Source organism: Sander lucioperca, chromosome 3 (genome assembly GCF_008315115.2).
Source record: "Sander lucioperca isolate FBNREF2018 chromosome 3, SLUC_FBN_1.2, whole genome shotgun sequence".
NCBI lineage: Eukaryota > Metazoa > Chordata > Actinopteri > Perciformes > Percidae > Sander > Sander lucioperca.
In genome coordinates this window covers 23,179,180-23,635,490 of record NC_050175.1, presented here as the reverse complement: position 1 = coordinate 23,635,490, position 456,311 = coordinate 23,179,180, and the positions used below count along the sequence as shown (strand labels likewise).

General features: G+C 39.9%; 10 protein-coding genes and 5 long non-coding RNA genes across 39 annotated transcripts; 10 read left to right on the top strand and 5 right to left on the bottom strand.

Annotated features, from left to right (window-relative positions):
- Window positions 1-2,997: 2,997 nt before the first annotated feature.
- On the top strand, window positions 2,998-121,730 carry tjp1a (tight junction protein 1a). 20 transcript variants are annotated; one of them, XM_035999524.1, is made up of 34 exons: window positions 2,998-3,555; window positions 20,122-20,335; window positions 47,950-48,099; window positions 89,803-89,859; window positions 90,849-90,973; window positions 92,123-92,225; window positions 92,480-92,819; window positions 93,016-93,119; window positions 93,906-94,074; window positions 94,280-94,415; window positions 94,863-94,874; window positions 96,298-96,336; window positions 98,816-98,952; window positions 99,538-99,643; window positions 99,872-100,022; window positions 101,936-102,044; window positions 103,246-103,465; window positions 104,718-104,902; window positions 105,221-105,316; window positions 106,450-106,476; window positions 108,526-108,608; window positions 109,032-109,242; window positions 109,996-110,096; window positions 110,225-110,575; window positions 111,468-111,716; window positions 112,900-113,712; window positions 113,880-113,962; window positions 114,185-114,367; window positions 114,906-115,012; window positions 115,250-115,494; window positions 116,293-116,447; window positions 116,532-116,752; window positions 116,967-117,110; window positions 119,909-121,730. In XM_035999524.1, the coding sequence occupies exons 1-34, from the start codon at window positions 3,464-3,466 to the stop codon at window positions 120,001-120,003; spliced, it is 5,613 nt and encodes a 1,870-aa protein (XP_035855417.1). In that variant the 5' UTR covers window positions 2,998-3,463; the 3' UTR covers window positions 120,004-121,730. The 20 variants fall into 20 exon arrangements, with proteins under 20 accessions (XP_035855417.1, XP_035855424.1, XP_035855419.1 ...); XM_035999531.1 differs by having other exon boundaries at window positions 93,013-93,119; window positions 116,967-117,050; XM_035999526.1 differs by having other exon boundaries at window positions 93,013-93,119; window positions 116,967-117,071.
- Window positions 97,592-120,975, bottom strand: LOC118494716. Its single transcript, XR_004896877.1, has 2 exons — window positions 120,854-120,975; window positions 97,592-97,624 (listed from the first exon to the last, which is right to left on the bottom strand). It is a non-coding gene; the product is annotated as an uncharacterized LOC118494716 (long non-coding RNA).
- Window positions 117,121-119,850, top strand: LOC118494717. The gene is made up of 2 exons (XR_004896878.1): window positions 117,121-117,717; window positions 117,756-119,850. It is a non-coding gene; the product is annotated as an uncharacterized LOC118494717 (long non-coding RNA).
- A 2,952-nt stretch (window positions 121,731-124,682) lies between the features above and the next one.
- fam189a1 (family with sequence similarity 189 member A1) lies at window positions 124,683-214,809 on the top strand. 2 transcript variants are annotated; one of them, XM_031276575.2, is made up of 12 exons: window positions 124,683-125,591; window positions 163,361-163,417; window positions 196,183-196,293; window positions 198,006-198,137; window positions 204,342-204,449; window positions 206,861-207,021; window positions 209,127-209,262; window positions 211,432-211,510; window positions 211,610-212,371; window positions 212,846-212,917; window positions 213,391-213,713; window positions 213,974-214,809. In XM_031276575.2, the coding sequence occupies exons 1-12, from the start codon at window positions 125,343-125,345 to the stop codon at window positions 214,169-214,171; spliced, it is 2,388 nt and encodes a 795-aa protein (XP_031132435.1). In that variant the 5' UTR covers window positions 124,683-125,342; the 3' UTR covers window positions 214,172-214,809. The 2 variants fall into 2 exon arrangements, with proteins under 2 accessions (XP_031132435.1, XP_031132433.1); XM_031276573.2 differs by having other exon boundaries at window positions 197,973-198,137.
- A 3,379-nt stretch (window positions 214,810-218,188) lies between these two features.
- Window positions 218,189-231,007, top strand: golm2 (golgi membrane protein 2). 2 transcript variants are annotated; one of them, XM_031324298.2, is made up of 10 exons: window positions 218,189-219,329; window positions 223,979-224,033; window positions 224,625-224,727; window positions 225,073-225,163; window positions 225,432-225,555; window positions 225,805-225,888; window positions 226,331-226,609; window positions 227,020-227,157; window positions 228,531-228,698; window positions 229,936-231,007. In XM_031324298.2, the coding sequence occupies exons 1-10, from the start codon at window positions 219,003-219,005 to the stop codon at window positions 230,007-230,009; spliced, it is 1,443 nt and encodes a 480-aa protein (XP_031180158.1). In that variant the 5' UTR covers window positions 218,189-219,002; the 3' UTR covers window positions 230,010-231,007. The 2 variants fall into 2 exon arrangements, with proteins under 2 accessions (XP_031180158.1, XP_031180160.1); XM_031324300.2 differs by lacking the exon at window positions 228,531-228,698 and having other exon boundaries at window positions 218,191-219,329.
- LOC116067744 lies at window positions 229,230-229,475 on the bottom strand. Its single transcript, XR_004109307.1, has 2 exons — window positions 229,297-229,475; window positions 229,230-229,264 (listed from the first exon to the last, which is right to left on the bottom strand). It is a non-coding gene; the product is annotated as an uncharacterized LOC116067744 (long non-coding RNA).
- Window positions 231,008-231,555: 548 nt separating the features above from the next.
- On the top strand, window positions 231,556-246,068 carry ctdspl2b (CTD (carboxy-terminal domain, RNA polymerase II, polypeptide A) small phosphatase like 2b). Its single transcript, XM_031324337.2, has 13 exons — window positions 231,556-231,809; window positions 235,498-235,688; window positions 238,527-238,665; window positions 238,758-238,907; window positions 239,068-239,316; window positions 239,444-239,540; window positions 240,739-240,850; window positions 240,980-241,066; window positions 241,327-241,389; window positions 241,503-241,582; window positions 241,828-241,954; window positions 242,654-242,749; window positions 242,879-246,068. The coding sequence occupies exons 2-13, from the start codon at window positions 235,521-235,523 to the stop codon at window positions 242,942-242,944; spliced, it is 1,434 nt and encodes a 477-aa protein (XP_031180197.1). The 5' UTR covers window positions 231,556-231,809; window positions 235,498-235,520; the 3' UTR covers window positions 242,945-246,068.
- A 1,715-nt stretch (window positions 246,069-247,783) lies between these two features.
- Window positions 247,784-268,050, top strand: strc1 (stereocilin 1). Of its 2 annotated transcripts, none has more exons than XM_031276615.2 (28): window positions 247,784-248,460; window positions 248,547-248,571; window positions 249,192-250,584; window positions 250,856-251,686; window positions 252,364-252,429; window positions 253,101-253,211; window positions 253,400-253,554; window positions 255,546-255,732; window positions 256,610-256,725; window positions 258,049-258,178; window positions 258,308-258,490; window positions 259,129-259,167; window positions 259,266-259,436; window positions 260,316-260,456; window positions 261,243-261,304; window positions 261,397-261,532; window positions 261,656-261,744; window positions 262,089-262,224; window positions 262,400-262,596; window positions 263,202-263,292; window positions 263,597-263,768; window positions 264,320-264,495; window positions 264,637-264,792; window positions 265,389-265,531; window positions 265,677-265,825; window positions 266,230-266,327; window positions 266,457-266,607; window positions 267,724-268,050. In XM_031276615.2, exons 1-28 carry the CDS (start codon window positions 248,004-248,006, stop codon window positions 267,828-267,830), a joined length of 5,868 nt encoding a protein of 1,955 aa, XP_031132475.1. In that variant the 5' UTR covers window positions 247,784-248,003; the 3' UTR covers window positions 267,831-268,050. The 2 variants fall into 2 exon arrangements, with proteins under 2 accessions (XP_031132475.1, XP_031132474.1); XM_031276614.2 differs by having other exon boundaries at window positions 267,721-268,050.
- LOC116034030 lies at window positions 259,555-267,232 on the bottom strand. The gene is made up of 3 exons (XR_004100956.2): window positions 267,223-267,232; window positions 265,229-265,234; window positions 259,555-259,677 (listed from the first exon to the last, which is right to left on the bottom strand). It is a non-coding gene; the product is annotated as an uncharacterized LOC116034030 (long non-coding RNA).
- An 842-nt stretch (window positions 268,051-268,892) lies between the features above and the next one.
- Window positions 268,893-274,434, top strand: eif3jb (eukaryotic translation initiation factor 3, subunit Jb). The gene is made up of 8 exons (XM_035999521.1): window positions 268,893-269,114; window positions 269,265-269,353; window positions 270,741-270,798; window positions 270,926-271,029; window positions 271,141-271,237; window positions 272,492-272,662; window positions 272,797-272,870; window positions 273,241-274,434. The coding sequence occupies exons 1-8, from the start codon at window positions 269,102-269,104 to the stop codon at window positions 273,367-273,369; spliced, it is 735 nt and encodes a 244-aa protein (XP_035855414.1). The 5' UTR covers window positions 268,893-269,101; the 3' UTR covers window positions 273,370-274,434.
- On the bottom strand, window positions 274,115-280,846 carry LOC116067757 (cartilage intermediate layer protein, nucleotide pyrophosphohydrolase). The gene is made up of 9 exons (XM_031324324.2): window positions 280,718-280,846; window positions 279,792-279,962; window positions 278,979-279,032; window positions 278,614-278,883; window positions 278,250-278,429; window positions 277,826-278,131; window positions 277,575-277,683; window positions 277,303-277,451; window positions 274,115-277,135 (listed from the first exon to the last, which is right to left on the bottom strand). Exons 2-9 carry the CDS (start codon window positions 279,856-279,858, stop codon window positions 274,779-274,781), a joined length of 3,492 nt encoding a protein of 1,163 aa, XP_031180184.1. The 5' UTR covers window positions 279,859-279,962; window positions 280,718-280,846; the 3' UTR covers window positions 274,115-274,778.
- A 23,625-nt stretch (window positions 280,847-304,471) lies between these two features.
- LOC118494792 lies at window positions 304,472-314,433 on the top strand. The gene is made up of 5 exons (XR_004896982.1): window positions 304,472-304,601; window positions 305,266-305,334; window positions 307,634-307,753; window positions 311,371-311,372; window positions 314,118-314,433. It is a non-coding gene; the product is annotated as an uncharacterized LOC118494792 (long non-coding RNA).
- Window positions 314,434-332,161: 17,728 nt separating this feature from the next.
- igdcc3 (immunoglobulin superfamily, DCC subclass, member 3) lies at window positions 332,162-396,500 on the bottom strand. Of its 2 annotated transcripts, none has more exons than XM_031276594.2 (14): window positions 396,467-396,500; window positions 386,405-386,710; window positions 356,551-356,695; window positions 356,298-356,428; window positions 355,951-356,088; window positions 353,689-353,847; window positions 349,251-349,416; window positions 337,972-338,219; window positions 336,919-337,083; window positions 336,482-336,670; window positions 335,485-335,589; window positions 335,153-335,288; window positions 334,816-335,026; window positions 332,162-333,828 (listed from the first exon to the last, which is right to left on the bottom strand). In XM_031276594.2, the coding sequence occupies exons 2-14, from the start codon at window positions 386,703-386,705 to the stop codon at window positions 333,703-333,705; spliced, it is 2,220 nt and encodes a 739-aa protein (XP_031132454.1). In that variant the 5' UTR covers window positions 386,706-386,710; window positions 396,467-396,500; the 3' UTR covers window positions 332,162-333,702. The 2 variants fall into 2 exon arrangements, with proteins under 2 accessions (XP_031132454.1, XP_031132453.1); XM_031276593.2 differs by lacking the exon at window positions 396,467-396,500 and adding an exon at window positions 392,755-393,036.
- Window positions 396,501-398,329: 1,829 nt separating this feature from the next.
- On the top strand, window positions 398,330-426,747 carry ano5b (anoctamin 5b). Of its 2 annotated transcripts, XM_031324136.2 has the most exons (21): window positions 398,330-398,663; window positions 406,104-406,148; window positions 410,282-410,346; window positions 412,785-412,892; window positions 414,654-414,722; window positions 414,906-415,190; window positions 415,576-415,695; window positions 417,519-417,634; window positions 417,780-417,914; window positions 419,257-419,362; window positions 419,562-419,622; window positions 420,746-420,897; window positions 421,007-421,081; window positions 421,263-421,488; window positions 421,676-421,854; window positions 422,077-422,174; window positions 422,688-422,818; window positions 422,971-423,176; window positions 423,395-423,582; window positions 424,418-424,523; window positions 424,622-426,747. In XM_031324136.2, exons 1-21 carry the CDS (start codon window positions 398,588-398,590, stop codon window positions 424,844-424,846), a joined length of 2,772 nt encoding a protein of 923 aa, XP_031179996.1. In that variant the 5' UTR covers window positions 398,330-398,587; the 3' UTR covers window positions 424,847-426,747. The 2 variants fall into 2 exon arrangements, with proteins under 2 accessions (XP_031179996.1, XP_031179997.1); XM_031324137.2 differs by lacking the exon at window positions 406,104-406,148 and having other exon boundaries at window positions 424,622-424,878.
- Window positions 426,748-428,322: 1,575 nt separating this feature from the next.
- Window positions 428,323-442,764, top strand: slc17a6b (solute carrier family 17 member 6b). Its single transcript, XM_031324139.2, has 12 exons — window positions 428,323-429,206; window positions 430,640-430,895; window positions 431,797-431,915; window positions 433,835-433,949; window positions 435,681-435,768; window positions 435,888-435,974; window positions 436,493-436,635; window positions 436,841-436,990; window positions 438,469-438,601; window positions 438,955-439,065; window positions 440,354-440,481; window positions 441,813-442,764. Exons 1-12 carry the CDS (start codon window positions 429,133-429,135, stop codon window positions 442,152-442,154), a joined length of 1,746 nt encoding a protein of 581 aa, XP_031179999.1. The 5' UTR covers window positions 428,323-429,132; the 3' UTR covers window positions 442,155-442,764.
- Window positions 442,765-456,311: the final 13,547 nt, after the last annotated feature.

Sequence of the window (456,311 nt, the reverse complement as noted above, 5' to 3'; positions counted from 1 at the left end):
GGGCCAGGGGATAGTGTAATTTATGGTGAGGGGGGGATCAACACATTTTGATGGTTGCTGCTCCTGAGGGAAATCTCACTCTTAAACCAATACAGTATTCTTCTCCATCTCCCCCTAATATCACAACTGTGACAGGTGGGTTTTGGGCATGTTAGCCATTTATGTCTGATGATGAAATAGACTCCTGGTGTAGTCTTATTAAGCAGATGTTTGAAGTTTAAAGATACATTCTGAAAAGATTTTGCTTGTGGCCATCAAGGCGAAGGTCTGAATGACAAATAACTAAACCATTCAGCAAATTCTTGTGTTTGAGGGCAGCAACATTAGCACAGAAGAAGTGGGTACGTGCTACATGCTGAGCACTTTAACAGTAATAGTCATTTTTAAACATAGAGAATATGTGTTGAGTATTTGGGCTGATATGCAAGTCACTATCACCAAGGAGCAGTACATTTAATTTATTACCAAAGAATATTGATAGACTGCTGAGAACTGTGCGTAATTCACAATCTCACTGTCCTTCTGGCTTAAGACCATATCGCTGCTTTCGTGACCTCACTATCCTCAGTCTCCTTCAGGCCACTGGTGTGCCTCTGTGTGTGTGTGTTTACTTAATCCTCTTTCCAACTCCAAGAACTGTAAATAAACATCCGAGGAGTTGGAGGAAATGCGAGGTAAGCTGTGTTGACATTTTATTTTGGTAGATTTTCTGTTGTTTTCATAGCTGCCAATATCAAGCAGTGTTGACAACAGCAGTTTCATACTGACCTTGCCCACCAGCTGCTCAGCTGCTTGCCCCATCCAACAGGAGTTACCTGCCTTTGCACTGGCTGTCTTTCTCCTTGGCAATTTTATTGTGGTGTTATTCATTCCTGAAAGAGTTTACATCTAGATTTACTTTTTCCAGTGCATGGGCCGTCTCAAGAGGACCATGGTTTATACAGTGCAGTTCTCCCTTCCTTCATTCTGTTTATTAGTCTGAACAAATATGTAAATACAGTGACAGTGATGTGCTGTCTCACCTCATGGTGCAGTTTCATTGTCAAAATGTGGGATACTCTTCAGCTTCACTGCCAACTTGTTTAAAGGTTAATGGTCCAGCCCAAGGGGTTATACAGAAGGAGTCTGTGAACAGTCTTTACGGTTACATCATCTCCTAATCGCCCATAGCGAATAGTCCTAAAGAAAACACTATTTTGTGTCTTTGACAGAGGCCAAACATACCAGCACGCTTTAACTTAGATCTTGTGCACATGGACTCCTATGATGCCCCCCTTGTCCTTAAGGACTCACAGAAGACTAATGTTTACTGGGCATTCAAATTTGACACTGAATCAATCATTGATTAGCATCTTCAGAGACTCTGTAAACTATCAGCCCCCAAACAGTGAATAAAGTAACCTGAACCTCGCATTACTCTGGGGGTTGGCAGTAAGAGATAGCATACATGAAAAAGAGTAAAACACACTATTATAGAGACCAGAAAACAATAGAATAACAACAAAGATGTGCAGCAAGTTTATATATCTTTCAATGGACTCAGAAATCCATAAGGATACATAATATTGTTCAATCTAATTATTGAAAGCTAGCAGCAATTTTATGTAGGCCTATGTGTATTGTGCATAATTGTTAAGCATAATTAAATTAAATAAACATAATAAATAATTTGGAGTGTTTTTTTCACAGTTACTTTTGTCTTTCAGAGCAGTTTCTTAATGAGCTTTGCATGGCTCAGTTTCACTGAGCCGTCAATGAGATCATGTTGACTCGCCTCCTCGTTTAGTCAAACCTGCAGAGGACTGTGTGGCTACTTAAGAAGATTGAGATTCAAGCAACAAGGTCAGTGGTTATAAGAGATGAAAACAACCCTGTTGTTCATACATAAGAGAACATAACTCTTTATTTAGATAGATTTAGATATAGAAACAGTAGAAACAAGATGCTTGACACACAGTGAAATAAATATTACTACAGCCCGACCAATATTAGAACTTTAAGGCTAATACCGACAGATATTTGAGAGGTTAAAAAAAATAGTAATTTTTTTATTAAACATGTAACATAAACAAACATTTGTTAGGGTCTATTACATTTTATTTTTAAATTATCGATCCAACAAACGTGCTGAGTGGGGCGTTTTACAGTTGAAAGATAAACCTGTCGATGCTCTCTGGTGGACAAACTATGTAACGGCTAATTTATCGATCTAGCTCTAATACATCATACAAATATAGCTAGTATACAGTAGCCTATATAAATAAGAGAAATCATAAAATCAAGTGAAATAATAGTAAGATGAAAAAAGAACATATGGTGCAACACATTAATGAAAGTATGATGTCCTAGTTTCAATGTAATCTCTGTTAATATCTTACCATAATTTAAAAAACAGAAAGGTGCTTCTGTGTTATGTTACACATTTTCCAAATTACAAACAGAAATATACATACAATATAAATAATAAAAAAAGAAAACTAGGATAAATGAATACCTAATCTGTGTAATAAGTTGTTTTGTTCTTCAGACTTCAGCGTCCAGTTTTCTATTCATGTCTAGTCTAATCTTTAAGTTTGTAGCCTTAGAATTGGTATTGAATTGTTGATGTTTTCCTTCATCCTAGGCTGTTAAAGCTGTGGTTTCACTACTGCTTTGCTCCTTTCCATCCTCTCTTTATCACATAAGTGTTTTCTAAGAACCCAAACATTGATGTTTTAATTGTGCCTTATGGACCAATCCTGAGAAAAATAACAACCAAAACATCAAAAATTATGCATTTGCCTTCAATTTTACAATACTGAGATTACTCATCAGTAGGTTCCCCCCTCTTAATCCATTACATCGCTGCCTCTCTCTTCTTCCTCCTCGTCTCCTCTTCCTCCTCATCCTCTGGCACCCTCCTGATCTATCTCTCTCTCTCTCTCTCTCTCTCTCTCTCTCTCTCTCTCTCTCTCTCTCTCTCTCTTTCTCTCTCTTTCTCGTTGAACACAGGCGCTCTCTCCTTCCTACCTCGCAGACGTTTGGGTGCCACCGCCGCTGCATCCTATCTCTGAGACTGTTTGTCTCTTTTTTTGACCCTTCTACTCCACAGAGACAAACGGGGTAAAAAGAGGAAAGAAGTGGCCGCTACGGGGCGAACCACAACAATGACCCGGTCCTGACTAAAATTGAATGGATTAGCCAATCTATTCTGAGCGCTAATGAGATTAGAGACATGGGTCGCGGCGGCGTGGTACCTTTCGTTGAGCTCCTCGGGGAACATTTCCCCTGTCAACAGTCCTCCAGACGTGGAAATGCTGTTTTTGATATTGAAGATGCCGCGGGTGCCAGGGGACAATAACAGACCTTTGAATGCACACTCACCTGTGCCGCTTTTGTGGCGCGTGGATTCCTAGAAGTAGAAGTAGAAGTAGTAGTAGCAGCAGCAGCAGTAGTAGTAGTAGTATTAGTAAAGGAGGACAAAATGAAGTACCAGAAATATATCACGGTGATGCAGATGGCCATGGGAGTGACAGCCTCCAACAAAGACTGCCTCCCCACTAAGAGACAGCTGTGGTGAGTAGAGATGAGGAGGAGGCGCGCGTGTGAATGGGAGCGTGCGTGAAAAGAGTGGCAAAGGTAGTGGTGTCTTTTCATGTGAAGAAAATAGCTTTAAAATTAGCCTATTAGCTTGGTTGTCATGAGAAACTCCCCCCTTCCCCGGTGTCTCGTGTGAAGTTGAAGCTGAGCATCTGTTGGCGGAAGTCGGCTACTTCCATGTTTCATTTCATATTCATTCACACAGAGCAGGTATTTAGCCAGGGACGAGAGGTTTGTACACTAGCTTGCTGTGCAGCCGTACACGGTGCTACGTTCGTGCGTATGCGTGCGTGTTGTCCCTGTGTGTTTAGCCTATCTGTGTTTCGCTTGGTGGACTCCTGTTTGTTATGATCCGCTGGTGAGTTTTGCATGCAGCGGTCGGAGAAGCGGACAATACAGAGCAGGTGTATTTACAACAACAGAATAGAACAATGGTGAGCGCCGTCCGATCCAGTCCACTTTGAAATTATTTCAGTTGTTGCACTTGCTCGCACTCCGGTTTTTTCTTCCCCCTTCTCCTTCATTTAGCGATCGTTCATTTGAAGCTTCTGAGTGTACTTTTGTGATGTGTTATCCCAGTACGTCTCTGTTCTCAGATATATTTCTGTGAGCTGATGTAGATTTAAAAAAAAAATGTCGGCGGCTGGTTTCTCCACTCTCATAACTTATTCAGCTGCTTCATGCCGCCTGCATTTAGATCACAGTAATGATGCTAAGTGGTCTACCACTGTTGACTTCTTATGTGTCAGTGTTAATGTATGATTTTTTCCACCTAGTTTAATTCGTATCAAAGTCTGTTATTATTAACCCATCTATTTTTCACCCAGCTGCATCCACCAAACGCACCTGCCCTCTGCTTTTGTAAACCATCAGTTTCTCTTTTCTTATTTTTGCCTTTTTTATTGATTGTACTGCATTGTAAGGATTGTTTTCATTATCAATTAAACTATTGGTTATTTTTAAGATAATCAATAAATCATTTGGTGTATGAAATGGTATAAAATAGCTTTAATAAATAGCCATCACCGGGCTGGTGGGGTTTAAAGTGCCTACCATATGCCAATGTCTACAGTTCGGCTTCGACCAGGGACCTTTGTTGCATGTCATTCCTCATTTCTCTCTCTCCTTATTTCTTATCATCTAATAAAGCATAAAACTCCCCCAAATACTTTAAAATAGCCATCACAAGTTCCCAGAATCCAAGGTGACATCTTCAAAATGTTTGATTTGTCCAACCAACAGACTAAAATCCAAAAGATTTTCCCTTTACAACGATATAGGCTAGGGGCTGAAATCACAAGTTATCACAATACAATATTATATTGATTCTTTGGACAAGGATACAATATGTGTTGATATCACAAAGTCTGCCACAATATGATTGCAATTTGATTTGGTTCAGGGGCATGAGATCGATATATCGATATCAACTCAAAGCAACTAAAATATTATTTAACAATTTTATTACTGAGCTCTTTCCAGACAAAAAAAACAAACTCTTTTTTTTTTTCAATAAAAAGAATAAATATAAAGTGGGAATTTTAAAATATAAGGTGCATCTTAAAGATGATATGTATCGATAGTTTAAATTTGCATCGATGATATTGGATCGTTGATCATTGATCAATCTAGATCGATGTATCGTTACACCCCTGATATAGACCTGATTAATCGATTTGTAGACAGAAAATTAATCGGCAACTGCTTTGATAGACGATTTTTAAAGGTACATTGTGTAGGAATTTCTCCCATCTAGCGGTGAAATTGTATTTTGCATTCAAACGAATAGTGCTCTCTAGCGCCTCGCTTTTTCAAATGCGTGTTGCAACTACGGTAGCCGTTATGTACCAAGAAGGTATGACAACATGTCTTCCAATAGCGCTTCATCAAGTTTTCTTTCGGGTGATGAGGTTCGTTATTACAAACAAACTGCAAACTGCATTGAATCATTAGTGTGAGCATGTGTAAGTAATTTCCCTTGTAATTTAGACTGTAACATTGACTTACCTGTCGAGAAGAAAGCCGGCAACTTCAGCGTCCCTTTGAAAGTCTTTCTCCTTCATTAGCTCTTTCCACCTGGGATGATGTTTACCCTCGTGTTTTGAATTCGCCGGTCATGTTGCCTTTTTAATTCTGGTTCTAGCTTTTCCAATGTGAGGATTTGCTGCTTTTATTTGACTTACGTGATGGATAAAGACAAAACACAGCGTTTGATAGACATTTTTCACCATTTTCTGACATTGTATAAACCAAACAACTAGTTGATTCATTGAGAAATAACTGCCAGATTCTTAAATAATGAAAATAATTGTTAATTGTTGTTAAAATCCTTACATTTGAGAAGCCAGAAGCAGAAAATGACTGTGTATTATTGTCTTGTAAATCTCTTAAAAGATTAGCTGTATCTCAAAATGTCATTATTCTAATTAATGAAATTGATGTCAGTCAACTAACTGATTAATTGACCAATCGTTTTGTACATTTAGTAAATCAGTTGGTTGATATTAGGAAACAAGAGGTTGATATTAATGTCTGTAACCTTATTTGGCTTTTGACAACATGACAGACTGTTATACCAGATGTCCTGTGTTATGATTACACTATAGGTCATATTATGGTTAGTCTGACTCGCCGGATGTTGACTCTGGGTATAAGTAGGGTTGGGTACCTTTCATATCTGAACCAATAGTCCCGATACCGGTACCTGAAATTTGGTTTCCGGTACCCAACGGTACTTTTTTGGTACATTCCCTCTGTAATTACAAAAAAATTATTTCAGTTGTAAAAATAATTCCAAACCTATTTACTTTATTTTAAATAACATTATGTTATTTATTTAGAATATTTTACACTGACAGAAATTAAATAAAAATAAAAATAAAACCCCTCCCTCTCTCCTCCCAAACCCATCCCAACAGCCTATGAAAATTGAATAATTATTAATTTCTTACTCAATGTAACTTTTATTCTTGTATTTGTATATTATTATATTTTAGTATTATTTTCATCATGACTGTTTTTAATTGCTCTTTAATTTTTCATGTAAAGCACTTTGAATTGCCTTGTTGCTGAAAGGTGCTGTAGAAATAAAGTTGCCTTGCCTTACAACCTCAGCCTGACAGTCAGTCCCCAGGGCATAGAAACCACCGTTGTGCCTGCTCGTCTCAGAGGAAGTGTAATGTCAACAGCACCGCAAGTGCTTTCGGCTCGCTATTAATATCATATCACAGTGAAAGGTGTCTGCGTGAAGTTTTGGAAAAACTGTAACCACAATTGAAACCGCTTTATCGGCATTGCCGTGACTCACTGTGACTTCAACAAAATTGCAGAGCCGACGTAGTTTGCTCCGTCCGAACCTCTGCGCGTGTGTGTGTGTCGGACCTCTGATCTCTGTCAATATGCAGAGAGGACAGATAAGCTTGCGCTTACTCTCAGGTACCGAAATTTGGCACTGTTTGATTTTACGTGAACCAATACTCGGTAGTACCAACGTGATTCGGTCCGTACCGGTAAAAGTACAGGGTTCGGTACCCAACCCTAGGTATAAGCCTGCCATTGGCTGGCTATTTCAGTCAGCAATCTCCTCCCATTCCGCTATCTCCGCTAACTATTTTGCAAGGGCACCTTCACTGCATCCAGGGCTTAGCGCCGCCCAAGACAATTGTGATTGTTTTAAGCCAGCGCATTTTTCCCCTATAGTAGAATGATAATGGGTGCTTCCAGACCTTTCTCAAGCGCTGTGTGGTCCGGCTACACGATACTACATTGTGGTAAACTCTGTAAGTCTCTTCCTTTTCCTCACTGATGTTAAGAGCCTCATTAATTAAAAAAAAGGAAAATCCAAAAACATTACACAGCAGAGTAGTGTTCAGTCTAATTATAGGCCCTCAATATTCATACAATGGGCACATTCAGTTCTTCTCCTTCTGTAATCCACATAGATAACATTAAGCACAAGGTATAATCCTTCCAGATTGGCATTACTTCACAGTGAGAAGACAAACACTGGTTTATTGTAATGAATGTCCAAGCTGGTTCCTGTTGAGTTCATCCTATATATAGAAACAAGCCTTAGCAACACATCTGACTGAATCACAAGTCATCACACAGGGGAAAAGGATTGGGTTTCTCCTCTTAGCTCATGACTGCTGTCAAATGTGTTGCAAAGGACACAGTGGTGACTTGGTTTTGACACTTCTCCCTTAAGAGAGGCGCGGCGGTTTGTCTGAGGCCATCACATAATGGTGGGGGAAGGGGCACAGCCATTAAAACAGGATTACTGTATCGCCTCCGACAGCCACTTTAACGAAGGGAAGCTGAACCAACGCGTGCCTGCAGTATAGGTTTCATGGAGTCACCCCATGCATTCACTTGCATGCCATGTCTGTCTTTATTCAGGGTGAAGTCAGAGCCTAGAATCAGTAGGCTTGCATGCACGCAAGTAACTCACTTACTTTGAATACACAGATTGAAGTAATACACAACAATGTAACAAGATTTAAAATTGAAAGATGTTACTAAAAAACCCAAGTTTTATTATCAATTGTTTGATAGTCAAGTTTATATCCAGATGCATGCTAACCTTTGAGCTAATGGGAGTAGCAATATAGTAGATGCATGCTGGAGGGACTTTGTTGGTTTTAGCTCTATCCATTCATCCACCTCTATCCCTCCATTTGTTATAACCGCCTATGCCCAGGAAAACATATTTAGTCCGCCATTGTTAAACATAAACATGCTATTTCTATTCCGTGCACCACTTTGCATCAGGTTCCCTCTTTGACCTTTGTGGCATAAGTACAGAATCCCAACATCAAAAGAAACCAGACTGAGCAGTTTATACCTTAATATATGATAAGATAAGATAAAGTATAATTTACTTTTTACCTCGGGCTGAGCGATACGGAGAAAATCAAATATCACGATATTTTTGACCAAATACCTCGATATCGATACCACAACGATATTGTAGTGTTGACTATTGGTGCTTTCACAAAATATTTACACAATGATTACTGATGATACATAATCATCAGTAATGTGGATATATAATGACTAAGTGAGTAAAGGTAAATAATAGAACAGTTACAACAGTCTGGTAAGTTCAATAAATGACATCACTTTACTGTAATGCAGCCTTTAAAACCAGGAAAAGACAACACTTATGCCATATTACGATATCCAAAATCTAAGACGATATCTAGTCTCATATCACAATATCGATATAATATCGATATATTGCCCAGCTCTACTTTTACTTTACTTTACAACTGGTGGTCCATTGAGTTGAGAGTTGCGATGAAGACATGCTGCAGGAACAAATGTTAATGGTGAAATCTAAGACATAGCACAAGTTTTGACTCCTATAAGTCACAGCAAAGAATACAGAAGCAAGATGATTTATAACTCACTTAGGCACGCTCAGGTAATGTTTTTATAGCAACGTAAAACACAAAGGGAGGCAACATAGTTCTTCCTTAAACCAAAACAAGGAGACACATGAAGACATCACTTATTATAGATGAGGAGGAGGTTGTGCGCCAGATGGTTTTATGATCTTCCAAAAAAACACTTGACCCCCTTGATTAAAAAAATGCTTACTTTGTAGCATTTACACCATACTGCATTCGCCATTTGAATTGGTATAATGTTCCTGAGGCAATACGAGTTACAAATATATTATAAAAAAAACAATAACAATAACCTTGGTAGATTCTTGTGTATTAAGAGAGCCCATTCAAAAAGTGGCTTTCTTACTAAGTCATCTGGAATTCATTCATCAGCATTGTTAATTGAGTTATGCTTGATCCAATTACAAACTCAATGTTAGATTACAAGGTTAAGGTTTTTAGCTGTAATAATATGAGTATTGTTTTATTCTGATTATAGTCAAATAAATAGAGTTTATATGAAGGCACTGAATAACAACAAACAGAAGGCTCTACAGTATATGACTCCATTACTCTGCACAAAAAAATGTTATTAAACGAACCACAGTGGTCTGTAATAACGACAGCCCTGTAATTAGTTTGAGATGATCCATAAATAATAATTAGCCTGATGACGTGTGTTTAAACTGGTCACAGCTCTTCCTAACATGTGGGTGTATTGTCTTGTATTGTGTGCCAGATGTCTACTCTGCTCCCAATGACAGCTACGCCTGGTGTTCTCAGTCCACCTGCTTAATGATGCATAAAGTCAGCATCCCTTCTTCCCCCCAACACACACACACGCATGCAGCAGCCCTTCTGGCCTCTGATTTGCCTGTTCACACGTCCTCCCTCCCAGCTCTTCAGAGGAACATGCACGTTAAACAACTCCTGTCCTACCCCCTTCCACTCTTCCAGTTCCATTCATGGAGGCCATGATGCGTAATCTCACACAAACTGACAGTGCCGCGCATTAGTTACCTCAGCAGGAGCCCAAGTCTAGGGTGGGCCTGTCATGATAATCAGTACTTTTCTGAAAAACACGCTGAAATACTTTTTTCAGTCTTTTTTCTCTCTGTCTCGCTCTCCCTGAAGTCAAAAAGGCTTTTCTTTAATTAAAGTCATGAAATATGATCTTAAACACACAAGTCCTGACTTCATGCCAGTCTTTGAACACACTACTGTTACTCTCCATAGTTCTTTATAGGGTATATGCAAAGGTGCACACAACACGTGTTTGTGTGTTTTTGAATTCACTGTTTCTGTCCATTAGGAACTCGCATGTTCTTATTTTGGCAGAACGCTTGTAATCTCCTCTCAGATGGTTTATGCCACTAAAGGGAACAGATTACACAGGGTTTATTGACTCGTGTTTCACCCCCACCCACTCTCCGAGCTTCCTGTGGGTGTGTGTTTACGTGTTTGTTGGTGTGGGTGTGTGTGAGTGTAGATGGGTTAGGGCCTTTAGTGATAACTTTTCAGGCCCAATATGAATGCTGATAAACGTGAAATTTTACTTTTTGTGCTTCTGCTTTGTTGAATGGCTACTGTTTAATGCAAACAATTATCAGATTACTCAGGTTAATGTATTTGTTACTTTATTTGTACCCGTAGGTACCAGACTAAGTACATACTGAAATAATACAGCATTTCACTCCAGTTTATAATTTTTCCCTTTTATGCCTTCCGCCCCTGAAGACAACATACTTTTTAGATTTGTGCTGTATACAGCTTTATACAATCTGCCTTGCACTGTGTCTGGATTTTTTTTTATAACTGGGCATTCTAAATCTAAAAGGTGAGTCTAATCTGCCAATGTTTATATGACATGCTCATATTCATGTAGCTGTCCAAAGTAATATCAAGCTCCACATAGGGCTACTCATCGAAAAAAGATAGAAAGGATTTTCTTTTTCAAATAAATGTGGCAGAATGGTCAGAGCGGCGGGTATTTTTATGAGTACCTTTGCCATGGCAACGGACTTACTTCCATATAAACATCCTAACTGGCTAACTAGCCAGCTGTCCGCTTATTTGCTGGCTGGCTTGCTGGTTCCACTGTGCTTTCTTGCAACATTGGTTACAGAAAATGAGCCGTACAACGGGCTGGGTCTTAGGGTTAGCTGATCCCCATCGGCTCTCCGGAGAATGTCTCCCGAGCTGCATCAGCCCACTCTGAGAAAAAGAACAACCAAAACAGCTGCTGCAATGCACTTTACATGTACTGATTGAAAATAAAGTCAGGCTAGCATGGTTAGGTTGACAGAAAACAACAACAACAGAAAGGTTGCCAAACACACCGCCGAAGCTTTTGGGGCGCAAATTGCACTTTTCAATGTATGTTCTGCATGTGCCGAGACATAAAGTGTACTTTATCAGACTTGTAACTTCTGTAGAGCGGGGTATTGAACCTTAATACTTGTTGATTACTGACCGAAATGTGACATAAAATCAAGTATTACAACCTGAAAATATGTTTGCTTCTTTGAGCAAATATTTAATGAGTTTAAAGTTTAAATTGTATTTTATTCAGGCATTTTATACTCCTCAAAATATGGTATAAAATGTACATATAAATATTTAGCATTGTTACCAAAACTCAAGTATTGCATTGGAACCGGTATTGAAATATTTGAAATGATATTGACCCATATTCGGTTGATAAGGTGCGTACCAATCTGAACTATCTGTACTTTCCTGTTACTGCTCAGTGCAAATGTGACTGCCCTGCAGCTGTGTCCTCCTTAAGTCTGACTGCAGCTCTTACACACATGTATGTCTGGATTCATGTAATGGTGAGCCTAACTAAGGGTCTGCTGGTAATGGCTGCTTACAGAGCCTTTTGGTGATGGTAACAAAGGCCTATCAGAGAGTCATCGTCTCCAGTCAGAGCCAGACGGCGAGCAGCAATGACTTTTAGAATCTGTGAGTCACACGTTCTCGGCCTCTGGTGACTCCCGACTGTCACGATGGCTCACAGGGGACTGACAAGATGGAATCCATCACTGCTGTCCCACAAATAGAGAAGGACACAGCAGAGGGGATCCACTTTGGTCTGACAGAGAACTCAATCTATTCTCTTTCTTCTTTCCCTCTGCTTGGCAGATTAATATCCGTCAGTCAGTTTTAATATTTTCTAATGTTACTTAATTGAGGCATTTAATCTTTCTTAATATGATGTAATAACATTATACTGCAGTGTAGTAGAGACTGTCTGGAACGCAAAAAGTGGCTGAAATAAGTCTTTGCCCAGTGAAGCACCCTTAGCGATTATCATTTTTTATTTAGTATGTCCTCTATTCCAGTAAGATTTCATATCAACTAACCAATCAAATAATGTATGACTACACAGTGTTGCAAACCATACTACCCATTACATATTACATATTACACCTACATATTACCTACTTAAATTAAGATACAGTACCTAAAAATTTAAGCCCATTAACTGCAAATCACATATTATTGCTGACCATTACTTAAAGGTAGGGTTGGTTATGTTGAAAAGCTAGCAAGATTTGAAAGTAACATCTCCTCGCTCCTTTTTCAGAGCCCATAAGTTATTTATTGCTGTCAGGTTATATAAAACAATAACAAAATGTATACTGGAAATAGTTACCAACCCTGCCTTTAATATTCCAAATTACTTAAGTTTTCCATCTTCCATGTAAGATTAGAGCGATAGCAAAACCATTGCAATGTAGTTTGAAAATAAAACCCCAAATACCATAATAAGCAAACATGGATGTTTTTACATGATAAGATGTACCAGCAAGATGACCATTTTCAAGAAATAGATGGAGCCACACTAACCGCTAATTAAGCTTATTACTACTGTCACCTCTTCCTGTGTTTGTTGATATATCATTTAAGACTTGCTGATCTCCCTGTAAAGGACAGTTATCTGTAAAAATCAAAACATGCTTATGGTTGGTTGGTGGGATGGTGTATGTGGTATACAGTAGGTATGGCAGCATCTCAGGCTACTTTTATCACAACTTGTCTTCACTGCAGACATCTGCTCATACATTGAGATTTAATGTGCCCTGAAGTTGAATTTGTGTTTGTATTGATGTGTGTTATGCACACATGACCTGCCTGTTACCCTCCTCTCCACAGGGGTCAGACAGCACTCGGACATGAGCGTTGTCCTGCCTTGTTTGATACATGTCTATATGCCTAATCTGGTCTGCCCATCTGTCAGGCCTGTCTGGCCATATCAGAGTCTTGATCTTGCCACAGATTTTCAGTCGCATCCTTGTCTGCCCAGGTGACTTTCAAAGAGCTTACAGGCTCCAACTAGTACATAAAAAGCTTTGATATGTTTCCTTGTATTCTTTTCTTTCTCCTTTTGCATATGTTTTCAAGGATGTCATTAGCCAGCCAACGTATGAGTCATTTGTTTCATTCTTCTGTTAGGGAGGGTTTGTGAGGTTATCTTAATAAAGTAGGATGTGTCATGCACCTCTTTTCACCACTTGTCCCCTGATGTAGAAGGGGGCCCGTGAGCAGAATGATGCATGTTCATCGGCTGCCATCACTTCCAGCTGAACAGTCAGGCATTACGAAGCAGTGAGAATGACCTCAGCCATACGCTGACAGTGTCCCTCTGTCTTTTGTCCCTTTGCATTATGGTCTTTCTCCTTTTGCCTTTCGGGCCCCTTTTCTTTCACCTCTGCCTCTTAGCCCCATGCTCCTTCATGCTTATTTCACCTGTCTATTTTAGTTTCTGCTTCTCTGTCTTTTTGCTCCTATTTTTCCCACCTGTGCAATAGTGGCACTTTAGTTAGTGAGTGTTTTTACATGGAATGTAAACCAAATGACTAGCATACTGGTAGGGAAAGCTTGTTTGAAAAGGTCTGAGAATATAAATGGAAGAGGAAAAGTCAGTGGAGCTATTTTGGATGCACCACTGTCTATCGATAAACTGGAAGATATGAACAAAGGCAAATCCCAGGATCAAAAGCCATCCCGTCAGAGCTCTGTTTAACATTTTGGTCAGACCACAGTCCATTGTTATTAGATGTGATGTAAAAGCAGTTGAAGAGAAAAACATTGTAAGGCACTCTTCTCTATTTAGAGCCACCTGGGCAGAGGAGGACAGGAAATCTGTGATGGCATCATGTCTCTGGTATGTATTTGGGTGACTGGGAGCATTGCTGCTTAGGTAGAAGTGTCAGGATGAGGATGAGACACACCTGCTTTTTTCCCTGTAGCCCTCACTGAGCGGAACCAATTGTTCAGCAAAGTGCTCTCCATCTAAAAATCTGTCATAACATAATACCTCTGTGGTAACAGGAGGATGTACTACCCTGGTAACCCCCCAACCCCTTTAACACCCATGGAGCAGGCTAGTTAAACTGGTGTTTACAAGCTTATAAAAAATATGTCACTGGTTTACATTAAAATATATTCTCAAATGTTAAATATAACCGACCATTCTGTAGATGACTGATGACGTGTAAATCTGTTTGGGCACAATTTTATATACACTATAGAGTATAGAACAGGAAATAGCAACACGAAGGTAAATAAGTGACCTGGAACATTGTATTTTGACAAAATAATCCTATCTCAAGGTCCTTCTATATGAAAAACACCTTAATATGAGGCTTTACAGTAATGTTAATCTGAAGTATATGCTGTAAGGGATTGATTTACAGTGACAGCTCAGTATTATGTTCTTTGTTCTTTGTTTTTAATATGTGTTGGTAATATAATATACTATACATTTTTTATATATATAGTATTTTCAAAATCTCTTATCACAACACTATGTCACATTATTGTTGTGTTGTGGCAGATTATGCAATGAACCGTAACCACTTCATATACACTATATATATTCTTTTGCCTTATATGACAACTGGGCAAACTCCAACTGCTGATGAAGTTCATGTGATATGACTGAAACCTCCAGAACAGCTATTAAATGGATGCAGTGTTGAGATTCTTTGGTCAACTGCTGTTTCAAAATCCCAAAATGAACTTTGATAATCTTTTGATGATGATCTTATAGTGTGATGTTAGGCTGTATTGCTGCAACAAAAGCCTTTTTTGTATTCATTAATATTTTTTGATAAATGTAGTCATTTGTAATTATGCTTTAACAATATTATAACTGAAGAACACACTTTTTTCTGCTGATTCCTTAATCTATGAATTAACTAATAATTATTCTATAATTAGTCTCTAACATTTACACATTGCTGGGATGAGGTAATCTAAAGCTTTGCTAATGACCTCTTAAATTCAGGGCTGGAGGGAGATTCTCTATTTTGGGCTGAAGTCTCATGTAATATTCATAAACTTCACCTCTCACTGCAGTCAGTGCCTAATGGTTCTTGTTATTTCTTTATTTTTGTGCTGTAAGATGCCGGCATTGCCTGTTGTTTGCACTGAAGGGGTCCCTTTGTGTACGCATTGTGAGTGCACTCCAGCCTGTTTGTGAGTTTCTCCATATTTCTCCAGAGGCAGTGAAAAGTGAAACTAACTTCTGTCTGCACAGACAGAACGACTGTGACTAATCCACTGGCTTGCATGGCTCAATATATCTTCCTAAAATCTTGCAGCATCACTGATGAAAAATCATTCATAGGCTAGCAGCAAATGAGCAGTCATGCTTCTGCTCCTTCTTGTGTCCTGTATAGTTTTAATATTTGTACCCTGATGTTCATACTGCTCAACAAATGAACAAAATGCAGTGTTTCTGTCTTAACAAGTCAAAAATAGCACTATGGACATCTGCTAAAAGTAAATACACTTGTTTACAGTGCAGCTTTGCTTTTTTCAAAGTCATTCAGAATCACATGATTCTGGAAAATGTTTATTGCATTCAAATTACAAAGTGCACTTCAAATTATATTACATTTTTACTCGTCGTCAGAAACTTTCATAGCAAAATATACAGTGTAAAGGAAGCACTGTATCCAATCCTTGAGCCCAATCGTCCATGTTTCATTGTCTCTCTTTCCTCCTGTTTCTCTTAAGTGATGTTATCTATTAGTGGAGGATTAGTGAGTAAGCTACAGGTTGTAAAGTGCCCTCCTTGAGTCACACGGATACAATCCATGTCAGCTCTCCTCATTCTTAGAAACAGTGTTAAAACCCACATAGCTTCATAAGCTGTTGCTGGATGTGTGAATGGAATCCCCTTGTAAAAGCAACACTGGGATTACAGTGACAGAAATTCAGTGTTTGTGTGGAGTTAGTAAATACACACGTGCGTGGACATTGTGCACATAACACAGTAGTGGACAGGGATTGAATGGCACTAATTACATATTAGGAACTATTAAGTACTCTTGGACTGTAACTGAGAGTAGTCAGCATTATTGGAACCATATGTAACTATAAGCATTAAGGGCCTTGAACATACAGCACGTTGGGAATAAACGGCAAGAAAATGACCAAATGATTCATATGTTTTGGAAAAGCCCTGCATTTGAGAGGAGCCAATCTGATGTCAGTCATGCCTATTATAGCAAGTAGATGTGTCAGTGGACGGTGGACAGATTAGCCCAGAACCAGTGCCAGCACCTCGCACCTTTGTGGACTTCTAAGCATCTATTTAGAAGAACATGTGTTATCCTTTTACTGCTAACTTGGTCTGAAGTGCCAATATCCGAGTTTGACTTAACCAAAGAGCACCGGCTGCTGCCAGACGTAAACAGTAAGGTGATCTGCCTTCATTGTTACGTTGCCATGTTGGCTGTTGCGATTGGATGAATCTGTTTTTATCATGGGCTTTTATCCAGTCTTCTCCTTACCCAGAGAGACTGACAAGCTGTCAGTCAGTAGGTTTATCTTGACAAAAAATAGTCCATCCTCTCTTTCAGCAGCTTGCTATGTGAGTGCACTGCTGGTCTGGCTATAGGGCTGCAACTAATGATTATTTGTATTAATCTTTAGATTATTTTCACATTTGACTGATTAATCATTTACTCTATAAAATGTCAGTAAATTGTGAAACATGCTCGTTGCCATTTCCCAGCAATGACACTCAAACAATTAAAGATGTTTGATTTAAAATAATGTAAAAGAGAGAAAAGCATAAAATAAAAGAAGTTGACACAGGTCTGGAAATGTTTGGATTTTTTGCTTGAAAAGTAATCTCAAAAATGATTTGATTATTAAAATAGTTTATGCTTAATTTTCTGTGAATTGACTAATGTATTTATCGGCTGATCGTTTTAACTCCAGTTGGCTACATTGACTTTGTTGTAGATTGCAGAAGCTAATTATGCACAATACACTCAACATACAGTATATAACAGTTTTTGTCTGCTAGCCCTAGTAGTCGTTAATCCACATGTATGTAGGGTTATAAACTTCCATCTCAAAACATTCCCCTTTTTAAATAACTTTGGTCCACTCCATTCTTTGCATTTTATTTAGGGCTGTCAATCGATTAAAACAATTAATCTAATTAATTACATACTCTGTGATTAATTAATCGAAATTAATTGCATACATAATTTTTGGCCGGTGCCTTAACCGATACTTTTTAAGAAAGTAAAAGAAAAAGAAAAAGAAGGGTACTAAACAACAGTCGGCAACATTAAAGAACGGCTTGTTTATTGCTAAGGCCATAAGGTCAAAATTAAATGATTTAATAATATAGTAATAACTATAACAATAACTTATTTTACTAGTAAATTGCTGTTGAATGAGAAAAACAACCACCAGATGGGAAAAGGGCCTTTAACAACAACTTTGAATGCACCACAAGGCTGTAGGTTACCAGTTTCATTGAACGCACCGTCTGTGTTTTTCAGACAATGGCAGCTGCACCTTGTTACATCCCGGTGTTGAATCCTCTACAGTAAAATACAGTCATACTTTACACCGTTTAGTGTTAGCTGTCAGCATTTTAACCATGGTTAATCCAGCTACTAGCTAGCGGTAGGCTAACGTTAGCTGCTGCACGTGCAGCGATGTTTCTGTTGCCTGTAACGTCCGTTTCAGAGCATCCGAGAGAAGCGCAGACATATCAGTGGCACCGAAATGAGGCGCCGAAATCCGCGTTGCTATTCGATCTGGTAGATACAGGTATTGAAGGCACCTGTGCCGTATTAGCACCGGATTTCGGTACCCAACCCTATTCAGGAAGAAGATTTTTATAAGTAAATGTTCCAATTAATGATCCAGGCAGCACATTCTCGTCTCCCGCCTTCATTTTACAGTCGAATGGTGGCTAGAACGGCTCTGGGTCAAAGTTCAATATCGAATGGATTAATCTGCGTTATTTTTATTCTATTATTTTGACAGCCCTAATTTTATTTTATTTTATTTTATTTTTTATTTTAGGCATGAGGTTGAAAATTGTCAGAATTACAGTGAGTGGTTTTTCCTTAGCAGTTCACCTTAAGTTAACTTGGAAATTCCCTTCCTTTGCAGCCATGCATGTAAGAAGCAAAGCAGCTTTGTTGTGGCTTAATAATAGAAGACAAGTGGATGCTCCATACCTATTCTCCATCTGCAAGCTTCCCGCTGACATTCAGCCCAATTATTCACACATGCTGGAATGCAAGTACAGCCAACAGGAAAGGATGTCCTTTAAAATGTAAAGACAGCAAGATGAAAGTTATGTCACTTAAATCCTCCAGGCATCTTTATGTTTTCCCTCAGATATGCAGCAGTGCCTGCTAGCAGTGTGGACTGTTCTTCGGAGAAAATGTGGTCATTGTGAATCATGTGTTATTTAATGGTTGTGGTTACATCAAGTTGTTGAGCCCACAGCTATACAACATAAGAAACATTGAAGAGTTTAAGCCATGCACAGATGTCTCAGATGTGTTTGTACTATCAATTAAACTTCGATTAAAATGTAACAGGTGCATGCAGGTGACACACAGTACATTTAAATGCACTTACATCTTCATTAACTGATTCTTTGGGCACAAAAAAGCTGTAAAGACTACCCAGACATAATATCACCTTATGACAAACGTGTTCGCAACCAGTTACCTATTAAAACGTCCAGCAGATTCAGAGCAACATTAGCATTCATTTGAAGTCAGACCACATGGCCTATTAACTATTAAGGCAAATATCTGGCTCTTAAGCATTTACTTACAATGTTCAGCAGCTAAGAACAGCTTCCTGCTGCTGCTGCTGGAAACAACACTGATGCAGCTTTAAATATCCTGATTATTGTCAACTTTCTGCAGTAACCTGAGTTCAGTAAGGGATTGGGTAAAGGATTAATATTGCCCATATTATGAAAAAATCACTTTTTCTGGGATTTGGGGTGTTAGTTTGTGTCTCTGGTGCTTCCACACGCATACAAACCTGGAAAAAAAAACATCCATGCTGTTTTGAGTGAGATACGGGTTTCTGAATGTGTCCTGCCTTCAGTCTCCGGGTGAGCTGTTCAAAATCGGCACGGCTTTTTACGTCACTAGCTGAAACGAGGTGGCTAACCATAGCATGCTAGCTCGTTCTGAATGGCAAAACACTGCTACAACACACACTAGTTCACCATAATCTGCAAAAGAACTACTTACATGTCCCTGTTCTGCAGGTATTCCACGTAAAGTTGGAAGTGTGCCCTCCTTTAAAAGAAGTCTCCCGGCTAATCCTGTCTTGTACTACTGATGTTGTAGAAACAAACAGCTAGCTAGATGATGTGATCTTACCTAGCTACTGCGCATGTGCGACTGCCAACAAAGATGTTACAGCAGTGAGAGGTCTCACTCTGTAGCTAAAACAGAGACTGGACACAGGGTGAAAAGAGGAGCTGCAGCAATGTGCAGTACAACAAAAATATGGTGTTTTTTGAAAATGAAACCATCTAAACCTATTCTGGTACAATCTCAAAATACAATTATGAACCTGAAAATGAGCATAATGTGGCCACTTTAAGAGAAACCTAGTAAACACATCTATATTTCTGCAAAGAAACTTGGTTTCTTGAATCTTGACCATGGAAATTAGTTTTTTTTCAAGAGAAGATGTGTGCGACTTCAGACAGGCAATGTATAGCTGTGGCAGTAAATGAAAGATATTATGATCATCAATGTTGCCATCACTAAAAATTATGTATTATCCTGCTTTGCCGACCAAAAGTTTTATGGCCTGCATCATTTCTGATATCATCTTTGTTTCTCAGGGTGACCCCGCAAGATGGAGAAACATCCCCCTCAGGTGCTCCCGGGTGTTCGGATGAGCCTACAGGTGCTACCGGTGGCGCTGGTGCTATGGCAATTACTGCCACCTCCACCCTCTCGTTGCCCATGAGCCAAGGTAAACCTTCCCTGCGCCGCATCAAAGGCCGCATTCACCGCAGCAAGAGCCTGGACAGCATGGATCTGCTCGACTCCAATGTAAGGCTCACTCATGACTGGATCACATCAACTTAACATGTACACACATAGGAGGAGTGCAGGATACTAAGGTTGCGACTAATAATTATCGATTAATCTGCTGATTATTTTCTCTCATTTCAAAAGCTGTAACCAGCAAATATTTCACATTTTGGCTTAAAAAATGACGAAAAAATGATTTGATTATCAAAAACTGTAATTTATCTTTCTAGTTTGTGTTGCGGCCCCTAATGGAAACAGAGAGATGTTGAAGGAACACAATTTTTGATTTAAAAGACCCACTCATCTAAAATAATAACATATACTACCTCAGAGGGGGGTGCTGGGAAAATCCTTATCTGAAAACATTGTTGTTGTTTTGCTTTTTTGTATTTCTGTAGCAATATTATTTTATAGGCCTGCATTAAATATAAGCTGTGATTACATTTACTAAATTACAGTTACTGTGATTTCAAGGGAGAATAAATGTCAGAGAATTCCAAACACATTTTTTTCTCCTAATGGTTTAATTCGGATTAAATATTTGCAGAAGCTACAGCACAAATACACACCTCACACGCACACACACACACACACACACACACACACACACACACATACACTCAAAACCACACACACACACACACACACACACACACACACAGCATGACCTTTGGTTATACAATATTTCTTTGATTTTCAGATGAGCACAGTTTAACACATTCCATATGTCTCTCTCTATGACTGGTTTATTCTCATGAAAAGTATTAATCTGATAAATGATTGGGTAAGCTGCTTGGACCTAAAAACCTTTAATAACTCTGGGATTGTCCATTGAGCTGAGAACTGCCTTTGGCCCACTCTCAACTCATGCATACTTGTGCATGTGTGCAAGCCTTGTGTGCGTACCTCTGTGCGTGTGTGTGTGTGTGTGTGTGTGTGTGTGTGTGTGTGTGTGTGTGTGTTTATGAGTGATGTGGCTTTTGGGAAAGCAACCAACGGTTTATGATGTAAAAGCATGCCAACCTGCTACTAATGCATGCTTGGTAAGGCTGTTTTTTGGTGGCATGGGACCACAGTGGACACACAGATACAGATAAATCTCTCTCCTGCACAGCACTACTCAGTGTGTGTGTGTGTGTGTGTGTGCGTGCGTGCGTGCGTGCGTGCGTGCGTGCGTGCGTGTGTGTGTGTCTCCCCCCCCACACTACTTCCTTTATGTCTTGAACCTCTGTAGATGTCTCCTGTAATAAATGTTCACAGTGTGATGTTTCCTCATCTGCCCCCATCCTTCCTCTCTATGTTGGCAGTCTGCAGTGTGTGTGTGTGTGTGTGTGTGTGTGTGTGTGTGTGTGTGTGTGTGTGTGTGTGTGTGTGTGTGTGATTTTAGTGTGTGTGCTCATTGGGTGTTCAGTATGTTAGCTTGCCTTAATTGAGAGCAGCCTGGTGTAAGGAGTCATTATTCTTCCCCTCTTCGTCAGGGCAGGAGTGGGACTCGTTATGATTACAGTTCACACAAGTTAACCCATTATTGATGTGAAGGAGGGTTGAAGTTGGAAAGAAGAAGTCGCAGGGTAGGGTTGACAGTCAAGGATGAAACTGCACAGCATTGCATACCTGAATGATGCAACACACACATACACACACATACACATTAATTTGACTGACTGCTGGCATAAAGTTTCCTGTCAGTTTCTACTTTTGAGGCAGAGGCGAAAATATCTCAACAACCTTAAGTGCTCTGCTCCATAATCCTTGGCAGTGAGCCGTCTGGCCTAAATCAGTTTTATTTTCTTACCTTTGCAGACATGATTGAAGTAAGAGCAGAGGTGGATTGTAGTACTAGAGCTGTAGAGGCAGATGGTGAATGAAAGTTAGATGAAACTTTGCTGTTACAGTATACGATCCAGAGAAAACATAAACTTGTAGCAGCCATGGTGCACTTTGGGTTGAGTGGTAGATGGATTGTCCAACTACAGAATAGCAACCCTGTCACTGGGGTAAAAATATGGCTGCTGAATTAGTTGAGGAAAATATCTACTCCAATATTGTGATTTCAGTTGTGATTATTTTCTATAAATTAAATTTCAAGCCTGTATTTGTGGTCTACATACTGAAATATCAGTCAGCTTTTCTCTATAAGTGATGTGGTCTTACATGAACACTCGGTTAGAACAGTTTTGGATGTTTCAAAACATAATGACAGTGGTGGGGTTGTTTGCCTATGTTACCAACACCGTCAGTCCAATCTGAATCTGATCAAACGCCACCCACACACTCCTGATGAAGCAGATTCTCTGAGTTTTTAAGTGTTTAAAGTCCTACTGAGATGACATTTAGTCATCCCTTTTTGTAGTCAAAAATATTATTTTGATTTATGTAATGTATTGTTAATAGTTTTTTTTAATTATGAAAAGGAAGACATATTAGAAATTTTCCTTTTCATCTCAACCGACTGGAAGGGCGTGTTGGTGTCTGTTTTTAATTGACAGCAACTGCCAGAGTGACAGTAAACAAACTTGTGCTGTAGCTTTTTTAGCTTTTTAGCTTTTAGCTTTATGCTCCTTGTTGCTGCAAGACATGCATGTAGGCCTGTTTTTTTATGAGAAGCAGGTGTGTAAATAATAACATTAAAAATGGCTGAATTCCTAGCTAAGTTTCCATCCACTTGTCAATCGAATTATCTAAAGTTCGGTAAAAAAACTCATGCGAATAAAGCTGGTGAAAGTGTGTTTCCATCCAACAGCTTTAAAGCGAATAAAAACCTGTGCGTAATGACGTCACATGCTGTTTTGCGATCAAATTGGTATATCGAATTGATTTTAGACATCTTAAGGTGTTTCCATTCATTTTCGCACTGAATCGCACAACGTTCAAGCAAACATTTGCAAACAAAGTTTTCCTAGACAAAATGATGATGATGATGCAGATGCAGATGCACGTAAATGCCCGACGACAGCGGAGGCGGACTGTGGTGTGGGAACGACAGCACTCCAAACAGTTCTGGGAGATCGTGGTTCAGAGACACTTCACGGGAACCCTTTGGTTGAAGCATTTTCGGATGGCCAAGACAACATTTGACCTGTTGTGTAATTTTTTTGGCCCGTCCCTTTCCCCTAGGGGTGTAACGGTACGCAAAAATCATGGTTCGGTACGTACCTCGGTTTTAAAGTCACGGTTCGGTTCATTTTCGGTACAGTAAGGGAAAGAAATGCAAACATTAAACAGCAGGTTGTTCATTACTATAAACTTTTTTTTTTAACAATTTGTTTACACTTTTTTAAACACTTTTTAATAAAATATAATAAATAAATTATATATAAAATAAAAAAAGAATAAGAAATAAAATACTGCTGCAAAGTTCTTCTATTTATATAAATAAATAACTATGGATTACAGTGCAGCATTACCAATCCCAGCTTGTAGGCCTGCTCATATTAAAAAAATATATATAACTTTTCCAAAGTGTAAAGTGTTCTCAACAACCGAGTATGGTCGTAGATCAGCTGATATAAAAACACCAATTGCTTTCGTTATTGCGTTGGCCCGATCGGAATTACCAGCAAAGGTCTGTTTAAAGGCCAACTGGAGCTGCGTTTGAATTACGGTCGTTTTTTTCCTTGTAGTAGTGATGTTCACACTCACGTGATGCCTTTTCAAGTGCGTTAACAAGTTTGAAGTGTTGCCAGAAACATACCTGATCATTCCTGAGCAATGTTGGCACACTGCTTTCGTCTTATCGACTAGTCTTTGTCCGTTGACGTATTTCACTGGGAAACCGAAGCGTTCCCAAACAGGAGACCTTAATGATATGGGTGGCTCTTCAAGCTCTGGCTTGTCCATACTGTCTATGGGCTTGTCTGCATTGGCCATGACGCTAGCTAACAAGAGGCTGGGCTAAAGCGTGCCGTGTATGTTGTTGTACAGCGCGCGGTGTGTGATTATTATTTTTTTCCCCAAACCACTTCAGCGGAAATCCCGCCCTGCAGTCGATTTCATTGGTTTAGGTTACAGTGACGGCGGGTAGGTTTAGAGATCAGTGTTTGGTGTAGGCAATCTGTACAGTGATTGACATGACCAATGAAAACTTTAGAATCAGCTGCAGGGCGGGATTTGTGCTGAACGCGGAGACTTCCACCACTTAATATGTTCGTGTGGAAACACGAAAATTGACCTATGTTCCGCACACAAAAGATTGCATTCAGTGCACACGTGCACCGTACCAAAAGTCCTGTACCGAAACGGTCCGGTACGAATACACGTACCGTTACACTCCTACTTTCCCCAGATGTCGCAAGCTATCGCCCTCTGGTTCCAACCGAGAAGCGTATCGCCATTGTGCTCTACAAACTGGCTACATGCGCAGAGTACAGAGTGGTAGGCAAAACGTTTGGAGTCAGCAAAACCACCGTGCACCGGTGTGTTTACGCCGTGTGCAATGCCATACGAACGAGGATGATGCGAAGGTATATATACACCTACCTGGAGTGGATGAGGCGCATGATATCTCGCTGCGTAACTCCAGAGCGCACCTTGTGCCATAGGTGAATGGCGCAATAGACGGGACTCACGTCCCGATTAGACCCCCTGCTGAAGGCTACAGGGATTTTGTCAATAGAAAGGGCTGGCCATCAATCGTACTACAGGCTGTGGTAGACGATCGTTGCATCATAAGGGACATTTGTGTCGGCACTCCCAGCAGTGCGTCTCCTTGTTCGTCCACTTCCATCTGTCTTTGTTGACACCCGCCATGTGTCCAAACAGAGCGGAAATACTGGGCGGAAATTAACTAAAACTTATTCTTCTTCGTTTTGTGGCGGGTTGCAACCATAAAATGACCTAAAACTTAATCGCAATTCATTATTTATTCGGCAAATAACGTTTCCATCAGCGTTTATCGCATAAGCCGTATATCGATCAAGAGAAAATCCGATGAGACCGAACGCATTTCCTTTGAGTCGATATTCATGAAATTCAATCGAATTTTACTGTTTCCATAAGGCATTTTTCATTCGATATCACTTAATTCGGATAAAAACGTGTGGATGGAAACATAGCTACTGTCACAGCTTACTGGAAACTTGAACAGAGCCATCGTTAAAGTTATTAGTAACACCTGTGCTTTTCCTGCTAATTACAACTCAAAATGCCTGCAGTGAAAAATGCTCATTAACCACATAACAGCCAAGACAACAACAGTTGTCATTATGGCCCATGAATCAATAGTCACCAACTAACACTTTCATCTCCTATAACTTGTTAAGAACCTGTTGATTATCTAAGTTATGAATAAAATCACAGCTGTTGTGATTTTTAAAATTGCACTCCTACATTAACCTGACGCCTCAGATGGTTTGTTAACACAGAACCATCTGAGAAGCCGTCATTGGAAACTGTTAAATAATCCCTGGCAAGTGATTGAATGAACCATCTGTCTATCACCTCTGCCATTGTTGTTTTGAACAAACAGTTGTGGTCGTCACACATGCGTTATTATGGAACCCACGCAACTTCTAGGAAAGGCCCACCCTTCAATAGCATTCATACACTACTATTGGCCAGGCGTCCATGCTTACACAAAGTAACGTAACCCTATTTGTTCAGGTCCTATCCCCTGACCAATCGGCTATCCTAACCTTAACCACTCAAGGTCAATGCCTAACCCCAACCAATCGAGCTGCTTCGTAGAGCGGGCCTTTCCTAGAAGTTACGTGGGTTCCATAATAACGTGTCAAGCACCCCTAAACCATGCCTCTGGTTGCAGTAGCTTCTCACCGGACGCTGATTGGTTCGGTCCGCTGCTGTTCGGACACATTACTTGAAGCCTGACAAGATGGATTTTCGTGTGATATGTGATCCTGTGATTTACGTGATCTTGTGATATCGCAATAATCCAGCTTCCGTGCAAGGTAACTATTACATAGCAATTTCAATATAGTCAAGTCAAGTCAATTTATTTATAGAGCACATTTAAAACCAACCTAGGCTGAATAAAGTGCTGTAAAAAGTTATATTATGTTATAAAAACAAAGGAAGACAATAAAAATATAGATACAATGAATATCATACAAACAACACACTTCTATACAAATGTCCCTAAACTAAATCATATGCCAAAGAATAAAAATGTGTTTTAAGATGAGACTTAAAGAGGACCTAATATGAATGGGAAGTTTGTTCCAGAGTCTCGGGGCCACAACGGAGAAGGCACGACCACCCTTTGTTTTCATCCGAGACTGTGGAATAGCTAAAAGGAACTGATTAGACGATCTTAGGTTCCTGGAGGAGTGATGTAGGGTAAGGAGATCAGCAATATATAAAGGGGCCAATCCATGTAATGCCTTAAAAACAAGTAACATTACCTTAAAATCTATCATAGCAAAATAACCAGTGAAGAGAAGCCAATATCGGGGAGATATGATCCCTCCTTCTGGTACCAGTCAACAATCTAGCAGCCGCATTCTGGACAAGCTGCAGGCGTGATAAAGATGATTGGCAAATCCCAGAATACAAGGAATTGCAGTAGTCAATACGAGACGAAATAAGAGCATGAATAACAGTCTCCAAGTCCTTACGACAGAGGAAGGATTTTAGTTTATCAATAGTCCTGAGATGAAAAAAGCTACTTTTGACAACAGAACTAATTTGTTTGTCAAATTGTAATGCTGGGTCAAAGATGAAACCTAGATTTCTGGCAAAAAGGCGCACACTTGAGGCTAGTTTAGAAGTCCCCAATTTTTTCGAAAGTTCGTCAACTGAATTTGGGGGGCTAAACAACATGACTTCCGTATTACTCTCATTAAAGGGGTGGTTCAGAATTTTGGACATAGGACCTCATTCCCAAGTTAGCCAGTGTGTTATTTATCAGTGGAGACAGTTTTCAACACTTTTCATCCAGTCCTTCCAGTTGCAGAGTTCGCTGATGCTAGGCTAGCTCAACAGTATCTGCTAGCCTGTCATTAAAAGCAGTCTTACACACTCCACAGTACACCCGAGGTAAATAAAGTATAACGCCAGACTACCGATGTAAATGTCTGTTGATAGAATAATGTTAGAAATAAAACTACCCTTGCATCGCATTGCAATAGTTATACTTTGTTCCCTGTAGTTTTTAGCAAGTTAGGGCTAGCAATTTGCATGTAAACTGTCCGAGCTTACATGATGTTTCTGTCAGCAATTACCTAAAGTTAGCGGTTAGCCCAGCCAGATATCTACCAACAGCGTAGCTATACCGTTAGCTAACGTTGTCACTCTCCACAATGCATTGAACAGTAACGTTCCACTAACGTTGTCAGTCTCAATCTATCAGTAGCAGCTAGGCTAATGTTATGAAATGGACTAGCTTTATTCGCTAGAGTAGCCTACCACAAGTTATTACCTGCTCATCAGTAGCTGTTGGTGCATCTAGAAAGACGGATGTAACCGCATTCGTTGTCAGTGACTTGTGGTCCTTTTGATTGCGGGGTTTTTCAAAGTCGTCTGGTCTAAAATGATCACTACACATTTGCCACTTGAGTAGGGTCTCCGCCGGTGTCTTGATGTCCAAGCCAGCAGCTACTAGGTTTCCCGACTTGAGTGTGCTTCTCTGTTTACTTTTTGGCGCAGTACTACTAACCGGAGCTACATAAAATTCCACCGCTGCTGAGAAACTAGTCCCTCGCTAATGTAATGCGATCATTGAGATGCAAGGGTAGTTTTATTTCTAACATTATTTTATCAACAGACATTTATATCGATAGTCTGGCGTTAAAATGTATTTGCTTCGGGTGTACTGTGGAGTGTGTAAGACTGCTTTTAATGGCAGGCTAGCAGATACTGTTGACTTGAGCTAGCCTAGCACCAGCAAACTCTGCAACTGGAAGGACTGGATGAAAAGTGTTGAAAACTGTCTCCACTGATAAATAACACACTGGTTAACTTGGAAATGAGGTCCTATGTCCAAAATTCTGAACCACCCCTTTAAGTTGGAGAAAGTTGTTAGCCATCCAGCACTTAATGTCTTTCAGGCAGTGAAAAGCGGACTTTAAAGAGTTGGTATCACCTGTTTTTAGAGGCAGGTACAGCTGTGTGTTACCAGCATAACAGTGATAATATATGTTATGTTTGTGAAGAATGGAGCCCAATGGGAGCATGTACAAAGAGAATAAAATATAGGTACACATCTCACAGCGTCTTTAGCTGTTATTTTCTTGGGTACAAGCCTTACGTTTCCTAATCTGTGAATACATAACAGACACTGAAATGAATACAGCAGAAAGTATTTCAGGCATCACTGTAGACAAGCCAGAGTTGGGTAAAGAGTCATAGTGATGCTTCAAGAGAACCTGTTAATTCCTTCAGAAGTAAAACTCCCTTCTTACAGTCTCTTCAACCTTTCTCTCTCCCAACTAAAACATTATATACCAACTATAAATCTTAGTGCATATACAACATGTTATATGTTATACATCATTCAGTTAAGGTCAAAGTTTGCATGTGACTCTCAAGCACGCCTCCTACACCTCTCCTTTTCCATCAAGAATATCAAAGATGCAGACTAAAAAAAGGCCTCAGGATCTATTTCATCTCACTGAGCTCTCGTTCTATGCAACAGTATTGGATGCTCGGAGCATGTTACACAAATGTTTTAGCTTCCCTTCCCTTAAACTGCTGTGGACCATCACAACATGTGCATAAGTATAAGTCTGAAGTATGAATAATAGATGGAAGAAATGAGATACTTCACAATGCAGTGTTTTCTTTCTTTCACTTGAAGCTATTTTTGTGTGATATACAAAAACAACACCGTGAAGGCTTTGGAGAAGAGTATCTGAAATCTGTGGTTAAACTGGGTGAACTCACCGGGGATTTTAGCTATTATTTATTCAATACAGACCGATGGCTTCTCTATTTGTCTTCTAATGCAAAGTAGTTGCCAATGTGTACTTCACCTTGGAGGATTGATTCCTCACATCAATGGCATTGGGTAGATGTATGTGTGTGTGTGTGTGTGTGTGTGTGTGTGTGTGTGTGTGTGTGTGTGTGTGTGTGTGTGTGTGTGTGTCTGCATGTGTGTTGCTGTAAAGTGTGACCTGATATTCTGAGTCCTTGAGCTAAAAGTACTCACTGTTTTGGTGAGATCCATGAGGCAAAGCTTTGGCTTGATTCCCAATAGATCCTGCTGCACTGTGGTTTTAATTTTCCACTTTTCCACATTTTCCATTTTCCACGGTTTCAAATGAGGGTTAGGATTAGTTGATGACAGTGTTTCAGAAAAAATTGCCTTATTTTCAGTTTAATCACCATGTATTTTGGCAGCTTTGAAAGGGTGTCATAGACCTGGTCACATAGAATTTCTGAACTTATGGAACTGTGGACCATTAAAGGTGAATACTGCTCAACCACCCTCTGCGGCTCAATATCGCTCTGCACCTCTGTATTGCTCTGTATTGACTAAGCTACGCCCACTTTTGAGCTATCCAATACAATGGTATCACAATGTTGCGCTGCTTCATTGTGGTTGTAACGTCTTATGCTTATGTTGTTAATAAAGTTCTAAAAAAAGAATCTATCAAGCGTAGTGGCAAGCAGTCAGCACTAAAAGGACCTTGGGCATTTTGGAGCAAATTAATGGGGCTAAACTGCAGCTATTTTATCAGAATGACATGAATAAACGTAACGTGGATAAAACTGTAATGGATGAACCCATCCGTGAACAGTTATATTTTAATCGACGATTGTGTTAACAATGAAAACTACAACTCCCAACTAATGCCACTTCACAATGTCATCAAAAGTCTGTGTTTACATCCATTGTTTTGATTGAGAGACCCCTAGCGGCAGAAAATTACATATTGTACGTTTAATGTCAAGTCTTGTAACATACCAAAGGTGGAAAATCGGTTTCAGAAAAACAGCAGCTAATGTAATTTTTAAATTGAGTAGCATTTGCTGCACGCAGTTTCTGTTCATTGTGTTGAGGCAGACCTCTCAGGTCTCTGCTGGGCTGATGGGTGCAAGCAAACACTCAAACACTGACTGACAGAGAGAGTAAAAAAAAAGGATTACGAAACGAAGTGATGAATGTGAGGGAGGAGTGGAGGTTATGACATGGATGGCCGTATGAGAGATGAGAGAACGGTTTGACAGCAGGGTGCAGGATGTTCCGATTAGATGAATATATTTTCCCTGGATAGACAGGAGGCTCCACAGGCACTTTATAACTCATTCTCTTCACCCCTTGTTCTCAAAGCACAACAGGGCAAAATTGCATTCCACATACAAGTCGTTTATCTACCTAAGTTAAAACAGGCCACTGAAAATTGTCTGTGGTTACGTATGTGTGCTTGTTCTGTGCCTGTACCTTTGTGTGTGTGCGTGTGTGTGTGTGTGTATGTGTGTGTAAAAATATTATTTGTAATTAATAATTATTGTCTTAAAATTAGCTTTGATTAAAATATCTTAGTATTTCTTCTACCACTATGTCTACTATAGAGAGGCGAAGTCCCTTTCCTTTTCCGGTGTCCGTGAAAAGCTAAAAAATTGTTCGTAGGAGTACATACCGGTACTAAACACAGACATCATAACGTCAGGGAGAGAGAAATTATGACATCACTTACGCAGGTTTTGGGTGTGTAGTCTTTCTAATTTACGACAAACTGTTACTTTCTTGACTAGTGAAATTATCTTATGAACTGACAGACAACATATGTGTAATTCTTGGCACAATTCAAAATGGATCAAAACATTTTTTGTCTCTTGCCGTTGACTACCGTACATAGAAGGGGAGGGACTTTGACTCTCTATGATAACAATGATCATAATAGTAAAAGTAACTAGAAAATGTTGCAAGAAATTCTGACAGTGTGCCGACTACTTGGTGCACAACCAAATGCTAATATTGCCAGTACTAAGTAAGCTGTATCATTGAGGTTCACTGAAAATTGTCTGTGGTTACGTATGTGTGCCTGTTCTGTGCCTGTACCTTTGTGTGTGTGTGTGTGTGTGTGTGTGTGTGTGTGTGTGTGTGTGTGTGTGTGTGTATGTGTGTGTGTGTGTGTGTGTGTGTGTGTGTGTGTGTGTGTGTGTATTTCTGGGACCGGATGTGGTGTTACAGCAGCAACAGTGGTTATTTCTGAATTAATTATTAAATCCACAGTAGACTTAAGCTTCTAGCATCATCATACTTATCATCCGTGTGTGGCAGACCTTGTTGCTATAGTGATGTGGGCACAGTGAGTAGAGGTACTGTCTATCCCTCCCTCCTCTACTCACTGTGAGAGTAGAGGAGGGAGGGATAGACAGTATCTTAAACAGGTCAAACATGTTCATTTACTGATTATTATACCTCTCAAGTTCCTTCTTTAATTCAAAAACCATAAGTGGAGTTTGACATTTGAGCCAGGGGGGGCAAAAAAAAAAAAAAAACTCATTGTAGAAGCTGAGACCTGGCCTACCACTTGGGGAACACAGCACGAGCACATATGGATAAAACAAACATGCTAAATAAACATATATGTTTATTTTTAAAGAATATTTTAAATTACATTCTAACAATTTAACAACTCGCCCTTATGAAATCCAATCGCGGCACGGCTGTCTTGGAACGCAATAGACAGATGTGGCGGAATGCCCCGACACTTAAATTCAACTAAAATGTAACAGTGAACAATCAGTGTTGGACCTACAGTCTGTTGAGATGCCTCTCCAAACGCAGAAACCAAAGCGCAGTCACACCATAAACCGTTAAGACACGTTAAGAAATAAGATCCGTATTTTGCCATAATCCAATGACACGGAAAAAAGTAATCCACAGCAATCAGTAGATCCACCTCGCCGTTTAAACAATGTGGAATAAAACGTATAAAAGTCCAAATCTACACAAAACGCGCAATCAATTAGTAAGCTGACAGCAAATTTATATAGGCTACATGGCATTTAGGCAACCTTTATTGCAACGTTGGCACAGTAAGATGTCCAGACTAGTGCAACATTCATTTTCATTTTTTGCGTCCTGCATATGCGTCAACAATAGTCTCAGGTGAGAGCCAGAGCCCCATTTTTTTTCACTAAAGCAGTAGGCCTAGGCTATATGAAATCAGATGTATTACCTACCACAATTCAGTTGTTTTGTGTTATTTAAAATATTTATAAAATATCTGGTCATGCCATGAAACAATGCAATTACCCGCTTCAGCCGCCAGGGGGGGCAGTGCTCCCCCTGCCCCCCCTCAAACTCCGCGTATGTCAAAAACGTCCAAGTTTGCCAAACGCATTGTTTTTTTATGTTTGTGGTGTCAAATATATGCGACACAGAGCAGGTTAACCTTTGTAATATGTAAGAAAGCTGCAGCTAAGAAAGCTACATTTTTTGTGTTAGTGGGTCAAATTTGACCTGTGATTTATAGCCCAAAATACTCATAAAACTTGTATATAATAATATTGTATTGTATTGTAATAAATCCAATATTGTTTTTCCCCTCATAGCTAACTTATTATGTATTCATTTGCATGTAAACACTGTTTTAAATGTTGTTTTTTTGGCCCCTAGACCTTTAATCTTAAAGCTATGCGTAGTTTATGTCGTCCCCCATGAGGAATTCTAAGTAATGACAACAAAACTGTCGGCGTGTCCACACGATACTAGCCTCCCGTGATCGCGCAGCACCCCCACCCCTCCCCCACGCAGTTGCTAGTAGCCAAGGAGGACACGGAGGATAAAAAAAAATGATGGACTCTTCAGAAGAGGTCAACATCTTCACTCGAGTTTCTGCCTGCGAAAGTCGCCGGATGACACAATCTTCTGGACACAGCCATACTGAGAAACACAGAGAGAGTTGTATGGAGCTGATAGTCTTAATTATCTTTGTATCAACTCATTTGGCAGTGGCTTGAATGTAACGGACGTTTATTAATATAAAAAAGTTACGCATTACGTGTAATGTTCCATCTGATGATCATAAATGACCTGTAACAGCATACGAGACTAACAGTGAAACGCTATTTTTATGTAGTTTTTATTAATGCCTATGCCCGGGTCCAATTTTTCCCGCAAAGACACAAAACGATTTACGGCAGATAGACGATGCTAACCACACATTCTGACGGGTCACAGATTTTGGTGGATCACCGGAAAAACCTGTGTTAGTGTATCCAGCCAGGTAAAAGGTAGCAGGAGATTTCTTTATGTAGGCCTAATTGTATTTTTATTTTATTTTAGAAGTTATCTGCTGTAGTTATGGCTGATACTGGGGCAGGGCCATCACAGATAAGAAGGATATTAAACAAAGAACAACTAAAAGCTAAAAGGGAAAGCGAAAGACGACATGCGAAACCCGGGTTACACTCAGTCAGGCTTTCAACAGATGGAGACAATTACGGGATTGTAAATGATTCAAAAACGTCCCCGAATTGGCCCTCAGGTATGTAATGTGTCTATTTCATTCATAACATAACTTTAGATTGCGCGATATGGTTGTACGTCAGTAGCCGACATTAAATTACGTCCCCATTCCATTTAGCATGGACGTTTTATTCATTTTAGTCCGTGTTTGTGTTGGCCTACTATTTTCTTTTCACTTGTCCCCCTGTACTTGTGTAAAGCGTCCTTGCGCTTCATGAAATGCGCTATATGAAAGTTAATACTACATTGGTTGTTACAACAATCTCTTATTGCTTTGGCTCATGACACAGTGACAGTGATACCCGGTTTAGCTCACGATACATCCAAAGTAGGCTAAGTTACCGTATGCAACATTTGAAATGCAACGATGCATCTGTAACGTATTCTCTTATTGTAAATGAATGATTTTCTGTCAGAGCAAAATATTCATTGTGACTATATGACCTCCCGGTAACGTTAACTCAATAATCTACAGTGAGTAATACAGTACTGTAAAGAAAAGACCTTTTCGACAGCAAGTGTGGTAAACACACTACCACTTTTGTCCAAAGCGGCCGCTAAAATCAACACAAACTAAAAGTTACATATAGCCACCAACTATAACCATCAAAATTGACCCGTATAGATTTAGCTTAGGAAAAAGATAAGTCTTTGAACAAGAATGCACATCTAATGAAGAGGAGGGTCCAAATGACACAGATGCTCAAAAAGAGGTCTTCAAATAAAAAATGTAATGTAATGGTCGTCAATCCCTTAACACATCACCAAGGCAGAGCACCAAACTGAGGACATCCACCCAACATGGAAGGGTGTTTGCTGGATGGAGATGGACAACACACACTTGGATGCGTACATGGGGCTGTTGCTTCTTGCTGGGGTGTACAGATCCTGTAATGAGGCTTCAGCGTATGGGATGCTGAGTCAGGCCAGTGTATATTTCATGCTACCATGTCACTTCGGACCTTTATGTGTTATCCTCTGTTTCAAGAGTTATCTGCTTTCCCAAACGGGAGACAAGAGCTGCTGGCCGTGTGAATGACAGCTTGCTCCTATTAGGGATGTTTGGGACAAATGGGTGGAATACTTGCCATACATGTAGCCTCATTCCAGGATATGTACACCCCAGCAAGATGCAACAGCCCCATGTAAACATCCAGGTATGTTTTGTCGATCTCCATCTAGCAAACACCTTCTCCCTTCCATGTTTGTTGTCTCAAGCAGGAGCTTCTCAACAGATGGCAGTATGAACAGCTCAAATGCTGTCTTGATGACTTATTTTTTCGTACAAACCGCTAGTCGAATCTCTGAGAAAAGTCATAGCACACCATTCCTGATCATTCTGCACATTTTGATGTATTTGTTTTCGCATGTGTTGGTAATGCTTGTGCTGATGCACGCTGCTGTAGCAGCACATCGGCACACTGAATGAATACAAAAAGCCAAATTTACAGAGTTGTATAAAAGTATAGGAATAGCAATGTAAACTAAAGGCCATGGTTTACATTCCTGTTTACACTCTGTGTACTTTTAACTTGTCGGTTACTTTTAAAGCTTATAGTGATTGATCACTTGTACAGGTTCATGCCTGACATTGGCAACAGCTGATGAAGCCACTCATTAATTGCATTCGCCATTAATCAGCAGCAAATATATAAGCTGTAGCTTTCAGGTTCCCTATGGCTTTGGTTTTGATCGCAGTGATTTATTAGCTAAAGATATGCAGCTCTCTGCATAATGACATGCTCCCTGCCCCTCATGTTAGCTCATCCCCCGGCACTATGCATCTGTAATGTCAGGCAGCAAGGGCAGGCAGGATCAATGTTAGTTCTATAGATAAATGAATCAATGATCTATGACATCCACAGCAGCAGCCTGTAAGTGAGAAAGCCTTTTTTTACACAGGGTCATATGGAACAGTTCACATAGATTAAATTAAATTAATCAATCACTTTTGGTTTGTAGCGTGTGTATGTGCATGCTGTGTGTGTGTGTGTGTGTGTATGAGTAAGAGATATTGGCTGAAGGGATGCCTGGCTGCATACATTTCAGGAAGTGTGTCTTCATATTGGTATGTCCAGCGGTCGGCTGTCCTCTGTGTGATATTGATTGGTCACATTAAGGAGTTTGCAGGTCAGCATTTCTCAAACAGGGACATAAGAAGAGCAGGATGGAAGAGGGCAGAGAGGAGGCATGGAGGAATTACTAGAAGAAAAGAAACAAGAAGGGGAGATGGATGAACGTAAAAAATTAAAAGAGTGCAGAATGATTGGAAGATTGATTCAAGGAAAAGAGCAGTATTGGTGTTGTTGTGCTTACATGATAACAAACTCAGCCCCACCCTGTCCCTGCTCTATAGTATTGAATTGACATGCTATAGCTGGTTAAAGATGACCTATTGTTCTTGCCTTCATGCTCTTTGTTTACGTTTTTGTTTACAGTATATTAATACTCATTTTTGCTCACCAACACGTAGGTAGCTGTCAATATTGAATATATAACATTAAGCAGCACTGTACTTGCCCTGCGATGTTTACTTAACGAAGTGGTGGAATTAATTTTATTGATCAAATCAGACCAGCTGACCCGACAGTGGCATATACTGTAGCCCTGTGTTGCTTTCCTGTGACATACAGTATTCTTCTGATCAGCTCACTATTCAAGGCGTGTGTGCCAGACAAGCTTTAGTTCAGTCATAGCAGCATGTAATTCTCTTATTAGACATATAGTAGACATTTTTAGCCTCAGTTGACTGACAGTGTTTCCTCAGTGCTCAGTGACTTTTGATGTAATTTTAGCTTTGCTTTCACATCCATTCCTATTTTGGTCCCAGCTCAATTTCTAGAACAGGTCTCAGTGGTGAAATGTTTTGCTCTGAATAATTTATCACACTTAAAAGCAATTACACCACCTTGTAGTGTGGAGTGTTTTTTTTTTGTGTGGTTTGTGCACTGTGACGGCAACCCTGTTGTGTCAGTTGTGAACATTACAGTCGTTGGCTCATGCTTAAGATGTGTCAGATTTATGAAAGAGAAGATTGAGCTAATTTATGACTTCAGCTTTTATCTTGTACCACGTGGCGGCAGCAGCAGCCTTGTCTAACAAGATGGGATGGATTCTCAGCAGCTCAGAATTTAGGCCCTCTCTGTTTCCATGGCAACACAGTTCCTTTACCCTGGGTGTGGGAGGTTAGGGTGACAATACACATAGGTTACAGTGATGTAAATGGGCAATTTTATGTTAAAGGGTGAACAGAGAAAAAGCAGGTTGTAGTGTGTGGTATTGTTAAGTTTTTATTTTAGGTCTAGAAGAGAGCTTATTTTCTGCTCTGCCGTTGACACTTATATTCAAAGCTTAGGAGCTTGGGACCGGGAGGTCACCGGTTCAATCCCCAGACCGACAGGAAAAAAAAAATCTGGGTGGGGAAAGTGAAAGAGCAGCGCTTGTCCCTCCCTCATTACCACCACTGCGGTGCCCTTGAGCAAGGCCCTTAACCCCAACTGCTCCAGTGGAGCTGCTCAGTGGCCAGTAGATCTGACTGTGGTTGTACTGGGCAGCTTCCAGGTAAGAATGTGTAACTGTGTGAATGTGACAGGTCGTCGTTGCAAATGAGAAGTTGTTCTCAATCGATTTACCTGGATAAATAAAGGTTAAAAAAAGGGGCTGTATTAAAAGTACTTGATTGCCTCCACACGGCTTTCGCAGACCGTTTCCCAAGACTTCAAATAGGCTAACTTCGTTTTTTCACAGCCACATGATCTAACATGCACACGCGGCCGGACTGGCTTTTAAAACAAAGAACAGAGAAGCTCTGATTACAACACACACAAAGGGAGTATGACTTCATTCTCTGCTCAGGACACCATTACTCTACTATACACAAGTTTTGGAGCCGTTTCCGCTCTACATCCTAAACTCCTCCCGTCGATGCAATCCACTTCCGTTCTGGCGGGCTGGGTTTGTTTTGCTAGCTAGCTCCGTTGTGCCGACAAAGCACTGATTATCACAGTGACAAAGAGGATATAACAATTAATTAACTCTTCCTGCTAAATGGCCGCTGTGTGTGAGTGATAGCGCGGTCAGTGAGCTTGTTACGCCCGCAATCTCTTACTGCAGTTTCCAGTTAATCTTATAATGGATATGTGTGTTGAGTTATTTAAACAAATGATCGGGGAAATAAACGCCTCTTGTCCGCAAGTCTCATTGATAGAGCCTGCGGCTGGATGGAGCTCTATCAATGAGAGCTTGCTAGCCTCCTCTTAGACCTCTGAAACGAAACCCCTAATGTTCACAAAAATGCATTAAATTGAAATCGGACACCATGGTTAGCTTTATAAGACATTGGGGTAGATGTTCTATACGTGGCATGACGAAATTCAAACTGTAAATATATACGAAAGTTATGCCGGCAGCTGGCAGCCAGCCAGCTCCGGAGCTCCACGGCATCTCGGTCGTCCAATAACCGAGAAACGGTGACTTTCACTGGGTATGGAGTTTGCCTCTTTCTCGTCAGACTGTGTTAATTCGGGTGGGGGAGAGTAACGCCATCTCCAGTCAAAGTAGTAGAACCGTGTTCCCAAGCTAGCATCGAAATCGCTGTATTTACACCGGCAGACGCTGCACAAACCACTTCCAGCGGAAATTAAGTACATTTGTGTAGTGTCATGGCGCCACCTGGGATTTGGCGCGTGAACTTGTGTATATCTTTACAGCAAATATTTTTTTGCTGCTATATTAATGTTCTGAAAGCACAGCCCCTTTAATATTTACCATCTGTTTTTAGCTACTATATTATGGTAATATGTTACCAAGGGGGTAAGCGTCTGTCAACAACCCGAACCTCCTATGGCGCCATTTTGATGCTAACAAGCACTCACCCGCTGTTAGCATTCCAGTGACTGCCATTCATTTTGACGTCACTTTGACAGCGAATAACTTTACATCTGAATCATTTAAAGACTTTATTTGTCCATTGTTTATTTCCAAAGAAACACGATAATGTATAAAAGCTTCCATTACCTTGTACCTCACGTTATTGCTCCGTGCAGGTGTTTTTGTAAAAATAGGCTAACGATTGCGTCATAACCAAGCGACTTACTGTCGAATTACCGTATAGTACAGGAGAAGCTCGCAGGCAGTTTCGACTTACATTAGCTGTATAAGTTTAATTACTAATGTTAACTAGCATTTTAGTTAGCAATAATTAGCCTGTGCCTATGTTATCTCCTTACATATACCTACGCTCTCCGTCTCTGAAAGATTGGGAATGATTGAGATTTCTCTTGGCACAGCTACCAGAAGACTTAAACTTTCAGACAGGTTGCTCACGTCACATTTACGTCGTCTCTCTCAGTTGGAGGCTGCGCAGTAACGCTTGGCCATCACCAGAAAAGTGCTTCTAATATCCTTCACTGGTCTCCGTCCAGAGCAACGGGATCTGTTGGTCCAGTTTATATACTGTCTATGTATGTTACTATTAAGCTATATTTTGTTGTTTTAATTCAACACACTCGAGACATTTAGGAAGAAAAAAAGTCTGGAGTGCTCAGAAGTTCAAAACAAATGATGGCGCTCTTTGGAAAGGGAAAAAAAACTTCAAAGAGAAAAAAAGGTCCAAGGCACTCTTCTTGTAAAAAATTTAAAAAGTCTTTATTTAGATGGCTATTTCATATAGAAATCTTACATTAAAAATAGAACTGTGCAGCAACCCATGCGTATCAGCACAAAGCAGCCTTCTTCAGAGTGTAGCCCTCAAAACACAGTCTCCCCTTTTAGTAGACATCATGACACTCAAGACATTATTGTTGAATGTGAAAGATAACGCGGTATGTCTCACTGTTAAAGGTCAGTCACTTACTGTATATACACCATTATATACCGAATGTATATCAGCAGAGAGAAGGGGGTGTAAAACAAAGCAGTTTACACACTGTAAGCATTAAGTTCATTTAAAAAGCAACGTTTCAGCCATTAAATTCACAATATGAAAAAAGGCATTTTTGTACTTAAGCCACAGGCTGCAATTGACAATCAATGAAGGAGTCGAACCACAAACACTCGAGACAATGATACCTTCAGTAATTCATACATATATATACATACAAATGATAAAAGTAATGCATCTCAAGGTTCACAGAATACAAGTTGGACAAGTTTTTTCAGATCTTTCTATCCTTAAGTCCTAAAGTCTCTTGTTGATAAATGTGACTTTATTTCTATTGACCATTAGTCAAATTAGTCAGTTAAAATGCATTTGTCAAGTGTTTTTAGTATATCCAATATTAGATTATTATCTTATTATAGAATCTCATCACTCCTCACCATCTAATGAAGCATTATAGTGACAATATCTCCATGAAAAGTTATTGTCTTCAGCAGCTCATGATCCCAGATTCCACTTAGTGTTTGATATAAGGTATAAGAGAATTAAGATAGCACAAATTGTTTGTAATGATGAATGAAGCTGCTGTTTGGTATGGCCATATGTTTCTTGTTGGAAAGAGGATATGAATGAAATCTCTTCTGACACTGATAGCTTTGACTGATTTTTACACTCTCACACATAAACTGGCTACATGTCCCATACCTCCCAACAGAGATTCACAAAACTGAGTGAAAGTCTGAATACACAAACAAACTATATAGATTAATACAAAAAAAAAAGTTTGTATGGAAAGAGGGAATAACAAAAAAAGTAATATAAACAAAAAATAATGTAAAAAAAACGGCATTTACAGAAAAACAACATATTTGCACATATTTAAAATACCTATAAATGACATAGATGAGTTATTTTTATTTGTTGTAGTACTTTACTACTGAGCTGAAAGTATGTTGAGAGAATCTTTATTTCTGTCTATGGCAGATTACATCTTGAAATATGACCAATTTTAAATGTAATATATGCTCCTACTTATCTGGTGTCTTTGTCATTTCACTGGTAGTTCAGACTAGTCACCTCTGTCCCTGTATATTTTATTGCCTGTATAGACCTCAACAGTCCCGCCCACAGCCGACTCAGGAAGTAAAAATCCCATTGATTTTCTCCATAAGGATTTAGAATATCAGTCATATTGTCTAAACCATACGAGGTAGACTGACCCCGAGCTACGTGGTTGTGAAACGAAGGTTTCTGATCCTGTAGAAGCTAGAAGTCCGTATGAAATCAACCTAGTTTTAAGAAAAACATGTTTTATCTGTGATTTAATGGAGAAAAACTACACTACCCACAATCCTAAGCGTAACAGCAACGTCTCTGATTGGTCCAACTTGCTGTTACCATAGAAACCGTTTACCGTACCGCGAAACCGCGAACGGCTAGAGTGAGCTTCTACCATTGAAGTCTATGATAGTTTCTGTACACGGTCTTGTACCTTTGCACCTTTGCCTTTTTTGCCGTTTTCAAAATGTTTTTTTGCGCTGAATCAAATGTGTTATGCTCACTATTCATCTCGTAGCTGGTTGGCTTGGTTCCAGACTTAAAACTCTATATATAAGCAATTTTCGAAACATCAATGAAACAATTGAATGGAGAAAAACACTTCCGGAGACCGAAAAAAAGTGGGCGGTCACTAGAGGTGTGAATCTTCAATGATCTCCCGATTCGATTCGATTACAATTATCATGCCTTTGATTCGATTTGATATCTCGATGCATCGTGACGCATCGTGACGCATCACGATGCGTCACGATGCGTCAAATACATTTTTCTGTTAAAGCCATATAGGATATTTAATTCATAGCTTTTCGAGCTTCAAAACAAAAAATTCTGCAGTGCTCTAATACTAAATAAATTGGATACATAAAACTACAGCACTGAGCACATGGCACTTCCTGAATGTGCAAAAGATAACAGAATATGTAAACAGAAAGGTTGTTAGGCATACATTAAATTGTAAACAGAAATAATCGATTATGGCTCGGCCGATTATCGATGCAGCATCGTCCATGTCCACGATTCGATGCATCGATTATTTGATTAATTTCAACACCTCTAGCGGTCACTGTTGAGCTCTATGTTGCCCTCTTTGAACAATCTCAGTCTCCTCAGTGCAGTAGGTGTACAGAAAGATCTTTCTCTCTCTCTAACCTTTCACTCCTTGCAGGCACCTCCAAGGGCTTTCATTTCAGGTTTGACTTTTATTTTCCCTCTCAACTAAATTGACCAACAGAAATGTGAAACTTTGAAAAGTGAGACGCCCCCGGGGAAGTCATGATGCCAACCTGCAGCTTGGCTTTGTGGCGTCTGTCTGCAGAGAGGAGTAAAGCAAATGATGAAAGAAAAGGGGGAAAAAAAGAGGAAATGGGTTAATCAGAGCCGACGGGTGCATTGAGATATGTGTGTGTATCTTTCTGTCTGTCACAGCATGTGTGTGTCTGTGTCTGTCTTTGTGTGTGCGTGCAATGGATTTGTCAGAAGCCAGGGGCAGTGCTGTGCACCATTAGGATCCAGGTTGCTATTTCAGGATGCTACCTGCTGAGGGATGTACTCTGCTCACAGTTTTGATGGCCCCTCCACCCAAGTCCATTAAGGAAGGCAGGGATAGCCTGTGCTGCTGCTGAGTAACTAGGATGGGACCTAGTTTCAAGAAACTGGTGTTCAGATATTAATACGTTTATGACATCAATAGCTGTATATTTTTATTCATAGGAACAGTTCTTAATTCATATCTAAACTTTATCAGTGATCTCCAACAGCTCTGATTACAACACTGACATGCATTTGCAGTTTTGTCCCAAATACCTCAACTGAGATGTCTGTATTGTAGTAGGGGCAATAAAAAGAGTACAGAGAGTGAAGCTGCATCCTCTTGTGCTAATTCTTATAGTGAGATTACAGAAAATGAACAACCCATCATTTTGTTTCCTATATCCTGGTCAAAGACTCTTTAAGGTTCCTACACTTTAATTCAGCAACTGTTGCCTCACACAGTATGTAAATGAGTATCTGTATGCAGGGGCGTCAGACTGGGGGGGGAAGGGGACAGAGTATACAGGGCAGGTCATGTGAGAAGGGGGCCCACAAAGATACTAGAATGAATAGCAAAGAGTGCCCATAGAGGATGCCTGGGTCCAGAATTTTGCTACGCCCCTGTCTCTCTGTGTGTGTGTGTGTGTGTGTGTGTGTGTGTGTGTGTGTGTGTGTGTGTGTGTGTGTGTGTGTGTGTGTGTGTGTGTGTGGATAATGAGTCAGCATTCTTTGCGGATTGACTTTCACAGCATAGAGACACAAAGTGACCTCTGGGACCTTGGGGTGAAAGGTCTCTTTTTTTTCTTTTTCTTTGTTACATTTACTTAAGTATTATGATCCCCCTATTTAGCATTTGTAAGCAGCATATAAACATTTAATCAATGCTTTAAAACAGAGATCTTAAACAGGGGGTCCGTGACCTCTAGTTGTTACTACAGGGGGGCTGCAAAATTATTGTTAATTTTTTGAAAGTTTTCAAAAAAAAAGAAAATGTCTTAACAATCCAACATATTATTAGCAAATATAAATCAGCTTATTTGTGGGGGAAAAAAACATTATTGATACTGGCCCATATGTCACTAAGGTAGCCATTCACAGATACAGGTAATAATGATTCACTGTGCCACATGTATATTTAACATTAAAACATGATTTATAAAATCATGCCAACAATTATTATTTTAATAGCTTATGCACTAAAAGGTATGTAAAAAGGCGATAGGCCGCCCTACACATTATTGTGGGCCTAGTTTAATACGCAAGATCCCTGCTTTAAAACATTTAATGTTGTTATGGGGCACATATAAGGGATATGTTTGAGTGTTATGTTAAAGCTATAGTGCATAGTTTCTGTCCACCCATGAGGAATTCAAGTAATGACAACAACACTGTTGAGGCGTCCACATGATACAAGCCTTACGTGATCACACATCGCCCCCACCCCTCCTCCACACAGTTGCTAGTAGCCAAGGAGGACAGGAGGATTAAAAAAAGCTGATGGACTCTTCAGAAGAGGTAATTATGTTCACTCGAGCTTCTGAGCGGGAAAGTCACTGAACGACACAATCTTGTAACATAGCCATACAGAGAACTACAGAGAGAGTTGTGTGGAGATGATAGTCTTAATTAGCTTTGTAGCAACTCATTTGGCAATGGCTTGAATGTAACGGACGTTCATTAATATCAAAAAGTTATGCACTAAAGCTTTAATGTACAATATTTGTCAACATTAAATCTTCTCATATGAAGACATAATTTTTATCATTACAACTGTGTTTTACTATATTGTCATATAACTAGGAACACGGCACACCTGTGCCGTGTTCCTAGTTACAAACCACTGTAAAGCTCTGTCTTTGGAAAGATGTAGCATGAAGGTTCATTTTATGCTTTCTATCATCTTTGCATTAGTACTGTAATCACATTCACTTTATGAATCAAAAAAAAAGGAACTCTAGGCCTTGGAAATAGAATGCAACACAAGAACTACAGTATTTACTTTCTCCAACACTTGCAGTACACCTGTGTGGCCACTAATAGTGCTTTTGCTACACTGAAAAGATTAAAAGAGCACTGAAGCTCTTCTCCAGTCAACCTGTCTGAAAAACAGTTCAATGAGAGCTTTTTTCCTGCAGAGGGCAGAGTTTCACCACTAACCATCTTAACACCAGACCACTGACCTCCTCAGCTCTGGTCTCCATTTTAACTGTCTGAATGAGACAGGATGCTTTTACTCGTCAGCATAAATGGATATATTTCATATGTTACACATCTGTCTTTACACTCTTACACACTTTTCATATCTCTAACATATGTTTGAAATGATTTCCAAGCAGTCTGTGTACCGATGCTCAGATGTGGATAGAGACAAAGAGAGTAGTTGGGAAAGAAGAGTCAGAGAGATAAATGCAGACTTTTGTCGACTGAGCTTCCATAAATTAAGAGTCAAAAGCAGGTGGATCTCTTCCTTTTGATGGACATATGAGTAGCCCATTTGGTGAATTTCTGTAGTCTGTGAATAAGAATAATGAACTACAATAATTTCATATGTAGGCGTAATATGAATATTTCACTTACAGTAAAACATGTGACAGATCTTCTGCAGATGCCTGTACTGTGGCTGCCTCTGTGACTTCATGGGCAAAGCAGATGCCAGAAAATGTAATTAACTGAAATCGACATTCCAGAAAGGCCCACTGGGGATCTCACTGCTAAGCAGAGTGGCAGATCTGTGTAGCATCAGAGAGTGCAAAACAGAGATGGGCACAGATTCATCTGCACTTTAGTGTTATTGTTAAATATTTGCCAATATAACAATTTTAACATCATATCTTATCTACTGGCTGATGTGAATGAGTTAGAAAGTCAGTTTTAGCATTAAAACAAACAGCTGTGGTTAGTTTAATTCGGAATGTTGCTGTCGGAGCCAAACATCAACATGACCCCTGAAAATGAAAGTGTTAAGAGATGTTTGCCGAGGGAGCAGCCGAAGAAGACTGCATGGACAACGAGTACAAAATGTTCTGATGTTTTGTTCTTGTTGATGAAACATACAGAGGGAGATATGAACTCCCCAGCACGTCCACTCATATTTATGAGGTGGTGTCAAGTCTTAGCTGGAGATATTTCATTAAGAATAAGAGAGGGGGCAGAGAGGAGAGCAGTGGGGGATGACTGATCAGTCAGGTGATAGGGATTTTGTCTTCCATGGGTCAGCGCTTTTTCTTGGAGCCTGCCAGAAAGCTCAAAGACTCAGACAAAAACAATGCTCTATTCCTTTCAATTCTGTTTTATTCTATTCTATTCTATTATATAGCAGCCTTTCTGTTTCCTCTTTTAAACAAAATGAAAGTAGTCTGTATGGTGCCATCCATTTAATAATTATTAATTATTATCAAGCTGGCACTTCAGTGGGGCTGCAAAGAATAAAGGTGGTGTTTTATGTATTTTTTCTAGCTTTCACCAATGACCATTATAAATTAGAAGAGCAATGTTCAGTGAGGCAGCTTCAGACTATATATATATATGTATATGGCTTGTTTTCAGTGGAAGCTCCCTCAGAGCCTCTGTGACGATGCCAGCAGATTAACTGTCCTCATATCCCTGCATCCCTGGTTATTTCTCCTGCTTGTTTTCTTTTAATAAAGCTGGCTGGCCTCCTTAGTCCTGAAGCAGGCTGGCAGACAGACAAGGAGCCAAGCAGGTGGGCAGCAATAACAGGTAGAGATGGTGTGGTGGAGACAAACCGGGCAGAGAGAGAGAGAGAGAGAGAGACGTGTCGAGTGGGTGCTGGAAAAGGTCGAAGGAGAGGTTGAAACACTAACAGTCAGTTGGTGCAGTCACAGCGAACGTGACAGCTCTGTGACATTGTCGCTTTTGATCGTCTCTTCTCTGTGTGAGGAGCTGCATTCTTGTCAGTGAGACTGGCAGCCAGACACCCAATCATGCAAGTGGGCACACACACGCACACACACACACACACACACACACACACACACACACACACACACACACACACACACACACACACACACACACACACACAAACAAACACAAACACACACGGAAACATCACCTGATTTTGACTTCCTCATTTCTAAATCCCAACACTTTTAGACCATGAAGAAATATTGATCTCATAATTGTTATGGGCTGAACAATGATGATGAACATGATTAATAACCCGCCTGGGTGCAGCCGTTTAAATTCAAGTGTGCACCCTTAAATGTCATTGGTCTTGTGATTCTCAAGGGAGGCAGCTGGATGGATTGGTGACACCCCTCCTGCCCCACCAAGCTTCCCCTCTCTGTGACAGCAACTCAGTCATCATAGTTGCTGATAGTTTATCCCTAATGGTGACCCATAAATAAAGCAGCAACCAATAGAGAGAATTGATTTCCAGAAGCACGGAGGAGTGGTGGAGATTAATGCTCCGAGTCAGACCCCGCTGCAGTGCTGTATATCACTCTTTCTGAAATGTTTTGCCCTTCATCTTTTTTTTCAGCCCATCACTCTGCCTCTGACTGTAACATCCAGAACAGAGTGTTCCCTCTTTTCTTTTTTTGAGCTTACAACATTTGCCAAATCTCTTTCTTTTTCCATTTGATCTTCTCTTGGTTTATCTTCTCGTTGTATTTGCCCATGTCCTTTGCTCACCTGGCCTGTAGTAGCTTTATTTTTCTCTCTCTTTCTGTCTCTCTTTTTCATACACAGCTTTTAGTTGTCCGAGGGAAATTGACCAGACTCTAACAGACGAGCCTCAACTTGGTCATTTTGCTGATTTTCTGTTTGAGCGGGTTAGGCTACAGTTCAGAGTAGAGCTTCCATATTCAGGTTATGCATCTAGAATTGTAGTAACAGTACAGTACTGTAACCACAATTGGAAAAATCATATATCACCAAAAAAAGACACTATTTGGAAGTAAAACATTCTCATAAGAGACAATCTTTTTTCTCTGTCTTGCTGGTTCTTCGACATTTCATTGCTGAGATCCTAAGCAGTACTGTACATTCATCTGATCATGTATGATATGCATGTTTAAAAGATCCCATCATATCCTGTAATCCAGCCCTCTGATTCACTTACATAGTTAATCCAACTACAAAGCTACATATGGATAGGCTTGCTCCAGATTTGCATATTGTATGGCAGATGTTCTCCCTGCTTGTGTGAGTGTGTGTGTGTGTGTGTGTGTGTGTGTGTGTGTGTGTGTGTGTGTGTGTGTGTGTGTGTGTGCGTGCGTGTGTGCGCGCCTGTGTGCATGCATATGTGTTGGTCAACTCTGCAGTGGGCATCCAGGTGCTTTAAGCACCAGGAGCCATAACAGACCTGGGTTTATTAATGTTGTTCATTTCCTCTCGTCTGTTCGCCTCTGGCTGCCTGGCTGCTCGGCTCTCCAGTCCAACATTCCACACACTCCACTGGAATTAAGGGAGAGGCCTGCGGCAAGGCAGGGAAGGAGCTCAGGAATGTCTCTATTATCACAGGGAGAGAAGATGGAGGGAGGAATGGGACGGGAGGTCAGGCCAGAGGACCTCTGCAATGTTAGGTTGACTTTAATCAAGACTGCTGGAGTTTCCATCAAAGCTTTGATCAGCACTCACAGCTCTGTCCATAGGCTCATATTAACACAGAGGTGCATGCTTCTGGCCCAATCAGAACACATAGGAATCTAATTTTAGAGCCGCCGCTTTTTAAATCAATATCTCCACTCCGATCAGTGGCAGTGTCATGTAGATTATCTCACGGCCTTTACAGATGTCACACCAGGTTGGCTCTGCTCTCAGTCCACAGTGGGAGCTGCTGAGGATCACCCCACATTCACTCACTTGCATACTGCTCGTGCATGCGGAGGGACACAAACACGGGCAAAAGAATCCCTCTGGGTCAACCGTAGCTGGAATCAGACCGTGGGCAGGCATATGCACGCATGTGTGGTGAGTGAACAAGAGCGACGGTTTGATAATGTATGACGTGCACAGAGCTAATCAAAAGCATTTTTTGGAAGGTTATCATTAAGCAGAGTGGTTTTAAGTTGCCAGCTTGATTTATTACAGTATTTGATGTTAATATGTTTATTTCATGCTGGTCATGTCTACATGTTTGGTCTTCTGGAGAAAGATGAAAGGAGATGTTCTTTGAAGGGAGATGTTCATTGCAACACTGAAGGATATTTCTTTCTTGTTGATCCTTCTCTGAACAAATGTTACAAAAGGGCAACTGTCAGTGTTCTGCATCTCTATAGTTTGAATTTAAATTACTTCAGAGTGTTGAGCTTAAGGTAGTATTTTGTGTGCTGACTGATTTGCATCATTTTACAGTAATCGTATCTGTGTTTTGGGATTTAATGAGGGCAGTAAATTAGATATGGAGAAAGTGTAGAGCTTATTAACACGAATGAATCCAATGAAGACACATTTCTCTACGGGAATCGAAAAGTATAAAAACTAAAATTGAATTGACAATAATTCAAATAAAATAAATGAACCTAATGGTTTCATGTTGTACTTTTGTCACTGGAATATTAACAGTTTGTTTGTCACTTAGCATACTATAATGCATAATGTCCAGTTTTCTCACAGGTAATCCAGTCCTATAAAGCTTATATATATATATATATATATATATATATATATATATATATATATATATATATATATATATATATATAAAATGCCTACAATTCAGTGATTCAGTGTGAACCACCAATGAAGAAATCCATTTATTCTTGCCCATGCAGAATGTTGTGTCGCCTATATAAATACAAAGGGGATTATTTTCATCCGTTTACTATTCCTGTTGTAGATTTGAGACAAGGCTTTCCGAGTAACAAGTGTTTTTAAGACACCTGAATATAATCATTTTCCTCAAAGTGGATTACCATACATTGTGCTAAATGTGGCTGAATTTATGACAAAATAATAAAATGTAGGTTTAGATTAATGATTGAACTTATATAAAAGTATTACAATAGCTAGGTTAGGCTTCCATATCGGAGTCCAGGGTTAACTGCTGCGATTCAGATACATTCTGGTATGAAATGCTGTCATCCTGCAGAGTCCTAGTGTGTCATACAGTCTGACCTTCCTGCGGGACTGCTGCTCTTGCACATTACACACTGACTAACAGCATGACAACAGAACTAATCACAGCCTTATAGCTGTGGTCTGCATAAAGTTCTCTTTGATACCCTCTGTAATCAAATGCATGTTCCATTAGTTGCATACAGAGAATGGACACCAACAAGTCCATATATTTATTTAGGTAATATTTGTTTTTGTCTTAGAAAAAACAAAGAGCATAGCAGTCTTAAAATCACTATCAATGTGTATGTTCATATTGCTTACATAAACAGTATTGTTTACATCAATACTCTGTTAAAATATGAATATTTAACAAATTAATTAAATGTTATTTTCATCTGACAACATTTTGCATACATTTATTTTATACATTCATAGCAGCTACTTGCTAGCTACTGTGTTTACTAAGCTGCTGTAAAACAGCTTCTCTCTATGGCTTTTAACATTGCCATGATACCTGTAATCATATCTGAATAAGCCAAGCTTTGTCAGCTTTGTCCTGTGTGGTTGACTTTGGCTCGGCTTAGCAGTGTATAAAACCTGTAATATACATGACAGCAGGACCTTACTTCACTGACTGCTTGGTACACACATTAGTAGAACAGTGTGTATTACTGTGTGTTCCCTGGTGCTGTATCCCAGCAGTGTTGCTTCCATATGCTGTTAGCTGTACATGTCACATGGTAAGGCCAGTGGCACTAGTTCAACTGAGGGGGCCCCAGGTGATACAAGAGCTGTAGGCAAACAGAGGCAGATAACATCTCTACACAAAGCCGTCCCAGTCAGTGGTGCAGCAAAGGCAAATACAACATACCCATACTGCATTTACATTTTTTCTCTGTGATGTTGATTATTTCGGCAGTAAAATGTAGTTAACTATAGATAAAAGGACAAGAGAGAGGCAGATGATATATAACTAACATTACAGCTGGATCTTAACCCAGAATGTCCAAGTTGCATAGTTTGTGCCTCAGTGTACTGAGGACATCCTGTTGGAATTAATTTGTGATGCCACCATTATATGGTCATTCCAAAAGTAAAACAAGGAGTCGTTTAACAAAAGGAGCTACTTCACTTAATCTATTTTTGCTTTTGTCCTCTTTGTGGATAGATTAATGTTATACAACCTTCTAATTCAATCGTTTTTCTGCTATTGAGTGGATTGAGTTCAATACATAGTACCGTTATTCCATCACATCTCTCCATAGGCACAGATTAAATTCAAAACCCATCTTTCAAAGAAAATAATCTAAAAATAATGGGTTGAAATTAAGTAATTTAGAAATGGTTATTAGAGCTACAGTAAAACCAATGAATCTGCTGGGCAGATATATTGTTCGATATGAGCTTATTGCTGGTATATTGGTATCAGTATATACTGTACATATCGAGACATAAGAAGAAATTGCAGCACGGAAATGCCAAATATATTTGAGGTAGGTTAGAAACTGTCACCTTTACATAGTTTTTCCACAGAGAGCACTGACAAGTTTATTTTTCAACTATTAAATGTTCTGCTCAGTACACATACCATGGTTACAACTATTCAAAAAACAAATTCAAGGTATCCCTATCCTAAAATTGTTTGCTTATGTTATCACAACACAAAAACAAACAAAAAAAGAATATCACAATATTGTGATTCGATAGTCAGTATTGCCCTAAAAAAATCTAGATTTGGTCTGGCTATGATAGTTATAATCTTAAAGTATTTGTAAGTATAGGGTCCTATTTATTTGCATCGTCTTTATAACAAACTTCTCCGTGCTGTCACCGAGTAATTGTATCGTCCAAGTGTGGATCACGGGAGAGGGTAACTCATTATAACTCATATATTTGCACTTTGATATAGTGCTCTGTATTTCTTTATATTGAAGTTTGAAAGATAAACAATTTGTTTGTATAATAATTTAGGGCTAAAATGATGAATCAATCGAAAGAGAATGCGTATGCAACTATTGTAATTATCAATTAATTGTTTTATTCAAGTTTCAAGCCAAAATGCCAAACAATCTCTGGTTCCAGCTTCTCAGTTGTATGGATATGCTGCTTTTTTTTGTCTGTGTGACAGTAAACTAAATTTCTTTGGGTCTTATACTGTTGATCACAACACAACATTTAAAATTTTATAAACAAAATGATTAATCGAGAAAATGATCGTCATATTAATCAAAAATAATCTTAAATTGCAGCCCTAATATTTTTGTACACATATTTCTCAGTATACCCTTCCTTTTAAACACCCTTGACCATAACCATTATATCCTTGGATTTTACTACCTCCTTGACATTTCCTCATTCACCCTTGTGTCTCTACCAACTTTAAAATCAAACATACACCATTGCATCTCTCTGCCCGGCATGCAGGAAAGGTCTGGATGTGCACATTCAGTGTCTCCTCACGTATGAGCTCACAGGAACTATCTATATGCTGTAGAATAGGGCACTGTAAATCCCTGGCCACTGCCCAGCTCAGTCCTGACCCAGCTCAGGCCCCACAGTGCCCACACTGATAGAGGTGGCTTAGACTGGCTTTTAGGTCCGCTCTCTTTCTGCTGAGTTCATCAGGCTGGTCCTTTGAGCAGGGAGCCAGCCCACTGCCTTGTGGCCCTTTCTTTCTTTTCAGGCGACATATGTGCTAAAACAGCACTCCATAATCACTTGGCATTAGGGGCCGTTGTGTTGGGCATTAGTGGTTAGAATTGACCAGTGGGATGTTATAAAAATGAGTCTGACAAGAGAACACCAAAGCTGATGAGTCTGGATCCTGGCACTGGACGGCTAGAGGATTAGTCAGCTAACACACTGGCTGGGGCTTCTGCAGGGTCGGGTCCCATCGCATCTCATCACCACCAGGCTTGAAGCGGCCCCTGTGGCTGCCGTGTCTCCATCCACCTCTCTGAGTGGCTGGCTGGCTCTGGTTCCCATCCACCACCGCTTCTCCTTCCTCCGTTCTACCAAAAAAACACAACATTACCTCCTCTTGTAGGGTCGAGGCTTCATGGGAGGAGCATATGATGTCATACTGTACACTCAGTCAGGACAGGGTGGGTTATGGTGCAGTGGAAGGGCCTGACTTAGTTCAGAGAGGTGTTCACGCACTAAAGCTAGTCTTTCAGGTTAGATTCAATACAAATTCTTTAAAGGGTATTTAGTAATTACAGGTCAGAGCGCTTATCAAACACATGCATATAGATCTACATATTTTCAATACAAATTCAGCTGCATACCCTACTGTACAGTGTCTATCTACTGAAACTCACACTGACACAAGGTTTGATAAGGTTACTGAATACACAGTAAGCTGTTAAATTCAGTTCTGAGTTCCTCAATCTACTGCATCATATTCATCATTACAAAAACTCTATTGAATGTAGAGAGAGCACAAAGAGTGTTTTCACTGACTGACCCTTCACTGATTTAATCTCTGATATTATCTGCCAATAAAAAGAGTTGACAGATCAATTTACCTCTTTATTGCTGAACCATTAAAGCACATTTACTGCAAAGCAACTAACCACTGCTTTTGCTTTTGGAGTTAATGTAATGGATTTTGACAGAATTACAGCTGCTTTTGTCTGAGAGCACTTCTCAGCCTGAACTGCTCAACCTGCCTGTGCCTGTTTCCCTGGAACCTGTTGCTATTTCCACTCCTTTTCCCAGTAAGAGCAGCTTCATACTGTACTGTTGGAATTTAGCGGTAACAGGCAGTACCATGGGAAGAGTCAGTTCCCTCTTTGCAGACCTCTCTCATCTTCTTTTCCTTTCATATTCACCTTTCCTTTCCTTTTCATTCCCCACATTCTCTCTGCTCTCCTTTTTTGATTTCTTATCAACTCCTACATTTTAAATTACTCCATTCTCTCTCTCTTTCTCTCCTCCTTCTCCTCTTTTCCTTTCTTACTCCTGTAATTCCTTTTACCCCTCTCTTCACGTTGCCTCTGCTTTTCTTTTCCCCTTTCTGTTTTTTTTTTTTTTTTTTTACATCCACTCTAATCCTCTGTTCTTTTCTTTCTTTTATCGTCTTTTTGCTCTCTTCATCACATCCCCTCATCATTTTCACATCACTGATGAGAATGTAGGCTGTTGATTTGTGGACTGTTATTTTGTTCAGATTTTTACATCTACACCTTTGTTTTTTTTTAGACATTCCCCTAAACACATCAGTCTGCAAAACAGTGAAATCTGTTTAATAATTTACAAAATTGTATCTGTTTTATTGAGGTTATGTTCAAAGTCCTCCAGTTGAACATGGGATCTGTAAGAAGTCAACTAGGCTGTTTTCAGTTATCTCAACCAGAATTCCACAATGTACTACAAAAAAAGACATCACTTTATGTGAAATGATTGAGTCTGCTATTTCTCCTACATTGTATTCTCTGTATCTTCTCTTGTGATTCCAAGTGACAATATCAGAACAAAATGCATGCAAACCTGTTTGTTCCTTTTTGGATATACTGTAGCTTTGATTTGTAATGGGGGACAGTTTGAAATACTGTTTGTTTTTATTATCAAGAGAGAAGATGGATGTGTGTGTGAGGTAACATTAATCTAAGGTATCATCTTAAATCATATATAATAGTTTTGTTTATCAAAATCAACCCACTCTCACAATGTAGATTCTTACTATTTAAAGAGCTTGTTTTTGCTGACCTCCAGTGGTTGTTTTAACTTGTAGATGTTTACTATAGGGTGTGTCAGCACCCCGTGGAATCACTGTTGGGTGTGGTTACAGTTGCAAAAAAAACACACTTGACCACACCAATAAGTGATACTGGTTGTGGTCAGAGGTAAAACTGACTTGAAACTTTTACAGTCATCAAAGAGGGCAGTGAATCAATGGTTTTCAGAATTGTGAGCCAATCCGAAAAGGTCAGTTAATCTGAAACCTGCTTGAAACTGAAGTGCGTTTTGAGTTTTAGGTTGAGATATGTTGCCGTGCTGCTGGACATCTGCAAAATAAATCTTCACTATGACAGAAGTTAATTGTGTTCCCAGAGCATGGCAGCCTGAAATCTGCAGTTGCTGCCTGTATCGGACTTGTAAATCTTTGCATGCCACTTACAGTATGTGTCAAATGGCCTTTTAGTGCCTGCTGCTTGCTGTCGACACTAACTTAAGCTGCAGCTGTTGGATATACCGAGGCATAATTCAGTCTCTCAATTTAAGTGGGGCAGATTTGGAGACTTGTGTCTATTGACTATTTATTAAGCTGTAGATTCACACCATGCTTAGACATTCACACATGTTGGCCCAGACACTTGCACAAAATTGATGCTCTTTAGAGAAGAAGTGTGTCTATAATCCCTTCCCTGGTTTAATCTGACCTCTTTAGCGTACATTAAAAAGTATTAGTACAGTGATATGTTTTCATTGTTTTGGCTATACTCAGCATTGGATTTGAAATCAACCAATAATCATAAAGTTAAAGAGGGGAGTTTCAGCTTTCAGAGTGTTCACATTCACATTGGCTGAACAGTGTAGGACTCGTAGCATCTACGACATCCACTACATGCTAGTAGTATCAATTAGGAAATACAGCATGACAGTTATCCCTTATTAACACAGTAGAAGTAAAGATGGCTTTAGTAGAGGCCTGGAAGAGAGTCACCAGAGAAGTTGCCAAGTGTCTGTTGGTGCTTATTGGATGCACACTCCACACAATCATTGACCACAAAGGATTTCCAACTAACTGTTAAACATGACAGCTTTATTTAAGTTTATTTGTTGCATTCATTTTAATTCCTTTCCTAAAATTGATGGACCTGGACCATGTATAAAATGGACTGAAATTCTTCCTTTTCGTCTGAAGTTAATGTAAACACCCTCAAAGCTGAGAATCAGGACTTTAACCCCAATTGTCATTGTTTCATTTCTAATACTATGTGCTGGAGTTGAGCTGAAACAATGAAAAGCTTACCGTCCCTTTTTTCTGACTGCATTTTATTTCTATTTATGTCCACAACTATGGATTACAGAGCGTGGTTGTGATTGATGGTGTTTTAGAAGATAAGTTTAAGGTTTCATCAGCGAACGTGTATAGATTGTGTTTCTGCACTGTTATTATAGCCTAAGGTGGACATTTACTGTAAGTGCTGCCAGACAGTTTAACTGCTGCTTTTATTACACCCTCTCTTACTCCGTCTGAGGTGCCACATAAACCTGTGAGAAGTAACAGTGCCGTATAATTGCTGTATATTCCTATGTGGCTGGCTAATATGTGACTGATAATGGGTCTCTGCCACCGGTGTCAGTGTTTTGTTGTTTTAGTTTTTCTGAGTTGTACCAGGTGAGGCCTTAAGGCAGAATGTTCTGCGTGAGGTGCAGAGTCTCCTAAGCCACATACTTACACAACAGCTAAATAATGTTTTCATTTGTTGAAAACTTGAGCTCACTATTAAAAAAAATAGGAAACCGTTTTTAATAAAAAACACTACAGCAGGATTGTTTATGCTCAGTGCTATTACTGAAACGACAGCGATAGAAACTTATTTGAGACTCATTGATATTTCCCTATAAATTAATGTCTACTGTACTTATACTCACTCTTTCCCAGAATTTTTGAAGTGCTTACATGTGCAGTACGGGAATTCAGCAGGTGGAAAATTCCCTGGGCATATTTGCAAAATATTTCCAAGCATCCACCTTGGTGTAATTATATGATAAAAAGCACACATAAGTGCAGCCTGGGTGCAAGTTATTTAACACATCCCATCAACAACAACACATTTATTTCCCCGTCTTTTCCTTATAACTGAAAATCCCTTATTTCTTAATTTCATGGCACTTTGCTGAGGTATTTTCTTTTGCACTGATACTTAATCTTAGAATGTGGACCATTATCATAGGAAAAATGTTTGGAGAACAGTCTGTACTGGCACAGCACAGACACACTGTAATATATTTGTCTTACAAATAAGACAAAATAAGAAACAAAATGCTGCTTGAAGTTACATTTGCATTGTGTGTTTTGCTATCACAACAATGAAGGGAAAAGGTTGAATTGTATTTACTGGCAAAACACACACACACACACACACACACACACACACACACACACACTAGATTGAGCTAAGTTCCTTGTGGATTGTACCTTGGGATTTGCGACATTTTTAATTTACAGTCCCATTCTGCAGCAAACAATGGGATTGTCACGTGGATGGGAAGCATGACGTAATGGCTAATTTTTCCCTCACAAGATTTACACAGTATATTGACTGTTGAAGGGTGTGGGCCTCACAACTACACACAAAATAGAGATTCAGCATTCATTATTCAGGTTTGTTCAATAGAGGAATAATGACAAATAATTACAGACGTTGGAAAATGATGGAATTTCAAGTAGACCTGGTATGGTGCTCTGCAACTTGGGCCATTTCTTGTTAGGCTACTTGAGATACTGCTGAGAAGCAGAGTGGAGTCAACCAGGTTCATTCTCTGGCTAAAAAAGGTTCAGCAATCCTTGTGTGTTAAGAAGAGAAGGCGCTAGAGAGAGGCAGAGAAAGAGGAAAATGAGAGATTTGTTTGGTTGGTTGATCACAGGCTGCCTCTTGGAGTAAATGCCTTCAGAAGATTAAAAGTAGCATGTTTCACTATCAGTGACTGAAGACCCTCCATGGTAAATTTAGTACTCCAAAAGCTTTTTTCTTCATCATAAGAATTAAGTGGAACTAAGTGACTCTCGAAATAACAGCACTTCAGACTATTCTTACATAAGCCATTTTTCTTCTGTGGTTGTGACAGAATTAGGGAAGAACAAAACTGACAATATCAGGATTATCAACTCCAATAATGAGAAACTGCATTTACCTGTGTGAGATACTTTATATTTGCATGCAACTTTTAGCAAAGTGCCATTCTTTGAGTGCTCCTGAGAAGTATATATTCTGCCATTTCTCTTTTTAGGTCATGCAAGCATGCCAGAGAGTGTGTGTAGATTCTGTGAAACATGATGAAAGAAAAAAAGAATAAAACGAGACAATACACTCACAATGGTCAATTTGGTAATAGCTAGACTGGAATACCTCAACAACTGTTAAATGGGTTGCCATGAAATTTTGAAATTTGTTTGACATTCGTGGTTCCCAAAAGATCAATCCCACTGATTTTGGTAATACCTGACTTTACCTCTTGCGCCACCATGAAGTTCACAGTTGTGTTTGAAATGTCTCAACAACTATTTGATAAACAGGATGAATTGTGAGGACTTTGATGATCTCCTGACCTTTCTATTAGCGCCATCATCAAGTCAAAATACTTTACTAGTTTGTGTGAAACTCTAATTGGCAAACATTAGCATGCTAACATGCTAAACTAAAATGGTGAACATGGTAAACATCATACATGCTTAATCGTGAGCATATTAGCATGCTGACGTTAGCATTTAGCTCAAAGCACTGCAGCCTGAGTACAGCCCTACTGTGCCGCTAGCATGGCTGCAGACTATCACTCTTGTTTTTCTAAACCTCTGTTTTTAATCCATCAATACAGTATGTTGACCATGCTGCAGTTCTTGGTTCAGGAAGAGACTGCTCAACAGCTTACCTGCACAGTGCTGCTGAAAAGTACAATGTAAACGGTTGTGATTGATGAATCACCTGTGCTGTGTTTATGTGTTAAATATTGAAGAGATGGACTGCATAATTAGAAACAGTCGACAGGTTTAGTGGAAGATCAGGTTTAGAGGCTGTCTCTGATAGAATGGAGACCTAAGTTATTATTATAAGGATATACAGTATGTGTGTACACTGTGTGCGTCTTGTGGAAACCCTTTCTGCAGCGGTCAGGGAGAGTGTTTGTACAGTTGATATTTAAGCTCATATGGTGAAGGTAAGATGTAGGTTAACAGGTTAGGGCAGTTTTATGGTATTGTTGGAATGTTTTTTTTTAGTCTCTCTATTTAACGTTTATTGTGGAATATAGTTTCATGTTTTTAATCTACAGTTGTATTTTATAGGTATTTATTTCCCTGATTTTATGGCTGAATAAATTGAACCTTGAACCTAGAGCCATGTAGCGTTAGCAGTCAAACGCGTGGAGCCAATGCACATCAAGCCCATCAAGCCCATCCTCGGTAACGTTAGTGCACTAAGCTGAGCGGCGGCGGGCATATAACCAATGTAACACAAACACACTACTAACCACTGAGGTAGAATTTGAAATAACCCTAAACTGATGAAGTGGAGGCCGAGGAAGAGCGGCCAGCACGCACCGCCTTCCCCTTATTCGCCTCACCCGGGGAGGAAAGGGCTAAATGTCCCCTCCAACTTGAGTGCGACGCCTCACATTGCTAACATTATTAGCTGACACAACATGGCTAACAGTGCTAACATCTGAACCAACCTGAGCTGTAGAATGTATAGGGAAGTAAAACTCTTGAGGCCATACAAAATGTACACCCTTTATTGATAAAATATGGGGGTTGTTGGTGGTGCTGCCTTCTCTGTAGCGGCACAAGCTGGCTTGAAGCCCGAGGTGGGAGTGTGTGAGCAGGACCGGGATTGCAAATGACAGTGCCGGTCCTATCCCCAAAGCTCTCCATGGGCTAATGGCGTTGCCGACCCCGCTGACGGCGCCCTGACTGCTGCTGCGGGCAGAGATGAGAGCCCAGCTGCTCTGAGGCTTCACGGGTGGCCTCCAGTCTGGCTATCATTTCCTGAATGTTCATCCCGAAAAGCGACTCCATGGAGAGTGGGTGGTTCATTACAGGGAGGACAGACCGAGCCAGAGGTGTCTGTGTCCCACCTGAGCTGCACAGACCGGCCGCAGTCGAGGGCAAGGGTTGAAATCTGTTCTCAGCCAGCATCAGCTCGGTCCTCCTGTGGGTGTGGGAGTTTAGTTTTTTGTTTATTTATTTTTTGGACTCGAAGTTGAACGACCTTCTTTCTCTGTCAGTTGGTCTGCCATTGTGAGTCAGCGGTAATGAAATGTAAGCACCTGATTAACATACCGTTTCTTTGCATCTTTCCTTATCGGATGTTCCCAATTTCCGAGTACATTGGAACACAGCATAATTGGCAGTGACAAGCTCTACCTGGGAAGACGGGGAGACCAACCCGTGCTGACTGATGTACGATGCATTTGAATTTAGGGCAGGAAAGTCGCCCCAGACACTCAGATTGTATAACTTGGCAAAGCAGCAAATGCAAGCACTTTCATCATTGGGTCATATGCTCAATCACCATTGTTTTAACTCACTCTTTGATAGATAGGAACTTAACAGACAATTAACTAGATGAAAATCTTACAGACTACAACTTTCAATATATATATATATATATATATATATATATATATATATATATATATATATATATATATATATATAAAATACCTGGGTACCAGATGAACGGCTTCTTAGTGTTAGTCATAGTTTGTTAGTATGTGACAAGGATTGATTAAGAACTTTATGTCTCCAGAAGGTTTCTATTAGTATGTAAAAACAAAGAGGCTTTGCTGGACCTGCAGGGCAGCCCTGAGTCAACAGGGCACAGGAAGGATCACACAGCCTCTCACAGACACCTAACTCAGGACAGATGAAAATAGGGAAACAACATCTGCTTAAGAACTTTCACCAATGCAAAACGAATGGTTATCATCAAACCTCTCAAATTTGTCTTTATTCATCATCATGTAATTGTGTGTTTGCTTACGTAATGCATCTATGCGCATCAACAGCTTTACATTTTTCAGGTATGCACATTATGCTGTTTCACTCTACATTAGCCTTTTCGCTGCAGGAGAAGCTGGGTTGAGTGAACATTGTGATGCTCTCCAACCAAATGTAGGCCTGCATGTTCGCTTTTGTTGTTTTTCATGTGTCTGCTCTTCCATGAGCGCACCTGAGCTTTGAAGCTGCCCTAAAGAGCTGTGTCTCTGTGCTGTTTGTGTGTGTGTGTGTGTGTGTGTGTGTGTGTGTGTGTGTGTGTGTGTTTGTGTGTGTGTGTGTGTGTGTGTGTGAGAGAGAGAGAGAGAGAGAGAGAGAGAGCAGGGATGGAAGCATAAAGGACAAAGATAGCTTTGATCACTTTGGAGTGTTACCAATGGCTTGCTCCTCTCTGTCAGAACATCTGAGGTACCATCACAAGTGTGGATGTGAGCGAGAGGCAAGCAGCAGAGGAAAAGCTACTGTTTATTGTCCTTTTTGAGCGTGATTAGCTGAAGTTTGGTTATTTTTTATTGTTAGTTGACACCCGAGTGATCATGTTAAACATCCTGCTGTCCGCACTGATCGATCCTGACAGGCATTTGAGGAGCTTCAGAAGAAGCGAGCGACTTGCATCAATACTAGTATGTATCATCCTTGTCTGTTTTTTATATGCATGTTTTTTGAAGATTTTGGTGAACCCTTGTGTTAAACTGTGGAGTGACACTGCGATCGAATAATGGCTGTGTCTGTGACTGTGGTACAGCGGCATAAACCAATCCCCTGGCGGCACAGGCCACTTACTACTGCGGCATGTGCCAGTCAAAGTGGTGTGACACTTGGAAGTAGTAGGCAACTGTCAGTGACAAACAGTTAAGTAATTTCATATATCCTTGCTGATGTACCCAAAGTTAATATTAGAGCTAGCCTGAGCTAACATGGCTATTGCTCACCTCGACATCATAGACTGTATATAATAATTATATATATATTTTACTTTTTTATGTCTATGCCCGCCACCTTAGCCAGTCTGACTAATTAAAAACAGAAATATAGAACGTTAACCAAATTAAAGGAAAATAAATGTAACAAATATACATTTCTCTTGTCCGTTCTGTTGCTGGGATATGAGTGAAATGACAGTAACGTTGAAGTACATCATTACCAATGTAATGATATACTTTAACGTGTACGTACGTATTAATTTACGATGTAAATTAATATTAGAGCTGCCTTAGCTAACAGTCTGACTAATCCATAACAGAGATTTAAAGGTAACAACTTTAGAGCAAACTAAAACTATACTTTACACTATAATAAAACATATTACCTTTGGCATGTTTAATAATAGTCTATAGCAACAATGTTTAATTTCCGGGATTGTTCAGGTGCCATCGGAAATTACGCCGGATGTCCCTCATTTCGGCCGAATGTCTGTCACCTTCCGCTTTCTTTGTGTTGGCATTCTAAACTCCGGTTAATTTATGAGGACTATGGATAACTACTCCTCAGATCTCTGCAGGGTCAATCCAGTCAGCTAGCTAGACTATCTGTCCAATCTGAGTTTTCTGTTGCACAACTAAAACAACCTTTGAACATACATACGTTCCACCAAAACAAATTCCTTCCCGAGGCTATTTTGCAGCGCCACCGGAGCTCTGTTCGGTGCTTAGCGCCGCCCAAGATGATTGTGATTGGTTTAAAGAAATGCCAATAAACCAGAGCACGTTTTTTTCCCTATCCCAGTCTGTGGGCATAAGCCACCACGGTAGCGAGGCTAACAAAAACTGTTAGCTCAGGTTAGCTCTAATATTAACTTTGAGTACATCGGCAAGGATATATGAAATTAGTTTGTCACTGACAGTTGCCTTAACTTGCGTACCACTTCCACCTGCTGTTGAACGGTGTGGTGGTGGAACACCCAGCGTCATGCCACTCCGACGACCGTGGATCGGCTTATGCCGCTGTTCCACAGTGGCATGCCATCAGCCACTTTTCGATCTCAGCACTACTGAAACTGAATGTCCAAGTCGATGTCTTCTTCAAACATACTTTAGAAATAAGTATGTCTTTCCCTGTCTTAAGTATAGATGCAGGTTTTAAAATTGTTAATCTGTCTTGATCTGGAGGTCATCCTCTGCTTGCAAACCTCAAGACATGTCTGCTACTTCTGACTGGCAGTATTTAACCTTGTAGGATTGTCTGGTGAGAATGAACCCTTAGACCACCTACACTGCCGCAAAGCCCTCCTCCACAGTTGAGCAAGAAAGACACAGAGGAAGTAATCATTAGAGGAGCTAGATTGAGGGAATGTGATAGCTCAGTTTGTTTGGAAAAGATAGGGTGTGTCTCTGTGTTTGTGTGCTCACAATCACATGTACTGTAACTGTGGACACTGACAAACTTTCATAATGTCATGCTGCTTCATCATTTTGTGTTTCTCCTGTGGCCCACTTTTAATATAACATATATTGTTTTCTTGAAACAGAAGTAAACTGTGAAACAATACAAACCGAGATTGTTGCATCCTGTTTGTGGGGTCTGATTTAGGAAGTCATAGGAACCTATCTGACTTTTGTGGTTTCTTGTGAGGTGACTTTATTTTTTTTCTGAGGTGACATATCAGCCACAAACACTGCCAATGTCTGTGTTGATAAATGTTTTCAAATAAGGACTGACTAAGATTTACTTTATTGACTCCTTTTGGGATCTACAAAACGACCCACACAAACACAGAGAAGGGAAATAGTTTAGGTCATTTCTTTCTAAATATTCCGCTCACACTCTGCTGTTTTGTTCTGAGGGCAGGCTTTGTGCAGTAGCCTGTTTTCCTGTTTTACACTGATTTGCGTTGAACAGCATCTTTTTAAAGAATACAGGCTGTAGTTTTCCCCACAAACTTGAGATTTAAAGGCTACTGTTTTCCTTATGTAACATACCAACACAACATACACCATCATCACACAGCGAAAGTGAGCATTCAGCATCAGCAGGGACAGCGGCGTCTCTTCTCCTTATTGTATCCCGAACTGTTTATTCCATGGGATAGCAGGGGTGGCCACTTTTTTTTAGCTGTGATACAAATAGACACAGGATACACATGAAGTAAACAAACAATAAAGTAATCATATTTAATCACATGTTGCATAACAAAAAAACGTTATTATGGGAGATTGTTCGGGGTAAATGGGCAATGCCCCCGTTTTTCCAGAATATTGCACCCCTTTGTGCATGCAATGGTCCGCTCCGGCCAGACACGACACGGCCGTTGCTCACAGAGCCGAGAGCAGGGAGAGGTTTACTCAGCCTGCCATTGCTACACACCATCTGAGTGATGCCTACTCTTCCCAACTTTTCATCCAGAGGTTAGCGACGAAACGTCAAAGCAAGGTGGTCTTATTTCTTTATTTTTTGAACCCCAGTTTCTTCCATGACTCGATACCTAACTGGACTAACGTTAGCGTTCAGGCACCGAAGATAAGATAATGAACTTTGGACTTTCCACACGGCTTTTCGTGACATGTTTCCCGTCGTCCTGGATAAAATAACAACGTAGCCCGGCGTGGCGGCAGCTGGGCGAAAATACAACTGGAAGGGAAATACCAACTGATTATCAAACAAAGGCACCAACACGTTTTTATCTTGCCACTTTTGAAGCGGAATAGGAGTGTACAATGTCCTCCAAAGCTTTAAATAAGGTGGGTAACCTGGCTGGATAATTGTTTTGTTCCAACATGAACGTTATGCTGTGTAGCTAATGTCTTTGATAAACTGAAAAGCTAACACTGGCTAAAATATGAACAGTGGTCAGTTGTGCTGTTGTTGGGTTATATAACTTTGTAGACTGTTGTTAGTAGTAATATAGTATGCCTAATGGTGGTGGTGTTTGTGTGTGTGTGTATGTGTGAGCGAGTGTGAGAGAGCGTTTGAGTGTGTTTAGCTAGCTTAGGAGTTATTATAATATCTACAAATACTATTAACATAACTTACCGGTAACGTTAGCCTACAACCAGCCATGTTGTTTCTAATGTAACGTTACTAGGTTTAAAATATTCGGAATTAAACTGACTGTTCCTGTTGATAAGCCGTCCCATATAAGTCACCCAGATGTGTTCATAGTAGGTCTCAGCTCAGCTACCTGTTGATATCTAGAGTCTCAATCTTAATTGTTTTATATTAAAAATAGTAAGGAAATCTCCGTGGATTTAAAAACTAACTGAGCCTCTGAAGCATAACTTTTGCCAAGGGATCCCCTTTTTACATGTCAGAGATCCCAGAAGATAGTGGACCAAAAACTACATTTGTTCAAGTTTGCCATATGAAAGCCCATTTTGATAATGGTGATAATGATGTTTTTTGTAGGTTGTGTTTTATGAAAGAATTATTTAGTAATATGATGGTAACAGTCAGAGAGAAAGAGACCCAAAGTGTGATTTTAGCCTAATGATTTTAAGTAGGCTACATTAATTTACACTAACGTTTTTGTTATTTATAAAGTATAAACCATAAATAATTTGTGGGCGCAGCAATTCACTCATTTATCAAGTCCCAGTGTAAGGTCCCTGAAGCCAATTTTGGAGAACCTCTAGCTTACTATATGTTGTTTTCACCTGCACCACTGTATCAGCTATGTGTAATTGCTGTCCATCATTCAAAAACAGCTGGATGACCTGTCAAGTCTTGCATATTTTCTAGATTTATATACTAGGCTAATATATAGATTATAAATTGTCAATGAAGTAAGTATTCCTGCAGAATTAGTTGAAAACGGTCAGGTTTTATAGGAGATATATGGACCTCTACATACCTAATATATTTCCACACATGTACCATGATTCCAATATCTTTTAAAAACAAAAGATGAATTTAGTAATAAAAAAAGATGTGGTAAATATAGTTTAAGTGGGTCAATCCTCACATAAGACCTAAATATGTTCACACAGTGTATTCAATAATCATTTTTTATTAAAGGAATTCTTTTTCTCTGTTTGACAAGTGAGGAATGTGCTGTGTTTGTCTAACATGGTGGTGATAGTCAGGTTTGGTCGGTTGTTCCAGTCAGACGAAACCAGCTCTGTCATGTCAGCTGGTGATATAATGCTGTAGCTGACCTTGGTCACACCTTTTGACATTAAACGTACTACTGTACTATGCTTTTAGTTGGTAATGAGGCAACAGGGTTTTCTTTGCTCATTAGTAATTTCATTGTTCCCGTCTCAGTTTTGTATTAGTCTCTTTTTTCTTTGAAATCGGTGTTAAGTTGTTTTATTACAACAGGTAGGACGAGGTGTAAACGTTATACTATGCTATAACTGATAAGAGCCTGGACAGAAAGACCTACAAAAAAAGTGCAAAAAATGATCTTAATGAAGACCACCCTTTGAGTTAGCATGGTCACTATCCTTAGGCTACATTTCCTGTTGCTCCTTCAGAATAAGAGCTTTCCTTCACTGTATTAGTGAAGAATTTTGAATAAGCAGCAAGAAGCGGCTCCAATAACACTAAAACGCATCGCATGCAACACATCAGGCTGCTATTAGTTGGATGAAAGTCAAAACAGCAATGTATGAGTGGAAGACGTCACTGTGCCTGGAAGTCAGGGTTTTTTTTCTATCCCAGAACTATGTGTGGTGTAGCCAGACCTTACTCCACAGCGCTGTGGAGATGGGTCTGGCAATGCGAGATTTATGTTCAGGTGATGAATTGATGTCACTTTCAAATAGCTCAGCGTTTTCTAATGATAGGAAAGCTATTTGTCAGTTATAGCCAACTTTGCAGACACATACAGGCCATGTTTTTAAAAGTCCTGTCTTTTCCAAGCTAAGCTCTGTTCCACTTGCCTGTATATTTTCATAAAGGGTTTCTTTCATCAATTTTTCCGAAAAGCACAAGCTTGAAATGAGGATTTGTGTTAATAATATAAGCTAACCTGTTATTGTTAGAGCTGGGCAATATTGTCTGCCAGTGGAATCAAAACTTAATAATACAATTTTATTGTGTTATTGTTTTACAAAGTGTTGTTGCCAAAATGAATGATCCAGGAAAACTGTTGTTTAAAAAAAAAAAAAAAAAAATATATATATATATATATATATATATATATATATATATATATATATATATATATATATATATATATATATATATATATATATATATATATAAATAACAAAATACGAAATTACAAATAAAGTATTTTAACAAGATATATCCGTGAGTATTTTGTTAGCATTCAATAACTACAGCACCAATGAGGTTCTCATGGGGATTTTCTTACAAAATAAACAAATAACCTGAAATATCTCAATATCGGAAAAGGGTCCTCTAGGTTTATTTTCTTTTCTTTCCATCTTGACCAACCCTTAAAAGCCTCGTAGAGCTGTGTCTCCTTCAACACACAAGACCTAGACCCTGACTTGTATTTAGTGCTCGCTGCACTGATTAGCTTACAGTGCAAAGACAGTAGTCACATTAGGCATCTAAAGCTGCTCCTAGTGAGACAGACTTACCCAAACTGAATTTTGTGGAAACAGATTTATCATGCATTGTCAGAAATAATCTGTGAGGCGAGTATGACTTGCCTTCCACTGTGTATCACGGTTCATCACTCCTTAACCAAAAATGAACTCCCACCTGATGATTTGTGGTAAACTGCCATAACATCAGTATTAGTCACATAACACGTAATGTTACAGTTAATGATTAATAGTAATACAACGTTGCAGTGCTGTTTTTCAGGAAGAGAGTAACATGTAGGTGTGTAGTCTTTATGTCTCAGAGGTCAATAATGCTATTATTGCACAGTAGTGTGTCAATAGGTTAGTATTATGTGTCAGTAAATATTTAACATTCACTCAATTGTGACAACTTTGGCAAAAGACAATTAAGGTGAACAGAAAGAGAGGGTTCCTACGTATCCTGGAAAACAGTTGACCAATTTCCCAGTTTTGGAAAACACATGGAAAATGAGAGAAAAAGTAAAATGTCCTGAAAACTCTTGTGTTGTCCTGGAAAATGATTTCAACATTCTATTTTTCTTTAGATGAGAAGGAACTAATAGGCTATCTAGCAGAGATCCCTAAAAAGAACAACATTGACATCTGAAAGGGCTAAGTTATGTTCAGGGCGGTAGTTTATAGACGAGAGTATTTTGCAAAAGGCTGCTATGTTGTGGAAACCCTGTGAACACACCCCCAAGTCACATCACATGCAGAACATGCAGGATGAAATTACAATTTAAATATCTGAAACTCAGAAAAATGTAAGTTACAGTGTCCTTCAAATATAAATGTTAGTCACTGCTGGCTGGCAACTGTAGTAGTTTTTATTGTTATACTCTTTGACCAATTTCTCACAATGTCTAAGCACGTGTGAGATGATTTCATAGATAAGTTATAGCCATAGACTGCACATCTTTTAAATCACACTTCCGCAGAGAGGAACATATTAGTGTATGGCATTATCCCTGATCACTGGAAAAGTCCTGGAAAATGATCACTAGAAAAGAGTGGGAACCCTGAAGAAAGCACTTTGTCTAACCTAATCTGAGTTAAATTGAAGCTGCCTTTCAGTTTCGTGTCGTGACAGACCTACACCACAAAATAACTGTTTATGTTAATTGATGTTTCTGTAAAAGATGGAAAAGGATTAGATTTTTCGGCTGTTTGGTGCTAAATGTCCTGCTCTGGCACCAAGGAGAGAGGAAAGGAAAGTGTTTTCAAAGCTAGGAGAAAAAGACACCGAGAAGACAATCTGGCTGTGCCGGTCAGATGACAGGATGACACATGAGCAGTGGAATAACAATAAGTTAAATCTGATTACAATTGTATTTGATCCTCATTTAAAGACAGAATAATACAATAATGGCATCTTTACCATTCATATTTTTAATTGTGTCATTTAAGTCTTTTTATAAATTGTTTTTTGAAATGAGTCATTTAACTGATATACTATAGTTGAAAACCACATTAATCCACTGTAGAGTTGACATTAAATCTTCTTCACTACAGTAAATGCTGGCCTAATTCTGCTTTGTGTTTGGCCTTCAACCATTCCTTTTAACTTTTGTGAATGCAGCACAACAAAAGAAACATAATGTAGAGCCTCAGCAGTCCCTCTAGCCTTTAGACTTGTATTTTGAGAAGACAGACTGAAATAAGTGGGAAATGCATTTGGATGAAGGAGGTTGTATTAATTAGAGTTGCACAGCGGGCCAAGAACGACCTCTATTTTGCTTTGATGATTACACATCCCCATTTACATCGATGAAGGAGGGAAATGTAATTAGAGGACCAAGTGCTAGGGAGAGGAAAAGAGTCTTGGTGGTGTTTTTGTTCTGTGTCCTAGGCTCGCCGTCCTTTATGGAGAATCAGGGCTGATGTGGCAGTCATTAACAGGATGGAACAGCTAATGTCTGGCATCTGTGACAAGGACTTCCACCATCAGATTATAAAGCATTTATCCAATCTTCTGTTGATACACTCCACAAAGGGCTTCACATGCCTACATTTTACCACATTAAATTCAAAATCTTATAAATTCCTCTTACAAAATGTTCATGCGTGCAATGGGCGGTATAAGTAGGGTTATTGATATTAAATGTCACAGGGAAGCTGGGTTGAAAATGTCACAGGGACACTTTTGGTCACAATCAAGAACAGCACATGGCAATAGCGATCAGTGCAGTCTGGTCACTCCACAGCAGCTACTGTCCAACGGTAAAGTCGAAAACAATAATGTTGTGTTCACACCCAGGCGAAACCAATATTCGCATAGCGTTGAGGCCTTTTTATAGCTGTGCGTCGAATTGACGGCGTACCCCGGCAGACCCCTCTGCATCTACGGCGTTGCCTGACATGCACCTCTGGAAAGATTTAACTACACGTCGCAGCGACGCACATCACTAGGCCGTGGCTGGGTAGCGTTGCGTTTCCCCCGACTCATTTCCTGGTTCTCCTTCTCCATAAACAACGTGAGATCAAGGAGAGGGTTAACGTTTCCTGCTAAAGATTTCCCACCGTGGTCAGAAAGCACAGGGGAGACACTTTGTTTTATCTCACTATGACTCTAGAGTCGGTATTCGCTCCAAAGCTAAACGCCGTCACTCTCTCACTTATCCCTCGCTCTACAACCCACTCCACACACACACACACACACATACATGCCGGCTCGACGCACACACCAGCGCACAAGTATAAACATCAGGCCACTTACATAGGCTACGGCGAAAGCTCTGCGTGGAGCCTGCGCAGGACTATAAAACGGCCTTTACTCGCATCAATTTGATCGTGGGATAATTTGTGTTCTCTCACGTTACTAGCGTTACTTGCGCCTGTATAGAGCTGTAGGCACCAAGGTAGTAGTTGCGTCTGGATGACTGCCGCTTCCAGAGCTATTTAAAGTACAGATTTTGCTGTGATATAATTGCAAGGTACGGATAAAAAGTATGCCAAAATAACATCATGATGCCGATTTGATTTTAAAGTCCTCCCAGCCTTTAAGGGGTGCAGGTATAGGTCGTCTCTGTGTATAAGATGAGAGGACTTCCAGTTGGTCATGTTGAAGACAGCATTCGATGGTCTGTTGCTTCAGCTGGGCTTCAGTTTCTGGCCTATCTGGATCTTAACACAACTATGTCATTTATTAAGTCAAAAACACAAATGTTAAGGCATAGGTCCATGGACCATGAGAGTTAAACACACACACACACACACACACACACACACACACACACACACACACACACACACACAACTAGTTTTGAAAAAGGCAGTGGACTGTGATAATCAAAGTGAGGTCCTGAAGTATCACCGTCTGTTGGAGTCTAGATAAAAACATTGAGAGAAAGCAGCTGTTTGTGTTGTTTCAATGCCAGGAGACTCTGGAGTGCGGCAGTTATCAAGGACATCTGACCTGCTTATCCTTTCATCCCTGGGGGGAAATCCAGGGCAGATACACACAGCAGGAGGCAGGTGGATGACAAAGAGAGAAAAAGAAGGAAAGCAGAAAATGCCTTCTGAGGGAGGAGTTGATGTGAGGAGGGGTTATTGGAGGGATGAAATGGAGAAAGGAAGCAGCGGGAGGGAGAGATACACCGGCTATAATCTGAATCACATGGCAGATCTTAAAAAAACAGCCTCTCTCCTATAATCACAGCATTCTAGCTCTTGGGTTTTTTCATGCTGCACATTAATATCTATTTCTTTTGAATTCAAATGCAACAGCCAAATAGGGTGGAGTACATTTCCTTGACCTGTGTGGGTCACGGACTTTTGTGGAAAAGACTAGCAGTAGCCTTGCAAAACAATCCACAAATATGATTTTGCTCATTGTGGTTTGGCAATGCCATGCATAGCATATCTTAAGGGGGACGTTATTCAAAGCAGGCTAGGCAAGAGATGATTGACCGTTATCTGCTTCACTAAGACATCAACATAAACCCTTCGACCCTACGATTTATTGGATGTGTGCACCCCTTGCTTGGCTGTCATTGGTCTCTGGCTGTAATTTTTTGGAGTAACATGGTTGTGGTTCTGAATTGTTGAAAGCAAGTCGCCTTGGCCATCTAACCGATCTACGAGAGAAAAATGGAGAGAGGTCTTCAGGTATTTGGTTCAATTGAGCAAGTTTTAATTATTCCTTCATGTATGTGAGTATTGGCCATGTTTCATGCTGTCCAGAGACAAAGACACGTCAGTTACGGGATATTCGAGAAGACAGCGACAGCGGGAACAGCTGATCAGTCCTGTGAGTTAAATGTTCACTACGTCAGAACTTATTCGACAAATGCATTTCCATATCCCATTTAGCACATCAACTCTTTTTCGACAAAAGTAAAAACCACCTCAATTGAGTGTAACTTTTTTTTGTGCGATTGAGGAAGTTTTCCCAAATTTTGCGTTTCCATTCAGCTTTTCTAATGCGATATTTCAAAATGTGCATAAAATAGGTGAATGGAAAACCGACTAGTTAAAAGCTAAGCTTTCCAGATATAATGTGGCTGCAACATGGCATCATGACTTTGCGTAAACATACACGCCACTTTCCTGAAGCCAAATGGCGTGTTATCTGTACGCATTTTGAGCTATCCGCGTGTATGTCTACGCTGTGTACAGCGGATGTAAACATACACGCCATGTTTGGCGTCACCACGCGGCGTGGTATCGCGAGAACATGCCGTGCTATCGTGAGAAAAACGCCACGTGTAAAAAAATAAATAAATAAGGTTGGGTTTAGGAAAAGAACATTGGGGAAGGCTTTATTAAAAAAAAAAAAAAAACGTGGGACGTGATCCCGGCTCTCCTGGATGAAAGTCCTGTGTTTTACCCATCTTACCCATCCGCCACCCAAACCAACCTCCCTCCTTTCATACTACTCGCTACAGCGATAATTCACACGTAATGTAGGTCAATGGAGGCCAAACGGCGTTGATAAACACGCAAAAAAGCGTGTTTTTGGCATGCGAAATGGCATGCGAATTGGCGTGTCATACATACGCCACTTAATGAGATCAGTCTGGTTGCTGAGTGAGGCTAGACCAGTAGGGTGTTGCAGGCAGAACCAAACCCACCTGAGAAGGGACTGAGCACTGGTCTGCCTGGGAACACCTTTTTTGTTGTTATGTGAATGGCTTAATTCTGATATTGACCTTGCAAAGTCTAAATATTATCTCACGGATCTTCCTTTAGGAAGAGCAGCCTGGCATTAGCCCTTCATTATAAGTTTGACCCACACTTTGGGCTGCTGAAATAAAATGGTCCACCACCTCTCACTCACCTGCTGATGTGGTTGATAGATGGATGGTAATGTCATATAACCCTGAGTGTTGATTAGTCCCTTGTTCTTTATCAAACACTCTATCAAAGCTAGGACACTCAGAGCCAGCCCTGCATCCTTTCTGGCAGGGCAGGTCTCTGTAAGGATTTATCATTCCCAGTGCAGGCATAGTGGACTTGACACAGGGTGTTTTGTGTGCGTGAGACAGACAGAGCAAGAGAGAGAGAGAGAGAGAGAGAGAGAGGAGAAGCGAGGATGGACAAGAGAGCACGTGGCAGCCGTGGCTCAGCTGGTTAGGGAAGAGAAAAAGAGGCTGGAACAGATTCATCCCAAGGCTTGTTGCCCTACATGCCTTTACACACATACACACACTGCTATGTGTTCATTTGCTTATCTTTCGCAGTGTTAGGAGTACAGCACAGTCTTTTCTGTCTGGGAAACGGAGTCATCAGTCTGTGGGAGACTTTTTCGCAGCTTTAGATAAGGCATACTCATCACTAGCAGTATCAGTGTGTATATTTCCCAGATCTCAGACTTCTGTCAAGGGAATTTGCTCTTTTTTACAATGCATACACTATCATCTTGTCTTAATAATAGAATTTTTTTTCTGCTATAATATAATATAAATCTTGTCCATATGCACATATTGAAATCTGTCTCTGATGTGACGCTGTACAGGGCTCAAAGAAATGCTGAAACATCTGAGCCCCTAACACAGTCTGAGCCAACCAACCAAATTAAAATCAGACTGAACTTGGCTAATGACTTAACGAGACAGGTTTTGGCTGTCTAAGGAAGACGGATATCCATTACTGTGTGATAGCACATTTGCTGTTGTATTGCCCGCTGTTCACTCACTTACTGTATGTACTGAATAACAACATGATAAGGCTTCATGACAGATTTGTTCTTTGCACATTGTAATTAGTTCATTAGGTGCATTGGAGTGTGTAAGCTTCCTGTCTGTTAGGTTTTTTGTTTTAGATGTCATTAGAAGTAATTTATGTATTATCTCTGTGCATCTTGTTAAAGTATGCATGGACCCCCTCCCTATCTCTCATCTCTTGGGGTAATGGTAATTATGCTGCCAGTTAAGTGCTGGGAAAATGGCCGCTCCAACAGTAACTCATTAATTCACTATAGATTCTGCCCCACAACATGCCTATTGTAGCAAAGTCCTCAGAAGGCTTGGGAATGCCATTGAGTGGGCTTGGCCCCTTGTTTTATGGCGCCATGTGATTGTGCCGACTATGAGTTGTGGTTCAGATTTGCGTAGTTTCAGATGTTGAAATTTGAAAGTCATGATGTTTTTCTGTGTCAGATAATCCAACTGCCTGCTCCAAGTTCATGTTTAAACATTCAAATGCTGCTCTTATCACCATAATCATGAGTAGTCTTTGCCTTTACATTGACGAGACTCTCTACTATTTGTACTTGCTGTTAATAGCTAATTTTGGTCATCATCTGTGTGTGTGTGTGTGTGTGTGTGTGTGTGTGTGTGGGCTGTACCCGGATTTTGCTGTTCAATATGAATATTGGACTACTTTTTTTATTGTCTTTGATTGTTAAATGTAACTGTGACTATGTTGGGATAATATGACCTAAATATGATTAATGTGTTTTGATTAGAGTTCATATAGGTCAGTAAGGGATTCATTGTGTTGATAATTTGATATATTTAGTTTGATGTCCAGCTAGGGTTGAGTACCGTTTGGATTTTTACGATTCCGGTGCCGAACCGGTACTTTTAAAACGATTCCGATTCCTAAACCGATTCATGAAAAACTGAAAAATGACATAAAAGAAAGGCTTTTTTTTTTTATGGAGTTTTTTTTTAAATTGAAAATTATTTAAATTGAACAATATATTAACGTTTTAAAGTACTTAAATATATAATAAGTAAACCTAAGTCACCTAACACATAACTACAATAATTTAACAAATAACAGTTACACTATTAACAAGTAGCAACAAAATAAATGTTGAGTTGCTATGCCAACCAACTTCAAACTTTAGCAGTTATTTTGCAGAAAAATGACCATATTTGCCTTCTCTGGCAAGATACTACACCTCTCCTGACTTATGGCATGTCCTGCACAGGAGAAGACTCTCTCAGATGGTGTCCAAGAGGCCTGTACACACAGGAAGGAGTTTGAAAGGGCAGACAATTTGGGGAGGTTGTCCCGCCTCCCCCACCACCAGGCTACAGGGTCGGCAGAGCAAGTGTAATATGTTTACTAGCGATCACGTGCAGTCAGTGAATGGTTAATATGCCTTTACGTCCGTTTTGGTGAGCTCAGAGGGAAAATATGCCATTTTAAAAGTAGCCTACATTTACGGTAGACTACAGAGAAAGTGTGATATTTTTATGTCCGTTTCGGAGCGTGTACAAAAAGTCGTCTATCAGCAGTGATTGTAGAGTGCATGTCCGAGAATAGCGCGGACACGCGCTTCACACCGCGAGCGGGCACGTGCGCCACTCAGTAGAAAAGAGAGAAAGAAAAAAGAGTTTGCCGCTGTCCGGAGTGACAGAGGGAAAATATATCAGTCGGAACCGAAATGAGGAACCGAAATTTGCGTTCTAATCCGGTCCGAATACTACCGTTTCCGTAGGAACCGGTTCCATAGTGGAACCAGGTTTCGGTACCCAACCCTATGTCCAGCCCTGACTGCAACCTCTGAGGTACTTAAGACAACTAATGTCTTGTGACAAAATGTATCTCAACACATGGCACGCAACTATGGCTTCCGTTAATCGACATGGCAGTAATTTCTCTGAAACTTTATCAGCCACATGACAGTAATCACTGTAAATATCATTGCCAGACCATGAATATTTTTACCTCCCCTTCACAGTCACCGATTATTATATTTTTTTTTATTATGGTTCTCTGATTTAAAATTAACAGTCACATTATATTAGGCTGTCACATATAATTCAGTTGTTGTGTTGTTCTCTGGCCTTGCTTTCATAGTCAGTGAGATAGAAGTAGGAAAAAGGAGTCAAAATAAAACCGAGAGGGGGATTGTGGCAGAGAGATCCAGAGTGTGAGGTGAGGAAAAGGTAAGGGAAATCTTTTGGAATGAGAAACAGGCAGAGTGAGAGAGTTGGGCCTTGTCTCCTTATCTGAACATTCCTGTAGAGTGTATGTGTGGGAGGGGTTGGGTGGGAATACTGATAGTTGTATGTGTGGTGATTGGCTGAATCCAAAGGTTCCAGTGCTGGATCTGGTTATCTTTCTCAATGCCTTGGCTTACAGTTTGTTTCCACAGACACAAAAACAAAGTTTAGTGTGTAGTGTGCATTCCACTGACTCCCATTCATTTTGGCTTCACTTTTACAGCGAATAACTTTACATCTGAAGCGTTTAAAGACTCTATTTATCCATTGTTTATTTCTAAAGAAACACGACATGTATCTCACGTTATGGCCAGTAGCAGCCATTTTTGTAAAAAAATAGGCTAATGATTGTGTCATAACCACGCGACTTTCTGTCGCACAGTAGAGAAATTACCGTATAACCAGGAGAAGCTCGCAGGCAATTGGGGGGACGTGGAGGCATACAGTCAAAGGAGAAGCCCATAGAGATCCATGATGAATGATTGAGATTTCTCTTGGCACAGCTACCAGAAGACTTACAACTTTTAGACAGGTTGCTCACGTCACATCTACATAGTCAAGCTCAGTTTGAGGCTGCGCAGTACGCTCAGCCATCACCGGAAAAGTGCTTCTAATTGACTTCACTGGTCTCCATCGAAGTCTATGGCGTCGCTGTGTCCATTTATTTTACTGTCTATGTTTAGAACCGAGACGCTCCAACTTGAACTAGTTTCCTATATCTGTGTCACGTGGCCTCCACCACTGCCACGCCTCTTTAGGAGACTAGCGGCAGGTCCGAGTGTATTGATTCCAATGGGAGAAGTGAACGTGAACACAGATTATAAGCGATCCTTTCACCCCATAGTCACCAAAGTAGAAATTGGACCCATTTCTCACAAGCCAAATATCTCCAGAACATTCTGACACTAAAATGGCATTTTTTTCAGACGGACACATCAGGAGAAAATTAACTTTGATTGAGACCTGTTTCTGTCTCAGGACCAATTTCTCGTGAGATCTGGCAACACAGAGACGCTAACGTTCATGAACGCCCTAACAAAACTAATCTCTGTGATGCTAAATATGTATTTTAGTTGTGTAACTATCTAACGTTAGCAAAAGAACATATTAATAAATTATTCAAATATAACTTTCATTCATCCACATGGCGTTCACTGCACGTTCAAACGAGGCCACGCCTTTTTAGGAGACAGGAAGTGTGTACAGTTTCATACCATTGGCGATGCTTGAAATGCGCTATCTTTAGTATAAAGGATCTTTGGTGTATATACAGGCACTTTAAAAGTGTATCACCCATGTGTCCTTTTAGCATTCAATACTTCCTCATTTTGACTCCTTCATATCAACCCACATATGTACTGAAACCAGTGTGAATAAGTCTGAGAGAAGTGTGATAAGCCAATAAATGCTGATAACAGTGGCCATTGGATGTATCGCTCAGGCTCAAGACTTGAAGCAGTTTCCTTTCACAGCTTTCTAATTGACCAAAACATCAACCACATTTATTTTTAGGTTATGGTGTTTTCTATAAACAACTCTGTGGTCATCCTTAACGACTTCCTCTCTATGTATATGCTTTTCTCCACATTTTTGTCTCTGTTTCTCTCTTTTAGTGTAAAGTAAAACGGTGTATAAAAAAAGACAATAAGTAATTAATTACATCAGCCTGTGTAGCAAGAACAGTCATCTTATCTTATCACATCTTAAACCTGCTGTTTTCTGCCTTGCTGTTAGAGTCGAAACGTGCAGTCTAAATAAGTTCAAGAACTATATGTGTTTTATTTAGTTCTTATTTTAAGGAGGAAAATAACAGACATATTCATGAATTAGATTTATGTTATTGGGTGTCCGTTCCAGCGTTGGACCTTTGCCACTGCTCTTAAATACACTCATCACTCTGGTGAGGGTGAGTCCTCAAATCCCAAGAGTATGAAGTGCTGCCCGAGAGGCTATGTGAAACGTTTGTGAAAAACCCACAGCTTGAGCTAAACCAACAGGAAGGATTGTTGAAAAGTCAGAATACCACCACAAGTTACCACTCTGTGACATCCTCACTGCCTGTCTCTCTAGGCAGAGAACAATTAGTGTGGTTGAGCTCAGATGACTTTGCTGCTTGGTAAGCTGCACATGAGATGCTAGCCTAGCTATGTGTCTGGGTCAGTGGATAGCAGAGAACAGTCCGCTGCACATCAGCTCTGTGGAGCTCCTCTGTGGTCAGTGTAAATAATCAGAGCCTGAACCTGACCCAGAGGCTCCAATGAAGCTCAAACTTTATTCAAGTGGAAAATACATTACCTTTAGGTTTTACTTATGATTTTTGATCAAGCATATACGTTGCAAATTGACATAATACAATTAACAGTATAGTCATGTAAAATGTCGTGCGTGCACCCTAATAGGCAGTTGTCATATATTAATTTAGTAGGCTCCTGAGTCAACCCCATTCAAAACTCAACAGAGCAGAGCTTTTACTTTCATCATTTTTTCATTGAGTTTTATGAACATTGAAAATAACACAAAGTACTTTTAGCTAATTAATCTGCTTGTAAACAACTACAGTGAACCAGGGATGCACCTTTTCTTCCCCAATTTTGATTCTCATTGCTAAATTTAGTGTGCTGAGCGAGCAAGCGTCAAACCAATACAATGCTCTTCTTTCTTTTTCAAAATCTGTATATCCCACTGTGTGGAACTGATTTGGATTAGTAATTCCTCAAAGTTTGGATTAATTGATTGATGGACACGGACGCCGATATGGATCTTTGATTATATAAATCAGTGTTTCTCACAAGTTGAGAAATTACTTGTGGTGGTGGGCGGTGCAGGATGTGACAGTGCGGCGCGTGATGGCCGGGTTCAGTAATAAACTAGTCAAACTATTTTTTGAAAACAATGACGGCAAAAACATCTTTCCGATCGACAAATGCCTTGATCGCGGTTCTCTGTTCCTCTTTTAAAATGAATGCGCTGTCGATATCTTCTATAACAGACGCGATGGCGGAATCTACACATCTCAATTCTCCAGCGGCAGCCACCTATGTTGTAAACAAATTCAACCCAAGCGCTCTTTGGTGACGTGGTTGATTACGTTACTGTTGATCATCTGTCCATCATCGTATAAAGCCCGCCCTGACAATTTGATTGGTCCAAACAGCTCTGGTTCGATCATAGTTGCTCCACAACAGATCAAGTCCAGACCGAGCTTCCCGACCTCAAATGTTGTGGGCGGAGCTAAGTTCGGCTGGCATCCAGGCTAGTTTTATTCAGGCTCGAGTCCATAAATACGGTTAATGGATGCAGGCACGGAGAACTGAAGGCTCGTTTAGCAACGATTAGCTCCGTTAACGGTTAACTCTGGTCAGCTCCGGTTAGCTCCGTTATAAGATACACTTGCAGAGGAGACTGCAGTGGAGAGGGGTAACAACCAGACTCTGATAAATGACGTTCGGGGAGCTTTCACAGCGGTGTGGCCGTGTTATTTCTACGGTTTTATTAGTACAATAAATCCCACCGCAAGACTACCAGCTGCATGCTACTACTAACGATAGCCTCTGCCTGAAGTGCAGCGTTGACGCTGTAATGCACGTGGCGTGCAACTTCACGAAGGGGGGGGGCTGGAGGCTGCTGGTCTGTGTCCGCTGTAAAACCTGGGCAGGTCTCAATCTACCTGGGCGTGGCACCCAAGTAGTACCTATGTATGGGAAACACTGTAAATTGCACATGAGAAATTAACTTTTTAGTACTAGATTAATAAAATCAATTGTTTTTCAGTCCACTAGATGGTGCAGTTGAGTTTTATTTCCTGATAAGTTCCGCAGGTGTGACTGTCAGTGTGCAAGAGGTAGTTGGTAAAATATAGATTCATAATTTGAAGTTGGGAAAAAACATAATAATCAATGCAATATATCGCAGAATATCGCAATATGTTTAAAATCGCAATAATATCGTATCTAGGGCTGAAATGATTCCTCGAGTAACTCGAATAATTTGATTACTAAAAATCATCGATGCAAAATGATTTGCCTCGAAGCTTCATTTAATCAACGTTACCAACGTTGTATCGCTCACAGTGTTTCCGCACGGATGATTATTACTGTCACACACAGGGTTGACGCTGCTAGCGACATGTCATGAAGACTGATGCCGCAGATTACAAAATGAAGAAAGAGAGCGTAAATAGTGAGGGGCTAAGAGAAGCGGCAGGCTGGAGAAAACGACAAAAAGTGTCCAAAGTTTGGAATCAGTTCAAACGTAATTAAAAAGAAAACTCAGTGTGTACAGTGTGTCTACTTCAAAATGGAACTAGCTTACCACAATAATAGCACAACGTCAATGCTTCAGCATCTCAAAAGAAAACATTGAGTCTAACTTAATCATCCATTCCATGAAGCGGACCCGACAAAAGTAAATCACAGAGTCGTATGGACGATGAAACTACACCAAACACAACAACTATCAAAAACAAAGACAAGAAAATACGTAGTGGTGACCACAATTTGATCTAAAGAGCTGACTTGTTGACTATCCCTTCGGAAAAACAGCTGATTGTTGCGCACCATTTTCTCTCACTCTCTCTTTACAGAGAAACAGCTGATCAACGATCTACTAGCATAAGTGTAACAGAGTTGTGTGACATTGTAATCAAATATATAAATGAAAATAGGTTGAGTATAACTAATATTTACATATAGGCCTATTTACAGATCAGTCTCAGGTTGAAACTTGTAGTTCTGTAAGTTAAGTTAACAACTTATGGTAATGTTTATGTATGTTTAATGTATGCCTTAGTTTGAGGTTGTAATTACATTTCAGAAAATGTTTTCTTTAAAAACAATGTAATATGGCACTTAAATGCACTTAATATGTTTAGTTTTTTTGAGAGATGATATTGTAAGCAATGTAGGCAATAAAAATGTAGCTTTTCCGAAAATTAAACCAAACTATTGTTTATTATTGCTCTTCAATAAAACAAAAGTATTTCTTATTCGATTACTCGATTAATTGATGGAATAATTGGTAGAATACTCGATTACTAAAATAATCGATAGCTGCAGCCCTAATCGTATCGTGACATAAGTATGATGGTAATATTGTATTGGGGGGGCCCCTATTTTCTATATTCCATCCCCAGGACAGCGGGACACCCTTAAATTAGAGGCCTGCAAATAGGACAACGTATTTGCACTATGTGGACTAGTCTCGATGTGTCTTGCAGACTTGTATGCCTCAGAGATCATCGCTTCGGTTACACAGAGCAGTTGGCGAATTGTGGCGTTAGCTTCACACGCTGACAGCGGAGCTAGCAGCAAACAGCGGAGCTAACAGCTAACGGCGGAGCTAACAGCTAATACCGGAGCAAACAGCGAAGCAAACGGGCCTGGAGGCCATTTGTGGTCGAGGCGAGAAGGGATACAGCTACGTCAGTGTTTGGTTGTATATGGAAGGGACTAGTTTGCTTCATGTGGACTCACTGGACTGACTGACTCCATGGATGTATTACTGACTCAACATGTAGGCGGAGCTCGGGAGCTTCCGAGCTAAGGGCAGGGCTACAGATTAGGTGTCCCTAAGAAACACGTGTCTAACAGTAGTTCCGCATTACATTAATTAATTTGCACGCAAGTTTTATTTATTTTTATACTGTGTATTCTGCGTGTAAATTCATGGACCGAAACGAGACGCCCGTACCGTTTCGGTTCAATACGAATACATGTACCGTTCCACCCCTAGTGGGCGATGAACGGCAAACTGGGTTTGGAATTTTTGCACTAGTTTGACATCGCACAAAGGTGATTAGTGTTGTTTTTAGCAAGAAATACCTGGAGTCGTCAATGGCAGATTTGATCACAATCACGTTATTAAAGATTTGTTAAAACATAGACATACTTATCAGCTAAATTGGCAGACAGCTACAACAGTTAAGTATGAGGCATGTGTAAGACCGATGCTGTAAGGAACCTGCTTGCTAACATTACACTGTTCTCAGTTCCACATTCTGCCATTTGTCCACCCATCCATCCGTCGTCCTATCCATTTCACTCTGTTTGCTTTCATGAGACAGCAACAGTAGACTTCAGAGGGAAGCATGGCTCAGATTAACGTTTTAATCCAAAAGCATGGATTATAGGTTTTGTATTTTATTCCTACCCTCACTATCTAGCAGTGACTCTGTGTCAGATAGTTTTCATCAGAGGTGTGTGTGTGTGTGTGTGTGTGTGTATGTGTAATATGTTGAGGAGAGTCCTGATGGAGGGGTTTTCAGGGAGCTGCCTGGCAGAGTAGAGCTGCTGTTTGAGACTAATTAACCCAGGCATACTTAAGCATGTCAGCACAACAGTACATCATTGCTGATGGAGGCTCTACATCATCATCGTCATTGTCATTTGCCTATTGGCTACTTGCCCTCATCTGCACACCCATGATATGTTTGCACACACTTGCAGCCCTCTCTCCTCCCTTCACAGTCACAACCTGCCCTAAAAATGGCTGCTGCTAAATTCATCTGTTTAATGATGGCAGAAATTTTGTTTGGTTTGTTATTTTATGTGTGCTCCACAGGACAGCACAGTACACACTAATCTGAAAGACAGAATGTAAAAGCTTACATTAGAGGCTTTAATACATTTGCATGTGTTTGCTGTTGAGTGCTTGCCCTCCAGAAAGAGCTTATCTGTGTCTCTTATAATGTGTTGCTTGAGTGTACTGCTGCCCCACTCTTTCCTTTGGGTCCTGTAAGAAGGAAGATACAGCTACCGTGGATACAATTGGCCCAGTGACGGGGAGAGCTGCTGCCACAGGGTGGTGGTTCCATAAGTTGCCAGTCTAACTCCTAATTTCCACTGGTTGTGGAACGGCTGCGGAACGGCTCCGTGCTCCGCCGTTCTTCAATACCCACCAGGTCCGGATTTGTTACGGAATGTCCGCGGCCATGACTGACAGCTGAAGTCACAAGGACCCACGAGATCTCGCAAATTCACGTAGAATAGAACCACAAAACCAACAACAGTTTGTTTCCATCCAGAAGAGTAGAGGGGAAACGACTCTGCTGTGTTTTCAAGGTGTAGTGCGGGAAATATGATCCACCGTGAGCACAGTGTATTTTATTTTGAAAATTAACTGGATGTTTTATTTTGTTTCTGTGCTCGACTTCCTGTCCCACACAATCTGAATTGTGCTCAATTGCTGCGGAGCTCTCCAGCATCCGGCAAAAATAGAAGCTCTGTGTATCTGCTCCGGAGGGCTGCGGACCGCCGGAGCTGGGACACAGTCGGAACGCAGCCGTTCTGCAGTCAGTGGAAATACACACTTTGACTTTAATGGAAACCTATTGACTCCGCCGCCATTCCGGAGCCGTTCCGTAGCCGGTGGAAATTAGGAGTAAGAGTTGATCCCTAAATGTTGTTCTGAACTTTTCTCTTTTCCTCTCCTCTAATACATGCATCTACCCAGGTTTTGTTGCAGGGTTTTGACCTCTCTGCAGTACACCATGATGACATTTTAACTTTTTTAATTGTACGATAAAGGGCTTATATTTGAGTATTCCCGGTTGAAGTTGTGCATGTGTGTGTGTTTACAGTAGTGCCTGATAGTGCGACCTTGGTGTATTGAATAAAAACACGGTGAGAGGAATCCACCACTTGCTCTCTAAATCTGGAGTGAGACTCTTTAGGTTGCAAGCCGTAAGATGAGGTGAGTATACTAGAAGGAATTTTCAATAGTGTGAACAGGGATTTCTCTGGAAGCTGAAGCTATTTCCTGCAAACAGGAAGTGAGTGTTTTCCTGTGGGTGATGTGGCTGCTCTTGCTTACATCCTGCCTCAGGCTATCAGAAAAGAGCAGACACACTGACCTAAAGCTTTGTCAGGACTTCACCTCACATTTGTTGTCATCTAGACACTTGCTGCTGCTAGCCCCATTGCTCAGTATCTTTACCTCAGAATAATCTGACGTTTGTAATGAATTTTTCTCTCTAAATAGCAGAAATATATATTTTTTTCACTTCTCCCACATTTTCATCCTGTGTATTTTTGTCAAATACTGCATCTTAGACTTTGTATTTGATACGCCCACTGTGTGAAACATTCCTGTGGTTCAGATGAAGGGAAGTTAGAAGAAGGGAGGTGGTGAGTAATGGCCTGCTGGACAACAGTTTCATTGGTAAAGCACTGAAGAGCTTGTATTGCACTTCATCCAAACCTCCTCTTAGCCCATGACATTACTCTTAAGATGATCTCATTGTCACCTACTGCTTTGTTAATTTTCCTTTTTAAGTTGATAAAGTTAATTCTCTTGGATGAGAAAAAACTAGAGGTATTTAGGGATGTGTTTGACAACACTTTTGTGTAGTCAGTGCTGCCAACTGGGTATATGGGAACCAGGTCCACATGTTTGTGTCTGTTTTTGGCTGAATGCTTCTATTTCCCAAAAGTTCATTAATACTCATCAGCTGACTTTTCATTTGGTTGCAGAATGGATGGTCTTATAGTGCACTGATTCTTAAGATGTTGGCAGGTGTGTACTCAGTTTGTGCAGTTTCTATGTAAATGTGAACATGTTTAATGACTACAGAGACTGACAGGCATGTGTGAAGACTTGCATGCTTGACCTGACCCTATTTATCATAGCTTTCTGCAGCAGGTTATTATTGTCCATTTCATCACACATTTTTCCAGTCCGTTCATCAGTATGCCCCAAAGAACTGGATTAGTCTCTGCCTTTGAAGAGCCTTAGTGAGCTGTTATCTTCTGTACTGGACTGTGTTATGGTGGGCCAGGCAGGGCCAAGCTTGGCTGGCTGTAACTTGAACAATGAGGGCCTGTAGTGTTAGTGTTAGTGTGTGTGTGTGTGTGTGTGTGTGTGTGTGTGTGTGTGTGTGTGGACAAGTACACATGTGTGTTTGGTGGCTGCTCTTTGTTTCCCAGCCCTGGGCCTTGCTGGCCAGAGCTCAAGTCTGACTAATATGGATGTATAAATACACTAGGCTGCCGTCAGTTTGTGCAACATCAAGCACACCATTGTTTCACACAACTCTGTGACTTCAGAGATAAACCGCATCCTTTGTTACCATCAGTATTTTTTATTATTTCTTTACTCCAGAAAAAAATGTGTTCATGTTTGTTTTGGCCCAACATGTTCTATGGTCTTTGCTTTTGCATGATCTAAAATGTTCCCGCAACAAAGTACATGAGATCACCAAATTACCATTTGACACTGAGCTACCTTTCCACACAGAACATTCCTCTTTGTGGGTTTTTGTTTAATAAAAGATAAGCCACATCCCATTTGAATTTGCTGTTGAAATTCACTCGGTTAAAGTGAATTGTTTGTTTTCTTCTCACGTCTCAGTAAAACTAAGACAACACATAACTTGTGCTCTGTTACTGTCTGCTTTCTACCCTGCTTCAGTGTTTCCCATAACTACCTAGACACATTTTTACACTTCTTATAATATGTTAATTTAAAAAATATCAATCATTCATTATTCTTAAAATAATTATATATAATAATAAATGAATTTAGTGTTTTTTGAAATGTAACATTTAAGTGTTTTTCAGTTACAATATTAGTGCTCAGACACTGATGGCGCAGCTCTGTATTGTGCCTCTTTTATATAGCTGGGCTTTTTTTCCGACCAAAAATGTTTTGTGCTGGTAAGGGGGTACTTAGATGAAACATGATTGAAAAAGGTTTGCGAACCACTGCTCTGGTCAATTTGTTTTGACCATTTGTGAACTGCGTTAAACTTTGTCTCATTTACCATGCTTTGTGGGTGTGACTTTTTCTCGTGTCATCATCACCATTCATATCTACACAACCAATCTGTTTATAATTAAATTGTTTACAAGAACACAAACTTGTTAACAAGAGCACAACGTTCTTTATTTTGCTCTAAAAGTGCACCAGATTGATGCATTTACTTCTGGGGGAACGTTGCCCCCAGACCCCCCTAGAGAGTCCGAGGTTTACCCATCACAGTCTCACATGGTCCTGTGGGAAACACTGCTGCTTTTACCTCACACTCAGTCAGCCGTCCTATTAATCATCAATTTACATTGCAGTGATTAATTACTACTAATACTAATAATAATTTAATCTGAGACTAAGCCGTAGTCCCAGCGGAGTGATATTCTAAGCAGCCTAAGAGATGGACTCTCTTGGCTGTCACCAGTTTACATTTTTTTCAAGATTATTTTTTGGGCATTTTAGGCTTTTATTTGACAGGACAGCTGAATACATGAAAGGGGAGAGAGAGGGGGAATGACATGCAGCAAAGGGCATTGGAGTCGGGTTGGAGTCGAACCCGGGCCCGCTGCGTCAAGGAGTAAACCTCTATATATGGGCGCCCGCTCTACCAACTGAGCTATCTGGGCGCCCCCAGTTTACATTTTATCTGTCATAAACACTGTAGCCTTTATTATTCTTTTGATAGCATCAGAGTCTCCGCAGATGTCATCATCAATAGAGAATCTGTTTTTTTAAGATAAAAACATCTTACCTATGTAAGATACCTGATGATACCTACCTATCATACCTCAGTCCTAACTCACAAACCATCTTGGTTGTTCTGTAAATCTGTCAAGTGCAAGGCTCTTTCCACTCACAAGCTGAACATACTCCTTTGCAACATTGAAATTACTAATATGTGTGATATTGTTATAATCCATTTAATGTATTAAAACCAAACTAAGCAGTATAACAGTGTGAGCAAATAATAGATTATTTTCAGCCCTTTTTCATGTGATGGGACGTGCGACTGCAATGCTGCAATATGCAAGATACTTAACAGAAAATCTCTCTTTCTCTAATACAGCACCCACTCAAATGTTACATAGAAATGTAATTAAAACCATGCTATTAATCTCCTGTCTCTTTTATGACTCATACACCTGATCTATGACCTCTTACTGGTACAAGCATGTATATGCTTTTATACATACACTCTTACATACTGCCCTCCCTTGCAAGGCTTACAATTAGTGTTTAGGAGTGTGGGTGTGTAGGACAGTTTTCAGAGGGTTTTAGATTTGTTTGAGCAAAATATGTTTTACACAAAGATTTAAAAGTCTTTTTGTTGTCTTGGCTTGCTTTTGAATAGGGATTTGGTGTAATGGTTAGCATTAATTTGTGCGTGTGTGAGAGATGGCAGGAGAGAAAAGAGCAGGGAATAAAAAGGAACATGTCATTCAACATGTCATCCTCTACAGTTTTATATTCCCTGTCCGTTGGTACTGTATATGTATGTTGTATAAGCAGCCCACAGCCTTGCTATCTTCCTCATTCTCCTCCCTCTCCCTGCCAATCGGTGCACCCCACAGTTCAAGGACGAGGCCACCTGACCGCCTGACCGCCTGGTCACATGAGCCCAACACGCTGTTGTTTCTCATAGTGTAGCCCCGCCTGTCTGCCTGGACTGTTGGATGAATGAATGGATGAACGGATGGATGAATATATCACAAAACACTTTAGAGGAATGGATGTGTTTGGGAATGTCGGGGGGGAGCCGTGGTTAAATGGGTCAGGTCCCTTCACACAAAAGTGTCATTACTGTGGGAGTCGCAGGGGCAGACAAGGGAGGGGGAGGAGGGGAAGCAGAAAGAGAGGGGGAACACCCAAGCCCTTTGCGCCAATTATGGACATAAATAACATCCACACAGAGCTGGCATGGAAATTAGGGTGAAAGGGTTAACTGTGTATTCTAGAGGTTCAGGCCAACTGAAAAGATTGAAGCACAAACACAGAATAGGAGACCTACAGTATGCATAGGTTACTGTCACAGGCCTTTACTTTGGTGTGGAATTCAGACTGAAAACAGACCTGTGTTAAAACAGTGCAGGGGGCTGCGCTGGTGGTTGTATGTTGTTTAGGTACCAGTGAACAATCAAATATGATCCAGGATGTCCAGTTAAGTTACAGATTGATGCGTTTAAAGGCTTATCAGATGCCCAAACACTGCAGTTTGTAATACACACTGCCATGATTTTACAACTCTGAAAAGTTATTACAATTTTATCTTTTGTAAAGAATTAAACAAGTATTAAATAGGAGAAATACAGCATTGTTATTATAAAGTAATCCATCAGGATTGTGCTCTTGCATACATGTGATTGGGCAATGCAGCGCCTTGCCGAATGATGTTGTGTGTCAGCTAAATTTGAGCCTAGTGACTCTTTTAGGCTAGATGACCCTGCATTGTTTACCTGTAGGTCACCACACCTTATTCTGGACATTACTCTGACATTTAAAAGCTGTGACTTGTGTAAACAAAGGTTATTGGGGAACAAATTACTCTTAACGTAAATGTGAATATTCACAGTAATGAAGTTTAGGGCTGCAGCTAAGGATTGTTTTCATTGTCAATTAATCTGTCTATTATTTGTTTGATGAATCAGTGAATTGTTTTTTTCAAAAGTGATATGAAAATAGTGGGAAAAAAATACCCACTACAAGTTCCCAGAGACCGGGATGACATTGCTTGTTGTGTTCTATTGGTAGCCCCAAACCCCAAAATATTAAATTTATTGTCTTTTAAGATAAAGAAATGCAGCTCACATTTGAGAAGCCCGAACCAGCAAGTGTTTGTCATTTTTGCTTGGAAAAGGACTTTTAATTATTTGTATTACTATTTAATTAATCGATTATTCATAATAGACAATTGATTTACGTTTGATCGAATACTTGACTAATAGTTTTATCTTTGTCATTTAAAAAGTGACTTATTATTTGAAACTCAAATGACAGTTTCTTTTTTTATCCTTTTTAGACAAATCTAAGTATCTAGGAAACCTTTTCTTATTTGTATTCAGTTTAGTCTTTTTCCCAACAAACCTACAGTATTATGTGTCTGGCCATGTCTAAAAAGTAAAATGTCAGACACTCTCATCAGCTAGCTCTTGCTCTGTGTCCTCATCACATGCCATTGGCAGCGTTGCAGTGTGAACCTGGTGTGAACTGTGTAGTTAGGTTAAGGAAAGGTGATGACAGTAATGATGTTGAAGATGATGAGTGAGATGGTTTGGGGATTAGATGATGATTAAGGGGTGAAGGAGTGAAATTATCACAATGGTAGGGTGGACAGATGACAAGGGGTGTTATTTAAAAAAAGCTGATAATAGAAGTTGTAGTAAATGAGCACCCTGCCACGTGTGGTGGTGTTTATGTCTTTTCCTAATCCTTCCCCTGCCACATTGGACTGTGCTCAGCACTATGCCACAGACAGCAGTACCATCACTCCCTGCAGGCAGACAGAGAGAGAGACAGACAGACAGACAGGACAGCAGTGTTGCTTCATCAGCTGGAGGGAAGCAGAGTAAAGCTGTAATTTAAAGCTGGGGACATAGCACTCTGGGAGTTAAAAAAACAGTGCTTTGAGACACACATTTAGGAGTGTCTGTTTTTCCTGAATAGAGAAAGTTTTGGCGACCCCCAAAGAGGTTTATAGCTCAGTGCTCTGGGGGCAAGCCGCTGCTGATGGCCGTCTGATGGCATCAGTATTAAATTTAGACAGTTTCATGACCGTTTAAAAAATGTCTCGTAGTCACATTAAATAGTAGTCCAATTTGGTGTTTTGGTACAGTTGGTTTTAACACCTAATGCGAAGTGTAGGCCTACAGGAGTACACATGAAAACCCTGAACAAGCGGCGTCGTTCCACGCCGTCTTTCTGCTGTGCCCCATTCATGTAGTGTCACTTTTTTCACTATGAAGGTTAAACTCTGCAATTTATCCGCGGTTCACATGTATGCATGAACTATGGTGGTCCGTTACACTGTAGGCTCAACATTACTGATCATTTTTTGATCAATATAATGTAGAAAACATTGCACTTCATAACGTTTTGTATCCATAACATGATTGTATTATTGTACAAATTAGCAGTAAAAGCAGTAGCAATAAGTAGCATGTAAGTCAATCCTACATTTTTCAACTTAAAAAAAGTGACGATAAGCCCTGTTCCTAGGCCTGCTGATTAAACAACTGGACTTTGGGGTCAAGTGTAGTCTATCTGGACCCATGTCCCGGATGTGGAAGCCCCCTTACTGGAATACTGAATATAATGATATTCCATTATATTTTGAATTTTGTATTGTTACCTGCCACCAGAATTTTGAGATTTCCTTGCCATAAATATAGGTTTTTTTACACCCCCCCCCCCCAAAAAACAAAACAAAAACAAAAACAAAAAAAAGGCCCATTCTGAGCCAGGAAAAAACCCTGACATTCTTATAGTTTCAAATTGTGACTTTTCTAGCATTTTTCGTGCTTCATGTGGAGTAATATAAAATAAAAAGCCTATGATAAAAGATCATGCAAAAAGAGAAACCTGTGTGATTTAACTGATTTGGAGAATGACTGAAAGCAAAAGATGCCTGCCGAGCATCAGTTTAATCCAGTGTGGCAGGTCAGAGGAGCAGCTAAATACCTTCTTTGCTTCAGCTCTCTCAGATGACCCAGCCAGGAATAATATATGAATGTTTACTCAGTGTTGTGAACCTCAGTCAGTCTCTGCCGGCAGTTTACTCATGCTGCTGTCATTCATAATCTTTTCACATGTAGACTTTTAGGACTCCCGGACTTAGTCGGGCAAATAGTCTACCTTGCTGGTAGCCGAACAACAACTCTGTCTACTGAAGCTGCACAGGATATGGAAAAACTAAGTGTGCATGTAGTTTTTAGACTGTCACGCTTATCTAAAGCTACATATAAACAATGTTTTGTTTGCAGATTTTTAGGACTTAATGGCATATTGGGTGTAGGTATGTCTTGCACGCTGGTTAAATGTGCCTGCATTAAGTTAGTACTCCTTCACACACAAAAGAACACAACACGGGTAAATACATACATAATAAAAAGTCAAATTGGACTGCAATATATGGACAGGTATTTTTAATTCTTTGTCTACAAGTCTACAAAGACAGTATTTGTTGCAAAATGATTGTAATATTTGAATATGTACAATACATACATACACAATTGGCCTCAGGATATTGATCATTTCCCTCTTGTTTCTTGCATTGCAGAGTGCAGCGATGGAGGAAACTGTCATATGGGAACAGCACACAGTGACCCTTCACAGAGTAAGTGTTTACAACCACTATTTACATCACCATCTACTTTACATCCACTCTACCCTTTCTTCTTTTTTGTCTTTTTCCCTCTGCCTTTGGGCATCCTAATACTGAAATATGTCTTGTGTGTTCTTCACTTTTTCATCCCTGTCTCTCTCTGCCCATCCATCTCGCTTCTCTCTCTGTACTGAGAGGGCCAGCTGTAGCAGCAGGATGTGTGGTAGTGAAACAATAGTCAAGGAACCCAGATGGCAGGAAACAAGGCTAAGGAAGACTGAAATCAGCATTCACATCCTTACTACTTCATTTCACTTCCTTCCTGTTGGCAACATACTTTTCTCCTTAACCCAACTCCAGGGAATGAGGGGGATGATGGCTTTAGTCCATGTGCTTTTTGTCCTGTGTAAAGTCACATATAATTATGATAGATTGTACCGGTGCACATAACTGATTACCCCCCTCTGGCACAATCAACATTATAAGGTTAACTATCAAACTATTCAAAGCCGTATTCCCCCAGAGATGGCTGATAAATATACAGTATATACTCATTGTCTTGTATGCTGAATTTCTGAATTAACTTTGAGACAGTAAACTGCAGTTAGTTAATGCTGTTGTGCATTGGGATTGTATAGAGCACCTGTCTAGACTGGCCAGCTTGCTGTAATCTAATTAGTAGCGGCTTTATTGAGGCTGAATGAGCAGCCCGATGTGGCCTGCGGTTCTCCTGTGTTGTTGTGGTTGTAAGATTAGCCATTTACATCACATGGTTTGCTCCCTTGGTGCTGCCTTTTGCGTAGGAAAAAAACAGCAGTCCTCAAACCTCTTTGAAAATTAGCAAAATAACTTGCAAATGCATATGTTTGTTCTTGTCTACAGTAAATGCCCCAGTCTTTTAAAGCCCATGACTTTATTTGACTTAAACAGCAGTGTCACTTATAATTTATCTGTCAGTTATGCCATATTAGTCAGTGTTGTGTACATTTCTGTGTGTGTAGGCCCCAGGGTTTGGGTTTGGTATTGCCATCTCAGGTGGACGAGACAACCCTCATTTCCAGAGTGGGGAGACGTCCATTGTGATATCTGATGTGCTGAAAGGAGGTCCTGCAGAGGGATTGCTACAGTAAGTCTTTGACTATTATCATTCATATTTTGTGGGTTGTAGGAACACTGTTAGTTTGACCTCAGAATTAGATAAACTAAGCTCCTATTAAATATCTCTCTCGTTCCATTTTATTATGCCTCTGCACTGGCGACAGTGGGTTGTCCATCTGTTAGTCCGTCCCATTCTTGTTATATCACAGGATTGTTTGCATTTCTTTAAAACAATCACAATCGTCTTGGGTGGCGCTATGTTCCGATGCAGCGACGGTAGCTCTGCAAAATAGTCTCTGGAAGGAAGTTGTTTTTGTGGAACATTTGCACCCCACAAAAGAAAACGCCACATAAAATATTAAATTATATTAATTGTTAACCCAATACAGTAATGTGAGCTATTTAAATTAGCTAGATACATAGTTAAACGTAATTTGCTCTTACCAGCCTTGCCTTATGTACTTCGTCCATAGCAATCCTGCTCATCAGTCCCAAAACGTCCCAGTCAGAGAGTAAATGGCATAAACATATTATTTGTAAATCTTTACAGTCATTTCCTGGAAAAACCATGCAGGCCTGCCTTGTTGCACAATTCAAATTTTTGTCAAAACTTCCACTTGGACCCAAGGATGAACTGATTAGATTTTTGGAGGTCAAAGGTCGAGGTCACTGTGACCTCACAAAATGTGTTTTTGGCCATAACTCAAGAATTTTTTACACAAATGTCTAATAGGATAAAATGATGAAGTGATGATATTTTATATCCCAAAAATCAACTTGAGTGTGGCATTGTAATGTTATATATATATAATAAGGCTTTTCTGAGCATTATTCAACACCATACCTCAGGAACTGAAGGGGAGACATTTGGTCGAAAACTGAATTGGTGACATTAATATTGAAACTGTGGTGATTGTATAGATCTTCTGTGCTGCCGGGGTTGAAGATGCGTGTGAAGCATCCATGTGTCGCCAAAAATACACCTAATACCTTTTATTAAATTGTGTCAAAGTCTTGACTATATGTATTATGTAAGTCTGGACAGACATTGATGTAAACTGCAACTTGACTGGTTGGCAGAGGCATACAACCACCCTGGTATGATTTATATAGATGAGCATAGATCTCTACAACTGTTGAGACATTGTTAATTGATTTTTTTTTTTTATTGTTTCAGAGAAAATGATCGAGTGGTGATGGTCAATGCAGTTTCTATGGACAACGTAGAGCATGCCTACGCAGTGCAGCAGCTCCGAAAGAGTGGCAAAAATGCAAAGATAGTAAGTTTGATTTTGAAGATATCTACCAAACCTGAATTTGTGTAACATTGTGTGATTCCCAGTGACCCCTGATGTTACAAAGGCTTGATTTCAGGGGTCCAATCACTTCTTATTGCTGTTTGACAGAATGTTTTGGAAACTGTAATTTTTTGTTGTTGTTTTTAATTACTTTGTGTATTTTATCCCAGTTAAACAGGAACTTGGATTTTGTTTGTTTTTTTCTTTAACACTCAAAACTTTCTGTCTATTCCAAGACTATTCGTCGGAAAAGGAAAGTGCAGATTCCCGTTTCTCGGCCAGGGGACAGGGAGACGATGTCAGAGCACGAGGAAGAAGACAGTGATGAGGATGATGGCCATGACCACCACAGTGGGCATGGTAGCCAAAGTACCTATGGAGGAGCAAGTGGAGGCACTGGCACTGGCACTGGCACTGGCAGGCGTCGTGATCGTGAGCGTAGCAACAGTGGCAGGCGGGACCACAGTGCCTCGCGGGAGAGGAGCATCTCACCACGCTCTGATCGCCGATCACAAACCTCCTCTGCTCCACCCAGGCCTGCCAAGGTCACTCTTGTCAAGTCCCGCAAAAATGAAGGTGAGCAACACAATGTCCAAGCACCTAAAGAGTTGACTATGCATGTTGACTCAGCTTTACTGGTACTCACAGTAAAGGTCAGTCAGACTTTAATGTTGACTAGTCTGTTAATTATATTTGTAGAGAACCAAGTGATAAGTTAATTTGATGTGCCCTGTTAATTTTACTTTGTTATGCTTATTAACTCTGAAAGTAGAATATGGACTGCGGTTGGCCAGCCACATCTTTGTGAAGGACATCTCTCCTGAGAGCCTTGCTGCCAGAGATGGAAACATCCAGGAGGGAGATGTTGTACTTAAGGTGAGTGAAAAGAGAGCAGTGTTTGCATGAATGAGCCTATGGGTAAGACAGAGGTTTTAATAGTGGATAAAACACAGTAATGTGGAAATGAACTGAACATTTTTTAAATTATTTTCATTAGAATGATTATTGAATGTAAAAGATAGCATTAAATAATGTCACTAATAAAAGGAGTGAGATGGGGTGAAAGAGAAGGGCGTATCAAGTTTCACTGAAAACGTTCAATAGTCTGCTGTGGTAATCTGTGAGCGGCTGAACGTGACTCACAGTGAAGTCACAGTTCATTAGTATGCAGGCTCACTAACAGGAATACCGCACATTCCATTATTCCTTTGTATTTTTAACCACTCAATCTATTCTCTGAGGAGAGAAAAAAAAAATCCTTCACGTTACAAAGATGCATTCAAAATCCAATTTACTGTATCAATTGTTATGAAGAGAGACAGAGACATTTTCTAGTCGAAATGTGATTGCTGGACAAGAGAAATAAATGCTTGAATAAAGATAATAAAGTTTTGTTTTATTTAATATATTGTGTAAATTGCAATACAATTTTTTGTGGACTCATCTCTGACAGCACTAAAAGAATTGCAATCCTAAATCCTTATTTATAGCCTCCTAGACATCATTATTGCTAATGTCAGGGAGAACAACTCACAATTCCTTTTTGCCTTGTCATGATCCCATATTTTTTAAAAGCACATCGTGAGGTCTACAGAAAGATGTGCAGTGAAGATGACTTGTCTTTTCATTTCTCATGCTGACCCTCTCCTCTTCCTCTGGCAGATCAATGGCACCGTTACAGAGAACCTATCACTAATAGATGCCAAGAAGCTGATTGAGAGGTCAAAGGGCAAGTTGAAAATGGTGGTGCAGAGAGATGATCGAGCCACGCTGCTCAACATTCCCGACCTTGATGACAGCATCCCATCAGCCAATAACTCCGATAGAGATGGTGAGACAACAGACGTGTAGCAGTGCCTTGTTGGATGCAGCTAGCACTTGATTGCATACGCCATGACAATGTTTTTACACTTACATCTGTATTTTTTTTTAAGCACTGAGAAAGAAGTGCTTAATAAGATGTGTCTTGTTATTCTAAATGTATCTTGATTCATGTCATTGATTAAAGGCTTATACATATTTAATTTCAAATTCAGACATTTCAGAAATACACTCACTGACATCAGACCATTCCAATCGATCCCACGGACGAGGTAGTCGATCACGTTCGCCTGACAGGTCCGAACCATCGGACCTTCTCCGTCACTCACCGCGGCAGATCAGCAATGGCAGGTAAGCAAAGTACACATGCACACATCTGACTGCAAATGTGCTGATGGGACACAGCTTTCACACATGCCACAGTCATACATCCCTACTCCCACCACTCCAACCTCATACATAATATTCACACCCACGGGTTGTTGGGTGCTGAGTAAGTAGCTTGCACCACTAATGCATAAATCAATAGATAAAGACATTGCATGCTTAAACCATCACACTCCCTCTGGAGCCATGACTGAGTTCCAATAAAGCCTTGCTCTGGGAGAGTACTGGGATACATGTGTTGCCATTACTCGTGCAAATAGAATAAACATTAGTGATTGAAATACAATCTATATTTTATAATGCAAATTGAATTAATGCAATGCCATTTCATAGTTTTTACATGCATATACTCCTGTCCTTTCAATTTTTTGTAATGCCTGTAATGTCTCTTTGTCCTTTTTTTACTGCAAGTTGGAGCTTTCAGTAAGTTATCTTTCTCGTAGTTTAGAGGTTGCATAGCTTCTTGTAGCTGACAAACATAGATGGCAAAGGAGAGCTAGAGGAAGACATGTAAGTGACTATAGTTTATCTGTCTGTGTGGAGCTTGGGCATTTTATGCTTACCTGGCAAGAATAAGATAGCTTGGTTGAATCGGACAAGATGACAAGCTCTTGCAGATTTTCCAATTGATCCAATTAATAAAACAGTGCTGGGGAATGGGGATCGAAAACAGAGACTATGTTGCTGGTTTCTGATCAAAGTAAATGTCTGTGTTTAATGCTGTGAAGTAGGAGTGGGTATTGAATCAGGGGCCGAAATCCATGCAGCCTTTAAGCACTTGTTCTGGGTCGAACTGTCAGAGTCTTGTATAACCAGACCTCTATTTCATCATATTTATATGGGCCTTGAGTCGCAGACACAGAAGGCTGGCATACTCCACATCATAAAAACTATGCTACAGAGAACATGTTTGTAACCAGGTAGAAAACTAACCAGACGTGCTATTTCAGGAGGCAGGTCTTTTCAAACTCATTGCTAATCAAATAGTGGCATCACTTCTGTGCTGTTGGTGAGATGAAGGTCTGACTATGTGAGATATGGCTGCCAAACCTGCTGTTTATAACAAACTGTCTTCCTGAAGGGCCAAATGCCTTACTGGAACAGGTATACGAAACCCAAATTTAGCAGAAAAAAACAGAAGCCTTGTTGAGATATTTACTGAATTAATTGTTTTGCAAAGACCCATACATACAGCTGTTGTAGCTGCAGAATATTAGTTTAGTATGCTGCTAGTAGTTTAGCTTTTCTGGCTTAAGTGTGATTTATGGTTCTGCGGAGGCTCCACGCAGAGCTTTCCGCGTAGCCTACATAAGTGACCTGAAGTTTATACTTATGCGTTGGTGTGTGCATCGATCTCTTTAAAAGAATAGCAGTGCTGGCATGTGTGTGTGCGTGGGGAGTGTGTGGTAGAGCGAGTGAGAGAGTACCGACTCTAGAGGCATAGTGGGAGAAACAAAGTGTCTTCCCCTGTGCTTTCTGACCACGGTGGGAAATCTGTAGCAGGAAAAGTTAACCCTCTTTTTGATGTCATGTTGTTTATGGAGAAGGAGAATCAGGATATGAGTAGGGGGAAATGCGACGCTACCAAGCCACAACCGAGTGACGTGCGTCACCACGACGTGTAGTTAAATTTTTTGAGAGGTGCACGTCAAGCTACGGCGTAGGGTTGGTATCTCCACGTACCTACGTATGTAGCCATGGCGTCGATTTAACACAGAACCATAAATCACGCTTTACTAGTTGCTTATCAGTCATATCATATGACTAGATTAACCTCCAGTGCTGCCATTTCATTAGATGGTACATTGTGTTAGACTGTGGAGTAACCTAACTTGTTTCAATGCAGGATGAGGGCTGGTTCACTGTTGCACAGATTACTTTCAATGTAAGTGAATGCATCCCTCTGATAACAGGCCAGTGTGTGTTTTGTTTTGAGCAGTTATCAGTGTAATATGTCTGTTGCTCTTTCCCTGATCCCTTTTTTATCTTTGTGTACCACATTTATGTCTGTCCAGGAATAAGAAAAAAATTGTTAAGTCATTTTATTTGTGTGTACCATTGCACATTTTATATGAATGGTTAATCTGGTAAGCACATGAATTGTCATAAGAGGAGTTACACTGGCTTCTCATGTGTTTGTGGTTGAAGAAGTTACTGAGGAAGTAACAGACTGACTGCCACGAGCCTGTGATGTAAGTGAATGTTTTTACTATCTCCCAGTTTAGGAGGGGGAAAAGGAATTTGACATACTTCCCACAGTGCTTTGCCCCAAGCCAGATGGTTCGCTTAACCTGATTGGCTGTAGGGCTTAGAGGCATTCTTCTCCCTAAGGCACAGCGCTGTTGCATTTTTTTTAAATACAACATATCATCAAAAACGCCCTTCATCTAAAGTGTCTCTTAGTGAGCATTAATCGACTTTGCACATAGGATCTCTGTGTTGTCATTCAAGGAATTAAACTCAAACTCCTCTTAATAAGCATCATGGTACAACTTACAGATACATTTGTGTGAGTATTTTTTTTTAAAATTAATTATATGCTTAATTGTTAGTTTACAAGAGTGGAATTTTTGTTATTGCACAGTTTGGTTTTTTTGCAAAATGATGTCAGTACATGTAGTCAGTTGTGTTGAGTCCGTTTTGTACTAATATTTTATAATATTATAATATTTGTAATATTTTGTAACTTGTGGATGGATATGAAATTAGAGATACCGGTTATTTAGTGTTATTCAGTGTAGAGAGATTCTGGTGTTGCAGTACCATATTTTGCATTGTTTGATGAGAGTCTGTGCAGCCGCATCTTTCCTGCTTCTTCACTTTTTCTGTCTCTCGCTTCCCTTGCCCGCTCTTGCCTGTACCCATACTGTAACAATGAGTAAGCGAGGGGATTGAACAAAGGCTTCTGTCAAATGGTGTTTGTCAGTGTGAGGCCTTTTTTAGCACCACTCTGCAGCAAGGAACAACAGATTTAGGCCACAACACCCGCTCTCACTCCTCTCTCTCTTTCTTTCTCTCTTGCTCTCTCTGTTTGTCTCTCTCTCTTCCCCCTCTCTTCCACTCTCTTTCTCATTCATCCATTAGACACACGGACACAAACATTCTCTCTCTCTCTCTCTCTCTCTCTCTCTCTCTCTCTCTCTCTCTCTCTCTCTCTCTCTCTCTCTCTCTCTCTCCCATTACAATTCTGTTATTTATCCTCGGGTTGCAGCTCTCATTTGCCATCCTCCTTCCACAACAAACTCCCACATAGCCAGGACTCTCTGATGGTGAGTCTGCTGACGTATAAAATTGCACAGATCAGATTCATGTGTAAAACTGAATTGTAGTAAGAGAAGTCATGGACGTAGAAAATGCCTTGCTGCGGTGGGAAAACACTGTAAATAAGTTCAGCAGCTGCACAGCTAAAAGGTTCAACTCTCAAAGGTCTGTCATTACATGCAAATGTATGTAAATTTACAGTTTTTACATTTGGGTTTTACACTGTATAATTTATGGGTGACTACACTGTACACTGTATATGTTTGTACTGCATGAGCAAAAATGAGAGAATGGGAGAAGTTGCCTAGCCTGAGCTGGTGACACAGCCTGCACCTTCACATTCTTCTACAAATGCTTCTGAATGCAGCTCAAGTACTGCGCCAGCAGGCAGTCATGTGACCAGATTGGAATTCAACCATTGTTTTAAGCAGCAGAGCCCTTTCCCCACACACACACACACACACACACACACACACACACACACACACACACACATACACATACACATACACATACACTCACACTCACACTCACAGTTTCCCCTTGTTTATTTTATCCAGGTTAAACAGGAACTTTGACTGAAAAGTATCCTATCTCAAGAGTTTATATTGGGAGATTTGGTTTGATTTTGTCTTTCTTTGCCTGTGTGCTTTTATTGGAGTGGTTAATAAAATGGGAGTTTACATCAATCTTCCAAAAAAATGCCATTTGGAAATTAAAACATTTATAAACCCTATTTGCTCCAGTTGAAATTAATATCCGTTTCCCACACTTATTCCAATTTGCAGGGTCTTTTTGTAAGAGCTGCACATCCTTATTTTAATAGCTTATTGTATATCTGTCCACGTACCCTTATCACGTCACCCATGGTCCATGCTATTTCCTTTTGGGTTCATTTTAGTGTCTGTATCCTTCTGGTGATGTCAGCACAGGACAAAACTAGATACACACTTACAGAACACACAAGGTCATTCTTACACTCACTGAAAACAGCAAAGATGTTGCAGTCATTTAAGGAGTACTTTATTGGAAACTGTCATTGTTTACAGTATTGACAGTCCACTCATACTGAATTTGCCATGTGTTATTTTTTTCTATTTCAGCCATCGAAGTCGAGATGAGGATCGCATATCTAAACCAGGGGCCATGCCTATAGTCAGAAGCTCTGATGATGGTGTCTTGTCACAGGCTAGCGACCAGGCCAGCTCCAGAGATGACAAACTGTTACCTCCGCTGCCGGGTACAGAAACCTCTGCACATCAACTCCTCAGCTCTAGGAATTAGTGCAGTTTCTCATTTCTCAGCTTTTACCACCTTTTCTAGTTCTACATGTTATTGTCAAAAGTACAGTAAGGTTTCAGTTAGGTCTTATAGCAAATACTTAGTCTGCATACTGCTGTAGTTTAATCAACTCTACGAGTATTTATTTTTCCTGTAGAGCTGTGCCTGAAGACAAATTATTAAAAAGACAAACCGTGTGTCAAGGGCCAGAGACACCTGTAAACTGAACTCCACTGTTATGGTTTAAAGCACCTTATTGTTAATTACATTTTCACACACCGGTCTTCACATAGAAATATTAACTATACATGTCACAATCTAAAACAAAATTAGGTATAATATTACTAAACAAATATTCATCACCATATCTGACATGGATTAAGGTTGATGCTTTCACTTTCCAATTGGTTTCACTATTACCCAGCAGTTGGCTAGCTATCTTTACTTAGAAAATGAGGAAACTAATTCTGTTCTGCATAGTGTGTGTACAAGCCTCATTAGGAGTTAGGTGTTATTCTACTTACTATGTTTGTATTTGTGGCAGAACCAAAGCCAGTTTATGCACAGCCTGGTCAGCCTGACGTGGACCTGCCTGTCAGCCCCTCTGATGCCCCTGTACCCAGCCCCGCTCATGATGAGAGCATCCTCAGGTAAATGTCCAACATCCTCTCGTCCAAAGCACATTACAGTATCAAGTGCAGATCTGCATTGTGGCATGTATATCGACTGCATATATTATTCACTTAAAATTAGCCTACCTGCCATATACTTGAAATGTATCTGGCTGTGTTTTGTCTCTCATAGAACCATTGTTTTTAAATCCATGATTTGCTGACATTTTTGCTTAATTCTATCTCTCTACCTGCATTCTGCTGCAGGCCGAGTATGAAGCTGGTCAAGTTCAAGAAGGGAGAGAGCGTTGGTCTGCGGTTAGCAGGAGGGAACGACGTGGGGATTTTTGTGGCAGGTGTTTTGGAGGACAGTCCTGCAGCCAATGAGGGGCTTGAGGAGGGAGACCAGATTCTCAGGGTACGCTACACTCTATCACTTAACAACACAACCGTTTGCTTCATTGGTTGCTTGAGAATCCCACTTTACACAGCCAGGAGAAAACTGGAGAAACCTGATTTGTTGGTCATGTACTGTATATGCTTTACCAGTTTTTGTGTACATGTACTTGACAAATATTTCGGAGAGTATCACAACGGCAGCAGTCCAGTGGGTTGAAAGGGAGGATCATCAGTCATTGCTATGTGTTTCAAAATAATTAAACCCAAATCCGGCTAAAAACCGAAGCTGAAAAAAGTAGATCTAAGTTTTCACAGCTGAAATAGACTATTTATAAAAATTCTGTAAAAGCTGCTGTTTAATTGCACCGTATGTCAAAGCACTCTAAGAACAAAAATTCCCCAGGCTGAGGCTTCACTGTCATTTATTAAATATGCCATCCTTGGATGAAAAAAATGGACAGTGTAAGGGAAGAAATGTGCTGCATGTTAACACAGGTGTAAATGTGTTCTCTGATTTCCTCCTTTAACCAGATTTCTCCCAATAACTTGTGATCTTGGGCATATGTAAACATAGTGTATGTTTTACTTTTCAGTCACAAGTCACATGCAGATATATAGATTGACTGTGGCCAAAGTCGATCTTTTCAGTGTGTTGTCCTAGTATTATGCAGCTTGTAAGATGATTCTAAGGTATTGTTTTCTGTCAGAGTTCGGTCAGGCTTTTGTATTTAGAAAGTATGCACTGTTAACATCTTTTTCCATGTCACATGTATGAAAGTGGGAATAACATCTGGTGTTATTGTCAAAATAGATGAGCAGTAGCTGCCCACACTAACTTAGATAATCAGTGGTGAAACTATGTGATCCCATGGCCACAATAGTTTTATTTCTGTGTGAAGAGATCTTGGGAATACAGTACAATGTGTCAGTCTATGAGTCATTCTGGGCACTGCCTTGTGTCAGAACTCCCCTTGTTTCCAATGTGAAGACACAAAAGAGGTCGTTCTTGCACTCTGACCTCGGAACAGTTGTCTTTCTGTTTTACTGAACACTAGAGTAACATTGTTGATGGGATGATGGAAACCGTCTTGATGTCAGTGTTGGATCCATTCTCACATGTTTATGTAACAGGCAAGCATTACACCGGCTATGTTTAATGCTATATCTGTGAAGTGATGTAGTAGTGCCCTGTGCAGAAGAGGCTGAATACTTAGCCACACCGTTTTTTTTATCCCATGACATGAACATTTATTGACTGCATTTATCTTAGAGCTTAAAGCTGTCCATTACTGCATTGCCTTCTCTTAATGAATGTACTATGTCTTGTGTTCCTCCCCCTCCACAGCATAGATCTCTTTTTGTGTGTGTTCTTTCCACTGTACAAACACATCCCTGAGACTTCCAGGACATTGTTTTCCATCTTTAGGTCGTTTCCCTTTGGTCATGGTGTGCTAGTGGAGATAAAGACGTCAAGCCCTTCTGTTTCTGGGAAGGATAAAGGTGTCTTTCTGAGGTTCAGTGATTCCGTCCATGTGTTTCTCGTTCCCCTGCTGCCCCTCAAGCAGCCCACAAGCAGAGTCAATAAACAGCAGTTATTGTGTTTGGTACAGCAGCAGGAGACAAGAAGGAGGCTGCTCGGTTGTAGGGGGAATACATCGCCCTGCTTCGGTTGAGGAACAAGTTTTTCTTTTCCTGTTCTTATTATTCTGTTAAAAAATCAATTGAGTGATAATTGCTCGAGTTTTTTGTTTTTTTGTCAAAGAAAGTTGTAAGTTGAAAAGCACTCTTTAATCCAGTAGCTTTCAACATTGTTTTAAGCATTTAACTGATTATTTAAACATGAGATTAAAAGTTTATAATTTGCTGTTTTGTGTCCATTCGTCCTTCAATTGTTAGTTGATTTCCTCTACGTCTTCTGTTCTGCATCCGCAGGTGAACAATGTGGACTTTGCCAACATCATAAGGGAGGAGGCTGTGCTGTTTCTGCTGGATCTCCCAAAAGGAGAAGAAGTTACTATTTTGGCTCAGAAAAAGAAGGATGGTGAGTGATGACAGTATGAAGTACTGTGTTAGTAGTCTAAATGCATCAGGCATCAAAACCAGCACATTTGGGTTTTATCGGTGTTTTAAGCCCCCAACGTCTCTTTCCAGGCAGCACTGCCTGGAAGGCAATAGGATTAGGCAATGGTTATGGTTAGGGTTAGGTGCCTTGAAGTCAACGGTCGCAGCGCTGCCTTGAAGTCGATTAGGCAATGGTTAGGGTTAAGGTTAGGGCAGAGCCGGTCTACGGAGAGCCATTTCACTCCCTATTTAGCCCCATTGTACCGAATTTGGTTGCAGTTCCACCAGAGTTCCACTGGGGGTGATCGCAGGCGAGTGCAAAATGAATGGGAATCTACGGAGCTAGACGGCTAAATTTGTCTCTGTCGCCTGATTGTCGGTGAGGAATCTCAGATTTGATTGTAGTTTTTGCAAGTTCAACATGGATTATAGGTCAAAAGTTGAATGAACGAGTACTTATGTCCTTTTTGATTTCTTACAGGTTGAGTCGTTGTTGCCCATAACACGCTAGCATTCTGCTAATGAATGCTGATTGGTCAGTGAAGGACTGATTACGACCAGAGATCCCACTTGATGGCATCCGAAGCAGAACCAGAATGTCAGAGTGAATATTTCAGCATGGTCTTTAAACATTAGCAAACTTCTTTCTAGCACGTGTATTGACAGGGAGAGTCTTACCTGTCAGCTGTGTTGTCGATGCCTCGAGAGAAAAAAGGAAATGACTCAGAGCTTGCCGTAAAGCAGAATCTCTGGCCGTATGATGTCATTGACATTTGAAAAGGCTTTTTAGAACAAAAATGCCACTTTAAAAAAATATAACACCCAGCAGTGTGTATTTTCTTAGCCTCCCCTTTCAAATGCAACATTCAAATTACTTGACAAAAAATGATATCCTGAGAAAAGTGGATTTTGAGGGGTATAACTCCATAGACCACCATTCATTCTGCACTCGCCTGTGAGCGCCCCCTATATTGGAACCAGAGTGGAACTGCAACCAGTTCAGAAGCCGGAAGTATCGAGAGAGTGGAACTTCTTCCCTTATTAGAAATTCTTTGGTTAGGTGCCTTGAAGTCAACGGTCGCAGCGCTGCCTGGAAGGAGACGTTGGGGGCTTAAAACACCATCAAGCACATTTGGGAGGCTGCTGTAATTTATCTCTGTCATTTTCTGCTTTTTCTTCAGTGTATCGTAGGATAGTGGAATCGGACGTGGGTGACTCCTTCTACATTCGGACACATTTTGAATATGAAAAAGAGTCACCGTATGGACTGAGCTTTAACAAGGGCGAGGTGTTCCGTGTAGTGGACACGCTCTACAACGGCAAATTAGGATCCTGGCTTGCTATCCGTATTGGCAAGAACCATCAGGAAGTGGAAAGAGGCATCATCCCCAACAAGAACAGGTAAAAGAAGTTTGAGGTCACACCTTTAGTATGTGTACAGCTTGTACTGGCACTTTTATGAATGGGCAAGGGTGGAGGCAAAGGAATAAAAGCATTGTGGTTGATCTGAGAGTAGCAAGGAAGGATTTGAGAGCAGAACTTTTTAGTTACTTATTTATTTAATTTACTATATTTTAAACATTGCAGATTTTTTTACTGCTTATTGTTAGTGCTTCTGTAATTCTGTGTAAGGCTTTACTTCTGTGTTATAGTCCATTATAAAGTAGAATTGTTTTAATAGTAGGGCAAATTTAACACATTCTGTGTGTCAGGGAAATGGTTTTATTTATTTTAAGGATTACTGTGGACTTTGTGAAGCCTGTGTGTCTGAGGATATGTAGTATAGATCATGATCCAGCCAACAGCATTGTTTTATCTAGGCCTGTCTCCACAGCCTTCGACAGCCTCTGGCTGTGTTTACACAGAGAGTCCTCGCTGTCCGGCTGACAGAAAAGACAGCTTTCCACATGCTGCATGCATTTATATCACTTACATTAAGCATTGTGATGAAATATATCTTAGCTTCTCAGCCAAGCTAAACCTGCCTCCCTGGATTTTCCTTGAAAACATAAAACCCTAAAATCACACTCTGAATTCAAAAATATTATTTTAAAAACATACATCCAAGTAAGACCATTATTATTCAAAGCTAATAGGAATGAGTTCTTTCCCCCGTTGGCTCAATGCCTCAATCACCTAACTGCTTACCACTGTTTGTGTTGTTTTCCTTTTCTATGTTAAGAAAATGTATTGACCTATTTGCAGTGATCTAAGGGATAATGTAGAGCGAAGCGGTCATTATTGCAAATTAGAACCCTGTTGAATCAGCCTTATTTATACAGAAAAACCAGACTGTAGAATGCTGTGATTGACCAACCACAATCAAGTATTCTGATATTCTGTATCCTTGATGGCCTTTATCATAAATTCATGGTTTGCAAATTTGTAATGGTGGAAATTGTGTCAGTGTTTTAAAAATAAGACTTGGTTTTTTGTCGGTGAATAATGGCAAGTACTCCATAATCAGATGACAACCATTTACAACTCAGTACTGTACAATGGTGTTACAGTACCAGTATATAACTAAGGCTTTTCTCGTCAAACAGTCGTAAGCTGAATGCTTAATACCTGAACTGTCTAAAAGAGGCCTTGATCGTAGTTTTGGCTGAAATCCTAAAAGCTGACCTTACTCCTCCTCTTCTTCTCTGTCCAGAGCTGAGCAGCTATCCAGTGTGCAGTACACCCTCCCCAAAACACCAGGGGGCGACAGAGCAGACTTCTGGAGATTCCGAGGATTGCGAAGCTCGAAGAGGAATTTGCGGAAGAGCAGGGAAGACCTGTCAGCCCAGCCAGTTCAGACCAAGTTCCCTGCCTATGAGAGGGTGGTGCTGAGGGAAGGTAAGAGTGCATCGCCAAAGGCAGTATCCGCAATCAACTGCCACATATCTTTATACTTTATTGTAGGAAGAATTTACAAAGTAGTGGACTGATTTCATCCTTGTAGCTAAAAGAAACACAAGGCCCTCCACGCCACTTATGAGTTCTAGCTAACTGATGTCTGTAGTCATACCATTCTATGCTTGCAAAGTTAATAATTTGTACATTGTGGTATTATAATGTAGTAAAATGTATGATCTTAGTTTTAGTATTGTGTTGTAAGTGTTACATGATGCTTACCTTTGGTACTCTCCATGACATGGTATTGTTGTTGTACAGCTGGGTTCCTGAGGCCTGTGGTTCTCTTTGGGCCGATAGCAGATGTGGCCAGAGAGAAACTGGCCAGGGAGGAGCCAGACGTTTTTGAACTAGCAAGTAAGTGATAAATACCCATCTCCCTCTTTTCTAATGTTCAAGTTTTGTGTAGTGGCCTACTGCATGTCTTGCATTGATAGGAGACCACACTCTCTACCTCTACTACATACCCTACACTTTTCAAATCCAAATATAGCTCTGCATGTCTGTGAAACACCTTATTGAGTCTGGGAATTTGTAAAGATATTTTCAGCTTGTCTACATTTAACTTGGTTTTAAGATTGGTTTAACAGAGAAAGATAGCGACATTTGTAGTTTATCATCTCTGAACAAATTATGGGAATTCTTTTGTCAGTGATTTGTAACAGTACAATGCAGTGCCAAACAAGCAGCTTGTTGAAGCTGCATCTGATTAAACATTTAACTTGATTTAGTATTTCATATCCACTTGTTAAATGATTGTTATTATGTTAAATTGTTATGGTCACAGATTAGAAGGAGAGGATGACAAAATAATTATAAACTGAAAGATTGCAGGTGAATACATGTAGTTTTAATCTGCAGAAGGTTAGAAGCAATATATTTTGGTAGTTTTTTCTTTTAGTCTTCAGTATTTTTCTGTAGGAATAGACCACTGCTGTTAGCTGGTCAAATTCATTGACAAAATTCATATTCACTGGATGTTAAGCAAATCTCTTCAAAACATTATTATATTTTATTATTAATTATAGCATGGCATTCTGCTTAACTCCAGAATACTACTACTACTGCTAGATATTCTCAATGTATTTTAGTATATGTTAGTCTACTCCTTCAGGTTAGTCAAGTTGTGTCTGATATTTCCCTTTGTTTATTTAAAGCTCTCTCTTCCTTTTATCTGTTTATCTTTCACTCTCCTACACTCCAAGAAGAGCTGCACACCCTAATTAATTTCAGTCCTTATCCTATGCCTCTTACTTCATGAAACTGCAACCTTCTTTAATTTGTGGTTTTTACTCAGCACTGAATTTCAATTACTTTAAGTGCTCAACCACACATGCCAGTGCAACCACACACACACACACACACACACACACACACACACACACACACACACACATACTCAGTATACACCCACATAAAAAGTCATTCCATTCCTTCATGTTGATTTGCGTAACTCCAGTGATGTTTGTGTAACTGTATTTTCTTTTCAGAAACACAGCAACAACACGGAGGGGAAAGTATGTCACTTAGTGCATCAACTTTTATTTGTTTTATTTGATTCAGTGAATGGCAGATACTCTGTACACTGGTGTTTGGTGGCTAGCTGGCCTATAGATGTTTAAACAACATGGGGGGAATAGCACTTGATTTAGAAATTCACATTTGTCATTACAATTGGCAATTGTTTTAGTATATATTAGCATAATCACAAAACAATTCACAGAAGACCTGACACTGAAAAGAAAAGCAATATCATACTTACACACAGCTTTTTTAATTTTTGTGTAATTTTCTTGGTGGAAAGAAAATCTACCCTTGGTATTGTACTTGACTTGAAATTGCACTTGACTCTGGAAAACAAAATAACATTTATCAATGAAAATGTATCTATTTAAGATTTAAAAAACGCTCTTTAGCATAGCATCTCAACACGCTTAGGAAGATGTCTACATTAAATATAATGAATTTGTTTTTTCATTCTACATTTTTTTGTCCAAACCTAAGTCTCTAAGAGCCTGTTTGTCATTGTGATATTGCATGTTCATGGAAGAGATTAAATGCTGATATATGTACAGTATCCTTGAATAGGTACAGTTGTAATTTTATAGTTAAATTCAGTGGTATTCCCCTCTTAATGGCCTCATGTAGAAAGACAACAACAAGGCAGCATGTGTAGCTGTGCAGTTACAGTAATATGCCATTAAAACTGACACATGAAGTTTCTTTTCAACAAAATTATAAGCAGATAGACTGGGAATGTTGAGTTTATTTGGGATTGACACCCATTTCTATGCCTTTTGTACTAATTCTTAATGCTAAAAAAACAGCAAATCAACATGGCATTAACTTTGCCCATGAAAATTAAATGGATCGTTCTTAGTGTATGTTCTTGCCAAATGTCCACAATACCATAACAATACACAGCACGTAGTATTTATGAAATGAGATGAAATAGTAGCAGTCAGCTGAAAAATTAACCATCTATTTATGCGTTAATTTCCTAAAATTACTCTCACTACACCGTCTGCATTCAGATACATTATCCATACAGGAATACGGAAAACTGTCACCACATATTTGGATATCAGGTTTATGTACACGCTGGACCAAAAATGTATCATGAAATTTGATCAAAAGGGGTCATTATGGCTTACAATTCAGACTACAATTAAACCTCCACCTGTGATGCTACTCTACAAAAGCATTGTGTATTATACAAAGCTGACAGTGGTGTGTGTGCCTGTGTTTCCGTCTAACTTTTCATAAAGCAGCGATGGTGTAAAGCCCCTAAGTGTCAATGGATAGACTTCCTTATACCAAAATTGGTCTTTCAAATTTTGTATCGATACAGACATTAGTGAATCCCAACATTCAATTTTTAACATTGCTGCATATGCTTAAATCTTGACTTTGCATGGCTATATTTATCTGCTCTACCTAAAATGTTTTTGGGTTAAGAGCAGTGTTTTCAGATCATAGATCCTATTAGAAATTAGAAATGTTAGAAATGAAACCTCGTCCTATGATGTGTTTGAGTCATTGCTATGCTACATCCTGGGCAGATGACTGCCCTGATTTGAACCTTGTGTGTCTAGGCAGGAAATCATTGCTTATCTTTATGTAAATCATAAACCCCTCTACACATCCTTGCTTAAATCCCTGAAGCTTACAATGACACTGTATTCTCATTAATCCCAAAATGACCCTCATGCTCTGGTGTGTGCATATTTCATGTCAGTGTATCTCGCATAACGCATTTCCTGCACCATAATTTATACTGTTACATGCAGTTTCACTCACACATTCATTAAACACTGAATTTAATTTCCCTAAACCTACCCAAAATACCTAATGACTATTGCATGAATTGGCTGCTGTCCTCATTTACTATCTAGCTGTTTTCATAAGCGTACACTTGTCCTCTCCTGTACGGAGATACAGCTCTATTTATTGGAGTCGACAACTGCACGCTACAAGGATGTCTAATTGGGGCACATACTGGTTTTATTGTTGCTTGTCTCTTGTGTTGATGTGATGCAGTAACTCTGTCCATTTGTCTTCCATAGAGAGTGAACCCAGGGATGCAGGAACCGACCAGAAAAGCACCGGCATCATTCGCCTTCACACCATCAAACAGATCATTGACCGGGTGAGAAACTAGAGATGTACACACACATTTAGATATACAGACAAAAGGTAGAAATATAAACATGTTTTGACTGATTTGTAATGGTAATGAAATGATGGTTGCGAGCTATGATGATATGCACAGCTCACTGCTGCCCTCTGGTGTACTTCATTCTTCAATTTTATTAGTTGCCTGAAACTCAACAAGGTGGTGAATTATACTGTGGCAGGTTCACTTGAGAAACTAATCCAGACTGATAATCTGATTTTATAAAATAGTTCAAGATCTGCTGCACACAATATGTGAAAAAAAAATCATTATAGTGTTGGCCATACAATGCTCTTTCTTTAATATTCCTTAGCTTGAATTTCAAAAGTGGAAATATTATGGAAAGAAATACATTTCCAACACATTTATGTTTTTATTTGTTTCCTGTGTATGAAGGACAAGCATGCAGTGCTGGACATCACCCCTAATGCAGTGGACCGTCTGAACTACGCTCAGTGGTATCCAATTGTGGTGTTTCTCAACCCAGACACAAAGCAGGGCGTCAAGACCATGAGGACCCGCCTTTGCCCTGAGTCTAGAAAGAGCGCCAGGAAGCTTTTTGAACGAGCCCTCAAATTACGGAAGAACAACCACCACCTCTTTACCAGTGAGTCCAATGGGAAAGAGGGATAGGTAGATGGGGGCTCCAAATGAAGGGAGGAGAATGGTAGAGATTTTAAAGGCAGCACAGACGCATATTCAAAGGCAGTTGACAATTGAGTGCCGCAGTGTTGGAGGCTGTGGCTACACTGCACTTGTTGTGCCTGGCTGTGTTCTGTCAGACTCCTTCACAAACGCTTGTTCAGCACTGGCCGTCACACCAGAGCACCCACCGGGCCCTTTCTCAGCATGCACTCTTTCTGTCAAGGGGTGTGGTGGGACCATGCTTGAGGACCATCTGTCCTAGAGAGTGTTCTTCTCGGCTCATATTCAGTCTTTGCATCAAACACATAAGTTCTTCACATTATCTTCTTTCCAAACAGCTATTACACAGCAAGCTGCATCTGTACCTCTACGCCTTTTTCCACCGGATTTCATTTATAAGTTATTCTCAGAATCGAGCCTCATAATCATGTTCTACTATAATTACTGTAAATAAAACTGGGAAACAGATATCGCTGTAATATTTTTGATATTTAGAATCTGGCTCATGGGACTAGACTGGAGTCCTTACAGACATGATACCAATCATGTAGAAGCGGCAAGGCATTTATGGATTCAAGTGCATGTCTAAAAGGAACTTGGTATTATGATGCTATGGTTTTTCATTCAATTGTTAATTGAAAAAAATGTTGGTACTCATTTGATTAGAGAGATTTGTTTTTTCTTCTCTTCTGCCCTTTCCTCTCTGTGTATTCAGCGACTATTAACTTAAACAACATGAATGATGGTTGGTTTGGAGCACTAAAAGAGACAATCCAGCAGCAGCAGAACCAGCTGGTGTGGGTTTCAGAGGGCAAGGTAAGACACACACACACACACACACACACACACACACACACACACACACACACACACACACACACACACAACCATGTAGACCGGAAATTATCTTTTCTCACTCTCTCTCTTTACCTTTTGTTTCCCAGGCTGACGGGGCAGCTGAGGATGACCTGGACATCCACGACGACCGCCTGTCCTACCTGTCGGCGCCAGGCAGTGAGTATTCTATGTACAGCACTGACAGCCGCCACACCTCCGACTACGAGGACACGGACACGGAGGGTGGAGCCTATACCGACCAGGAGCTGGATGAAACGCTGAATGATGACGTGGGTCCACCCACGGAGCCTGCCATCACCCGCTCGTCTGAGCCTGTCCGTGAGGACCCGCCTGTCATCCAGGAGCCCCCTGGCTACGCTAGCTTCCAGCACACAGTGCAGCCGGACCCCCTGAACCGCATTGACCCGGCTGGATTCAAGGCACCAGTGCCGCAGCAGGTAGCGTTTCTGAGAGGTGCACGTCTTCCCTGTTGTCTGGAGGACGTGGTTTGCGTTAGAAGGGTTTTCTGGAGGCGCTATTGAGGGCGCTTTGTTATTTTTGCAGTTATTCTGTCTGTCTACTGTTACTAAACAATATCAGTGGGAAAGTGAAAACTTCTGTGGTCAGGTATTTATCGCAATATATAAATATTATATATAATATATATATTTATCTATATTTATGGTATTATTTATTTTATCTATTTGCCTATATATGATTGTTGGTTGATGTTTGTGAGCGTGTGTTTTTTATTTTTGAAAAGGACAAAAAGTTGATCAGTTTTACTGTTACTCTTGTACTCTGTAATACCACAAGCTGTCTTATTGGTGTGACTGTTGCTGATGTCACTGGGATAAGAAACTTATGTTTGTCTAAGTGTCTGTACCAGTACTCACCTATGTGCACTTCCTACCTTTGTTTTACCTGTGATCAGGACTGTGACGATACGACACAAGAAAGTATTATGTGCATGTTGGAAATGCCAGTGTTAATCCAGTATACCTGTGAAATGTATTTATCAACACGCGATTGGCCATTGTAACACCCAAATCTAAACGTTTGTCGTCTCATGATGTGTTAAGGAACATTAAAAGAGGGAAAAAGAAACTGTATTGTAAGTAACCGTAGAATTAAACTCATATTAGTATACTCTAACAATGACAACTTGTCCTGCTGCTAATTCCTAACTCTCACATGACATTGGTTGATCCACAGCTACTGTTAAATGTGGAGGCGGGTGATTGGCTGTTTGAATCCATGTAAGCTGTAGGCAAGTGAGGAGCAGACCGTTGTTAGTACTGCACCGTAGTGTCAGCGCGTGTTATTAAACATTTCTGAACCACTTCACAGAAAGCAGAGGCCGCTGCCGTCCCTAGCATCCCCCAGCAGCCTGAGCCCCTGGCTGAGACAGTGCCCCCAGCTGTCGACGTTACTGTAAAAACTGTAGGGGGTCTGAGCCCTGACGAGGCTCCTGCAGCTCACAGCCAGCCAAGCCCCAACCCAGAGGCTGGCTCACTTAGGAGGCCCACCCCTGAGCTAGCACCTCAGAGCGTCACACCAGAACCTCTACCGTCTGGACTGGCCAGTTCAGAACCAAAGGTATACATCTGACTGTCACTGGACGCTCCGTGATCCGGCTCAGTTCAGCTCGGTCTGACCCGGCTGGCCTCCTGTATTGCTGCTGCTGCCTGTCTACCTACCTACCTACCTTCTGCTGCCACGCTTCTTTCTCTCTCCTTCCGCCCTGCATGTCTGCTGACCACAGTGCTGCCCAGAAGAGACAGAGATGTGTGTGTGTGGGCGTTATTGTGGGTGTGAACGTGTGTATGTGCGTGTGTGCACGTGCGAGCAAGTGCTGGTAAACAACAGTGGGCTTGGAGGTGATATAGAGGCGCAATGGAAATCCTGCAGCTCTCACTGTTGCTTATCCTCTTTGCATGGCTGCAACATGTTTGCCTCATTATCTGGTAACCACTAGAAGCAGATATCTTATTGCTGTATTTATCAGTGCAAATTGAATGGATCATTTTTTTTGTAAAAGTAGCCATTCATTTTCCACCCATTTTAATTTTTATCCTGCGTTTGACATGTAGCCATGGTCAAGTAACAAAGACCACCAAAACAAAAAATTCTGCAGATTTGGATGGATAATTAATGGTTACTTCTCAATTATCAGGATTTTAAATATTTTTTGTACAATGGGTATGTGCTTTTAATGTTAAATATTATTGTGGATGTCTAAGTTGCCTTTATAATTGTAAAAAAGACAGTGGGTGACATTTTTCCTTGTGAATGCGGCAGTGCACATATTATGTGTGATTACTATTAGTCAAATTATCAATAGGCCTTCAGTAAGTAGTTTACATTAGTTTTCTACATACAATTTCCACATTCTGTCAGTATAGACAAGAAAAATGCATCCCGTTGTTGTTTTTTTTTTTTTTTTTTTAACAACTTTGTTAGTCATTGTTAATTTTGGAGCTGCAGTGGTACATTGTGATGTTTTTAAGCTGCAATGAGTGTTTGGCTGTGCTGCGATTTCTATTTAATCGAGTATGTAATCTGACCAGTAACCCCTCCCTCTCAGTTTCTCTATTTCAGGTCTTTCCCTTCTTCTTTCTTCTTCTGCAATTAATTTCACGGACTTGTTTTAATATTCTCCTTTTGTCATCCTTTAACTGACTTTTGTATGTTACATATTACACATTTAATGTCTGTACAGTATGTTAGTGGATCCTGTGAAGTTGTAAACCTTATTCTTTGTTATGTATTTCTTTGGTAGATGTTTCAGAAGGATCCATACAGCACAGACAACACTGGGAGAGTCGGTCACAGCATGAAGCCTGTGACTTACAACCCTCAACAGGGATATCACCCAGACCAGCAGCCATACAGAGATTACGACCACCCACCTAGTCGGTATGATGTCAGCAGCGGAGGTGGTTACCCAGAACCAAAGTACCGAAACTATGACTCTAACCCGCCCTACGAGAACAGTGTGCCTCAGTACGACCAGCAACAGTGGAACCCTTACAGCCAACCGCTGTCTACTGCCAACTCCCAGGGCTACGATCCCCGTTTGCCATACGGCGACGGCCCTGACTCCCACTACACCCCTCCTCTCCGCTATGACGAGCCCCCACCTCATCAGGGATTCAACGGACGGCCTCGCTACGGTAAACCGACAGGGCCTGTCCGTCATGATGATCCTCCTCCTCTTGCTCCAGGGCCTGACCTGCACTACGACCAAGATTCTCACCTGAGCATGTACCCCTCAGCTGCCCACTCCCCAGACCCTGCTGCTCAGCGGGCTGCCTACAACCAGGGACCAACACCGCAACAAAAGAGCTACAAACCTCAGCAGCATGATCCTGTTCCTGTGAACTCTGAAACTAGCCCCACACCACCTCTCAAAGCAGAGGCACCCTCACCTTCCCCTGCAGATGCTTCAAAGCCTTTCCCTACCAGAGATGAGCAACCGGATGACCCTGCCATGCGGCCACAGTCAGTCCTGACAAGGGTCAAGATGTTTGAGAACAAACGCTCTGTGTCCGTGGATAGAGCCAGAGATACAGCGGATTCTTCTGGAAACAAGGTAAACTGTTTGGCTTTGCAGGTATAATACATAATGGAGTTACAGTAGTTACTGGTGTATTACATGTATACATTTGCTTTTCAACTTATGGAGAAACATACACTTTGGAAGTGAACATTCATAATTTGTTTTGCTACTGATAAGATTCATTGCTTTTGCTATTACAGGCAGCCGATATACCTTTGAAAGCAGGTGGAGTAATCCCTAAAGCAAATTCTCTGAGCAACCTGGATCAAGAGAAGACCTTTAGGTGAGCCTCTGCTTATTCTGCTGTTTCTGACTTCACACTCTTTTCAGAGTAATATTGGACTTAAATTGTGTAATTAGTCACTTTATTATCACATCATTGACCAATTTGCCCAAGCACCTTTATTTTGGCCATTTGTCATCGTAAACGCTTCTTCTCCCGCTCTGCTCTCACCTTCTCTGCCTTATATTTGACCTGTTTGACTGTTTTATCACACCCACCCAGAGCCCCAGGACCTCAGCAGCCTCAGCCTCAGTCCAAGGTAGCTGATGACATTGTGCGCTCCAACCATTACGACCCTGATGAGGACGAGGACTACTACAGGAAACAGCTGTCTTACTTTGATAGGCTCCAGACCGGTCCCAACAAACCCCAGCCACAAGCACAAACAAATAACAACTACCCAAGGTGATGCTCATCATCCACACTCCTAAACATATAATGTCCTTATGAAACATCTTTGGCTTTTTTGAGGGGCAGTGGTGGCCTAAAGGTTAAAAAAGCTTGTGACCGGGAGGTCGCTGGTTCAATCCCCAGACCGACAGGGATAAAATCTGGGTGGGGAAAGTGAAACAGCAGCGCTTGTCCCTCCCTCATTACCACCACTGAGGTGCCCTTGAGCAAGGCCCTTAACCCCAACTGCTCCAGTGGAGCTGCTCAGTGGCCAGCAGATCTGACTGTGGTTGTACTGGGCAGCTTCCAGGTAAGAATGTGTAACTGTGTGAACATCGTCGTTGCAAATGAGAAGTTGTTCTCAATCGACTTACCTGGATAAATAAAGGTTAAATGAAAATGTTTTTAAAACATGTCCTCTTAGATTAGATTAATGCATCTTTTTCCAACTTTCCTTTCATCTATCTTTAACATCCATTATGGTTTTTATGATTAATGTCTTGGTCATTTCTACTGTGAATCTTCAATTGATGATTTTGGTCTTGTGATATAGGACGGAGTCGGTGGAGAAACCAAGTCCAGTGGAGAAAAAATATGAACCAGTTCCCCAGGTGACGCCTTCTCTGCCACCAGCCACACTGCCCAAACCTGCACCTGAAGGTAAAAATTGACTGTCTTCTATCAAAGGAAAACCAAATTGTAGTCAGGATTTTATCTTATACAAGATTGTAATCACGTGAAGATTCATATATGTACTGTATCACCCTGTACTTTGTCTACTGAGAGACGTGGCCTGTTGTGTATGCCAAAATGTACATAATTTCATACAAATAAAAACATGCACACAGTGACACATACTGTAGAGCTCTTTGGCTGACCCTCATGGCTCTTCCACAGCCAAAGCTCCGGGCCGAGACGACACTGTTCAGACCAACTTCCTGCCTCACAAGAGCTTCCCTGAGAAGTCTCCGGTTAATGGCACTAGTGTACATCCTCCAAAAGCAGCTCCACCAGCAACCAGCTACAACCGCTACACGCCCAAGCCCTACACCATGTCTGCCAAGCCGTTTGCGCGCATGTTCGACAGTCCTAAATTCAACCACAACCTTCTGCCCAATGACAAGCCTGAGACTGCTTCAAAGGTAAGCAGATTTTTGGCTAATGGTTGTTTTAGTGTAGCACTATTAACAATACGATACGATACATCTTTATTGTCCGTTCACACCGCAATTCATTTTGCTTTCCCGAGCAGCTTCGCTCAAAAGAAGAAATAAAAAGAAAAATACAGACAGAGCTAGACAGCAATTACACATATAGTACAAAGATGATATCAACATATCAACAGCCATGGCAAAGAAATGTTTAATGATATCCTCGGATCCAGATCTTAAATGGCAGCAAACAGATTTTGGTTAGAAGGTAAAAGTTGGTATTCATAATTTAAAACGTGCATGGAGTCAGAAGAGATGCTGTTAGCAAGTCTGAGCATGCTCTTCTTGTGGATTGTTTGAAAGGAGTGTGCAACAGGTTGAACAATGATCTTAGCGCAAACTTTGAGTTGATTGTATAATTTAGTTTTAAGTTTAGCAGATGCTGTGCTGCTGTACAACATGGCACACTGAATCACTGAGTTATAAAACAGAGAGGGTAAAATAAGTAATGATGCAAGGGGGGCTCTACTGTTGAATTCCATGTGGACTTATTATGAATCAAAATCATATAAATGACATAATAAATGATTCCATGAATGTAAGGGTAGCCCTTCAATTTGGTACCAAATCAATAACCTGTTATTGTGAAAACAAAGAGAACGTTTCTCAGTAATAGGTTCTGGTTCAATGATTTTATTTGGGGGGGTTGTTGTTGGTGGCTACATAAATTGCTTAAGCTAAGCCTCACTGCTACGGTCTACCTACTTTACCTTCTCTTGTTTGGAACAGGGCCAGACCCCCAGCCCAGTGAAGCCTCAGATTCCCCCGCAGCCCATGAACACAGACCATGACAGTGGTCTGGATACTTTCACACGCACTATGGACCACCGCTCCAAACACCAGCACAACAACATCAACGCTGTTCCCAAGGCCATCCCTGTGAGGTAACAAACAGTCTGACTAGAGATTCAATTTAAAGTATTCTGTTGAATATGAGAGTGTGAAAGTAAAGGTGTCTGTCCCTTCAGCCCCAGCGCCCTGGATGATGATGAGGATGAGGATGAGGGCCACACGGTGGTTGCAACCGCTCGAGGTATATTCAACTCCAACGGTGGCGTCCTGAGCTCCATCGAGACAGGTGTCAGCATAATTATCCCACAGGGTGCCATCCCTGAAAGTGTGGAGCAGGAGATCTACTTTAAAGTCTGCAGAGACAACAGCATCCTGCCACCACTCGACAAGGAGAAAGGTAACCTATCAAAGATGGAGGGATGAAGCAGCCAGGGGGTTTTCTACATTCACATCTAAATTATTGGGATGCTTTATGAAGCCAGTATTTTAAAGTGTAATTGTGCATGTTGTCCGTTGGGGAGATACGATGGATCTAAAGTAGAATTGTGACGACTAACAGCTAGCAGAGCGTTTACTTTTAATCGTCCTGAAATCTGTGTTTGTGTTTACAGGAGAGACTCTGCTCAGCCCTCTGGTGATGTGTGGACCTCATGGCCTCAAGTTTTTGAAGCCTGTGGAGCTGCGCTTACCTCACTGTGCGTCTATGACCCCTGATGGTTGGTCTTTTGCTCTAAAATCCTCCGACTCCTCGTCGGGTATGCTGTGCTCTCAATGTTCTTCCGGGGTCATTTGGGCTGGCTGTGTGACAATTTAAGGGCTGTGGGTCACTGTTTTTACCCCTAGTTTTGGTTCTCTTTATTGGAAATCAGTTGAGAAAATCTTTTAAAGATATTTTGGTCGATCTCACCATGTCTGAGAATAAATCTAGGGGTAAAATCTGTTTTTCTTCTCTCATAATTTATTGCTTTGGTTGATTCATTTTCATCATTTATCCTAGTTAACTCACCCTCTCAATCTCTTATTCACTGTATCACTGTTTTTCTTTATGTGGTGTTCAGATCAGAGTCTCTCCTGATTATTTTTACATGCTGAAATTGCAGTATTTCCCTCTTGGTTTTTACCTCTGAGTCATTTTAACAAGTTTCTCTTTTTTCATTTAACATTCATGCACCAGATGCTTGGCTGTATAATAATTTAATTTGATCAGGTAGAAGTATAGTGCATGCTGCTCTGCTCTGAGTGTTTTTTCTCACATAGCCACCCAAATCCTGACCTGAAGAACAGCTTTTATAGATCTCTGGAAATTGGGACACTGTCATAACCAATGAATCCTGTCTTTATCCCGCAAAAAAAGAAAAAAAAGTTACACAAAGACATCTTCTTACCATGCCGATTTATAGCTCTCTAAATTTATCTCCCTGCTTGCTAAGTGTTCTTCTTATTTAAGGTATCTTTCAGTTGGCAAGAAAATGAATTTCTGTCTTTCAGATTGGCTTCAGTTTGTTTACTAAAAGGAGTCTGGATGTGAAATTGGATCTGGGAACAACAGGGAATTGGAAGTAATCAAATAGATAAACTATTCACAGCTTTCAGGGGCTGCAGGAGATGATTCAGGCTAATCCCCTCAGATAATCCTAACTCCTCCATCAGTAAATGGTTATTTTGCTGATGGCAATTGATCATTTACTCTACCACCTAATAAAGAAGTTCCTGTAAAAAGTCCCAAGTAAAACTACAAAACAGAATACTGTTTGTGAAGTCCATATTTATATTTAGCATTGAAATTGATCAGCAATGTATTTACATGTAAAACAGACATGATTTGTAAAACAATCTCTCTTTATCTCATGTTTTTGGAAATCAAAACCAAGACAATCTACTTTAAGTAGGTCATAATTTAATCAGTCGTGTGATTGAGCAAACAAACATTTGAGAAATAACCAAGGCTCATAGAGACGTTGAGTTGCTAAGAGAGTAAAAAAAAGAAAGGAACTAATTCCTCTTTTTCTTAACACTGTCCCTCTCACATCTTCAAAAGCAGTAGTCATTTTGGCAGTGGTCAGGATTAGCTGTTAATTAGCCTCATTTTAAGGATGAGACTTAGAAGGCTGAATGAGATGTGAGCTCACTCCGTTGTCCTGCTGAATGGTGGGAGGATTATTCGAGCTGTGTCGTAATCCTGTTATTGTAAAGCAAGGCCACTCTCTGGACTCCTCCTGTCCCTTCTCTGGTTTTCTTCTCACTTTGCTTCCTTGCTTCTCCTTTTTCCTCCTACATAACTGTCTGCATCTTACTGCCACTCTTCTATGTATGCTGTGTTATTCTCAGGGCCACACAGAATCATATTTTTTTTAATTTTTTTTAATTAAACTCCGAATGTTAACACATCTCCAGCACAAGCAGAAAAACAGTCTATTCCTGATCACCCTGACAACTGTAAAATAATCCGCAAATCCCATTCTGTAGATTATTGATGATGTTACCTTACAGGCTGAAAGCAGAACCACTGCGATACAGTTAAGCTCTGTAAAAGAACTGACTTCTGTTGTTTTGATAAGTGGGCAAGTGGCACACTGCCTCCTTTAGGATAAAAAAATAACTGGCTCTAGTGTCTAGGCTACGTTCACTGTCTAGCAGAGGAGAATGTGAAGGCAGGCTTGCAGTGGGTTGTTTTATGCTCACCTTGAGCCACCGTCCAAAATAGCTCAAGCAAAGGCCCCACCAGCAGCCAGCCCAAATGATGTTCCTCCAAGAGGTTCTCTGAGTTGGAATGCTTTATATAGCGCTTTTATTTCGCTGGGGATCAAATCGCCAACCCTGTATTCAAAATGCCGAAAAGGAAATCAATTATGAGAACCCACTAATTCAAGCCTACTGTTCAACCCAACACACTGCTAAGGAGGCAGAGTGACAAAACATTGATCCTTAGAACTTGAAATAATGTATCTTGAGTAGTGTGTATAGATTTCATGTTAGATACCTGAACAGAAGATGGTCCCCTAGTCACATCTATCTCCTCCATATCACCCAGATTTTAGCACAAGATTGACAGTTTAAAGATTGACAGTGGATGTCACTGAGGAGGCTGTATTTATATTGTCACTGGTACAGTTAGTGTATACTGTATCGATGGGCCTCTGCCAAGCTGGCTCTGCTTACTCTGATTACTGGAACTTTCCTCTTGGCACAGACCCATATGTTTATAATTGCAATTACACTCAGACCTCAGAGTGACTGAGGTTTTATTTGCAGCCAGCAAGAGGCTGAGGACATTCAATAAAAAATATGAAATAGATTTTACTTGCTTTTATAGGCCACAAACCCACGTGCTATTACTTAACATGACTGGCAGACTATAGATCCAGTCAAGCTCTGCAGTTGGTGCTGTTTATAATGTTAGAAATTAATTTGTTGTAGATTCTGTGGTGTGAAGAGGACTTTGCAAGAGAAGAGTGCTCATGAAATGCATTGCAGCTTGAATTTTACATAAAAAAATCACTCATTCACTACTACCCCCCCTCCCCCCCACCCTCCCCCATCTGTCTGACTGCAGGTGACCCAAAAAGCTGGCAGAACAAGTCTCTTCCCGGAGACCCCAACTACCTGGTGGGAGCCAACTGCGTTTCTGTGCTCATTGACCACTTTTAAGGACGACCAGCAAGTGTGATGTTACTGAATGTGGAACCATAGGGGGTAAAATGAAGAGGATGGACACATAAACACTTACATATATACACACACACACACACATATACATACACACACACACACACACACACACTGACAGATGCACTCCACACACACTACATAATGGAGTATGAAGAAGATCCAGTCAGTGCTGTTTACTGCACCCATAGATGAAGGCGAGACACTGATGATCGTTACAAGCTGTTCTTTAAACTTTTTCCCCAATTTGAAGTTTTGATGTGAAATGAAACTATGGATGCATGCCCCATGCCATGAGGATTGACACTATATACAAGGTGATGTTAAATGTAATTTTTACATGAATATACAGTAAATGGATGGATGGCTTTTGAGGCAGCCACATGCTTCAAAAATCTGTGTTGGTATATTTATGCTATATATGCATACAGTATATATAGTAGTATAGAGAAGATTTACTAAAAGTTTTACTCGTGAATTCAATTACAAGTCAACATCTTGTTATTTTTTCAGTTCAGGTGACTGAATACAAACATGTATCTTCACATTTGTTTCCACATTGAGGGAATTTTAATGAAGGTTTGAGACAGACGTGAGCTAAGATTAAACCAGGGATGGTGACAAGTTGAAGGAGTTGGCAAAATATGAGGTGGATATGAACCCAAGCAGCACACTTTTTAGAGATGTTCTTCCTTCCTTTATTCTTCCTTTTCCTACAGTGATATCTTGTAGCTTAATTTCTTACAGAGTACCACATCTCTCCTTCCAGCCTGAGGGAGATCTATGCATGTTCTTTACTCAGGTCCAATAGCCTTCTCAGTTCCTTTCTCACATCTCTCTCTCTCTCTCTCTCTCTCTCTCTCTCTCTCTCTCTCTCTCTCTTTTCTTTTCTCACTGTGCACTCTTGCGCTCACACACAAATAAGCAGTGATGCCTTATCTGCAGATTATTCACTTTTCATTAAGAAAAACAAAATAAGTTATGATAAATTATGGTATAATGTCATTTGTTTTGCCATCTTCTGTGAACCCACTGTATAAATGAACTTGGGTTTAGCACACAATAACAGTTTAAAAAGGATAACAAAGATATGCTCTTCTTTTATCTGCTATGCATTACTTAAAAAAGAAAAAAAAAACAGAAAAGAAGTGGCTGTAAATAAAGCTATCATATTGCCTTGTTTCTTTTGTTTGTAAATGAACTTTTTGTATGTCTTTCTTTTTTGTATAAAACTTAGAGAAAACACGTTTTAAAAAGTGGAAGAAAGTGAGTGTGGTTATCTTTGTATTCTGGATATACCCTCGAGCCTTGGAACTTGTAACCTAACAATAATACATCACATCTTTTCTACCAATATATTCACACTATGTTATGGTCACAAAAAAAACGTCTTTTAATGGCTCTTTAAGGATCAGGAAAGTGCTTGGGCTAAAATATATTTAAAACATGTTCTTTTAAAAAGGGTGTGCTCTTAAAGTGTCCCCCTCACTGATTTGTGATACTGGATGCTGTATTGTGTGCCCTTAAATGTATTTTTGTACTAATAGACAATATATGATGTATGGCACACCAGTACCATTTTATTTTTAGATATAACACAGCTTTAATTGGATATTAGCTCTTCACGTGTGGCTGACTTTTTTTTCTCCTCTGCAACACAATTTTAAGTATACCACTGTATTAATAAATAAAATCATTTTTAAAGTAAAGGTTTTTTTATGATTGTGATTGCCATTTTCTTTCATTTTCATCTCTGCTGATCACAACCTTTTTTTGGCTTTCTGTTATTATATACATAATTTCTGTCATGACTGAAATTTCAAATGTTATGTTCTTAAACTCATTTGATCGATCGTCTCATCAAATAGTGAAAAATGCAGAATAATTTTCCAGAGCTACCTTCAAATTGATTTTTGGTTGCAAATTGGTCAATTTTGGGGCATTTTTGTTTAAAAAATGGCTCAGTTATTAAAATTATTGCAGATTAATTTTGCCATTTATCTAATCAATTAATTTGCTGCCTATTGTAGCTCAGGTGTCACAGCTAGATGGTGCAGTTGAGCTCAGAATTAGTGCTGCACAAGGTCAAAAATACAAAAGTCCTTCAGCTGTGATTTTAATGTATTTCATAAGTTTTTGTTAGATTAGAAAGAAAGAAAGGTAACTCTTTTCTCTTACTCTTTATTCCCTACTGGATACTTTCATCTCTTCAAGCCTCTAAATATCCTTTAAATGAAATCTGAGAAAGAAAAATTCCTCCTCGGATACTCATGTCCACAAGTGGACTTTGATTCCTTTTATTAGGTCACAACAAGAAGAATAAGAACTTTGATCTTTTACTTAAGTACAAGTAGTGATAGTAGTAGTAGTATAAACCCTGCATTCCAAATGTTAATTTAAGTGAAAGTACATGTACTAGCATCAACTTAAAGTAGGCCTATCAAAACTTAAATTACTCAGAATGGCCCAGAATAATATTAAATTACTGGATTATAATATTAATGTGTGAGCATAATGTTGCAACTGGTAGAGACGGAGCTAATCTGCTGGGTAGCTTAGTCTATAATAACATACTTTATTGGTTGATTTATATTTTGTATTAATAAAAAGTACAATATATTGGCCTTCAAATGTAATGGGGGAAGAAGCATGAAGTAGCATAACATGGAAATACTTGAGCAAAGTACTAGCCTACCTCAAAATTGTACAGTACTTGAGTAAATGTATAGCCTACTTAGTTACATTCCAGAAGCCAGAAATGTTGGGAACCACTGGGTTAGACAAACCTGAATCAGGGCATGTTCTAAAGATCACTAATTATTTAATAATGTGCAGCTTAGACTAAGGGGTACATACTCTGGGTGATCTTTATAAAGCTGGTGCCTTTAAGTCATTTGACAATCTGGTTGAACAATTCAAGCTAGCCAACAATCAATTCTGGAGATATCTTCAGCTGAGACACCTCCTTATTACTACTCTTGGCTCTATACACACACCACCTCTGAGCATGGACCTCATTAAAGAGATTTTGCGGATCGCAGAGATTGGTCATGGGGCTTCCCATTATTACTCTATGCTTATGAACCATACTGGTTACCCGTCCAACACAGCTCTGAAAACCTTATGGGAGAGGGACCTGAACATAACAATTGAAGAAAACGATTGGGATACAATTATTGGAGTCACTAAACAAGTTTCCGGCGATATCAAAATAAGATTGATTCAATTCAAAATCCTCCATCGTTTCTATTGGAACCCAAGTAGGCTATTCATGCTAGGTATAAAGGAAACACCAGACTGTTGGAGGTGTGAAGGGGAGCTGGGTACCCTAACACATGCCCTATGGTCATGTCCAAAGATTCAGACATTTTGGAAAAGGGTTCATGAGAATATTACAGAAGTCATAAGAGTGGATTTTGAGTTTTGCCCCAGTCTTTACATATTAGGCAACCCTAAGCCCATGGCCCATATTGTAAAACCCCTAGCCAATTGGATTCAGACAAGTATAATGATTGGCAAACAGATGATAATGAGAAAGTGGAAAGATGCAGAAGGCCCGCAGTTTCAAGACTGGCTTACAGAGCTAGGCAAAGTAGCAGCTTTTGAAAGAATATCCTCTAGTATAATAAACGACACTGATAAATATAATGAGAAATGGGGAATGTTCTTAAGATTGTATTCATTACATGGTAGCTGGAAGGTATGTGTATATACTCTGATCATTGTGGCCTGTTCCTGAGGAGCTATCACGGAACTGAGGGTGGAAGTGGTCTGGGTGCAATACTATGGAAAGCCAACGAGGTCTGTTTATTGGACTACCTCAACCTCACATTGGACAATGAATGGACACGCAGCAGTGTTTTGGTAGTTTCCTGGAAAGACTGCTTAACATGTCATGCATGGTCTAATCTTTCTTGTCATAGATTGTCTATTCTATTGCATTTATTTATTCTTTTTTTTATATTCTTTTTTTTATTTTATTTTATTTATTTTTTTAAGTATAATTCTATCCTTATTATCTTATTTTAGTGCCCTCACTCTGATATTTCATTATCAACACAATACAGTTGTGTATTTTAATTTTGCCTCTGTTTGTTTGCTGTAAAAATTAAAACTCAATAAAGTTTGAGTCTGAATAATGTGCAGCTTAGTCTAAGGAGCTCTTTGGGCTAAATTCTTAGCAGGTGTGTCGCATACTAGGCTACCTGCCAGCCCGTTACAGCCAGCATGATGATACAGAGCCTGTGTCCAATGCCAGTGCAGTCGACGATGTCCTGATGCTGCGCCTGGAGCTGAGGTTAATAGTCACTTTGTTTTATAAAAAGGTAAACCCACCTGAATTTAAAACAGATTTTTTTTCTGAATCCTGATCAATGACTGTATAAATGGATCTTTTTTTTAATACAGTCTATGATCTTGATCTCATGAGGAAACTGTAAGAAGACTCAAAGAGCGTTTTCTCGCAACACAAAATAAAACGTGAACTAAAAAATGAACCTCGTTTCTTGGTAGGCTAATATGCTCATGGTAATCCACGTTTCATTCACCACTACATCACCAGCAGCGAGTAACAAATCACGCGCAGGTTTTTTGATGTTGCCTGATAGTAAAGAGCCCACCTCCCCTCCTCCACTCTCGTAGTAAAACAGACTGTGCAGTTCGCCGCCATGAAGACGCGCAGAGTGGCACATCTCCAATAAACAGTGTGCATCTGAAACGCTGCTTGCTCACAACTGCGGATATTCAGACATTAAACCCCCGACAAATTGTGCGTGATTTCAACATTTTTCTCTGTTTAATCTTCAAGGACTGCACCTTTTCTTTTCTTTTTTTTCTTTTTTTTTTACACACGTCTTAACCAGGCTTCATCTCTCGCTTTTGAGTAGTTGGAGAGCCTGCAGAGGAGAGCATGACAGCACGACAATGGTGCAAAGGCTGGTTAACAGCAGGATGATGCGTTTTTTTGTTTTTGCCTTTTTGCGTTTTGACTTTTAAAGGAATGGGTTCGTTGCCGGAACAGTCGCCGAGAACGCCAGTGGTTTGTTTTGTGTATTTAAATATACTTTCAGTGTGTGTTATGGTAAACATCTGGTGCCTTGTCCAGTCCGCTCTTTCCTCACCTTCCTCCTGTCATCCGCCGCAGCGCATCTCTAATTGGAGCGACTCCAAGCATCTTAATTGATGGAGATCATCCACACCGGACACTGACCTCGAGTTACACCGTTTATCAGCGCAGTGTAGGCGCAAACACAACGACTCTGCTGTTTGTGGATCTTATTATCCTTTATCTACTGCTGTGTTTGTCGTACCCTTCAGTGACAATGCCGGTGAACGCGCTGCACCGCGGCGGCAGCAGTGGCATCGGAGGCCCGGGGTCCCTGAGCCCCGCGTCGCTGTCCCGCAGCCTGTCCCGGCTAAGGGAGTACCGGACCCGGACGAGGATCATGCTGGCTCTGGGAGTCTCTCAGATGGTCCTGGGGAGTCTCATCCTGGCCGTCAGCTTCGCGGCTCTGGCTCTAACCACATCACCCAGAGTCCGGCACTCGTGTCCCTTCTGGGCAGGTTTCTCTGTGAGTACAACAATTACACAATGCTGGTTGTTTTTGGTTGCATGAATCAAACATGATGGAAGTTTTCATCTCCTGAAGAAGAACATGGTGTAGTAGGCTAGCCTATTCCTAAAAGCATGATAGGGTACTATTGAGTCACTAACAGCATGGCAATAGGATGGAAATATTATTTACGTTTGTTTTCATTAGCATATATAAAATAGGCTACTGCAGGAATATTTGTCACCTGTCTCTACATTGGTCTGAAGTTCTATAGAACATAGGAGACCAAAACTGTCATAACATGCTGATATGGTCACTGGTAGGCTATTTAAGTAATATATAACTTGATTTAGTGTTTTTTTTCCCCAGTTCAGTCCAGTTCTTTAGTCTCAGGTAGGGAGCTGAAGTCATCCATGTGTCATTGCCATGAAAAAGAAGAAAATAGGTTTTTGAATGAATTTTGGAGCCAATCTTAGGCAATTAGTTGTGAGGATTCAGAGCCCTCTGTTGTAATGTAATCACACACACACACGCACGCACACACACACACACACACACACACACACACACACACACACACACACACGAACAAACACTACTGCTCCTTCCTTTGTGTACAGTGGGATATGTTCTGGTTGAGATGTTGTGTTTTTCTTTTACATGTGAAATTTTCATGGTGGTCTCTGTAAATATTTATGAATGCACACATCCCTGATTTCCTGCCAGAGACCCGAGGCAGGGCTGCCCCATTAATTATAGAGGCAGTGGGGCAGAGTGCAGGGGTGAGGGGAGGTCTGTGGCACAAGGTGTGTGTGTGTGTGTGTGTGTGTGTGTGTGTGTGTGTGTGTGTGTGTGTGTCCAGCTTTTCAAAATGCAGTGATGGAAATATGAAGTGTCAATGGATAGACATTCTTGTATGAAAGAGAGAAATAAGACAGAGGGGGAGAGAGAGGACATGTGTTTGTGCCTGGATGTGTGGGAGTGCATAGTTACAGGGCAATGGTAAGTAACCACAGGGGTCAGAGAGCAAAGGTCAGTGCACATTCTTCATCAGTGCCTCAGGCTGATTTGAGGTCTGTCAGTCTGTTGTGCTGCATCTTACCTTCTGTTATCTTTGTGCACCAAAACCTAATGCATTGTTGTGTCCTGATGTGCATATTTTATTATTTATGTTGTGGACATACAAGTTCCTAGCACACATGGGCAAACACCAAATGTACAGCTGCAGAGGTAAAACATCTGTCAGAGAAGATCATTACTACTTACGCATCTCCATCCACATTAATACGTCTAACAACGCAAATCGCATGACCATTTGCATAAATTGAGCATGCGCGTGCTGGCGGAAACGGGTAGCAGATTGTCCGACGTTACTCTGTGGTTGAAAATCGCGGCTGATAAGTTGAAACTACAGAAAATACTTTCGAGAAAGAACAATGGCGAAAAGTAAGACCAGGGATTTATTTGCTTGGACCGACAATGAGGTGAAACCTTTATGTTGAGCTACCTGCCGTATTGGTGAACTGAGCTAATAAGAAAGGTGACAAGAAATCCTCAACCTATCTGCACTCGTGTGTCTAGTACTATTTGAGTGTGTTTATGTACTGTGTAGGTGTTTGTGTGTGTAGTCACTATGGTACGTCATTAAGGATCTCTGTATGACTGGCATTGTGGTATTTCATCACAGTCCCAGCAAGAGAAGGCGTAATCTTTACTTCCTACACAGAGCAATCAATGTAGAGCCCCCACAACGCACATGTGCACGCACACACGCACGCATGCACGCACGCACTCACATACACACAAATATACTGTATATCCCACTTCAGTGTTGTGCATATCAATGGATCTGTCTCGCTCATCTGGATTTTCCACACTCTGCACAAAAACATGTTTTACAGCTTTGATGTTAAGAATTATGTGTTTGACAGCCACACACACACACACACACACACACTTGCCTGGCCAACAGAGACTAATCCCACAAATATCTTACTTGTTCTCGCACCCAACCCTGGGCTTGCAATCATCCCACACCCCTGTTGTAACTCTTTAGTTTGGCACACAAGCAGCTAGGCCAGTCACTATCTCTAGATGTCATTATTAGTGACACAGAGTTCGAACAACGAGTAGTGCAGATTCTGAGGCTGCATCGCTCGGCCCGTCATACACCATACAGTTGCCTCCCCTCTGCTTCGTTCGGCAACATTACCAGCAGGTTTACCTGTTGGCGGTGAGTCATGCCACCCTGCCGGGTTTGTCCAATGAATGAAGCAAAGTGGCCAAGTGAGCCAAAGGGCCTCTCCAGCTGTCAGCAGCTGACATGCAGAACGAATTACCGCTTACCTCACATTTCCATGTATTCAGGCTCGGAACTGATCCAAGTATCCAAACACATACACAAATACACAAACTGCCTCTCCTGTCCCTTCTCATTTCCTGTCAGGGAGAAACTAAGACACAAACTAAATATGTGAATATGTATATCCATCAGGAGTTATTGCAGGCATCATTTACAAATTCACATTAGATTTTGATGCTCTCTGTCTCTTTCTTTCTGCACCACTAAGACATGTCCTCTCCTCTCCAGAGAAGGATTTACTTATCTTCTTTTCATTTGCCTGGCCTCCTGGTCGTGTGGAAGACGATGAATGTTGATTTTGTGTACAGCCGGCTTAAGACAGTATTCTTGGTGTTTGTAATAAGGCAGCAAATTCTGCACTCAGACAGGCAGTGGGGCAAAGTGCAGGGGTGAGGGGAGGTCTGTGGCACAAGGTGTGTGTGTGTGTGTGTGTGTGTGTGGGGTGCAAATGTGGAGGAAAGTTGCCAACATCTTGCTTTTTAACTGAACTCGAGGGATGGCAATGCTAATCTGTCGGGTTGGTCGGGTCTCTACTTTCTTTTAGACAAAAATAATCAACAAATATTGGTGTGATTAGCATGAAATGTGCAAAAATGAATGGTCCAGAGAGGATAAATCCTACTAACTTTGATGAGCCCCTAATTTTTCATTTAGCGCCACCTGTAGGTCAAAGTTTTCCCTTATCCTGTGAAATATCGCAACATCGGTTGGGAAAACTAATGGCATTCCCATCAACTGTACTTTGTGTTTAGTGTTAATTAGCAAATATTAGCATGCTAACACACTAAACTAAGATGGTGAACATAACGTTACAGTAAACCTACTAAACATTGTCATTGTGAGCATGTTAGCATGCTAACATTAGCATTTAGCTCAAAGCACTCCTGTGCCTGAGTACATATCGGCTCCTGTTTTTTTGGGCATTTCTTGAAGTTTGACTATATAAACAGAATGAGATTTTCTAATTGAGCCGTGTGTTTTGTGCTGTCTTGAGATTAGAAAGCCAGGAAGTAACATTTCGTGCTAGGAATCTCAGATAAAGACGTTGGTTTTGGCATATCTTATCTGATTGTTGCAGGGAAATCATGTTTGTCATATTGCAACTTGCACCTTTTTGTCTTGAGTGGTCAGGTTTTAACAGGTTTTAAGACACAAACAGACACACACAGACGCACACATGTACTCTTATGTATATACTCGTACTTCAAAGTGTAGTCTGCAGTGTTGGTTGAAAATTGTCATCATTTTGATGAACAGACTTTGCATCTGTTGAATATGAATGAAGTAAATACAATTGTGGTTGTTGTCAGGAATACTGAGACACTATGAATTTATTTTAGCTTTCGGTGCCGGATCATAACATCAATGTGACTAGAGAGAAGTGTTACGTTACATTCAATCAGATGGCCAACAAATGTTCATTGAGTGTTTGGTCTTTGGGATTTTGTGAATCGGCGTTTTATTGATCTTAGATACATATAGATTTCTATTTTGATAAAGTAATTTGTGTCCCTTTGGTGTCACTCGTGGAGCTTTGCTTTCCTTTGCATTTCTTTAGCGAATATTTTCTGCTCAGTAATATTTTATTGTGTTCTTGTAAAACTTCAGTGGGTTTTGATGCAGAGAGCTGGGTAAAGAAAAAAAATGAAATGTGAATGAATAAATAGAAGCTGCACTTGTTTTAGCACATGGTGATTAAAACAGAAGCTGCCATAATCAAAACAAATATATGATTTATTTTGTGCAGCATGTGTGTGTGTAAAAAGCTTGCCCAGGTTTTGAGTCACTGAGATTTTGTTTGTGTTACTCACATCATTGAAATGTGACATAAAAAAATCCTTTCCAGTTACAATGCCCTGGTTACTAAGAACAATAAAAGTATATTAGAAAACCTGAGCAAATAAATCCAAAAAACTGCCTGCATAATGTCTAGATACCAGCAGAAAATATTTGTTCTTATTTAGGTAAATTGTCTTTACGCATCACAGGTTGCAAAAGAAGCTCAGAGGAAATCCCCCTCTTACAGTACGTGACACTCAGTGAAGAATTAAGCTGGTTTTTGTGAGGTGATATTTAAGTCATTTTGTAATGGCATCACGAGTTTCACAGTATCTTGTGATTTGATGACTGTCCAGTTGCAAAAGTGTGATTAAAGCATTATTTTATTATTCTGGGACTCAATGCAACGCTCCACTGGGCTGTTTGTTGATGCAGCCTTTTACTCCCAGCTGTCAATAGAGGCCGTGGCTCCTCAGCTGCTTCACTCATCTTGTCAGTTTAGATTAAATGGAGAGTGCGGTCAGCACACATGCTCTCAGACCAGACCACTCATGGCCGGACTGGCCTGTCCTAAATCTTATATTGATCAACTAATTAGATGGATTCCATCAATCATCATACTGCTGTTTACTTTCATTTTTACTTGGTGGTTTTTCAAACATCTCTGCAATGACTTCACACGTGGTGTGATGATGTAATGCAGTTTTAGTCCATACCGAGGTGTCACCGAACAGTTGTAATTCACTTTCCTGCTGCACCTTTTCTATAATAAGTAAGTATGCACTCAGCCTGCTGCTACTCATTACTCTGAGGACCCTCCAGTGCATCCTGCCCCCCACTCCAGTGCTAACAGTAAGGACCATAATGGTGGAAAGAACAGTTTGTGCTTGCTCCCACTTCAACACACACACACACACACACACACACACACACACACACACACACAGTTATCGAGAGAGGCTCTAATATTTCAATGTGTCAGCTTCACTTTAATTCCCTGTCTCAGTGTGTTTTGCTGGAGACGCATCCAGACTTTCTGCATATTCTCGTTCCTCCTCTTGTACTCAGATATTTTTGGGTTGTTTCATGATTTGTGTTCAAAACCAGGAATAGGATGATCTTCTTGAGCTTCTTCTGTGTGTGCCGTGTTAAAGTCCCTCTGTTATATGCCATCCCCTCTTCTTTTTTGCTACATTTTACCTAATTAAGCAACCTAGCTGAAAACCTGGCATTGCACGATGCCTGGTTGGCAAAGCAGTCATCGGAGAAATGCAAAGAAAAAAGATGAATGTTGTGGTTGTATTTCTTTGGAAGATCTGCAGTGACACAGTGGGGGTCCTGACGCAGAGGGCTCTGGGGAAAAAATATGCAGGGTCATAAAAAAAACTGGAACCTGGCTTAACTTTTGCAACATTGCCATGTTGCTAAGGTTTGTGCTGGCCAGTCAAATTGGTGCACATTCCTCTTAGATTACTTTGTAATGTGAACAATGTTCTCGGACAAAATTAGAATTGCAACTCAATTAATTTCTTTATCGATTGTTTTCTTCCTTATAAGTTCTCCTCAGTGTGCTAGAGCACAAGGTGACATTGTCAAATACCTTGTTGTGTCTAAGCAGTCCATAACCCCAACATATTCATTTACTATATTGTTAAGGAGAAAAGTGGGGAATTCTCACATTTCAAACACCAATTAACTCAACAATTGTTGCCATTATAACTTTCAGAGTTGTAAAATCCGGTGTCATAGCTGGATATAGCCTGGATCTATCGTCACTCATCCATCCATCAGATTGTTTTTGTCTTATTGAATGTATGGTATGAACTGCAAGATGTTCATTATGTTCTCACAACTATTGCAGTCTGAACATGATATTATCATCATCAACATCATAAACTTTGGAAAATGAACAATTTGCACCTTCATAGGTTCTGGATTTTTTTTCAATGAGGGAGAAGAATTAGATTGGTTAAAAGAACTTTTTTTGTGAAAAAAACATATCAGACACATTATTTTACAAGCAGTATTTTTATGTTTTTAAAATGTCTGGAGTGGATCTTTGAAATGCCCCCAAATGATCAAACACATATGTGTGCACACACACACCCACATAAAACACAAGCAGCCTCCATTATGCATCATTTTGATCTTTGAAGAGAGAAGCCGGTTGATGTGATGAAAGCTGTACAATTTCTGTTTTTCTGGACATTTTCAGACCTGAACTGACCCTGCAAATACACGTGGGAGGACAGAGAAAGAGAGCGAGACACGGGGTCATGTATTTGGGGAAATTGTTTTATGTGTTGAATGCATGATATATTTATATGTGCATTCTTAACAGATCTCTCTCATAAATCCTCCTTTTCTCTCCTCTGCCTGCTCTGGTTTGTAGTGTGTCGGTGTGTTGGTCTGGCCCAGGACGTGTCTGTCTAACAGAATGGCTTGATGCTGCACTTCTTTACAAACAGCCTCAACCCGGCTGCCAGCAGGTCTGCCTGCAGACTGTTGAATAGAAAAAGCCAACAGGGTTGAACTGAGCTCACAGGGAGGGAGGAAAACCAGAACAGAGACAACAGCGAGAGCAGCGAGGGAAACAGAAGAATGTCTGTCATGAGGCTTAGTTATTCTGAAGATGAGGGTTAGGAAAACTCTCACAGGTGCTGCATCTGTACAACACCTGTGTTTACATTTATTCTGACATTGTGTTCATGTCAAATGCGACAGGAAAGAGAAGCTTTATGAAGCAGACTCATCTTTGATTTGGTCTGGATGGAGCATTTTAGTTTCCAGTGAAGTAACAGACATCCACTTCCTCCTCCAGGCTTTGACCTGATGTTTACAGAGGTTTATTTTTTATTAAATAAGAGCTTTTCAGTGACGTGCCGCAACAGGCCATCATCAGTGTGAAGGTCTGATGTCAGCGCTCACAGACAGACAGCTTTGTTGATGTGTTTGACTTCTATCCTCTACCTGCCGTAACATCCTCCTGGTGTAACAAAGCTGACTGTCGTCCCTGCCTGCTGCTTTCTATAGCCAATCAATGGGAAAGCCTGCTGACTGGAGCCTCCCTTTGTTCTATGATTAGCAACTGTGTTGTGTTGGATGGTGCTTTTATGTGTGTGTACACATGTGGGAGGGCAGGTCAGGGGGATGTCAGTGTGTGCTTGTGTGTATTTGTATGTACCTTCGACAGCTGAGCAACAAGGTGGTTATACTGTATGTGTTTATTCGAGACAAACTTAGGCTACAGGCTGAACACCTCTAACAGAAAGCAGGGGAAGAAGGGAGAACACGTACTGTAACAACATTTTGTCTCCCTCTAACTCAGAAAGTAGCTGACCACTGTCCTGAAAGCTGTTTTAAGAGGTTCAATCAGGCAGTGAGAAAGATACATGAAGAGCCTGAAGACAAATCTGAGAGGCATTTAAGCTCTTACATAAACACTGTATACAAGAAGTTTTGGACTGAGCTTTTTGGACTGAGTTTTTTGTAAAACTGGAACTTGCAGCACAGCCTTGCTCAACAGTATGTGGCTGTCTAGACTGGGATGGTGAATGTTTTCAAAAAGGATGAAATCATACAGTATGTTTAATATTTCTGTGTTTAAGGCCTTTAACAAAGATGCATTCCATCAAACTCAAAACCTATTTTGAATGGCTGCCACTGTGAGAATGGTTCATCAATGTGTTCATCTTCCGACATAATTGTAACAATAGCAGGACAGAGGGAGACAAAAAGAGTATTAGACAGCAGAGATTATAGTTGGAATCCTCCTCTGCTCCTCTCTCGTGTGGGGTTCCACAGGGCTCAGTTCTTGGCCCTCTCCTTTTCTCTCTCTATTTGCTCCCACTTGGTTCCATACTTAGGAAGCACGGCATTTCATTCCACTGTTATGCAGATGACAGTCAGATTTATGTGCCTCTTAAAAAGAAAGATGCATACTCTGTCAGATTGCTACTTAAGTGTCTCGACGACATAAAGGCCTGGATGGCTCTGAACTTTTTAAATTTCAATGATGAAAAGACGGAAGTGATGGTTTTTGGTGGCACCACTGGGACCCCCCCTGTGGATGTGGGTTCCTTGGCCCAGTATATTAAACCTAGCATCAAAAACCTAGGGGTTAAAGTGGACCCGGAGCTTAAGTTTAGCAGTCAGATCAAGGCTGTTGTCAAATCAAGCTTTTTCCACTTGAGGCAGTTGGCAAAAATAAAGCCAATACTGTCAAGACAGCACTTTGAGACGGTAATCCACGCCTTTGTTACCACTCGGCTGGATTACTGTAATGCACTTTATGTGGGGGTAAGTGGGTCCTCCATCGCCCGTCTCCAGATGGTACAGAATGCTACTGCACATCTTTTAACTGGCACACATTTCCCCCATTTTAGCCTCACTCCACTGGCTGCCTATTCAATTTAGGATCCATTTTAAAGTTCTTTTATTTGCTTTTAAAGCCCTGAATGGCCTTGCCCCGCCCTACCTCTCTGAGCTTCTACGCCCTTATATACCCACTCGCTCTCTCAGGTCAGAGGATCAGCTGCTCCTGAGTGTGCCTAAAACAGGGGTGGCGAACCTGTGGCTCTTGAGCTGTATGCGGCTCTTTGCCTGCTCCTGTGAGGCTCTTACTGTGTGGCTGGGGGCTGTGTCATTGGTTGATTGTTGTTTTTAACTTTTCTGAAACATACAGTATTTCAGATAAGTAAAAAAAAAACCACATTTGAATGCATCTGCCAATACTGCCAATACATTTGCCAATTATTTTAAAATGGAAAATAATGCAGCAGAGTTTTGAGGACAGATTCTGCAACCTGAGGAAAAACAGCGGCCACAGATCACCTTCCTCGTTAACCCTTTTACTGCTGAATCCGACTGTTTGAAAGCCCCTTTAGTGACAAATGAGTGAGAGAGTTGCTTCGAGTGGCCACAACCGAGTTCAAGCAAGACCTGAAAAGGATTGTGGATAACAAAGACTGTCAGGTTTCAGAGTCAATCTAAGTGAGAAAAAAAAACTATGAAAACTGCTATGTATTATGACATTAGATCTGGAAGACACTGTTGCTGTTGTAGTGTGGACGTGCATGTGTTGTGTGGCTTTTTGCTATGGTGCGGTTTTTTTTGTGGCTCTTTATACCTAACTGGTTGGCCACCCCTGGCCTAAAACTAAGTGGAAGCTCAGAGGGGACCGTGCCTTTGCTGTGTCGGCTCCTAAATTATGGAATGATCTGCCTCTGCAAGTTAAACAGGCCTCTTCTCTGTCTGCTTTTAAATCCTGTCTTAAAACCCATCTCTTCTCTTTGGCCTTTGACACCTAGTAAGATGTCAACTTTATTTACTTCATTTAATTATTTATTTTGATTGCTTTTTATTGCGCGGCTATTATTTTTACTCATGTTTTATGTTTTTTTAATTTTATTGTTGTATATGTAATTTTGCACCTCATGTGAGCTGTTATGTCTTTTATTTATGATGTCTTATTTATTCTTCTGTACAGCACTTTGGTCAACTTTGGTTGTTTTAAAGCGCTTAACAAATAAAGTTGGATTGGATTGGAATCAAATAGTTGAACAGAGAGCATTGGTGGATTATATGGATGATATTTCCTGAATGCTAACAAATTAAATCGTTTAACTTTGTCAAAATCATGTAAAGTGTTAAAACTAAAAGCAATAGTAGATAGTACTCATTTAACTAAGAATATGGAGTGTTTTTATAACTAAGTGCTTGTCAGATTTGTAAGATTCATTGGATCTCTCCCCTTTAGAGGAGCGGAAGCTTTATTGGACGTTTAAGTCACATGCTTCATGTAGGTCATGATTTATTCTTTAAATCTGTTGCACTTTGTTGTATTTTGCTCAATCGATAAACCAAGTTTTCCACTTAGGGCAAGCCTAAAAACGTATTTTACAATATTTAGACTTTTTTCAAATTTCTGGGGTTACCACTTTTGGATGCGTAAATTGAAAATGCACAGAAAAACAGGTGCACTGTGTGAGAGCAGACTTCCCCCCCTTACTGTACCTTCTATTGTGGCCAATTGGTATACAACAACAGGTAACAGGTATAAACACTTGCCTGTGTACATCAGATACCCTGTCATGCAACCTAGATATATAAACCACTGGGGCCTCAAACACCAGGAACAGGAAGGTTGATGAAAAAATCCCTTACTGAGACATTTCATTAAATTAGAGAAGCTGGTGGAACAGCTAGCTTCAAGACTTCAGCTCTCTATATCATCTGAAATACAGTGAGTGACCACATTATAGGGAAATACACCAATGTCCTGGTGGAAATGGGTAACAAGGATGAAATCTGTCTTGTTTGGATAAATGAGCCGTGAGGATAAATTCTCCAGGTCGGAGGTCAAACCTTTAACAGCAGTTAATGGTGTACAACAGGTCACCAGATCAGTAGAACACACACACACACACACACACACACACACACACACACACACACACACACACACACACACACACACACACACACACACATTCATCGTCTAGCAGAGATCAGATTTGTCACCTGTAATGTGGTCGCCGTTGTCTCCTGGTGGAGTGCAGCAGCATAATCTTAAACTAATTTTTCATTTTCATTGAATAACCTGAATGATGCATTTCCTTGTGGTTTCCTGCTCTTCATGTTGTTTCATCAATACAGATGGCACTGGCAACAGGGAGACATCTCTGGACCTTTTCCAAGGATTTTGTGTGTCATGCATGTCCCTCTGTGTGTGTGTGTGTGAGAGACATAAAAAAGAGGACGGAGAAGTACAGTAGAGAACAGAACTGATTGATCTGGCAGTCGAACACATCTGCCTTTGAGAGGAGCCTCAGTGGGAGTTTAATAAGTGCAAAAGCCTCCAGAAAAGACATTTTCTCTCCACAGTTGAGGCTCTTCTGCTCTCTTTCTGTGCACACCTCGGTTGTAGTTTTTCTTTATAATCATTACATAATCAACAGCGAGTGCATTACTGTCCTTTCAGATTAAATTTTTTTTTTTCTTTTCCCATATTTGGTGCTGTCCTAGCCACATGTTGCACCTTTTTGCAGATGTTGTATTTGTTGTGGTGCATTGGAATGAAATGCAGATTTGTGGGAGAGAAAAATCTGTTTTCGCTCACTTTTTCTTGCTGAAGGGAACAGTACTAAACGCTCATTTATTTTCAAACTGGCCTGGGGCTGGAGTGGATTGTGGGAGTTGCTGTTTTTTTCTCTCTTAATTCACAAGTTGATTTTTTTTCTTTTTTTTTTTTTTTTTTTTTTTTTTTTTAGAAATATGCTTTTATAAAAAAAAAGAAGAGGATTCATGCAAAAAAGAGAGGAGTAGAAAGTAAGGGACATTGCTGCTGATTTCGATCCCGTGCTGCAGGGGATGATGGGGAATCTGTAGGTGTTTGCTCAGCATGAAGGAGGCCAGCCCCACCCCCCCCCTCCCCCGGGCCATCAGCTCCTCCCTCAGGTTGAGATTTTAGCTCCCTCTTCCTCCTCTCCAGCTCAGTGTTTCTTTTGGCATCGCTTCAGCTTGGTTAGCATGCCTCATCCCCCCCCCCTCCCCCCCCAGGTGTCATGGAAACATCTGATAATAAAATTGCCTTTTCAGCAAAGAGGTTGAAACGTTTCCAATCACTGAAGGTAGCAATCGCATAACAGAGCATTTGTAGTGCAGCAGAAAAAAAAAATCAACGACAATCCACATCAAAATAAAGACAGACAAGAGGCCTAACACCTAGAAAATCTCATAAATAAAAATAAAGCTTTTGATACAGGATGGAAATGGAGGCATCTTTATACGATGACAAGCGATCTATAACTGTGAAAATAGAAGCAGTATTCTTATTCAATATTGACTTTGATTAGGACCTCGTCAAGGTTGGTTACTATGGCAGCCAGACAGTTACTATGGCAGAGTCACAGTCAGCATCCATTGAGGCAGGTGAGGGAATCGGGGGGGGGGGGGCTGTGTCTCTCTTTCTCTCTGTTGCCTGCTTAAACGAGAGAAGAAGCAAGTGTAAGAAGCTTGTAGCACATGAGGATCAGAGCGTCGAGAGGCTCATCATGGATGCGATGACAAACAGGCTGTGAGAGAGAGAACAAGAAATATAAAAGCAAAGGAACAACAAAAGCTTTAGAAGAGTGACTTCTATTAGTTGAACGAGGAGGGAGAGTGAAATGTTTTGGTTGAAGTCAATTACAGCTGAGGTTCTGTGGAGTAATGAGTCTGGCCGTGTCTCATGCCTCTGTATTCCTCTCATTAGCTGGCACTGGAGGACAAAAACTGTTTTGACAACTCTAGTTTTAAACATGTTTGTGTGCAACAGCTCACAGGCTTCTCCTGTACTTTCTTCTGCAGAACCTGGAGACAGCTGTTAGACCAGGCAGGATAATAAGTGTAAGGTCATGACTGTATTCTACACCATCATCAGTTTTATGACTCACTCTGTTTCTCCCAGTTCCCAGTCTTGTATCTGTTTCTTGCTGTTCCTGTTCCTCCTATACAGCGTATTCACCATCGTCGTTAGGGAGGTACTTGTTGGTTACCCTCAGCAACATGATGAGCAACATGACAGATATTTTGTTAGAAGTGAGATATGGCCTTCTAAGAATTACATTGACATTGGATGATTCTGCGGCTTTGGTGCCTGAGACTGAGATTTGCATCCAGTCTCAACAACTGATGTTTTTTTTCTATGTATATTCAACCAGGACAACATTTCTTTAACTTACGGTGGCTCTGAGAGCTCAACACACTGCAACTTAAGAAAACACAAAACACAAGCAAATGAAGAAAACATCTTCGCCAATTTAGCAACCAAAGTGAGAAAACAACCAAATACAGAAACCCTGCAAGTCGCACAAAATACAAGAGTGAACATGCAATTTAAGTGCACTATAAAAAGAATTTTAGTGTCTTTGGCGATTAGACCCCATTGTGTCATGGTATATTTAGGGGGGGTACTGATGCCGTGATTAGTTCAGGATATTTCCCCCTGGAGTCTAGACACTGGTGGTGAAGAGAGTTGCTGAAGACCTGGATGATGGAATGTGGAGCAGAACTGTGCGCTGATATGATGAAGACAGGAGGTGAAGGGGTGGTGGAGGGTTGCTGAGGTGGTGAGGGTCCTGATTGAACTTTTGCTAAGCCTCATTACATTCCCCTGTTCCCTGGAAAGTTCTGTTGTAATTAATTTCTGTTGCGTTCTGTACGATTTGCAGCATTTCTGTATTTTGTTGTGTTTTCTGTTGTCAAATTGGTGAAGATGTTTTCTTTATTTGCTTGTGTTTTGTCCATTTGCATGTGTTTTCTAAGTTCCTGTGCGTTGAGCTTTCAGCGCCACCGTACTAAAGAAAAGTGTAGTCCATTTAAAGTTGACTGGATCTTATTCATGTATAAAAACATATTCAAACAAGATTACTCTGATGCTGGAAAGGCTATTAGTATTCAGGTCAGCAAGATGAAGAGATGACATTTTGACAGGCAAGACAAGAAAAGCAAGTGATGCTCATTGAACAAACATGTCAGTCAAATCTAAAATATGTTAAAAGCCTGAAACTCGGGCTGTAAGGGCAAAGTTTAACTTGCATTTTTCATTCGCACTACAGATACCGATGAGTAACATACATGATACAAAAGGCCATGTTTTGGATGTTATTTGAATAAAATAAAAAATGTGTGTCCTATATTTTCAATGGTTAAGAAAGAATTAAATTGTTTACGTGGGGGCCATAAATTGTGTTCACCTTCCAAATGCATGACAAAACATGTTTGAGGACTATACTAAAGTTTTCATTACAGATAATACAGTAATAATTAAATTAAAACATCCTGTTGTTGTGCAGAATTGTCTTACATCAGCTTTGTGCTGGGTGAGTGGGTAGATCCGAACACATGAAAGGAGACCTCAGAGCGGGTAAGATGAGTGTGTATATGCGGGGATGATGCAGCCTGCATCTTTGAACAGCTGGGGACAACCTGTGGGCATCAAACATGGAAGGGCAGCAATCCTTTGAAACATGACAAGTGAGGATCTGATCAAAATGTCACACTGAAAATGGCAGAGCAGAGTTGAACCTTTGAGTATAAAAGCATGCTGCTGCTGCTGCAGAAACCTGTACAGGAGCATTACAGTACTCTTTCTGCAAAATGCACCTATAAACACACACATATATATATATATATATATATATATATATATATATATATATATATATATATATATATATATATATATATATAATAGGGCTGTCAAAATAACGCCTTAATTTCGATTAATTAATCTGAGAAAAAACAATGCGTTAAAAAAAATAACGCAGATTAATCCATTCCATATAGACGTTTGACCCGGAGCCGTTCTAGCCACCATTGGACTGTAAAATGAAGGAGGGAGACGAGAATGTGCTGCCTGGATCATTAACTGGAACATTTACTTGTAAAAATCTTCTTCCTGCCAACCCTGGCTACTGAAATCTGGTGCCACTAATATGTCTGCTCTTCTCTCTGATGCTCTGAAGACGATACAGGCAACACAAACACCGCTGCACGTGACGCTAGTTAACACTATACTCAACAGCAGCTAACGTTAGCCTACCGCTAGCTAGTAGCTGGATTAAAAACGGTTAAAATGCTGACAGCTAACGCTAAACGGTGTAAAGTTTGGCTGTATTTTACTGTAGAGGATTCAACACCGGTATGTAACAATCTGCAGCTGCCGTCGGAAAAACAACACAGACGGTGCGTTCAATGAAACTGGTAAACTACAGCCTCGTGGTGCATTTGAAGTTATTGTAAATGTCCTTTTCCCATCTGGTGGTTGTTTTTGTCGTTCAACAGCAATTTACTAGTGAAATAAGTTATTGTTATACATTATTATTAAATCATTTAATTTTGACCATATGGCCTTAGCAATAAACAAGCTGTTCTTTAATGTCACCAACTGTTGTTTAGTACCATTTTTTTTCTTTTCTTTTTTTACTTTCTTAAAAAGTATCGGTTCAGGCACCGTTAATTATGAATGCGATTAATTTCGATTAATTAATCACAGAGTATGTAATTAATTAGATTACATTTTTTAATCGATTGACAGCCCTAATATATAATAATTAGGCATCAATGAGAAAATTAGCAAGTTGCCTTTTTTTTTTTTTTTTTTCCTTGTCGTCTGTGTTCCCTAGTTTGGAGTGATCACTTCTGTCTGCACTGCAGTCCTTGTTGCTGCACGCTCTCGCCACTCTTGTCTTGGGGAGGGTGTAGACAGAAGCAGAGAGTGTAGACAGACCAACCGGAACAGGTCGCTAGTGCTGCAACACAAGCTTCACTAGCGAACAAGAGAAATTGTGTTTGTGGCTGGAAGCACCACTACTGGGGATTGAACCCTGGTCTCTGCAGTGTTGCACCACACAGGCCCTTCAATCAACGAGCTACCTTACACTTTAGAATCTGTGCCCTCCTTCATTCATGCTGAATTGGTTCAAATGTTGTACCTTTTTAAGGTGGATAAAAAGATACACACTGTATGAGTGGGCCCATTGTAAATCTGCTATGTTACATCTGTGCAAAATTTACTTTTCAGTAAAACATTATAGATATACTATTAGATTTCATCCAAATATCCAGCATTTAGAACGCAATATGACAATGCTGTATTTACGCAGTATGCGAACATCAGGAAAATCTCCCATTATTTCAACTTGGAAGTGTTCATGCATTATTTCAAGATGGTTACCTGCACTGCCATCCTTGTAGTGACACCCTTTAGAAGTAGCCTTACTTTTATGTATGTGTAGCAGTTTGTTAACAAGAGAAATCAGATACAAAATGCACAAGTCCTTTTGAATTGGATACATTTATTTAAATTGTGTTAACATTAGATTTTATTTAGATGTAACTGCCAGTGACGGTAACACTTTTTTCCATGGTTGCTCATAATTACGGTCTGAACAATATGACACCAATGTGGCATTAGAGCTTCGAGTTTACATATCTCACCTTCCCCAACTTCTGTTGCTGAACACAGAGGGGACAAGTTAAAGCATGTTTAATTGGGGCTCTGTCTGCGTAGCCCTGCAGTGTTCCTGTTTCCTCCAACAGGACAAATTACTCAACAAAACTTGTAGTAGGAGCAATTGTGCGTCTCTGCTCTGGAGCAACACCCAGAGCTTTGCTCAGTCCCAGAAGATAAATACCAGGGATCTTAGCTTATGGTCACTGCATTGTGTGCTTATACATGTTCAATGTGTCTCACAGGTTTTTGTATTGGCAGTCATGGTACTAATGTTTGTGCCAGTCATATCAATTCCTCCTTTTTCCTCTTACCATCTTTCTAGCAATATAAAAGTCACACAGCGTGTTTTAGCAATAGAAGGAAGAAGAGAAGCCAATTGACACTGATGGACAGGCTGGACTGACCAAGGAGACATGACGGGCTTTCTTCAGCGTTCACCCAAATCCTTTATATCACTTATATACATTTTTCCCCTCAAGGAAGCAAAACTGAAACAGTGTTTCACTTCTGGCAACATCCTGTTGATGCTCTCCTCCTTTTTAATAGTGGAGAGGAGCAAATGGATGTTAATGTGTGAGATGAATAACAGGAGAGTGTAAGACGCGTTGACAGGACTCCCATTATTGTCGCAGTGTGTCCGACTCTCACATTCCCTGCTGTCACTTAGCTGATGTTCGCAACCACACACAAACACCACACCAGCATTTCTTTTTAAATTCCCAGTTTGTTCTAAGCAACAACATTTTGAAATTTGCTCTCCAGTGAGCAACAAAGCTACTCTTTCTACGAGTATAAATGTGGAGTGACGGCTACACTGACATCAGACAAGGTCACACCCACTGCTGTGGTGGAGGTGTTCACCATTTGGATTACAGGGATAATCCCTTTATTATTTGACAATATGTTACCTGTGTCTGGTCTGACCTCTACAGTTGTGTGTGTGTGTGTGTGTGTGTGTGTGTGTGTGTGTGTGAGTGTGAGAGAGATGATGTTTTGCCTTTTCACTGTATTTGAGTTATTGCCTAAGCCAAGACACGGTTATATGATCTTTGCCTGTGATTTGATCAATAGACAAAATTACCGCGGCCTCCCAAAAGGCCAATATTGTTGGGTGGTAATGGAAATGCACAGCCACATGAGCAATGCTTTCTCCCAAAGTAATCCACATTGATTTGTGGGGCTACTTTGATAAATTGAGGGGGTTTTAGGTTTCGGGTTGGTCCATTGCACAGTGCTCGGTTCCCTCTGTGTTGTGTGAGCGGGTGTTTGAATTGATGCCAATAGATCAGTCTACAATGAAAAAACAACCTTTAAAGCCTAAATCATAAATACATTGTTTTTGAACCTTTTTTTAGTTTATGTGTTCTAAAACTTTTGGCCACCTGGAAAAGAGAGGACACCCTCATGTAGAAGATACATCACTGTTAATCAATTATTTTTATATTCTAATGATTAGTGTGTGGGTAAAAAGTCCTATTAATATTTATGAAAGTGTGGGGGCTCATTTGTGCATTAATTTTAAGTTTACATGTCGTTCATAATTCAAAGCAGCAGGAGTACAAAAAAAATGTCTTCTTTGTTTGCTCAGTGATTCAGTCGGAGCTCCTATAGGTGGGATATATTTTATCATCAGTGTAGTTGCAGCCAACTGCGTTTGCTCTCCATTAGCAGGGAGGTGTTGAAGAGATTCAAATACTCTTGAATCCAGAGTATGTGTGCAAGTCAGCTGACATTTACCTTGTGCATTCAGTAATGCTGTATTCAGGTGTTTTGCAGACAGCATTGTGGTGGGACAGAAATTAATTGGGGCAGAAATGCCCTTGAAAGTTAATCACACAGCCGTGAAATTAAAAACGAGGGGGCAAACAAAGCACAACTGCTCAAAGCCAGCAGTAGAATACAATGCTGACTCCACACAAAGCACGGCACTGCATCAACAACAAACAAGACAACTAATCTACTGAATCTAACTAAAACCTTCAGAGGTGGAAGGTGGGCTGGTCCGGGACAGAGAGAGGGGGAAACTGAATCATCCTTTTACATCACATACGTACCTCGTGCAAATGAAATACCCACTGGGTATTTACCAGTAGCTACAAGGGAATGAGTACAATGAACAAGATCATTATTTTAAGTTGTGTGTGTGAGGGTAGGTTTTCAACTACAGCTTGAGAGGTACACCTTTCTTCCCAGGCTGGGCCTGATGGTTTGCTCACCAGCAACAACAATACACTATATTAATATAACAATTAGTCCGTATTTCTTGTAAATATGTCCACATTTTGAAATAAACGATACCCTAGCTCATTTTATTGCAAAATCAACCCCTTTTTGTCCTTCCTTGTTATCCAGAAATATTTAAATGTATTTTTACTGTTACCCCCTTACTCCGTAGTACTTTGGTGACACCCTGTATAGCCTATACCGAATAATTACACTTCAATTTCAGGGCTGTAACTTTAAGTTTTACCAGGAAAACAAATGTCAGCGGTACAAATGGAGAGTTTGCTGAAATGCTTTTTTATTCCCTACATCTCTATAAAAACTGGCCCTGCAAAGAAACCATAAATCACATTGATTGGCAAAGGATTTTTGCCCAGTTCACTAAAGCAATATGATGTAGCAGATATTTTAAGGGATATATTTCTTTGTAAAACTGAGACCTTTACCAGGAGGGTAAAATAGAAATTATTGCAGTTATTCTCAGAGGACATTTGAAACATGCATTCAAACACAAATGCACACCATTACATCCCAGTGGATTAAATATAGAAACAAAGAGGCAGTGATCTCACACGAAGTCACAGAAAGCAGTAAAGTAAAACTGATCTCAAACTCATCTGGTTTCAACTGTTTTAGAGGTTGTGTGTGTGTGTGTGTGTGTGTGTGTGTGTGTGTGTGTGTGTGTGTGTGTGTGTGTGTGTGTGTGTGTGTGTGTGTGTGTTTTCTTGTTTAGCTATATTCGTGGGGTCTAAAAACCGGGAATACAGTATACTTGTGGGGTCTGGACAGCTTTGTGGGGCCAAAATGCTGGACCCCACAACTTTAAAGGTCTGTTTGAGGGTTAAGACTTGGTTTTTCAGGATTAGGGTTAGAATTAGGTTATGGTTAGGGTGAGGGTAAGGGTTAAGGTTAGGCATTTAGTTGTGATGGTTAAGGTTAGGGTAAGGGGCTAGGGAATGCATTATGTCAATGACGGGTCCCCACAAAGGGGTGTGTGTGTGTGTGTGTGTGTGTGTGTGTGTGTGTGTAACCCTGCACAAACACATCTAACATGTACTTAGTCTTCCTGTGTGATAATTGTACTTGGCCACACTGGTGATCTTCAGCGAGTTGAGAGTCAGCATTGCTCATTTGTCTATGCTTTCCTTGATCAAATGATGAATGTGCTGTGTGGACAACTGCGGTCACATGAAGCAGAGTGTGTTCATTAGCATGATGCATGCTTTTCTTGTGCGTTGTCGTACAATTATTCTGGTAGTTAGCGGGGGGGAAATATCTCACAACCCCCTCAGTCAGAGTTGGCTGTTTGAACTCTGGCATCATTTAGATTAGATTCTATTTAGTGTCTGTGTTGATTGTTGTTGGATTCTTCCTGGTAAGTGTGCAGGGTTAGTTCAGACTTAGTGCGTCACTCTGTACAGTGCATGTTTTTTGAATCTTTTAAAATGAGCAAACTAAATTGGGTTCAATTAGATGACAGTAATTTCACATTAAACATCTGGAGCCTAAAGATCATCACATTTTATGGTTTGGCATTTGAGTGCAAAACCAGAAACTAAACCCAACATCCTCCATAACCTATAACTTAAAAAACAGAGTCAAATCATGTTGAGAGTTCAGGGTTGTTTTCTCTCCGTCTCTCCTCACTGACGGACAAATATGCTCCATGATGGTAGTTCAGATGTCGACTATAAGTGAAAATTAACGTGAATGATGTTGCTGTAGGACTACCTTCTCAAACGTGCTGTTTTAGAGAATTGTTCTCACAGATATGGTGGACATGGCTTTATTCCTTTGAATATAATCTGTTTTTCAGAACATTTGAAGTCATAGAAACTGCAACAAATTAGTTGCATGAGCTATCTCACCATTTCAGGATGTGTCTTTTATGTGCATAAACAATGAGGCTGCTCCTTTACTTGCCATCAAAGTCAAGTCATTACTTTCAAGTAAAGTGTTACCAATGTAGGTTACTTTCATCAATTCATTTGTTTTTTCTTGGTCGATTTCTACTGTGATTATACCATTTTTATTGTTTTGGGGGCTTTGTGGTGAAGTGCAGCAATGCAACATGACTGATGAATATTAGGCAAGAAAGAAAGACAAAAGCCAAGCCCATGTAAAGTTATCATGTATTTGTGTGCAGAGATCCTCCTCCTTGCTATGCACCAACCAGGCATTAAATCATTTTGACAATTTACCTGCCATTGGTTTCCATTCAGGTTTTGTTAAATATGCAACAATGTTACTACCTACATCCATTGCATATATGGCAACAGTGCATGAGTGAGACATTGAGACTAGATTATAGAAGTTTCTATGGATGTTTTCATGCTGTAACTAATATAAATTTAAGCTGACCACAGCTGGGATGTCGTTCATAAAGGAGGAAACTATACAGTTTTTACATCCACCTTTCATACCTAGAGGGACAAGTGTTTAATACTCAAAATATAGTTGAACTTTAAATCACTCGCTTTATTCCTGGAGAAGATAGGAGGTTGTACAGTGAAGTCCTTATGGGTGCTCCCGCCTGTCTCTTCCGCTCTCTTCAAACCCTGTGTAAGGTTGTATCGTATGAACAGCTCTCACCCCAGGCCACAGCGCCCAGCTGATATGTAAGTGAGAACATTACCCAGAGGCTGGCTTGCATGGGGAAAAAAAAAAACACTTTAGGGGAAATTTTTGAACAAACATTAAATTGCTGTTTTATGGAAGAGAAAAATAAAGATCAGCTCAGATATAGCATAATAATACGTTAAAGCCAGATTGTGTTCTTACTTTGCTCAGAGTTTCTAGTTTGATTTTCCTATAATGTAGTGTAACCAACACGCCACACATGTGCTCAGAAAGGTCTGATTAACTGATTACAGTGGCAGTAAAGCATGTATCTTTAAGCATGGCTATACAAACCAATGGATGCCAGCTGCCTCACTTCAGTACAGTCATCGCTATTTAGATGTGTTTAGTCTGTAGTGGGAATATTATGGCCGGAAATAAAAGCTGAAACCCACCAGTCATCCTTTTAGCGTCACCCAAATTAATTTCTTGTTGAAATTATGGCTGCTGACACTCAAGACAGTCAACCTGATTCAATGAGCTTGAGGCAAGTCATGGAGAACTCCTCTCTGTGTTTCTATATCGTCATTAGACACTAAATAAAGCGCGTGGCCATAATCGTTCACAGAGGCCTTTTTCAACGTTAATTGCTTCTTGACTTAAAAGTGAATCTCAGCTGCCTCCCTGTGAATGACAGTTTGGTGTTTGTCTTAGTTTGTTCTAATGACTTGCAGAGTTCGGTGCCTGCAGGGACATCAAGCTTTCCCACCAGCACTAATAAAAGTGTCTGATGAGTAGGTCTCATTAAATTAATCGTGCGTCCTGCAGAAGAAACACATGTTGTGGGCGAGATAAAATTGAAGTGAAAATCAGTTTCCAATCGATCCTTTCCTTTAAAAAAAAATGCAGATTGTTTGGGTGAAATTCGTTAACACCCTTGAACTCCCTGCTTGAGTCATGATCCTCTTTTAAATCCCCCAGACACAGTAAAATAAAAAGTGTATTTTCCAAGTTCTAATCTTGTCTCCCTGTGTTGATTGTGCAGTGATCTCTTGTTATATTTTATTATATTTTCTATTAGCACATGGGTCACAGTGGCTAGCAGAGCAATATTATAGGAGGAGTGTGTTTGGATATTAGTGAGCAAAAACTTTGTTTACATTTCCAAAGAATATGGCTGAGGTCTAATTTACATATTTCTCCCCACTCTTTCTCCTGATCTAACAAAATGGGAGATGGGACATCCTGCATGAGTAAAGGTTTTTGTTTTCATTATTATTAAAAACTAACTAGAAGTTCAGCTTTGATTAGATTTGCCCATAGATTTCCAATAACTGCAGTTGCCACACTGGGACATAACTTCTCAATATACGGCAACAATTGTTTTAAATATTTAGAAAAAAATCCAGGCTGATGTAGAACCACAACTCAACACTCTCTTTATCTAACCGCCACTCTCTCCTTTTAAATCTGGTCGGCTGCAGGGTGAGATTATCCTGTCAGCACAGGACTGAAAGCCTGATTCAGCTTTTGGTGTCACAGCATGCTGTATCCAGGCTGGCTTACTGCTGCACACTGCCGAGAGTCGCATCCATTCACTCCTGAATTATGACCGCTGAGGCCCAAAAAGTGCCCATCCAGAACATTGAGCAAAAGTTTGAGGATGAAGTTTGGTTAGTGTCACATCCAGGTGAATCTGAATCACTACCTTCTTTGTTCTGTTTTTCTGTCACCCATGCGCTCACACATACACATGCTACAGTGGGTGAATGGTGACTGTGACCACAGTGTGTTGGGTCATTTCCAACAGCTACTGTCACAACACCTTGACTTGAATCATCAATCAAAGCAGGTTTCTGCATAATATAGCTGAGCAGCACATCATACCATCAGGAGGGAAATTAGAGATATTGTCACCTGTCAATCATTCTTAGGCATTTTGTAGTCCACCCTCTCTGTGGAAATGTATTTTGTCTTCCAGTTGATTTTCTCTGCCGTGAGGATTAAGCAACTGAACGTAACAGAGATTCTGTCATGTGTTGATTTTCATTCCAGTGATGCAGCCAGTAGAGTCCCACAGTCCAAACATATCTGGATAATTGAAAGGAAGACATCAATGTATTTCTCTTTTTTTCAATACTCCATATTCATTTGTTGCTCATGCATGTGTGACGGGCCTGTGTGCAAGATACAGAGAGTCTGATGGTGATCTAAATCAGGAAGAGAAGGCAAAGACTCACACAGCAGCCTCTCCTCTCTCTTTTGTCGCTCTTTCTTTCTCTCAGCTCGCTCACAACCAATCAGATCTGCTGTGTGCTCACAATGCAGGAAACAGGTCAAGGGTTTTTCATCCTCACACACTTCATTCTCGCTTCAGTCACTTTGTCTGAAGTGAAGGTTTTGTGGGACAGCACTGACACTGACCAAACAGGGAAACACAAAGAATCTCACCTCAGAAAGCAAGGCATCATGATCATCTTAGGCTCATGGTATACTTTCTTTTAATAGTGCATATGCATAAACAAACAGCTGCAACACAAGTGGTGGTGTTCACATTCACTGCTGTGTACTTGTGTGTGTACCTGGAATATGAAAAGGTGTATACATTTAGGGCAGATCATGGCATACTCGTCCTCGGTCGACACTTGAAGCATAAACATGAGAGGGTCACTGTATTGTAAGTCTATCTCCATGACGTTCCACTTCCGGGATTGCTCCGTTGCCGCTGGAAATTGAGCCAGATTTTACTCTTTTCAGCTGGATGTCTGTTACCTTCCTCTTTCTTTGTGTTGGAATTTTAAACTCTGGTCGATTTGTGAGGACTATGGTTAACTGCTCCTCAGATCTCTGCAGGGTAAATCCAGACAGCTAGCTAGCTGTCTGATGCACAACTAAAATAACTTTTGAACAAATGTTCCACCAAAACAAGTTCCTTCCCGAGGCTATTTTGCAGCGGCATCGTGTCTCTGCCCTGTACTTAGCGCCGCCGATGACAATTCTGATTGGTTTATAGAAATGCCAATAAACCACAGCCTGTTTTTCTCGCGCTGTGGATGAAGGTCTAGCAAAGCAAGACTACTGTATTGTTAATGCAACATACATTCGTTTCATTAATTTCATTCTTCTAGTTTCAATCACAAATGTCCTCTCTCTCTCTCTCTCTCTCTCTCTCTCTCTCTCTCTCTCTCTCTCCCCCCATATTTCCTCTTAGCTCCCTATGTTTATCTATAGGATGCAAAAAAAGACACGCAAGACACGTGGGGAAGCATATCAGAGTTATATAACGATAGGGCTGTTTAACTCCACCTTGAGTTTGCTGACCAAACAAACACGCTTAATTTACATTCAATGTGCATATCTTTATTTAAAGGAACCTTGTAAATGTTGTATAGGAGCATTATCATACTCCAGTTCATGTCATCTTGATCCACTGTCTCAGCACACACCACTGCTGGTAAATATTGTAACTATTTTGTTATTGTTAAGTTGTGATTCACATTCAGACACACGCTTCTGAGTTGATTCATGGATTCAGCAGAGATACTACAGACCTCCATGAGTGAGAGGAGAGAAACAAAGGGGGGCTGAGATGCCACGCCCCCAGGCAGCAGCAGCAGCAGCAGTAGCAGTCAACCTGCTGTTGTTCCACTGTTTCCAGGGCAACGGCGGCGAGGTGCTGCTGAGCTCCAAAGCAAAGCGATGATATACAATATGGGGGGAGGGGGTTAAGAAGAAGGAGCAGGTGGGTGGGTGGAGAGAAAAGGGAAAGCTTTGTCAGCATGAGATTCTGTACAGCAACATCTCATGACCCCTACAGTATGGTTCATGTGCTCTCTGACACTTACACTTAAAGTACTGGGTGACACGGGTCGTTTATATGTTTGTATGTGAAAAACCAGTGTAGTATACATACACACTCACAGATACATGTTGTGCCGCTCATTCATGGCCAGGAAAGGTTTCTTGAAGGTTGCTTGAAGCCGAAATTGTCACACAAGCATTAAGAGTTAAGCTCCCCTGATGCTACAGCTCACCTTCATTTGTCTTTCATTTGGTCACACACACACACACACACACACACACACACACACACACACACACACACACACACACACACACACACACACAGAAAAAAATCTTCAAGGTAAAGTGAAGGTGATTTTTTTCATATCCAATCTCATCCACATTTAGTGCTTCATTCTTTTTACTCCTGTGAACTTGTCCTGTCAGAATATTTGAGTTTAAATTTGTGAACTTTTGCTCAAAAGCAAAACTTAGACCTCTTGATTGACATTCTTAATCAATACCATTCAAAAAAATACAAATTGCTGCTAGGTGTGTTATAGGTGCTCATCTAAATGAATCTAAGCAGCAGTGCAGGATTTAGCAGGGAGAGCAATAACATAGAGAGCAGAACCTAACGGACACACATCAGAGACATATTTTATGGATATTTCACATTATATTCAATGCATGCACAACAACAGTACAGAACAACTGATAAACTGTATAATTAACCTAAATAGTGAACACAATAATTACAGGAAGTTTGTGTAAACCGAGCGATTTGGATGCATTTTGAGCAGATCTTTTCTTTTGAATACTGCTTCAAAGATGAGTTTTTCTTTTTCCTTATTTTAAGGATCTTTTAATACAGTTCTCTGTATCATGTATACTATCTTTTTTTTTTTTTTTTTTTTTTTTTAACAATCAAGCATACTAAATAGGCTACTCTTTATTGACAATTTTTGTGTTTTCTTCTTCCTGACTCTTGGTCATTGTTCTATTAGCTTTTTGGGGGCGAGGCTGTTTAGCAGAGAGGGAAGGCTCTGTTATTATAGCTTGTCTTTAGGTCTTCACCGTGCCCTTATCCTGTTTATATCCTGAATAATACTCCACACTTACAATTTATATAGATAACAACTTAATGTAGTTTTCTTTACAGAAATGAATAAAATGCTAGGAAATAGGCTAACTGTATTTTTTTTTAAAACTTTTTTTTTTTACACCCCTTAAAATAAAGAAGGCCTTGCAACCCCCTGTGAAGCTTTGACGACCCCTGGTGGGGGTTGGGACCCCCAGTTTGGGAACCAGTGAACAAAATATTTGGACAAAGTGAAATTTTGACCTGATGATGGTGCTAAATGAAAAACCCAGTGATCACCAGTCTTCAGGATTCATCCTCTAGGGGGACATACATGTGTGTACAAAATTTCATGGACATCCATCTTTTTTTTTTTTTTTAATTATTTTTATATTTTTGAAAATATAGAACAGACAAACACAATTGAACAAGATCAAAAACCCTCTACCACCCCCCACCCTCTGCGGTCTCAAGGAAAACAAAAACAAACAAATAAGCAAAAACAGAAATCACATCTTGGCTAGTCACTCTCCTCTAATTCTTGTGATTCTGAGGTCATTAGGACTGATACTTGTGCTGCTGCGTTCTTCCATAGGTCTATAGTCAATGATTTGGCTTTGTTAATCCTTGCTGTAGAGAGCTCAAGCATAAGTATGTCTAGAAAATACTCCAACCACAGTTTTATACAAAGCGAGTGTGGGGGGGGGGGGGGGCAAGCACTGAACTATCATTTACTTGGTTGCAGTTTCGCCGGCTAAACATTCTTCTGTCTCCCAAGCAGGTGTAATTTAGAGTTGTCATTATGTAACAAGACAATCGGGTCAGTAGGAATTCAACATCCTATCACATCAGATATTATTGATGTTGTTTTATTCCAGAACTCATGCACCTGTTCACACTCCCAGATCATATGCAGGAAAGTTCCAGTTTGTTCAGGTTGACAGAACATGCAATAGGGAGTGGGAATGACTTTAGAGACGTATCTCTTCTGAGGAGTCCAGTATGTCCTATGACATATGTTGAAGTGAATCTGCTGGTGATTTGGATTCTTGGGAGCAATGGAAAATCTTGTCCCAAACTGTCTCCCAATTAATTGCATTCCCCTCAGTGCTCAGCTCTCGCTCCCATTTCCTTGCTATTGGGAGTTCTCCTATGGATACTTGCATCAGTTTAGCATAGATCTTGGACGCTAATCCTCTCATAGGAAAATCAACAAACCATTTAATAACTGGGTGAGGCTCAAGACTGTTTCCCCATGGCACTCCATAACATTTTAGGGCTGCTCTTAAGCGCAGATACAAGAAGAAGGATGTCCTGGGGACCTCAAAACTAGCTCTTAGGTCTTCAAAACTCAACATACCTTTCTCATTGAATAGCTGGTTTATAGTATAAATGCCTCTGTCACTCCACTGCTTACAAGCAAAGGGTTTGTTACCAGACATTAAGTGTGTATTGTGCCAAATTGGGGTGTCCAGATGCCACTTGTTGGTGTAGCGCAGTTGCTCCTCCACCTGTTTAAAGTTAGTCAATGTGTTGGTGATAATAGGGCCATAGGCTAGCATACACTTTTTTGGACACACACCTGCAAAGGCCAAGTCTTGCAGTCTTAGACTTCCAGTGAGGTTTTGCTCTATTTCTCTCCATGGGACTGTAGATGAGGGGTCTATCCACACTCTGAGGGCCCGTAGCTGAAAGGGTCTGTAGTACACTTTAAGGTTGGGGAGGGCCTAGCCTCCTGTGTTTGAGGTATGTTGCAGGGTAGAGTATTTTAGCCTAGGTTGTTTATTATTCTAAATATATTGCCGAATTAAGGTATCAAGTTTCTTCCAGAAATTTATCGGTGGGGGTAAGGGGATCATTGTACTTAAGAAATTCACACGAGGAACTATGTTCATTTTAACAACAGCAATCCTGGAGCGTAGTGATGCTGGCAGCGCAGACCAATTGGCTAGATCCCTTTGAACACTTCTTAATATAGTTTCATAGTTGTCCTGGACAACTCGCTGTAGGGATGCGTATATGGTGATGCCCAAATATGTAATTTTGCTTTGGGTTGGTATTGTAACACTGATGGTTGATGCCACATGCCTGTTGTTCAATAAAAGAAGGTTAGATTTATTAGCCTTAGATAGCCTGAGATTGAGCCAAATTCGTTGAAAATCTTTTTGGGATAGAGTCCTCAAGATCAGCAATGTACAATAACATATCGTCTGCAAATAATGATATTGAGCTGCTACTGGATTTAATCTGGATATTACAGATTTTATTCTGCCTAATGGCTTGGGCTAACAGTTGAAGAGAGATTGCAAATAGCGTAGACCGCCTAGTTCCACTCTAGGCGGTCGAAAGCCTTTTCCGCGTCCACTGATAAAACTGCTGCCGTTGTTGGAAGGTTTTTGGCTTCTTCTATTACATGAAGTAGTCTGCGTATATTGTCTGCAGCATGATGCTTGGGTATAAAACCTGATTGGTCGGGGTGGACTAGCTTTTCGATAAAGCGCTCTAAGCGGAGAGCCAGGACTTTGGAATAAAGCTTAATATCAGTCCCGATGAGGCTGATGGGCCTGTAATTTGAGCAATCCATAGGATCTTTAACCTTCTTTGGCAAAACCGAAATCAGCGCGGTGTTGGTTTGTTGGTGGAAAGTGCCCTTCTCTATGGCTGAAGTTAAAGTTTGTAAAATAGTAGGTCCTAATATGTCAAAATACTGTAGAAGAAGTTCTGATGGAATTCCATCCAACCCTGGTGTTTTCCCTTTTTTAACTGTTTTTAATGCTGATTTAAGTTCCTCTAAGGTTATCGGTTGACCCAGTTCTTCTGCCTCTTCTGAGGCAGGTTCATACATTCAGCTCTGTTCGACTTGTGACTAGAAGAGTTTGTGTAGATTTAGAAAAACAAGTCTTAAGAGATTGCTCTAACGATTTACAGCATTCTTCCACGGACATCCATCTTGAAATATTCCAGTCTGGATCAAAGTGATGGGCCGGCAGACCAACTGACAGACCTACTCAAAAATGTCCTTCATGAACCTGATTGAAGTTTGAAGCTGATTATCAAACGCATCTTATTGTGATGAATCATTGTTGGAAAGAAATGTGATAACAAAAACTAAGCTGTCTGAGCAGGAAGTATAAATTACAAGAGCCAAATTGTACACTCATGTAGCAAACTCTTGAAAGACAGCTCCTTTATAGAAGTTAATTTAATCAGCAGCTCTTCCAGGATGGTGAATTTCCCCGGACATATTCTGCTCAGCCTTATTCTGCAGATTTAACTCATGCCTGCACTTGTAGGCAGAAACACACACACACACACACACACACACACACACACACACACACACACACACACACACACACACACACACACACACACACACACACACAGTACTCAACACAGTACAAAAAAGATGAGCTCAAAGAGAAACGGTTGACTGTGTAGAAAGGACTTTCTTCTCTTTACATCAAGCAAAAATGTACGGAAATAAAAGGGGCTGTTTCACTTGAAAAAGAACAGCAGGAGAGAAGCTGGCTGATGGGCAGTTTCTGCAGCATGAGTATGAATCAGTCTGTGTCGGAAAAGTTTGCTTATTTTAGCTACTGTTTTAAGTTTTACCATGTATGATAAGGTTTCTACAGTGTGTGTGTGTGTGTGTGTGTGTGTGTGTGTGTGTGTGTGTGTTTGAGATGTGGGGGGATGTGCAGTGTGTCCATGAAGCCTGTCTGAACCAGCAAGGGGTCTGCCCCTCTCAGTGCAGCAGCTGATGGGAAATCATTATGTATCCTGGCAAATGGCCAGTTCATGGTTACCAGGGCAACCACACTGGCTCCAGCCATCTTGGCAATGATGATGTTTGAGAAACAGCCTGCTTTCTAAACCCTCACTCTCAGTAATGGCTTCTTTGATTGGCACCATGCATAAATGAATAAGAATGGGTCAAGACTGTGATTTAGGAAGAATCTATAGCAGCTTCAGCAATCGCATATCTTTCTCTCTAATCAGTAGTATGGAGTCACAAACACCACCCTTGTCTGGTTATTATGGAAGTCTTCACTTTGGATATTAGGAAGAAGAGGTTGTTTATTCACTCATCTGCTAATTGAATTTTTTTAGAAGAAACAACACTTAATGAGACATGAAAATTATGTAAACAAAGTGATAGCATAGAAACAATAATATACAGTAATAGAAATGTATTGTCAACAGAGGTTTCCATTTTGTAATTTTGCTATTTTGTTCTATTCTGTACACACAACATTGTATGTCTCTATGGGAAAGGGGATTCCTTCTCTTTTGCTCATACTGAGGTTTCTTCCATTTCTTTCACTGTTTTTTGGAGGGAGTTTTTCCTTATTGAAGAACAGAGTGTGAGAAAAACTTGTGATTTGTGAGGCTTTATGAATAAAATGTATTTGACACAGCGGTTAGGTTTCAGAATCAGAAGTAATTTCTCTAATAAAACAATATTTATGATGTAAATCAATGCAATACAGCAGCTCTGCAAAAACTGTTTTTTTCCCTACGACTACTTGTTCGTGTGTTGTTTTGAGGCTGCACTTTTGTTGTATGTGATTCCATCATCTCAAAAGTTGTTTCTAATATTTTGTCCACACAATTTACATACAGTTTATGTAGAGGTGAAAATATTAGAACCACTTTATAATAAAATATGGAATAAACACAAACTGTGATCTCAGAGCTGAAATAATGCCTCTTTGACATCCTTTAAATAACAATTTAAGTTCTAATTTGATTTGACTGTTGACTGTCTGATTGCATTAAAATATACAGGTTGTTTCTATTCCCTGTGTAAATTTGACATTTGTTTCTGATATCATCGAATATTTTAGCTAGATGTGTTTACAATTCTAGCCGGTTTGGTTTTATTGTTGGCTCTCATGTATCCTCTGACAAATTGAGAGTAAAAGAAACACTCAACCAAACTGAACAACCATCTCTAAAATATGCTGTCTGACATCATAAGAGCTCAATTTATACCAGAGATACAGTTGGCCATTACATTCTTTTAACAATCAAAAATGGTTCCTGAGCCCATAAAATCATCTACTTCCTGTCTTTTAACCAAACAGGGACTACAGGAATTAAATAATATTCACTTCTGTTAGTCATTAAGTCTGTCCTTACAGCAGGTGGTGAGCTATGAGATGTAAATCACTGTTTTCATCTCTTTCTGGCAGTAAACCAATGAACAATGGTATCTCATGAACAATTCATACATACAGCTACGAAAAGTAATGCACTTTAATTTGTATGTCCTTCCCATTTATTGCTGTATGCACCACATTGACTGCTGCCGTATAAGACCATCCTGGTCCGCGTAGATGGGTCATAAAACACAAGCCTTGTCAAGCAGTGCCTAAACTTAGCTGTTGTCGCTTCATGTCAGCCACTTTTTGTCGGCCACTTTTCGACTGCTAAACTTAACTGTAACAGCCTCTGAAACACCCCACACCTCACGGTGCTCTGTACCCAGCTCACAATAACCTTTTGTCCGTTAAAATTAACTGTCATGTGACCGGTCATCACGTGACTTCTATCTTTGCAGGATATCATACAAATTGTTGTGCATAACTTTTCGTATGATGTCATACAAACCCGTTCAGGAGGAATGCGTTGCCAATGAATGCTGTATCGTCGGCATAATGTAGCTGGTGGGTTGAATTAAGTATCTGAATGTTTTTCTATAGAAAAACAGTGTAAGGAATAATAAATAAACCGCGAGAAGCTCTTTATTGTAAGATCTGCAAGTACTTTATTACACAAGAAAAAAGTAAAGGGGAACAACGAAAGACAAAATGATCAGTTTTAGTCAAATAAGTCTACAGTGATGATTGACTCTACTGCTGATTAGTGAACTGTATAATTGCCTAAATGTACAGAGACAATATATGTTTGAAAAAGATAATATAATTACTACAAACAAAATGGTGCTCCCTATTTATCATGAAGAAACTAATCCCTTGTTTCCATGGTCTATGACATACATTTTCACCAAATGTAATTGAAAATATTTAAAGAATAGAAAAACAGACCTGAACTTCTGTCATCTTTTCTCTAATCAGTATCAAGGTTAAAAACAAGGCAGAGCCGAGAAGCCCACACATCTTTTTCCCAGAAGCTCCTCCTGTGTCTCAACCACCTTAATTGACTCCTCTCAAAGTTAAGAAGGATTGCCTCAAAATCAAGGTCCTTCCAAATCACTGAGCTCCTTACTCTAAGCTAAGACCATAAACGCAGCTCATTCTCTCAGTCAGTACTCCAAATCTCTGGGTTAGTACACAGATAGAAAAGAGACAGTTAGTTTGTTTTACAGCTGCAATATCTCCTCACCACCACTTCCTAAAGGGTGATCAATCTCATAATCTTTTATCAGACAATCCTTAATAATACCCCAAGATACCTTAACCTCTTCTTAAGAGAGAACTTGGAGGTGCTTATCTTCATCCTCATGACACATTTGACTATTAAAGGTGCAGTAGGTAAGACTTACTGTATAAAACTACTTTCTGTCATATTTGCTAAAACTGACCCTATGTTCGAGCAGAACTACATGAAGCAGGTAATTTAAAAAAAAAAAATCTGGCTCCTCTGGCACCACCTACAGCCTGTAGTGCGATTTACAAAAATCCACCGCTCCCTGTTGAGATGCACCAATCAGGGCCATGGGGGGTGTCTAACTGCGTGTCAATCACTGCTCATGCACACGCATTCATTCTCCCTTGTGGAGGGAGGGGCTTAGGAGACCATTTTGGGCTTTAGCAGAAAGGGGGGAGGGACTGAGAAGTTGTCAATGTTCAATTTTTTTGGCTAAGTCCTGGATCTTCACAATCCTACCTACAGCACCTTTAACCACATAAACCATACTGCACATCAGAGGTAGGTAACAATCAGAGGGACATCGTTTGCAAATATTTAAATATCTGTAATGTTACCAAAGTCTCTGGACGCACAAAATAACTTTGATTTAAACAGAAATTTAATAATCCTGAGTCATGTTTTCACATTTTACACATATCCCAAATGAAACTCTGTTGCTCCAAACTTCCTGTAATGTCTAGGACAGAAATAACTTGCTGTAATGAGAGAAGGAAAACATCTCTCATTCACACAAACATTTTATTTGATTACATGATGAAAAATGTCCATTTGTTTTTTTCTTCTTCCATAGTAAAATGCAGGTTTTGTTGTACTAAAGCTGGGTACTGGGTTGTGAATGTGTGTTCTGTGTTGTGAGTTGTGTGTGTGTGGATTTTTCTGTGGCAGCTACACACCCTCATCACTTGATGGGTTTCACTCAGGCAGGGATCCAGCAGTGTTCATGTGGCCTTTTTTCTGTCATAAATGAGTTTGAGCTCAAACCTTTTCACACTGTGCAAAAAGGCACTGATCTGTAAAAAGGAAGTTTTAAGTTGTTGGATTTTAAATGTTGTCTTTGTGGTGGGCCTCAAATGACGTGTCACCTCTGTGTGTGTGTGTGTGTGTGTGTGTGTGTGTGTGTGTGTGTGTGCGCGCGTGTCTGTGTCTGTGTGTGTGTGTGCTTGTCTCTGTCAGAGTATCAGAGTAATGCATTCTTTTATGGCTCCGCTGATCCAGTCCTGTGAAAAGCGAAAGCCTTGCTTTTATCTCTCTGTTCCATTTACACTTATCAGTAAAGTGTCTCCTTGTGCATCTGCATTTGAGTGTGTATGTGTGTGTGTCTGTGTGTCTGTGTATTGTGTGTGTGTGTGTGTGTGTGTGTGTGTGTGTGTGTGTGTGTGTGTAGTGTCATATTAGCCCGGAGTTGCAGTTTTAAATAAAATAATTCCGTTTTTTATGTTCACTTTATCAAATAATCTGTCATTTTGAGGTTGTTACCCACCATCTACATGTCACTTAAACTGATATGCCTAATAATCTGAACATTCTGTACTGTTGACGAACTGCCATCAAATATTAGATGTCTTTAAATGTTATCCAACTCTGAAATTACTTTTGCTAGCTGTTATTTACAAAGTTAGTTGAAGGTTTCCTAAGTGAGAGTTTAAATATTACCTTCAGTAACAAAAGAGTAACACAAGCTGTCTCCTACTTGCTCCTGCCGTTTATACCTGTACTTAAGCAGCCACACTTCTAGATTGTGACTGTGCTTTAATTGTCAACTGTGTAGATAGTCTCGCATTGCCAGAGCTTTCTCCACAGCGCTGTGGAGTAAGGTCTGGCTACTGTAACGCCACAAATACATTCTGGGATAGGAGACAAAAACGCTCTGGGTTGTTTGCATTTCTTGCCGGTGGCTCTGCGAAATAGTCTCGGGAAGGACTTGTTTTGGTTTTTTAAATCTTTTTTTATATATATATATATCTTTTTCTTTTCTTCCTACGTAGCGTATGTTAGCAAAAGGAAAACTGTAACGCCTCTCCTCCTGCTGACTTTGGAGTAGAAGTGACAAAACAAGAAGAACAAAGAGAAAGTACTTCTTTGGCAAAAATAGACCCAGCTTGTAAAGATAGTGAAACAATGCTAACACACACAGCACACCGGCTGCAGATTGTCTCTGGCAGTTGCAACAGAGCTGGACAGCAACATAATTGCACCCAGTGGCACTTCATCATCATAGGCTTTATTCTGGTGCTATCTAAGCATGACTGTGGATTTGACGGCAACTGCAAACATATAAAAATCCTCCATCCATCCATCCATCCATTCATCCATCCATCCGCAGCTCCAGCAGGGGACCTCAAACTTCACTTACCCGAGCCACATTAACCAGCTCTGATTGGGGGATCCCGAGGCGTTCCCAGGCCAGGATAGAGATATAATCTCTCCACCTAGTCCTGGGTCTTCCCCGAAGCCTCCTCCCAGCTGGACGTGCCTAGAACACCTCCCTAGGGAGGCGACCAGGGGGCATCCTTACCAGATGCCCAAACCACCTCAGCTGGCTCCTTTCGACGCAAAGCGGTGCGGTAAAGTGAATGCAATACCACCTCCGCTGTGCCGATTCTCCGGCCAATCTCCCGCTCCAGTGTCTTCTCAATTGTGACCCCAATGTACTTGAACTCCTTCACCTTGGGGTATATGAAAATCAAAGAGTTCACAATAACAAATCGAGTGGAAAATAATTTGAATAAAACAAATCAGGAACACAGAAACTTATATTATGCACTTATCCACCAAATGTGTAATTTAATGGATTTTCCGCTATTTTATCTTTTTTAATATCCTTAAATCTCAGTAAAAAGTCCAAAACACAGCATGTGTATGGCTTTAATGTGTTTTAAAGTGCTCATATTATGCTTTTTGGCTTTTCCCCTTTCCTTTATCGTGTTACATATCTTTTTGTGCACGTTATAGGTTTACAAAGTGAAAAAGCCCAAAGTCCACCCCAAAGGAACTTACCATCTTCCAGAGAAAACACTGTTCACAAACTGCTCCAAACAGCTCTATTGTAGTCCAGCCTTTACTTCTGTGACGAATGTGCGTCACTTTGTAACACATGTTATAATGCTCGCCTAGATGCTAGCATGGCACTCCCTCAGACTAGCTAGCAGTACTTACTGTGCATGTGCGACTCCCAACAAAGATGGAACAGAAGTGAGATGCCTCACTCTGTAGCTAAAACAGAGAGCTCAACACACAGGGTGAAAAGAGGAGCTGCAGCAATGTACAGTACAACAAAAATATGGTGTTTTCTGAAAATGAAACCACATAAACCTATTCTGGTACAACCTCTAAATACAATTATGAACCTGAAAATGAGCATAATATGAGCACTTTAATAGTTTTTGGATGATGATGGAGTTGTATGGCACTGAGGCATAATCACAGTATTTGTTAGTTGGATACATTTATTTTGGGGTTGGATTTTTTTGTAGAATTTGTTGATAATTAAAAAGGTTAAAAAAAACACTAGCCTTATCCTTTAATCCAGGTTTCTAATTATATGTATCTGTGTGTGTGTGTGTGTGTGTGTGTGTGTGTGTGTGTGTGTGTGTGTGCGTGTGTGCGTGTGTGTGCGTGTGTGAGAAAAGTGAAAGATTGACTAGAGAGTGCAACAAGATGGAGAGGGAAACAGAAATAAGAAGCCTGGATAGAGAGCAGTTAGAGTGAGAGTGTAAGTGCAGAAATACACTGGGATTGTGTGGGCGCAGAGCAGGAGCAAGAAATACAGAGATGGAGTGTGATACAGGGAGAAATTGGAAAAGGGAAAGATTACAAAACTGAGAGAGAGAGAGAGAGAGAGAGAGAGAGAGAGAGAGAGAGAGAGAGAGAGAGGGGATATCAAAAAAAGTGAAAGTAAGGAGGAGAGCAAGATGGGGGATATTGGGAGCACGTTGGTGTTTAATGAAGGGTGAAGAAAGGTGAAAGGCACAGAGAGAGACCATGGAGGAATAGAGCACTGGAGGCTATGAGTACCCTTTGTTCATACACGTTTCGATGATGCGTAAATTCACATCTACAGTAACAACGCCGAAGTGAAATGTTCTGAGAAAATCAATAGGTTTTCTTTTTCATTTAAATTGAATTTAATCAAAATGTCTTTTTTTTAAAAACACCTGCTGTTGAGTGTCGTTACAGAAGTCAAACAGACCGTTTAAATCAAGCAGACCGCTCAATAACAGGATCGGAGTAATAAGTATTAGAGGAATCACAGACATCACAACAAGGTGGGTCCAGATAGCTTGAATCGTTTCATTTCAGCCAACGCATCGAGCTGCAGGGTAACTGGTTCCAGGTAGATGGAGCACAAAATCTAAAAGCAAATCAGTGCTAATGGAAACACCTGGAGCACCAAAACGTCCTGAGAGACAGTCTGATGAAGTCACCATGGTAGTAACACAAGAAGGCCTCTGAATTAAACCACAAAATACATGTTGTTGTTTGTTTATGCCATCTTTAGATCGACACATATATCTGATCTGACGCCCCCTATCAGCAGGACAGCATCATTTGTCTGTGCCTCCCAAAACTGTTACAAATTACTATTTAAAACTAAATCAGTTTTATTATGTGATAATGCTCTGGTTACGGTTTGGTTAGGTTAAGGCACAATTATTAGTGTATGTGTATGTGAGATGATTGTGACTACATTGTCTTGTTGTGATGTATTTTGTGTGTGTGTGTATGTATATATATATATATATATATATGAAATGAGAAATACATGCAGAGTTTCCTGTGTGGTGGATCAGGTTGTGTGATTAGTAAATCACACTTTTAAGAAGCAGGGAACACATTAGAATAGCTTTTAAAAGCCCAACCAACTGTGAAAAGATGTGGCATTGCACTTACGCACATTACAGTCTGAAAAAAGCTCACTGCGTTCCCTTTTCTATAACCAACTCAAACTACAGGATTGTGTTGTTCATTTGTTCCCAGCTAAAGGGAAAAGAAACGGTGAAAGAGTGAGCCTGTGAATACATGATGAGCAGTTGACAAATCTGACGGCAGATGGGCACAGAATTGCCAAACGAGCGACAGCTCCCACCTGATCTGTGTATTACTCATCCCATCATGTAGAAGATGATCTTTCCAATCAGTGTATTTGCCAGAGAAACCACAGAAGAAGTAAATCCCATATTGACAGTCTGTTTTTGTGTATCAGAGGACAAGCGACTGAAGGACTTTAAATAGATGCAGAGTTAATTACTGTGTGTTGTTTGTGCCTGTGAACAGTATAGGACTATTTGGGTTCATTACAACTTTAGTCTGATTTTCATTTTTATCTAAATTCTATGCATCCAAGGTGGGAGTTGCCAGTATCCATATCCAAGTGCCAAGTACCACACTGTAACAAAATCATTCATCATTATTACAAAAGATTTAAAACCTGTAAGATCATCTGACTGCTCATTTTTCTTGCATCATCATACTCATTTCCCAGATCTTAGCAATTATCTTGGTGATTAAAATGTTATCATTATACAGGTATGTCATATTGTTTCCACATAGCTGTCAGTATCAATCACCTCTTACAGCATCTGTTTTCTGGTCCTCTCTGTCAGGTGCTGCTCTCTGGACTGATCGGAGTGGTGTCATGGAAGAGGCCGCTCTCTCTTGTGGTGAGTGTCCTCTGATCGCCCACACTCAGCTGCTAATCATACAACTCTAAACAAAGAAATAATACCCAAGAGAGGGAGATGTGCCCTTGTACGAGACACCTACATACTGAAACAGATGCTGTGTTTCTTTCCTATTAGGATCACCAAATGTAGATTAGTACAGACATTAGAATACAAATCATGACAAAGCATAAGACATCATTAACTGCTGACCTGAGATAAATGTAGCTATATAAAACAACAGAAAAGCTGTGAAAATTGATTTTTATTATGTGCAGTATCTCTACACCTATATATAGACCTCAGCCTCATCTCATCTCAGTTTATTGACACAATGTGACAGGGTGCTGAAAAGTATAAACCTTGCTGCTGGTCACACTTGTGGTTTAGCAGCCCTATAAACTGTGACTCTCCGTGAACACAGTTTCCACTTTGGGGCATGTTCAGGTTGTGTTAAAATCCCTAGATCACAGCTCCATTGTATGTTTTCACAGCCGCTGGACTGGAAACTACAGGAATAACTTAGAAGTCTCAACAGTTTTCACTTTTCTTGTCTCTGCCTGCCCATAATCATTGAACTGTGTTCCTAATTTAGAAGAGGATAACTTACCAGGATAGCTCACTATTTGCATTTGACTGTAGTGTAAGAGCAACCTTTTAAGAGCATCTGTCCAGTGATCACATAATTAATCACATGCATGCTCTTGGCAAGAATAACCAATGTGAGACAAGGATTTACCCTACTGCCATATAAAGTTCATGTTATTGTTTATTATTAATTGTGTAAAATCCTTAAAGTATCCAGTGGCAAATAACATGGAATTGACCAAAATCTATTAAACCAATTGTAAATTAATTATAATAATAATATTTGAATATGTGCATTATGAATTTGTTTCCTGCTCCAGTTTTGAGAACTGTTGCTGCTGCTGCTGTGATTTAGATAATGATGCTGCATGGGAAGTGACTGCTCTTGTTGTTTTAACCCCTGCTAAAAATAAGAAACCAGGGGGAAAAAAGCTGTGTAACATCCTATCAAATGTTCATATCAAATGCAAATAATAGGCTATTCTGTATGAAGGTAAATATGGTGCAAAAAGGGAGAGCTTGTAGAATACAATGTGAGAACTTGCAGAACAAAAAATCTGAACTTGTATGTTAAAATTTGCACTTGTAAAAATAAAATTTGCACTTGTAAAAAATATTCACACACATGTGATCTGAATTTGAAGTCATACAAAGAAAAAAAACATGAGAGCTTGTAAAAAAAATCTGAACTTGTAAGTTGAAATTTGCACTTGTAGAAAATGTTCACACACCTGTATTCTGAATGTGAAGTTACAGAAAAAAATATTCACAAATGTGTAGATTGATATTTACATGAACACAATGACAGCTGCAAACTTATAATGCAACATTTACTCGTATACTTTTTTTTTTACTCTGGTTCATTTTCCATCACAACCACAACTCAGTGATTACAACCTCTCGAATCTGTCACTGCAACTTCACATATGTGCTCTCTCGCATCACAAAGTGGCCAATCTGCGCACCTCGACTTTCACAACACTCTTGACGATACATTTGGTGCAAAACTAATTTGTACCTGTGGACTTAGGCTGTGGAGCTCTGAGCTAACAGAACGGGAAAAGCAGGGTTTCTATCGCCAGATGAGGGACAACTCTGTCCCGCTTATTTATGTAGCATGGAAACTTGGTGGAATAGCATGCTAGCGTTAGCTAACTAGCAGCCAGCCCGCTTCTAAATAAATACCTTTTAATTGTCTAAACATTTTTAACAGTCAAACTAAAACACTGGCGGTGAGCTCCACGGCCTGCAGCCGCAGACGGACCGTCATCAGTGGGTAACAGGTGCCAAGTTTCGCATCCCTGCCGAGAATTACATCCACTAGGGAAAATAATTATTTTATAAGGCAAAGTACTGTTTAAAAACTAGGCAATAGTAAATCTCTTTGTCATGTTCATCAATAATGATTAGGATTTTAGAAGGTTTAGAGACATCAATGTTTTATCAGACTCTGTAGTAGCATTTCCTTGCTACCTAGATGCAATTTTCGGCAGCAATGAATTCTGCAGAAATTATTGTTTCTGCCCAAGCGGGTGCAATTCTTAGCAGGGATGCACAACATCAGCAAAGCAAGCTCTGGTCATGGCCGGGGGATGGGCTGCTGCTACCGGATGTGGGGCTCTCCGTGTCCCGCTGGAGCTCCGACTGCAGGTCGAGGTCGGCAGCGAAGCTTTCTGGCAAAAGCAGTGTTACTACGCTGGTCGATCCCCACTAATGACGGTCCGTCTGCGGCTGCAGGCCGTGGAGCTCACCGCCAGTGTTTTAGTTTGACTGTTAAAAAGTGTTTAGATAATTAAAAGGTATTTATTTAGAAGCGGGCTGGCTGCTAGTTAGCTAATGCTAGCATGCTATTCCACCAAGTTTCCATGCTACATAAATAAGCGGGACAGAGTTGTCCCTCATCTGGCGATAGAAACCCTGCTTTTCCCGTTCTGTTAGCTCAGAGCTCCACAGCCTAAGTCCACAGGTACAAATTAGTTTTGCACCAAATGTATCGTCAAGAGTGTTGTGAAAGTCGAGGTGCGCAGATTGGCCACTTTGTGATGCGAGAGAGCACATATGTGAAGTTGCAGTGACAGATTCGAGAGGTTGTAATCACTGAGTTGTGGTTGTGATGGAAAATGAACCAGAGTAAAAAAAAAGTATACGAGTAAATGTTGCATTATAAGTTTGCAGCTGTCATTGTGTTCATGTAAATATCAATCTACACATTTGTGAATATTTTTTTCTGTAACTTCACTTTCAGAATACAGGTGTGTGAACATTTTCTACAAGTGCAAATTTCAACTTACAAGTTCAGATTTTTTTTACAAGCTCTCATGTTTTTTTTCTTTGTATGACTTCAAATTCAGATCACATGTGTGTGAATATTTTTTACAAGTGCAAATTAAATTTTTACAAGTGCAAATTTTAACATACAAGTTCAGATTTTTTGTTCTGCAAGTTCTCACATTGTATTCTACAAGCTCTCCCTTTTTGCACCATATTTACCTTCATAATTCTGAATCATATTGCTTCGGCTAATGTATTATTCATCCGACATGTCTCAGAAGCTCGGAAATTGTGTTAGTAGTAGGAGTAAAAGTGAAGGATTTTTACTTTTTAAAAATAAGGACCTTGATCCTGCACTGTTGCTTTAATTTAAAATTTTAGTTAATTCATTTAATTTTATACTTTTTATTGATCTCCATTGGGGAAATTAGAATTGAGTGGTGAAATGTTTCTCTTCTTCCCAACACTTCCAGGGAGTCACTTCTCTTCCATAATAGAGCCATAAAACCTTCAATTGACTGTCATGTAGGGCATGTTGTAGCCCACACTCCCCTTACCTGCATGTGTGATGCATAACATAAGTCATTCTTTTTTTCAATCCTTTAAACTACAAAAAGACATACATGTGCATTATAGTTTACTTGTGACCGAAGATTTTCTCTATCATACATATCTTTCAGTCTTACTGTTCTTAATGATCAGGACTGGAGTGCAGCACAAACAAGCCCGATTCTATTTCATGCTCTCTTAATGCCGTAAATAATCTCATCTCATTTCTGCTGCTTCACCACATCATGGTTGTACCCGTCCCTGCATATCACTTGGCTTGTTGCTCCCTTAGTTTTATCACCTTGCATCCCTGCTACATATATCTGCACTGTCTCCTTTCACATTTCTATTCCCCTATCCCCTTCCTGTCTTTGTCTTTGTGTAATGTCACACCAGAGAAAGTGATTGAATTGAATCATGTCTGCTCTTGTGGATCAAAAGAAATATACCATCATTGGAGGTGTGATTTGGTCACATGTTGTGCACCGTAAAAGAGTTAAATCCTCTTACCTCTCTTTTTTTTAGTCTGTGCCTGCTAGAACACAGAGATGTCAGTCTGAGGCCACTTCTTTCTGTCTGTAGAGGGGTCTAAAAGACAATATCTGGTGTGGTTTCTGTGACTGTTGCATGTGATTTTCAGTCCTGACAGTCAAGCTTGTCAATTTCTGGCCGCGACCCAGCACTGACTGGCAGGTGACTAATACACCGGCAGAACGCTTTCAGGCCTGGCAACGCTACACCATCCCATCTGCCAACTGTGGGTGGCTACGCTCTGCATCGTGAGTCGTAATAACTGGAGTTTCTCCAAACCGTTTAAGTATGTGTGTAAAAGACTTTTTCTTTGCTGACTTATTCGAGATCGGTCTATTAAATGTTAGAACAAGGTCCAGGGGATAATCGTTAGATCCGGGCAGTTTACTTACTTGCTAATAAATTTAGGGCTGAAAGGATTAGTTAATTACTTAAGTAATCAGTTTTTAGAGAATTAATCTGCAACTGTTTTGATAATCTTATTGTATAAGTACTTTATCAAGCAAAAAAGGCAAATATTTGATTATGTTCATTTGCTTCCTGGCACAGAGTTAAATGAAAATTTTGATACCACTCATATATCTGCAGCCAGTTAGCCTAGCTTAGCACAAATACTGGAATCAGAGGGAAACAGCTAGCCTGGCTCTGTCCAAAGGCAACAAAACACGATTGTTAGTGTAAGTGGAAAAGGGTTGCCACTGTCCCTTAAAATACGGAATCGTCCCGTTTTTCAAAATAAAATAGTGCGTCCCGTTCCTGTAGAAGCCACGAGTCCGTATGAAATCAACATTGTTTTAAGAAAAATATCTTTGACGTCCTTTATTTTTCTGCATGAAAGGTGGTAACCCTATGCCGGAGTATTTCTTGGCCCGGTTTAGTGACTTCCTGGAGTCACCACTTGTTGCCCGGCAACCTTGTAGTGACGACAAGCTAACCTGCTGCTGGCTGTATCTATTTAAAAGACGGGAAAAGTGGGATTTCTATTCTATATTTTTTCTATTCCTTTATGGTTTTGTTATGGGCATGTTTTATCATAGACTGTAAATATTAAGTCTATGTTTGAGATATGTTTTCTCTCGTTTGGTGGGTGTGTCTCTAGTTTATTGGCTCAGGTCACAGGTGATACTCAATCAGCAGAGACGTGTCTGTAAACTCGTGGTAATAAATAGTTTAGAGTTTTGTGTGCTTTTCTTTTTAAATCGTTTCTGTATTTGCAGCGCGTTTGTGTATTTGGTTGTGTTGTGTGTATTTGCAGCATTTTTGCTAAATGCTGCGCATGTGTTGTCAAATTTATGAAGATGTTTTCTTAATTTGCTTGTGTTTTGTCTATTTGCGTGTGTGTTTCATTAAGTTGCAGTGCGTTTGCCCCTGTCGGCCACCGTAATTTTGAGATGTACAAAATGTTTGCATTTATGCAGAAGTATTAATAGAAGTAAAAGTAGAAAAGGCGAGACAGGCTTTGGTTCTGACACATTGCAGTCAAGTGCAATGTTTGGATGGTTGGAGACTGGATGTTTTTATGACAGAGTGGAAAAACAAGGGCACTATTTTGGGGAGAAAAGTGTTGAATTTGAAATTCTGTCTACCCCCAAACTTTTCTTTTACTACTCCACATCAAGATATATTGATATACTGTATTGTGCTTAGTGGAATGAAAAAACACACTGTGTCCATTTTTGAAGAAAATCCTCCTCTTCCACCTTATCTGAAACAACTTATAAACATTGTAGTTGTCTATCCAGTCAAGTCTTGCATTACTGCATTAATGCTGTGGCAGATTTACTCCGTATCACTTGAGGCAGGAGAAAGACAAGACTACCTGCAGTCTTCTGCTGTTTGTGACTGTGATGGATTATGTGTTTAAAGAGAGACAGAAAGACAGAGAGAGTTAGAGGGCATTAAATCCTTGTTTGCCCTGTTGGGAAACAAGACAGAGATAGTCTGCCGTGTGGAGTATTTGTCTCAGCAAGCCTCAACTGTTCCTTTTTGCTGTTGTTAGTTTAAAGTGTAAGTATGTACAGTGCACACACAGGTATTTACATACTTCTATACTGTATATATTTAAATGTACAGTTCTATTTTAAAGGTAACCTATTATGCTATTTAATATTTAAAAAACTAACACTTTTTCTCATACTGCCCATGGCTGCTGCACCTGTATTCACCATCTTTCTGAGACACTCTGCTGGAGCGCCTGTCTCTTTAAGCCCCCGCCCCCGAAAAAAATGTCCAGTCTGCTTTGATTGGTCAGCATTTCTGGATCCCATCATCTGTGCTTTGCTCCCTCTGTCTTCCTACCATTGAGTATAGCAGCACTTTCTACCGTGAAAAATCAGAAATTAGCAACATCTGCAACCAAGCCTACAGGTTCCCCTGACTTTAGCATGTAGCTATGCATAGCAGTGTATGTAATGTAAACACTGCAGTAACATACCTGGAGCAGATGACCATATAAATAAATCTGGCCCGGTATGACATCAGTTCCAGCAAAAAAAACTGTTGGAAACGTAGTGTTCAGAACGATCTGAAATCTGAGGTTTTTGCTCACAAGGATTTTTGTTTTTACACGTTTACCTTATTATTTGAAGCTTTGGCCATGTTTAATATGAACATCCAACATTGTAACATTATATTCTGACAGTATATACTGATATATGACAGTACATAAGTAAAAGCATAATAGGTTTCCTTTAATCTATACAATTCCAATGCAGCACTTTGTCATACCAGAACATCATCTTATTGACTTGCTGTACAATGTGTTCTCTCTCATGCCAAGGGTTACATGTGAAGATCAATACCCCTCTCTGTGTTAAAGCTTTAGTGCGTAGCTTTTTGATGTTAATGAGCGTCCGTTACATTCAAGCCATTGCCAAATGAGTTGATGCAAAGCTAATTAAGACCCAGCTCCACAAAACTCTCTCTGCATTTCTCAGTATGGCTATGTTCAGAAACTGCATCTATAAAATGCGACCATTATGAAGTACATTTTACAATCAAATGAAATGGCAGAGGGTAAATGCAGTGTACTATACAGTAAATACTGATTTCGAGCACAACCTATTGTTGCTCTAGTTCTAGTAATGCACAGACATAAGGCTGTTAACGATATTCCTTCACCTTGTTTTAGTTTATGTATATATCCGTGTATCTGTTTCATTCATAAAAAGATAGCAATGTTTACTATGAACTAACCTCTTATCTCTCAGGACTGAAGTGTAGCGTGGAGAGATTTAAATAATGGAGAGGCGTAGCAGTCTCGAGGTGAAACGGTCACTGCACTTGTGATGTGTCAGGCAGTGAGAGAGACTAACATGAGCAGCTACTTCACATTCATGTTTCCGCAGAGATGTGAGTACAAGTTATCCTGTAGAGTTGGCACAGGGCTGTGTAACTGCACCATGGGCTGAATGTCACTGTGCTTCTCTGTACTACTGACTGTTTGCATGGGTTACTGAGCTTATTCGATACAGTACAGTGTTTTTGATCAAGCTATTTGAGTAACCAGAATAACAACTGGTATATATTCCTGAAAGAATGTTCAAAGATGTTGTTGCTTCTGTTTTCTGTTACATTGCTAATGTGGTTTACTCATCATTTTGAAAAAACATGTTTAGTCAGACTAGCACACAGGCTGTGAGACAGTCTGTTGGCCGATCCACCACTTTGTTCCAGACTGAAATACCTCTGTAGCTATTGAATGGTTTGCCATGACATTTGGTACAGACCTTCATTGTGCCTAAAGGATGAATCCTACTGGTTTTTCCTCCAGTGTCTTGTCATTGTGAGCATGTTAGCAATTACAATTACTTTGACAGCCTTGACAAGCAAACAGATTTCATATAGATGTTATTCAAAACTTCTGTAAAAAATCTAATACTCTTTGAATTTAATAAGGTCTCACTTTCATTATACTTAGACTGACTTTGGCTTTGTTTGGCATAATCAGAGCACAATCTTTGCTAACATTTCTTATTCACAGTATCGTCCTAATCACGTTACTGTAATTTTGTTATATTACGGACTATCAGTCCATGAAGGCCACCAGCTGGTGAGAGCTTGTCGAACAAGCAGAGGAAATAATGTTTTTAGTATGCTCTCTATAACCCTCTAAACATGTTTCATTTTGCTTTGCATTACTATCAGAAAATTAATTCAAGTTCATGGCTGCTTTTGCCTTCTACTATAATGCATTAATCAACTGAGCTACAAAGGTTTATCTTGATGCCAGCGAGTGCTCGACCTATACCATACGCCTCAAGAATATTAAAGCTGCATCTCTGCTGGGGAAATCTTTTCTCAGTGCTGGCCTCTTTTGCTCATTGTTTTTTCTCTTGCTCATTTGTTTTGGAAATGAGACAATGTTGTACGTTCACAAGAGTCTGTAAAGCTAAGCATTTTTCAGAAGCCATAACACTGTGGACTCCATGAGAACACTTTTAGGACTGAGTGCTGCTGGCGAAAACAAGTCCAGTAGTCAGGGAGGGCCAATGTTTCACCTCGGTGTGGTGTGACGGTTTGGACCCTGACCATGTTTCTGGCCTGATCCGAGGGATATGCTCATCTCTTTGCTTTCTGCTCATACAGTTACAAACAGTATAAGCTGTTTTAAGTATATCTTATACTCTCTTTATGTAAGTTCAACTACTTTTAGGCAAATCAATCAAACAGTGTTGCAATGGTGTTTAAACCATTATGTATATAAGCACAATTATACACATTTAATCACTAAAAAGACAAATGAACGTGGCCTGCCAGTCTAATAACAATCCAATATTTTATAAGTGCTTGTTAAAATACAGGATTTTTAAGAATATATTTCCTCTAAGCATAAGGGAATTCTGTAGCTTGGAAATGTGTTGCCACCCTAACACTGCTGCAGCGTTTGTCAGGCAGCAGCTCGTACAGTCACCAAGGCAACCCTGAGGCAAGGAGTTATGCACACTGGCAAACAGTTTTACTTCAAGTGTGAGGCATCCCAAAATAGTGCCTGGATCTTACAGTGGAACTCACAGCTTGAGAAAGAAATGTGGGGAGATATATGATGGAGTGATCAGACCTTTAATGACAAAAAAGATTATAACTGGTTTCTTTAGCAAACACAAATGGTGGAATATAACTATAAGTACATTTACTCAAGTACTGTACTTAAATACAAAGTTGTGCTACATTATGTGTATATTAATTTCCTGTCTTCCAGGCACCCATTTGTATCAAGTCACTTTAGTAAACACCTTTACTGCATGTTGTGTCCGTCTTCCCATGTTTCCTGTCATTTGTCCAATAAAGGCAAAAATACAGAAAACAAATCTGTAAAGCAATATAAATTTTTATTTTGTATTATTTGTTTGTTCATTGCTTGTCTTTTTGGTTTGATTTCCTGTAATACCAAATAAATGCAATATACCTTCAGGTTCAGCTTTGTTGAATACATACAGGGTATGCACAATTTAGTTGATGGGCTAAAACACATGCACAACCAACTGCATGGTGCTTTATACTGTGCCTAAATTTATATATATATATATATATATATATATATATATATATATATATATATATATATATATATATATATATGATAGGGAGGTTCTAATTGGTTTGGGTGTTTCTTTGAAAAATGACATAAAAATACAAATAGCTTGCATGAAATATTTACACACACACAAAGACGCACACACACACATGCTCCCCACATCCCCAGATATCTGGCTAATGATGCACAGAAATCACTGACAGCACATACACATGAAAACCGTTGAATTTCCATTACGATCATATAACTACAGTAGGGCCGACAGGACATTGGTGAAAGGGTTTATGAGGTGCTCTCTGTGACAGCCTGTGACCCTGACAGGCCATAAATATTACTGCAGCTGATGAAAGAGGGAGGAGGAGCGCTCGCTGACTGATTAGGATGAGGAAACTAGCAAAGAATATTCCCCAAAATTATGCATATGCCTATTTTTAAAAAGTAAGTGCTGTAGTACAACCAGCAGGGGGCCTTCTATGTGCTGAGAAGTGTTGGAGACATGACTCTCTGTAATTATGACATATATTCATTTTTTTTTGGCAAAACATATTTACCAAAATTATGAATATGCTTAATTTTAAGTAAGTGCTGTAGTACAACTGGCACGAGACAAGTTATAATTGAGGTAAGTTTGGAGACACTACTTTATTTAATCATTTAATTAATAAATATTTTTGTTGTATCTCTTTTCGGTGTTGTAGCCTAGTTTGTAGACGGTCCCTAAGCACTCGTCTTACTGCCGTCTCACCGCCGGCTGCTCGTAGAGACCAATGTTATTTCTCCAGGTTAGAGGACGGCTCGTTTTGATGAAAATTAGTTTGTAGCTCGTTGTTTACCTTACGTTAGGAAAGATGCGTCGTTGGTGATTTAATAACATTTCGCTATAGAGTAATTGATTCCGTAAGTTGGAATCTGTAAATATCTTTCTAACTTTGCTCACGTTTATAAAACCGAGAGCACGGATTATGAATCCGTGAGAATAGTCTATGAAACCGAGGGAACGGATTTTTATTCTGTGCGCACGGTTTAGTTTTTTTTTTTCTCAGCTGACCCCAGGGGGGCTCCGTAGGAAACATATCTCTACATTGGAAGAATAAAGATTTATGGTCAGATACCACAACAACAAAAAAATCAAAACAACAGTTTGTGAGTGCCATACCATATTTTATCATTCAATTAATTAAATGATTGAAAGGCTGTACAAGACCAGTGAAGGCAGAGACAGTGGGTCTGTCCAACCCAGTTTTGCCCTCCAATAGTTGAGCATTTTTCATATAGATCTAAATGGACAAATTAATCCCGTAATTAGGAGTGAAAGTAGCCCATTAGCAGCCTCTGTTCCTGGCTGCGTGGCCAGTGTGTGTGTGTGTGTGTGTGTGTGTGTGTGTGTGTGTGTGTGTGTGTGTGTGTGTGTGTGTGTGTGTGTGTGTGTGTGTGTGTGTGTGTGTGTTTTCTGAGCTATAAGTGGTATAACATATTGCTTTGGGCACCTGGACTTTGGCCCCAGACAGACAATGTTGGACTCCTCCTTAATCCTAAATTATTTGAATGCCCTTCTCCCTTACCGTTAGCTATATTCATGAAAGCACACAGTCAATTTAATCTTTATGACTTGAAGAAATCTCATTTAAACGAAATTAAAACTTGTGGATGTGGTGCTTGGTGTAAACCAATATGAATTAGAAGCAAGGTACATGACGTCAGGGAGTATTTTAAAACTCTCTCTCGCTTGGATGTTTGTGAACATAAACAAGGGATGTTCTGTGGTATACACCCACCACTATCATGCACTGTGAGGCTTATACATCTTTAATTCATGAATAGCATATAAGAAACAGAAGCACAATGATGAGAAACTGCAGCTGTTAGTCTTCAGCCGTTTGGTTGTCTTTGATCATAATGATCCCATAGCAGTTTATTTATAGTGGTGATGTTATAGTATACTGTAAATACAAATGCAATGGTGGGTGGTGGTATGAATGCATGGCTGTGCACATGTGTGACAATTAGTTTGCAGCAGTAATTCTATTTTCTGCACATGTAGAAGTGTGAATATCATAATATATTGTAGCTTTGTATTTTTTTTATAAATACAAAAAGCACAACTACTCGTGGAGACATTTTCCATCCTAAAACATTAGCTAATTTGCTCAAAGACAATGCTAATGCAGGCTAGAAATGAGAGGCTGCTTTTGTCTGCATCTGTCTGAATCCACCGTTTCAAAAATAACTACAAATGTGGAGTGGTACATCTGCCACTGTCTAAACTGCATGTATTTTTTTGAGATACTTAACTCTAAAGCACAAACATTCATGACCTGGCCAGTACCTGCAGCACTGCATAAGGTGTGTGAGGATACCCATTAAACTGAGTGAAATAATAATGTGTCCTAAAATCATTACTGTAGGTAACGCCAAACAGCCACATGGTAAATTAATACACATAATATGTCACTTACCTGCAAAAACATCTCATGCGTAAAACTTCCAGTTTGTTACACACACACACACACACACACACACACACACACACACACACACACACACACACACACACACACACAAACAAAGGAATTCATTATTTGAATAAAATTTAAGAAGAAAAGGATGAAAAGACATTTCGTTCTGCACATTTTTAAACTCAGTATAGAATATAACTCCCTCAATTTTTTTTAAATGCCACGAGCACACATACAAAGTGATGCCTGTGCTCTTCTGTCAGCTATTGTTAAGCAGCACAAATAGGCTCCACACTCCTCCCCCTCCTGTCACATTGGTGCCAATCTCCTTCTATAGCAAACGGTTAGAACTGAGTGTGACATTGCAGTGATTGTGTTTCTGGGAAATATAGGCATCAGAGGCAGGGTCCACCAGTTCATTTTCCACAGTTGACTGAACAACTAGTGCTCTGTGGTCACTTGCCAGAGACTGGAGATGTAATTGTGGTTTGCACACAATCATGTCAGCTATATTTCACAGCTGAGTGAGTTGATACTGCGGCATGACTACAGCCACTACTTTACAGCCCTGGCAGGCCTGGCTTATAGCTGCTGAAGACTCACCCAGGACTTAACGGCTGGGTACGGGAAACCACTTCCCACATTGTGTCCTTTAATGTCAGAAGAAAGCATGTGAATTAAGTGAGGGCTGGGACAGTATATTACACAGCTATGTATCTCTGGAAAAACATTAATGCTATATTACCAGTGGTGTGCAAGTCACAATAAACATCTTAATTGCAATAACACTGGAATTACGTGAGCTTCTTCTTTGCTAGGAGTACTAACATCAGCTGGCAAAAAAACAAAAACAAACTATTCATCAGTTGATAGTAAAATCCAATCATATTCACACACCTGCACAGCGAAGTCATTATAACGTGACACTTCTCACTATTACACTGCTGATACATTTATGCCAATGCTCCAACACCCCAACCTCCTACTTGTGTGTACTTTTTTGTTATTTATAACTACGATTTAATGTTTTATGTAGGCCTATGTGTAAAGAGGGAAGTAGAAATACCCTTTGCTGCTCAAATTCTTTGAGAGCTCCCTCAAAGAGCAAACTATTTTCTGCCAAATAAGTTCCTCCTAGTTTGGATAAAAACATTTTGTAAATTTTGGCAATTTTAGCAAAACTGAACTAACATTTTTATGCTGGCACATTCCTATAAAACACAGTTGCAAGACTGTTTCTCTTTTAGGTTGAGAAGGTTAGATATGGAGGGGAAGACTATAGTAGCCATGTGTTGATTGAAGTGTGTGCTCATGTCTGTGCTCATAAATGTGTGCATGCATAGTTAATGCCTGCATGTCTACACAACTTATTGTCAATGTATGAATGGCTGAGACAGTGTTTGAGAGCACCAGGCTACATTATGCTGCAGTTACAGCAGAACAGACTCAGAGGAACATTTAGTTTCAGAGTGTTGGATATCTCTCAAGGTAGAGACAGAAATAAAGTGTGAAAATACGCTAACTACTACTCCGGGAGAGCAGCTATGATTAGCAACATCGATTTACACTGCCTCTTTATCATTGACAGGAGAAAATGAAAGCTGAAAGTGCGAATAAATACTAAAGCTTATGTTTGTTTATATCTTCTATTAATTGATTGTTCATGATGAATAAAGACAAGCTCCCGTGAGACGGGTAAGAGTAGTCCAGCAAAGCTACAAACAATCCTGAAGAGCCATTGATCCCTTTGACAAGTTAAGGTGTACAGAGATATCAGAGCAACTCATAACCATCTCTGAAACAGGAGATGCAATGTATATCAATATACTGTATAACTTAAGAGATATACTCACTTAGTCTTAAAACATCCTCGAATATGGTTTTGCTTCTTGTAAATAGAGTTCTTCATGTATGTGAAAAGCCTGTGCATGTGTGTGATGGAAATCCAGGTAAAACATTTCATATGTGGTTGTCAGGAAGAATGCATTAGAACAATGGACTTTTGGCTATTAATTTCCTTATTGCTACATACTTTTGTTGTAACCACTTTTCTTATTCTAGCATGACAATGTAATGCAGACTACACAAAATCATTGCAGCATCCATTTCTGGTGTCTAGACAGTATCTTTCCAGCTTAAACCACCTAAACTACTGCATATTATGTACCCAACTTGGAAAAAAATGTAAAAGATTTTGCTTTTTAATTTTGATTTAATTAAACCAAAATTAAAAAACACTCAGAAGGGAGGAACAGGCTCTACTCATTTACTTTCTCCTGAAATATATGAGGGCGCTAACAGCAAGAGCAAAAGTCCATAGAATTCACGTATTAGGCAAGCGCACATTTTTTTTAATTAAATGATAATGATTTATTAAATGATTGGCAACAGTCCAGCAACAGTTCTTTTCTGATACTGTTCACCAGTTTGTACTGTGGAGAATCAGTACAGCTCTATTGATTCAAGCCACTGCCATCCTGTTTTATTAGGGAGCTGTGAAGAAACTCTGTTGTGGCTCCGGGCTCTAGGTTTTTATTACAAACTGTAAGTGCACATGTAGACCCACAAATGCACAATACATGCAGACATACAGTACAGCCAAAGACATAAAACCAGCACTCAAAGACACACGCCATGATGCAGAAATGACTGGCACACACAATTTCAAATCAGCCTCTGTGTTTGCATTTTGTGTGTGTGTGTGTGTGTGTGTGTGTGTGTGTGTGTGTGTGCATGTTTGCATCGTCTGTCTCGCTCTTCCTTCGAGGCCTGTTGTTCTCTGACTTGACCCAGATGGAGAGGCTTTTGTGGGAGATATCCTACTGCCAACTGAGATGGGCCCCGCAGGACCACCTGTCAGGATCTGCTAAAGGAAAACTGAGAGACAGGAAGTGTGTGTGTGTGTGTGTGTGTGTGTGTGTGTGTGTGTGTGTGTGTGTGTGTGTGTGTGTGTCAGACAGACGGACGGACAGAGATAAAAGTGCATAGGTGTGCGAATGTGTGAGCTGAGGAAGACTGAGTGGAAGGTGGTGTTTTGGGGTGGAGAGGGAGTGTACAAAGAACAAATCTGCAGGAAACGTTACACTACGTCAAACAGACGGAAATTACTCAAAAATAGCTTTGGGAGGGGATTACTCCCATTCACATCTTCTCTGTATGATTTTATGGTTACATTTTCTGTTCTTTTGAGGTATTTCACAGAGTTGGCAGGGGACCAGGAGGAGGAGAAGCCCTGAAATGAGAGCTACCCTGAGGTGGTATCTTATGGATTTGTTTTTTCTTTGTACTTAGGGATGGACACACAAATATGGGAAGCTCAAAGCACACCTGTAGATAGAAGCTGGCTTCTTTCATTTGAGGTGCACAGTTCTACTGAATTGATATGGAAACATAAAAGTGAGAAAGGAGCTATCCCTATCTAGATTCCTATCAAAATGTAGTGCAAATTGAGATGATGTAATTGAAAAAGCACCTGTCAAACTTCAAATGGTGGGAAAAAATGTAGAATGATGGAAATATTGCATTTATGTTAGTTCTTGTATTCATTTGAGGAAGGTTACAGTCTCCTGATCGCTCACACAGTGGGTTTGACGCTTATGGCGTTTTTCCATTACATGGTACCTGCTCGACTTGCCTTCGACTCTACTCGCCTCGACTCGATTCGGCACACTGTGCGTCCGTTTTCCATTGCATATTTTAGTACGGCCTCAGCGTGGCTGGTCGTCTTGCCGGCTCTACGCACACACCAGCGCACAAGTATAACATCAGGCCACTTGAGCTTGTTTTACAGTTCTGTGGAGGCTCCACGCAGAGCTTTCACCGTAGCCTATGTAATATGTGGCCTAATGTATACATTTGTCAGCTGGTGTGTGCGTCGAGCCAGCATGTGTGTGTACGTAGGATACGGTGAAAGCTCTGCCTGGAGCCTCCGCAGAACTGTAAACAAGCGGCGCCGCAGTAAACTGCCGTGACCTAACGCGACACACATAGAACGTTGAAGGTGTGTGTTGTTGCCAGAAGACACATTTAGTTTCTAAAGAAGCTGGAGGCAGCAAAAAAACAAAAAAACAGCTGGCTAAACTGTTTAAAAATAGCGGGTTTGTTCAGGACACCCCCATCTGTCGCTTTCACGTCACATTTTCGGCTCGCCTCGGCTCGCTTGGAACCTCGACTGAGGAGGTACTAAAAAAAGTACCTGTTAGCAGGTAGGCTACCAGGTACTTTTTTTCCTAATGGAAAACCAAAAAAGGGTCGCGGGGGTAGCAGCTCCAGCAGGGGACCCCAAACTTCCCTTTCCCGAGCCACATTAACCAGCTCCGACTGGGGGATCCCGAGGCGTTCCCAGGCCAGGTTGGAGATAAAATCCCTCCACCTAGTCCTGGGTCTTCCCCGAGGCCTCCTCCCAGCTGGACATGCCTGGAACACCTCCCTAGGGAGGCGCCCAGGGGGCATCCTTACCAGATGCCCGAACCACCTCAACTGGCTCCTTTCGACACGAAGGAGCAGCGGCTCTACTCCGAGCTCCTCACGGATGACTGAGCTTCTCACCCTATCTCTAAGGGAGACGCCAGCCACCCTCCTGAGGAAACCCATTTCGGCCGCTTGTACCCTGGATCTCGTTCTTTCGGTCATGACCCAACCTTCATGACCATAGGTGAGGGTAGGAACGAAAACTGACCGGTAGATTGAGAGCTTTGCCTTCTGGCTCAGCTCTCTTTTCATCACAACGGTGCGATAGATTGAGTGTAATACCGCACCCGCTGCGCCGATTCTCCGACCAATCTCCCGCTCCATTGTCCCCTCACTCGCGAACAATACCCCAAGGTACTTGAACTCCTTCACTTGGGGTAAAGACTCATTCCCTACCTGGAGAAGGCACTCCATCGGTTTCCTGCTGAGAACCATGGCCTCAGATTTAGAGGTGCTGATCCTCATCCCAGCCGCTTCACACTCGGCTGCGAACCGATCCAGTGAGTGCTGAAGGTCACAGGCCGACGATGCCATCAGGACCACATCATCCGCAAAAAGCAGCGATGAGATCCCCAGCTCACCAAACTGCAACCCCTCTCCACCCCGACTACGCCTCGATATCCTGTCCATAAATACTACAAACAGGATTGGTGACAAAGCGCAGCCCTGGCGGAGGCCAACTCTCACCTGAAACGAGTCCGACTTACTGCCGAGAACCCGGACACAGCTCTCGCTTTTGGTCGTACAAAACGTGGTCGAGATTGGATGGCCCTGAGAAGGGACCCCCTCACCCCATACTCCCGCAGCACCTCCCACAGTATCTCCCGGGGGACCCGGTCATACGCCTTCTCCAGATCCACAAAGCACATGTAGACCGGTTGGGCATACTCCCAGGCTCCCTCCAGGATCCTTGCGAGAGTAAAGATCTGGTCCGTTGTTCCACGACCAGGACGGAATCCGCATTGTTCCTCTTCAACCTGAGGTTCGACTATCGACCGAACCCTCCTTTCCAGCACCTTGGAGTAGACTTTACCGGGGAGGCTGAGAAGTGTGATACCCCTGTAATTGGCACACACCCTCTGGTCCCCCTTTTTGAAAAGGGGAACCACCACCCCGGTCTGCCACTCCTTAGGCACCGTCCCCGACTTCCACGCAATGTTGAAGAGGCGTGTCAACCAAGACAACCCCTCCACACCCAGCGCTTTAAGCATTTCTGGACGGATCTCATCAATCCCTGGGGCTTTGCCACTGTGGAGTTGTTTAACTACCTCAGCAACTTCCACCAGGGAAATTGACGACAATCCCCCATCATCCTCCAGCTCTGCCTCTACCATACAGGGCGTATTAGTCGGATTTAGGAGTTCCTCAAAGTGCTCCTTCCACCGCCCTATTACCTCCTCAGTTGAGGTCAACAGCGTCCCATCCTTACTGTACACAGCTTGGATGGTTCCCCGCTTCCCCCTCCTGAGGTGGCGAACGGTTTTCCAGAAGCACCTTGGTGCCGACCGAAAGTCCTTCTCCATGTCTTCTCCGAACTTCTCCCACACCCGCTGCTTTGCCTCTTTCACGGCAGAAGCTGCAGCCCTTCGGGCCCTTCGGTACCTTGCAACTGCCTCCGGAGTCCTCTGGGATAACATATCCCGGAAAGACTCCTTCTTCAGTCGGAAGGCTTCCCTGACCACCGGTGTCCACCACGGTGTTCGTGGGTTACCGCCCCTTGAGGCACCTAAGACCACAGCTCCCCGCCGCAGCTTCAGCAATGGAAACTTTGAACATTGTCCACTCAGGTTCAATGCCCCCAGCCTCCACAGGGATGCACGAAAAGCTCCGCCGGAGGTGTGAGTTGAAAGTCTGTCGGACAGGGGCCTCCTCCAGACGTTCCCAATTTACCCGCACTACCCGTTTGGGCTTACCAGGTCTGTCCAGAGTCTTCCCACACCCTCTGACCCAACTCACCACCAGATGGTGATCAGTTGACAGTTCTGCCCCTCTCTTCACCCGAGTGTCCAAAACATACGGCCTCAGATCAGATGAAACGATTATAAAATCGATCATTGACCTTTGGCCTAGGGTGCTCTGGTACCAAGTACACTTATGAGCATCCCTATGTTCGAACATGGTGTTCGTTATAGACAATCCATGACTAGCACAGAAGTCCAACAACAAACAACCACTCTGGTTTAGATCAGGGAGGCCGTTCCTCCCAATCACGCCTCTCCATGTGTCTCCATCATTTCCCACGTGCGCGTTCCCCCAGCAGAACTATGGAGTCCCCCACTGGAGCCCCATACAGGACTCCATTCAAGGTCTCCAAGAAAGCCGAATACTCCGAGCTCTTGTTTGGTGCATACGCACAAACAACAGTCAAAGTTTTCCCCCCCACAGCGACCCTCTCGTCCACCGGGGTAAACTCCAACGTAGCGGCGCTCAGCCGGGGGCTTGTGAGTATCCCCACACCCGCCCGGCGCCTCACACCCTGGGCAATTCCAGAGAAGAAAAGAGTCCAACCCCTATCCAGGAGTATGGTTCCAGAACCGAGACTGTGCGTAGAGGTAAACCCCACCAGATCCAACTGGTAGCGCTCCACCTCCCGCATAAGTTCCGGCTCCTTCCCCCACAGAGAGGTGACGTTCCACGTCCCCAGAGCCAGCGTCTGCTGCCCGGGTCTGGTCCGTCGAGGCCCCTGACCTTCACTGCCACCCATGTGGCAGCGCACCCGACCCCAGCGGTTCCTCCCACAGGTGGTGGGCCCATGGGTTGGAGAGAGAGGTGCCACGTAGCTTTTTCGGGCTGTGCCCGGCCGGGCTCCGTGGCAAACCTGGCCACCAGGCGCTCGCTGACGGGCCCTCCATCTGGGCCTGGCTCCAGACGGGGGCCCCGGGCTTCCTCCAGGGAGGGTCACTCCATCTCTACCTCGTTTTTTCATAGGGTTTTTGAACCATTCTTTGTCTGGCCCCTCCCCTGAGACCACTTTGCCTTGGGAGACCCTACCAGGAGCACAAAGCTCCAGACAACACAGCCCTCAGGTTCATAGGGACACACAAACCTCTCCACCACGATAAGGTGATGGTACCAGGAGAGGTTACCGGATAAGCGGAAGAAGATGGAAAACCAAAAAAGGCGAGTAGAGTCGAGGCGAGTCGAGCAGGTACCATGTAATGGAAAAGCGCCATTACTAGATGATTTTATAACTTAGATATTTTAAATATAACCAAATAGAAAATTGAAAAACAGCATATTTCAATATATACCCAACATCACTGTGGAATGAGTTACTGTAGTAAAGACACCTCCCTCCATATAAAGCTGATATTTCACTCAAGTTTCACCAGCAAGAACTGCGTAATTGATGTTGCGGGCATTTCCATGTATCCCTAGTCCTGTCACATTTGAAATAGTTTAGGATGAATAAAGATTAAACACATAAGAAGAAGATGTATGCCAAGAGTGGCACCACTGTGAGGTGGCCAGAGGCACGGGGACAAAGGCAGAGACAGAAGCTTTGGGTTTCTTTTGATAAATTTCGTTGGTCCTCTGCCATGAAAAAAATATTTTCCTGTTGCTAAGCAACAACCTTTTGCATCTTTATAGCATCCTTTTTTTAAATCTTAAAGTTCATTTTGGCTCAGTTCCGAACAGGCACATTTTGAACATGCACTGCATTATTTTCTATGAATTTGGTTAAGTGTAGAAAAAAGCAAAGAGACCTTGCTTAAGTAGTCAGGTGCAAGTACTATTCTTTATCATTAGCTTTTACAGAGTGTTTCCTAACCAATCACAATGCGGGATCACAGTTAATGTTGTGTAATTAACCATTAACCTAGTGCACAGAAGCTAAAGAGTCTTGCTCAGGGACAAATAAGCAGGGTGGATGTCTGCCAAGATGGAGACTTCACCCTGAGTCCTCCTGTTGAAGAGTGGCCTCTCTAAAGCCACCTTGCTGCCAGCCTGAATAAAGAGTGTGTGTTATTTCTTTATACACCAGGCAAGCTGAAGGGAGTGTTTCCTCTCCAGTCTGGTCACAGTTTGCCTTTCACCTCTGGTCAGTTTGCATTAGCACTGCCACTCTGTGTCTCCCACTGCTCCTCAGATCACCTCCTCTCCTCTCACACTGTGTATCTGCCAGGAAGGCATTCACATGAGAGTCAGAGTCAGAGCATCTTTGCTGTACCAACCAACTTCGCTCTTAACAGCTGAAAGAAGGAAGAAGCGGGTGATTAAAGAAGTTTCTTTGTGATACCCACCCAGGGGAGTTTGCTCACATCACCCCCCAGTAGCTTAACGGTAGTGTGTGAACTGTGTCAGCTAAGTGGCTCAGCCTCAAGTGATGTGGTGCTACTTGGCTGCATCGTTACAATACCTTTGAATATCATGTTTTGATCGTTGCCTCTGTACTCTGAGCATGGCAGAAGGTGCTGGATTGCTGCAGGAATTTCTAACTTGTTTTTATCATTTTTCATTGTTCCTTTCTTTTTGTGTCTAAATATACAGTATAGTTGCTGCAGTTGCAACTTTGATATGGGACGCCGCTGTTCGTTTCCAGTTTCCAATTGACCTTGACCAATTTTATTGTAAAACCAAACCTTAACCATAGAGTTCTCGCATTTTAAACATATTTTTGCAACATTCATTTGTAACTGTTTTGGAAGGCACTGACAAATGATGTCGTCCTGACGATAGGGGTCAGGATCAGAAAACACATTCTATGTGTCATTCTAGAGGGCAATTACAAACAACATATTTAGGCATTTAATTTGGCGGATGTGTTGGTTATGGCAGATGCATGATTTTTTTCAAGTGTTATAGGGCCACAGATGTACAGCATATACATTTGTTAAACAGCTCATGTCATAGCTCAAATTTTCCATCGCAGTTTTCTGTTGTCTACATAATGATTTATCAAAGGAGAATTAAAGCATTACTGTGTTTCTTCCTAAATTTGCATTTCTTATTTTGCTGTTTTATTCATGTTGTCTTAAATTACTGAGGACATACAATCTGTATACATATCTTGAGCATTTGTGCAAATATCTTCTTTCACATCGCTGTTTATATTTACACCCGGTCTTTGCTGAGACGTATAAATTACATTTCCACTTCAATTTGCATATTTTGTATTGTTAGACCACTTCTTAGAACCTATATGGTTTAGCATCACATGCCCCAGTAATAAGACTATTTCAATAGTGTGTGTAGGTTTCACTGCAGGGAGCTCTGCATGGTGCAACTTCAAACCAATCCCCAAACCTGCCTAACTTCCCTGTGAATTAGAGGCACAAGAGGAAGAATACTGTCTTTTCTTTCCTAAAAAGCTAGAGTATATTGAGATGTGTAAATGATCATTCCAAATGGCAAAAGAAAACTTTTGCTTAATTTAACTAATTTAACTACAGATACAGAAGGTTATTTACAATTTCCAATGATTGTAACTCATTTACAAATCCAATTACCGATATGATATAAGCATGAACACGGCCCCTTAACTCAAAATCTGTGGCACTTTCACGGAATCGCAAAAAATTCCGTGATGGGCCCACGGAATATTTCCGTGAAATGAACACGGCCCCTTAAGTTAAGGAAAACGTCGTGGGTGGGCTTATGTTTCCATGACACGCGGGACAACAACGGGACGGTTGGGTTTAGGAAAACAATAACGGGACGCGGGACAACTACGGGACGGTTGAGTTTAGGAAAAGAATAACAGGACGGTTGAGTTTAGTAAATGTGACACGTGGAAATGTCACACGCGGGACACAAACCCCGGTCGCCTGGGTGAAAGTCCTGTGTTTGACCCACCACCCCAACCAACTTCCCTACGCGGGTTTTCGGGCTTTCATACTACTTTCTACCGTAGTCGCTCCTAATGCTACGTCATCTTCTCATTGACTTTACATTGGCATTCTTTTCCGTGGTGGCCACACGGAATTTTCACACATTCCGTGCCACCACCACGTAATTCGGTGTTAACAGTTTGTTATCATTTCACGGAATTCTATGAGATCAGGTTGACTAATGTGATTACATTTGTTTTAAACCTTTTTCAATAAGAAAGCTTTTTGGGGGGTAATATTTAAGTGCATCTCATCACTGTGCTTTAACTTTGTTTTGTGTTTATTTCTATCTATTTTGCATCAGACACATTCAAATTTATGTCATTCTACTCATGCAAGGACATTACAGGAACTGAATTGAATGTGAATAAGAGGAAACAATATGAGATGTGGTTTGCTCCACGCTGTGAAAAGAAATGATGATGTCTATGTGGGAAACTCTGCTTTTTCCCACATAGACTAAAAGATGTCTCCCTTGAGGCAATGTGGGAAGCTTTTTGAATCCTGCTGTCTCCTTTTTTCTCTTTAATTCTTCTCCTTTGCATATATATCACATTGCTTCTTGCAGCATATAAAAGCACACACACATTGTCACCTTTGATTCTTTATTTTTATATTCCACATGCTCTTATTGTGTGTAAAATGACAGGATGTGACAGGTAAGGGATCGGACAAAGGCTTGAGTGTGAGAAAAAGTCGGGGAGAGTGTGAAAGAGAACCGTTGGCTTGGTAAACAGGAACCTTTCGACTCGAGATAATGCCAGATGAATGATGCCCTCCCCTAAGGCCCTGAGAAGCAGGAAGTGTGGCTCCATATTAATTAGAATATGAATTAGATAGACCCCCTTATCTGATGGCTCATGGGAGCGAGAGCGGCATTATCCAGGCAGCAGCCGCATTAGAGGTGTTTGAGCAAATAGTCACAGCTCAGGTCACGTTGCACTCCTGTAGTCATTATGACCATTTTCAGCCTAAAATAAAAGGCAAAAGAGCTGTTTAATAGCTCTGTTTATTGGTTCATTATACTTTTTAAAATATACAAGTATTGATTCATCATAGGTGAAAAACATAATAGAAAAACATTACCTAAGACTATAAGTACCTGTATCTCGGTGTGATACTGTTCACCCACAAAAGACTAAATTTAATATTTCAATTTCATTGGAAAACGTTCAAAACTGTGTGCAAAATACAGGGGTCTCTTGCCCTTTAATTAATATTTAGTGATACTGGAAAGCTTATTTGCATGTTTAAATGTTGAAAGATGAGCAGCACAAGAAATGCCACTGACAGAGAGGAGACGGCTATCTTACTGGTGCCGCAGCTGCTGGCTCCGATGATTATTACAGTAATACATTTAACCATCTTTCTTTATTAGTCTATCACTAAACACAACCACAGTGAGACTGATGGCTCTGTGAAGGTGTGCTTTGGCACAGAGGTGCTTTACACCTAATGCTAATGTAAGCATGCTAACATGCTAACGTGCTAACAAAGATAGTGCTGGCATCCTGACGTCAAGCAGGTTCATCATGTTCACTACACCATCTTAGTTTAGCTAAGTGTGTTAGAATGTTAACATTTGCTTATTATAGCACTAAACGTTGGTGGGAATTTCATTAGTTTTGCAGGTATTTAGTTATAAACAAAAGTATGGGACAAATTGAAATTTTGATCTGATGATGGAGCTGGAGGAAAAGTTTACCGGGATATTACAATTCTTCCTGAGGGGGACATTAATGTCTGTACCACATGTGATGGCAGTCCGTTTCCTCCTCCTTCTCTCCTCCTCCTCCTCCTCCTACCAGAAATGTTAACTTGCTGGCAGCGCTAGGAAAAAAGTCAGGGGATCACCAAAGTTAGTTGACTTCATCATCTGGGGACCATGGATGTCTGTACAAAATGCCATGGCAATCCATTCAGTAGTTGTCGAGATATTTCAGTCTGGGCGAAAGTGGTGGACCAACCAACAGTGCCATGCTGCTATATAGCTAAAAAACAAAACGTGTGTGTGTGTGTGTGTGTGTGTGCGCGTGCGTGCGTGCGTGTGTATGTCTCTGCGTCTCGGCGTCTGTCTTTGAAATATCTCATGAACCGTTCATCCAATCTACTTCACACATGGTTTCCTGGGTACCCAATGGACTTGGGGTTTGGATTTTGGAGCAATTTGGACAGAATTAGATAATGGAAATTAAAAATAAACGGCAGAACAATAAACTGCTGGTGCAGCATGCAACAGACGTTCTCTGTCAAGTAAATATAGTAGTACAATGTCTTCCTCTGATGTAGAAGTACACTGTAAGTCAGTAGTAGGCTTTACAGTGGAGTTGCATATTAAGTGGTTCGAGGTACTTCTGTAAGTCATTTTGGGATACAATTTGGTTTTGGAGAATTCTACAACCAGCAATATCCCAGGCCAAGCAATCAAAATATTTTTTAACCAAGATCTGACTGTTTGTTTCCAATCACATATCACAGCCTTGTGTGTAATGTAACATATTTCACAGTGTTTTACATCCTGTTACTCACTTATAGAGACATTATCCTGGATTTTCAATGAACCGCCTCAAGCAGGCAGCATCTTTTACAAAGTTCCTGATGTACTTCTGTGTGGTGTGAGGGTCTGCTGGGACCAGGTTCATTATAGGCCTGTCTCATTACAGCAGCCCCCCCCACCAAGAGCCTGGAGGGGAGCAGAGAAGGCAGAGCCTTCTTGTTTTAGCTCTTTAGAGGTCAGTGGTTGATTAAAATGTTGAGAAGTGGAGGTTAATCAGCTACTGACCCGCGGGGTGATGCTGTCTTTCATGGTCTGTTTTAATCAATAAGTGTGAGCACTGGCACAGATGAACTCCCTATACAGAGCACCCCTAAACACCCAAGTGCCTGCCTGTTGGATTACCTATTATCTATCCTCTCCTCATGTGGATGTTTGGAGGTAGAGGGCTATGGGTGAATAGTATTGTGGGTGAATTCACATTATTAAACAGGCAAAAGGTTAAATTTAAAAGTACTCTGACATGTAAGATGTAGTTCAGCACGCTTGATGCAGGTTTCACTGCTCATCTGCCAATAAAAGGTGTTGGACTGAAACTTCCACATGATGTCTGTAACCACAGGAACTAATCCATCACATCCTGTGGAGATGCAGTATGACATGCTGTCAACATGACTGCACATCAAAGCCTACAGTCAAGAGACAAGGTGTTTTTTTGTTTTTTTTTAACTCTTACAGTCAACAGCTATTGAAATAGAAAAAAAAACATCTGGTGTTCTTTCCTGACCACCTAGAACAATTAGATATAGCCAGCAGGAAAAACTAGTTTTAATGCTGTAAACATCTTATGGCGTTGTTTGTCTGATAAGGGTCTATGTCGAAACATCACTTGTTATTGTTGGTGTGCAGGAGTCCACTATCTTATTTTCATTATCTTACTATGGTGTAACTTCATCATGCCCTCTATAAACAAATGTATACACTGTGTTAAACTGTGTTTATATTTTGGGTAAAACTGTTTTTCTGCTCACTGTACTTGCTGGTAAAACTTTAGAATCCCATCAGTGTTTTTGGTGGATTAGAGTTTCTGCAAATGTATACTTACACAAATGGGGGTTTAAAGCTATTTGTCCTCCTGTGATGAAACTATTCCCTGGCAGGATTAGGGGTCTGTGGAAGTCGTTACGTGTGGTTTAGTGCGACGTCCCGTGGGTTCTGCTGCTGAAAGTTAGTATCAACACCTCCACTGTTTATTTGGAACGGGACTGAACTCGGGGTCACTCAACTGCTATCACAACTAATCCTGGTGATGTGGTCTAAACGCACACATACGCACACATGCATATAAACCACGGCCCTCGGTGGAGATAAAAAGTTACCTCAGTTAGCATTGGTAACTAATGAGAACCAGCTGTTGCAGCCCTGGATTTGCTTTCTCTTGTGTGTTTGTAAAGTCGGAGGGGGCGACACACACATTGTTTTCTTTACTGATTGTGGCTTAACCCCCAGATTGTGTGTATTTTAACATATATATATATATATATGTGTATATATATATGTGTATATATGTGTATATATATATATGTATATATATATGTGTATATATATGTATATATATATATATATGTGTATATATGTATATATATATATATATATATATATATATATATATATATATATATATATATGTGTGTATATATATATATATATATATATATATATATATATATATTTATTTATTTTTTATTTATTTTTTTTACATTACTTTGAGATCCGGAAGTTGTAAAGAACGATATATGAATGACACTGTTTCCTCTTAATCAATATTCAGTAATGTAATCTCTTATTGTCCTTAAAGGGTCTTTTGTTCACAGATGTTTCTGAGCTCTGCAGGGCCTGTGGATTGATATACAGTGTCAAAGGGAAACTGAATCAGAGGATTTGTGACATGCTGAGCAGGAGCAAAAACAAAACAGCATTGCCTCCAGCTCTCCTGGCTCAGGGATAATATAAAATAAATGGTGTTGTGTCGCAGTGCTGCTGCAGACTAAATACTAATTTGTGCTGCAGTCACAGGATGCTTACAGTGTTTCAAACTCCTTTTATACAATTCCCATCTGATCAAAGCTGCCCATTCTCTAATCACTTTCACAGGGTTAAACCCTTGCTGTACATCATTATGCTCGTTAAAGAGGCTGATTTGAATGTTGTCATACCCCATAGTACGGTCACTGTTTACTACTTGGGAACTCTACAGTATGAGCTTATATATCATACCACATTAGCATTATCTACTGCTGTGGCTGCAGATGGCCAGTTGAGCAGGTATTGTTTTTCCATGGCTGTTATTCAGCCACACCGGTCTGCATCTGTTTGACACCAGGTTTGGCAGAGAAGAAACAAAAAAGCTGCTGGACCCAGATCTCAGAGGATCGCAGTTGAATAGGTCTTCATCTACCAATGATTTCATTATTAATTAATCTACAGATTATTTGCAGTCCATCTATTCATTGGTGAGTATGATGAGCATGTTTCATATATAGGAAACAATCTGAGAAAACCAGTTGAAAGTGCTGATGTGGGGCTTTCACAAGGTATCATATTCATGTCACAATTCTTTAAATAGAAAATGTTAAGACTTTGAATTATTCATATTTTTAATGATTTACAGGCATACAGTAGACTTTCAATAACAAAGGCACAAAAGCGAGTTGGTATAAAACCACTTGACATGTAAATAGACCGTATTATAGTTTTATTTCTTATATTTTTCTGCTGTATTTGTTTGCATAAATATAATATTTGCAACCTTGCACAGTACTATAGTAATATTTCTTTTAAAGTGTGTACACTTTTATAAGCACCTGGGATAAAATGTCAGGAAATATGCCTTGTTTTTTCAGACCAACAGTCCAAAACCCAAATGTGCTTGACAATGATAAAATTATCTGTTCCAGCTTCTCAATAATTTTTTGCATCAAAAATGACTTGAAAATTGAATTGATTATTAAAATAGCTGCCAATTATTTTTCTATGGATAGACTAATCAATTAATAATTTTTGCTCTAGAGTTGAACACCTTTCTTTTAAGTTAATTAAGTAGTTTATTGTCCACATGATGAAAAATTGCCTTTGGCTTCACAACTCTGGATTAAAAACAATAAGTGAGCCAAAATGTTGAAGACAACCTTAGTGAGGACAAACAGCAGCATCAACAAACAATGTGGCCAAAGTTTCTCCTAAGAGCCTTTTGATCTGTACTGTATACAACTCCTTCTACCTTTAGATTCTCAGTTCAGGTAAGAATACACTATTTTGGTCCTGATATTCAATAGATATTATGACACTAACATTACGTTAACAAATAGATTTCCATGCATTTGTCACTTGAAACGCGTGGAGGTTATTGCAGGTTATGCACAAGGTTAATTTGTTGCCTCGTATTTTACTGAATGTTTCAGCCATGATAGTACTATCAGACAAAATTGCACGTTCACCTTGCACCACGTGTTAAATAACTAACTAGTAATGCACATGGCCTAATCTGCACATTCTGCACCTGTATGTACTGTAGATATACATCAATGTATATGAGGTCTTGTTATAACCTGTTATACATCCACATGGCAGTTTTGTGCGTAAGTATGTGCAAGCTTCAGGGCATATAGTCCTAATAAAATATGCATATATTGCTGCTTAAAATACTGCTGAAATTGTCAGTTAATGATATATGAGCCCACACTTTCACGTGTTCTTATTTCTATTACATATCTTTGTTTTTTCTTATTAGTTGGCTCATAATGAATCAATAAAATCCTATTATTGTTTGCTGCTGCATCAGTCCATTTTCTGCACTAAGATGCTTATCATATCTCTGATTCATGCTTCTACAAATAAACAGGTGATGAATGAGCTTGGGTTTTTTGTTGGTGGTGGCAGCGCAGACAGATGAGAAAAGAAAGACATGATGTGTTTGAACTACAGCTATGCAAACATCTATTTTGCCTGAGAGTTGTTATTTAGACAAATGTATTGAAGGTGAACTATTAATGCTGATTTTTAGAGTTTGTGTTAATTGTTAAATTGACATTGTTTTACGGAGATTTCACAAGTCAACTGAAACTCCACACTCCTTAAAGGACACCATTTTGGACATTTCTGGCAGGCAGTTAGATGAGAAGATTGATAACACTCTTGTGTCTTTCCATTACATAAATATAAGGCTACAGCCAGCAGGCAGTTAGCTTAGCTTAACACAAAGACAGGAAATGGGGAAACAGCTATACTGGCTCTGGCCAAAGAATACAAAATCCACCTCTAAAGCTCACTAGCCAGAGAGTGAATACGCATATTTTCCAAAATGACAAACCTTTGCCCTGTGGGGTTTTCTTGTAACTAAACAAAGTTTCTTTTTAAATTCAGTGTTAACTCGGATAGGAAGAGGCAAAGCTAAAGCCAAATGATTTTCACCTCAGTGACAGTTATGGAGAATTACAGTGAAAGACCTGAACCTTGGGTGTTATATCGTAATCTGTGAGTGTGTGTCATGGAGATGAATGGTGATTATATTGTGGTGTATTGTCCTTCGCAGTGAGCACTAAACGATGAGATGATGACACGCAGCATAAATCTGCCTCGGCTGTTAGAGCGACTGAGTGGCGCGTGCGTATCTTTTCCTGTGCGTATGTGTGTGTTTACCTCTGTGACATGCAGAGGGCAGCGCAGCAATAGTTAATGACTAGTTGCTAAATGGTGCTATGTGATCCTACATGGTAATGAGAAGGCATTGGTGTGAGGCTAGGGGTGACAATCAGCTCAGCAGAGAGAAACCATGGGGGATGCACAGCTGATACCTGGGTCACACAAGCCTGGAGCGGACTATTTGGCTATTAAGGATGTCTTGTAGGACTTTATCACCATTGTTCCATATAAACACACAATTCAGCCAGTGTGTGTCTGAATCAGCAGGGTAGTGGTGGCATCATCTTTGTTGTTTCATGGTTGCACACTTTTTATTGTAGCTGCAGACTACAATAATGAGTAATTGGAAGATCTGACACAGATTTCGTTGACAGTTATGCAAATGCATGCAACCAACAACTAAATATCCCTTTAAAGCAGCGTGATATCATGGCAGCGCACTTCAGCAGTCACTGGAGCTTTGAGTTGGAATTGCAGCTGGTTATTGTTTGAGGCTCAGCATTGTATCCAACTGGCTCAGCTGGCAACAATGCAAACCTGGAGAGCTTTTATTGAAATATAACTTATGTCCTGTGTCAGAGAGAGAGAGAGAGAGAGAGAGAGAGAGAGAGAGAGAGAGAGAGCTTTGACTGTCACTGGTTTGTGCATTGCAAGATCCTAGTTGTGATAGTTATTGTCATGATACCATACGCGTTAAACACTCCTGCACTCCCATGTGATATATAAATATTGTGAGGGTAACACTTAACAATAACCATCACTAATAAATTGTAAATTGATAGTTAATTCAACTTTAGTTAAGTTATTTTACTGTTAACAAACAATGAAATTATTATTTATAATTATTAGTTATGCTATAATTTGTTATTTTGTTAACTGATTATTATAATACCTTGTAAATTGTTAATAAATACATTATTTAGATAGCTATTATCAGTGCACAAATAATCAAATAATCATCTCTTTTATAGATCACCAAAAAGATTTATTAGGGCCAAATGTATGTTACTTGATGCTTTATAAATCACTTATTATATCATCTGATTATTATAAGCATCAGTTGCAACTTTATAATAACCATCCAAATAATGTTTATAGATGATTTACAAAACAATTTTAACCATTGACAAAATATGAAATATCTATCTATATTTATAAACTAATTATTTTATATTACACTAAACTAATGATAAAGTAACTTAAACTATAACATTACTAATAAGTAAGCATACGAAAATTCATTGTTTAACAGTAAAGTAATACTAAAGTTTAATTACCTTTAATTAAATTAATCAAACTGTGTTTAGGTTTTGCTTATTCGTTTGGTAAAGTTTGATTTAGGTGAAACAACCTTGTATCAATCTCTGTTGTAATCCCATTTTGTGATTCAGTTGAAGAAAACGGGGGACTTTTATGTAAAATCTTGCCAGATAACTCTATTTCTGAATAATTTGTTTCAATGTGTCACCCATCCTTTTTCACGGAAGACATTTTGACCTTACACAGTAGGAAAAGCACCATGTGTAAATAATCAAATTAATGATAGCTGAGTTCCATTTAGCTGCTTGGATTTTAGGGTCCTGGTATTGTGCACGTTGGCTCACTGCCCCTCTCACTGGGACACTTAAATAGAATGGAGCTGTCGTTAATGCTATTAGTAACACCTGTTCTTAATGTCTGCTGTGAGAAAGGTCTACTGATCACTGGGTGCATGCACCAAAAAACATTCTTCAGGCTTTTGCATTTAGGCTCAAAGATACAGAAACATTGTTGGCACAAAATTAATATGTTTTCTGCCACAGTGAAAAGCACTTAAATGTATCGCTCCATCTGTTTATTACATGCCACCTCCAGTTCCTTCCCTTCTCCGCCCCTGGTGCCTCTCTCCTCCTCTCCATCTGTGTGTGTGTTCTCAAGAACCTTTATAGCAGTCAAACTCCTCCTGCTAGTGCCCTTTCTGTCTTCCACCAACACTGTTCCAGGGTTTTTTCTTTGTAAAAAGCAAAATAGGCTATTATTGTGATTTGTAAATAAATTCATCACATATGAGCTTGTGAAACTCAGTCATCATGTTTCCACAAAACCAGGGGTTATAGAGTCAGTCAAAATGCTGGTGCCTGGTTTCCAATTTCCTGAACAGAGAGCTTGTCTATTGTCAGCTTTAAAACTCTCTCTGTTACGCTTGACCCGTAACTTGAAGTGCCAGAAATGGTAGCCATAATTCTGCTAACGGGCTTGACATCCACGGGGCTGTCAGCTAGGAAATAAAAAGAAGCCTTTACCTCGAGGAAAAGGGACCAAGTAGGCCTTTGGTGTGAAAGTACATTAGACCTAAACTGCCAGCTCTATCAGCTTTGAGCATAGAGAAATATTAGCTCTGTTGAGACTGGTGTTAGTGTATGTGTGTCTGTGTCTAGTACTGACTGAAAGACATTACCTACAACACCTTTCAGATGTCGAGAAAGCTTGCTGTGAGTCGAGAATTTCCATCTGACAACAAGCCTGTTTACTATGTTTCACATTTCCATAATTACCCAACCAGACGGGCTAAGAATCTTCATCTTACTTTGTATAAAACATTCCGTAGTCAGTTTTTTTAGAGTTATCTGGTTCATTCCACCAGAGTTATCTGGTGGAATGAAAATGTAAATTTAATGGATTCCTCTGTGTCATTATCTATGTACAAAAGTAGACTTAGAAATGCCCTGCTGTCAAAAACATTTGATTTGGAGAAAAAAAATGATCACTCTTAGAAACAGTTGTTTATACTGAAAGTACGGCAATTACTTCTGTTTCTCTGCAATTTTGTCTTCTTTTTTACTTCTTCAATATAATTCTAAACTTATTTAACATGAAACTATATAACACTGGTACTTAAAATGTACTGGTGATTTTATATGTCTACATTTTACCTTTGCTATGTCCTTTGGGTGTGGTTTTTTATATAAGCCATTACAAGTTTCTACCACACCCTCACATGTTGTTATGTATTTATTTATTTCTTCAATGTGATTTGCATTTATGTGTGTGAAACAAATAAATGATGTCAATGGGTGAATAGCTTCTCTGTGATTATGTTTTTTCTCACTGTCAGACTCTGGAGGTCTGAGGAGAAACAGGTTATTGATTTCTCCTGACATTAGTGCTGATTTCCTCTTTGGTGCTCTGTTGAAATCACCTCAAGTGACGAGTGATTGGCAAAGTACACCGCGCCCTTTTGAATTACAGTTGCTTTCAAACACAATATCAGAAAGTTGTTAGTGTCGAATCAATGTTAGTAAGCAGTATGATTTTTGACGTTATGTTATCCTTTTTCTCCATTTCTTTCTCTGTCACAGATCACATTCTTCATGCTGCTGTCAGCTGTGTGTGTAATGCTCAACCTGGCAGGCTCCATCCTCTCCTGCCAGAACGCTCAGCTGGTCAACTCTTTGGAGGACTGTCAGCTGGTGAGACCAACTGGACCTTAACCCACTCACTCTCCAGTCATTTAATCTGCCTTTCAATTTTTTAGGCTTGAAAACATGTCCTATATCTCTCTGACTTGGCATATATATATATATATATATATATATATATATACATACATTTACATTTACATTTACATACAGTAATAACACACACAGACATTATACAATAATAGTTGGAATCAGGTCAACTTACACTTTCCAGTGCTACCAGTATCTCAGACTTGACTTTAGGTGGTGCAGATTTGCACAGAAGATTTTTTGAATATTTGTGCCTTTATTAAGGCTCAGAGTGCCCCATCAACATAATTCTTATATCCCTGGAACACTGGTACTCTCCTATATATCCATTCATATATAAATAGTTGCTGTATGTTGAAAACCATCCACAACAACAAAACACTTTCAAATTATGTATATGTATGTAATTATTTTTTATTAAAAGCGTTCTAAAATAAGTATGGTACCACTGACATGACACTTGATGGTGTTTCTGAGTAGCCTAACATACTCTAAAAATAATAATACATGGCATTCATCATATCACTAACATCATCCATCAAGACGGTCTTTTTCCTTGTAAATAGTCCTGTATTGCAAACTCCATAACCCCATTTTGAAATACAGGCTTTCTGTTAAAGATTCATAGTCACCGAGCCAAAGTCCACATCATTTAGGTTGTTTTCTCATATGATAGAGCTCCTCCACAGCCACAAAAGTATAAAATACAACTGTTTTCACAAGCTGAGTAGAACTCACCTGTGTGAGATTCCCCTTTAAATGGTGCTTAATATTTAAAAAAAAAAAAAAAAAAAATCAGAAGAGGTACCCAGCAGCTCTCTACACCCTGGCGTTTCCAATGGTAGTGTTACTACATGGAAAACAGGAGAGCACACTTCAAAATAAGTGTATTAAGCTTTTCCTCCTTGCAGCTGGAGATCAGAAGCAGTTGGACACAGAACACTCAGTCTTCACATTTTCATAATGAGATGCTAAGCAGATTTTTTAGCGGAACTTATAGCGCCAGGGTCTCTTCTTTTTTCGTGACTGAAGAAGCCCTTTGTGATTCATCCAGCACCCACCCACTAACCCTACCACTTCCACATTAGAAACAGCTTTTCTCTTTACAAAAGTGGGACCAGTCGAGTAGACCAACTTTACTTTATGTAGCTCCCGAGAGACCCTTCCCCAGTCGTGACTGAAATGCGACGTTCCTCATCTCCTCTCCCCAATGTAATTAACCCATACTTGTTGGGTTCACGTCCTGCTTTCTCTCAATCTGGGACACATAGCAGAGGTATGCTCTACCTCCATCCCTCCCTGGGTACATGTCTCACAGACTCTCTTCTTTTGTTGTACACTTTAGCCATGTGAAGCTGCTTTTTCTCTATCACAATATTGTATTATATTATTTTTTACTGTTTTCACTTGCCTCTTAACAATTAGTTCATGTCAGGAGTAATCCTGAACATTTAAGAACAATACGTCAGAACACCAAGCTCAGGTCTGATCTGTGCGTGTGTTTTTGCATGTGCTTTTGTGTGTGTGTGTGTGTGTGTGTGTGTGTGTGTGTGTGTGTGTGTGTGTGTGTGTGTGTGTGTGTGTGTGTGTGTGTGTGTGTGTGTGTGTATGTGTATGTGTATGTGGCGGGCATGCATGAGTGTGGATGTGTTTTCTTCCCTCCTCCCCCCCAGCTAAAGTTTGATAGCGATGGAGTGTGTGTATGCTGCGAGCTGCAGCATCAGAGTTCGAGCTGCAACAACCTGGGAGAGACGCTGAAGCTGAATCCACTGAGGGACTGCAACACCATACGCCTACGTCTCAAGGTCGGTCGAAGCCAGCATGTGTTTGTATTGTGCTGATGGTGAGAGCTGATGATTTTTTATGAGTTTTCATATGTAACAAATATTCTATATAAGTTAGACTGTGTTCAGACTGCAGGTAAATTAAATTTCATCTATTTATTTATTTACTTATTTGTTTTTTGCAATCCAGAGATGAAAGTCTAGATGTGGGAAACAAATTCAATTTTGCCCAACTTCAAGCCACTTGATTTTTATCTGCAGACGTTTCTCTGTTTTTAGCCAAGCAGCACGGCTCTAGGGATGGCAATGTCAGTCAGTCAGTCAGTCAACCACTTTGGTTCGGACTGAAATATCTCAACTTCTGTTGGATAGACTGCCATGAAATATTGTACAGACATTCATGGTCCCCAGATGATAAAGTCTACTGTTTTTAGTGATCCCCTGCCTTTTCCGCTAGCACCACCATGAGGCTAACTTGTGTTTTTTATTGAAATATCTATATGGTTCAGACATTCATGTTCCCCTAAGGATAAATTGCATCTAATCATATGATTTTTTTTTTTTTTAAATACCTGCAAAACATGACATCCCCTTTAGCCTCAGCTTTACTTTGTGTTTAATTACAAGTTATATATTGTCATATACACAACAATTACAGAGAAGCAGTCATTGGCAATGAAAATCTTATATCTCAGTCTCAGCCTCCCTTTCAACAATGCTCATTATTTTGCATAAAATCATGCAAGTAAAAAAGCAGAGAATCTAAGAATTAAAATATTGGGGTAAAGTATAACATATAAAATAAAATAATATATATTTATGGTAGACAGGTGTACAGTAATTGCAAAATGAATAAACTGAATGTAAACAGGAATGTAGTAAATGTATTTGTAATGAGTCATAAATATAGTCTAAATATACAGAGATGTCAACAGGTTGTAATACAGTAAGTAAAAGTTCAGTGTCAATAAGCAAATGTTAGCATGCTAACACACTAAATGAGGATGATTAACTAGGTAAACATTATACCTGCTAAACATTAGAATAGTCATTGTGAGAATATTAGCATGCTGACTTTAGCATCTAGCTCAAAGCACTGATATATGCACAGCCTCACAGAGCCGCTAACATGGCTATAGACTCTACCACTCTAGTCTTGTTACGTCTCTAATCAAAATGATACCGTTAACTTGAGTAACAGTCAGTAGTCATTTGAAAATAATTGCCTTTAAATTGTTAAAATCATCATGTCTAAACTGATTTCTCCAATTTTCCTTTCTCACTGGGTAACATATCCCATGTGAGAACAGCCAAATGACGTAAAATACAAAACACCAAGAGCGTTCAGTCTCAGATTAATTGGGAAAGAAGTGGAGAATGGCAACAGCATTTGTCTTTCCCCAAGAGGCAGACCTCTTAGTATGCAGTGTGTATCCAGCCTGGGCTGGCTGTAGTTTGCGAGTGCATGATCTCGGTAGATTATCTTGACACAGAGTGTCTGCAGCAATGATGTACAGTATGTGCTACTGTGCCTTTATTGGAGAACGAAAATCAAATCCATGCTTTTTATGACCCTGATTGATTATAAAACATTGATAACCAAATAAAAGACTTCGTAGGATGAAGCATGCTTATGAAAAGAGGAAGGATCAAGCACATTTGTCATTTTTATCATAGCTCATTAAAAGAGATATGGGAACTGGTGCCGTAAACCTTTATTCAGTGCCAAAGAAGTCAGATGTGTTGAGTTATGTCTAAGAGGGCGCTGTCAGTTATCACAGCAGACAGACTGAGTTTTAAACCACCTTAAACCTTAATTTCTCAGGACTAGTTTTTCTCTGTTTAAAAGTTTTGCTTTTTCTTCTCTGCTGCTAATATGTGCCATTCACTCTTTGCACACACATTTCATTTCCATCCAGTTTTTATTTTCCTTATACTGCCTGGGGCCATAAATCATCAGTGGGAAGGAGTATTAAGATAATTTGTGATTTCCTGTAAGGGGCGGATGTGTAACATTGCTGTGTAACTCACTCACCTGTTTGGCTTGAGGCAAAGTATCTTCTAGAGGTTAAATATTATCGTGATCAGGCGTGTTAAACACTTTTCTAGAGGTGTTACATTTCTTTGCCTGGCAGGTTTTATTATGTCATTATGTGCATTGTGATCACAGGGGAAATCACCGTAATGCACCGGCTCACATCTGTATGGCAGATGCATTACCATATCAAAAATTAGCTCAGATAAAGCTGTCATAAATATTTCTTGTCTTAGCCTACTACATGCTCGCAGTTCAACTTGGGAAAACTACATATATACTGTAATAACAACACGGTCTCACAGCAGTTCGTGAAATGGTCACGTTATTTTTAATCTATTGATTCGTGTACACAAACACTATTATCTTGTTTATTTCGTGGTGGTCAGCACGTAATGGGAAGCATCTATACGGAGGTTGGGTTTAGGAAAAGAACAACGGGGAAAGGACACGTCACACGCCAGGACACAATCCGCAGTCTCTGGGGGACGCGCGACAACAACGGGACGGTTGTGTTTAGGAAAAGAAGAACGGGGAAAGGAAACGCCACACGCAGACAACGATCCGCGGCCTCTGTGCGACGCGCGACAACAACAGGGGACGCACGGCAACAAAGGGACGGTTGGGTTTAGGAAAACAACAACGGGGAAACGAAACGCCACACGCGGGCCACGAACCCCAGTCTCTGGGGTGAAAGTCCTGTGTTGTTTGACCTATCCACCACCCCAACAAACCTCCTTACGCGGATTTTCGGCTTTTCATACTACTCGCTACCGTAGTCGTGCTGTGATCACGAAAGATGCTTCCCATTGAAATACATTAGTTTAAAAAATGTGCTCACCACCACGAAATAAACGAGATAAACGTGTCCGCGTACACGAATCAATAGATTAAATAACGTGACCATTTCACGAACTGCCGTGCGACAGAGATACAGACTAGACACACTAGTTTTTGTCAAATGTTTGGCACAGATTACTCTACTTGTCCCAAATCAGCTATTGATTTAGTTGAATCTGTGAGAGAAAACTATCTTACTGGTCATTCAACCTCAAGAATCATTGATTTCCCCCATTCATTGCATTTTCTGCTATTTTTTCTCCTCTGCCTCGTCATCTTCCAAGTAAAGTAAGACCACAGACTGACGATATCCTTCCACGGGAAACGATGGCCATATTCTCAGACATATTCTCAATTTGTATTCTGAGCAAATGTCGAGACGTTAGTCAGAGTCACAGTGAAAGACGTGAGAATGTCTTGCTGGTATCTTTTGTTGGTCTGTCAGCAAGGTTGGATGGTCTGCCAGGGCCCTGTAAGACTGATTAAGCTGTGTACCTGAGTCAAAAGGGATGGGTCTCACTCTCAACTCTTTAGCCTTCAATAACGAAACACTAGTTTTCTTTTGATTACAAAGTCACCGGGTGACCTGTTCATCTAGGAGGACAGTCCACCTGGACCACAGGGCAGAATCTCTTATGTTCTATAATTGTTGTGATGTTCTCTGAAGCTCTATTCAGTTCTATTTGTAGGTCTGACATGAACTTGTGTGAAGGGTCAAGACTCTAGGTATGAGAAAAGCTTTTCCTTTACCACGTGCATTAAGTGGCATTACAGAGCTACAACATCTGCTGCTTCCTGTCATTGGAGATTAGAAAATCTCTGAAGGGCTTGGCTAACAGTCTGGACTGGCCTCCCTGAAACTGCTGCAGGGCTTTCTGAGGGAAGTGCTGCGTTTTCTGCCAGATGCTGTAAAGAGCTGCTTGGACGTCAGCTGAGACTATCAACAGAAATTCCATGTTGGCTGGAGAAAAGCAGGGGGCTGCCCTTTGCTACCGAGAGCCTGTCATACGTTAGAGGGAGCAGCTAGTGGAGGCATGTGTGTAGCTGGTGTCAGCTTGGTCAAGATGTTCACGGTTCAGGAGACAACAGTTGAGTATCAGTGATGTGAAAACCCAATTAAGCCCCCTGTAAGGCTCAGACTGCTATACAATCTGCCACTGTAATGTTGTAATTGTAAAACAACATTTAATATGTAAAATTGTTGAATCTTCACTTCACTCATGTCAGTCTTCACACCTCATGTCAATCTGAGACACAAAATCAGCCATGACACCATGACACACTTTGGAAAAAGGTTAGCTGTAATGTAAAGTGAACGTAATTTGGCATAAATGGGGTAAAAACAGTGATATTAACCTTTAACGCTGCACCACATGGACGTTTTAGCTTTGTTAGTTCTTTACTCCCTTTTAACTATGTAAACTACTGTAATTATTCCTAAGCTAAAAGCAGTTAAAATCTCTAATGACTGGTTGTGATGTCTCATGTTTCAAATGTCAGACAGACTTCTGCTCAGTTCTTCAACACAAAACATGCTCCAAAACGGTTAGCTTCCAAGGAACTGTATTAGTTGTATGTTATTGTTGGTACTGCACAACTTGAACTTCTCTGGTTCCAACTGGCATCAGCTCTGCTTTAACTTCCATCTTACACAGACTCGATCTTTGGCAACTAGTTCCTGGATATCAAACATGTTTGAATAAGTTGCAGGGCTGCCAGCTGATTAATTTTATATCACAAACTTCAAACGATATGAAAGTGAATAATGTGACGTGGTTGGCAAAAAATTGCTGCCTGCTCCTCCTTTAAAAAGTGAAGGTACCTGAGTGGGGGAGACGGCTGTCCTCTCTGCAGATTATCAACAGCCTAATACAAGTGGAGTTTTGTAATAATCTGAGTGACAGGCTGGAAAACACTGTGTGGTAACTGTGGAGCTTCATTTATGACCTTGTGTCCGTAACAAATAGAAAAGGTGTTGTGAGGTTTTCATCCCAGTGCTAAAAGTCTCTCCTGTCCTTGTCTTTAAGGAATTAAATTGTCATATTCATATACATTTTGGGGCAGCTATGTTCAATATTTGCCATGTTGAATGTACTTGTGAATGCTGATATCATTGTGTTTTTGTTCTCCTGTGTGGATGTACAGTATAGGTTGGGGTTGTAGATGTGTGAGCTGGATAATTTGTTTTACTTCCCCTTGTTTTGAGATATTTGAATTAAAGCATCCATAGTCAAAATCTCTGCCATATATTCACACCTTTTCTGCCTTCTCTCCTCCTCCCTCTCATCTGTTCACAGTCTTACACTGTTTAATAATAATAATCCTGATAGAAGTGTTATAGTGATTGTGTACGTGAGTTTATTGTGACAGATGAACCATGAAAACCTTATATAGAAGCATATAGTTTGTAATTGAATCAAACATGCAGCTCACCTAGACCTACACATATATAAATGACATATACTTTTTCTCATTTTGAAGCAGCAATATACTGTAAGCTGCTATCATCCTCTCTCCTCTCAACATGCTCTATGCTAGACAGTTGCTATTCTCAGAGCCAATTACCATGCAGGTGCTATTACTGTTCCTGTTCTCTTCTTCAGTAAATTAATTTATACAGTGCAGTTATTATATATCATTATAGGTTCATTTGTTAGGATGTACAGAACTCATTATGGTTTTAAAAACGGAGCCACTTTAGAATGATTATTTTCTACATTTTAGAAAAATAGCACAAACGGCAGCCTAATGGGACTGCAGCCAGAAGTCTTTTCTCTGATTCAGGGTGCTGGGCTAGTATTTCACCAGCATGCACATTTATTTCTGCTGACAGATTCAATACTTGTGTCCCCTTGCTTTTCACTGCATTGGCATTGAGTGTAAATGTGTTTATGTATATGCTCGTGCTTAACCTCGGGTGTGTATGAGGTTGTTTTTCCTGTTATTGAATTTGTTTGCTAGGCCTCCATGTACGCAGACATTCTAATTCTTTTTATCAGTCTTTAACCTTTTACATTTTATTTATTTAAAACTGGATGTTTGTAGCAGTGTTCTCCCACTGCAGTGCTACCCTGCTGTGCTTTTCTAAACTTGGTTACTTTACTGGTGACGTCAACGCTGTTTGTGTCACCTTCTGTCCTATCTGTGTCTTCTCATTTTTTTTCCACATTCGCCTCTTTTTGTTCTCATATTACACATCTTTAATGTTAATGTAAGTGCTGTTTCTATAATGTTAACTGTCTTCTCTTCCTCCCCTTCTTTCCTACACCCTTGTCATTTCTCTTATTTTTCGTCCTCCTCTCCTTTTGTTCCTCTAACAGTCTCCTCCTCTCCCTCCCCCTCTCCTTTAGGAGTTGCTGTTCAGCGTATGTGCCCTTAACGTCATCTCCACCATTGTGTGTGCTCTAGCAACTGCCATGTGCTGTATGCAGATGGTCTCGACTGATGTGCTTCAGATGGTGAGTGTGATGGAAGCACAGACAACAATGGCTGACTTCATTTTCTTTTCAGTGACCCCCCTGCCAAAATCCAAATATTTTTTTAGTCTGAAGATCAATATCATCAGGTTAGATAATCACACACAGCTCAGGAATGATGTGCCAACCTTTTCCTCCCTTTAAGATAGTGGAGAGTAATGTTTGAGTTTTTGAATCATGTTGAATCATCCTGCTGTTTGGTAAACTAAATTCTAAAGTGAATGTAAAAACACAAAGTGAAGGTCAATTGTCACAGGACCTCTCTCAGTGTCCTCCTGCATCGCAAAAAAAACATGTTGGATTTGAAGATAACTGTTTAACATCTCACTGGATTCTTTTCCTCAAAGGTACACCGTCCTCACTGTGACCCTCTTTTGTCATTTTATGTGGAACAATGAAAATATCACCAACAGCCAAATGCTTTCAGTCACGAGGGAAATTAGCATGGCCAAGCTCCCTTTGTTTTTTCACAACAACAAAAGTTATTTCATGGCTCTAAACACATCAGCAACTGGAAATGTAGAGCAACACTTCCAACTGGATACCACAAATAGCTTCGCAATAATATTTGATTCAAGAACCTTTTACACATTTACACATTATTATACATGCAAACAATGTTGTTTACTTAGCTAGTAAAATAAATTAAGTATAACTCAGAGTACAGCAAACAGACGTTACATTAGTTTCATCTCCATGTGAGTCACTAGACCATAAAAACCCATATTCAAATCAGACCTGCTCATGGTGATGAAGTTGTAGAGAATTATCCACAGAATCTGCAGTTCCTCTCAGCTCTATGGTGCTTTTTTAAATCTTAAATCTAGCCTCAGACGGTAGCTGTTGACATAAAGAAATATCTGACAAACCTATTGTTATATGAGTACCTGCCCAGCACAAAACAGCAGACAGACAAAGTTAGTGACCAGCTGGTGAATATAGTGGAGCATTTAGCTGTTAAAGAGCCAGATATTTCCCTCAGGAGTTGGTGGAGACCAAAACAGAGCTAAAAGGAGAATTAATATTGACTTACCTTCACCTGGTGTTTAGAAACAGGACTCTGTGAATGATAATGTTACTCCATGTCTGCTGGATATGTACATATTAACTTTACAATGTGATTATAATATGTCTGTGTTGTGTTTATATCTTGTTTCTGCCCACAGTTGGCAAGAAATAGCAGTTTTAAACAGTTATAACTACATAGATGAATACTTTTTAGATCCGTGGGACAGGACCATAGATATAATGCTGTTACTCTTTTATATCTGTGACTATTTAAGAAGAGACAGACAGATGATAAAAATAAATACATCCAAAGTTTTTTAAATTATACAGCAATTAAAAATGGTACTGAAACATCATTCTCACGATGACATAAAGACTTAATTCCCTGTCGTTCCTGCTTCATTGGCCCAATTTCAGATGATCAAAGCTGTAGACACATTGTTCTCAAAGCATCTTACTGTCTAGACCTGTGGAGATCTGTTAATTAATGATATTGATCAATGATTTAGGCACAGTTATTGTTCATGTTTGTTTTATTTTATGTATGTACACTACATGAATGTATGAAAGTAAAAAATGACAGTACACCAAAGCAGACATGCACACCAGCAGAACAACTTCTATAAATTGAAGTGGCTGAATGTGGTGGCATCTGACTATTGATTCACAGAGAGAAAAGGCAAGGCAAGTTTTTTTTGTATAGCACCTATCAACATCAAGGCAATTCAAAATGCTTTACACAAGACAGAGAGACATTAAGAAAAAATATAAAAGAAACATGAGGCAATATATAAAAATAAACGAGTAAAACAAAATAGAATAGAAGGTGAAAAGAAGCTAAAATAGAATAGAAGGTGAAAACAAGCTAAAATAGAATACGACAAATCAAACAGCAGAATAAGTCAAAGATAAAGAACAACCGCATTGTGTCTTATCTCCAACAGTCTCGCAGAGTTTCCAAGAGTGGCTTTGTTTTCCAATTTACACAAGAGGTGTTAACCTTTTATTTAGCTCAGTAAATGTAGCCAAGTCAATAGCAACAGTGGCAGCCTGGAGATTAGAAAACCAGGCTGGCTGTGACTGGAAAGTTGTACCACTTAGAAACCTTTGAATGAGGAAAATAAATGAGCAGCGCTATCAGAGCTGCTGTTGAGGTGCCCCTGAGCAAGGCACTTGACTCAAGCTGTAGTGAAACTTGTTCAGTGACCAACAACCAGAGATGGGAATAACTGCTTGAAGTAACAGCAGAGAGCAGACAGGTGTTGTGAAAATTTGTTCAGCCATGCATGGATACATTATGGTCTAAAATAATGAATAAACAACTAATAACTCGGCACCATATGTAAGAAAAGCCTGATAATGGTTGTTGTTATTTTGTGTTTCAGTTCATGCCTCACAGGGCGCGAGCTCTAAATGCTGACTGTATGACCCCCCATGGAACCATCCTCCATCAAACACTGGATTTTGATGAGTTTATTCCTCCCATTCCACCACCACCATACTACCCCCCGGAGTACACCTGCACCCCCTCAATGGATGGACAGAGGTGAGAGGCAGAATACTACTCATCAGCATCACATCTTCTCTTCTCTAACACAAAGTGCTCAGTGCTCCCCAAACTCTGGTACCGATGTATCTTGTGGGATATGTGGATACTTTAAGGGAATACACAATACAAATTTTAATTTGCTAACAAAATTTACAAGACACTGTAATTATACACAATATTCTACTTGTAATAAATGCCTTGTAGCCCAAATACTTTGGCCAATTCCGTATTTTTTTGTTAAATTTTCAATGACAATTGACACTGTATCATTTAATTTAGTCTACTTAGTGGAAAACTCTGGTTGTTGCTGTTTATTACAATACAAAACAATACAATGCAGCTGTTTTGTCCAACAAGGTGGAAATTGACACATTAATGACATCCTATAAAACATTTGTGACATCAGATTCAAACAACTATCAATGATATGCAAAGTGCAGGGCAATCCAGAAAATCCTAATATTTGTTATATCAAGTGAAACCCTAACTACAGGTTGTTTGCAGTGAGTATAAGTTACTGATTGCAGTAGAAATCAATGTTTAAATAAAATAAAAAAAATAAAAAATATATATATATATATATATATATATATATATATATATATATATATATATATATATATATATATATAGATTTTTTTTTTTTTTTTTTTCCTTTTGCCTATAAGGCACCATAAAGCTCCCAGATGAAAGCAATTGAAATTTGGTATCAAGGCGCTGCATGTTCTCCAAAATACATTGGGCATTCTTTCTGGGATTTTGTTTTTATTAAATTGATTTTAAGAATTTATTGAAAAATCCGATGTTGCATTGCAGAGACCCATCTCAAAAGGTTCTGCAATATTTATTGAAACTAGAATTCTGCTGGTTACTGCAAGTGATCAGTAGTTCAGGTTACTGTACCTGACTCAGTGCCCCCTCCCTCCCCACATACTAGCACACATACTGTATATTTAAGATTCTCCAGGATTCATTTTTTTGTAGCCTATAGCTGTACATTCCTACCTGCTCCTCCACAGACACCTGATATAAATCAGATATTTGAGATCCATACGTGATGTAAAAGTGGTCATAATTGGAAAAAGGAGCAGCAATGAGTGCAACGTTAATCAAAAAATGTATTCTAGATCTGATAGGTCAGGTACTGAAGGGAAAGTTTTGGGGGGCTCAAAGTCCCCTAGGACACACAACAAAAAAAGGATAGAAGACATTTACTTTGGGAGGAGCTCAGAGAATGAAGTCTATTATATATTTTTGTTGGTTTGGTACAGTAACTGTCAGTTAAGCAGTTTTGTCAAATAAAAACTGCTTTTTATTTCATGTAGACCACGCCAGAATCTTTTATGAGATGCCAAAGACAAATCCAAATCCATCATATTAAGCAGCTGTGGCATGTGTCTGACTGTGACCAGCACATGTGGTATTATCATCCATGGTCAGCTCAGAGCATTCCCTCCATTAAGCAGTGGTGACATATGTTATGCTAAGCTGTTGTAAAAGATCGGTGGACCTCTCCCTCATCATTCTCTCCATTTTCTCAGTCTTGCCAGAGAGAGTGCTGCTTCTGTAGCCATTTGGCAGGAAGCCACATCTGTTTGTCAATTATGCCATAAATATAAACAAGGCAGAGGAAGCATTTATGGTGTCCCTGCCCAGGGCCAGGGATGTGTCATGACATCATCATGCCTCGGATGATTAGTGGAAACTCTCAGGTTGTATTTCATGCTCCGCCACTTTAGAGGAGAACGGGGTTGTAATTAAAAGATATGACTGCACGCATGGCTGCTTATTCTTAATTGGCACCACATGAAACAGTGGTGGTGCACATAGAATAATACTATACCCATATGTATAGTTTGGATTGGAGTGTTGGGGACGAGGATATTTTTCATCCTTTCTTTCTTAATGTTTTTATTAGACAATATTACAATAATATATTTTGATAGGATGGATTCAGACTTGCTGTGTCAGTTTCTTAAACATTTTTCACTGTGTGACTGGCTCAGAGAACTCGCCAATCTTTGTATTCCAGTTATTCGAGATAGGAATTTGATTTTTTTGTTTACTGTTTGATTGAAACTCTGATGTCATGCCCCCGACAGAGGCCTGCACCTGGATTTTCCCCATTCTCCCTTCAGTGCCATCTATGGTGTGCCCATCAACAGCCCAGGGACACTGTACCCAACTGACCTGCCACCTCCATATGAGTCTGTTGTGGGCCAGACCCCTGCCAGCCAGGTGAGAACAATTGGCCCTTAAACAACACTGTCTCCATGTCGTCTTGGACTTAACTGTACATTAATTTCTTTGTTTCAAAGGGACCAGGCCAAGGTCAATTACCTTCTTTAATCTAAAACATTAATACATTTTACATATATGCAGTAGGAGTAACAATACTAAGAGTCTACAGACATTCTAGCAGCTCTGTGAGACTGTACTGTTTGGCACATCAATGTTTTGAGCTAAATGCTAACATCAGCATGATATAACATGCTCACAATGACAATGCTAACATGCTGATGTTTAGCAGATATGTTTACCATGTTCACCATCTTAGTTAATTGTGTTAGCATGCTAAGATTAGCTAATTAGCAGTAAACACAAAGTACAGCTGAGGCTTCTGGGGATGTCATTAGTTTTGCAGGTGTTTGGCCATAAACCAAAGCAGGGAAATTGTTAGTTGCAGTTGCTCACAGTCAAGGTAAAAAAAAAAGAGTAAGAAAAAAAGATAGTCGATAAGTGTATAAAGTAACATAGCTACATTGCAAGAAATAAAAAGTTAAGCAGAAGTAAAGTGAGATTATGTTAAAAAGTAAGAAAACAGGACTGTATCCAGGATTTTAGCATTATAGAGGTCCACATTTAGTTATTATTCCCCTGACCTAAATTTGCACATTCTAAGACATTTGGAGAGCAACTATTGTATAACAGTAGCTTCAAAATCCTGGGGAAATTTGACCTGATGATGGCACTAGATGAAAAGTCAGAGGATCACCAAAGTGATTACAAATCATCCCCTAGGGTAACATACCATATTTCATGATAATAACAATAGTTTTTGAGACACTTCACTCAAAACCTTAATGTCAACTTTATAGTGGTGCTAGAGGAAAAGTCAGGTGATATATGTCATTAGGATTTATCCTCTGGGGACCATGATTGTCTGCACAAAATGTCATGGCAATCTATCCAGTAGTGGTTGAGATATTTCCATCTGGACCAAAGGTGATGGACCAACTGATGGACCAACATTATCATCCCCTAAAACCATTATTTTAAATGTAACTTTTGGCATTTGGCCATTATTTGATAGTAAAGAGGGTGACAGAGAGAGAGAGAGAGAGAGAGAGAGAGAGAGAGAGAGAGAGAGAGAGAGAGAGGGTCTTAATATAAAAGGTAATTAACCAACTCGACCAACTTGTCAGATGTTTTTCTTGAAATGGCTTTTTTCTTTACTGTATCAAAATGTTATTGCTACTGTGCAGGCCCACCTAGGTCAAAGGGTACAGAGATGGCCCTGGCCCAAGGCCCAAGGCCCAGGATCGGGCAATGCAAAGGTCTATGGTGCTGGAGTGGGAATGGATGAGGGGCCCAACTTGGAGAGAAAAAATGTCCAAAATTCCTAATGGCTGGCCTGCTACTGTGTTAATCTTGTGTCTGCATTTTAAAATGTTGTCTGTCAGTTTCATCCGAGTATTTATCTGCTGTTTCAGATTTACTGAGGCGGTCTCCCTTGTTGAACTGATCACAGCTTTTTTCAGGCTGAGGCTTCACTGCTTCTTATTGTTCACAGCTAAAAATAACGGTCTAATGTCAGCAAATCCTTTTATCTTCCATTATATTAGCAACATACTTTTACAGCTGAGGCTTTCAATTTTCTATTTCCATTATACATGTTTAATCCATGCTTATCTTCACAGTGTCCTTCAAGTAGGAATCAGCAAAGGGTTTCCTCACCTGCAATAGATTAGCAGGGGTTGCTGTGAATAACTAATGGAAGCGGGCAGTGATCAATTGATTGTATGCGAGAACAGTCATTGGGCAGAAGAAACTCAGCTGATGATTTTAGGCTAAAGACCCTGCATGTTGTAATGTTATATAAACGTATATGTATTATATACTGTACCTTTAAAAGCACATGAGTACATCTTATTGAAGCTTCTTATTCAACTCTAAATTATACAGTAGTTTCCTCTAGAGTGAGAATTTTTTTTCTGTTAGTGTTGTGGTCTCATAGAGCCCTCTACAGACCAACTGTGGTGTTGACGGTTAGGTGATACACAGCTGCTTTTATGCAATACATACAGTACATACAAAATATCCAGCATTTTCTTTATCCACTCAATTCATTTTATGCAAAGAGTGCTGGTATGTTGTCCATCTCCACTAATAATTTCCTCTTCACAGGTCACCACCAGCATAGAGCAGCAGGCCACTGAATCCAGTCTGTGTGAAAGAAACACGACTGCAAGACTCAGCACTCAGGGTAAAGACAGCTAAGACTGCAGTGAACATTGCAGAGGATTGTCAATTGTCTTTATCTATTAGTAGTCATGGTGATGATACTTTTTCCCCATGTTCTCAGCCTCAGTGGACAGTGCGTCACTGATGGTGTCGGAGGTGGCTGATCCGGACCAGACTTGTTCCTCAGAGGACTTGTGCTCCCTGGAGGTCCAGGGCTCTGACTCCTCTCCCTATGGCATGCCCCACACTGCCCCCATCGATGGAAGCTGCCCCAGCCTGGAACTTTGTACACGTGGCCATCGTGGCCTGCCTAACACTGATGCCCGCCCCAGTGATACAGGTTACAGTGAGTCGTCACACACCCAGGAGTCTCTGGAGCGCTCTCCAGACTGGTCCTCAGAAAACTTTAGCAATCTGGAGGATTCCACGGACAACACACATCCATGTGAGGAACTCAGAGCTGCAAATCACATATATGACGAGCTTGCATCAGCCAAACATTTACCAGAGGAGCCTAAAGCATCAACACACTCCCTCATTAAGGCACGAATGATGAGCCGGAAGCTCACACTGCCTGTCACTCTCCCCCCGCCACCTCAGCCCTGCTCCCCCACCTCTGTGGCCTCCTCTGGTGGAACTTCAGGCATCAGCCCTATGGCTCCTTCTCCTTCCCCTTCTCCTCCTAGCAGGCCACGCGGCCCCAGGCTGTGTTTCAGTGTTTGGTCACCCTCCTCCACATCGCAACCGCCCTCTACCTCAGCCCAAAGCGGTAACTCGCCCTCAGAGAGGCCCCGGGTGCTCCGAGCAGCCAGGAGGTACCGAAAACTGGCACGCATAGTCCGTTCCACCAGTGACCCCATCTCCTGCTCCTCTACAACAGGAAGTGAGTGCAGCAAGAATGTCACACATAACTTATACTACAGCTTAAATACTCCATCTAAATATGACAAGAGTAATCAGCCTTTTAGAGCTTAAATGATTAGCCAACTAATCCATCATTCTTGAGTCATATTTTGTGCAAAAATATCCAAACATTCTTTGGTTCCAGATCCTCTAATGTGAGCAGTGTGTGTGTGTGTGTTTTATATCATTGTAAACTGAATATCACTGGGTTTTTGACTGTTGAGTGGACAAAACAAGACATTTGAAGACATCACCTTGGACTCTGAGAACTTGACAGTTTATGGACTAAACAATGAATTTATAGGAAAAAAATAATCAGCAGATTCATTGATAATGAAACTAATCATTAGTGGCAGCCCTAAAGCCTTTCATTGTCTGTAAGCAATGGTGTATCACTAAACAGCTTGTGCCTGCTTTGTTGAATCCACACTAAGGTTCTTGTCTCCCTCTACAGGAGAAAATTGTGGCTGCTCCTCTGCAAATAACCCTGCTGCTGAAGATTCAACTCACACTTCACCAGAGCAAGGTACCATCATAAAAACTGTAAATTCAAGTAATGTCTGCTACTTAAAGCATTCACATCCTATTTCGTAAAACAATTAGACCTGAAGAAAATACTGGCAGCGTTGAGAGCTAATTTAACAAACTTTATTAAAACAAATGTTAGTTATCGTCACTGTCCTGTGAAACATTAAGTATCTCCAAATTGGGTGATGTTTAGTTTTTTGATAAATTGAAGGACTAAACATTCCTTAAATACATAATTTAAACCCCCACTGGGCCAATTAGATTATCTAAAAAAATGCATTATTAAAAAACTGGAAACAAATGAAATCCTAAACCAATTATAAATGAGCTGATAATGAAAATGTGTTACGTCAGTGACACAGAAAACTGTGATTTCACTTTAGCCAGAGCACTAAATCCACAGGTATTAGCCTTGATTTTAAGAATTATATGGGACTTAATGTGTTTTTCTTCTCTGTTTTTCATCTTCAGAGCCAGCAGACGTTACATCAGGCGTAGTTGGAGCTAAACCCAGTCACACAAGTGTCAGGAAGCAGCAAAAGGAGGGCAGGAAAGTTGACATCCACCTTAAACCCCATGCCCTGCACACACACTCCTCCCACGAACGCCCACACTCCCTGGCTGACTTTAAGATGTACAAAGACACCAAAGTACTGGTGGCCAAGTTCCTGGAGCATTCGAGCTGCAGTCTACCTCCTGAAGTCCAGCAAGTTGTCAACAACATCAAGTGTGTCATCAAGTCGGATGAGAAACACATGGAGGAGGCCATTTTTAGTGCCAATGTCATAGATCAGGTAACTGAATTAGACAGTGTATAATGTTCAGTGATAGTTTAAGGCAAGTTTCTGGTTTTATTGGTGAGCATCAACGTACAAGACTATAAGTAGACATCAGGCTAAGAGCCCTGCGAGGCAGTAATTACACACCAGAAAACAATCATGATGGATGAAAATGGATGGTTCAATCACATCATTGTTATGTTAAAACAAACAAAATAGACAACTAGCAACGTGGGTCTCTCTTTCATTCTCGGCTAATATGTTTTGTTGCACAGGTGATGACCCAGCGCATCATTGGCAGTCCTAGGAAGCGTGGCCACGAGGATCTTCACCTTCAGAGCTGCGGTGCTTTGAGTTCGTCCCCTTCCATGCGCCGTCCAAAACACCTCCCACAAACAACGAGCGGCTCCACCAACCCACTGGACTCCCCCTCCTCTGAACAAATCCTTGAGTGCAAAGAAACTATTCTTTGACCACTCTCGCAACAAGGACTTGGGTCAAAACTCTGAGGGCATTTCAGGGTGCTGGTGTTGCAGCCACACTGTGCTGTGCACAGATGTAGATGTCTGTAGAGTAATGGATGACTCTTCCAGAATTGGAAGATCATTTATTTTCACAGTGTGACTGCAGCACAGGAAAACTGAAATGGTTGCATACTGTATCCCTAGTGCCCTTTGAGACCGTGCCAAGTCATCAGCAGAAATGGTAGCAAACTCAAACTGAGCCTGCCAGTGTCTGTAGTGGCTTCTTTCTCATCAGAAAAACAAAAGAATGTTTCTCCCTCAGGGGATCTGATCTTTTCTACTGAGTTTCATCTCCTAAAAAAAGAAAGTAAGTTTGGATCTGTGACTCAAAGAAAAAGGATATTGTGTTATCAGTATTCTTCTTGTCCTCATAAGAAACAGAAAGAAATATGTTTGTATTAAACTGTGAACTGAACGGACTGGTCATTACTAGCCATTGTTTGCAGACTTTGTGGAACTGTTACTGATAGGGTGGTGGTGAATATTTTGTGGTGCCGCTGGTTCAAGAACATCACAGATGTGGATTGTTTAACTTACCTCATTGTGTTATAATTCTTATCAGTGTTACAATAAAATATGAGTTTGTATCTTGTGGTTTGTGTTCTTATTTCAGTGAATGTTTCTGGATCATGTATGTCGGTCTGTGTGCGTTAGCATTTTAAAAATTTGGTCACCTCAAACACGACTGGCCAAAATAATAGAAACATTGGACAAATGCCTTTCCATAAATATCAATTTGGTGAAGATAATGTGTTTGTTTCTGTTAATTCAAGTTTGTGATGTTGTAGTTGGTAGTGTTGTTTAATTAACAGGGCTTAATGCTAACTTTTTAAAGTAGTTGCCGGCTTGGCAACCAGGCAGTTTGTGTCTTTTAGTTCATAGCTTTAGCAGCAGACGGTTTGCAGTGGTGGAGGAAGTACTGAATCTCAGTACTTAAGTATAAGTACAAATAACCAGAGACATATTTACTTTAGTAAAAGTAGAAGTACCACAATGACAACCCTACTTAAGTAAAAAGTACCTGATTTTAAATGTACCTTAAGTATAAAAAGTAAAAGTACTTGCAACAGATTTATTCTCTTAATCCTCTGCATATTACCATTTTAAATGGTACCATTTGAAATGGTAATATGCAAATAGAAAAAAAAGTCGGTTAGTTCGTTAGTTTGCACCTTGGTCAGTGAGGGCACTGTGTCTAGCGACCCGTGATTTACAAAGGGTGCTGAGCTTCGACAGTATCCATACTGTCCACTACCACAAACAAGGCTTGGCTTTAAAAAAAAAGTTCCTATCCTAACCAGCATAAAACGGAAATATGTTGTTAGAATAGGAATGCGGTTGGTTTTATTCATGGATGTATTTTAAGACGGTTTTATTTCCTTTAAAGCGTAACTCTCGCAAAAATGCAACCTAGGGTCTTTTTGTGAATGTGCCCGAGTCAAACTTTCGTTTAAAAGCATATTTAGGACGGAAGCGCCACTTTTAAGATTTACCGTATTGTCGTTTTTCGGCCTTTTGAATGGGAGTGTTAGGGGCACTTTTATGCTAGCCTCAAAATAGCTATTTTTAAAACACTAAGAAGGCTCGACACAACATGAAACTTTGCTCGAAGTATCATCAGGGGCTCTACACCTTAACGAAAGTGTTGAGAACATTGTTTGTATACCCAGAGTTTAGTAAAAAAAGAAAGGTTTTGAACAACTCACCGTAGCGCTTGTTGTTTCCGGCCGCTACCACTTTATCAGTCAAAACGAGTCAATATCAAAACAAGTAGCCACAGATTTAGTATATCCCTTGTGCACCGGTGTAGTTAAGGTGAAGAGCCCCTGGTGATACTTCGAGCAAAGTTTCATGTTGTGTCGAGCCTTCTTAGTGTTTAAAAAATAGTGATTTTGAGGCTAGCATAAAAGTGCCCCTAGCACTCCCATTCAAAAGGCCATCTGACCGAAAAACGAGAATACGGTCAATCTTAAAAGTGGCGCTTCCGTCCTAAATATGCGAGAGTTACGCTTTAACCATGGGAGCGTAAGCAAATAAAGTGTGTGAAGCAGCGGAAATGGGGAGGTGGATGTGAAGAGGTCCAGCCAAATAAATAACATATGAACGCGTCTTACGCAGCCTAGCGGAGAAGTAAACAATGCTGTGGAGAGAAATAGATGGCAAGTATGATTTAAAAAAAGGAATAATAAAAAACAAACATTTTCATTTTCACTTTTACCGGAGGCTGTACCGAGGGTCAGTGGCGCTGTGCCCGGGCTCTGGAGCACCAGAGCCGGCTTGGAAGCCGATGAAGGATCGGCGGTGCCCCATATATATCTATGGCAACCAAACTTCACTGGTGAGACAAACGTGTGACGGTCAGGAAGACGTTTTGGCAGGGGGGAAAAACTGATCAGAAAATGTAACGAAAATGTAACAGAAAAGAAAGAAAGAAAAATGATTTTGTAGTATTTGTACTTCGTTACATTCCACCACTGGATGGTTGTACGTCCCGGTGTTGGAATACTCTACAGTGAAATACAGTCACTTTTACACCGTTTAGCTGTCAGCATTTTAACCGTGTTTAATCCAGTTACTACTGTAGCTAACAGTAGGATAATGTTACCTGCTGCCAAGGGTATGGAAAGCCAAACAGTTCAAATACACATGATTTGTTTACGTGTTGTTTACGTGTGAAAAATCACGTGTATTTTACTGTTTGGCTTTCCATATATTCCTGTCAGCTATCAGCTCGTGCTTCAGGAACGTGATGAAAAGTTTGTTTGGTATATTCAGCAATCATGTTACGTTAGAAGCAGCAAAAAGTGAACCGCAGCCCAAGCTGGTAAACCTCCCCCACCCCTGCTGCTGTCCATAGCGTGTCAACAGTCTGCTGCGTGCTGCACCAGCAGTTTATTGTTCGTCCGCTTAGTTTTATTTTTAATATTTACAGAGGTGGAAAGAATCCAGATAGGCCTTAATTAATTCGTGTGTGTAGGCTACCTAGCATTGGTATACAGCACCAGTTAGTCAATGCACATTGCTGACAGCAATTTGAGGAGAGGTGTTAATATGATATATATATATATATATATATATATATATATATATATATAATATTATATTATATAATATAATAATATATAATAATAATAATAATAATAATAATAATAATAATAATAATAATATATATTATAAAATATTAATAAAATCAGGCAGCAAATCTTTAAGTAAATTACATAAGATTGTATGAAGACAGGTTATGGGTTAGATTTAAAATGTAATTTCCCCTTGGGGGATTAATAAAGTATATGTCTACAGGACAAAAAATTGCTTCCTCGTGGTGCTTTTCCTTTTAATATTACATATTTTCTTTTTCGCTACACAAAGAGAAAACACATTTTATCCGCTGCCGCTGATATTAACCATAGACTGTTATACCCATATAATAATAATAATAATAATAATTATTATTATTATTATAATAATAACAATAATAATAATAATAATAATAATAATAATAATAATAATAATAATAATAACCTGTTATTGAGAAGAAAAGCATGCGCACCAGGCCTGAATTGACTAAATATATTTATTTGATATATAGGCTTTTTTAAGACACATGCAACACTTTATATCAAAAACCCTTATGTCATAATAACTGTAAGTGTTCTTCCAGTCACCATGGATGTATTAAGAAAATCAGTCACCCATGTGCATCCGGTCTTTGGGCACAACTCGCGATATCTAAATTTTTATATATTATATTTTATATATATTTTATATTATAATTATCGCTTTAACCCATACATCCATGCTTTCACCGTGTGACCGATGACTTCCTCTATCTTTAAGCCAGTTTAATATACGTCAAGCATCACATATAAAGGCAATGCAACCAAGAGATGAATAACACGCTTTCTTTGTACTGCTGCTCGATTCGGACCTTTGTTTTGAAATGTCTTTGCGCTTTGATAGCAGAGAGCGGAAGCTGCGCAGACGGATTGCAGCTACCTTCACACAACGCATAAATCATGTTTGGTAGGCAGCGAGAGGTGGAGAGTACAAAGCCTGTGTCCTTAGTTTGTTAGGATTTGGTTAGTTATATTACAATGATTACATCCATTCTCCGCAAGAGGAGACAATACCTTTCTGTCTGACAGTCGCTAATTGTGTTCTCGCATCTACCGTTCTTGCTAGCTAGTGTGAAGTGGTTAGCTGGACAGCGTTTTAACATCAATAGGAGCTAACGTTAACGTCAGGTCGGAATCGAAAATCATCAGTGGTCTTGTTTGACGGCGATTATATGATCAAAATAGCTCCAAACGTCAGTATATGCAGCCCTACGGCGGCTTACCAGAGGACCATGACAAATTACTAGCCGAAGGCCAACGTTAGGCTATATAACGTTAGCTACTAGCTGTATGGTTTGTATTTGCACTCCTCACTGCCACGGTGCCGTGTAGCTGTCCACGTCGAGTGTAGCTAGTCCGCTGTGTTTAACGTTGCCAGCTGAGCTAGGCCACGTCCCTGCGGGCGTATTTCATCTAACCAACTGACATTGGACGAATTGCAGAGAAGATGTCTAGTGTGCGGAAGGAATGTAAAGATCAATAGAAATGTGAAAAGTCTTTAACATTCACGACTGACTGTCTGTGTAGTGTTTGCTTTTTCGACTGGTTGCCGCATATACACGGCATGTCACGTAGACGGATGTGTTTTACAGCGGGAGACTACTCTCATTGAGCTCTGTAGGTTGCGGTAACAACCTGAAGGAACGTTGCACTTTGTTTTTGAAATGGTTGGGTTTGGTGCAAACCGACGGGGAGGCCGCCTCCCGTCCTTCATCCTCATCTTCTTGATGTTGATCATCGCCATACTGTCTTTCAACTACTGGACGGTGTCCAACAAGCACAGCCACTTGCTGGATGAGCTGGCGGAGGTACAGACGCAGGTGAAGCGCACGGACGCGGCGCGGAACCGCCTGGAGAAGCGGAACTCAGAGCTGATGATGCAGGTGGACACGAACAGGAAGCAGATCGACCAAAAGGATGGAGACTACAGCGTCCTGGAGGGCAAGCTGCAGGCCCGGGAGGCGTTCATCAAAAAGTGCACTGATGAAAAGGTAGAGTAGCAGCTGATCCCAACCCCGGTTGTATTTCACTGATACTGTATTAACTGAAATCTAGTAGTAGGAGAATGATCAGAGGATACACGTTATGCTACACGTAGAAACGGTTTCACAGACTGGGATAAGACCTCTGACTAAACCATTCTCAGGTAAAGCTAGGTGACAATAACACAGTAGCAAAGTCAAGCATCATAGTGGGTTTTTAGACTCTAGCTCTGTATCAATCGTGTGTCTATATTTCGGTTATGACTGTAAAGGGTTAATGCTCTCAAACAATATTTAATCTAGGGGTGGGTGGTGGGGTGCACAAATAGTAATGGATATGTGGAGACAAAGCAGGTTCATTGCTCATTTCAGTTAAGTTAATAAAGGTATCACATAACTGATCACATATTACAATAACCTAAATCATCACACCACATTTAGTATTGTCACAATATCTACATTACGTTGCTGTGATCTCCCCACTCTATATCAGATGGAGCATGTACATGGAAACCTGGATAACTCATGATGGAGGGAAATCATTGTATCTACTCTAAAGAGGCATGGTGATGGAGTCAGTATAAAGAGGGCAATGGTTGGTCTCCAGTAGTACATGGTACCAAGGCAGATACATCAACTCGTTCTTGGCTGAGAGTCATTCATTCGTCTCAGAACCTGAGTTCTGCTCCACCAACTTTTTTTCTTTAGTACCTCATATCTCTCCCAAGTGTTTTTAATATATATCCCTTTAGTTGTTTTGAAGAAAAACATGTTAAGTGTTATTTCACTGTGCCTATGCCTCTAAGCCACTTAATGTATTTAAGTGTGGCATGTCTGTATGCTCTACAAGGCTATTCCCACCTCCTGCTCTGTGCAGTAGACCAACCAGCAATTCACTATGTTTTGTGTCCCAGCACCCTCTGAACTGTGTGTCCAGCTGCCCTGGGAGACAATCAGACAACAGATGGAGGGGGAGGTTTTCCTGTTATTTGTATTCAGTCTGACATGCTTATTTCTCTTGGACAGGCTTACATTTGTTTAACTTATGGTTATCCTATGTGTGGTGTGGCGTAGCAGTCAAACCACTGCTGCTCTTCAATGTCCATCCAGTAGAACTAAACTAGGACACATAAGACATCATTTTGAATAAAAACAGAAGATGACTTTATGACTTTCTGCAAGATTACTGGCTAATTGTGAGAAAAGGTTAGATCCTGAATAGACAAACGTATCACTACCCATTGATAATTAATGAGTTGTACACTTAATAAACACTTTGTTTTGCTCAACATCAGCTGACAAGCTGTCCTTGACTACGACACATCAAGCTTCCTCCCATCTTTTTGAGTGGAGGTAGTTACTTTGTGACCAGGGAGATAATGCTGCTTATAATGAACCACACACATACATAATGGTTATACGTGCTCAGCAAACAAGTTCTGAAATTAAAACCAGCCAGTGAACACCAAAGAACATCCATTAGTACAAAATAATTTTGGATGGCTAAATCAACAAGTGTCATCAGCCTACCTAATAAGGAAAACTTTCATACCGAATCGTTTCTTCTGCTCACCATCACACACTGTGTTTGTGAGCCACAGACCATTTCACGTTTGTATTCCAAAAATGTGTTCATCATTCGTGACACTAAAATCCATTTTGGCATCTAAATAGTTAAACACTGTTACGCTGTTTGTGTAAGAGATGCAACAATTTTTTTCTTGTTGTTGAGACGAGTATAGATGGTCATATGTGGAATAAAGAAGCTTTGTGGTTTCTTGGTGGTAACTTCAGTATCCGGCTCCCTGTTTCCGTAATCAAGATAAGGGTAGGTGTTGAATAGCAGTTGCACCACTCCTTTCTTTTGTCAACAGCCCAACCCTGTTTCAACAGAGATACATGCTATACAGTGAGAGGCCTGCAATGCAGACAAAATAGGGACAGTTGAGTCTTTAATGGCTTCGATACAGTAGGCTATATACAGCCTTGTATCTATTAGGTGCAAGAATGCATCATGTCAGCTTATAGTTCTTCATACAGTCTGTAAACAGTCTGGTCGTGTTGTCGTCTATACAGCCAATGTCAGCAGGCTGCAGGGTGAAGCTGTTAACCACATTTCCTGTACGCTCTTTGCCCTCTGCCTCCTGTCTCAGTCAATTAGAACTCTTTCAAGAACTCCAGACAATCCCAATGGACTCCAAAAGTGACAGGTTTTTGGGAAAAGGAAAAAAAAATCATCATCATCATTGGATTCATAGAAATCTCTTAAACCCCTCCTGTGACACAGCTTACTTCACCACTGTCATTGATATGTTCAGTATGTTATAGTCATTGTTTTACCAAAATATGGCTAAATGCACTTTATTTTCTGTGATACTCTCCCCCCCCCAGGGGTTTCTATTTTCCTGGTCTCTCATACCCTATTTCCACCTGGTATTAAAATCAGATTTGAGTGATCGGATCATAAGTAGACAGCTCTAAGTACAGGTGACAGGACACATTGAGAACGCATTGAGATCCAATCTCATAAACCACATTTGGAGGTGGTCTGAGCTGCATGTGTTCACATTCTTATAGCAGTGAGAATGGGAATGTGTCCTGGGCCACTTTAAAGACCACCTACAGAAACCACTGAGTGAATCATGTGTTTTGGATGTTTTTGGTTCTGTGCTGCCTGCTCTTGGCTGTCAGAGCTCTCTGCAGCACTGTTGCCTTAAAAAGAAAGAATGTTATTTATTTATGTAGGATATTACTACAAAACTTCCCTGCTCTTGTGTCATCTCCTTCTGTAATTTATTAGTCTTGCATTACGAGAGCTACACAGCGCTGTCTGGAGTACGCTGCAAACTGAGGGGTCAAAGCAGCAGCTGAACGGCCAACGGTTTCATTTCCTATAAGTTCTTCACAATAAAAGTCCCCCATTATTTTATTTAAATGCTTTTATTGTGAACCAGCTAAATCAGGAAATGTTAGGTCTTCATCAGCAGTAACGTAACAAGACTCCTATAAGTAAACGTGAAATGTAAAATAAAGCAGTTATAATATAGTAGTCTCGCTTTGCCCTCCTCCAAAGCGCGCTGAAGGAGGGTCTGGCTACTCCACATAGCATTCGGGGATGGGAGGAAAACGTGCTCTGGTTTAATGGTATTTCTTTAAACCAATCAGAATCGTCATGGGCGGCGCTAAGCTCCGCAAAGAGCCGCTGCAAAATTGTAGTGCGAGAGAAAACTCAGATTGAACAGATAGTCTAGCTAGCTGTCTCAATTTACCATGCAGAGATCTGAGGAGCAGTCAACAATGGTCCTCATAAATCCACCGAATTTAAAATTCCAACACAAAGAAAGCGGAAGGAAACAGAAAATGCATGCATCCGGCGGAATTTCCTGCGGCACCGGAGCAATCCCGGAAGTGGAACGTCAAGGATATAGACTATAATATAGAAACTAAACTTCATATGGATAAACAGTGACGGGACTTTAATGTTGCGTTTGGGTCCGACTCCGTAACCGTTGAGCCATGTAGTGTTTTTTCTTTTTGTTGTTTAACAGTAAACGACTTGCAATAAAAAAAGATGTTAGAAGTTATTGTTACATTTTTAAATAAATCATTTACATTTAACCATATAGCCATAGCAATAAACAAGCCTATCTCTAATCTTTATTTTTAAATTTTTTATTTAAGATAAAATACTATTTAAGTTACACTTTTGATAAGAGGACACATCTGCTGTTTTGCACAGTTTATATAAATAAAGGAATATTTTTCAGTTACTTCCTTCTGTTAAAAAAAAAAAGCTATTATTGTATCATTACATTCCTACTCGTTACACAGAAAAACAAGACAAACCTGTGCCCCCTTGTTTTCATTGTACTGTCAACTAATTACTAGTGCTGTCAGTTAAGCGCGTTAACGTTAATGCAAACCCATTTTAACGGCGTCAATTTTTTTATCGCGAGATTAACGTTCTTTTTGGCCTAGCAAACTTTGTAGTTTTTTTCACATGTTGTTGCAACTACTAGTAAGTAGAAAAACAACGCCACACCGGATCTAGCTAGAGCGGAAACAAAATCACAGGCGCGCCGCACACACTTGTTTGGGCTTGCGAGCCGGCCAAAGAGTAGTAGGCTAACGTTACGTTTTGAGTGGATGGCGAGCGCAAGACGCCAAAATGGATGCCAATAAGATTCTGAATGTAAAGTTTACTTTTAAAAAGTTGCCAAATGGTTCCATTAACAAGACCAAAGTGATCTGTGTGTTTTGTCGTTGTGAACTGAGCTATCATCGCAGCACGTCCAGTCTGAAATACCACTTGATGGCCAAGCACACAGCTAGATGCAAATTTTCCAAAAGCACAAAGCAAGCCGATCCACTTTTCCATGTTGAGAAGAGAATTAAAATGAGAAAAAATAATTGGACAAAAAGAAATCTAGGGACATTTAGAATAGATAAAAATGTGCGATTAATTGGGAGTTAACTATGACATTAATGCGATTAATCGCGATTAAATATTTTAATCGTTTGACAGCACTACTAATTACATAACCTGGGAAGGGAAACTCTTAGTAGGCTTTTGTTGTTTAAGGTGTAAAAGAGTTCAAATGTATGTAGCTCTTCTTCAGATAATAAAACTCTTAACTTTTTCTTTCTCTTCTGTACAGATGAAGGTGCAGGGTGATGTCACAGCCCAAATGACAGAAATCCAGCGCCTGAAAGGTACGAGCCTGTCTGGCCAGCAGAGGGCACTCTCCAACACAAAATCCCTCCATAGAGGATTTGTAATCATAGAAAGTGTCTTCTGGAAACATTTCATTTAACACAGGGATCTTCAACAGGGGGTCCAGGACCCCTAGGGGGCCTTCAAATTATTGTTAATTTTTGAAAGTTTTTTCAAAAATGTAAAAAGTCTTAATATGAATCCAACATATTATTAGCAAATACAAATCCCCACTGCTTACTGGCCTATAGTCAAGGTAGTTACTAAGGCCATCCACAGATGTTTGCCACATGTATGTTTAACATTAAACCATGATTTAAAAAAATCAAGCCAACAATTATTAGGCTATTGGAATAGCTTAGTGTTCTATGCAAGAAATGCATGTATAGAGGCTGTAGGCCGCCCTACAAGTTATTGTAGGCCCAGTTTAATATGCAACTTCTATACAATATATTTAGTAGGGGGTCCCTGATCCATCTCTCTTTCAGATAAGGGGTCCTTGGCTAAAAAATGTTGAAGACCCCTGATTTAACAGACAAGAACTGAGTCTCTAAAATATTGTGTATACGTGTTTGTGTTGCTGCAAACAGAGCAGCTTAAGGAGCTGAAGCAGGAGTTCATGAAACAGGAAGAGCAGCTAAGAGAAGTGAAGAAAAATAGCACTACCTTGGAAAGAAAACTGGAGTATGAGAGGTATGTTAAATCTTTACAACTTCTTGTCAGCCTTAGTGATTGCCCTTGGGGTTTTCCCTTCTTCAAGGATCTGTGACATGATGTCTGAAACACTTCTCAAAATATGAACTTGTGCTTCTAATTATCCATTATTATGACAGTTGGTTTTTGAATGGAATAATGGAATATTCACTAATATTTGGTGATATTTATACATAGGTCATTGGTTCTATTCTTAATTTCCTGTTTACTTGCCTTGTTATAAGGCTGATCTGATCCCAGTGATGTTTCACTTATATTGGGTGTCATAAGGTTTTTAGATACTTGGCTCAGTTTTGAAACTAACAAGGAATATGTGTTAACTAGTTTACAGTGTGGACGTCAAATTGCACAACTGAAAGACGAGTATGAAGAAACAAAAAAGACGCTGGAGGAAGAAGCATCAAAGCTAAGACAGGTCAGTATTGATAAAATCTCAACAAACAAGATCATTGTTGTGACTCTTTAGTAAATGGTGAAAGGTTGTGGCCCCTGCCCTCCGGTACGCATTGCATTTATTCAGCACTGAAGCATTTATTCAGTACTCCCAGATTTGTTAACACAGATGTACTGACAGTAGCAGCCAAACTCATTTAATTGCCCTCTGTGTGTCTTTTCCTGTTAAAGCTCTTCTTCTCTCCATTTCCCATATGCTCCTTTTTCTAATTCACCTTTTAATTCTTCAGAGTGTAATGGACGGCCAAAAAGGTGCAGTGGCAGGTAGACATGCAGAGGGAGCACCTGGGGTGGAGATGGTTGGAGAGCGCCATACAGTGGCCACTCACCGGCATGACAGTACAGATTTAAAAGGTACAGTGGACGTGACCGTGTCAACCAAAGGTTTATACTGTCTTAGCTACGCTAAATGTAGTATTTGATTGCTAGCAGAAAATGCACCAGTTGCTCATATAAATCTTTCAAGAATTTAATTGATATCATAATTCAATCTGTCAGTTTCCTGTGTATGTTATTCATGTTATTGTGTAAAAGGGAACCTGTCAAAACAATTGTAACCCATCAACCCACTGCTCAAATCATTTTCCCTTTGCTCTGTTACAGAAGAGATGGGTAAGCCCGGCAGTGATGCTGGCATGCCTGGTATTGAAGACAGTGAGGTGGGAAAAATCGACGATGTGCAATTTGGTAAGCAGTAGCCCTTATAAGTAAGTAATTGTTCGGTTGGCAAACCCAGTGATGTAATGAGTGGCGAAAACTATGTAGAAGGAATATACATTTACTGTGGCATTTTTTAAGGCAGTATTGACAGAATAAGGTAAAGTAAAACAGTAATAAAGATGTTCCCAATGGCAGTGTAGATTGATTTGGTTTTAAATATGGACTTCATTGGCTGCCTTATGATTTTGAATCTGCGACTTGTTGAGAGGACTACAAACCGCTAAGAGTGAGAGAATTAAAGTCAGCCTGTTCAAACACATGAGTTTACCGTTTAAAAACTGGGTCCACTCGCTTGTATGTCACTGAATGTGATGTCTGAAAAACAGCTTTTCTGTCCTTGTGGCAAGTTAAACACCCAAAAATTCTTACTTTCCAAGCTTTCTCACTTTGCCACTCCATTTATCTACAGCCTTGAAGAAACCAGCCATCACTCAGAAGCACGATGAGGCCCCCGACATGGTTGTGGGAGCTGGTGCAGGACCTGGAGTCGGGGCAGCGGATGGCCCCGGGGGCCACGGCCTGTCGCTGGACCAACCCAGGCTCCAGCAGGACCGAGTGGAGGGCCAAGCAGCAGTGGTTGCACCTCCAGCTGTCATCAAACAGGCAGACAAACCCATAGTGTTTGAAGAAGACAACAAGGCGGCTATCAAGGCAGACGAACTGGGAGAACAGCAAAGACAACTTCAAGGTACAGAATGCACCACATCTATTTAATTGGTATTATTTATAATAGTCTGTCTTTTGAGCCTTTAGGCATGCGATAATTCATTATCAGGATTCATTAAAACTTAATTCTTTCAAGTATGTTTATTATTGTCTAGTATATATGTATAGTCAAGTGAAGGCAAGAACAGAGCACTGTTATCTTGGTACACTTTTTAGCAGTTGTTGGAGTCTTGTGTAACATCTTTCAAAACTTCAGGTGTTAAAGAACACAAATGTATTAGGTTTAACACACGTGCTTTATAAATAATAGCGATTATAAAAAGGCATTAATTTGCCTTTGTTTGTGAAGTAGTCATGTTGTAGCTCAGGAGATTTAGTCATAGCAGGTGAGGAGGTGGTTTACAACAGAACCTAACCCTCTCTTATTGTCAGCTCCTGATAATGTCAAGGGTGAGAGCGAACACTTGAAGGGGATTCCTCTTCCCCCCAACCCTGCCCAGGTGCCCAACCCCATCCAGCCTCACCACGCCAAAGACCAAATTCCAGCAGAGCCAGTACACCACCGCCAAAGTGAGTTCCTCCTCAACACTTTGAAAAATATAATACTGTAATTTGCAAGAGAGGTTCTGGTAGGAGGTGTTTTTTTTTTATTATTATTATTATTATTATTATTAACCTGTTGATTTGTGAAGGAGCTGGGGAAAATAACATTACACATGAAAAAGTACAATCACAGCTATTCTTGTTAGCTCTGCCTTTGTGCTTAGCTGCTGCCTGCCAGCTCTCTGTGATGTGTGTCAACACAGAGTAAAATACAATTTGGAGTCATGCCATCTTGTGTGAATTTTGCCCATTACTAACTTGTTACACCCACACTTCTACCTAACACATTTTCATGGAAGTTAGTTGAATGTAAGTCATGTTTGAATATGGCTAGGAGCACTATAAGGGAGGAGAGAGAGGGCTCAGTTGCAGAGGAGAGGAGACACATGACACACACCTGGCTCCCAGATGATCCTATTCCTGCTGCCTGGCTCCTGCTCTGCTGCCTTTTCTCCCTCCCCCTCCTGTTTTCATATGTTCTATTCTTTCATCTCCCTTACATACATCCACCTCCCCTCCTGCAGCTCTGCTGCTTAAAACACTGAATGCATTCCGTTCACGTCTTCGTTCCGTTGTTCTTTTAATTTTCTGCTTTTTGATTTCATTATACTTGCATCCTTTTATGGCAAATTAACACCCAACACCCACCAGATGTCTCGTTTTTGGCAGTGCCTGGTGCTCACTAGACACTTACAGCTCGAAGACACTGCCTGACTCAGAATCTCGTGTCCCACCCAGTGCCAGTGCCAAAAACACATTTGAGTTAAGTTTATTTATGCATTGTGCATATTTTATCAGTATCATATTATCAGTTTTTTTTTATGATTGGCAATTTTAGAAACCTCCAATCAAACAAGTAATTAAAAAAAAAACCATCATATTTAACAAGGTTAAACTGGCCATACAAAACAGGCCTCTGTATCTGAAGCTACATGTTAGAAACACTTAAATGGAGTTAAAAAAAAAACACCACACTGCATCTTTGGCCTTAAGTGGCTTAAAAATGACCCTTGAGTTGAATCACTTGATCAATTGATTGGATTATAAAGATGATTTAAAGCGGTAACTCAATGAGAACTCGGTGCTCTCCAGACTTTAAACAGTCCCTTATTACAAAGGGAACTACATTTGTTTCCACTTGGCTCTCTGCTTTCAAGTCCATGATTGACTTTCATTTACTCTTCAGTAACATGTATGTATCCATTCACCTCATCCTCTTCATGCAATCACTTATTCCTTCATGCATTCATTATGCAGTATTTCACCCATTCCTCCCTGTCTTCCTACAACTGCCTCCGCTTCCCTCCCTTCCTGATGAGGCCCTTTTCTGCCTCCTGCAGGCCGGTTCTTTGATGAGAACGAGTCCCCAGTAGATCCGCAACACGGCTCTAAGCTAGCGGACTACAATGGGGATGATGGTAACGTGGGTGAGTATGAGGCCGACAAGCAGGCCGAGCTGGCCTACAATGAGGAAGAGGATGGTGATGGTGGGGAGGAAGACGTTCAAGGTGAGCCAGGCCGGGGGACTGGACTGCCTGTCCAGATGTGTATCCACCATTCCTCCCTTGCTCCCTCCCTCCACCCCTGTCCTGCTGCCGCCCCCCTGCATTTGTCCCGACAGTTTAGAGTAGCTCACAGTACCCTGAGTTTGGTCCTTGAATCCATAATAAACTACAGATAATTAAGAATCATGACCAAAACACCTTCTGGGTCAAAGCAGGACTGCTATGTATGCAGCTCAGGATGAGTAACTGAATTGTGTCAGGCATTGTTTACTGTGTAGGCACAGTAAACAACCTTTGCACCTTATTCTCCTATGTATGGGGAAAACTTGACCCAGGAACTTACGGTTCTGTGAGAGTAATTGAGTTGCCATCTAGTATTTTCTCTCCTGCCTGTTTCTTTTTAGCTATACCACCTGTCTGTGCTCACCACACATCTGACCCACATCTAGACCAGTAGATAAATATAGCTCACTGTGTTTGTTCATGTGTCTGTGTTCTCCTTGAAATATTGAAATGCATGTACATGTTTTTTTCTTTGTTTTTGTTTCCTGCCATTAATTCCTGATTGCCTATTGGATTTGGAAGAGTGTAACAATACTACATTTGTAGAATGCTATTTTGTTTTTTTGGCTGTGATTTGTAATGTTTATCTGTGTTAAACGGTTTAGTTTATGAACAGTCTGATTTCAATAAAAATCTTGGATGTCCTTGTTTATTATAATGACCAACAAGGAAGCTAATAATATGCTGGATGTAGGAAGCATTCCTACCAAAATTAGATGTATCCTCTCAATACATTTCTTCTACATTGATGCAAAATCAGGCCAATTTTGTACAAAAAGGGCTGCGAGTCCTACACTGTTCACGCAAAATGGACGTGAACATCCTCAAACACCGTTAAAGCTGAAAGTCAGCACTTTAACCTGGAGTCATTGTTTAATTTCATATCCAGTGTGCTGACGTAAATCCAAAATAATGAACAACTAATACTTCCTGACTGCACTGTATGTGAACATTTCTTTTATGGATGTACACTGTAACAGTTTGGAATCAAGCTATTGGTGTGATTGGACTGATAAGGATGACATAGTTAAGATAATTCATATAACTTAATGTAAAAATATAAGTTTTCTTATCTGACAATAGAGTATTGTTACAGCACTTTATTAAGTGTATTGTCTATTATGTAATCTCTAATGTTTGTGTTGCTGTCTTTTTTTTTTCTTCTTTTTTTCCCCAGATGATGATCGAGAAATGCAGGCAGACCGGGCTGTAGATTATGGGAAAAGACATCAAGCCATTGACATTCTTTGAATGGAAACTCTCACAATCATAACTCATCAAAAATATTCAGACCTTACTCTACAGCCAAGGTCTTTTCTTGAGAAAATAGTTTGAACATCAGTATGTTTAAGAATTTATAGAGTGCATCCTCAATGTCATGGACTATTTTGAAAAACAGACATTGCAACTAATGAATTCATTCTGAATAACGTACAATATCACAAAGAAGAAAATAATCATGGCATTGTCCAGAGCTGCTGTTGATTTGCTAATGATTCTAAGTTATGGCAGTAGAGATGATATACTGTACACTGACTGTCGGGTTTTGTTATTTGATACTTGCCTCAGTTCGTAATGGAGTGATCTGAACGAGCCCTGTTGACTCACAGCTGAACTACAAGGTCAAACTATGTTTTTTTTTTTTTTCTACTTTTCTTTTCAGGTTGCTGTTGCTTGATTTAAACAAACTCTTCATCTGAGATGTTTATCAAGACTTATTCAGCATTCTTCTTTCTAACATAATTTTGGGACTTTTACATGGAAGACCATTTTTTCATTTACAGGAGTTGGAATAGATTGCAAATGCCAAGGACTTTGCTTATGGCCTATTAAATCATTTTCTTTCTTTGTGACAGACACTCGAAAGTGCTCCTCGTTCTGTTTTTTGTTTTTTTAAATAATGCCATTGCATGCATTTGAAACTTTTTATTAATCAAACAGCAAAATACTGATGCTTAAGCAATACTTAGAGCGACGTAGGTATCCTCCACAGTGTGCAAAGAATAACCAAGCATATATAGAACTGACATACTGTACACATGCTTCCATTAATGAGGTCTCTTGTACATAAAGTAGTTGAACTGTTACCATTTGTACTGAGGAAACCTAATGCCTCATCTTTTAGGAAAATCCGTGAAAATGAAATCCGTTCTGTTTGTGCAGCCAGGAAAATTTCTCATGGGATGGCACATTGAATGTAATTTAATTTTATTAAAGGTGATGCTTCGTCATTTGTCAGTTGTTATGTGCTTGAGAGTCAATGCAGATGTTTGTCATCAGTAGTGAGTGGATAACTCAAGTTTTTAATGTTGGTTGGCTGTTTTCTAATCGCAAAGGTGATTGGATGGTTAGCACCTGTATGTCTTTAGTTTATAATTGTAATATCTTGTGCTTTTCTTTTCAGTTGTGATAAACATGTTGAGTATATTCAGCAAGAAATGCATAAATGACCTTTTCAATATTTAGTTATTTACTACCACAAAAACATGTATGGAAGCCCATTTCTGCCATTTTGTTGGAAAAAAGATGCAGTCATCATGAGAAACTTTATCAAAAGAATGAGTTAGTATCTCAAAATAACCTAGTTTCTCTCAAAATATTCTAAGTAATTATTTTTGAGATACTAAGATTTGAGAAAGTTTATCATTATTTTGAGATACTAAGTCATTGTTTTTCGAGAGATTCTCATAATGAATTAAATTATCTTTTTTTTTAGTCACATTAGCGGACATTGGCTTCCAGCCCTCTACCTTAATGAAACCTGTATAAAAGAAAAGGAAAAAAAGGCAAGTGGTAGTGTTCGCTGTAGACTGGCTGGTGTTTTTCAGAGGTAAGGGGGTGTGTCTGTGTCCCATACGGGTATCTGCCTCGGAGAGACTGAGCAGAGGCGGGAAATGGCGTCTGGTAACACAACGATGTGTCGTTTCGAAGACGGCCCTTGAGTAGATCTACAGAAAAAGTCGGCTCAGATCACGAAAACAACCACTGCCTCTGTTGTGATGGTCAATCGGTCTTGAGTCGTTATCGCCAGACACTGCGGATCACTGTAAAGTAAGTCGGTAACGTTAACCAACATTGTTCGTTCATCTGTCTTCTTTGGCTTGCGGTTAATGTAACGTTGGCTAACCAGGATAAATGTTTTCCTTCCCTGCCTGTACACATCTGTTAGCCCGAAGCAGTTTTTCAAGAATGCTAGGTAGGGTTAACGCTAAGCTAGCGGTGCTAAGCTAAATTAACGTTACAGAGCTAAGGGCAGCTAAAACACGGCCTACCAAGGACCTGGCTAACCCCTGGTCGACTCGACATTTTAGATTATTTAGGCTCAAGCTAACGCCATTCACTAAATACTCGCTAGCATATTAAACGTTAATCATATTAGGTATAACGTTAACTGTTTTAATCTCTAAAACCATGAATGTTAAGTAGCATTCCGCAACTGAACTGTGTTAACGCTAGGTTTACATAGCTAGCTAGCTAACTAACAGTCTTTTCTATTTTTAATATCCTTCTAGTGAATGTTGAGCTAGAAGTGCTCGTGTAACGTCCCCGCAATTGATGACTGAAATCTCATCAACTGCATTGTTAGTTAAGGATAACGTCGACGGGATCGACAGATGATTTAGCTAGATAACGTTACTGTGTTAGCTAGCTAACTACTGTTACCTGTTTTGATTAACGATGTCTGACGAATTTCACTCCCATGAAACGCAAAGGATAACCTTGAGTCAATCCGCTCAGCACACTTAACGCCAGTGACCTAAGTTGATGTTCCTTACTTTAGTTAATCATTTTAACGTTTTTTTGGTTCAATTTAAGGTACCGCACTGGCTTACTTACGCCAAGTTAGCCTATTGGGTCTCGCCTTGGTGAAATGCATCACTCTGGTGAAATGCTAACATTACCGAGTTGTATTAACAGTGTAGCGTTACCTATAGGCGCCACTTGTTCAATCTGACTGTTAAAAGAAAAACTACATGTAACGTTATACACAGCTATGTTGCACACCTTCATAATCCTGACTCGTAACACACGACCTCTTGTAACGTAAGTTAGTTTAGGTAAGTTAAGCGCAGCAGTGCAAAAGCATGATAGTCGTGATTTCGGACAACTTTTACAAACGTTGATTTGGGCATCTGGACTAAATGTGTCATCTGCCTAAATATTTTGTTTACAGTTAGGTAGTATATATGATTTAGCCACTTCTTGAGCCAGTTAGCCAACATTAGCGTCTGAGTAATTTTTGCAGAGGGAACGGGTTGTCGAACAAGCGAGGCCCTGCTTGTTTCTCCGTTTGCTAGCTCGCTCATGCAGTCTCAGTGGCATGCATGTTCTTATTTCCCGCTCACTTGCTCTTACCTAGTTATGTGCATGATCCTTGTTTAGTGGGTGACTTCCTAGAGAGGTGGTTGTCTAGCAGCCATGGTGTTGTTGCCATGCATGGAGAGATTAAAGCACATAGTAAATATCAGGCACTTTATTTTTTTATTTAGCAGAAACAGAAAAAAACGTGTGTTGTATATACTAATGTATGCAATGTACAAAAGCAGCACAGGAAAGCCAGAACATACAAAGAGTAGCATTAACTACAAATAATAGGCATACTGTAGTAGTATTTCTGTGAACATCTGTAAAAATGTTTATAATAGACTCAAGTTAATCACATTCACAGTTAGAATGCCTGAGAATCTGTCAGTTTTGACCCATGAGCTTTCAGAGAAATGCAAAGGAGTTCAAATAATTACAGTTTGAATTGTTGAGGCATCAGTTACAAAAAAATGTATGTGATGAGGGAGGGAAGTTTTTAAAAAATGATGAGGATATTCACCAATCATATACAAACATCGCATCTGCAAAAACAAGCAGTGGTCACACAGACCATCAGCAGTACTGATTTAAGACAACCTGTGGGATGTTTTTGCGCAACATAACTTAATACGGAGCCTAAAATATCCAATTAGTTCAGTAATACCTCTGTCCGTTTCACAGAAACAAACACGAGGTTCATCGACGTATTTACTTTTTTTTTTTTTTACTAGGCATTCGCTCATAATATAATAGGAGCAGGAAGAGATTTAGTAGTCGTTTTTAAAGTTGGTTTTGAACCAATTGCTGATTTGACAAGGAACTGTTGTCTGGTCTGTAAAATAGTACTGTGAGTAATACAGCACTGAACTGCAGAAGTATTATGATCTTGCTAGTTACTTTTTACAGATATAATTTTATAGAAAATATATGAAGGACCGTGTCAGTACTGTGATGTCTTTATCCAAATTGTAAATGGTTTTGCTTAAGGGTTAAATCATTTCCAAAATCACAAAGGCATCAAGAGAGGTCCTCTACCACAGTGGCTTAAGAATAGAAGCCCTAAAGACATTGTGTAAAACATATAGTTTTAAACAATGTTATAACTTATAGTCAGCCGATCCAAAATAACAGGTTGATGAATGATTTAATAAGATGTTAAATCAACTGGCAATATTTTGTATAGCTTTCTGTCAAGTCAGAATACTGTGACCGGGAAGAGGGAACTCATTTCTACCCTCTTCTATTATAGTATAACAGTTTTATTGCATGGCAAAATAAATACAATAAAAGCCCAAAGTTGTACTCGCTGTTTACTTATGCTACATTGGGGAGGGGGAGGGGGGTGGGGTAAATACTACAACAGGACATCACACAAATGAGCCATTAAAGTGACACTCACACTGCCGCACAACCCTGCCCCGTTCGCTTTTGTTGGTCTGAACGTGCCCTGAGTACCGATCAGCCAGACATTTTTAAGCCCAAAAAAAATGTATTTGGGACAGCCCTCAATCTCCTAGATAGATGTTTTGGTGTAGCTGACGTTTTTCAATAGCACCCCTCCAATCAAAAACTTTTTATTTGAGGACAATGTTGGGTGCTATATATGTTTTCGTCTCAAACTAGTACATTGACATTCATGTAAATTCACTTTCACGCTTGCCCCACTTTTCCTGCCTGCCTGTTACTTTAATGTTACCATGTACTCTGGAGCTGTTGAATCGCCCGTTTTCGTGCGTGCACCTCTGGTGTGTTCATGGATACACCCCTGTGTAAATGCAAAGCAGATGTAGTGAAGGACGTTTACAGTATGTACGATTTACAATGTGTATTGAGGGTGCTATTGTGTGTTTAGGGTCCCTGACAAGTTGTGGATATGTCCAGACACATTTTCAGCCAGCTGCTGTTACATAAGCACAAGATGCTGGCATGCTTGACTGACAGACAATTCATGTTAACTGTGAATAGTTTTTAAGTTTTCCTCATGCATTGTGGAGGACAATACTGACAATTAAATCCCTCAGTTTAAGAGAATAAGGAGTCTGTTTTCTTCAAATAGGTTTCAGCTCAGATTAGGTACATTTTAAAATTTTAATGTTTACAGTTTTTCAGTTACTGTATTTTGGTGTGTGTGTGTGTTTTTTTTTACTGTACGAATGGAAGGCAAGCTAGCTGGGGCTGCCGTGATCCACTGTGATGTAAGTGAAATGGGATCTTGAATGCATCCAGATGTTAGCAGAAAATGCACCACCACTACAGATAGATACACCCCACAGACTTAGACATTTTAAAATGGAAAACCGTTTAGAGTGTTGGAACAACCTGTTTGTCCACCTTAACACTTGAGTATTTGCTTAAATGAGTTTCCTTGACTGTACTGTTGTACTGATTTCCTCCCTCTGCCATCTTTTCCTGTGTCTGATGTTCTGAAAAACAGCCTTACATGTGACTGCTAAAACAATGAGGCTGAGAATGCGTAAGGCGTCTCAGCAGCCGAACCCCAGTCTGGCAAGCCGCCCATCCCGTACCAAGCGGAGGCATTCAGAAGTAGAAGAGGACACTCCTACTAGTGGAGGGAGGGGCATATTCTCCACCATCAAGAAGTTCATCAGAGGAAATGCTGTTAAGGTAACTACCTCATTGATCACATCAAATGACTCTGCTTTGTAGTTGACTTCAATGCAAATATGAGTGTGGTGCCCCTTCTGCAAGCATTGAAAAATGGTCCTCCTCTCCGTGTGTTTGGTTTTTACAGTGCTACCTAAGGCACTTCTGTTTAAAAAAAAAAAAAACTGTATGTAGCAATGTGCTCTCTAGGTCGCAGAGTTAAATACAGTGTTTCTTAATGCAGAGTGTCATGTTTCCCAGGAAATGTCTGGAGGAATGCAGCAGCTTGTCTGAGAACTTGGACTTGGTTCTAATTTTAGCTTCTGGCTCGCAGAGTTGGTGTGCAGGAACAGGAGGCTGTAACAAGTGGAAAATTCAACCTGGGTAAAAGAGGCTTTTCCTCTGGAAAGAGACGGGCTTTGAGATGTTTTCATGGTCCTCCCTGCATTTCCTCATAATTCCTAAATTAAGACTTGTAGCATATTACTAATCTACTAAAATTTAGAGATGCACCGATTACAATTTTCTAGGCTGATTCCGATTTTTCATTGAGTTTGACCAGCCGATAATGATTTTAGCCGATTCCGATTTCATTTTTTCTAACCACTTTACAACACACACAAATATTTTTCTATCCTTTCTTTAATAGAAAATGTTCCATTTTGCATAGAACAGAACATTTTTTGAATAGATAATCAATCGCTATAAAATATGAGAGAGAGAGAGAGAGAGAGAGAGAGAGAGAGAGAGAGAGAGAGAGAGAGAGAGAGAGAGAGAGAGAGAGAGAGAGAGAGAGAGAGAGAGAGAGAGAGAGAGAGAGAGAGAGAGAGAGAGAGAGAGAGAGAGAGAGAGAGAGAGAGAGAGAGAGAGAGAGAGAGAGAGAGAGAGAGAGAGAGAGAGAGAGAGAGAGAGAGAGAGAGAGAGAGAGAGAGAGAGAGAGAGAGAGAGAGAGAGAGAGAGAAAAAAAAAGAAAAATGTGTAGTTAACGTCGATTTGTTTAAATGAAAATCGATTTTTCTCCTTAATGTCCGCCGACTATTCTCGGATAACTGAACCACCAGCTACCGCTGACCTGAAGGAGCACCATGCAGGGCACCAGAGGCGGTGTTGAGGAACTCTTTTGCGGCTCAACACATCTACTAAATGCCGCTGTACGAGCTGTGACAGAGGTCTGTAGCGGCTTAAACAACTAGCAATCGCCGCTCTGTAGCACGGAGCTCCTCTTCGACGTTTGTTTTTACCGCTAGTTAGCTACTACGAAGGAGCTTGCTACAGGTATGCTACATTCAAGAGACCATGGGATGTTAATGTACGTTACTCAGCAACAGGTGAAAACAGGGACAAGGTTGCGCATTAATGCGCAATAACGTTAAAATGATTTGAACTTTTAGCGAGGAACGAGAAGTGAATTACCTGTATGTGTGAAAACAGCTTTATCTCACGCATCCGTTTTGTTGTTGAATATATAGCCCCCCCCCCCCCTCCAAAAAACAAAAACAATGGTAGGGAAAACACTCAAACCAATTTATTTTTATTTATATTATTTGTCATCTGCAGATTGATTTTAAGTAGGGGGAGAAAAAATTGATTTAAATCGGATTTTTTTTTTTTTTATCTGGGATTTTATTTTTAGGCCATATCGCCCAGCCCTACTGTTCACCTGAGATCAGTAGAGCAGACGGCTCTGCAGAGCCGTGTATAACTACGACTTTATGACATTTCATAAACGGCTGATTAAGCGGCAGTGTGCCGCTGCTACATGCATATAGCGGAAACCCTGCATGTGCACGTTTGGCGCTGATGTTGCGTGATGTAAATCATGCGGCACCTGAGTGAATATGACCGGCATAAAAGCGGCATATGTCAGACTAGCAGGTCGCCGGTCGTGGTGGATGACGTGAAAATCGTCCAATTCCGGTCACCAGCCGGTCAATCATTGCATCTCTACTAAAATGATTAATCGCCCACAGATCGTTATCGGCCGATATTCAGTAAAAAATATGCGATCGGGAGATCGACAATAATTCTTTCTAGTCGCCGATTTAGCATTTTTTATTTTGTACGTAGATTGGTGCAGGTAATGTGGAACCAAAGTTAACAAGCGTGAGTTCTGCCCCAACAACAACAACACAGCAACATGAACAGAGGAAAAGAGGTTATATAATAAGAGGCGACACTTCAATACAACATCTGCAGGCAGTCGCCGCGCTGCCGCCATTTTGGACTGAACTCAAGTGTTGAGATGCGTAAAATATGCCATTCCTACTCAAGAAAGGGATTAATTTGTTTAAAATTGCTAGTAAATAACAACCATGGCAGTCATTTAATCTAAACACCTTCCCCCTTTTTTACCTGTTTGTAGTCATAATAGTGACAGGTAGGCTTAACAAAAGGCTGAAATTGAAGCTAGGCTGAACTTGTCAAACTGGATGGTGATGCTAATGGTCATTATAATGCTCCCGCAGTGCTTTAGAATGTTTAACATCTAGCAGCTGTGAGGGGTCTCCAGCAGACGACAGCCCTGATTGCAGCACAGCCTCCATGCTGCCTGGGCCAGACCCACACAGCTGCTCCACAACTCCGTAAGCGCCGTCTGTATCGCTTTTGGATCAGAGCCAACACTAAGAGCTGGGTCCTCCACACGGTGACTAGACACCAGTCCTATAATGCGAATGAGGAAATCGGGGAATTGTATCAGAAGATTTTTCCGCACTCTGACATCTCATGTTTTTTTTGTTTGGTTTTTTTTTGATGTTGTGATATAGGTCTTACATTTCGTTCATAATGGTCTTAAAAAGTCTTCGATTTGACTTGGTGAAACCTGCAAAAACCCTGTACATGATGTCCTGTCTCCTTAAGGTGCAGCAGGAGAGCCCAGCCAAGAAGACACGCATCCACTGTGATGTGGACAACAACCTGATCACCTCTACAACCCCGAACACCAACACCCCCAGCCGGCCTATCAGCAGGGTTGGCAGGAGAGGCTCCCTTAATGGACGTGAGTGGCTCTCAAAGAACAACACCAATCACAGTCTTTATTTTCCACTTTTCTCCGTTAACTCTCCTAAACCTGTCACTTCTCCTCTGCAGAAGCAACCAATCACGACAGGAGTAAGGAGAAGCCCAATGGCAGTCTGGAGGAGACGACGGCCGTTGAGCTACCCACCAGCCCTCCCAGAACCACCCTTCTTGGGACCATCTTCTCCCCTGTTTTCAACTTCTTCTCACCAGCCAAAAATGGTAAGCAGATCCTGAGGCGGCCTGTTTGATTCATGGCTAGCATCATGCTCAAACCTATAGCATATCTGTACTCAAAAAAAAATGTTTTCATCATACTGGTGATGTATGTCTTTTGTGTCAGGTTAGTACACAGCTCAAACTCTTTGTATGTGTTTTTCAGCCTCCTCTGGCTCAGACTCCCCAGACCAGGCATTAGAGGCCGAGGAGATAGTCAAGCAGCTGGACATAGAGCAAGCTGTGGAGACGCCCACCAGCACAGCCACTTCTACACAGGAACTGTGTACCACCACTAACTTCTACTCTAGTGTATCTCAGCTGCCACCTATGCGACCTCCACACATCCCCGAGGTATCTCCCACAGCAAGGGATGGAGAGCTCTGTGCTGATGCTGACCTTCCACCCCTCACAGGTAGATACTGCAGCTAGGAACACGTGGTCCTGAAACATGTTTTAATTCATGTTGAGGTAATAATATCTTGCTATTTTGTGTTTCTGTTTCTAATCTTGTTCACATTTTGTTCCTGTTGTGGTCCAAGCTCCAGGCTCCAGTCCAGATATGGCATATGTGGACGCTCCTCCCACCGCAGTACCACCAGAGGCAACCTATGAGGAAGACTGGGAAGTCTTTGATCCGTAAGTAAAACACTGCACTCATAAAATGCGTAGTCCAATAGCCAGAGCCCATTGAACAGCATTTACAACAAAACCAGAATGCCGCTATTTGGAAAGCAAGGGGTAGTGGGATAGTTTAAACAAGCATGAGGGGTAAGCAAAGGTATGGGACAAACATTACTCTCTGCAAATGGGAGCATTGTTTGTAGCATGGGGAGACATTTGATTTGTCTAAGTCACAATTAAAGTTAAAGGTGAACTATTATGCTTTTCTGTATTTTCTGTCCTATCAATAATGTTATGTCAGATTTTCATGTTAAACGTGGCCAGAGCTTCAAATAATGAGGTAAACGTATTTCAGAGAAATCCCCATGAGCTAAAATGATTTCCCACTATTCAGACCGCAACAGCTGTGATTGGTCCGCTTGGCCGTGGCTTGGTAGCGTCGCATTTCCCCCTACTCATTTCCTGGTTCTCCTTCTCCGTAAACAACGTGAAATCAAGGAGCGGGTTAACTTTTCCTGCTACAGCTTTCCGACTGTGGTCAGAAAGCACAGGGGAGACACTTTATTTCTCCCACTATATTCTATTGCTGTGCACTGCCAGCTATAGTAGCTGCGTGCTAACGCCAGGGAAACCTGTAATCTTGGCTGCCAATGTTGTTAATTTCTCCTCAATTTTGGGTCGCACAGCTGCTGAAACGTGTCCGGTTGTGTCATATTTGGTTTCTAAGCCTTTTTTATTGGTGTTTTTACGGTACAAAGTCCTGCTGTATACTTGTTGAAGCCGGACACCGACTGTACGGCGACAACAACAGGAACGAGATGCTGACTGCTGACCAATCAGAGTAGACTGGGCTTTTTCGAGAGGTGGCTTAAAGAGACAGGCGCTCCAACAGAGCGTCTCAGATAGAGGGTAAATACAGGTGCAGCAGCCATGGGCAGTATGGTAAAAATAGTGTTTTGTTTTTTGTTTTTTTTGAAAATTAAAGCATGTACTAGTACAAACACAAAATACAAGTATAAACCTCAAAATGCTATATAATAGATCACCTGTAAGGCAAATGATATCCACACCACCAACCTGATCCCCTAACCTACAACAAAGTAATAAAGCCAGCAGCAGAACTGACAAAGTTTGAGCCAACAAAGTATTCCACTTTTGTTAGAATATTGTGGTTTTAATGATCTAAAAGTATGTGTGATGTTTTGATTTGTAGGTATTTCTTCATCAAGCACGTCCCTCCTCTGACAGAAGAGCAGCTCACTCGTAAGCCAGCCTTGCCACTGAAGACACGCAGCACGCCTGAATTCTCTCTGGTCCTCGACCTGGTCAGTTATAGTTGCAACAACAAATAATTTATTTTTTTGATTTTTATTTTTTAAAGCTCTATAGACATTTTGAAATGTATCATAAGATTGAGAAGAGTTTCCTACTATTTTCTCTGTTGTGTTCATTAGGATGAAACGTTAGTTCACTGCAGTTTAAATGAGCTGGAGGACGCAGCACTTACCTTCCCTGTCCTCTTTCAAGATGTCATTTACCAGGTGAGTGCTGTCTTACAGGATTGTTTCTCTAGGTTTATTTCATCATGCCACTAGAGGGGGATGAAGTGGCATTTGTAAAAAGCCTTACTTTGAGGATGGTATACTTGCAAAAATAGACAAACTTGTCATACAGTTGGAGAACTATCCAATTCAATAGACAAGCCTAAATAAATACTATTTTGATAAAACGTATGTTGACCTGCAGTTAACATTGTCTGTGTTGATCTTAAATGTTTGCTTACGTCTGTTGTCATATGCAGGTGTATGTGCGCCTGAGGCCGTTCTTCAGAGAGTTTCTGGAACGCATGTCTCAAATCTATGAGGTAAATGTAACCTCTCGACTCCTGTTAATTTATCCAATTAATGCATCAGAAAAAAATGTGTCTGTATATATTTATTTATTTGTTTACCTTTTTAAAATTTCTCCCTTTCCCAGATCATCCTTTTTACAGCCTCTAAAAAGGTATATGCAGACAAACTGCTCAACATTTTGGATCCTAAAAAGCAGCTTGTGAGGTACGGTATGTTTTGTATTAGTCTGTTATAATTGCACGATAAACTCAAAAGCTGATAAGCCTGCATGAAAAGAGGCGGCGCTCCAAAAGCTGTGTGCAGCACCGGTGTTGACATGTGCTTTCGTTGCGGTGTCAGTGTTGTGGTTTTTCTGAATAATTGATTGCTCTGACCTTGTCATTGATTGCTTTTTTTTTTTTTTTTTTCCTCTTCTCCCTCTTTCCTTTCATTCCCTACTGTAACTGTAGACACAGGTTGTTTCGTGAGCATTGTGTCTGTGTCCAGGGAAACTACATCAAGGACCTCAACATCTTGGGCAGAGATCTGTCAAAGACCATCATTATCGACAATTCACCGCAAGCCTTTGCATATCAGGTGTGAACACCTAAACAAAATAGACCACTGCGGGTTTTGTGTCATCTGGTTATCGACAGGCATCAGTAATTGTCACCAAAGTCAACCAGCTCTTTTTTTAAATAACTCTTAAGTCGTTGATGCAAGCAACATGGAGCTTCTAAACAAATACAGCTGGCTACAACAAACTTAAAACTCAATATGGGTTTGACTGGGTAAAATGCGTGCCCCACATGTGTACTATGTGTGGTAGTGATTATTAAACTGACTTAAGTCTGGTATCTGCATGGAAAACGTGTTTTTTCTCAAACACCCCCAACCTGCGGGGACTGACTTTTTCCTCATTGGAAATCCCCGACATTTCCATGTGCTGCTTTGATTAATTACCAGGAAGCAAAAGTAGGACGTGGTTGATTAATCATTGTAACCTGCTGAGCTGAAAAGGACAGATTCTGACACATCTAGTGATCAATTTAATTACCAGATTACTGTCTAACCAATGGCCTCACTCATTAGACATGTGGCAGCTCCTTGGCTTGTTTTCCCTGAAGCTTAATACTATAGTTCATTAAAGTGTAAAATGTCTTGTGACATTAGTGTGGGAAACCCACAGGGGCTTTGATGTCAGGTCTCGTTACATTTGAGAGACACGTGAGGTCAGTTAAAAATACAAAGACGTTACTGATTTGATTGCAATTGACTTATTTTTTGTCCCTACAGTTGTCCAATGGTATTCCCATAGAAAGCTGGTTCATGGACAAGAATGACAATGAGCTGCTGAAGCTGGTGCCCTTCCTGGAGAAGTTGGTTGAGATGGTAAGATGTCCTACTGTTCTATAGCTATTGTGGGAACAGCTACATCGAAGTAATATTTTTGTAAATGTAATTTTAATTTGATCTTTAATCTCTTCCTTTCATGGTTCACTTGCCTGCTGAACTCGTTAGAATGAGGATGTGCGGCCGCACGTTCGGGAGAGGTTCCGGCTTCACGACTTGTTGCCCCCTGATTGAACTTGACCACAGACTCTCAGAACGGGACAACATGAAATGACTGAAAAGAACACGCGTGTAAAAAGCCCCTCTTTGGATTACAAACTACAACATTGCCATTACTGTTAAAATTTTAGCCTTTTTTTTTCTAATTTGTTTTTGTTTTTAAATCCACCGTTGCTTTTAAAAAAAAAAAAAAAAAAAAAAAAAAAAAAAAAAATTTTAAAGATCTGGGTGAAATTTTCTAAATGTATAGATAAAATTACACACGCTATGAACAAGCCCAGGTGAACTCCTCTTTTTGACTGACTCTCAAGCTGTGGAACCGGATATATCTCCTCCACCATAAATTCTAACGTCTTGGTGCTGGTTTAGTGGCTATAGAAAAGCCGCCTGGTAAAGAGGAACTCCAGCCCGGCCGAGTCCCTGAGCCCAAACCAACCCCTGGTGCTCACGCTGTTGGCGCTGACAAATAACTATGCTCTGTGGCTACAGACCATTTTCAGCGGGAATGACTGGCCTGTAAATCAATCTGTGCATGTGTGTATGTTTACTCCTAGCCACACACACACACACACACACACACGCACACGCACACACACACACACGCACACTGATTTGGTGTTTGGCAAACCTACAATCTGTAGCCTTTAAAATCATATGCATTCCTCCGTAGCTGATTCAAGTTTCTATTGTTGGTTGCAGTTTTTTTTTTTCTGGTAAAACTGGTGTTTCATTGTTTAAAAAAAAGGAAAAAAAAAGATAGCGTTTCAAAATGTTTTACTTCTGTTTGTAAGATATAATGTTTTAAAAGGGGTTGTGTAAGATTTTATTGTAATCTTTTTTTTTTTCTATTAGGAGAACATGGGTGCATATTAATGACAGTCCACTGCATAGTCAAACGAAATGGAATTACTCCAGGACTTTAAGTATAGTTTGTTCTTGTTCTAACAAATAGAGGTTTAAATCGATGTGTTGGCTTCACTGTAGACACATGGCTCCTTATTTAAATGTTAGGATCAAAAATCTCCTTACCTGTAAATCTGACATATTGTAAAGGTTTGAGGGTTATTCATTTTCAAAGTGATATGTGTCAATGTTAACCTTTCTTTAATAATAGTATTTGATTTGTCTATAATCAGTATTGTCTTTTACTCCTAATCAAGTATTCTGGCTAAAATCAGAGCTCTTTCTTTTAGTTGTAATGTGATGGCAGTAGCATTATGACTAATGTAGCACATCTCTGCCAGTGTGTCATAAAGTCTACCCATGGTAGAAACCTGACCCTGTATCAGCCATATCTGGCACCAGCAACATACTGTTTTAACAGTCAGCTTCACTGACTGCTACTCTACCCGTTTCATATTTTTTTACTTACATACTTTCTTTTTTATGTTTAGTGCAGTTTAAAATGTGTTTAAGAATGGTAACTCTATGAATGTGTTTCTGCCTGACATCAGCCTGGACACTCAAGCCAAACTGACATTTTACTCCTCTGTTGTTTCAACTTAATTTATTTAATGGAGACAAACAGTAGGCAGAAATGTAGATGTTTTTGTTCGCATCCTTACAAGCCTAAACTTGGGTGATAAAGACCGAAAGCTCAAATGCCTGACTGTCTTCTGTCATTGCCCAAACCCTCACGAGTTGACTTGAATCTCTGCCTGAATTTGGCATGCACTGTTGAACCTTTTTCAGTTCTTGTTCAGTTTAAATCAAAGTGCATTTTATGTTAAAGCAAATATGAGTGTTTGGATTTGTCTGGGTTGCCTGTACAGTGCCATACGATTCCCCTCCTTAGAAATCACCCGCTCCTTCCCATAGCATTTCCTACACTCTCACCCCTAAAATGCTTAGATGGAAAGAGACAATCAGACCTCAAAGCTTTGCAGATACCTTGAGACGCCCAGACTTTCCCTAATTCATTTTTTTTTTTTTTTTTTTTTTTTTTTTTTCCTCGGTGTGCTGTATGTATTGCGTACTGTGATTCCATTGAGTTGTACCTCGGTCCCCCCCATGAGTTAAGTTGCCAGGTGAATCCTGCTGTGCCCTGCCCAAACAATCCCTGCTGCTCACTTAATGCAGGTTGTGCATCAGAGATGGTTTCCATCTTTTCAGCGCCTGCCTGTCTTTGCGTCTTTTTTTTTTTTTTCCACCCAAAGTTAGTAGCTCTCCAGAAATTAGGATTAGTTTGTATTCAAGTTTGTTACAGGGCACAATGGTGTTTGCTCAGACATAATGTTATGGGTACACATGTCCAGACTATGAATGTAAATTGTACATGGGGGTGAAGTCTTAAGTGTCTTTCCCAATTCCTTGTTTTGTTCTTTCCTCATGAACTAAAGAAAACTGATGAGGAAGGGATGGTAGGTCGTGTCTACCATTCACATGTTAGAGAGGAGGCAAGAACAATGTGCATGGAAGAGGAAACATGTCTTGAGGTCCCACCATGGTAGCCCCCTCCCTACCCCTATGAGCTCTCACCACCCTGACTACCATCTCCAAGCCTAATCTTGAGTGTGCGATGTAGCCCAGGTGGGCTCATCCCCTCAGTGTGATTATAGTTATCAGTCATTGCTTGTGTCTGAAGGGTCGGTGGGAGGCATTTGATACTTTTCATCTAGCTCCTTTTTGTGTGCATTACCAGTTTATTGTACACTTGAGTGTTGTACAATACATGCAGCTTCATGTTTAAAAAAAAATCCTTAAAGTAAGGAAAATCTTTTGTATTTTTGATTTCAAAAGGCATGTCGTATCTACTTTTTAAATGTATTAATGAAGATTTAACTTTACATCAGATGGAGTGTTTTTTTCTTACAAATATCTGTATGTTTAGTTTAGCGCAATGTCACTGAACTGTTAAATTTAGCATGTAGAGAATACCGCTTGCTTTGTGGGAAAGTCCTGAATTAAATTTTAATCATGGCACTTTTTCTGCAGAAAAGAGCAATCGTGTTAATGATTTTTTTTTTCCTCCAATATCCATCAAGCCATTTTACTTGCAAGAATTGCTATTTGTGCTTTAGATGTATTAAAACATGTTTTAAGACATCTTTGTTAGCCATCAGGCTATATGCTATTGTAAAGTGTACATACAGTTACATTGAATTTCTGAAACAAAGTTTTTAAAGTTAAAAACCTCTTGCATGCCCTTTGTTTTTATTTCTCTTGTCTGAGATGATGCTGATGATGTGGGACAATTCATGCGATAAAAGAGGAATGTTATAGTTTAATGGTACACTTTATGCTTATGAGTAAAGAGATTTATAGAATCTATATCCCCATCTTTGCCTAAAATAATAGGGACAGGCTCACTTTATCAATTGTAGCATTAAAAGGCCCTTAACTGATAAGTATTCATTTCACCAGGGTTCATACTGTGTAATTTTAATTAATAGTATTTTATAATTTTGACTCCTAGCATCAACTTCTTCCAATGATAATGGCTGTATTAATTGATTGTATTTTAATGGGGTTCTCTGTGGTTTAGAGGGGTTTACGGAAGAAAAACACTTAGCCCTGAATTTGTAACTTTTTTTTAAAGGGATTAGAATTAGATATTTTCATTTAAGCTGTAAATGTTATTTGTTTAAAAACTTAAATATCTTAATATGTAGGAACGGTAACCATTAAAAGAAATGACTAAATGAATAATTTAATTATTCATTTAATTTCAACTGATTATGCTATTTAAAGGAGTTATCGTTGGGGGGGTTTCGTTTGCTATGACCTTCGTCTTGAGTAAATAAACGCTCTTTGACAATCTGAGCCACCTCACAGCACCACCAGGCTCTATATGTGGGAGTTGTAAGTAGTCCACAATAGTATTTGCAGCAGATGTCTTGTAAGTCCTCCAGCAGTTAGTTTGGTGTCTTCTGGCTACTCCGACAGGACTCAGCTTTCATTCGCAGGAGTTGATCAACACACTCCATTAATAATTCAGCACCGATGGCCGGGCTTGTTGCCGAAATCCCTTCTGCGTTTCACAGCCCTCATTTCGCACCTACTTTTCCCCCTTTACCGGTGTCCGTAATGACGCTGCTCTCAGAGCAGGTGTAGAGTTGCAGGCAGACACGGAGCTCCACAGCCTCTGAGAGCAGAGTGGCATCACCTCAGCCTGCCGAGCAACCATGAAGTTAGAAGGATGAGCGACAGCTTGTTGAATCCTGACTCTGTACAGTTCACCAATATGAAGCCTGTCCTCAACCCAGTTCTTCTGCCTCAGCTGAACATCACTACTATAGCCACAGGATAAAACAACGTGGATTATTTTATTGTATTTTATTACTACTATTATTATCTGGAGTGGTTGCCTGCTTCCATTTGATTGAGGGCACTTAAAATGTGGTCGACACCAGCTACATGCATGTGCATCCTGTTTGGTAAGTAGGCTAATAATTCTAAAAATAATATTTCAGAAAGCTCTCAGGCTGTATTGTCTAAATAAGAAATGTAGTAATACAGAACCTTCCACTGAGATGGCAAATTAGCGTATATGTGATCAATTTCTTGATAAGCAAAGCTAAATTATCAGTAGGCCTATTAACTGTTAATAAAGCTTTGCATGAGAAAGAAGTGCTTGTTGTAAGACTTATAAATGCTTACACATAACAGCCATAGATTATAAATAGGCTACAGCTAACGTAATATTTGTCTGTTAGATTTTTTTTTTTTTTTTGTCATATCTGCAAATGACGTTTCCAACCTGGTTAAATAAAGTTAAAAACAAAATAGCCTAAATGTCAGAACTCTATGTTTTGACTTTTCAATTTTAGCAAAGATTAGATAAACGTTATCACAGAAATTAATATTTCCTTTATATTATTTTTTCTTCTTAATATCTACAGGGATCATATGCGATGTCAGGCAAGTGAATTCACAACCCACATTAATACAAAGAAAGTCTGACCATTCTCCTGACGATGCCACCAAATTAGAGGGAGAGATCAAGGAAGTTATTAATCAAATCCACTCTTTGTCCGGTGAAAATGCAAACACGCGCAGCTCCGGCGTCTCTTCGTTTGCTGAGTTGAGTGCATATTATGATATTCTGAGTAATTTATTTGCTGTCTTTCAACCAATGGTGAGAGAACGATACCTAGATGACTTTCCCAAAATGTTAGTTTGTATTCTGTCTGGGAGACAGGACTGTGGACTGGAGGCAGAACTGACAAAGACCGTGTCCCTGGAGTTAGGAAAGCCACTGCTGATATTGGTGTCGTCTCTGAGATCCCAGACATGTACTCCACCGAGCAGCGACGGAGAGTCCAACAGCTTCCTGAGGGCCTACATCAGCATGGGGGAATCAGCCTCTGCAGCGTTAAACGGTTTTCAGCAAACATTTACAAATATACTGTCAAGTGTCCCTCTTTCTGGAAAGTTGATAAGTGCTGTGAGTGGCCTTGTGGATGCAGCTGCGACGTATGTCTCAAATGTCATGGCAACTGTACTCCAAATACCAATGGACTATATTCAAATAGCTTTACAGTTTGGAATCAGAATACCATCTTTAGACGGACAAGAGACCTGTGAGCAAGGTAAAATTCCCATTAATATAAACATTTTAGCAGTGCCGTCATTTCGTTATGCTAATCAGGCTACATTTTCCCCACTTGTTCTGCAGGAGATCTCAAGCAGCTCATTATGTGGTAAGTCATATTAGTGAAATTCACGTAAACCCTTTTTCCATATTAAAGCTAAACAAAAAATAAATATATAAATAAAGAAATAAAAGACAAAGGTAGGCTACAACAAGCATGTGTAGACTACATTAAAAAAAAAAAACTTCAGAGGGAAATTTAACTACGATTCCCACAGTGCATTTCGGTAAGAAACATCAAGCACTGAGCCTAAAATTCTGATGTAGCCTACGCTGCTAACGGTGAGCTAAATATCACACTGTTGAGAAAACGGAGTTTACAGACTGCAGTTTACATAAATTCACCAACAGATTCTGTCTTCATTTGGAATGAATTCAGCAGTGTTTTGTTCACACCTGAAATGCTGAAGTGTTTCAAATTCACCATAGCACCCTAGTTTAGCAATCAACCAACAAAAGCACTGAAAAAGGAAAATTACTAGCTAGCAAACAATAATATAAGCAACAAAGGATATTATTATTATTACTATTTAACATCTCCCTCCATGTGTCATATAAGTAATACATATCAGCCAGAGTAGCTCTCACTACATCTGTATGCATTTTAGTAAATATTATCGTGTTAATTAAATAATCTGTAACAATGAATTCAATTCCTGTTTTCTTTAGGGGAATAAACAACAATGTGAGCTGGTCCTTCAGTAACTCCATCATTGACATCCTCCTGGATATCTTCCTGGGTCCTGGGCAGTCTATGTGCACATATCCAGGGCCAGAGTGCCAGAATCCTCCCAGTGTCCCCTTCCAGCGCAGCGTCCCAGAGGCAAAAGACGACATTGATATCAACCCTGACATCCTTCTGAAGTGTGATCGCCACATTCTGGTCGGGCTCAATGACACGCTGTGTGCTGACATCATCACGGGGTCAAGAGTGGGGTCCTCTACATCTGTGCACACCTTTTGCCAGGCGCTCAGCTCCCTCAGCCCTAACCAGATAGAGCAGGTGTGGAGCAACATGTGTTATGTTATTCAAACACTGGTGTCCCCGCTCCTCAGCAGGTCATCTGACTGCAGCGTTGGGGACACACAGCCTTCCCCTGCTGTCACCCCTTCCTTTGAAACGCTTCCCATCCCTGGGTCTGCACCTCAACGAGTAGTCAGAGAAGCCTCCAACCTCAAACAGCTCGCCTGTAACTACAGCAGCTGGCTGGAAAACAAGGCGGTGGATGCTGTCCTTGTGTCACTGTGCAGCGATAACGAATATAGGGAGTTTGTGAAGCAGGTTTGTAACAATGCTACGTTGATGAGGAAACTGCTCTCAAATCAGATGAACAGCTGGCTGTATGGATACTGTGCCAACTCCTCTGCAGACCCTGGGTACATGGTGAGTCAGTTCTGCTTCTATGAGCAGTGGATCAACCAGCCCTCAGTCCTGGTGGATCCCTCCTTACTGGAGTTCTGCATGACCCTGGACAGTTCCAGACTGACCCAACTAATCTGTGACAACACCGGATTCTTCTTGCTTTTATTCTCCAACCCTGAAAACGGGCGGTTCATGCCAAACTGCACAAGCCTGCCCCCTCCACCACCATTCCCCAACATGAATTTATTAATATTAGATTCTTGTCGTTACTCGGAGTGGCACGATGTGATGCAAATTACCATCGACATTTTGTCACAGTGCATTCTCTTCGATCAGAGTGGTTTTACTAAAGAGGTTTGCTCGAACAAAACTTTTCTCAACAGTCTGCTGCGTAATAAAGCAAATGCCTGGCTGGAGAGTCACTGCAACTCCTCTCTCACCTTTCTACCCCCTGAACCAACTCAGACCCAGGCCTTGCCTAGCATCACAAGCTGGTGCGACTACTACACGTGGGGAGATCGGCAGGTGGACAATTCAGTGGTCGCCCTCTGTTGGGAGTACGATCAGCTTGCTTTTCAGAAGAATGTCTGCTGCAAAGCGTCTGTGTTTGAAAAGCTGTTACAAGACCCTCTGAACAAATGGCTGACATCAGTCTGCACAGACATAAAGGAAATAGAGGAAATAGCTGTGTTATCACAGGTGGGTATTTAACCTGGATGACATGGATTTGTGTATCCAAAGTCTATCAACTTGCATGTACTAAAAGATTGACAAGTCCCATATACAAGTCTTGAACTCTATATGCGCTCATGTATACTGTATATCCACAATATATAAAAAACTAGTATTAGCAGTATCAATCACTAGATGGACAGTAAACCATTACAAAAATCAAGGTAAAATATTCTTTTAAAACTCAGTAGTATAGAATTTCTTTCTAAAGTTGTATTCACAATCATCTGTGCTTTAGGTGTGCAGGTACTCTGACTGGACCCGTCCCATCATCGTTGACATGACTGATCTAGCTCTCTGCACTGAGATCGACCCACTTAACTTCACCTCCAAAGTCTGCGCCAATGCCACAATCCTCCAGAACCTGTTGGCCAATCAGGACAACACCTGGTTAATACAGTTCTGTGCCAACCATTCAAACCCAGTGGTATCTCTTGGTGGAAATAGGGGACAAGTAGGCCTGACTGGATTCAACCCGGCAGAGCAGTGCCAGTACTCCAGCTGGAGCATTTCTCTTCCAGATGCAGCACTCCTGACTCTCTGCTGGCAGCACGACCAGACAAGTTTTGTCTCCTCCATCTGCCCTAACGCTGGTCTTCTCTTTCTGCTGTCCCGGGAGCCTTCTAGCTTGTGGGTGGGCAGCATGTGTACCACCTACTCCAACTACATCACTAGCACCACCACCAACAGCAGCACCACCACCACCACAGACCCTAATTTTTGCCTGGCCAGAAGCCTGGTGAAACAGTTCAACTGGACCTGCTCAGCTGACTTCACATCAGCCTGCCAGCCCGGGGCCAGTCAGAATATGGCCCTGCAGATGGTGGTGCGCTGCTGGGTGGAGAATCGGAGGACCAGGGTGAATGATGTGCTGAGTCCACCTGTGGCCACTGTGTTGGAGCAGGCAGTTAGCATTACTGTGGTGATCCTGTTAGCCCTGGAGGAGGTCCAGAACACCTCGCTGCATGTCACTGAGAACATAAGACTGAGTGTGTTAGGGTCTGTCGTTCGCTATCTCGAAAGGGAAAACAACTTTGACAAAAAAAGGGTGTTGCTGCAGTGCTTTGGGGTAAGTACTAGGTATTCTGATAATTTAATCTAACAATTAAATGTCCTATGTTGAAAATGCCACTTAAGTAAAAGTATTATTAGCAAAATGTGCTTAAACTAACAACAGTAAAAGTACTTATAATTAAAAAAAATCCCCTAAAATGGAAATATTCAAGTACCTCAACTTCTGCTTGAGTACAGCAGTTCAGTAAATGTACCTTGATACATTCCAATCCTGCTTGCTATATTATTTGTTACTACTTATACAGTATGAATGACTAATGAAGTATATTTTAGCAATGTATTCTGTAGGTTAATCAGAGCATAGTGTGAATAGAGATTCTCCCTCATGTTTTATTCATATAGGCTCAATCAGTTTATGTGTAGAACAGTTCATTGACTTTATAGTTTATCCAATCATTAATCCAAATCAGTTACCATTAGCGTCATTGTATAGCAGCTGACCTCCTGTGTACAGACAGCCTACAGCTGGTGTACGGTTACACTCCTGTCATCGATATGGACATACTGATTCTCTTCCTCTGGGTGTAATCTCTACTGGCTCACACTTGATTTGACAATTACAGTAATGTGTTTAACAGCAGACTCCCAGATTATGTAGTGACATGAATCCCCATGTTAATTTTGTGTGTGTGTGCGTGTGCGTGTGCGTGTGTGTGTGTGTCCCTTCTGTAGAGAGTCTTAACCAGCTTGATGCTGACAGCAAGAGACGTGACCAGTAATGAATTCTCCGTCATTAAGGTGATTTATACCACACCTTAAATGTTATTGTAAGTTAAAGTCTGTTGGTCCAACACTTTTGGTCCAGACTTAAATATCTCAACAGTTATTGGATGGATTTCCATGAAATTTTGTACAGACGTTCATGGTCCACAGAGGATGAATCCTAATGACTTTGCTGATTCTCTGACTTTTCCTCTAGTGCCACCAGTATACATTTCTTGCAGACATTCATGGTCTCAAGACAATGTGTTATACTAACTTTTCCTTTAGCTCAATCATGACTTTGACATTTGTGGTTTTGAGTGACATTTCTCAACATGAAGTTAGTACACACATTCATGTCCCCCTCAGGATGAATTGTAATAACTTTGGTGACACCCTAACTTTCCCTATGGCACCATCATAAGGTCAAAATTTAAATGTGCCCAATACTTTTGTTTTTAACCAAATCCTTGCAAATCTAATTACATTCCCATCAGCCTCAGATGTACTTTGAGTTTAGTGCTAATTTGAAAACAAGCATTGTCATTGTGAGAATGTTAGCATCCTGACATTACCTTTTAGCTCAAAGCACAGCTGAGCCTAGGTACAGCCTCACAGAGATGCTAGCATGGCTGTAGATTTTTAGGCTTGTATTATACAAGCTTGTACACTTGTTTATTTGGACTAATTTCCTCGTGTGTGTCCAGGAGTACTTCAGTATACCGCTGAGCAGCCTGAGCTCAGTGCTCAGTTCAGCTCACATCACCACCGTCAGACTGATTCTTCAGTACTACAGCAGAAACAAGGATACGCTACAGGTGAATAAGCACACGCAACCACGTGAAATCTACACCGACCACAGCTGTCTTTTCCTGTTTCTTCCTGGAATTTGTAGTTCTCTGTTTCACTGCTGTATCGTCTGTTTTATTCTAAGTTGAACACAGTACAGTACACAATTTTGCATTGTTGCTGACACAGAACTGGTATTTGTTTCTGTTGTTTTCAGTTGCCAGTTATGTACCTGTCCACCATGGTGTCAGTGTTGTTCCAGGCCCACCTGGTAAAAGATGATAGTCTTTTCCCTGAGCTGGCTCCCCTGCTAGCTGCAGCCAGCCCAGCTGACATCGAAGCTTTGCCCTCACTGCAGAACAACAGCAATGTGTAAGTGATGGTGTCACCTAATAATTTCTAATAGGGCTGCACAATATATTGTTTCTTTTATCGTCATCGCGATATCAACTGGCGCAATAAACACATCGCGAAAGGCTGCGACATATCGCGAAAGACACTGATTTTTTTGTGTTAGTTGAAAGAAAATATCAGTAGAAAACTGCACTTTAAAATGTAACCTTTTTTTGTGGTGCCTAACATTCAATTTAATGTTCAATAAAAGAATGTTGGAAATGATTTCCCTTCATTTGTTTCAAACTCAACAAGCTATTTGTTGTATTTTAGCAGAATACTGAAAGCAGCTGAAAGGGAGAACTGAGTACACTTTAATATCTATATATATATATATATATATATATATAAATCTATATAAATATATTTTTTATTTATTGCAAGTAATATAGTTATCACGATATTCAACAGCATTTTCACATATCACATATTTTCCTCATATCGTGCAGCCATAATTTCCAATGACCAGATACTCATAAGTAATGAGCCCAATACTCATTAAAACAAGGTGCCTTTATTAATGACTATTATGTCACTTATTCTAACAGCAGTATTATTTATCTGGTGCATTGGTGTGTGAATGATGATGATTGTTTCCTTGTTTTCTTAAAGAGTAATTTGTGATGCTGTTTAAGTTTGTATGCAAGACGTTATTTTTAAAGGAACATGTGTTTCCTGGAACAATTTAAATTAGTTTAAAGTAGCTGTTTTTCGTGGCCAGGTTGGCTCAGTGGGTAGAGCAGGCACACGTGTGCTTGGAGGTTTGTGCCTCGGCGCAGAGGTCCAGGGTTCGAGTCTGACCTGTGGTGATTTCCTGCATGTCTTCCCCCCCTTTCTCACCTAGCTGTCCTATCGAATAGAGGCGGAAAAGCCAAAAAATAATGAATTTCTAAGATACCATTCTCCATGCACCTTGTCAGTAGTTTTTCTTTGTGTTACATCTGCCAAGAATATGTAGTGAAAACCATGATTTAAATGGTGCAAAATCACGCAATGTCACTTTGCTACATACATTATGCTCACAGCACTGGTTTCTGGCTTTTGCAAGAAGTGATGTGTCATTGTGCCCCGAGGTGCCAGCAACATGCATTATACATAGAAAGTAAAGGAAACTAGTTCACTGATAAGATTTCAATCTAGAAAGGACTCATGTGTGTGGAGGTATTTGCTGTTGAATCAACAAGAATGAGCTATTAAATATAGAAGCGCAAGGAAGTCTTAGTTATGCTTTGGTCTTTATTATCTGTAAATCTAACTGTAAATTCAAGCCAAACTAAATATTCTCTGAAGGGACGGTTTGTCTGCAGACAGTGCACACATAGAACAAACACAAGTACAAAACACATACTTTATCACAGTCAAACTTTTTGTTTCTTTTCTTTACAGTAAAGTCTATAGTTACATGATACCAATATGACATCTGTACCAGCCAGAAGGCAATTAGCTTAGCTTAACATAAAGACTGGAAACATGGGGAAACAGCTGGCCTGGCTCTGTCCAGTGTAGTCTGTGTAGGTAATACAGATCACAGTAGAAAGTCCAGCACATCACCCCTTTACAACGACAAATTGTAACCCTCACACTTAAGATTTTGTACGGATGAAACAAAAGAAATATAAAGTGTTTAACTAGTGAACTTTAGATGTGCTAATAAGCTGATTTTTTTCAACCTTTAGACAGAGTCAGGCTAGCTATTTCCAGTCTTTATGCTAAGATACGTTTATTGCCTCCTGACTGTTGATTTGTACTTAACATATAGAGCAGATGCCAAATCTTTCCTTTATTATTTGTATCTGGCTTAGGGTAATAAATGGTACGTTTTCCCTTCCCCCAACCTCCCACTATGTTTGAATTTCTTAAATGCAATCTTTCAAGGCACTTGAAATTATTCAATAAAACTGTTACAAAGCAACAGTTCCAGTACATCACACAAAACTTTATTCTTTTTTTATTTAATTTTTTTTTTCTAGGAGGGAGACCATTAACAGATACTTGGGGGATATGACTCTGGACCAGCGACGGGCATTTGGCTTGTGGTACAGTAGAGGTATACCCCCCTCCAACATCATCAGAGCTCAACAGTCATTCATCAGGGACACTGGAAACCTGATCGCCTACCTGCCCTTCTACAACTTCCAACACCTCTCATCTGCTCAGGTAACAGCCCTCTGAGCTCTGACACCTGGCTGGGAAACGTGAGAAGCCAGGACTCAGTCAGTTCGATTAGCCTCCGGGCACAGCAGAGCTATCTGTCACATACTGGTCAAAGGAAAGCACAGACAGACTCTTCTTTCTCTGTGATCACCAATGTGTGTCATATGCTTGTAGCTAATGTTCAATAAGTAAAGATAGGAACACATGAATTAAGAATGACCTGAAGATAAAGAGGTTACTTACCTCTTTATCAGTGCTAAACCATGAATTCAAAAGGCTTTAAAGGAATAGTTTGACATTTAATACACTTACTCGCTTTCTTAAATATGAAGCTACAGCCAGTTAGTAAAACTAACTAACTAAGCCAGCTTAGTTTAGCGCAAGCCCACAGTACAACCACAAAAAGCCTAGTTCTTTTGAAATGCTTTTGTACGGATTTGATAAATAAGATATAACATTGTATTTTTTTTTGCTTTAGAGGTGCTTTAGACAGATTTTGTTACCTTTGGACAGAGCCAGGCTAGCTGCTTCCCCCTGTTTCAAGTCTTTATGCTGAGCTAAGCTAACATAAGGACATGAGAGTGGTATCAATCTATTCATCTGTGCCTGGCATATATTAGTGAATGTAAAGTATTTCCCCAACCTCTCATCTGTGCCTGGCATTAGTGAATGTAAAATATTTCCCCAATCTCGCAAATAAGCATATTTCTGGAAAATGTCAAACTGTTGCTTTGAATGAGTTCATGATTCTGTAGGATATGAAGACAGCTGAATTATTTCTTCTCTAATATTTATTTCTCACATTTTCCAAAACTAATTAATGTAACATAACATATTCAGACAGAGAAGTTACCCATATATTTCTTTAATGTTTCCACAGCTGTTGGATGGGCTGGATGTGTTGCTGAGAAACAGCCTCACTTCTCTAAAGCAGGAGTTCATAGCTTACAGCATCATCAGCACCTACAGAAACCTGACAGCTCAGGATTTTACCAGGTTGGGAATGACTGTCCATGTACACTGTTTATTAGACATGAGCTCAGTAGGTGTAACCGTAGATATCATAGAACTTGGCAACCAAACATTGATATTTAGTTTGATTAATTTAAAATTATTTTTAGGTACATTTTGACCCCTGTTTTTATACTAATTGGCCTAAGTGTAAAGCATGTTAACAGTCGTGTAACTTGTCATGTTAACAGACTATTTGTATGTTGCTTCCATTATTGGATAATTTTACATGAATATGAACAGTTAATATACACTATATGTATTGATGAATTAGACTCAACAACAACTGAATACAACTGACACCCTAAAAATACGGCGGATCAGCGAAGGGCATTTGCGTCACTGGCAGCACCAGATTTAGTTTAAAGGGGAACTATGCAGTTTTTTTAGCTTAATTTACTTTAACTGAACAGCTTCGGAGTCATTGGAGTTATATGACTTTTTTCGAGTTGAATGGTGGTCGTCTCGCTTCCCCTAGCACCTGTGAGCGGAAAAACCACCCTTGCAACTTTCGGCCGGCAAGCCGCCGGCCTCAGCGTCAGGAAGTATCGCGTGATATCAGGTCTCGCAATGTAGGGAATTGCTTCATGGCACTGCACACATACGGCCATTCAGGAACCGGCTAACAAGGTAGCGATGGAGTTTTTCACACTATCATCATGGCTGAGCCGGCTAAAAAGAAGCAGAAAGCTAGGAAAGCATTGTCAGAGGAACAGAGAAAGAGGAAACGGCAGACTGACCGAGCGAGGAGTCAGACACAAGTAAAGATAGGAGCTGCCAAATATCTATTCCGAAGCTGTAGGGGGAGCTCTATAGAGAAACCTGCGAGCAAAAAGTGAGAAAACAGAGAAGAAATGGCCAAAACTGCATAGCGCCTCTTTAAAGGGTAAATGACCTAAAAGAAAATAATTAGTCAATGATTTTGATTCAGCAACCAAATAACTGCAAAAAAGAAAACAAAGATGGCTATTTTGCACAACTTACAGTGGCCTAGTGGAGATCTAGGAGAGTGGAGAACAGGCTGAAACGAAGTGTCTTTTTTATTTTTATTTAAATACTAAAAAAATAGATATTTAATCTAGAGACCCAGCAGAAACATCGACTGCAAAGGTAACATATTACTATGTAAACTATTAACTTCATCACTTCTTTTGCTTTTGTGGACTTATATGTCTTACAAATGTATTATGGTCATATGGGCTATGGGCGACGATGAATGATGTATAAAATGTGTATCTACATTTTTTTGAAGGAAACCTTTCATCTGCTCCCAGATGTTTGTTGTTAAAACAGTGTTTATAATTTTAGGCTGGGTAATCTCTCATGCCTGGCAGACCCAGAGGACCTCCTTGTGTACAAAGGCACTGTGGTCTTCAGTATCATCCGGGACATCGTTATGAACTGCTCACGAGAGGGACTCAGTCTGCCCAGCCGTCTAGTAGGAACAAAGAAATGACTGTCTGGTTTCTTTATTGTTTTTAATGTGTGCTTTCATTTAACAATTGCATTTAAGGAGTATTTATAAAATATATGCTGTATCTGTTCTTGTTCTGAAACTCATATCCAGATTTCTAGTTTGTTACTGAACAGCACAGAATTAAAGGTCCCCTCTTCGCTCAGTCCTGATCGACTGGCAGAGCTCGGCCACCTCCTGCCCTTGCTGGGTGTGACTTTCCTGCAGGGTCTCACCCCGTCGCAGCTGCTTGCTGCCCTCCCTGCCCTCAACTCTGTGTCATTCAGCCCTGCACAGGTAGAGGAGTGTATTCAATCTGTAATGTACAGTGGAAGATGTACTGTAGGAATTATCATCTACAGTATAACTGGATTTATATTACCATTTAACATTTAGTGTTTAAATAAATGTCTGGGGTTTAGTCTGTCCTTTTCCTAGCATAAGCCCCTATTTGTTATACATGGTTGGGTTTCCTGACAGCTGGTGGGGCTTGTAGACTTGAGGAACAGCTGACAGGCAGTCGTTCTTCAGCACACTGACCCCTGAGGTGAGGCAAAGACCTGAGCTTTACTTCACCCTCAGCTATCATCTGAACTAGACTTTTACTTTTACCTGCGCCTCACAGCTGTTGTCTTGCTGTTATATGTCATAAGAGGATTAACCTCTTCAAACCTACAGATAGTTTGTCGGGTCCATCATAACAATAATGTTGTGTGGGCAAATGTTCAAGCCCCACAGAACCCACTTAGTTTTATATTCTAGGAAATAGTGAAATAATGGTGAAGACAGCATCTTGGATTTGAATATTTCACCCATTATAAACCAGTGATACAGAGCTGGAGCAAGTACATGCGGAATACCAGTCAATTACTAATTAAAATGACCACTTTAAACGTAATTCCTTTTTATTAATGTGCTGTCTTTCTGTTTTTCAGGCTTCCATAATTGTAGACAAGATGTCTTCAATTAGCACTGTGAGTAATTTGTAAACACATCACATTGTGAATTAAATACAGAGATGCCATCTGCATTTTTGTGCCCTGAGCCTCACACCTTCCTCCCCTCTGCCCAGCTGACTGCTCCAGTCCAGCTGCAGCAGCTCGGCTCCCTCATTGTGGGAATAAAGACGGAGACCTTGTTGACCCTCACCTCTGACAGGCTGCTGTCATCCCTGCCCGCCATGGCCCAACACACACCAGGCCTAAGCCCGCCACAAGCCAATGCTATCTCCACCAAACTATGGGTACAACACAGGCACGCTTGGAGTGGGGAGACACATTCATATTGATTTGAAGATGTTTATGGAAAAATCCCAATTTTCAAGTTTTATCAATGTAAGGCAGGGGTTTCAAACTCAATTTCACTAAGGGCCACGCTAGAAAATGAGAATCACATTAAGGGCCAGACATGTATAGTTTATTGACATGCTTTTATTTAATCGAAAGTCAGAAAATGTTGACTGTATTGTTGCATGTCTCATACAGCTTTAGTAAATCGAGCTAAAAATAATGATTGCATATTTTACAACAACCTGTTTCACAGGCACTGAATTTCTGAATGTCAAAGTCAGCAAATCTGCCAAATTCTGTTTTGAGTGTCGCGTAATTACAGTTTGAAAACAGTTTCCAAAATTTGTTGGGAACCTAAATTGATATGTGGGACGGATCAAAACCTGCAAGGGGCCTGATTTGGCCCGCGGGCCTTGAGTTTGACACGTGATATAAGGTGTTAGTTTAGCTTTGTTAGCGTCAATGAAAAAATTTAAAGAAAATTGGAATAATAAAACTAAAATAAAATGTAGAATAAACAAGCCGTAGACCTAGTTGCTATTGCACACACACTTCAATAAAGGAATGATGGACTTTTGGCACTTTTATAGCTCATTGCAATTTTATTATGATGACATCTATATTATATGTATTTATGTCTTATGTTTATCTATTGTATGATGTGTTTGGCTGTGTTGACTACTGTTTGCAAACCAAATTGCCACTTGAGGACATTAAATTAAATTTGATTCCAATCCAGAATTGAACTGGTTAGCATATAAGAAAGGATGTAGGATCTGTAGAGGACGGCTGCAACACTTCTCCTTGTGTTATCTCACCTCTTTCCTGACCAGGGCTTTCCAGAAGTAATCGGTTGGCTGGATGATGTGGAGCCTTTGCTCTATTGCACTCCCCTGCTCAGCATCCTGGCCAGGACTCGTATGCTAGTGAACAACATCACCACTGCATCCAAAAAACCCTGGAACACACAGCAGGTATCACACAGCCCATTTTGCATCGACACACAGCATGAAAGCCATGGTATTCAAACGTTTTGCATACCATGGCTAATAAATGTGTTGCCTGCAGCTCATGAGACATCATCACAGGGTGCCTATGCAGAGAGGTAAACAGTTCAGCCAAAAAATGTTATTTGACAAGTTGTTTTGTTTTAGTCAAGTATCAGAGAAGCAAAAAAATATTCAGTAGTTAACGACGAAAATGGAATAGTTGAAGAAAATGAACTAACAATTAATCAATTAACTAACAAACAAATAATGGCTTACTGCAAATCAGATCAGTTATGTAACATTAACTTTACATTTTGAAATTTGCAAGAAAAGAAAACTAGTAACAAACTAAAATCTTCCACCCCATGGTATATGGCATATTGAGTCAGTTCATAAACACCTGCTTGAAAGCATCTAACCCTGAGCCTGTGACTTTTACTTTGTGTTATGATCTCTTCATGCTTCCTCTGATTAAGAGTGCTTCCTCTATTTGTCATGAGAAGGCGTGTATGACAGTATCTTGATTAACCACTAAATTATTAAGTGGAGAAGCAAAAGCAAAGGCGACATTGTCACTAACTAACTAAGATTTTGAATGGACCTGCCTGTGAATACAAACAACACAGAGAAACTATCATACACTATTCATATCACATTGCCCTTGTCTCTGATCATGAAAACTGGTTAAAAAAGCAGCCCAGAACCTGCATAAACCAGCATGTTACAGCATAACACTTAACGCAACATTTTGTTTTCCGTTTTCTTCCATAGGCTGAAGCAATTTTCAAAGAGGTGCTTGAAACTAAACCAAACCTAATTAAACTAGATTTTCCGTAAGTACAATTTTTTAGGTTGGTTCTTTGCAGCTTTACAGATGATATAACAGTTATGTGCATCTATTGACCTCACCTCTTTATGTAATCAGGAGTCTGGGAACAGTGGGTCAGGGTGTAAGCTGCAAGGTCTTACAGGAACGTGTCCGTGCTGATTCATCGCCTACTTCAGTGAGAAGAATCCTGGCCTTCCTCAGGCAGCAGCCTGGTCCTCTTCACACCTCACTGGTAAACTTAACCTGTTTAATTGTTGCCATTCTATTGTGTATTAGATTTCTGACTTCACTAAAAAAATTGTCTTTAATAGACATGTGATATATGTCCTTAGTCATGCGTGTTTGTTCTTTACAGAAAACGTGTGTGATTGAGGAGCTGTACCAGTTTGAGTTCTTCTCTGAGCTGCTCAAAGATCTTGGAGCTGAGATTGCCCTGTCCATGCCGTAAGTCAGAAACTGACATTAATCACTCCATTATTAATGTGTTAACACCATTTTCAGATATTTCTAAATTATTGCAGGACAATGGCCATCTCATTATGAGTAGATAAGAATAGAACATGGTGGCAGGAAATATATGGGAAACCCTTGTGTACTTGTCATGTTTGATCTACAAAAAGAAATAAGTCTAGTATATAAAGGATAGTATACTATAGTAATATTGAAGGTAAAAAGGCCACTCCCTCCATTTGGAAATAAAATATGTATTAGATGTACCATTTATTGACTATATAATGATAAATATTCTTTGTCATTTTGTGTCTGTGTGTTTGTGTGGTTGCTTGCAGGGTGAGCACCATTAAGAAGTTTCCCACAGACATGATGGACGCTCTAAGGAAGATGATCGTTCAGGACCCTCATCACTTTCTCTTGCTGTCTAGAACAAAACAGGAGCTGCTGGTGGACAAAATGGTGCAGAGAATGGTCAGTAGAGCCACACTGTGTTGCTGTACTGATCCCTTTCCTCTTTTAAAAAGGAAGAAGATGATGGAAAGCCAAGATTTTCAGTTTGAAAACAGAAAGATTTTTAGGAGTTCAGTAGTGCAGAGATTGTCATATTTGTTGTGTGATCAGTGTTTTGTGGACTCTTTCTCTGCAGAGCATGTACACTGGGGTGTTCACTGAGCAGGAGTTTCGTTCACTGGGCATTATGGCAACGTTTGTGGTGGATGAGGTTTTCATTCAGTTGGACCGCAGCTTCTTCATCAACAATCTGGTTTTCCTACGGGGGCTCTGCTACAGCAGCAGCAAGATGGACATTGTGGCTCGTATTCTGCAGGAACCTGCCGCCTTCGGGTAACGTTATCACCTCAAACTGAAACTGAATTTTTAACTGATGGAATTAGATTCAATGATTTATTCAACAATGAATTTTTGAACAATGAGGCAGTGTAACCATGCCGTTACATATCCTTTTTTTTTATTGGAGATCCGTTGTATAAGCCTGTGGCTTCTTGACCTCTCATGACACATTTCTTTTTTCTTTCTTTTTTTCATTATCTGGATTTTATGCACGCTCTAATCAATGTGCAAAAAAAACAACTACAGTTCTTTTGCAGCTTTTGAATTTTCAGTTAAGCCAGAATTGTTGTAAAACACATTACAAGTGTGTGAATTTGGCTTTGTGTTTATTATATTTGGCCATTATGAGACCTGAGTTAATCAGCAAATTTGTCAGTGTGTCTGATTAAGCAAACTTATGAAATCAGCCTTGTAGTAATGTACATTTAGAGTTCATCCAGTAGGGTTTTAAAAGTGTGTGTGGGATTCCTAAACCTATACAGATATAAGATATGCAAGTTTACAGTTAGGGGGGGGAAACATGGAATTATGTATAGGAGATTTCATATGACAAAAGCTCTACCAGGTAGGTGATGATGTGTTCTTCTGTTTCTTCACAGCCCAGTTAACAACTGGAACCAGACAACACTCAGTCAGGTGGACCGGTTTCTCTTCTTCCTGCCTGACGACAGACTGCAGGAGATTCCCCTGGTGAGTTTACTGCTGTATTTTTATTTGTTTGGTATAACATCTTCATTGCTCCTTAGATTGAGGAACATTTATAACTCATTCCTGTAACGGATTCATTCGATTTACAGAAATCCATAATGAGGCGTAGAGATTGTTACTTGATCCCATGGCAGGTGATGCCAACAAAGGCCGTAAATAAATCACTCAGGTGTCACATCTCCAAATAGGTGTCAGGATAAGGTGGTGAAGTTCCTGTTTTCCCGTAAACCATCTGTGTAAGTCTCTACTCTCTACATGTCCATATGTGTTGTTTGTGTTTCCACAGGCGTTGATGACTGTGGGCCGTATAGAGAAGCTGTTCATGAGCCAGCGTCGGTGGGCACGTGGGGATGTGGGGATCTTCTGTTCAGACGAGAATGAGAGGAAGAGACTTTTTGAAAAGCAGCAGTTTGTTCTACAGTTTTTCCTGGGCTTCCTCAAAATGAATGCTGGATCACGTGAGCACCACTTTGGTTCCTAAAGTCTCTGAAATAACCCTAATGGTACACTCTTAATGAATAGTTGGACATTTGAGAAAATACGCCATATGTCTATAAGACGGATATCACCCTCTTAGTTGTCCGTTCAATGTAAGTCTACAGCTAGCCGTCGGTTAGCTTAGCTTAGCACAAAGACTGGAAAAGGGGAAACAGCTAGCCTGGCTCTGTCTAAAACGTAACAAAATCCACCTACTGCACCTTTTTAAAGCTCATTAATTTACATGTTTTAATTTGTTTAATACGTACAGAAACCAAGGTGTGCAAACAACACATGGTGGTTTTACAGGGGATTATGTGGGGAACTATTTCTTGGTCAGGCGCAGTAACTTCCTGGAGTCTTGTCATCATTGTGAGGAAGCTCTATGTCCAATGTCCCACTATTCCTTTAATGTACGACAATTGTGTCAAAATTATTGTACGATTTTTTTTATGAAGTATATGAAATTAGTCATATGCTGTATGTCAACAGCATCTCCTGATCAGATATTTGTGTCTGTGTCCTCTACCAGCGACTCCTATGGTTCCTACTTGTGAGATTCTGTATACAACAGTTCCCTCTGCCTGGCCCTCCAACAGCCTGACCAGCATGTCTTCATCGGCATTCTCCAACTGTCTGGAGCTGATGGGACGTGACCCGTTCCTTGCATCCTACCAGCGCATCCAGGTGCTCAACAAAGTCAAACAGGTGAGCTCCTTCTGTCGTCCACCTCAGACCATTTAACAACCTCTCAGATGTGTTTTATTCAAGGCTGTACAGGGTAGCTTCCCCTCTTCAGTCCAGACGTTAACACTGTGTGTCTGCTCTGTCTTCACTGGGTATGTGAAGATATACGGCCCCGCCTCGTCCTTCTCCCAGTCTGTGATTTCTCAGCTGGGTGGAATAGCGGTAGAGCTGTCACTAGGGGAGCTGAGCAGCCTCCAACTGACTGAGCGAAGTAGCATCGCTGCTCTGGGTGCTGTCAGTGCCTGGAACAACAGACAGGTAGCTGCTTTGGCCGCAGAAATTAACATATCCCATAGATTTACCAGACTGCCTGCATTAACTCAATGTTGACCAAATATGCACTGTAGTCAAGACCAGAATATGACATTTTTTGATTTACCATTATTAAAAAAAAAGAAGTAAAATTCTAAAATGTGCCTTATTTCATGACAACTGAGAATTCTTGATTCTGATTTATAAGCAGAGGTCAATTCATTTCTAGATGGCTCAGTTCTAGTCTTAATGAGCTATTCCAGTAGGCCAGCATGGACAACAGCAGGACCTTCCCTAAGTGGAATGCAGCCATTGTTAATGTTATTAAATACACCTGTGCTTTTCCTACTGTGACATGTCAAAATGTCTGCTGTGAAAAGGTCTATTGCAATGGATGACAAGGAGACAAAGGATTACATAAAATGACCAGAAAGCTGTTAACTCTTCTCTAAAAAAACAAACAAAACAATATAACTGTCATCAAAGTAGAACTTTTTACAGGGCTGTGTATAAGACTGTATTAGTTTTAGCAAGGTGTACCTAATACACTGAGTGTATGTTTAAAGAGCATATCTGGATCATAATTCTTGTTGTCATCCTAGCTTTCTGCACTGTTTACCACCGTGTTAAACTCCACCAAGCAGAGTCCGAGCCAGCTTGACTCTAGCGTACTGGTGGCGATGGGATACATTGTGTGTGGCGCTAAAACAACAGAGATGAATTCCTTCAATGCTATAGAGTTCAGGTGAGCAGATTAAAAAAACACACTATTACAGGCAATTATTAATGCCTTCTTTTTGAGAATGACTCTGCTGCTGACAATATTCAGTCATAATAATTTCCCTTCCCTCCCCCACTCTCTGTGCTGTGTCTCCACCTGGTGACTGCAGTAAGGCGGTGCTCTGGCTGGGGCAGCTGAAGCTGTCCTGCTCAGAGGAGCAGCTGCTGGCTCTTGTTGGGCTGCTGGCCCACAGTCTTGCGTTTGGACCCATAAGTTCATGGGGAACCGATGTCTTCATTGAGATCGGAGTTCTTGCAGGTATTATGCATTCACAGTCTTCGCCATATGGCTTTTTACCAATTTCCAATATTTTCACACCTGCATTCACGAATATTGTGAATTTATGTTCATTCTGTAGCTAATTGCACTGTAGACAGCTGTACTAAATCACATTGTGCAAGGAAAAAAGTGTCAGTTCTACATAGCGTTAATTGGACATCTGATGTAATATCTGTCTGGCACAAGTATCTTATTTGTGTTCCCCAGTCAAATGCTATGTGTTCACAACCTTAACTTAAAGCCATCTTGTTTTTATTATTTATTTTCTTGGCACCCTCTAAATGTATACTGTGTCACTCTCTTATTGCTGGATCCCAGTGTTTTTGTCTCAGGTGACCTTTGCACTTCTTCACTCTATTTGAAACGTTTTGCACTTTTTACAGCTGGTCTTCCAGACATGGCGATGTCAGCTTTAGTGAAAGAGCAAATAGAAGGAATCACATCTGCAGCTATCTCAATGATACCACCTAATAAGTTTGCTGTAAGTCGACATTTAACAAAAAGCATTTCATCTATGTTCATGTTGGTGAATTTATTCTAACAAATCCTTATGTTTTCTTGTCTTGTCTCTGCCGTCTGCTCCTCTGTCTGTTTTGTCATTTCCTCAAAGGTGGTGTTTAACCAGAGACAGATCAGCATGTTCTCCTATGAGCAGGCTACTGCAGTAACTAAGGAGCAGCTGTCTGCTCTGTCAGATGTTCAGAGGACAGCTCTGGCTCTGGTGTTAACACCGTGGGAAGACAGGCCTGTGAATTTCAGAGGTAAACCACTGAAATCTTTGAAACTCTTGTTGTCCACAGATGATTGTAAAGTATGGCAGTTTTCCAGAAGCTTAATAATTTTTTGCTCTAATCGAAGTTGTCCCAATTCCATACAAATACTATACATGGCAGTATGTTATATATTAATATTTATAATATAGTGTCTTTGAAGTGAATATACAAGAAATGCAGTGTTTGCACTAAATGGAAATCATATAAGATGTGCACTGACAGTATTAACAAAATAAAATTAGACTATTACTATTATTCCAACTACAAATAAAAAGCATTTGTTTTCCAAATATGTAATCCTTTACTTTTCTTGTTTTCTTGTTTGAGATCATCCATCTCACCATCCTCTGCAATTTTTTTTAATTTTTTCCTAGATGTAAGTAGCTCCTCTATGTCCTCTGTGCATCTGCAGATATATCATACTCAAAAATCAAGCACATTTAAAATGTATATAGACATATTTGAGTGAACTTAAATCCCCTATGTGTGAAATGTTTTCAAATTGGTGGAAGATGATGGCGAAAGATTTCTCTCTTAGAAAAGTGAGACAATCCTGGTGAAATTTGTCTTTTTGTAAATTTCCACAATTTATTCTAAGTATACCACTTAGAGTCACCATATTATCATTATCATTATTAATTTTAAATGTTTTAATTGTGAATGCATTTTATGCACAAAACCTCAGTTAGAGTAGTATGTAGTGTGGAATTGGGACGCGTTATGGGACACAATTGGGGCTTTGAAATGTGCTTCAATTATCTCACAATTGCATATATCTGTTGTATAGACTAAATGATACAATTGAATACATTGAGTGTGATTGTGAGCGTATATGTATGATGATGTGCTTTACTGGGATTCAAAATCCTACATCATATAAAAAGAAACAGAAACTTTAGATGCATATTTTTCTATTTGTTGTTATTCCCATAGTCAGTCACAACAGCTCTGAAAGAGAAATGTACAACTAATACTGGAATGTCAAAACCGAACAATGTTTTACAGTGTTTTTTGTTATGATTATGACATACAAAGGCTGAAAACACACAGGGATCATATATTGCATGGCTCTATATTCATATTGGTTTCACTGTGTTCAAGTAGGGAAGTCACTGGGGCTGGCACTGAGCCACAGTCCTCTGTGTCTCATACTGGGACTGCTGATGCTGCTGGTCCTGTCCTGCCCTGACCTGATCTGCCCTGGCTCATGACCCCACTCACCCCTGCTGGATCGGGAAACACCTCCTCACCCTCTTTAAAATAAGCAGCACTTCAGGACTTCTATATAGTGTATTCAATGATGAGATTGTAATTTATTTTGTGCAACTATAATTTATATATACATATCAACATTCAGCACTAAAGGAACCAAATGCATAGTTTAATTTAAAAAAGCAATACATTTTCACAGTATAAACATAAACAAGTCTAACCAACTTTTTTTTTTTTTTGATAAACCTGTATGAACCCCTACTGTTCTGATGTATCCTTCTCAGGGATGTGATGCCTTGAAAAAAAAACCCAAACACTTAAAAGAGTTAAATATAGTTATTATATAGTTATTATGAGCAAATCAAAGTTGTGTTGCAAACCTACAAAGTTATATATTTTTGTGAAATTATATAATATTTTTGTCACAAGAGCTCTAATGTTTGCTACATTTATATATTTGTGAGTTATCTTGATTATATAACAGGTACATAATGCTCAATGATACCTGGTTGTATTAGTTTTGCTCAACTTCAGTCTATTTTTGCTGTGAGTTTTGTATTGTTGTGCACACTTTCTGGTGTGATAAATATAGTCCTAAATTAATAAACTGAACCAATCTGCCTCTGATTGACTGTTTTAATATGAATATTAATACCTCACATCTGCAGTAATAAATTGGGTAATAATGTTTATATATAAATGGATGTTTATGTATGATAATCCATGTGGACATACAGCTTTCAACAAGAAAAGAAAAAACAGTGGACTCATTAAGTTATTAACAAACTATGTATATTAATTTATACTTATATTTCTTTTGACTTTTTAAGTCAACATTATGCTAGTTAAATATTACAACTGTGGACATGAATCAACATTATGAGTCAATATTATGAGATAGTAAGCCAATGTTCTGATTTTTTAAGTTACTAGCTCATCATTTAGATTTACCATCTAAAAGCGACTTAAATCTGAAAATGTTGATGAAATTTTGACTAGAAAAAAAATACCATTGTGTGGACAATCTGTTAAAATAATGTATGCACATTACCCAATAACCCACACCATATCACCCTCCTATGTTTACTATTAAATTAAATAAAAAATACCATTTCAGTGTAATGTTGCCATAGTAGTAGCTCAGGGAAGTCAGGTCATAAGATAATAAGCGTGACGACGTCCAGAAGGTGGGAGCTGTTGCCGAACGTGGCCAACGGGTTGCAGCACTGGCTTCACTGTGAGCCCGTCAAACACAACCAACACAGCCAACATGGCGGACTGGGGTGAGAAACTAAGTTGGGAAGGATAGCTATCTGTAGCTACATCATCCGCTTGTCACAGTCTTTGTTTTGCAAGCAAAACACTCCGTTATTGTCAAACTCACTCGTTAGATGTGGATTGGTCTAACGAATTTGATGTTGTCGTTTTTACAGACGCTGAAACCTTCGATCTGGAGGAGCCGATTAAAAAGGCGGCAGCGATGGACAAATGGGAAGGGGAAGACGAAGAAGAAGAGGTTAAGGTAAAGTAAACCATATGAGCTGGGATCAAAGTTAGCCACCGTGTGTCGGGGTAAATGTTTAGTGAGCTGTTACCTGGACCGGTTGTTGTCAAGCTAATGCAGAGTTGAAGTATCGTCCCCGCTGTGGTGCCATGCTTCAGGCTGCCTGTCAACCCTCCGAGTCCGGATTAGCTTTTTGCTAGCTGACAGCTAACTCATGTGGCTCCACCAGGCAGTAACGTTAGCTAGCAATTTCGATTTAGCTGTCTTAACAGTTGTGGATTAAACTTGATTTATGGATACTAATGTTTGTTTTTATTTGGAATCTGACAATTACCGTTAGTAAAACAATTATTGGATTGCCGTGGGCAACGTAAGTTAGCTTGAAGGTAACCGGGCCACTAAGCTAACGTTAGCTCCCATATCAGCTTGCGTCTGAAAATGAGCCGGAGTGTTGGGTAACCTCGACGATAGCGTCTTTAATTTAAGTGGTTTGGAGTATTTGTGTGGTTAATGTACACGGTTATCTCACCACTGCCCAAAGTCTGTTGCATTAAACGATTATAGGTGATTAGCATTTGTGTCCTGTCCTGGATTCCCTTAGCTTGAGTTAACGTTAATGTTCAACATGAGGCGGAGTTAGCTTGCCAACCAACTTTAGCCACAATCAGATGAAACCATCTGGGTTGATGACTCAACTCAAGCCAAGGAGGAGGTCTAGAACGTTCCGGCTTCACAACAGGCGTATAGTAAGAAACTGGGGCACCGTTTATACTGCAATACAGGTGGTTATTAGCTGAATGTTGACATGGTTGATGTCCAGAAACCTCGGATAATTGACCCAGCGAAAGTGCTGGTAGAGGCCTCTTCAATTGTCCAGTTTTCTGTCACATATGGTGCAAACTAAAGAAACTGATGATTTCATGTCCTCCATAGTACAAACTCTGGGCTTATTCAGCAAGCAGGGTAAAATGTTTGTGTCCACCCAGGGACCAACATGATTAATTACTGTCCAAAATGCATATATTTGTAATCCAAAATCGACTGTATTGTTTTATTTACAAAATGCCCAAATACAACAGCTAGCGTGTCAAAGCTCTTTGAGTAATGTGTGTGTATATCTGTGCAAAGTTGTTAGTTATTCCATTTACGGTTTTGAGGTATTGTATTTCTCAGATAAGAGAACTGTGTGAGAAAGACCTTTTAGTTATTGAATAAAGCTAAAAGATAGGACATTGTAGGAGTGCAGTACAAACGTTTATTTCCTCATTCAGATATATAATAAACTTTCCCACTGTTCCAATTTTTGTAATATTAATTGACATTTGTCTCAATTAGTGTTTTTAAACGGTTTGCCTGTGTAACCTGCATAATAAAATAGCAACTATCCCACCTTTTTTATTCACAGGACAACTGGGATGATGAGGATGAAGACGGCGAGAAAAAGGCAGAGATGAAAAAAACGGGTACTGGAATGTATTTCATTTCCGCCTGTTTCACAAGAACATAATGCATTGTTTGGTATGTTAGTGGCAAAATTGCCTGCTTTTACTGCAAATTCACGTTTTATTATTCCATTACGTACATTTTTAGAGACAAAGGTTTCTGAGAAAAAAAAGTTGAGTGAGAAGATCAAAGAGAAAGAAAACCGGTTAAAGAAAAAACAACAGGAGCTGAAAAATGAGTTGGAGAAGGAGGTGAGTTTTTGTTTTGTTTTTATACCCAATATGACTTTAACAGTTCTATATATTTCTTAAACTGTCATTTTTAATGTTTTAATTTTGACTTTGTGACCTCTGTTATTACAGAAAGAAGAGCTCAGTCCTGAAGAACAACTTGCAGAGAAGATGAGAGTGAAGAAATTACAAGAAGACGCAGACTTGGAGCTAGCAAAAGATGCGTTTGGTAAGACATAACACTCCAGATAAAAAGAAAAAAATTCAAATGTGAAAACTCCTTGATCCTGTTTTTATAGCAGAAACCTAGTAGTCTTCCATAATACACACTACATCCCTTTTTGTATAAACAAAACTACTGCATACCCTTTAAGAGAGTATGTAGTTTATATTCATATTCAATGTTTGATTTGGGCTTTAATTCCATCTTTGCTTGATTGCTTCCTCGGTTGCTTTTTACTTTTCACATTAGAATCTGCTCATATGCTCCTGTTTACCTGTCATGTATGTAGGTTGCGTGTTCAGGACCTCCAAAAAATAACAGACATACTCGATTTTTGAAATTGATATTTGGGAGTTTTAAAAAATCTGATCATTATATATCAGCTGATTTAGTAATTTTTTTTAAACATAACATAAACCTTTTTTTTTTTTTTTTTTAAAGAATTGTGGCCAAGATGCATTTTACAATTGAAAAATCAACTTGCCAGTGCTCTCTGGTGGACAGCTATATAACAGGCCTTCTTCACAGAAGACATTTTGCTTGTCACATTAGGAAAAGCACAAGTGTAAATAATCAAATTAATGATGGCTGAATTCCATTTAGCTGCTTTGATTTTTAGGGTACTGATATTGTGCATGCTGTTCACCTTCATACTCACTGGAGCACTTGATTCCTGGTGTGACAAGTTAAAGTGACTGCTGGGAAACAGGTGTATGTGTCTGTGACACTGTTTCTAAATGACCACAAACATAGTTTGGCATTTCTGTACTGCAGTTTGTTGTTGCTGCTATCATCTCAGCACCCTCACAATTCAGCCCAGCTTACAGCCTTGAGCCTTGGTATAAACCAGATGTCCAGTTACTTTTTACAGATACAGTTAATTAGTCCTAGCACAATGAACTTAAGGCCCACGTTTTTAAGTTAAAGAAAACGAGACATATTCTCACGAATCTTTTGTAAACAATCGATTTGACTGGCTAAATTGAGAGAAGCTATTGCCGTATTAACTGTATTAGCCGCGGTCACTGGAAAAAAAACAACACTAAAATTATTTATCCCCATTAATTTATCAGAATTGGTCACAGGTCCGGATAGAACCGCCACTCTGTCCCGTCCGCCATTTGGTGATGCTCAGTATAAACTATTAACACTGGAGGTCCAATATAAGTCCATCTATAAATATGGCTTTGTATCTGTGACTCTGTATGCCCTTTTCAAAGAGACCTCATACTGTCAGTTGTTTCTTTTTTTTTCTTTCAGGTGTCAGCAGCACTTCAAACATTGTCACTGGGATTGACGCCATGAATCCATCTTCTAAAGAAGATTTCACAGAGTTTGAAAAATTGCTGAAAGAAAAGATATCCCACTTTGAAAAATCTGTGCATTATTCAAGTTTCTTGGATTCATTGTTTCGGGAACTCTGTATTTCATGTAAGCCCAGCATATTTTACAGTTATTTTTTTACTGAACAATCTTGGTTACTATGCTTATTCCCTGTATTAATACCTTACATTTCAATCAAAGCAGGCCTAACCAATTACTATTTTTCTTTCTGCCTCTTACAGTGGAAGTAGAGGACCTGAAGAAAGTCAGTAATTCCCTGACAGTCCTACTTAGTGAAAAACAGAAACAAGAAAAAGTGAGTGACTGCATGCTTGTATTTACTCATAGATAAATTCTAATTTGTAGTTTATATTCAGAAGGGGGTGCTGTTCACCTAGCACAGTCATCGGATGTGTGCTCATAGTAGAAATCAAGTGTGCTTTGCCCAGTCTGGTAGTTTGTTTTTAAACATTCATGTGGTTTCTACATTGAATTTAACATTCATATATTTGGTAATACGAGGACAGTATGTAACACGCCAATTTACCGGCTGAATAAATCAAGAATTTCTTTAGTTTGTAGCACAGTTGAACCAAAGAATTCTCTGATCAAATTAAGAAAGCGTTTTTGCTGTAAATGTGTATATAAAGTACATTTTTTTTAAAGTGACTTATTTACCTGTACAGCAAAACAAAGGGAAGAAGAAGAAGAAAGGGGTCGTACCTGGAGGTGGATTCAAAGCACAGCTGAGAGATGACCTTGACTATGCAGAGTTTGATGGTGGCTATGCCCAAGACTATGAGGATTTCATGTGACACTGGCTCCATCACCACTGCCCTTTTCCTCTCCAAACCCTCAGAAATGCAGCTGTACCTTCTCATGCTGTCCAGTGCCATCCTGGAAAATCAGAACTATGTGTTGCCCCCTTCATTTTGCTTCAATGACCAGAAGGACTTTACCAGGGAGCATCCAGTCTCACCAACTCTTTATGTTCATACATATGGAATTGCCTTTTCTCTGTATCATTCAGCCTCGACTCACACACATTATCTGTTGGGTGACCCAGCTTCAAAGAAGAATACATTCTAACTGCTGTTGTCTGAGTTTTGCAGGGCTTATTTTTTTAAGTGTTGCTCCTGTCAAAATGGCAGACACAGTATTGCAGTTATAAGTAAAGTGACATAGAAACACAAGGTTCTATGCAAATTCTTTAACCAGATTGTCATGTATATTATAGTTCTTGCTTACCTGTCGATAGTTATCTTACAGGAAAGTATATAGTATCTATAACTTTGGTTGCCAAATTCAGAACAATTCTTTAAATTATTCATCTTTATCTCTGGAAAAGTTGCATTCTTGGTGATTTTGAGACTAACGCAACCTGTAAGAAGTAGTTGTATTTTTACAGAGAGCACATGACATTCACTGTAAGATATAAGGGATAGTCAAGAATAATACATGTACAACCTCACAGCCATTCTCTTGAGACATCTCTGGAATATCCTTGAAAATATGGAGCAAAGAGTACTTATGGGTATTATAGGTATTTTTTGTGCATGACAAAAGAAATTTACTAATTTGATTTCTACTAATGCAGAAAATGTATGGATCAGACAGGTGGGTTAACTTGCTATAACTGGTCTCCTAATCATTGCTTCTGCAGGCTTGTATCAAGTGTGATGAGGAGCGGGGGCTTATGGGCCTTACCCCACCATGTCTTCATATGGGCTACAGTTAGTTGAAAGGGGCTTATTTCTCCTTTTCTTTTCGAGCAATTGACCAGTTTCAATGTTACATGGACAGTTGGATACACAAAATGTGGAAGATACGGCATCTGCAGTGTTTTATAAGCATCTAATTTAATAAATCACTGGTCAAAATGATACGTTGTGTTTCTGTTCTTGTTTACAACATCAATAAAAGAAACTTAAATGCAATAACACCCTGATTACAAATGTAAGGCATGTGTAATAAATACTCTATTTACAGTTTCAAGTAAATATTTACCACAGTACAGTTAAACATTTAAGGTAAAACAGAACAATGCAAATATTTATCCTATTAGAAATAAGCCTAGCTTTATTTAGTTACATATTCATTTAATTTGAAAGAAACAACATTCACTTAATTTGGAAGAAAATGTTTATCAAAACAAGGTTAACCCTATCCACTCCAATCTCCATTGCAGGTGTTGATTTTTGTATCCACGTACTGCCTTCACTGTTTAGATTGTGGCTTTTGCGCGTATTCCTGAAGGATTTCTGGTGCTACGTCTCTGGCTGCTGCGGGGCGCATTGGCCCTCTGCCGGCGTCGGTTCTGCTTTCCTTCTCTCACCACGCTCGTTACGGTCTGACCTTGAGAACTCTGCAGGGCCTGGAAGGCACTCTGGCGTGTCACCTCACGATCTCCACAGGTGAATGTCAGCGCAACGCCCTCGTTGCTTTTCATGACACGAGATGTACCATCAGAAGTGCCATCAAAGCAACGTCCAAGTGCAATCTCTTTGGCTGCGCGGGGATCCTGGTCCGTCACCGTATAAATTCCGTAGTTGTGGCCCAGGGGGTCAAGAGGTGCTAGCATGGTGAACTCATTGGTGTCATTGTTTACAGCTAGGGGCAGATGGTTGACCAGATACTCCTGAAGCATTGTATTGACCTGATCTCTCTTACAGCTTCCTTGTGGAATCACCTTCAACAAGGTCCGATCTACACGTTCCTGATCATACAACATCCCACTGCACTTAAACTCCAGGCACACAGCTGAAATTGTTGCCTGGTCCATGTCACGGATGCTGCGAGTATCCCGGAGGCCATACAGCTGTCCTACTGTCTTTGGGTGGGTGCCACCCATGTTGCGGGAGCGCACATTGATCTCATGTGGGCTGTTGATTTTGACTTTGATGTAGCAGGCCCGGTATTCCATGGGCTTGGGCCACCAGCTCAGGTAGTCCTCTGTCCAGCTCATTGGGTCATCTTCATTAAAAGACACTGTGTTGTAATCGTAGCGGTCTCCTTCTACTCTTGAGAAGCGAAAGTGTGCCGCACTGAACGGGGCCTCCTCACATTCTTTCAACTTCTCAAATGCATACACTGGTCCGTTGCTTTCCTCAGCTGTGTTGGGACTTGGTTTTGCCACATTGATGCTGAATGCAGTCTTCTTCACTCTTGGGTCCTCATGGTCAGTCCGCCTGTAGTTAAGCTTTCCCAAGTATGGCTGGGGCACTCCAATGAGACTGGGATTGAGTTTGGGAGCAGAAGAGACAGCCTCCAGCTCCTCTCCTCCAAGGTTAGCCATGACATAGGCAGAGTAAGCATCAGCTTTTTGTTCATCGCAGAAGGCAGGAAGACAGGCACCATTGGGGCCAGTGATGACACTATCGAACCGACCCCAGGCACGTGGGTTACTGGAGTAGCCAGCTGTGGGCTCCATGTTTATAAGACTCACCACAACTCCCTCCACCTGCTCACTGGGCATGAAGCGTTCACTGCGAAAGGCCCTCACTTTCACATAACACCTGCGGTTCTCTGGGACGTCCAGGTTAAAAAGACGTCTCTCTCTGATCTCCATGTTACCAATCAGAAAGGTTCTCTCCTCCCTTTTACCTCTTCTTTTCTTCTCCACCTGTAGACTTCCTTCCTCCTCCCACAGGCCAGTATCAGGGTTCAGTGACCACAGCTTCATGGTGTTGAGGTGCTCAGACATCTTCACCTGGGCAGAATCCAGGAACACCTTCACTTCACCGGCGTTTAGGGGCTCATTGTTTTCCTCACCCCTAAAGTCAACTGAGAACATCCCGTAGGTTCTCAGTGGCAAGGTATCCCCTTCATCTCCTACAAAGTTGAGATCACTTTGAGCTGCAGCAGCTGTTGATATGTCTCTGGGGTCAAGGAACGTTACGCTAGCATTTACGTTACCAGTGAAGACTTCTCCTTTTTCTGTATAAAAGGCATAGGGAGGAATCTGGATTTGAACCATTGCCTCCTGACCCTCTACTTCCCCAAGCTCCAGAGTGTTGATTTCTGTAGAGCTGATGGTCACAGGGGCTTTCTTTCTTAGAAGTTTGATCTCATGGTAAACAGCCCCTCCTTTGGTATTAAATGGAAGTACCTTTGTGGTGTTGACAAATTTCTGCAAGTTGTCCACAAAAGTCAGGACTAGTCTCTCTGTATCTGGAGGAACCTGGATGGAGAATGTACCTTTGTAGCCTGTGCGGCTGATTCGGACTCCGTTCATGAAGACATGGCCAAATCTCATTGGCTCACCATTGTCTGCAGCAATGGCTCTACCGTGCACAATGGCCTTGGTGTCCACACATTTCTGGCAGCCACACTCAGTCACCACCATGGTGGGCAGTTGGTAGCTCTGGCATGTAAGCCGCCTCTCCTCCATCTTTTTGACACCACAGCAGTAAGCCATTTTGTCTTTGCACCTGATGCCATTGTCCAGCTGTCCAGCACATGACCTTGAGGGGCACTTGCCCACATCGTAGTAGAAGGAGTCTGTGCTGTTTTGGTAGCAGTCATGTGGAAGACGGATGAGATGGGATTCAGGCTTGGGATTACACGAATGTTCATCTCTACCTGTGTAAGAGATGTTGACATCAAAATGTTGATTTAGTTTGATCATACTGCCAACTTTCTGAAGGTACATACAGTATGAACTTTATTGATATTACTCTACTCAATGCTCACAAAGTCCGTTTTATTTATATTCCTGTATATTTAATATCAATTTATTGAGAACATACCTAAGACTTTCAGTGTAGCTGGTTTGGTCTTAATAGCCCCAGAGGGACCAGTTGCTTTGCAGTAGTACTCCCCAGTCTGCTCAGTACGCAGATTTTTTAGGACCAAGATGCTCTCAGACTGCTTTTCCAGGAGACTGTTGTTATGAAACCTTTTGGTTCACACAGAAGGGAAAAGGAGCAAAGTAATTTAATATACCTTATTATTCAGACATTAAATGCATCCATGTGACTCAATAACATTTGTGCACTAATTTCACTATTACAAATCCCACCATTGGTACTTGTCTGGTTGTGGTGTTCCTGCCACTTTGCAGCAGAAAGCAGCAGTTTGTCCTTCCCTCCTGGCCTTGCTCTCTGGGTTGCTCAACACATAAAGCTTCTCTGACAAATCACAATTGGGGATAAAATAACCATTAGCTTCCTTACATACTTATCAAACTTGTCAGTAACATGCAGCTCAAAATGAACTTTTGGTGAACTGCAATCAAATATTTTGGTGTAAATCCACAGGCATCCACCGTACCTGTTCTTTTCAGCTGGACACTGAGGACAGAGGTACGTTCAGCACTGTGGGGCACAACAACACTATGGGTGGCGTGACCCTGCAGGCTGACTGTCAGGGTGGTGTTGCCATCAGGGCAGATACCAGGGATGCGGAAATGGCCGTTGTGGTCGGTAAGGGTGAGGAGTTTGCCAGAGCGAAGAATGATAGCCCCTTCAGCAGTGAGACCCCCAGCACCACGAACAGAACCCAGCAGGATGTGTTCTTCACACATGCATATGTCACACTCAGCATTCACCTTCCCCATTACACAATGCAGGGAGCAGTCTAAAGAGTAGAATAATACAAAGATAGCCATTTTGTGAAAACTGGGTCTCCCACATCTGACGAGTAAAAAGAGAATTGCAGGAGAAGGGTATGTCTGACTAAACCAGGGCTAGCTCACCTGTTTTCGGGCACTCCGGTCCATTGCATGCTTTCCCGTCCACTTGAGGCCCACTGCAAGGCATAGAGCGAGATTGGCAGTGTCTAGAGCGCAGTTGGGCCCCCACCTGACCACAGAGTGCAGGGCATGGGCTCCAGTCTGACCATGGACCCCAGTTACCCTGAATGTTTACACTGTTATCTGTTGAAAAAGAGAGCGCAAAGGACAGTCAAAAAAACACCTGAAATTTATCAGCAAAGAGGTCCTCTTTTTTGCAAGTATATCACCAGAAAAGTTATAAGTCAGGCCTATGAGCTACAAGACTCGTAAATGATCTTGATTTTATTAAGACTGAATGAATGTTAAAGGTGTTACTAGATTGAACCTTTGGGACAGAGGAAACGGACTGCGTAGTTGGAGCAGTTGCGTTCAGGACCCTGCTCCTCATTGAGGCACCAGAAGCCCACAGTGGGGTCTGCATGGACCGTTTCCCCAGTTTCACGAGCTGGGACCCATTCAGTGGTTCTGGCTTCGATTGCCCGGGGATTCTCACACACTCGAGCACGGTAGTAGAAGCGAATGGCCTCCAGCTGCTCATAGTCTCCACGACCTCCGGGGTGATCAACATTGAACCATGTGGTCCACTCATGGTTGTCTGGACAGAGTATAGAAACCTGTTAGGAATATGACTCAAACCACCAAAAACAAGGCCTTATTATAGTTATGACTACATATTTGGTTAAAAGTCACCATCAGAGTGGTACACAGCAGGGGATGACTCTTTGTTGTCTCTTCTCCATGATCCTGCAAAAGACAAAGCCAAACTTGGGACACATTTCTTTGCACCTTGCTCTACATTAATATCTGACAGTGCACTTTGGCTCTCAATGCTCTAAAGTAAGTAAGTTATATTTAACTCAAACATAAAATCAAACCATTAAATATCTAAAATTGTGTTCATCTTGAGTATAATATTTCTGTACCTGAAAGTTCTGATTGCGAAAACTGGTTCTGGTTAAGTAATGAAATATTTATTTATTTATTTTATTTACTTTTCAGAGAGACGTTTTAGGAGGAACATATTATTCATTGCAGTTGACTGCAGTTGTGTGTATCTGTAACATCAGCACACTGTACTTCAGCTGTCTTAACACAGACAGTTTTGAACATAACTGCCAGTCTTGATACTGATTGAGAAAACTTGGTCAGGATGACGGAAAAATTCAGTGGGGGGCAACACTGATTCAGAAAACATGACTGCCCACAAACAGTTTGAATATACAAATAGGAACATATGTTTAGTGGCAAACCAGTGTTTTTAGGAAAAACTAAATCTTACATTAACATTTAATTTTCCTTTGATTGTAGTGTTTTATCAGCCTGCCTCTCTTATTAGTTTCCAACATTGTATTGTAATGCACAACTGTGTCCGTGCTTTGATGTGTATACATTTGCAAATGTGCCCATCTGTTATTTAAAATGTGTGTACCTTTGTAGGAAGGGTGTTGTGATTTTCAATACCTATGTGCCAATAACAAGACTGGATATTGGTGATTGACCCACCTTGAGCAGAAACAACAGAGGCTGTGGTGATTCCCAGGATGAGAAAAAGAAGACGCCTCACCAACATTCTCACACGCTGCCGCTATGTCTGACCCTTGAACTTTCACCTCTCCTAATGTGAGTTTCACACCAGGAACTCCAAAGAAGGTCGAGTCTAGCAGCACAACCTCACTGGTGGGAAAATGAAGATACAAAACGGACTGCCATTCTAGTTCTTTAAGTAACACAACACATACCTGTAGATATGAGTCAATTAAACAGTTATGTAAAAAACTATGTACGTAAATTGAGTTTAGGGAGTGAATAAAACAATAGTTCACATCTGGAACAACATTTTTTCTTTATGGATAGATTCCACCATCTTTGTCTATTTGGGTAAAAAACATGGCTGGACAGAAACCCCCCCACTCAGATTACACATCTGTGTTAGCCATAACTATTTCTGCATCCACTGACGAAACACTGGCTACAAAATCCAAACACCCCACGCACAAGGTTTGGAGTTGACAAAGATTTTCTTTTTAAAATCACTGGTGAAATTGTACTTGACAGACTAATTTGTCCCCTTTGTATTTAAATTGAAAGAACAGGAAGGATATTGAATAAATAAGTATGTTGTGGGTTACATGCAATAGATGTGAGTGCAGTTATTACAATTACAAAGCTTTTACAAGCTTTTAGCAGATATAGTTACCAACACTAATCTGAAGTAAAGACTGATGTATTGAACATGATTCAAATTACAGGCTCTGAAATAGAAATGTACTTTTCAGTTGTTGTAAATTATTTCCAATGTAAAACACTAAATCAGAAGACTTTTTTCTGATTACATTTTTAATCATATACATAATAAGTTGCATTTAGGTTGTGCACATGGTTAGCAGATTGATATGGACAACTTGTTTAATAATCTGTTTCCGTCTTACCTTGTTGTTGAGTGCACTGAGCTCCTGGCTTCAGGTTCAGATTTTTGTATAGGAATGTTCTTTACTCTTTCCCTCTTTCTTTATATTTCTCTCATACATCTCTCTCCTTCTCCTCTGTTGTTCACTCTGGTTCAACTCACTTCTTCACTGTCTCTTTATACCTCTCTAGCACCCCTCCCTCCTCTCTCAGCAGTGCGCCACAGTGTCTTTTGATTACACCATTATCCGTATAATTTATCACCTTCATTGTACAACCATGACACCCAATGGTTATTAGATAGTGCTTTGTATGAAAGAAGGACAGTCAGGGGGTCTGAGTAACAAATGCTGGTGTTAATAAGTTGAACCCCCCATGTCCAAGATCAATGGTGATTGGGACAAACTGAGCATTTGTCCTCTCCTCTGCTCTCAGTCTGTTACCATGCACGGCAGCTGGATTCTCACATTTCTGTGTAACTGTTCAGTGTAACAAACCATCTGGTGCATCAGGTTACTCAGTCTGTACTTTGCATGCAGAATGTACAGACTGATAAAAAAGGTGATCCAGTATGCGATACTAATTGTATAATGGCTTAGTGAAGGTAATTATTTTAAATAAAACTCTATCAGAGTTGAAAAACAATCACGTGTACATTTGATTCTTGATTAAACTGTCATGCTGTAATGTCACACGTTTTGGAAATATTAGGTATGTTGACATTTGTGGCATCACGTCTTCTAGTTTAGACCATCTGTAATAGCAAGAGGACTGGTTTTGTAATTTATTAAAATGTAATTTATTGCACCTTTTCCAATAATAGTTAGTATATCATCATTTATTAGTGGATTTATATTCTGTATTAATTATCGGAATCTGTAAAGTCACTGAAGCTATCAAATAAATGTAGTGGAGTAAAAAGTACTAATATTTGCCTCTGAACTGTAATGGAGTAGAAGTATAAAGTAGCGTGAAATGGAAATATTTGGGTAAAGTACTTCAAAAGTGTACCACCGAAAGAGACAGAAAGAAACTGAACGAGGATGTGGAGCAGCAGATTCTAAAAATACACTTGTGTTGGTCATGTCTGTTAGAGATCCTGTAAAGTCGTCAGTATCTGTTGTTTTTCCACACAGCACTTATTAGCTGACCTCACCCTGTCAATTACAAGGCAAAGAAGACCTAACAGAGGAAGAACATAACCTGGTCCTGCACCTCAGTCTTTCCGGTCTTCGTTCAGTTCCTAGGACAGTTGAGGGAACAAATGACTGGTGTCTATGGCAAAGGTTACATAAAGTACTGTGCTTGTAGTGCATGGATACTACTTTACATGAAGACAGAGTTCTCCTCAGAGGAAAAACATTTCTGTTCAACCAGCACAACCCTCTGTTTCCTCAGCTGAGGTGGTTTGCTTTGGTGTGGTAAAATCAGGAGGCAGTTAACGGAGGACCAAAGCTCCTAAATTCAGTCACTTTTTTTCTGGACAGGAGAAGAAGGACTGATGGAAAAACACCTTAACACTTACATAGCTGTTTTCATATTGCATGCTTGTCTTGGGAGACTGAAGTTGCACAAAAGTGTGTTGTCCACAGTAAAACAGGTGTATATTCTACATTTATTCTTACTAAGTGAATTGTTTGTAAAACTCATCAATATTGCCAATATTAATATAGATCAGATTCAGGTTCAGGTTACACATAACATGCAACACACAAAACATTAAAACATATAAAACAGACAGTATAACATGGATAAAAAACCACATTGACTTGTGCAGTTATGTGCAGAATTTCTACAGTTACTACATGACCAAAGTGGTTGTGCGTTGTGTGCAGTAATTCTACAGTTTGTTTAACAGAGTGATTGCTGCTGGCACAAAATGGTTTTTAAATCTTGTAGTTCTACAACCAGGGACTCTTAGCCTCCGTCCAGAGGGGAGATACTGGAATTCCCTATTCAAAGGGTGTAGGCTATCTTTTAAGATGGCTATAGCTATCCGCTGTAGTTGTTTAGCATACAGGGATGTGGGGTGCAGCTGGGACTCACCAGTCAGCTTACTTGACCATCTTACAATTTGATTTAAGCGATTCTTGTGCTTAACTGAGACACACCCAAACCATTACACACTAAGGAGAAAGATACGATGGATTCAATAAAGGCATGATAAAATGGTAAAATTTTCTCAAGCAGTATAGACACTGTTGTCCTTTTTTACAGACAGCTTCACAATTCTCCTGAAAATTTAATTTAGAGTCAATAATTGTCCCTAGATATCTATAAGATTCTACTTGATCCACTAGTTGACCATTTATAGTTATGGCCTCATATCCTGGAGTTTTACCAAAATCAATGTACATATCCTTTGTTTTGGATATGTTCAATTGAAGGTGTGACTCCTCACACCACTGGACAAAGTCTTCAGATCATATATTTATCCACTAGCCTACGTTGCATAAACTCCAGATGCAACAGCAGCATATCTTTCTAACAGTTAGTGAGGACAACTTAACGGCACTTTTTAGCTCCTCAAAGGAGTTTATATCTTAATATTTACCAGAGGTGCTGGGTGATGATGTGAGGATAGGAAACTGTGAGAGAAAAAAGTGAGAGATTGGACACACAAACACACAAAGTTTGGTCGCCAGGCAACAGGAAAAGACACGGCCTGCTTTCTAACAAACTGGATGCAAGACAGGTAAATCACGTTGGGCAAAGTCTGTGTAATAAGACCGGCGATTTTTAATTAACTTCCTTTTTTTGGTATGCTTTAAACAAGCTGCACTATGTCCTGCAGACAGTGTAGGTTTGCCTGACATCAGGCTGGTATTCACTCAACCTCTGGCAACATCTGTCATCAACAGTAAATACTTACTTTGCAGTAAACACTTTATATGACAAACGAAAGATGTTTCATTGGTTTGTTTAGTTTCACCATTTGTTTCATTGTAGTCCTTCATACGACACTCATTTACAGCAGTGTTATGATGTGATGGGAAGTAATTTCATAGATTTATGTACTTAAGTACATTGTTTAGGTACTTGTACTTTCTGCTTCTTTTACTTACACTCCACTACAAATATTGTACTTTTCACATCTGCTACATTTATCTGACAGTTATAGTTACTGGTTATTTTTCAGATTAAGATTTTACATATAAATCATGACCATCATGTAAAATGTGATGCATTGTCATAGATTACACTACCCAAAATATATAAAGTAGTTGAAAAATAAACAATCTGACCATCTCCAACATTTAAATGTTGCTACATGTTAAAAAAGAGATCTGTAATAATCCAGAGCCATAAAATATATGATAATGTAACACTGACGAGGGACATTCTGCTGCATCTACTTTATGATACTTTAAATAGACTACATTTTGTTGACAAAACTGTGCTCTTACTTACTGTAAGTTTTACAATGTAGTACTTTTACTTGTAATGCAATATTTTATATGCTATGACTACTTTTACTTAAGTAAGGGATGTTAATACTTCTTTCACCACTGGCATTTATGTCTTCCTCAATTAGGCACTAATTTACAATATATAGGTGCTTAAATGAGTTGCCATTCAGGTATGAATACTGGCATGTTAAAATATATATAACATAGTACTGTCATAAGAATAATCCCTTCAACAGAGTAAAAATTCCTGTAATGTTTGTGGTTGACACAGCACAGTGTTTTATCACCAGTGGAGGATACCTGCCAATCACATTTAAGGGGGAGGCGGCTGCGTTCTTTCATGATAATAAATATGTAGTTTCTTATTGGCAGCTCTATGCCATTGTTATGTGAGCTTAGAACAAAAACAAAAATAAAAGCAACATCCTGACCTGACACGCCATCAATTACTGAACTGGAGTCAATCCCAGGAGAGAGGTGGTAAAGCCAGAAACAGAGTTTAGACGACAACAAACAATGCTGAACTACAACCACCATGAGATACCATCACACCAGCTCATGTCTGCTGGAGCCAGAAGGCAGAATAGGTCACACCAGCACAGTTTAACAACTGCAAGAGTTTCAGGGTTTTTGTTAAATTAAATTAACTTGCCATTATTCAAATGATGCAAGCAACATTACCTTTAAACTTATATCAGATACAGCCTTTGGTCATTAAATCAGTTATGGACAGTAACTAAGTACATTTACTTAAGTGCTGTATTTAAGTACACTTTTGAAGTACTTGTACTTTATTTGAGTATTTCAATTTCAGGCTACTTTATAACTCTACTCCACTACAGTTCAGAGGCAATTTTTCTTTTTTTTTAATCCACTACATTTGTTTGATCATTTTACTTTGCAGATTCAGATTAATAGTACACAATATATTCAACAAATACATTATTATGTATAATTTTAGGTTAAGACAAGATTGAATTTACATGCTACCCAGCAGTATACAACATAAGTAAAATGGTCAGCTGCAACATTAAAGTAATGCACACATTTATGCATCAATAATTATAATCCTACATTATTCTGAAATGGGCCATTCTGCATAATAGTATACTTTTAGTATATTTTGATTTAGATGATAATACTTCTCTCTTCACACTCTGTATTATACATATTTCAATTTGCTGATGAATGATGCTATCTTGGCTATCTCAGTTTAAGTTTAATAACAATCTGCTAGTGTTGGGATGCAGCTCAAGATTTTTCTTACGGGGCTTTCTGTGATCCAAACCAATTTCATCCTTAACAAGAGAACCTCCTGGTAATGGAGGTGGTCTGTTTTCATCAGAGATGTAATTCTTGTACACTGAAAAATGAAGTTCTCCCCCTGTTGAACCTACCTAAAGGAAGTAGAGGGGGCTCTCTCTCTCCCTCTGTGTGAGGCCGGGCCCCTAATGACAGTAGCAGAAGTTGCTCTGCATACTTTCACTGGTAGAGTCATTAAAGTGACCAACACCAACCCCCCAGTGCTCTCTGCCTAACCTCTAGATGTCTCCTCTCTGTCCTGAACACATTTCATGAAGCTCATTCTCTGTTTCAGCTACAGGAGTCTTCTCTGTTTAACCAGAGTAGTCACCATTACTCTGGATACTGTATGCCCTTTGTATTTCAGCTCCATAGCTCTACAGATTAAAGGATAGGTTCACATTTTTCAAGTCTGTTTTAAGAAAATGTTATTAGTCGCACAGCTAATATGAGACTTCAGTTTGAGTTTGACAAATTGAGTGATCGTCTTACAAAGTCTTGTATGAAATTTCCCCTTTTGTGTTATTCTTTTTATTCTCTAAAGACTCAAAGGATTTGGTGAACTCAGCCTCATATTACTTTCAACTAAACTTAATAATATACTTTTTGCAAAGAATGACGACTGTGGATTTAGTCTCCCATCTCTTTCTAGGAAGGGATCACTTAAGGGCTAGAAAGGAGGAACCATTGTGGTAACCAAAAACTCTTTTAATGTATTTGTGTGTATTATAATGATAGGATTGAAAAAATATAAAAATGCAACTAATGATTATTTTCATTATCAGTTAATCTGGAAATTAGTTTCTGTAATAATCAATCACTAAGTCTATAAAATGTCAAAGAAAAGTAATAAATGTCCAGTATAGATTCCTAGAGCCCAAAGCCATCCACATTTGTTTTGTTTTCTCCGACCAACTGTCAAAAACCAACAAGTCCTCCAAACCATATGATATAGGTGCTGCTGGAATGTTTCATAAATGAGCACCCTTAAGGCCGTTTTATGGTTGTGCGTAAACTCCACGCCGTAGCTACGCTGTTGCTCCTACGGCGTCGTGACCCTTTTGGAGTTCTGCGTCAGGGTTGAACGTGTTTCTTTGCATTGTGGTGCATTTCACCGCCAGAACACTAGGGGGGGGGGTGTGGTTTCCAGAGGGTCAGTCGCAAAACTCTTTGTTTACTTGTTTGTTGGTGTGTGCTTCGAGCCAGCGCATGTGTGTGTGTGTGTGTGTGTGTGTGGGGAGTGGGTGATAGAGTGAGGGAGAAAGTGAGAGAGTGACGGCAATTACTTTCGGAGCAAGTTGTGACTCTATAGTCATAGTGAGAGAAACAAAGTGTCTCCCCTGTGCTTTCTGTCTAGGGTGGGAAATCTGAAATGAGTCGGGGGAAATGCAGCGCTACCCAGCCACGGCGTGTAGTTACATTTTTGGAGAGGTGCATGTCAGGCTACGGCGTGGGGTCCGGCGTAGACGCAGAGGGGTCTGTGGGGGTACGCCGTCGATTCTACGCAGAACCATAAAACGGCCTTTAGCGGGACATACGACCCGCAGGAGTGTTTTCTGTCCTCACATCTAAACCAGAGAACGTTGTGGAACAGTCACAGCTTGGTTATGTTTAGACTCCAAAACTACTTAGTGAAGTTTATAAAAAGATTGTGGTTAGGGTTAAACTTTGTTCATCTCTTTCTTTACTTCACTTCCGGTTATACACATGACGCAGAGCATGACCTAGAGAAAAACAGCCAATCCTCACATTGGAGAAGCTGGAATAAGTGAAAGTTTGGTGTTTTGCTTGCTGAATAGCTTAAAAGATTACTCCATTGCCAAAATAGAAAATTGGCAATTAATTTTCTGTCGAATGATTGATTGATTAATCAAATAATCATTTCAGATCTAAAATGTGTTAACTTATCCTTTAACTTGACAACAGCAAATTTTCTTATTTGTGTTTTAAACATAATGCCAAACTTATATCATCTACTGATAGAGTGTGCTTTGGATCAAAGTAACACTTACGTTTTAGAACATAGCCAACCAAATAACTTTTGATTTAAACAACTTAATATTAGACTGGGCCGCATTACTCACAGTCAAAGCCAGTAAAATATAATTGGTTGTGTCTGCATCTCAAATGTTATTGGAGATTAAAGATGGGGCACTTTATGTCTGGGAGAGAGGTGCTTATTTAAAGTATTAGTATATAAACCACAGAGGAAGTCTGCAACACAAAAACATAATGATTAAAATGTTTCCGGTTCCACAACTTTTGTACCTTAACACGTCCGCCTGAAGGCTGAAGGGATTTGAATTTATCACCAAAGATGCCTGTGCAAGCCTTGTACAAAAAACATCAAACATATTTATATTTGCTTGGTACTAGTAAACTTTAGCTAGGAAGTGCATTACAAATTTTAGGTCATTAGGTGAATTAAAAGCACAGCCAGCTTCTTCGGGGCAAGTTGGTCCACAAAAGTTGGACAAAGAGAGGTAATACATCACTTTTCTCACTTTGGGTACTCTGTCAGGCTAAGCAACTACCAACAGCTAAGGGAAAGTGTTATGTAGTTCCAATTTAAACACAAGAATAAGGACAATATAAATTATTACTAGCACACTTGCCATCCCCTCAGTACTGTCAAGCGTCCTGATGAACTTCAGTAAAGGAAGTTAAGGGAGAATTCCAGTCGATTTCAACATGTAGCTCTGTTGTTTGTAAATTTGGAGTGCTGTCAGTAAAAACAAAAACAATCGGTGTTGCTTAGGGACCGTTTGGTATTTATGGAATGGACCACCGGAGGAAAATAGGGGAGGGTCATGTCTTTTTATTCTTTGTTGAGGGGAGGGTCACCCAATATGTTTTAGTCTAGGAAGGGGGGGGTCACCCAACTTTTGTATTCATGAAAAAAGCAACATTTCAAAGTGGCTTGTTTGGTGCATATTTTTTCATGTAGCTCTTAGTCTCGGCCCTCCTTCGCTACCAGATGGGTCTGACCCATGAGTTTGCTGGGGGGCAGGGGGAGCACTGCTCCCCTGGTGGCTGAAACAGGTAATTGCATTGTTTAAAAAATGAGTGGAATAATTAATTATATCTGGCATGACCAGATATTTTATAAATATCTTAAATAACACAAAACAACTAAATGGTGGTAGGTAATACATCAGATTTCATATACTGCTTTAGTAAAAAAATATTACCTGGCTGACGATGGGAGCAGCAGGACGCAAAAAACGAAAATTACTGTTGCACTAGTCTGGACATCTTGCCGTGCCAACGTTGCAATAAAGGTTTCCTAAATACCATGTATATACATGTAATGTCAGCTTACTAATTTATTGTGGGTTTTGTGTAGATTTGGACTTTTATACGTTATTCCACTTTGTTTAAACGGCGAAGTGGAGAGGCCTTGTTCACCTGTTTGGAGCTCGCTGGTGAATGTAATGCCTTGCTGGATACACCGTGACTCTGTTTGTGGATCTACTAATCACTGTGGATTACTTTTTTTTGTGCCAGTGGATTACGGCAAAATACGGATCTTTTTTCTCAATGTGTCTTAACGTTTTATGGTGAGTTTGGAGGGGCATCTCAACAGACTGTAGGTCCAACACTGATTGTTCACTGTTACATTTTAGTTGAATTTAAGTGTCGGGTCATTCAGCCACCGTCTGTCTATTGTGTTCCAAGACAGCCGTGCCGCGATTGGATTTCATAAGGGCGAATTGTTAAATTGTTGCAATGTAATTTAAAATCTGCTTTAAAAATAAACATATATGTTTTGGAATATAATGTTGCTAAATATACGACTGAGAAGCCTAGTGACGAGTCCATAGCTACTAGTGTTGAATTTGTTATTTCCCAGTGTCCTTTGCTGAATGGTCTCAATGTTTTATTGTTTTATTTCATGTGAATACTAGTTTACTAGAGGAGTAACTTAGTATTTGAAGTAATGCAGTAATGCAGGAAGTGTGCATTTAGTATCTATGCTTAACTATGTTAGTGAGTAAATCTACTGAAATGCCCACCACACCATAACAGAGGAGTTTGATGTGTAAGATGAGAATGCAGAGGTTAACTCATGTATGTCATGACTGTAAAGAATCAAATGGCATCTGTATATCTCTTTGCTAAGCACAAGCTAGCACATAAGGGGAGGGTCATGCTTCTTTTTCAAATCATTTTGGAGGGTCATAGAAAAACAGTCTCTTATGCCGTGTTATCCTCCTGCTAGCGTTAACACCCAGGAGGCTGAAACAGGGCAAGTTTTAAACGTGCTTTTAGCCTCTTAACGTGTACGAAATGTCATTACAAGTGCCTACCCATGTGAAGATTCCTTCCGAGTGAACACAGTGAATCTGACTGTAAAAATATTTTCAAAAATAGGCATATGCTTATTTTTGTGTTGTAGTACAACTAGCAGGAGAAATTATAATTGAGGTAAGTTTGGAGACACTACCTTATTTAATCATTAAATTAATAAATATTTTTGTATCTCTTTTCGGTGTTGTACTTTGTAGACGCTCCCGAAGCACTCGTCTTGCCGTCTCAACACCGGAACTAAACAGAGCTGAATTAGCCCAACTTTTATGCATTTCTTTCACATCTATTGCAGTCAGATTCACTGTGTTCACTCGGAAGGAATCACTTCACACTTCTTCACTTGTAATGACATTTCGAACATGTTAAGAGGCTAAAAGCACGTTTAAAACTTGCCCTGTTTCAGCCTCCTGGGTGCAAACTGTAGCAGGAGGATAACACGGTGTAGGCAACAATGATTGTTTTCGTTTTTCTCGCTACTGACAGCACTCCAAATTTACAAACAACAGAGCTACGTGTTGAAATCGACCGGAGTACTACTTTAAGCTACAAAATAAATCAACAAAAATACATTTCATCTTAAACCTGCAATGTTATTAATAGAACATTGACATGTTTTTACCTTGTAAATTGATTTAGCAAACAGTTGCTTATTTACATCCAGCAGTTACAGAGCAACATTATCATTAATTTACAGTTGTGTTTTTGATAACTTGATGAAAGTAAGTCCAATGTTCACTCTCTTTTAGCTTTAGTTTTTGGACTAGATAAACTAGAGAAATATCTGGCTCTTTAGCTGCTAAATGCTCCATTATGTTCACCAGCTAGACGCTAACTGTAGGAAGTTATTTGTGCAGGAGATGATAAAGATGATAAAACACAATTAGATGATCATGAAATGTCCTCTAGTGACACACTTGTGGTAGTGTTTGGGGATGGAAAAAGCAGGTTTATCTCACACATAACTGATTTGGCATTCGTGCAAAAACTAAACAACACTGTTTATCTAACAAATCCCTGATGATCCATAAAAACAGGAGAGAGTGAACACCTGCAGGATGTAAGACCAGACCCATTATCACCACCTAACATGACCAAAGTCCAAACCTATTTCCACTTACACAACTGCAAAGATACTGCATGTTAACCTGGCTACAAGCAGAGAGGGAGAGGACATGCATTTTTCTGCTGACACATTATAGAGAGCACATGTAAAGGTTAAAGCACTTCCTTCTTGTTTTCTGGCCTGCTCCAGCTCAGTAAAGCATGAAGACATGCAGAATTAAGGGCTAGATTAGAAACATGTGGGGCTGACCTGGAAGATGGATGATATGTGCTCAACGAGGTCGTCCATTTTCCTCCTGGATCGAGGTTTAGAGACCTCTGGAGACCCTAGTACTAAGGAGAAGGATATTTGACTTAGGGGAGGAAAAACGGAAAATTCTCTGTCAAAAATCCTTCGTCCTCATATTACTTTAACCCTAAATTTATTCAAGTGCACTCTTTATAAAAAGAAAATACCTTAAATACATCTCAGTTTCATCTCTGCAAAACAAATCCAGCATTTACACAGCAACATTATCATTAATTTACAGTTGTGTTTTTGATAACCTGATGAATGTAAGTCCATTTATTTATTTTCTTTACAGGGGATAAAATTCAAGTGGAATAACAATAGGAATAATTACAAACTTTGATCCAGATCATGAAGGAGAATATTTATGTGAAGATAATCAGTTATTCATGCTTTCGGTCCCACGATAAAAGACAGGAAATTCAACAGCTGGAAGAAACGCATAAGATCATGAGTTTTCATGAGTCGTTTAAAACCTGGCTTGATTCAGCTGTAACTGAACAGAAGAAGAGAGGAAGATTGCACAAGGAACTTTTTCCCCAATCAGATGACTCACTCACATGCAGAAAGTTCTTCCAGGCAAGAAAGGCAGGAAAATGATCCGTATGAAAGCTTTGAGAAAATATTAAAAACCTGACTCATGCACTGTATGATCAGTGCAGCTTTATGTCTCTCTGTCTGGCTTACGTCCTGTCTTAATTTACATCTCTTATTTTACATATACAAGTATATACCGATTTATTGACCTTTCCTGCTTTCTGTGCTGCTTGCTCTTTGGCTGCATTCTATCTGGCAAAAAACCTTGTTGGCTCTGACTTGGATATGCTCTACAGGATGAGAAACAGGAAAACAATAATGGGAAAAACCAAATCTGTTCCATGCTGGATCATATTTGATCTTTGTGTTGTTTGTAGTAAAGTAATAATCTTCCCTGAAGCACCACCATCATGTCACATTTCTCAATTAGTCCAATATTTTGTTGTAAATCAAAGCATGCTAACACACTAAAGACAGTAAACACTACACCTGTTTCATATCACCATGTTAACATTGCCAGTTCAAGCATGTTAGCGTGCTGATGCTAGCATTGTATGTTAGCAAGTACAGCCCACAGCTGGCACGGCTGTAGACTCTTATAGCCTACAGTACAGGATTTCAGCTTTGCATAATGAGGAAAACTGTTGCAGGTTGTAAAACAGAGAAACAACAGTTCTAGCCAAGAACAACAGAGGACTAAGCCTCTGAGCCAGAGCTCTGTGAGTAGAGAGTTAGCCAATTATACTGACAGTAAATGTTGCTTCTTCAGTGGACTTTGGGCATTTATGCTAATCAACCTTACAATACCCATCAACGCCATGTCAGAATGTTATTGAAAGTGTAAACAGCAACGGCAAAGGGCAAGTGTGGAGTTGGGTGGAAGCAGTGGCGGTTCTAGACCATTTCAAATGGAGAAGCCAGGCTGGGGCCACATGTGATTTTATGGGCACCAAATATAACCTACCTACCCTATATAGGTTTGGTTCTACAAAAGACAAACAATAGACATATAACAATAAACACAAGAATACTCATTCAGTGTTAACCTACATTTTATCTATCACTGCACATGGATTATATCCCCTTTTTGGGTATAAAGTATAAAGTATAAAGTATAAAGGGGGGGGGGGGGGGGGTTTCGAGGCCACTGGGTGGAAGGTTTCAGAAACAACACATTACAGCACATTACAAGTAGAACCATGTTTGGAATGTTAATCAACAAACAAACAATGTCATAAAATTCATGTTCATGCCACAAATTATATTGAGATACAAATCTTATTTTTTTGGCGAGAGTCAAAGAAGCACGATCAGCATCCCATATCTGACCAAACTCACACAAAAGTCAATATCTGCTAAACTGAAATGTTAAATAGCTGCAGTTCAATACTGTCTAACCTCAGTTTCTATAAATGTTGCAGTTATAACAAAAAATTGTTATAACAAAGCCGATCTGCTCGGCAGTGACATAGTTTTATCATTTATGTACATCATGTCAGTGATTTTATGAAGGCAATATGTGAAAAAAACGTTCTTCATGCAGACAAAAACTTTAAACTCAAGTATATCTTCACTGTCATCTGCATGTGTTTGTCAAACATGTAATACTAGTTGTAGTACTGTAGTTTGGCATGTAGGAGGAGGTTATAAAACTCTGACATGAGAGGAAGTGGCCTCATTCCTGTCTCCTTTTTCCCAACTCTTTCAGATAATCTATCCTCCAACTGTAAGTCACTGAGCCAAACCAACAACCCAGTACCTAAAACATCCAGTCATCCTTTAGTCATTGTGCACTTTCAGTTGTTAATTCATTTAGCCATTACTTACCTTCTAAATAACAATTCATAGCAGTTTATTTAATCAGTCTGTGATATTGTTTATTCCAAATTTAAATACTTTGATTTTGTAATTTTTTTTAAAGATCATTAAAACAGAGTCACTAATGTTTGGTTAATTGTCAGTGATGAGGATTGATCTGGTCCGATATGCAGTTATAGTAGAAATGAATTCATCCATGTCTTTTTGCTTATAATTTGAACAGTCCATCATTTATTTAAAAGTTCAAGACCTTTCTGTGTAGAGCCAAACTCTAAAAGCTTTCCTTTGCAGCCATTTATACTCTGCAAGCAGGAAACCCTGAGGCTGGGAAAGCCATCAGGCCAAAATGTTTCAACACACACACGTACACATCCTAGTCTATCCACATCAGCAACTTCAGATAGCATGCACAAACAACCAGTACTTTAGATATTTATTAACAAAGGGGAATAGGTTATAATCCCATTTCAAATCACTTTGTGTACCTGTGTTCAGGCAGCTTCTTTGCCTCAGTAAGCCAAAAATAATTTAGCTATTGTTGCTGTATTCTTCCCTTTTTCTCTCTTTATGCAGGTAATCTACAACACAACTTCTGTAAGTGAATTTACAGGTTGTTCATATGAAAAAAAGTTTCCATCGAGGTCACAAATGGTACTGCTGCTCTCTAGTGGTGGCCTGGGTTTGATCTCCACAACAAAAAGATATGAAAAATGTCTTAGTCAAACATGTAATTAATATTATTGTAATTATTTGCTTACAGTATCAATGGCTTGTTTTCCATGCTTGTGAACGGACAGAGAAACAATTCTGGTGTTGACCTCTTTTAAAGGTCACAGAGAAGTCAACAATATGGTAATCGTGATTTATTGCTTTAGTGAAGAGAAACATTTTGGATTTATAAATTAGACTCATAAACAGCATGTGAAGAGAAAAATCACAGGTTTTTTTTTATTTGATGTTTATACATTTCATTTTGGTGTAACACCCGTGAATTTGATTGATTTTGATTTAGTATGAAATGCACCAAAGGAGGTCATCATAAGTAGAAAGTGAGTCACAAGATGTTGCTGATATCGTACAGAGTGAAAACAAGATACATTTAATTTTCTCTGTTATTCTGATCACTGCATGATTTAATTATCCAATAGGATGTATGGTGCTCGTCTTTAGCAATATTTTAAAAGGTTTCTTCTTCTCCTTCTGTGAAACGGTTTCTAGTGGCTCTCGATTGTTTCTTTGGCCTTTAACCGAGCATCATACTTTTGATTAGAAAAGATTATCTAGAAAGAAGGAAGTCAGTTGTCCTCCTTTTTTTTTGTTTCAGGGCCACCAACACCCAGTCTTCTTCATGTGTGACCTCAACATTTTGCGCAGTAAAAAAAGTGTCATTGTCTTCATGAGATACTATTAAACCTACCTAGCCTGACAAGCCAGACCCACATCAAGCAAATTACATTTGCTGCCACTAGGGTGCGTCTAGATTTCTAGGCTAAAACCTACCATGATTTAAAATGAATTTGGCCAGCAGGTGTCACTGTTCAGCAGTAGATTTCCACCAACACCACTCACACCATCACACCAACACCTACTAAAGGACAAATGAGAGTTCATATAAGATCCATCAGTCAAGCAAAAAAATCTCTCCCAACAAAGCTCCAACATGGAGCTGTGGTGAAAACAAAAGGTTGCACTGAGTGAATCCACCCAGCAAGCCAACTGTTTAATGCGAATCTGTTAAACCAGATTCACATTAAAACGTGATGGGTTTTAAAGGTTAGCATGCACGATTTTAAAGGTCAAAACTGGCATAACGTATGAGTGGTTAATGTTTTCAGAGGAAGAAATGTCTTTGTTTCTTTAAACATTCAGCAAAACGTTTTTTCTCTCTCAGCTTATGGAATTAAATCTTTCTTTTTTTTTTTAAATGGCTGCAATAATCAGTCTGTGCAGCATGTCAAATAAGAAACGACTAGAAACAGCCACTATCTGGTGTACACACATATAGACTGTTAGTGTGTTGTCTGTATGTGTCCGTTCACGTGGGAGAAAATGGGATCATATGTTCTCCTGTGTGTGTTTCTCCAGGTGTAAACTCGCCACCCATTCCAGGGTAATGGATGTAATTAACTGGTCACTGTAGCATAAAGTCTTTACATGCTATTAGTAATAGTCATGTTTGAGAAAATCACCAGGTAATGGGCAATTCTCCTCCCAGCAGGGACACTTAATGTCTTATCTCGCTTTTCCTAATTACCCAATTAAAGCTTATGTGGCCGATTTGTTTTTCTTTATTGTCTTCTGCTTTAGCTTGACGGTATGAGGTCCTTTCAGCAGTCATATCCTGTAATGATTACAGCACAGAAACAAGAGCGGAGAGAAGAAGCAGCACGATGTGCAAACCACACACCAATAAATAAAGCTTTTTCTACATCGGTGTTGACAAGAATTCAAGTAGCTATACATAAGTGTCTTCACACCTAATTCCTGGGCCTAAGAAGTGAGAATTTATGTCAGATGAAATAATTGTGAATAAATATTTTGACAATATTGATAGGACAATTTAATTTAATTTTTACAGGGACAAAATATGGACAAATGCCATTCTGCAGCATTTATAGCCTAAGCTAGTTTGCAATGCTCGTCCCTAGATGGGCCTTTTAAATACTGAAATAAAACTAAATGAAAAACTAAACATCCGTGCTAAGCTGAGCAGTATGGAGCTTTTTCATTGAAAAGAGCCGCCTGCTGTGGCCAAAAACGACCCTAAGAGAGTGATGACAGTCAACCAAAACAGTAAAGTTGTGGGCCCATGCAGCTAAACAATACGCTGAAACTCACTTGTAAAGCCAAGTGGAGCTGCAGATTCAGGTGATAATTCTCTGAGTGACCCATTTTACATTGTTTTTACATCGTCATGGATACATTATTATTATAAAGTAGAAAATGCATTTCCTGCAGAAAATGCTTGTCAATATTGAACAGCTAAACTGCTAAAGCTAAACTGGATTGCTGGCATAATTGCGTAAGAAGAAGGTGAAGTACTGAGAACAGTTGGAAAAGTGTTAATGGTTTAAATTTGTACGGATTTCACTGAAATGTTGACTAATAACAATAATGTATTAAACAAAAGTTTAGTAAGTACTTTGTTTTTAAAAGAAAAGTCATAGTATGTCAAAAAAGTAATAAAAAGTCATAGTATAGTTTATCAAAAAAAGTAATTAAAAAAATCAAAGTATAGTATGTCAAAAAAGTCATAGTATAATATGTTGAAAAAAATGATAAAAAAGTCATAGTACTATGTCGAAAAAAGTAATGGAAAGGTCAGAAAAAAAAAAAAATCATAGTATAGTATGTTGAAAAAAAATCATTTTATAGTATGTAGAAAAAAGTGTTCATAGTACAGCATGTTGAAAAAATGGTTAATAAAATAGAATAGCATTTTGAAAAAAGCCATTAAAAAGTATTAGTATGGTACATCCAAAGAAGTGATAAAAAAGTCATAGTCTAGAATGTTAAGAAAAATCATTATATATATATACTATACATCAGTATAGTATATCCAAAAAAAAGTCATGATATATATATATATATATATATATATATATATATATATATATATATATATATATATATATGTCGAAAAAAGTATAGTATATAGTATAGTATGCCGAAAAAAGAGAAAACAAAGTCCTGGTATAGTATGTCGAAAAAAGTCATAAAAAGTCATAGTATAGTACGTCAAGAAAAGTGATAAAAAAGTCATGGAATAGTATGTCAGCAAAAGTCATAAAATAGTTGTAATACAGTATATCGGGAGGAAAAAATAGTATAGAAAGTCTTAGTATATGTCGAAAAAAATCATGTAAAGGGCCAACTCAGACTGGGAATCCTCAGTCAAAGTCTGAAGTGACTACTTGCTGGTTGTATGTTGGAACAGTGCAAACCACTCAGCCACTGTGCCACCAAAGAATATATGTTGAATCATTATTAGGATAATATGTTCAAAAAGGCTATCAAAAACTCATAGTATGTAAAAAAAAAGTGATAAAAAAAGTCATGGTATAGTATGTCCAAAAAAGTCATAATATAGTATATATCGAGGGGGAAAATAGTGTAGAATGTTTGTCTCTTTCACATAGTATTATTGGACCTCAAAACTTACTGAAACATTGTGATAAAAAAGTCATACAAAAAGTCATACTATAGTATGTCATAAAAAAGTCATAGTATAGCATGTTAAAAAAGTCATAGTATAGTATGTCGAAAAAAGTCATAGTATAGTATATCGAAAAAAAAGTGATAAAAAAGTCATAGTATAGTATGTCAAAACAAGTCATAGTATAGTATGTCGAAAAAAAAGTGATAAAAAAGTCATAGTATAGTATGTCAAAACAAGTCATAGTATATTATGTCACATAAAAGTGCTAAAAAAGTATTAGTATAGTACGTCGAAAAAGTGATCAAAAGACATAGTATGGTATGTCAAAAAAAGTCATAGTATAGTATGTTGAAAAAAGTGATAAAAAGTCATAGTATACTATGTTGAAAAAGTGATAAAAAGTCACAGTAAAGTATGTCGAAGAAATTGATGATAAAGTCATAGTAAAGTATGTTGAAAAAAGTTATAGTATAGTATTTCAAAAAAAGTGATAAAAAAGTCATATATTGCATATCGAAAAAAGTGATAAAAAGTCATAGTATAGTATGTCGAAAAAGTGATATAAAAGTCATCGTATAGTATGTTGAAAAATGTATAAAAAAATAATTGTATAGCATGTCATGTCATAGTTAAGTATGTCGAAAAAAAGTGATAAAAAAGTCATATATAGCATATCAAAAAAAGTGATTAAAAAGTCATAGTTTAGTATGTTGAATAAAGTAATGAAAAAGTCATAATAAAGTATGTATATCGAAAAAAAAGTTATAGTATAGTATTTCAAAAAAAGTGATTAAAAAAATCATATATTGCATATCGAAAAAAGTGATACAGAGTCAAAAAAAAAGTGATAAAATGAAATAGTATGGCATGTCGAAAAAAGCCATATAAAAGTCATAGTATAGAATGTCAAAAAAAGTCATAGTATAGTATGATGAAAAAAGTGATAAAAAAGTCATAGTATAGTATTTCAAAAAAAGTGATAAAAACATCATATATAGCATATCAAAAAAAAATTATAAAAAGTCATAGTATGTCGAATAAAGTGATGAAAAAAGTCATAATAAAGTATTTCGAAACAAGTCATAGTATAGCATCTCAAAAAAAGTGATAAAAAGTCAGTGTAGAATGTTGAAAAAAAAGTCATAGTATAGTATGTCGGAAAAAGTCATAGCATAGTGCGTTGAATCAAGTGATAAAAAAAGTAATAGTATAGTATGTAGAAAAAAGTCATAGCATAGTAAATCGATAATTGTGAAAAAAGTAATTGTATAGTATGTCGAAAAAAGTCAGAAAAAGTCATAATATAATATGTTGAAAAAATGAAAAACTCATAGTATACAATGTCAGAAAAAGGCATAAAAAATCATAGTATAGTATGTCGATAAAAGTGATAAAAAGTCATAGTATAGCATGTTGAAAAGTGCATTTATCTCTCCAGAACAACCGGTTGGGAAATAAACTGGTTAGCACTGTCCTCTTCATTTATTTGAATTTGTCTTTCCTGTAAGATAGTCAGGAAACTAATTATACCCTGTGAGATTTGCACCCACAACCTTGTGTCTCCTAACCATTCTTTTATCACACTAAGCTATCTGACCTGGTACAAAAGTGAGTTTTTTTGGCACATTAGTCCATTTCACTTAGTATGTTGGAGCTCAAACCTTACTGAAACATATAGGATTTGAAGACTCAACCTGCTGTCTTCCACTCATTCTTTTATCACGCTACTATCTAAGCTATCTAATCTGAATCAAAGTTATGTTTTTGGTGTATTTGTCTCTTTCATTTAGTATTATTGGACCTCAAAACTTTCTGAAACATTATGATAAAAAAGTCATAGTATAGCATGTTAAAAAAAAAGTCATAGTATAGTATGTCGGAAAAAAGTGATTAAAAAGTCATAGTATAGTACTTCCAAAAAAGTGATAAAAAAGTCATAGTATAGTATGTCAAAACAAGTCATAGTATATTATGTCAAATAAAAGTGATAAAAAAGTATTAGTATAGTATGTCGAAAAAGTGATCAAAAGACATAGTATGGTGTCGAAAAAGGTCATAGTATATTATGTTGAAAAAGTGATAAAAAGTCATAGTAAAGTATGTCGAAGAAAGTGATGAAAAAGTCATAGTATAGTATGTCGAAAAAAGCGATATAAAAGTCATAGTATAGTATGTCGGAAAAAGTCATAGTATAGTAAATTGATAATTGTGAAAAAAGTCATAGTATACAATGTCAAAAAAAGGCATAAAAAGTCATAGTATAGCATTTAAAAAAAAGTGATGAAAAAGTGATAGTATAGTATGTCGATAAAAGGATAAAAAGTCATAGTATAGCATGTCGAAAAGCTATCTGACCTGACACAAAAGGGATGTATTTTGGCATATTAGTTAATTTCACTAGTATATCGCAGCTCAAAACTTACCAAAACATATCGGATTTGAAGACTTAACCTTCTGTCTTCCAATAATTCTCTTATCACTCTAAGCTATCTGATCTGAACCAAAGTTATGTTTTTGGCATGTTTGTCTCTTTCACTTAGTATAATGGAACTCAAAGTTTACTGAAACATATGAGATTTGAACACTCAACCTTCTGTCTTCCAATCATACTATTATCAGCCTGAGCTAAATGACCGGTCAAAAAGTTTATATTTTTGGCACATTTGTCTCTTTCACGTAGTATATTGGACCTCAAAACATATGAGCTTTGAACACCCAACCTTCTGTCTACCAATCATACTATTATCAGCCTGAGCTAACTGACCTGTATGAAAAGCTATATTTCTACTACTATACTATAGTATGTCGAAAAAAAAGTCATAGAATAGCATGTTAAAAAAAGTCAAAGTATAGTATATCGAAAAAATGTGATAAAAAAGTCACAGTATAGTATGTCAAAACAAGTCATAGTATATTATGTCAAATAAAAGTGATAAAAAGTTATAGTATAGTACGTCGAAAAAGTGATAAAAAGACATAGTATGGTTTGTTGAAAAAGGTCATAGTATATTATGTCAAAAAAGTGATAAAAAAAGTGATAAAAAGTCATAGTATACTATGTTGAAAAAGTGATAAAAAGTCATAGTATAGAATGTCTAAAAAAGTCATAGTATAGTATGTCGAAGAAAGTGATGAAAAGGTCATAATATAGAATGTCGTGAAAAGTCATAGTATAGTATGTCGAAAAATTGATAAAATCACTGTATAGCATGTTAAGTCATAGTTAAGTATGTCAAAAAAAGTCATAATATAGTATTTAAAAAAAGTGATAAAAAAGTAATATATAGCATATTAAAAAAAGTGATGTGATGTCGAATAAAGTGATGAAAAAGTCATAATAAAGTATGTCAAAACAAGTCATAGTATAGTATATCGACAAAAGTCATACAATGGAATGTCGAAAAAAGTGATAAAAAAGTCACAGTATAGTATGTTAAAAAAAGTCATAGCATAGTATGTTGCAAAAAGTGGTAAAAAAGTCATAGTATAGTATGTCAAAAAAAGTCATAGTATAATAAATTGATAAATGTGAAAAAAGTCATTGTAGAGCATGTCGAAAAAAGTCAGAAAAAGTCATAATATAGTATGTCAAAAAAGTGATCAAAAAGTCATGGTATAGTGTGTCGAAAAAAAGGGATACAAAAAGTATAGTAATTCAAAAAAAGTCATAGTATAGTATGTCGAAAAAAGTAATAAGAAGTCATAGTGTAGAATGTCAAAAAAGTCATAGTATGTCGAAAAAAGTAATATTATAGCATGTTGAAAAAAGTGAAAAAATTCATAGTATAGTATATCGATAAAAGTGATAAAAAGTCATAGTATAGCATGTCAAAAAGTGCATTTACCTCTCCAAAACAACTGGTTGGGAAATAGACTGACTGGAACACAATCTTCATTTCCACCGAAAAAAGTGATTAAAAAGTCATAGTATAGTATGTAAAAAAAAAGTGGTAAAAAGTTATAGTCAATCAGCATTCACACAATAAAGCCGGAATAAATCACACCCAAGACTTCAAATGCTATTTAGTGGGGTCTTTATTTCCAGTTTTATGCTTTAGGCGTATTATCGTTGGAATAAAAGTCAATTCAAGTTTGGTTTCCACCTCAGGAAATGGTTTTCAATTTACAAAAGAAACACGCCCCTTATAGAAAGAAGAAAACAGAACCATCGTAGAGTAGACCTACTTGTGCTAACCTATCAAACTTAGAAGCTACTTCTCTTTACAAAGGAAACAAAATATGTCCATACTGCTAAATACATTAGACAAATAAAAATGGAAATCACAAATCATCATAGTTTCCAATCTAACTCATGGTTAAAGAGCTACTGTTTTCGTCCGGGCAATCCTAAACTCAACAGTCATCATCAGACACCACAGAACCAACATAATGCTGTATTGTCCTAACTAATTCTTAAAAAACACAAAGTTATTCATACATTTTCTCACCGCTGACTACAACAGCCATTCCCAGCAAAACAGCGCATTATGTTGTACTTGCTGTATTTTCCTGGCACCCTCTCTGAACAAGCACACTGCTCTGTTCAACTGTGAAACTAAACCCATTGCTTTCCAAAGTCAACATCTACTGCAGCGGACAATCTTATTTCCTGTTGCTTTAATTATGAGTGTTAGACTAATACATCCATGGTGTTGGACAGGAGGTTTACAAACCAACTTAAAGTAAAGCATAAAAGTTGCATAAAGTAAATGGTGAAAAAAAAAACTATCTGTTTGAAGCATGGCTTATTAAGGTGACAACAAACCACAGACATGTCTGAGGTGCTGAGGAGATCCCACATGTTGTTGGGAGCTTGTTATCAGCTGTGAAGTGAAGTGTGGTGGCTGTGGTGGCTGTCTGTCAGTGATAATAGATGAGCTGGGACTTGCAGGGCAGGGGCTGGTCTGCAGGAGGGCCGAGGTGTTCAGGGGTTCGATAGACTGGACGGATACATCGGTGTAGCTGAGAGCAGTGTGAGGAGAGGAGCAGCTGGCAGACAAGTCAGATGGTCAGAGGCTGTAATGATGAAGCTCCATGATCATTTCAGACTTGACAAGATGTGGGTGGCATTCTTTCAATCTACAGTGAGGACAGATGTACAGCAGTTGATAGAGATGTGGCTGCATAAGTGTTGCAGTAAGCCACAGCGTTTAACAAGTGTTTTTAACTCTGCTGAAGGGATTAACACCATTTTCTGATTCATCAAACTATTCATTTATCAAACCATTGTTGTCTGTGTGGAAGAATATGTACTCTACTCAGTTATTTAGGGTTTGTCTTCAATGTGTCACCTACAGTATCTGTGTGTTTTAAAGATGATTCTTTTGGGCTGCTTGATTTTGTAATTTATAACAATAATTTATATTTATAAGTTTGTATTAAAAAAAATGTCTTCCTTCAGAAATGCATCCAGTAACGGTTCACTTATGATTGGTCCCTCACTTTTGTGACATTGATGTCACATTTCAAACGTTTGAAGTACTGTTTGGCCACTATTTGCAATGTTGCAAAGAAAGTGTTTAAACACTTTGATGCAAGACAAGGACTGATGCAGTTAGTAGTTGATGCAATCTTATCTTTTTTTCTTTTTTTTGTTTTGTTTTGGATCTTCCACAGCAGTAATACAACCGCCATATCTTTTTTTGTTGTTGTTGCATTTCACTGACCGTTACTTTGTCCTTCATTAGATTAGTAGCAAATAAAGATAGAGGGAAAGATGGGAAAGAAGTGGTAAACATGGATTAGGAACACTCAAAAAATATGAGACTATATTGCTTCAACCAAGCAGTCCGGTTCAGTCAGTTTGTTACACATTTATTTAGTTAATAAAAGGTTGATTTTGTGTTTCCATTGTCAAAAGTTGTGGATTGTACCAATAGAACTGTTCTATTCTGTCCTGTTTTTTTTTGTTACCCCTCTGTTGAGGTACTTAGCACACTGATCCAATACTAAAAAGTCGAGCTAGAAACACGTTCCTCTGCATCGTCAGGGAAGAGGAAATACAGCAATGAGGAATGAAAAGATTTTTCAGCGTGTTTCTCAGCACATGGTTGTCCACGGCTTCCATTGCATGTCCAAGCAATAAATTCAGGAGGGAATGTAAAAACTAAAAACAACATCCTGCATCCATGCATGGTTGATGCAACCATCCAGTAACAACCCCGCCAACATTTAAGAGTACTGTCTGTGGTGGAAACGCAAAACAGATCTAGTGTTTAGGTACATGTCGGTTCTAAAGGTATCATACCAAAACTGTGTGGTGGAAACGTCGCTAATGAGGTGAGATGTACAAGTACAAGTCTTTAACTCCAAATCTTCATCTTGACTGACTATACTGAATCAGTATTTTGTCTCAAATCAGACAGTTTTAACTGTATAGCTCACCTTGCTGGTGACAGATAGCATCGTTGTCAATGTCAGCACAGTCGTAACATTGGCACAGTCATAACATTGGCTTAAAGCTTATTGAAAAACCACAAAAGCCAAAGAAAGTGTCATGAAGTGATAAATCTGTTGAAAATAGTCAGCTGCTGAGCTATTAACCTTATAAACAGTGCAATCTACTGTACCTACTGAACTGAAGTCAGAATCAGCACCAAACATTGTGGTAGTTTGAGCAATGATGTACAAACTGAAGTGCATTTGAATGGTGATGACTATGAAGGCCACAGCATATGACTCTCATCATTTTCATACTCGTGCCCAACATGAAAACATCCATGTTCTTTGTCCTCTCATTTCTTCTGGTTTTTCCTCTAATTTGTCACTCTGTCACTCTGTCTGTCTGTCTGTCTGTCTGTCTGTCTGTCTGTCTGTCTGTCTGTCTTTCTATCCTCCCTGTGGGCCGTTAGCTATGCTGTGCGTCTGTCACAGTCCCAGCAGTGTGTTGCAGACACAGAGGAGAAAGAGAAGAGGCCATCTGGACTGGGTCACACTGTAGCAGCGACCACACGGGAAGCAGCCAGAACTCCTCTTCAAACCATAATAACCGTCAGAGTGGGAAGAAATAACGACGGCGGGTATGGGAACGTTTCCCCTCTCTACTTATAGTGCCGCTCTTTCTTTCCATACACCCCGACCCTCCCACCTCTCTCTGGATCTCCCTCTTTCTTCACACCTCTTGAGATGCTATGCTTACATGAGTTGATAAATCCTTTTTTGTGTCCCCCCGTTTATTCACGCTTTGTCTTTGCACTACTGGCTTTGCTTCATTCAAGAGGAAAGCAGTGTATCTGCAGAGAGCGAACATTTGGGAAAGAGCCTTTTGTTGCTGATTTGAAAGAGCCAGCTTCCAGTCTGACAATTGGCAGCATACCGATAGGGGACAAACAGCGGTCTGTGCACATTCACCAACACACAATTTCCTGGCAGATACCCATGCTGTAACACTCATCACACTCACACACACATACAGGGAGATCAACTTTGCTCCTGCTTAGTTAAAGTATGTGTGTCAGGGAGGACAACAAAGCTCCACCACTGGCGACACAAAACCTACAATTCACCCTTTAAAATGTGCATTTCCATAAGAGTGGAACAGTTGCTGGTACAATAAAGTACACTTCTCTTTCCTCTCTGGCATTGTGGTGGTGTCTGTCCGTCATGAATGCTGTGTTGTGTTTTGTGTCTGACACTCTTGACCTGTATTTTTTTGGCCCAGCATCCCTCCTCCCCCTCTTTCAGAGCTCGGAGAATTCCCCACCATGGACGGGATCCCCCAGTGAACACCTCTCTGTGTCCCTTCCTTCCTCAGTGAGTAAGATAATGAACTCTCATAAGGGAGTGGGTGACCCTCTTTTGTACACTTTCCATCTATCTTTGCTGTGCAACAGAGAGACACAGCGTGCGCTAGAGAGAAAGGATGAAGTACAGACTTGCAGTAATATCATGGAGACTGAGATTGAAGCCTTTGGACTGCGCTGCCCTGTGTTCAGCTCACTAATGGACGAGGTTAAGACGCAAGTGGCCCCATTTCTAGCAGATGAAGAAGGAAAATGGTCTCTTCTGGCCTGCCCGGTCCAGACCAGCATTGATCCACCTCTGGATAGAGCAGGAGTCTATTATCTTGGAGATTACCTTTAAAGCTTTTCATTTTGTCCTTCTGCCTGTGGATCGACCACGTGCTTCAAGGACTGATTGAGTGCCCTGCAGCCACAGGTCTGACCTGAATGCAGGGTAGACATCGGCCACAACTATCCACATCCTCCAATTCTAACTCACTCTGATCTCTCTGACCTCCATTCTCTCCTTTTTTGATCTCCTTCAAAGAAGCTCCTTCTTCTACATGTTCACCTCCTCACACTGCAACTGCCCTTTAACCTCTCGTTTTTTCCTGCTCAACTCTCTTTTCATTGAAGCAGATCCCAACGTCATGAGATAAGTTTGTCTTTATGATCAAATGGCTTTTTAGTAGGGGCCAAAGGTTCTCAAATCACTGCCTGACAAGGCCAAGACAGTTTGTATAAAGAAAAACAAAATTGAAGGCTGCATTGTTTACAGTAAATAGGCCAATTCATTATGCATTGCTTAGAGGTATATTAAGACTCTTTAATGGTAGACACTGAACTTGTACTGTGCTCATATTTTGTCATCACAGTTGAACGCAGTTATTTTCTTTTTTTCATATTTGTACATGTCACTGTATGGATTTTAATGTAAAGCACATTAAAGGTGGAGTCTGTAATTTTCGAGTTCGACCGTTCTCTAGGATTTGTTTTCATGCTAATCGAATGTGACCAGTTTTATCGTGAACGACGAACGTGCATATATTTCAATAAACAGATATAATTCATGCATTTCCATGTAATTACATTTCACAAACGTAATTCCTATCGACTCATTGGGAAACCACGGACCATGGGAGATTTCAAGTGACAGTTCAGCTCACGTTGCATGGCGTTCGTCGTTCGACTGGTCGTGACTGTTTTCCCAAGATGGCGCCCGCCTGTATACGTGAACGGTACTGTCTTTATAATCTATCTTTTTAATGAACTGTCTGTACACTTACAAAGTTCTCAGTGCTTCGGTTTACATGTAGGGACCCTCATTATGATACTGTGGAAGTGTGGTGCTATTTTGAGCATTGTTAGTGTTTTTGTTTTGTTTATTGTTAGTGGTATAGAAATAGTGATTTCTTTTTACTTTACCCTCTGCCCCGACGACTAGCGGTATAAGGTAATTAGCGGTTTGCGATAAATCTGGTCACATGCGATTAGCATGAAAACAAATCCCAGAGAACGGGCGAACTCGGACACGTGTTATTAACCCCTAGGTTCATTTTGCCCCGGATTTATCCTTTAATCCAGTTGTCAAATTCAGCAATTTTTTGTTCATACACACCCCTGGCTCTGTAAAGGGGAACCATACAAAATGGCTTGAACCGAGACACAGCACTATTTTGTTGGTGTGGACAGGGAAAAGGCAGTGGAAGCGACAGGGACCTTAACTCTGGCACATGCTAACATTCTGAAGGAGCACTGATGGGAGAGATGTATTTGTTTGGGTGTTGAGTTTTAATATCAACAATCTTTTTCCAAAATCGCAGACTCCACCTTTGAGTTCCCTATAATGAAATATGTCTCTCCTTGCATAACTGTTGTTGTTTCCCACCTCAACCTCACCCTGATCCGAGGAAGGTCTTTTGACTGTCAACCATCAGTGTCAACAGACACAATTTTTCTTCATTAAACTGGCGTCAACTGTATGCAGAGTATCTTTTGACTTTGTGTGTTTGCTGTAATATCCTTTACAGATTTTTTTTCCTCTGACCCAACTAAAATGATTTGATATTTCTTTCCCTTTCTTGTTTCTCATTTCATTTCATTTCCTTTTCCTTGTCCTTGTCTTTACTTTATTTTTTCCTTTCCTTTTAGGTCATTCATTTCCTTTTCTTTCTACTTTCTTACTTGCTTTTCTTTATCCTTGTCTTTTCTATCTGTTGCTTTCACTTTGCCTTTTCTTCCCTTTTCCCCCTTTCCTTGTCTTTCTTTTTCTTTTGTTTCCTGTCTTTACCACATTTTCTCTCCTCCAATCTGTTTGCCCCAGTTTTTAGGCCATCTGTCCATCCATCAGCAGGGCACCTCAGATGGATCCTCCTCCCAGGAAGAACATTAGAAGACTATTCCTCCCGGCTATTTAGATAAATCGGTCCATCATCAGGAGCATGTGTCAGGTAATCAAGTAGCATGATTACTTAACGAGGATCCTGCTTTACCTGCCATTGCAGACAGTTATGGAAACTGAGAATATAATTAATCTGTATGGCTTTTTTACATTTGTTTTGTTGGCTTTTAATTTTTCTAATTGATTTTCAGTCAATTTTGTAACTCAGCAGTCGAAGTGGCCAAAAATAATTTGGCCAATGCCTGTCCGTTTCTGGTCTGGGCCAATTGATTCTACGACAAGGTTATATTCCCTGGACCGTATTGATCAACTAATCATGATGGATTTCCAATTGTCAGAGGCCACAGTTTGTAAGATCCTCCTTTATTACCTTAGAGACTGATGACCTTTGCTGGCCTTGAAGATACCATCAGGAATAAAGATTTTTTTACTCTATACACACACAGCAAGGACTGTTTAATATGGGTGAATAAATGTTTCATCAGTTTTATTGCTCAGAAAATCTTGTTTTAAAAAGAATGAGCTTGTAAATGGACACTGAAAGCCGACACTGATAGCCATTTTTATCAAGATCCTCTGAGAATAAGAGGGAATTTGATGTGACTGAAAAATGATGAGTGAATAATGGGCTGTGACAGTGACAGTGTAATTGGACCCAGGCGCACCATTAAAACAGCATACATTGACGAATATCCCTGACACCTCATTAAAAGAGACTGCAATATTTGTGCTTCATATTCCAAGAAGTCAAATTACATTCTCCAATGTTTTTATTTGATAAATGGCACTTGGGGGTCTGAACACCTCGTAAAATATACCAGATTATGTACACTGCTTGATGACAAGGCTCCTCCTCTTCATTGGTTAGCGCCTGAGTTGTTCAGATGAAGGGTAGAAGGTGAATTGATCCAAGCGGTGTCCTGTTCATCGGCAGCAGCTCAGCCATTTGACAGAAGTCAGGAGGGGACAGCCAGTCTGTCGGCAGAGACGCATGAGACTGAATGACTTTTCTCTGATGTGGGGGAGGGGAGAGAAAGAGGTAGAGAAAGAGGGAGAACAGATCTGTTGCTCAGCCATGCTTTGACCTTCAGCGGACCTTCCACAGACAATAATAACCTGACTGCCACGCCTCCCTCTGCTTCTCCAACGTCGTACGCTCTCCTCACATCTCCCTCCTAGAAATTACATTTATACATTTCTAAACTGCAACATACTAATGTATTTATCTTGTGCGCACAAGATAAAAAAACAACACTTTTCAGGAATTTAGAGGCTCTGTAGCAACAGCATTTTTTTATCAACATTAATAAGGATTTTTTTTGTTTGCAGAGCGTTAGATGAGAAGATGCCTCTATCATGTCTGTGTGGTAAATGAAGCTAATTTAGCTACCAGTTAGCTTACCTTAGCATAACTACTACTCTATAAAGGAATAGCTCGACATTTGGGAAAATACGCCATATGTCTACTTCTCCAACCAAGGCAGTTATAGGAGAGCTATTAACCAAAATGTTATATCTCGTTTGTTTAAAGGTCCAATGTGTAGGAATTTCTCTCAACTCTCTCGCACCACGCAGTTCAAAGTACATATTACAGCTACGGTAGCCTTCACGCTTCCTTCTTCAAACTTGCCGGGGCCGGGAAGCTACGATACCCATTAGCAGCATTAGCAGCACTTATGAGTCTATCATGTGACAGCGAAAACGCGAAAGGCGGAGCAGTATGTCCTGTATGTCCCTTACCGGCTAATGTATTTCAAGATGGTGCATGAATATGGAGCGTCTACCCCAGTTCATATGAATGCAAATGTAAAATTTCAAGCCAAAAGGAAGTTTGTGAATGGGCAACACAGATTTTGATAATGAACAACTAAACACATTACACACTGGACCTTTAAAACAACACCTTACGGTCAGTGTTGGGGAGTAACTAGTTACATGTAATGGCGTTACGTAATTTAATTACAAAATAAAGGTAACTGTAATCCATTACAGTTACTGGGAAAACATGTATAATTAAATTACAGTTACCTATGAAAATGTTCATAATTACATTGGGGGTTACATCTGAATATTTTCTGTAGAAAGTAAGGCTATATGTTGAATAATATTAATTCTGTGCTTTACATGTTTTTCATGTGCACAATGTCATCTTTTACCATTTCCAGCCACAGCTGTTTAGTAAAGTTTTATGCTATTCTGATGCTTTCGATTGGTTCTCCTGTTTGAATTTGCAGCACCACCCGTCTGACAGTTCAATTACCTCTTAAGAGATGCTACTATGGCATTAAATGGAAAAACATTTCATACAAAAATCTGAGAAGGGTTCGAGCATAACCGTGCAATGCAAAGAATACCAGCGGTCAAAATGCTATTGACGTCGAAAATGTTGATGTCCAACCTCAGGAAACATCTGCAGGTAGGTCTATGTAAGTTAAGTTAGCTTACAGTAACTGTAAGCAGTCATATTAAATAAAGTAGGGAAGACATGCCTACCTTGACACACCAGGCTTCTAATGTGTATTGAAGACATACTGTATTTTAGCACTATTTTTAGCTTGGTGCATTAAAAAGAGGTGATGAAGTTTGACTTTGTGTTGGCTGTTTTTCAAAATTAAATTATTATAATCTTGATTCGTGTGATGAATGTTTTTAAAAGGAGTTTGACAGTAGTCAGTGTTGAGTACTGCTGTAAGGTTAACACTGCCAGGTTTAAACATTTGAAAATGGTTAACAGTTGAAAACATTCAAAGTAATCAAAAAGTAATTTATTGTATTAAAGTTACATTACTTTGATAAAGTAATTGAAATAGTTACATTACTATTACAATTTAAATAGGGTAACTTGTAATTGGTAACCTATTACATTTCCAAAGTAACCTTCCTAACACTGGTAAATGAAGTCACCGCTGGTTTACCAGGCTACCTTAGGGTGGTGACAAGCCTCCAGGAAGTGACTGGGTCCAAGAAATAGTCCGGCACATAACCCCCATGGAGCCAGCTTTTTTCTCCTGTTTCCAATTGTTATGCTAAGCTAAATTAAGGGACCGTTCGGTATTTATGGAATGGACCACCAGAGGAAAATAGGGGAGGGTCATGTCTTTATTCTTTGTTGATGGGAGGGTCATCCAATTTTTTTTAGTCTAGGGGGGAGGGTCACCCAACTTTTGTATTCATGAAAACAGCAAAATTTCAAAGTGGCTTGTTTGGTGCATATTTATCCATGTAGCTCCATGTAGCTCTCTCAGTCTCGGCCCCTATCGCTAGTAGATGGGTCCCTCCCTGTTTAGTCAGCCAGACCTGTAGCTTAGAGACCGTGGGATTTCCCAAACTGAATAAATCCCGCTTGCACATATAAACACAAAACTGCTTTGCTTGCTCCATCGTGTTGTAACTAAGACATCTGCTGAAAAAAATATTTTATTCATTAGCATGATTGCCGTACTGTTTAGTTCAAAAACATCCAAAACACCGTACGAAAACATAGCGGACCAGACGCAAGCTTTTATTTTGAAAAGTCAAAGCTCCCGGACAGCACCAAGCTGGGAGGGCATGAGACGGGGGTCTCCAGGCTGCAGCCATACCCGACTCAAATATCCTTTCAGTCCCGGTGATTATTTGTGAAATTGTGCAAACGACAGCCTTTTCAAGGCATTTGAGAAGAAGGAGTGGTAGCATGCAAGCTCCCAAATTGGGAAATGGAGTTTTGGATAATGTTCAGCTTCGGCAGCTTTCCCTATACTAAAATATACAATGACTGAGGAAGCCTAGTGACGAGTCCATAGCAACCAGTGTTGAATTTCTTATTACCCAGTGTGCTTTGCTGAATGGTCTCAATGTTTTATTGTTTTATTTCATGTGAATACTAGTTTACTAGAGGAGTAACTTAGTATTTGAAGTAATGCAGTAATGCAGGAAGTGTGCATTTAGTTTCCATGCTAGTGAGTAAATCTACTGAAATGGCCACCACACCATAACAGAGGAGTGTGATGCGTCAGATCAGAATGCAGAGGTTTAGTAAAATATGTCATGGCTGTAAAAAAAACAATGGGTATTTGTACATGTATTGCCAAGTACAAACCAGTACAGAAGGCATCAGTAAATTGTTGTCGAGGGTCATCACGTTTTTCCATATTGTTCTGGAGGGTCATCCAAAATGTATTTTTGGAGAAGAGAGGGTCAGGTGTATTTTGACTAAAAATCCCTAAACTCCTCTGGTGGTCCCTGAAATAAATAATAAACAGTCCCTAACCAGCTGTTACAGCTTTATACATGAGAGTGATTTTCTCATACAAGTCTTAGAATAGGTGTTATATGTGGTGTGGTTGTGGCGCAGTGGATGTGACACATGCCTATGGTGTGTGTTGATCTGGGATCAATTCCCACTGCAATACATCAGCCAATGTGTCCCTGAGCAAGACACTTAACCCGTTGTTGCTCCAGAGGCATACGACCTCTGACATATATATAGCAATTGTATGTTGCTTTGGATAAAGGCGTCAGCTAAATGACATATAAAAGTGTATTTCCCAAAATGTTAAACAATGTCTTTAATGAAGGAATCTGCCAATTCACAAAAAGTCAATACTGAAGCTATTTGTAAAATTTCCACTAACAACATATTTAATTTGTTTTCCCTATGATATCCACTCATAACAACTAAAGATTTAAAAATTCAACAGTGACTTGAAGCAAGAGACATGACATTTTTACTTTCTCAACATTCAACCCAAACCCCCATCTTTAACTCACCTTGACCAAAGTATTTTTGTTGCCCACACACAGGACTCAGGCAAAAATTCTTTAAACCGTCTTTTCTACAAGCAAGCAAAAAGGTACAAAGAGGTAGCGCTTCCTGTACATGAAAAAACTTTGTCACAGAACATCAACCTGGCAGCATTTACGTTTCCCAAATGCAAATTAAAGTGGTGGTGTATAAACGTAATTTCTAGTCAGTAATGGAGGTGCTGAGGACGGAGGGATGGAATAATATTCTCTGAGATCACAGCACCTGAAAGAAGACAATGGAGCTCTCTTAAAAAAAAAAAGCAAGAACACATAGACACACATTTCCTTCCTCAGGCATGTTTGAATCAATGCTCAGCCCGACCGTGAAGCATTAGTGACTAATTGAAGACTTGGCAATTATGAATGCTCATACATACTGAGCAGCAGCAGACAATCCCTGGATGGATGTCAAGCCATGGAATCGACTCTGGCAGTTAAGTGTCTCTATTCGGAACCTGAGCGCAAAACCAGAAGAGGAAAGATGCCCTCATTCAGCGTTATTGCCATGTGCTTGACAGGCATTACCTTTCCCGAAACTACATGTGGCACCTTCAGCTATTGAAATGCTAATTTGAATAACAGTACATGGGTGGCAAACATCAGCATATTTCTCATATTAAAGCCAGGAGGCTGGAGGACTGTGGGATATCGTAGGTATCCAACTGTGCTCAGCACTACATTACTCAGTACTACATTAGTACATTCAATTTAATTTCACCAAAACTGTCCACATATTTCCATAATTGCATTTGATGACAAGGAGAGACAGGAACAGAGAAACAAGAAGCAGCAGAACATGAAGGGAAGGAGAGGGAGGGAGAGCAAACATTGAGATGATGAGGTCAAAGGAAGTGTGATATTTAAGGAACACAGAGTCCTCTAGAGATTAATTAATCTTTTCAAAAATATGTGATGACAAACACATTTCACCATAGTGCTAAATGAGAACACAATATCTGTACCAAACCTGTACCGTTTGCTGTCACGTTATTTGTACTCATATTACTTTAATTATTCAAATGTTATGCTTCGGGCATTTGAATGTGGATGCAGGACCTGCTGCTTTTTGTTCTGCACTGTAGAGGCATATATAATTATGTGTGCTGAGAATTAGCAAGAGTCGAGTGAGGAAGCTTTGAATTTTTCATCTCCATATAACCAGTGTTATGCATAATGAATTATTCAAGGTGTGTGTGTATGTAAATTACAGGAGATAGTTATGATTTGATTTGAATAAAGGTGGAGGACCTTCAGAGTGATTGTAACTGTGAGGAGAGGAACAACTGCTCTTTGTAGCACAGCTCAACATATTCATAATGCTATTGAAATTCCCTTCACTTTTTTTTGAATGCACATATGACCCCTTACCCCCCCCCCACCCCCCCCGCCACACACACACACACACACACACACACACTGTATTAATTACATTTGCGCCATGTTTGTAAATGCCATTTTTCATTGCAATAAAGGAACTGAGAGTGTATCTTGTGTGATTGAGCTGCCAAACAGATGTGTGTGACAGAGAGAGAGAGAGAGAGGGAGAGCAGGTGAATATGTGCATGTGGAAAAAGGTTTCTTGTTAAACTGTGACACTCATATTGACCTTAACTTCCCCCAACAGGTAGAGAGATGCAGGGGGTGCTGGAGGGAATCGTCAGACAGTAGATAAAAGGCAGCAGATCATCCAGAGTGGACAGACTGGAGATGATGAACAACTGTAGAGATCATGTTTATATCATGCTTCTAAGGGAGATGACAGGTACTCTGTCTCACATATTGCTAAATACAAACAAAAATACAAGATTCTTCCTGATTCCTACCCAAGACAATGATTTTGGCTTTTTGGCTATATATGAGTCCCAGCCACGTAAAACACTATAAAAGTATGAATGTGATTGGTGTGCAGTGCATAATGATTCACATTAAATAAATGTCCCCTTGTTTTTTGGTTTCTACAATAGAGTTGCAAAGTAGAAGTTGTTTTAGGCACCTATGATTTAGAGGTCAGTTAAATGTGCCACAAAACGAACGACTGCTCTGATTCCTCAGACGTCCTTCTTCTCTATGGTAATGGTGGCAGACGCTGGGTATTTTAGTATTTAGACGTGTCCAGCTGCCAAAATGAGTGTAAAATGAATATTCTCAACATCATAAAGCTTCAATAACGTGCGGGAACAAGCTGGTGCAGAATCTAAACAGTATGATACTGTCAGACAGTAGAATAACGTGATTTAACCAACTTAAAGCTACTTAAGGGGAGGCAAAAGCATACAACTAATTTTCCCTGAGCCTCAGAAAAAAAAAATATCCACTGTTAGAAGTAAACAACAAAAAACACAGACTAAGGCTAAATACTTATTTTTCCCTCCATTTTTTTTATTGGTGCAGTATTACAAAACAAAAATCATGAGACAGACTTAGACAATGGTGTCAGAACTTGTCAGAATGTACAGAAAGAAACAACAGTTTATGACATTAAACAATATAGTTCCAGTGAAGATTTGGGAGCCTACATGTTTAGCTCATCAAGTGCAAAATAAATGGTGTTGGTATATGTGACAGTTTGTTTTGGGGGGGTAAGAATGTAGGCTAATGCATATGTGAAAAAGTTACAGCAAAGAAAAAAGAAAAAAAAAGACATGGAGCAAGAGAGCAAGAAAACCAATGCTTTGGCTGACCAAACCAATGTTACAGTATTGCTCTGAATTAGCACCAAATCGATAACAACACAGGGTCGGTTTATATGTTGTAGCTGTGAAGAGGCGTCTACAGGTTACAGGTATAAGGGGTTAAGCCAGCAGATGCAGAATGGGGGCAGGGGTACGCTGAGCAGTTTCTCCAGGGAGTATTAACAAATCCCCAGATATTGATTGGATGCAGGAGCTTCTGGACGTCTGAAATGATCCCCTTTACTACTCGAGTGAGACCGGGTCAGACGCTGTAAACTGCAGAAGAAGCTGAATAAGAAGCTGGAGAAGTATTAACTGTTGTGACAAAGACATACGTATGTACTGCAAAGAGAATGTGTGTGTCTCTCTGGCAGCCTTATTGCTACTTGGTTTACTGTACACAGCAATATTTAGCACTGGATGACTGATTGTCCTGCGAGGGTTTGTGGTTGTTGCAATTGGACACTGTATATGTGTGTGTGTGTGTGTGTGTGTGTGTGTGTGTGTGTGTGTGTGCAGTGTTCATCTAGTCAGTGAGATACAGGTCTCTTTATATTGACATGGTAAAACAACTGCATCCTCGTCAGCAATACTCAGCAAGACAGTCAATCACCACCCTGATGACCTGCAAGCTCCCTTCCTCTGGGGTTCAACACACGCATGCAAGCACGCACGCACGCACGCACGCACGCACGCACGCACGCCTTTATATGTTATGTTGAGAATGGCATTACTATGCTTTAGGTGTACACATTTTTTATAATTATTACAAAATTAACAATTTTTCCCCTTAAAGCGGGTATAATCTACATTTTTATAATACAATCGATCAAATTTCAGCTCATTGTTTAGCTCGCCGGCCAACAACTTACCGTCAACGGACTTACCGTGAAATCCACTTCGTGATATGTCAATGTTGTGTTCACAACTTGTTTGCTGCCCCCAAGTGGCCACAAAATCAGTTACTGCAGGTTTAACAACGTTTTTGCTTTTCTTCTGACCTCATTACCGTAAAACTTTGTAAAAATCAATATTAAAATGTTAACATGCTACTGGCTAAATAGATGAATGAAGATAAAGCATTGTTATTGCACCAATGAGGAAATATTTAATGATTATACATGATATGGGCTGTGCATGACCAAATATTAATTTATTTATCATATTTTGTTTAGCACTAATTCACAGACAAAGAAATGCATAATATGTTCTCCTACATAATGATGTTACTTCTGTTTGGGACCAATTAGACCCCAGAGAGGTCTGACTCCAATAACAGAAATCTACATCTGGAATCTGGGAAGGGTGCTGCATTAAAAGTGCTGTCAACACCAACTATAGAAAAGGAGATCCACGGTCTTTAACCATGTTTGACAGCTGGGGTCTCTCTGATAACACAAACAGAAATACATTATGTAGCTTCTGAAACATGTCACCAGTTCACAATCACAAGTTTATCAGTAAATCTCTTAAACTTAAACTTGACACCAGAGTAAGAGCATTATTTCATTGTTTCTATATTCGTCTTCTAAAAATGTAAAATAAAATAAACAAGTACATCATGTGGAAGATACGGGTGAACTCTTCCTGCAGTGACTACATCTGACCATCAGGTGGCAATGCTTTTCTTTTCCTGTGCACAGATAATTTTTGTGTTTCCACATTGTGTGTGTGTGTGTGTGTGTGTGTGTGTGTGTGTGTGTGTGTCTGTTTCGTCATCCATACATTACCAAGCAGACCAATGCAAGGCTGAGACAACAAAGGAAAGGCCATTGTAAAGAGGCTCTGTAATGACTGCAAAGATGGGACAAAGGCCAGTCAGGTGCAATTATTTATAACAAGATGGAGCAAGAAAAAAGATTTTTAGACAATAATGCAATTTTTAATGTGTTCAGTTTTGTATAAAACATTTACAGTATATAAGCCAATTATATTGTTTGTTATTCTTGTACTCTCTGCCCTCTTAATATCATTATGGGCTGTGATTCGGTTAGTGTTACACTCTTTATACTTATAGATCCCTCTGTTGAGCTCACTGGTATTTTACGGTCACCTATTGATCTTGTGATTAGCGGTGCAGCAGGGTCCACCCACTTCATGTCCAGTTGAGAGAAATGGTTATTGAGTGAGCTGTCAATGGTTAAGAAGGACCAGAAGAACATGGTGGTGATGTTAGTGGATGGGGGTAGGGGTATCAGCAGTGACCACCCTGACCTTCACCACGCCTCCACACCAGCCCGCTGAAATAAGACAAACCAGCCATGGTGACCACCACCTGTGACCCCACCATCCACCCATCTCTCCACCCTCTCGACTCTTTATCACTGGAAGCTTGGAAATTGGTCCTGTGTTTCAGCACAGAAGTAGGTCCATCCATTAGGCCGACTATCCTTCATCCTGCGGGTGATGATGCAATTTGAGAGCAATGCAATCATTCCACATGATCCAATCTTGGAGTACAACGATGAGATTAAAGTGGACCCTCAGGGCCTGTCCTCATTTTTATATGTTACTGCTGTCAATAAAACAAGCTCAGCAACTTCATATTTGTATCTTTATGGTCCTAAAGCTTTAATCAAAGACCTTGTATACATGAAAAAATCCTGCCTTTTCTTTCTTTCAGGGCTAAGCCTTGACCCGAGATGATTAAATAAAGCAAGTTCTGATAATGGACCATGCTTCAATAGTAGACAATGGTAGATCTACTACATACATATAGATATTCGCTAAGTTATTAATGGAGTCAACAGTTGCCTTTCATTTACGGACCATAATCAGTTCAAACTATTACATACAGGTAAAAAGATCTAAACCTAACAAATGTAATGAATGTGGCCGTGTTTGATATAGGATTAAGTATCTGTATGTTGCATGATTGTTTCACAGGATTTGGTAAAGCAGATGAAGCAGTGGAAATATATTCTCCAGGGACTCCTGAGAGGGCAGGAAACTAAGGGAGGGTAACTTTGACAGGATTATAGTGACCACAGAGGTTTGGAGGAAGAATATCAGAGCAGTGAACAATAAGTGACCACATATTGAGTCAAGAAAGAAGCAACTGCTGGCTCCTTCAGATTGTATTACCACAAGCTGAAACGTCCATAAATTGTTGATACACATCCAGACAATTAATCATACTACAGTGCATGAACTGCAGCTTCAAAGTGAACCAGAGGGTTTAATGAGACACATTGCAGACAACAGAAAATGTTGATAAATCTAGTCTAACTTAAACCTGCGTTAATGTATTTTTAGTCTACTTGGGGGCAGCACAACAAGCTGTTAACACATCACTGACATTATCAACCATGCAGCATTTTAATATTGTTGGTCTTGTCTTGCTGGTCGAGTTGGGGCTAACTTTAACTATAAAAAATAACCTCAAAGGTCAACTTATTAGCGTTCAGAGCTTTCAAACACATCTTACGATCTTCTTTTAAAGATTTCAACTGCAGCCGAAAGCTAGAAGGTGGACTTTTGACCTAGGTTACACATAGATGGAATATTACATCTTCTCCAAATGAGTGATAATGTTGTTGGTATCCGTTGATATGTAAATAGGCTAACAAGTTCACCAGTGAGATCAACCTATAAGGTGATGATACGTCAGTGTTGTGTTCACAGCTTGCTTCTGCTGCCCCCAAGTGGCCAAACAATCATTTGTTGCAGCTTTAATGACAGGAGGAAACAGCTATAACACAAAGGAACCATCTCCGGTAACTTCCTTTTCCTTTTCAACTGCCCAGGGGACAGCTGGGCAAACACTGACCCGTATCTGCCCCTTTTTCCATGACCCCTTAAGCTGACTTCACCCACACCAGCTCCCCGTTTAGGTCCCTCTGCTCCCTGTGTTGGCCCCTTCATTTAAGTGGCCCACTTCACCAGCCATGCAACTGGGCCTGTTGCCCACCCAGGTCCATGGTCCCTCAGTGGGAGTGACATGGAAATTTAAGGAATTCACTGTTTGGGCAAATACAGAAGGTCACTCCACACAAGGAGCAGGGTCAGCTTCTTAGACTGGACCAGCTAACCAGACAATGAATAAACTGAACTATCCTAACGAATTAAAACAAATCTCTACACTTCAGGAGCTGTTTATTATTTCAGCATAATGGTCAAGTAATTGATGTGCGTGCATTAAGTACCGTAATAAAGGCAGATCAGGTAAACATGGCTGAAAATACCTGTCAGCTCAGTGTGTTAGTGCAACCTAATGGACGAAATGTGCTTGGTGTCAGCTTCGCTAAATGTGGATGTTAATGATAAAACAATCCCAATGTTAAATTTTAACAACTCTCCACTGTTAACCAAATACTTTGAGGCTGAGTAGCCAGCCACAACCAGCAGCTGATCTGAGGCCAGATCTGTTGCTCTTTAAAATCACAGGTCTCCATCGTAGCAGCGCTACTAGAAAAGTATTTTGCTGTCTGATCTTCATCTTCAGCTGGGGTAGATGCTCCCAGCATAGCAACTGCTAGAGTCACTCCAGTCCCTGATGTGTGGCCACACCCTGGGGTCTAATTAATACAACACACTGTGCATCCATATGGCTCTGTGTGATTAAACATAGAGAGGGGAGATAAAGGGAGGGAAAGACAGAATAGGATGGGGTAAGGGTGCAGGCGGGGTCCACTTTTCCATGTTCCCTTCAATGATGGATCAGAATATATTGCTGCATTAGCTGTTTCCCTCTGCCAGCAACAACTGTACTCTGTTCTGGCAATGAAAAAGGAAGCCATCCTTGGCACAAAGCAACGTGATTAGACCTGACAAATTCAATACGTAAAATGTTTGAGTCAATCAAAGGACAATGAATACCATCTTTTTTTCCACGTCATTCACTATGAAACAATGCTTCCTCAAGGCGAGATACAAGTGTTGGAACAATGCCCTGTTCGCAGACCACAATCCCCCAGTGGGTTTCTTCCTGAGTATGGATTAGAGGTAAGGACTGGGGGTAATGGAGAGGGACAGACCTGGGGCAACAAGCAGCAAGATAAAGTGTAGACAGAGGAAGAAAAAGCAGACAATAAGAGAGGATGAGTGAGAGAATGTGTTCAGTGGTGATCAGAAATCTAAACTGTTGGAGTGAGTGTGAAGCTCTGCCTCACCTTCCACCATCCTTTCCTTTCTCACTGAAGTCAGTTTATCTAAATGACAAAAAAAAACATATTTTCTCACTCACATCTAGTGGTATCTAACCATACATTGTGCTTTCATTTGACAGGTTTTAAGATTTCTGCCTCCAGTCCAGTACGATGGAGGTACATTTTGTTTGTGGTGCTCAAAGCATTGAAAAATAACAAGACTTTCTTTATCAAAAGTGTTGACAGTGTGTTCATAGTTGTCCCACTGTGAAATCAGCAAGTGCTTAAAGGGCTCGCTCATGGCCTTTTTGAGCCATTTCTGCACACTTTCCTTGACACTGCAATTCTTCAGACTTTCTTGAGAGAATATCTCACAATTCATGGTGTTCTAATGTATAAACGGTGGCAGCTCGTTCAATCCTGCGAGCACCACACAGCATTCCATTCAAATTAGCTAAATCTCACACTCATTTGCATGACTAGATACCTCCACAAAAGGGGAGAAAATGTGTTTTTTTGTAACTTCATAGCAGCACACACCATATTTTACTTAGTTTTTGGTTTTGCATCCTCACACCTACTGCAATTTGTTGCTACCTCCAGCATCCTTCAATCCTCTCTTGCCTCAAAGCCACTCCACATCTCCATCCCTTGCTCCTTTTGTCCCACCCTCCATCCTTTCTTTGTCCTGCTTCACACATCACTGCCGTTGCGCGCACAGGGGATGCGATATCTCTGCCGCTCCCCCTCCCCCATACTCTACCCTCCTCTCCCCTTTTCTTTCTTGAGGGCGCGTGGGTGCGTTGTACATGTTAACCGGTGAGTAGTCGCGAGTGAGTGCATGCATGTGTGTTTGAGTGATAAATGAAGAGAAACAGGAGGGGTCGAGGGGGCTGTGTCATAGATGATGACTGCATATATCTGCATGTGAGCCCTACACTCCCTGCCATTGAAAATGCCACCCAATTGATCTCTCAAATACATATAAATGTGTTATAAGAGCAGCAATATAGCCTGCATGGTCGGTTTCTGCAGAACGATTCCCCCGGCACCCATTGCAATCACATCAGCCCTCCTTTTCTCAGAAACAGTCACTCCATTAATGCTTTCAGTGCCACGTCTCCTGTGGCCTCAGCATGTTAATGCCCACATTCTCCATCAGTCACCCTCCACCACATGACACTCCATCTCAAACTGGAGCCACAGGCAACAGCACAGAGAAGTGGCAGAAATGATATTGTGTTTTTCAGCTACCCAGCCCTTCATAAAAATGCAAGCAATAACACAGTCACAGTATTAGCATACAGTAAACAACAGGCAAGAGTTCAACTAAGTTACTAACTAAGCTATTTGTAGATACATACAGAAATATGGACAGCATCATTATAACGCTTTTCATCCCAAAACCATATAAAAAATATATAACATGAGACCAAAGAATGGATAAAAGAGAGTGAGTATTGGACTTACGTTTGCCAGGTGGATAGAAACATGACTCCAATGAATGATAATGTTGCTCCGTAACTGCTAGGGGTGTAAATAAGCAACTGTCTGCTAAAAAGATCATCCAATCAACTTAAAAAAAGTGATGAAAGGCTAATGTTGTGTCTACAACTAGTATCTAAAAAATCTGTTAATTTTTGTTTGTCAGTTGTTTAATGTCAGTGTAATTGCTTGATTGGCAACACCTGTGGTGGTAAAGACTAGTGCATTTTAATATTACAGATCCCAAAGTGTTTAAAATGACACCTGTATCGACCACTGGGGGCAGCAAACACATACTGAGTGGGTACTCTGTAAGGAAACAGAAGAAAGTCATCTTGTGTACCCGTTTACAGTGCAGCCAAATAAACTGTGGGCTGAAAAGAATCATTGTGTCATGTTAGAGAGGCTGTCAACGATGAAGTCCGACCAGTAATAGTGTGTGTGGTTACGCAATTGAATCCTGTGTGGGAAGGGCAGACTCCGCCAGTGACAATTAAAAAAAACCCAATATAGATAGGCAATTATAGAATGTAAATACATGAACAGCAATTGCTAAAAGAAATTCAGACCATAAACCATATTTAAAATAAGTTTGATACAATGAAAAGGATTATAATTTAATTAGATTCATTTTGTGTACAATCTACTTTACTTGAATTTCACTGTGAAACTTTTATTTATAAGTGAGTAATTTTACATTGTGGTATTACTTAGTGAAGGCTGCACACACATACACATATACAGTATAATAGTCCATTGAAACCACTGACACACACACACACACACACACACACACACACACACACACACACACATGCACGCACCAGGGTTCTTGCACCATTTTTGAAGTCATATTTAATGCTTTTTAAGACCTTTTTAAGGCCACCACAAATATAGTTTAAGACCTAAAAATGTCCTTGTGCAGCCTCAAAAACAAAAATGATACAAGTAGATTCGAAAAGGCAATCTGATTGGTTAACTAGACATGTAGAACGTGCTCAAATCAGCATGACAGCCAATACATGCGTGATGACAGCACACCCAGAGTCATTTGAGCAATCCAGGCTCATCACTTAAAATATTACTCTGCCATTTCCATGTCAACATCACAGAATTTAATCAAAAACTATTTTTGAAACATTTGTATTCATGAAAATAAATCAGGAACTACAGTGGAACACATAAACTCTCCAACATATTTATATAAAGTAATGTTTTAAATGACTCTGCAAGCTCTGAAGTTAACTGTTACTGCAAATGTTTGGATCACATCAGCTGTGCCGCTGACAGGGCGCAATGTTAAAAATAGCTATACATGTGAATTTCGTGGAAGTACAGGAGCTAAATTCGTCATTGAAAAAAAAAGTTTTGTGTAAATATGTGTGCTTTTTATTCAGTTTGGGAAATTCCACGATCTCTACAAAGCTTACTTTTATTTTGTTGGTAACGTTAAACGTATAATCATGTCGGCTTAAGAAGGTGATGTAACCAAATACACAATAGGTGATTTATGGTAGACCATCTGCGACAAATTACCCCATCATATTAAAAACACGGTCAGCAAATTTAATGTAAATTTAAGACATTTTATGACCTTAATTTCACGAAATTTAATTTAGACCTTTTTAAGACTTTTTAAGGACCCACGGGAACCCTGCGCGCGCACGCACACACACACACACACACACACACACACACACACACACACACACACACACACACACACACACACACACACACACACATGCACGGAGGATAGCACTTAAAAAAGAAACAGGAGCTGACAAGAAGGTTTTGATTATTTGCGATGTAAAAGGAGGGATGTCACCTGGGAAGTGTGTTACGGCTGGGAAATCTGGAAACAGTAAAAAAAGAAGAGGGGAAAAAAACAGGGAACATCAGAGGTAGGTGGGTATGAAAGTTGGCTGGTGTGACCTCTGGCCTCCCTCCCTCTTGACTGCTCCCTTTGAGCCGCTAAAAGGCGTGCGGTGTGAGAAGCCAAAGACAGCTGCACCCCCCCTTCTTCTCCTCTGGGCTCTCTCTGGGAAACTGAGGTCCCCTTTCTCTACTCGCTTTAAATGCTGTGGGGTCAGGAGGAGCCGGGGCCCAGTTGAGGTGGTCCAGGCGGGGATAGAGTTTCACAGCTTTACAAGACCAGTCTGGACTGTTTTTTTTGTGTGTGTGTGTGAGTCCGTGACAGGGAAAGAAAGTGGAGCTTTTGTTGTCTCTCTGTTAAAACCACAAATAAAAAAGAAACTTGCTGTAATGATCAAAAAACAACTTCCCACTGCCACTGCAATCTTCCACACACCTCTCATCCCATGCAAATACACATCACAGTATGTGCATATAGGCACATGGTCTGTGCTGTAGTTGCTGTAAGGAAAGGAGAGAACCATTAACATGCAGCACTGAAGTCTGTCATGAATAAGCCCAATAACATACAATACAAATCTTTTTATCTGATGTTCAAATAAGTAGATGCTTAGAATGACAATAGAACTTCGAAAAAAGCTTTCATCATTTACACCTTCACAGAAACACAGTGCTGAACACATACTGAGAGACAAAGATTAACTTTGAAAACGTGGGTGTCTTGAGAAATGCAGAAATGCTCGTAGCTTCGGCCATTGTTTCTATTGACAACAGAGCACTCTGCAAGTTAATTGCTGAGACCTATGATCCGTGAATGCCGCCACATCTGCAAAGACCCAGAAAACAAACAGTCAGACAGGTTGTATTCAGGCTAATAGTTAAGACAGCTTGTGTAAACCGCTTAATTACATTTTAAGTACAATAGGTCAAAGAACTAGGAAAATGAAAAATCAGTGAGTAAACTTAATTTGGGCAATAATTAGCCAAGATCAAGAACAATCTTTCAATCTCAACTTTGAGGCCAAAATGCATGAGAAGTCCTTCAAATGCTTAGACAAATGGAAATTTCCACATCTGTGGAACATCTGAGGAATGCTGTGATCCAAAGCAGCAGAACAGCTACTAAATGGACCATGTCGTCAGATTTGTTTGTCAAATAATTTCACCATTAACAACCATTTCCTCTTCCTAATAAGTTTGGCTAACCTGGAGGTTTGTTTAAAACCAGTAAGATCATCTGACTGCTGATTTTGTGCTCCATTGGACTACTTTATAGGGATGTTGCTGCATTCGCAGATTTTACGAGATAATTACCAATAGGAACTATGGCCAAAACTACACTGAAATCACCCTTGGATGCCTCTCGTAACAGAGAGAAAACCAAAAAGAGGAGTTTGATCTATAATGGACTCCCACTTTGTCTTGCAGTTCAATCATGCATTGGGATTCACAGTGATTAGAAGTCCGGCACCAACCTTTATCGACCGCGAGCTCTGGGCCTTGTGCTTAGTAATCATTGTCTGTCCAGTAAGCCATGAGTTAATGTGCTGAACAGTAGAACAGCACGGTAAAGTGGGAATGGAGAGGAGAAGCCTGCATCAGATTGATCTGCTGTATCTCAGCGGACCGCAGGAAGCAAGCTAACACATCTGTGCTGTAAATTCTGCTTCTTTATCCACCAAGCATAAGTCTCAGGTACACACAATACCCCACACACACACACACACACACACACACACACACACACACACACACACCCAATAAAGACCGGATTCTCTGGATTTATTATTTCTAGAGCTAGTTTATTATCACTGTTATTGTTTTTTTTCTTCAGTTTTGCACAATGAATCCTAAAACAATACAAACCACTCTATTTTGTCTTTTTACACACATACATACACACATATATACAGTACACCCTGTATATGTGGATATGTATACAGATTTATAACTTTAACACCTTGGTCTAGAGAGCGTAGAAACATAACTTTGTGGAAACACACAATACTGATCCCTGACAATGCTCTGGGAGAACGCTTATTTTATCAGCTCATTTTGACCTGAATTAAACTGTGGGAGAAACAGAGGCAGTGACCTCAGCAGACAGACAAACAGAAAGACAGACAGACGTGTGATTATGGGCTGGCTGTACAGGTTTGTGCTCCCTTTGTTCCAACTGGTCAATCGGTTAATGGAACTCATGGTAACCCTACAAATGAGGCTTGTTTAGTGACATTAAACAAGTAGTTTACACAGCTGGCAATGCATATGGTTTTTGGTTTTAGGTTGGCACCACATTTGAACCCTGTATGATTTAAAATAATAAAAATAAAACTGCATAGATAAAATAGAAGTTATACACGTTTTTAATCAACTGTAGTGCCAGTAAAATAAACTCTACTGAAGTGAGAATAAAATGGCAGACAGCCTTTCCCTTCTCTTGCCCATGGTGCGGTCACATAATCTACTGGAAAAGAAGACTGTAATTTTTCAGTATAAAAGCAAGTAAATGTTTCTCTGGAGAAGAAAATATTAAGTGAATAAAATCCATTTATGAAAAAGTGTATATACAGTATATGGTGGTGATTTTTAAATGTTTTACAAACACATCAGGACCCAACTGTTGTGCTTGAGATCAAATGGTGTAAATGTTTCTTATTTAGTCATAAATATCGAATTTTATAGTGAAATACTTAGGCTATATAAACCCAGTGATGGAGATTAAACTTCACTCTTGGCAAAGTTTTACAGCTGTAGACGTTGACACAACCTTGTACAACATTTCTAAGCACCTCTTCTGACTGAAGATGGCGACAAGTTGTGGAAAGTTTCAATCCTTAGCTTGGCCAATAAAACAAAGTTCAGCTTTAACGATTAAATGTAATCTCTCATCAGTTCTTCTATTTTATGCATACAAGTAAAATTCTTAATGCAAACCAGCAACACTGGGCAAGAGCAGGTCAAATATTCTTATGCCTACTGGGTTTACTATGGCATCAATATATTGGCATAATTTCCCCTTTAAGACTAAAGACTCCTTTGCATGCAGTGCTGCAGGATTGAAGATTAGACTGTGAATCACAAACATAAATGTGATGCTCTATACAGTAAGATTTTATAATGTATGTCTCTGTAAGCTTAAACAATGATGTTTTTACTGACAAGCTGTTACTGACTTTCATGTTTAACGCTAACCTCACAGGACAAGTGTGGAGGGTCGATCACCTGCGGGGTATGTTCTACTCAGGAGCTCTTTCCTATTTCAGTTGCCAAATTACAGATGACTGAACGGCTTTAGAGCGCATTGACAACATCAATACAGAAGAGACATTCTCCTCAAGCAGGGATGGTTTGTGAAGGGAAATGAAAACAACTTGTCACTTTAGAAGATAACAGGACTGACAGGACCTCACCCGAGTCACTCATGTGAGGATGACTGGTGGGAACAGGATGATGAGGTGATCATCAGGCATCAGCGAGGGCAAGACAGATTTGTCAATGGAAAAAGGTCACTCAACCTATTTTCATCAATACACACCATCAAAACAGATTGACCGACAATGTGAGATGGGCACCATCAATAGCACCATATCGAGATCACAACATTATTTTGCCATTATTCGGCTAAATATCACAGTGCTACCATCACAAGTCCAATAATGATTAACTAACACTTTTCATTTCAGCTAAAATAACACGTTAGCTTTTTCGTTTCTCATGCAGATCTACTGTAGGTTTTCTCCCTGCCTACTACCTTTAAACACATTGGATTCAATCTGCTTTCTTGACAGAGGTACAGCATATAAAATATAATACTGATATCACACAAAGTACATTTACATGAAATCACCATTTGATAACAGTATAGATCAATTGGAAATTCTTCAAACTCTTCACACCATAGAGATAAATGCATCGGAAATGTAATCAATACACAATCATATCGAATGATCATTTCGTGCCACAACGATCAATACCACATTATGTAAAGGGTATTTTAATCTTGTCCTTCAGACTTGATGTGGTTACCTGTGTTCAGTTAATGCATAAGACAGAAAACTGCACAGGCACATGTATAGTCTTATACTGGCAATTTTAAACTTATCCTGCACATGCTCAGTCCAGGATGCCTTCTTTGTGAGAACCTGAGAAGAAGTATGAATGAATTACAACTGCAATTTAATGATTACCTTAATTTTTTTATACCAATAATGAATTATTATTTTAGTCTATAAAATGTCAGAATACAATTGAAAAATCACAATTTCCTAAAGCTCAATATAACTTCTTTAAAACATTTGGTTTGTCTAAATCCCCTCACAAGTTTTAAGTTGACCATCACATATGATAAAGAGTAACAGCTAATTCTCACAATTTAGAAACTCAAACTAGTTCATGTTTGGCATTTGTGCTTAAAAAATGACTTTTGATTTTTCTTCCAATTGGTTGAACCGATAGTTCATTGACTAATTGCTTTAGCTATAGAAGGTTTTTAGTTATCAGATTTCCATAGCATGAAGCATTACCATAGAAGTCAATCACTTCTAAGGTAATCCAGGCAGATTTGTAAAGGATTTACAGGCTTTAACAGTAATCGTTCAACTCTCTTTGTGAATGTAAATTTCCCTGAAGTTACAGATTATTTTTCCACTGAAGTTCTAACCTCATGTTAATGTGTAATCCCTACATCCTTGTTTTCATCACCCACTGGGACACTAATGAGGCAGTTTTCTGAGAAATTGTCCCTTTATGTTTCTAGCACAGCGGCCAAACAGAGGACACATGTTAAATACTCATCATCCTGCCAACACTCTCTCTTATTTACGTAAATGACCAACAAAGAAGGCATCCCTAACAGCAAATCTGTCTGAAATGGGCACAAAGCAGAATTTAAAGAGGAAAATCATGTAAAGTCCAGAAGGCCAAGTGTGACGTGCTGATGCACATATAACAAGAGGATCAGAGAGTCCCTGAGCACACACTCTCCCTGTCCAAAGGTCAGGATTCTTGAACGAAGAAAAAAGGAAGCTGGCTAACTGAGTTTGGTGATATAGTACTTCCCAAGGCTGCAACATATATGAGACAAAGGCCCCTTTCCAAGACCCCCAATCAGTCAGCGAGAACAGCTTTGAGGGGAGTTCTAATATTATATAGCAAAACGACAACCTGACCTATCAAAGTTTAATCACGTAAACATGATCGTCCTTGCACCACATTCCCAGTGAATCAGGTTAAACAGTATGGCACTAAAACCTGTCACATACATGGGTGAGATGTGGGCAATTTCCTGCAGAAGATTAACCCTAAATTACACCTAGGTTCAGAGGAAGGAAGAAAGGAAGGAAGGAAAAGCACACCACTTGTTTCCCCAGTGAAATTACTCCCCACAGTAAATACACTGATTAAGGCTGCAGCAGCCCTGGAGAGAAATATCAGATTGGTAGTTAATAAATATGAAAGCAGGAGACATTTAGGTTCGAGCATTTGTTCTGCTGTTTTGACAAGTACCATTATTGTTTTTTCAACACACTTGTAACATGATATCAACACCAAAGTGTACACCTAAATACAAGAAACGGTTGCAAGGAGAAACTCTGCAAACAAATAGTCATAAACAAATACATTTAAAAGGCATACCATTACAGTACCTACAATGATTATTACTACAATGGAAACTGTGTATAATGCAGTTTTGCACAAAGATGGCAGGTGATTCTCTGCTGTGGGGACAGAAACAACTCTCATGTGGAATGTCTTGCAGGATCAGAAGATACAATACTGTAAACAGAGCCACAATGATTTAAATCTCGACTCCTACATTTTCATCACTCCTCTTTGAAACGTATGCTGCATTTACGCAATGTAAGCAAAATGGGAAAAACTGGAAAAAAGTGAAGTGGCAAGTTTTCAGATTCATTCATTTAAAATAACATGATATATATAAATTTGTATTTTTTCTTTTACAAAAGGCTTGAATGGCATTAATATTTAATATTTATTTTTCATGTTAAAAATTATAATAGTTTGATACTTTCTAATCTAACAAATGTATAACTCTTAGAATCTGCAAATATTATTAATACATGTCTAATATCTTTCTGATACATTTCTCTCTCACAAAGGATACGTCAAATTATTCCAAGGGACATACACAAAGGGTGTCCCCGGTATATTCTCTAGTTATCCTTGGCTGAAAACAATGACAATCTCTGGCCTAAAGTAGCTAGTTTTGTTCTGTGAAACCAGATATGCATACAAGCTTTTAAATTAACTGAATCAATTGCAATCAAAATGCCCTGTCCATCTGACCCATTGAATGCTCTGCTGCCTCTCAGTAAACTAGAGAATTGTTATCTTTGCTGATGCAAAATAGAGAAAGGTAGCAAGTGTGCTGAACGAACTACAGCAAACTATCTGAGAGGTAATGTAAGGTATTTTGGATTCAACACCATAGATGTAAAACACGTGGATAAAGATAAAGGTGTTTGCTGACTTTGCAAAATGCAACATAATGTTAGCTTGTAGCTCAAGTGAGGGAGCAGAGGTATGGCAAACAAGTGGAACAAGGTCAACTCTACAACCTTTTGAACTAATTACTCACTAGTTCAAATGTATTTTAATCAGATTTTCTGAAAAAGTGACATCTCTAGTTTGTTAATAATTCTGTACTTCTTTTCACTAAATTGAAGATATTGGAGCTGTCAGAGATTCCCATGATCAAAGTCTTGGTAATTAGGCTACAACTTGTGAGGCTTTTCTCACTCGACTGATCATGAAAACAATCTGAACGATATCACGTGAATGCAGCATAGTTGATGTGATGATGAGTCATGCTCAGGTTTAGAAGCCAGAAAGGCAAATCAATAAATTGTGTGCGTGTTAGAGTTGTAAGTGCCACCCACTTTACATTTTTCAGTTTACTTATTCACGGATAAACTATATAGAGCCAAACACCAGTGAGAGAAAATAGTTAAAAGGTTGTGATATTAAAAAAAAAAAATAAATCTCTCTAATCAAAGTTACACATTCACATCCACTAGAAACTAAGCATGAACTTAAACTGTTTTAATAGTTAGTGCACAAAATAAAGGTCCTAAAAAGTTCTCCCTCCATTTGTGTGTTTGTGTACTGTATGTGTCCCTGTCTGTCTGTCCAGCATGTGGCGACAATTGCAATAAATATGTATACATTTATATATATTTATGTGTGTGTTCCTCTACTCCATTGTTCATACTCTGAATGTTTCCTTCGCTAAGACCTGAGAGAAAGGCCAAAAACAGGGTTGAGGTAGGTAACCATGACACATCAGAGCAAGTCCTGTACAGTATGTGATGACACACAGCTGAGAGCCGGAGAGACAAGCCCTGTGAAACCCAACAACGTCTATCTCCCTCTCCAGCTCTCTGTCTGTGGTCGTCAACAGCCAGCGATATTATAAACACGGTGTTCCTGAAGCACTTTAACAAGTCAGTGTTGACAGGAGGGAGAAGGCTGAGCAGCAGTTGTGGTTATGGGAAGAGAGTAACAATAGTCAAGCATGATCAGCAACTGTCACGTGGGCGCCGTAAGTCTGAAAGGCTACTACTTTGTTTAAAAAGGAGGCAGATCATGTGACGTGAAAATAAAATCACTAAGAGCACTGCAGCAACAAATATCCAGGATGAGGTTAGAAATACACTGCTGCCAATTTAAATCAAAGGAATAGTTGAACATTTTGGGAAACACTTGTTTGCCTTCTGGTAAGAAATTGGAAAAGATCGATAACACTCTCACAGATGTCCAGTTAAATATCACTAATATTACTAATTACTTTTATCCCTGGTGGGGACAAAATGCATCTCCCCCTCAAAGTGATTAATACTACTTCACCAATAGACCATATCTTATATACCTAAAATTTAAGTATTTTAAACTAAGTAAAGCGCTGTAACGTGAACAGTCTATAGTGCGATAGAAAGATAAAATCCAAGCAGCAGTTGCTGGTTGTATTAACCGCTATAGAGCTCCAGGACGCCGGCCACTCCCGAGGAACAAACAAGCGTTTCCTGGGTGAAAATATTTTGTTTTTGGCACGAGTAAACTCCGCTCTCCGGCTTGAAAGCGGTGCGTTTTATGTTGACACCACGTTGTGCTATTTCATTTTGAGATTATTTTCTATTGGATATTGAAATGCATAAAGTGTTTTGGCATGGCTGGCCGAGTGGCATATCCATGGTATTGAAAGGGGATTTAATTCTTGCATGTTTTTTGTTATTGTGCATTATCAAAAAACATCCCCCCCCTTTGCTTTTTTCACAAATCGCACCCTGACCGTACAGACATGAGAGTGATATCAATCTTTCCATTGCGCTATCCACCAGAAAGAAAATGTGTGTATTTTCCAACATGTCAAACTAAATATAAAGCTAAAGCTAGAGGCAATTAACTTAGCTTAGCATAAATACTTGAAGCAGGGGGAAACAGCCAGCCAAAGTTTTAAAAAATCTGCACACTAGCACCTCTAAAGCTCACTAATTAACATTAACAATGTAGGACTTTAGGGAATGTTATGTGCTGTACTATACATGCTAAGCTAGGCTAATTGCCTACCAGCTATAGCTTAACACAAAGACACAAGTGGTATCGTCTTAGTGTCAGCAAGAAAGCCAAAATGTGAAACTATTCCCTTTAAGTCATTACACCAACAACAGTGGAATAATGTTTTTGATAAGATTTGTGCCTAATTTTCTTCTTGTTTTACAAACATCATATACATATAAAAACATTAAATCAATAAAACATTAAATTCAATTATAGCGCTAAATTTAGACACATATATGTTTGTATAATGTAATATTTTGCCTCTCTTCCAATTGACCATTATGTATCACGTGATAGTCCTGAAAATATGTTTAGCAATACAGTGTATCTCTAACGCTCTTTTCATTCAACTATAGGAAAAACAGAATTATGATCTTTCGAATAAAATAAAAATAATAATAACAATGTACAATGAAAAAGCATAATTCGTACATCGTCCTATCATTCTGTAATCCATACAACAGTGTTATCAGTCTGTCAACTTGCATGAGGTACTGACATTGTATCTACAAACACCATATTCATCGACAGAGGGAAACCAGGATTTCACAGAGGGGCGAAAAGAGGGTTTTCATTATGCAATAAACAGACAAACAACAACAACAACAGCGACAACATTAACATTGTTATCTTGAGGTAGAACATTTACTTCAGCATTTGGAAGTGCTTCATGTTGGATACTTGTTTTTTCCCCCCCCGTTTTTCTTTGACAAGCAGGAGAAGAGAGACGATTCTTGACATCTGAGGTAGTGCGGCACCTGATTTTGAAATTTTCAAACTATCAATCACTAACAATCAGTTCCTCCGCATGTAAAGTAATTGTGAACACAGGGGAAGGTAAAGTTCCTAAAAGCTTCCCGCAACACATTCATTCCGGCTGAGGTAGGTTTTTGTTGAATCGTAAGGTTCACACAGCCAAGTCTAGTGTTTGTATGAAGGCCAAGAACTCATAAGAAAAAGTTGATATCACTTAAACAAAGTCCTGAGACAGAATACATCAAATCCCTGGACGAAGGCTGAGGTCTTCTGTGAGCGAGAAGGTGGAATCATTGGTAGGTGAAAGCAGGCGGCAGGAGTCTTTGACATCCACAGAATAGTAGAAAAAAGACTAATAACTTATAACCACTTTGACATATAAGTGATAAAGATATTTATGTATATATATATATATATATATATTTATAAACTTAAAAATAAAACCATCATTGTATAACAAGGACATTCTGGGGTCTCTATTCTGTGGACTGCCCAACACCAGACCAAATTGTAAAAAATAAAGAACATTTAACTGGGCTGCCTGGCGAGACACAGCTGTCCATCAGAAGAGAGCTCTCGCCAAAAAACATGCCAATATACAGTCCTACATCCTCGAGAGAACTTCTTAACTTACCAATTAAAAAATCTTTGCACAAAAGGAACAACTACTTAGAAAGGAAACATTTGTCAACCTGAGTGAGAGAAGAGTCTGAGTGGACACTGTGGACAGTGTTGTGTGAACTGGCCTTCATACATGATTAGCCTTGGTCCTGCCGAGCCGCTCCTGCTGCAGGAGGCTCCTGGAACTGCGTCTCTCGCTCTACTGCAAACTCATCCAGCGGTATCGTACACAGCTGGGTGTCGTTCAGCACGTAGCAGTCAGACTGAAAACACATGCATAATTAAGTAGATAGATTTAATTCATTCATTGGACATTTTGGCCTATATTGACAGATAGAAGAGATAGACAGGAAACATATGACATACAACAAATGGCCAGAAATCTGCAGCTACATGGCAGGTTTCCCAGCCACCAGGATGCCCCGGTACTTTTTATGTAAAGAATTATTTCAGCAGTTGGGGCTTTTGTTTATTCTCTGAATTCCCTTACTGCTTTACCTCAATCTAGTTTTTAGCCACACTATAAGGTAAGCATAAAAAGTTGTAGCGTCAGCCTACACCTTTACGGGTATGTAGATAACCTTTCATTCTTTTTTATTGTAATGTTGTTAGCCTGTTATTTGCACTCTGGTGCAAAATAAACAGTTTTCAGCTTCTCATTCACACTGTTGAATTGTATTCTATACATTCTATTCTATTGAGGGAGAAAATAAGGCTATGGAGCCATTTACTATGCTTTGGAAATACATTGGGTATGAGTGAGAATTAAATTATAACAGATTTAAAGATATACTACACTTTATTACAGCTTGGGTTTTATTTTTATTTTTCATGTCTTTCTTGTCATGATAACACATGATGCACTCACCAAGGTAACCTCTGAGATATCAGAACATTGCTAATAGGTCCAGCAGGGCAAGAAACACAAGTGATTAGACGATCATACATTTTTAAAAAGCTGGACTAGCTACCACTTTATTTGGAGGTAAAACTAAAAGTAAGTGCACCTGTGATGTTCTTAATAATCTCTCAACAGGTGAGTGTGCACAACTACGGCAAGTATGGTAGGTCAAACTTAAACCAGGAAATTGGTGGACGTTTACAACAGAAAGTTTGGGTTGTAATTTTCCCTCCATCAACATAACTGATGGCCAGAGACAAGAAAATAAGTTGTAATAAACCGTATTTTTCCTTTAACATATCTTTAACTAAGTGTAAAAGCACGCCACATTTAATACAGAAAGACTCACTATGCATGTATTGTGTGTGGTTGGTTGAGTGACAAGTGTCTCAAGCTCGTTGCTGTCGCCCACTTTCTTCCCCGCTAAGCTGCCATTGACCTCCATTTCTCTTCTGGCAGCCCCATTCAGCCTAGAGGGCCCCTGGGAAGAGGAAGAGGATTCCAGCCCTGTGCTGTGTCCTGCCTGGGGGGTGGCCTGAACCGTCTTACACATCATTAACCTGGGAATTACATGAACACACACATGAAACACTTGTCAGCTGCACACACATGATAGACCGACATTAACCTTCAACAACAAATATTTTTGTTGCTGTTGGGTGTTTACACATGACGTTCGCACTGACCTGCCACGGTAGCTGAAGACGAGGAAGAGCACACAGAAGATGATGCAGGTGACTCCGATGTGAATGCCGATTATGATGCCTGTCGTAGATGTTTTGCTCTGTTCGTCTTTCACACAGTCGCATGGGGCGTCCAACACTGAGGAGATACAGAACACCTCACAGTCAAACCACCACCAAAGTTTGTATTAACAACGCTAAGTCAGGGAGGTGTACATGTGTGTGTGACGGTCAGCTTAACTTTGCTCAAGACAAAAGATAAATTTAACTTGGATGCACTGGTGGTGACAGTGTGTAGCTACATATGGCTCTGTTCGGTTGTGTGAGACAATCACCAGATTTCTCCACCGTCTCCCGAAGCGAAACAAATCGTATGGTGGCGTTGCCATCTCCGTGTTGGTTGTATGCAAGCAGTCTTATCTCATAGACGAGTGCAGGATCTGGACAAAAATAGAAGACAGAAAGAGATGTTCAGATATGCGATATTTGATCATCTTTCAACCCTGGGGAAAAAAATAAATGTTATCAACTTTCTTAACATAGGAAAGTTGTCCTATATCTGCCGATATTTAGGAGAGTAGTCATTTTCCTTGTTATAATTAATAGCAGGAAGCTTAAAGGTCCTATGACATGCTGCTTTTTGTATGCTGTTATATAGGCCTTAGTGGTCCCCTAATACTGTATCTGAAGTCTCTTTCCCGAAATTCAGCCTTGGTGCAGAATTACAGCCACTAGAGCCAGTCCCACAATGAGCTTTACTTAGGACGTGCCATTTCTGTGTCTGTAGCTTTAAATGCTATTGAGGAGGATAGAGGGGGGGCAAGGTGGAGGGTGGGGGTGTGGCCTTGACCAGCTTGTAGCTACGGTTGTAGCTCTATTTCCTCATCAGTGGGCCAAATTCTCTGGGCAGCTGTGGGTGGCGGGCAAAGCAGAGAAAGGGGAGGTAACTTTTCCCCTTATGACGACATAAAGGGAAGATTCCAGATCGGCCCATCTGAGCTTTCATTTTCTCTAAAGGCAGAGCCATAGGCTGGCTGGAGGAACTCATATTAATGTTAAAAAACCTCATAAAGTGAAATTTTCATGCCATGGAACCTTTAATAAATAACTCTTAAATTCATCTTGAGGCAGGAGTGTGTTTTTAGTCCTAGATTAATCTTCAATTCAGTTCCATGATTGTGAGATGATTGTTGACGGGCCTAGATCACATCAAATGTGGTTTCTTTGAAGATTACAATGACAGATGAGATTCTAGAAACAGCTGGTCGGTTAAAAAAAAAGATGTGTCCTATGACACAATACGTTGTAGTACTAAGAAACTATGCATCTCACCCAGCTGAGTGATGTTGTAATGGGTGACGTTGCGAGGGAAGGTGATGGGACCAGTGAACAGCGGCGTGTGGGCTCTTCTGTAATACAGTCTGAAGCCTTGATGTTGGCCCATCTTGGAGAAAGGTTCCCACGTTGCTTGTATAACACTACTGTTCACCACCTTGGTGTAGAGGGAAGGAGGCGCTGGCACTGCAACACAATACAGACTGTCAACAATGTTGTACACCAATATCATAATAGCAGCAGCTTTTTTTGGTAGTGTGAATTATGACACCTCATATGCAGTAACATTTACAGTAAATGCATCATCAGTTTTAAGTCTCAGCAAGCCGTACAAAGCTCTATTGCAAACCTTGATGCATGTTTATTATTAGTGAAAGATATGCTATGTGTGTGGGTGAGTGTGTGTGTGTGTGTGTGTTCTGCTCCCAACTCACCCTCCCCATGAGTGCTCTCAGTGACACTGTCAGATGGTTTGCTGGCCCCATGGGATGTGTAGGCTTTGACGTAGAAGGTGTAACTGGTGGAGGGCTCCAGGTCCCTGATGATCTGCTGCAGCGTCACCTTACTGACGGCTTCCTCATACTCCATCTCCGCTGTGTCTGAACGAGGGAAGATGGAGGAAGAATAGGAGACAGAAAGAAAAGCAGAAGCAGTTATTAAAATAATGGAAAATTGGATCAAGAGAGGAAACAATAAATACAATCGTTTTTTGGTTCATTTGATGGTCACTGCCAATTTCACTGGTTTTATCAGAGCAGCCCTGTTAGGTAATAGCTAATCTAGTTTGGCCCTGGGAGCCTGACTGATGATGGCTGGCTGAATGGCAGGGGTGGAGTGAGAAAATGGAGGGGGTAAAAGGGGGCGTTACAAAGGATGTGTTAAAGCATTTTATTGCTCTCAATCCAGAGACAACCAACCATAACCACTATCTACCTCCAGCCCTCAACCCATTGGGCCATACCATCTTGGAAGGGTAATTACAGCAAAACCTATTGGTTGGCCCCCGGGCCACATTTCCCTTTTGCTTGTTACCATTTATTTGCACTTTGGACAAAAGCATCTGCCAAATGAAAGTTGTTTAAATGTGATGGGAAACACTACAAACAATGCATTCATCATTCTGCCATTGAGACTGCTGACAGGGTTGTTGGGTTGTATCTGTCTGGAGCCAGTTACACCAAATTTTCAAAATGAAAATTGTGACTTGCAAAATGAGATAATTTACATGTACATTTTGACACATTTAATTAATCCCAAGAAACACCACACCAAGCATGCGAGAGGAGAGTGACAATAATTTGTGAAAAGGGATGCTGGCAACATTTGTGATCTGCGTGTAAGCAGTTTCTGTGAAACAGGCACCCAGCTGTCAATGTCAGGGCTGTCTATCTTCATCACTTCAGTACAGTATAATATCACATTTTATGGTATCTTATTTTTATGTCATCTATTGCAAATAAATATTTAGATCTTCAGTGCAGCCCCACCTGAAGTCTTGCGGATGTGGAGCACATAACCGATGATGTCCTCAGTGTTCTGATCAGGCTCCCTCCAGGACACCTGGATGTTGGTGGGTGAGAGGGCTTCGGCCTGCACGTGGGTGGGCACACCAGGCAGTCCATCAGCCCAGAGAACTGTGAGGCGGGCACTGGCCTGCGTGGAGCCGGCGCTGTTCTCAGCGATACACTGGTAGATAGCCTCGTCATCCTCGCTGATACCATATATCGTCAGTGTGCTGTGAGAGGAGCAGGAAAGAAGAGGTGGAACAGAAAGGAAAGAAAGTGGGAATGAAAATGGGGACGTTTAGTTTCTCTAACAGCAATATGAAACAAAAGAGTTGATTGTGTATGACTGTATGTGAGAAATCTAAAGTCCAAATCCAAAAGTTCAATTCCACTGTTGAATAGTTGGTAATCAAAGTAATCGTCACTACAATTTTCACTTAAGTAAAAGTATTTACGGTTAAATGTACGAAAGTAGTGGTAAAAAGTACTCAGTGTGTCACAGTGTTACATTATTGTTACAGAGTTAAATAATAAGAATGGTTTCACACATTGACCTGCCTATTTTACATTTATGTGAAACAATTAGGCACACAAAGTTGTACAATACCAGAGATAGATTCAAATTTAAATTTGAATTCACCACTTGCTGTAGCGCCACCAATGGCAAAATTCCATCTAACTTTGTGGAATCACTCACGGTTGCAAAATGAACCTAGGGGTTAATAACACATGTGTCTGAGTTCGCCCGTTCTTTGGGATTTGTTTTCATGCTAATCGAATGTGACCAGTTTTATCGCAAACCGCTAATTACCTTATAACGCTAGTCATCGGGGCAGAGGGTAAAGTAAAAATAAATCACTATTTCTATACCACTAACAATGCTCACAATAGCACCACACTTCCACAGTAGCATAATGAGGGTCCCTACATGTAAACCGAAGCATTGAGAACTTTATAAGTGTACAGAAAGTTTATTAAAGAGATAGTTTAGAAAGACAATACCGTTCATATATACATCTTGGGAAAATGACAGTTGAACGACGAACGTGCAAATATTTTAATAAACAGATATAATTCATGCATTTCTATGTAATTACATTTCACAAACGTAATTCCTATCGACCCATTGGGAAACCACGGACCATGGGAGATTTCAAGTGACAGTTCAGCTCACGTTGCATGGTGTTCGTCGTTCGACTGGTCGTGACCGTTTTCCTAAGATGGCGCCCGCGTGTATACGTGAAAGGTACTGTCTTTCTAAACTATCTTTTTAATAAACTGTCTGTACACTTACAAAGTTCTCAATGCTTCGGTTTACATGTAGGGACCCTCATTATGCTACCATGGAAGTATGGTGCTATTTTGCGCCTTGTTAGTGGTATAGAAATAGTGATTTCTTTTTACTTTACCCTCTGCCCCGACGACTAGCGTTATAAGGTAATTAGCGGTTTGCGATAAAACTGGTCACATTCGATTAGCATGAAAACAAATCCCAGAGAACGGTCATACTCGGACATGTGTTATTAACCCCTAGGTTCATTTTGCGCCGAATTTGTCCTTTAATAGACCAGGCTCAAAAGAATTTGAAAACCAATAATAGAAAAAAAATAATGATAATTAAACTACTGTGTTCGGACTTATCCAAATATGTTTTGCTATTTTGCTGCTATTGCTACATTGTTATTATAATGTGTTGAAAAACTGTTAATGCAAAATGGAAAAATGCAAAAGAGTGGAAATCTGTAGGCAGAACTAGCCTATACCAATAGACTTGTCTTAAAGGGAGAATTTATTTCTCAGGAGAAATAAAACTAGAATATATACCTCATCTCAAGAGTAATGAGCCTTTATGTGCTTTATAAATGATCACACAGTGACACTATTATCATCAAAAATAAGTCAAAATCTGTTGTAATATTCTCCTGACAAACACCAAAAATGTTCCTCCTTGATCAAAGTTACTTTACTCTCTACTGATAGTAGAGTATCACATTTTATTCTTTAGGTTTATCCATGGCAAAGTAACTTGTGATTAGTCTCCCAGAAATAAATGATGTAATTAAAAGCACGGTTACTTCACACCTCAGATAAGGACTGCATACAGCAAAGAAGATGAATGTGACAGTATATCAAAAGCACAAGGTACTGTGTTCAGCTATGTGTGTTTAAGTGAGTTAAAGAAAGAGCCACACTATAGACAGCAGCAGTATGTGTACAGTACAGAAGATCCTCACTTATGCGTACTTTCAAACTGATTTATTTTCTAGTGGAACTCCCGTTGGAGTAGATAAATCAATTTCAGTATTTCAAAAAATGTAATTTGCCTGCATCAGTGAATCCTTTCATCTATCCATCCCCACATACTGTCAGTTACTCACCTCATCACATACCTACATTATAGACATAGACATACAACCTCCCACACTCAATGGCTTCACTGTATATTCTCTTTCTTCTAACCTTCGCTCCTCACTTGTATCTCCACCACTCTGCTCTTTGTCTGTCTACTGTATCTCAGCTTCTTATTCTTTCCTCCCACCTGGCCTGTCTTCTGTTATAGCAAAAATATAAGCCTTGTGTGTGTGTGTGTGTGTGTGTGTGTGTGTGTGTGTGTGTGTGTGTGCGCGTGTGTGTGTGTGTGTGTGCGTGTGTGTGTGCGTGTATGTTGAGTAGTAGTGATTAGATGAGAACACATCATCCACTCCTCTCATTTGTCCTAAAATAAAGGAAAAATAAAACATTTAACTCTATGGAAATGATACCCTGTGGTGCAAAACATTTCTTCTTGCATTTCTGCTGTATTTAAAGGTATAATATGTGCGAGAACACGCAAATAATTAATACCTTGGGATTATGGAAGCACTTGAGTTGTACCTTGGTCCATTTTTTCTAAAGCACTCGGCCATGGCATTTCAAGAGATTAGAAGCATCTAACTATAAATCGAGGACCCTCTGTGCGTCTGTGTCTTTTGAACTGATCCCGCATGCGTCATAGCGAACGGGCCCAAATGCTCCGCCTACACCAACGCCAGTATCCTCCCTTCACCGCACATTTAAGACAAATATAAGTAGCCTATTTTATCTTGTCCTCGTTGCTTTGGGGTCAACATTTGTGATCCAGGCTTAGGTCCCTGATGTGAAAGCCACCTTACTGCTTTATATTCCATTATATTTTTGATATATTTTGAATGTCACCTGTGTTTTCCTTTTCATAGGATAAATAAAGGTAAAAAATTGGTGCATAAACGTGTATCAGAATGCCAGAAATGAAGTCTTTGACGCTCAAAATAACCCTGGGAGAGGAAACTCAGACCCCACACTGAACTTAGATACTAGCTAATAAACACGTGATTGTTCTTTCAAGTACGTGAATAGAGCCTTTATGTTGGTCGGGCAGGCAAGACGCTCCGCTTCTAACACGCTCTGCGAGACGCTCTAGGTGTGGTTTGGTGCATGGTGGAGGACAAAACAAAACTGCGGAGTAACTTTCACCACTAATAACTTCTCACATTAATACCTCCGTTAAAACACGCAAACAATACGCCTATTTTAACCTGAAATGGGGATATATTACAGGAAGCCAATGTTACATGCATTACTAGAATCATTTTAAACTACAATATCGTTTTCGCCCTGCCATTCTGTCAGACTGTGACCGTGTTAACATTGACGTGTTTGTTGAAGTAGCTGAAATACAGCCACTAAATTCTGTTGAGCCAAGATCCAAATTTGTTAACGATAATAATGACGAGACCCACACATTGCTGGCTGACTTCGTCTCTGTATTCGGTCTGGTTCTGGTGGGTAATTAATGCAGATATTTGCTGATGGTCTCTCATAACGGGCTGGATGGGTGGCGCATGGCGCACCGCCATGAGTCCATGAGGCAAATGTCTGCGATTACGCCACATTTTAATTGTGAATAGTGTGTATGTTAGGCCATACAGTGTGGTTGCATATTACAGTAAGTGCTTTGGAGTCCTTCTGTAAGTTATTTTGCGGTACAATGGTCCTGGAGAAAACTACAAGCAACCACAGGCCAATCAATCAGCCCGTTCCAAACAGGCACGGATTGAACGGGCAATGTACTAGTTTGTCAAATAATGGGAAGAAAAGCATGCCATTTATTTAAAGAGCAAAATGTCAGCTGTGTGTGGTTTACGTGGTCTGTCACTGGTCACCTTCCGGACCTGTGAAATAGGACATGAGGAAAGTGGCATTTGGCAGCTCTCGGCAAGTTATACCAGCCTCAGTTTGGTTTGTGAAGATGGATTTGTAAGGACGGGGGAGTGCTCTTTTGGGTCAGCTGGCAGGATGGAGAAGTAAATCATTCCATTTCCTTTTCAAAATTGATGTGCTTGGATACAATTACTGTACGTCTCTAATCTGGGTCAGCATTGTCTGTGAGGAGGAAGAGTATCTTTGCTCCGGTCTGCCAGGTGGATTCAATCTGGATAATTATCAGGTCAAAGAGGCCCTCTGTATTTCACCCTTTCGGAGCCAATCTCACCTCTGACCCTGGAGGTGGCAGCAGTCGCCAGCCCTCAGCTCGCTACTCAACCATCACATTTCTGACAGCCTTTCATATCAGCGATGGATGGAGTGTTTGCAGACAGGCAGCCCTGACCAGACGCCACAGATGCAGCAAAGAGGCCCCCAGGGACGCACTACCCTGATGCCACCGGGCCTGGATGGGCTTCCTGAGTGTGTGAGGGGAATGCAGGGAAATTTCACAAGACGTTGCTTGTTTCAGAAGGTATAGCATCCAACCGCATATGTGCTCACATACACACGCATTAACACACACACGTATACACGTCTAGCCACATACACGGCACAGACTGATCCTGCTGACGTGTAGCTTATGAAATTCCACACCTGCTATCAAAACTTCCTTTCCAACTTCCAGGATGAAAGCTTTAGTGGTTCAAACATTTCAGAGTATCAGAATATTTGAAAAGAGTAAGAGAGAAAGTAATTCAGGGATATAATTAAAAAATATTATTCTTCTAAATTAGCTTGTATACATATTCTTTTAGTTAATGATCACAGCATATAATGATTGCATCAATTTAAGTGGTTTTTGCCTAAATTTAGTTTAGTTTAGTGTCTCTGTTGAAGTAGGTGTTACTCTTCTCTACTCTGCTGCTGAAGCTGAAAATGTAAACCACATTTCTTTCTGTACCAGGTCATTTCTCAGGAAAGACCTGATGGATGCCGGATGTTTAGAGTAATTTGATTTAGGCTGAATCACAATTGTGTGAATTAGTCAAAGACCAAGAGAAACAAGCATATGTATTCAGGAAAATCATGTGGTTTTATTAAGTAATACTAGATTTATTTATTGAAAAAAATTAAGAACTCTGCAAATTAGAATACTGTACTTCTAAAGTTATTTTACTGGACAACTGTTTAATTTCTAGAGGACTATTTAAATTGTTGTGAATATGTTACATACCATTTTGTGAAAACTATAAACAAAGCCTCTTTATTCTGTTAAATTGGTATCATAAATTGTAACACTGTTTTTTTCTTCCTGAAGATTTATCTGCGTGAACCTACCTTGAACCAATGCTCCTTCATTTGGTGCCTCTTTCTTATCTATCTACTCTCACATCAACGAAGTGAATGGAGCGATTGTTAGAAAATGTACTTATTCCTTTATGTCTCATTAATCCTTTAGAACATTGTGAACTAAACCCAGCTTCATGTCATTTTGTTCTCCGAGATCTCGTAACTGCTTTCAGAGTCAACTAACAGAGGTTGAGCCAGAATTTTGATAGGATACGAACCACAAAACAATTGTGATTGGATGTTTCACAACAAGGATTTAAACCTTTTCTCATTCAAACGTTCTCAGTAAAGAAGATTACAAAATGACACAAAGTTCAGTGGACCTCTTGTTTAATCTTTTTTTTAAAGATTTTTTTCAATGAGATAGTTTGGACTGAATTCATGGATCTACATTAATATGCAACAGGAGAGCAAGGCCACCAACGATCGATACAATGTGTGAGGAAATAAAGTAGGATGGAAAGTCTGAGTGAGAGAGAAGAAGAGATTTGGGAGGTATATTGCCAGACTTTGGGCTGTTTGCTTGTCTTACATGAGCTCCAAAGCCAAACTGTCCTGTCCTGACAGGTTGACACCATCATTTACTCATCAGTTGAAGGTCATTTCACGGATTGACGGATAAGGCCGTGGGTCAGGGGAATGGCTGACAGTGGGGCCTGGGGCCTGTTGTTTGGCTGTGTTTACTCTCCGTTGTCTCTGAGCAGTACCCCATCAAAAGCCAGCATGGCTATTCTAGATCCAGCAAGAGAGAAAGGGGGTGGGCAATGGGGACAAAGAGAGAACAGGAGGAAGAGGTGGGGAAGGAGGAGGGGAGGAGCGATGGGCTGTCTGTGGCCTGAGAGGAGGGAAGGGCCCAGGGATATGACTGATTACAGGCAGGGTCATAGTTCAAGGCCAATGCCCAGGCTCCAGCTCTCTGTAATGGGGGCAGGAAGGGGGATGTGGGGCACAGAGAGGGGCCGCAAACAAGAAAGGCAGGTCTGGGTAAAAAAAAGAGAAGAAAAAAGGAAAGAAAAGAAAACCCTTTGAAAGGATTCTGCAACGAAATGTCCAGGTTTGTGTGGTAGCCTGTTCCCTCAGATGTTGGCCATTAATTATAAAACACCTCATGGCGCTCCCACACACTTGAAGCATGTTTTTTTCTATACAACTTAAACTACTCTCAAGTACATTAGTAAAGTACATTAGAAAAATATTCATAGGATATTTTTCTCAAATGTTCCTTCAACCCAAGATTTTATTTATTTCCATCATCATCAGTTGGATTCACCAGTTGGATTTCAACCCTAACGATTATTACACTGTCTGATGTCAGATCACAGCTTGTACGTGTTGGATCATTACACGTGTCAGCTTTAGAGACTTAAGAGTGAGGCAAGCTCATAATTAGCAACAGCTCTCACAGAGTCTTCAAATAGCCACAATAGCGTGTTTTACAGGACCCTGGTCAGCAAGGGCCAATAATGAATGGGGTAGCAATAATGTGTGTGTGTTTGTGTCTGAGCGTGTGTGCAGGTGTGTGTATGAAGGTCTGTTGAGACACAGCTTCAATCTAAGCATCAGGGGCTGTTTGCAGAAACAGCTAATCAGCTCTTCTCAGACTTATGCAGCTTTTTCACCTAGTTGTGTCTTCTTTGTGTGTGTTTTGCGTGTAAAGTGTGCATGCGGACGAGGAGTAAAGGGCGCAACACGTTTGTGAATTGTCACGTTTGATTATGCGAGGGCACAACATGAATGATGGCATGCACAGCGGTGCTATTTGTGTGCACATATGGGGCTCACTTGCTTTTTGATTAATGTGTGTGCATGCATGTGTGTGAATGAAATGTACAATCGATTCCCCTTCCTTCCCTTGTCCGATTTGCTTTTGAAGGTCAGCATCTTGAGAGATGGCTGAGGATAGAAACCTCAGTGTGTACATTTTTACACAAACAAACACACATTTCATGCTTACCACAAACACTAATTACAATATATCTGCTAGGTATGCTGCACTCACTGTATATACAAGCTCCCCGAATCCGACAGAGAAATATATAATATTATAAGAAATATAAATATATAAGAACTGAATTGCTGTGCTGCTCGGAGCTGTGGAATATCATTTGCATTCCATTACTTTTGTTTTATCTTGGTTCAGGAGGTCCATTTTGCCCTATGCCACACCACACTAGAAAACACACCACATTGCTTTTTTGGCTTCAGGAGAAACTATGAATTTTCCAAACAGGTCTTCTTTAGAATTCCATATACAACTAAACCTTACAGGGTGGCTATAGTTGGTGTATAATCATAGGGGATGCGTGGTTCCACCGCCATCTCCTACAATGTACAGTATGTACATAATATGTAAGATGTGGGTTATGTAATGGACAATCAGACAAAAGTGTCAATGTGGACTAGCTGCTGATGTGCCCTTGAGCAAGGCACAAAACCACCAACTCGCTCTGGGCATCTATGGGCATCCTCCTTGCTCTGACATCTCTCCATTAATACATGTGTATAGGCCCTGTTTGTGCGTGTGTATTGTGTAAAAATAACAAAAGAATGACATTTTTTTTTATTTCCCTTCAGGGGTCAATAAAGTATGTATTCTTCTTCTCTTACTACTAATCTAATGTAACTGATTAGCAGCAAAGAAATTGTATTTTGTTGGAAATGCAATTGTTTATATTGAAGAAATCTGAAAACTGTTCCTCATTAAGTATTTCATTGGTTTCCTCTACACCATCTGATTCTGGCAACTAAAACAAGATGAATGTTTTTAAGGTTATGTTTAGGCAACTGAAAGTACTATGTTCCACTTAGTGAAAGATTGTGGTTTTGGTTAAATATTTATAACATCAGCATCTTGTTCTTTAAACTGACATTTTTTCCCTAACCTAAACAACTGGTTTTAGTCTAAACTGAACAACACAAAAGATGCAGGACACCAATCCTAGCCTCTGGTGTCCAAGTCCTGTGTTATGTCCGCCGGACAACCTACGCCGTTCTCCTTCTGTGACACATAAGAGCATCAATTAGTGAATCCAGAGAAAATGAATTGCCAACAATTTTGATAATGTAATAGCAGTCCAAGACACCTTGATGTATTGACCATTTCTTATGATTTATGTAACCCCTGGACTTCTATGTACTATTCTGACTTCGGGGACAACGTGTTTCTGTGATATTATTATTATTCCAAAATGAATGATTTTGGTTTTGGACAAAACATGTCAACTTAGGCTTTGGTAAATTGTGATGTACATTCCATTTCAAGCGATTCATTTATTAATCAAGTACAAGTACTGTAAACATGATTTAGGAAGCAGGTACGTTGACTCCAAAATGTATCTGTTGTATATAAATATTTTGTAGTAGACATGATTAACACTCTGGATAGGACTGCTCTTCACATTCAGATAATAATAAAGTAATATTACATTAGAAACTGAGAATGAATCAGACCGTTATGTGTTCGTTCTACTCATCAGCTATGCAATGCAAAAAGATGCACACCAAGCTGCTCTGTTTTCTAAATGGCTGACTGCATTTCCTGGTCAACTAGCTGAGTTTATGAGCTAATTAGCCAATGGTAGAACCCAAGCTGAGGCCTGCCTCCTTAACCAATCACAGAGCAGGCATAGTGATGAATGGGATCAACATTATAGCAGGTCTACAGCATACACTAATGGTGGAAATAGTGGAAAACACTGTGATGCTCTGACTACCTGCTTTATCTTTCTCTCTCCCTCCCATTTGCTCTTCCTGCTGAATCATCATTTCTCTTTTGGCCACCCGTTCATTTTTCTCCTTTTTTTCTACGTCTACGTCCGGCCTCTCATTTATTTCTTCCCTTTCCTCTTCTGTTAGTCCCTCGCTCCATCTCTCTTGACTAATGTAGACTGGTGGAGGCAGGTGGGAGTGGAGCAGTGTGTGTGACTGATGGAGGTGTCTGCTCCCTTCACTCACTGCAGCAGAGCGCAAGTATTGATTTTTTTTGGTGCAAATTCAATAAATTCAGTTCATATATGAATTATAACAACATAATTGGATGGTTGGCTGCCAGGGTCAACTGGAAAACTTTAACTTTCCACGTGCAGTAATGCATAACATTATTTACTCAAAAGCACATATTCTGGATAACCAGAGTATACACACCCAGCAGTACTAGCAACAGGCTGGACACACACAGTATGTTTGATCCTTTCAAGTAATGCCTTGAAACCATGTGCAGGAAAACTGTTGATCATGGCACGTTATCAGCCATCATCTTGCAAGACTCAAATGCAGCTTCTCAAAGAGCAAAAAAGCTGGTCCAACGTGTAATTACTCCTCTATATCAAAGCTAAGATAGCACTCCGCTGCCACATTCAGTACCGTCTGCAACACAGAAAACCGTTACTGCAACATGCAGCCTTTACAGTGTGAGGTACTGAGAATGGCAATTAGCAGAGATGGTTGCTGCGTTCTCCTCCTCATGACATTCCTGAGGACTGCCATGGGAAAGTCTCCAACATACAGTCAATATGCGGCTCACATACAAAGGCACAAATAAATTGAGGCACATGTCTTGGCAGGCGTGAATTCCAGCAGCCTCCACTTTAGAAGCAACAGAAACACAGAGGAAATTGAACATTTGATGATGCTGATGATTAGATCAAGGCAGTAGTAACCACTGATTAATACTAACATCCATATTAATTCTGCGAGCTGGGTCCAACTTTGTGAGGATACAGTGAGCACTGTCATGGTTGGGAGGGGAATCTGTGTTAATGGCAGTTGAGTTTGCATTGTGTGATGGCCGACATAATGTCTCTTTTTTAGGTTATTTTCTGATAAGTAACAATAAAATCACTTTCTGATGATACGTTACCCTTTTTAAAGGGGTTATAAGGCTATAACTTCTTTATCAAAGGTTTACAAATGCTTTATAGATCAGTTAAAAGCATTCACCAAGGCAAATTCCACATAGGGTAACTACTAGGGCAATAAACTCCTTTCTAATTAATAATAGCAACTTTGAGTTGCCAGGTTGTATTTATCCTTTGTAATTGTTAATAATGCAGTTATAAATGTTGGTAATCCATTAATAAATACTTGTGGGTTTCACACTTTCTAGTAAGCCCTGAAGTGTACAGTTACACATGCAATACGATTTTAAGAAAATGGATTTTGATCCAGATTAAGTAGGCCATTAGAGGGTCTTACTGATTAATTTAAGAGCTAAAAAGATGAATATCTTGCTGGAGGATAAACACCAGCTACACGAATAATTCACAGCCTGACAGCCCAAAAGTTACTCTTATTGATGGCTTATAAATTATCTATTAAGTATAAGTAAATCATTTATTATCCATTTTATTAATGGATAATACATTTTATATCAAGAGTGGCTTATTAGTACCTAGAAGGAAGTATTCATCCTGCTGCATTTTTGCATGTAGAGTATATGTAAACAATAAATTGGTAGGCGTAAGCACTGAAAAGTCTCAAAAAACATGATGCCAAGAAAATTGGCATGAAAACAGCAGACCTCTCCTTTGCTTAACAACACTACAAATTACGATGCTAAAAAAAGGGCAGTTTTGTAGACTGCAGGGCTATTGTTTCGCTGTTATTTTCTCCACACCATGACAAATCTGTTTGTATTCCTGCATATATGAATACATTTACATAAGAGTAGAAAGAAGAGTTTTTTCCACCTGTTGTTGTTCCTGAGTTTGACGTGTCCCCCGGGCTCCAGAATCTGCCCATTCTTCAGCCAGGTGAGCTGGGGCTCAGGCTCGCCCTGTGCCTGGCAGGTGAAGATGGCGGTGGTGCCGACAGGCCGAGCGATGGACTGCGGAGCTTGAACAAACTTTGCTGGAGCTGAAAGAGGAGAGAGACAGTCAGATAGGTTGGCCTCTTTCCCACAACCAAAAGGGCAGTGGCAGATGAATCAATACCAGAGAAACAAACTGGAAGATTTGAGCAGGATCCAGAGGTGCAACATTTTAAATTACAAAGAAATAACAAAGAAAAGTGTCATAAAACAAGAGATGAGGAGGAAAAAAAAGAGCAAAAATAAAGATTGAGACTGACAAAAAGACAGAGAGGAAAGGCAAGACAGAGCGAGAAAATGAGAAAGGAAAAAAAGTAGATCCCACAGGGTATGCAGTCTGTCATTTTATAAAGAAGCAATGTACTGCAATATAGGTGTATGGTGTAAATACTGTTGAAAATCCATAATTCAGGGTCATTAGAAGGATTTTAAGAGACACCAGATCAATGTGTGTGCAGGAAAATAAAAGAGAGAGAGGCAGAGGCAGAGGAGCAGAAAAGTGGAAAGGAGAGAGCAAGACAATCAGCAACAGCACTACTTTGGGACTAATGTGCTTTAAAGCAGCAACACATTTACATGAAATTAAAGTGATGCAGTTTATAGATTCATCATATCCTGTTTCATCCCATGCTACAGGCTTCCAGCTATGGTCAATTAGTGGTAATAACTTATTCATATGCAACGGTTCTTTAGCAGAGAAGGTACTTTCTTTAAATCATAGAGTAATTAAAGTTACATTCGCTGGAGTTTAATTTCTGGCTTGTGTTTTTTTTTGAGCCGACAAACAGAGAAGTACAGTATCATCTCCTCTGCACTCATTATTGTCCTAGCTGTGATCAGTGATTTGATAACCTGAATTACTCATGTTATATCTCTCACTATAATATATCACTCATATTCACTAAGACATTTCTTTATGGTGATTATAATATCTCAGAATCATCACTAGAGGGTAGAGAGCTGGAACACTAGGCATATCACATTGCCTGCTGTAAAAAAAAAAAAAAAAGCTCCGCTTTCCTTCCTTCCTTCTGTGACCATCATTTAACTCATCATTCCCTGGTGGGATTGAGCAACTGAAGTCAAATTGTACACAGATGCTGGCTGGAAATACAACATTTAATTCTGTTGAGTAAGTTTCAACAGAGAGAGAAACCTGGATCAGTCTGGTGACTCTAAAACAGTGACTATTGTTCATAAATAACCTGTAACAATGCTTGGGTTTTTCTCAGCTTCAAGTCTATCCATTCCTACTGAAGACTTAAATCTTAAAAAGAAGTCACAAATATATAGTTTCATTTTTTTAAAGACTAAATAATTGCCTTAAACTGCTGGGTATTGCAGTTGTTACTCAGTTACTCAAACATGACTAAACAGTGCATTTGTTGGGGACTATTCAGCTGTGGATTAATACACATTTGGGGCACTATTAAGTGTTTACAGCTACAGTGTATGTGGGATTGCCTGAAAACAAACACTGATGTTCACTGAAATGAAGGAACATGTCACTAACAACAGTTTTTGGAGAACAAGGAGGAAGAAGTTATATCAGCATTTGGCTACACATACTGTAAGAAAACTATTTATTAACACCACCTATTTTTAGCCATTCAAATGTCATTTTTTGTTTTTCTGATATTTAGATTTTTTCCCCCAGTTTAATATTTTCCTTGTGTTTTACACACACACTGTTCTGTCGTCCCTCTTGTTCCTGTCCTACTCCTAATAGACACATTTTTTTCAATGTGTTTCCTTTTGGAAAACCTAAGGGACCCTTAGGCACTTGAAAGAAGGCTGCTGACATCATGTGATGGTCTTTTCATTCATCTCTCCCTCGTTCCCGGCTTCATTCTCTCTTTCTCACTCGACGTGTTCTTTGAGGGCTGTCTTAAAAGGTCAAGGTCAGAGGGAGCTCGGGAAGATATTGATTTGCACCTGTAAGGGTGTGGGTTAGATTAGCAGCATCATCCATCTTGCTCTTGTTTTTCCCTCTGGGCTGCCACATTTTGACTCCTCCTCCAGTCTTTGTCTCTCTTGTCTGTCTTTTTGTACCCCAAATGAGACAAAATGAACCTAATTGATTTGCTTTATCAGTGCATTTGTTTGATGTGTGATGGTTTCATTAAGTACTTTAGTCTGCATAATTTGGAGTTGGAGTTCCTGACCACTGTAGTCCTTTTCTGAATTGATAGCCATTAACACCCACTCATATTCACAGAGGTGTCAGGTGACTTATTTTTTTTTATTACTAATTCTACTAATAATAATTCTTTAAGGACATGCAGTAACATTTTCTTTTCTTACAATGAAATCGGCATAACCTACATTAATTTGGAGTTAACAGTACACCTTTGTTTCCACAAATCAATAACAAAGCCCAAAGTCATTGACACATAATTTAACATTAACCATGGCTTTTCCTCTTTGTTCCTGCTGGGGTAGATGCTTGTCTTAGACTTGACAGGCAGATGAAATGAAAAATTGATCAGGATCAATACTGCTATGGGCTGAAGCAAAGTGTCATCCATCTGATCAATATGTGAGAGAGGCCGATGCTGGATGCTTGGTGACAATAATGCACCAGCGGCCACCCACACCTGGCCTTTTCCTATTGATCAAAACCTACCAAACACTTACATGGTACTGGCTACAACACTCATGTGATAAAGAATGGACAAAGAGAATATTATAACAGAACAAAGTAGAATAATTAAAAAATTAAAAAAAAACTATTTTAGAGGGCATACTTAAAGGTGAATTACCAGTTTTGCATGTTATAGCCTATTAACTATACATTTAATTTATATAAAGGTCTTCACATTACTGCATTTATTGACAATAATTTTATACATATGTTCCAATATTAAAACATCCTACATTTTAGATTATAGGGGCTGTACTTAAAAATATACTGAAATACTGGAGAAAAAAAAAACAGCGGGCTGGGATTGCCTCCACGCGACTCTAATGGCGTTTTTCCATTACATCACACGTATCAAACTCAAGGCCCGTGGGCCAAATCTGGTCCCTTACTAATTTTGATCCGGCCCCTATATACATTTAGGTTCACAATACATTTTGGCCCAAATACATTTTGGAAACTTTTTTGGTTTTTTTTCGACATTTTTGATGCTTTTTCCAAATGTTTTTGGCATTTTCTTCGTCATTTTTGTCGACCAAACTGTAAGTGAGAAGACTATATGAGACATGCAATACAGTAATACAGTCACAGATATTTGACTTTTCCCATGACATAAAAGCAATAAACTACATGTCTGGCCCTTGATGTGATTCTCATTTTCTAGTGTGGCCCTTAGGGAAGTTGAGTTCGACACCCCTGCATTACATGGTACCTTCTCGACTCTACTTGCCTTTTTTGGTTTTCCATTATGAAAAAAGTCCCTAGTACCTGCCGACAGGTACTTTTTTTAGTATCACCTCCGTCGAGGTTCCAACCGACCTGAGGCGATACCAAAAGGTGATGTGAACCTGCAGACTACTGATTGGTCAGAGAGAATCGTCACTAATCACTGCGTCATCATTGCTAGCGACAGACGGGGGGGTCCCATAATACATCCATGGGGTGTCCTGAACAAACCCGACATTTTAAATAGTTTAGCCAGCGGTGTTTTTTATGCTGCCTCCAGCTTCTTTTGAAACAAAATTTGTCTCCTGGCTGTGGCAACAGTCACATGCCGAGAGTCAAAAACAACACACCTTCGACGTTCTGTGTGTGTGTCGCGTTAGGTCACGGCAGTTACCTGCGGCGTCGCTATGACGACCAGCCACGATTGCCTCATGCATGAGGTGGTACTAAATCTGCAATGGAAAAAGGAGGACAGAGAACCGCAGCCGAGTCGAGTCGAGCCAGATTTGCTCTCAAAAACAACTTATGGCCTTAGAAAAAAGAGTACAGCTATAAGCTTTACATTTGCACCCAATAATGCACAAGGGATTATGTAAAGAAATACATTTTATCATTTATATTTTCATCTTCACCTGGCTGCCACGGTTGAGATTTGAATCAGTACACTGCGATTGGTTAGTTGGACTCATAAGCTGTTTGTCCTTACCTGTGTGGGGATCACTGACTCTTTATTCTGTGCTATTACTGTTTGTAATGCTTGGTGATGGTGATGGGAAGTCGGGGAAGTTATCATATGGTAGTTAGGGGGCCTTCACAGAGGTCCACCCACAGAATTCACAAGCTTTACCTAATAACCTCACCACGGCTGTATTTGTGTGCTTTCAGTTTCCCTCCACAACTTCGACCGAAACTTTTGAAAATAGCACAAGTCTCCTTTTTATCCAGAACTCACCTTGGACCACCAGACGTCCCTGAGCAGTCCTACGAACACGGGTCCCAGGTTTGTTAGCAGCACACACGTAGACCCCTGAGTGCTGAACACCCACATCTGAGATCATTAGGTTCCCTGTGCCGAGTACTTGGATTCCCTCCACACCGATGGGACGGCCGTCTACTCGGGGAAAAGAGAGAGAGAGAGAGAGAGAGAGAGAGAGAGCAGTTGAGAAGGAATTTATGTAGGGCAGAAACAAAAGGACCAGATGTGCACACGTACAGTATGTGTTCATGTTCGGTGGGGGTGAACGGGGTGTGTGTACTACAGTAAAGGTCAGAGTGGGTTTAAATTGCCAGCAAAAAAAAACGAATCAAACGTATATTGCACGTTTACAGCCACAATTTGACAGAGGCAGTGCTATTTCTGGCCCTGTCAGAGGTCAAGGATGCAACTTTAACAGGGAAGTGTGTGATTCTGAGAATTGTAATGTCTAATGACAAAGCAGCCAGCACAACAGACACAATGTTTTTTTTTTTTTTATTGTAAGTGCAGCTTCTTTAATGGATGTTCAGTTAATTAAAGTTTTCACACTTAAACAGGAACTTTTTTTCTTTCTTCATGCCATGTCTGTCAAAGCCTTGTAGTACATTTGCTTTTAGGCAGTTACACAGGAGATGTTCCAGCTTCCACTGAGGGACCAGAAACTCTAACTGCAACTTCTAATCTCCTATCTCCTTACACAATCCATAGCCGCCTCCTCTCTGCTCTCGCTGTGCTTACATGATAAGTTCATACTTTCCTGTGCTCCATATCTGCAGTCTCTACCCCAACAATGACTCCAGTCTGCCACTGATATTAGCTATAGGGCCAAGGGTGCAATTTAATCCCTAAGACTTCCATCTATAGCCTGTAAACCTGTATGGTCTAGATTTGATGTGTTAAAAGGCCAGACAGGGAAGCAGGGTGATGGGTACCATGCAGGACACATGCAGAGGCAGGAGCTCCAGCCAGAAATACAAACCTTATGGTCACTAGTCAGTGTATTTTTAGGTGTGCTTTCATTCCAAAAAAGTGTCAAAAAGACCTTGTCTGAAGATCTAACCTCTCTCACAGCTTTCCTGGTGAAGTCAACAATTCACAAACCAGCCATTAAATCCATTAGAAGTAATCAGATGTAAGATGTAATCTTGTGGTGATGGATTACGACGAGGACTATAGTTGTAATTCATCATGGCAAATTATTGAGATGAAATAAATCACTCCAACTTGCCTGTCAAGTGCTTTTGCTCTGCGTCTGTCATTATGATGTGTTTTATGGCCATTTCTGCATTTTTCCATTATCACTAACTTACTTCTTGGTTCAGCGAGCTTTTGTCTTAACAAAAGCAGTCTTGTTCTTTTCTTGCCTTTTTCTACTATATTTCTTTCTCTCTCTCTCTCTCTCTCTCTCTTGCCCCTCTATCAGTTTCTCTCTGTCAGGCACTAATTAACTTAGTGTCAGAAAAGAAAGAGCACAAGCTAGCAGGCTGTGGTGCTGTTGAATGAACAGCAGCAAAAAAAACTGGCATTAAGGAGTGACCGATGTGAAACTATCAGATTCATTATGCAGCTTATCCCAGCCTCCCTGCCATAATCTAATAGATACATTTCATTCTAGTGACATTGTGTAAGGCAATAGCCTCAATCTGATTATGCTCAACTGCTTGGGAGGGGCAACAATTTACATTCGGAACAGCAAATCAAATTGGATAATAGGTAAAGAAAACAGATACCAGATTAAAAAATTGGTTACGACAAACTTTGAGTGATAGTCAAGAAAAATGCAGATGGCATGAGGGGGAAACTAATCGTATCTGTTTCAGCACCTCATAGCAATTACTCAGAGGCTCTCCGATGCTTCGAAGGAGGTTCAACTTCATGAGGAGATGAAGCACGCATTTATCAACACAAAGTCGAACATAATGTTTAGCCTCAAGGCCTAATGTTGAATCATACTGCCTCATGTATACTATACTATATAATAGATGCTCCACTGTATCAAATGTATTCTGTGCACACAATGTACATTACACAATGCATGACAAAGCTGTGCTGCAAAGAACATACAAACACAGAAGGACACACAGCACATAGGACCCACACAAAACACTCAGATTTCACATGCAAGAACGCACACTGAAATTGTACTATGGTGGAGTGGCACATTCGTCAAACACAAACACGTGAAAAATTCTACAATTTCGGGGCCTTTTCTTTGATCTGATCAGGCATTTTTCTCACCTAGTCTGCTCCAAGATACGATAGGCCGAGGGTATCCGGTAGCAACACATTCCAAGATAGCAGTTTGGTGAACAGTGAGAGTGAGGTTTTCTGGACCGACCACTATCATAGGCTCTTTGTAAACAGATGACTGAGAGCCTGGAAAAAAAAAAAACAGGGGAGAATAAGATGGGAACAAGCATGATGGATGGCATCCTTTAATTGGATTTCTCGAGAGTGCATTAGCTCAATATGCTGCTATCTCTTGAATCAGGCAGAGAAACAATAGATTTAGAAAATCTCGAGAATATGCTGGGTAGATAGCCTGCTCATGGTATGTAGATGTGAAATAAATTAAATATAACAACCTGAAACAGTGAGGAGTGCCTCTGTGCTGTGTTTCACTCCTGCACTGTTATGGGCGACACAGCAGAACTTCCCACTGTCTTCCTCACGCACTCCTGTAATCTGCAGAACACCTGTGGGCAGAAGAGTGTACCTACGAGATAGAAAAAAAAAAACAGAAGACAGAAGGAGACAAATATGATGAGACCTGGTAAATGACCGATAAAGTGCTGCCATCTCTAATACGTGTCAGGCCGTGATGTGGCTTAGTCCAACCTCTCGTCCTTGGTGTCCACCGGACGGCTGTCTTTCTCCCAGCTGATGAGGGGCTCTGGCAGACCATGGATCTGGCACTGGAATCTAGCCACACCGGACTCCTCAGCATGTACCGACTCTGGTTGGACATGGAAGTCTGCCATGGCTATAGAGGGAGGGAGAGGGGGGATATTAGGTCATATTATCACAACACAGCTAGAGGGCAACAAGCCTGGCTTACAGGGAAGACTTTTTGTTTTCTTGAAAATAAACAACACATCTATCAAATCAACAAAGGAGAATGGAGAATTCTTCTGACACATTTATGTTGTCCTTGACTTTTCTTTTTGTTTCTAATTTAAGAAAGTTAATTGACAATGGACGGCAACTGGAAGAGATGCAGAGTATATTTCATACAAATATAGCTTCTTTTTTCAATGGGATTATCTGAGTAATGCGGTTTTCCTGTTGTCTTGTCCTACATTTCTTGGAAAACTTTCTGAAAACCTTCCCTACAAATGTCACAATGAAGTTATAGGAGCCATTACATACATACGTAAAGTATGTATGTATATATGGATTTCCTGCCATATGTTGACATTTAGTATTTAGGCCAGGCACACACATATCACTATATAGCAAAACCAGTATCAATATCCGTACAGGGAGCCTCATTCAGCTGCATTTCACATTTCCACTGCCGGCAGAACAACAGCAGCATCAAAGGTGGAACGAGCGACAAACTCAATTAGAGAGAGTCCCTCTTCTTTCACTGTTCTCCCACCTTCTTCAACACAAGTGTACTCATTAAATGTCAACCATAATTAACTTGGACACAGGAGGACTTATCTAAACACTGTTAGCATAACAACAGGCACGGACCCCTTATTATTTCATAACCTCCTGCTCTTCCCAAACTGTGGCATCCATTAATTCATTACTTACAGGACGGGAAGGAAGTACGCAGCACTACGCAGGAGGCTTATTTATGCCAAGGACATGCTTGGCTGTTGTCTGTTTGTCCTTTTGCTATTACACTGTTATTTTGTTCCCCTGTTTGTTTCCTCTGTCTTTTTCACTGTAGATAGTAAGTTCAGTATGTTTACAGGCTTATCCACTGTTTCTGCATTGAATCTTTTCTACTGTCAAGCCATTCATATTTGAAAAAGGTTGATACAGAGACATAATACAGTTTAAAAGATATTGGACTGAGAGAGAGAGAGAGAGAGAGAGAGAGAGAGAGAGAGAGATACTTAATTAAGAGTGGCAGTACTTTGGAGCAATGTGGCTGCACCAGTGGTCTACTGCTAGGATTATTCCATTTCAGAGCTAATGAATAGCGTGGCATTCTCCAACAAGACTTGACCTTAGATCTCTGAATGGATGTATGATGAAAATTTAAACATGCTAGTGACAGCTCATTCTTCCTACGCTTGAGTTCTCTGTGAGAAGAGAAAGCATTTTTACTGTTTCCATTGTATTGTATCAATACAAATAAGGACCAACATTTCTGACTGTTACTCAGCCTGCCAGTTTTCTGGGGCTCATAATTTTTCTTTTGCCTCTCTACTATGAGGCCACGCTTAAACAGCTGTATATCTTGCTGGGGTAATTCAGCCTAAGTGCCTATCTCAGGGGTCCAACTGTAATTTTTCCACCTGGGACCCACAACCTTCTAGCCATAAAACATTTTCTACCAACCTCACTGTGAAGCATACATGGCTTAAAAGTCACAGAGAACTTCAGCAAATGTATCACCAAACCTATATTATAGCACATATACAGCTCTTTACATGTTCTTTAGATTAGTTATTTAGTTTCCTTTTACCACAGGGAACTGCGAGCCCTAGAATATTCTTCTCTGTCCATTTACTAAAGTTGTAAAACACTGAAAACCTTTGCAAACTTGTCAGAAGTATCAAATTATTGTTTATTTCACAAGACAGAATATTGGCCCTTTAGAAAATTTGCATGGGTTCACACATCATTTCGGGACTGAGTGCTGACAAAGGCAATCAGCAAAACTTTCTGTCATGCTGTACTGTTGCTGTAAGACGGAGCCTGGGGCAGATGCTGGCAGAGTGTAGCATCAAATGAATGCCCTGAAGGCACTGTCACTGCACAAAGGTTAGGAGTATCATACTTTATGTGTATAGCACTTTTAATACAAGCAAATGTAGCCCCCCCAACAACACACACATACACACACAAATATATATTCACATAACACAATATCCCTCCCCCTGGCTCCATTCACCCACCCCTAAGGCGATGAAAAAAGAAGAAATTCCTAAAAAAAACAGGATGATGAGCTGAGTGAGTAGTGAAACAGCTAGGAATCCTTCAGAAAACAATACAGAAAACAAGCAGCTTAGAGTGACTGATGTGATCAAAGACGCTTGCTGTCTAGGAATCCAGTCTCAAATTACTGTAAGATACAGACACACATGCACGGAAACTGTTGTTTGAACTGTCCATGTGTACTGGGAGCACTGGGGACATGGAAAGAGAAACAAAACTGCCCTTGAATGCTGAGGAACAAAGGAGTTAAAAAAGGAGGACCATTGCCTATAGGAGCTTTCTTGTGCATCTCTGCCAAGTAGTCATGGTGTTCGCTGATCTGGCAGTTGTGTATGTATGCAAACTCAACCCCCTGCTAACAGGCCCCACCCTTGGCCCTCATGCATAAAACATGTATTCTCTAGGAGGCCCATGTCCCTGTGACTATCCACACACTCGTAGAATCAGACACAATTAGAGAAATCACAATAGGGTTACATATGCAGATAAACACGTACAGAAGCAGAAAGACTTGTTCACAGTCTGTGCTGGATGTAAAGGAAAACAGCCCTTCACAATCTGTATTGTGCATGTGGCTTCTATTGTATGAGAGGTTGCAGAGTCAATCTAAAGTGGTATAGCTCAGCTACAGCACATACATATAAGCAAATGCAAAGAGCTGCTTCAACAGAAACAAACAACTGCATCGATCCCCCCTCGATGCTGCAGGAAAAAACACACATGAGGCACTCTCACTCACACAGTGCCCAGCCCCAACAGACATGTTCCTCTATTGTTTTTCACTCTTCCTTTGCTATGACTTGACAGACACTCACACATGATTAAAGACTGTCCACTACCAGCATGACGCTGTTGGCTTAAATGGAGCAGGTCTAATTACTGCAATAAGGGAGTGAATGGTTGGGGTGCATACTAAAAAGAAATCCATACACAAGTGCACAAGGAGGACATTGCTCCTCGAACATATGTCTGACGGTTCCTCTGTGACAACCACAAAAGAAGACTGAGTGAGAGAGTAATATGAGGGAAGGTCACAGACAGGAAATGTGAAGCGTGGTGATTTAGACGGGTAGCTGAGCTGTAAATCAAGTCATCAATAGCCAACAAGTAAGTGGCACTGCCCGAATGTTTGTTTTACAATTTACAACTAAATAGTTCTAATAGGAAGCCAGAAACAGGCAGAAATTAACATCAAAATTTCACATGCTGAAAACTGAAAGACACACAAAAGATGAAATATGACTCCACCAAGTGCTGATGTACTGGTACTGATTATTGGGTTCGAGGGCCAATGACTAAAAGGGCAGTCAATATTTTATTATTTCCCCATCCTTCAATTCCACACTACTGGTCATTACACACACAAGATATATTTAAGATGGTGGAATTTCTGCACTTTCCATATGAGCAACTCAGATCTATCTAATGAAGAAATGTAGATTAAATGGCAATTATTTGAAAGACCCCTAGCTGCATTATTTTTTTGCCTAATGGCCCAGAAGTAATGATCCATGTCTTTTTTGTTCAGTTAAACACACACACACACACACACACACACAGACACACAGACACACAGACACACACACACACACACACACACACACACACACACACACACACACACAAAATCAACAGAGAATAATTAACAAGGTGATTAAAAACCCACACTCTGCAGTTTTCTGTGACAACAGGGACCAAATCAGCCAATCTGATGAGACATTTCCACGTTTTTTTTTTTTTTTTTTTACAGACCTGTGGGTTTTTTTCTGGGCTTGGGATGATTCACTGATATGACAGAGGTAATGATGCCAGTAGACATACATGCATCCTACAGCACCATTCAAACCTGCAGTTATGGCGTTAAGCTTCAGTGAACCTCCATGTATAAATGGCGTCTCCCTCCCTCACATCTTCCCTTGCCTCCAGGCCACTCCTCGCTCTACCGTACATTTCAACCGCTTGCTCGGCTCTTCATTGCACCCCTCACCCCACCCCCATGAGCCCTCTCAGGCCTGTGACATCATTAAGCACATGTTGTTCAAGCAACGGCGGCGATGACTGCCGTACCCAATCCACCCCCACTTCGGTAAACCAGTAAAATAGAGATGAGGCCCATAAATAATGGAGATGGTGTACACTGCTATTCCAGCGTGGAGAGCCCACACTTCAACAGTCTTTAAATAGGCATCCCTAAAATAGCAGGTCCCTTTGCTTGGACCCTAGAGATGGCATTTTAATGCAGATGTGATATTTTATTATCTCCCTACCCCGCTAGGCCTCCTCCTCCCCCACCCTGCGCCCAAGCCTGGGCACTCCTTGTTATCAATCTGCTGGTTCGTGGTGCGTGATGCTTATCACCTACAAAAGGAAGGCTGCACAGGCGTGGGCTGTACTCTGTCTTCCTCTGACATTCACCCACCTCCTTTTAATGTTTTGGCACATCAACACCTTCCCATGTCAGTACCTGCATGAGTCAAAGCATCAGTTGAGCTGCATATCTGCATATCAGCCTTCTCAGCTGGCAGATATAAGGATGTACATGAGGTCAGTAAAGCTCAGGAACCAGACCTATTGAATTGAATTAAATTCATTTCAATTTTATTTATAGTATCAAATCATAACAAGAGTTATCTCAAGACACTTTACAGATAGAGTAGGTCTAGACCACACACTATAATTTACAAATACCCAACGATTCCAGTAATTCATTTATATTAGAAGCTCTCCAGCCAAAATACCTGTAATATGCCTTACATAGCAGGAACCTAGAAGCATGCTTTATTGTTATTTGTTGTAGCAGTTCAGCTTTCCATTTAACACTTTGTTTTACTTTATGATAAGAAATATATCTCCTGTCATACCTTATGTTTTTCTGTTGTATCTGGCATATGATCAGTCTTTACTCAACAGGAACAGGTGGTCGTCCAGTGCACACTTTGACTTTACATGTTGTAGGCATGGATTGTCTACTTTAATGCAACTAAGCAAGGATTTATTCTTTAGGACAGTTTACTCAAAAATAGAAATGTAAAACTCATGGTGACGCTAGAGGAAAAATCGGGGGATCACCAAAGTCATTAGGATTCATCCTCTGGGAAACATGGATGTCTGTACAAAATTTCCTTTTCATCCATCCAATATTTGTTGAAATATTTCAAATAAATATTTCAGTCTGGACCAGTGTGGTGGACCAACTGATCGACCCACATCGCCATCCACAGAGCCACACCACTAGTGTGACTAAAAACTACCTGCATGATCACCTACATGTTTATGGGTTTTGAAAATAATCAATATTGAATGGTGTGCCCTTGTTTCAAATGTAGAAAGAGGACGGTGAGAAGAATGTGACGGCACAGCATGAATCAAAGACTCAAACACCAACGGATGAGCCTTTTGGGCACATCAGAACACACGGATCAGCTAAACGTCAACCAAAGAACACATACATCCTGTTCACTTCAAATACAAACCTAGTTTTTCTTTTGATGATTTTCCAGCCTTGTCTTCTGTGATTTCCTCCTATTTGATTTTCTTTAACTCACAGCTGAACATGACCGATTTTCTTACTTTGCCCCTTTTCACATTACAAAATTGTTTTGACTGGAATTTAATAGCCTTTTCTGCTTGTGTTACAAGCTTGTTTGCATTAGGCTTTCCTGTGGTGTGATTGTCCTTAGTCTGTTGTGTTGATCAATACTGTGGAGCTTGTGTGCACTAAGTTAAATATAGTAAGATTGATGGCTGCTATTAAGGCTCCCTGTAGAAGGTGCAGGAAGCAGCAAAGCTACAACAGTTACCACTCACAATAATGCTTAACATTCTCCTCTGTTAAACCAAGGAAGTTAATGAGAGGCAACGATATGCTGAGTAACCTGAGAAATATTAACCCCTGTACATTATAATGCAATCCAACATAACAGTTCTGTAATTAAAACTACCTTTGTAAAGATAAGAAATGTCCCAGGGCTGTAGTACTTGAGTCTGGACTCAAGACGTTTTTCTATTGTCTCTGACTTGTCTTGGACTCGTTGGTATTTGGACTCAGACTCGTCAAATATTCTAGCTGGACTCGACTGAGTCTAGCACTATACTTTTTTTTTCAAAAGTAACTTTCTCCTTCAAAACTAAAACATTGATGAAGCGCGCTTGTTCAGAAAACAGGTGATGGTTTAATTCAAAAAGTCCATCTAGAACAGGCATTGACATTGGCCGCCTGGTATATGCCTGGCTGTGTCATATACCTCAATCATCATCAATTTTATTTTGTCTACAGACATAATGTCAGCGAGCACTTTGTACTATGGATTCTTTTTCAAGTTCAAGAATGGGAACATTTTGTTTTTTTAGTGACAACTTCTTGCTTGTTATTTGGTCAATTTTCCATTGGCAGTCCATAATGTTCTTGTTACAAAAGAAAAAAAGGCTCAACATCTAAAATGTGAAGTTGCAGCTCAGCTTTATGTGACTTAAGTGAAATTGCTCTACTTAAAGTAAATAATATGGCCTACAGTGTTACGTTGCACCTGCTTTTTATCATTACAAATAATAATAAAGCAATATGATCATCTTAAAATAGAAGATGACATAAATTATGAACAGGTAAGTAAGTGCTCTTGAACAGGATTCTTTTTTTTACTGTCTGTCTTGACTGTCTCATTTCTCTCTTTGGACTCGGTCTTGACTCAGCCTCGACTAGTCCTGGTCTTGGACTTGTCTTGGACTCAACAAAAGTGGACTTGACTACAGCCCTGAAACGTCCTATATGAAAGTTTGAAGATCTACAGTTCCATGATTACTGAGCAAACTCACATCTGCTTATACTGATGGTGCAATGCAGTCGAAAGCTCCAGAACAAACTACCTTTGTAAAATGTAAACGTAAGGTAAGAAGCTTTTTTGTCACACAAAAAGAGTATGATGGGAAGGCACATTCTACACTGTCTACTTGTGTTTCCCCCCCCACCCCTCCTAACCTCTCCACCCCAGGCACAAAGCCTAGGCCCCTGGTGCCCTGCTCTGTGCCTGTGCCTCCGTCACACCCCTTACTCCTGCACCACTTCAAGCCCCCTCCACCCTACACCACACCCCATCGTCCCTCTGGCCTCTTCTCCTCCCTCTCCAGCACCCCGTGCTCATGCACTCTTGCTCTGCCCCAGTAGCCCCAAATCTCCACACTAAGCATCCTACACTCACTTTAGCATGCCTAATTAAAGAGAGACCCATTAAAGCACAACAGATGCTGAAAATTAAGGGATTATTTAAATGATTCCCAGTCGCGGCTTTGGGTAAGATTAGAGACAAGCGAGAGAGTGAGAGAGCTGGGGGAGGACAACAGAGAAAGGAGGGTTAAAATAACAGACAAACCAGTGCCATGAAAAGTAGCCTTTGATTTAAAATGAACTGCCAGTGTTTCTCCTTGTTTATATTGTTTCCTTTTAAAAAAAAAAAAGAAAAAAGAAGTGTTTAATATGTTTGTGCATGCAGAGACTCGCATGCAACAAAGAAGGGATTTGACGTGTGAGAACAAAGAGAGAGCGCCTTTTGTAACATTTAAGGACTAACTGGGCTTAAAACTGCGTACTTATTAATCACCTTCAAACATTCCCTCATTATAATCAGAGACATGGTTCAAAAGGACATCTTTTCTACTTTCCAAAGCCCTCACTACTGCCTATCACATAATCTAGTTTACTCTAGATGCATGCCCCCGTACGATTTTTTTTTTTTTTAAACCCTTAAATCATGACTTCTTGTGAGTTTTGGGGAAATAAATAGACAGATTGAGACATGCAATTATGACATACTATCAACAGATTCAAGGCATCTGCTGTGAAAAAAGATGGCAACTACAAAGCATGATTATTGCAGCACACATACCCAGGGACGTCGGACTGGGGGGGAAAAGGGGACTGAGTACCCAGGGCCCTCATGTGAGGAGGGCCCAATTAATAACTGTGGATGCAGGGAGGGGCCCATAGAAAATGCCTTTCTAAAGGGCCCAGAATTTTGAGCTACGCCCTTGCACATACAGTACCTTGAACTGGTAAAATAAGCCTTAACATATTTTTAGACAGGATTATTCATGTTTTTTTCTGCTGTTAATTTTCAACTTTTTCATTTACACCATTGATAGAAACTGATATGGTTATACAGCTAAATGATGAATAATCTACTCTAATAATGCCTCTGAACCAGATGGGGAAAATACAACATCTCTTTTTCTTAAGAGCCTAGTCCTCCATGAAATGCATATGTAAATATAATGTGAATGGAATATTTTAAGTGTTTTAAATGTTTTTGCCCATACAATATATGTCCACTTTCTCACCTGGTTCTTCCAGGTCCCTCTCTTTGTCCACTCTCTCTCCATCCTGCTCTCTCTCTCTCTATCTCCCTCCCTCCGTCATATCACTGACAATCACATACAAAACATTTTGTAATCAACTAGGAAATAATAATAAAAGAGAAAACAAAAAACACAGTAGTCCTACTATATATATATATATATATATATATATATATATATATATATATATATATATATATATATGTCTTATTGGCTACCTAGCCATTTTCTCACCCTGTTCATCTTGCTCTCTCTGCCCTTCTCCCTCTCTATTCTCCTCCTACCAAAGGTTATACATTCACCTATTTATAACATATGTGAATATGGGGTTGCTGTTCAGTGCAGTGGGATAATGTTAAAGGCTTATCTTATACTTTCTCACCTGAACCTGGCTGTTTTCTTTAAAAAAAAGAAATGTATATCCATCTATGGGGAAACAGACTGTGAGTCAGGGTTTGTTCTTCCAGTGTTTCAGTTCTGATATGAATGAGTCTGATGATCCGTCAGGTCGAATTATTTATTTTTCATTGGCATTGACAGTTAAAAATAAGAAAGTGTCTGGTAGGGAGGTAGCGGTGCTCAAGCCGTTACGGCAGGCTATTAATAGCACACTTTAAAAACTTGTTGTAAGCTACTCCTAAGCTACATTTGCCTACAGTTAGCAATTTTGTCTAACGTTGCACAACAAAATTGGACTCCGCGGTGAATAAGCTAGGCTAATTCAGATATAATTGCCATCATTGTGATCAGGGAATTACAGATTGGTTCCACAAATACTACACCTGTAGCCTACTTAACGTGTTCATTCGATTAGATTTAATTTTCACTCCATTAACCATACCTTTTCAGTGGTTGAAAGTAGCCATACTCTGACGACCAAATTCCCCAAAGTTATCTGCGCAGACTGAAGAGTAGGCCGAGGCGCCCTCGTTCAGGGAATCGCAGATAGGCTGTTGACTTTAGGCTACAACTGAGCTGAGCCTGTCGTCATTTATCCTATTCCATCGCTAAAATCAGGTTTGTAGAAGTAATAACGTTTGAGCACTAAACGATTTCACAAAATCACAATGATAAGGACTTTATTTTTATGGGGTGCTGAGATGATTTTTTAGGGGTGCTTCAGAATAACCTAGCGCCGTCTATGGGTCTGAGGTTAGAGACAGCTCAGTGAATGTGCATACTCTCCCATACTGTAACTGCAGCCTGGAATGCTCTACTTGAAAAAATGTGATCTCCTCTTAACTTGCCTGCTCCTTAGTGTGTCCCTGTCAAATTGGCACCTTATTAAGGACACTGCATGTGGGATAGCCCCAGAGACCTGAAGTCTCATCAACCTTTCAAGCCTACATTCCTATTGCCTCAGCCAGACAATGTTTTTGTCTTATAGAGGGTTTAAAAAAGCTGCATAATGATACTGGAGTTCTGTTCTGGCCTGTAAAATGTGAGCACCTTGCCTTTCCTCTAATGAGTTTTACTGGTACATGCAAGGCTCATGGACTCATGCGAGCTGTAGTTGTTGAATGCTAACAAAATAATCAGTATTTTATCTTACAATAGCAAGGTGCTTTCCTTGTGATAGAAGTAACATACTTTTCACTGCCCAGTACAGTAGTGGGTAACCATTTAACTCAGACTTTGGACAGAAAACATCTAAAAGCCTCTAAAATATAACAAGAAAGTGGGTCGGGATTTGGGCTCTGTATAAACTGCTGATTTCCTACTTTTTCTATCCTCTTTAACTTGTGAGGTAGCAGATAGTAAATCTTTTAAGTTAATGAAATTCTTTTCTCTTGAGCATTTCAGGGAGCATTAAGCTTTCCTTGAGGGTCTGTGCTCAAAATCAATTGGTGGAAGAGTAAATTCACCTACTTTAATCACACACGCACTCCTTACACACTCACACACACTCATAATTCTTAGCACAAAAGCGTCACCAGGACAAGACAACAGAAGTAATTTACCACTCGTATTTTTTTTAAATTCATTTTAAAATCATGCTTTTATAAAAAACATCATTTTACAAATGTTTATTGCAGAGAGTAATGCACCTTAAAAACATTCTGTCACTCTTCTTTTTCACACCTGATTGTTGCTGGGAAGAGGCTATGCCTTCACAGTGCCATTTTCTACTTGCCAGAGGCCACATATCTAATTAATATCGCCAATACCTCAGCATACAACTGCCTGCTTTAGAATTCAAATGAGATGCCTCTCCCGTCATCCAACCAGTATATATGAGCTCATATCCACATGAATTATGTGCTATCTTTTATTCAGCTCATTCACTGTACACCCTCTACACAAAAGCGAAACCCTACAACTGCTTTATCCCTGTATTGTCTTGTCGCTTTTTGGTGTTCGAGAGTTTGTAATATTTTTAAACGTTTTAGAGACATCTGGAGTAAGATAACATTTATATTCAAATGGAAATGCCATTAAATTCTTCTTTGGCTCGTCTCCGCCTCTTGTTTTGTGAAGCCAAAAATAAGCGAGGCCCACAGACAGCAGTGGCTCTGAATAACAACTTGGATGGACATTTGGCATCACAATTATCCTCAGTCCAACACTCATTACTTCCCCCTCATTAGAGGACAACTGTTGGGTAGTGAGGCCAGTCTGAGGAGGACAGGATGAATCTCTCCCCAAAAGTCTTCCTTTGTGCTGCTGTGTCTTGATCATATTGTTGGTAGAAAGAATATATATACATGTATTTTATGTCATTTAAACTGTATGTATTTTATTTTTCTAGCCCTCCTTCCCCTTTTCCTAAGTGGCTTTGCCACTTGTCAGGCCGCCATTGTAAATAAGAACCTGTTAATGACTTGCCTGAAAAAAATAATGGTAAAATAAATAAATAAAATAAAATAAGTCTAGAGAATATTTTGAGATGAATATAACTCAATGTGTGAGTAGCGTAGCATACAGTGTTGACTATACATCTGACAGTGATTTTGATGGGGGCTGGACTTATCCAGGGGTAGATGGATGACCCCACATCTGGCACTCCCATGGGAGATCTGAAAGACACAGGGCGGGACCGGCCCATGCGCTCCACTGCATCTCACAGCACCCTGAAAACTGGGCTCCCTAAATGCCTGAAATGGCTTTGTAAATCTCCCCTTCTTCACTCCATCACACAGACACACACAGACACACACACAGACACACACACACACACACACACACACACACACACACACACACACACACACACACACACACACACACACACACACACAGAGAAGCCTCTGGCAGTTGTAAGAGGGAGACCCAATGTGCCTCAGCTGCGTGGTTCCCATTGGGTATTTATCTATATGTCTCAGTTGGTTTCCAAATCCTCATATCACAGTTTCCAAAAATGCAATTCTGTCAAAATTTCACACAAACAAATGAGTGACAACTGCATTTCCAAAATCTCCAGTTGTCCATATTCTATAAATCTCCAGTCTAGGGCTGGGCAATATGGGCCAATTTAGTCTATATCCACAACATTCCACTTCCGGGATTGTTCAGGTGCCGTCGGAAATTCCGCCGGATGTCATTCATTTCGGCCAGATGTCCGTTACCTTCCGCTTTCTTTGTGCTGGAGTTTTAAACTCTGGTTGATTTATGAGGACTATGGTTAACTGCTCCTCAGGTCTCTGCAGGGTAAATCGAGACTAGACTAGACTAGACTAGACTATCTGTCCAATCTGAGTTTTCTGTTGCATGACTAAAACAACCTTTGAATGTACACGTTCCACCAAAACAAGTTCCTTCCCGAGGCTATTTTGCAAAGGGTGCCGTTGCTCTGTGCGGCGCTTAGCGCCGCCCAAGACGATTGTGATTGGTTTAAAGAAATGCCAATAAACCAGAGCACATTTTTCTCCCATCCCGGAATGCTGGGTGGACTCGCCAGACCCTCCTCCGCAGCGCTGTGGAGGGAGGTCTGGCAGTACGAGACTAGGGCCAATTTGAGCTGCCTGTCACTCACTCCATTAAAACTGCACTTACAAAAGTGATAAATGATCTTCTACTTACTATTAATAAAGGTTCCACCTCGGTGCTTCTATTACTAGATCTCAATGCGCAGCTTTTGACACTAGTGATCATTGTACACTCCTTAACCAACTAGAAGATTAATATGGCGTCTCTGGCCTCGCTCTCACGTGGATAAAATCAGTGTGTTTCCTATAATAATCAACTACCATTAACTACTATCAAATTTTTCTGATGTGAAATATGGAGTACCTCAGGGCTCTGTTCTTGGCCCTCTGCTTTTCTCTTTTTATAGTTCACCTATACGCAATCATGAAATTAATTTCCACTGATATGCTGATGATAATTAGCTTGTTTCATCCAGACTTTAATTTGTAATGTCTTGTCATCAGGCTGTTGTTTTAGCTTCCCTTCATTGGCTTTCTATCCATGTCAGATCAGACTTCAACAGGCTTCTATGTATGCCCCTTCATACCTGTCTGATCTCCTTAAAAAAATTATATTTCATCACGTGCTCTCAGCTCTCAGAATACAGGGCTCTTGTCTGTCCCCAGAGTTGAAAATAAGTCAGCAGGATACAGGGCCTTTTCCTATCATGCCCCCTGTTCTCTGGAATAAGCTCCCTGCTGACATGAGACAGTTCAACTCTGTTGAGGCATTTGAATCCAAAACTAAAACTCTTAATTGTCCGTAATGTCATTTTGCAATGTTGGTCTATTCTGTAAACACGACATCTACTGCATGTTTGTCTGTCCTGGAAGAAGGATCCCTCCTCTGTTGCGCTTCTCGAGGTTTCTTCCATTTATTTATTTATTTATTTTTTTGGGGAGTTTTTTTCTGAATCGAGGGTCTAAGGACAAAGAGTATCGTATGCTGTACAGATTGTAAAGCAAATTTGTGATTTGTGATATTGTACCATATAAATAAAATTGACTTGACTACATGCATTGTACAAAAAAAATCGGAATTAACCAACATAATTAGATGTATCTCTCTTCAAACTAAGCAGCACAGCAAAAGCCTGAGCCACATATGGCGCTAATTCTCATATGTATATGTGCATGTCCTCAAATCTTCATTTTGGTAGCATTTGAGGTGTCAGGGAATGAAGTTAGTAGTCTTTCTATGAGTTGCACACTCTGCTTATCCATATTATGCAGGCCTACCCTCATTTTAGACTGCTTTCTATTCTGCCTTTGCTTTATTTTCTTACTACCACCTGATCTTTAATATGAGTGGACAGGCAATTAAAGGAGAATTCCGGTCGATTTCAACACGTAGCTCTGTTGTTGGTGAATTTAGAGTGCTGTCAGTAGCGAGAAAAACGAAAACAATCATTGTTGCCTACACCGTGTTATCTTCCTGCTACAGTTTGCACCCAGGAGGCTGAAACAGGGCAAGTTTTAAACATGCTTTTAGCCTCTTAACATGTTCGAAATGTCATTACAAGTGCCTACCCGTGTGAAGTGATTCCTTCCAAAAAACTCCACAAAAATATTTTCAAAAATAGGCATATGGTTATTTTTTAAAAGTAAGTGCTGTAGTACAACTAGCAGGAGACATGTTATAATTAAGGTAAGTTTGGAGACACTACCTTACTAAATCATTAAATTAATAAATATTTTTGTATCTCTTTTCAGTGTTGTACTTTGTAGACGCTCCCGAAGCACTCGTCTTGCTGTCTCAACACCGGAACTAAACAGAGCTGAATTAGCCCAACTTTTATGCATTTCTTTCACATCTACTGCAGTCAGATTCACTGTGTTCACTTGGAAGGAATCACTTCACACGGGTAGGCACTTGTAATGACATTTCGAACATGTTAAGAGGCTAAAAGCACATTTAAAACTTGCCCTGTTTCAGCCTCCTGAGTGCTAACTGTAGCAGGAGGATAACACGGTGTAGGCAACACCGATTGTTTTCTTTTTTTCTCTCTACTGACAGCACTCCAAATTTACAAACAACAGAGCTACGTGCTGAAATCGACCGGAATTCTCCTTTAATGTTGTTTACAATAAAAACCTTTCCATTGATTTAACAAGAATTAGCTTAACGTAGAGGACTAATAAGTCGGAGTAAAAAGAAAATCCATATGTTCCATATTATGTAACATACTGTAGAAGAGAATGACTTTGGTCATAAAGCACCATGGTGTGCACAGAGTAATCTATTAAAAACCTTAACTTGGAGTGTTTGTGTGTTCAGGGTGCTGACGATATCCGGCTCAGTCATTTCTGAGAAATTATCCCTTGTTACTTGGATACCAGCCCTGGGACAGACTGTCACTTTTACCCTCCGCTTCAAACACGTGGACACACTTATTTACACATGATGGCTTATACATGGCAAAGGTGGACAGACATGAATGCACTTACTGAAATGCACAAAAATTAGTTTCTGTTTCTCTCTCTCTCTCTCTGACATGCATGCACGCACACACAGAGACACACATACAATCACTCACACCCCTCTCTGCTCCGTCAGCTCAACTGACAGCAGTAATGAGTTTCTTCTCTGTGTAAGCCAACTGGCACCCACTCAAGGGAATTTTTCAGGCTGAATTGCAGCCATTAATCACAATCGCGGGTAACACAGTGCCATGAGATGCGTTCGTGGGGGGTAATAGGACTACAACGTAGGAAAGGAGGAGCTTGCGATTGTGACAAAGTCAGAGGGAGTGGACTGATGACGAAGGAATAAGAAAGACCATAAAAAAAGCACAGTAGTGCTTCATAAACAAAATTAAAATGTTTGGATTGGTAAATCATCTCCCTCTTGTTGAGAGCAAGCCTGGGGTTTGGCTCATAATGGGCTAAATGGAGGCTAAAGATAGGAAGTATCAAAACCCCAGATGTCCTGTTCTTTAAATATGAGCTCAATTATTGGGAGGAGAGATGCTGTGACATCAATCATGATCAACAAGATAGGTTGGACGTTCTTCTGCCAACCACCGCATGCCTTTAGGAACTTGTAGCAGCTGCACAGACACACATTCATGTACATGTAAACAGAGAAAGAAATGTGTGTGCCGAAGACTCAGGCCTAAATGCATAACATGTAGCAAAGAGAGGGGCAATGGAATAAAAACGGAATCATTCCTACAGTGACAGCAGCCTTTTAAGAGCATGGAGCATTTATGTTAATGACAAAGAGAGCAGCATTAATGTATGGATAACTGGCATCGCCTTGCTTTGTGACGTGAAGACATTGTCACCACTACATCCTCTTGTTAAGACAGCTGGAAACAGGAGGCAGACTTTGAGTTTCCGAGTCTGCCTCCTATTCTTTTCTTTTTACTGTCTTTTTCCTCCTTCTTTCACTCCATTCAGGCTGCCAGCTGACTGCAGTCACCAGGGATATTACTGTCCCTTGGTGATTTTAGGAACCCAGCTGCCCACTTGCCTCCAAACTGGCTAATCCCAATGAATTAATGTTAAAATGCAGTCAGTAACCCCTAGCTCTTCTTGTCGCACATGTGCCACACCTAATGCATGGAGCCTAGTTCACCCCAATTCAGCAGCAAGAATAACCACAGAGGAAGAGATGCAGAGGAGGAGAAAAAGGAAAGGCAAGTGCAGGCACTGTCATAACTACTTAGTGTTACAAGACAGTGGGTGAGAAATGAAAGCCCTTTGTCTCTGCCTCTACCTACAGTGTGTGTGTGCAAACAAAGACACTGTATTTGTTACGATGGCATATCTTTTCTATCAGATAATGAATTACAATTTTCAGCACTTGAGTAAACAAAGAGCCGCTCTGGATTTACATAAATTGAGAGAAACATTTTTTTCTATGGAAAAAGAAAGGCCCTAGCAAATGCTACAAAGACAACACCTACTGTATAGTTTATTTCATTGTTCAAAATCCTTTAAATAAAATTCCTGTCAATTCATTAGGATTATCAGTTAGTGCTGGATTAAACTGACTAATTGTAGTTCCAATCAGCTCAAAACATACATGTTTGGTTACCTCTTTACTACTGTTGGGTGTGATAGTTTGCATAGATTACCTTTGGGCTGCGACTAACAATTATTCTCATTGTCAATTATTTTCTTGATTAATCTTTTTGTTTATAAACGTCAGAAAGTGACATATTCAAATTGCTTGATTTGTTCGATCTACAGTCCCAAAACCAAACGATATTCAGTTTCCTGTCGTATAAGGCAAAGATTAGTAGCACATCCTTACATTGGAACAGGAAATAGGCATTTTTGCTTAAAAAATTACTCAAACAATTAATCGATTATCAAAATATTAACCCACTAATTCTCTGTGAAACAACTATCTTTTTAGCTAGTCCACCTGTTCTGGTTTTTAACATTTGAAGGAGCTGAGTACAATACATCAGTTAATGTTTTTTTTCCACTGACACTAAATTACTATTTTTACCATACAATATTGTGATACAGTATGTTACATAATAATTTACCTGACTAAAAGTCAACACCCTGGGTGTTTCTACAGTAAGCACTCACATATCAATGTTTCTGTACTCTGCTTTTAAATAAGCACCCTGTAGTGCTAGCTCTCTCTGACTGTCATGCTGTCCTCTTCGTCCATTCCCTGCAGTGGATGGGAGGAGCTCTACCAAAGGCTGTCAGACATAAGCACATATCACTGGGCTCTCTCAGCCTGCCATCAGCCAGCTAACCCTCTAAAACTGTCTTCCCACTCACAAATAATGCCTATGCTGGAAAATGGAGAGGGCTATTACACTACTAGCATCATGTTTCATCTTTTCACGTCGAGGCAATGAAATGGTCCGCCTTACGACTTACTAACACATGACATAAACCACTTCTGTAAAGAAAAAAAAAAAACTGAGATACATTCGTAAATATGATTAAAGACTGCAATTGGACGGTGATACAACATCTTTATGTGATTATAAAATAAACACATCTTGTCCACTAAGCAGCTACTGAAAGAGTTGAAGCACCTCTTACGATGGATCCTAAAATTGCTACTACATCACTTGAGGTGGGAATTAAATGACATGTTTCAATGATACTTTCAAGGAGAAAAACAGGCCTCAGTAACATGTCTATGTGTTAAGGGAATGCCCACACTGCACATTAGTTACTATTTTTTACCAGATGCAGGTCTAGGTATGTACAGTCACTGACCATGAGCCTGTGCAAGAGTGTGCACACGTCAGTGCATTTATTTGATGTTAAGCGTAGGTAATGTGCACGTCACAGTGAGAAATTACGAGCGTGGGATCAGGGGAGCAGTTTTCCAGCATGTTCTAACGGCAGAGGCGTGCTTCTTTAAGTTAAGCGAGCCGGCCGCTGTTGCTTTGCATCCTGCTGCCTGTCGAAAGCTGCCCTTGAAACAAAGCTGCCGGGGTCAGGAGGTCACGGCACAGCATCAGAATGGAATGTTCCTTCCTGGTTCAAGGTCCAGCCTCCAGAGCCAGAGGGGCCCAGAGATCATTTGAGACCACCGACACATGCTCCATCTATTTTACTCCCCACCTCTCTCCACTTTCATCTACCCCGGCATTGGTGGACACTTATTTTGCTGTGGCCTACTTGCTCTGCCTCTCTAATCACTCAAATGAATGCTGCCTAGTCACTTCTACATCATGATTGCATTAAGTCCACCACCAAAGAAAACTCAAATGAAGTGATTAGAGGTATATGTTGTATAATGCTGTATTGCAGAGTACTTTTCGAATCAATGCACATGGTTCTTCAGGCTGCAGTTATTTTTTATTATCAACGGATCTGATATTTAATTTATTGTCTAATCCAAGGTTTATCCTTTTTGCTCTATAAATACTGATTACAATATGCTAAAGCCCTAGACGACGCCATCAAAAGTCTTTTTTCAACCAACAATCCAAAAAACAAAAAATAATCAGTTTACTAAGACATATTATAAATTTACAACACCGAATGTTCCAATAATTTGTAATAATAAATGGAAATAAAAGCCTCTTGGTCATTAGATTCCCAAAAGTGATACATGGTAACAAAACTACAGACATTGCAGGTAACAAGTTGTCAGGAAGAAATTGGCCATCCCAATAATCTTCCATCGCTTGCCAGCAGTAACCTCTTCTAATTGGTTCCTGTGGAAATGATTTCATCCCTGGTGACCGACTGCATACACACTGGAGCTCGACAGGCCTTTAACCCCAAAACACTTGGGTGCTCTGTCCGTATGTGACAACTATGGAGAAATAAGAATAAAGACTGTATTTTTTTACTTTCAGTGACGATCCCAGTGAGTTCATGTTTTTAAAGTAAAACCCTTATTTTAGAATTTGATTGTGAAGACGATTACAATGCATGCACACACACAGAACCTAAACCCATTCAATCATTTCCTCCCACAATCTCTCACAGTATCACACTCGCCCTCCCTCATTAGCCCCCAATTGAAAGTTAACAAAGTAAGTGTTCCAACACGCTGATGCTGGTCAAATAAAAGCTTTAATGCAGAACCTAAGTATTATTATTTTGTGAGGAAATAATTGAAAGCCAACATTCACTTAGTGAAGTATTGTATGAAACACGTCTGAAAATAACAGGAGTAATAGAGGTAGACAACTACGTTGTTATATAGAACTGACTTTTATGCGCAGTGATTAACTATTAAGCTTTCTTGGAAAAACAGAAATCGTATGACAGAGACAGATAAATGTCCTTTCTGAGTGAGTGAAAATGTGCTTATTGTGCTCTTGTTCTTCCAGGCTGCTGCGTTGCTTGTTTGGAAAAGGGCAGGGTTAGAGCTGCGAAGCTGTGGCAGGTTTGGGCCACCTTATTTCACTGCCAAAGCCAAGGTCACTGCCACTGCCCCGGGGCCAGCAGACAGGGGGATGGGTCCCCACTGGGGAATGAGCAGGAGGCTGAGCGTTGGAGGAGGGGAAACGCAATGGGAGGAGAATTAAAAAAGGGGAGGGGTATTCTGCCCTAGTGCACACAAAAAGGTCACCGTTTCCCAGATAAACCCCCCTCCCCGTCGTCCAGCTCCTCATGACCTCTGAACCCTCTATTTCTGAGTCAATGCTGAAACAGAGGGTGAAGGAGAAGGAGGGAGGGTGCAAGGGGAAACACACCAACCCAGAGTCAGCAGTAACAAAAGGGGGCCTCAGCCACAGCTAGCTGAGTCGGTCAGGAGAACAAACTCTCAGGCCACCGTCACAAAGCAGAGCCACCAGTGGCTGCACATGTACGGCTGTCACGATCATGTATTTTGCAAGTTGACACTTAATTGTCATACAAATGATGGCGATTAACGATTTAATTGTCTTTTTCTGTTAATTTTATGCCACACAGCCGTGCTGCAGTGTACTTAACAACTTCACTGCTAATTTCTTCTCTAATCCGATCCAACACCTGTCTGCTCTGAGCACCTGTCTGCTCCACTGTCACTCACACTCTCTCTCTCTCTCTCTCAGCACACACACTGACATTTCTTCAACGACCCATGCTACTCTTTTATGTGAATTATCTAATTAGAAAAGCTGAAAGGAAGCAAAAACTCCAGCATAACTTTCCCTAGAGCTATCAAACACACTGATGCACCCATAGTGGAGACTCTCTGCTATAAATAAAAAGAGTCGTTATTAGCATCTCTCTGTCATCATCTTGCTTCGGAAAGCAACAAATACCGTCTCTGAAACAGAAGAACCTGCCCAACAGCAGCAAGATCAAGACAGCCAAGTTCTTTTCTTTCCCAACCTTGGAACCTTGTGCTTATATTGACATTTTATTTACCCACAGGATGAATACGCACCTAATTTACTTTCTATTTGCTGCCACATTTGTAACATTGGCTTTAAATTCCATTGATCGTGGAATCCAATGATTATACAAAATGATCGTGGTCAGCTCAAATTATCGCAACACGCCTGTGCTTCTGTCTGTTCCCAGCCACTCCACTGCCCTGCATTTCACAATTAACAATAAGTGCTGCTCTGCTCCGAGAGGTACCCCAACACACACACACACAAACACACACACACACACACACACACACACACACACACACACACACACACACACACACACACACACACACACACACACACACACAGACTAGAGAGAGGAAAGGTGGCTGAGGCCCAGAGAAGAGCTGCTGCTGCCTGCCCATCACTGACTGGTCTTTGTCTCCCACTCTTCTGCTTATTGGCCACCACAGAAAGATTTCCTGATCCCTGCTTAAACAAAATGGAAAACTAGACTGAGGGGCCCTGTGTGTGTGTGTGTGTGTGTGTGTGTGTGTGTGTGTGTGTGTGTGTGTGTGTGTGTGTGTGTGTGTGTGTGTGTGAGAGAGAGAGGGGGAGATAACGTTATACTTAACGCCATTATGTTTACTAGTTTACTATTATCTCTACTACTACTACCTCCACCTCTTGTCTGTCTTTGTCCTTATTACACATTTCACACATGCTAAACAAAATGTCTGCCAAAGGAGAAGACAGGAAGAGGGAGTTTTGCTGTTTTTATTGGTGGATGGTGCAGACCCCGTAAAGGCTTTTAACTGCCCAATCTGGCCATAAAGCCTCTGTTAAGTGTAGTGAAGCGCGGTGACGGGGCAGTAGCGAGAGCTAGCCAAGCCTCTAGTGAAGCCTGGAATCATGGGAACACCAAAATACACACTCAATACACACCCACATACGTATCCTTGTGCTTCCCTCCTTAGGAGGACCCTCTTTTTCCTGACCTTAAGGGGGCTGTACTCGATATTCAGAACATTAATATATATTTGTCTTGTGTTGGACCCCAGGAAGAATAGTCTTCACTATGATGACTAATGGGGATCCTTAATAAACAATAATTAATATAGCAGTAAACAACTATTTTCAATGATATAGATGTTGAGTAATGGCGTCCTGAGCAGAGAATTAAGTCACACTACCTCTGTGTGTGTTGTAATCCAAGCTTCTATGTTCTTTGTTGTGATAGCCGGTCCGGCCGCGCGTGCATGTTAGTGCCTTGTGCAACGTTAGCCGACGCCAATGGCAGTGAGAAAGCGTTGGTATTTGATGAGTTGGGGAACGGTCTGTTAGAGACAATCCCAGAACCCAGACCACTTTTTTTCTGAACATCGAGTACAGCCCCTTTAAAGCTTTAGTGCGTAGTTTCTGTCTCCCCCATGAGGAATTCTAAGTAATGACAACAACACTGTCGGCGCATCAACCTGACGCAAGCCTTCCGTGTTCGCACACCGCCACCACCACCCCTTCCTCCACGCAGTTATTAGTAGCCAAGGAGGACACGGAGGATTAAAAAAACATGGGACTCTTCAGAAGAGGTCATTATCTTCACTCGAATTTCTGCGTGCGAAAGTCACCGGACAACACCATTTAGTATACATAGCCATACTGAGAAATACAGAGAGTTTTGTGGAGCTGATAGTCTTAATTAGCTTTGTATCAACTCTTTTGGCAATGGCTTGAGTTAATTTTTATAAAAAAGTTATGCACTAAAGCTGTGACCTAAACCACATCCTCATTTTGATGTCAACACTACATGACAGTTTAAACTCTAAAATGGGACCTTAAAGAAGTGGGGACCAAGCAAAATACCACTTTTGTCTTCACTCTGCAGGACTGAAATACAAACACTCTTCCAAAGGGCCAGGAACTAAAGATGAGGAAAATACAGACATGCTGGCATAAAAGCACAGGATTCATCACTAACACATGCTCATCACAGACAAAACGCTTAGTAAGTCCAAATCAAAACAAGTCAATGCAAGATTGCTGTGTATCGATTGTAAAGCCAGACTCATTCGGAGACTGGCCCGCACGTCCAACTCCGTCCTCTCTCTTTCACCTTTCACCTCTATTAATAAGGAATTTCTCCCATGAGCCTTAAAAGTAGGCAGAAGGAATTTTAGGCCCCCCTTTTCATTTGTTTATTTGAGAATAGCTAGGGTGGTCCAGAGACATCCGGAGACCAACACACACACACACACACACACACACACACACACACACACACACACACACACACACACACACACACACACACACACACACACACACACACCTTCAAACAAGGGTGCAATCCCAACATTGAATAACTTCAATAACAACTACAGTAAGACCTGATTTTAGTTGAAGCTGATCCTTGTGTAATGAACAGGTAAAGGCTAGATGTGCTGTTTACATTATACAATATGATGACCTGTTAGCATTGTTTGAACCTTTTTCAAAGTCAACAATGCTTTAATTAGAATGAAATAAAAAAAAAAAAAGACATAACCTGAATGGTTTTGGTCTGGATGATCAGCTATATTGTACACAGCTGATAAGAGCAGCTGCTGGATATAAAATTAAATGTAGAATTAATTTTAGAATTAAACCAATTAAAAAAGTACTGCAATCCAGGATTTTGATGATTGAAGGACCATTAGTTACTTTGTACTCTAAACTTAATGTCTGTCTTTTATCACATAACGTGAGAAATTATTCTGTTGCATATCATGATCTCTACTCTCTTTTTTTCTTCTTTATGATTCTGTATGTTTAATATGTCAAAATGTATTTGTAGTTGGTTTACAACTAAATGTAGCCCATCAACTTGTGTTTGCATGTTTGTGTGTGTATGCATTTGGTACATACCAACTACATAATGTACATGTGTGTATTGTGTGCCTGTTTTCCTCTTGTGTAAAAAGCACATTGCATTTTGTTAAAGCACTATATAACAACATGACATGAAATATAACATGAGTCCTTTTGCTACTATATCACTCGAAGAAAGACATAAGTAGGACTAAAACCATGCCAAACATGAAGGCAGTAGGCCTGGGGGAATAAGCAAAAAGCTAATTTGAGCAGTTCAATATTTCCATCACCCAGCTGTTTCACCACTCTTCAGTATTCCTTCCCTTGTTTAGTGTCTTGATTCGCCGAGTGATGCGTTTACAGAGGCGGATATTTTTAGTGCATAAGGTTTCCCTGTTCTGCTTCACACAGCAGCTCATCCCTCATGTTATGAGGCAGCCCCCCCCCCTAACAGAAGATTGTTACAGCTCTCCATGTATGTCTGTGCATGGCTGAAGTCCTGTCAGCATAGTTCAAGATTTAAGCACACTAGCAACCATTGTGCTCTAGAGTTTTGTTGTATCAGCTATTCATTCCTGACATTTGGAGATAGAGGACATTAAATAAATATAATTCTGCAAAGCAGGTTAGGGTGCATGCCCTTTTTGATTACAACCATGCAGCATGATCAATACTGTAATAAAATATAAATAGTAGTTAACGTATCTAATAAATATTTGATTAGTAATTCATTAGCAAAGTGACTCAAACTGAATTGGTTTGGAAAGCTAACCAAAATTGTACATTGCATCTCATTGTTCCCCACCGTATAAAGACATGCAGTAAACAAAGACAATAATGATTATTATAGGCAGTATGGGATCCCTTTGTGACTTTCCACTGCTTCAAGGTCAATGATGTGTCATCTTCAGACATCATAGAGATTTGTCCTGGCCCTTCCCCACAGGAGAGTTGGACGCTTAAGCATTTGTCAATGCAAATATCCAGAGTTGGCATTAGGGAGGTTCAGTATTGCGGTTTATTCAGATCCCTGAGAAAGAAAACAACCCATAGAGGACAAACAGCATCTTAATAAGCATGGGGGGGGGGGGAGAGAGAGAGAGAGAGAGAGAGAGAGAGAGAGAGAGAGAGAGAATGAGACAGGCAGTTGTTTACTCTTGCCTTTGCTTAAATATAACCATGCAGAGTACCACAACCCACTTTGAACCCACTCTAAAAAGCTGACTACTATTCTTAAACAAGTAATAAAATCTTGAATCAACCTGAAATTGAGCATGCGTAATCAGGCAATGCGATCTGAGTATTTATTCTGCAGGTGTACAGTAATAAACCGGTTTCTAGTGTAATTACACAGCAGAGGCCAGAGCTCTCATCCCATCAGCCCGCTTCATCAGTACAGAAAAAAGAAAGAAAAAAAAAAGGAACCCTTTCTTCCTCAATCCTTCTGACTCACTGGCGGACAGATGGAGGGGCACTGACCAAACAGCAGGAGGGAACACTCTGGTTTAACATCAGCCCACATACCTGCCCAAAGGAATGACCAGGGCAGTCAAAGGCCATGTACTACCATGAGATGTTTTTAAGACAGGAATATCAAATGAGAGGATATCAGCAAGAGGAATATGATGACTATTCAATATTTGCTATGCGGCATAAAAAGGCAATACCATATGACTTTCCTCAAAAATCGTGATAGATAAAGTTACTAATGCTCCAGCGTCAAAAATGCATTAGATCTTCCGCATGAACTGATGTCGATTTTGCAAGGATCAAAAGAAAACGCAAAGAGGCTTCATGTTTAAATGTCAAAAGAAGCGTATATGGCATTTAGTGTGCTAATCTATATGACAGAGAGATGACTTGCTTCGTGGCAAGCGAGCAGAGAAAAGCAAGGATAGGAGGGGGGACAGATCGAGGGCGGGGTTTGGCAGACAAAGGGAGTTACAAGGAGATGTAGGGATAGCGCTTCAGCATTCACCCAGGCAGGAGGCCATGAAAGGGGTGGGGACAGGAAGGTCGGAGGGTGATGGAGAGCCACTGTCAACCCTCCAAACACATGCACACGTACAAACACTCTCACATAAGCTAACAGGAGCTCCCCATAAATCACCCTCACTAACTGGTGTCTGATTCTGAGTAGCTGCTAGTTGCAATCCATCCACGCAGCTTTTAAATGTAGCATGTTGCAACTTCTCATCTTCTGCCAGAGCTACACATATAGTTTCTACCGACATCACACTAGATTACATTTACACCCCTGAAAGGAGTTGAATTTGCAGAAATGAGAGGCATGGGTATAAACTGAGACACTTTTACAGGCATCCTGTGTCTTCTCCTATTTCATCCTTAACAGCCCCCTGGGTTCTTTTTTTATTTATTAAAGTCTCATTCAGTAGCCTACCATTATAGCGGCAGTTAAATTCACCATGACCATTTTGAAAATAAACAAGGTGAAAATTATCATCCAGCAGCCAAGGTCTCTGTATCTACACTCAAGTAGTCAATAAAATAAATAACTGCTCAGTTATTGTACTTGCATTTATTGCATTTTTTTATTTTAACTCTCCTCATGTTTGCACTGACTTTGCCTTTTCTCAGCACACTTCATTTTGTGTTTGCAAATCTTTTCGAATGGTCCCTAAGGTCAATTACAGTCTCCACATATGAATGGGACTGGGGGAAAAAAATAAATTATTTCCTAACAAAGCTTCAACTCTTTCCAATTAATTCCAGACAAACAGACAAAAGCAAGTCATTTCAATTGATCCTAAAAGCTATTTTGTAACAGGGGGGCTTTTGTGGTGTGTTTCCTGGTGACACGGGTGTGCTGTGGGGGAGGGGCAGGAGCCCTGGCCAGGCCCACTGTACCAGGCTTGTCATTCATCCAAATGATGAAAAGCTTCCTGAACACAACCTAATGAGGAGGTCCTAGAGAAACTGAGGCAAGAGAGGGAGACAGAGGGAGAAACCGACCATCAGAGAGATAACATTTAGGAGGAAAAAAAGAGTTTCCTGGACTGACCGGCGCTTTAGAGGGGCGACGGGGAGTCCGTCCTATACCAGCCCCCGACAGTGAGCTCCAACAAATGGTTGTCAAGCAAATAAAAAGTGAAATTAATGGAGGGAGGTAGTGTGGAGGGTAAGATGGAAGCTTTATCCACTGGGAGGGCTATAAAGAGGCTTCAGTAATCACACCACCCATTGCATCACAGTGGTACAAGTCAGAGCTCTGTTGTAAGAGGGACTATAACACGGCAAATTACCTCAAAAAACACAAAGAGAGCATCAAGATTAACAAACACTTGGAAAAGGAAAAGAAACAAACACTGGTCAGCGATCTTTGTAAGGATTGTAAGGAGCATTTACTGGTTTTGGGCCATTTTTCTTCATACACAAAATGAAAACACTTAATCCTAAATTATCTAGACCAGCAATTGTCCAAATCCATGTAGAATATTATTCACCTCAAAGATTAAGCTCCTTTCAGACCTTATATTAAAGACCTAAAACATAATAGTTTGACAAATTGAGGTTTGATCAACAGGGGAACACTTCTGCACTGAACCAGCGCCTGCAGGAACCTGGAGGCAGAGGAGTGGAAGAAGCTAGGCGATGAAGGATGATTGCCATTTTTCTGAATGTACAGAACAGAAATCATCTTTAAAGCCTTTCCAAGACCGCCTAACAGAAACACTGCAGGTAGGAAAGCCAATTATGCCTACTTATGAACGGTGGAAATATGTGATTTTGCTCCATGTGACACAACAGGGAAAGTACAAGATCCCTAGGTTAGACTGAAAGTCAACTACCACAACTAATGGTGCAATGAAAGCCTCATTAATTTGACTTCTGAAAGAAAGAGGCATTTTTTTATACACTGTAAAACAATGAAAACTCAAAACGTGGTCAAATCCACAGTGAAATACAAAAAATTATTTTATGGCAAATCTTCCAAAATACACAAGGTATTAGTGACAAATGATGAGTAACATGGGGACATTTACAATCAGAAGTTCTTGCCAGTCCCTTTGCAGGGTCTCTGGAGGATTATTTTCACAGTGATGGCTTCTTGCTGCCTTGATGGAAGTGAGACAGACTATGATTATAGCAGAGCTTCTACTCATTCAACGCCTCGCCTTCAAAGACTGCTCAATACAACCCAAAAGGTCAGGGGTCAGACTTTCAGTAATTCTTCAGTCCCTTCCCAATCAATACAAGACGGGAGGAAAAGCTGCAGGAGAGCAAAGCCCCGCCAAAACAGAAACTTTCCACAATGAATGATTTTGAACTTGACCCACCAAGTCCAAGGTGTGTTCCAGGTCAGGTTCATTCAGCAAGATTAAATCTGTATTTACATCACAATTACTCAGAAACCCACGAGTGACGAAGGATTGCTCTACGCTTGCATAATTCTTAATTTTTCATGCTCATACGGTACTAAACACTTGAATGATGAATTTGCTGATTATTGGATTCAAAGATTAATTTGTGAGGCACAATTTGACATTACATTGCAACACCTTAAAATGATATTGATATTGATTATTTAATAATACAAGATTAATGAGGGACAGTGTTGCATGGTTCACAACTCTGTATTTTACAAATTTCCACTTTTAGCAATGCAATCAACACGTTATTTTTTTAGATTCAGAGCATGACACACTAGAATTATACTATTCTCACTGAAATATATATTTTCCTTACAGAAACACATTAATAAACTAAGTTGGAGGCTAGTGTATACTCGCTGAATTGTTTACAAAAATATGAATCCAAACATTTCCATTGAACATTGATAAAAGAAAAAAAAAAACGAGCTAAAACTTCAAACGAATATCATGTGATTGCTACCAGATATTGAAGCCATAAATAAGACACTGTACATTGCTGCAATACAAATCATCAGGGTAACTCTATTGTTTTCTCTGCACCCTGTTCAGGTGATGAACTCTGTGTCCATACATTTATTGATTTTCATTTTCCTCATGCTTTCTTACAGCTATACCAAAGTAATCCCGTGAAAATATAAATTAGGGGGACCCTACTGAAGAGTTTTACTAATGCAGAATAAAAAATAAAATGTGATAAAATAATGACCTTTCAATCTGACCTTTGGGAAGAAAGAACCTTTCGGGAGGCCTTAAAAGGTTGCATGTGTTTGACAGCGCCAGCCACTGAGCTGAAGTGACTTTTCCCTTCGGCCAGTGAGACATCCATGCTTCCCTCCCTATCCCGCTGAGTGGAAAAGCTGTATTTGCCACAACAGCACAGCAGTGTGCTGTCTATACACAGCCCGGGAATCAACAGGCTTCTGCGAGCCTTTGTCCATCTCTGTTTTACAGAGTATATATAACAGAAGCTTCAAAAAATCCTAACTCAACACAGTGTGCAACAGTACAGTATCACTAAAGCTGCTGCAAAGTCTCAGCGTGTCCACAGAGGAATGTGCATATCCTTGATGCCTTTGATTTAAAGTAAGATGAGACACGCAGTGTGTGTGTGAGAGAAAAGAGGAGTACAGAGAGTCAGATTGACTATGATGATGTTGTAAATGAACCATGGCAACAACACTGAGAATTTAATATTAAACTAGAGTGACTTCAAATAAGAGATTTGGTGGTCAAGCCAGAGGAGATTTATCTTGATGCCTGCACCAGTGAGTGGGCTGCTGGGTTGCTTCGAGCTTATTGCACTCTTACAAAGCAGCTTGGAGACTCTCAGCATGAGCACTTGTTAATGCTAAACTCAAAAGCTTAAATTTCTAAGCAGCACTGTAGATGAGCATCAGAAAGTTCATTACACTCAAAGAATGATATTCAAATGACTCCACACCCGGGGAAATTAAGTACATTTACAGCAGAGCAATACCCTGATGACTGGGACTGGACTGAAATGTGATTACGATATTTCAATTACATTGTTTTCATTTGTAGGGAACACAGATCACAACTTCATCAAACTTAATAAGTGGTTGTGGTTGCAGTTTCTGCCTGTGTCAAATCTGCATTGCTCAATCATGATTTCTTATTCTGACACTTGAAACTTTCCATACTGACAACACAACTAGACAACAATAATAAGATAATTTAAGATTATAAATTCAGAATGTAAAGATAACAGCTAGCACACACACACACACACACACACACACACACAAACACACACACATACAGGTTCAAAGAACGGATTGAAAATAAAACTCAGTTGAGATATTTTCTTAAATGAGAGTTAGATGAGAGGATCAATAACCTTATGTGTGCACATTAAATATGAAATTGGAGCCAACAGTCTGCCTACCAGCATCTTTACAGCTCACTAATTAACACATATTTCGTTTATTTAATCAGCACAAAAACACCGTCCATTGTGGTTTCACAGGGTGTGTTGGGACTATTTATTGGCTGGGTACAATTACTTCCTGAACTTGTTGTCACTGTGAGGTTCCCAGGCAACCAGTGGAGAATCCATGTGGATTTTGTTACTTTTGGACAGTGCCAGGCTACATCAGATATAACAGAGTGGAATTGATCTTCTCACCTACTGTAACTCTCAGCAACAAAGCAAATAAGCGTATTTCCCAAAATGTTCCTTTAATTTGGTTTAGAGTGAATGCATGCAATCTAACTGAATGTAAAGAACTTAAAAAAAAAACGTTTGCCCCAGTAAACACATACATGCCTACAAGTGCATCACTATAAGACAAAAGAAGAGACTTACTGGCTGCCTGAATACGGGCCTTGCGGCTCACCACCAGCCCAAAGGAATTCTGGGCCATACACTCGTAGTCGCCCTCGTCAGATGAGCCATCAGATTTGGTCTTCTGGAAGTGAGCGACCAGGAGTGAGCCATTGATGAAGGTGGTGTGATGCTGATCCTGAGTTAAAAGCAGGCCGTTGTGCCTCCACTGTGTCGTAATTGGGGGGATGCCGTTCACCTGGCAGTGGAGCACGAGGGGCTGCTCCTGTACAGCGATGATGTCACTGGGCTCCAGTGTGAAGGAGAGCTCCGCTTCACACATCACACCTAAAGAGACACACACAAATGATCACTATATAGTTGAGTGTGAAAGCTCATTCTTGACCTTGTAAACAGTAGTTTATCAAAACAATTCTAACTCAAGGGGCCAGATGCATAAAACTCTGTGTAGATTCACAACTAAAACTGTGTGTTCGCACAAAGATAGCATACGGATTTTTTTCGTCAGATTTATAGAGCAGCAATATACGCCTGATTCTGTTTTATAAATCTCAATCATTGTGGAGCTGGGCGCACGTGCACGAGCTTCGTTTCTACTTGCACAGGTAGCCATAAATGGCTGTAGAAAGGCCCATACACAGCCGTTTGCATAACAATACTCGTGGCTGCTCCACCACGACACAGTGGTTACTTGTAGCGTCCGTACCACTAACTCATCTCGTCTTTACAAACTATCATTTAATGTCAGAAGGATGATTAATGATTCATTCATAGCGCTCATGTTGAAACAGACTTATATAGTACTTCAATATACAGGATCCAATTAAATGATCATTAACAGGAAGATGATGGCTCAAATGTAGACTAAATAAAAAGAATGATGAAATTCATCCCTCATAAATAATTTAATTTTGTTTTTTTGAAATGCGCCTTTGATTGACATTTAACAGAACACTGTATGCAGCCTGCAAAAATAATAACACAAATCGGTGAAACTGGCACACAACCTAGAAACAATGTTACCCATGTTTCAACTTATATTCAATTTCCTCCTCATCTCCCACAGCTAAAACCGTGTGTTTGCTATATGAAGTATGTGCAAGGTGTGCACATTCTCACCGCAGTCTTCCTTTATAAATACCAGTTTATATGTTGGAAATGGCGCACGCATGGTTTTTGTGCATAAGCATCGTTTATACATCTGGCCAAAGGCCTTTTTCATCTCATAGTTTTCCTCTAGAGTTTGCTCAAGTTGTCAAACTCCATTGAAGTTCCAGAAAAAGCTAATAAGTTGACACTGAGTTAAAGGTCCCATGGCATGAAAATTTCACTTTATGAGGTTTTTTAACATTAATATGAGTTCCCCCAGCCTGCCTATGGTCCCCCAGTGGCTAGAAATGGCAAGAGGTGTAAACCGAGCCCTGGGTATCCTGCTCTGCCTTTGAGAAAATGAAAGCTCAGATGGGCCGATCTGGAATCTCCTCCTTATGAGGTCAGAAGGAGCAAGATTACCTCCCCTTTCTCTGCTTTGCCCGCCCAGAGAATTTGGCCCGCCCATGAGAAAGAGAGAGACATCATGGCTTGCAAACAAGCAAAGTGGCAGTTGGTCAAGGCCACACCCCCACCCTCCACCTTGCCCCCCCTCAATAACATTTAAAGCTACAGACACAGAAATGGCACATCCTAAGTAAAGCTCATTGTTGGACTGGCTCTAGTGGCTGTAATTTTGCACCAAGGCTGAATTTCGGGAAAGAGACTTCAGATACAGTATTAGGGGACCACTAAGGCCTATATAAAAGCATCCAAAAAGCAGCATGTCATAGGACCTTTAAGATTTAGGGGATAATATGCCAACCATGAACATGGGATAGGATCAAATGCACCATAGCAGAGCATGTGTACTCTTGTGTACTAAACACCCACACATGCATGGCCTTGTATGTACTGTATGTGCTATGCCAGTTAACCAGTGGCACCAACTTTGTCACCGTGATAACTGCTCTTTTTCATTCTCACCACTCAACACAAAATGATATGTGACTACATTGATTTGAAGTGATGCTTTCCACTTTATAATAACGTGAGATTAGATTTTTGTATTTGTGGTTTCTGAGGGTAAAGAAGGGTGAGTGGGAGAACAATAAATACAGGATGTAAACAGCCTGACCTGACTTGGTACTATAAAAGAGGAGCTTAGCGGGCTCTCTTGGTATCATGTTTCAGCTGCTGATGGACTAAGCACTACCAGTCTCTGCCCCAGGCCCTGGAATCTGGTGGGAGGGGGGCTAGGGGAGGGCAGTGGAGGGGGGGGAAAGTACAAGGGTCAAAACAGAGAACCTCCGGCTTCATCCCTCAAATTCCAGCCAAGAAGTACTTCCCCTTAGGTGAAGACAAGGAATTCATTGACACACTCGTCCATGAAGATCACATATGGAGTTTAATTCAAAGAAACATTTCCTCTACTTTCTTCTTGCTCTGTATACTTTTTTTTATGTGACCACCCCCCACCCCTTTTTTTCACTCAACAAGCACAGAACGTAAATGGCCATGGAACCCGAGAGACATCAGTGCTATCACTTGTGAAAAACAAGGGGGTGGTGGTGGTGGAGAAATATTTAACCCTTAGCTGGCAGGCGATAATCACCCTGTTGGCCTGTCTGGGCTGCTGCTCTCCAAAATGATGCTGGACACAGAGCTCTGTCTCCTTTGGTACAACAGACATCATGTTTTCACATGGCATGCAGCCAGCAGAGAGGAAAGAAATATACAAAGCCTGCAGCCATGCATTCAGTCAGTCACACTTCATGTTTTGATCAAAACATGGATTATTCTCGAATAAAGTAAGTTTTTTATACTGAGCAAAATGTGTTCTGGACAAATTTCAGGATGTTAAACGTGTTCAGATCGAGATTGACAGACATATTGAAGGCTTTGTATTTTAAAATGACATAAGTCAATGGTATCATGCCTTGCAGCAAACAGGATAATAACAGTTTGGTGTTCAATGTGTTACAATGGCATTGATTTGGAGGTGATTAAACAGCTTTATTGATGTACTTCCTCATGACTTCAATCAATCAGTTTCTTCCATTAGCTACAACATTGTGAAAGTTCTTCGGCTTTGGGTATTCCTAGAGAATAAAGCATGTTGCTAGAGTGACTGGCTAATGCAATTCAGAGCTTTGGGTGGCTAGAAGGTTACAAACAACAAAAAGGTTAGAGAAAATCATTTTGAGGACATCACTGAATCATCTGACAAATCCAATGAGACAAGGGAAATAAAAGGACAAAAGAAACAGGGGATAGCCGGATTTTGCACTTTGTGTGGTTTAGGTTAATGTCATCTGTGAATGCTGAGCATCCAGAGGGTGTGCAGAGAGGAGAGCTCAGCTGTGGAAACTGGTGGCAAGAACACCGCCTCCTATCCACAGAAACACATGTTCTAAGACATGAATCTATACAGGCCTGGATTTTCATGGTTAGATAAGGAGACATACGGACACACACACACACGCACACACACACACACACATCCTAATGCAGAGGAAAAAGACACTAACATGTCAGATTACCGGGTGAAACCAGAGACAAGTGTTGGCTAAGTGTGGCTTATGCTCTGGCTTACTATTGACAGATAAGTGTGGCTGGCTGGCACAAAGGTTTACTGCTGCAACAGTAAAGTTAGAATCACACACCAGCTACTGACAGACTGTTGTTCCCAGACATGAGCACCACTGATAGAGCTAAGTGAGCCGAGGACACACCACAGACTTCTTGCTGCCTGCAAGACAACTGCCTGGCATCATATGATGCACTTATGGAAAACTGTTTTTGGATTGATTTTAGATATTAGTATCTTATAAATTCATAAGTAGAGGGTTTTTTGTAGTTTTTTTTTTTATTTGTCTAAATTACTTACTTTTTTCTCCTTACTCTCTCAACATCCATCTGCTGCAGCTCACTCTTATCCACCATAACAATGCATACAACCTATTTCTAAATAACTACTTTAATTTGCTGCAGCATCACTTGAGGTTTGTTTGAAAAGTGGAATGTTTTGTACACAATAGATAAGAGTTGTGAATTTATCCTCCATCATATTTCACTGTGGACGGAAAGCTGAAGCAGTATTACCACTTTAAAGAAAATGATGCACACCACCTATATTCCACAGGGGTGGTGAGTATTAAACAGGGATAGACTTACAACCGTATCAGGAAGTGTCTTCCAACAGGCACAGCAAAAGTCATATATTTGCATTTAGATCAAGTATGTTGCAAGGATAAAACAGCAGACAGTCACTAGTATGAATGAACTACTAGAAAGAGCATCAACAGAACAGCTTGGTTTCTTTTTATATAGTATTTAGTGTCTGGCTAAAAAGCAATAGTTATTCTATTTCCAGGGGGAAGACCATGCATAGAGCAAAGACACTTACGTTCCCTTCTATAGGCTTCTGCTTGATCAATTATTAATCATTACACTTCTTTTCTAGCGGCGATAACACAGAAATGACAGTAATATAGGTAATGCAACACGAGAATGCTGAGAAATTGTCCATGTGTTGGCATGGTAGTAGATGTATCGCAGCTGTTGCACAATTCACCTCTCAATGTACAATCTTCTCTCACAGAAGTATTCACCTGTAGTATCTTTCTATAACTGTTATAACAGTAATAAACTAAACACATCTGGATCAAATATAATGACTTTATAGAAACTTGAGTGAGCAGGAACAGAAGTTAAGTGAAAGTACTCAGTATTTTTCCTCTTACACGCTTTGATTTAACATTGGTTAATAATTAAAAATACGGTTCTTTTTTCTGAAGCATGAAAGACACAAACTAACTCAGTCAGTCCATTCAAAGCAAACACTTGCCCTTTCATATGCATCATGAAATCTTCTGAATGATGTACGGCATTTTGAGCTCTTCAGGCCGTAACAGATATAATGCAGATATTGTTCTTACTGCCTTATTTTAACTGTGCTTAAAATGTCCTAAAAAGTATCTATATATCAACTGAATCTAATCTCCGAGGCAGACTCTTTCTTTCATGTGATGGGTAGATTGGAACTACATCCATCACAGAGCTGTGCTTCTGAAGTTTTTGTTCCCAGTTATCTGACTGAACATGTTATGAACTACTGTGTACTAGCCTTTATGATTCCAGTCGGGGCCTTTGTGGTATGCTTTGCAAATACCCAATACTCTCTCCTGCCTCTGAATTAAGGGGCCTCACATAGAGAGAGAAACTGTCTATCATAATGAACAAAGGGGCGAAAAAGAAAATTTGAAAAGGAGGAGAGGGACAGTCTTGACATTTAATCTGTACAGAATATTCTTCCCAGCAGGCAATAACCACAGTCTTTTAATCTATCCTCAGACCAATAACCAGGGTGGCGTGCTGTAAGGACTCACCATTCAAGAAGTCAATCTTCTTAAAAATTCCCCTGATATGAAACTCCCATCTATCAGAGTATGTCACTTTTTAGTGTTAGGTTTGGGGAGTTAAGTAGCCTAGTAGGAGGTAAGAGCAAATTCAAAAGCCTATATGCATTTAAAAACTACAATATCTTAGGTTAATATCTAGTTGATAATGTATAATATATCATAAATATATAGTAAATATACAATATATATTAATACCCCCTCCCTCCCTGCTGAATGTGTACTATTGAGTCCATGTGATTAACAAAAACATTGGGAAATTGGCTCTAATTCTACAGCCCTGTTAGAACTCCTTATTAAAGGCAGTCATGAGGAGAACTACAGTAGAAAATAAGTATTTTCTGCACAATTCACTGCTATTGTATCGCAAAAATGTGGCTTTCTCAAAGCACCAATTAGACACCTTTCAGTAGAAGATCATTTACATTCTTCTAATCGTGTTCCCATCAACATAAATAGGAAAACAATCCAGGAACTCTGCTGACTACATTGCACGTGGCTACCGAGTATTATTATGGTGCTCATAAGACATCTAGGTTTGAATATATAGCATATTGCGCATACTGTATGAAGTGATGGCGAAACAACACCTATCGCCTGCTAAAACATTTCAAAGTTCTGCAGAATGGACATACAATTTAACTTTAAATATGGTCTACTAGGCTACCAAGTATCCGCGTGTAACTCAGTAACCTGCAGGTACAAATTCCACAGTGCACACGGCTCCTGCACCAGCCTTCACATTGGCATTTACAGCCGAAATACTAACGGACACCGGAGAGGGGCCAAGTTCAGGGTTACTGGTCAGCAGCAGCGCAATATCGCTGCTTGTAGCATGCACACTAACAGCGGTTATCCTACACAAGCAATCACACCCTGCAGCACTACTCTCTACTCCGGTATTAAAATAATGCCACTTACCGATTAAAGCATTTACGAGTATTCCCAAAAAGCACGGAACAAGGCGGCGGTGCCTTGTGGATGCCATTTAAACACTTACAGAAAATATTCCAGCACTTGCCAAGAAGACAACGTGAGGTGAATAGACTGGGGCTAAAAACACACACAGAGATATCCAGCTTCAGCAACTAGGCTACATGTTCCGACCTACAGTACTACAGTTTGGTGGCTCGCTGGGGTCGAGCACGCTTTCGCCATTTTAGCCATCTATCAGGAATCTGTCAGCATCCCGCTCTCTCTCTCCTCCTCACTCACTCTGCTGTATCCCAAAGACAACCTCTCTCTCTCGCTCTCTCTCTCTCTTTCTCTCTCTCTCACACACACATACACACACACACACACACACACACACACACACACACACACACACACACACACACACACAGAATCTGCTCTCGGAACAAAAGAGCAGACTGCTTCGCTCCCAATGCATGACAAACCTGCAACAACTGCATGACTTCTGCATGTCAATAAAACAGCTAATGTAGCATGCTAGTACAATAGACTACTACTAACCAAAATAACAAAACTATGATGTAGCCTATAATAGGCTACTGATAATGTGTCTAACAATAATCCAGATACATTAATGTAACACACTGTGGCCACAAAAATCTTTCGTCATTGGTTGCACATATGTAGACAAAATATAGGCTATGATGAAACAACATAAGCTACATCAATAAACCATTTTGTCCACACTGATACGGTGTTTGTGTTTACAAGCTCAGAATCATAAGGACAATTGGATGTCTTTTATTTTTCTGGTTCGACACATGTGAAGCTGATATGATAAATAAACAAGGAGGACCTCGAGCATTCAGTTACAACCATAGACTGTTAATATTAATTTTACAGTCAATGGTTACAACAAAGAAGCGGTTGTTTAGCTGTACTCGATCTCCCCCTAGTGGAGCAAACATGAATTTTGAATATAAAAAATAAAAAAAATAACATAAAACGATTAGGCTATTGCAGTGCCCAATTTCTCGTCCCATATATGAGGTAATGCATGGTAAACTAATCTTACGTCTTAATGAATGGGCTCCTCTTTTGTAGAACACCTTTGTTATATCACATGAAATATAGACAACTGGTGCTTGACTGACAACTAACCTTGACACTTACTTAATATTAATACTAAATATATAGCCTACTATACTATACTAGGTCTAGTCTACATGTATTTTCTTATTCTCTATAATCTGGCTAAAATATAGGATATTGCAACAATGGGGCTGTTTCTAACGATTCATGATTGAGTAATCCGCTCTCTTTTTTCTGGATTAATACATTAATCTACCATTTTAGTCTGTAAAACATCATACAATATACTGAACAATTGGCCTCCTAGCTTCCGAAATCCAAAGTGATGTCTTCAAATGTCTTGTTTTGTGCGACCAGTCAAACCCTAGATTGGCTATTTACTAACTGTTTTATTAAACTAGAGTACAATAAAAACAGCAATATGGGATGATATGTAGTGGTGCTTTAATTCAAAGCACGGTTGAGTTGTAAGCTACGACGGAGCATTAGGGCCACATCAAGGGAAAAAAATTAAGGAGGAAGATGTGTTATTTATTTTGCATTTTGAGAATAAAGTCGAAATGTCGAGAATAAAGTCAACATGAAGAGAATAAAGTTGAAATACTTTTTCGAGAATAAAGTCGAAATGCCGAGAATAAAGTCGAAATGTTGAGAATAAAGTCAACATAACGAGAATAAAGTTGAAATACTTTTTCGAGAATAAAGTCGAAATGTTGAGAATAAAGTCGACATGTCGAGAAAAAACTTGATATTTCAAGAATCAAGTCGGACTTTTGAGAATAAACCAAACTACTAGCTATATTACCTATCACGGACCCTATAGTATTCTACAAAATTCATGAACTCTTTCTCTTTTAGCACATAAACACAGTATGATGATAAGTATTAGGAATTTGAAGAGATTGTGCCGAAAATTGCGTCTGTTCAGAAGGAGAAACCACACAAACTTGGAAGAGGTGGCCAACTGAAAAAGCTTGTAATGGACAGATGCGAGGGTATCGATGGTTACACCTACGCATATGTTGCATCACAACACACAATAAGACAATTGATTTGTCTGATCCTGATGGAGTGGAGCTCAGGCGAGCGCGGCACTCCAAGGACGTAACCCATATCTATGATGTTTCCTACATGGCAGCTGGCATGGCGGACAGTCGCTCTATTTAAGTGATAAAGGAGTTGAATTTATTCTCGACATTTCAACTTTATTCTCGAAATGGTATAGTTCAACTTTATTCTCGTCATGTTGACTTTATTCTCGACATTTCGACTTTATTCTCGAAAAAGTATTTCAACTTTATTATCGTCATGTTGACTTTATTCTCGACATTTCGGCTTTATTCTCAAAATGCAAAATAAATAAAAAAAATATCTTCCTCCTTATTTTTTTTTCTTTGATGTGGCCCTAATGCTCCGTCGTAGTAAGCAAACGTGTTATTATGATAAATAGCATTAACAAGGTAAACCTCACTCAATAACAACAAAGCATGTGCTATTTTAGCTGTACTCGAGCTCCCCTTAGTGGACCACACGTGTACTTCAGGTCTAATGAAAAACGTCTCTCAGCATCCATCACTTCTCTTAATACATCGGTGATCCATCACCACTTTACAGTATCAAGTCTAATAATTCAGATGGACTAGCTTTTACCTATGATTATCACACAGCTTGGTTGAATACTTCATTATGATTGGTCAATCACGGCATTCCATTGCAAGGCAACAGCCTGGCCCCTTGTTAACTTCCTGTCAGTTAATGCCATTCACATACACTGCAACAGGAAATCAACTTGGGTCCATTTAGAATGTTTACATCTGTGAAAAGGTCGTTTACGTCTAACGTCAGCTTGTTAGCTGTTATCGTAAATATAATATACAATGACTGTGGTGTACATATTGTAAAGGCCTCTGAGTAAATGTTGTAATATATTGGCAATATAAACTTAGCTAATCAACTGTAACTTAACGTTAAACCATTGTTCTCTTAATACATCCATGTAAACCATAGACTGTAAATTTAGTGGACAAAGCTTTACGGTTCTGAGACAGAAGTCAATATGGAAGTGCCTTAAACCTGCATTATATCAAAGATCCTTTATACTAACCAATTTCTATCACGTCTCAATCACTAGTTTAAAGTCTTCTTCAATACAGCAGGATGTTAATTTTTTAAAATTATAGTTCTGTTTACTTTAAAATAGACGATAATGCAGGGATGATTTAAGGGCGTGGCTTCACGCCAACCTGTCAATCATGATTCATTACAGAGGCTTAGCAATGCTAACCATCCATGTACATTTGAATAGCCGTGAAAATGTTTGGGGATGTTGCCCGCGTTTTCATCTTGAATTTTGGCCATCTCACTGTGTGTTTTCACTACATCAAAATTAATTGGGACATTTCCGTCGACTAGAAATTATGATAGAAATGCCTTATTCAGCGTTCTGCTAACCAAGCTAGCTAGCTACCGCTAGCGTTAGCTGGTAACATATGGAAATGTTTTACAATAAAAACATAGGGAGGCACCACTTAAAGGTCCCATGACATGTTGCTCTTTGGATGCTTTTATTATAGCTATTAATGATAAAGCCCAATAATTAAAGTGTTAGAAAAGGGGAGCTTTTGACCTGTTGGTGCATTGGCGGCTGGCTGGCTCTTGATGAAAAGTCAGGGGAGGGATATGTTGTTGTCGAGATGTCTCACTCTGTTAACGTGTTGGACAACAACTAGGCCTACAGACCGACAGGTGATGCAAAAGGACATCATTCACATTATAAGGTAGGCAATCTAAGACAAGCTACAAAAGATTTGAATTACACATTAACAGTTTTTTAAGTGGCAGTGGTGCGTTCAGGCTACTATTCTTTTGAGCTTTGAGGCACTATACTTTACTTGAGTGTTTCCACAGTTTATGGTTTCCAGACTCCAGTTATGCTTCTTTATAGGCTAGCCTACTCGAGGGAAATTGTACACCTACTTAGTTTCTAAATATCTACAATCTTAGTCTTGGGTTATGTGATATCACTCACAGAGGCCATTTTTTGTTGTTGCATAATGTACTTTTACTTTTAATATTTTGCTCATAATAGACTACATCAGTACTTTTACTGAGGATCTGAGTAGGCCATGTCCTCCATCCCTGACAGTGAGCTAAAGTTAAAAAGGGGATTTTACATGTTTTTGTTTTTTTGCAATAATCTTCACTACCTTGTATATTATTCAGGGATTTGTTGCCAGGGCCTCCAGTAAGCCATAAAGAGAGCTTCAGTATCAGCAGAAAAACAGCAGCAGTGATTTTATTTAAAGACAATGTACACCAATTAAGACCGTCGTTGCTATTTGTTTAATCTGCTGAGTGGGGCATTTCTAACCAGAAAGGCCAGCCGTCTCATTAACCCTGATAGTTGGTACAGTGTGGTTTGTGAGTTGTTGAGCTGGTCTGTTCAAACCCAAAGCTGTTCTGAGAGAAAGATTGTATGCTGGTAATAATGGTGATTTTTAAAAGGAACAAAATATAATTGGAAGTGTTTGGTCCCATGCAGGACAATAAAGACTGAACTGAAGAGTAGGACTGGGCGATAGGGAGAAAATCAGATAATACGATATTCTTGACCAAATACCTCGATATTGATATTGCGGCGATATTCTAGGGTTGACTATTGGTGCTTTAACAAAATATCTTCACACTTAGATTTTAGATAAATAATCATCAGTAATGTGGACATAATGTCTAAGTGGGGAAAAGGCAAATAATAGAACAGCTAGAACAGTCTGGTAAATTCAGAAAAGTACATCACTTTACTGTATGCAGCCTTTAAAACCAGTAAAAGACAACACTTATGTCATATCACGATAATACGATATCCAAAATTTATATATATATATATATATATTTCGATATATTGCCCAGCCCTACTGAAGAGGCAAAAAGACAAGATGTCCAGCTGGAGGAGGATAAACACCAACCAGAGGGATCTCTCACAACCTGGCAACCCAAATAGGCTATTCTTTATAATGAGTTATAAACCATTACTTACAACTTATCAGAAAGTAATACCAATTTCTCGTTAAAAGTATGAAGTAATAATAGTTTACTTTCTTGTCACACTATTATATTAGTAGGCCTAGGCTACAAGTGTGCAATACTGGAAAAGGCCACAAGATGTCATCATCCTATTGAAGACTACTGTCAGTTCCTTGTGTTTCTATCATAGACTATATGGTTTCTATAGGCTACATGCTAGGTTTAAACATGCTCCAAATGTAGGCTACATACAACAAGTAAAGATCTAACAGAATAAAGTGATAACAGAACTGTGTAACATTGCCACCTTGTAATCAAATATACAGGCCTAAATTAAAATAGGTAAAGTTTACACACACACACACACACACACACACACACACACACACACACACACACACACACACACACACACACACACACACACCATTTGGCCGACCAAAAAAAAGTCCCCATGCCACTCCCCTTTATATGTGCATGGTCTTCTCGGGTAGCGCCAGGGAGCCCAGCAGGGTACAGTTTCAGTGAAGATTGGCCATAATGTAAATATGATCCATTCCCCATATTAATCTGAATCGGACCCGTTGATTTCAGTGTGTGATCGGCCGATGCTTACATGTTGGAGTCTTCATCGACGCGACCTGATCAGAGCGGCATCCTCTCACGGTTTTTCCCCGCTTTCCTGAGAAGGTGAAGCCTTCAGAAAAAAACACCGCTGGCCGCTATGAGACGAATAACGGGAAAGGCGAAGGATGAAACTTTGATAGAGCTACAGAACGCGACGGAATCACAGACTGCAGGTAGGCTTACTAAATAAAGATACACTCATTAACCTTTATCCTTTAACTGGGGTCATGAGGAGGTTTGCCAAATGCGTAATATTTGTCATCAAGACTCTTAGGCTACTTCTATTGTAGTAGCTGCTCTGGCAAAGAAGCACTCTACTAGGCTACATGGTTAGTAGCCTAATCCTTATCCCAAATAACTGATAATCCAATTAAAATACGATTTTGAAGAATATACCCTCATATCAAAATAAAAGCCTATAGAAAGCCATTATAGCAAACCATAACCTTGAAATAAATAGACCTACAGTAAGGTCGGTGTAGACGCTCTTAAGTGTAAATCGTTATATTAAAGTGCATTGAGCAAAACATGACAGTTCAAAATCGGAGTGGTATTCTGTAACATATGATTTGGTTACTTGGTATGTGTGTTTTCCCTACATCTTAATTAAATGACTTTTTTAAGGTATGTTATTTTATTTTTAAGTTATATAGTATCTTGGTGTCAGTTTGACAGCTGTTCTCAGCACTGAGATGGCAAGCAAGCAATCATCATTCATCATGCATGAATCAGAGGTTTGAAGGATCTTGATTACTTATCAGACATCTCAGTCAGGAGGTAAAGGCTGTCAAATCCCAATAAATGCTGTATAACTGATAAAAAAAAAAAATCCATTTAAAAAGAAAGTATTCTGCCCACAGACAAGTTTATTCAGAGGTGTGAGACAAGTTACAGCAAGTTACAGCAAGTTACAGCAAGTTATCAGCGATCCCATGACAAGCCACAAGGCAAACAGATCCAAACTTGCTGGGTGTTTCTGGGAGAATTTAGTCTTTTGGTATGTCCCTTTAAACTGCCAGGTCTTTCCCATATTGAGGCAGATTTGTAGGATCTGGGTAATTGAAGTCACCTGTCAGACGTCATCACTGTAAAATCTCAGAAGATATTGTAGCAGAATATCCCAGAAGCATCTTCATGTTCATGTTTTTTCATTGTAAATTAATTTAAGTTGCCAAAAGCGCAAACTGATCAGAAGTGAAGCATGTGAGTAAACAAATCAAATTTTCCTCCTTTCTGCCACCTTTTGAGCTTAATATGTGTGTCAATATCTACATGAATTGCCTCTCCCTGAGATAGTCAGGCTTCACTGACTCTGTGCTAAACAGCAAGTCACTGTGGTTTCAGACAGCGTGGTCACTAGAGTCCATCTGGAGGTTAGCAGTCTGGACAGTTTACCCAGTCGTAGTTTTGCTTTCAGCCATTAGGGTGATGGAATTAGCCATATGTATTGCATGTTTCCATATACTGTTATCATTGAGGGCACCAAATGAGTAAAGATTAATAGTTTCTACTTCCATTTAGTTCCATATGTCATAATAGAGGAGGGCTGTGGTCCTTAAGTGCTGCATTATGTCTCTCATAGCTTCCACAGCACAGCAGTTTGTGAAGATGGTATTGCCATAGTGGCTTTCTTAAGCAACGAATCTGCCAAACTGAGAAGAACGCAGAGTTGGTTCTTGCATTCATTCTGTTTGTTTTACATAGCCAGAACAGGGATATAAATGGTTGTGTTATCCCTATTATTTGAAATGTCACACAGCTACAGTCAAATGGAAAGGAAATTCAGTGTTTACAAATGGAAAAGGCCACCTATGGCCACTTGTGGTTAAAGACTAATTGCTCTACCATAATGAAAAGCTCACTTAAAAAATCGAATTGCCGATGTATTAATCCAAAAACTTGTTTTTACCTCTGTGTCCGAGGAAGCAGATCAGTCTAACGTACCGTGATTAAGTAATGGCTTTAAGACAAAGTGCTACAACACTGATATGATGTCTTCAATCCCTGTTTACATAATCCATGACTCACTTATCTCAGGGACTGAAAATTCCTAGTTTGAACCTATCGTATACTCTCATTGACATTTTAAACTCTGTATTCAAATGCGCAGTTTCATATTCAAAACTACAGTAGCTGAAGCCCTAATGTCTGTAGAAGTCCAGTAATTGTGCCATGTCAGATAGGTCAGGAGATATGGTTTCCAGCAGAAACTTGGGTTAGAAGCAAAGCACACATGGAGGTTATTCTTAACATACAATTGTGATACAAGAGCATGGCGTGTATTGACTGACCATATGTTTTGACCCTTGCTTGTCCCCTTTCATTGGAAAAGTCTGGTGCTCTTGTGCTGCAGCTTTTGTGATAAGGATAACTGGTCTTAATAGACGATCAATTATAGAATACGTCCAAATGCCCATTTAAGCATCATTAAGATGTAATTTTTAAAGTGCATCTTAGAACTTCATAAGCAACTCATACATTAAGATGTAGTGACAGCACTGTTATGAGTGTAACCCAAAGGTATTGATTCTAAAAGTGAAATTACTGTATGAAAAGTCACTAAAAATGACTACTTGGAAATAATCGTATGTACTCTTGATGACTTCATTTAGAAATGCAATTGAGTAAATTAGTGATTTTATGAGGTCTTTTTGTCAATTTAACGGTTATTAAAATCTGGTGCTACGTTATGTGATAATAACAAACAACCTGTTGCTCACTTCTATCGTAACCCTGCATATTTCTACCTAACAGCTGGATGAAATCAGATGCACTGCATCACTGAAGAATCATTAAAGGGAATTGAACAATAAAGACGATTTATTTCCCAGCATTCATGTTGAATCAACATGTGTTGAGTCAACATAATGAAATCCTGATCAGACCCTTTCCATTTGTATACCTAACACTCTTTATTATGTTAATCAGCAAGTTGATAATGAACACATGTACCTGTTTATCTAGGGTGAGCGGTGGGTTAATAGACTGCTCTTGTTCTGCAAAGGCTTTATTCAGGCCCTTATCAGGGCAGACCTTCAGCCACATGTGAAAGAGGAAACGGAGAAAGAAGAGGAAGGGGTCTGTCCTCCCCCTAATAGTAATAGTTATAATAATAATAATAATAATACATTTTATTTATATAGCGCTTTACATGGTACTTGAAGACACTTTATAATAAAACCAGCACATTGTAAACAGATGAAGCAATAAAACCAACAGATAAAACAAGCATATTATATGTAAGACTATTGTAGGTGGAAGGCTAATCTGAAGAGGTGTGTTTTGATGAGTAATTTGAATGTGTCCAGGTCAGTACAGTCATGGATGTGTATGGGTAGAGAGTTCTACAGGGAGGGGGCTGCGATGGTGAAAGCTCTGTCACCTCAGGTAGGGTGCTTGGTCCTGAGTGGTGGGGAGAGGAAGTTTGCGTCAGAGGAGCGGAGGTTACAGGGGGGATTGTGGCGGGGGAGCAGGTCTGTTAGGTAGGATGGAGCCTGGTTATGGAGGGCTTTGTGGGTGAGGAGGAGCACTTTAAACTGGATGCATTGGGGAACAGGGAGCCAGTGGAGATTCTGGAGGACAGGAGTGATGTGGTCGCGGGAGCAGGTGTTGGCGAGGAGGCGGGCAGCAGAGTTTTGGATGTATTGAAGTTTATTTAAGGTTTTTGCAGATGAACCATAGAGGATGCTGTTGCAGTAGTCAATTCTGGAAGCGATGAAGGCGTGAATCAAAGTTTCGGCACCAAAGAAGGTGAGTGATGGGCGGAGCAGGCAATGTTTTTGAAGTGGAAGAAGGCAGTTCTGGTTATTTGGTTGATGTGATTTTCAAAAGTGAGGTTGCTGTTGAAGTTGACTCCGAGGATACGGATGTGTGGGGATGAAGACAGGGTGGAGTTGTTGACAGGGAAATCAAAGTTGTGGGATATTTGTGAGGGATTTCGGGCCATTGATAATCAAGTTGGATTTATTGTAATTGAGTTGGAGGAAGTTGGTTTGTATCCAGGTTTGAATATCAGTGAAGCATTGGTCAGGGTGGAGGATGTAGCTGCAGTGATGGATTTGGGGGAAATGTAGATCTGGACTTCATCGGCGTAGCAGTGGAAGTGGAGACCATGTTTGCGTATATTTCCGAGTGGCAGGATGTACAAGATGAACAGGAGAAGACCAAGCACCGAACCTTAGGGGACGCCTTGTGACCGAGGAGCAGAGGTGCAGTTATTTATGTGGATGAACTGTTGTCTGTTGGTGAGATAGGAACAGAGCCAGGAGAGTGCGGTGCTAGTGATGTTGCAGTAGCTTTCCAGTCGGGACAGGAGGATGGAGTGGTTGATGGTGTTGAAGGCTGCAGTGAGGTCGAGCTTGATGAGAATGGTGAGGTAGCCAGAGTCCGAGGAAAGGACGAGGTCATTGGTGACTTTGAGGAGGGCTGTTTCAGTGCTGTGTTGTGAGCGGAATCCAGATTGAAATGGTTCATGGTTATTGAAGGTGAGATGGGTTTTAATTTGAGCAGCGACAACACGTTCCAGGATTCTAGATAGGAAGGGGAGGTTGGAGGTGGGTCGGAGGTTGGACCTGATGTCCGGGTTGAGACCAGTTTGAGTAGTGTGTGGACTGATCCGGAACTGAGAGAGGAATTGATGATTTTAGTGATGAGCGGGGCGATGGATTGTAGACAGTTCTTGATGAAAGCTGATAGGATGGGAATAGGTAGCCAGAGCGTTTGTTTAGTGACCTTGGTTGTGTGTTTGGAGTGTATTACCTCGATCACAGCTGAGCTTCCCAAACACTGATTTATAGACAGTCATGACTGTTGTCCTACTGTACTACTGGATGAACACAACATGTACTGTGACATCATAAACAATTACAAAGCAGGTACTTGGTGTCATCTTCATTGGACTCAAAGCTTATCTGTAGTGGGTTGCCAGGTTATTTGCATCTATCAGGGGCAGTCAGCCAATAATTCTTATTACATTTTTAAAACTCAAAGTGCTCTCAATAGTAATTACTCATGTTTTAACTGATTTACTTCCATTTAAGGGGATCTCACTGTGCTCTCTGCAGCCATGGCAGATGAAGTCATCTTCCAGTCAGAGGTGAAACAAGGCCAAATAGTTGCTATGGAAACAGGCCTTGTAATTGCATTACCCCGTTTGATGGAGGCATGATAGTAAATAAGCCATGGAAAGCAACCAAGATTACAGTAGATACTATAAGTCAACTGATAGTAAAGAATCAAGCATACTTACTCACCCTGTTGCCATCTCACATGAAAAATATCAAAAGCAAACAACCAGGCCAAAGGTGGCATATTATGCAAGCAAGAGAGCAACTTTCTGTGTCCTAATCTGTGTTGACTCCTTGGCAACTCTTTTCCTCAAATGCCTTCCTCAACAGACTATCAAAGATATCAAACATGGCATTTTATTTTATGTTGTGTCTTATGCAGAGGTGAAAAGAGTGCTAGAATATTGTACTCAAGTAAAAGTACTGGCACTTTAGACAAACTCTACTCAAGTAAACATACTTTGGTACAAATTTACTTAAATAAAAAGTAAAACTTAGGTCAGTTAAAATGTATTCTGAGTAAACATTACTGCCTTAACATTTCTTAAAGGACATGACCACTTATGTTAACTATGCTGAGGTACAATAATGCTAACCATAACCCATAAGGACCTGGATCCTTAATCTGATTGCATTGTTGTGCATTTGTACTGTTCGCTAAATATTAGGCCCGGATACGAACGCAGTTCCGCAGCCGTCCCACCCGCTGACGGCTGACTCTCTGCAGGTGAATGTAAACAATTACTTCTTCATCTGGAATGTCAGCTGAGTGCAGAGTGTCACGTCTATCAAGCTCTGCCCTCCTGCAGTGGCAGACACACCTGCATTGTACCCAACTTAATGTGACTTTTGTTTGTATTGTAATGGATGTGACTTAAAATGTAGCAAAGTATGAAACTGGTGATAAAAGGTCCTTAAGTAAAAGTAAAATTACTGATTTTTAGTACCGAAAAAAGACATCTGTGTTACAGTAACAAGAGTAAATTGAATTTGTTACTTCCACCCCTGGTCTTATGAAGATAATACAGTATCCCGCCTACCCTGTACAAAACCTTCTTGTGTAAGAGTTTGTGGTGTTTTGCACTTTTCAAGCTTTCCGGGGATTGTCAGGAAATCTCCCCTTTGGGACTACAATATCCTGATGATAAGAAAGGAAATTTGTATTTCTCATGACAATACAAACAAGCATATATTGCAATGCAAGCAATGCTAATGCAAACACAAAAACACAACTCGCACTTTAAACACACTACTTACTAAAAAGAAAAGAGGATATTTGTGTTACTTTGTCAATGGTTTCCTCTCCTCAGTGGTCGTGGCTCCTAGGGTTTATATGTGCTATTAGTTGGTATTGCTTGGTATTATTTTACAAAAAAAAGTTTGATAAATTATTTTCACATCAAGGACCATTTAGTAGCTGTTCTGGAGCTGTCAATCATATCACGGAATTCTCACCAGCAGATGAGTTTGCTGAGTTGAAAGTCAAATTTAATTTCCAGTTTCTTCCAAGCCGGCGAGAAGACGAGAAGACCTTAAAGCACTTACATTTACTCTAATAACAAAATTCATAATTGACTTTATGAACTTTCCCTTTTGTATGTAGTTAGCCGATTCGACAGGAAATGTGGGGGGAGAGATAGAGAGGATGTCTTGTAGAAGACCTAGCCCTGTTGGAGCTCAGGATGTTGTGGTTTTACTGTACATACCATGCCTGCTAGACTATAACGACTCATTTCACTCGCATGTTTTGGTATGAAATTTAATATTTCAGTCTAGTGCTTTACTATTTCATATGTGAGTTCCTTCTACATTTTCCTAAATCACCTGAATAATCAAGACAGGCATTTGGCTTGTCCGAGACTGTAGAGTGGATGACTTTCACTGTGATGCATTAAATTTAGACCAGAGTGCTAACCTATATCACATCAATATTTAATATACATCTAAATGCAATCAAACTCCTGCTTAGAAGGAAGTTGTAGGGCAATCTGTGACATGTTTGTATCACTTCCCTTGAGAAAAGGTTTATGTTGTCATAATCTGGAGCTGTGGTTAGTTAGTCTGCACTTGTTGAAGTGCAAAGCAATGATCTGAGATGTATCTGTTTGAGAGGAGTATGCAGGGCGGTCTAGCTGAGTGCTAGCCTCGTGGGAGAGCTACACAAGAGCTGTTAACTTAATGTTTTTTTTTCCGACGGTCGACACCCACCACAGCCTGCTTGAGTCAGAGTAAAACAAAATAAATATTTGATTTGTTATTGGATCAAATGCATTTTACCTATTGTATTATTTTCAGGTTATCATCACTGCTTGTATAGATGCTGTGCTACAGATGGAAGCCCTGGTCTGATCAACACAAGAGATAAATGTTCTGTTGTTTTTTATTTTCTCTACAGTGCTCAGAGTAAGTAGGCCCTGGGCACTGTTCTACACTGTGAGACTTTTTGATGAATTCTTGTTAATCAGAGTGTCTCAGCACTTTGTAAGCCTGCATATTCACCACCCACAGTTTAACACTAACCTGTGTCTATCTGTCTGTCCTTTAAAGATGGTCCTGCAGTGTTGACCGCATTCAGGATAAACCTGCACTCAGGTACGGGCAGATCAGAGGCTTTATGTGATGCCTGTCTGTCCGTCCTCTCATCATCACCCTCTGCTATTTCTCTTTACATCCTCTCATTGTGTCTCATTGAAGTCTCCTGATGAATGGACCATATTTTCTGTTTCTGTTCTTTAAATTCTGCTTTCTAGTTAGTCTGCTTATCAGACCCAGCTGTCTGTGTGTTTCTGTCTGCTCTTCAGCCTCCATCTCAGCTTCTGATTGTATCTGCAGAGCCTGGCTGCTGGTAGCTGAGTGTGCTGTGTCCTATGTTCATGGCTGGAGCGTCCAATCTGCACTGATGCATTCACTCATTGAGTTGAATGTTCACACGGAATTCAGGTCAATTAGGGCTTTGCGATTTGACAATGTACACCGCGAAGAGAAATACATTTTTCAATGACCAGATAATTGGCTACATTTTTAATACTGTGAGCACTATCTCTTTATTAATATCTCAGGTTGCAATATGCTGTTATGGGGCAATGTTGCAAATCAATGGGCAGGACAGCTTTATGTCAATATTGGATTTTCATAAAATGTTTTCATCAATGTAATGGACCTTGATCTTTAAGGTATTTCATTTACTGGATTTGCAAAAAAAAAACAACTGTTTATTTGACAGTTGCTCAGTTGACCCAGACTATATAACTATATAACTATATATTACATTATATGTCAGTATCACAATATAAGGTTACATATACCATTACAGAGAGTCTTATACATATCGCACACTCCTAGTGTCATACATGTGCACAACTGGAATAAGTATTGATTTATTTTACTTTAGTAAAAGTAGCAGCAATACCACACAATAAAAATACTCTATTACACGTAAAGTTCCAGCTTTACCTAAGAAGAAGTACAAAGGTATCAGCAAAACATTTATTTAAAGTATCCAAGGTACTCATTAGGGAACAGAATGGCACCTGCCATAGTGCTATATCAGGCCATATTGTTGCATTTAGGTGCAATCTACAACTGAATTAAATTTTGTAATTTTGATCTTCAAAGTAAATAGTAACTTCATCTGTCATATAAAAACTACTAAAATGAAGTGAAGTAGAAGTATAAACTATAGGAAAAAATGGAAGTGCTCACAAGTATCTCATAATTGTACTACAATAAAATAGATGTACTACAGTAAAATAAAACGGTGGAGCACTATATGTGTGTCTCAACTGGGTGTTGCGCGTGAATATAGAGAAAGATTTTCTGTTTCTGGAGATTTTCTGCAATCACCGTCACCGGGAATGGAAACTTCATCAGGTTGTAGTGAAATAGGTTTTTAGCATGATTCGGCTGGGGAATAATGGATTTGCTTTCTCTTTCTGCATTATCAGCATATGCCTCTGGAAACTGACATATTGGCATGAGTGACATCCTATTCTGATATACTGTAGGCCACTGATTTCTTTAATTATTAAGGGTGTCTCACCATACATCTGCCCCCCCTTCCTCACTGGCCTTCAGTGCTCTGGCTAGCAGCAATTATGGACCTGTTTTATTTTTCTATGGACCTGAGAGTGGAGCTTGACCTGTACCAGGGATTGAAAGTCAGCCTCTGCTGTTTCAATTTTAACCATTATTTTTAAAAGCTGTCTCGGTGAGTCCCCCATCTTTGTCATATCTTTGTAAAACGTTTCTATATCCCATCACATCAAAAGCAAAGAGAAAAGTTCATCTCACTCATATCGGGGCTTTTTCATTAGCTTATGGATTTCTGTCGCTGCCATATCAGGGAGCAGTGCTCTTCAGCAGCTGACCATTTGGGACTATATGTGGTGATTTAATGTGTCACTTTGATTTAGTGCCCCCCAGAGGTTACTGGCATATATTTTGGCATTCTGCTGATGGGCTAGCCTGGCAAGCCTCACTCACCATTGACGGAGCTCAATCCGAGGGGCGGGATAAACGGTTGTCTTTCAAATTCCCTCTGCACGCAATAGGATAGCACTACAACCAGGCAGAGCAACGAAGAAGGTAGCGAAGCTAGTTGATAGATTAAACTTTTGCCATATCCATAAGTCTTCCAGAAGACCGCTGTTCCCAGCAGCAGCAGCCATAAGCCTGCCTACCGACTCTATACACGATGTGATTGGCCTGACCAGAGTTTGGTTTTTCCAGCTCGCAAGCCAACGGAGAGTGCCTAGACCCCCCTGGCTGCAAAATAAATTTGCTGCCACTAGGGTGCGTCTAGATTTCTAGGCTACTGTTGGGCATGTTCACAGGAGAATATCACAGGAGAATATCTCAGCTATACTGTAAATATACAGCAGCTGAAGAATAATTGGGTTGCTTGGGTGGAAAGTGTGTAAGTTAATTTGTGCCCTCAAAAGCCATGGTTGCCAAGGTAATTTTGCATGAATGAATAATTGTGATGTGATGATACAGTAGTTATTTTGAACGTATATGCCCATTTGTGCCACTGTGGTGTAGTCTACGTTGCTGCTCAGTTCTACAAAAGTCAGGCTACTCTGTGAATATGACCCCTCCATATACTGTATTTGTCTCTCTGTGGAAGGTGATATAACACACAGTTAGAACTTTGCTTCTGTTTGCTCAAGCCAGGCTGTGATAACTGGCTGTGCACTGTTGGAGTGAGACCAAGATTAAAGAGAAAGTCGGCTCCACAGTCAACGATGCTTCCAGCGAGCCCACTGGAAAAATCGTATTTTGTCGTTAGCCCTTTGTACACCTCAGGGATTCCTCGGTCTAAAAGGTGGCATATTTGCATTCCTTCCTTGTGAGTGTCCAGCCCTATCATTGAGCTTCCACATGGAGACACGACAGTCCCTCTCTTATTGGCTCACAATGCTGTCCGTCACATTATTGTGTCTAATCAGAGGCAGCTGGGTTGAAGCTGAAGGAAGCTGGAGATCTTTGTGTCCTTTGTGTGCTGAATGTGTTTCATTAGGCGGAGGTAAGACTTCTGGTACAGCAGCAACGCCAACCCCGGGCCCCTCCCCCTCACTGATGTCATCATGGACGTTCTAACCTCCCCCACAGGAAGTGCCGCTTTCCCACCATTCTGGAATAATAGGGGAGCAGGCAGCGAGCAGAGCAATGCTACATGAGCAAATTCCTTCTGCCAGAGTGGAGGGAGAGAGAAGCACTCCAGGAATGTTGTGTGTCATTGTATTAGAGATGAAGAGGAGTGTGTGTGTGTGTGTGTGTGTGTGTGTGTGTGTGTGTGTGTGCGCGCGCGTGCGTGCGTGCATGCGTGTGTGCCGCCGCTGCCTTTGTGGTTCTCATCTGTCTCTCAGCTCCTGTTTACCTATGAGGCAAGAGTCTGTATCTGCTGATGTTGCCAGGGGACTGTCGGATGTTTGTTAGGCCCTTGTTAAATTAAGTTTGTCTGAGATTCATGCGTGGCCATAACAATTATTGGCCAGCTCATTGCCCTTAAAGGGATAGTTTGAGTGAACCTTATTGTTATGTAAACCATGTATCCTGTATGGATAAAAACAGCTTAATGTAGTTTAGCTAAATTCCTGGATGTCGGTGGGATAAGTAGAGAAGAATATCCACTCCATTGCTTTAACACTGTACAGTGTACTTGTTAGGCTACCATGAACATTTTAAAGAAGTAGATGTGAAATTCTAACAATCACTTTATTTTTAGGGCTATTGTTTTCCCGCGTTGGGTGTGGGTGCATGTAAACAAGATGGTGGAACCAATAACTAAAAAGTCAACTTTTTCTTGGTACATTGCTACATGTAGTTTAGTTTTAGGTTGACCAGCCATAAGTCTCTGGGTCTGTGGTATTTACCCCTGTTTGAGTTTAGATGCTATTGATCATACAGCCTTCCACTGACTGAGCTCATTGACATGAGCAATTAACACACCTTCAAACTGAAGGCAAAGACATATATAAAAAATTACCAAAAAAACAGAACTAACCTTTTATAAGACACATGCACGACAAGGGTCAGCGGAAGAATGTATATAACATGACAATGCACACAGACAATTCTTGCTAAACATAACATATTTAAGTTGTTAGACCATTTTACCAGATTCTGTACATGTGATTGTTGTATTTTTATTGATTTGCATAAGGCGTTACTTTTATATAAATATATAAAATAATATATGAAAATAATAATTATTTTTTTTGCAGATGGAAATGGTGGAAATGGTGTTGATGCCCTTAATGTCAGAGAGACACTGCCTGGATTTACAGAGGTAAGTCTGATGTTTCTGTGGTTGTTTCTACATAATTACACATTGTAAAGGAAGAAGTTTGGGGAAACATTTTGGGCAATAAGCGTATAGTCCCTTTCTTGCCAAGAGTTAGAGGACAAGATTGATACTACTCTCATGTCTGTACCATAGACTGTATGGTCTGTACGCTACATTTGAAGCTATAGCTAGCAGTTGGTTAGCTTAGCTTAGCTTAGCATAAAGACTGAAAACATGTTAACACCTAGCCTGCCTCTGTCTGAATGTAAAAAGAAAAACAGCATACCAACACCCTAACAACCTCACAAACTACCATGTTATATTGTTTGTTTAATCTGTACAAAAACAAAAGTGTAAAAACGTATTCCACTGGTTGCTTCGCAACTTCACATAGACAACAAGCTCAACCTGTTACTAGTCTTTGTGCTAAGCTAAGATAATTAGTTGCTGGTTGTAGCTTCATTTTTACTGTACCGATGTAATAGTGGTATCAAACCCTTTGCAAGAAAGTGAATGAATATGTGTGTGTATATATATATATATGAACTGTTATATATATGAAACAGTGTTATATATATATGAACTGTTCCTTTAATTGTTACATTGTTAAATAACATTTTCACAATCTAAAATGAACTGTCCAATATAAGAGTTTCAGCAGCAGTCATGGAGTTGGCTTTTATTATTATTATTTTTCCAAAGCTTTTTTGCAGCCACAAAGTTGTTTATGTCATTGTTTATGTTTGTGTAAAATCGTAGGCTTAAATGACTGACCTTTTGTCGACTCACCGCTCACATCGCTGAGTCATAAGACCTCTGAGTCTCACAAAGTCTCCTCTCATATCTCGGACAATGAGACAGAAATAAACTGTTGCTGCTCAAACAGAAGCCTGTTGTCAGTCTGTTGGGATTTCAGTGATACAGTGAGGCCAACGTCTAGATGGTTTATCATCTTAGTTGATAACACTGATTACATTGTGTTTCTGTGATGTATGACTTCAGTACATGAATAGATCAGTGCTAATCTATCAAACTCTTCTGTTTTCAATGTTCTCATTAGGTCCGAACATGTTTAATAACAGGATAACAAACAGTGTTCACGCCCCTGTTACAAGAGGGTCTGTTAGTGGATGTGAGGGCGTGATAAACCAGCAGGGTGGGGTTCAGTAAACTACTCAACATACTGGGTACTGCTGTGGTTAACCCTTGATATTGTTGCTCTTTAGGTATGCTTTGTCACTCATTTGTGAACAAGACGGGCCTTCTAAAAACATGACAGACAGATCACCACTCCAAAATGAACAAACTGGAAAATTTACGTTTTTCAACTTCCTTGGCTGCAAACAGTGACATCATAAACCCGACTGGGAAATTGAAAGTGGACATTTTTTAATGTACTGTTAAAGTGAAGGATGTGAAGATATTAATAATTAAATTAACATTTTTAAGAATACATTTCATTACAAATTTCGAAAAAAGTTTTCCATTTTACTTCAGTACATTCCTGTCATCAAAATAATTCTGTTTAACTTCAGATTAAACAGATTGTACTCTATCTAGTGTCTACAAACTCATGTTTGTTACAACAAAGTGTATGGTAATGTAAAACTGTAAAAAAATTTCACAGATAGAATCGGATCATTCCACTGTGTGACAAGTGTAGACTGACAGTTGTATCTTAAATTCCAGGTTTGTTAAAGGTTATGAGATACATATTGATGTATTAATCCACAATACTGTAACAGCACTACAGATAAAGACATATACTGTATATTGTAGACACTGATTACAGTATAGCACATACTGTAGATTACTTGATCTTATATCTTTGTATCCATTAATTTGAGTATTTCCAGCGAGAGTGCTGTTTCCGAATGACATATACATGTTATTAGTGTCAATAAAACACATTTCCACATTAATGAAAAAAACAAGTGTTGAAGAAGTTGTACTTTAGGAGTTAAGACAATGAGTGATATACAAAAGTTGATATAGAACATGTAGAGCACATTTCTCGCTCCACCATCAACTATTTTGGTATAATGACAGGCTGTGATTGTACCATGTCCAGGATTTTTCTGTTTTACAGTATGTGGGTTATTTTACTGTCATCATGGCCTCCCTCTTAACTTTTTCCCAAGGAAACAACATTCTCTTGAAATACTTTTCAGTCCTGTGCACCATGAATGTCTACTACCTACTACTAGTACTAGTCAGTAGCCTATAGTAACCTAATATTACATGTATAATTCTGGGACACAATGTGCTTCTCTCTATGTGTTATGCTGTGTATATATATCAGTGTTAAGCCCTTTATGTCTATCTTCAAGATTCATTTCTTGCTTTGTCAGTATTTATTGTTCAAGTGTTACATGTCTCTTTGCTTTCGGTTCCCACTCTGTGAGAAAACTAAAAGTCTTATTGTGTTTGTTTGTTTCTAGACCGAAAAGCTACAACCAAACACAGACACCGTGTTTTTCAGGGACGGAGTTCGGAGGATAGACTTTGTGTTGTCTTATGTAGATGACAAAGATGGAGAAAAGAAACAGGTAAGTGTAACAGAAAAGTGACAAGTGGTCAATTGACTACTCAGCATTTTTACAGTGCGACCAGTGACTAACTGTGATACTGTTGGCGGCGTTACACAATTTATATCCAGAATAGGAATACATGGTTCTACAAAGAGGAAGTGAGATTCAGAATATGTATTTTCCACAGACATACGACATTTGTGGCCTTCAGTATTTAGGTCAAGAAGCTTGTGAAAAGTAAGGTGGGTCGAATTTAGAGGGCTATATTGGTTATTTCAGTGTGTCAGATACATATTTAATCAACATTGAGGTAAATATAAGTATCTGTCTCATTATCGGCAGATATCCAATATGAAAGGACTCGGATGGGGACCAAAGAAACTTCTAATTTTAAATAACTGTTCCTAACTGTCTGGCAAACGGTTTACTCTTGTGGACTTAATATGTTTGCTGGATTTATCACTGTTGTACTTATATACAACATATTTTGTTTCCTCCTAGCATGAATCACAATGGAATTAATTTGACAGTGAGCTAATCTATGCGTTTGTTGGATTCAGTTTCCTTCTCACTGTACTAATTCATTTTTTGTTTATGGAATCTCATTGTTTTCTTATTTGTAATCACTATGATTGAATTTGTTGTCCATTAGGGTTTTCACAATTGCTTCCAGTAAAAATCTCAAAGGCCAACTCCTTGCCTTTAAACTTTATTGGAAGTGTGTTTAGCTCTCTGCATAGCTGTCCACCTACATGCATAGTGAAGGCAGAGAACTATTCTAACAAATTCTTCTTATTTTGAAACATTTTATGGCTACATCATTATCATCATCATCATCAACAAGCAGCAATATACGAAAATGTCATAGAACTGAGACTGGAATGACTGATCTAGGCCACATTTTCAACCTTAATTTATCCAGAAAGATTTCAACACTCTCTTTTTCACACTAACATTCACACTTGGAAGCTGCACAGAACAACAACAATACCAAAGATCACACTGTGCTCATAGGTTGAAACATTTTCTTCGTATCTCTGAAAAGGCAGCTCTTTGTTTCCATGGACCAAAATTGTGGAATAGCTTAAACATCCGACATGCAACTTCTGAAAATTTCTTTTAAGAAACATTTTTTCAACCGCAAGGCTACAGACTAATCTCAAGTAGTCTGTCGCCTTGCTTTTAATCATTTTGCTTGAAAGTTATTTTTTTATTTAATATTTTGTCCCTTTGTTTTTGTTTGCCATATTGTTTTTTTGTTAAATGTTAATTGAATGTATATGAAAATGTTTTTTGTGTAATTTTCGAAGCACTTTATGGATGAAAGGCAGTATCGGTTTTTCATTATCATTCTTTTATGTGGCCAGTCAAAACAACATTTGTTTTCCAGGGTCACCTTTCTATCAGTGACTTTTGGAAGATTTGGCAGGGTTATGTCTAAAACATAAATGTGCTACTCACTGCCCCAACAGTATTTAGTTAGGTCAGCAATTAAGGATTTGCCTCCCTCTGTGTCCATTGATAGGAGCATTACATGTCCACTAAATCCCTCGGAGGTTATAACAGTGTCTTTATAACAGTTTTTGTGAGAAGCCACGCCTATTATTATACCAACTTCATGCCCCCTGTTTAACCAGTCTGTAACCCCACAAAGAGTCAAATGAAGTTTTTGCAGAGGAACAGGGGCTTTGTTAAATTTCTCTAACGTGTGTAAAGGCGACAACATGTGAAGACTGTGTATGTGGCTCTCATGGTTGTGGTTTACGTGTTTATTTACAGGAGAGGAGGAGGGAGTTTGAGGCCAACCTTGAGAAAATAGGACTGCAGCTGGAGACGGAAGATAAATCTGTAAGAAACTCAACCACAGAGTAGCTGCACCACCTACTGGATTGTTTGCTGAGGCACACCATATTCTACAGAAAAAAAGTCTTAAAGGGATGGCTCAGTTTTAGACACATTTTACTGCCATACTTAAAGGAAATTGTCTAAAAAAAGTATTTTTTTCCTCTTCTCCATCTATCCTTGTATCAGGACTCCAAAGACCAAAAGACATATTTCTTAAAGATCCATGCTCCATGGGATGTACTGACCACCTATGCTGATGTCTTAAAGATCAAAGTTCCCTTCAAGTTGAGTGATATCCCCCACAGTCAAGATGTCCCACTGGAGTGGCTCTCGCATCCTTTCCGCCTGCCAGAGCACATCATGCGTCCACAACCTGACTACTTTACCTACCCCTTCGACAAGGCCAAGACTGACTTCTTCCTTATCACTGACAAGGATACTTTCTTCCCGCCTTCCACAAGAAACAGAATTGTGAGTATTTCTTATCTAAAATCAGAATTTACTTGCTACATTGTAAATATCTCTTGGGTCTAATATTTTAGGGTTTATGAATGAGAAATCAGATTAACTCTCACAATTCTTCTGGACAGACTGACCAGACTAGACATGTTTGCCTGTTTTGGTTTTACCATGCTTGCACAACAATGACGCAACATGTAAAATGCATTTAGCTAAAAAGTTCCTACAAATCCGAATCCCTTAATCTCTGTCTTGTTTTTATATGTCTGTGTGAATGTCTCTTTGTGACTGGAGCCTCGTCAAAGAAAATTTTCTATAACCCTTGTGTAACAGACAGTAAAGTATTATTGTATCTTATCTTATCTTATCTCTTGTTAAATCCCGTCCTTGTTATAAGGTGTACTACATCCTGGCTCGCTGCCCGTACTACAAAGAGGGTCGGAGAGAAAGAGAGAAGACGGGAATCAAGCGACTACTCAGTAATGGGACGTATACAGCAGCCTTTCCACTACATGATGTAAGACATGAATAAAATATTATAAAATATTTTAAAACATGATAATAAAACACTGACAGGAGCAGTTATGTAGAGTGAGTACATTTTACTTTTAGTCCTACTTTCACTTAGCCTGGCTCCGCCCTCCTACTTACTTCCACTCAATTTTCATTTCCCTTCAGTACTCCGTCTGGGTTTGCAGTATATTCTTAGGTTTTCTCCGGTCAAATATTTGTAGGTCCAATCAGCGAACAGAGGGAGTGGCTGAGAACGATGATGTTGAGGACGTGCACTAGAAAGATGCGAGCGAAGCCATTCGGTCCATTGTGGCCAAGGGGGTAAGCCTCTCCTCGGACCGCGAACCTCCTATGGCGTCATTTTAATGCTACAAAGCGATCACCTCCCGTTAGCATCCCATTGACTGCCATTCATTTTGGCGCCACTTTGACAGCGAATAACTTTACATCTGAAGCGTTTAAAGACTCTATTTGTCCATTGTTTATTTCTAAAGAAACACGACAATGTAAAAATATGCTAACGATTGTGTCATAACCACGCGACTTACTGTCGCATAGTAGAGGAATTACCGTATAGTACAGGAGAAGCGCACAGGCAGTTTCGTCTCACATTAGCTGTTTAAGTTTAATTACTAATGTTAACTAGCATTTTAGTTAGCAATAATTAGCCTGTGCCTATGTTATCTCCTTACATATACCTACGCTCTCCGTCTCTGCAAGAATGGGAATGATTGAGATTTCTCTTGGCACAGCTACCAGAAGGCTTACAACTTTCAGACACGTTGCTCACGGCACATTTACGTCGTCTCTCTCAGTTGGAGGCTGTGCCGTAACCCTAGCCATCACCAGAAAAGTGCTTCTAACGGCCTTCACTGGTCTCCGCCCAGAGCCACGGGATCTGTCGGTCCATTCTTATATACAGTCTATGGTTGTGGCAGCAATGCTGCTGAATATCCAGAAGTTAAAGCCCGAGCAAGAACAATCTTTGCTGAGTTGTGTTGGTGGCCATGATGTTGTGGCCCTCCTCCCCACGGGGTTCGGGAAAAGTTTGATTTTCCAGCTCGCTCCGTTAGTGGTGAAGGAGTTGGCTAAGGCTAACGCTAGCGATGCTAATGCTAAATACAAGCTGATAGTTGTTGTCGGTCTCCCCTCTTGTTGCACATGCGGATGACATACGTCACGACCAAATGTTAGCGATTGGTTATGGCAGATCCAGAGAGGCTCTGGGCAGATCCAATAGTTTTAAACTTCAACAGAGTACCCGCCTTCAAGGAAGTTAACACTTGTCAATGGAGAGAGGCCAGACTCTCTGTACAAATGAAATGTACGAGAGTCTGGTAGGACCAGGCTAACTTTCACTACTACTACTACTACTACTACTACTACATACTGTATATACTATTTGTATTTTATTTCATTTGTCTATTTTGTTTTCATTTATTGCATCTGTATATACATATACAGTATATGTACAGTATATACATGGACAAATATATATATATATATATATAGTATACAGTGGTTCTGTAGTAGTAAATTGCAATAAAATTCATTTGTTTGTGCATTTCCTAGTTAATCAGCATGGTCTCAACATAACATAACATTTATTTGTTCCTTACTAATGACATTATATAGCACCAAGCATTTGTTTTCTTTTTCACTTCAAAGAAAAATGTGTTGAAACGTTTCTAAAAATATTATTTTAAGAGAAGGAATAAAAGGAATAGTTCAACATTTGCAGATTAGCTCATGAACTTTAATTGCAGAGATCTTTTTCTTTAATTTTTGTTCAACAGCTCCATATTGCATTGTTTCTTTTCCTTTCAGTGTCGATACTGGAAAAGGGCAAGGAATGCTGAATGCGAGAGTGAGCGCTACAACCTGTACAAGCACTGGGCCAGTTTTCTCTGCTTTTACAAAGAGCAGCCTCTCAACCTCATCAGGTAAACAGGCAACACCTAAATGCTGTCATCTTTTGTTTCAACACAAGATTTAATATTTATTTCACTGAAGCGTGTTTAATTAAGATTCTGTTAAAAACCAGAAAGAGAGAGCTGCAGAGTTAAATGGGCTGTTTTTTGGTTGTAGAAAGTACTACGGGGAGAAGATTGGGATCTACTTTGCCTGGCTGGGCTTCTACACAGAGATGCTGTTCTTTGCAGCCGTCATGGGCCTTATATGTTTCACCTATGGAGTGCTCAGTTATGATGACAACGTGTCAAGGTTTGTACCAACAGAGGGCTTTAGGGAAAAGCTAACCATGTGGCCAAAAGTATATGGACATCCGAATATTACCCCCATGTGTGATTGTTGACCATTAAATTCCTAAATCAGCATTAATCTGCTGCTGTAACCGTCTCCACTCTTCTGGGAAGACTTTCCACAGGACTGTTGAACCTGGCTGCTGAGATTTCTTCCCATTTAGCCACAAGAGCATTAGTGAGGTCCATTGATGTTAGACAATAAGGCCTGGCTAGTTCATCCCAAAAGTGTTGGGCAGGGATTGAGGTCAGGGGTTCTTTCACACCAAACTTAGGAAAACCATTTATTTATGGACCTCGCCTTGTGCGCGGTTCATTGTTATTTTGAAACAGAAAGGGGCCTTCCCCAAACTGTGGCCATAAAGTTCAAATCAAAATATTGTCATAAATACAATTTAAAGTACCCATATTATGAAAAAAAATCACTTGGGATATGGGGTGTGTCTCTGGTGCTTCCACACGCATACAAACTTGGAGAAAAAAAAAACAGTGAGTGAGATACGGTTTCTGAATGTGTCCTGCCTTCAGTCTCCGGGTGAGCTGTTCAAAATCAGCAGGGTTTTTTACGTCACTAGCCGAAACGAGGTGGCTAACCATAGCATGCTAGCTCGTTCTGAAAGGCAAAACACTGCTACAGCACACACTAGTTCACCATAACCTACAAAAGAACTACTTACATGTCCCTATTCTGCAGGCATTCCACATAAAGTTGGAAGTGTGCCCTCGTTTAGAAGAAGTCTCCCGGCTAATCCTGCCTTGTACTACTGAAGTTGTAGAAACAAACAGCTAGCTAGATGATGTGATCTTACCTAGCTACTGCGCATGTGCAATTGCCAACAAAGATGTTACAGCAGTGAGAGGTCTCACTCTGTAGCTAAAACAGAGACCTGGACACAGGGTGAAAAGAGGATCTGCAGCAATGTGCAGTACAACAAAAATATGGTGTTTTTTGAAAATTAAACCATGTAAACCTATTCTGGTACAACCTCAAAATACAATTATGAACCTGAAAATGAGCATAATATGGCCACTTTAATGCTGTTGCTTTAAGATTTCCCTTCATTGGACCTAAAAGGTCCAGCCCAAACCAGGAAAAGCAGCCTCAAACCAAAAGTACACACACATATGTGGACGGAGGTATCCACATACTTTTGGCCATATAATATATTATACTTATGCCTTTAAGATTGATACACCTATTTTGATATTCCAATTAAAAGCTGTTCCAAACTGGATGCTTAATGGTTATAATTGTTTTTAAACATTGTTTTTAAACATTTTCATATTTTTCTTTCTCCTTTCAGCAAAGAAATATGTGACCCCGATATTGGAGGCAACATTGTGATGTGTCCACTTTGTGATAGAAAGTGCCCTTTCTGGAAGCTCAACTCTACGTGTCTCTCATCCTGGGTAAAACATTACACTTCATATGTTAATTGGACACCACTGTAAAACCTAAAAGTGTATATTATCAACTTGAATTGTAGTGTGTGTGAAATTTACTCAAATATCTGCAGTAAATTGTATCCTGCTGAGTCAGCAGTATGTCACCCTGTTAATGCCCAGCGTGTCACTGAGGAACTTATTTTCTCCATATTCTCTCTTCCAGCAATCCCATCTGTTTGATAATGAGGGAACGGTATTCTTTGCCATATTTATGGGGATTTGGGGTAAGTGTCAGTCGATGCTGCTCTTACTGCGTTTAACCTGTGTTGGAGATCCAATTTGTTCCCCCTCCTGTGAGACAGATTTTCACAGTTAAAAGCCTTTTCACACTGAAGCGTCATTTATCCGTACTGCTTGAGCCCAGAACAAGATGCCAGCACAATTATGTTGTTATGTACCATGCAGTTGGAAAGCTCGCCCAGCACACTATGGGCCAAGAGCACCTAAAGAACTGGCCTTCTGAGCAGCAGTTAGCTGAAACACATTCCACTCCTAATGCCGGCTACACACTGCCTGCATGGCGTGAGCGTGGCATTTCTGTTGCGTGTCAGCTGCGTGGCGGCTGCATGGATTTTGCGTGTCTTTACACACCAGAAACATGTCTGATGCGGCGCTGCTGCTGCTAGCCTTGTCTGTACACATGTATGTTTCCCATTGATAAAATGAAATACCATGTTAAACATAAATATATACTTATTTGATTACAGCAAAGACAACGTCGGCAGTATTGACGGCAAAAAAGGCTACAGAATATTTTGTTCTGTATTGACAGGTGCAATATTAGAAAATCAATGTTTTTTTTTATTACATTCATATCTGCATTTATATCAAAACCTAGAGACTTTCAAACATCAACATGTCATTTATTTATATGTATTCGTGTCAAAATGACATATAAACATCTTTTCCTATTCTATTTTGCCTGGAAACGATTCCAACACGCTTGCGTGTTGTGTGAAACATAGGCGTTGGTTCTATTTCTAGCATGCACGCGTTTTCGGCGCGGCTCGAGCGGCGCCTGAGACGTGCGTGTCACGCAGGCAGTGTGTAAGCTCTAACCTGTTAACATGGGAGCTGAAATATAAATGGACACACCACGCAGCTGACACGCTCACGCAACGCAGCCAGTGTGTAGCCGGCCTAAAACTCAACACAGGCACTCTCTGTTCTTAGTCAGTGCAGCATGATTCAGGTCATAAAATAAAAAAACTCTGTCCAAAAAAATGGATGGAAACATCTGCACAACACAAGACTTTTCCTTATACAACGAAACCTATTTGTTAGAGGTCACTCACAAGCTAAGGTTTCACAACTTTTTGTGTCCTTCTCTTTAAATCTATTTGGCAGTAACTCTGTTTTTGGAGTTCTGGAAACGGCGTCAAGCCCGGCTGGAGTACGAGTGGGACTTGGTGGACTTTGAAGAGGAACAGCAACAGCTTCAAATCAGGCCCGAGTTTGAGATCCGATGCACTAACAGGAGACTCAACAAGATCACTAAGGTGCTTCGAACATGGAAAATAAACATGCCAAAATATATGTACTTTGTGGTTTGCAAATAATAACATGACACCTATACTTCTAATACAATAAATAATAATAATCTTTCAGGAAATGGAGCCGTATCTCCCCGTCACCAGCAAGTGTGCTCGCTTCTGCCTCTCGGCTGCCACTGTTATATTCTGGGTAACTCTGTCGTGTGTGTGCTTGTGTGTCACGTGTTTGTGCTATTTACAACAATACATAGTAAGTATTTGTCCCTGCCTTGTCCCATACTATTAACAGCTTTATGTTTGTTTGTGTGTGTGTGTGTGTGTGTGTGTGTGTGTGTGTGTGTGTGTGTGTGTGTGTGTGTGCCCCCCCAAAGATTTCTCTGATAGTGGCCTGTATTATTGGGGTCATAGCATACAGGCTGGCAGTGTATGCTGCCTTTGCAAGTATCATTAAAGATCCTTTGAGGAATATCCAGTTGGTGGGCAGATTCATCACTCCACAGCTAGCGACTTCTGTCACTGCCTCCTGCATCAACTTTGTCATCATCATGATCCTCAACTTCTTTTATGAGAGGGTGGCCATTTGGATCACTGATATGGGTAAGAAGATTTCATCTGACATTTACTGAATCAAAGAAGGGCTGAGAAGAACCTAAACACAAATGACAGGAGCGTACAACAGAGTCATCATTTTGTCTTTTCATATATCCAAAAAAACAACATGGAACAGACATTTTTACACACAACATTTTACACTGATCTACTATCTGGTGTTTGCTTCCTGTAGAAATCCCAAAGACCCACCTCGAGTATGAGAACAGGTTGACCATGAAGATGTTCCTCTTCCAGTTTGTCAACTACTACTCGTCATGCTTCTACGTGGCCTTCTTCAAAGGCAAATTTGTGGGTTATCCTGGCAAATACTCTTATATGTTTGGCGATAGGAGCTCACTGAGAAATGAGGAGGTGAGTTGTATTGCCCTATACAATATTAATTAGAGTTACTGTACTTTGTGCACTGAACTGAGATGTATATATTTTAAGTAAACATCCCCATAGAAAAGGGCAGCTTCATGTCGTCACATTTTTCTAAAAGTGAGGACAGCTTTATAATCTGGTGCTGCCAACAGGAAGTGCATCAAATAAAAGTGTGTTCTGTAAAAACTTAAAAACCTCTTGCTGTCCTAGTGTGACCCTGGAGGCTGTCTGATTGAGCTGACCACACAGCTGGTGATTGTTATGTCAGGAAAACAACTCTGGGGGAACATTCAGGAAGCTCTGCTGCCGTGAGTCCATCCAATCTCTGTCCTCCGCCCAGTCTTTCACCTCTTGACTATTCACCTCAATAGAACTCAACTCAAGGGAATGATTTTCAACAAACTTTTGTATTTTACAATTTGCATTTTGGCAACTTGTAGTGCATTTTATTAATGCAAATGTAGTGCACAAGATCAATATGTTGTGTGCACAAGTTATCATCATCAGTGAGTGCATGTACATAGATTTACCCTCAATAAATCTAATTTCCTACCATGCAGCTAGCCCGCTTCAGATGCACACACCCACGTCAAAATGGAGAGATTTTTTTTTCTTTACTTCTGAATGTCATAAAATAAAATTCTTGCCTCTCTACCCCACAAACACATGGATTTTAAAGAATAGGCTAAGAGAAAGTAGAGGTCGGCAACCATCGAGTCACTGTCATGTCTCTTTGGAAATGTTTTGTTCGCTTTGTGCGAATCCCAATGTCAGATGTCAGCAGTTTGACGTCTGTTTCTTCTTCGTGGGATTCTTGACAGGTTAATGCGTAACTGGTGGAATAGCAGAAAGGGACGGCACCGTCCTGAGAACCATTACAGCCGCTGGGAGCAGGACCACGTCCTGCTGAACTTCACCCAGCTGGGATTGTTTTATGAGTACCTGGAGATGGGTGAGATCATATACAGGACAACAAGATAAATGACTGTACGATTATATGGATGCTGTCGTTGTTTCTATCTATCTATTACATTTCCCTGTTTTCCACTCTCTTCTCTTTTTTCTATCACTAACACTCTCTGTCTGCTCTGCCTGTCTTTTCAGTGATCCAGTTTGGTTTCATCACTTTGTTTGTGGCCTCTTTCCCCTTGGCTCCGCTCCTGGCTCTGTTCAACAACATCCTGGAGATCAGGGTGGACGCCTGGAAGTTTACCACCCAGTTCAGACGACCGGTGGCGTCCAAGGCCCGAAACATTGGCGCGTGGCTGGAAATCCTTAACACAGTGGCCATTGTGTCTGTTGTTACCAATGTGAGTGTTGTACAGTATGTGTAGAAGTGTATGTTTATCAGTAACATTCAGTAAGTATTTTGGCCTTATTTGTGCTCATTTCTATATTTTCATGTATGATAAATGTGTAACAGGCTTTTTAGCATGACGATATTCATCTAACTAACCCTTTTTTGTAACACTTTCACTGCAGAAGCAAACATTTCAATGAAAGCCTTTTGTGCTTACTTCTGTCCCAGGCTTTCATAATGGCGTTCACCTCAGACATGATCCCCCGTTTGGTCTTCCTGTATACCAATGGCCAAAATTCCAGCATGAGTGGCTACGTTAACAACAGCCTGTCAATATACAACATCTCTCAGATACCTGAGCGCAACATGCCCGAGGAAAAAGACAACTGGTTTATTAACTCAACTGACACCTGCAGGTATCAGAGTTTAAAGAGCTTGTTGTGCATTTAGCTTTTCCGTATTTAAACAGTTTTGAAAAGCTTTAAAGCTGCACTAATCAATATTTAATATAAACAACTGTTTAAATAACTGTGTAATGTGACAGGGGTCGCTTCTTGTGACAAACCCACAGAAAATTGTTACTAGTCTCTTTAGTTACCCTCAGCTCTATGGAGCTTTTATCTAATTGTTTTAGCCTGCAACACTACAGGCTCATCTGTCTCACCTCGTTGTTTTCAGCTGCATCGGGCAGTTGTTTTCAGGGAAAAGGTCTGTTAAACTATGATAAATAAACAGACTAAGTTAGCAACTAGCTGGTGAACATAAAGGAGCATTCAGCAGCTGAAGAACCAGATATTTCCCTTACGAGTTGATGGAAACCAGAAACAAGAGCTAGAAATTAAAATGAATAATTGACTAAAATTTGAGAAACATGACTCCAAATGAATATGAGTGTTGCTCTGTGTTTCCTGGACGTGTAAATAAGAAAATATTTAGCATGTTAGGCATATCAACTTTATATTATGATGTCAGTACTATGTTTACAGTTTGTTGTTCTGCCCTAAAGTGGATATAAATGAACTCATATGACAGAATGTAAGTCTTTGTTGGCTTGAAAGGTGCAACGTATCATCTGAATGAATAATTTTTGCTTTAAAATTCCAGAATAATTATAAGTGTTTAAATCAGTTGTTTGAGCTATCTGAGTTTCGGAGTTTTATAGCATTTACTGATGTGCACTGGTACCAGCCCATTTTGTTTAATGATTACATTAATGAAACATTACTGACTGTGTGATGTTGTTTTGTACAGATACCGTGACTACCGTAACCCTCCAGGCCACACAAAGCAGTACAGTCATACAATGCAGTTCTGGCACATCTTGGCAGCCAAAATGGCCTTCATTATTATCATGGAAGTAAGACAACACAGCTTTTTCCCAACTCCTTACTCAAAAAACAATTGTTCAGAATTAAAGAATTATATGTTTACCATGTGATAATTATTTCTCCGCAGCACGTGGTCTTCATGGTGAAGTTCTTCGTGGCGTGGATGATCCCAGACGTCCCGTCAGATGTGAAGGCTCGGTTTAAACGAGAACGCTACCTGATTCAAGAGTACCTGCATAACTATGAGGTGGAGAGGGTCAAACTCCAGCTGAGTGCCAGTTTCATCACAGAGCCACAGTCAGAAATGTCCTCGATGACAGACAAGCATGAAGTGTTGTCTGAGTGCCTGTAGCCACCTGCTTCACACCTCCCCAACTAACCAAGCCAAGAACGGAATGTCTGGGTGTCTTCCACATACAAGGGCTTCCATCTTTGGGATAAAAACGCTAATATCTTTTCTTGCTGAATGGACTCCTATATTAGGATTTGTGTAGAGGTATCCAAAAAAAAAAAATCAAATGTAACATTTCACTTTGCTTAAAATCTGCGTCTCAAGTGGATGAAACATTCCCGTGCCATAAAAAGATAGTTGGAAAATAATAGCAAAAAGAGCAAAAAGATTGTAATGGCAGCATGTATCATTCTCCATGTAACGCCTTCAAACTCTCCATTTGTCATGACTGAAAACAATAATCTCTGTATGTGCTGGTAAAGTTAAAGTTTGTGGTTTTGAAACATGTGACATTAGGTGTAATTACCCTTTAAAGAGTTGGTTATGACTGTTTAGAAAAGAAGATATGGTCAGTTTTTAAAATGTTTGTGTTTAAAAAAATCATATCATTTTATGGATACATATCCTTTCTTCTGTCATGTATTTTTTAAATTGGTAACTACATAACGTTTATTTCCACTGATCTATAGCTGGGCTATGACATTGTCAGTTTTGTTATTTGAGTGTATTGTGTTAGGGAAAGGCTCTTAAAAAAGGTACCTCCATCATACAGCCATACTGTAACAATCATAAGTGTTATCATTCCACCCTGACTGAGTTAGTAATATGGTGAGACAGCAGCTGCAGGCTCATGCAGCTCATCTTCCAAAAGTATTTCCAACTTGCTGTGGGACCAATTATAGAATTTCAACCAAGAAAAAACAAAGAAAATGTATTGACAGTTTCTGATTTAATACAATCAGTTTGTGTGTGCATGAATTTAGGTTGAGTGTGTTTCGGCTTTACTCCTCGCATTGATAATAAATGGCTAATATTTCTGTTTTCAGATTTCACATTGTTGGCGTCTCCACATACTGTAGGCATAAACAAAGGCACCTTCATTTCAGAGATGAACAGAAAGGGGAAGAACTTGTTGTACCCTGGTTGGGATAGTTGTGAGTGAGGATTTCAGTGAAAATAAATTATTTCATGACTTTTAGTAACCCAATCCTACTCTCTATCTGGTTACTAAGTGTTGCTGTACTAGATATAAAGAATACATCATCTATTTAAATGGGTTTTAGTGCAATTAATTTATTGATCGCCTTCTGCTCTGTAGCCTGAAGCTTTTGTATTTAGAGTTACTTCATACTACTCTTTTAAAGATATCTTTTATCAATTTACTTGCAACACCTTATTCCTTATTTTGTACTATTCATCACCTCATAAATCAAGCAGTGTTAGTTCACACAGCTTTTCCAGTACATTTTATGCTATAAGATTATATTTCCGTACAGATTAGTCATTTATGAAATACAGGATCACTTTAGATTTTTCTGTGATTATATGGAAACCTCTGTAATTGACTCTGTAAATGTTGCAGTTGTGATTTTTATCTATCAGCAAATTATATTTGAAAGTTAAAAACAAAGCCTGACCAACTCACATCTCAGGATTAAACATCTGATCATGTTTGTCGAGCATCACTTGTTGATGAAGTTTGCAGATGTCAGATGTGTGCAGAGCTTGATCCTGCAACATGCTTGATGCATTTCCCAACAAACAAATGCCTTAAACCTATGTGTTTACTTGTTTTGTATGATGTTGTAATGACAAAGTTTTCTATCTGAATTCAAAACCTGTTTCATATCATTTGTTGCTACTGCTGCTACAGTAGTCATTGCAAAGTAGCTGTGTTGTCTGGTTTGATGTGCATGAATTGCTGTAAATATTTTGTCAGTTCTATTTTTATTGTAGCCTATTGTACATAAATGCAGTAAAGCTGGTAATATTCACAATAAATACATAAATAACTAGTTTTATTCTGAGTTTATTTGCATGTAGCCTATACAACAACATATTGATTTAAAAAATCTAATAAAACCATTGTGAGACACAAGGTCAAGAAAAAGGCTTGTTTCACTCAAGATCCCCTCTAGACATGTTGCAAGAGGTAAAAATACTTGAAAAACCTACTTGAATACTAATTAGTGTCTCATAAGGTTTTTGCAACACAAAATAAGTATTTCATCATTGAAATATCCATCCATATGTTCTATGTTTATTTCAAAAGTTGAACTACTGAACAGCTGTGGTCACTGTAAAGTCCCTTCTCATTGTTTGTGAGTTGAATACTGGACCATGATTGGCTTCCAAACTAGTTGTGATGTTACAGTCCTGCTCATACCTACAAGTGTTAAACTGAGATTTAAGGTGAGCACACAACTATCTCTCTTCAGCAGATGAACATGAAAGCAGCCTTCTCGTGTCAAACTCTTATGTCATTCTGCACAGTGAAGCTTAAACATTCAAGAGATGCTACAATAAGCAAAACACAATGCTGTGTGGAGGGTGACATAAAGAAAAAAAACATGATTTAGCCCCATATTTAAAATAGCCCCACATCATCACATACCCTTCACCATACCTAGAGATTGGCATGGGGTACTTTCCATAAAATCATCTCTCAATGCAAATCAAACCAGCTATTAGTCTAACTGAAATAAAACCAAGCCAATCTCTAGGTATGGTGAAGGGTATGTGATGATGTGGGGCTATTTTAATTCCAAAGGCCAAGGGAACTTTATCAGAATGCATAGTATCCTGGATCCATGAAATAACTGGCCTTTAAAAATAAATATCTGCCTGCCTCTATGGGAATTTAACATAGGGGTGTCTATACTTATGCCCCCTGTATTTTAAGGAAGAACATTTATTTATTTACGATACATTATTCATTCACAAAGAAAATTGGTGTCCTTAAAGGTTGGATTTTTCCTAATATTTTTAATTAAGGCATTAAGATCAATTTCCACAAGATGATTTTTTTTATTCCTCTTTTTAGTCAACTTTAGCATGGGTTCATACACTTATGAGCAGCACTGTATGTGCAAGAATACGAGAGCAAGCTGCAGTGTCAGGTGTGACCACCAGATGGTGCCCAATACCAACAAATGAATGAACAAGCAAGACACTGCTCACTTTTCTCCTTTCTCTTTTGTCCTCTAATCACATCTAGATCTATCTTAAAGTTATAGTATTATTATTGCTATTGTTGTTATTATTATTGCCATTTTTATTGTGTTATTATTATCCTAACAATTGTCATTAATATTATTTTTTATAGGCTAGCCTTTTATTATTTGGCTAAATTTGGTCTGAAGAAGGGTCGTTATCGGATGACATATCCTTGAAATCTCGTAAAATATATTTTCAAACAATGCTTCCGAAATTTCGTGCATGCTTCTGTGGGAAGATGTGGTTGCCGGGGGGATGAAAATAGGCTTAAATTATTGATGGATTCCTACATTGAGCAGAGGAGGTTGGGGAATCCACTCCTGCTCATTTGGTTTCCATAGCACCGCCCTCGGGAGAGCTGCAGCTTTCATATATAGGGTTGACTGTCCTTGTTTTAAAAAAATACTTTTTAAGCATTAAAACGCCAAATAAAAGTATATAGACCTAGGCTAATCGAAATATCTAAAGTTGCAGGCCTATTATATCTCACATAATTTATGCTGCGACATAAAGCAACGGGTTGAACTGTAAACATGTCCTTTTCTCGCCAGTGTTTTATGAAATTACTAATATAACCCAACTCATTGTTATATTATATGTGTTATATTTTGACTCTGGCCTTCATGTGTGCTAAGCAGCTGGCCAGATGTTGGACGCAGAGCTGCTGTCGCTGACCTCGGTGCTGAACACGACGTCAGATGAACCTGCGCGCACCACAGGAGACACGATACAGCCTCACTCCCTCTTTGATTTATTGAAGCATCTCCAAACACCCACTTCTGCTTTCTAAACTTTGAGCTTTTTTTATTTATCTATCTCTCTCTCTCTCCTTTTCTTCCGGACAGATCCACAACATATTCACGACGCTGGCTATCATTTTCACTCCTTTTCGTTTTCCGTCGTGATGGCACTTGGCGCGGCTACTGTAGTCCTATGCCAGGCAGGAGATGAGCTGGTGGTGGCTGAAGGCGCACAGATCGTTTGAGTTCTCATTTTTTTTTCCCACTTTAGCGCTTTCGTTGTGAAGATTAGACTCGTCTTTTGGATCGTCGCCTCCCTGGACTCAAAATTATCACAACTTCGTTTGTTGTTTTCGTTGTTGCCGCTGCAGTCGGCTATCCTGCGCCGTAACATGACGATTAAGCAGTAAAATAATAGTGAGAAATAGGCCTACACAATAGAAACTGGATATGGAGTCAGTGAAGACGAGAGCCGTGGCCGGGGTGAAGGAATTTGCGGGGAAGACCCTGGGTCATATGCACAGGTAAGGAAAAGCCTTTTTTATGTCTCGACTGGCGCGTGCCAATTTCCTCGCGTTAAAGTGTAATTATTTGCATGCTTGATTTTTTTTTTTTTTTTTTTTTACCAGAGAGAAGTCAGGGTGGTGTGTAGGTCTGCAGGTCACCAAACACTGTTTTACAACTTACAGGGATATAGTCACGCCTCTAGAAGTGAGAAGAAAATTATGCAATCAAATAGGCCTGTGTGTGTGTGTGTGTGTGTGTGTGTGTGTGTGTGTGTGTGTGTGTGTGTGTGTGTGTGTGTGGTGATGACAGGGGGTTTGGATGAACCTAGATGCCTGTAGGTGAGTCTCATTGGCAGAGGTTATAGCCTACAGGACGTGCAGGCCACGCGTGAAGCATTTCATATTATCTTTAAAAACCAGTGACGCACATATAATGATAAACCTGCAGCATGCGTCTCATATTAATTTAACAATCATCACTTGGTTCATTTCAACCAACAGGTTTTATATGGGGTTTCTATAAGACATCTTGCTAGTTTTTACATCTCCAGATAGATTATTCCCTTTTGTCTCTTAAGCATTTGGGGCCTTTCTGTGCTTTATTTCTACATGCAATTGATGATCTACAGAAATTTCGTTTCAATGAAGTTTAGTTCTTTTATATTTTCCTGAGGCCTTTGATTCATAGTCATAGCCTACATCAATTTGCATTGTATTCGATTCCTTTTTGTGGTCATTATTAATTAGCCCTGTCCGTCCGTTTGCAGACACATGCATTTAAATGTTTCGATTTTTATATTTTTAAATCCGAATTCGGGCAAACAACGTGTGGCATATATATGTGACTTTCCTGGAGAGAGAGAAAAAAAAGTGGGCTTTGAGGAATGCCCACAGACGTGTGTGTCTGGGGGTGCTGCTCGGTCCAGTGAATGCTAATGAGTGTAAAGTCAGCGGGCTGCTGCAATGCGGTACAGTCAGGGACATGTTCGCCTGGTTTCAGCTCTACAGGCGAAGTTTGTTCGTTTCTTTCTATGTTCTTATGCGCAAATACAGAAGCAATTATATGCTTTTAATTCGTTGTTCATGTCTGTTGAGTCATCTGACGTGGACCCCACAGATATGACGCTCCTTATAGTGTGGCAGAAGTAAATACAGTATGGAGGCCTCTCCACCAGTAGACCTACAGCTGCTTTATTATGGTGATTCTGAAAGAACTGCCTCCTGCATTTTATTGACTAACGTGACAAGAAATTTCAGATAGACACACAAAACGCCCAAACTCCCAAGCACCCAATCCATAATGAAATATTCACACAAGTCGAAATAAAAATGGGCCTTAGAAATATTTTCCATTAGGCTACAGGAGCGATCTTAGATTTCTGTATGGTGCATCAAAATTCTATTTTATCAGGGGACACTTGCTATACACTGTCCTCACCTGGCTGTTGCAGACTGATAGAGAGGAAACAGAAAACCGGGGAGGTGATCGAGCTGACGGAGGATGGGCGGCCCCGGGAGGCTGTGGAGAAGAAACCCCCGCTGTGTGACTGCAACTGCTTCGGCCTGCCCCGCCGGTACATCATCGCCATCATGAGTGGCCTGGGCTTCTGCATCTCCTTCGGTATCCGGTGTAACCTGGGCGTGGCCATAGTGGGCATGGTCAACAACAGCACCATCCACCAGAACGGCAAGATCATCATCAAAGAGGTGTGGCAACGGCAGCGAGCACTTCTGACGTAAAAGCATCGTAGAATACATGCCTCGAGACACGAGACACCTGATTCTTATTTTATCAAGAAAAATAAATAAAGAGGAAGATTAATTTCTCCACACATGAGATAGCCCACAGCACATGCTACAGTATGTAAGACCTACTGTCATATTAAGCCATACAATCACTTAAATGGTCCCTATTAACTATGGCTGGTGATTTCTTTTCAAAATGTAAGTAGATATTTGGGCGTAAGAAATAATTTAATACGCTTACGATATTTTAAAACATGCCCAACTCGTTAATGCGCCATAGAGATGATCCTGTATCATAATGTTAGCTAACTTTTATATCATTCTCTTTGGGTAATACGATGCGATTTTAAAATGATCATGATGTTAAAAGCCTAAATCTTAGCCTATATAGCCTATAGATATATGGCCATATACTGTTAACGTTATTCGAAAATAGACCTACACATTTCCTTGACAGCGTCTATTTGCATAAAAGGCAAATAAGTTCGAAGACACACTAGGCCTACTGTTTAAAAATATGTTTCAGTGAGTGAATTCACAACAGCCTACAGGCAACATTTAAAATGGATAGCCTACATATATTTGTGTTTTTGCGTTTTGGTCGAATATTAACCAAATAATCGTACCTACATCCAACAGCTATTAAATTCCACACAGCTTCTCTGTGGGTTTTCTTTGACAGTGCAGGACACATGAATGGTTTTCATGCACAGATCAATGTCATCTGATCGAAATAAATCGTTGCAGGCCTTTTATAAACAGGCCCTAGACCAGTCCTTTCAGAGTAGGCTATGAATTAATAACCTAAAAGTGTTCAACAGAGGTAATTTAACATGTTCATCCTTTGCATATTATCGCCCAGAAAGCCAAGTTCAACTGGGACCCAGAGACGGTGGGACTTATTCACGGATCTTTTTTTTGGGGCTACATCGTTACACAAATCCCGGGAGGATACATATGCTCCAGGCTGGCAGCAAACAGGTAGGCGGCCGCGGCACTCCCAGTGAATTACCATACATACAACAAAGTGCCATTCATTTGTCAGATTATGATTGATTTTTTTTAAGCCTACCATTTTTGGCCAATTAAACGAAATGACTGTTGACGTAACTCTCCCTTCCTCTCACTCCCATTCTGTATTGTTTGTACATTTTTAAATGTGTAGGCCTTTAGGAAACGAAAATTAATCGCATGGGGACTGGAATAAAAACGCAGCCAATAAGGCCAGAAATAATTAAAAAAAAAAAAATGGCGTCGTTCTTGTTGAATTATGAATTGAATTCAGTTAGGAGTTTCACTAGCCACATAACGGCAGCTGACAGTCAGCTGCTCTGAAGTGATGCAGAGAGAGGGAGAGGCTGAGCAGCGGGCTGGCAGGCCTGCAGCTCCCGGTGTCAGGGCTTTCTGCCACCTGTTAATGAGCTCCCTGGGGGGGGGTGGCATGGAGACCAGACCCTGTCTTGTCGCCAAAGGCTTTAATTCACATGGGCACTGCCAATGCCTCATAATAAGTGATATACACATTAGGCCTATGCTATAATATTAAGGTGCACGTTTTAGGAATTGAATGTTGAAATGGCTAGTATAATAATATGGTAACATTAGCCTAAGTAAAGGGAAATGATTCCGCTTATAGCTCAACGCTAGAGGCCTTAATCTTGAGCACACTAACGTTTATAAAGTTAAAGGAAATTGCCTATTGACTAATAATAGGCTAATTATGAAAAAGTGCAGCCAAAAGTAGCCAATCCTAGTCTAACAAATCTACCTGCTATAGACCTGATTTTGACCTGGTTGTCTGTTCCTCGTATTGTTGATTGACACGTGGATGTAATCGAATCAATTGGTCTCGTGCCCAACAGTGATCTCGACCGGATTAGGGCTTGTCCCCCGCGTGCGGATGAAAGGGGCGGGAAAACGTGACAGAAATGAGAACTAGCTCGGTGTTTACGGATGGCCTGGCCCTCCCTGCGCGTGATCTCACTCTGCTCAGCTGCTGGTAAAAAAAAATCCTTCTTTTTTTGTCTACCTTTAACGACGAAAACAAAGAAGAAACCTCATGTTATTTCCTAATGATTTCTTACAGCCTAGGCTACTGTTTAAACTGTGAATGAGCAGTGATGTAGGCGTTTAACAGCAGTGACAGTCTCCTTTTTTCATTATTGCTAATTAGCAAAGTCAAAATACGAAAATGTAAAAAAAATAGTAGTCAGTGACAAATTAAAATTAGCCTAGGCCTACATGTCATTTTTCACGAAAAACACCTTTCCATGAAAGAGTAGGCCTACCGAAGTAAAAATGGTTGCTAGGCGACACATGCGCATTGACGTTAGTGGGGCGTTGCTGCTTAAAATATTAATTTTTATGACGTCAGAGGAGCGCGTGCCAATGAGAACCGAGGACACAATGTAAGAACAGCGTTGATACGTGATAATTTAAATGATTATTCACCCTTTGCACGTGACTTCACGCTCTAGCATTACAGAGGTTTTAAAATGTTTCTGTTCTTTCCAAAATGAGATAAAAACAAAGAGACTTTCAATGGCCTTTCAATATAAATCGATAATCTTTCATGGTTAATTTTAGAAAAGTAAAGTGTAGGCTAATTAAAATACCTCAAGACCAATATGCTATCTTTAAATATTTTCCTTAAAAATAATGGTATTATTCATCTAAGTCTTCAGTTCAGAAGAAAAGAAGAAGAAACTTTATTATTCGTCACATACAATCGTACAGTAGCCTACAATATAGTAAAATTCAATCTCTGCATTTATTAACCCACCCTAAGCATTAGGAGCAGCAGACAGCCACATGCAGGTTCCGGGGAACAGTTAAAATAATCATGAGGGGAGTTACTATATATAAAATGTGATATTTAAAATATATCTTATCATTTTCAGGGTATTTGGTGCAGCCATTGTGCTAACCTCGATTCTCAACATGTTGATTCCCTCGGCTGCCCGAGTCCACTTTGGGTGTGTCATCTTTGTCAGGATATTACAAGGACTGGTGGAGGTAAGAGCATGTTAACATCTTTATTTCTTCCCTTCAATACAAATCATGGATGGATTTAATGTATTTACAAAAATCTACACTATTCTCACTATTTATAGAACATAAAGGCCATGTCTGATGTGTGTTTCTTATATTATGGCCATCAAAAGCTGAGGGTTTGCAATAATACACAATACAAAGGGGCTTCCTGCAAATGTTACTCGAGAAAGCAAAAGAAAAGACTGTATCGTGCACAGGGTATTTAACAGCGGAAATGTGAGATGGGCTGTATTGATCCAGTGCACTATAGCTGAGTGTTTGTGGGATAGTCCAGAGTCCTATTTGGCTGTCACGCTTTGTATCCTGGAAACACAATAGCAAAGGTTTACTACAGATAGATGCAAAGGAATATGCAGAAGAGCATCAATCCTCTGGATTCGTAGTGAAACATGACACACATATATCTGGCTGCTGTGTAGTTGATGTTGGTGGGATGTATCTGTTATCATGCAAAATACAGAAAGCTGATACTACAGTTCTTACATATGCAAATATGACAGACAATAAAATGTAAAGATGAAGTTGTTGATGGGCATCATTGGTATAAAGAGGGGATCTTTTTTAGGACAGGGGAATGTCTGGCAGAGGGTTGTTCTATTTTATTTCAATGCTTTTGGACAAATGGTATCAAATGCTTAGTCATGATGGTAGATAATTCGATTACACTTTACTTGAAAGTATCTACATATGAGTGACATGACACTGTCATGAATGTGTCATAAACATTATAAACAAGTCATAAACGTTTATGACATAATGCTTATTATATAAGTGTCATTCGGTTTTTGTCATGACAAGTTATGGTTAGGGTTAGAGTTAGAGTTAGAGTTAGAGTTAGAGTTCATGTGTTCATGACAGTGTCATGTCACTCTTATGTAGATATCTTCAAGTAAAGTGTTACCGATAATTCTTTTACCAGTACCATAGCATCATACAACATGTTCTAGTACATCTTTGTTGAAGGCTTAATGACACATATGATATATTTTGTGGAGAATAAAAACAATCTAACATTATAACGCACTGCACTGCTCTCCTAAAGTTGAAAGTCTTTGCAGATTGTACTTTACGTCAGAGTGGTTTGTTCAAATTAGAGGCTGATGAACATTTAATGGCTGCAGTGCTGCTTTTCTCCATGCACAGCTCATCATGTCCTCTTTGCTCATGGCACCGCAGCAGTTTATTCATGTTAATTGCAAGGGTGAAAATGTTAATGTTTGTTAGTTATTATATCAGACATCTGTTGGCTCATGTTCAAATCTAAGAGGGTATTCCCTCAGATTGTTTGTACATCCTAAACTCAAACAATAATACAACTTGTATGTTTATGCCTTTATAAGGTTTGAAATGGATGTGTAAAATGGTTTTGTTTCTATTAATATAAGGATTTTAAGGCTATTATTTACTACAATAATACTATGTTGGATCCATCAAAAAATGGGTGCAAACTAATGCCTATAATTTGTTCATTGTACAATCCTGTATATTTATTTTAACCAAGTGGCAAAACGTTTTCCGACATGGAGCATTGACCACTCTGTAAATACATACATTTCCCAAACAAACTGTGTGTGTGTCAGGAGCACTTAAAATAATAGTCTAAAGAACATAGAGTTCCAGTCTGCTGCTAATGCTTTTTGCATGTTTCTTCACCATGAATTAACACAGACTGTTGCTGTGTGGTGTGTTTAGGGAGTGACCTACCCGGCCTGTCATGGCATCTGGAGTAAGTGGGCTCCTCCGCTGGAAAGGAGTCGTCTGGCCACCCTCTCATTCTGTGGTATATACTTATTTCTCCTATTGGTATTTATAAATTGGGTTCAGCAATGATGTGTTGCATATTACTATATTGGTCAAGAAGCCTCCAAGCTTTTACTCCCTTGTTTCGCTGTCTGTCAGGCTCTTATGCTGGTGCTGTGATAGCGATGCCTCTGGCTGGGATCCTGGTTCAGTACTCAGGCTGGTCCTCTGTGTTCTATATCTATGGTAAGATTGATTGATGATGCATTTGTGTGTGTGTGTGTGTGTGTGTGTGTGTGTGTGTGTGTGTGTGTGTGTGTGTGTGTGTGTGTGTGTGTGTGTGTGTGTTTGTGTGTTGTGTGTGTGTGTGTCTTTGCACAAGGGAATATGAGATGAAGAAAATGCGGTGGTGAAATAAAAATGAAATATAATTGGAAAAATTAGTAGCTAAAGTGTTTTTAAGCTTGGTTGAAACTTTAATAGTTTGACACAGAGCCCAGTGAAAGTCAAATGGATTTATCCAGGCAGACTGCGTATTGATCCCCCCCCCCCCACCCTCCAAATGTTTTGGTGTGTCAATAAATAACCCCCCATGTTTCTCTCTGGACTGGATACAGTTAGCTTTCCTGTCTGGGTTTAATTCTCTCAGGCATTTTGGAAAGATCAGACTGCCAAACACTCTGCGTGTATTATTGCTGAGGTCAGAATTAGCTGCAGTTCTTCATGTGAAATGATCTAAAGTTCTGCCATGTTATCTGTCTTAGGATGCTTTGGCATGTTTTGGTACATGTTCTGGATCCTTGTGTCTTATGAGAGCCCCGCTGTACATCCTACCATAACTGATGAGGAACGCTGCTACATTGAGGAGAGCATTGGAGAGAGTGCCAAGCTATCGGGTCCTTCCGAGGTAAAATCAGACTTAAGAAAGACAATAAATATAACTCACTCCTCCCAAAACTCTTTGTTTTTCAATCTTTTGTATTGTAACGGGTACTAGAATAACCAACACAACACCAAGCTCCAGTTTCAACAGCCATTTCCATCACCTTTTGTCAGAGAGACATGACCAAATGTATGTGTAAAATGCAGTCCTTTGTAATTATCTACTCCAGAAATTCAAGACCCCTTGGAGGAAGTTTTTTACTTCTATGCCTGTCTATGCAATCATCGTGGCCAACTTCTGCAGGAGCTGGACGTTTTACCTGCTGCTGATTAGCCAGCCTGCATACTTTGAGGAAGTCTTTGGCTTTGAGATAAGCAAGGTGAGCTTACAATTCAAGTCAGCGGACAAACATTTTAAATTTAATCTTTATTTATCCAGGTAAGTCAATTACGAACAAATTCTCATTTGCAACAACATTCACACAGTTACACATTCTTACCTGGAAGCTGCCCAGTACAACCACAGTCAGATCTGCTGGCCACTGAGCAGCTCCACTGGAGCAGTTGGGGTTAAGGGCCTTGCTCAAGGGCACCTCAGTGGTGGTAATGAGGGAGAGACAAGCGCTGCTCTTTCACTTTCCCCCACCCAGATTTTATCCTGTCGGTCTGGGGATTGAACCGACGACCTCCCGGTCACATGCTCGCTTCTTTAACCTTTAGGCCACCACTGCCCATGGTGTAGCATGAATTGAATGATCAATAAATTATATTCAAAAGCTATGTGGAAAAACACAACACTAGTGGCAGCCGTTATAGAGCTGATCATTGCGATACTTTGCTCAAAATCGATGTCAGTGCAACTGCTGGCCTGAGGGTCTTTCTCATGGACTGATACATTACATAAGAAGGCAGCATTGGTTCCAAAGGAAACAAACGATTGTTAAGTCACTGCTATCACAAATTATTTGACATTGATGTTTATTTTTTTTTAAGGTGAAATGGCATGGGTTTCCTGTAATAGAAAAAGAAAATATGTAGCCATAGAATAAGTGATTCATATGGAATAAAAACATAAAATCAATGTAACCTATAACCTCAGGTGTAACTTAGCTCTGTACTAACTATTATACAATGCATGAAATGGCAACATTTTTGATTAATATTGTACACAATCTCTTAAAGCCCCTAAAAACTTTGTTTCATATCTTAAAGAGATGTTTTGCTGATTTAAATCCAGCTCTGTGTCATGGCAGTGTGGGCAGTGTGTGCAGATGAATGGTGTCTGGTTTCCCTCTCTGCCGCAAGTGCATGGAACTCCCCACGGAACGGAGCAGCGGAGGTGTGACAAGATCTGTCGGATAACACAAAACGTGCACTGGCGGCGCAGAGAGAAGCCAAATGCCCTTCATCTAAATACACTGCCCACACAAAGATGACACAGAGCTGGTTTAAAATTGGCAAAGTACCCCTTTAATTATTTATAACATCAAATATGCATGATTAAATAAGAAACGATCAAAACGTTTGTGTTTATTATTATTAAGTCAGTAACACTCAGAATATCAGTTCATCTTATTCTATTCACTATGTAGTGCACTGCTTTTATCCATTTTATTTGTGTCCAAATTCTGAGTGTATCCACTATAGTGCCCTCAAAAATTCAGAAAATGGAATAAAAAGTAGTACCCATGGCAACAATCCCACAATAAAATCTTTGGTATTTTATAGATGCAAAAAAAGAAAAAACAGTCAGAAAACACTGTCCTTGTCAGTGAACACTAAATGATGATTTATTAATTTATTATGCTGTCCTATTGTACTGCAGCTGATTTGGTTGATTTTCTGCATGTGGTTGCAGGTCGGCATGCTGTCTGCCCTGCCACATTTGGTGATGACCATCATTGTGCCCATCGGGGGTCAGCTGGCTGACTACCTACGCAGCAGAAACATCATGTCGACTACCACTGTCAGGAAAATCATGAACTGTGGAGGTGATAAGTCTGAATTGAGGATGAAATATCATTTTCCACACCTCTCTCTGCACAGCTACAGGGTGTTACTTTCATGGTGTTAGATTCATACTGCTTCTTTTTTAGTTGCTCTTCACTGCCAGAGACATGGTTGTGTTTATATTTTGTAAAATCTATCTGCTCAATACTTAGTTGACCTGCTGATTGTGACTGTGCATTGATTTCATATCTGTCACTTACGTAATTGAGTGCAAGCCATGTATCATGCTTAATTCAATTGGCACCGCGATGACCAACAGCCTGTGGGCTTTGTGTGTTTCTGTGTGTGTGTGTGTGTGTGTGTGTGTGTGTGACCTGCTGTCTGTCTCTGTTAGGATTTGGCATGGAGGCCACATTGCTGCTGGTGGTAGGATATTCCCACAGCAAAGGGGTGGCCATTTCCTTCCTGGTGCTGGCAGTGGGCTTCAGTGGATTTGCTATATCAGGTCAGTACAAGTAAAACACACATTCTGCTCAATCAGAATGTAACTTACAGTATGTACAATTTAGGATATGACATACTGTAGTTAAATAATGTGATAATGATGAGGTCGTACTGGGTCTAATGTAGTGTGGCTAGTGGAAAGTATAGTTTTCACAATAGAAGGGCCAATAGATGGGGGTGTCTAAGGAAAGGCTAATAAGCCACATTTGAAGGGGATAAATATGTGAATATGTAGAATACCTTTCACAACAACAACAACTGTTGGAGTTACTGTGCTGTTTCCTGGCATAATTTTGAAGAAAAAAGCCAGTACTTTGTAAAAGAAAGTAAACAAGGAAATTCAAAAGTGTATTTAAACGAATAGTTATTTGTTGCTGCTATTATTGCTGAGCATTGAAGATGCTAAATAGTTCCCTCTGCTGCCAGTTTTTATGCTAAGCTAAGCTAACGTCTCCTGGCTGTAGCTTCATATTTTGCTACCATACACATGTCATAGTGGTGTAGATCTTCTCATCAAACTTGTGGCAAGAAAGAGAACAAGCATATTTTCCAAAATGTCAAACTATTTATTTAATTTAGCAGTTGATAGCAGCCTGTACTTCCAGTCTAAGCTTGCAGTAAATTTGTGCCACTTTTACTTTAATGTATTTGACATTTTGTTAACATCCCTAGTGGTATGTTTGCTGTTATTTGATAATTTGATGTTTCAGATGCATGCAGTATTGAATGTTCTCAAACACACCCAAATGACAGCAGCAATTAGGTTAATCTACGTAGACTTTCTTAAGACATCAGATTTCAGATATTGTTTGTAACACATTTTAACTGTCTGACAAAAGGAACATCTCAGCTATCTTTAGCCATTCATTCAACAGATATTTTCACCTTAATGCTCAGGTCTGTGACTGTGTACAAAATCAGTTTCTTGCCTGTTGTTCTTGAGCTTTCTCCTGGAGTGTTTAATAATTCAGTGCTAGCTGTCTCGGGGGATCTGCCAGACAGGCAGTGTGAGGCAGATCGCGAGGACACTTGCTCATTCAGCCAGTCGGAGTGGGGGAGGAGGAGGATGTGTGGCGAGTTGCTATCAATTTCTGCAACAAGATGGTCACCATTTGTGCTACTTTTATCTACAACTGTGTCTTGCTTCTGTTGCTTTTATTACTTAATACTGTCACAGTGTTGCCTCAGTTTGGCATTTAAATGTGGCTGTCTGACCTTGTCATAATTCAAAAAGGTAAAATCTACACTATTTTAATTTTGTGTAAAAATGTGTTTTTTTGTTCCATCAGGCTTTAATGTCAATCACCTGGACATTGCTCCACGCTACGCCAGTATCCTAATGGGCATCTCTAATGGTGTGGGTACCCTGTCTGGGATGGTGTGCCCAATAATTGTTGGTACTATGACAAAGAACAAGGTAAGGGGTTCTACATTCAGGGGTTCTTCATTCATCCTCTTATTTCATGTGTGCAATAAGTCATTTAGGTCTTAAAGAGCTAAATAAATCAACAACACTTACCCTATTATTATTAAGGGCCCTTATTATAAGCAGTATAGGACGTTTAAGACATGGTTTACACTAAAATGTAGCTGTAAGCAGACATAGGTGTTTATTCATGTATTTTTCAACAACTATATCTCTTCATATGAAGCATCCAACAAGTCCTCCAAACCATACGACCATATAGGCAGTTTATTCTTTCCCTCTAATACGACCCACAGGAGCGTTTTCCGTCCTCTTATCAGAACCAGAGAACGGTTGTGGTTTTAAACACATTGTAAATGTTGTGAAACGGTCTCAGTTTGGTTATGTTTAGGCACCAAAACTACTTACCGGTAGTTCAGTCTAAAAAAACATTTTGGGTTGGGGTTAAAATCAGATGTTACTTCACTTCCAGTTACCCAGTTACGCACATGACGCTGAACATAAAGAAACAAAAACGTGCTGTTTACTTTCATTTTCAATGGGTAAAGACTTTCCGGGTGAAAGTCCTGTCATACTTTGTCGCATCACTTTCTGCTTTGCTCCCGTCATAATTACTATGGCCACTAGAGGGCGTTGCCTCTACAAACGTAACTATGAGTCACAATTGCGGGACGTGGTGTACTAATAACAAATTACGATAATAATGTATTATATTATAATAATTAATACAAAGCACATACAATTCATTTTCAGATAAAGACAGATACGATGACTAAGTAATAGGACTTATACTTAACTTAGAGTCCTGCCTCCCTTATAATCTCACATTAGTGGTACCTGGACAGTAAATATATGAAAGTATGTATATGTATGTATGTATATGATGTTCACACTGGGTAAAATATTCAAACCCAAGACTCCATGTTTTTTTATGACTGCATCACTAGAGATCGCACACATATATAGTTTCATTTATTTAAAAAGGCTAAAGGCTGTAGTTGTTAGCAAACATTACACAAACAGAAGTAAATCGTGCATTTGTTGGGGACTATTTTTAACTGCAAATTAATACTCAATTACTAGTGAGAACTTGCAGCAGCAGGATGATATACAGCATTTTGGTGGTATGGTTGGTGGTATGTCACCCAATGTGTTTTTAATAGTTTTTGGCTTCGCCACACAGACTTGTTAGTAACATCTATCCATTGTTGGTTTTAGTTATTTTCATCGGATTTCTTCACAATAAAATACATATAAAAAAAGTCCATACGTTTCTTTTAAGGGTTTAAAATACAACAACTTTGTTTTCCTTCTCTCTTCAGACTAGAGAGGAGTGGCAGTATGTGTTCCTGATCGCCGCCATGGTGCATTATGGAGGAGTGATCTTCTATGGAATCTTTGCGTCGGGAGAAAAACAGCCGTGGGCCGACCCAGAACTGACCAGCGAGGAGAAGTGTGGCTTCATAGACGAGGACGAGCTGGCAGAAGAGACGGGCGATATCACTCAAAGTTACGGTGCCTTTGGAGGTTCGGCTAAGTCCTACGGTGCAACCACACAGGTGAATGGAGGCTGGGCTTCAGGTTGGGAGAAGACGGAGGAGTACGTCCAGGAGGAAGCACAGACAGGAGGCTACGGATATAAGAAGGATGAGGGATACTCCTAGACCAAACACACATTCACTGACACATGAGTAGACCTATTTTCCTGAGTGTGCATCAGTTTAGTCATAAAAATATCAACAAATGAGAAACAAGAAAACCTACAATCTAGTGTTGTATTGTTTGCACAAATTCTAAAAAAAAGTATCAACTAAAAATTTGTAAAATGTGTCAAGAAATCAAAGATATTCAATTAATAGAGGTGTAACACATATCAAATTGGCAGCCTGTACATGTATTATTATGCATATTGTTAATAGATGTATTCATTTGGAGTGCAGTTGTGTGTAAATGTGAATATTTTTATCCCATCAGCCAAAGGCTTTCTGACCACACTGAAGCCTGTAGGGTTCCATAGAAGCTGCCCATCAGAACCAACCCCTTATTTATCAAATTAACGGTTACAATACAAGGTCCTACAAGCCAGCCATTACAGTGTATAGATATGTCACTGCACATTGTTGTAAACAGAAACTAGACACTATGTTGCTATAGATTGAACTGTATCTCTCCTGAATGCACTCAGAGTAGTGTGTCCTTTTAATGCACAATATGATGTGTGTGTGTGTGTGTGTGTGTGTGTGTGTGTGTGTGTGTGTGTGTGTGTGTGTGTGTGTGTGTGTGTGTGTGTGTGTGTGTGTGTGTGTGTGTGTGTGTGTGTGTGTGTAAAAGTCCTTAACATGTAAATGACCTGGTGTAGCGATATGAGTGTCATGTAATGACTTGTGATGACCGTTTGGTTACACTTGCATAAGGTAAAACAAATACTGTCCAATGTTTGTTTGCTATATGTGATCCATTTTGTACCTCTGCAGCTGAGCGTTTGATTTTAGCAATTTCAACCCGTCACATCTCAGCAGTGTAGTGCAGGAGTAAAGCCATTCTCATCATTATACTCACCATTACTGTCAAAAGTCTACTGTAGCTGTACCAATGCATTATTAAATGATTCATCTTAAATAAAACATATATGAGAGAGATAACTAGAAAGTAAAGATGTATAAGAGTTTATAGATTCAATTTAGACCAAGAGATGCACGGTCATACGACCTTATGAAGGGTTTGTGCAATGCAAAAGACTTGTACAGATTAGCCAAAATCAGTATGAGAGTCTTACCATATAGCAAATCTAATAATGTTAAATGAGAAGAGGAGAAAAAATAATATTTAAAATAACGTGAAGGATATTTACATGATCAAATGGATGAGATAGTAATTCTTAATGTTAAAGCCCCTGAAAACTAAGTATATCTCAAAAACATCAACTATTTATGAATAAGCAACAATTAAAGGGGAAAAAAAGAAATCTGGCATGTGAAATAATTAAAACTGTTTTAACTTTAGCAGAAATCTAAGTGTTAATGTAGGATCACATTGTTAAAAGTGAGATGCTGATTGAGAAAATGTGTTTTCAGGGCCTTTAAGGGAGAAGAGTTTAAAATGTCAAAAGACATAGACGTTGAAGTGAACATTCCACAACAATTATTGTTTTATGTTTACATAAATCTATACTTTGCATGGAGTTCACCAAAACAGGATATTTCTATTCGCAATTATAGAAAAGCAGGATGGGTAATCACAAATGAGTGCAATTTGGACAAACTGCCATTTGTCCATTTCCATCACAAGTAAGATGAGACAGTTTATGATTTGTTGTATAATGTAATGGCCTGACTTTATGAGAGTCTGGCAATGAAAAGTGTGTTAGGCTCCTGAATAGAAAGAACAAGCAAAACACCTCCAGAATCTGTTTTGTCCTCATTCTGCACTTAACACCGACAAGGTCTGAAGGGGATCAATTTTGTTTAACTTGTCACATGTCTGTGGAGACAAATCAAATCAAATCAGCACTTCACAATATAGATGTGTGTGGATGTGTATTTATGCATGGAACAAAGTGAAATTTGTAGTGTCCTTTTTTTCTTCTTTTTTTCAAACTTATTTGTCTTTGTCTCAGAAACTGTTACTGATGCTTCAATTTCTTTGCACAATCAACCAAAGGTGAAAAGCAGAGCTGGGTTTTAGCCAACAGTCAAATATTTTTTAAGGGAGTACAGACCATCAGCAGCGAGGTTCCAGCGTTAAGACCCCAAAGTGTGCAGGTGGCACCAAAACATTACTCAGTGTACAAAGCAATAAATCCATAGTAACAGTTCTGGTCAAAACGTCATGAACAGTCATTATGTAACTGTTTTTATGCATTTGTTTAAGAGTCATGTTTTTGTGATAACAAATGTAGAAAATAAACACTTGTAAAGAAAAAAACATAGAACTATATGTATGACAAATATAGTAGTAGAGTCCAACACAAACTTCTTTGACAGCAAGGAAGTGCAAGGAGTTTGTGACGGGGCTGCTCACCCGATGAGAATGATAAAAAAAGAGCTTCGTCTGAGAAGCGGACGCTCTTCTTCTTCTTCATGTTACTGTTATTATTGGTCCACATGGACTGTGTGCTGTTGTCCCCCACCCTGTCTATCTCTCTGTCTGTCTGTCTCTCTCTCTCTCTCTCTCTCTCTCTCTCTCTCTCTCTCTCTCTCTCTCTCTCTTCACTTTTTAGTTTGATTAATGTTCTTTATTCAGTGGCTGGATCCCCGTTTCCCTACTTAACCACATGTACCTCCCCCCTCACCCTGTTAAAAACTGATTTCATTGTTACAATAATCATTGACATTAAGAATAAAACCTAAACAGGCAATTCTACATTTTCAAAAATGACAAATGTGCAACCTGAAGTAGTTAAAAGTTTCCTGTTGTTGTGCCTCTGAAGTTAAAGTGTGATTCTATGGCTTCTGTTGCTGTGTAAATTGAGAGGTTTGTTGGTGTCGAAATGAAATACTCTATATCCTTTTTTGATAAAAAAGCAAAGAAATCTGTGTGTCCCGACTATTTGTGACAAAGACAGTGCTGAAGAACATAACATATAAAAGGGCTTTTTTTTTTTTTAACTTTATACATTTCTTAAAAACTTCCATTGCTACACATTCCACTCAGTGCTGTATTCACATGTTGCTGATAACACAAGTTAAACATGCAATAACTTGAACAGGTGGGGGCAGTGGGAACAATGTGTGAATACGATCATCACTTTATAAGTTGATATGGTGACCTTGTTAGCAAACAGTTGCTTATTTACTGTACACATCCAGCAGTTATGGAGAAACATTATCATTCATTTGAAGTTGTGTTTCTGTCTTCCTGATGAATGTAAGTCCAATTCTCTTTTTAGCAACTCCTTTAGCTGCTAAATGCTCCACTAAATATTTCCTCTCCATGTGAAGTTAAAGAATACTTTATAATCATGATCAGTGGCCTGAAAAAGCGACAGTCACAGATTGAAGTGACATTATGAGCAAATGTGTGGAAAATTGAATTGCTTCACTACTTTAACATGCTAGCATACACTCACAATAAAGAAAGTGGATTTCTGATGGAGATAATAACACTGTGAGACATCGAGTGACATTCTGCCAATTTTTATTTAAAAAAAAGGGAAATCTAGTGATAACATTTGAAAAAAAAAATCAACAAATGTATGGATGCTGATTATATCGTCTGTCTGGGAAATGGGGAACAGGTGAGCAGGTGGGCGGGGAAATGGTTATGAAGGGGCCTAGGGAAGTGGCTGAAAGGAGGGACACAGAGGCAGAATGGGTAAAAATAAACATAACTGAGGCAGGCATTGTGAAAATTGTACACTGTGACAGAGCATGGAGGGTAAATTCACAACATACTGTATTAATTTTTCTGCAGGATTTTTCTCACCACTTATTAATCAAGACGCAATAATAAACATAAATATATAAGGTATGAAAAAAATGTGATGTGAGGGTAAAACCATGACAGGTTTTTCAGTAGAGTGTTAGCTGCTCCACCAAGGCCACAGGAAGTGCACAGTTAATGGATGCCCTCCTTCCCCCGCCGGTGAAATCAATAGGGTTGGTCCCCAGTGTTCGGCTGGACCTATCGAGGAGCACTTATTGAGCTATTTGGAGGTGTTAGTTTGATTCAGGAGCCAATCCCCACCTCCACCAACAAAGCTTCTCCACACAGTTCTCACAGATCATCATCGGAGGAGATACTGTACAACAAAACACAGCAGTATGAGCCTGAGTAGAGATAAATTATCTTTGTAAATGAAAAATGACATTTACCTGACAGTGAGGTTTTCCAATGTCCACAACTTAGATTGGGCTTTCCTGAATCATTATTTCCAATATTATCCGTATCACTCTGTATTTACCTGATTAGTGACTGTTTTTAGTGAAAACGTAAAAAAAAAAAACCTGTTAAAGTGCTCATATTATTGTCATTTTCAGGTTCATCATTTTATTTAGAGGATATATCAGAATATGTTTACATGGTTTAATTTTCAAAAAATTGCTGCAGCTCCTCTTTTCACCCTGTATGTTGAGCTCTGTATGTTGAGTATCTTTAGCTACCGAGTGAGGCATCACACTTCTGTTCCATCTTAGTTTGGAGTCGCACATGCGCAGTAGCTAGGTCAGCAGTCAGAAGCAGAGTATGAGGGCGTGCCACGTTAGCAGCTAGGTGAGCATTATAACATGTGTTACAAAGTGACGCACATTCATCACAGAAATAAAGGCTGGACTACAATAGAGCTGTTTAGAGCAGTTTGTGAACAGTGTTTTCTGTTGGAGTGGACTTTGGGCTTTTTCACTTTAAACCTATAACATGCAAAAAAAAGACACAATAAAGAAAAAGCAAAATATTAAATATGAGCACTTTGACATACAATATCATACATAGATAATAACCTCAACAAGTATACAATGGAATAACATTCTATTGATCAAACTACAAACAAACAAAACGAAAAATACGTTATATACAGAGACGTGTACGTACAAAATGATTTTGTGACATCACAACTCGTCTTAACAAGGTAAAACCAAACCAGACACAAGTACAAGTATTTTTTAATAACTCAACAACTGCTATAGATATTTTATTCATAAATATTAACTAAAGCAGACCAAAACATAATGATTAATGGTAGCATATACAGTATTCCAACTCTGCTAAATTATCACCTTCAGCATCAATGTACTGCAGTGTATCTGTGTATCTGCTCATCTCTTTCCTATGTAGTTTACCTAGAGATGTCTATCTATAAAGTCATTTTGTATGGATTCCTGCACTGTCGATCCATATTAGTGAAGTAAAATTCAGACCACATTCTCTCTCCTAACATCACTGACGTCAAACAACTCAGCAGAAGCTCTGAAAAGCCCAAGGTGAAACAGAGATCAGTGTTTGATTGACATTGGTGATATTAAAAACATCTCTGTCCATGTATGTGTGTATGTGTGTGTGTGTATGTGTGTGTGTGTGTGTGTGTGTGTGTTATTGTGACTCTTGTCCCAGCTCAGCTCATTGCGTTTGTTAATTTGACAGGCTCAATAAACGTGTCACCAGCCACCCCTAAATGGTATTTTCTCACAGTCAACCAGCCAGAACCGTCATCTTGTCCCGGTGCAAGTGAGGGAGGTGACCCATAACCCTTTGTGACAATCAATCTGCTTTTTACAAAAAAACCTGCCACTGTCTCTTCCCACAGAAAAGGTAAAAAAAAAAAAAAAAAAAAAGGCAACATCAGTCTCGGTGTCTGCGTATTGATGCAAGTCTTTGTGCAGAAACACGTCACCCGGCAGCTCTTTAAATGTTCTCTTTGGTTTTAACGTTGTCATTTGCATCGTATATATAAATTTAGCATTGGTGTGTGTGCGTCTGACAGCATGGATGCTAAATTGAGAGAATGCGTGCGCATATGTTCAGCGTCTTAAATGGCTGCTCAAATGTGGGTGGGGGGCAGGTGCTGCTACAGTCTCAAGGGAGCGGAGGGGCGTGTGTGAGAGGAGTGGAAGTGGATGCCAAAATCACTCTTTAATGACACGGGGGCTGTGCTCATGTTGTGCTCGGGCCCCTGAGAGCCTATGCTGATCATAAATAAGCTCCTGATTTGCACAATGTGCCTCCAGCACCTCTCAGTGAGTCACGGGATGATGAGAAAGTATATTCTTTAGATATCGACTTAAGTTAAAGCACGACATATGAGGATCACTTTAGTTATGACTGAATTAATGATGTGAATTCTTATCCTCAAAGTATCACAAACAAAGCATTTACTGCTGTCTTTATTTTAACTCATGAATTATTAAACAGTCTCTGTGTCATTCATTAGCATTTTTCAGAGTTGCTTCATTAAAAATAACTGCATAAAGAGAAATGTCTTTGTTTTGGGTAAAGGAAATGTGTTGTTACTTTATGCAGCCTCTCCTGCTTTCTGCAGTCACACACAGCCACACGTGAGCTGTCCATGGTGCTTAACAAACGATCACTGCGTAACACAACCATGGGCGTATTCACTGAGCTGTACATAGATGTGCAGAATACAGCATGGCATCATTGTATTCAAGCCCTTAAATGATCCTGTTCTATATGTTGCACCTCTACAAGAATCTGTGCCGGTTGGCTCGGGAAACAGCAGCAGGATCCTCCTCCTGCACGAGTCAGGAAGAATGATTGGTTGCACATACCAGCCTTTAGCACTATCACAACAGCTGGTATATATTTAGCTGGTCCCGACCACCTCTTTCTCCTCTCCTCATGTGCAGCCTCCTACCACCTTGTCAGGAAGTGCGTCATAGGCTTGTCGAGGGGGAGCCTCTGGGGCGAGGCATTCTAATATTACTAAGTCAGAAACTCTCCTTCATCAGGCCCTGTTCAAGATCACACTCACACACACACACACACACACACACACACACACACACACACACACACACGTGAAGAAAGACACTTGCATCAGTATAATGCAAGATTATGTGCATGGAGCTGAGAGGTCTGCAGATTCAGTTCACATGAAGACATCATAAAATTCTTTGTCTTTGTCGTCCAATGCTGGACCAGTTTTAAAAATCCAAGACAGAATATACAGAAGAAGAAATAAAAAGAATAGCTTTCTCTCAAGAGGATGCACACAGTTGTCCTAAAATCAAAAGGTTTGATCACAAATTCCTCCATTATTCAGATCAAACATACATTTGGTATATTAGAGGGGTGCAAGGAAGAAATCTAGTAAATAGGCTTATAACTTTCATAGTACACTCATTATTCTGTTTTTTTTCACACAAGCTCTGAGACATATGTTATAAATAGTCATTTTAGTGTATGTCAGGATTACTGATTCCTTGCTTTAAACGTTTTTGTTTTTATTTAGGTTTTTATTTTGAGAAAAATTACATATTTAATAGGATATTTGGATGGAGACAAAAACCAAAGAGCAGAGTTTTGCAGCACAAGTTGATCCTGAATAAAATAATAAAAGATACAAACCTTAGGAACATGGACAAGAAGGGGAGGGAGGCATTTTTTCTCTCAATTAATGTAGCTAAGGCACCTGGATTGAAGTGTGTGTGCATGTATGTGTGTGTGTGTGTGTGTGTGTGTGTGTGTGTGTGTGTGTGTGTGTGTGTGTGTGTGTGTGTGTGTGTGTGTGTGTGTGCGTGTGCGTGCGGGTGCATAGACATGCATGTGTGTATGCATGCATGCATGTGTGCCGTAGTTCCTTATTCAGGCTCCCCTCTTAATGCCCTTTCACCAGATGGGAGCTAGCGGTGTGTGTGTGTGTGTGTGTGTGTGTGTGTGTGTGTGTGTGTGTGTTTGTGTGTGTGTTTGTGTGTGTGTATGAATGTGTGTGTCTGGTTAGGAGGGGGGTATTTTCCAAAACCCGGGCATCAGGCCTCCTTTTGTCCTCTTGTCGGTCACTGATGGCTTCACAGTGGGGTGACACACACACTCCAAATCTCATTAAAAAGTGAGAGATGGGGGAGGGCTTTCATGTCTAATAGGACTGGAGAAAATATATGACAACAATAAGTCCAAAATATGATATTTTAAATGTTGCCTAAATGCTTTTTATGACATTGTTACACTTACAATAAGGTATTCATATTACTAAAATAAGGAAAACCAAAATTGTCTACATAGACACTCATACAGAGATACACACTTTCTTTCATTCTTTATTGATTTCATGGACAATAGTTGTCCATTTAGTTACAGTGATGTGACACATCTGATAGAGAGGTCTCAAAGCGGAGGGATAACACAAGGACGACACTATCACCGTCTGCTCTTTTGTTCTACGTTTAGAGAGACGGCTCAGAGCACCCTCCTCACTGCCAGGGCTGATTGTGATGAATCACTTTTCTACAACTTTCATTTGTGTTAGATAAAGACAACCCAGACAAAACACGTGTTAAACAATCTAAATCTTAAAAACAGGCCTTTTATCATCTCATGTTAAACCATTTGACGTAATTGCCAGTATGAATGGCCCAACAACAAGCCCCCTTTTACACACTGCAATTTACCCATTAGGGTTAGAAATTGCTTTGCAGTTGCAGGCAATTACCGCCCATCCACAGCAGCAACCACACGCTAAAGCCCCTTAATTGAAAAAAAATATAGCTCCAATAGAGTCCAACCAGTCGTTTATTCTTACTATTTGTTAGTGACTTCCTGTAGCCATTTGTAATGAGAACGTAACAGCACCGATTTGCATCCAGCTAATGGATTTTGTTCTGTGTCACTACGGTGAAAAAATATTGATGCACAGCGCCTTTAAGAGCTGAGTCTGTGATAGGCGAAACCTTGGGGCGAGTGTGTGTGGGAGAAAAGGGACAGACAATAAACAAATAGGATAAAACACACAGGAGACACTGCCTCTGACATTTGCTTTGGAAATATGATGGCAAATTGTGCAGCTTGATATTTCACCTGAAAACAGAGAGTGAAAGTTACAACTCTCATTAGTTTTATATCATAACTGGTAAGATTACACCCAGATTGGTTACATTTAATTGCTATTTTAGATTGTATTTTTTATTGAATGATTGAGTTAAAGAGTTGAGTGGAGATAACCAGAAAATTAACTCATGTGAATCATATAAAGTTGTAAAATACTGTGTCCTGCACCTTCCTGCATTTGTCTCATTTAATCCAAAACATTCTCTTTCCTATGTAAATATTTCAAATAAATACTACACATATATGACCCTACCTTTCAATGTCACATATTACTGACTATTAGAGAAATGTGCAGTATTATTTGAGCCACATGTTGACAATTCTTAGATTTTAAAAGTGTATACCTCCTATGAGCTCTAGATTGACACAACATCACTCGTAGACAAGATAACGCCTCTGACAGACTAAAGTAAGATCCGTGAATGCTGCAGAAAAAGATAAAATAATGTCATGATCTTTCTTTCAGCATATCAGCTTCCTTTGTTATATGCTCTTTTCCTTTTGCTCTGTCTCTCCCTCCCTCTTGCTAACTCTGTCACTGCTGCATGGTGACTCAGACACTGCAGAGATGCTACATCTGAATGCTATATCGGATGAGTCACACACCGATTGGATGCTGTCCATCTCTGAAAAGTTTTTTTTCGACATACAGAAGTACACAAACGCTGCACAAACACACAATGGCAGGCTGTAACCTCTGAAAGACTGTACATACTTATATCCACTCAAACGCCAGCAGATTTGGCTCTACAGACAGTGAGCTGCCATGATCGACATATCAAACACAGCTTATTTTCCAAACTCTGCACCTTCTCTCCTGACTAAACAAACAAGCTGATTTTAATGGTGTTCCCTTCACACTGCCCTGACCGCTGCTACACAAGAAACGTGTACACACTTAGTAAATCTGTCAATCCACTGCTTTACAGAGGGGCAAGGTTTTTCTTCATTCCCTTGCTCTCTCTGGCCATCTGTCAGTCTTTATCCCTTCTGCTCAAACAGAGAGTTTTAAACCACTTACACACTTACTCGCTGCACTCAAACACACACACACACACACACACACACACACACACACTCTCTCTCGCTCTCTCTCACACAAACACACACACACACACACACACACACACAGACACACAAACACATGCAACGTCTTTGTTTCAGGCGCTTCAGCAAGTCAGTCAAGCTCAACAACTCTCAGCAAGCAGTAGTGGAAAATAATTCTGAGGTACTTTACTTGAATAGTTACATGTTACATGGATATATTGTACATTTTACCTAATACCCCTCAACGCTTACCCCTCCCTTTCTTAGCGTGTATTAGAACCTACGGTGGCCTTCAGGTAACGCTAATGTCTCTAGAGCCAGTGTTTGGTGTCTGAAGGGCTCAGTCTACTTAGTTTCAGGTGCTTATACACTAATGAAAACACAATTTTGAATATAATATTCCATTTCTGCCAATAGATCCCGCTAAATCCTACACACTGCTACTTTAAGTCCCCTTATCATTAACATGCAGTATATAAACATGGAATAAATGGTTTATAACATTATTATCTAGTTGTAAGCAGATATAAATGTATTTGTCAACAACTAAAACTCCTCCTGTGAGCACCCATAAATGGAGGCTGGTGTATAAATAGTAATTAATGGAAATGTAGTAAAACACAGGTGTATTGATATAAATATATATCTTCTAAATAGGGGGACTTAAACTGAAATGTTACCCAATAGAGTACTGCCTACATGTTAATACATCAATAATAATGATCCTATAACATTATAACACTGACACTAAGCATTCTGCATAATTAGTGCAAAAATACTTTAATACTTTAAGTCTACAGTTTACAGATCTTAAGTGGGAGTACTACTGCATATGTGAAAAAAGCCCTTTGTGGCTTCAGAGGGAGCTGTGTGAAATCAGATACAGTGTTGTCCCTTTAGGCAGCGTCAGTTGGGTGTGAAGACTACAAGTTTGAAAAAGAATTTTTTTTTGTGAGTGTGGAGTTAGAAACAAGTGAGCTTACCAGACCTCTGTAGACTGCTCCCAATCTCTGCTTGAGGCTAGCAGCTCTATGAATAAAAAAGACATCTCTTCATCTCTTATTCTGCTGCATCAATTTTTTTCAAACTGTCCAATGTCTAATAGGAGTGCAATGCTATGCTAAATGGACCCAAATAAATAAAGCCGTAAACTAAAGGGTAAAGAGATATTTAAAGTTCATACAGTAGTTTGTTCACATGCATGACGTCTGAGAGTTAAGTTGAACGGTGAAAGCAGAGGGGGTAATAAAAAGATGACTCAGTAAAATTTTCAGAAATACACAAAGAAAAACGTTGGATATTAACATGACAAAGAATCTTATTACCGTAGAAAGACAATACAAAAGCAAAGTCATTTCATCAAGGCATTTTCAGGCTGGAGTGATGCCACTATGACGAACAAATATCTCGGTGACGTCGGTATTAGATTCTTCTGTGACGAAAGCAACAAAATCAATAAAATGACAATATGCAATGAAACATTATTCAAATCCAAAACATTATTCTTGTGTTTTTTAAACCTTTTTCAATGGTGAAAAGTGTAGGTGATATTTGAGAGCTTCTGCATCTGTGTGTAAGCTATGTGTGTGTATGTTCTATTGATTAATATGCGTCTAATTGTATTACTTGTGTATGTCCTTGCCTATTTTTCTTCTTTTTCCCCCGTATCTTTTGTCCATGTTTCTAAAACTGAGATGAGTTGCTATGGAGACTGGGATACTTGTGTAAAAAGGAAGAGGCAAAAGAGAGAAATGTGGTTGTCAGACACTCTGGGACCACGAGGTCAGGCGCGTCGCACACACGAGTGTTACAGGTGTTTCACAGAAGCATGGTTCCACCCCCCCTCTTTCAACAAGGTTGATGCTAAAAGACTGAGCCTGCAGTGTGTGTGTGTGTGTGTGTGTGTGTGTGTGTGTGTGTGTGTGTGTGTGTGTGGACTCAAGGTTCAGGTTTTCTCCACAGTGAAGTACAATCATGTTTCTTCTTTTCTTCATTCATTATGTTATACAAACACACAAAGATATAGACACAAAGACAGACATTCACCCACCCACTCTTCTGTTATTTGTGTTTGCAAATTAATGAAAATGTTAACCCACAATTATGCTCATACACGCTGATAAACCTTTGTTCATCATCAGACAGGGAGTGAGGGTGTGATCCTTCACATGTTGACAAGGGTTAAGCGACTGGCCAGTGATAATATAGCTGTTTCAGGCACTCCATCACTTGATAATTACATTACACTGGTACTCCATTGCTTCCACTCGCTCCCAGTAATCTTGTTAAAATCCCAGTGATTGGAATCGCAGTGACAGAAAGACGAATGACGCCTGGAGCCGAGCCCTCTCCACGTCTGACTGAGGGTTTTTGAAGTGCATTAAGCTTTTGTCTGGTAACCATGGAGCTGCATAGGCATACAGTTACTAAAATGCACTTTTAAATGCAGGTATTTCCTTTTTGGTTCCCATCAAAGATCTGTCCATTTGCTGTTTGCAGTTTTAGGATGAAGTGAAGGACCTACACAATGTTGGATTGATTTTTCTTTTTTGTTTTTTTTTTTAATTTTAATGCAGACGCATGAAAACACAATGGCTACGCCCCACTCCTTTAAAAGTAAAGACGGCTCCCCTTTTTCCTTTTAGTCTGGCATCAAGGGGGTTTGAATAAGTTACTATGCTACCCTCTGGTGGCCATTTTGTAACACTCCCAAGAAACACATTTCCTGTATCAAGATATTGCATGTTGATTTGTTTTATATAGAGTGTAACTGCAAAAACATGCAAAACATTTGCATAAAAATATTGTTTTCAGGTGTCTTTATTCCCACATTCCTGCTGTAGACTCAAAGGTAAAGTGCAGTAATTTCCTGGCCTTGAGTCCAGACTGGCTCCACATTTAGACGACTCAGTGTGACAGGTAGTTTAATTAAAGTAAAGGTGTGCCCTGCAGCTACTGACCCCCTGGCCTGCCAGCCTGAGCCGAGGTAACCAGCATTCATTTGTCATGTGCACGACTAGCTGACATATTATTTATGAGTCTTTTATATGAATGCCTCTAAGCCATACAGCCAACGACAGGCAGTGACAGTAAGACAGGTTTTTAATGCTTTGTAGGGATAATAAGTGGTAATTAAGACAATGCCATGACATGATATAAATCACAATAAATTCCTTTGAGATGAAAAAGGCAGAGTGGAGTATTTCCTTACAATATTTTCCCTACAATAAATAGTATGATGATGAGAGCACATTTCATGAGATACAAAGTACAGAGAAATATCAAGGAACTCCCTTTGCCGCTTTGAATGCATTTTAATTACATTTTATTGATTTCTTTCAAAAAGCATTTTATGTAAGTCCTGAAGGAGTGTTACTGATGGTATTTACAGATAAATAACAATTTTGTATAAAAAAAGTCATTGTGGTTTGTGGTGTGTAGTTCCAGACTCCTAAATTGCCACCCACATCTCTAATTTGTTCAGCGATTCAAATAGAAGTGATATTAAAATAATAGTGTGAATAAAGTGTAAATAAAAACTGTACATGTAAAACTGGCTGTTGTCTTAACTTCAGTATTGCACTTCCATAAAGGTGGTGTATTCAAAAGAGACACGTCTAAAGGGAAGGAAAATGGTGAAACTTGGTCCCTAAGCTCGTAAAACACCGCATCCTACATTTCCCATAATGCAACCAATTTTGTTACACCCTCCCTGCCTGGTAAATGCCCACATCTTTTAAACTCAATGCCCTTTGTTTGTAACACAGCCACTCTATTATAAATCTGCCTGTGCTGGAGACAATTCCTCTACAGTAGATATCATACAACTGTTTTCACAGGTTAAGTAGTTCTCCATGACGAATAACCTGATTTTTTTTCTGTTGTTGGGTTGGATTGAAATGTATAATGTTTACATGTGGGAAAATAAAAAGCCAGTTTTGCACTAAAACGTTCTGAGCTGAATGTAAAGTCAACATGAAGAACTCTTAATGTGTGAAAATCAACATGTGCTTTGGGTTCACAGTTTTCACAGGTGACATTTTTCTAAGAGGCAATACAAAGTATTTGAAACCTGAACAAAAAAATTGACGCATGCACATATCTGGCTAACAGCAGCACAGACACAAAAATAATCAATTACATGAACCCAGCTCATTCCACCTCAGATTAAAGATCTGCTTTTATCTGACAGAATGATAAAACACTTGTGAGTCTCTAATAAGTGTGTCCCCATCTGATGGGCCTCGGGTCCTTTTGACCCAGGGGACCAATTTGAGTGG

What these genes read in the sequence shown, in the direction of transcription:
- slc17a6b (XM_031324139.2), top strand. Translation starts at nt 429,133, where the DNA reads ATGGAGTCAGTGAAGACGAGAGCCGTGGCCGGGGTGAAGGAATTTGCG. An exon ending in CTCTGTGTTCTATATCTATG is followed by an intron (nt 435,975 to 436,492) that starts GTAAGATTGATT and finishes TATCTGTCTTAG; the next exon opens with GATGCTTTGGCATGTTTTGG. An exon ending in CAGTGGATTTGCTATATCAG is followed by an intron (nt 439,066 to 440,353) that starts GTCAGTACAAGT and finishes TTGTTCCATCAG; the next exon opens with GCTTTAATGTCAATCACCTG.
- eif3jb (XM_035999521.1), top strand. An exon ending in ACGAAGAAGAAGAGGTTAAG is followed by an intron (nt 269,354 to 270,740) that starts GTAAAGTAAACC and finishes TTTTATTCACAG; the next exon opens with GACAACTGGGATGATGAGGA. An exon ending in AAAAACAGAAACAAGAAAAA is followed by an intron (nt 272,871 to 273,240) that starts GTGAGTGACTGC and finishes TTACCTGTACAG; the next exon opens with CAAAACAAAGGGAAGAAGAA.
- fam189a1 (XM_031276573.2), top strand. Translation starts at nt 125,343, where the DNA reads ATGCCGGTGAACGCGCTGCACCGCGGCGGCAGCAGTGGCATCGGAGGC. An exon ending in CCTTCTGGGCAGGTTTCTCT is followed by an intron (nt 125,592 to 163,360) that starts GTGAGTACAACA and finishes CCTCTCTGTCAG; the next exon opens with GTGCTGCTCTCTGGACTGAT. An exon ending in GCCAGACCCCTGCCAGCCAG is followed by an intron (nt 209,263 to 211,431) that starts GTGAGAACAATT and finishes TCCTCTTCACAG; the next exon opens with GTCACCACCAGCATAGAGCA.
- tjp1a (XM_035999523.1), top strand. Translation starts at nt 3,464, where the DNA reads ATGAAGTACCAGAAATATATCACGGTGATGCAGATGGCCATGGGAGTG. An exon ending in AGGGAGACCAGATTCTCAGG is followed by an intron (nt 100,023 to 101,935) that starts GTACGCTACACT and finishes CTGCATCCGCAG; the next exon opens with GTGAACAATGTGGACTTTGC. An exon ending in GCCCAAACCTGCACCTGAAG is followed by an intron (nt 115,013 to 115,249) that starts GTAAAAATTGAC and finishes GCTCTTCCACAG; the next exon opens with CCAAAGCTCCGGGCCGAGAC.
- ano5b (XM_031324136.2), top strand. Translation starts at nt 398,588, where the DNA reads ATGAGACGAATAACGGGAAAGGCGAAGGATGAAACTTTGATAGAGCTA. An exon ending in CACTGCCTGGATTTACAGAG is followed by an intron (nt 410,347 to 412,784) that starts GTAAGTCTGATG and finishes GTTTGTTTCTAG; the next exon opens with ACCGAAAAGCTACAACCAAA. An exon ending in GACTCAACAAGATCACTAAG is followed by an intron (nt 420,898 to 421,006) that starts GTGCTTCGAACA and finishes ATAATCTTTCAG; the next exon opens with GAAATGGAGCCGTATCTCCC.
- strc1 (XM_031276614.2), top strand. Translation starts at nt 248,004, where the DNA reads ATGGTGAGAGAACGATACCTAGATGACTTTCCCAAAATGTTAGTTTGT. An exon ending in GAAACAAGGATACGCTACAG is followed by an intron (nt 253,212 to 253,399) that starts GTGAATAAGCAC and finishes TGTTGTTTTCAG; the next exon opens with TTGCCAGTTATGTACCTGTC. An exon ending in CAGGCCTGTGAATTTCAGAG is followed by an intron (nt 266,608 to 267,720) that starts GTAAACCACTGA and finishes ACTGTGTTCAAG; the next exon opens with TAGGGAAGTCACTGGGGCTG.
- golm2 (XM_031324298.2), top strand. Translation starts at nt 219,003, where the DNA reads ATGGTTGGGTTTGGTGCAAACCGACGGGGAGGCCGCCTCCCGTCCTTC. An exon ending in AGAAAACTGGAGTATGAGAG is followed by an intron (nt 224,728 to 225,072) that starts GTATGTTAAATC and finishes TGTGTTAACTAG; the next exon opens with TTTACAGTGTGGACGTCAAA. An exon ending in TGACAGTACAGATTTAAAAG is followed by an intron (nt 225,556 to 225,804) that starts GTACAGTGGACG and finishes GCTCTGTTACAG; the next exon opens with AAGAGATGGGTAAGCCCGGC.
- ctdspl2b (XM_031324337.2), top strand. Translation starts at nt 235,521, where the DNA reads ATGAGGCTGAGAATGCGTAAGGCGTCTCAGCAGCCGAACCCCAGTCTG. An exon ending in TCAGAGGAAATGCTGTTAAG is followed by an intron (nt 235,689 to 238,526) that starts GTAACTACCTCA and finishes TGTCTCCTTAAG; the next exon opens with GTGCAGCAGGAGAGCCCAGC. An exon ending in CGCAAGCCTTTGCATATCAG is followed by an intron (nt 241,955 to 242,653) that starts GTGTGAACACCT and finishes TTGTCCCTACAG; the next exon opens with TTGTCCAATGGTATTCCCAT.
- LOC116067757 (XM_031324324.2), bottom strand. Translation starts at nt 279,858, where the DNA reads ATGTTGGTGAGGCGTCTTCTTTTTCTCATCCTGGGAATCACCACAGCC. An exon ending in TGCTGTGTACCACTCTGATG is followed by an intron (nt 278,884 to 278,978) that starts GTGACTTTTAAC and finishes TACTCTGTCCAG; the next exon opens with ACAACCATGAGTGGACCACA. An exon ending in TGTCCAGCTGAAAAGAACAG is followed by an intron (nt 277,684 to 277,825) that starts GTACGGTGGATG and finishes GTGATTTGTCAG; the next exon opens with AGAAGCTTTATGTGTTGAGC.
- igdcc3 (XM_031276593.2), bottom strand. Translation starts at nt 392,821, where the DNA reads ATGGCATCCACAAGGCACCGCCGCCTTGTTCCGTGCTTTTTGGGAATA. An exon ending in TGAGAGCACTCATGGGGAGG is followed by an intron (nt 336,671 to 336,918) that starts GTGAGTTGGGAG and finishes ATTGTGTTGCAG; the next exon opens with TGCCAGCGCCTCCTTCCCTC. An exon ending in TTACAACATCACTCAGCTGG is followed by an intron (nt 335,590 to 336,481) that starts GTGAGATGCATA and finishes ATTTTTGTCCAG; the next exon opens with ATCCTGCACTCGTCTATGAG.